This window comes from Filicampus tigris, chromosome 9, assembly GCF_054856515.1.
Source record: "Filicampus tigris isolate MCC_2025a chromosome 9, RoL_Ftig_1.0, whole genome shotgun sequence".
Taxonomy (NCBI): domain Eukaryota; kingdom Metazoa; phylum Chordata; class Actinopteri; order Syngnathiformes; family Syngnathidae; genus Filicampus; species Filicampus tigris.
Window position 1 is genome coordinate 4889790 of NC_141225.1, and position 461962 is coordinate 5351751.

The 461962-nt window shown below is 40.9% G+C and overlaps 11 protein-coding genes, 1 long non-coding RNA gene and 1 pseudogene across 23 annotated transcripts; 4 read left to right on the forward strand and 9 right to left on the reverse strand.

The window, feature by feature from the left end:
• The first annotated feature begins 1505 nt into the window (after nt 1-1505).
• On the forward strand, nt 1506-30209 carry LOC147141706 (vesicle-associated membrane protein-associated protein B/C-like). The gene is made up of 6 exons (XM_086040510.1): nt 1506-1806; nt 12565-12717; nt 24385-24488; nt 24630-24710; nt 25896-26075; nt 28026-30209. The coding sequence occupies exons 1-6, from the start codon at nt 1749-1751 to the stop codon at nt 28179-28181; spliced, it is 732 nt and encodes a 243-aa protein (XP_085896636.1). The 5' UTR covers nt 1506-1748; the 3' UTR covers nt 28182-30209.
• Nucleotides 30210-40258: 10049 nt separating this feature from the next.
• apcdd1l (adenomatosis polyposis coli down-regulated 1-like) lies at nt 40259-60077 on the reverse strand. 2 transcript variants are annotated; one of them, XM_086040804.1, is made up of 4 exons: nt 59762-60077; nt 44623-44794; nt 43762-44281; nt 40259-43678 (listed from the first exon to the last, which is right to left on the reverse strand). In XM_086040804.1, the coding sequence occupies exons 1-4, from the start codon at nt 59814-59816 to the stop codon at nt 42905-42907; spliced, it is 1521 nt and encodes a 506-aa protein (XP_085896930.1). In that variant the 5' UTR covers nt 59817-60077; the 3' UTR covers nt 40259-42904. The 2 variants fall into 2 exon arrangements, with proteins under 2 accessions (XP_085896930.1, XP_085896932.1); XM_086040806.1 differs by lacking the exon at nt 59762-60077 and adding an exon at nt 45439-45574.
• Nucleotides 60078-91227: 31150 nt separating this feature from the next.
• Nucleotides 91228-125855, reverse strand: LOC147141708 (proto-oncogene tyrosine-protein kinase Src-like). 2 transcript variants are annotated; one of them, XM_086040060.1, is made up of 13 exons: nt 125430-125854; nt 113895-114173; nt 110310-110409; nt 108481-108498; nt 107152-107250; nt 106963-107066; nt 102227-102376; nt 101998-102153; nt 100167-100346; nt 99644-99720; nt 99407-99560; nt 98132-98263; nt 91228-96817 (listed from the first exon to the last, which is right to left on the reverse strand). In XM_086040060.1, the coding sequence occupies exons 2-13, from the start codon at nt 114163-114165 to the stop codon at nt 96609-96611; spliced, it is 1650 nt and encodes a 549-aa protein (XP_085896186.1). In that variant the 5' UTR covers nt 114166-114173; nt 125430-125854; the 3' UTR covers nt 91228-96608. The 2 variants fall into 2 exon arrangements, with proteins under 2 accessions (XP_085896186.1, XP_085896188.1); XM_086040062.1 differs by lacking the exon at nt 108481-108498 and having other exon boundaries at nt 125430-125855.
• Nucleotides 125856-127918: 2063 nt separating this feature from the next.
• manbal (mannosidase beta like) lies at nt 127919-132694 on the reverse strand. Its single transcript, XM_086040953.1, has 3 exons — nt 132527-132694; nt 131537-131705; nt 127919-128211 (listed from the first exon to the last, which is right to left on the reverse strand). The coding sequence occupies exons 2-3, from the start codon at nt 131684-131686 to the stop codon at nt 128101-128103; spliced, it is 261 nt and encodes an 86-aa protein (XP_085897079.1). The 5' UTR covers nt 131687-131705; nt 132527-132694; the 3' UTR covers nt 127919-128100.
• A 914-nt stretch (nt 132695-133608) lies between these two features.
• Nucleotides 133609-140456, reverse strand: LOC147141710 (uncharacterized). The gene is made up of 8 exons (XM_086041217.1): nt 140307-140456; nt 138762-139997; nt 138572-138666; nt 138441-138488; nt 138133-138357; nt 134319-134496; nt 134068-134241; nt 133609-133989 (listed from the first exon to the last, which is right to left on the reverse strand). Exons 1-8 carry the CDS (start codon nt 140353-140355, stop codon nt 133898-133900), a joined length of 2097 nt encoding a protein of 698 aa, XP_085897343.1. The 5' UTR covers nt 140356-140456; the 3' UTR covers nt 133609-133897.
• nfatc2b (nuclear factor of activated T cells 2b) lies at nt 140239-149647 on the reverse strand. Its single transcript, XM_086041214.1, has 10 exons — nt 149439-149647; nt 147501-148392; nt 147257-147428; nt 146533-146735; nt 146007-146179; nt 143859-143999; nt 142641-142696; nt 142387-142519; nt 141685-142263; nt 140239-140770 (listed from the first exon to the last, which is right to left on the reverse strand). Exons 1-10 carry the CDS (start codon nt 149530-149532, stop codon nt 140697-140699), a joined length of 2517 nt encoding a protein of 838 aa, XP_085897340.1. The 5' UTR covers nt 149533-149647; the 3' UTR covers nt 140239-140696.
• Nucleotides 149648-151577: 1930 nt separating this feature from the next.
• On the reverse strand, nt 151578-163144 carry cyp24a1 (cytochrome P450, family 24, subfamily A, polypeptide 1). Its single transcript, XM_086041063.1, has 12 exons — nt 162582-163144; nt 162329-162519; nt 162153-162246; nt 161967-162060; nt 161582-161673; nt 160352-160463; nt 158832-158977; nt 157441-157607; nt 155190-155268; nt 153888-154085; nt 152685-152796; nt 151578-151937 (listed from the first exon to the last, which is right to left on the reverse strand). Exons 1-11 carry the CDS (start codon nt 162858-162860, stop codon nt 152686-152688), a joined length of 1563 nt encoding a protein of 520 aa, XP_085897189.1. The 5' UTR covers nt 162861-163144; the 3' UTR covers nt 151578-151937; nt 152685.
• Nucleotides 163145-170481: 7337 nt separating this feature from the next.
• Nucleotides 170482-175911, forward strand: LOC147141713 (uncharacterized). Of its 2 annotated transcripts, none has more exons than XR_015088146.1 (3): nt 170482-170551; nt 171775-173311; nt 173431-175911. It is a non-coding gene; the product is annotated as an uncharacterized LOC147141713 (long non-coding RNA). The 2 variants fall into 2 exon arrangements; XR_015088145.1 differs by having other exon boundaries at nt 171775-171925; nt 172432-175911.
• A 20116-nt stretch (nt 175912-196027) lies between these two features.
• On the forward strand, nt 196028-382408 carry slc12a5a (solute carrier family 12 member 5a). 5 transcript variants are annotated; one of them, XM_086041460.1, is made up of 26 exons: nt 196030-196492; nt 323562-323662; nt 324340-324477; nt 336283-336429; nt 348376-348430; nt 351097-351227; nt 356247-356494; nt 357640-357851; nt 357956-358123; nt 358208-358306; nt 359506-359563; nt 359633-359807; nt 359904-360022; nt 362082-362180; nt 362271-362390; nt 363363-363467; nt 363730-363898; nt 365093-365288; nt 365441-365610; nt 365691-365822; nt 366944-367051; nt 367459-367584; nt 372363-372598; nt 376144-376158; nt 376330-376463; nt 377168-382408. In XM_086041460.1, exons 1-26 carry the CDS (start codon nt 196282-196284, stop codon nt 377257-377259), a joined length of 3564 nt encoding a protein of 1187 aa, XP_085897586.1. In that variant the 5' UTR covers nt 196030-196281; the 3' UTR covers nt 377260-382408. The 5 variants fall into 5 exon arrangements, with proteins under 5 accessions (XP_085897587.1, XP_085897591.1, XP_085897586.1 ...); XM_086041462.1 differs by having other exon boundaries at nt 196031-196492; nt 372402-372598; XM_086041466.1 differs by lacking the exon at nt 196030-196492 and adding an exon at nt 269454-269810.
• LOC147141715 (uncharacterized) lies at nt 205365-245999 on the forward strand (annotated as a pseudogene).
• Nucleotides 382409-383836: 1428 nt separating the features above from the next.
• Nucleotides 383837-406523, reverse strand: ncoa5 (nuclear receptor coactivator 5). 4 transcript variants are annotated; one of them, XM_086041468.1, is made up of 12 exons: nt 406359-406523; nt 400944-400997; nt 399114-399374; nt 398811-398918; nt 398146-398209; nt 392365-392616; nt 392168-392289; nt 389400-389529; nt 389084-389286; nt 387768-387972; nt 386083-386174; nt 383837-386004 (listed from the first exon to the last, which is right to left on the reverse strand). In XM_086041468.1, exons 3-12 carry the CDS (start codon nt 399364-399366, stop codon nt 385055-385057), a joined length of 2379 nt encoding a protein of 792 aa, XP_085897594.1. In that variant the 5' UTR covers nt 399367-399374; nt 400944-400997; nt 406359-406523; the 3' UTR covers nt 383837-385054. The 4 variants fall into 4 exon arrangements, with proteins under 4 accessions (XP_085897594.1, XP_085897593.1, XP_085897595.1 ...); XM_086041467.1 differs by having other exon boundaries at nt 392168-392292; XM_086041469.1 differs by lacking the exons at nt 398811-398918; nt 399114-399374 and having other exon boundaries at nt 392168-392292.
• Nucleotides 406524-408283: 1760 nt separating this feature from the next.
• On the reverse strand, nt 408284-422223 carry LOC147141717 (rho-related GTP-binding protein RhoA-D-like). The gene is made up of 5 exons (XM_086039743.1): nt 422068-422223; nt 415090-415247; nt 412706-412826; nt 412312-412442; nt 408284-410937 (listed from the first exon to the last, which is right to left on the reverse strand). Exons 2-5 carry the CDS (start codon nt 415243-415245, stop codon nt 410764-410766), a joined length of 582 nt encoding a protein of 193 aa, XP_085895869.1. The 5' UTR covers nt 415246-415247; nt 422068-422223; the 3' UTR covers nt 408284-410763.
• A 1559-nt stretch (nt 422224-423782) lies between these two features.
• Nucleotides 423783-450876, reverse strand: ppm1j (protein phosphatase, Mg2+/Mn2+ dependent, 1J). 2 transcript variants are annotated; one of them, XM_086041304.1, is made up of 11 exons: nt 450795-450876; nt 450019-450293; nt 439461-439575; nt 438332-438664; nt 436354-436466; nt 434621-434705; nt 433368-433486; nt 428688-428751; nt 428068-428175; nt 426767-426918; nt 423783-424851 (listed from the first exon to the last, which is right to left on the reverse strand). In XM_086041304.1, the coding sequence occupies exons 2-11, from the start codon at nt 450282-450284 to the stop codon at nt 424704-424706; spliced, it is 1503 nt and encodes a 500-aa protein (XP_085897430.1). In that variant the 5' UTR covers nt 450285-450293; nt 450795-450876; the 3' UTR covers nt 423783-424703. The 2 variants fall into 2 exon arrangements, with proteins under 2 accessions (XP_085897430.1, XP_085897429.1); XM_086041303.1 differs by lacking the exon at nt 450795-450876 and having other exon boundaries at nt 450019-450642.
• Nucleotides 450877-461962: the final 11086 nt, after the last annotated feature.

Genomic DNA, 461962 nt, shown 5'->3' on the forward strand with positions numbered 1-461962 from the left:
TAATTGCCTAAGTCATAAAACATAATTTTTATAACACCGCTATTTTTGTATTGTTTTTTGTCCTTTTAGTTGTCCAAACGTCTGGTTGAGGTTTTTTTTATTTTTTTGCAATATCAATTAAAAAAGTGTTATATAAATTGTTTTTTCCTGTTTTTCAAAAACATGTGAAATATGACAGGCAATTATGCTATGTGGCCGACGAATTATGTTATCGTCATTGTTTTTGTTCCTTGTGGTCTTTTCTCTCCATCTGACCCCTGTCTAACTTTGTTCTATTTGAGTGCCATTTCCAATAAATATCTCAGTTCAAACTACAACAGCGTATGATGTAAACTTCCACCTAATTGACTCCAGCTCACCTGCAACCCTAATGATGTTGTGTGCTATTAGAAAATGGATGAATAACCATTTGGTCATGAAATAAAAATTAAATTAATCTACTCTTCCTTTGAATATGTCTGATAGACACGGAACAGCTTAGTATTTAATGAACCTGCATGATGCATGTTTGTAGAACTGATAGACACATAACAGGTTAGTCTTTAATGAACCTGCATGATGCATGTTTGGAGAATGTGGAAGTGAGCTGTAGTATCAGAGAAAACCCTTGCAAGCACAGGGAAAACATGCAAAGTTGGTCAGAATCTCTCGACTGTTGAGTGAAGATGCCGTGCTGCTGCCCACATTGTAATGAGGATAATAACAAATTAAATAATAATGACAAAAGTATTGTTTTTAGATGTTGTAACTGGACAGATTACCTAAACAATTGCCTTGGGGTCCCAAGCTAAAGGGCCCCCAAGAGATGACTCATTTTGGCCTATATCTGTGCACTACTTTCGACACTCTGCAGCATCATGTTGGGGCCCCTTATTTGCTGTTGCTGGCTTCTTGGGAGCTCCAAGAGACGGCTGATGTTGATCCATATCAACAACTGGAAACCTCTATAGATACTACAATGACACGTCGGGATTTGGGAATCTTCATGACTGGTGCATAAATGTGAGTTTAGTTTTTTTTTAATCCAGTTCAGTACATTTGTTATGTAGAGTTCATTTGTTAACTTTTAAGTATAGTGCATTTGCACCTAATCGTTTAGAACTGTTTTCTAACAGGTACAATCTTGATTCAACTTTTATATATATATATATATATATATATATATATATATATATATATATATATACTGTGTATATATATATACTGTATATATATATATATATATATATATATATATATATATATATATATATATATATATATATTGCATTTTGATTGAATCATGATTCAAGTACAGGGTTTATTTTCCAACAGTTAAGCGCCAAACTGTGCATTCTGTTTCATTGGATTACAGTAATTTTAGAAGTAGTTTGTAGAAGTACTGTACTGTAAAACCGCCGACTTGGGCAAATAGAATTTTAGACCAAATTTTGTACATTGTCATCACATGATAGCAGCCTCCACCGAGCCTGTCGTTGCTTGGGAGTCACCCAGCAGCACCCCGTCCGTCACCCTTCGTCACCCTGTCGCCCTCCCCGCTGGGTGGCAATGCAGAGGCAGTGACGTCACCGACCAACCTCTCACTCCCTTCCTACCCGCTGTTGCTGCATCACAACAGCCGTCGCGAGCTCCAGTGGTGACCGGGGGGCCGGCTAGTCTTGTCGCCGAGTCCGTGACATCTAAGAACCCTGCTTGCGTCCCCAGTCCCAATCGCCCCCGATCCAGCTCCAGCTCCAGCTCGTTGGGTCATGGCTAGGCCGGAACAGGTTCTGCTCTTGGAGCCTCAACACGAACTGAAATTCCGAGGTGAGGAGGCGGGAAGGAGGGCCCTATGGTACGGACGGGAGGGTTGGGACGCCAAACATTGGAGTAAGATACTTTTGTGGACCATTTTTTGTTGCAATTGAGGAGACGACGGAGAGAATCCGGTTGCTTCGCGAGTGACTGCGGTTCAGGTGACAGCAGCTAACCGGGAAGCTAGCCGGATTAGCATCCGACGACTAATATATACAAGGCCCTGCCGCACATTTCCACTCACAGGAGCTTCCTTTTTAAAGTTAAAAAAAACAGGCGCAAAATGTTGTAATATTCCCACCGAAATGGTGAATGAGAGAAACGTGTCTAAAATCTCATAGCGTTTGGACAGTTTGTGAATTTCGACTTCTCGAGCAGGTGTAGCAGGCTAACATTAGCTCGCCCTCTGATTGGCTAGCTCACCCTAGTCGGCTTGACACTTGACAAGCTGACACCCACAGTCGATATGAAAAGGCTAAACACCCCTGTTCTAATTCCAGGTTTTTGTCATATAAGATTAGTCATCTAAAACATTTTCCACCATTTATGTAACCTATAACAGGAACAACTCTGCCGAATTCATTTAAAACATATTTACAAATGGCAAAGATAAACTGAAGTTGCAAGTGTGCACACCCTCTTACAACTGTGATGTGGATGTGTTCATTATTAACCAATCACATCCAAACTAATGTAAAATGTGAGTCTTCACACACCCGCCACCATTTAAAGTTCATCTGAGTAACACCAAATACATTTCAGCTGTTTTAGTTGGAGTGGCTTAATTTATTTTCTTTCTAGCTGAAGCATGAAGCTTCTGTGCTACACTAACTGGTATTTGGGACTGTTCATAATTCCCTTCACCTTGACGATGGCCCCAGCTCCAGCTGATGGAAACAGCCACAAATTATTCTGTCACCACTATGCTTAATTGTAGGTATTGTGTTCTTTTGGTGGGGAGCATTGTTATTTGCCATACATACCTTTTGGAATTATGGCCAAAAAGGTCAACCTTGGACCAATTTCATCGGACCGTAACACATTTTCCCACTTGCGTTTGAGAGAGTTAGTGTTTTTACAAAATTGAAAAATACCACAAAAACATGGCATTCAAACAGGGAGGAGGGGTGTGTAGACCTTATATTTCCACTGTATTTCGCACACAACAAAACATCAAACTTTTATAGTCCATTCACAGCGCCCCCAGGGGAACATGAATTTATTAGGTGCAAGTCGATTGGTGGGTCAATTATAGATTAATGTGCATTTTGAAGGGGCATCCTGCTGGTGTACAGGGGGCATATACTTGACACTTTACACTTGCTCCATCGGAGGGGGTTCGATCCCCAAGTTGGGTGTTCACCGCAAGAGTAAAAATGCCAACGGCTACACATGTCCGCCGCTGATGTTGAACTGATACGAATGACAATCCGCTTGTATTGGAAAATGAATGTTTACACCCGCCGCCCTCTTTTCTCCACCCATCGACCCCCTAAAAATTAGAGGGCCTCGAAACCAGCCGTGCCTTTGGTGACATCTACTGTGCTTCGCACGTCATTGCCTTCCAGCTCCAAAGCCCAAGTCGTTTGGGATAATTACAGTTATTAGCCTATTCCTGTAGTTGACTCAGTCAGTTTTTGCAAGCCCATTGTTGTTATATCATTATTGTGATCAAAAGTTAAAACTGACTTTGACAATATGACTATTAGGCTAATATTATTCAGAAAACATACCAAATACCGGTATATGATATTGTCCCACATTGTTTTTATATCACCACGCTGTTTGTGAATGGTTTTTTTTCTGAACTCTATACGGCTGTTTGTCTGTGCTTTTCCTGCTGCTGCTTGTTAATATAGTAAGTACATTCTCGACACCGATTAGCTGTGTGTGACGCAAGCAAAATTTCACAGGTCAATGTACTGCTGCCTCATATAAAATTTTCAACAGAAGTTTATTCAGTGTAAAACATGTACCAGTGATGGAGAAATGTTTCTGCTCAAGGGCCGCATTTGGTTTATTTAAACATGTTTTAAATAAAGGAATGAATGGTATTTTATCCATCCATCTATTATCTGAACCGCTTTATCATCACAAGGGTTGCACGAAGGCAAAAATGCATATTTTCAATAACATTTTATTACCTTGTAATATTAACAAATGACACTGTCGGAACATTTTTCATGAATTTAGCAATAAAACAAACTGACGGCTGTTTTATTTTCATGTTGTTTTGCATATTTAATGACAACTTAATCAGCGGCAAATAAGTTGATTTAACCTCAATTTCATTTCTTTTTTTATATCATAATCAATCTTATCGTGAAAATTATTGTTGTGGACTTCCTTCTTTTAGATTGTCACTGCTTTAGCTGTATCACACTGCAATTATTGTCTTTTATTTCAATTTTGTGTCGTAAGAATTAGGGCTGCTCGATTATGACAAAAAAATCACGATTAGTTTGGTAATAATTTAAATCACGATTATTCAAACAATCATTTAGCTAATAATTTAAACCACGATTATTCAAACGATCATTTATTTCTGGCACAAAACAAGAAAATGTTTAAATGGAAAAAAAATACAAAGACAAATAATTTTTTGGGAAACATAATTAATTATGTAATTATGTAATTATGTAAGTTCTAACAAAAAATTATAAAATGAGTTATAAAATTTTTTTAAGAAGGTGCAAACGTATGATTTCCTTGTGTGTAAACAATGCGTTGGATATAAATGCATATGCATTATAATAATTGTTTTACATTATGCTAATTTTGTAATCCTGAAGTGTAATAATCATAATTGTAATTGAATTTTATTAATTGCACAGACCTAGTAATAATTTAGAAATCATATTTTTCCATGTTGTTGCCTTATCTCATGCCTTCAATATCTGAGCTGATGCTCAAGATGTTGATTGTTTTCTAACTTGATCATGCAATCAGATGTGTATGCTCACTTTGTGGTGCCTTCAGACCTTATATGTACGTATTTACAGCTATAGTGGGACTGAACAAGACAATATTTACTATCACATACTCAAAAATTACTACTACATCATGAAAATAGTCAGTTCACAAGTGTCAGCATTATCACTAGTAGGGCTGAAATGGGTCCTCAAGTAAATTGAGTCCTTCGACTAAAAAAATATGTTAGAGGCATGTTTTTTCTGACTGGAGTTCCTGCGTATTTACTTGTACACTGACAGGAAGAAGTAGTCAAGCTAACCGCAGTAACAATTATTCATGTTATGACACGCCGCAAGCTGGTAAGAAGGCCAACTTCAAAATAAACCTTTGTTACCAAATAATATACGGACATCAATGCGCAGGTATTCTTTTATTTTGAAGTTGTCCCCGGCATGGTATAACGGCTGACTTGGCAAATTTTCCAGACTGTTTGGGGGTTCATTTTATTGCCATCACAAAGTGTTGCTTCCGACGACAACAACACAACGTTGTCTTGAAATACATGTTCAATCACTAGTTAAGGTCGCAAAAACATGACATAATTACACTGACACTGTGTTGTACGGCGATAGCCTCATCAGAAGGGTACTGCCACACTAGCAGGGCTAGCCGCGCTAGCACTGCTCAAGTTAATAGACCTAAATGACTGTACGCTTTGATGCTGACAGCCTGGCATAGTGGCTGTTCCTACTGATGACTTTTTAATAAGCCAGACCTACTTACTCAAGTGTGTTATTTTAGCCGGCAAAATTGCTACTGTGTTTCTGACGTCACTTCGTCTCATAGACCAAAATATATGAACAGCTTTGTCTAAAATCTCAGTTTATTGAAGGCGACATGAACATGTAACATGATGAAGTTAGCAGATCAAGTGTAGTCTATTGCGTATCCATCAAGTAAAGGCTACAAGCGGTCTGAACCACCATACGCCCCATTGTTACTCAGCAGAAGAGGGAAGCATCTGTCACTCAACGTTTGCTGAGCTGAATGAAACTTTATCCGGGAGCTGATGCTAATTTTGAAGTAGAGCCATGTGCAAAACATTTATGCCTTTCAACTGTGTTTTAAGAGCGTGGCTTTAACCCATTAAGGACGGGAGCGCATAACCGCGTTTCTACCACTAAAGCCGAGAGAGCTGTTGCGTGTTTCTCCCTTTTAAACCGGGAGAGTGTATACGTCATTTTTCTTTTTTAAATCCAATTCTCGATCTCTTAGCCAATGAAATGCATCAATATACATGTGTCGTTTGTTGTCGGAGGATATCCGAAATTTTTTCGAGGAGTAATGGCCGCACAGTCGATGGCGGGAGCTCTAATATAAGTCACGGCAGTGGTATGGACGACACGCTCGCGGACTTTAAAGCGGTGAAATCATCCAAATGTGATGTATGGTTGAGATGTATGTACGTAGACAATGACAATTTCAACATCTTTGTAAGAGAATACAGCATGGTAATTACCACTCGATTTTTAACATTTTTATAAATAGTGCTTCACTTGCATCTTCAATTGAAACAGTAAAGATAAAGGGCCCACGCAGCCCTGGCAACGTTGGGGTACCGGCACGTCGGGATGCTCGCACATCGGAACTGAATAATCGAAATCACCATGTGAATCAAGTTACAGCAGCTATTGTAGTCATGGTGAGTCCAAACTTTAAAGTAAATTGAAAATGGCGGACTTCCTCTTAGGTTCAGCATATAGCTCCAAGAGGCTTTTCTGTAGTTCTCTTCCTGTTTCATATACTATCAAATTTTCGTAGATGTAGGTGAAGCATACAAACGAGGCCGCTTTTTAAAAATATTCTAGGGGGCGGTAGCGAGCCATCTTTTAAAGATTGCACAATTGAATCATTTAATTATTGATTAATTTACCAGGCCTTCTATGTGTGCAAAGTTTCATGAGTTTTCGTGCATGTTTACATTCTCAAAATCAGCATTGTTTTATTGGTAAACTGGGCGTTACTATGGCAACAACTTTTTGCGAAAAATCTCAAACTTCATGTTTTAACATCATGAAGGCCTAAACACTCTTCCGAGCAAATGTGAGGGAGATCTGGCTAACCTGCTAGGAGAAAAACATGAAACAATAAAACATGTACTTCATTTAGCCAGTAGGTGGCGCTCCCACTACGATAAAAAGTTAGTTCGTAGATGTCTTCAAGTGTAGACTCTCATCAAATGTGTGAAATTTTGACAAGATGTTATCATGTGGATCACATTACAGCTGCTTTTAAAGTCAATGTGATGCCGAATTGTAAAGTAAATCCAAAATGGCGGACTTCCTGTTAGGTTTAGCACATGGCTCCAAGAGCCTGTTAGATATACCACCAAATTTTCATAGATATAGGTGAAACATACAACCGGGGACTGATCTTTAAAAAAATTCTATGGGGTGCTAGCGATCCGTTTTTTAAACAATTGCGACGTAAAACAAAACGAAAAAAAGATGATTTCACCAGGCCTGATGTGTGTGCAAAGTTTCGTGAGATTTCATGCATGTTTACACCGTCAAAATCAGCGTAGTTTTATTTGCGAACTGCCCGTTGAGATGGCGACAGCTTTTTACGAAAAAACACAAATATCGTATTTTAACACCAGGAAGGTCTACAGAGTCTTCCAAGCAATTCTGAGGTCGACCTTGTTAACCTGCGAGGAGAAAAAGATCAAAGAATAAAACAGGTACTCACTTTAGCCAGTAGGTGGCGCTACCACTACGATGAAAAATAAGTTCGGAGATGTCTTCAGGCTTCGACTTTTATCAAATGTCAGTAGTTGTTTTAGAAGGAATTATCATGTGCGTCAAGTTCCAGCAGCTATTGTAATCAGAGCAAATTCATGCTTTAAACCTAATACAAAATGGCCGACTTCCTGTTTGGTTTAGCATATGGCTCCAAGAGACTTTTTTGTAGGCCTTGAACTGTTACATATACCACCAATTTTTTGTAGATCTCGAAGAAACGTACAACCGGGGCTGAATTGTTAAAAATTTCTAGGGGGCGCTAGCGAGCCATTTTTTACAAATTACACAAAAAAATAAAAAAATATTGGTGATTTCGCCAGGCCTGATGTATGTGCAAAGTTTCGTGAGATTTCGAGCATGTTCAGACCCTCAAAATGAGCATTGTTTTTTTGGTGAACTGCGTGTTGCCATGGCAACAGCTTTTCACGAAAAATCACACATTTCGTATTTTAATATTAGGAAGTCCTAAACACACTTCTGAGCAAAGATGAGGTGGACTCAGTTAACCTGCTAGGATAAAGATCTAAGAAAAAAAACAGATATTTCCTTCCGCCACTAGGTGGCGCTACCACTTCAATGAAAAATAAGTTCGTAGATGTCTTCAGCCTTTGGCTATTATCAAATTTTGAGAAGTTTGGATGATCTGAGTCAAGTTAAAACTGTATTTATTGTCACGTTGAATAATCAGACTTTGCGGCACCGTCAAGGCCTCGCTGGGCGTTTCTGGCGCCACATTTCCAATATTACAATGTGGAACTGTGAGGTATGTTGTGCCAATGTAGTTACCACTGAAAAAATTGTAACACCCACCGCGGGAGCACGCATGCATTGAGTGAAAATGTGCGACATTACTTGTTTGTTTTTAGGGCTGTCCCAAACAATTATTTTTCTCCCGATTAATCTATCGACTATTTTTCTGATTAGTCAAACAATACATTTTTTGACTAATCCAGCAAATTTAGGGTTGATGATTATTAATTTACAAAACCACTTCTGAACACTTTTTAAAATTCCTTGTTTATTAAAGTTAACAAAAACGTTTTGAAATTGAATGAACATTCACATCTCTTTAAGGCAAGCATCATGACGTGTGAATATGAATTAGGTATTTCGCTGTCTATGCATTACAGTGAAACAATGTTTAAAGTTTAACTAAAAAAAAACAACCTCTTAAAGTCCAATGAGGTGCACCCTCCACAAATGCAATGGGCCTCATGTCATGGCCAATCATTTTAAGATTAATTTTTGTGAGTTGAGATGCTCTTTCTGGTGTGGGGGGGAGGTGAAACCGTGTAACATCAGTTTGCTTTAACCTTAAAAATAGACAAAAGCAAAGTGCATACTGAAATATTGACATATTAGTGCAGTCACAGACTATGGTAAGCAAGCCAGTGATTCCTCTAGTTTTTTTTTTTTTTTTTTTTAAGCAGCGGGAGCAGGACATCATTCGAAATACGATTTGCACGCTGTGCCGCGCCCGGGGTCTGCACAGAGACAGTGAGACCGAGGGCTTTCCGGGGCAGCGGTGGTTTAGAGATATAAACAGATGCCGCGTGTTGCCGTTTGTGGGTACATCAAGCAACGGAACCAGTTACGTTACCTGCAAGCACCAACACAATTTGACCGGAGTGAAATAGCTAACGTTAGCCCCATAATGCACAAAGATGAAACACAACACTGTCATTTTGACTGCAACCCGCTGCTTCGAGAAATGAAACTTAACGATGCGCGTTAATAATACGTCGCACATAATAGCAACTTCAGTAAAACCGGGTCATATTAGTTAGTAGTTAGTTAGATGAACCTACGATCCTCTAGCTTTTTGCTTTCTGTCGTCTTCCAGCAGCACCTGGGTGACGTCGCTTCAGGTGTTCGTTCATCACTTGGCTTCGCACCTGTGCGCACTTGTTTACAACTGACGGTATGCACATGTTGACGTCTTTACATCATTAACAACGACGGTATGTGCGTGCCGATGTATTAAACGTCATCGACACGCCTCATCGACGGTATGTTGTGCAGGACCGACGTATTTACGTCATCGGCGATGTCGACTTGTCTGGACAGACCTATTTGTTTTCATTTAAAGCAGGGGTGTCAAACTCATTTTTGTCACGGGTTGTTACAGTGTTCCTCGGAGGACCGTTATTACTGTGAGCCCATATAAATGTATGATCGCCTCATATTGTCACATATACACTACGAATTGATGGATAACTACTTTTGAAATCAGAAACCAGTAAATAGTTGTTTGTTCAAATAATTTTCTGTTCATTTTGAATAAGGGATAGGTTAAAGAGGAAGTCCACCCAAAAAATGTCTTTACAATAGCATGTTCTATGTGCCTCCACCAGTCTAAACACAGCATTCTGAGAAATATTGCGTTTGTGGAATCAGTTTTACAGAAAAATTTACCCTGTTAGCCCTGTCAGGTGGCGGCCTTTTTGCCTCTTTCTATCAACTGAAAATGACAACACAGTTGCTCTGGGCTCAGGTAACAACCAATCATGGCTCACCTGTTTTCTGAAGCTGAGCCATGATTGGCACAGAACGAATTTATGACACAATGTCTCATAAGCTGACATAGTGACCATCGTGAACGCCCCAAAAAAAAGTCGTAGTCTTGAGTTTGGCATTAGGCAACTATGCTATTAGGGTAATGATGATACAATTAAGAAATGTATTGTATTTTACCAAATATGCGTACCCCATCATCTGTCAAAGGACATAGTTTCATGTAAGGAGTACTCAATGTGATTGTTGCTACGATTTTTGATTTGCCTTTATCCTGATTGATGTGAACCATGTAGTGCTGGCGCAGTGCCTGTCAGGTTGGTGAAGCTGGCCTGTATCTGCATTCCTCATGGCCCCCCACTTGAGAGAAGGTGACCTAATATACTCATCAGTTTTAGCCATCAGGATATGTATTCACCGAGCAGTGTATGGAAATCCTGCACGCTTTTCTCAGGTCCAGGGGAAGCTGCCCGGCAGAAATAAACAAAGCAATGCTAAGTCAAAGTGATGGGATTGAGCCCTGTCGGGCTGGCTTCCAGCAGATGGTAAAAGCCTTAATGTCTTAACCAGGAGCATGACAAGGAACACTCATATCAAAGTCCAAATTAATTGATCATTTCAGGATAAACAAGCTGGTTAAAGTGTCTCTAGTTCTTGTGCTGGCTGTTGAACACAAGTATTAGAAACATATATAAATTTGTGGTACGAAAGCACCCTGATCCCATTGCTCGATTTCGCTCCCAATCAACATACTTTCGGCCAATTGACCTTAGTTAGGAAAGACTGAGCAGTCTTGTCACAAGCCTCTAAAGCAGGGGTGTCAAAGTCAAAAGGACGGAGGGCCAAATAAAAAATTTGGCTACAAGCCGAGGGTCGGACTGAGAGAATGTTCATTGAAATTTTTTTAAATGTCCAGATTGGATCGGGTCCTTCGCGCCTGCTGATGATGTCACGCTTTATATTTCTGTAATATAATTATTTGCCTCTATGTTTGTCACCCCCCTGGCTTTTGTGTTTTTATGTTCGGAGTTACTAAATAAAAAATAAAATAAAGTACATTACTGCTACTTTTACAAGGCAGCTCGTACGTCACTTCCGCTTATGACCTGAGAAGAAGCCGCTGCCCGTCTTGTGAAACAAGAACAGCGGAACGTTTGCATTTCTCCTGCCAAACTGGAAACTGGATTTTCTGGTTGACTCGGGCTGCAAGATTGTATGAATTGTACATAATGTGAAGTAAAACGGAGAGGATCATATGGTATCATATTGGTATGATGTCTCCAGCGGACTATTTTAGAGTGGGAAGGTATAGATGTGGGTGCTCCTGTCAGAGAACACAGGCCCGTATTCCACTTGACACGTCTATTTATTGTGGTCTGCAACAACACAGACAAAGAATAACCTAGCAACATCATCCAATGCGTATCCATTAGTTAACAATATGCCTAAACATTACAATTCACCGTATTAAGCAATTAAACAGCCAAACAATACATACAATACACATTCACACGTTTCATCACTAGTTACTTAGTTAGTTGCAATAGTTAGCATACTAGCCGAAATAACTAACTAGTGTTCATCAACGGGACATCACTCACGAGAACATATCTAGGCTATTATTTACAGCAGTTACCTGACATGAACTTAAATGATTAAACTCACCTTTTAACATTTACACACAACAACAAAGAGGGTGAAACACGGGAAATCTGCAACTACCGAGTTTGCTGGCACGAACAAACTACTAGCTGTGTCGAAGGAGGAAAAAGAAGTCACTCGCCATCAACACTTAGCGCTTGAGGAGCGTTCAATGCCAGCTCACAGTGTGGGACATGTCAGTACTGCGGCGAAACTCAATGAATTGATCAAATGCCAACAATTACTAATAGTAAAACAACGTGGGCTTTCTAACGTGTTTTACTGCAAGTAACTTTTCACCACAATCCGATTCTGAAAGCCACGAAACGGTGACGTGAAGTCTTCAGTCGGCACGTAGACGACCGAAGGACGATCCTCGCTAAAGTAGCGGTATTGTTTGTTATTTTATTTTATTTTTTATTTAGCAAACACAACAGCCAAGGAGTGACAAACATAGATGCAAAGGAATATAATACAGAAATATTCTAACGAATTGGGTTATCTGTGTTGTAGTCGAATTTGTGTTTTGCCGGGTTGTGTTGTTTCCGAGATTAATGAATCCATCGCGCGGCTCGCTGGATGGGAGGGCATGCGAGCAAGAGGAGCGGAAAACGAAGAGGAGAGCCGTTGCACCTTTTTGACTAAAATTACTCCAAAATGGTGGCACGCTCATGCATTGTTCAAATATTTACCTGCATTTTAAAAAAGTGCAGAGGAATTTTTAATGTTTACATTGTACTTTGTTAAGTTATGACTATTTTTAAGGAACCAGTGAGTGTTATGGTTAAGCGAATAGTTACAGCAGTTCACCCATAATTTATTTCATTTTGTTTCATCTTGTGTTATGAGTTTCTAGTCAAATGTCAACAACAGCTGCTTCAAGTGTCCTCTTCTCTTGTAGGTCCATTCTCTGACGTGGTCACCACCAATCTGAAACTCGCCAACCCTACGGACCGGAATGTGTGTTTCAAGGTGAAGACGACTGCACCACGCCGGTACTGCGTGCGGCCAAATAGTGGAATCATCGATGCAGGCACCTCCATCAATGTCTCGGGTAATAACACGGCCTGTTGGGTGTACAGCTGGATTTACACTGTGGGTCTAAGGCTAAGGCAGGTCTTAATGCTCAATTCAGATTTTTTTGAAAAAAATCCGATTTTTTTTTTTTTTTTTTTTGTGTAAGCATTCATATTACATTATAAATGTGACCTCGGTCTTGTCAGCTGTATGAACACATGCGTCCTCAAAGCGGCCCGCATGCGCAGAAGAAGAGACGACGTTGTGTTTGCGGAAGTAAATGTGTTCCAGTGTGTCTGGGCATTTATAGTCAAGCGATTAGGTAGCAGGTAGAAATAAATACAGTGTTTGGGGGATATTATGAGGCGAGGTTTTAATATCTCATTTCATGGAGACATCACTAACGATGACATCACGTCCTAACCGTGCGGAAAAAATGAATCTATCTGAGCCGTGGCTGAATTACTACGATCGCCATAAATGTTTATGCTTCATGTTTCAAGTGGGATTAAATTAAAGTAAAATATCAAGTTAATAGTGTTACTCAAAACAACTTTGCAGATTCGATCCCCCTGCTGCTAGTACTTCCCCTCCGCCTGCGCAGAGCGCATCTTGGGCTCCGGATGATGTCAATGTCGGATATATGCGACCTGGCCGTTCAGACCGCGAACGCATTGGAAAAGATCGGATACGTATCCGATCTAGGACCACATATGGAAGCGACCCAGGCCGCATTTGAAAAAATCGGAATTGAGCCGTTCAGACTGTCATAAAAAAATCTGTTACAGGTCGCATATGGGCAAAAAAATCTGATCTGGATTGCATTTGCCTGCGGTGTGAACCTAGCCTAAGTGCCCAATTGCATCTTTATGACTATATCCCATTCTATTTCCATGCATGTTTCAATTGACACATATCCCAAAACGGCTGTCTACATTTATAGCGCACATGAAACACAAGCATCAACGCCGAGCAACAACACTGAAGTAACCTGTAATAGGGCTGTGCAATTAATCGAAATTAAATTACAATTACAATTATTACACTCCACGATTAGAAAATTGTCATAATCGTAAAAAAAGATTATTAATATGCATTTATATCCAAAACACTGTTTGTTTACACACAACGAAATCATACTTGAATTTATACATATACACATTTTATAAATTTCGTATCAAACTTACATAACCATAGTGTTTGAAAGAAAATTTTGTCTTTATTTTATATTTATATATTTTCTTATTTTGTACCAATGAATAAATGATTGTTTGAATAATTGTGATTTCAATTTTTACCAAAATAATCATGATTAATATTTTTTTCATAATCGAGCAGTCCTAACCTCTTATACATAAGTAATACAAATATGAAACATTACATAGCATTTATTGGGCCTGGGCTTACTCTTGACCTGCATTGATTTTAACTCATTCAGTACCAGGCAGTACCAGACCCTCTTTTACCCTAACGTTTAAAAAAAAAAATCGAAAAAAATATAAAGAAATTCCTGGGATTGAATGGCTGGACTGTGAAAAGACATATAAATATGTCTTTGGGATTGAATTAGTTAATGAGGCTAACCTTTAATTTACTACATCGGCTGCTGCCAGTAATTATTTTGCTTACATAATATAGTTATTTTGCAATAATAACTGCGATGTCATTCTCAGTCGACAGCAAGTGGCAAAATGGCCGGCCCCCCGAGGTGGATTCAAGCAGGTGGATTTAGCTGCTTAATTCATATTCCACAAACTCAATAATAATCAGAATTTTTTTTTGTTGACTTCCTTTTTTTTAATGATGGACACCCCTCTAATGTAGCACATTTAGACCATACTTCATTGTCTATGCCAGAAATCGGCAACCCGTGGTTCCCGAGCCGCATGTGACTCTTTAATCCTTCTGATGCGGCTCTCTGTGACATTGATGAGTATTTGAAATGAAATTGTTTCTATTTTGATTTGCAGGTTTTGCAAATAAAATTCTTAATTTGACACTTATGCTGCACTTGTAACATTACAACAAAACTTTTTTTGGGGAGTTTCAAATGTTTTTGTTAGAAACAGAATCATCATACATGCGACACACAGGTTTTAAAGTTATTATAAATACAGATTAAAATCAACAATGATATACATTATGCAGTGTTATCCTCACATTGCATAACAAAATGTTATTTGTCTTGCAAATTTAAAAAAAAATTTCGGAGACGGTCAAAATGGGGCCAACCCCTGGTCTATGCTTTTTCTATGTATACTTCATGGTTTAATACTTTCCTCAACGTCAGACAGTGTAATTGCAGACATTGGTCAGCAGTGGGCGACAAAATTACACAGTCCCTTCTGTTACTGTAGTTGTCCAGTTGCCACAGATTTGGGTACCAGTGTCCTAATTTGTCACCCTTTTCTAACCCAAAGTGTGATTTTTCCCCAAAAAATGAAGGAATTGTCTGTGTATTCTGAGAATTTTATTGTCATCTAGAAATAGATCAGATCGCTTTTTGAGTTGCCTTAATTAGCTCAGGTTGCCATAGTAACAGACCTCTTTTTACAGACACCGCCTCAAGCAAGGTTTCCCTCATTCTCCAACAGCGTTTGTGCTAGGATAAAATGGGCCCTGCTACTACATACAGTCCTCTTGTGACCTTGCTTAAACCTGCGGCGTCACACTAAATTTGAGCAGCATGGTTGCCAGGGCGACACCATCGAAAATGTTTACCTTTTTGTGAAGATTTTGTGAAAATGAGCAGTTTCTAAAATAGCATCACCCAAGCTGTCCCTAAGGAGGCAAAGGTAGTACAGTATTGATGCCACACCTTCAAATTCTTACAATTGCCTATAATAATGGTTCAAACTGTAAATATACATTAAACTATAGTCCAAAAATAGTTCAATATAATTTCAAACTCATCTTAGACTACCCTTAGATATAAATGGCTTACAGGTGATTTGAGTTTGAAAAATGCACCAGTAAGAAACATACACATATGTAAAAGAATTGCAGACTCTATAAGTTGTGCTAACAACTCAGGCTAAACGTAGTTCCTCCTCGACATACAATGATATTAGAAGAATCGGGATCAATCACTGGACCATACTTCCTTGACACTCGGGGTGGGCGATCTGGCAAAAATATCATGTCACGATTTTTAAAAAATAAGATCAAGATTTTATCATGATTCTTTTTTACATTGTTTTTTTAATACTAATTTGCACATTTCTGACAATTTTCCTCATGTTAAACATATAAAACATAGTTAAAATGTGTATAAAACTCTAAAAGAAAAATGACATTTTAAGTCATCTAAGCTTTCTGAACAGGTTTTAATTTGAATAGTGACAATTTTTATCAAAATCTGCAGTGAATGTAAACATAAAAGGTAACATAATGTAAACATAAAAACGCAGCTCGTAACGCAGATCTAGTGCTTTGAAGAGAGTTTTAACGCCCTCGTTTTCCACTGTTTTAACGGGAATCATGTCTTCAGCAATGTGATAAGTCACTGCCTTTTGTTTTTTCATATGGAGTGCTCTTGTTAAATGACTGTGTTACCGTGGGTTGCGTTAGCTTGGAGCTAGCGGCTGCCTCTGGCTACCATGTGCCTGATCTCCGTTTGCTTTGGCTGTCGGCGCTGACGTCCGAACCGAGACTCTGCAAACTTTGCAAATAACTGGTTTGCGCTTTCTCCTCCGAGGAAAAGCCAAACCAAATCAACACTGTGGATATAAAGTTTGTTTTCGGGACCAACTCTGCTTCGTGGTGACTTTCCGCTATAGCCTCCCGCTATACAAACAAACAGGGAGGCGGCGAGTGTCACGTACGGTGCACTGTGCGTGCTGCGAAGGCTTGTTCGGGGATACGAGTCCGCGGCTTTGCGCCGCCATAGTGCTAAACTGTTTAGAATGTGCCATGTAGACAATCAAACGATCTTTTGGCTTTATGAGATCGTGAACACGTTAAACCACTTAACGATCTAATATCGTCATATCGCCCATCCCTACTTGACACTAACTACTGTTTGTACTTTAGTATTAGCCTGGGCTTTGGTGCCATCTTGTCCTCTTAAGGCGTAGGTGAATTCCTGAACCGAGAATTGGCGGGGGTTCACCACTGTATACCAGCCGTGAATACAACCTGTATTTTGACGGACCACCATGGAAAACAATAGAAACAACCGATTCAAATAAAATACCTCTTAACTATCAAGTAGAATGTAGTTGTAATTAGTCCACAGTCTAGTGGTTGTAGACCCCTGCTGCATACTACTTCTGAGACAATATCATATTGACAGTCGCACAGTTCCAATAAAGAAAAAGCAATCTCAACACGCTTGACCTGGCTGTAAGTAAGTCAAATGCAGCCTTGACCGCAGGAATGTTGCTGTGTTGGAATCAGTGTTATGTAGCATCCAGTGGTTAAATGTGTGCCATGAATGTTTGGAAAAAAATCTGTCCACAAACACTGGCTTTCCACAGGGAACGTCGTCGTCTGACATTTTGAGACGGGCAAACATTCCGAATATCCATGAATAACATGCGGCGATATAAATTAACAGTTATTTTATTGCCAAATAAGCCTCGTTAGCTTGTCATTAGCACAACAAACGGGACAACTCGAGACCCATGACCTGTAGCCCAAGGCCTCCGCGGGGAGGCGGGTTTAAGTGCTTTGGGCTGTGTTAAATCCCTGCGATAGTGTTTTCTTTAACTTTTGATTTACATTTGGACATTTTGTACCCATGAGAGCACAATCAGGAGAAAGAGATCCTGCTCAGTGGAAAGGCCCAAATATGAATCCATATTGTAAGTGTTAGTGCCTGTATCCTGGCAGGGTTTCCCTAAGGACCAACGAGTCTGCTTCACTTCACATCTCTTTGTTTTCTCACTGTAGTTCAGTTCCACATTGGACTGGCTTTTTGCCCTCACTGACAGAAAGTCACCTATAGCATGATTATAATATTTGTGAGTGTAATTTCGATGAGGTGTATGTTGTCTTGTGTGATTTAAGGCAATATTTACTACGGATGTCCCGATCACACTTTTTTGGCATCCGAGTCTTTGGTTTTAAGGATCTGCCGATACAGAGTCCCGATACAATACCTCGGCAAAAGCGTGCATACAAATGGTCTTGATTTAATATAAAAATATACGTACAGACATGTTTACATGCTACATAAATGTGTATATGTTATAAGTTACTATACAGTATATATTTACATTTATATTATAGGGCCCAATCCGTGGCAATTCATTTTTGTAACACTCTTAACATAAACTAAAGTTCTATCTTTTTTCTTTTTTTAGTGGAATGGCCCATATAAGCTTTAACATAGAATGAGGGATTCCTCTTGAGTGCGTTTTACATCATTATTTGTTGGCGTGTGCAGGCTAAAATGACGAGTCCGCGCAACTATGTAATTGGTATGCGCATGTCATCTGAAAATGACATCACTCGTGGTCTTGCACAGAACATATTCTTGAGAAAAAAAAATGTCTGGGTTGACGTCCCCTTGAATAAGTTAAGAGGAAAAATAATGGAGCTAGGCAGAATTCACATTAATAGGAATGCTGGATTTCTGCATTCTAATGGCGTGGCCGTGGTCAGTGTGGTACAATAGCAGCATGTCAATGCTTCACTTTGTTACATTTCCTGTAAATTCTTGTGAGAACTCAGCTGAAACTGATCTGAAATTATGAATCTAACAACTCTAGTAACTCGGATTACAAAACATTATTTAATGTATTATTACTATAAGTTATTTTCCTTGCTGGAAATTTGTTTTTACAAAAACTAAAGTACAGTGGAGAAGAAAAAAGAACTTTTAAAAAGCAGGATGTTTGACTTTAAGCTCGGTCGTATTTCACATTTTTTACGTGATTGTATGCTGTAAAAATAGTGAATCCCTTGTTTAACTTTTGAACCATATTTTTCATGAAATGTTCAGTTTTTTTGGCTAACGTTTTAATCAATCAATCAATCAATCACATTTTATTTATATAGCACTTTTCATACATAAAAATGCAACTCAAAGTGCTTTAAAACATTCAAAGCAAAACATAGAATTATCTTCAATCAAAAGAAAAGATAAATTATTTAAAAGTTGTTGAAAGCCAAACTAAAAAGGTGTGTCTTGAGCTTCCTCTTAAAAATATCAACAGTCTCTGCAGACCTGACATCCTCTGGCAGGCTATTCCAAAGGTGAGGACCAAAATGGCTGAATGCAGCCTCGCCATGCATTTTGGTCCTCACCCTTGGAATAAATAAAAGGCCGGCGCCAGAGGACCTCAGGATCCGCGAGGGCTGGTATGATAAAAGCAAATCAGATAAATAAGATGGCCCAAGACCATTAACACATTTATAAACTAATAAAAGTACTTTAAAATCGATCCTGAAACACACAGGGAGCCAATGCAGCAATTTCAAAACTGGCGTAATGTGCTCCCGCCCTCTGGTTCTCGTCAGCACCCGAGCGGCTGAATTCTGCAGTAGTTGCAGTGGTGAAATGCTCTTTTTCGGGAGGCCAGAGAGCAGGGCATTACAGTAATCTAAACGACAGGAAATAAAGGCATGCATCAGCACTTCCGTGTTAGCCTGAGAGAGAAACGGGCGGACTCTGGCGATATTCTTAAGGTGATAAAAACCAATCTTGGTTACATTTTTAATATGAGGAATAAAACTGAGCTCAGAGTCAAAAATGACGCCAAGGTTCTTCACACAGTGTGAGGGATTAAAAATGTGTAGTTTTGGTAAAAGCTTCTCTCTCTGACCTTCGGGACCGATAACTAAGACCTCAGTCTTGTCCTCATTGAGCTGTAGGAAATTATCTGCCATCCATGACTTGATATCTAAAATGCAATTTAAAAGGGTATCAATGGGTCCTGTGTCATCAGGAGACACGGCAATATACAGCTGCGTGTCATCAGCATAGCTGTGAAAGCTGATGCCGTGTCCCCTGATGACATCCCCGAGGGGAAGCATATAAAGATTAAAAAGTAAGGGGCCTAAAATCGAACCTTGAGGAACCCCACATTTAATTTCATGAGTTTTAGAGGAACAAGTATCCATACTTACAAAGAAATATCGGTCTGTGAGATAGGAATAAAACCAGTCAAAAACAGTACCAGAGATGCCCACTAGATTTTTAAGTCTATTTAATAAAATTTGGTGATCTACTGTATCAAAAGCAGCGCTTAGATCCAGTAGCACCAAGACTGTGAGTTTTCTCACGTCTGCAGTGCACCTAATATCATTTAAGATCCTTAAAAGAGCAGTCTCCGTACTGTGGTTCATCCTAAAACCAGATTGATATTTCTCCAAAATATTATTTGTATTTAAAAAATGATTCAACTGGATGAAAACCAGTTTTTCTAAAATCTTACTTAAAAACGGTAAGTTGGATACGGGTCTGTAGTTATTAAAAACGCTCGGGTCAGAACCGCTCTTCTTCAGAAGGGGCTTCACCACCGCCGTTTTAAAGGCAGCTGGGAAGACGCCTGTCTGAAGAGAGCAATTGACTATATTTAAAATTTGTTCTTCAAAAAATCCATAAAATGTCTTAAAAAGAAATGTGGGAATTGGATCCAAAAGGCAGGTTGTTGGGTTTACCTGGGAGAAAACTCGAACAAGTGTCCTTGCATCAACCAGGGCAAAACTTTCCAGTGTTTCCTCATGTAAATATGATTGTCCGGGTTTATTAAAACTTGTGTTTTGACGGGCTAAAAGACTGGATCTTATGTCATCGATTTTACTTCTGAAGTGGTCTGCAAAGTCCTCACAGAGAGCATCTGTTGGTCTCTGTGGGGACTTATTAAAATCAGAACTAGTTAAAAGTTCAAAGGTGGAGAAGAGAACCCTGGGGTTGTTTTTATTGACTGTAATGAGGTTTGAGAAATAGGAAGATCTTGCCAGTTTTACTGTTTTATTGTAAGATTTCAGTTGTTCGCATAAAATTTCATAGTGTACTGTAAGTTTACTTTTTCTCCACCTCCTCTCTGCACTCCTGCATTTTCTCTTTGATATTTTGATAGCATTGTTTCTCCACGGGGGTACAGTCTTTGTTTTTGTTGTTTTAATTAAAAGTGGAGCTACTGAATCTAATGATGATTTAAGATGTAGGTTAAAATTGTCAACAATAAGATCACAGGGTGCAGGTAAAATGTCAGCAGGAGTGTTTTTTAAGATCTCGATAAAATTTGCTGCCACCTCAGAAGATAGGTAGCGTTTCTTCACTGTTCTGACCGGGACTGCTAGATGGTTAAAACTGGCGATGTTAAAATAGACACAGTAGTGGTCTGACACTGCCAAGTCAACAACAGAGGACACACCAGCAGACAAGCCATAGGTTATAACCAAATCCAGGGTGTGTCCTCTGTTGTGAGTTGGCTGCAAGACGTGCTGTTTAAAATCCAAGCAGTTTAAAAGGTTTGAAAAATCTCTGGATAGTGGGTCCGAGATGTTGTCCATGTGTATATTAAAATCGCCAGTTATTAATATTCTGTTATAACTGGAATATAAAATGGATAAGAATTCTGAAAATTCTGTAATAAAAGAAGTGGAATGATGGGGAGGTCTATAGACGGTAATGCAGAGAATAGGGGGACTGCTAAAAACAAAGGCATGGTGTTCAAACGATAAATAGCTGCTAAAAATGATCTCCTTTGATAAAAGAGTATTAATAAAAATTGATGCAGTCCCGCCTCCTCTTTTGCCATCCCTTGTAGAAAATAAAAAGTTAAAATTCGGTGGGCAAGCCTCGTTGAGAGCAACTGGAGCATCTGTACCAAGCCATGTCTCAGACAAAAGTATACCATGTAAATTATTGTCTAAAATCAGGTCGTTTATGATAAAAGTTTTGTTTAAAAGGGAGCGCACGTTCAGCATGGCCAGATTAATTATTGTGCTGGACGTGCGCTCATGGTGGTACGAATGAGCAGTATTAACATATACTAGATTACCACTGTTAAAACCACGTTGTTTGTGTGTGCAAGGGAAGCGTCTGCCGGTGATGGTTTCAATGGTACAGTACTTTTTAAGTACAGTAAGTCGTCATCTGTTTTGCTGTTGGCGCATTCTTACATACATATGTTTACTTTTCATTTAAAATAGTTATATTCGTCATTGTGGACTAAGGTTCACATGGGTCAGTGAAGATATTTTAATTTGAACGAGAAAAAGATGACTCTCTACTTGCCTGATTGTAGATAGACTGATTCTTTGTCCTTTTTTAGTCAGAGTAAAGGAAGGGTTCATCCCCCCTTCTTTGCCCTTCTAATGGTTCCATTCATCATAAACATGCAGGCTCGTGACCATCCTGCTTCCCCATGTTACCTACAATTAACCACCGCGCTTTATAAATTATGGACCATTGTGGTGTAAAAAGCACCAAATCATGCAATTAATCAGGCACTTAGCAGAAATATGTTTATTTTAGCCTGTGTTCAAAAGCTCTGCATCAAAAATGTTTTTTTTTGTTGTTTTTTTTAAATCTCCCTACCTCTCCAAAGCCCCCTACTATTGGAATGTTTTCCTCCCTTGGGGTTTTGGCTAAGGACCTTTTAATGTGATATTCTGTTGCCCAAAGAATTTACACGCTTTCCTGCCTCCGTTCTTCAGTGGTGTCCCCTCGGACCCAAGTTGGATTGCTTTGTAAATTGGGCCTGATTGAAACAGGACGTTCCCAATCTGTTCATGCCGTCTGTTTCTGCTTTGTGATACTGAGCCGCCCTTGATGGCTGTAACGGTGCGCTGCAGCTCTGATCGAGGGAGAATTGGCATGTGCCACGAGTGAAAACTCTTGATTGCTACACCGGCTGTGACAGTAGTAGGTCATTTGATTTGAAAGAAAGACGCAGAACAGAATTTTTGGACTTAGATGGGGCCAATGTCACAATGCGTCTCTAAATTACAACCACATTTGAGAAAGAAAAAAAAAACAAAAAAAAACTTTGTCAAAGGAGAAGTGATCCCACCATTAGCAAGCATTTGAGCCATCCTCTATGCACTGCCAGACCTGACTTAAGAAAGTGATCATTGTAAATCATTGTTACAGCTCCAAAATACCTTTTCAGCCGTTGGAATAACATCAAATAGCGCACCACCGGCTGATGTGACCATCGGTGGAAGTGGTATACCAGCGCAGCACCTGCTTTTTGTTAGTGGGATATGTAATGCTAAGAAAAAGGGGGGAAACAGGCTTGGAAGCTGTTAAAACGATTAACCCCTCGGTGCATTTGTAGATCTGTCACTGTTTTGCCGTCATTCCACCATTAGCAAGCATTTGAGCCTTCCTCTATGCACTGCCAGACCTTAACGTGGAATTAGATTAAAGGCACCAGTTATTTGGGAGGCCCAAGTAATCTGCCCTCATTTGACTGTCGTGTTTTCATACTGGATAACCAAATTGAGAATGCAGACATCATTCAAAAACGCTGCACGGCTCAAGTGACACAATTGGATCCATCCAATCACACTCAAGACACCTTCATGGTTGGACATTCACGTCATATTAAACTTGCAAAAATCCACGTAACATAACTGGACGTTTGCTACAGTAGTTTACTTGCCAATGTCATGCACGAACTCCAGTGAGACGAATTTCCGTTTCCACAATGTTCAAACACGACGTGCTCGGGCATGCGCTCCGTACCCCCCTGATTTTGATACAAATTAGGGATGCAGCGAGGATTGGTGGGGAAAACACTACGTTCCATTCCGCCAAGGCACAAACGCCCCGTTAAACCCAATTCTACTGGCGCAAAGTCTAGCAAAATAACAGAAGAAAGAAAAGTCCACTTTGTGCTAGAAGTGCGCCCAGAATGACGACAGGGCCTATTATATTCATGTCACTCATCGCAGGAAGAAAGCAGTTGGTTTTCTCCTCGTTCCTAAAGTGTGGTGCTCTGGTGCGTATATCGCCATTTTTGTTTACCTCTGCTTGTGCGTTTCCGGTGAATTGCGCATCAGACGATTCACACACGTTCATTTTCGCCGTAGAGACAGAAAATAACATGAAAACACCACAGTGAAATGAATGTTCTTTTCTCACTATCTGCGAGTAATCGCCGGCTGTACAAGCACTTCCTGTTAGTGTTGTCATGATGCCAAAATTTTGACTTCGATACTATACCTGCATAAAACGCCTCGGTACCGGTACCACAACAAAAGTCTCAAATCAGCAAAAGCAGCAATATTAAAACTGACAAAAGAACTTAAAATGTAAAAAATATATTAATTCAAAATATTAGGATCTGCTTGATAAGAAAATAACATTTTTAACGGCGTTTTTGAAGCTTGGAAAAAGTAGAGGCTTGCGGATCTGTAAATTACAGTAATTATGACACATTTGAGGTGTGTCTGATATTAAGTCAAATAAATAATTGCTGACAGGCCAGTGGTGTAATGTGGAGGTTACCCTCATTGAAATCAGTGGGAGACAAGTGACTGCACAAGCCAACTAAATGCTATGTTATGTTTAATATTGTTGTCACTACTCAATGTGAAATTTGGCATCCTATTCCTTCAATGTAAGCACAGTCATATCATATGCTTAACTTGAAGTGTACACATAAAACCGGATAAAGACATCAAATGGGAACTGTGACTGGCTTTCTTATCTACTATATAGGGGTTGTATTTCAAATTTTTTTCAGAGTGGTTGTTCCCCTGGTACAGTGTTTCAGTTTCTGTCTGTTGCATCTTTCAGTCATGTTGCAGCCTTTCGATTACGACCCCAACGAGAAGAGCAAACACAAGTTCATGGTTCAGTCCATGCTAGCGCCCCCAGACATGACCGACATGGAAGGAGTGGTAAGTGTGTACATTGCGCTGCCCTTTGTGAGATAAAAGGCGTATTTGACACTTTAAGTCATGATTGAATTGCTCCTTGTGTTCTGTCCTTATTGTGTATGTGTGTGCGCGCACGCATGCCTGTCCTGTCCCTGTCCTTAGTGGAAGGAGGCAAAGCCGGAGGAGCTGATGGACTCCAAGCTGAGGTGTGTTTTTGAGATGCCAGTGGAGAACGAAAAGACAGTAAGCACTTTTTAAAATGTATTTATTTATTTACCTTCACTTTTTTGTATCAAATCGCTATCTCGTTGAGAATCGTATGTGTCCCCATGTTTTGTAAACATCTGGTCCTTCTTCTTAATTTGTCGGCCTCGTTTTAATTTATACACGTCACATATGAGATGCATGCACCCCGTCAGCACTGTGACATGGCTCTGGTCTACATGATTGGCTTGGTTTCAAATTAGAGATTACTAGGTCCCGACCAATTAATCGCCCTATTATGGCCCTTCAAACATCAGCCCAACTAATGTTTGCCGATTTTTTTTTTTAACATTTTTTTTTTAATTCTTTATGTACTCTCACCCTTTACAGCAGTTGTACACAAGTAACACTGTCCTCATTATTTATTACCCATTAATTTATGCCACAACCTTGTTATAATGAAATTCCCATTGGGATAATCACAAAAAGGTGGCCCATCCAAGTTTGTTATATTATGTTTCAGATAACCTAAAAAGATGTAAAGACATTTCATTTTGTGTTTTATTTTTTACGATGAATGGAAATGATGGCTTGCCCTCTAATTGGTATGGTGTGGTGTATATCTTCTACAATTATGGCCAAAAAGTTCACTCTTGGATTTATCACACTAAAACATATTTTCCCACGTACTGCATGAACTTGAGGAAAATTTCAAGTGTCTATTTGCAAAAATTTAAAACATATTCCAAAGGATATGTTTGGCGCAAACATGACACTGCTCATATCGCCTTGGTCAAGGTGGAGGGAATTATGAACAGTTCCAAATATCCGTCATGGTTGGCACAAAAACCGGAAAAGACTGGAAAAGCCTACTAGAACATCTGAACTTTATTTGTAGTTAAGCAAAGGCACTTTAATTAGTGACAGGCGTGTGCCTACTCCAATTTAACATGAGTTTGACATGCCTTTGTCGCTTTTTTTTTTTTTTTTTATCACAAAAACCTGGCACTTGAACAGGGGTGTGTAGACTTATACATGTACTTCATGGATTAGAGTGTGTTTGCTTGCTTAGTGATAACGTCACCACTGTACTGGCTTGTTCCTCCCCCTCGTTGAACTGAATTAAATTGATTGGATGGGTGATCTGAGATTTGACAGGCACTGTCACAGTTCTGATTGTATCAGCAATAGTCGACTCACTGCTCCTCTTAACTCTGTAACCAGCACGACATCGAGTCCAACAAGATGATGTCGTCCAGCTTACTGAAGTCCGAGTCCTCCTCGCTGCCCACAAAGTCAATGAGCTCGACCCTGGATGATGGCGAGGTGAAGAAGATCATGGAGGAGTGCAAGAGGCTCCAAATGGAGGCTCAGAGGCTACGGGAAGAGAACAAACAGATCAGGGTGAGTGGCACGCCTGCGAAAACATGACGGGCCAGTCTCTGACGGCTATCTACTGTATGAACTTGATAACTTTTTGGTGTCTTCAACCACCATCAACTGTTATGACTAATTAACCCATTAAGGACGGGAGCGCATAACCGCGTTTCTACGACTAGAGCCGGCAGCGTTGTTGCGTCTTTCTACCTTTAAAGCCGAGAGAGCGTACACATCGTTTTCTTTTTATTATTTACTTATCGGTCTCTTAACCAATAAAATGCATCAGAATATACACGTGACGGTGTCGTAAGCCCGCAGAGGATGTTCCGGAATTCTTGCGAGTCATAATGGCGGTCGCCTTTCGATCGCGGGATCTCTAAAATGAGTAATGGCAGTGATATAGACGACACGATTGTGGACTTTGAACCAGTCGAACGTGATATATAGTTCAGATATATGTTTTTAGACAATGACAATTTCGACGTCTTTGTTACAGAATAGAGGATGGTAACTACTACTTGTTTTTTCACATTTAAAATAGTGCTTTTCTTGCACTGACACTTTATTTTTACACCTTCGATTGAAACAGTAAAGCTGAATAAACTCGGGCCTGCCTGGAAGCCACATGTCTAAGGTCTCAAATTCTTTTGGAATTAAGGGCTGAGATATTAATTATTTTGTAGGTGTTGAATTCTCAAGTTGAAAACTTCAGGTTTTCAAGGGTAATTCCAAAGACGACCTTAGGTTTTGGGGAACTGTTGAGCCAGGTTCTTTAGGCTTTTATGGGTTAACAGAACCGTTAAGGGTGGAGCTTATCGATAGAGCAGTTTTGTTTAAAATTCAACCCGGGGCCAGTTTAGTTTCGGGTTTTAAAAAAAATTCTAGAGCAGTTTTTATAAAATTCAACCAGGGGCCAGTTTAGTACCGGGTTTTAAAAAAAATTCAGCCCGGGGCCAGTTTAGTACCGGGGCTTGGTACCCATCCATACTTTTAAGCCTCTTATTATTTTAGGAAAATGCAATCATTTACCTGCACTTCTACTGCCTGTACTCTTTCAGTTCAGTGCAGTCTTCTCCCTAAAAAGTAAAACACACAAAAAAAGCATTAGAATTAAAAAACAAAAAAAGCTTTATTCATTTTCTATTCCTGACTTATGGAAATCCGTCACCTTGTTATCGGTCCTGTAATTGGTGGAGAGCCACAATGCATCTGGCATATATTCAAAAGCCAGCGTTCTCACACTTTTTCAGTCAAAATGATCTACCTTCCGCGTAGAGTATGTTTTGCATATTTGCATTGGGTAGGTCCTACCCACTACAAAAATGCAAACCATATATTTATTTCCAAATATATTGAGGATTCTTTATTTACAATGTATATTGATGTACCTAGCAATAACCGCATGAGCCAATGTTGCACAACACAACATAATTAACTATGAACATCTGTTTTTTTTTTGTGTTTTTTTATGTCATGCGATCTACCAATACTACCTTTGCGATCGACTGGTAGATCGCGATCGACGTATTGAGCACCGCTGTTCCAAAGCATGCTTTCATTAGAATGGCCGAGCCAATATGAATTTGTCCATCCACTGTGATTCAAAACCGCTGGCTTTGTGTTTTTTGGAACACCTACAAACACATTTACCTGATTGAAAACACCGACATTTGCAGTAGGAATGAAAATCCTTCATTCGCAGCTTTTTCTTTGATGGTTTAGGAACCGTTTCTGATACAGTGCTGCCCTTTCACTCTAACTTCAATATAGTTTCCATTACGTCAGAAGTTTTATAGCTGGAGGTGGCCCGAAATTTGGCACAGGTGGCCATCTCCAAAGTTTTTATGCAGGAAAAACCCTGGGATGACTAAACGATCAACTCTTTTCTCCATGTCCGTCATCTCATGTACCTTACGGCCCCATTCATTACTTCACAACCTCATTCACCCTCCCTCCTTCACCTGCCGTCCTCAGGAGGATGACGGTCTGCGGATGAGGAAGAGCAACGTCATGTCCTCCCAGCACTCCTCGGCCAGCCTGAAGAAGGACGAAGGCCTAAGCGCCCGCTCGGCCGCCTTCATCATCCTCTTCTTTTTGGTGGGCGTCATCGTGGGCAAGTTGGTCTTGTAGATCGCTGCCGTAGTCGGGTTTGGGGCGGGCGGGGCATCAGCATGCTTTTTTTTCCTCGGGGGATGAAATCAAACGCGGGGGACTTGCAGGATTTAGGATCAGAGATGCCATATCTGCTGGGAAGGGGGGACGTTCTTGGGAGTCGGGCGTTTAGATTGAGCCTCATTTATAGTAAAAAAATATATAAATAAATAAATTATATAAAAAATACAAAAAAAAGGTTATGTATGGGGGGAACAAACAAACAAAAATAAAAATGATTTGCCGTCTTCTGAACAAGCTGTTGCAGGTCTTGCCTAATCACCGCATTCAAGTCATTCAAGTCCCTTTTCACCAAAGTTCATGAGGGAGCATAGCAGAAAATGTGTGTTTGGTGTTTGTTCTCATTGACAACAGTAACTTCCCCCTCACCTCCACTGTACAATATATCCAAAGGGGAGCCTTCCACCTCAAATCCCCTTTATGGGCGAGATTTAGCTGATAATCATCCAGACAGGCGCGACTCACCAAAATCCATTGAATTGAAAAACAACCTCGATCGGTGTGCAAGAAATTGTATGTATGTCCCTTTTAGTGTCAGCTTTTCCTATCACTACATCCCCACGTGGAGGGGGATCTTCATTGCATGATTTCACAGCCGAATTTTACATCTGGACTTTTTGGAATCTAATTTAATTGCTTTTATAATGGTTTTAATTGTCATTATTTGTAGGTTTGCACAATTCTGTTTTCAAATCTTTTTGTTTCTTCTCGTTTGTGTGTAATTTTTATGATTTTTTTTTTTTTTTTTTTTTTTTTTGTCTGTGTTATCGTTGTAAAAGCGCATTTAAGATGTAATGCCCTTACCTGGAAAATCCAGCTCCAGATTTTGTTGTGTTTTCGAGGGCGTCTGCTGATTATTCCCCTGGCCGGCGCTTTGCCTTGTGATCTGTTTGGGCGGCTTTGTTTTTCCTCAGGCCGTTTCTACAGTAAACATTTATGTATGCACATAACACACGCCTGGAAATATAGACGCACATGAGGTGCATGCAGAAACAATGGTCATTTTTTTTTCCATGGCAACATTGACAACAACATCTTTGCAGCAGCTTCTCAGCTTTTCCTACTGAGCCATACATTTGTTAAGTGTTTTTGTCTGGGCAAATGTATGTTAGCAAATGGTGTCATGTTGTCAGATGCTTTCACCTGATTTTTTTTTTTCTTCTTTGTATTGCCACTGTATCGCCACATGAGTTCCATCGTGGTCGTTTGTTCACACATTTGTCAGTCTTGCTTGTCCACGTTTGACGTTTAATGCACTAAGGTGAAGAGTGTGATCTTGTATCGCTATATATTTATGCATCTCTATATACATATATAGCTAAGGCCTCGAGGGACCACATAATGACAACGTACTGTTCTGGAACAAGTGATTATTTTTGACTTAATAAAATTGATAAATCAAGATTAAAATGGTTGGATCTCCCAAATTTGCTTAAAACTAATAAAGAAGGAAATAATAATTTTCCTTGTGAGCCATTTGAAAGGCGTGTGTTCCTAAAACTGTATCTGTGCTTAGTGGTTAGTTTGAGGATGACTTGCAGACCTGAAATCAACTCAATAATTGAAATGCCGGACCTGCATCATATAGTATTTTCAGACAGATGTATTTTTCACTGAAGCATGGAAACAGCTGAGACAAGAAAAATACTGCAATTGAACCAGAATGTGAATATATTTAAAAAAAAATCATCATCAAACAGTACCACTACTATCCTGCCATGACACACCATTTTGCAAATAGGCTGAGCCACACGATGGCAATTTTCTGTGTAAATACTTGTTGATCCAGGCAAGACACTACAGTAACTATCACCTGAAGCAGTCGAGCAACTGTTTTGTATGTATGTAAACAAATACGTCTATCTGAGAAGAAGAAGAAGAAAAAGATGAATATTCCTAGTCAAGTAGTCTCTGGTGTATAAAAGCAAAATCCCACCTGGTTGGACTATGTAGCATCTTAATAAATTAAAGGAAATAAAGTCCCGACCTGGTTGTGTGAAGTCATTTCCTGTTTGTATATGAGCTACTGTAGTATGGTTTTTTTTTCCCCCTGTGATCTGCTTTCAAGTAAAAATTTCTGCATCAGGCTAGACACATACTAACTTTATACATAACACCTTTTTGTTTTTTGAAAGATCATATGACATGGAAAAAATTGGCAAGTGTGTCCTAAATGCTCTTAGTGTGTAGTGTACTCAACATCCCACACGGCACAACAAAACGATACCTCCACCACGTTAAATGTTCTATAAAGCGCTTCGTTACAGCTGCAGCTGTTGTGAAAGTGCTACAGTATATAAAATAAAGATTTATTGTATTGTATAACGACCGTGTCTCTAGAGATCTGTCGTAGTGTCAAGAGTTGACTCACCTGTCGGAGGCAGCATGGTGTCCACAGGGGAGCAAAAGGAAAAAAAATGGTGCACACCATACGGTATATAATAATTGTGTGTTTTAATTTATTGCTTTCACCGTCTTTGTAGTTGTATTATTGCTATAGTGTGCTTTGTTACAGCTGTAGCTGTTATGAAATGCGCCATGTAAATAAAGTTGTAATGTAATAATAAAAAAAAAACAGTTATGAATTATAACACTTGGGAACAACTTGAACTGGAATTCTGTTGAGTAACTAGTTGACTTAGATTTTTATGCTGATTAAAACTAAAACTGGCACGTTAATTCCCAAATTGCAGTCACGTTTTTTTCTACCACGTCAAGTGTTGTGTTTACCCTCCAGGTAAGCAAAAGTCCACTGATTAGCTAAAATCTGATTACGATTGGACTAGAGACGCCACAAAGGGGTAGGTATAGCCTAGGGCCCCAAGCTGGAAGGGGCCCCCAGGACAGCGCTGAAATTGGTGCTTTTATCAATGTCAAAATGACTGAATGTTTAGACATGCAACGTTGATGCATGTGAGCAAAAGGAAAAAAAACGCAAAAAATGTTAGCTGTCTTAACATTTATGATTTTCATTCCCGAATATTTTCTGAGCAGATCACAGACCAAAACTCACTCTTAACACATCCCACATTACAGGATAATCAGTCAGGATAATATTTTAGAGACGAATCGAGCCTTTGCTGACTTGTCTCAGAAGGGGGAGGGAGGCATGCTCAAATTTGCCCTGATTGTCGGTATGGGCACACGCAGTGCAGTCACGAGTTCCAGAGAAGTTTTTTTTTTTGGGTTTATTTATTTTTTATTTTTTTGTGGAAGTTCAAAAAAAAATTGGGGGGTAGTTGAACTTCTGTGTGTCTGTCTTTTTATACAGTCTAAGATAATATTCAGCTGACAAATTACTGTGAGAATCTGTTTATGTTGTGGGTCACTCTTTTTTAAAGTTTAAAATTTGAGAAAATATTTTTTAAATGCCAAAAACTATAGATAGTTTGTCCTTGTTTTTCGTAGGATTGTATATTTGTATTTTTTAATTTACAGTGTACTGTACTGTATATTTAAATAGATGATCAGGCACTGACACAAGGGGGAAAGGCTTGCAATGTCAAAATCAAATTTTAAGTATAAAATGTTGTGTAAATATCATTGATTTCATTTGGGGGATTTCCCAGTATTCAACCACCAATTTTTGTGTGTGTTTGGGGGGGATATTTTTTTTATGGTTAAACTTGCTGAGGGTGAAGGTTTTTGGTGTAATGAGTACAAGAAATTAGCAAAACAGGAGTGTTAAATAGCTGAGAAAAAGTATGGTTGTACACTGCCACTAAGTATTATCCCACCGGGTAGCTTCCAGTTTACTGTGATTTTGTACAGTAAATCTGGCATGAAAGTTACTCAAGAAAACAATCAGCTCCCAGTAATAAACGTTTTTTTTTTTCCAACAACATGAGAGTCAAACTGTCAAACATGATACAGGCAGATTTATTTGCGAGCGTCCTTCAAGTGTGGTCCACATAAATCACAGAAATGGATCGCACACTTTTGGATAGTCTTATTTATACATTTTCCAGTTGAAATGACAGAAACAATGGTTTTTAAACAGACCTGTGGCTTTGAGAAAGCTTGGAGCCTGTACAACTGGCATAGAGTGATGCAGTCTGGAAGCTTTTGCAACAATAAACCTTTTCAATCATTTATGGGAGTCCAACCTTTAGAACAGAAACATGACGCCATGTATTTGTCATATTAACGCCTAAATCCAACAACTGTGTTTAAGAGGTTGTCCATCACAAATGTTTTTACATGTCCATCTTGGGTTTTCTATATTGCAGTTGGATTACTTGTAGATATGCTGTGTGTGATTGGTATTTAATGAATTGTATATTGTACTAATCAGCTAGACCACCACCAATGTTGGTATAATTTCACAAAAATAACATCACAAAAGTGGAATCTTATTTAATTCTTTAAATTATTTCATTACACTTAAAAATGTACTAAGATTTAGCCACATGTTTTAAAACACATAAAATACATAAATTATTTCTATATGCTATTTCTGATTAATAATATAATTATGAATATTTATATGCAACTATGTTTAATCAGTTAATGATTGAAACGCTAATAATTATTGAAGTTTTGCTTTTAAATGATTTTATTGTACTTAAAAGTTGCTACTTGGAATACATCCATATTAATAGGTAGACTTGACATAAACCTATTCAAATGTGCTAAAATATGTAATCGTCCACACCGCTTGTGTACAGGGTCACGGGGAGTCTATTCCAGCTGACTATGGGCGAAAGGTGGACTACACCCTGAAACTGGTCACCAGCCAGTCGCAGGGCACACACACAGACACAGTCACTGAGTAGGAACCGATCCCACGCTGCCCGCACACAACTCAGGCGAGTGTACCTTAACACCATCAGCGCCCCCGTGCTAAAATATGTCAAATGTAACTATTTTATACTATTTATTATGGGTTTACGGTATAGACGGTATATTTTATATTATTATAATTTGCCTAAAGCTAGAGATTTGCACCTACCGCCAATCACGGTAATACACGTTGATTATCTCATTGTATCCCCTTCCGAACCCAATCTTTTTCATACAACTATATTTTGGAGCTCCTTGTCCTCGATCCAGAGTGAAGTGGCAATCTTTATAGAGCATTGACGTACTATTCATCCATGCGCAAGCTTATTTTTTATGCTTTGCTTGACAACAAAGCTAACGTTGCATTAATGCTAATATTATCTGATCATTTAGCTAGCGCTTTGATTTACTTTAATCTCTGGCCTCTCCAACAGGTTTGATTGTAGTAATTGCTGTCAGGTTTTCGTGGAGGAGGACCCAAACGCAGGAGGCCAAATGGTGTGCAATATAAAGTATTTAATTTAAAACAAAAGGCAAACAAGGTGCTGGGATAAAACCAAACCAACAAAAATGTTGCAGTCCAAAAAAAACAACAAGGACCAAAAACAAACTAAACAAAGGCAAGGACAAGGACAAGGACTAGACTTGACTTTGACAAGACAAGACAAACCAAAACGAACCAACAAGGACTGAAAGAAAGCGTAGAACTAAATACAGACAAGTTGACGATACAACGAGGGACACCTGGACAAGACACAGAGGGTTGGAGGGAGTTGATTGGTTAGCACACAGGTGGATACAATAATCATGACGAAACAGACACAGAGCAAAACATGAAACTAACAAAACCAAAACCAAAACCAAAACCAAAACCAAAAACCGAACTCAAAACACAAAACCATAACAAATTACGCCAGTTTTAAGATTTAATTTCCTGGCTAATCCAGTTCTGTAGTGGCCGAGATTCAGCAGACAGTCCCAGGAGAAATGACGATCAGGCAAATAGCTGTTGAATGGTCTGTCGCCGGGGAGGCCGGTGCCTCGGCCGAGGTGACCACTCATTGCGCCTCTGTGTGCTCGAGAAAGTGGGCATGTGTTTAGTCTACAGAGGCGGTACGGGAATGGCTCTTAATTTTGTGACGTACAGAAATGAGGACAAAGTCGTTTTCTTGGATTGGAAGATGCTGGTGTTTTGAGAGCAGGAATGCTCCGAGATGGGTGAACGGAGGAAAACGCCGCTTTGGGGTGTTTTTGCTGAGGAATTAACATTTTATAACATGGCTAAAAGCTCAAAAAGTTGATTTTGGCGTGACAATGGCCCCTTGAAAAAAACAAAGTAATGCAGCATCAAATACGTTTTTTTACATTATATTAAAGAGAGAAATGCAGCTGAAGCGCAAAAGAAATGCATGTACAGTATTTCACGGAGTCAGTCATCTCAAGGCCAATGCCTTTTACAGCACAGCTGCAGCTCATATTTGAGTTTTTAAAAAAATGTATTTTTTTAACAGAGTCTAAGATTTGACTTGAGCGGGAGAGTTTGGACGTTAACCGCACAGCTCAAGTGATGTCATGTCAATTATGTGTGTTTTATGGGAAGGTGGCAGATTGGAGGTAAAATCTCAGTTAGGGAAAAAACAACAAAAAAAAAAGCATACATCTGCCGTATATGTGCAGTCCAAACACGCTACTCGTGTTTTATTTGATTTATTTTTGCTTGCCAGAACATTTGTTAGCTTCAACCACCAAACTGTTTGAGGTTTGGAAACACGATTCAGCCAAAAGAAAACTCCCCAGGGCTTCTTTTTGTTTTTTTTCATCTTATAAGAACACATATCCCCCCACGAATCTTGTTGAATTTTGATCCAGTTCAGTGCAGCCTTGAGAAACATTTGAAAATCTTATTTTTACCTTATAGAAAATGCATTATGCATTTTTTCCCCACATTTAGGTTTCCATTCCAGGTGTCTTTATATGCCTGTGACATGTTTTTTTCTAAAATAACCCAAAGATAAATAATAAGACACTTTCCACTCCCTATTTCTTGATTTGATTCGAATCCAAGACAAGAAGTGTGAGGCACAAGTCTGTCACTTGTGCACCATGCGGCATAGATGGATGGATGGATTGATGGATGGAGTACGAATAAAAACTGTGGGTGCCATTGTTTTGTGAATACAACTCTCGCTTCTACGACTACGAATCTTCACTACGCACGAATTGCCAGTTTAGGACGAATCTCTTTTGAGAGGACGAATTTGCACAACATGCAAATTAGGATGACGTCACACAGAACACAGGCAAGTCCCAAAGGGAGCTAATCGATCCGCGAAATGAGGCATTTTTGAGAGAAAAAATTGCACCAAATAATTTGAGAGCGGCTATTGTTAACATGGTGTTGCAAATCGATTCTTATTTCTTCTATATATATTTTTTTTTTACATCGATGCATATTTTATGCAGTTTAAATTGATTTTAGATGAATCGTTACATCCCTAGAAAATGTATCGATGTGTAAATTCTTCATGTGTGGTGTCAGAAATCAGATTTCAAATGATTGAAACTGATGTACACAAATACAATTTCACACACAAAAAGTCTTGCCAAGGGTCGCGGGGCGTGCTGGAGCCTATCCCAGCAGTCTTCGGGCAGTAGGCGGGGAACACCCTGAATTGGTTGCCAGCCAATCGCAGGGCACACAGAGACAAACAAACATCCGCACTCACAATCACACCTAGGGGCAATTTGGAGTGTCCTATCGCCGTAAGCCTGAGTCCAAAGCTATTATTTGAGACAGAACGACTTTATGAAATACATATTAATAAATTGACTATACCCGCTTGAAGCGCCGTCCGATCCGCTCACGTTCGCCATCTTTGTTTTCTTATCTACGCATGCACGGGGAGAGGAATCGGATCGATTAGCTCCCCTTGGGACTTACCTGTGTTCTGCGTGACGTCATCCTAATTTGCATGTTGTGCAGATTCGTCCTCACAAAAGTGATTCATCCGAAACTGCCAATTTGTGCGTAGTGAAGATTCGTAGTCGTAGAAGCGAGAGTTGTATTCACAAAACAATGGCAATCACAGTTTTTATTCGTACTCGCAAGAAAAGATGTCAAACCCTCACAATTTTGATTCGTACTCTCAAGAAAAGATTAAGGTCAGTGTTCATGACTCAACAATGAGGACGAGACTGGCCAAAAATAACATCCGTGGCAGCGTTCCAAGGCGAAAACCACTGCACACCCAAAAACATACATTTAGGTTCATCTAACTTTTGCAAAACACATCTGAATGATTCAGAAGACCTTTGGGAGAAAATTGTATCGACTGACGAGCTGAATACGTAACTTTTGGAAGGTGTTTGATCGTTATAAATGTAACACAGCATTTCAGAAAAATAGAAGACTGTACCAAGAGTCAAACATGATGTCGAACATGGCAGTGTGAAGTCAAGGGCTACTTTGCTACTTCTGGACCTGGACGACTTACTGTGATGGATGGAACCATGAATTCTGCTCTTTACCTGAACTATCCTGAGGTAGAATCTTTTATCTTTGATCATGACCTTAAGCTGAAGCACACTTGAGTTCTGCTGCAGGTCTACGATCCAAAAGACGCCAGCATGTCAACTTCTGAATGGCTGAAAAAAAATGGCTGTGGAGTGGTCGAAGTCCAGACTTCAATCCGCTTTAAATGCTGTGGCATGACTACAAAAAGGCCATTGCCTGAAAACCCTCCAGAGTTGCTGAATTAAAGCAATTATGGAAAAAAGAGTGGGCCAAAATATCTCCACAGAGATGTGAAAGACACATTGCCAGTTTTAGACAAGTTATTATTGTTATAGTTCAGTTGTTGCTGCTGAGGGTTGGCCAACCAGTTATGTTTAGGGGTTAAGTACTTTTTCAGGTCAAGTAGCTTTGAATAGTTTTTTGTCCTTAACAAATAAAATCACCATTTAAATACTGTGTTTTATTTACTTGGGTTATCTTTGTCTGATATTTACATTTGTTTGATGATCTTAAACATTTAAGTGCGGAAACTATGCAAAAAAGTAATAATTTGAGAAGACAGCAAAGGGTTTTTCACGGCATTGTAGAGTGATAGACAGAAATGAGATTTGCTTGTTTCATAAGGTTTTTTTTATCAACCTGTCGACATGACTAGTTTGTCAGAAGTGAAGTGAAGCTAGCGCGCTAGCTCTCTACAAAGTAAGCAGCAGTCCAGATGATTTTGACAGCTCACTCATTTCTTTGTAATTGTCCTAGAAAATGAATAAGTCCTCCATGAATACGATCAAAAACTGTCACCATCCATTCCCTTAGAGTCACTTTTGAAAACATCGAGCTTTATTTTCACCAGATAGCCACTTAACTCCGGGAAAGCTTGTTTGGCCAACTTGAAAGTGGGCATGGACTTTTGGATCTCTCTCCCTTCATAAAAAAAATGAGGGCGCATCCTGCTCGCTAGTGTACATGTAATCCTGCTAATGATCAACATTTTAATTAATGTACCTGTAATCTGATTATTTGTTTACTGTAACGGATTACAGTTAAAAAAATTGTTTGGATTTCGTTACTCCCGATGCAAATAAATCCCCATGCCCACTGTGTCGTTGATAACGGAGGCATCAACCCCATGGTGGATGTGTGGAAGCTTGAAAGTGGCTCTGGATCTTTTCCCAGACTAGCAGATCACATCATGAGCCTAGGAACTAGGTGTGGCAGCAGTTATTATGTAATTTATCCAAATTAAGTTTTTAAAATGGGACTGGCTAAATAACTCTCACAAACACCATCTGTAAACTGATTTTGGGCCCCCAGCTGTCGTTTTTGAACATTCTTAATTTGTGAACCAGATAAAAAATGTCAAAAATGCTATTTGGTGCTATTCTTACCTAGCACTACTTTGCAAGCTGTTTGCCAAAGGTTCAGAGGTAAAGTTACGGGAACATTTTTAGTTTTCTAATCTATTGTAAGATTCATCCCACAAAATACATGGAAAAATTGTGGTCTGGTAGTCTAGCTCTCAGAAACAAGTTTTCTTAGTTTTGACTGCATTTGCCATGAGATATTTTAGCCAGAGGTGGGTCCTTTGCTAAATTTGTCTGGTCTGTCATTTGTCATCCGTCAGCGGTCTGGGTACTTGTCCGTTGTTTGTCAGTCCATGATTTTTCATGACGAACCAAATTGTAATTGACAAATCGTTAATCCGTCAGTCAGTTTGTCAGTAAAATCCGTCAGTTAGTCCGCGTCGATCTGTCAGTCTGTCAACATTTGACTTGGCAAGATTTCTTGAAATAATTAAATATAGTAAACCTCCAAAGCCCCAACTGAGATCTTAAAACTAGAGTATTTATACTACGGTACCGACACTTGTAGAAGTGTGGTATTTCTCACAATGGCTCAGTAAGAAGTCTTCTTACTTTATTAAGGTTTTGAAGGAAAATGTTTGACATAAGTGAAATACTTTTCACACAAAAATAACAAATATCTTTGAGATTCTTAATCTTGGTAAGATTTCAGCTTTTGCAGTGCACGTGTCTCCATTGATAGTTATTGTGTTTTGTCCAATTTGTATCACCGTTTTCCAAAGTTCTTTTGTTTTTATCCGAAACACAACAATATATTTTTCTTTTGAACATAGTGGCTTAAAAGCGGATCAATCTTGAAATCTCATCAGCGCTATTACTTTCTCCATTGTGGTGAACTTCCTTCAAATGCAGTCATACTTTGCTGTTTTGACACACGTACTAAATCAGGTCTGGTTTACGTTGTGTTTCGCTTGCTGAATGGACTCACTCAGCGATCCTGTGAGGCCTGATTGCTAACAGGCCGCCGGGCGCTCCGTCCTGCCTCTTGACAGAAACCACAAAAAAAGACAATGAAAACCTCCTCTCTGTCCTCATCGGGGGTCTGACAGTATCTGGAGGCTTAGCCCCATCCCAACCCCCTTCCGCAATCCTCTGATCTCCTTTTTCTCTTGATCTGTGCTCGAGCTCTTTGGTCTTGGGGGGCTTCCAGACTGATATTTCCCATCCAACTTTGAAGGATGACCTCATGAGCCTTGCAGCTGCCATCGCCATTCTCGCACGAGGTAATAGGAACAGTATGGCGCATCTGGAAAGTAGTAGTTTGCACTTTCTCTCTCTGTTCACTATATTTGATCATATCTTGAATAATTGTGAAGATTATTGTGAGGACAAAGTGTGTTATTGTTTCTTCAAAATCTACCCCAAAAACATCATTGTTCCATGCTCATAGTCTTTGAAAAAAGTTTACATGGTGTGGTCTGAAAAGCCTCAAATTATTTTATGGAGTCAGGTGCTTTCCAAGTGGGAGCGATATGGTTCCATGAATCATAATGCTTGACTTGTGTCCGCCATAACACACAAAAATGTTGATCTTAAAGCTTCTGCCCTAGCAAAGCCTCTTTGCATCCAATGTAGCAGTGTTCTGTCTAGGGCTGCTCGATCAAGCGATTTTGAATCGTAACAGAATTTTCTGGATAAAACGATGATAAAAATGTTCAGTTGGATTTTGTTATTTTTGGTGTATCAAAGCCACCGTAGTTTCCTCTGCATTTCCGCTTCCTCCCACGAGCGCGCGGTCCGAAACAACGACAACGTCCATGGCTACCGGCGATTCTTCTATTTGCTCAGGCAAGTGAGTGTTTAGTTAATAAATCGGGCAAAAATAGATCTGTAGTGTAGTGTGTGCTCCTCATGTACAATACAACCCGTGAGCAAGTAACTCATCGTCTGAGAGGTGTCCCTTTTTTTCCTCCTCTACAACGGACCTCTGGTCCAGCCGGACTATGCATCCATACTTAAGCTTGACAGTGCATTGTATTATTGAGTGACAGTTTTGCACTAATCATTGATTTATGTTTAAGTAAGACCAGGGAGAAAGGTGAAAGATTAGTCACTGGCTGGTTGACAAAATGACTTGCTGACAGACTGTTTGGTTTACAGACTTGACTGTCTACCTTCTCTCATGTTGATGATTTTGTTTCTTCTTTCATTATTGGTTTAGTTAAGAACAGATCTGAAATCTATTGCGTAAGTAAAATGCTGTTAATCCCAATGGATTGTTCTGTGTGTATTAAGTTAAATTGACTGGCATTTTGAGTTCAAAGAAAGAAAAATTAAGTTTAAATAAAAGACATTCAAAATACTTAATTTTTCATTATTTTTATTTCACAAAGAAATCGTAATCGTAAAATCGGGTTTGAGAGAAAATAATCGGGATTTTCTTATTAGGCTTGTAATGGTATGCCCCAGTTGCAGGTGGGAGGCGTGGGTTACGTGATGTGACAATAAGGAAATACAAACACGCTTGGACGCACGTTGCTGTCTCATGTCTCTTCTTACACAGACAACTGCTGCATTGATTCATATGACCGACATATTGTGCTGTTGGCGACAGGTCTGCAAGACATGCCACACACACATCAGGAATTATGCTGCTCTGATTGGTCCATTATGTCACATGTTGCGATGACATACAGTTTACCAACCGGAGAAGGATGCACCTCGTTGCTGCTGCTGCAAAGCAAACTAGTTTGGCAGTGGTGTGGGTGTCATGTCAAGAAGCAACTCACCCACGTTCCCCCTTAGCAGATCGTTTTCGCAATAAAATTAAATGCATAGTCTAGTCATCTCGGTCCCTTTATGGTTGTAGCAGGCACATTATCCATTGTTGTCGCTGTCTTTTTGAAGCATCACCCCCCCGACTTGGAACGTAACTGTTTCAAAACAACTTGTGTCCACGAGTATAGTCAAGCTGCGTGCAGCACTCAAACATGGCGTCTTCCCTACTTCCGGAAATATGCCATAGCAAACCTGGTTAGTGTATAGTGGTTTGCTGGCACACTTTTATTTTGAAGGTGAAGGAGGGGAAGTGTGGAAAATGAATAAGTAACTTAACTTATGACTGTGACTGTGACTTCTGGCCGTCTGTTGGACCCAAATAATTATACAATATGACAAAACCAACCCTGGGGCTCACAATGGAAGTAAGCACACGCAGTTGGATAAGTAGTAAAGTACTAGTGGCGCATTTGAAACGTGTCCACAGCGGGTTCGAATTGTAAATTAGCCAGATAATGATCTTTAAAAGGCATCTGCCGTTAACATCTCTCCCACGGACGCTTTTTTTTTATGGTCGGGGGCAGAACGGGGCGGGGGCCGACAACGTTTATGAATATGGCCGGAGGGTCGCGGCCGGACCGGCAAAAAAGGGTCAAGTGCCCAGCTCTGATAACACGCAATGCAATAACGCAAAATATCACGATCATTTTCTCTATTTCAAGTACATGGTCGTCTTTATTAGGTCGTTAAACAGAGAAGTCTCTGCTCTATTTCACATACTGTATACAGGGGGTCATCGATCCGCCCTTGACTTTACTAGTGCATTAGCAGAGGTTAGTGATTATGGCATGTTCCAATTTATGTATAAATTCAGGTTACATCTCCGCTGTAGGAACGGAAGTCTGTCCCATACCTCTGACCCCCTGTATTCATTGTTCAGAATGTCATGAAAGTGGCATTTAGCTCCAAAATGTGAAGTCATGAGAGCACAAGTTATAGAAAGCCACTTTTAATGCAAAATAAATGAATGACTTGTGATATTGTTTACTAAAAAAAAAAAAAAAAAATGACAAAAGTCTTTCCAAAAAACGTACAGTATTTATATACTGTATATATGGTGATAAAATAAATAGTCATTGGATGCGCTTAAAGCTGAAGGGCTTTTAAATGAACATCTTATGCCACAAAGTGGACTTGGACCCATAAGGATGGTAACTGTTCGGATTGATTACAAAATGTCTGCTTGTTGGCTGCTTTTCTTTCCAGTATAAACAATGGACTGTACAAAGTGCATTAGTTCTACTGCATCCTGGCACAAAAGGAGAGCTCTGCCGACCCACATTTCAATAGACATCTTGATTTGTCAAGATGGCATTACATGAAAACAAAATTTTCCACAAAATATGACCGTTGTTGTGTCTTGTGTCTTTTTTTTTTTTTTTCGGGCTGGGTTGTCCATACTGAAATGATGGTAACGGTGATTTGTGAGCCATTTAGTTTTGAGTAGAACTGGAACTATAACTTAGGATCCTTAAAGCGAAACCGAAGGCACCATTGGTATTCCAACAAAGGGAGTGGATCTGTCAAAATACATGTATACAGTGGTACCATGACTTTGGAGTATAATTCATAATATATAATAATTATATATAATTCATTCCACTCAATTTAATTGTGAATTAAAATATTTTTTTTTAAGTGAATTTAATCACTTTTCCACATTGAAACGAATTGGAATGTCATTAATCCATTCCAGCCTGGCAAATCGTAATTTATTTTACTTTTAATAAAAATAGAATAAAAGAGAGTGTAAAGATATTAACTGTTTTTGTAACGTATATTTACTGTATCTACAGTTGTGTTGGTGTTGAATGTGTGCTTAAGGGACATGTTGTAGTGACATCAGGAGCTTGAGTCACGGTGGTTGGTTTGTTCAACATGAGGGTTTGGGTGTGAGTTCTGCTTCTTGCAAGTTTTCTCATTTTGTATTTGTGTTTGACTGTTTATCCCATGAAATAAACAGCTGAAATTTCTTCGGCGACTGTGACCCTCCTTGAACCTTGCATCAGGTCAAAATTGCTCCAATTGTTTTGACTTTACTCAAGAAGCGGCGTATATGAAGTTAGCTTGTAACTCAAATTTTGGCTTGCAACGAAAACTAAACACAATTCAGCAAGCTACGGCTCATAATTTAAGACTCTCCTAAATTGGGCCACTTCTGAATCAAGGTACCACTGTACTGTCTATTCGCCTCCCCTGAATGTCTTGTAATGAAGGAGAACCAGTTCCATCTCTGTTCCAAGTCTCTAAAAAACCCAACTGCAGCTGCATAGGGTAGATCCAAGGACCACCAAGAGGATCTGTGTCAGCTTCCCGGTCCCACTGGTATCCATCTGGACTTGTTTGCTTTTGAATCCTGAACCATAGCGACTGGGGGGCTGTGTCTCTGCACCGCTGCAAAGCATTAAGGGAGCCTGAAAGGAAGTGGCCCTCCTCATTGGACGGTCTGGGCTGGAACCGTCCGTCGGCCTCTCCCCAACATACAACAGCGGGTGTCTTCTGTGGTCCAGCTCAACCTTGAAAAGCTCATACTCCTTATGCGGTAGCTTAATGCCAAGCACCGTGCACCCGTGCGTGGTGCTCAGGCCCTGTTCCGTTCCGACCTTCCACTCTCCAGCCTGCCCACACTTCCCTGGCTTTGTCCTGTTCAACAACTTTGCTGTGGACTCATTTTCAGCTGTCACTCTCACTTCGGTCACCTTAAAAACAAGCTCTGTGGCCCCCGGTACCTTGACTGAAGGGTTTCCCTGGGCGTAGTGGCCAGAAGCTCTCAGAGTGAAGGTGTTCTGGGAGCAGAGGGGGTCTGAGTAGTGGCGGTAGATCCCCTCCCATGCTTGTTGGTCAGGATCAAAGTGGAACTCTCTGGTGAGGAAGAGAACGGTGGGGCGGGTTTCGCACTGCTGGCTTACCCAACGCCCGGCTAAGGAAACAGAGGCTTGCGTTTGGTGGGGCATAACTGGGGGGCGTTGTTCTGTGGCGCGGTACACCAGGGCACACACCGGGCAGGGATGAATGTGATGCTGAAATGATGAATGGAAGAATAATTAACGTGGCAGTACTGGATACCAGACATAAAACATTTATAGATGTCACTAAAACTCACCATGGCGCTCTGCAGTGGCTGCTGGTACCCCGTCGGTCTATAGTGAGTTCTCTGGGTCCAGTCAGTGTGTATGTCCCCCAAGAAGAGCTCCTGTATTTTCTCCCCATGGTTGTTGTGCCGCGTCTCTGCCCTAACCAAATCCAGCTCCATCATGGAGAAGCCCATAGCCGCTAGGCATCCTCTTCCCGCCCGGGTATTATAAAGGTCCTGTGGCTTCCCAGGAACCAGCCGAGCCAGGCTCGGACCCACGCAGGATGGGGGCAACCTGGAGGTCAGTCTCTGCTTGGCTGCCAAGCTGTGGACGACGATGGCCACCCCGCTGAGGTGATGATCGGCTTCGGTGGCTCCGCGGGTGATCCAGGAGGCCTGTCGAAGACGGTGCTTGCCTCGGATCGCCAGGGAATAGGCGGGATTCTCGCACCCGCTGTCAGCATAGTAGTGCTGCAGCGCCTGGAAATGACGAGTGGGGTGGAAGGTGTAGGAACGGGTGAGGAACTCTGGACCTGGACGAACTTCACATCTGAAAATACCAGGGTAGAAGTTATCAGTGGTAATGTGGTGATTCTCTGTGAGCGTTGGGTTGTAAAATTCTGGGAATTTGGAAGGTTCCCTGGGAATTAACAGGAATTTGTATGAATTCATGGAAATTCATGGAGATAAACCAGACATTTATAAAATTGAAGGTTGGCTATTAATAGAGAACTTTAGTATTGTTGGGAGTAATACATTTTAGCATCATCAGGAGGAAAATAACCAGATTTCATGATTTATGGGTGTCCCAGGGTTTTTTTTTTTCTAATTATAAGATATTGCTTAATGTGTCTGCCTTTTAAGCTTTCACTGTCTTTGACAAAAGTTTACCTCGTTGACAGCCAGGTGCCATCCAGCCGTGGCGGTATTTCTGCTGTGATTTTCACTCTGTCTGGATGGTGGCGGGAATGACAGTGGGGCTGCCATTGCAGGCTTTCGCTGGAGTTGGGGGAAGTGGCGGGCACGTCCCAAAGTCTACTCCCTGTTACAGCCATCAATGAAACTAGGGAGTAGAAATGACAGAAATTCCTCAGATGAACACATGACCTTTGTTATACCCAGTTGATATTTCTAGTAATGATTGATTTGGAATAGTCAAATTAACTTGAATGGAAAAATTGCTCTCCGGTCTTCATGTTGGTGACACCATACCCCGGAATCTCTTTTGAAGGATATTTATCTTAGTGAAATTTTTTTTATCAATGTCCCAAACACAACTCTCCCCGACTCACTTAGTAGTGCGGTAAGTTAGAAAAAAAATTTCCCTACACAGATTTCACCAATCAACACGAAATTCCCAGGGGCATTTCCATCTTAACAGGATTCATGAAAATGTCACCAGAAGCCATGTTTGAAATTTAACAGGAATTTTGCCATTTTGGTTTGAAGGGACAAACCCCCCAAAATTAAGGGCAAATTCCAGGGCTTGATAAACTGGATTTTGTCCAAATGAGCCCCGATCTGAAGCAGGTATCCTCAGCAGATGGCTGACGCAAATTTGCCAACTTTTTTGGTCCACAGCATCAAGTGTGAGGGGCTCATATGGTCATTGTCTGGCCGAATCACATCTCCAAAATCACTTTCTAGGAAATAAATGCCACCTTGCTGAAGTTGCTGAACACAGCATTGTTCAATTTGGTATTTTACCTTGTATTGCTATACTGTATCACACTAACATGAACACAACACTCCAAACGTATGTTCAATCGCCAAGTTAAAATACTAAAATCTGCAATTCATTACGCTCCCATTAATTAAAATGGTAGGGCCCGGCGCCACTGCTATCCGTCCACATCAAAGCCTGCGATCGCACCAACCTCCAACCAGACAAAAACATTCAATACATCACAAAGGCAAATGACTGTGGTTACATCATCTTCCCAAACCTTTTCAAACGTGAATGATAAATACAATGAGGAGCCTTCATACCTCCGTGGCTGATGCTTATCCTTCTGCACTAAAGCATTACAGCTATCCATTTTTTTACAAAATAGTCTTACTCAAATGTATTTAACCGAACCGTTATTATTCATCGTCTAAAAAACAAAGACTTTCAATCTTGAGGCAATATAATGTCGCACTGCTCCCACGGTACAACACTTCTCAGACAGTAAAAGTGTTCACGAGAGTAAGTAGATTTGTTCGCAAGCTATTGTCAACATTTAACCCATTAAAGTCTTATGCCTCTCGTGAAACATCTCTCTAAAATTACGGTCGTCTTTGGAGTCACCCTTGAAAACCTGACATTTTCGCCACCTACAAAATAATTAATATCTTAGCCCCTGCAGCAGATAGAAACATAATTCCCCCCAAACTTGAGACCTTAGACATGTGGCTTTCACACAGGCCCAAGTTGATTAACCTTTACTGTTTCAATCCAAGATGCAAGTGAAGTACTATTTTTAATTAAAAAAGAGTGGTAATTACCATGCTGTGTTCTCTTACAAAGAAATTGAAATTGTCATTGTCTACGAACATATATCTGAACCATACATCACGTTTGGATGGTTTCACGGCTCTAAAGTCCGCGAGCGTGTCATCTATCACTGCCGTGATTTATAGCAAAGCTCCCGCGATCGACTGTGCCGCCATTACTCCTCAACAAAAAATTCTGGATATCCTTCAACAACTAACGCCACCGTCACATGTATATGTGACATGTACATGTAAAAGTATGTAAAATACGCACTGATAACAGTGTTTTCATCGAGGAAAAAAACAAGTCGTCAGTAGCAGTGGCAACGTAAGATGGCTGCCCTCTGGCTTCAGCCGCGAGAGGCCTACTGATAGACCATTCATATAAGTCCGTGGAGGAAGGCCTGTTTGAGTGTGTGACATCAGTAGAGTGGTGTGCGTGCATTGCTGCCTTCAAGTGCGTCATGGAAAATCGCCAACCCCTTCCACTCCTGCACAGTCAGAATTTAGAAAGATGTGTTTCAGAACCAAAACATGGTACCATTTAGCCACTTTTCTACTGTACCGGTTTGATAATGGTTCGGCCTTGCTTGGCCCCCAAGTGGTCATTTTTCCATTAGACTTTTCCTTGCGGTCACAACGGAACCGCTTTTCAGAACGTTCTCCGAGGTGGTTCTAAGTTGCCGGCCAAGAAGATCACTACAGAGTCTTTTTAGGTGGGCATTTTAGTACTGATGTCATTTTTACATGCAAACCTATTACGTATAAGTGCCAATGTTAAGATCATCCAAGTATTCCTTTAAGCAACGCGGCAAGGAAGTTCACTGCACCTGCCGATATCCTGGTTTAAGTGACAGAGCCGCTTGCAGGTGCCGCCAAATCATAAAACACAGTATATACAGTCAGTGCACACATAGTGTTTTACAACAGTATCTAGCCATATTTACAATTTGGTATATACCAGTGGATGAAATAGTGAAGCTTTTGGAAAAAAACGCCGGCAGCTCGTCATCGTCACTATCCGGCGTCCGAAGCCACAACCCGGAGCCTTGCCGGTATCCTAGCCCGACGGGAACTTGGCGCGAGAGGCGGCTGAGTGAATGAGAGCGCGGTAAAACAAGTGACTGGGCCTGGTGAGCGGACTCCCGTGAACATTTTTTACCACTAGCTTCACTATTTCATCCATTGATACATGTGAAATTGTAAACATGTGATACACATGCTGACATGTGATACAGGTGCTGTCTTTGAATTTTTATGTCTTGCCGGCGGGGCGGCTGTCTCTCTCTCGCTTTTACCCGCGAATGGATTTTTCATCTGTGTGAAAGCTTCTGTGCATTTCATGGGCTCTTCGTTCATCGTTGTAAAACCAGCGGCGAGACTCACCACTCTTGGAATGTTATGGCAGAACCCAAATGTTGCCAGTGTGCACTGGCCCAATTCTGTTGACCCCGCTCAATCCCGCCCTGCACGTGTTGTAATGGAAAAGCAACGGAGGCCGTGTGGTGTTGTCGGGCTGGTCCAGGCGGTGTGGTGTGGTGCTGTTTGGGTTAATGCAAACGCAGCCTTTGATTTCACTTGAAACGGTGCTCTGTAGAACTGACCTAAATTGGCCTGTACAAAAAAAAAAGATTTCTGTACCTACCCCTACAGAAAACGTGAGTACTGACCAGTAGCATCGAAGTGTGAAAATATATGAACTTGACCATAAGTCGACATACAGGGTTCGTTTGCTGTATACAGCAACAATATAATCACATTTCAAGATCATTTGGAGGATTCTCATTATGCTTATTTTCCATGTTGTGATTTTGGAGTAGTGCCAAGGCGGTGGCCCGTTGATTTCAATCAAATTTACAGCTGCAAAACTCAGTGCCTGTTTTTGGGTTCACTTGAAGTGTGCATGTTAACATCATTACCACGCTCAACTCTTTGTCATCCAAGTGACGAAAACCGAAAGAGGCAGCCGGCCAGAATGAAAACCATCTGGGTGACAAAAGACTGAAAGCTCCCGTCCCGACCAACCCCACCCCAAACCCTGTAACGTTAATAATCCCAGTGAAAGTGGCGATCGTCGGATACTGCGAATTTGTTGGAGTTGTGCACATCTGCTTTATCTTGCTGTGCACATCTGCTTGATCTTGCACTCTCGGCTTCTGCATGCTCAAAGGTGTGTCTTGAGACCCAAAGCGAAGATCGGGTTTCAACCGAGATGGAGACAAAAGGATGTTCTGATTACATCTTTGTGGTTTTGCAACAAGAGGAAGCAGCAGAGTCTTGGCAGCATGTTCTCACAATCCCTGCCACTTGTTCTCCACGTGCAATCAAGTGATTTCTTTTGTTGTTGTTATTTTGCTTTGCTCTTTATGCCCACAGTTCCTCCCTTGTGACTTCGGATGCACTCTGACCCAAAATGAGCTGACAAAGTGTCAACTGTTAAGTGCTTGGATGAGCAGCAGATCTTTTTACCCTCTCACAGGATTAAGGAATATTGAAACGTTTATGATGTGTGTGCACTTGCATTTTTCCATTGAAGTCTGATGCAGACACTTATACACGCCATGTGTGGAAAATTCCAACTGGAACGCAGATTTTTGTTTAAGACTTATTTGTACGCTTGCCAATGTGTTTTCAAATATTGAATGCATGTATGTATATATATGTAAATGTATATACACATTTCAACAATTCAATTGGCTCTAAATGAATATAGTTCAGCCATTGTGGAGTTTCTGGAGTGTCATAGTTTGACATATTAATGTAAACGGTCAGTGTTGTGTGTGTATATTGTCTTGGTTAATGTTGTCCAAGTGGTCACAGTAGTGAATGTACGGAGTTGCAAAAAAGAAAAGAAAAAAAAAGTGACGTGTAGTCATGTGGGCCTTTACTATAGTTTAGTGTGTTGTTTGTGCCAAAAGCATGAAGTTGTATGAAGTGTTTCCCGAGGTCACGTGTCATTCTCTTGGATCTTTGCTGTGCCGCATATGGTTGCATTTATAACAAAAAAAGAAAGAAAGAAAGAAGGGAACTCATAAAAGCAAAGAGCTTAGTAAAACAAAATTGCTCATTGAGAGTTTTTAAGTATTACTCTAGAAAATCGAGCCTCGGTCAACCACAAGTGAGATGACGTCGCAATGCATAATATGCGACCCATGACTCAATTTGGAGATGAGGGCAACTTTTTCAGTTTATTTCCTACTCAGCCAGTCAAACAGAATTAGACTCGATTCTACTACAGCATTCTCCTCCTTAAGTGCGCCTCCTTGTCACCCGTGTTTCATTCGGCAATCAGTTCCTCTCACTGACTAGTCTATAAATAACTGCTGTGGTTCAGGGGTCAACAGCTAACATGTGATACAGGTGCTGTCTTTGTTGAAGAAAATGAAACAGCTGCAACTGTGTGGATCGGTTTTGTTGTGAAGGAGTGACAGGACCACACCAAAAGGAAAATAAATATACCAATCAGCAGAATAAAGTAAAAATCTTAGGAGAATAAAGTTGTATGTGTTTGAGGAAAAATAGATAATAATAATAATAACAATAATATGATGTATTCCTATTCTTCAAGAAAAGAAAGCCACCTCCTTTCAGAAGTATTTAAAATTTTAAGTGTTTTTCGGGGGGGAGAAGGGGGAGAAAAAATTGTAATCGTAAGTGGTATTATTTTGAGGGGCGAAACAAATATACTACAATTACATTTTAGATTAAAAGGTTGTTGTTGTTTTTTTTTACAAAAGAAGTGATTTTTTTTGTGTCCCTATGATTCAGTGTGTGTGAGTACTGTATATGTCAACGTGTGCTTGGCCATGTGTGTCCATACCCGTGTGGCCGTGTGTGATGTCTGCTGAGTTGTTTCTCACAGCACTCAGGCCAAAAGAAACAAAAGAAGCATTTTGGTCCTCAATCCTTATCTTGCTATTTGTCCCAATCATCCTGTGACCCTACAGCGAATGTCTCTGGGGGGCATTCTTCACTACATTATCTCCTACCCTTTGATCCATAATCCATGGTGATGCATGGCTTGCTGTACTTACTGTACAAATGAGGACTTTTATGAAAGTTGCTCTCTAAATTAAATATCAAATAATGCCTGTTATCCTTTTTGATATTGTGGACAGAGTCTGTTTTCCTATCTAATCTCATGAGTCTGTTTCAGAAGAAAGGGAGCTTTTTCTCACCACAACTTTGTGTGGAATATAGTTGCAGAAAGCAACATGCAAGCAGATATATTTTTGGGTTAAGACATAAAATAACGCCACTGACAGCTGGCCCGTTCAGATTCCAAAAAGAAAAAGTGTTACTCATCGAATGCAAATCAACTGAATTTCATTCTTTTCAGGGATGAATATTTTTTTTATTTGTCTTTGAAATTTTTTTGGTCTCCCTATTATGTTCAACAGCTCATAAAGGAAAAATCGGAGGAGGGAAAAAGTATTTGTATTTTGTAAGTGTACCCCCCCCACACATACAGCTTTTTTAAGGGAAAACAACCTATAACCTTGACCCAAATGAAAAAATAAAATGATACAAAAAACTTGAACATAAGGTAGAAGTCAACCCAAACATACTTTTTTCAAGAATATGTTCCCAGCAGGCCTACAAGTTGAAACAAGGCATTTTGATTAATATTGCGTTTGTGAAATATGAGTTGAGCAGCAAAATCCACCCCTTTTTAGCCATCACAGGGGGCGGCCATTTTGTCACTTGTGTTGACTGAAAATGACATCACAACTGCTCAGGGTTCAGGTAACGACCAATCATGGCTTAGCTTCAGAAAAGAGATGAGCTGTGGTCGGTCATTACCTGAGCCCTGAGCAACTGTAATGTCATTTTCAGTCGACAGAAGTGACAAAATGGCCGCCCCTGTGATGGCTAAAAAGGGGTGGATTTTGCTGCTTAACTCATATGCCATAACCACAATATTACTAAGAATGCCTTGTTTCAACTAGTGGGCCTGCATAGAACATATTCTTGAAAAAAATGTTTAGGTTGACTTCCACTTTAAAACTTCTTTACTTTTATATTTTGCATGGGATAGCAAAAATATTATTACTTGTACTATTTTCGGGGAGATAATAGCAATGAAAAAAAAACTATACCACGGCTCATCTTGCGAATGTCACATGACCAAACTCAGAAAACAGGTAAGCCATGATGGGTCATTACCTGTGGCCTGAGCAACTGTCAATGTCATTTTCAGTCGATAGCAAGCGGCAAAATGGCCGCCCCCTGAGATGCATAAAAACGGTCATATTTTTCTGCTTAATTCATATTCCACAAACACAATATTAATCAGATTACCACATTTAGACTAGTGTCATAGAATTTATTATTTCAAAGACCATTTTTGACTTGACTTCCACTTTAAGGAATTTCAAATACTCTTTTTAAAATGTATTTATTTTTTTCAGGTTAGCTTTATTAGGTTCCTTTCACAGGCTCAATCTAAAAGCTAAACCAATGAGAAGCTGGGTTATAACATCACTGAGTAGATCAGTTTAGCTTCGGTGAAAGGTCCTGGCCAGAGTTGAGCATCCCAAAAGCTCAACATAAACCCTCAGAAAAATCCACTGAAAGCTTCTTGATAGTAAATAAAGGCATCATTTAAAAAAAGGAGCAACTAAAACAAACTTCTTTCATCAAACATACAGTTGCCAAAATACAACAGTGGGTTTTGCAGTGCAAATAAACAGCTGAGAAAAAAAATGCAAAGCAAGCAAGGGAGACACAAAGGACTTGTAATACAAATGGTACCCATTGTCCCTCCCTTCTCATTTGTGTAAGTCAGGCCGAGGTCAAGTTGATCTTTTCAAAGCGCCGCAGCTCGGCGTTGTTATTCTAACTTGGGTCGGGTCCGCGGGGAGGCCACGCGGACGGCCGCTGTTGTCTTTTCATCACACTTTTGAGCCGTTTAATCCCAAGGTCTTGTTTATTTACACTAGAGATCTGCTTGGCTTTGCCCGCTGGATGTCAAAGTCTGGCTCCTGTTGGCACGTGGCCACCAGGCTTGGAAAGACTTTTTAAAAACCTCAATAATGTTTGTCCTCGTGAAATTCATATTCCTAGGTTGTCAAGAGCATGCCAAATCTAGAATCACCAAACAAGATTGAAAACGTTGTCCATCCCTTTTAATTGATCGCGGTTTATTGTATTTTTGAACTAAATTTTTTTTACGAAGCTTGAAACCGATATTTACTTGAGTAAAATCTTGGAATTGATCTGGTAAAAAAATAAAAGTATATTTTGATTCAAAGACTGTTCTAAGAGATTTCTTTGATCCTTGAATATGAGTCTTTTCTGTAAAATGGTAAAACTGTAAAAACTAATATGGTATTTGAAACTCATTTTGGATTTGTCTAATGAGCTATCGAGCAACTTTTTAAAGTAAAACTATATAAATGTCCATCTTTGCGACAGTGACTCTCCTCTAAGTTTGGCTGCAAAGTCAGCAGGGGTCATCTGCCACAGGAAGTGAGCTAACTGAGTTAATAGTGAGAGCCAATAAAGAGCCAATGCTCGAAGGTCCCCGCGTACACTGCGGTCTCCTGTTTGGGAACATTCTGGCTTTCCTGTTCCCCATCGCCGATGGGGAAAGGTGCGTGGATGAGTTCGAAAGTTGTGTGCCGACATTGCTACATGAAATTGGCGGCTATGTTGCTGCTAGCACGTACATGCACGGCATCATCCGACTGTGAATGTTTCTTAGACGAGGAAGCAAGCAGTCTTTTTAGCCCAAAACGCAAAATTTAAATAGCGAGATTTATCATATTGTAACGTCTTCCAGGAACACGCCATCAGACGTAGTTTAATTATCACGTTTTTATTAATCCAAGTACAACTGCTCGCGCTATTCTTTCCCCGCTGCACCACTCGCTCGCTTGCCGTACGCTGCATTCATGAACCTCGGAAACATCACAACTCAGCAATACACAAATCCGACCACAACACAGATTACCCAATTCGTTACAGTAAGATGTTGAACAATCAAAGATTTCAATGCCTAAAAAGTGTATACAATTTCATAAAGACTTAAAAAAATTGTTTCATTATAAAACGAGTTTTAATATAGTTAGCAATAATTGTAACTGTTATTGTATGTATTTTTTTTTTATCACAAAAAGTGTATACATATACTGTAATGACAACTTGTCTTTAACTTGAATACTTAGGTGTGTCATAGGCTTTTGCTGCTGAGTGTTTAAGGATTTCAGTGTCTTCATAATTTACTAAATTAAGAGATCTTTACTCTTAGTGTATTTTTTATTCTGGTGTATTTTACATATTTATATATCTACACACACTGTATAATGCATCAAGACAAAAATACTCATGTCTGAGTAGACTCCTAACTTGGACAATGATGTGTAACTCTCCTCTCCAGGCCAGCAGACACCGAAGAAGATTGCAACTCAGCATGTCCACATTGTTCTCAGTGGACTACAGTGCTTTTACTTCTGGTCCCAAAAATAACACTTTCTTTTGCCAGATGTTATGTTTTGCATGGAAATGAACAAGCTGGAGCTGGACTGTTGTCAGGAAAACAGAAATATTTATGACACATGATATCATACAGCAAATTGTGTGGATCTTATGCTGCAGACACTATGCTGGAAATATATACTGTGTAGCTGCAGGATGCAGTGTTAATGTGAAAATCCATACATTATACCAGTGGTTTGCAAACTTTTTACACCATGTACTACCTGAAAAATTACATGTTTTAGTCCTAAAAAATATGTATTATTGTAAGCCACTGTAACATTGTGCACAGTACAAATAAATAAATGATTCAATGAAAAATGCATTGCACATAAAATTTAAAGAAAATTGTACGCCAATGAAACTTACAAATATTTAAAGATGATATGCAAATTTATTGTACTTGAAAGTTAAATACAACTGAACTGCACTAGTAAAATATTTAAAAAAAGAAAACCAAAGCTTCATTCTAATATGTTAGATTGTAGTTTGTATTTGAAATGTAAATTTAATTTGTTTTGAATTCAGTGGTTCTTTCACATCCCACTAGAGCAGGGGTGAGCAATTAATTTTGCAAAGGGGCCACATGAGAGATTTGCCGAGGGCCAAGCCAGCATGCTAACCTCAGCTATGTAACATTTATTATTTCAAATGTATTTACAAAAAGCTTATTGTCATGTTTCAATAAATTGCTACATGTGTAGATATATATTGTTGAAACTAAGAAATACAAATCCATCTGTCCCTCCATTATCTGAACGGCTTATGCTCAGCAAGAGTAGCGGGTGTGCTGGAGCCCATCCCAGCTGTCTTTGGCGGTAGGTGGGACACACCCCTGAACTGATTGCCAGCCAATTGCAGGGCAAACATAGACAAACAAACATTCGCAATCACACCTATGTACAATTTAGAGTGTTCAGTTAACCTAGCATGCATGTTTTTAAAATGCGGGAGGAAATATAATATTATTGCCAGTGATGACATAACATCCCCAAATACTGTACACATGAAACTGTAGATTTGCGTATAGCATTATCTGACGAAATCTTCTTGGCTCGCTTTTCTAACATTAGGACCACTCGTAACATTTTTGCTACTCTCTTTGGAAAAAAATAGTTGCAGAGGGGTTGGAAAAGTTGTTGAATATAGCGAAAAAGTTACTAAATTGACAACACTTAGTTTGATTGGTCTAGCTAGCACTTTTTCCTTTTTCTTGTGTGCCATGCACGGTTTCTCAGTCACAACACCGTGACCCTGGAGGTTGCAGTCATTACGGGGTTGCTGGGCTGTTAGTAACACATGAATTGAAGGTATTTGTTGTTTTACTAAGTACTTCTCATCATCACATTAATAAAGACAAAGAATAGCACATCGGTGCTGGTCTTAACCGGTCCCTGTGGAAAATCCAGTATCCCAGTCAGTCAAAGATCACGACAAGATTGAAACCCGGTCCTTTTAGCTTTAATGCTCGCACCTCACGGTAGTATGCTAGCAGTAACTACCAGAAGACTGCATAGTCTCAGTTGAACTATTTAATGGATTCAAAAAGACACGTAGCCTTTTCCTGCATGATGCGGAAGAAGGTCTAATCCAAGAGCATTTAATCGTTTTGCCCGTTGCCATGCTGTACGTGCTTGGCCCAAATATAGATATAGATATAAATATTAGAACATATTAGAATTTTTTTTCTAAATAATTGACATTGGGTCAAATTTTCCGCGGCACACCTGATCTCTCACGGCACACTAATGTGCCAAAGTCACGGCTCTGCCTCGCCTATGTGACAATGTGTGACTCTACGGTCTTAATTGGTTCCAACTAGATAAGTGTGCCATGGCGCAGATAGATAGGAAGATGCAGAGCCAGGAAAAAGGTCACAGCGACACAACGGCATCTATCTACTTGCGTGCCAAGGAGGCCTGATCTAATGGAGTGAGAAAGAAATATGCGACATCAATAATGGCTGGACAACAACAAGGCTACGGTGACGCTGGTGCGCACACGCATGATATTTCGACACTCATTCCTTCATTTCCACCCCAGTTTCATCTACAAACAGTGCACCACACAATTCCAACTTCCATTACAGTTTCAGTAGTGCGACCGAGGGTGCGCACGCTCAGTTGTTCTACTATAGCACCTGTCAAACTCAAGACCCAGGGGCCAGATCCGGCACGCCCCATGATTTTATGTGACCTGCGAAAGCAAAGCATGTGAGTCAACTTCCATGACCTCTGCTAAAATGTGCACTCAAGGAAGGTGGGAAGTCTGATTTATCCCACTCGGATTGTCCCACTTCCAACCTCAAAACGTTTAAAGCGAGTGTAAAAATGGCTTATTCGGATAAATTGTTTGTTGTTCTGATTCATCACAACACATTTTGACCCCCACTAAACCCTAATGATGTCCTTAACTTATACAAATAAAGGAACTTTTTATCTTCAAAGCATTTCATTCATTTTATCAAATAACTTCATGCAGGGAGATAACGGCATATATTCACACAGTCACTACAATTCACGTGTTGTGTGAAGGTATTTTGAAACAAAAATTAATGTAAATAAAGATAGATAAACATTTCACGCTCTGTGTCTCCGTTGTTGGGCGACGTCAGATGGAAGCCGAAGTTTTTTTCCAACTTCGCAACTCTGACCTTCCAGTTCAAAGGGGCATTCTAGTGCACTTTTCCTGGTCGGAGGTTGGAAAAGCCAACTTCCCATCTTTCTTGAATGCAGCATTAGACCATTCATATATAAGTCTGTAGATGTTGCTCACCGTGGTCCAAGGAATGCTCAGGGAGTTTGTGCTCAGACACATGGAAAACTAGAGGGAACAGTGATTATGATTGAGATCTATGAATCCTCTGCGATTGGCTGGCAACCAATTCGGGGTGTCCCCCGCCTACTGCCCGAAGACAGCTGGGATAGGCTCCAGCACTCCCTGTGACCCTTGTGAGGATAAGCGGTATAGATAATGGATGAATGGATGATGGATGGATCTATGAATTCTGTCTAGCAACTAGTGACCAATGACTTGACAAGGAAACATAATTCTGGGAATTTCCTTCGTTGTGTTCCTGCCCCTGCTCACTAAGAAGTTCTGGCAACAGGTAGCCATGACATGCTGAATCCTGTTGAATTTTTTGGTGGAGAAAAAATGTAAAACAGGCCCCTAACATGGCAGAAAAAGCCTACTAGAACATCTGAACATTATATGAGGTTCATCAGAGGCACTTTAAATGGGGGAAGGTGTGTGCTGATGCCCGTTTAACATGTTATTGGTTCATTCTAAATCAAGGGTTGAATTCTGTCTTGCAACAAGTGCCCTAAGCCTGCAAGCTTTTTGTTTTAATAAGTGAGCATTTTCTAATGAATCATGCTCCATTTATATTTTTTTACGCTATGTAAACTTGTTCTGCCTCGGTTTCAAAATATTGACTATCTTTTCCTCCTTTCTGACCGTCTGTGTAGGTTCACCGGCTCGACCTCGCTTGTCTCCTTCACAATGCATTTGCAGCTCCAAAAGAAAACACTCTGCCAGCCATCATGGGGGCTGAGGGAGGCGGTCTTTTTAGTGTGAGGAGGGGCGGTGGGGGGGAATCTGAATCTGATGATTGCACCTGGGCAGACGTCTCCTCCTATCCGCCTCTGGGCCGTCACCTATAATCGGCTCTGATGTGCAGCGACCCCCGGGAGCGTTGGGAGGGGGGCGGTGGGGCGGGTGTGAGGCTCCGTGATGTCCGCCTCCTGTTATTCCAACCATTAACATAATAGCAACATTAGTTCCAGGGCCACGCTCGCCTGCTCCGGAGCTGCCATTGTTCGAGGGCAGCTGCCGGAGAAGAAGAAGAAGAAGTCACTTCTTCCTCCTCCTCCTTGTCCTTTGAAGACACAGAGCGACCATTCACTAGTGCCACCTTGTGTTTTGGTTCGACGGGAGGCGTTTGAATACTGACAAATTGCTTAATCGCTTCCTTGTGATTAACGAGTGGCTGAGTGTGACATAATCCTCGCCCAGTTTGGGGACCTGATGTATTTAGTGAGTCTTTATTCTTTGTTTACACACGTAAATGTGCATGAAATCAACACTAGGACATCGTCTGACTGTAGTAATGATAATGTAGGTCATTAATACGAGGTAGAAAAAAAAAAGCACTTTGACTGAAGTTTCGGGGGTGGTTCCTTGACGAACAAATGATCCAACCTCCGGGTTTTTCAAGATAGTAGACTTCACTTCATGAATTTTTTTTGTCTTTAGGTGCGAGCCAAAATTTTTGTTACAAATGCTAGATGGCGGAAGTAAACTTCACAGAAAGCAGCGGTTTGACAGAGAGTGAAAGTTAAAAAGAAAAAGACTTCACAATGTTTATTGCCACTCTTAGTTGAAGTTTACTGGAAAATTAAACGTAAAATAAAGAGAATTACATGTTGCATATTTAACCAAACACCACACCACACGTTGTCTGACCAAATCCGCTAGCCTAACGCTAACATACAATGCAAAACACTATAGACCGCTAACAAAATTGACATTGATGTTGCGGTATTATTAGATAAGCAACAGACTTTTGAACACAAATGGTACAAAACATGTAGAAAGAAGATATATCTCGCAAGCATATATTCGTTATCCTCTGTCCTAAACAAATAATATTACTGCAGCTCACTTAATTACAAAACTCTTCTTTGTGTATATACAGTACAGGCCAAATGTTTGGAGACACACCTTCTCATTCAATGCGTGTTCTTTCTCTTCATGACTGCTTACATTGTAGATTCTCAATGAAGGTATCAAAACTATGAATGAACACATGTGGGGTTATGTACTTAACAAAACAAAGATGAAATAACTGAAAACATGTTTTGAATCCAATCGAGATGGTTTTAGGCAAGCTGGATGGTTGAGCTGGACCGAAGAGTGAAGGCAAAGGTGCCAACAAGTGCTAAACACCTCTGGGAACCCCACTCAAGACTGTTGGAAAAGCATTTCAGGTGACTACCTCTCGATGCTGAATGAATCGCGTGCAAGAGCGTGCAAAGCCGTAATCAGAGCTATTTTGAAGGGATCAGAATATCAAACATGTTTCCAGTTATTTCACCTTTTTTTGTAATGTAAATAGTCATGAAAATAAAGAAAATACATTGAATGAGAAATGTGTCTGTACTGTATGTGTGCATATCATCGCTGTCCTGTGAAAAACACTTACCTCCATTTTTATCAATTTTCTTATTTTTACGTGAATGGTGTTTCCACGTTACAGACATCGCATTAATGTGAAAATTAAAAATGTTTCCAAAATTGGACATAAGTGTTTTTCACAGGACAGCGACGATATATTATACTGCCCCTAGTGGCCAAGGCACACATGCCAGAGGGTGCCAAACAATGAATGGCTGAATATACTCAGCGATTCACTGAACAAACTGGCCTATTAGCGTTTTTTTCCTGCTCTTTCCGTAATATACTAAGATCCCACAAGATGGCACCAAAGTACTGCCTAATAGGAAAGTACAAATTGGTGTCAAGGAAATATGGTTGAAGTGATGCATCTCGACTGAGAGACGAAGAACTTTATATGTCAGGGAGTATTTAAATTTAGTCTGGGTTGTTACCGGAAATTACAGAGAATCTTTACCGCATTTGTACGTTTTTGCCCTACTGCGTTTTAATAGCGTGGCTATTAAATGGGCTGTCACTTATATAGCGCTTTTCTACCTTGGGTACTCAAAGCGCTTTACACTGTACCTCATCTACCTACTGATGACGCAGCATCAGGAGCAACTGAGTGTTCAGTATCTTGCTCAAGGATACTTCAACATGGTCACCATGGCTGGGGATCGAACCCACAACCTCCGGGTTGGGAAAGGACCACGCTACCACTGAGCCATGCCGCCCCCAAAAGCAAAAGCAAGCTTCCGTGAGGCATGTATTTTTAATGGTAATGTTGTGGCATTGAAATGCTATTTAAATGTTTTGGGATCAATGTTTGTGGTATATTTACAGTATAACCTGTGAGCGGGTGGGGGAGTTTCAAAGATGCTTAAAGTCCCCCCACCTCCCCTTTGCGTGCACTCACCTTGCCAAATCAAGCAGATCCCCCCGAGCACGTGTGCCGAGCGTCCCGTTGACATGATTGCCGCCTTTCAACGCGCAACTGTTTTAGATCCCACAACTCGAGAAGCTCCTGTCAGCAGCAGACAATCATGTGACCTGTCACCATGACACGAACATGCATGAAGTGGTCCTGTAATCCTACACACGCTGCTGCTGCTTCTTCTTTTATGTCCACTTGTTGGCTTCCATGCTCTGGTGGCAAAAAAGTCAGTAGGCATGCAGCATCTCCACGCCGGTGCTCTCCTCGTGAGTGTGTAGCACACAGTGTCTGCCTTCCACTCGAGGTATGTGCAGCAAGTGTGTGTGTGTGTGTGAGGAGGAGTATAATGCGTGAGTGGGAGGGTGTGTGTGTGCATCCGAGGTTGAGAAAGACAGAGAGGGAGAGAAGCAGATGTGTGTGTCTGTGTGCGTTTGTGTGTGTGCTTTCAACTTCCTAAATGAAAAGCTCAAGGGAGTGTTTAGGTACTAAAAGGGCAGTGGAGACTTTTTTTAACTTCCTATGTTAAAGGAAACATATTATGTATTTTTTCTCTTTGTGACTATTTAAAACCGTTTCCAGATGTCCTAATATGTCTGTGACATGTTTTTGTCAAAACACAGAGAATTGTTGCACTTTTTACTGCTTTTTTTCTAGCCTGGCTGAAATTAGCCTGAGGGGGAAGTCATGCTCACCACGTCGCCTCTAAAAAAATGAGTTCAAAATTCGATAGTGTACGTGAGCTCCCATAAAGCCAGGTTTTAAAAAAAAATATATATATATATATATATTTATTTTTTTGTAAGTGTTTTTGCATTTTTTCATAGTTTTTTTTTTTAGAATTATGTGTATTTTCTTGACTGTGGTGGGTTCTTCACGTTTTTGTAATTATGTTTTATTTTTGTGTAGGTGTGTTTTGATTCTATGTATATAATCAAATGACTCGGAGAAAGCATGTTTCTCAGTGTGTGAGGTCCGTTCTAAAATCAGCAAATATGGTGTCTTGCTTGTTAAAAAAGAAAAAAAAACAACAACATGGAAAATATGTAAGACCAAGCCAAGCTATTAAAAAAATAAATAAAAACAACATCACACAAAACATGTTCAGATGCAGAGTAGGCGTTGTGGGCTTGGCCATGTCCAGATGACCCAGTACCTCCACAATCCGCAGTTTACATTGGAGCGCCCTTCCTGCAGAGAAAAGTGTTGACGGTGAGGTCTGCGGCTCGCTGGGCGCGTCGGAGAAATTCTGGAACAAGATGTTGCTGTTCAATTTGTTTTGGTGCGATGTCTTAATGCGGCCGCCGACATAATTGGTCGCCCATTAACCTCTGGGGAGGCAGAAATCTGAGACGTGGCTATCTTTACCATTTTGCACCATTAGTACAGTAACATTCAGTGCAGCACGAAAATACCTGTTCAATAGGAGGACAACACATTCATTAAAGCAGGGGTGTCCAAAGTCATAAAGTACATTCTGAATGTTTGCTGTTAATGTTATACATTGACGGCTACATTATACCGCCGTCTCTGTGTGACCTATATCTTTGCTGCTGTAACGCTGAAAATATCCCCTGGGGGTTCTTCTTATCTTATCTTATCTTATCTAAAAATAACTTTTGGAATGGTCAGCAATGATATTTAAAAACAACGTCAGCAAAAAAATAAATACATTTAAAAAATTCTATTGGCCTCATCACCTTCAGCAGAAACCTGTGATAGCAGTTTTCGAAATAGCTCTGGCACCACTCTGCTGTGCTTCATTAGATAGATATGAGTTCAATTCGTTCCATGACCACGCTTGTAACTCAAAACACTTGTATCTCAAATCATCTTACTCCATTGAAATGAATGGCGATGCCATGAACCTGTTCAAGTCCCCAACAAAAACAACAACAAGAAGTGACATGCTTTTGAATATATATGATAGCACTCGACAGTATTGTACTTTTTGTTGGCCAAGTGAAATTTCGTGAATTCCTGAACAGCCGGTCGCGTTCCGTGCCACGCCCACACCTGCCCCTCGTCGACGAATAGGAATTGCGGGCGCAGCGCAGGAGGGCCCAAGTTAGACTTGAAGGATGTTACAGTAGTCCTTTCATCCTTTCATTTTTCTGTACGCAGTCATCAGAAGAAAAAGTCTGGACACGTGTGTTATAGTGATGTGAAAAAAACACAGCTGTGCACACACACAGAGCATATGGCACCTTATTAGAGCGGCACATAAACGCCTCAGTCACGCCGATTGTGTTGACTCTGCTGACCACCGCCGTGGAGGTGAGGAAGGCCTTCAAAAGCCAGACTTGGCAGCACATCTACGGCGGGTGGGCTGACCGCAACGCTGGCACCCCATCAAGGTGGTTCGTAATATGAAACACAACACAATCTGTACCAAGGGCAACTTGTGAAGGTTTTTATCTTTAACTCATTCAGGACCAGACTTTTTCAGCCCCTCTGTGAAATGACATATAATTGTGTCATTGGGATAGAATCTGTGAGTACAGCAAATTTTGCAAGACTAGAGTATTCATTGCCATGTTTTCCCATCACCTCGATATTACAAGTATGTATAGATTGTGTCCTCAAACAAAAAGCTGTCACTCGGACAGTCTTTTTTTGCCCTAAGTTGCGAGCAAGAATTTTAGGTACGAGTGTTAGACAGCAGCAACGAACTTCACAACAAGCAGCAGTCTGGCAGATGGTGAACAATTCTTCATAAAACAGGCTTCAATCTTTTTATCGCCACTCCTGGTTGAAGTCTACCATCCGACTAAATATAAAACAAAGAGAATTACACATTTTGTTAAAACAACCAAGTTGCTTTGCCTTGATAAGTCAGCGTAGCTTGATGCTAACAAACAATACAAAATGATGTAGACGGGCTGACAAATAGCATCAGTGTTGCGGTATTACAACTCTAAGTAATGGGTCTTTGAACAAAAACGGTGGGGCAACACATTTGTTAAAAATGGCTGCCTGTTGTGAAGTGAATTGAGTTGACTGCCACTATACAGCACTCATATCTCTCAATAATGATTTTCCACATAGGTCAAGTGTAAAAAAAACAGTCGGAAAAATGGCTCGTTATTTCGGAAACTTGGTCGGGTCCACATGTACCTCAAAGTACCACTGCACAGTATAGTGGACTAGTTTTCATTGGACAGCAATGATCCATATTTTATTTTTTCTGATCTAAAATGATTTGCCATGTTTGGGATATAAAAGAAGAACGATTACGATTTGGCGGTACGTGCTTTTCGTAGGACAGCAATCATTTCTGTAGCATTATTATAGACATGAATACAGCTCAATGGCTCTTTTTTTTAACGTGACCTTTTGGATTGGCATCTGTCCTTCTTTTTCTTCTGTGTTGTTTACATGGTGGCCATGCGTTCCTTCTGCTCTGTGCCGGAAGACAAAATGGACGGCCGTGGCTCAAACATCCCACAAACATGGAATTTCTATAAGCAACCCATGTAAACGCCACGGGCCACAAGTATGCTCATATTTACAACAAGCCATATGTGAACATAACAGTGATTAATGTGATTATGGGAAAAGTACATGTTTTGAGTTTGCGTTGAGTTTTTTTTTTTTTTTTTTTTACAACAGTGCCACTTTTGTCGGGGTAATCTCCCAAAAAGCTCTCTCTCTCGTGAATTTGGAGACAGTTATCAGTTATGCACTAGCCAAATGTTGGTGTAGAGTGACAACATTGTTATGACACCAGTCCAGCTCCATCTGCACTGCCAAACCCTTTCAGCATGATTAAAAAAACAGCAATTCTTTTGGTCATGTGTTGTTTTTTGCTTCCTGCAACAAACAGCCACATCTAAGTTGAATTTGTCAAGCTCACGGCATCCTAATGACCATCATTTAGTTCGCTGAACGTTTCAGGCTACTTACAATTCATGGTTGTCCATTGCAGTGTTGTGATGAAGTGCTGCCCCGACAAGTGAAAATACAGCCAATGGTTTTACTGTCTTCGGGGGCTTCGCAGTTCACACACTTTTTTTGGGGGAGACTTCCAACACTCCCTTTTGTCACAGTAACTATTAATGTTGGCCTCCCCCTCCCCACTTTAATGTTGAACATAAGCAACGACATCTCAGAATTGTCTCGTCAGGGCCATTATTTTGGGCCCGGCACTAATCTGATTGTTGATCAGCGCCTCTAGTTGAGCTCTAACTGGCTGTGACGGACCCCACAGAGAGAGCGCGGTGGGGGCGGGGTGCGAGAGGGGCCTGACGGGGGACAAGACGCTGCTGATCTCTGATCCCAGCTCTGACAGTGGACTCCCTCAGGAGGACACTGCCTGGGGTGTCAGCCGCCGCTTTGATCCACTCTGGGTCCTCTCTGGAATGCGCACACACACACACACACACACACACAGATAGATATACACACCTTACTGGGTTGGCACATAAATAACTGGCACAGGGAAAGCATACAGTCCACAGCCCGCACTATTTTATAATCAAATAAATCCCACCGACCTGTAACTAATACCTTAGCGCGGCCAACGACTATGGGTGGCCTAGGTGTGTGTGTGTGTGGTTATGTGAGTGCGTGGCTCGTGTTTGCTTGGGATCACATCCGACACGTCAACGCGCTGGGATAATCACATCAATGTGCACGCACGCACACACACACATACACACATGCGTATAGTTGCACACAAACACACATTTACACACAAATTCTCACATAACTATACACGTACATAAACCCACACGTGCAAACACAGCTACAAATACACACAAACACATAAAAACAATGCAAACACACGCAAACCACACACACCTACACGCACCACGCGCACACATTTCTATTGGCTGCATTCATGTTGCTCGTGCCACATTTGCTGATTTCCTCTGCGAAGCTATCTTTGCCATGTCTACTAGATAAACACCACACATGCACACACACATTCACACACACTCAAACTGAGCCAGTTGCAGATAGGCGGTCATGCTTTAATCATGACACATTCACATCTCGGCGTCTTATCTGCAGCAGGCAAGAAACGTCTCCTGTGGTTCACACGTCATCCTTTTGGACGAAGGACCACAATGCAGAACGGGTCCGTCGGCCAGTCAACTGGAACCGCTTTGTTTTGCGACCAGGTGAGGTCTGACGAGCCGTGTTGTGTTTTCCCTCAACGTGCTGATGAGGAGATTTTGGCGACAATGGGCGGTAATCCCTCAATGCCTCACTTTAAAGTGGAAGTCAACCCAAACATATTTTTTTCAAAAATATGTTCTATGCAGGCCCACTAGTTGAAACAAGGCATTCTGATAAAATATTGCGTTTGTGGAATAAGAGTTACTACTACGACTACTACTACTCAGAGCTCAGGTAACGACCAATCATGGCTCATCTTTAGAAAACAGGTGAGCTGTGATTGGTTGTTACCTGAGCCCTTAGCAACTGAGATGTCATTTTCAGTTGACAGAAGTGACAAAATGGCCGCCCAATGAGATGGCTAAAAACGGGTGGAATTTGCTGCTTAACTCATATTCCACAAACTCAATAATAATCAAAATGCCATGTTTCATCTAGTGAGTTTGTATTGAACATATTCTTAAAAATACATGTTTGGGTTGACTTCCACTTTAGTAAAAAACGAGCAAAAATGACCCCCATCCATCCCTTTTCCGTAGCGCCGAAGCTACGACAGCCGAACTTTTATTTGCGGTTAATCAGAGGTACATAATCAGGTGGCACTTGTGTGCTGTCTCCCGTTTAACATGAGATTGAAAGTGACTGGTTAATTCTGATCACAGCCTCACAGCCGATACAGTATAAGAGTGTGCACACATTATCTCAATTATTTTTATTTCCCCAATTGGAGAGGTCAATTGATCTGTACAGATTGTAGGTCGCATTAACTGTGAAAATGGTTTGGTGAAAGAAGACTTTTTATATTGGAATGAGGACAAGAAAGCGCGTTAGAAAATGTATAGACGCATGTTTTCCAAACTTAGAAACCGTCTCCTAGCAAACATGCTTTTGTTTGTCTACCGTTGACTCAGGGAATCTCTTTTGATACGGCGCAAAAGTGCCACTCTAAAGCCACGGCAGCTATTTGTTCTGACATATTTGAGTTAGAGCGATAAGAAAGTCTCTCTGGAGGGATTTGCTGGTGTTTCTCTCCATGCACAAAGCGTGCAGCGCTTGTGCTCTGTTGCTGCGTTGGCTTCTTTACACTTTTGATCGGGAAAAACATGTTGTGGCAGGCTGAAGTAAACCCGGGCACGGTGAAAATCAGTCAGTCAGAGCACTGACTAAAAAGGAAGTGACTGTAAAACGCTATGAGTAATAACAATAGATAAGTTGGGCCGTTTTGTGTTGGGGTTTTTAATTCTTGTAGAAAAAAAGCCTGAAAGTAAAAAAAAAAAAAAAAAAAAAAAAACATACCATGATTGGTTGACAGACAAAAATCAAGAGTTGCTACATCAGGCGATTTCAAGGTGATGGTTGGCTTGTCATTTGTGACAGGAAAAGAACAAAATGCAAAAAACAGCTATTCTTTTGTGGAACATTTTATAGGACCTACATGATAAGATAAAGTTGTCCTTGAATCAATCCTTTGTCTTGTTGGTTCTTGAGAGCAGAAGGCTTCCCAGCAGACCACCGTGAGCGTCTATCCGTGGTCGGCGTCAACTCTCACTTTGCTATCTTGAACTCATTTCCAACGGTGAGACCAGAAGGCCGAGGCAAGAGCCCTGGTAGAATGTGACAAGTCATGAATCGAAAAACGAAATCCTCCTCTGTGTACACATATTTTACAACATAATAAAATGGAGGATATGAGACACAATGGTAGCTGACCCGGGTCACTTGAAATACTGGAGGTGTGTTTGATTTATGGCACGGCGTCTGATCTGGCGTTATGGGAGGAGGCCGGTTTCTGGGAATCAATTGGGAGTTATCGAAACACGTGTTGGAGTGCAGCGCTTGTAATCACGAGCCACACGGGGCCACTGCATCGCTCCCTCGTAAATATCCAAAACGCAACATGACTTTTGTTTTGCATGACAGCACCTCATTTAGGGAGGCGGGGTGTGATCATCGTACCCCCACTTGAGAGCAGGAGGATGAGGAAAAGAATATGTGAGCAGCTTGAAGAACATGAACGGTGGAATTGGCATAAGGATCCAAATGGCAGATGACAGCAACCACTGGTTGCGTGTGTGCGTGTACGTGTTGGAGAAAGTGTGTGTCTGTGTGTATGTTTGGAGCAAGAGTGCATGTTTATGTTATGTGTCTGAAGGGAGAACGTGTGTGTGTGTGTGTGTGTGTAAAAAGTGCCTTGTGCGTGTGTTTGTTCAAGTGGTCCTTTGAAATGCAGGAGCTTCATCATCTGGCCCATGTTCTAAATCAGCAGTGAATGTTGGTGGGGGTTTCGGCGAAGGGGGAGGGGGGGATTTATTGGCGAGATGCAAAGAAGAGCCAAGATGGCAGCTATGTCAACAAGGGGCCTCTGCCTCTCACCCCGAGAAGCCCAACCCCCTCCTCCCCACACAGCCACAAGCCCGAGTTTTGACGACCAGATGTGACTCCTCAAACTCGCCGTCAAATGTTCCATGCGCTATTTTAGTGTCATCCTTTAGGACTGAGTCGAGCCTAACTCAGCTGACTTGGACCGAGGCGTAGGACTGACCCCGGACTGGTCGCCAGCCAATCACAGACACATATGGACGAGCAAGCATGCCCACTCACATTAAGAAAAAGAAAAGTCCCAAACAAATCTTAGACAACGTTGACATTGCGTTCCCTGCGGCCACGGCAGCCTCGTTTTCCCGAAGTAGTGCGGCGTGGGATTTTGGCCAATTTTTCCCCCTTTGTATTCAAGTCCTGCTCGGTTTTCTCACGGTCTATCACGCTATCCTTGACGGGCCGTGAGGGGAAATGTCTGTTGAGTCCCGGAGGCTCAAAGGCGCGCTACGGTCCAGCCTGCGGTCTACCGCGGATGCTAGGATCTTCCCTCCCGGGCCGTAACCATCTGATGGGGCCCCTCACGTTTCTCATATTCTGCCAAGGCTTACTACACATGAAACATGGACGCCGGGCAGATTCGGAGCACGTTTGTGGCCTTGGCACAGTCCAGTGAGGCTCTCCTGTCAGGTGTGGCTCCAGAGTCGGCGTCATCACTGAGTGTGTCTCTTCCTTTCACTCGAAGCGTTCCAAACAGGTATGCCTTGCTGGGCATTGTAGGTAAATTTAATATATGGCTTAGCTTTAGAGGAGTTGTAGGCAGCTAGCTTGAAATGTCGGGGAATACATATGCTTCCCATCCCACTACTGACCGCTTCCAAGTTTTGATATACCCTTATTATGTACTGTCAAGTTTAGTTGAGTTCACACAGATTTTACGGCAAACTAAGTTTCTCATCTGGAATGGAGTGGATTTATTTATTATTTAAGAGGCAACAAAGCAATGACCAACATTGTTGGCGGTAACGCAGTACAAAAGTAATCACTACTGTAATTTATTACATTCAGGCAGTAACAAAGTAATCATTTTATTTTGGTCATATTATTAGATACTAATCCATCTATCTATCTATCTATCTATCTATCTATCTATCTATCTATCTATCTATCTATCTATCTATCTATCTATCTATCTATCTATCTATCTATCTATCTATCTATCTATCTATCTATCTAGCTATCTATCTATCTAGCTATCTATCTATCTATCTATTGAGATTCATGAAAACATATATACTTTTAAATTTTTAGTAAATTATTATTAAATTATTTTTGAATTTGCGTTTCATTGTGTTTTTTATTTTATTGAATATTAAGAATGGCATAATTGTGGTTGTCTAAGGAAGATCTGAACTTCATACTATTCAGTTTGTGGTTTTATTAGAATATGCGATTTGTCGGGACAGGAGCATTGTGCTCAGTGAGAGAAATATTCAGGCCCACCCTGATTTTTCCAGGCCCACCCATTAGCCACGTTCTGGCTCCGCCCCTGATATACCGTATAGTCAACAGTGCTGTAAATACATTTTCCCAACTCCAGTAACACTTTGAATGGTTGCTTTCTTCCTCCTGGCCATAGATGATCTGCTCTCAGTTTGGCCATAGATTTTTATCCACATTGCAATGGATATTTTCCGTTGTGATGCAGCGAGGGAAGAAACGCTGCTAATGTCACAACCCATCCCCGACACCAGGAGTGGCCAATTCCGATCCTCGAGGGCCTCTATCCAGCATGTTTTAGATATCTCCCTCCTCCCACACAACTGATTCAAATGATCAGGATCATTATCAGGCTTCGTAGAGTTTGCGGAGCCCAAAGGTCAGATACTCTCCACCTCCAAGCGGAAAAAAAAAATTCTCAATCGGATCGAGGAAAGGAGAGTACGGTGGGAGTAGCTCTATTCCATGAACATTTATCAAATGTTTCAAGGAATTAATTGTTAGCCGTATTATGTTCTTGACTAATGTTCACAATTGACCGGACTATTGTGTATATGATGACTTACACAATGAAATCATGCTGATATGTTTTGGAGAGAACAGCTGTTACAGTGATAGTCAACTAAAGGCCTAGATACACCAGTCGGACATCGGTCAGCGTCGGGGGGTTGGATTGCGCTGTCTGATTGAGGTTAGGCATCGGCATATCGATCCTTTGGTACCCATATATCGATACTGACATGCTATACATGCATCAATTTCCTTAAACAAGTATCGATACCGTGCGGCACAGTGATCGACTGGTTAGCACGTCCGCCTCCGGCCTCCCTGTGTGGAGTTTGCATGTTCTCCCCGTGCCTGCGTGGGTTTTCTCCGGGTGCTCCGGTTTCCTCCTACATTCCAAAAACATGCATGTTAAGTTGATTGGACTCTCTAAATTGCCCCTAGATGTGGTTGTGAGGGCGGATGTTTGTTTCTGTGTGCCCTGCGATTGGCTGGCAACCAATTCAGGGTGTCCCCCGCCTACTACCCGAAGACAGCTGGAATAGGTCATTTCTACATGCATCTTAAGATAGCACATCCCGAGTGAGCTTTAAGAAAGACCTGTGTCCTGCACCAGCAACTGTCCGGCAAAAGACCCTGTTTGAGAGTTCACAAAAAGTTTATCCAGCTACAAACTGTTATCTTTGCCTGTGCAATGATATGGACAATGCTTGCCCTTACGAAGAAAAATATATTTACCAATGTATCATTTGAAATATATTGCGATATATTCCAATATATTATTTTCCCAATATATTATATGTTGTTAATATGTTGAGTTATATTAATGATACATATATTGTACAGATATTACAGAAGATATTATATATTCATGTAATATATTGTAATATATTGCAAAATATCCCAAAAATTGCCGCTTTCCATATATCACAATATATTTACTATGAATATATGATATATCCATCCTTTATCTATACCGCCGGCGTGCCGGAGCCTATTCCAGCTGTCTTTGGGCAGTAGGCGGGGGACACCCTGAATTGGTTGCCAGCCAATCGCAGTGCACACAGAGACAAACATCCGCACTCACAATCACACCTAGGGGCAATTTAGAGAGTCCAATCAACTTACCATGCATGTTTTTGGAATGTGGGAGGAAACCGGAGTACCCGGAGAAAATCCACGCAGGCACGGGGAGAACATGCAAACTCCACACGGGGAGGCCGCGACCGGGATCGAACCCACGACCTCTGAACTGTGAGGCGGACGTGCTTATATAATATATGTGTTAATATATTCCAAAATATATGTAATTATATATTTATATACATCCACAACCATGTATTGTAATTTATATAGGAACATGTATTGGTAATATCTTTAAAGATATAGTGTCACATATATTTTCAATATATGGTAAATGTATTTTCCATACATGGAAAATTGTATGGAAACACATGAAAATCTATGTAAAGATACGAGCAATATATGGTAGACTACATGGTAAATGTATGTAATATATGGAAAAATATGTGCATTAATATATTTATTATATCATAAATTATATTTGAAATATATATGTGAAATTATATGGAAACGTGTAATACAGTATATACTGTGTATATCAGCAAACCATCTTCTTCCATCTTCCTCACCGCTCATCCTGCACAGGGTCGCGGGGAGGCACTGGAGCTTATCCCAGCTGACAATGGGCGAAAGGCAGACTACACCCTCAACTGGTCGCCAGCCAGTCGCAGGGCACACACACAGACACCGTCACTGAGCGGGAACCGATTCCACGCTGCCCGCATACAACTCAGGCATGTGTACCACTACACTATCAGTGATGTTATCAGCAAACCATTATATGATAATTAACAGACCAATCAGTATCTATCAAAATCCACCCTTATTTTCTTTTAATTAAAAATAAAGCATTTTGAGGTAGTACAAAATTAAACAGCAAATTCTTAAAAGTGCAAACTAAACAAATGTAAAACTCAACTAACCTGACTGACCCTCGAAAGTAAATTTTCCTCCATCCGTCTTCGAACAGCAAATTTGGCTTTTTTCTGTAAGGCAAAGTTATTAATTACTATCATTTTGTCATTTAAGACCAATTATGCATATGACATCAATCGCATTAACTGTTTTGGATTTCCAGAGCCAGAGGCTTTCTTACCCGTATTGAAATATTCTTCACCAAAGTCCAGGCGTTTTCCTTTTCTCATCCACTTGGATTACAATTCCCACTCAGCTGCTCTCACTGTAGCCTCTTTTTCTACAGTCATTTATAGGAACACATTTAATATCAAAGTTAACACCACTGTTATTAATAAATATTATACAATGAATAATTATGTGCCAATTGTTATTGGACTACTGTAAATAGTCAAACACAAGCAGGATACACATTTTGATATAATAAACAGTACAAACATTTTGTTGCTGTATTTGATAATACAGGAACGCTAACTAGAAAGAAAAAAAGTGCTAAATGAAGTATGACAATATGTGTAAGACCGACTCGCCTGCTAACTTAAGCACAACAGCATCTTCAACGGGCCACCCATTAGCAGGCTTCTTGCTCTTAGTTGTTCGACATTCCAAAAGATATGTCGTGTCTGTAATGGCAGCCGGGTCAAAATCAATTAAACAGTCGTCCTTCCCGCTTTGCTATGCGCATGCGCAAAGACGTGCTTGTGCTATGATTGGTTGGTTCGTCGGGGCAATTGTCATGCGCATGCGTCATTCATGCTTAGCACTCAGGTCAATGTAGTTATCTCAATCCCATCCATTAGCTCACCCGATAGCACCGACAAACATTGAAAATGGACCAATCCCGATGATGAAAGATGAAATTGGTATAAAATGTTTCAATAGTTTTCTGCTGTATTTCTGTTAATTCCAATTAACTCCACTCTGTCTATTGTGTAAAGTATTTTCTGTTGCTTTCACTTGTTATATTATTGCTGTTTTGTTATTGTAATCTAAAGTGCTTTGTTACAGCTGTAGCTGTTATGAAATGCACTTTATAGATATAGTTGTATTATATTGTATTGTAAAATGTGCCAAATGTGGGCTCATTGTGCTAACTGAAGGCTACTTGTATATAACCATTTACAAAGATGCACTGAGACGCTTGAGATATATACAAAGCATTACAATTTGATGAAATCAATGCGAAATCCCATTCTGTTGTGAACGATTGCAAGGTGGTTTGGCGATTTGTCCATCTTATTTTGAGACTGTCATTTATTTCTGTTTCGAGAAATGAGCCAAACCAACAGAGACAAACTGTAATAAAACGGCAATATTGTAAAGAGACTTACTACTTTCAATTGCAAATCACTTGTAATATGAAATATATTACATTTTGGTAGTAACCTGCCCAACACTACCAACAGAGGGAGAAAGAATGGAGGAGCCTGAGAAAGAAAAACAGAATGAAAGGTGGAGGGGGGGGAAAACAAGTTCCAAGCTTTGCTCCGATAAGAGAGGAGCACAGTATGGGATTGGAAAAAACCTCCGCGACACAAGAATAGGAGACATAAACAACAACAACTCAAACATTTGTACATGGGACGGGAGCGGCTTTTGAGAGGGGGCAGATGTAACAGTCCAGACACACTGGGTGGCGACCTTTGCACTGTGGCAGCTCAATACATTTTTCTCGCTGGGCATCCACGGTAATCGCAGGCTGTCACCTTTGCCCCCCCCCGCATTGTCTCACAACCACCCTGTTTTACTTCCTCCTACTGTATATTCCAAGAAAACGCATATTAGTTTGACGGAACACTCTAATTTGCCCACAGGTCTGAATGTTTGTTTGTCGACAGCATATGTGCCCAGCCATTCAAACCCAGAACTTCAGAACCGTGAGACGTGCTATCCACTAGTTCACTTCGCTGCCCATTTGCAAAACATCTTATCGTGAAAAGGATGTGTGTGTTCTTTAAAATTCAGCATGAGATGTGTGGATAAGGAGCAGAACGTGTATAGAAAGTGTGGCCAGTGTCATAGTTGTTGGACAGGTGCACCAACTTAAAAGAAAGACCTGCAGGTGCGGGTGTAGGAGAGTTCAAAGGGGGTCACGCTGTTACCGGCGCGCCCACCAAAGTGAAGCACAGATTGTAGTGTGTGGTGTTTCAGGCAGAGGGGACCTTTGTTTTCCCAGTCAAAACACCTGAAATGAGTCATGCAAACCTGTATGGACTTCCACATGCTTTGAATTTGAGGGTTTTTTTTTCTTTACTTTGTGGTGGAAGTCCAAGATGTGCAAAGTTGGGGGATACTGTTTGTAACACTGATGAGTAGTTAGTACACACGATATTTGTGAAAAAAAAAAACAAAAACAAAACCAATACTTTTCCGAAGAATCTGGATTAAAATACAGAAAAGATCTCTGTTTACCAACAATCAGTCACAGGGCACATATAGACGAACAAGTTCAATGAAAGTTCATGAACCTGTTCATATTTTGGGCAAATGCGAACATGTATTTTTGCTTTGGGAGTGTTTCTGTGAATGAGATAATGCTGTGGTCAATGAACGGTTTTTGAACAGCAGTTCATTTTTGTTCAAGAGTGCCAGGTTTTTTTTTGTCCGGCTACAAGCAGGAACCCCCTCTAAACACACGGCAAACGAGCCTTCATGAGGGGGACAAGGCCATTATTTGGCAACCCCGGCCACCAACACGGCACATACGTCACCAAATCTGCGTGTTGTTTGAAGGTTCATAATTTTCCTAAACATCAGTGTTAATTTTGATTAGCATGTCAGCCTTTTACTATATGATAGCATTTAGCTAGCAGACATTCATTTTTTATTCAATTGTTTTACATCTTAGTTTTGCATAGAACAACATCTTGGAGTCAAAAATAAACAACTTCAAGTAAGAACTTTTGCCTCTTGTAGAAGTGGTTGTCAAGTGGTAATCTGGTAGTAGCAATCAGATACTCTTGAATGTACAGTAGATCGATGGGAACACGTTAAGTTCATTTGCCTCCCACTTGTCGCAGCACTGTAAAACTGAAATCAGATGAGACTATTACCATTTGACTTTTGTGCACAGACTTGTATATTGTTCATACATAATTGACGAGATCGATATAAGTCACGCTGGGCTAGGTCGGCAAGCAGTTTTCCTGTTATGTTTAGAATAAGAATAAGAATAAGAAGGCCTTTATTGATCCCACAGTGGGGACATTTTCAGCGTTACAGCAGCATAGATATAAGTCACACAGAGACGGCGGCATTCAGAATCAAAAACCAATGTAAATACACTCAGGAACCATGTGTATATACACATGTATATACACACCAACATAAAGTATGAGGAAACACTTTTTTAGCCTGTACATAGTGCAGAGGAAAAAAATACTTTAAGTGACAGTGCTGCAGTGAAATATAAGGAACAGCATTGGATGAGAATAAAAATACAGTAGTGGGAAATGTTGAGTATTGCACAATATAAGCTCAATTGCACAATTGCACTAATGTCCGCCAGTTTGTAGAGACTACCCAATGTTCTTGTTAAACAGTCTGACAGCAGCAGGCAAGAAGCAGCGGCGGAATCTCTCCTTTGCACAGCGAGGGTCTGAGGGTCCTTCAGTCTGTCGCTGAAGGAGCTGTGGAGTGCTGTTAGAGTGCCCTGGAGCGGGTGGGCCGGGTTGTCCAGCATTGACGACGGTTTAGCCATCGTCCTCCTGTCCCCCACTGAGTCCACCGAGTCCAGGGAGCAGCCCAGGACAGAGCCCCCGGCCCCCTTGACCAGTTTGTCCAGCCTCTTCTTGTCCCTGGCAGAGTTGCCGCCTGCCCAGGTGACCACTCCCTGGAAAATGACCGATGCAACCACCAAGTCATAAAAGTTCCTGAGAAGTGTCCCCTGGACCCCAAAAGACCTCAGTCTCCTGAATAGGAAGAGTCTGCTCCGACCCTTCCTATAGAGAGCGTCTGCGTTGTCGCTCCAGTCCAGTTTATTGTTCAGATGAACACCCAGGATGCAAATCTGCAATCAAACGCAATTTACCGCACACTTGCCTGCTCATCTAAAGTCTCTAAAGTACTTTTCCATCGCTACAAATTGTCCAACTTGCGTAAACTCATCAAAATATTTACACTTACTAGTGTACTGGCGTTTGCAAATTAAGGGCACACGCTGACTGGTGGTTTGGTTGAACATTTTCCTATTTAAATATACAATGTTCAATTCTCTTGTTTATTGTGTCAGTTTTTACTCCAACTGGGAGCGCAGCTTGAAGCAAGCACACCTGGGATCTTATTCTGAGAACCGTGCAAGAGTCTTCTCTCAAAGTGATATGAATGTCTCCCATTTCTTGACAGTGAGAACAGGCGCGATCGAACACTTTTTAAAGTGTGGTTGGATAAGTTCAAGTGTGTTGAAAGCACATTGGAGAAGTGAAGATGTCATCTGGAAAGTATCTCCTGCGAGAAAACCGGGGTTCACGGAATTCCTGGATGGATGTGTTTTTCACTTTTGAATTATTTATCTCAGTCTTTTTTTTTTTTTTTGCTATTTAACCGACAGTGCTACTATCTCAACGAAATTCGCTGAGGACTTGATTTTTTTTGTATGAAATCCTACTAAAAGGCGTGTGTCTTTTTTTTTTGTAGTGGTTGACCAGTTTCAGGTCACTTGCAGCCCACCACTAGCCACTGTTGTTCTTCATTTCAACTTGCATCCTTTTTCAACGTTTTATGAAGCTTAATTTATGAAGACACTGGAGCATAGCCATAACTCCCCATGTGTGGAGTCTCCCAAAGCCCTTGTGTATTTATGACTCCGACCTCTTTACGATTTCTCTACTGTATGGGCTGCCGCCAGCTATTATTTCTCCTGTCTTTTGTCCCCCGGAGACACGCAGCCGCGATACGGGACGGGAGGCATGCAGGATTTTAATTACACAAATTTAGTGATCCTTCAAGAGAATGGCTTCCCTTGTGGGATCCTGTTACCTCAGGACCCCCACCACCTCTCTTTTCTTTTTGGAAAACGGCTGCCGGAGTGAAGGGCGATGGGTTGATGGCACTGCATGCACTGCATGCGCGCGACATGTCGGCTCCTGCCTTTGCACCCTTCCAAAAAAATCAAAAAGAAAAAATCATCCAAGATCTTAATTACATGTTGAGATGATGCCCTTTGAAGGGAATTCCTCCCCGTGAGTAAATGACACGTTCACCTGACCTCCTCCAGCACAAAATCCCCCCTCGTTTATTTTGTTGGCACCAGCTTGTTGAACTTCAAATTAGTTCTCATGCGCGCACACACAGAGAAAAATGTTTTTGATTGATTTTGATAATGTGGGCCTGAAATAGAGGGCTCACCAAAGAAAGTAGATGAGGCGTGTTTTCCAAAGCTTACATGGAGCACACATCAAATACATGTTGGTCATTCTTGAAAAGGTTCAAAAGCGGCTTACGAGTAAATGCATTCCTCAAATAAATGCCTACCTTTTAGTTAAACACCCTATAAAGTAAATTCATAGATTTGTTTCTAAATACATTGCACCTGTTTGGAGAAAATTCCTGATTTTGGGGGGGGGGGGGGCGTGGCAAAAATGGACTAGAATTGAGTGATTTCCTTGACATCAGCAGTTATGTGGCTCAATTGTGTCATGCTATTAGCTGGTTAGCAATGCCTATACCCTGAAAATGGATCTTGCCTACGGACAGTCCACTGGCATGGCCGCTTTAGAGCGCCTCATTGTCGGCCATGAGTGCACGCATATCCAAGAGGGAAAAGCAGAAGATGAGAAGAAGGGGGAAAAAAAACTCGGACAGCCAGAGTGCCTCATTGCCGCACCATGAAAAAGGCCCGCAATGACCCGATTGGATATATTCCAGCCACCGGAGGCTTTAAGCTGATATGATTTCATGGCTGCAATACGTGTAGATGTGTAAGCACAAAAAAGATTCAGGTTGTAGTCGTAGTATTTGATTGACATTTGACTACGGCTGCAACTAATGCTTATTTAAATAATTGATTGATGTGTTGATTATTTTGTTGAGGAATTGATGTGATGGAAAAAAAACTAAATTTCCATCCCTATATTCAAAAACAGGACATTTTTTCAAATTTAGAGTGCAAAAAATGCACAAACATTGATCAATGAAGCTTCAGTTTGGGTTTGGGAAAAAGAGGACAATGGTTTGATTTTTCACAATTTTGAAGCTTCATTTTATGTAATGAAGATTGTTTGATTATTCAATTTTGGCAGCGCTGTTAACGACACTCTTCTTTGTGGTGTGTTAAATTTAGAAATTTAATTTTACTTCATTGGGACTTTAATATTTGGGTTAAAATATGTATAAAATATAACAATATTCTTTAAGAGAAAAATAGTAATTCATTCACATTTTTAAAAGTTATTATTCATAGATTATTAAATTTGAGTATTTTAAAAAATTATTTCAATATTAAAATATGGTTTCTTTTACTAATATTTTATCATTGCATTCTTTACAATAAATTAATGTATAATGAGAAATGCAAATGAACACGTGCCTCCAAAAAATATATCCCTATAACCATCGGGAAATTTAATAAGATTAAGAGTGGTATGGCCCTTTTTTCAGTTCAAAGATGCCACTGTTCTCACACAGATGTTAAATAATAAATTACTGAACCCGGCTCCGGCCTCCCTGTGTGGAGTTTGCATGTTCTCCCCGTGACTGCGTGGATTTTCTCCGGGTACTCCGGTTTCCTACCAAATTCCAAAAACATGCATGGTAGGTTCATTGGACTCTCTAAATTGCCCCTAGGTGTGATTGTGAGTGCGGATGTTTGTCTCTGTGTGCCCTGCGATTGGCTGGCAACCAATTCAGGGTGTCCCCCCGCCTACTGCCTGAAGACAGCTGGGATGGGCTCCAGCACGCCCCGCGACCCTTGTGAGGATAAGCGGTATCGATAATGGATGGATGGATGTTGCTAACCAAAACAGCAGCACTCACAGAGACACAAAAACAGTTTTTCATTCAACAGATTGGCCTCTTTTTGCGTGTGTCCATCATTTTGATTGTTTTTAAACTTTGATATTGTTTGTAAATTATATTCTGTTCAATTATCAATCAGTGTGTGGAAATGTGGGAGGAAACTGGAGTTTCCTCTGGGTACTCCGGCAAAAACTCCACACAGGAAGGCCTCAACCCAGATTCTAACCCAGAACCTCAAACCCGTGTGGCAGACGCGCTAACCGCTAGGTCACCACGCTGCCCCCTCCGGTATTAGCAGCTTCATTTATTAGCTTCTGTATGTTGCTTTGTCCATTCAAATTCCTTTGGGCGTAATCCACTGAAAGCTTGCTTTTCAAAATCCTCTTTTAATAATGCAGACATATCTGGAACACTTCCAAGGAGTCTTATCCCCCCCACAATGATGACCCTGCCTCCTTAAAAAAAAAAAAAAAAAAAAAGCCCAAAATCCCACAAAAATCTCCTCATCTTGAACCAACCTTGCCGGCTCTACCCGAATCTTGACCCCGATCCGCTCCGGCCCACTTCCTTAATCCTGACCTCCTCCTCCTTCAAAAATAATGAATGCATGCCGCTGAGCCGTGATGGATGTGCACTTCATCCCATGTACCCCCACCCCCGTCAAGTTAGAGGTTGAGGGGAGGTGGGGGTTCCCTGCTGGACACAAGTGGTAAAAAAGACCATCCATAAATGTCAAGCCCCCCGCCACGAGCACCAACAGAGAGTCGGAGTGGCACTTTACGGCAACACTGGAAATTCAAGATGAATCGTGGTTGCTGAGGAATGTGATTTGGGAGATTTTCCTCATCCCCGCATCCCGGAGTCCCCCCAGTAAGCATCCTCCCTCCCCCCAAGTTGCAAAGCTTTTGTGTATGCGTGCGCCTGCGTGTGTTTGTGTGTAGAGCGTTGTCGGGAGAAGTAGGAATCAAGGACCCAGTTAGATCCTGAGCCACCTGTGTGTTATCCAGGGCGGGCCCCCGTAATCCCCTCTGCCCTGTGTTTGCCCCCACTGCTCACGCACACGCACGCACATTCATAGTTCAGACTTGTTGTCCGAGGTGAGGCACTCACTGTGATTGATTTTCACGCGATTTCAGCACACCGCACCTGCTTTATGCATTACATAAGTTCACAAATTCTGTGTGTAACAATTTGGATGTCAAACATGTCTGATTTTGACCGAAGTTCAAGGAAACTCAATTTGTAGTCTCTTCTATAACAGACACTTTAGCCTCTTTCAATCATTTTCCAATGTAAAATATCATTGGCGGAACATTTTAGTGTCATTTTGGTCATTCGGGAGTCCTTCAATAATGTGTCCTAGAAATTTTGTCAGATTGCTGTCAATGTTGAACCATGTATACTACACTGAAAAAAAAGATCCTTTGAATTTACATAATTCGAACATAAACCTATGGATTTGGTTTTCCTAAAAAATAAACAAATAATATGTATTAGTTTAACACATTTTAAACATGTGCAACCAAGAATCAAGTACTTTTTTCAGTGTAGGTAGATGGATTACAAACAAAATGTGAAAATGTTCCGTTTTTGCGATTGTGTGTTGACAAAACACAAAATTCCAATTAACTCCACTCTGTTTTACTTAGTTAGCGACATGAAATTTGATAGGCATGTCTATGAAGACCCAAAACGTTTCAAGATGCCATGACCCAAAAGACACACGTCGTCTGCCATTCTGGTTTGAAGAAGCAATTTAGGGTCTCTTTCCAATGATCCTTCCCTCATAGGTGAACTCGTCCTGGAGATTTTGCCCAATCGCTACCAAATTTGAGCCACATATACTGGACAGATGGTTAGTGCTAAATTGTGAAAATGTTTTAACTTTTGTCATTGCGTGTTAGCAAAACATGGCTACAAAGGACTCACTAAAAATATCTGCTCTACTCAAAACTCCATTCAAAAATTCAGCCCCAACGCCCGAAATAAGCGATTTTGCATTGCAGTTTGCGAGTCAAAATTTAGATTTTGCATTTCGATCAAACACAATGAAACACAAAACTGCAAATGGGAGTTTATGTGGAAAAAGGCAGAGCTACCAAATGTTAGGGAAATCCCTGAATGCTAACACATTATCTCCGTAACACGCCGCGATTGTATCTATTTACAAAATATGATCAGAGTGGCCGCTGCTATTGAGGTCTTTTGAGATATCCCGGCACTCCCTTTGTGCGGGTCTCGGAAGGTGGGTAGTGCAGCAACCCCGGTGGGTCCCTTATAACTGATCGGGGAAGGGAGCCTGGCTTAGAGCCAGTTTTTGTGCCAAACTGAAGCATATTATATATGAAGTATCGATGGCCAATTTGGTGTGCAATTCACATTTCGCCTTCTTCATCAATGCACGAGTCGCTAATCACATTTTGGGTATGTTAGATGGCTTGCGACATCACTGCAAGGCCATAGCTAGTCATTTGGGGCAAAGGTGAACACAACAAACACCCCACCACCCTTTGTTCATTTTTTTAAAAGGTGAGTGATGTAATTTAGGCCACTTCGTCCTGGTTTGAAATCAGTTACAATTATCTGGTTGCTTAAGTTAGCCTACTACAACCAAAGATTTTTTACATTAATTATCCCAATGATGTATTTGTCATTTCACAGAGGGTCTGAAAAAGTCTGGTACTGAATGAGTGAATGTTTCTCATCAGTTAAAAAGTGTGATTTTGAACAAATTCTCCTATTTCATGAACTGGATAGAGATGTTAAAATCCTTTCTGAGGATTATTATCTAAAAAGCAAATAATTTTTAAAAAACTGACTGCGATGAGAACATTAATAAACATTGAATATAATTTACTATTTCAACTTTTCCCACTTGAAGTGTCTTGATTTTAGTTTGAAGAATTCCGAAACTTATGTTAGTGTGAAGAATATTTTGCATAATCAGCTGGTTTAAGGTTATAAAATAACAGCCATGAAGCTACCGTATTATGTTGCATGCTAGTATGCTAGCTATTCAAGTGAAGTTGCTCAAAGGTTGCTAAAGCCTTTTATTTGTAATTTAATTTTTCATGTTTTTGATACAAGAAATGCTTTTTAGTGCAAATTTATATTTGTTTAAAATTTTCCCACTGAAAATATTTCTAGATAATAAAGTATAGTTTGCTGCTATGTGCAAAGTAAATTTAATAAATAAAAACCTCTGATTATATCAAAAAGGAAAACCAACTGGTACTTCATTATAAAGTGAAATTTATTAAGTAAAAAATATTGTTTCACTGAATACATGATTATTCCATACAATTTTCAGTAGGATACTCCTATGCTGAAATATTTGACAAATGCGACTACATTCAAGCTCCCTGTTATATTGTCGAACAGTATTTTTTATTGTTTGATAACCCCCTTTTCCCAGAGATTAACCTGCAAAAAATTGCTATACAAATGAAGTTATTGATTAGCAAAGTGGCTCCTCAAGGGGAAAAAAAGTTATTAGAGACTTGAGCCTCTACAGAAAAATGTCACTTGGTAAAATTAAATTTGGTACATATCATCCTTAGCATCATCATCTACCATGAGAAGTAAAAAGTCTCATAAAGCCATGCCTGAAAAGACACTCTAAAATGGCCTTATCGGGCTAACTTTGTGTTCAAAAGAGAACTCAAGAGGGTTTTTTTTGCGATTGCTGCCAAATTTGAACCAAGTATTCAAAAGAGATAGACAGATAGTTTTTGTCTTTGCAAATGGGTGCAACATTTCTTTGAATTTTGATGACTCGCCATAAAACACTAAATTGTAGCAACCCACTCTGAAATTCAGCCCCCAATGCCAGTTTCACTTAGCAACATGGAATTTGGCGGGCATGTCTATCATGAATAGACCCACAAAAAAGTCTCAAGTAGCCATTCTCAGAAAGACGCAAGTCTGACATTTTGGTTTGAAGCGTCTTTATTCTATGCTTCCCTCAAGAAACTTGTCCAAAAGATTTTGTCTGACTGCTATCAAATTTGAACCACATAGCTAGACACATAGACGACAACCCTCAAGCATCATTTGTCTTGTCAGGTCCGGAGCAGACTAATTGTTGGTGGCACCGTCAGCCTGTCTGTGGCCCCCGCCGTCTGGTGCCGGTGATACAAGACAGATGAAAGTGCCGAGTATAAGTCGCGGAAGAAAAGGGAGAAAAAGTTCCAGAAGGTCAGGAGCAGAGGACATGTTTCAGCTGATTAGACATGATCAGTGTTGGATGGAAATCTTGAACACAAAGATTAAAAAAAAAAAATCTGAATAATGCAGCTTGTGGGCATTCTTATTCATTTAGATTGCAGAGCTTCTCCTTGGGATCCTGGAGGCCAAATGCCTTTTATCATCAGTGGAATGTGCCGGCTAGTGTTTGAGCGTAGAGTCAGAAAGACAAGGAGTAGCCAAACCTCTCAATCACACGTAATCATTTCCATTCGCTTCGCTTTGCTGCGGGCAGGCGAGCGGGTGGATTCTTTGGATGCTTATCTTCACGCAGAATCTTCCCTCAACGCAGCCAGTAGCTTAAATTCACCAACAATTTGTTTCCAAGCATTTCAGTAGGTGTTAACACACTCAAGCTGGAAACACGATCTTGTGTGCAATACAGTTTCCGTAAAAGTGTGTGTATTGAATCTTTTCCATGCAAACACCATAAAAAGTGATTCATGAGCCTTAATTAGGTGTCTTAATTAGAACATAATATTTGACTGTTCTTCCTAGAATTTTTAATAGGTGACATTGCGATGAAGTTTAATTGAATTTGACAGAACATTGCACAAATGTTTTGGCTTTGAATTGGACTATTTTTGGAGCAGCGTGATCATCATTGAGCATGTGCCCCAATAAAAACTATTCTGAGGCCACACATTTAACCATTAATATACACCATATCATATACAGCAGAGTGTAAATTAAAGCCCTCCTAAGGGATTGAAATTACAATCAGAATTGCATTTGAAAAAACTAACAAGCAAAGTAAGCATTTTCCGGTTTCAGGTTTCCTAATAAAATAATTAATTCAATAAAATAAAAATAGAGGGGAAATAATGAGAGAATGTTTTAAAAAAATCAAATGTGGTTAAAGAAGAAAAATATGATGGTAATAATAATAATAATAATAATAATAATAATAATATACTAGAGTGGCGCCATGAGGTATGAGTCCAAAGCATATAAGCGGGCTACTTTCTGGCTCGTGGAAAACGTGGACAGACCGATTGTAAACGTAAGCTGTCACTTTGAGCTATTCGACATCTGACCACATGCCCACATCCTGCTATGAAGCAGTTTGCGCCATTAGCACTCCTAAAAGTTGCTTAACACTCTCTTCTCATGTGTGCTCTTGTTTAATGAGTGAGGAGCAGAGGGAGGTAGGAAAAAAAAAAAAAAATCAAAAGACTGATATCCAAAAAGCCACAGCTGAACATCTGCGGTGCTTGGCTGACCCAGGACGCCTTCCCAGATTTCCACTCTTTGACTCCCACAGACTCTTTTATCCACGTCTGGAAGGGGCTACATCCCTGACCTGGGGAGGAGGAGGAGGAAGAGGCCTCGGGGGGATGGGAAGCATTTAAAAAGAAAAAAAAAAAAAAAGGTGGAAAAAAACAAGGTTATGTGTGAGAAGCGGAAAAGGAGAACATGGGAGCTGGTGGTCTCCAAACACAACAATGTTTGGGCCTAATGAAATGTTTATGATAGCTGAGCACTATGCTGATTCAGTGATGAGCTCACGCTGTTCTGGCAGAACATTATCTTCTTCTTCGTTTTCTTCTTCTTCTTCTTCTTCGTCTTCTTCCAGACGGGCCTCAAATAGCGGCTCAAGTTCTCGCTAAAGCAAACTCATTTAGGCTTCCAATCCAAACATTTCATCCAAGCCTGTAAGACCTTTAAGAGCTTTGAGGAAAATACTGTACAGTAGTCCACTTCTGGAATATTCCATCCTCCTCTTGCGGTGTGGCTCCATTCGTGTTAGTCGAAAAAAAGACGGCAACACTTTGGATTTGTTTGAATTGAATTCATTTAATAGTATGTGTGCCATTTTGTGCTGAGCAGCCAGGACTGAGACTTTTTGATGTTGCAATAAATTCCACTAGTCTAAACACAGTATTCTGATTAATATTGTGTGCGTGTGTTTTTTTTTTTGCTTAATTCATAGTCCACAAACGCAATATTATTCAGAGTGCCGGGTGGCCGTATACAACATATTATAAATGTTTTTTTTTACTTGACTTCCCTTTAATTAAAATATGGCAAAAACTGTTGAATTCTTGATGTTCTTTTTCCCCATTATGTCATTAGTAGGGCTGTGATGATTCAATTTGTGTTTGAATCTGCACAGCCCCAAAAGTGCGTACACCGAAAAACATGCTGTGCATCATTTACTCAATTTTATTTTGTCAAGTGGCTGCACGAAATAAAATCGTCTGAATCCAGCAGACTATACATCTACTTTAAAAATGTATCGGGATACAAATTATTTTATTTTGTGCCATCACTTGCCAAAATAAAATTTAGTAAATTCAACCATTGTTTTCAGTGTAGCAGCTAGGGTTGTCACGATACTAAAATTTCAAACTTGATATCGATACCCAGTAAATACTCGATACTCGATATCATTTTCAATACTACAGGGATTAAAAAAAAGGAATATACTTTAATAAGGGATAAAAAAATATCTTTATTAACATGAACAAGACTGTCTGATTTGGCCCTCCTGTATACTTATACTTAACAGCAGTAAAAAAAAGCGTGCATGATGTCGTACCGTGGGAGAGATGCTATCGGCAGAGGTTTCAGAATTCATAAACATGATTTAAAGCTCATTAGCTGGCTAATTTCCTATTCACATCCACTTAGCGGCTGGGAGTGAGTTGATGAATTGTTTACACCTGTTTAAGTGTCACCCAAGATAGCATTTAGCCAGGGGTCATCACGAGAATATTTAAGATTGCTTTATAATGCAATACTATTGCGTTTCATTGCAAAACTTTTGCGTTATAACGCAATACATTTTCAGTTTTTATTGCGTTATTTTGCAATAAAAATATTTATTACAAAATCATGCACTGTTATTTTAGGAGGAGAAGGAAAGACTTCCACTTCCAGGTCATAGATTTAAGTGTATGGCGGAGCTGGCATGAGCATGAATGACGGTTTGGAGAGATTTTTACGCTCTAGAGATGTCCCGGACAAGGACATACGTTGCATGCAAAGGGATAAGCTGTGTACTAAATGTTAACAGTTAGTTAACAAAATAAAATTGATGTACACGTTTTCCTCATCAATGAAATGGATGTCCTGTGGCATAATTCATGGTATTACATGTGTTGAACCACTACAGGGCAGACTATGACTATGATCTTTTTAAAAGACTTCTCGTCCTCCATCCCCAAAATGGGCGTCCGTCCAGGACATACCGTTCGGACGGAATGCCCATCTCTGGTGGGGAGTGTGCATGTATGGTGTGAAGGCACGCTGCTTTGTAGCGGGAATGTGTTCATGCGTATGGGAATAGTTAGCCAGCCCATGAGCAATAAATTAAACTGTTCAACAGTAGAGTCAATAAAGTCCATCTTGGCAGGGTATCAATCCCTCTGTCATTATTTTGCTACCGGCCTCTTACTCTGTCATGGCAACAAACAAAGGGAGTTTGACAACATGGGCTATGAAGAGAGGTTTCCCCATTTGGCACGTCCCAGCCAACAAGGATGGATTCACAGAAACCAAATGGGCCACATTATGGCAGGGGATCCATGTTCAAATAAGCCAATTTAAGCTAAAAAGAAAAACTTTTCTGGAGTTAGAAGAAGCAGCAAAATGCAACCGTGTTCTCTTCGGTTCAATTGATAGTTTCCCAGCTAAAACAAACAAACAAACAAAAAAAACAGCATGGTTTTGTTGTGTTTTTGTGCTGGCCAGCAAGAGCAACCAAAAACAAAACAAAAAACAGCCAAGATTTGAAAAGATGAACTTCTAGTTACTGGCCCACCCACTCTATGAACGGATGAACTGGTCCAGCAGGACCAGTATGTTGCTATCCTGGTTATCACCCGGAGCCGGTGATAGCTGGTGTCCAGCTGGTCTTGCTGGTGTCACCAACTACCAGCAGAGCAACAAAAGAATGTCAGTGGTGCTGGCTGGACGGCTTTGCCTCAATTGGTAGAGTGTGTTGCCCACTGGCTTGAAGTTCAGCTGATTGAACACTCAAAAAACACTTGGGTTAAAAATTTGACCCAACTTCCTGGGTTGTTTATGCAGAAAACAACCCCAAAAGTGGACTGTTTTGTACAAAATAACATGAGAACATGGGTCAAATTGACCCAATTAGTGTATCGGTCCATTTATTACCCAAAATTGTATTATATTTAACCCAAGTGTTTTTAGAGCGAATCGTGTGTTTTGTTCTGCTTTTGCTGCTGAAGTTGTTTTCCTCTTGCTAGTGAGGCCAGCACAGAAACACAACAAAACCATGCTATTCTATGCCTTTTTTTTTTAGCAGCGGTGTTGCACTATGATGTGTTTTTTCTCAGAAATACAAGGAGTAGCCATTCGATTCAGTCATTCGTGTCAACACTGAGCTCTAGTCACTACTCTATGTTTTATAAAGTACACTATTATTGAAAGCTCTTTTGTTGGGCATTGGTGGAGGTGTACTGTGTACTGGCAGCCATTTTGTTCTAATGCAGAGCAGGTAAAGTGTTCTCCTTCCATCTTTTCGTCTTATCTTGAATGGTCTCCATAGTGGTTGTTTGTGTGGCCCCCACGTGATCCTGACAGGCACGCGGCTCTTGCTAATGCGGCACCTACGTAGCTTAGCCCATGGAATTTGACATTGCAAGGTCACGGTGGAGGGAATGTGCTGGGGTGGGAGTGCTTTCAAGGTTGCTGTGCTGGAGCAGCAGTCCAGCAGTCCACCCAACTTGGGGATCAAACCCACACTACCACCACCAGCACTCTGGTTTGCGAGCACAGAGTGCTGACTGCTGAGCTAAAATTCCGAGCCGCCGGTGCCACTTAGGACCCTTTTTAACAAATTGAAGCCCCCATTTTGTGTAGTTTTTTGGGTCTTGACTGTTTACCAGTATCTCCAGCTCACGTTTTGTTTAGTTCCTCTTTTTTATCCTGCTGCTTGATGTAGACGCTGACAACTTGGCCGGGGGCCGCCATCTTGAAATCCTGCCAACAAAGGATGCATTATGATTGGCTGCCCCAATTACTGCCCTCAGCACAAAGCTCAAGTAGCATGCAAAAGTTGATTTATCTGCTGAGCAAACAAATGACTTTTTTTATTTGATTTTGCTAAGTTAACTTTTAATTTCATTTGGTTATACTTTATTTTTTATTCCAATTGAATTTATTCCATTATGAAAATGTATTTTATTTTGTTTCTTGATGTGATTTTGTTAAATTATTATGTATTAATTTATTGTATTTCATTTCATTTTGTTAAATTCAATTGAATTTATTACATATTTCGATTTTACTTTACTTTATTTTAATGCTTTATTTTATTTACTAATGTAACACACACACACACACTGTAAAAAAAACAAAAGTGGTTGTTTGTGGCGCATGCATGACAAAGTGGTGTTGACAGTGAGGCTAGGCGTGAAATGTCCTCCAGAAGTCTTGTTTGTGTTGCTCTCCAGTTTCCATGCGCTGTTTTTCAACACAAATTAAAGAAATTTGAAAGCAACTCTTTGTTGGATTTGCCAGGAATAAAAAAAAAATCACTATTATTATATTCAGCTCTGGCTCCAGGGATCATAATAGTTCAACACTGCCGCGGTGAACTACGGACAATAAAATTCCTCCATTGCACAGTTTCTTTCATCTAAATGAATGCCAGTGATGTATTTATTAATGCTTGTGTTTTAGTTCAAAAATGAAAAGAACAGTACAATTTACTCAATTTAAATCAGGTTTTTATTATCCTTAAAAGATGTTGTTGTTTTTTTTGTGCAATGCGTTGTGGGCTGATGACATTGCAAATTAGGTTTGGAGATACTGTACATTTTTTTCCAGCTATGTGATGATGGACCAATAGGATTCTAGCAATGTGGTAAATCGATCAATGGCATTTTAGCAATGTGATAAATTGACCACTGGCATCGTAGTATGTGATAATTCGACCAATAATGTTGTAGCTTAGTGATAGTATTTTCAAACAAGGACCAATAGCCTTAGTGGTATGGTAAGTGAACCAATGACATTCTAGCTATGTGATAAATGAACCAATGGGGTTCAAGCTATGTGCTAAATTGATTGCTGCCATTCTACCTGTGTGAAAAATTAATCAACTATGTTATAATTGTACCAATAATGTACTAATAATGAGGTGTTTTAACCAATCATCTTCACGCTCATTGGTAGGGATGTGATGGGTGAACCAATAGCATTCCAGCCATGTGAATAATGGACCAGTGGTGTTTTAGCTATATGTGATAAATGGACCAATGGAGGATGATGAACAGAGAGCAGATGGTCTTCAATGTTAATGTTAATGTTAACAGGATATAAAAATGATGGAAAGACGGCAAGCGGATGAGGAGCAGGATGAAAGATAAGACAGACAGGTGGTGTGTGTGTGCGTGGGTGTGTGTGTGTCTGTGTTGGTGATAAATAAGGAAGTGGAATAAGGAGGATGAGCGGAAAGGAGCAGAGTGGTCCTGACAAATGGAGGGGAAACATTTAAAGAAACACCAGGCAATTATTGGACCGTAAAGTAACATCTTGACAATCACATTGCTGCTACAAGTGGATCAACTGAAGTGTTCTATGATTGGTGGACCGGCCAGGACACCGCGCCTTGGATGGATGGATGGACGGATAGATAGATATTATCTTTCAAGGGATGTTGGTTCAGTGATGATTTTGTTGCTCCATTTCTTTTTTCTTTTTTAAATGTTACGATTTTCTAATACATAACGTATATTACATATTAAAAAGGGCCAGGTCGGAGGACTTTCAATTTTCATTCAAAACTCCACTTGTCTCATAGTTACTGCACCACCTGTAGCAAGGAACGATTGTGTGACATGTCAAACTAACAGTTGAAGAAATTGAGCCAACTTCTTCCTATGGTTGCCATGCAACTGACAGTGGAGTGATCAAAACAAACAGTAACACTATCCAGTAAATGTGTGTGCGTGTACATGCTGTATGCCTGTGTGTGTCTTCCATCCGCTATCACTGAGGCAATGAGTGAGTGTGTGTATTTGCTGTTTTCACAGATGGTGCATTGACACGGTCTGGATAACTGAGATAAATGACTCACGCCGCTACTCGGCAGATGGAGAAAGCACACACACACACACACACACACACACACACACGCAACCCCCCACACACACACGCACCCCCACACGCACACACGCACACCCACACACACAAATGTAGCCGAGGTCATCCATTGAGCCCTGTAGCTCTCCAGTAGGGAACCTTTGTCCCACAATGTTACGATCGTATGACTATTCGACATATCGCAAAACTCAACAGTCATCGCAAGCTGGTGTATTCTGGTTAAAATGTATGTATTTTACCAAAAGTCAACTCAGTATTGAACAGGAAGTTGGTCATTTTGGTTTCAAGCAGCCATTTTGGGGAAACACCTTGGGAACTTGTCCAAATGAGCCCCAATCAGGTGCAGGTATCCGAAACAGATGGGCCTCGCTAAATTTCAAAGCGTAGCATCAAAGTTTAAAAAGGGAGTGCTAGGGACGGGCGCGTTTTTTTCCCCCCCAGAAATTGCTTCTGAAATGCTCTGTGGCTCACCAAAGTATTAAATGAAATCCAACTTTACTGAACGTAATCTCACTAAACCACAGCGTCTTCAGTGCTCACTAGTTTCTTTTGCTGGGGAGGAGAGCATCTGTGATCAATTAGCAGACGTAATGAATGAGCTGCCTTTAGTGTGATAAAAAGCAGGCGGAAGGAGGGGGGGTGTCGATGATGTTTCAATGCAGGGCAAAATACTCAACAGGTGGACGTACATACTGCGCTCCCTGATAAAACTCATCCCCCCAACTTTGACTGCCCCTTTGTGGACAAAATGGGCACAGCAGGCCAAGGCACCTATTTTTCATGGGACAAAAAAAATCTCACGACAGGGAAGATAATATTCAATTATTCAGAAATGCAGTCAAGACATTGTTCATGCGGTAAAATCAGACGAACGAACAAACAAACAAACAAACAAACAAACAAACAAACAAACTAACTAACTAACTAACTAACTAACTAACTAACTAACTAACTAACTAGGTATACCAAAATGATGATTGGTCTCAAATTACTTGCCTGCTTGGCTTTATTTTGGCAAATGGTAACAGGTGGATGGATACACACACAGGCTAGTCGTACCTTCTGCCATGTAGTGCAAGAGTCTTTAATTGTTCTTTCTGCCTATCACTATCACATGGTGCTGGAATGTCCACGATATTGGCAACACAGTACAAGATATCTTTTAGTAGTTTTGGGTAAGACATAAAAAGTGAAAATTGTCCTTTTTTTAGTTTATAAATTACAATTATTATAGATTATGTTCAATACAAATAAAAACTATATAAATGATAAAAGCAATTTATTTTTGTTTAATATTAACTTTATTTGTTGCATTGATTTTTTTTCATTTATATCTTCCCATAGGTTTAGTTATTAATCTATTAATTTGTATTTGCTTTTTTATTCATTTATTTTATATAATGATTTGTTGATTTAGTGTAAATAATAAAGACAAAAAAATTGCAATTTTGTATTGTATGAAATAGTTCGTTGATTATAGTGACAAATAATACAATAAAAAAGAGAATTAAAATATTGAATATATATTTTTAAATGATCTGTTTTTTTAAATATCTTTAGTACAGAATCTACACAAAAAGGTCCGTTCTACGCCACATCTTGTACATTTTCTATTTTATTTTCATTATATTGAATGTTACCGCATGATGCCTAATGGGATGTAAGAGTGATATAAAATGAATTAGAAGTGGTTGTGACGTACTCACATAAAGGACAGCACACACACTCACTTATCAAAACACACTTGAAATATAATTTATTGCACATTTAAAGAACAGAAAGTGGCACAATACCCATTTCAATCAAAATACAAACAAAATGAAATGCTCACCTTCGTATGGCGGCCGCGACGTCTGCCTAAACTGCATAGATTTATATTAACCAAAAAAATAATTGAAAAGTTAAAAGTAATCATAACCGCAAGACATGTTTGAAATCATGGCACAGATTTTCCAATCAGACCTTGGCTTTATTCACACATCCTCCATTTTTTTCCCCTCCAGTGAGTCACAACAAACACTTTAAGAAAAAAAAAAAGAGGAAAAAAGGAACATTGGTCTTGTTCTTGGAAATATATGTCAAGCCCAATTCAATTTGATTTGCTTATATGGGTCAAATTTTAAAAACAATAATACAGTAGCATCTCATTAAAACCTCCTGGGATCACATTTTGTCGAAAAAAACATTAAGCAAAAACTCAGTTGAATAAAGGAGTACAGCAATTACTTGATAGTCACAGTCATTGACGATACTATTTACATCTTTGACCTCATTATTTCAAAATGTTGTCATTTTCCAAATACTTATGGAGTTGCTAATTCGACCAGGGGTGGGCAACCTTCGGTCTATTTATGAAGTCCGCAGCTAACGGACTACATTGATGAGATTATTGAATTATATTATTTATTTATTTTGGTCATAATATTGTATCATAGGTATTTTTAGTGTTTAATTAAGATAGTTAATTTAACATTTTTTTGTAATATCAATGATGTAGCCATTTATGTTTTAACACTTAGAACATATTTAATACAGAAAATTCATTAACTAATGTAAATAATGAAATTAAATTCATATAAAATATTCAAACGATTAGACTTTACATTTGAAACCAAAAAAAAAAAACATTTTGAAGTAGGTTCCCCACCCCTGATATATAAAGGATATAAAAGTCCCCTGTTCAAATACCGGGTTTTTGTGCTTTTATAAAAATAAGACTAAGATAAATCATTTCTAAACCTTTTCCACACTTAATAGGTCTTTATAACGTGTACAATTCAAATGAACAACAGCATCTTTTTCTGCAGCAACTGAAATCATGTGGTCACATTAGTGCCCACACATTCAGACCCGTGGCTGTGTTCAGAATTACAAATAATGGGCAAACTCAAGTTAAATGGGAGTCATCATACACCTGCCACCATTTAAAGCGCCTCTGATTAACCAAAATAAAGTTCAGATGTTCTTGTAGACGTTTCTTGAATTTCTTTGCTTTATTTATTTAGGGTGGCACTTGAAATGGTGGCAGGTGTGAGCTGACTTCCATCTAACATGACATTGAATGTGATTGGTTAATTCTGAACACAACCACATCCCAGTTGTAAGAGTGTGCACGCAACCACATTCTCGCAGTTGTTTATTGTTACTTCAGCTTTTGAAAGATTTTTTTTCCTCTCAATTAGTTATAGGTCACAAATAATGGATTAAGATTTGAAATTATTTCAATTGGTCTTTTTTTTTAAAAAATATATCACAAAAATCAGATATTTTAACAGAGGTGTGTAGACTTTATATCCACCATCAAACACTGGGCCTGTTTATATGTGGACACTTATTGCTGCTTCAGTCATTGTCATTTCAGTTGGCAGCAACCTAAACTGCTCCTATCTACTGATAAAAAAAAATTCAACAACAACAATGCAGTGAGTAACAGCAACATAAATACATATCTGCCATTATGATACAAAAGCAACCCTTGGAGCGCTACACTATGTACAGTGCGACTACAGTGGATGACATATACAAAAAAAGTCCTTGTGAAGCAGTTCAACGGCATCCACATAGCTTAAAGTAAACACGTGGATGATGTACAGGAGAATTACAAACGCAGCACAAAAAGCATGCTTAACTGCTTTCCCAATCAACAATTGAGCACTTTTTTTTTTTTTTTTTTACATTTTTTTAATGACCTGATTTCCTGATAACACATTGAGGCCTCCTGTTTGCATTTCCTCTGCAAACTTGGAACAGGAAGCTAACAAGGGCTTTATTTTGAAAGCATACGTCGGCTCCCTTTCAAAGTAAAACAGACAGCAGTCGAGTTCTTTTGGCACAGATGCAGTCAACATTACGGCATCCCGAGCTCGGCTGCGTATTGAACAGATCCATCCGCCGCTTGGAGAAATGTTTGATGAACATGGATGGCGGTTGAGCGGCCTTTTACTAGCGACTAGTCTGACTAGCAATGCAAAGTTGGAGACAACATCACCGCTGTATGGAAAACCATTTAAGCTTTTATTTGATATCCTTGAGCCCTAACTGTCTTAACACTTGTATAGTACCATATATACAAACAGGTAGGACAACATTAACGTACTCGTAACACAACTACACGTAACTAGTGAGGCAAAATAGTGCACTAGTTGACATCGACACGCTACTTCTACAACTAGTGAAGCCTTAGATGTAAACTACTAGAATTTTATAGCACTGGTAGTACTAGTAGTACACAGATGTCAACTAGCGCAGTTTTGCCTCACTATTAAAGTGGTTGTATGACTAGTGTGCAGAAAGGTGCTACTAGTTGCGTCTAGTCACGCACTAGGAGTGTGTAACTGCATACCAAGTAGCAGACTATATAAAGCCGTAAGAGAATTGATATGCACACTAAGACAGTACCATGCACTAGTAAAATGACCAGGAATTTTTTTTCCCATAACTGTATGGAACCACTTAAGCATACTAGTAGAAGAACTACATGTTACTAGTGAGGCAAAACTATGCACTAGTAGTACTAGTATGATGCAGTTGTCATCTAATTTGACTAGTGGACCTGTTTTCTGGGTTTGGTGATGTGACATTCACAAGATGAGGCGTAGTTGGTTGTTACCTGGGCCCTGAGCAACTGTGATGTCAGTTTCAGTCGACAGCAAGTGGCAAAATGGCCGCCCCCTGAGGTGGATAAAAACGGGTGGATTTCGCTGCTTAATTCATACACCACAAACGCAAGATTAATCAGAATACCGTGTTTAGACCGGCGGGGCCGCATACAACACACAGTATTCTAAAGAATTTTTTTTTTTTTTACTTCACTTTAAGATGGACAACATGCTCAATGCTCAAACGGTGTCCCATAAAGCCGTTTGAGCATTTATTCCAGCCTTAGCTGTTAGTGCATTACACATGCTGCACACTATCAGTTAGTGTTCCTAGTCTGCAAAAAGTGGCACTAATAGTGGAAAAAAACACGACTCATATGACAGTCATTCTACAAGTGTCCCTGAGTCATTCCACAAGTGCATTGAATTGTCTTATTACCATGGAAAAAGACTAGTACACTCTTTTTCCACATGGACCTTGATCTGGATATCAAGAATATGGAATAAATGCTCAAATGACTTTTCCATACCGACGGCCATCACGTAGTTGTTTTTGGAGCCCGGAACCTCCAAGGTCAAACAATCCCAAAAGTGTCACAATCGGGCACAACCAAAATATTTGGCGGATGTGAGGACTGCCAAAATCAGCAAATATGGTGTGGCATCAGATAAGTGAGCATTTAAATGATTAACCTCAAAAAGTGTGGAGAGGGGGAAAAACATAATAGGAAAATTTGAAAAAAATAAATAGGCGAGACATAGCAGTGACACAAACTTTTGTTGACGACTTTTGGCGATTATCACAAGACGCGCAAAAAAGTCTCAAGGACCCATTTCCAAATCTGAACAGGAAGTCTGCCATTTTGATTTGAAGTGGCATTTTGGGCAAATTCAAGGACTCATACTTTTCAAAATTCAACCTGTGCAGGAAATAAAGGTTTTATGCTGGCAACAGTTTGATTCTGGAACCAATTCATTCTTGTATATTTTTTTTAACAATTTGAACAACTTGGAAATCAACCTGCGTCCGAACAATGTTGGACTTTGTAAGCTCCACAAAACAAGTATCTATCCATCCAATCAGAAGGTTGGATGAAATGAACCCACTGGCTGTCTTTTATGCGGAAAAATGTCATCAAAATCAAAGAAAGTGATATCGTTTTTGGCCCTCGTTGAGATCTAACACCAAATTTAGACTTGATCCTAGTAAAACTGCGCCAAAACATCTGGAAGTATGGGTGGCAGCGGTAGTGGTGAGGGTGGGCGGCACAACTACGACCAAAATGCTTCCTTTTGTCATTCGTTTTGGTCCCATATGAGCAGGACCTGACTGAGCTAGATTGGTTCAAGCAAGTATGCCTACCGATTATCATGATTGCCATCATTTCCACGTAAACATGAAGGAGTTCCAAGCAGCAGCAGCACTTGGTTCAAAACTGGAGAGACACTGATAGGTGGCAGCGGAAGGACACACTTTCCCATAAAATGGCCCGTAAAATGGCTCCTCCGAGCAAGGTCTGAAGATCCGCATTTTCACGCAGAACCTTGGAAAAGTACCGCCATCAGATTGTGATATGACAATGGCGCTTGCAACTGCTTTTAACACAACAGGATGGGAGAAGTGTTTTCCAAAACGTCACGCTTCTGTCCTGCCTTCCACACCAATCCCACCTCTTCGTGGAATTTTCAAAGTTGGAAACGTCCATGGGAATAAATAATGGATTTCCAAAATTGAAGGTTGGCTTTTTCCGGTTGCGATCCGTCACTTGGTTGATTTTTTTGGCTTTGTTTCGCAAGTGAGCTTCAGACGCGCCGCCACTCCAGGCAAGCTAAAAAAATTATTTGCGCCACTAAGGTATGGTGACACCCTTGCAAGTGGGCAAGGGGAGTTATCTGTTTTGCATGGATGTCTGCTTATGACAGAAGAAAAAAAAAAAAGATATTTATGCTCAGTTGAATGTGATACATTTCCATGAAATTAGCCTCAATTTCTGGTTGATTCCCATAATTCCCATGCAAACATTCTACTTTGGAATATTTCAAAAACTCAAATTGACTTTACTGGAAATTTCCCACCCCAAATATGGCTCTGACGGCAAAATGACCAGATCGACTCTGTCCCACTCCTCACCTGATTTTGGACAAAAGTTGCCTGCTTTGACAGTGAGTGTAAAATGGGCTTTTGGCACCCGTGTCTTTTGTGGGTGGAAAAAAAGTACCATAAGACGGGCGACGGACGGTTTCATTAGACCTTCTACCCCTTTGATGCAGTGTTTGGACCCTTTTACGTCAGTCTCGTGCCTCACTCCTCAAAGCTTGAGTGTGTCCTCAACAAGCTTGCAAGTCTCCAGAAAATCCAGAAAGAAGCTTCTCCGGGTCCATGATGGCGCAGAGGCTTCCTCACAGGATTCCGTGTTCCTCTGAGGTGGTTTAGTGCAGACTGTGTGTGTTTTGTGTGTATGTGTGCGTGGCAGTGTGTGTGTGTGTGTGTGTGTGAATGTGTGCGCGCGGTTCTATAGGTTCTCCCCAGGCTGGTACTGGGGTTCCGTGGAGGTGAAGTAGTCCTCCAGAAAGCCCTGCAGGTATTCAAAGGTGGGCCTCTCTTCTGGGTCCTTCCGCCAGCAGGAGAGCATGAGCTCGTGCAGGGAGCCGGGACACTCGGAAGGGCACGGCATCCGGTAGCCGCGCTCTACCTGGTCCAGGACCTCGCGGTTCACCATGCCTGCAAAGGGACGCAATATGTAGTACATATAGTACACAACGGCATTGGTGTCAAAGAAGTAAGTTCAGGTCAAATATCTCGATTGACAGATGTGCTTTGTATCGGTGAGGAGCTAGGTTTAGCCTGGGTTGTTAGTAGTGGTTATGCAGAGTCTTTGCCGCATGTGCACACACGCCCGCCGTGTGTGTCCCGGCGGCAAAAGGCAGGTACCTTGGCGGTCCCAACGTCACCTCTCTGGCAGGGAAGGAGCCTGAGCTGATGTGCGAGGTAGAGAAGTTCACACTAGATATATTCGGGCTCACCTCCACACAAAGCTTGAGCTCTGGTACCAGGTTGGACACTCTTCCACTCTGGAGTTGCCCAAGGTGAGAGGCGGGTGGGGGCTTATTGCCCCTCGGCTAGGCGCCCGTACGTTGGGGTTCACCCCCGGTCTAGTTTAAGATTTTTCCCGCCATTCGTCAACCATCAGCAAAACGGGTGTCCGTCAGTGACGGATAGACAGACCGGTCTGTCACATAGATAAAATGCCCAGCACTGGTTATGACTATTATATAAACCTGATGTACTAGAGAAAAAACGATGGCAGATTCCGAATCAGCGCAAAAAAAAGAAATAGAAAAATTTACTTGTATCTCTGATTTGGAAAAATGCAGTAAAAATGTTTTCGCCAGTGTAATGTGAGCAAATTAGTTATTTCAGAGGAGTGTGTCAAACCAGTAGATTTTGCATTAATCAGAACCCAAGAAGTAGATTTCAGTTTACAAATGGTTACTTACTGTCATGGTTGTGTGTTAGAGGAAAAGCAGGACGTACTGAAGAAAATATTTATGAACAAAAAAACAGCATAAACAAGTCTTGAAAAATCCAAAAGAAACTAGGAAACACAACACCAGGAGAAACAAAAAAAAAAAAAAAAAGTGACAACAATCCGACAAGGACTGAACAAAAAAGTCGGAGCTTAAATACAGGCATACTGACGAGACAACGAGAAACACCTGGACGAGACACGCAAGGTAGGAGCTAGCTGATTGGCTAACACTAGGGTCTGGAATGCACACAGGTGGACACAATAATCATTGACGAGACAGACAGAAACACTGGGAAAACAAAGCTAAAAAAACCCAAAAAAAACATGATAACTGACCCCGCTCTAAATTCTCCTCACGTGACAGCGTGAATGCTTGTTTGTCTGGATGTGCCCTGTGATTAGCTAGCGACCAATCCAAGGTGGAGCCAGTTTCTCCCGCCAAAGGTCAGGCTGGGATAGGCTCCAGCTCACGCACGAACATGGCGGGTGTTTGTGTGAGGCTTTACCTGGATAAGGAACTCGGCCTTTCGTGGCCAGCTCTGTAAGCAGCACCCCGAAGGACCACACGTCCGACTTGATGGTGAAACGGCCGTAAAGAGCTGCCTCCGGTGCCGTCCACTTGATGGGGAACTTGGCTCCTGATGAATTATGAGAAGGGGGAAAGAAGATGATCAGCTAAGTCAAAACATTTGCTCAGTAGCTGCCATCTATGATCTTGAATATAAAAGGACCTTGAATACTTTCACGCAGGAACTGCTGGCAAATTGACAATGTCCGTTCAAGGCATTTTCATACGCATTACATTGATTAAGACGGGGCGGAACTGAGATGTGTCCTACTCTATAAAAGTTTTCGGCATGGCTGTAAGACAGTGCTGAGGATCTGTACCACGGGAGGATATTTATCTGTGCCAGCAAGCAAGCGCAGCCCTGGTGTGGCGCGTTAGAGCCGAATGGTGTGCATGACCAGTCACGAGTAGCATGCCGCTTCTGACTGGTGAATTTGGCGGGAGGGGAGAGAGCCGGCATTTGTGTGTGAGATTATAGTTGATACAAGATCCTGGGTCAGTAAGGAGGAGCGGCGCAAAAAAAAAAAAAAACAAGCTTTGGCAAATACGTAATTGCGTTGTTTGGAATCGCAATTTCGATCGAACAACGATGAATCGTTCAGCCTTGAATGGACAATTGAATATAATCTAAATAGGTTACATTCAAGGTTTGTCAATCAGTAAAAAACAGAATCAGTATAGATGGATGCTAGTGGAGGTTACCCTCATTTAAATATTTGTGTCATGGATTATTATTTACCCCCATGTTGTCACTAGGGATGTAACGATATTCAAAAGTCACGATGTGATAATTATCATGATATTGTGTGGACGTTGGCGATATATAAAAAAAAAAAAACGGTCATAATGCTGTGTTCAACTGAAGCGGGTGAAAGGTCATGTTTTTAGACCGAGATGTGCTGCTCTTAATATCGTAACATGACAATGACGATATCGTGGCAATTTTAATCTGGCGATATCGCCGTTATTGTAACATCCCTAGTTGTCACTACCCGGTCACCAATGAAGTGATTTTTGTGGAATTTGGGTGTCTGTGCATGCAGGTTCCATTAGTGTGAACACAGCCACTTGAAATGTACATAAGGAAAAAAAAAACGGGAAAAAATCTGACAGACATTAAATCGGAATTAGGCAATTGGATCTGCAGTTTAAATCGCACCCACACACACAAACTAAAACCTGCAATGTGGAGAACACTAAACTAAAGACGCACCCTGTCTGGCAGTGTACTCGTTGTCTTCAATGAGTCTTGCCAGGCCAAAGTCGGCCACCTTGCACACCAGGTTGTCTCCCACCAGGATGTTGGCGGCGCGCAGATCTCTGTGCACGTAGTTCATCCTCTCCACATATGCCATCCCTGCTGCAATCTGGATAAAAGGTGCAACAGAGACAAAGCAGTCGCCTTGGCGTCACAGTGGAATTATGGAATGCGGCAAGACAGAGGCCCAACCTGAGCTGCCATGTCCACCAGCTGAGGCAGTCGAAGCATTTTTCCTGCTTCTCCTTTAAGGAAGTCCAGTAGGCTGCCTGTGGAGGCCAGATAAAATACCATTTAGAAAGAAGTAGACACTTGGGTAAAAGGATCTAATTGAGTCTGACTCATTGGCCCACTATATTAGACACAGCCAATCCAACACTTGTTACCCTCTTGAGCCACACGAGACAGTCAAAATATTAGGAACAGCTCACAGCAGCTCTGCACCAATGCAAACACCCAAATCAATACCTGAACGCTACTCTTGTTTTAACAGGCAGATTTTTCGATACGGTGATCATTTCACTTATGGACGTGTACCTAATGAAATGGCCAATATGAATAAAGTGTAATGTAATCATCCATCCTACCGTCCATTTTATATAACACTTTTCATCATTAGGGTCAAGTGGGTGAGTTGGCGCCTGTCCCAGCTGACTTTGGTCTCCAGTCAATCAGAGGGCAGTCATGAAGACAAAAAAAAAAAATAATAAATCACCTTGGCTCATATACTCTGTAACGATGTAGATGGGTTCCTCGGACACCACAGCGTAGAGCTGGACCAGCTTCTCATGCCTGAGTTTCTTCATGACCTGTGCTTCCTGCAGAAAGGCCTCTGGTGACATGGTGCCCGGCTTTAGGGTCTTGATGGCCACCCGCGTCGTACCGTTCCACGTGCCTGACAAAAAAGAAAAACAAAACGACGTTAACCCAGTAGAACCTGATCGTCATGGGATTTTGTACCCGCTCCAGGAGGCAAATGATAAAGGGGACAGACTGTTGGCCTAAAAGCATATTTGCCTTAGAAATTTTTAAACATTTTCCGAAAACAAGAAAAACACAACAAATTGAAAAAAAGTAGCGCAAATTCAACCTTTGTCGATTACCATGACTTGGATGACAGAGAATCCACACATCCAATAAAAAAATAATAATAAATAGAACCAGTTTAGTAATTTTTATTGACATTGTGAGAGTACGTTAAAAATGACTTAGGCTGCTATGCTAACAATTATTGTGGCAAATTGGCTTTCTAATTGCGTGTACACAAATTGTTGGGTCTAGCAAATATCTAGTTGTTTGTCAATTGTCGATTTCCGAAAACGCGTCTGTGAGCGAGCCATTCTGACTTTGCATTACAGTGCCTCCTCAACAGGTTTCTACACTCATGACTTAACAGCTTGCAATGACACTACTCATTGGCAAGTGTAATTCAGCCACTTGCCAATGAAATTCTGCCTCCATGAATGAGAATATAAATGAAACCGTGTCTCACTTATCTCTTCAGTTTCTGGGCTGCAACGCCATAACTTGGTCCCCCGTCACCACAGTGACGAATGAATGCCGGCACGGTGAGCCATGGCTCATTTGTGTGAGACAGGACCGCGCCCTCAAAACAGCGATACGAGAAAAATTGGAATTGTGCTGTAATTTTGGGGTCTCATCGCCGTTGCGCCTGCTAGCTCGTCTCCACAAACACTATTTATTGCAAGTAGCGAAAAAATGTGAGTCAGTGACACACCCTCAAAATGTTCAAAATTGCCCGTATTAATAGTTTAAAGCAGAAATATTTGAATTAGCTAAGAAAAGTGAAGGGGTTCTGGTTGGGGTAGAAACTTCAGCGCCTAACTACGGTACGTGAAACTTTTTCTTTTAGTTTAAAATGGTTTGCATGAACTAGAAACACGTGTCGCATTGTGGCCAAAGGTAGAATCCTGGTTGTTCATTGTGTATTTGGGGCTGTAGATAGTAAATCTTTGTTGTGGCAGATGCCGCATGCTAAACTAGTGAGCTAGCTTGGGAGACGGTCTCACATTAGTTGCCATGACTTCTACTTCTTGTGTTTCTTCTTCGGTGGCGGATGGCAACTACTGTTGGTGCATTCCTTTTGTTTTTAGTTTCAAATCCAACTGGAACTCGTTCACTGCCGTCAACGGGGATTTTGAGTGCGAGTCTGAGATAGACTGTTCTTGGTCTCGATTTGTGTAAAATAAATTCCCCCCAAAAATGCGACTTGTAGTTCAGTGTGACTTATATGTTTTTTCTTCTTCATGATGCATTTTTTGACTGGTGCGATTTATAATCCGGAGCAATTTATAGGCCAAAAAAATATGGTCAACAGATTAATCCAACCATTTTCATCCATTTCAGGGCGCAGCCATTTTGACATTCTACTGTTCTACTGCTGTCGACTGGAATTGACCTCAAAGTGCCCTTGGGCTCACGCTGAGAATGTCACATGGCCAAACCCCAAAAACAGGTGAGGCGTGCTCTGGTTAGCACAATCAACTGAGGTGTGGACATAGCTTTAAATACAGTGCCGTTCTTACCCATCCAGACCTCTCCGAAGCAGCCCTGGCCGAGTTTGAGGTCAAGCCGGAGGGACTCTCGAGGGATCTCCCAGGCATCCCGAGCCAGTCCCTGCGTCTGAGGCTTGGCCACGGGGCACACGTCGGTCAGGGCGTGGCACAGCCCATCAGAGTGCTCTGTAAGACGAGCAACGCGAGACGTCAGGGAGGTCTTTCGGAGCTTTTATTCGGTAAGCATGTGTGTACTCACTGCGATAATGGAAGACTAGCTGCTGCAGGCTGGTGAACTGCGTGCGGGACGTGATGTAGAAGCCGCCGCTGTCCAGCTTCCTGATCTTGTAATGTTTCACATTCAGACCTTTGGTGTTGTCATAATCCAGCACCGAAAGGCAGTAAGCGCCTAGAGGGGGAAGAAAAAAGAGAAAATGTACAGAGAAGGAGTGGAACAATAAAAGCGCGCCAGGCGTCTGGGACAGCTGCTCTGTGGCGTTTCCCAACAGCCGTGCTGGGTCAACTTCCCGCTGGCCCCTATAGGAGTCCGAAGAATGCGCTAGTGCCATTTGTCCTCGTCAGCGGATGCGCTTAACTCAGTGATTTAGGAGAATGTCACTACCCTCTTTTGCCATTCCTTTTTGTTGAGGCCTAACTAGAGATGCACCTACAGCACTTTTTTGCGCCAGAGAACAAGTACAAGTACCAACTGCATACTCGTCGATACAGAGTACTGATATTTGATAATAGTTAATAATATTTCGCAGTTGTGATGAAAATATGTTTAATTCTATCCAAATTTGATTCAAAAACACAATACATTCTCAAGTAACACTTTTTAGAGCGATAACTTGATATTTATCATGTTTTTTTGCACATTTCTATAACAGTACTTGACTACATTTCATTGATTGGCTAAGGAGAAAAGAACAAAAATTAATCTGTTACATTTGGCAGAAAATGCTGAGGAAAGTGTGGTTTTCCTCATAGATATCCAAATTTTTACATTTAACATTCCAACAATACATGCTATGTAACAAGAAACTTACATACATGTTCTTTTAGACAGCAAATGCCACGACTGAATCAACAGCGCCCCCATTGGTCTAGCCAAGTAATACACTTTAGTTAGCTTCAACCGCAAAACAGGTCATTATTCTTATATTATTGCAACATGAGGATGGTGGAGAGAAGCATTTGCTGGCTCAGGACAAATGCTACTAGTACAGTATTTTCCGGACTATAAGCCGCTACTTTTTTCCTAGGTTTTGACAAACTGGAGCGGCAGCGGGCAGTGACGATAAGTACTGTTTATTTTCTCTTGATTCTGTTCCATTTTAATCAGCAAAGTTACTGCCGTGTTAAAAGGCACTGTTAGGAAATAATCTGTTCAGGTACATTTACAGTTAAAAATCGTTCTGTGAATGCTATGAATTTCAAATTTTTCAACAGAGTGGGTGCGGCTTATAGTCGGAAAAATACAGTCATCTAAATATCGCAAGGCTAATTCCAGCAGTGCCTATAAAAGGCCACCATGTGACAGAGGAGCATTGAAAACAGCACATATTGTTTGGTAAAGTCGTCGATGCGGTGGCGGTTGGGAGTATTTGTGTTTGGTGATGTGTCCATTGGCCACATACACACAGAGTAGTGTATGAAATGCTGCCTCCGCAAGTTAAGATATAGGCGCTCCCCCCCATAGAAGCCACTCGCGTAGTCCAATGTTCAGATTCTGGCCCTGGTCGTTATGGTAACGAAAACCAGACTTGCCATTGGTCCAGCACTATATAGGGCGGGGAACCCATTACTCCTGAAATCGAACTAATTTCAGGGTGTGTGAAATTCATGATCTTTGGGGTATTTTGAAAAGTATGTCATAGACATGATATTCAGACGCCTGGGAACTGCTTTCAATTGTGACAAAAATACATGGTGCATGTCCTTTAACACAAAATGTCAAGCTAGTGAAGCCGCGACTCACCCTTTCACAACATTGCTCTCGTAGCAGCGCTTGATATAAACAATGACGCCACCTTTTTGAGGTGAGTCATGCATCTTAGTCAATCTGACTCAATTCACACAATGCGACACACTTGTCACCATGGGAATCACATTTGACATCTAATAAGACTGCCTCCCTCCTTCCATTATAGAAAATTCTACCCCTTTAGCCTCATCTTTCACTCTCAATGGTAAACTGGGACTTATAGCCCGGAGAGAATTGCAGCACCCTTGTAGGCTGACCTACTTCTGACACTGTGAATCACCCCTATCTATTCACCCCCTCCCTACCTCGCCACACGCGCTTACTTCAAAAACAACCGCCTCGCCCCCCCGTCCCCCAGCCAAAGAGCCGTTGCATGTCACGGCCCAGGGAATGCCAACCCAGTAGAAACACCGCCGCAGGCCTGGAGAACAAAGGCACGGCGCCACGGGCCCGTGCGAGTGCCTCCAACTGACGTCATTACGAGCTTGTGTCTCATACAAATTGGCTCACTTAACAGCTCGCTAGCTTTGCATCTACTGCGATGCAAGCGAAAGTCCACCAGGGATGGCGAGACAACGTCATCACTTCCTACTTTCTCGTTATTTAATTGCCCAGCAGGGGCTGAATCTGAAGCTGAGGTTTTAATGTGGGAACTTTACAGACAGTGGTTGTCATTAGCAACACTGTATTCACAGAGCTTCACTTTTTCCACATTTTGTTTTATGTTCCTTATCCTTATTCCAAAATGGACTAATTGTTCCACATGCACTTAATTTCTTCGTTTTATATCTTTGATCTAATTGGCGGCCAAATCCCCCCCTCCCAAAAAAACCCATCTTTGTTAACACAGCTTGTCCATTTTAGAATAAGGCTGAAAGATAAAATGTGGAAAAAGTGAAGTGCTGTGATTATTTTCCGGATGCACTGTACTTAAAGGCTTACATACATATTTTACAACCTTGTTAAAATGTACTGATACTTCCCCACATACTGTATTTCATGATAGCATTTCCATTTCTCAATTTGCACGGTATCGTCTGCTGCCGCCTGAACAGTCCATTAAATGTTACTTTTAACCATCTGCAGTCACAATGTGCTCAGATGTGGCAAACAAACCAGTTGATAAAACTTGTGTGGAAGTGATTAATATGAAAGCGAAAGGGAATCTGTCAGTTCAATTACCTTTTTTTTCACTTGACTTTTCATGGGCTCTACTGTATATACAGGTACTTTAAGCATATACTAGAAATGTGTTGTTTTCCAGGTGATATGAAACAAAATTGTCATTTAAAGCTAAATTGTCTGTGATCGTTTTAACTTCAAGTGCATGAGGGGGGTTGGACAAATTTGTAATAGCATCTCAGACTTTATTTGAAATATAACATTTAAACTGTATCCTTGGTGGAGTTTAACCACACATTCTTCTTCCTATCATAAAAGGAAGTTTAAATTGATTTTAATCGTTTCACACAAACAACTGTCACCTAGAGAAAGACATTATTAACATTTTAGTCTTATCTACAATCGTTTGGTAAGTATCATAAACAAGAACGACCAGTGTGTTTGTAATATGATTACGCAAGTACAACCACAAGTCAGAAGCTAGCAAGCACTCTTAGCAAACGTTGCTTCAAAATTGCAACGGTATGATGAGACGTAAAGCTTGAAATAAATAAATGGTCAATCCAGCAGTTGAAGTTGACAAGCCACCAAACCGGGAAAGCGCCAACGCCGAAGTGTTGCGTGCACAGAAATCAAGCTGGGTTGGGACCTAGTTCACCTCGGGACGCTGGAATGTAGTGCCCAATCTTTGTGCAATCTGTTGCATTGAAGAGGCGCGAATGTCAAACTTTTAAGGAGAGTCAGTGCGTAAAATTATTGTATCATGATTTCATACAACAGAGATAAACAAAACAACTTTAATTACTTCGTTAATCATATACAGTGGAACCTCGAGTTACAAACGACCCTTTTACTAGCTTTTCCATGCACAAAATTTTGGTAGAAAATCTGCCTCTGGTTAGTGCACTGTGTCCTACTGTACTTGTTTAAATACAAACCGCCACAACTCCTTGAAGGGTAGGGTGAGTGATATTTTTTTGGGATGATTTGTTTTTATCTTGGTCCTTAAAAATGTCTTCACATGAAAATGGCCAGTAGCACGAACATGTTTGAGGTCCTGCCTTTATTTAAAAATGTGTGTGCGCAATGTGCATTGTTGAAACATCACTGCTAAGTGAATAATGTTGCGAATAATTTATTCTTCGACACAATATTAATAAATGAACATATAAAACACTCGTGAGGGTGATAAAACGCGACCAACTTTACTAATAGGTACTGATACGCATCAGAGCTTTTGAGATTGCTCATCGCCTCACTCAAGAGTTCATAAGGTAGCAAAACGTGCGACTGTCCGTTGTCGCTCACCACTTTTTTTTATATCATCTTCCAGTCCCGCTACATTAGGGATTGAAATGTTTTATTCTTTTAAGATGCGACAACATATATATTTGTAGTATACAAAAAAAAAAACGTTATCCATTATCAGTATCAGCTTGGAGAAGCAGGAAGTTATCGTGCATCCCTAATAATAATATCATAAAATATAAATATAAGATAATTTGGTGGTTGGAACAGATTGATTGCATTTAAATTCATTTCAATGGGAAAAGTGACCTAGATTTACGAATGTCTTCAGTTACACAGGGTCACGGAATGAATTCAGTTCGTAACTTGAGGTTCCACTGTACTTTTTATCTTGCTCGTCTTAAAGTAGTTAAAATAGTCACAATATTTTTATGTGGTGACCACCATCAATGGTGCAGTGGTGGGGCAGTGCCCCAATGCCGTCTACTGGCCAGGCGCCACTAGTGACCACAATTTCTTATGCCACTGTGCTTTACTAGTTCATTTTTCGCAGTTTGCAAGCACAAAACGTCACGTCTGTACCAATATAAACTGAGGCCCCCCTTGATACAGTGTAGCAGACATTGCCGGAGTCTCACCTTTCGTCGTCTCGCTCTCCCTCACCAGGAAGGTTCCTCGTCTGTTCTGTAAATTCAAAAGGATCCTTTCTGAGTCTCGCCGAGTGATCTTCCCAAAATACCACCTGCCAAAAATGGGCCAAGGAAGAAGTTGTTCAGTTTGCTTCCAGAGGCGAGGCATCACTATACAGTACATCATATGTGACGTACTCTTCCGCTTGGATGGAGTCCGACGGCGCCACATAGTTGCTGGGGATGTAACCGCTCTCTCCCGTCGTCAGGGAACGAGCCAACCACCAGTCCCCTTCTCTGTCATGGCAAGCACAGACAAAGAACGTAAAAAAGGGAATTATCGGAAAACTCACAGGTGCCTCCTAATTTCCCGACATTCAGTGTGGGTTTGAACACAAAGGTCAGTTGCGCAGACAGAACAAGCCGTCGCGATTTAGCAATACTGATTTTTTATTATTAGTGTTAGCTTATCGCAGTGTCACCTTGACTCATCGTAGCAGAGAAGTGCTGTCTGAAGAGAGGGGAAGAGGAAGCCTGAAGCTTAGCAATGCCGACCCACTCATCACAGTCCAGAGCGATGTGAGGAGGCGCAGTTTATCGAATAGTTATTAGACACTTTATTGCATGATGGGGATGAGCGTCCAAATCTATTTCTATGTTGTAGCAGAAATTAAAAATGAATTTCTACTACTAATTAAAAAAAAAAAAAAATATTGCTTTGCTTACTTTGCCGCCCTGAGGAACCAAACTCAATTTACTTACAAAAAGTCTGTTTTATAGTTCAGAGCTGCGATATTGGCAGTGGTACACAACGTACAGATATTGAGGGAATGCAGATGTAATGACGCACTCACTAGGTTTACTCACTCCATTTACTGACTATTAACAAACAAATGTTTCATAACTATGTAGAATTGCATTATTTGGATAATTGGTCATGTAGTAGTAAACAACGTACAGAAATCTAGGGAATACAGAAATATTGAAGCGCCAATTTTGCCAGCCTGTGGAACCTCACTCCATTAACTTACTAACAAATATTTTATAATGATATACAGTTAGGGGCACTCGTCATGTAATAGTATCAAAGTGTGCTAACTTTTGCCAGCCTCAGGAACCTCACTCTAATTACTTATGAACTGTTTTATAGTTCACTATTGCAATATTTGGGACATTGGCTATCTATTATCATTAGTAGTAGTATTATGTTATTATTTACTAACCAATAATCCATTCTATTCGTAAGTACAGTGCTGCAACATTTGAGGTATTGGTCGTGTAGTGATACAAAATGTACAATGATGGAGGGGATGCAGATGTACAGTATTGACACACTTTGACAACATGGGGAACCTCATTCCATTTACTATCCTACCAACTATCTCAACTATCTGTTATATGGTTATGTGCAGCACGTATTTATCATGCTCATCATCTCTACACAAACATTACAGTGTGGATCAGCATTAGTGCGGATAAAAAGGGTTGCAAAGGATTTGTCGTTTTATTGCAGTAAGGATTACTGACCTGAAGCTGTACTTTTTCCTAGGAGAGACCATGAGGCGTGAGAGAGCGAGATAGGAAGAGAGAGAGAGGGAGAGATAACAGACACAGCAGACACATCAAAACACAGCAAGGCGAGCAGCACTCAGACAGACAGCGGAGGCGGAGAACACGAGGTGGGACGACACAGCGGGGCCGACATACTACGTTACATCATTTCAGTACAGAAGAACCGGGGAGCATCCTCGTGTACATTTTCCAATCGAGGATCCTTAGGATTTGCAGATGCACTTGATCTCTTATTTATATACATTGCGTATTATAGATTCATCTTTGTTCAGCCCTAATATGTCGTCCTAACCGGCAGATAAAGAACAGGGGAAAAAAAACATACACTGTATGGATAGGAAGCTATGAAAGGAACTGGGTAGAGGGGGAAAAAAAACCCTACAAGACCTTTGATTTGATTGCCACCTTTAGTGAGGTATTTGTTTGTATAATATGAGTTTACATTTTTGAATTGAGCTATCATCGACTCAGTCTTCCAAAATATTCTCATTTCGAGATGCATCTGTGTCTACATTATTGCAGTTTCACTGCATTGAAAATGATTTTGTTCAGTTACCTACACAAAAGAGGTAGAAAACTCCAAATTCCTCTTAGTATTCCAGTTCCCCTCATGGCGATTTTACATATTAATATGTTAAATAATTTTTTTTTATTATCTTTTTTTAAAAAAAAAAACGAGAAGCACATTAATTCATAAATGTGATCTAACAAAGGTAAAGGGCAAATATTAACAATATGTGCTGTTCATATGACTTGCAATTGCGATGTAGCAAACATCTGTTGACTATTTCAACAGAAAATTATTTGATTATTTTGTTAGGGTTAATTCATTCTGTGACCACGCTCATAACACCAAAAACTCGTCAATCATCTTTCCCCATTTAAATGAATGGGAAATGTCAATCAGTTCCAGCCTCCTCAAAAACCCAACAAAATGTTTATAATGTATTTTCTAATGAGGAAAATAGCACTTGATAATAGTGTACTTTATAAAAACATATAGCAATAGCATAATGTTAGGAATTAAATAGTTTGTGCATTATTGTGGCTATTCCATTTTAACAAATACTGCAAATGATTCAGTCAGCAACAGTATTATCAGTCGTTTTCCGTATAGGATAATGAATATTTTTTCTGTTAGTACTGTTATATTGTCTGTCTACATTATAACACCGCCACAATGATGCTATTTGTTAGCCCATCTGTAACGTTTAGCATTTTTTGTTAGAAATAAACTGGCTTTGTGGTTGTTTTACATTCATAAAATATAATTTTGCGTTTGTGTTTTTACTTAGACAAAACTTCAACTAGCAGTGACACTAAAAAGTTTGAAGCCTGTTTATTGAAGAATTGTTTGCTACCTGCCAAACTGCTGCTTGTTCTTAAGTGAGTTGAGTCTATCTTAAATTTGTACACGCAAATCAGAAATAAAAATAAAAAAGATGTCCGAACAACTTCCTGTATCTCGAAAAACTCACAAGTTGGGTCACCCATATCTGAAGGCACCACTGTATTGTAATCCAAATCAAAACTTTCATTTATCATTTTTGTTAAAATGTACAACTTATGGAGGTGTACCTAGAGTAGTGATGTGGCCAGCAAGTGTACACAGCAAAAAGCATCATGTCAGAACTGTTGACGTCCTTCAACATTTACAGTTTCTTTAAGTGCGTTTCCTCAAACGTGCTTGTGCTAACATACATTGACAAATCTGTTAACAAACTGCGGCATAAGAAGGGGGGGGGGGTGAAATAAAACACACAAGGTCGACTGTGGGTTCTTACGTGTTGTTGACAATCTGCAGCTTGTCGCCTTTCCGAAAGGTCAGATCGGATGCTGTCCGTGACTCATAGTCATACAGCGCCACAAACGTAGTGACACCTCCTGCAAGAGAGTGCACGCCAATATGTTTCGGGAACAAGATGGTTAAAGATAACTACGTGGCCTATAAGACAGTCATAGCCCTTAATTTTAACGTCTCATAAATCCATAGTTATTTTGCATACGATCTATTTGTAGATTGAACAATTTGTCATACTTGATGAGTAATATCGACATGCAGACTGCAGGTGACCGATTGCATGTGAAGGACAAAGCTATTAGTTCTACGGCTACTGTCTTAAGAAGGGTACATTCAGTGCTGAGAAAAAGTATTTGCTCTCTTCTTAAATTCTTTTGCCTAGTTTCTTCACTTTAATGTTTAATATCATCAAAGAAATGTACATATCAGACAACAAAGATAACCCAAGTAAACACAGAATTGACTTTTTAAATGGTGATTTGATTTATTATGGAAAACAAACGTATTCAAAGCTACCTGGGCCTGTGTGGAAAAAGTACCGGTTAATTCATAAATTGACTGTGGCTAATCACATTTTCCAGTTCATTCTCAGTAAACACACCCAAGCCTGATTAGCTCCAGACATGTTCAATAAAGAACCTGCTTAAATAGAAGCTGTATGACAGAATGAAGTTCTCCAAAAGATCTCAAAAAGCTGCCACAAAATGTCATGATACAACGAAATTCAACAACAGATGAGAAATGAAGTAACTGACATCTATCAGTCTGGAAAGGCTTACAAAGTCATTCCTAAAGCTTTAGGACTTCACAGTGATAGCTATTATCCACAAATTGAGAAAGCATGGAACAGTGGTGAACCTTCCCAGGAGTGGCCCGTCTACAGAAATGACCCCAAGAGGACAATGACAACCCAGACAGGAGGTTCACAAAAGAATCCAAGACAATGTCTAAGGAACTGCTGGCCTCCCCCGTTTTAGTTGTTGATGATTCAACAATGAAGAAGAGACTTGGCAAAAATGACATCCAGGGCAGAGTTCCAAGGCCAAAATCACTGTTCACCAAAAATAATATAAAAGCTTGCCAACCTTTTGCAAAAATCATCTGAATAACTCTTAAGAATTTTGGGAGAATATTCAATGGACTGATAGCCGAAAGCTGAACTTTCTGGAAGGTGTGTGTCTTGTTACATCTGGGATAAACGTAACACAGCATTTCAGAAAAGGAACATCATGCCTTCAGTCAAACCTGATGGTGTTAGTGTGTGCATTGTGATGCTCCGCGACTAATATGCTAATTCAGGATCTTCTGGACGACTTGTTGTGATCGATGGAACCATGAATTCTGCTCTTTACCAGAAAATCCAGAGGGAGAACGTTCAGCAATCAGTTCATAACCTAAAGGTGAAGCGCACTTGGGTTCTGCAGCAAGTCAGTGATCAAAAGACACCAGCAAGTCAACTTCTGAATGGCTTAAAAAAAAAAAAAAGGTTTGTAGGTGGTCAAAGTCTAAGTCCGAACTTGAACCAGATTGTGGCATGACCATAAAAAAGCCATTCATGCTCTGGAAGGAAGAGTGAGCCAAAAATATCTTTACAGAAATGTGAAAGACTCACTGCCAGTAATATAAAACGCTTGATTTTAGTTATTGTTTCTGAGGGTGGCCCATCCAGTTCCTGTATTTTCCGGACTATAAACCGCTACTTTTTTCCCCTGCTTTGAACCCTGTGGCTTTTAATGTGAAGTGTTTCATTTATGAATTTTTACAGACAAGCTTCAGGCCATCATTAGAGTTACCCATAATCTCATCGCATCAGACCAATGAAATTACCAAACATCTCCCAGTGGACCAATAACACAGTCCCAAGTCTGACCTCATACTGAATATTCATCAGCCATTTGCGGTTGAGCGTGCATGTGGGCGGTGTGAAATGCGGAAGTGTGTGTGCGTAGTGGTACACGGCTGTTTAGGAGCGAATATTGAGGATATAGTAGAGTGAAAATAAGCATCTTGAGTTGCGTTTTATGAGCATAGTCATAGGGAAGGAGTGCCATAAATACAGCCATCTTTGCAGTCCGACCCCCTTCTCTCTGTTTTTCGTTTGGCAACCGACATCTTCCATCGCTGGCAACTGATGACAGGCGCTAACGGCTAGAACGGGAAGACATCATTTCTGGCCATGGAGATGACATCCCCGGTGTCTCCTAGACACGTAACGAAACAGCTTTCCAAAGGCTGCACTGCCATGGACTTATGCGCACTGCTGCTTGTCGGCGAATTGGCCTTATGTGACAACAAGAGTGACTGAGAAAGGTTCTGGTTATGTTGTAGATGTTTTCCCTCCTTGAACACACCTGATTCAAAAGGATCAGGATCGTTATCAGGCTTCTGAAAAGCTTGTTAATGAGCTGAAAAGTAAAAGCTGATGAATACACTGTATGTGAAGAGACAGCAAAAAGACGCTTCATTCACTGACAGCTCACTGGATGAAACAACATTAGTTCAACCATCTGGCCAGTCTAGACACATTAAGGCTTAATGTCAAGTCTGCAGAGCACTGAGCAGCCTTTTAATGTCAGAGCTTTCAAGTCTATTTCATAGCCGAAGGTCGGAGGGGGAAAACAGTACTCCCTCCTCCACTGTTGACATGACTCAACATTTCTGTTGTCCGGGAAATTGTCTCGATATTGACATTGATAAAAGCAAACATTTTTTTTCTCTGATGTTTGTTTGTGATCAGAATTCAGCACAATGGGGCAACAAAGAGAAAAAGATGTACTTCAGTTTCTTATATTCTTCTTTTCTTAATACACCTCAATTTTAAGGGTCAATCATTTGTGGAAATCATGTTGCCAAAAAAGGCAACGAAAAAAACAAAGCACATGCAGCAGTAACGTGCGTGTGCTGAGACCTTCTCATGTATCATTAAGATGGTCTGCCACATTTTTTTACATATTTTTCATGATTTTTTGGGGGGGGCCTCAAGAGCATTGGCTCCAATACATCAATAATTTTTGTTTTTCACTTGTGAAATAGTTGGTGAAAATGTTTGCCCTACATGAAAAATACATACATTAGGCAGGAGATAGGGAAGTTACTGACCCGATGACTTGGTGGAGGTGTGCATTCCACTGGCTGCCCTTGTCGTTAACACGGAAACTACTTTATTTGACTGAGGTTGAACATTGGTTAGGCTATTTTTTGCTTCTCAAAAACTTGCTGCAAAATGTTGAGGTGTGTTCACTTAGCTTTGAACAAAAAAAACGAACCAGCCTTTTTCCTCAACTGGACCCCACACTACTTATCCACTTCTAAACCTATATAATAGTTTAACTCTGTGTGTGTGTGTGTGTGTGTGTGTGTGTGGTGGGTGTTTGTGTGCACGCGTTACAAAGTGTAAAATATTTTGAGCTTCTTGTTCTCACTAGAAGGTTACCAGGCAACTAGCAAAAAAGCCACTGTGGGTCACCAAGAAATAATTGCTTCCAAAGGAACAATATGTTGGCTCGATCGATTCCCTGTCTAAGACGAGAGCAATATTTGTCGTATACAATGTAGCTGGAAAGCATACCTGACAAAGGTCCTCTCTGAGGCGAAGTGACAGTGCCCGTGTGGTCAACTCCTCCGAAGAGAGCCAGCTCGGGAGTGTTGGTGGGCGCATGCTGGTACCCCTGGTAGCCCCGTCGCCCCGTGCCCACCGCGGGGCTCCTGTTCGGGGTTTGGGTCTGCTGGGCGGGGCCCAGGTGGTGAAAGTGTCCGCTGTCGGAGCCCGTTCCGATGGTGCCATCCACGCTCATGGAGCGCTGGCCCGGTTCCTTGGGCTTGCTCTTGCCTGCCCCCATGTACAGACCTGGGATGAGAGCCAGTGATGAGTAAGGATAACGTATGAGCAAGAGTGACTAGTCTTTCTCTACCTTGCAGTTTTTGTCGGATTCAACTCCATTTTACTACATTTCATACCCCTTGTCTCTTCTTCAAGTGAAGAGAAATTTACCAATGGATTAATTCTACACATAAACGGAATAAACGGAACAGAGCAGAAAAAACTTCCTTTAATGTCGTTACCACTTCCTTTTTTGCGTGGAAACAAATCTCAGGGGGATAAAAAAAACAAAAAAAAACATAAGGCCTTCAATGACTGCCCTATTTAACTTGTAATTGCATTCACGCCTACCCTGCGATACCATTTAAGTATACTATGTAATGTATTTAGCGAAAATGTGGGTCACTCGTAAGAGTGTCAATAGTTTGTAGTGGCCGGGAGCAATGCCTACATTACTCCTGCCCGCCTCTAAGGACACCACGGCAAAGTTTTATGTTATTTAGAGGGGAATTTGACGGAAAACCTCATTAAATCAGTCATAAAATGTGAAGGTGCTACAATAAAATAGGTTGTGAGCTCTTGGAATAAAATAGAGGTTAAAGGGACACTTGGGTGAGCTTAACATTGGCTATTATATAATAGGTTTGCATGTAAAAACGACGTTAGTACTAAAATGCCCACCTCAAAAGACTCTGTAGTGATTTAAGGTCTTTTTCTGTGATTAGGTTTACAACAAATTTCCACGCCCCAAAAAGGGACGTGGCTTATGTTATGTTTTCGGTCTCAGCGGTCTACGTTACACGAGGAAGGCATGCGTGGTAATATTGCTCGCTTTGTCAGTTCTGTTGTCTAAAACGGTGACCGATAGCCACCAAAATGCAAATGCACATTACTACTCTTGTCCACTTCAAACTGTGAAAGTATAAAAGTGTTCTGCACAATAGTTTGGCTTTATTGACATTCAACGTGATCTCATCATGATCACCTCCACAAAATCAAAAATACCGTGGCGATTGCTCCTCCACTTTCACAAGCTGAAGCGGACAAGAGCATGAATGCTCACACGAACCCCGACTAGTTATATTTCGGACATTCAGCGACGCTAAGCTCATATCTCAGGCGGGAGAGAGACGCGGCTTGCAGCAGCAGCAGGCAGATTGGAGTCCCCCGCTTCCCTCCCCAGTTAAAAGGTAGTATTGGGACAGCGAAGGTTTAGCAACAACTAGCTTCAGGCCGTTAAAACAAAAGGCGTTAGCACAACAACATTAGCTCCTTACTGTCCGCCCAGTGTGTGGAGGTGAAGATGAGCCTGTGTCTTCATGTCGTCTCGCAAGCAGTCGCGCGCGGTGGTTGTGCTTTTTGCTTGCAGCCCCCTTCTGCCCAAGTGAAGCGGCTTGAGAGTGACAAAAACCCTCATCGAACAGCGAACGAAAAGTTCCAGCAAGGCTGACTGCACAGCCGAGAGTGTGGCCGCATTGGAACGTGCCATTTCGGCTGTCACCTTCCAAATTGGACGGTGCGTTGTAAGCCGAAAATCTGGGGCCCTCCTCATCCAAATAAATGTGCACGTCTCATTTCCACTTCAGTCTCTGTAAATATCCTGACTGGTGTTTAATGCCTCGCCCGTCCTAACAGTGATCAGCAAAGAAGCAGTGTTTTTGTTGTTTTGTTGGGCGTTATTCATAGAGTCACTTATTTCCTAATTTCTCCCAAATGTATATAAAGAAATGAGTTCAAGCCTATATCTACACTCATAAACCGGATCAGGAAAATAATTATTCCCATAGAGAAGCAGATTCATCAATGCAAAGTTAGCAGGATACACAAAGTAAGCAATACTCAAACATACTATGTTTCATTTCAAGGTAATTTTGATTGATCAAAAGCTTAGGAAGTTCAATGCTGCAGTTCCCATGTCGGCCTCTTGCGGTCGGTCTTCATCCAGCACTGTCGATGTTCATCGGGGTTTGTGAGACACCTTCTGGCTTCCCGCTGGGGGGAGGCTCCATGAAGTCTATTTTAAGGCCGTTCGAATCCACATCTGCTCTCTGGAGAGGTTTTCAGGTGAGGACGAGTGGCTCCTTATCAGGATTTTGGGTCTTCCTGAGTCCTAGCATGTCTTTGTAAAGTCAAATGGCAGGGTTCCCCTGGTGATTCCATTGTTTTGAAGTGAGGCTGGAGCAGACTTGATGGCATCTGGCTGAATCTTGTCTCCAGCCCTGAAGATGTGGTCCAAATGAAGGCATATTCGCTACATGTATAATTTGTAAGCAAGCCATCAAAGCGCCTTTCAATTCCTGTTTGCCTAATGAGCTGACTGTACTGTACAAAGTTCACTGATGCAATGATTTCTACAGCTCACCATGGTGGAAACTATAGCAAGAAACTTACAACATTAATACCGCATTAACAGTGTCACTCCAACCTAAGTGTCATCCTTGTAAGGGCAGATATTTTGACAAAGACCGCCTGGTCGACTCAACAAAAGCCTTGGAGCGGCTCCAGGTTCAATTCCAACTGTTTGACAGGCAAACTGTGGCGACCAGGACACCTTGACAGTGTCAACATGCAGACAGATGAGGTAGTTTGCCGTCTGTCAAATCAATCTGCACTGAATCAATGCATATTCAACAGAAGGAGGCAGGGTAGTTAGTTACAACTTGGAAGGACAATGGCAGTTATATTATGCGTTTATAATTATGTTCGCCAGGGAAGTTTTTTACTGGCTTTCGTCTGTTCATTAGCATAATTATACTGGCAAACTTGCTCATCCGTGATTGTTTGGCTGGGGTAGCATCCCAGAGTATATTTTATTTTGCCGGCATTTGTTTGTTTTTCTAACAGCTTAACCCTAACCTTTAAATGTAGGTAAAGACAAGGCTTATGAATCCAGAATTGTCTTTTAATGTAGTCAATGTGACAACTCGGATCCAAGGAAAATGGCAGACATCTTCTTGCCCTTGTGATATTTGGAAACACCCCCCCTTATGATGTTTTATGGTAATTATGACTTAAGCAGTGAAATAGTGTAGGTTAGTGACAGACTAGACCAGAAATATTCAGGGTGAAACTCGGGGACAGAGGGACGATGCCCAGATCTGGCAACTTCCATACGTACAAACACCTTGCCGGTTTTCTGTGTTATATGTTCCTCTTATGTACAATTTTATGATAGCAGCTAAGCTAAAAGGGAGAATCTACCACTATCAGGGATGATTGTTATGCCCTGGGAAAGGACAGCAGGTTGTGGCAACCAAAACACACATTACTTAGTTCCACTCTACTGGACTGGAGTGAAATGTTAGACTGCAAACTGATAACTGTACAAACATTTTGCCCATTTAAATGTGCTCAGCTTCTCATCCATACATTTACGACTGTCTGAACAATGCTTCCTGTTTGAAGTTCCACCTCCTATGTGTTGAAGGTGTCGATTACAGTCAGTCGAGAATGCCAGCGTCATTTCAAGTTAAGTGCATCCCCAGAAAGTTGTGACATTGTGTGTGTCTGCCTGTGTGTGTGTGCGTATGTGTGTGTGTCTATATGTATGTATGTATGTATATGTGTGTTCGCACCACCAGTGCAGCGCTCCCTCTGGGAAGCTGAAGATGACTCACTGCGAGACCAGCTATTTCAGGCGGGCTGAAACAGACACAGTCACACACGCATGAAAACAGCCTTGTTCCTCCTGTGGATGGAGGCACTCTCAGTTCCAGCCAGTGTGTGCACCAATGTGTGTGCGTATAAGCAGCTGTTCCCTAGTCTCTGGGAAGCTCTAGCACTCAACCTCGGTAGCATCTCACATCCTTTTTCCAACACATGCGTGTGGTTTTTTTCCGAGTCTGAGGAGGCTATTAACAAACGAGGAAGGAGGAAGTGCCAGCGGCCCTAAAAAGAATGCGTAGGTGCAGGCGTACAGCTGGGGCTCGGTGGGCTTTTGATTGATTTATTTTTTAAATATACCATGCACGCATAATGGTACAGGTATGTCAAACGATAAGGAGGGACCCCTGCTGATGAAGTGGGGGCATGTAGGCGTGCGTTCTTGAGAGCTTTGATTCAACTCTAGCCAAGATGTGGTCTCGGCGCGCTTCAGGGGGTGATGGCATCCTTGTGGCGCAACAGTGAGTCACAGAGCGACAAGCCACAATAACAGGTCTGCTGAAAGTGATGGACTGGAATGTGCGAAATGTGTCACATATCAAGAGTTATCCATCCATTTGCTATATCGGGGTTGCAGGTGAGCTGGAGGCTGTTCCAATTGACTTTGGGGCAAAAGGCAAATCACACCTTGGACTTCCTTGGCTTCCAGTCAATCACTGGGCGCAGAAAGAGATGCATGGATAACCATTAATACATCCACTTTTTGTACTGGCTGCCCTGTTCAGGGTTGCAGGTGAGTCACCTGCAGTTCGTTCCAACTCACATTTTGCAAGAGAAGTGGGATAACACCTGAACTGGCGGCCAAATTATTCCATTTTCATTAATTGGTATGAAAATGATGTTTGCTACAAACAATACATCTTTTTGCATTATCTTTGGCAGGGACGTGACTGGCAGAACAACTGAATTCTCTTCTATTAGATGACAGAGGACACATAATTAACCTGTGGATATGGTTTTTGTGACATTTTTGTTTGTTGGTGTTTTGCTAGTCTTGTGCCTTGTATAAATAAATGTGAATCTCTGATCTAGGGAACGATATCTGAGTGTTGTGAGGATGATTAAAAACGTACTTTCAAACACACACCAGAACAGCCCACCTAAAACATCCCAGTCTGCATACTGTATGTAAACATCCGACCCCAAAGAGCCTCCCACCTTCTCCTAATAAGGCGTCACAGCAAACAAATGTCAGAATATGCTGACACGCAGCTCTGTCCATAACTATTGGTACAAAACAAGGAGTGGCGATACGTCATCAGAGGACGGAAAATGAAGACGGCAGAGGAACCCACAGGACGGAAAATGAAATACAGGAGAGGGGCGGGAAAGAGTTTGTCAGCTTGTCCACTCGCGTAAAGAATGTGGGGGAACCAGAATGTGCTACTCAAAGAATTATCTGTGAAGACACCTGAGCAGTGAGAAGGCATAATGGGAGGATGAAAGCAGTGGAAAATGACCCCTTGATTACGGTACTTGTGTATTACATATTTGTGCAAAATCAAGTATACTTAGGATGCCACAATTGAACTCAAGAGTACTTCCACCAGTACTCACTTTTACGGAAGAGGCAAAAGAGTATCCAATTAGTCTGATAAAGTCGGTGAAACCAAACATCTGATATGAAGTGAAACCACATCTCAAAATCTGAATGCTCCCGAAAGGCCTTACACTTTGGAAAGTGCATACATTTTTACACACAAATTAGGAAATGATAAAAAATGTAATTATGTATATAAAGTGTTTTTAAAGGATGACAAGAATCCTACAATGAATTGTGTTTGGCACTGAAGGTTTCATGTAAACATGTAGCGCGTCTTAAAATCTTAAAGGGGGAATTCAACCCAAACATTTTTTTCAAGAATATGTTCCCAGCAGGCCCACTAGTTGAAACACGGCATTCTGATTAATATTGCGTTTGTGGAATATGAGGTAAGCAGCAAAATCTAGTCATCTCAGGGGTCGGCCATTTATCACTTCTGTCAACTGAAAATGACATCACAACTACTCAGGGCTCAGGTAACGACCAATCGCGGCTCAGTTTCAGAAAACAGGTCAGCCGTGATTGGTCGTTACCTGAGTCCTGGACATTTGTGATGTCATTTTCAGTCGACAGAAGTGACAAAAGAGATGGCTAAAAACAAGTGGCTTAACTCTTATTCCACAAACGCAATATTTATCAGAATGCCTTGTTTCAACTAGGGGGCTTCCATAGAACATATTCTTGCAAAAAATATGTTTGGGTTGACTTCCCCTGAAGTCACCGATACATTGCTTCAGTTCTCAGCATGTTGGATCATCAAACCATCAACAGTGATCATCAATGAAACATTCACTAACATTCAGGATAACCTTGAGAGTTCTGCAACTTGTGTACTGCAGTGTAGAAATGGTGCCATCACGGGTATACTGGTTATTAGAATGACAAACAAAAAGCATGATGTAACGCTATCTAGTTATATTTCAAGGCAACAGTACTGTGGACTTCTTCACCCCCCCCCCCCCCCCCCCCTCAGCATTTATAATCCCGATGCCAACATTTGGCCGTGACAAACGTGAATGAGTCACAACGGACGGTAACAGTTGCTGCAGTAAGCGAAGGAAGTCGCTGCTGCCAATGTTTCAGTCCAATGAGAGCGTCGCAGTAAGGGGGACGGGGGGGGGGGGGGGGGATTCTCAAGATGAAAACATTCACATACATGGTTGCTTTTGAGGTCAAAAGTGTTTTTTTTTTTTTTTACAAGTGTACAATTTAACATTTTACCTGATTGTTTGAAATGCAAGTGACCTGACACATGACAAAGAAAAAAAAAAAAAAAAAAGTGTTTTTCTCTAGTGTGTAGTTTACTCAAGATCACCAAAACAGCACACCACACACATAATGATACATTCACTGAAATTGTGACTCTTCCATCTGTCTGTCATAGCACCAAGACTGACCCACCCGTGAGAGGCAGGATGATGCTTCAGGGCATCCAGACTGTCCGAAAATTCAAAGAGAAAGAAAGAGAAGTAATAGAAGAACGTAACAGCTAACAGTTAGCTTATTTGGTGACTACCAGTATACATTCTTCACCTTGTCATTTTTACTATGGTGAATGACACATTACAAAACCACTCAACAAAATCAGGTACTCTTCTGTTTGTGTCTGACAACATCTGATTGGCTATTTACAGTAGCAGCGGATGAGACAAACTCCGCGTTAACCGCAAAGCATACACAAATGGGTTTGCGATCGTAAATATTGTACAAGTTTAACATTGTACACTGTTTTGTGAGCAGATAGTCGAGAATGAAATAACTCTTAACACATCCCACATTGAAGGATAATCGGTCCGTATGATCATTTAGAGACATCCGATAATCGTGCCTTTGCTGACTTTAATCAAAAGTGGGGAGGAAATGCTCAAATTTGGCCTGATTATCAGCACACAGCTTTACAATGACGGATATAAGTCAGAGAGAGACAGAAAACGGGCTATTTGGGAGCAAAACGAAACAATGCACATTGCAACCAAATGTTTTCCAATCTCATTTTGTCAGCCGGCCCTAAGGACTTTTTTAGAAAGGTCTATCTCGCAGCCTGTCAAGAAGTGGAAGACAGGCAGAGGATGCTGGCATTTGGCTGATTAAAAAACGCTTCCCCTTCCGTCCATCTGCGAGTGCTGGCTTTGGCTGCGAGTGTTGCCTGTGTGCAATGGTTACTAATTCTACAAAGGAGGTCAGAGGTTGAACGCTAGTTCAATTCGAAGGTGCCACGCTCTTTGTAAATAAAAGACAACATGGGAACTGAGGTGTCAATATTTGACAAAACTTGTCAAGAAGTAAAGTATGACACGAATCATGGAAATGTACTGTGTTGCGTGGGTGGGCAGAGTTGACTTAAAAATTCTGTCACGCCTTTCTGTCATTTTGCTGGGTTGACTTCGTTCCTCGATTCTGTGTTGGTTCTGTTTATACAGAATAGTGACGCAGAAAAAAAGGCTTACAGCTCGCGGAAAGGGGGCTAAACAAAGGTTGTCACATATCTCATACTACCTTCGAAGACGGTTTCGATAGAACATTGACAGAAAACATTAGAAAAATTAAGGCCTTCACCTGCGTCTGTTACAGCTCTGATACTACTTCTGAAAGCGGAAACTTGCCGGGTTGACTTAATCCCCCGATTCTGTATCACTGCCACTCATACAGAATAATTACTTTTCCAGGCAGTATAAAGGGGGCTACCCAAGTATAATCCAGCCACCTCCGATATTGCCTCCAAAGTTTCAAAATTGCAGAGCTGGTTTTGTCCTTCTCATTCACTGCCGTTGCCGTTCATACAGAAAAGCATGGGGAAAAAATGGAAGGGCACTTACAGGCAATGTAAAGACGACTAGACAGATGTCATCGGACATAAAAAGTACCCTTGAAGACGGAAATTTGCCTGTTTGACTTTATCCCCCCCAATCATTGTGAGTGTCGTTAAAACCGAAGAGTGACACGGAAAATGTAGAAAAAGGAAAACTTTAAGAGGCAGTGTAAAGGACACAATACAAATGTCATCCCACATACTACACCTGAAGACAGAAAATTGCCCGGTCACCTTTGCACCCCTATTCTGAACAGTGACACAGAAAAAGCCTTACAGGCAGTTTAAAGTGGGCTAATAACTGCTCTCATATATATATATATATATATATATATATATATATATATATATATATATATATATATATATATATATATATATATATATATATATATATATATATATATATATATATATATATATATATATATATATATATATATATATATATATATATATATATATATATATATATATATATATATATATATATATATATAGTAGAAAAAAAAAGCACAAAAAAAACCCCACTCCTACTACTTAGTTCCATGCAACTCGAAAGGTTATCCAAAGGTAAAAAGCCCAATGTTGTGTCCCCCCACTGCACTATCCTCACAACGCTCTGATGATTCCACATCTTATTCACAGCCTAGCCCCGAATCCGCTTTTCCTTTCATGCAAATGAGCTGGAACTCATCCAAATCCCAGCCCAAAAAGTAAATGGATTTGAATCGTCATTTTAATTCTTATTCCCACAGGATTATCGTGGTTGTGTTCGGAATCATTCACTCATTCTCCACTCCCTAATTACCAAACATGGATTGATTATACAGTTCACCAAAAAGTACACTAAAAACCTGTATACCATATAAGGAATGTTTATATGCAGTGGAGCCTCACTACTCACGGGGGACAAGGACCAGGCTGGCCGGTCAATAGTAAAAATCTGCATATAATTGACACCCATTGAAATGCATTGGTAGTTTTTTTAAACCCAGCCAAAAATTTAAAATAACACTGATAAACATTCAATCTGCATTCTCCCTGAAAAACCGGGGGTAATGGGGGAATTTTTTTTTCTTTAAATAAATAGTTTTTCCAAAATATCTGTGAATATACGGATCCGTGGGAACCGAAATGCAAGTATGTGCGGGTCCACTGTATCATTCTTTTTCCCTATTCAGATAATGTAATGGGGTTCTAAAAGAAAATATCACTCTAATATTGTACTTCATAAACACATACAGTTCAGTAAAAACAATTACATTTAATGTAAAGAATAAAAACAGTTCGTACATCATGAATTAATTGATTAATTGATTGATTGATTAATTCACTGTGATTGTGCTACTCTTTCTGATGTGTGCGTCTTGGCCACTTGGGGGCAGCATCATACAGACATATGGGTACAAATGTACACGTCTCTCTTCAGTTAACGGCAGTAATGTCTTGCGCCACCATTTCTGTTCAAACATCAGTTGCTTAACACTATGCACAGACTTCTATATGACTGGACTAACAATTAGCCCCTTGCGGCTGAAGTCAGAAGGCAGCCATCTTATGTTGCCACTGTTACTGACAACTTAGATTTTTATGCTGAAAACATCAGTGTGTTTTACACCAAGATCCCTGAATTGAGTAATGAGAGCCTCTCGAAGAACTAACTTCCCTCTTTGCATCAACCATTCAGAGTAGCGATGGGCATGACAGTTCTTTTACATAAGTGAACTGAATCATTAGAATCAGTTCATCAAAAAGAACCGTTCAAAAGATCCGTTCACCAAATCCCATCTGACGCTGGCTGCTGATTGGTCGTTCGCGAAGATTGATGACATGTGCGTGGCTGAGCTCAAATGAACTGAGAAATGAACGAATCACTTATGGAAGCGATTCATTCACTCACGCTCACTGAAAGATTTGTTCTTTTTGAACAAAATGTTCGTGAATGACCCAACACTAATTTAGAGTATATTATCTCAGCTCACCTATTCTCTGGGTTTGGTCATGTGACATTCGCAAGCTGAGCACTTAGGCACACGGTGATGTCGTTTTCAGTCAACAGCATGTGGCAAAGGCAAAATGGAAACCACCTGAGGCAGCGAAAATGGGTTTTTCTGCTTAATTCATATTCCACAAAGCAATATTAATCAGAATACCGTTTTTGAACTAGTGTCTGTGTGTTATTTGAAAGTATTTTTTTACTTGACTTCCACTTTAAATTAAGCACTTTACGAAGTCAAAACTAGTTTGACAGTTAACTTGAACAAGGAGTGGCACAGCTTGAAGCCTCTTTTTTCAGGAATTGTATACTATCTGCCAAACTCTAAAAATTGCCACACAACCGCTCGTATCTCGAAAAGCTTAGGTCGGGCCCCTCGTATATCAAGGCACCACTGTATATCTTTTGTGACAAGAACTTTTCTGTCATGTTTTTGTCCCACAGCTCATAAATTTGTTCCGTGGTGAAAATCAAACAATACTCTGGAAATGGGAAAACAATAGTGTATGATCATTAATATTGCCTTTCAATCGGTTGTATACTACTTTTGTGGGATACACTGAGGACGCTGTTGTATATACAGTAGAGTGTAGTCGAGGCTAACATATGTGTTCACGACACATTCGAAAAGAAGAACCAAATCAATTCGCTTTAGTGTTTCTGTACAGTAGTGTAAAGGAAGTGATTTGATTTCTAACACAGCCCAGTTGTTGGTGAAGGGGTGGGGTGCTAGCTGCCAGCCGGAGTAGCAGCTGTCAAAATGACTGGAAGGGGGGTTGAAATTGGAATTCAAGAAAGAGAAAAGAAAACCCTAACGGACACCGCATTCCAGAACATGTAAGGGAAGAGGTGTTAAGTTAATAGAACCACAACAAATAACATTGAAGATAAAAAAAATAGAGTGAAAGTGCTGCCGAGGCTTATTCGACCAGATGAGTCGAAACAGGTGCTGCTCCATTTTGAATTTCAATGGATTGTTGCCTTTTTGTTTGTTTCCCCACGATGTTTTTTTTTTTCGTTGCCGTGAAATGTCCGTGGGAGCCTGGGCAAGCGTGATATTTTGCCTGATACGCGTTGCTTTTATTGTGTGTAAGGCTCGGAGGGGGGGTGTCGGATACGCGACAACAAACGTTTGTGGCCCCTCGGCTTGCTTGAATGGAACCGGCCGAGTGAATGGACAGCTCTCACCACGTTTGTGGGAGAAAATACGCAGTGGCTCGCTTTTTAAATAACAAATTCAAATGGACAGAACAACACAAATCGACTCACCTTTTTCCTTGAGATAAAGCCCAACACAAATCAGAGACGTGTTAATAAATCCTCTCGCTCGTCCTCATTTGACGAATAAGTGCACGTTGCTGTGGAAACGCTGGTGAATCCCCATTTAGCGAATTTCGATACAATCGGATGCGGGAGGAGGAGGAAGAAGAAGAAGAGGAAGCGGAGGTCATGGCGGGGGGTGCATCTTCTTTTCTCGCAGTGGGTACAGTACACGCCGATTGTCAGTAAGGGGCCGGTGGACAAAGCTACTACGTACTACGGCGAGTAGCCCTAGCGGCGTGTCCGTGTGTCGACGCGGTTACGCGGTAGGAGGTGGCATGCTGACTGAGGAGCAGACATCATGGCTCTCCCACAGTCACGATTATTTATGACAAAACACAATCCGTAAATGTCTGTTTGGAACTACTGTGCTTAAAAAGTCTACACACCCCTGTTCAAACAATGTGTAGAACCTATACTGCTCAATTTAATAATAATTAAAAAAAAGATTTAAAAATCTTTTTGAGAAGGGATGTGAAAATAACTTGCATAAAGTGGTTGCACAAGTGTGCACGCCCTCTTCTAAGTGGCCGGACCGTGTTCAGAATTAACCACTCATAATAAAACTCATGTTAAATGAGAGTCATCACACACCTGCCACATATTAAAGTGCCTCTGATCAACCACAAATAAAGTTCAGTTGTTCGAGCATGCTTTTCCTGACATTTGCTTTGTTGTTTTGCTTTCTGGCAAAAGCCTGAAGGTTTTATGCTAATACGGACTGGTATTTGGAACTGTTCCTAATTCCCTTTGAAGGATCTGAATCTATAAGAATGGCTTTATATTAGCCAACAGGTTAACCAAAAAACAAATTGGGAATTACACATCGCATAATCAGTTCAAAGTCAGCGTGCCCTGATCTGAGCATGGGACCAGCTGGTGAAAATCAGCCCCATAGGCAGGGCCAGCCAGGGAGGAGACCAACCCACATTATGTTTAGATTTTGAAGACAGTATAAATGTGAGGGCTGCATGTTAGACCGCGCCCCTTTTCTGCCCTCACCCGTCTCGGGTGAGAGCATTCGCGAGTATGGAAAAGCTGTCCAGATCTGCTTATTGTATGATTACATAACTTCAGAGATGGTAAAGAAAACTGATGAGAAAATTCAATCGATTTGTGTGAGTCTTTATTCTAATTATTACTGAAATATTGGATGCCTTCTTGAAAGATAAAACAAACACGCGGTGAGTTGTTTTTGTGAATTGATAATTGGGCTTGCGCCCTGGTGACCGTATAGCAACCAACAACTCCAACACCTTCACCTTGACTGTGGCCCCAGTTCTAGCCAAAGAAAAACAACTCCAAAGCCTCCTGCTGCCGCCACCATGCTTAATTGTATGTATTGTGTTGTTTTTGTAATTAGCTGTGTTGCGATTGTGCGAGACATACCCTTTTGTAATTGTGGTTTTAATCCAACCTTGGTTTCATCAGACCATAACAGATTTTTCCACATGCATTTGGGAAATTTCAATTGTGTTTTTGCAAAATGTAGTCAGCCTTGAATATTTTTGTTAGGCTTCCATCTTGCCAAACTACCTCGTAGTCCAGATATACTGTATTAAGAACATGGGAGATTGTTCTCAAATTCCTGAAGCTCCTTTAATATTGGAGTCAACCTCTTGGCAGTGTCTCTGACCGGCTTCTTTCATTAGTTTGGGAGCAACATCCATTTCTAGGGAATATCACTGCTGTGCAATATTTTCTCTGCATGATGACGACTGTCTTCAGTGTGTTCCATGGCATATTAATGTCTAGGAAATTCTTTTCTATCTTTCTCATGACTGATAGATTTGAAAAATGAGATCCCTCAAAACTGCAAAGTTGACTGCTCCGGGCCCCCTTTCCGATAGCATTTAATCACCGCCATACAAATCTAAAAACAAATAAAAACATTTAATCCACAAATAATACATGTACTCCACAATATCATGGAGTGTACAAATGCGAGAAAAACCAATTTTCACATAATGTTCATAGTGAGCGTCAATAAAAATACCTTGCCTACTGTAAAACGATCTAATCCCCTGTTGCAACTATGCTAATCAGGAAGTCACGCCATCCAAAATGAGTCAATAGCTGTGTCCCAATTCATTTGAAGGTCGATGACATCAACACTGCAGGCAGGTTCCTTTCAGTAAAACGCTCCTACAAATGTGAACTCCTTACCAAGATTCTTGATGTTAATTTTCATGAGCCCTTAAAATGATTGATGTTAGTAACACTAAAATGTAGCCACCTAGCATTGTAACGTAAAGTGAGGGTGGGAAGGTGTAAAATGCTAGACTGTGCTAAATAATGAAGATTGTCCGTTTTCTGTCGTGTCTCTGTAGGTGTCACCTGTATTTGGAAATGGCTATTACATAAAGTCAGGATATTATGGCGTTGAGCTGCACTAAAGTAAACAATACCGTTAAAAAGATACTATGATACTCACACTGTGCATTCGATTGCCAAGTTTATTTTAAAAAAATGAATGGCAGTCATTTAAAAAAAAAACAAAGAAAAATTGTGGCCACACAGACGAAACAGAATGTCAATACTGGTAACTGCAGTGTTTCATCTACTTGTCGTGACTTTAGCGAGTAAAACATGACACACATAATTCCGAGACAATAAACAGCTATCGCTTCTTTTTGCTCTCCTTCTTGGATTTCGGTCTAATTTGAGGCACTGCTCCTTTGGGTTTCTTCGCATGATCTGCTGACTTGCCATTGGTGGACTCCGTCTCCTCCTACACACACAAAACAAAAATATACAGAAAAAGGATTTAATTTAAAAAAATAATTAAATAAAGATCATTTTACAGTGGTACCTTGACTTAGGAGTTTAATTTGTTCCATGACCATGATCATAACTCAAAACACTCATATCTCAAATCACATATCCCCATTGAAATTAAAAGGATGGTGGGGCGGGATGGCCAAGTTTCACTAGTTCTTTTTATATATTTTTTGATCGGGAAAATTAAAAGAGTTGTCATTTTCTGTTTTATCGATAAATTTGGGTTAAATTAGGAAGTAAGTGACTCCATGAATAACGCCTGTTTTTAATGAGGAAAATGGCCGCACCCCCTGCCGTTCTATCCATGTTCGGTCGGAGTCACTGGGGGGATCGATTGCAAACTCTCCATTGGAAATCATTGTAATTTGCCTATAACGTCCAAAACAAGTGATCAATTGGCACCAAAATTTATGTGGACATCCCTACTAATGACCACTTCAACTTGAACAACAACAAAAGTATTAACCTCTCTGTGGCTGATATGAGAATGAGTAAATGTGGAAGTGAGCATGTGGAAGTGAGCAGAGCTACATAGCTACATAGGGGAATAAAGATCCATGCTTGCCCGCTGCTCACTGCCAGCCGCCATCTGCCTCCTGAGAGTTGACACGAGTTTAGCGTAGCTAAATGTCCGCAATATAACCAATCGGGGTTCGTGTGCGCATTCATGCTCTTGTCCGCTTCAGCTTAAGTAAGTGGAGGAGCAATCGCCACGGTATTTTTCATTTTGTGGAGGAAATCATGATGAGATCACGTTTTATGTCAATAAAACCAAACAATTGTGCAGAACACTTTTATACTTTCACAGGTTGAAGTGGACAAGAGTAGTCATGTGCATTTGCATTTTGGTGGCGATCGGTCGCCATTTTAGACAACAGAACTGACAAAGCGAGCAATATTACCACGCTTGCCTCCCTCCTGTGACGTAGACCGCTGAGACCGAAAAATAACAAGCCGAGGTCCAAAATCTAATCACAAAAAAAGCCCTTAAATCACTACATAGTCTTTAGGGGGGGGGGGCATTTTAGTACTGATGTAATTTTTACATGCAAACCTATTATATAAGTGCCAATGTCAAGCTCATCCAAGTGTCCCTTTAATGGAAATCCTTATAATATGTTAGACAACAAAACATTTGCAATGTGTTTTAATAATGAATGGAAAAAGTATTAATAAAACTAATAACACTTTACAGTATTGTGCTTTATAAAAACATACAAAAATAATAATTTAATAACATATAAAGAATATCAACATTTCAGAATATCAGCATCATGATAATTCAAAGAGCAGTGTGCTGCCCTACTGTAGACCTTGGCCACCAGGGGGCAGTGCAATACATAGACATTTTACATGATGAAACAAAAGATCATCTCAACTGATTGGGGATGTCGTTGGGCGCTGCTCAATGTGAAGTTCGCTACCGCCGGAGCTAGCTCTCGGAACTTACATTTATTAGTAAAATTTTAGACAAAAAATAAATAAAAACCAGCTGACTGACATTTCGCACCTTGAAAAACTCGAGGTAGCATTGTACTGTATTATTATTACAGCGGTTCCCGCAAAGAGAGAAAGGAAAGAGAGAAGAACACAATACACAGGAGTCACCGAGAGTTTTGAGGGTAGCGAACTTCCAGGCAGATTGAGTGCCAACGTTGGCACTAGCCGCTAGCTAGCTTCATGCTATATGTGCCATCACTTATCAATGATTTTTTGTTGTTTTTTTTTTTTTACTTCTACAGTGTTTTACAGTGGTTAACTTATTTTTACACATTGCCTGTACTGTTCACAAAGGTTCCGTGGGTTATAATGGTAACAGTTTGACTCTGGAACAAATTCATTCAAATTCCCTATGATGGGTGTCTACGATCGCATTGTGTTCAACTTCGGAGATTCCACCAAAGAGCAATTATGTATTTTTCTTTTGGGTTCAATCAGCACAGATGCTCTCATTGTTCTGCCAGCCAACAACAGCAGCCTGCAATCATTTCATCTGCTGTTATAGTCTAAATATAGAGCTAAAACAATACATTGCATTCTGCCTGTAAAAAGACTCTCTAAAAAGGCTGTAGAATAAAAATAAATAGTTAAACTGTAACAACCAGATTCACATTATCGCCAATATTTAGTGGAAGCACGATTGAAATAATACTGACCTAGGTCTGCTCCATTATGAAAAAAATATTAATCACGATTATTTTGGTAATAATTAATCACGATTATTCAAACGATTATTTTTTGCGACAAAACAAGAACAGGTTTAAACGTAAAAAATATTGAGACAAAATTCTTCGAAACGCTATAATAATTGAAGTTAGTTTTGGACCCAACAACATTTGTTAAATTGATTATTTAAAACAAATTTTTTAAAGTGCAAATGTATAAATTAAAGTATGGTTTCCTTGTATAAACAAACAAGTTAACTTGCTATGCACTTATAAATTGCCAAAGTAGTAGACTGCTTGGAGTAAAATGCCAATTTTGACAGAACAACAGAAATGCCATTCATCTATTCATTTAGACCTTTGTCTGGAGCCTTTTTTGTTTTGTTTTTAAAGTAATATTTACACATAGTAATCAAAGTTCAAGTAATTTGCTTCTGATAAATTATAAATTTAATATGCTGATTGGATCAAACTAATTTAGATGTTGACTATTACATACTAGTACGTAATCTATACAATACTTCTAAATTACAGTAGGCCATATATAAACTGTATTACAATATAATGACCAATAATATGTTTGCAAATTGCATTTGAAGCAATTTGAAACAAAAATGAACACAAAAAATTTGACTTTATATTATAGACTACAAAAGAAATTTAACTTAAGTCACAGTAATAATGTTTAGCATGGTTTCTATTTTTGTGCTGGTAAAAGTAGTGTATATTTGCATAAGATATGTTATTTAAAATAAATCCCTCGTGCCGATTGTGAAGTGGAGTCTGTGCCCTAAACATTTGGAGGCCTTGTCCGGGCAATAGATTCTGTTATCTTTTTGTGTCTCTCCAATGTTGATGGGTGGGGGTTGCTGCACACAGTGTTTCTACGACTGAGATTTGCGTTGCAGACGACGCCAAATCTAACTCGGTGTTTTCTTGCTTTGGCGTATCCTAACATCATCGTAAACCAAACGATGGTTGAATAGATTTGTTGTGTTGCCGGTGGATGCAGCGACAAATTGCACTTTATACGTCTTTGCTCGCAGGCGGAGGTGTGATCCAAATTAGGAATAACCTTTAATAGTGGAGGAAAAAACAACATGTTCTTACTTTTTCATGCCCTTTAGAGGTGGGCACAATGATTGCCAGGATACAGATGAGCTGGAAGATGGCACCAAGAAAGAGGCCATAGCGCAGGAGACTCTCGAGAAATGTTGGTTCAGGAACTTCTGGGGGAGACAGGTCCATTTCTGCAGACATTTTTGCTGCCTTCGGGAACCTGAGGAACACAGAGAAACAAATTTCAGAGATTCCTACACAATGGAAGCTGGACTCACCTAAAACGCATGTAAGATAAGTTACACATGTGAGCAGTAGTCATATTTAGTTTTTGTCATGTTTGTGAAAAACTAACATACTGCAAGTACGGCTGCTTAGACATTGCTCTGTCAATAGTAGTTTACGACGCTGCCATGTAAAATATATTATTCCAAGTTTTGTACATAATGACAGATCTTTGTCCTTTGTGATTAATCTTATGTTGTTACTTGGCAAGTTTTATTTACACAAAATAAGGATATCCAAATCCCGTTAGTTTTCAGTTATTCTTTGCTGAGTTTCATCTATATGTAAATACCTTGAAGACTTATATTTTTCTTTTATGTTGGATTTTTGTGTATGTGTGTTGCATTACATTGATATTTTCACTTAGTGATACAACAATTATGTTTGTAAATTTTTGAAAGCATAAAAAAAGTTTACGACGCTGCCAACAGTTCGATGAACGCAGCAACGCAATTAAATGGCACAATGAGACTACAAAGAAACCTTAACACAACCGGAAATATTGTTCTGATTCGGGAATAAGTGTAAGATCGTGATAAGAAAAAATCATTTACGTTTCTACTACCTTACTGTCCACAATACAAGCACAAAATGGATGCTAAATGCTAAAATGTATATTCGTATGCTTAAATATTGTCCTGCCCTTGCTAGTTTACGACGCTGCTAACTGTCCCTTGAACGCAGCAAAAAAAACGAGAGCCTGCATTTACAAGGCTAAAATGGCACTAAGTGAGACTATCATCAATTAAAACTTACCAGAGCTGTGAAAATCGCTCTTTGTTCTAAATAGATCGTGTGTGCAAACTTGGGAGAGCAGATACTCGTAGAACACGGAGCAATTTTGAGAAACGTTGGCCCACAGATGAAAATATAACAAGTCCTTTTTTACAGGAAATGACGTGATCCCCAAAGCGTACTTCCGCTTCATAGTTGGCTGCTTAGTGGTAGCAGTGTTTGCAAATGCCGTCCTCTAACGGTGGATTGTGAGCATTGCATTTCTTCACTGTTTCTGTTGTATTTAAATTTTATATTGTGTTTTATTTGGTCAGTGTTTTACAAAGGAATGGTGCTTGCTTGTATGTATATCTGCAATGGGTTTCAGTGATTAGGTACGTGACAAAAAAATGCATTTTTTTATCATCAATATGATTTGATGTCAAATAATTATTTCCGAATGTGGGATTTTCCCACTTAGTAGATGCACTTGAATAAATTTGGCCCCACATTATTTGGGGCGGTGGGTGGGATTGATGAATTCATTAAAAGCTAAAAAAAAACACATCTTAACCAGGGGTGCCAATAATTTTGGAGGACAGTGTATGTAATTTTTTTAAATACAAAAATGCTTTGAATTTTGTACTAATGTACATGCTCTTTGTACATAAATATGTTATAAGTAAAGGTTATAAGTAAATATTGTTTTTCCCATATTTTTGTCATCTCCCAATCTCAAAGGGAGAGCCTGAATACCAAAACTCATTTTTGATTCTAAATCTAAAGGCCACCCATGTCAGGGATCCTTAGAACCACATACAGGTGATACGCAAAAAGAAGAAACGCAATCCTGTGGCCACCAAACGGGAACCCTCATCACTTCAGTTGCATTTAGAAATTCTGTCCATATAAGTTATGAACAGTGAAAAAAAGCAACCTTGGCGGAATTCAACCCTCACTGGAAATAAAGCCAACCAGCTCACATTCCTCCACCACGATAAGGTGAGGTACAATGACGGCTCAGCGAGGAGGAATGTATTAGTACAGGTTAAAATATCCAGAACCCAATAGTATAATTGCCTAAATCATTTTTAACATACTCACAATATTAAAAAAGAATGAGCTTGCTTAAAAATGTTTTGTTTTATTTGTCAGTCATCCAGGGAATGATATTTCCTCAACGTTGAATTGAGGCAACGAGACTCTTGTTTTGTTTTTTTCTTGTTTTCCAAATATGATTTAGCAAGTCATTAGGGGAACGATATTTTGCACAAACTTAAATTTACAAGTCACAGAGTCTTCTGGTACTATTTATTTGTCCATTCTATTAAAAAAATGACACAGCATCGGATTCAGTCGACATTTTAGGTTAACGTTTAAAAAAAATGGGTTATATGGTGAGGCCGAAGGGTATCAGAGTAGCCAAGGGTGCCACTGCATCTGCTCCAGGGTGCAACGTTGAGTCGGGTCTAAACTCAAGCACATCCACAAGAAATCTCCGCAGTCTGATAGAGAAAAGAGCAAAACAGTGTGCAGGTTGCCAATGATGTCGTAGAAATGCAAAATCGTTCACTGTATCGCACCTTGAGACAGATCCCTATTCAGTTGAAGCCCCTTAGAAAGGAACATGCACGTGTCAAAACGTTGCGTTCCGTCCAATAGTTCAAAAAGTAGCGCACCTAGATGCCACACTGTGGTGGGACCGGCGCAATATGGACGCTTGTGTGTATACTCTGGAGGAGCGTACTTCAAGGTTCCTACAAAGGATGGACAAAGAACAACAATGACACTGTCAGTTGACACATATCAGTAATGCAGAAGCTCAATGTCTTACCAAAATAGTCATGGTATGGTTCCATGCTAACTAAGCAGCTACAGCCAAAGTCTATGACCCGCACTCGAGTGACACCGGGCGAGGCCTCCAGCAGAATGTTTTCCTGCTTTAGATCTCGATGGAAGATGTTGGCAGCGTGCATTTTGATGGCGGCGTCTACCAGCTGCTTCATGATGTACTGAGGAATAGACAAGTTAGAATGGAGGGAGAACAAATCATTGGAGACATTTCGAAGTTACAAACGGAATGTGGTGTAAGCTTGTAACGCTGTTCATGTAGTCGTCAGCGGGCTCCCTCAGTTACCACTGTACTCACTGTTTTTCATTTCATTATTTTATATTTACTGCCTACAGTGTTGTTCATACAAATATTTACTGATTGATACATCCGAGCTGTAACACATGAACCACCATTTGCTTTTTAGATATTTAGATGTAAGGGATATTGACACAACCTCCCGAAATAAAACATTTAGATGAGTGAGATCAGTACTAGAATCTGCTGTGACCTATAAAATACTTGTCAGACAGTGACAATCGCTCATAACACAACACAGCGGGCAAAGTAAGTGTCCATCCATCACACACATTTCATACACAGCTGCCATTCCATATTTGAACTGAGGCTCAAATACTACCTCAGTTCGGCTTTTGATACATGTCTTGTCTTCATGTCAGGAAAACAGCAGGACAAGCTTTCTTTGAAAGTAAATCACACAATTCATTTTGGTGACGGGTACCGGCTGGCCAAGCGGAATGCAGCTCTGGCGGTTGCTGAGGCAAAAACCCGGGTGTGGGAGGAGATCGGGGAGGCCATGGAAAATGACTTCCGGACGGCTTCGAGGAAATTCTGGTCCACCATCCGGCGTCTCAGGAGGGGGAAGCAGTGCACCATTAACACTGTTTATAGTGGAGATGGGGTGCTGCTGACCTCAACTCGGGACGCTGTGGGTCGGTGGGGAGAGTACTTCGAAGACCTCCTCAATTCCACCGACACGCCTTCCACTGAGGAAGCAGAGCCTGGAGACTCTGAGGTGGGCTCTCCTATCTCTGGGGTTGAAGTAACCGAGGTAGTCAAAAAGCTCCTCGGTGGCAAAGCCTCGGGGGTGGATGAGATCCGCCCAGAGTTCATAAAGGCTCTGGATGTTGAGGGGCTGTCATGGTTGACACGTCTCTTCAACATCGCGTGGACATCGGGGACAGTGCCTCTGGATTGGCAGACCGGGGTGGTGGTCCCCCTTTTTAAGAAGGGGGACCGGAGGGTGTGCTCCAATTACAGAGGGATCACACTCCTCAGCCTCCCCGGCAAGGTCTATTCAGGGGTGCTGGAGAGGAGGGTCCGTTGGAAGGTCGAATCCCGGATTCAGGAGGAGCAATGTGGTTTTCGTCCTGGCCGTGGAACAGTGGACCAGCTCTACACCCTCAGCAGGGTCCTCGAGGGTGCATGGGAGTTTGCCCAACCGGTCTACATGTGTTTTGTGGACTTGGAGAAGGCGTTCGACCGTGTCCCTCGGGGAGTTCTGTGGGGGGTGCTTCGGGAGTACGGGGTACCGAGCCCCCTGATAAGGGCTGTCCGGTCCCTGTACCACCGATGCCAGAGTTTGGTCCGAATTGCCGGCAGTAAGTCGGATTCGTTTCCTGTGGGGGTTGGACTCCGCCAAGGCTGCCCTTTGTCACCGATTCTGTTCATAACCTTTATGGACAGAATTTCTAGGCGCAGCCGAGGTGTCGAGGGGGTCCGGTTTGGTGGCCTCAGTATTGCATCTCTGCTTTTTGCAGATGATGTGGTACTGTTGGCTTCTTCAAGCCGCGATCTCCAACTCTCGCTGGAGCGGTTCGCAGCTGAGTGTGAAACGGCCGGAATGAAGATCAGCACCTCCAAATCTGAGACCATGGTCCTCAGTCGGAAAAGGGTGGCGTGCCCTCTCCGGGTCGGGGATGGGATTCTGCCCCAAGTGGAGGAGTTCAAGTATCTTGGGGTCTTGTTCACGAGTGAGGGTAAGATGGAACGGGAGATCGACAGGCAGATCGGTGCAGCGTCTGCTGTGATGCGGACCCTGTATCGGTCTGTCGTGGTGAAGAAGGAGCTTAGCCGAAAGCCGAAGCTCTCAATTTACCGGTCGATCTACGTTCCTACTCTCACCTATGGTCATGAGCTGTGGGTTATGACCGAAAGAACGAGATCTCGGATACAAGCGGCCGAAATGGGTTTCCTTCGCAGTGTGTCCGGGCTCTCCCTTAGAGATAGGGTGAGAAGTTCGGCCATCCGGGAGGGACTCAGAGTTGAGCTGCTGCTCCTCCGCGTCGAGAGGAGCCAGTTGAGGTGGCTCGGGCATCTGATTAGGATGCCTCCTGGACGCCTCCCTGGTGAGGTGTTCCGGGCATGTCCCACCGGCAGGAGACCCCGAGGACGACCCAGAACACGCTGGAGAGACTATGTCTCCCGGCTTGCCTGGGAACGCCTTGGGATCCTTCCGGAAGAGCTGGAGGATGTTGCTGGGGAGAGGGAAGTCTGGGCTTCCCTGCTGAAGCTGCTGCCTCCGCGACCCGACTTCGGATAAGCGGGAGATAATGGATGGATGGATGGCATTTTGGTGACATTTAAGATGTTGCTAGGCAGAGTTTACATGTTTCGAGAATAACTTTTCTATGTCATATGCTAGCCACAAATTTTGGGCTGACAGCGTCTGGATCAAGGTGGATTTAAAGGGGTTGTGATACAAGTTTATATGGGTTCACTTTGCAACTGAATAACAGCTTTGTATTAAATATAAAATTAGGGCATAAACCAGTCATCGAGTAATTCGGATACTTTGATTAAAAAAAAATGCTTGTGGCATTTTTTTCTGCCTCGAGTTTCCGTGTTTCCATGTAGCTACACTGCCAAGAAGTAGTCAAGCTAACCATAGTAACAATTGTTTTTGCTATGCATGACAATAATATGCAGTCAACATGGTTGGAAGGCCAACTTCAAAATAAAACTTAGTTACCAAATAATATCTGGACATCAATGCCTTCGTACGCTTTCATTTTGTTGTTCCCGGAAGCCTCTCTTGGCAAAACAGCTGACTTGACTCGTCTGTCAAATAGGGCGCTTATATTTCCGTCACAAATTGTTGCTACTAACTTTAACAACACAATGACATCGTAAAATAACATTCAATTACTAATTAAAGGCGTTAAACAACGACTTAATTATGTTGATATTGTATTGTATGATGCCTCTTGCCAGTGTTTAGTGGCGGCTCCAGGGCTAGCAAGCGCTAGCATTGCTGAAGTGCCCCATATTGCCTGGCGAGAGCTGTTGCATTACTTTTAAACGGCGGTAGACATAAATTACTTTGATGCTGACAGCCTGACACAGTCCCTGTTCCAACTGATCACATTTTAACAAACCAGGCTGGCTTACTGAAGTATGTTGTTTTAGCCGGCAAAATCGCTACCGTGGTTCTGATGTCAGCAATGACGTCGAGAGAGTTGTCTAAAATCTCACTAATGTTTCAGTGTGATGCTATGCAGTTTAAATTTCAGTATAAAATGTTGAACATGTAAAAATGACAACCAGATGGTTGTTCATTAAGTAGAAATGTGGTTTTTTTCGTCTTCAGTATTTACAACCAAGAAAAAAACAAAAACCTAAAACCTGATTATTCGATATAATTTTTAGTAGGATACCTGAATACCAAAATGTTAGATGCCTGCAGTCCTATATAAAATACCTATTTGAAAGAGCCCAAGTCCTTGCAGACTGAGCAAGTACCGCTAAATTCATCAATGGTGGACACCGAATGTACATTTCACGCATCTTTAGTTACCTTTGCCTCTTCCTCCTCAAGTAGGCCGAGTGTTCGTCGGGTCAAGTATGTAGACAAAGCCACAGAGTGGACTGGTCTCTCCATAACCAGAACTAGCTCTTTCTCCAGATCGCATATTTCCAGCAGTGATATGACTGCTGATTTCCCATCCGAGTTCTTGATACTGGATGCTTGCAGCATGAAGATGGCCTCCAAGGGGACCTTCTGCACCTTTCCATTTATGCTCTATGAAATAGTGAGCACATTTAGACAGTGCAAATGTAAAAGGAAAGACAAATATGGTCTGTGCCATCAAACATACCACTCACCAATGGGACATTTTTTACTTTTGTTTTGGGGATGTATTTGATCGCCACCTTCAGGATAAATTTGGTTAGCATTGGGAACAAACAGATTGTGTCTTAGTACAGTGTAGGCACGGTGCTAACCACATACTTACTGGATTATAATCCGTTTTCCTGTGACCTGCATAGACTGATCCAAAGCCTCCTTCGCCAATCTTGGCAAACTTCTCATATTTGGTCTCAAACGTGGCTGCACACAAACAGATCAGGATTTACTAAGCCAAACCAAAACTCAACTGGATCACTTGGTGGAAATGCGACTGACTCATGACACCATCTTCTTACCTCTGCTCGTTGCACTTAAGAGAATTGTTTTGACTTGGTCTAAGAAAGAAGTCTTTGGTTTGAGGAAAGACTCCCTCTCGGCCGGTGGAGCCTCACGCACCCCAGTTACTTTGTCTCCCAAACTTCCTCTAGGGGGCACAGCTTTCTCAGACACCATCGTAGAGTTCACCCTCTGATGGCTTATGAAAGTCTCTGGTTTTGTGACACATTGTTTCTTGTTGCCTTTCCTCTGCACCGTCTTCACTGAAACTTTAGTATCTTTGATCCTCTTCTTCATTATGAATGCATCTGGTTTTGTGTTGTCTTTACATTTGGTCACTTTGACAGACTTCACAGACACTTCAATTGGTTTGCCGTTCTTTTCCCTTTTGGGGGTTGTGCCAGATTGCCTGTTGCTGCCCTTATGCAGAAGGTCCTTCTCGATTTCATCGGTATCTTCATCCTGCCGCTTTTTTCTGGTGACATCTTGCCTTGTATCAGCCTTCCGCTTTGTCGCCTTTGTCCCGACAGTCTGCTCAGAGCGGAGGGCGTCTCGTTTTGTGCGGCCCGTTAACTTGGGTTCTTTAGCCGGCGCAGCCTTCACTGGTAGCTTTTTGGCTCTGACTCTTTGCTGACTTGTTTTTTGTTTTGTGCCCGATTTCAGTTTGGTCCGTTTTTCGGCCTTTATAGACATTTCTGCAACTTTGACCTTCTGCTTCCTTATGTGAGCTGCAGATTGCTTGCCAGATTTTTTATTGATTCCTTTAACTTGCACAGCCTTCCCAGGTGACTTTTGGGCTTTGATGCTTTGCTTACTGGTGACAGTGTTTTGGCTAGGCCTTATACGGGTCCTTGTAGCCTTCATGGGCAATGTTGTGACTTCGGACCTCTGCTTCCTGATGAGCATGTCAGATTTTGTGCAAGACTTTACTGTGGTCCCTTCAGCCACCATCGTCTGCACTGATAACTGGGTACCTTTGAGTCTCTGTGTCCTTTTGATGGACTCTCTTTTTGTGTTGGCCTTTTGTTTGCTCGCTTTGGCAGTCACTACTGTCTTGGTGTCTTTGACTTCCTTTTTATCAGGCATTGTGTCAACCTTCCTGTTGGTTTCTTGAGCAGGCACAACCTCAAGTTTCATCACGGTTAATTCACTGACCTTGGGGGTTATGTCACATCCATCATGCCATTTTGTGAATTTTTTGCCATTTCTAAGTTTCCCTTGAAATTTCCTGACCTCAAACACATTTTCTTGGTTCTCTGCAACTCATACAAACACAGTAAATAAACTAACATTCCGTATTAGCGGAATCCGTATCAAACCCTTGTTTAAGACATTTATTTAGCAGTATTTTGCCTTGTGTCATTTTCTTATGTAAATATATGACTGGCTGTGGTTCTGGAATCAATAACCCCACTGAGATAAAGGCAATATGCTTCAAATACTGTTTTGAATTATTTGTAATCCTCAGACAGGTTTATCACACTCAACTTGACTCAATTTAAAGCAAACTAGTTTTATCAATCAGGATTACAGCAACTCTCCAATTTTCCTTTGAATATACGCACCAAAATAGTTGTCACAGGATGGAAAATCAAAGATCCCAAACTTGTCCATGCCGTTTCATGTGCAAGGGAGAAGGCTTATTACCAGCACAGAAATTGCTTGACCATTTGATAGAATCACTGTACAGCACTACTACATATGTATAAATACATAGAGTATACAATACATAGTGCATATAAACATGTTTTGATTATTAGAAGTTTAGCACCTACTCCTTTATACATAATACACACACGTACATAATCACAATCACATGAAAGGTACTACTTGTAAAAGCTGACTTAAAAATCACTGATGACAACATAAAGAATTCAATGCAAAAGTTGACGATGTCGGTGATGAGTGGAATTTATTTTTGCCGATTATGTCGTGATCCTCAGTTGTTGTTGTTCTTACAGTCTGGGATGCCGCAGGCCTCCAGCGTCACTGTGATGGTCTCTCAGGTCCCTTCGTATGATGTCATTTACTACAAAAAAGGAATTTGCAACTTTAGCAGATCAAACTCATTTTCTACAATATTTTACATGTTCAGGGTCACAAAGAATACCCAAGTCGACGGATGAACAGGAATAACTGCAGTTACAATCATACCCACCAGATGCCAATGTTTCATTTCTTTTTTTGCAGAATTTCTTTTGTGGCTATAGTACATTATTCCTCAAAAGATTCAAAAAGAGGAATGCGACAGAAAAAACTGTTGGATGTTATTAGACTTTGCACCACTATGCCAGTCTGCACAACACACTAAATAGACACTGCGGCTTTGTTTGACACCGGTTTGGCTGCTTTTATTTGCATATGTACAGTACTTCCTTTTAATGTGTGTGGGAAGATAACAAATATTTTGGTCTGCAGACAACAAGATTAGTCTGCAGGACTTTGCCGTCTGTAATGACTTTGCTTTCTTGATTTGGTGAGGACAGTGTTCATGACACTTCTGCAAGTGCGTGTTTACAAGTGAACTTATGAGTAAAAGCGAGAGTAACAGAAAGAGGAAAGTCAACACAAAAGGCTTCATAAACCACAACTCAGGATTTGCAAGCAAACATTTGCAATGCGCCTGCTTGCTTTGCAGACTGGATCTCAGGCGGTGTCGATTTCTTAAGAGTAGTCACCAGCAATTAGTATCTGTGGTCTTTGTGTATTGGAACCACACAGCCTACGTAAAAGACCTACGTCAAATATTTCAATATAGTATAATCAGAAATGACTTTGTTCTTAATACCATCGTTTCCATAACTTAAACATCAATTGTACTGCCCTAAATGCCTTCAGGCACACTCTTGAAGTATAAACTGGCTGATTGCTATATTGCAATTCACTGCATCTTAGTTGATTACTCTCTTCCCTTTTGAAAATGTGCAAGACAAATTTACTCACAGTCTTCCAGGTAGACACAGCTGAGCTCCTCCTGTTTTACTGTAACCGCCTCCTGAGTCCGAGCTTCTTGGTTGGCTCCGTTTGAGCCGGTCTGGGTTAAAGACTTCACACAAACGTCGCTTTGGACCAATCTGGAAGGCGCCGCCTTTCGTGACGATGGCACAACTTGCACCGAACTTTGATGTCTTGTAGATGAATAGGCCTGGAATGTGCTTTGACTCAGTTTGTCTGTCACGCTTTTGACATTGGAAGCTTGAGGGAGATGGACTGAGGCATGGACACTGGAAGGGATTGATGCTTTTAGGATGCTACCATGGATAGCGGTAGCATAGTTTTGATAATAAAGTTGGTTGGTAGGGCAGTAAAGATCCGGTTTGTTGATTTGACCGCCTGTCCTTGACTGGTAAAAGACTGGTCGGTAATCCCATGGATCTGATGCAAGCACACTGAACGGTTGAAGAATGCTCTCCTCCTCCGACCGATTGAAGAGTGACTTCACTTGCGCGTCGGATTGTGGCTGAGTGTCGGCGTAATCACACAAATTCACCTGCCACTCATCCAGTGGCTCTGTTTTAATGTCTGGGGTACAAAAAGAAAGCTGTTCAGACGTCGGGAAGTGAAAGAGGTGCTGCAGGCCTACTATTTGATGAGTGATACATGTATGGTAATTCACTCCATTATATTCACTGTTGAGATAAATACCTATTATGGGGGTGTAGATGAAGTGCTGAGGTTCACTGCGCTTCTTCTTCCCATTGATGACATAGAAGTTGACTTTGGCCGGGTAACAAATGCTTCGATCTCGATACGGAGGGACCTCAACCATCAACATATTCTGGAAGGGACATTGAAAATGTTCGCTGTTGAAACGGACCTGGTTGGAGGCCACGGAAGATTGTCTGATATACATTTCAAATTCAGGGAGGGAACTGTTGTGCGACTACAAGAAAACTCACAGATTGGCTTTTTTCTCGGTCCGCGTTTGCCTCCGCCTCCCAGATTTGTTGGCCGTCTGAAAGTAGTGAATAAAGATTTGTAGAGAAAAGACAGAATGCAAATGCTGAGTGACAACTGCTTTCGGTTTGTTGTTAGGTGGAGTGTTCAACTTCCCCACTTGAATACTCACTTGCTCTTGCTTTTCTTTTCTTTTTTTTTTTTTTAAATCCAAGTTTAGTCTTTGTTACCACATCCTGTTTACTGAAACCCATGCAACCATGAAGCTGTTCATTTAGTTGTCAACAGTAAGTTAGGTTCATTCTCACCAAACCAGCATGCAGAAGCAGCAGAGCCCGATAAGAAATCTCCACGTAAAATTACCGTATACACTCATCCACTGTTTGATGAAATCCACTACAAGAGCTTAATCAAAAATTCTACCTGTTTCTTGCGAGTATGTTCACATTTAACCAGTGGTTAAAAACTTGGCTGTAGCAAGTGCCTAGGATGTTCAAGTTGTTGTTTCCTACAATTTGAAAATTTTACAGGGCAATGTGGCACACTCTTTCTTTTTATATGCACCGTTGAATAAAATCACAAATGAATGTGGTTATTTGTTTCAGAGGTTTACTGTGTCCCTTTTAGACAAAGTCTGGTTTGATGGTTAGACACGTTTCCGGTGTTTGTGCTCTGTATATATGCAAGGTATTTATTGTTTTTTTAATTGTTACTTACTTTACATCCTAGTGATTAAGAAGGGAAGTCAACCCATTTTTCAAGAATATGTTCTATGCAGGACCATTAGTTGAAACACTGCATTTTGATTAATATTACGTTTGTGGAATGAGTTAAGCAGCAAAATCCACCTGTTTTTAGCCATCTCAGGGGGCGGCCATTTTGTCACTTCTGTCCACTGAAAATGACATCACAACTGCTCAGGGCTCAGATAACGACCAATCATGGCTCAGCTTCAGAAATCAGGTGAGCTGCGATTGGTCATTTTCTGATCCCTGAGCGTTTGTGATGTCATTTTCAGTCGACAGAAGTGACAAAATGGCCGCCCACAGAGAGGGCTAAAAACGGGTGGATTAACTATTATTCCACAAATGCAATATTTATCAGAACGCCTTGTTTTAACTAGTGAGGCTGCATAGAACATATTCTTGAAAAAATATGTTTGGGTTGACTTCCCACTTTAAGACCTAACATCCCATTTATGTTTCACGCTGAAGTCTGACCTTGTGTCGTCTCTGAGAACATCACTCTCGAGGCATATGTGAAATTCTGCCCTGTTAGGAGCATTTGTTGCCCACCAAGTACAGAGCATCGGTCCAGGTTCTGCATCTTGACCAAAGGGATCTCCTGTGCTGAATGCTGGGCTGAAGAAAAACAATTTCAAGTTCAATGTTTTTATAACAACATAGTAATAACAACAGCCAGTACAGGCATTCTTAGCTTTAGTGTAACCGTTCAGTACAGGGAATTCTCAGTTTACGATGGTACCGTCATGCATGCAGCGTTTCGAAGTTACAGACGGCACGCAATAAACTTGTTTGTAACCTGGTGACGCAGCACATGAAGACTTTACTATTACTTTAGACTATAGTGTAGGGCTGGACGATCATGGAAAAAAAGTATCGTCGCGATTATTTTGATTGAGATTGAAAGAACGCTTATTGAAACTATTATGAATTGATTTCAAAACGTAGTATTTATTCAACTAAATACTAAATCTCAACTAATCAAAACTATCATCATAGCGTCATGCCCATCTATGTATTCTTGAACATTCTATTCTTTTTGTCATCAGGTGAAATTCAAGCCTCTTGCATTTTTATTCTGCTACATCCACACATATTTGCGTACAGTGAAGCCTTGTGAAAGTATAACCTTTATATCTTTATCATATCTATTTTATCATATGTTATTTTCAAAAGTCTTGGGCCTTAGTGGGCTAACCAGGGATTTCTGTGATTGTATTTTGTGCCATGTCATGTGGAAATGTGTGTTGGTGTGACAAAAAAAGTCCTTGGATCTTTGTATCCTTGAATTTCGAGGAAGGAAAAATCCCTTGAATCCTTTAAAACTCAATTTTAAATGACTTGAAAGGATGAGAACATTTTGTAAGAAAATAAAATCAGAATATGGTAAAATAATAGCAATTAAAACCAAAACAAATCCCGGATGTTCCTGCGCGTTTTGGCCTGTTACGGGCAGTGTGGTGCCGTGCATCGATGGAGTACACGCTTAGAATGAGAACAGAATAAAATTGCGATTGAACTCTATTAATAGTATACAATTCTTTTTTCACGGATTGGGATGAATTTGTCCCTTTGAGCACTGCTATATTACCTGTGTGAATGTGTGTGTGAATATTTGTTTGAATATTTGTTGAATTATAAAACCTCTGCCGCGTTAGCCTCTCTCCTATGGCGTCATGCACAGATGTTTTTTTTTTTTGGGGGGGGGGGGGACAACGGGAAGGACTGTTGAAATGTAAGGACGGAAGCACTTAAAAAGGATGAGGACAGACAGGCTGGATGATGATTATTTTTAGGAATAAGGACGGAAGGACATTGATGGAAAGGAGTCCAGGTCGCGGTTGGAGGACAGACTGGCAAAATAGGGTAAAGTGCCCATCTCTGGTACTTTCACAACGTCGGGAACATGTAAATGCATTCTGCGCATTAATCGTTCTTCTTCGATTATAAGATGTTAATAATCGATAAAAGCCAAAATCGAAATCATGATTAAAATTTTGATTAATTGTCCTACTACATTGCATTACGCATTAGGTACAAATCGTCGCTGTCATGTGAAAAACACTTATCTCCTATTATCCCACTATTTTTTTTCATTTTCTTATTTTTACATGAATCATATTTCCGCGTAACAGACATCGCATTAAAGTGAAAAATAAAAACGTTTCCAAAATTGGAGATAAGTGTTTTCCACAGGACAGCGACGAAATGCAGGTTATGTCACTGCCCAAGGAATGGAACTCTGTCGTAAATTGAGGACTCTTATAGGTTAGGTAGTACAAGTTTTACTTGACCTGTGGTGGAAATGCTAACAACATCAGGGTGTAGCATATTGAACTAAATCGGGCACTGCCTTGGGCCAGGCTGTAGTAAAGGTCATTACAGCTACCACATGGAAGCTACGGAGGACGGAAACGTGGGAAATATGACTACTTCAGCCTTGGTTTCTAGAAGAGCAGAGGCCACTATTTGAGGATGTATCTAGTACACTAGTACACCGTAGGAATTCTTTTCAGAAAATACAACAGTCTGAAGAATGTTGAATTTCATTAAATTATCATGTAAAATGCAGGACGCGAATGCACACGGAATGCAATGATGACTTATCTTTTGCTAGACCCTTACAGCATTCAATTGGATGGGAGGCCACTTGAAGCGACACAAAGGTGGTGTCAGGTTGTGGTATGTGAACGCGAAACACCAAGCGTACGCGAGTGTTTTTGCGTCCGATGTCAGTCTCGCCATTCCGCAGCTCGATGTCAGCGTTTCTCTGCTTCAGAATTCCCACGCAGTCGATCCTGGGAAACATGACAAAAGACCACCAGGAACAAAGGATTCTGTCACCGGTGGAAACTAAAGTAGCCTTGAGCAAAATTGGTTATTTGTTTGAAACAGTTCTTTTTCCGTCAAAGCATTTATGGTTGTGGTTGTAAACACCTGGAGGCCTGTACAGTATATCTTTCATGGAAAACCATGCTGGCAAACAGGAAGTGTTGCATGTTCCTATCAGCGGTGACATTAAAATATGTTTTAGGTGGTGTAAGCAGCCACATTCATTCTGTTTTGAACACCCTCAGAGACATTTAGAAGGCCAATGAACCTCAGCAAGTATTAATGTCTGTGGGACCAGTTTTTTACGAAGGCTACTCACACCACTCTCATGTTGTTCTTTGGCTGCAGAGGGATTTCTAACACTTTGGTCCCATTGACCATCCTCTCCGTGCTGGGCGTGGTCACAGTCTTCCCGGTGATGCGGTGGGCCTGGTAGAATGCGTGCGGTTTCAGCTGCCTCTCGTCGGCTGTCCCGATGAAGACCTGCAGGCCCAGCGGAGCCGTGCCTCGGTAACCGTTGAGCTGGTGGGTGCAATGAAAGCAGCTTAGAATCACGCTTGAAAAGTGGCTCGTTGACAAAAGCATTCATTTGCGTAACTGAAGAACAACTTGACATCATTAAAGCCTTCCCCGTGTGGAGGATTTTTCACAAGCGCATTGCTTTGCAATAAGCCAGGAAAAACAGCAGCAACAGCTCCTTAATTCCTTTGCCGGACCAGTCAACAGAGATGACCAATTAGGCAATATCTGCATCTTATTTGAATATAAGGTACATGCTAGTGTGTTTACAGCCTGCTTCAACAGGCCGTATCATGATCATGGACTTTGCCGGTCTATGGATAATCTGAATTTGTATGGCTGTCTGTTTTACATAGACGCAGTGTCTTGCAGGAAATGCTCTTGTGTCTACACAATCTCGCTTCTGCTTATTTCTAATCAACGGATGGCAGGGACAAGAAGTGAGAGTGATTTTTTTTCCTACTAGTTGCTAGATGTTCAAGAAGCAAATATCACAAAGATTTTGAATGGATGAAAGCAAGTACCTGGACTTCAGGGTGTCCGCCATTTGGTGTCTTGACAGGCCCGCGACTGCCCTCGGTCTCGTAGTGAGCCCTGTGGTGAGACCTTGGCTGGGACTTGATCACCAGCTCGTACTGACTTGACTGACTCGGCAAAGGCCTCTCTAGAGCGAGTAGAGGTGCCAAGGAAAAACCTCTTAAGAAGAAAGCAGGGATAAGAGAAGACATACTTGATATTCTTTAAATTAGAGATAGAAATGCAACACACCCAAATGCTCCATGGACTGGATAATGAGGCCATGGCGTTGGGATTACACAGAAGTCTCCGGGTCTGACTTCTCTTATCCAGCCAAATCTCTCCAGCTCGTGACCCTCCCTGTTCATGCAGTCTGGCCTTGGGTTTAGCACATTTTCACCACGCAACTCATCTTGAGTTAAGATGAGGCTGCTCACCGTGTCTCGTGGACACAACCCAGAGGCCTGAGCCTGGATCTGGCGCTCGCCTGGAGCCCGGCCCTGGTGGAGGGCATAGGTGTCCAGCAGGTTGTAGGGCGAAGGGATAGGGCTCGGGCTCCGGGAGCGTTGTTTGACAGGAATGGACCCTGGACAAGGGAGGGCCTGGTCGTGGGTGCGCTTGCCTTGTGGCGACAATGAGCGGCAGCGCCGGTTGACGAGTTGTGAGGGGGTGACTTGGTGCTGAGGCAGGAGGAAGAGCTCATCGCTGAAGCTATTACCTGGAGAGGAGTGGGCGGAAGATGTTTGGATACCCTGGAGAAAGGGGCAGAGATCTATGGTGGACAAATCCGTGGCACTTGCGCCTTTGTTGGAAGGGGAGATGCATGGAGAGGCTGATGGAGAGCATCCATCTGCCGGGCAGCCTGTGGAGGAGTTGCTACTAGCAGGGCTTGCACACTCCCGGTAGGCTCCGAGGGCTTTGGATCCAAGGCTTTGCTGTAAGGCCTGAGAGGTGAGAGAGTCCCCTGATGGAGTGATCTCAATCCTCGGGCTGGGAGCCGGGATGACCCCGTGTGTTGTCGCCAGGCCCATGGAGTCAAACACCACCTCCGATGAGCTCTCTTCAGATGGGTTACCCGAGGAGGCATCCTTACTCAATCCAGTGTGATGGTTGACCTCTAGTAGGGCGGGCTGTTCGGCATCATCTGTCAATATAATCAGTGCTGCTTATTTTCACTCAGATTTTATAATTGAACAACTAGAGCTATTTTAGTAAAATACAGCACTGAAGTGGGGTAAATTGGGCTTTCCCTTTGTCATCAAAGTCAGCAAATCCAGATTAATTAATGTCTCTAAAAGATTATCCTGACTGATTATTCTGTGGTGTGGGTGTGTTAATAATGATTTTCCATCACGATCTGCTAGCAAAACGGTCAGGGCCGCAAATTGTAAATGTTAAACCTGAAAAATATTTGTGATGGCAAATCCTTAACACTGAGTTGGGCTGAGCCATGGATACTGTAATTGTGACGTGAACTGGAATAAATGGAATAAACTGGAAACTGATAGTCAATTAGACAGTGACATCAGGCTCATGTTGCTGCTGGACACAAAAAGCGGGGTAACTGCTTGTGGAGGTACCAGATAAGATAACCGTCAGTTTAGTACATGAATCCAGGATATTAAAAATCGGGACGTGTTTACTCTGCTTTAGCCACCTTAGCTTTTGTTGTGGTAACAATGATATAATGAGCACATCACTACAGTACATTCTGACTTCCACAAAGGCTGAACTGTTAATGAAAATCGAGGAATGGCATATTTACAGTCAGTATGCTTCTTTTTAGCTAGCAGGATACTTCCTGGTTCATGAAGGATGACCAGGAGGCTTCTGGTGCCGTCGTTATGATGGCTCGTGGATGCTTCAAAATGATACCATGGGGACTTAACAAAATTGAATGCACCACCCCGTGGAGCCATTGATTCGTGTCGGTGTAATGCTGTAAATTGTATGTGTCCAACTAAGTCTCTTTACCAAATTTATGAAACAAATAAAAAATATGATTAAAATGTTTATTATTATATATTATGCTAATTTAGTGGGTTAGTAGGTGAAATAAATACGTTCTTGTGTAATTTTAAAAACATGCATGCACTCATAGAAAATTCATACACACACACACACGCTATTAAATATTCATCGTAGCTGCACTAATTTCGGCATGCAGTATTCCATTAAATAGATGCTCACCTGGGATATAGCCAGCAGAAAAGTCCTCACCAGGTGGATTATAGAGAAACAAGTCTGAAAAATCCAACTCTTCCTGACTAATGTCAGATGCCATATCCACCCTCTGATATATTTTTGATCTTATTATGTTTGAATAACAATAAAGCCCTCAACGACAACAGCCGCAATGTGAGATGTGTTTTGTAGTTTCAGGAGTTGCTCGACGCACACAGCAAACTTCCTGTCACTGCTTAGGGCGTGGGGCGTCTGTGCGTGTATGCACTTTCAATTTTGACTGTTTTGCATATTTCATTGATAGAATGAGAGCTTTAATGAGGTTGTTTAAATCACATTGGCGCTTAAATATGGCAGACGCTCTGACTTAAAAAAAACATTTATTTTTAGTAAATACAGAAGCGATAAACATTTGACAGCTAGAGGACAGCATTGCACAATTTCTTCCCACGTTATACTCTCTAGTCTAGGATATCTATTCTTTGTGGCTTTGTAACGTAACATAATAATTGCACAGTGGTGAATGGTTTTTTTTTTTAGATACATTTCTCGTGTGGGCTACAAAAGATCTTTAACTAATTTATCATAAATAGAGTGAGTGTATATGAGAATATGAGCCGTCAGAAGTTTTTAGGTAAAACACACTAACATGTCAGTCTAATATGATGTGATATAACAGGATAAGGTACTTAGGCTTACTATCTTCTAATGTCTTTAATTCCTCTTCAAGTTTGAATGTGCAATATACTTACAGTAAGTATGTATGCAAAATTTCCCGTGGACTAATAAAGGTTCTCTTGTATACAATTGCTGAAGCATACATCTAATTAGACAACTGTATATCTTACCAACATGCAACATCTTAATCTTGTTTTTTTTTTTCAAGTCATATCCATTCATGCTTGCCTTCGATAGATGCTCTACCTACCCATCCGTCCATGCCTACCTATCCATCCATCCGTCCATCCATCCATCCATCCATCCATCCATCCTACCATCTGACCATTAATACCATATCCTTCCTTCATCACATCCATCCATCCTACGAATCCGTCCATCCATGCATCCAGTCATTGACAGGCCTATACTATCCATTCGTTGATCCATGCAGCCATCCATCTCTCATTTATTTTTGGTGTCTTGGATTTATTTAACCTAAGATTCAAGTCTCCTGTAGAATTGTTTTATACAATGATTTTATTGATGTCAGAACAAGGTTTAAGACTTAGACTTAGCATACAATATTTACACAAATGCTGTATTACAGTCTACCTAAATGGAATGCATCGCACGTCAGGTTGATCAAGTAACCTTTCAAACAGCATCTAATCGGATAATTCCCAGTCTGCAAACAGGCTTTGGTCATTATGACAGACTCACTTAAACATGTTTAATCCTAATCATGGTGAGTAATTTAAACAATGTCCAGTCGTCTATGATTATCTTCAAGGTTTTGTTGCATTGGATTGTCATATAGCACATGGCACAGTCATATAGAATCAATGCATTGCACCCATTGTAATTAAAACTAATGTACAAAGTTCATTTCAGTGGTTCGATTAAAAAAACAAAGCTGAGATTGTACAGTTATCACCTGTATTTATTGTTGATTTCCACACTAAACCAATAAAAATTACCCTCACTTGTATGTTAAATAACATTTAATTTAAAAGTTTTGCAAAAGGCACCCAAAAAGCACCTTGAAAAGTAAATACTCATAATGTTCAAGAAAAACTTTGGATACAATCAAGTTGAAATAATACTAACACAGAGCATTAAACCACCTATTTCACCGCTATCTTATTTTAGATCAATTTAACGTCGTACTTGCATTTCTTGGACCTCTCTGCTCACCGCTTGCCTGCCTCATACACCAAACCACTTGCGCAACTTGCAAAGACGCCCTAATAAGCCATTTGATTGGCTGAGTTGCATCATGTGGGGGAGAGTTACAATACGATTATATAACATTGTTTGCTCTCATAATTGCCAAAAAATATTACATTTTTCATATATTTATGCACTTATTGCGGTGCACATCTCATGAATAAAACACATCCTTTTCCTTTGCATTTTTTAATGCATGAAAATGTACATATAATGTCCTAAATACTTGAAAAGATTTGTCAGTTTGAAAAGAACAAGAAAGCTTTGTTGCATTTATTAATGTTTTTATTTCCATGAATAAAATATGTCTACGTAAAACAATGTACATTGTAGTTGCACCTTATATACACAATGAAAATAAACATGGGCACAACATATAGTTTAACATCTACATACAGGATGTTAATAGAGTTAAAAACAGCTGCCTACGCTGAATTTGAACACAATAACTGCTACTTTAGCCATCAACAGTCTTGAGTAATACTTTTAAATAGGTTTGAGGTATTTATGTCGTGATTACATGTTTATCAATTTTGTGTCTTTCTATTTACAGAGCAGCAAAACAGGGAGTCAGTGGTCCAGCAGAGGTACCATTTTTTCATTGGCAGAATACACCATCTGGAAGGAGAATAAGAGGTAAAAGTTTTATAAAATGAGTTTGAAATTATATTGAGCTGTTTTAGATCATAGTTTGTGATATATTTATAGTTTCAATTAAGCTCCGAGCTACTTCTTGGGTACTGATTGATGCGACGGGCTAGCAGTTAGATACACACTTAGTCATTTATATGAAGACATTTACCATGTTAATGAGATTTCTCTAAATCTCTGCCAGTGTTTACATTTTCAAATGATCACTTCTACAACATTCCCAGAGAATCACAATGTCTCATCATTGGCAGGGATCGGTCTATATCCAATATGAATAGAGGGGGTTTGCTTTATTCTATTTCTTCTTTACATTTCCTGGCAGACTGGATAACCGATGGCACTGTGCTGCCTCTCACAGGTCAGGTGTGGTGGTGCACTGTGTTGGGTTATCTTGAGTACACTATATTGTACACCGTAAGAGCAGTAAGCACACTCTTGCCATGGCCTGTGTGCTGGTGTGGAAACCCGACATTTCATCTGCTAGTTAGAGGTACAACCAAAACCATAAATGGTTTCTCCTGATAGACCCCAGGCTAATGCTGTCCTATCAAACTGGGATGAGAGGCAAAACATCTTCTAATCTAAGACAACCAGAACAGTGCAGTTGCGATCGATTCAATGCTCTGAAAACCGGTTCTGATATTAAAAATCAGTGTATGGTTTAAAGAAGAGTGAAGGAGCATCTACCCAAGTGAAGTGTTTCTTCTTTCTCACCTCATCTCCTGATGAAGGCCACCGGTAGTTCTCTGTTGGGAATCAACAATCCCGAGTGGATCACGTCAAGCCGCTCCTCGTCCGTTGCCACAATCTCGTAATCTCGGACCAACTGATGGGAAAGACCACGAGTCAGTGAATATGTTACGTTTTCTCATCCTATCAGCGAGGCACCAACAGTATAAGATTCTGAACTGACAGCAACTATAAAAACTGAATGCAACTCCCACTCTACTGCAAGTTTGTGCTGTGTGTGGCCTTTTTTTAATGGCTGCTTTACTGACTTTAATACCTGCACTTATGCTTCTCTTCAGTTTGTGCTCGAAATGCAGTCATATAAGTGACATATTTATTATGTTATGGCCTTACTTTTTCTATTCATGGAGTTATACGTACTTGCACTTTTCAGTTGGTGGCCAAATTTGATAAATTAGTCCTGGGCTTGTTAATATAATGTGCTCTGAAATGCTCCAAGAAGATACAATAATGTATTTTCACAGTCAAAGTGTGAGACATTTTACTGTTTTATTACACAGTCGAAGGGGGATACTTATACTCTGTCTTTCATTTTACACTCAAACTGTCATTTAAATTGATTTTAGTTGTATTATGTGTCCTGAAGCTCCTAATAAGGTGCTCTAAAATGCGCTAAATACACAGATGCGCCCAACTACAGTGCCCATTTGTTGCTTTTGTGCTCAAGTCAAAGGCACATCTAAAATAAAAATATTGAATTTGCGGCATCTAGTGGCATTTTTGTGCCAAGCAACTACAACTTCATTTAGTCAGGCCATATCCTTGTCTAATAGACAAAAAGTGCTTTACCGTCAACTTGTGGCCTCTATAGGCACTTCCAATTTTTGGGGTGGTGCGACTCACTCTTTTTCGCTATTTGCGAACCCCCAAATCGCTGGTTCACTGTATAATGAAATGCTGATCTCGTCTCACTTTACCCACACACCTGTCAATATACGCGCTGCCGTAGATATGGTATATTGACAAAAATGAGTATAATTTCAGTACCAATTAAGTTAAATTGATCATTTTCTGATGATGTCAAGGCAGTGTGGGAATCACTGAGTTACATTACTGAAGGTGGAGCCAGACACACCGCGGTGTCGCGACTGTCTGACCGTGAAACGCTCACTTTTCTATCAGTACGGCTTGGTCTGCTTTTTACTCATCCGAACGTGAGCACCTTACCCAGCATAGCGCCAGCTGAAGCTGCAGCTCGGCCAGCCGCCTGCCGATACACATCCTCTTGCCGATGCCGAAAGGGATGTGGGCGAAGGGGTTGATGGTGCTGTTTTCACGCAGCCAGCGCTCGGGCTTGAAGTGCTTGCCGTCGCTGAAGTACTCCTCGTTGGCGCCGATGGCATGGCTGTTGATCATCAGAACCGTCTGTACGGGGGACACAGAGTGTGAGTTGGGCAATAGACTCAGTGGACACTTCATTAGGTACACTTACACAATCCAAAACAAAAGCAGTGTCTAAGATTATGTTGTTTGATAGATAATAGGAAAACAACATGGATCTGTTTTCTGTAGCATTTGTCCTCATTTGGGTCGTGGGTGAGAGGGTCTATCGCTGCTACACACGTAGCTTCTTCAATTGATAAATTGTTGTGGGAGGAAGTCAGAACGCTCGGAGAAAAGCCACACAAAGATTCATTTTCAACCCAGAACCTTGAAACTGTGAGGCAAATGTGCTAACCACATCATCCACTGTGTCGCTCTTTCTTTTATTTCATTTGTGTCATACTTAAAAGACGTTTTGATGATTATAATATTGGTCGATTTAAAAAAAGCTCAAAACAAGTGCTGGTGTATTTAATGAAGTGTCCCGTGGGTTGCCTAAAACCCATCGTCATTCATTTCTGGTTCCATAAAGTTATCTGGGGGTCATACTGAATACAAACAAAAACTAATGGAAGAATCAAAGTAATTTATTGTTTATTTTATATTCTGAGCACATCTGCCACACAGCTTTGGAGTTCTGGCTTTGAATCTCTGCTCTGGCCTTCCTGTGTGGGGTTTGCATGCATGGACTGTTTGATTGAAGACTGTAAATTGCCCATCGGTGTGAATGGCTGTGGCTGCAGCTCACCTATGACCCTAATGAGCACAAGTGCTTTACTGTAGATACATTAAAAAAATACCCATGGTCTTGCTAGGGATTCATTTTTCCTTTTCTGTGTGTCTCAGTCATCCGGGCGATAGTAATCTGTCAAAATTACATCGTGGCAACTGGATTCTCGTTTTGTTGAATTTGTCACGTTTTTTCCTTTCTTTCCGAAAGCGTTCAAAAATGACTCGGGCGATTATGCTAGTAGGCTAATGATTTGTGTGTCAGTAGGTTCCCTTCCGTGGCTTAAAAACATTGCTTCTGGACTTTGTACTGTACATATTGTATTCACTCCCTCCAATATGCCTCCTCCAGACATGTGTCAAATGTAAATGAACGTAATCTGCTCATGTCAGGTGTATGGCGTATAAACCACTTACTCCTTTGGGAATGGCGTAATCTCCCAACACAGTGTCTTTGTCCAGGGTCCTGCTTGTGAACGGAACGGACGGCGATAACCTGTAAAAAATGTCGAAAGGGAGAAAAAAAAACAACACATGGGAATTGAGCCTCATGAAGGTCTAATGTAGCATGTCTAAGCCGTTTAACGTGAGCTAAACACACAGTCATTTTTTTCCATACAGTGGGAGCGGCGGTATAATCTCCAGTCGGAGGTCATATACATTCCCCGGGTGCTGTACTTAGGAACCCTCAATAACACGATCGACAACTTGTGACTGCGCATGAAGAAAAGCATCAGAGCAAGGTCATGCCGTCCAATCTCACGCCAATCTCACGAAGCTTGTTTTTCCAAGCCGCGGTCATGTGCGCGAGGGACGTTTTGGCTTCTTAATCTCCGTGGTACTGCTCAGAATCTCGGCCCGATGCTCACGTGATGCATACAGTCACGTCTCTCGAGTTACAGTAACTACAGTTGTCGTACCATTTGATGTCTAACGCAAACTTTCTGGAAATCAAATCTCACGAGACTTCACTTCGGGATTCACTCTGCATTTGTTTTGATTGTTCTTTGGCTTTTCTTATGTGTACCAGTGGTGGCAAGGAGGACGTGTGACAGCAAGCATAGAACAGGAAATGGAACGCACTGCAATCTATGTCGCTCAGTTGCAATATGAGCAATGAAATGAATCCAGTACATATGCGAATTCATCTTACCACTGCTTTGAACTTTGTCTGCTTAGCGGCAGTCATACTTTAGTTTTTTACAGTATATGGTCTAAGAGTGAGTACTTTTACTTTAGCTTTATTATACAAGCAAAGGGTGAGTACTTTTACTTTCAGTATTCAGTAAAAGAGCATAGTTTCATGTTATTTTCATTTTATCATGCGGTCAAAGGGTGAGTAGTTATACTTTTAGTTTTATTTTACCATTAAATATCATACATTTTTACTGTAGTTTAATTTCCGTATACAGTCAACAAGAGAGTACTTTTACTTGATTTTAGTTTTATTATACAGTCAAAGGTTGACTAATTTTACCTTAGTGCAGTTTTGCCACCAGTCAGATCTAAGTAGTTTTACGTTACTTTTATTTCATTTTATTATACGTACGACGGACGACTAGTTTTACTTCATTTTACTTTTACTATACAGTTGACAGGTGAGTCTTTTATTTCATTGTAGTTTTCACAGCCAAATGGAGTCTAGTAGTAATAATAGAACACGACAAAAAGTCCAGTGTTGAATTGACTTCCACAGAGTTGATTTTCACACGGTTTCAGAGTTTATATAGCAACACACTCTCCATAGTTAAACACTTATAAAATAGTGAAATATTTAACAATGGGAGAGAGTACATTTTGAACTTACTAAACAGAGTTAAATTACCACTACACCGGAGTAGACAAGTAATTATTCTCAGACATTAGTTTTCCTTCTCGATCAGTGTTGGTTTGACTTCTTAAAGTTTCACCTTGACTGACATTTGAGCCCCTATAGTCCAACTCCCAAGTCAGTGGTGCTACCCACTGAGCCATCCAGCCACCACACTTCTTAATTCATGATAACAGTGATCAAAAGTCTTTGTAAATTGCGATCATCAAAAGTGCATCAGTTATTCGACAAATCTGCAAACTTCCAACTTTATATTCAAGGCCTTCAACTTTAACCCAACTAATTGAGAACAGCGCTTTTGAAGAGATCATTTCAGACATTGAATAAACTCTTCTCTGAGTATAAATGACTTCATGGGCCCAAACTCATTTGGTTTCAATGTCAGGATTTTCCAGTGATGAGCAAGGAGCAAAGGAAGAGGAGGAAATGACGCTGACTCGTTTCTCTCACGCTGGAGAAGTGCAGGTGCAAAGGCGGAGTTAATCCAACGCTCTTAATTAACACTTAGGTGACCAACTTTGTGAAATAACACCTATGCTGGACACCATTTAACTCTGAAAATGTTAAAATTACATTTTGGGAGTTCAAATCATCTCACAATAATTTTTAACACGCCATTTTTTACTGTGTAGTTGTTGTATTAACTTGTAGTTTATCAGTGTATCTTTCTACTTTTTTCTACTTGTTTGTGACCATTACAAATGTTAATATTATTATTTTTTTTTCATTGATTTCACAAATTACAATGCTTCGTGGGGAATTCATTAACAAAACAAAACAAAAAAGGTTTTACATCAATTTGATTCATTCACTTTACTGTACAGTATGTGTTTGTACCTCATGGACTCTTTGAGGCAGGCTTTGAGGTAGGGCATGCTCTTGAGGTGTTCTCCGCACGGGTGCTGGTCGGCGGGCACCACTCTTGTGATCTCACTCAGCAGCTCCCTCTGGGCGGCGGGGTTACGCGACAGGTTGAAAATCGCCCACAGCATGCTGTTGGCAGTCTGAGAGAAATGGAGGGAAAGTCGAGTGAGACATGGCACGGCGAGGCAGCCCCTTTAAGTGCATTCCGCCGTGGGGTCCTGAAAGGAGTTGAGAAATGTTTCAGGTTCCTCAAAGGCCCCTTCAGTTACACTGCACTCATACGGCGTATTTGAGGCAATGTAACTGTTTGTTTTGGAGTCAAGATTTCTTCTTTTTTTTTTTTTTTTTTTACAGGATAAGAAATAGGTGAAAGGTGAAGCTGTAATGTTTTGCTACACGACTACAGTATTCCCTCACTGTATTGCGGTTGACTTATCACAGTCAGACCACATCACTGATTTTTGGGGTGGAACTACTTACGGAAACTCTTACGTATGGCAGAGGTCTGTGATTTATAGCATCATTTTTTATGAATTTTTAAAGCTTTCTACGTTACAGTGACAGTAACATGAAGTGTTTATCGCGGGAGATACTCTTCAGACTTAAGTGAAAATCAGTGATATAGATAAGCCATATAAGCCCCTCCCACATGCTTCAAATTACAGCTGCAGCTATCGAAGTTTTTAGATTTGAGCGTTTGACCGATTATGCCATTGATTGAAAAATTGGATCAAAATTCATTTTGCATTCATAATCACAATAACATACTTTCTTGTCCACTTGGGGCCTCCGTCAAGTTGAGTGTGGTGAGTGACGTGGGCGTCAGCAATTGAGAATGTAGTTGGCTGGCTGTAAACTGGCTACCCCTCAGTTAACGATTTGTGTATGAAAGTGCTTATGTATGTGTTTGTTTTTCTTACCATTTGTCGAATAAAGTGACGCATAGGCTATTGAGAGGCGAGGCCTGGCGGGGTGGCAAGTGACGTTGGCGACTGTCTGACTGTGACATGTGGCTGACGGCAGCACTGGTGTGAGTGTGCTCATTGCCTTCATGTGTTTTATGGTACAAAGCTGAAAAGTACATTGGTGATAAAAACGAGATCCTACGAACTATGAACCGCGATATAGCTATGACACAATGTAATATAAATGTACATTGCTGGTACACTGCTAGTAACATCATGCATTATCAGATGGAACTCTTAGCTTAATTTGAACTAGTCCTACAATGGCTTCAAACAACCTGCATTTTTAAAGAGGGTCAGGGGATGATCCAAGAAGATAAAAGATAAGAGCAGAGATACACGGCTGCTGTATTAAGAACGTCTCTTATTTTAATTCCGTGGTGTGAAAGTGCGTCTCACCGTTTCCACGCCACCGATCTGCAGCTCGGTGATGGCGGCGTACAACTCCTTCTTGGAGAGGCTGCTGTGGTGCAAGATGTCACCAATCAAGTCGTCCGGTGCTCCAGGGGCGTTCCGCTTGAACTTCTTGTCGATGTAAACTTTTGCTGAGGGGAGAGAGCGGCATCCCATTAAATAGTCATCAGAATTATACAGCAATAATTCAAATAATGTTATGGATGATGGGTAGTAGTATCTCAATATAACTGCAGAAGAATTCAGGTATAAAATTGGGGAAGTAACTGAAGTTTTTGTCTGAAATAGTCAACTCCAACTCAAGTGGTTATGCCAGTTTTACAGATACCATAACTAAAATTTTCTCTGGAATTATCTCTCTCTCTCTTTTATTTCTTTTTTATTAATATTCTTATTTTTTAATTATCTGCTTTCTAGCAGCCATGTCATAACTGATCTTTTTTACTAGGACACATCTGTGCTCAGCGTCCCCGCCGACCTCACCGCTGCTGTTACGACAAATATTTGGCAAGTTTGTCCTCTCGTGGGTCACGCAGTTTACTACAATCCTGGCTGTCATTTACGCAAGTACACAAAAAAAGTGAGCATCCAGTTCATATGCGCTTCACTGTCACCTGATTTAAACTAAACATTGAGCAAGTAAAGTCCCTTTAACACAACCTGTTTTCACCTTTTAAGGAAGACACCAAAGTAGAGTGGGAGGAATTTTGACCCGGGAATATGCTGCTGTCAGAGGTAGTAACCGATCCTTTAAGTGTTAAATCAACTCGAAAAATTTTACAATACAATGTTCTATTCGCCCCCACTAGTCGAAACATGGCATTCTGATTACAATTGTGTTTGTGGAACATGAATTAAGCAGCAAAATCGACCTGTTTTTATCTATCTCGAGGGGAGGGGGCATTTTGCCATTTTCTGGCGACTGAAGATGACATCATATTTGCTCGTGGCTCAGGTAACGACCAATCACGGCTCACCTATTTTGTAACTTTGGTCATGTGATATTCGCAAGCTGAACCATGATTGGTCGTTACCTGTGATGTCATTTTCAGGCGGCAACAAGTGGCAAAAGGGCCGCCCACTGAGATGAATAAAAACGGGTGTTTTTTTGCTGCTTAATTCATATTCCATAAATGCAATATTAATCAGAATAACGTGTGTAGACTACTGGGGGGAATAGAACTCTATTGTAAAGCAATTTTTGGACTTAACTTCCCCTTTAGCAAACCCTGTGTATCCCCTTTGATGCTGCTTGTAAAAGATGCAAATTTTCTGCCTTTTACAAAGTATAAATGGCACCGACGGAATAGGGGGATGAAGTCCTTTTTTTGCATCCACACATTTGGTCCCTATACCCCAAGAGTATCGACGATTCACTGTGTTTCAAGTTTTTTTTTTTTTTTTTTTAAATGACTGCGGAATGCTGTGACAATTTCCCGCTTCACTGGGTTCTGTACAAAAGGAACCCATGTTTTGTGTTCAAATATTGCGATTTGTGTGCGTACCTGTACTGAAGATGCGGTCCCAAGCAGCAGTGTGGTCCTGCCATGTTTTGGTGTTGAGGCTCTTGTGGAGCTCCACAGGCGTGACCATCATCATGCCAAACGTGCTCATCATCTGGGAATTGAAGTCCAGTCAGTTAATCCAATTATCACTGTGGTCTTTGTCCATGCTTTCCCCCCAATCATCCCATTACCCCCCATCCATATCTCCCACTTCCCCCCCCCCCCTTTAGTGATAGTACATTGACAGTATTGGTTTGCCCCAGTAACCGCCTTCACTCGCGGCAGTTCAGCTGACCTCGGCTCGGGTGAACCCGACGAACTCGCAGCCGGCATGAGTCCGGCATGCAGACCATTGTACATTCGTGTGGACGTCACGCTCTTGCGTTTAGCTGTCAATAGAAGCGGTACTACACCATAAGGTAGACCCAACCTTAGACGCCCCACTCTATTGTAGACTGTGGTCAATACTGCCACCTACAGGTCTTTAGACAACACTTTACTGACTTTAGTGAGATATTTTTCTTTAATTTTAATGTACAACCTGGATGTTCCTGGCTTACATGTTAACTGTTACGCCAGAAGGGTGCATGCATCGCCTTTATTGTCTGATGTAACAAATTTGTAAGACCCCTTATTAGAAAGAAAGCCATTTATTGTGGGTGCATTCAATTTGAGTAACCTTTTGATTTTGACAATTTTGAATGCAATTTTTCTCTTCAGAAATTCATGTGAATAACTTGTATTTTATTCAAGAAACAGTCATGTGCTTTTGTTCTCTGTTAGTTGTTTTATTTATTCTTTTTTTAAGGAAACTAAAGCACAGTTGAAGGTCACGGATGTATTGCTACTGTTGAATCAAAGAGTAATCTTCACTCTTACCTCAGAGGAATGCATCCCATTTATAGTCAGATAGTGCTTTTCCCTTTTTTTCAGCTTTTGTAAAACTGTACGTTCAGAAAATTCACAAATAACGATAATGGTTATATTTTTGCGCCCAAAAAATTGGTTAAAGGGTGTCGCCATACTGCTTCCTTTAACTATTACAGAAACATATTTGGCATGAACCTTGTATCGCGTGCTGGTCTAATAAACAAGTTAAACACAGTACATGTATATTGTGTATTTGTATCAAAAACAGACTTATTTCATTTTTACAAAATCAAGACAGTTGGATGAGAAATGTGTCTGATCCCTATACTTGTCTCTTGGCAAAATTTAGAGTGCACTCACCGTTTTGACGGCGGTGATGAAGTTCATGGCCTCCTCGTTGACCTTCTCTTGCAGCAGACCAAAACGCTTGTCGTAGAGCACCAGACAAATGGCTAAATGAAACAACAATCACTTGATTTTGAGGTTCTATTTTGGTATCAAAGTCAGAAAAAGTCACTCATCTGTGTAAACGATGTGGCATGAATTCTAGCAGGGTTTCCTGCATTGTGTATTGCCATAATGCTGACTTAGACCACACATATTGCTTTTCCCTAATACATTTGTTACAATAACCAGTGAATACATTTAAAATAATCCTGAAATGGTAATAAATTTATCAATAAAAATGTACCCATTTTGTAGCTCTGAAACCCCTGAATCAAACATTTAATAGAATGAAACTTACTCTCAAAAGACCATTTATTGAGTTCGAAGTACAAGTCTTCAATCTTGCCATCCATGTTGATCTTTCCAATTCTGCTCACAAATTCTGCCATGACCTATTGTAATGTTTTCCCAACCAAAATGATTTTTATTCAATGCTTTGATCTCACGTAATAATTCAAACGCTATTTTCACGTTGGCGCCTTACCTCGTTGATTTTGCCGTCCAACTTCACCACCTCTGTCGGCTTCATCAGCTTCTGCTGGAAGGCGCTCCTCACCCTCTGCCAGTCTTTTCCCTCCCTGAATTCAAATTAAAATGTTGGTCACCTTACAAGTCAGAAGCATCCAGATCCAAAAGATGAGTCACCCCACGACGACTTACAAGATGAGGAGCCCGTACGCCTCGTCCCGCAGGTCCCTGTAGGCTTTCCAGGGTTTGATCTCGAGCCTCTGCGGGTGCGCGCCCTCCTTGCGGTAGAGCGCCTCCAGCAGGCAAGGCGCGCCGATGTGCACAGACTCGAAGGCGCCCAGCTTCATACGGAAGATCTTACCGAACCTTTTGTGATAATCCACCTTGGGAGGAAAACAAATAAATTAGACCAAATGAAACACACACAACATGCACTCGAGCGTACCAGTGCTTCGTGCTGTCTGGTGAGTCCTCCTTTAAGCAGCAGCTCCACCAGGCTGCCGACGAGAGGCCAGTTGGTGGGTCCGGGAATGGCATCCAGGCTGTGCGCCCCCGAGGAGGAGGAGGGGGAGGAGGAGGCGGCGTGCGGGCACCGCGCAGCCTCCACAGCATCCTTCTCCTCCAGGACGCACACCGAGGATGTGGGCTTGAAGTGCTGGAGCCCTACGGACTTCTTCCTCAGCAGCTCCACAATTTGCGGCACTTTTTGGATCTGCGCTCTCATCCTCCTGCTGGTGGGCTGGGGCGGCCTGTGTAGATTTGCGTGTTAGCGCAGCTTTTGTTGACTATTTATTTTTCTGTCTTTCTTTCTTTCTCTTTGATGTCTTTCCTTTTTTTTTTAGGCGGGAGGCTTTGCTCGCTTTCCTGGAAGTGTCACACCTCACTGCCACATATATACGCCGAGTGGGTTTATTCCGGCCCCGCACCGAGCCAATCAGGGGCCGGTGCGCCATGGTGTGGCCGCCGAGCCCACCATTCATTTATGGATCCAAGTTGAGAGGATCGTATGGCCTCAGATAGACCACGCAAGTGCCCCCTCGCGACCCCCACACCCACCCACTCAACCCCACCCCCTCCTTCCCTCCGCTCTCCCTATTTGGCTTCATAAATAAACACGAGCCACTGTGGAGGTGACGCGGTTCGCGTAGGCCGATGCGCGCACCCATCGGGGAGAAACGAAACTTTGGCAAGAATACGTGTTACAACACTCACTCGTCACACACTGAGGGCAAACATCTGAGCCTGTGAAGAGGACCCGCGTGTTTCTGAAATAGTGGTTTTCCCGGTTTTGTGAAAAATTGAAAACAATTTGGACAAATGATTTGTTTTCACTCCAACTTATGGAACGCCATTTAAGCATGTATCTCATATACTTAACATGCAGCTCTTAAGGTCCAAGTACGCTTTGAAGCCCCCCCTGCGCCAACAAACACACACACACACACACACACACCTCCACTGCTACCCAAGATATTGATATTACTGTACCAAAATGTACATCAATACAATACTTTGCCACATTGTATAGAATTTTTGTCCCGTCTCTTACTACTTGCTCATTGTAAACACATTCACAGACAAAAGACCAGTGTTGGGAGTAACTCACAATACATTATTCTGCCAATGATAGTGACAGTGTTCTGATACAGTGGTACCTCTACTTACGAACGTCTCTTCATACGAAATTTTCAAGTTACGAAACGCCTCAACAGGAAAATACTGCCTCTTGTTACAAAAGGAATTTCAGGATACGAAAGGTAAAAATACAGTATGGGCTGCTAGTCGCAGCTCCAGAGTCTTCTGAACGCAACATACTCATAGCTGCTCTGCCATTGGCTATTACGTAGCATCTTCCTGGCATCACATTGGCTAAGAGGGACCTCTACCGTATGTGTCCTATGCGTGTAGATAGACAGGTAGATAGATATATATGTGATAGCTATATCTATGCAGGGCGGCACGGTGGTCGACCGGTTAGCACGTCCGCCTCACAGTTCAGATGTCGTGGGTTCGATCCCGGCTCCGGCCTCCCTGTGTGGAGTTTGCATGTTCTCCCCGTGCCTGCGTGGGTTTCCTCCGGGTACTCCGGTTTCCTCCCACATTCCAAAAACATGCATGGTAAGTTGATTGGACTCTCTAAATTCCCCCTAGGTGTGATTGTGAGTGCGGATGTTTGTCTCTGTGTGCCCTGCGATTGGCTGGCAACTTATTCAGGGTGTCCCCCACCTACTGCCCAAAGACAGCTGGGATAGGCTCCAGCACGCCCGCGACCCTTGTGATATGTATGGATAATGAATGAATGAATATATCTATGCAGCATCCTCATTCGCCTCTCGGGCCATGAGGTGTTCCGATAGTTTTACGTGAATTAGAAACGAGGAAAAGAAAAAAAAAAACATGTTTTTTTTTTTTTTGTACATACAAACAATGAAAAAGGATGCGTTTGGTTGTTCTTGCCAAAGAATATGACCGTAATGTACCGACAGTCGCCACGTTATTAAATCAGTTCTTTACAAAACGCCGGGGGAAAACCACTTCTGAGAGAGAACATGAACCAAAGAGGGCAATATAATATATAAATATATAAAAACAACATGATATATGCACAAGCTATATCTTACGTACATATTAATTTCAATGACAGGCTACAAATAGGTTCAGCTTTTATGTGTATTAGGGAAAATCTTTTTCATGAAAAAAAAAAAAATATACCGGTACATAAATATTGTATGTCTGTAAATCACTGCCTCAAAGACTGTTTGCAGCCTTGATTACATTGCAAATGAGAATAGTTTTCAACTGCTTTATCGAGATAAAGAGTAAATAAAAAGGTAAGTTTACATAAGCATTAAGCAACAATACTTTCACTCTGATTTTCATGTTGACACACTTTAATATTGATTGTATATTTTAAAGTTAACCAATATTAAATTTATATTATTAATATGCTAGCTTTAAAGGTCACTTAATCATCCTCTACCTGCAATGATGTTGATGGGTGTCAGTACTGAGTAGGGAAGTAACACAAACACCTCCCACTGATGTGTCATCAGTCTCATTTGCATAATTTACCAAGAACTATTTGATGCTGTGGAGACGCAAACAACCTGGGCCACATGAACCTTTGTTACCAGGAACTTATATTACCAAGAACAAAAAGTTCCTGGGCTTGTTGGTGGAGAAGGGGGTATTGTAATATACAATAGGATATAGAGCCGGGTTCACCAACATATGGACTTGGGACGGCTGGGGATGGGTAGAGGTTGCAGGAGACCCATGCGGCGATGGTGAGAGGACTTCCCTCAGGAGCAGATGAGACTAGATAGATGGACGGACGGACGGACGGACGGACGGACAGACAGACAGATTAACTCTATGACATTCTGGGCCACCAGAAGCGTTATTGCAGGAACTGGGGAGCTCGATTCATCCCAGGATGGCACGCCAACTAGGAGGAGTGTCCCCATTGCAGGACTCGAGAGCGGATAGAGTCCGTGTCAAAGACTTGATCCTGAGGGCCCGAGCCAGGATTTGGTTGCTGTTGTCGGGCCTCCAGAACTTTTCTGGAGAGTGATCATGCATGTGAGAAGGGGCATCAAGGGAGCCTGGACGATAGGACAGAGAGAAATTAAGGCGACCGAAGAACAAAGCCCAACAAGCCTAACAGAATTTAGACGCTTTGCAGATTGCAGATGAGCAAAAACGTGATGTGCTCTTGATGGTTACCCGAAATGGTGAGGGAAAGGGAAACAGTCTGGCGTGTAACACAGACGGCGAGTGAGCGAGCGAGCAGCCCACAGACCGATGACAAGTGAGTGAGAGAGTGAGTGAGCGGCCCTTGAGATCCACCTCACAGCGGGAGCAGCTAGCAAGAGCTGTTAGCAGCAGTCACCGGCGAAGACTGCTAGCAAGAGCTGCTAGGAGGAGCTGCTGGCGAGGGCCGCTAGCAAGAGCCACTAGCTACCAATTATAGGCCCAAACTGGCAGCGTACTGCGAGGATCTGGGGTTGGGCTGCGAGGAACTGATGTTGTGCTGCGAGGAACTGGCGATGGACTGCGAGGAGCGGGAGCTGCACTCCATCTCCAACCAAAACATGTGACTGAAACAAAAACCTGAACTAAAGCTTGAGGATTCATTCATGACCCCCACACAGGTAAATCAAGTATTACAACAACAAAGAGACTTGTTCACGGCGCTCCTGAGCCAACCGCAAGAAAACTTCAAAGGATTTGTCAAAATGATAAAGCATTCAAATAATACACGACTTGATAATATCACGAAGGAACTGCAGGAAGTAAAGGTCAGAATACAATTCACAGAAGGAAGTTGATGGCATTAAAACTAGTATTGTTCCGATACCACTTTTTGACCCCGATACCGATTCTGCTACCTGACTGTGCAGTATCGGCCAATGCCGATACTGTACCGATACCTCACCGTTTGAAAAAAAATCCAAAATAAGCGCAATTTTTTTTGTAATTCTAAAGAATTGCACTCACTTGAATGTAAAATTATTCATATTTAAATCATCACTTGCAAAGTATCTGTAGTAACATCCATCCATCCATTATCCAAACCGCTTGTCCTCACAAGGGTGTGCTGGAGCCAATCCCAGCTGTCTTCGGGCAGAAGGCAGAGGACACCCTGAATTGGTTGCCAGCCAATCGCAGGGCACACAGAGACAAACAAACAACCACACTCACAATCACACCTAGGGGCAATTTAGAGTGTCCAATCAACTTACCATGCATGTTTTTGGAAGGTGGGAGGAAACCGGAGTACCCGGAGAAAACCCACGCTGGCACGGGGAGAACATGCAAACTCCACACCGGGAGGCCGGAGCTGGGATCGAACTCACGACCTGTAGTAACATATACACACAAAATACATATGTTGAACAGCCTATTTTCTTTTCCCTTTGTGCTTGTGAGAGTGAGACATGGGATACATACTGTATTCACATGAATGTACATTTGTAATAATGCAAGGTGCAGCATTTGTACTTCTAAAATATATTAAGTGATTCTAACCGACTGCCCAATGCGTGACGTCACATTTGTATGCTGCCAGACGGGCAGGCGGTCGAGTGAGTGAGATAACAGAAGTCCGTTAAGTGTTTCTAAAAATGGTTAACACCTGTGCTGTTTATGGTTGCTCTAATCGGTCAACTAGAGATTTTATTTTGTGATACCGGCAGTGATTCAAATTAACCGGAGGCAAAAATGAAGTTGGTTGAGAGCAGACGCGCACAATGTCTGTCAAATCTTCAACGTGACCACTTAACACCATCACAATAAACAAGGTTATGATCTGATGACTTTATATCAGTTGTTTCATTGTTTTCTTTTTACTTTTCATTCAAGATTTACTTCGCACTGCTGTTCAACATTAATCTGTTAATTATATAGGTATACAAATTTCATATACGTCGATGGAACATTATAGAACATTTTGCTGAGCGATGTGTTGTAAACAAATTTGTCTCTTTGTTAGCTGTTAGCAAGCTAGCGCAAGCTCGAAAAGCTTCGACGGGTCACAAAGACGAGTTTATCTGGACACAAACCATTTCATGAAAGACGTTTTACAGCATTAAACTAGTGATCGATGTACTGTGTCAAACAAAAGCAACACACTTTGCTACGAGACAAAGATCCAGCCGACATGCCCCCAAAGTAATTGCAGGCTCTTGAAAGCATCAACGTCCCCCCAAGCAACTGCCTCCAATGTGGCGATGTATGTCCTTATAGCGACCTTTTTCACCAAACTAGACATAAGTAGACCGATGACCAATAACGCTAATCATGGATAAGGCTTCTACTCGTATTTTCCTTCCGCATGCGGCTCTCAAATATGCGCGCTGCGTTCAAATAATGATACCAGTATCGATAATCGGCATCGGCGTCTTATTTGTTAGTACCGGCCAATCCGCCCGATACCAGTATCGGTATTGGAACAACACTAATTAAAACCACTCTAACTAACTAAACGAACAGGTTGTTGTGTCCCTCACCCAAAGGCTGAATACTGGGAACTCAAGGGAACTCTTGGGCCGGAGTGGGCACAGGGTGATGAAACGCCCGGGCCTTCCACAGTAAATACAAAGACCCTGTGAAACCCGCCGGGTGCGTTCCTCATGGGAGAGGCAGGTTTTACCAAATTGCTTCGGTTCTTCCTCGGCAGCAGGTGTCTCCGGTTGGAGAAACCTGGGTGACCGGTTGAAGAGTAGTGGAACGGGGGGAGGAGGTGCAGTCAGGTTTAGCCCTCCTCAAGGACCCAAACACAGTCACATCATTTCCAATGATATCAACAACATCATGATTGTAATATATAATAGGATATAGAGCAGGGGTCACCAACGTGGTGACGGCTGGCACCTGGTGGCCCTCTTGGACCACATAAGTAGCCTGCGAGCCTGTTCTAAAAATAACTCACCAGTGATGAAACATTCTGATTTTCTAAGATTGTTGTAGTGATCATTTCAAAATGCAAACCCTGGCACAGGTTTATAAAAAATAAAGTGTTGTCTGTTGATATTCATCTGTTTTCTAACTACTGTGAGTGTTTTTCATAAATGAATATCATTAATCATTGTTCATAACATATTAAGGTACTAAAATTTGAGCAAATTTGTCATTTCAGAAGTCTGTATTCAAAAGGTTGGTGATCAATATACAATATACTGCAAGAAAACTATCATAAAACACAAGGCATAATCAATACAAGTTTGAAATTTTGACGCTACTACATATGGATTTGCTTTCACGTGAGATAATGATAGAGTATCAATATTTTGTCACACCATTAATACACACTCAGTGCACATAACAGTCCCTCCCATATACTTCTCAATCACTCTCATAAGAAGAATGTGGTGGGGGGCAAAAAGCACGTGGTTGGGATTGGAAAATTACAGTTGAATAAATACTTTGACGTTTCAAGCATTAGTCACACATGCTGCCATACAGTGTATGTACACTCACATTTATGTATGCACTCAATATGCAGCAGAAGCATGACGACGATTAGCTTAGATTAGTTTATCTGGGTTAAAACGCTAATCTTTTTTTTTTTTTTTTTTTTTTTAAAGCTAAATCACGCATAATGTATGTTTGTTTTGAACCACTCCAAAGTAATGTAAACAATACTTTTGTCAGTTCCGTCTAAAGCTGGGATGGGCAACTTAAATGCTGGATGGGGCCACAATTTTTCAATTTTTTTTTTTTGGATTAGGAAAGTGCTTCTACATGACACAATAATCATGGTTTTAGTCCATTTTAAAAACATATTTGTATTTATTTGATGCTCAAGTAGAAACATATGACAGATAGCCCGTTCATAGAAAAATGTAGTAGGATTTTGTCCCCAATAATAATGCACATTTTTAGGAAACTTACACATTTTGCAGTTATCTGGAAAAAATGTTTATTCATCGTAGAATACTGATTTTGGTCCACTTATATATTATAAGAGTTACATTTGATGGAAAGCTTGTTCACAATAGAATTTTGTACCCAAACTGTGACCTAAATTAGCAGTTATTTGTGGGGAGCGGGGGCGGGGGGGCGTGGGTGGTCATGGCACAATGGTAGTTTTAGTACATCTTTACATTTTTCGAAGTAAAAATATGTCAGACTTGACGGACAGCCTAATTTAGCAGGACTGTACTCATCGGCACAATTCTGGTCACTGTATAACTCCATACACAGATTTTCTCTGTGATACATTCCAAACACCTTTCATGTGCGCTACAGTCAGTTCAAACATTTTTAAAGAGAGAACCTTGTAAAGACAGAACTCCCTCTCTGTTATTCCTTTTTATGAGCACATCGGGCAAAACGAGCGGGGTGGCCTGTTAGGCAACGTGTCTCCGGAACTTTGTTGTGGGTCCGGGTCGCGTTCCCTGTCCTGAACCTGAGGTAACGGGCAGCTGGCACACGGCGAGGCCCCCCCCCCCCCCCCCCGAGTCGTAGAGAAAAAAAAAACATGTTTTCTCGGCCTGTTCTGCAGAGGCAAACACAAGCTACGCAATAGCCTTGGTGCTGACCTTGAGCACAATGAGTGACTAATGAGGCTTTATCGCAGTAAATGTGTGTTCCTGTTTTTATCAAAACACCAACTGTTTTTGTCAGATGCTAGGGTTGTGCAATTCCATTCCTCACAAAATGTTCCAGAAAATAACTTTTGGTGGTACACACGAGGACCTTTATCAAGATTGACAAATATCTAAAACATGGATGGTTAATAACCCTAATGTTATGCAAAGCTACCGTTTGCTTTGTTGTTTTAGTAACGCTGTACTATGACTCTTTTCACAATGACATCACACATACGGTACTTCCTGTATGGCAAAAGCTCTGATTCACCACTTGTAAACAAATCCTTCTCTTCATCAAGGCAGAGCAATTGAGGACACGGTAAATTGCGTGAATGATGATTTTAGCCTCTTCTCTAGCACAATATTTTGAATGTGTGAAGTGTCAATCGAGTAGCTGCTTTATTTGGTGAATTGCTTGGAAATGAGACAGAAGATGACTGTAATCGACATTTCAGCCTCAAAGTTGATTAAAAAATTATCATTGATCATCGAGCGGCTGGCTAGTTAATTGACTTTTGTGTTGCTTGGATGAATGGCAGAGATGCGCTCTTTTAATGGAGACATGGAGAGCGTGCTTGAGAGCTGATGTTAGCCATTATGCTTTGTTAAAGTACACGTAGACAACCCTCTCACTAACTCGACGACGGAGGTTTGGTTTCTAGACTGTCCTTTTAGAAGTGGCTAGTACATCTTGTGATTGTAATGGCACCCACTCAATTTATCCTCCTCATCCGCAGGTCCTACTGGATTGGTTTAGACTTTTTTCAAGTTGATCGTAAAAAAAAAACCCAAAACTATCATTTGGGGTCTATTTGGCGGCGCAATTCCAATCACAAATGTTCTTTTTTCACCATTTCAGTTCAGGTCAGCAGAAGTCATTTGCTATTCTGTCACATGGAAGTACGTGGTTCTGCACTGGCAGATCCAGGGGGACTAAAGACTACAGGGGGATCACACTTCTCTCTTTCCCTCTTTTCGAGGGTTATGGGGAGGATGGTCTGTCGGGAAGTCGGATCCCAGATTCTGTATCAGCAGCGTGGTCTTCGTCCTGGCCAACAATATGCTCAGCTGAGTACCTGTGAGGGTGCATGGGAGTCCAGTTAGTCCAACCAGTCTACTTGTGCTTTGTGGACTTGAAGAAGGCATTTGGCCGTGTCCCGTGGGGGGTCCTGTGGGGGTCCTCGGGGACTACTGGGCTCCAAAACCCTGATATGGACAGTTCGGTTCCTGTACCACTGTTGTTTGGGCCGCATTACTTCTTGGCACAGCAGAGGCGTTGCGGCATGGACGGACGTCTCCAGGATTTTTTTCTCTCCTTGGGCTGAAGGGGGGCTTGATCATGCATAGTGGGGGCTGAGAAAAAAATGTTTATGTTTATATGTATGTATGTTAGCATATCAAATAAAATGCTGGAGGGGCTTAACTGGGGCTACACAGATTTCTGATGGGGCTATACCCCCCCTAGGCCCCCCAGTTTAGCGCCATCCCTGCATTGCGGGCATCCAGTTGGGTGGTTTCAGTATTACATCTTTGTTTTTGCAGATGACATGGTTCTGTTGACTATCAATCCGTGGTCTTCGACTCTCGCCGGAGCAGTTCGCCGCCGCGTGTGAAGCGGTTGAGGTCGGCCGCACAGCACCTTCAAATTGGAGACCATGGTCCTGAGTCGGAAAAGGATGGAGCACCCTATCAGGTCAAGGAAGAGATCCTGCCCCAAGTGGAGGAGTTCAATTAAAGTGTGGTCTTTTCATGAGTGAGGAAGAATGCAGCAGGGGATCAACAGGTGGCCTGTAGTAATGCGGACTCTGATCAATCTATTATTGTGAAGGAGGAGCTGAGCTGAAAGGCAAAGCTCTCGATGTACTGGTCAATCTACTGGTTATTTTGCCAGTGTACTCAAAAGCGTTTTTTAGAGGTATGTGTATTTGATGAGAGGATTTAATGTATGTCTATTTGTGACGACATTTTTCAATCCCGGCTGAAGACTTTAAAATGATGTAAGTAAACCACAGTTGACATTTGATTGAATAATTAACTGGGTGGTTGAGATTCTGGCGACTTAGGCAGTAAAAACAGGTCCAACAGTGACAGAGGAATGTGATTCGTGCTGAATGTGAGGTGGCTAGAGTTTGACGCATGTACTTTAGATGATGACTTTGATCATTTTTGATTGAACCATTTCGTGTGCTTTCTCGACAGATGAGCGCCGGCTGATAGGCGGGATGATAAGCGAGAGCGGTTTCAGATAGGAGGGCCCACTGACCTTCTCAGGCACGCAAACCTGATGACTCAAACTGAGTCCAAATTGACTGACAGGTCAGTGAGTTCGCCGATCGGGTTTATTTGAAGCTGCTATGAGAAGCGGGGAGGAGGGAGGTTAAGTGGGTTACGCAGGCGATGCATGCGCACAAAGATTCACATTCATGTTTGGAAAGCACAAGCGCACATTCACGTCGCACCATGCACGCTTGTGGCAAAATGGCGCCGAGGCCACGGGGCAGGCAATTAACCGGCTTGTGTTCTTGCCGCTGTAACGGCTCTATACAGTCACAGCGTCGAGCGCTCGCATAACAAGCGCTGACCTAGAATGTGAGGTGCCCCCTTGGCTCCAAAGCCCACCCCTTAAAAAGTTAGAATGAAAATATTTACAACAGAACAGCAGTAGTGGTGAAGTAATGCAAGGAGCTCCGCCCACTGCCGTCTTACACAACACGTCTACTTACGTGCCACTATAACCACACTCATAAACATGTTGTTGGATTTCATGATAGTGTATTATCTCTTGTATCTCCATTCGACGGTGTGGCCGCTGAGTGTGAAACACTGAGGGGTGACTGAGGTGAAGCACAGATGCAGAGTTCACTGAGAGTACAGTTACAGACCTCTGTGAACCACATGAACCAATGGCACGTTTACTCCGCGGCAATAAACTAAAAACAGCTTTTTACGAATAACCTTGTCAAAATGATTCACACTCAGACGGACCTGCAAAAACACCTGCTCTACAATGCAATGCCAGGCCACTAGTTGGCGATGTCGAGTTGGCGAGTCTGGCGAGTCTGCACATTCAGGACCCTAGGTTTGTCCTCTAGGGTCTTTTCCAAATACCTTTTGACGTACTTGGGGGTTTGACATAGTCTCCCAATTGTTGGACTTTTTAGGAGGTACAATTTTTGTTTTTCTGTTTTCTCTCCAAAGGAAAATGGCTCAAAGCAAGATCCAAACAAACACCCTTGCCCCGTTAAAAACTGTACATGAACAGCTAAAATGTCAGCTTTTATTCCCAGATAAAACCAAAAACCAGCAGAACCAATACCAATTTGAACGTGTAAATCATATATGTTTTTTCTTCTTCTAAAATAATTAAAAAAAAATAGACTTGAACAACACATTAGCCTTTTTAGTAAAAAACAACAAAAATCAATATCCAAAACAACACAGTTTTTCCCGGTTAACAATAAACGGTTCAAATAATATTTTTTCCTCGTTTTTCTAGTTTTTCTAGCTTTTTAAATGGCAAACAAAATGTCCAAAACAATCACTGTTTCCACCATCAAAAACTATCCATCCATTAACTATTGGGCTTATCCTCACAAGGGTCGCGTGGGGTGCTGGAGCCTATCCCAGCAGTCTTTGGGCAGTAGGCGGGGGTCACCCTGAATTGGTTGCCAGCCAATCGCAGGGCACACAGAGACAAACAAACATCCGCACTCACAATCACACCTAGGGGCCATTTAGAGTGTCCAATCAACTTACCAAGCATGTTTTTGGAATGTGGGAGGAAACTGGAGTACCCGGAGAAAACCCACGCAAGCACTGGGAGAACATGCAAACTCCACACAGGGAGGCTGTGGCCGGGATCGAACCCACGACCTCTGAACTGTGAGGCGGACGTGCTAACCAGTCGACCACCGTGCCACCCCATTAAGAACTATAAAAATGAAAATCTAAATCAAATATTATTTTCAAAACACAAAAATTGACATCTTTGAACAACAGCATTATTACCGTTTTTCCCCAGCTAAAATCGACAAAACAAAATTTGAACAACACATTTTTTCCCCGATTTAAAAATTTGAAAAATTAACACCTTAGAATAATTAAAACTAAAATCCGAAACGACATTTGTCCCCCTTTGAAAATGGCAAAAACACACATCCAAATAACTGTGAAAACAAATAGCAAAAAAAAAAAACTAAACAAAAAAAAACCCCTGTATTTCTTTTTGCAGTGTACAACATGTTCGAAACAAAAAATAAAAATAAACGAAAAGAAAATGATTAGAAAATAAACAACCAAAACATCCATTTTTGAATGGAACAACTAAATAACTGAATGTCTAAAACAACACTTTCACCACTGTCAACTTTCCATTAGAACATTTGTTGTTTGATTTCTTCACAAAAGCATTGTTATGAAGTTTTCTTTAAATATCTTTCAAATAACCTCGAGAAGATTTCCACCAGTGTAAAAATTCTTGACAACACGGCCAACACTAAAATCATCAAATGTAAAAGAAGAAGAAAAAAAAACCTAACAATTGTCCATAGATTATTGACATTGTACAGCAAGCAGGCAATTTCTAATTATGGAGACGATGGTGAGAGCTCAAAGGAGATCTCCGCGAACCTGCTGACCCCCTTGCTCCCCAACTCCGACTCCGAATCTGATGTAGGGGAGGACGAAGGAGGGTAAAATCAAATATTGCTTACATTTCCTCTTAAATGCTTGAAAATTAAGTATGACCACACAACATTTTTTCGTGATAGAAGCTGGGCAGTATAGTGATCATTTGGTTAGCACATCTGCCTCACAATTCTGAGGTTTAGTTTTTTTAAAGTCTTGTCTGGCTTCCTCCTCACATTCCAAAACCAAGCATGTTAGGCCCGGTGCACACGGAGCGACCCGGCCAAAATCGACTGAATTGTTGCGCAACGTACAGCGACTATTTTTTTATGAGTTGTCAACCGTGGGCAACTAGCTTTGATCCCTTTTGAAATTTGAATCGCAGGCCAACATCACAAATGTATTAGCCAATCAAAAATGCATGTCATATGAGAAGCGCTTTCACAACAACAATTATGTTTTTGGGTACAAAAAGTGCGATCGGGTCAGCCATTGCCAAACCATAATAATACATGCAGAATGTAACTCTATTTATAATTTCATTTCTACATTTGGCTAAAAAAACAACATGTGGAGAGTCTCTGTTGCAGGGCATCTATCTGCATGCAAACATTCACAAGCCATGGGGAGAACATGTAGACGGCATCCGGGAACCCCAAATTACAGAGCTGTGAGGCAGAGATGCTAACCACTAGCGCACCGTGCTGCTCCTGTATAATCCTATCAAACCTAACAACTCCAAAATAAACACCACGTGACGTTCCACCTTGTCCGTTATGTCACCTTTGCCACCGCGGCTGCTGTCAACTTGTTGTTGACATCGTTGGCGCACTTGGCTACACTACGACCTGAGCCCGCGCGGTGAATTTGTCAAAGTTTTGACCCCCAGATACAGCGTGTACTCCAGCGGCCTCCCTTCGTCAACTCATCGCCCTGTTGCCTGCCTGTCTTATCTTATCACAATACACACGAGTCCCTTTGATGGATGTCAGCATGTACCGGTGTGCTGTCAGCCCAGCAGCTATTGGGCTTTCACTCGAGGCAATCAATCGAAATAAAACTGAAATAAAGCCGTGATGTGTCTGTCTCTGTACTTTTTACAAAGTAGATTGGCCTCAGAAGACAATTCAGACAGCAGTCACCAAGACAACAGTGGGGAATGGACTGAAATATTGCAGTTCCTGCTAGGTCTTCATGCTCAAGAAGCCACATGCACCTTAAGCGAGTATTTCCCAAAGAACAACATCCTCACAGCCAAGCATGTAGGTAGAAACCAGGGCTGTTCGATTTTGCCTAATAAGAAAATCCCGATTATTTTCTCTCAAACCCGATTTTACGATTACGATTTCTTTGTAAACTAAAAAAGAATGAAAAATGAAGTATTTTGAATATCTTTTATTCAAACTTCATTTTTCTTTCTTTGAACTCAAAATGCCAGTCAATTTAACTTAATACACACAGAACAATCCATTGGGATTAACAGCATTTTACTTACACAATCCATTTCAGATCTGTTCTTAATTAAACCAATAATGAAAGAAGAAAGTGCATATACCATCTGAAACGAAATTATCAACATGAGAGATGCACTGTCAAGCTTAAGTACGGAAGCATAGTCCGACTGGACCAGAGGTCCGTGGTAGAGGAGAAAAAAAAGGGACGCCTTTCAGACGTTGAGTTACTTGCTCACCGGTTGTATTGTGCATGCGGGGCACACACTACACTACAGATCTATTTTTGCCCGATTTATTAACCAAACACTCACTTGCCTGAGCAAATAGCAGAATCGCCAGTAGCCATGGATGTTGTCGTTGTTTCGGACTGCGCGCTCGTGGGAGGAAGCGGAAATGCAGAGGAAACTACGGTGGCTTAGATACACCAAAAATAAAAAAAATCGAACGTGCCGATTTGAACGTTTTTAACATCGTTTTATCCAGAAAATTCGGTTACGGTTCAAAATCGCTTAATCGAGCAGCCCTCGTAGAAACATTATTTGTTTAGGTATAAGGAGACTTTACTTATCACATTGAGGGGCAAATGAACATACCATTGCACTGTCATGTCTTTGATGAAAGCCATCTTTCAATAATATACAACAACAATAACAACAAAACAACCGTAAAAATGGAGACTTTTAATTTCTTGGGAAATGAGCACACTTTCAAATTCAGCAGGGATCAACTCATAATTTCCCATCAGAACCTCACCAAGAGGTATGAACTTCATGAACTTGAAAGACTTCCTGATTCATCAGGGAATTTTTGCAGCTGTCATCCCATATAAATCCAGTGTAATATAGGATTATGTTTGTCAGAGGGCGATTAAGTCGGTCCACAAAGTACACACCCACTGCCTTCATAATACGGTGTTTCTGTTCAAGGCGGTCAACTGTGATTGATCGTGTGCCACCGAGGAATGAGAGATGTGTAAGGTAAAGGTAAACACAGGTGGCGCTTCCACTAATTTGGTGCAATGTTTGACTTTGAGGATAATACAATATAGTGCATATGGCTTTCACAGGAAAATCAGTTTTAATCATCTTAATCATCACCACATAGTAATGTGTGGTTATGGTTGCATTCTCGCTGTTCGTAGTACCATACTATATATATAATATAATATAAAATAATTATAATTATATTAGGACGGCACGGTGGTCGACTGTTTAGCACATCCGCCACACAGTTCAGAGGTCGTGGGTTCCATCCCGGCTCCGGCCTCCCTGTGTGGAGTTTGCATGTTCTCCCCGTGCCTGCGTGGGTTTTCTCCGGGTTCTCCGATTTCCTCCCACATTCCAAAAACAAGCATGGTAAGTTGATTGGACTCTCTAAATTGCCCCTAGGTGTGATTGTGAGTGGGGATGTTTGTCTCTGTGTGCCCTGCGATTGGCTGGCAACCAATTCAGGGTGTCCCCCGCCTACTGCCCGAAGACAGCTGGGATAGGCTCCAGCATGCCCCGCGACCCTTGTGAGGAGAAGCGGTATCGATAATAGGTGGATGGATATAATTATATTATAATATAATATAATATTATATTATAATATAATTATAATATATATAAATATCGTCACTGTCATGTGAAAAACATTCGTCCCCATTTTTTTTCATTTTCTTATTTTTACCTGAATCATGTTTCCGTGTTACAGAAATCGCATTAAAGTGAAAATGTTAAAAGTTTCCAAAATTGGAGTTACCGGTAAGTGTTTTTCACAGGACAGCGACGTTATATTTAAATAAATAATCTTAGTTGTATTAAACTACTCACACAATGTTTTATTCAGCTAATTGTTAAAACCTGATGACAATTTCTATAAAAGCAAGTATCCAGAAGAGGTTCTAATTGCCAAATAAATCCCCCAAATATAAATTCCCCAAATTTTATTGCAACCGTAAACCGTAAAGACAGGTGCTGCAAATTAGCTTTTGCTATAAGCACTATGAAGCTCACAACAGACTGCTGTGCTATAGTTTCTAATGCGCCTATGCATGAAATCTGCACAGTATTTTTTATTTATTTTATTTTCTAAATTTATATTGCTTTTAATAATTTCATTCATCATTGTAATCTAATTATTGTGCGTGATTTTGACTTTTGTAATCCTTAATGTTTTATTTCTCTTTCTGTAATGCTTTTGACGTTTTATGTAAAGCACTTTGAATTGTCTTTTGCATGAAATGTGCTAGACAAATGAACTTGCCTTGAATACGTTTTATTTTCTGTATCAATCAATCACATCAATCACATTTTATTTATATAGCACTTTTCATACATAAAAATGCAACTCAAAGTGCTTTAACTGTATGAAGTTTTGTATCCCCTCTCGATTATGCTTATAAGAGGAGGCCCAACGACTGAGCAATTTTACATTACTTTCAGCAAGGCAAGGCAGCTTTATTTGTAGCTGAATAGTTTTACTTTTACATTTTTAAATCTGTGGTTAATGTATTCTACTATCGACTTGTAAGGAAAGCTAACATGTTACTTAGTTACATTGCCTGCGCTGTTTATAAAGATGTTCCGATCCTGCATCACATGAATTCACTTTCCATTACTTCTCCACGGTTTTTCCCACATGTGTTTTGGAAGTTGTACTGTATCGGCATCTGTCTATTTGGGTCTTTTACGAGGAATGTGTTTTCCTTCAAATTCCAGCATGTGAAGGTCAGCACTCCCTCGACGCACCGCCACTCCACTCTACCTCGTTTTCCATGAATGAAATGCACTTGCTTTTGATGCCGGCGACATAGTAGCGTGAGAGTAGCCAATATATCCACAGACACTCCAGGCATTATTGAGGTTCTTCGTGGCGGTCTCCCACCCCCTTTCGCTGTCCCCCACTTGGGCTCCGCCAAGGGTAAGGTTGGGCAGAGGTTAAGCATGGCAGGAAATGACTGGTTGGGGCCAACGCTCGGAACACACACACTCGTACTCACACTCTTCCTGGAAAACATGTGTTGCTTCTGATTCATAAAGTGAGAGTGAGTAAACAGCGGAGCCCCAAAACGAGGGGCGGGGGGGGGGGGTATGGGGCGGGAGGGGGGCTTTTCAGGAACAGGCCCAACGATGCGAATACACATCCCGCCACTCATCGGCTGAAAAACATTCCTGAGCCTACAGTAACGCGATCGGGTTTCATTGCCGGCTGACGTAGTAAACGCCAGCGCCGAGGAACTCGGAAGTCGGCATGATAACCATCAAAACAAGCCTGTCGGGACAATGCAGGGTCCCAAATAAATCTCCCGCTAGCATCAAGAGACCGCCAGTGGAAAATTGTGTGTGAGGTATCCGCATGTGGGCCAGTGCAACAGGCAGTTGTGCTTATCACAACAACATTATTTGTCCCTCCTGCTCCATGTTGTCAGCAGATGATGTTTACTCGCCTTTCCCCTTGCTTTCAAATCACTTTCATGTCATCAACAGGATGATGAAGCCGATTAAGCCTCCAATTGATGACAAATCTCAAGTGGCACGTCGCCGATTAACATTTACTCTGACGGGATTGCTGTCTGAGGCGCTGGTTAAAGTGTAGGTGGCACCATGTCTTGTTTTTCAACAAGGCAAAGGGACCATGTGGTACAGTTTAGGGCGCCATGTTAATCACACTTCATGCTGGTAAACAGGAACAAACAGTACTGAATCGACTGGGCTCAGGTGCATTATGTCATGCGTGACCACGCTATGTAGTTCAATACAGGGTGGATATAAAAATTCTACACACCCCTGGTAAAATTACAGATTTGGGTGATATTCGAGATAATTCGGTTGTTTTTTTCTTTTTCAACAATTAACGTGACCTATAACCTGTAAAACACAATTGAAAAAAAATACTCATTTTGACAGGGGATGTAAAAGTAAACAATAGAGATAATGTGGTTGCACAAGTGTGCACACCCCTCTTATAATTGGTGGTGTGGCTGTGCTCAGATTAAAGCCATTTAACTCATGTTAAATGGAAGTCAGCACACATGTGCCCCAATTTAAAGTGCCTCTGATAAACCGAAAATTGAATGAAGATACTAAGTACTAGTATGCTTTCCCTGACATTTCTGTAGTAAAAAAACAAAAACAAAATACAAGACCTCCATGCACTTATAAACATTATTTAAAGATCATTAGCTGGCTAATCTCCAATTCACATCCACTTACCGGCTGGGAGTATCATGAGTCGATTGAATTGTTTACAACTGTTTAACCAAGATAGCATTTAGCATGCAACACAAGGCCGTTGTGATGTGATGAAGATGATGATGAGGATGCCGACTGGAGCAAGCCAGGGGACATCAGGAGAATATTTAAGATTGAGTAATAACGCAATACTATTGTGTTTTATTGCAAAACTTTTGCGTTTTAACGCAAGAGATTTTCAGTTTTTATCAAATAACCATTGCAAAATAATGCAAGGTTATTTGAAGAGGAAACAAAGACTTCCACTTCCGGGTCATTTAAATGTATACAACGGTAGAAATTTTTACGGTCTAAAGATGTCCCACACAAGGACATACTTTGGATGCAAAGGGATGAAGTACTAAATGTTAACAGTTAGTTAACAAAACAAAAAATTGCTATCCCGGATTACACACACAAGACTGTCAGTGAATTGGCGTCCTGTGGCATTATCCATGGTATTATTACATGTGTTGAACCACTAGAGGGCAAAATATTTATGTGCAATATGACTACTGGGAAGCACATGAAAAGCGTTGTGCAGGCATTTAATGAAGGCGGTAGAAGAGAACATGCAGTGGCCTTGCTTAAAGAACCCAACACAACACGTTCAGTCTGTACTTGACCCAGTTAGGGACAAATAGAGGAATGGACGAAAACCCACTTCTATCCATGCGTAGTCAGTCCTTTTTAAAAGACTTCTCATCCTCCGTCCACAAAATGGCCGTCCGTCCAGGACGGGCGGACGGACCGTTCCGTCCCTGGGATGGAATGCCCAGCTCTGGAAATTAATCATACTTTGAACAGGGTGAAGACTGTCATCATCAAGAGGTGGAAATATGGCACAACAATGACATGAATAAGAACAGGACATCCCTTCAAATTTGATGAAAAGACGAGAAGAATCAGGTAGGCTGGCAAGGGGCCAACAGCAACATTGAAAGAGCTGCAGGAGTTTCGGAAAAGTACTGGGTGTGCTGTTTCATCCAATTGACAACAGTTCCCATCTCGTTCAGATGTCTGGGCAGTGGGGTAACGTGGCTTGAAATTGACCAAACTCACGTGGGAAAATGTGTTATTGTCTGACAAAACCAAGGTCGAACATTTCAAAAGGGCGCAATAACAACACAGCTTAAAAAAAACAACAACATACCTACAGTTAAGCATGGTGAGAGCAGCCTCATGCTTTGGGTCTGCTTTTCTTCAGCTCTAACTGGGGCCTTAGACAAGATGGAGAGATTTATTAACAGTGCCAAATAGCAGTCTGTGCTAGGCTTAGCACAAAACCTTTGAACTTCTGCTAGAAAGAAAAATTGATGTTATTGAAATGATTGAAATTATATTTGGGCTTAATCAGAGGCCCTCTAAATGGTGGCAGGTGTGTGCACACTCCCATTTAACGAGTTTAAATATGATTTTGTCAATTATGAACACAGCAACACCCGCCACCCGAAACAGGGCTTGTACGATTATTTACCCAAATGAGCAGGTATAATAGACAGATGGGCCATGCGAAATTGCTAAAAACGTTTTTGCTAACGCCATCTAATTATTCGGGGCATGTCGTAAAAGCTTGTTGGTCCTTTTGGGTTCTAAAGCTCCACTGTGTTGTCATTTTGCAAGACACAATAAAGCCTCTTGTTAATACTATGCGCTGTTAAACCATAAAACACACACTGCAAGGACTGTACATATGCTGGAATTATGATGCAATGTACACACACACACACACGCACAAGTGCGGAGCTACGGTGGGTAAAGTGGATGGTGGTGGGGTGAGAGGGTTGATAAGGGGCATCACTTTCTATCTTGTTGGCACAGGGGAGGTCAACCAGTGCATGTTTTTGAGCTTATTCACTCATTTACGGACACCACACCAACCCCTTAACCCCCTCACACACACGCACAGGCACGCACACACACACACACACACACACACACACATGTTTGTATAGCTTTTATGTCACTTCCCGAGTGTTCTCCTTATTTACACTAGTGGGACTTGTTCTCCACAAAGCAAGTATGCAAACCATTTGATGACCCCACAAAATGAGGAATACCTGGTACGCACACACTCACGCTCACATGCACTGAGGTTGCAAGAGTTCATAACAGGGTACACAAGGACCCCTCTGAACTCTACATGTTGGCTCCTTTCCAAGGAATATCTCACCTTGGAAGCTCACAACAGCAGAGTCTTCATGCCCTCTTTATGCCTCCCGGCACATGCACACGCACACACGGACGCACACACGTGTTTAGAAAAAAAAACAAAAAAAACACGGCAGTTAACACAAATTCCAAAACAAGCGAGGGGAACTTTGAGTGTACTGAACAGCTTTTGAAGCTCCCACTTTTGATCAGGCCTCAATGACCCCCGGGCACCACACCGAGCGAAACCGGGTCCAGACAGATGTGGTAAGAAGCGCCCTGATAGAGGAGAAGGAGGACTTTGGAAACACCACGCGTAGATAATAGGGGAAAAACAAGGATGTGGGGAGAAAAAAAACAGTGGGAAGTTCTGGAACGGTGCAGGCTCACACAGAAAGTCATGGATGGATAGCATACACACACACACGCACTCGCACACAACACGCATGCATGAGCAGTTCCTGCACTTCTACGACATGCTTAGTAGCGCTCTGATATGAACCAACGCTCAAGTAAAATTTTAACAGTCCTTACTGTCATTACACTGGAATGTGTAAAAATAGTGAGTGGTAAAAGAAATGAAGCAAGTGTAAAACAGCGACATGAAACCTGGTATTTGGTTTATTTCCTAAAAAGAAGTTAAACAATTGATGTTTCCCAAAAAAGAAACTTATAGGCCGTTACAGTATATATCATAACATGTTTTGTTTTCAGTTGACTTCTGTTGGTCAGGGAGTACCCCACCTACTGCCTGAAGACAGCTGGGATAGGCTCCGGCATGCCCGCGACCCCTTCGTGAGGATAAGCAGTTCGGAGAATGGATGGTTGGATGGATTTAAGATGTTGTTTATTTTTAGATATTAGTTTTATTTTATGGTCAACCTTAATTTGAGAGTCTTTATTTTTTTAGACAATATACGTACTGATAGCTGATTGCAGTCATTTTATGCATTATTCAAAATTTAGTACATTTGTACTAAGTAGTTTAGTACATACACCAGTTTTATGTTTTGCATTTTTGTTTCTTTACTGCAGTAATGTGAACCGAACAGTGACCTTAAAACAAACCGTGTTTTCAAACCTTTCAAAAAAAGAGGAACATTTGTTTTTCCTGATGTAGTGGAGTGGAAAAAAAAGACTGCATTCCACATGGAACATTTGTCCCTTGTTAAAATCATTTGCTAATATGGATTGCATTAAACGCTACCACTGGTAATAAATAAGCAAAAAAATAATTGGCTCATCTAGACACTCAAGTCTCCATTTCCACATGCATTGACATGTGGCATGTTTGCTTTTTATGCACACACTTTGACGTGTTTCCTGCATGTGCTCCATTATTGCATGTTAGGCTTACCATTTGTTATCATTGCTTCTAAAATTGGGAGCTGGGGCACTGCCAAACTTTGCCTTTTCATCGAAAATCGCTGCGTTTTCTCTCTGACTCACCGGCGCGGTACGTTCAGTGTATGCACTCGTTTCCCAGAAATGAGTGTAAATCAATGTAATGTGCAGTGAGTGACAGAAACATGACTGAGTGTGTGCGTGTGTGTGTGTGGGGGTGTGCGTGTGTGTGGGAGAAGACATTTAAGCCTGTAATGAAACAGGTTAGAAAACAAATATTACATAACATGATTAAAGAAAAAGTTAAAAAAGTACATGAAAGTATATAATAGGTGCCACCAATTTACATTATTACGATAAGGGTTCCCTCATGTTGGTGGGGGTGGGGGTGTGTGAAAATTGAAGGTTAACAATGATGGTATACATGTAACGTTAATGCTACTGCCAATTTAGTATGTGTTTTTGAAGCATTGACAAGTTAACCGTTTTTTTCCAAACCATCTATGCACAACACATTCTTAAGTGAACCCATATAGTCGCACCGAGAATTTAGTAGGTTTTCATGAAAAGTAATACTTTGTTGAAAAAAAATAAAGAATGAATGCATTTAAAAAAAAATAGTTTACCTGAAATAGCTTATAGTATAATGATAATGCTCTTTGAGATTTACATTTTTTTTACTGTATTCACTGGTGTGTTAAAATACAAGATACTACTTTTTCAAGATATGAGCCGCTATTTCGGATTATTTATTTTTGCTTTAAAGAGAGCACAAATTTTAGATATGAATGATCCATGGTGGCAGTGTATTTACCTCACTTTACAAGTGGCACTTTGGCAGATAGTGAACAATTCTTGCCCCCAAGATAGTGAACAATTCTTGCCCCCAAAACCATTGACACTCAGTTGAGGTTTACTGTCCAACTAAACATCAAACAAAGATAATTTCACTTGTGTTTAAAACAACTGTGTCGTGGTCTGTCTTTTGAATTTGGTTTTTGACTTTCGTTTCATGTTTTTCCCTTGTGTTCCTTTGTAGTGATGGGACGAGCAACACGGGTGCATCAGCACTGTGACGAGAGCTCAATTGTGAAACTCCGTATTGGTGCGTGTATCGCTTTAACAAAAAAATCATGTGACCAATACAGGAAGTGTGTCGTTTGGCTGTGCCGTGTCAAATTGTGTTTATAAGGAACCAAACTGTATCGACATGTTGTGGGTTTGTTGGATGGAGATTGAAAACTTTGGTTAACAAAATCCCATACATAATTTACACGTTATCTCCAAATTTTATTAGATACATTTGTTATATGTTACGTGCTCATTTGAGCCTTTACACAAACAAGCAGATTTTGAACTCAGCAAACAAATGGAGCAAATACAATATACAAAGATCACATTTTAAGTACAAAACTAGCAATTGAATAAAGATTTAATATTATTTCACAAGCTAATGTTGGGTCAGCATGCAAGGTTATCCTTTTTTACATGATGTGACCTGCAATGATTTTTGATGTACAGCAGAGGTCAGTGTTGACTGACCAACACAGTATCAATACAGTGTCAACACAGTTCGTATACTGTGTCAATACACCCCATGAGGTATCATCAACCCATCACTATTTGTATTGTATTTGTCTGTCTCGTTAGTTAATTGGGTCCACCTGTGCTCTTCATCCCAGTCCCTAGTGTTAGCCAATCACCTCCCTCCAACTCTTTGTGTCTTCTCCAGGTGTTCCTCATTGTCTCGTCAATTTGTCTGTATTTAGTTCCCTGCTTGCGTTCAGTCCTGGTCGGCTCGTTGTCATCTGTATGTTGTCATTTGTCAGTTGTCCAAATCAAATCAAGTCAAGTCCTAGTCCTAGTCCTAGTCCTAGTCCTAGTCCTAGTGTTTGCTTAGTTTCTTTTGATCCTTGTTGTTTAGGTATTATCCCAGTGCATTGATTGCCTTTTTGTTTTCTTTTAATTAAATTCTTTACTTGGCACTTCTTTTTCACCTCCTGCCTCCCTGCATTTGGGTCCTCCAACCGAGCAAACCGTGACAAACTGCATAACTTTACCTTAACGCTTTATGCTGACACATCATGTGAAACACCAAAGACGGGCTAATGAGTAGCAACTATGTAGCAGTGTTATAACACTTGAAGAGGGTGGATGCCCGGGGCCTCTGCTCCCTTGCTTCAATGGCAAGTGGGGCAGTGCCCCTCCAGGCACAAAGTTACATGAGACTTCACTTCACAAATGTAAAGGATTTACTATGCAGTTTTCTTTTTAGTTGACTTTTTATGGCTATTAATGCACAAAATGTGCGTCCCTGATGGATGCCAATTTTGTGGACCGAGGATGAGAGGTTTTTTAAGAAGGACAGACCAAGCAATGACAGAAGCGGGTTTTCGCCCATCCCTGGAATCGTCCCTAACCAGGTCAAGTTCCGACTGACGTGTTGTGTTGGGTTCTATGAAAACGCAAGTTCTCTTCTGCGATAGCACGGAGCCGCCTTCAGCTGCCTGCACAACACGTTTCATGTGTGTTCACTGCAGTCACATTGCACAGGTATAGTCTGCCCTCTAGTGGTTCAACACATGTAATACCATGGATTATGCCACAGGACACCATTTCACTGACTGACAGAAACACGCCAAGCCTGTCTTGTGTGTGTAATCCAGGGTAAGGTATGTACAGGAAGTCCTCGAATTACAACGTACACGGCCTACGACGTTTCGACTTTACGACGTCCGTGCCTCCTCCTCCATTTTGTCCCAAGCACCATAGTTACTACGTTACATGCAGTCAATGTTCGGGTTAAGGTCAAAATTCAGATTTCTGAAACATTCTGAATATCCCGTTTACATGATTGAGCGGACAGAGTTGCTCCGGCAGGATCTTTGCATTTTTCGCCTTCCTAACCTCCTTCTCCATCCACCGCAGTAATGTTTCCTGTGCTTTTTAATAAGTGTTTAACCAATGGAAATAGTTTGAATTATTTCTTTTGAGAAAAATTGCTTTGAAATCTGATTTTTTTTTTTTATGTCTAGTATTATCGGGTAAACTTGTTCTTACAATTGTATAACTGTTGGCTATGTGTTGTTAACAGTGTTCAAATTATTAATGCTTAAGACTTGATAATGCAGAAATTGCTGATGTTGAGTTGAAATTTGTCAGTTCGTACTTCCCAAGATGTTCTGATAAGCTGAACAATTGGTATTTGAACTGATTATTGGACTGAATATACAAGGCACACAAGTGGAACATAGTATTTTTTGTTTTTGTCCAACTTTGTGAGCGTGATGTTTGCGTGTTTTTACATCCACGGCATGCAATTGTTGGGAGGGCAACGGGGCCGAAAAGCGACTGACCTCTCCATGCATGTTATTACACATCGATGAGGCCGCCCATCTGATCATTAACCCACTGTGTAACCATTTGTGTGTGTGTGTGTGTTGCTTGATCCTCTCCAAAGGCTGTTTTTGCCAGTGTCTTTCATTAGACCCCATCTATTCCTCCCTGAAGCACCTCCTCAAGGCCTGCCTGCCAAAGGACTCTGCTCTGCACTTTGTGGCCATAAACTTGTTATGATCTGGAAAATACATACACACACACACATACACCCCCACACACCCCTACACACACACATGCGGCCTCTGATCGGGAATTAGCGTCACTGTAAAAAGCGCCTTGCTAAAACAGCAAGGCGCAGTCATTCCTAATAATGCATCACTGACTCTTTATCGGGTGGTACAGTAAATATAATTTCACTCTAACGGGAAGTCACCCCCTAACAACCCCCCAAAGAGAGCTGTTAAAACAAATGCCTTTTAATGGCCTCTGTTGGGCTCTAAGCTCAGCCTCTGTAGGTCCTGATTGAACTGCTATCATTTTGTGTCCATTCATACAAGCAGGAGCTCTTTAAGGTGGGAGGAAACGCCATGCAATTTTTCAACACAAATCAAGCCTCAGAGGAAGTGTTGGCTACGAATAGTCATAGTAATAATACGCATTGGGTCTGTTTATTGTGCATTACATTGTGCAGGTTGTCATGAATTTGTGTGGTCGTTTGTGGTTGATGTACAGTATGAAATGGTGGATGCCTCGTGGTCATCCATTTAGGGTGGGTAGGTAGCCCCAGATCATGACACTCTCCCCAGCATGCTTGACTAGAGGCATGAAACACTTGTCTTTCTACTGTTATCCCAAAATGCACGTGACATCCTCTTTACCAATGAAATCTATCTTGGTCTCAGACCACAGACCACAAAAAAATATATAAGAACTAAAAACACTTAAAAACAAAGTACGGAAATAAACGTATTTTATACATTACTAAAATTACAACAAAAAAAACCTTGCAGACCAAGAAAAACAATTTGAAAAAAAAAAAAAACTATGAAAGACCTCAGTTATAGGCATGGGGTAAAGCTTAGTTTTGAACCTGGTCTTAAAATTATTCACACTTTATTACTTGATAATTTAATTTAGAAGTCATTGTGTAATATTTTCCTTCTTTTCCGTCGTTCGATCTGGTCGTGAGCTTTACGTGAATAAGAATGTTTGTTTGCTCTTGCTGACGGGTTTTGTTTGTTTGACATTCGAGCTTTTCTTGTCCCGCTGTTGACAAGTGATTTTGCGTTTGTAGTCTCCTTGCTCTTGTTTTGCAAGCGCTTTTTGTTGATTGTTTTCTTCTGGCAAAATTCGCCAGCGGCCTTTGTTGAACTTTTGCGGATGTGAATTTTTTTCCGTAAATACATTGCTTTTCTTTGTCTGCGTTTTTGGGATCCAACTCCTTCCAGTTCCCAATGGAATCCATGACACTGTTCAGGTTGAAGTGACCATTAACAGACTGTCATCTTTAGAATATCTTGCCATGTTGCTACAACATGTTTGTACGTAGATGTTGATAAGTAGGTAGGTGTGGATCGGTAGGTACAGAGATGGGCACTTTACCCTATTTTGCCGGTCCGTCATCCGCCTGCGACCTGGGCAACCTTCCGTCATCGTCCCTCCATCCTTATTCATAAAAATAATTATCCTCCGATCCCATCGTTCTTTTAAAGCACTTCCATCCTTACATTCCGTCAGACCGTCCCCCCCTAAAAATACATTGGGAGAGATGCTAATGGCAGAGATTTCATGATTCCTAAACATTATTTAAAGGTCATCCATCCATCCATTATCCATACCGCTTATCCTCACAAGGGTCGCGGGCGTGCTGGAGCCTATCCCAACTGTCTTCGGGCAGTTGCCAGGGGACACCCTGAATTGGTTGTCAGCCAATCGCAGGGCAGACAGAGACAAACAAACATCCGCACTCACAATCACACCTAGGGGCAATTCAGAGTGTCAATCAACCTACCAAGCATGTTTTTGGAATGTGGGAGGAAACAGGAGTACCCGGAGAAAACCCATGCAAGCACGGGGAGAACATGCAACCTCCACACAGGGAGGCCGTGGCCGGGATCGAACTCACGACCTCTGAACTGTGAGGCGGACTTGCTAACCAGTCGACCACCATGCCACCCTATTTAAAGGTCATTAGCTAGCTAATTTCCTATACACATCCAATTACCGGCTGGGACTATCGTGAGTGATTGAATTGTTTACAACTGTTTAACAACCACGTCGGTCACTAGACCAGAGCCCGCAGGGGACATAGGAATATGGAAGATTGTTTTATGATGCAATACTACTGCGTTTTATTGCGAAACTTTTGCGTTATAACGCAATAGGTTTTCAGTTTTTTTTTGCGTTATTTTACAATAAAATAATTACTGCAAAATAACGCATTATTTTCCAATAAAATAATTATTGCAATAAAATAATTATTGCAAAATAACGCAAGGTTATTTTAGGAGGAAACGGAAGACTTCCATTTGGCGCTTGCAGACATTTTTACGCTTTAGAGATGTGCCAGTCAAGGACATAGTTCGCATGCAAAGGGATAAGGTATGCACTAAACTTAACTTAAACTTAACAAAACTAAATTGCGATCCATCTTTTTCCTACACCCAATACTTACCTTATCATGGATTACACACACAAGAAAGGCAGGGTATGTTTCTGTCAGTCATCTGCGAGTGAAATGCATCCTGTGGCGTAATCCATGTTATTACATGTGTTTAACCACTAGAGTAGAAGAGTGGAAGAAAGAGTACTGAAGTAGGTTGACAGAAACTGTTATGGAATCACGTTTAAAATGATAGGCAGTCCGGCCTATAGGTGATTACTATTTGTTCCAGCCGGACAAAAAGGACCGGCAATTAAATTTGAGCAAAAGGCACAGCTCTGGTAGGTAGGTGGGTAGTATTCATGTCACTATAGGTAACTGGATGTTAATAGGAAGGTACTGTTCATGTTGAAAAGTATGCAAGTAAATTGCGAATCAATAGGTAGATGTTGATAGGTGGCCCTTGACAATTAAAAAATATATATATTTATATATATTAAATGATAAAACATTTGGCCATCCAATCCAAACAAGGGACCCTAAATTCAGGAAAGGTGGATGATTACAATCCAAAATGATGCTGTTGTTCTTTTACGAATCCCTTAACTCCAGGTCAAAAAAAAAAAAAAATCTAAAGTAGCGTTGTGATGTTGATCCGTTTGACCTGAGCTGTTTTGCCACTTTGCATCCTTTGGAGAATGCAAGCATCCGGCGGCGTGCTGTCCCCTGCGGCCCCTCGAGGAGATGCATGTCTATTTGTCATTAAAGCAAGTCTGTCTGTCAACATGACCAGATCACGTAAATATTACACCGCTTGGCAGCTGCCTTCGCCACTGTGTATATGTGTGTGTGTGTGTTCTTGGCCACTTGTCCTTCTTTTTGTGCAATCGTGGGTCCTCTGCCAGTACAACTAGTAGCTTATTGTGAAGTTAGTAGGACACGTGGACCCCATTGTGGATGGAACAACTTTCAAATTTATGGACTTCCAAAGATGTCATTCTTTTTGTCATATGAGCTTTTGTTATGTCTTTTTGAAAGGCTTGAGGTGTGTGCTTTTATGGTGACTGTTTGTGGTTAGAACTACTTCAGTACCTGTGTAGATAATGTACGTTAGTAGTTTAGGTAGGTACACCCTAAGAAATGACTCATGGGATCAGGAAGTAAAGCTTAAAATCAGAGGCTCTCTATGCATAAAAAATAAGTTTCTTACATGTGCACGTTGTACTCAGTTGATAACTTATTTTAATAAATTAGTCTCAGGTCTAGGCCTATATTAAAACAAAAGATGTCATTTTCGTCAAAGCGATATGTGACTTGATATTCACTGATAAATGCTAATTGTATCACTGCTCTCCATTGTAAATCCTTCGACTGCCACTGCTACTATACTGCCAGCATGACTGTGTAACGAAATACACACGGGGATCAGTCTCTTCTGGTGCTCTGTAGAAGGTGCTGGTCTACATGCTGCCTCAATAAATTTAATTAGTGACTTTGAATCATTTCGACTAGTATGACTGTCAAATTGTTAAAGTGAAAAAGTCAACCCAAACACATTTTTTTTCAAGAATATGTTCCCAGAAGGCCCACTAGTTGAAACAGGGCATTCTGATTATTATTGCGTTTGTGGGATATGAGTTAAGCAGCAAAATCCACCCCTTTTTAGACATCTCAGGGGGTGGCCATTTTGTCACTTGTGTCAACTGAAAATGACATCACAACTGCTCAGGGCTCAGGTAACGACCAATCACAGCTCAGCTTCAGGAAACAGGTCAGCCGTGATTGGTCGTTATCTGAGCAGTTGTGATGTCATTTTCAGTCGACAGAAGACAAAATGGCTGCCACCAGAAATGGCTAAAACCGGGTGGATTAACTCTTCTTCCACAAACACAATATTTGTCAGAATGCCTTGTTTGAACTAGTGGGCCTGCATAGAACATATTCTTGGAAAAAATATGTTTGGATTGCCTTTCTTTAAAGTCTTTTCATGACATTTTTACAATTTTATATCCTTTTTTTTTAAGGAAGGTAAAGTTTTTTGTGATACTGAAATGTCAATGTACAGTTACTCTTGGCATGGTGTTCTAATAGAAAGTCTAATCATAAAACTTGAGTTTCAATGTGTAATTTATGGGGTGCTCAATTTGGGCCAGCCACATCTGTCTCATCCAGTCTCAAACGTCTTTTCTTCCATTTTTTTGGCCTCTGATATTTGTTTCCTCTTTTCTTTTTTATCCAACATCTCCTCTTCAACAGGCAAAAGTGTCTTTTTGTCTGACCAGCTGGAATCACAGTCATCACTCTGTCATTTTGGTCACTGCTGTGCCTAACTTCATCCCCTTTCATTCATAATGCTGTCCATAGTTTCTGTAATGTTTCTGATTAATGCTGGCTTTGTTGCAACATTTTCACTTTGGATTTTAGCCTCCACACACACTTGCTTCACCAGGTCAAGCTTTAAAAGCCACAATTTGTGTGCCACGATCTCTGCCAACTCTTCCAAATCCATTCCTACTTTATGATGTCACCTTCCACTCGCTGCGCGTGCACGTGCGCGAGTTGCCATGAGCTACACGTCAATCATACCAGCTGTGCTTGCAATATTTGTCGCACACATGGACACAAATAAATCCAGACATGTGGGGGTTTTGAAAAAGTGTCTCTTTTTAGATCTGAGCACTGCAACACACAGCACACAAACAACAGTTACAGCAAGATATGACGCAACGAACTGCACATTGTCTACTGTACACGAGGCATGAAACTTCACATTCCCTTGCTATAAACACAATGTTGCTTACTGTTCTAACACAAAATATGTCCAGGTAGTGCAATTGTGTGCATTCATACGAAATAACAGTGTAGTATGAATCAGCGGCCACAAAAGTTACATAGGTGGCTGCAGTACTCGTTTGCTAACATGTATTACCAGTTTGCACATTTGACCATTCACAAATATGCCCAAAACCTCCATTACATGCAATAGTCACAATAATGAGGGATACTTGGACTCAACTACAAACAATATTGCTAGTTATGCCCATCACTTTGGCACTTTTACTCACCTGCAACCAGGTGCCCATTAAGTGAGATACTAAGGATGCCGTGGACTCTCTGGGGCACCAAAAATTTAATTGGCTGGAAATTAATCTTCAAAATAATTATCCATCCATCCATTATCTATACCGCTTCTCCTCACATGGGTCGCCGGGCATGCTGGAGCCTATCCCAGCTGTCTTCGGGCAGTAGGCGGGGGACACCCCGAATTGGTTGCCAAACAACCACACTCACAATCACACCTAGTGGCAATTTAGAGAGTCCAATCAACTTACCATGCATGTTTTTGGAATGTGGGAGGAAACCGGAGTACCCGGAGAAAACCCATGCTGGCACGGGGAGAACATGCAAACTCCACACAGGGACGCCGGGGCCGGGATCGAACCCACGACCTCTGAACTGTGAGGCGGACGCGCTAACCAATCGTCCACCGTGCCGCCCCCAAAATAATTATATTCAAAGTAATTAATTATCAAAGGTGGGCGTTGTCATTCCGTCACTAAGTTCCCGTCAGTATTTCAGGCTGGGTCTCACGTGGGTCCAGTCCCTCGTCAGTGACAGCCAATCAGCGTCAAGAACATAATTTGCCGTGAAACTTGAACCGCAATGTGGCGAATGATTACTGTATGACGTACAGGCAAAACATTTGTCTATTTTACATTGATTAGCACTTTAGTAATTGTTTAACTTAACAAAGAGAAAAAAAGGCAAACATTGTCTGCTTTTCCGCCTGTTTTGCGGATGTTTGACCGTCATTATCATTGTCTTATGTTGAAGTGTATTATTATGTACGAATTGATAACAATAATCGCCTGATTTAAAAAAAAAGATTTTTGAACATTTTAAAAGAGCTAATATCGGCTGATTAAATAGGTCAGAATAATACCATTATTAAAAGTAAATTGAACATATTTCTTATTCCAGAAGTGCGTATCGAACTGGTAGCCCTTTGCATTAATCAGTTCCCAAGGATTAGCTCTCAGCTTCAAAAAGGTTGGCGACTCCTGCTGCAGGTAACGCATATCGGTGGTGTTGACCATCCTACCACGCTTACTCTCCACATCCCTTTGTGGTGCCCTCGTCCTCTCGAATGACTGACACAGATTCAGTGGCATCTTGTTTGGCTTGAACCCAAAGCGCCTTTTTCAGCCGCACACAAAAACACAGCCAATTGTGCCAAGTGTTATAACAGACCATGCAGGAGTAACTTTACTTGACTTTGCTTTCCCAATCACACTCTTTGCTTTGGAGTCATGCCAAGTGTCATTCACCTGAAATGTGTGTAGCGATGAACTCAAAACAAGTGTCATGTGTTGCTTTTGTACGCACATGTTTCCTAAGATGTGTGTGAATGTGTGTTTTCTCCCTCATGATGAAAGGGAAATTTGTGTAGTTAACATTACTCACTCCACAAAAACAAGTTAGACCACACATACTGTGGTATATGCACTGGGTATTTTCACTGGAGATTACACCTGTACAATCTAACGTAACCCTTTAAAATGTGTTAATTTAACAGTATACGGTACATCATAATAAAAATATACTTGCAGGACCGCAGGTTATGTTTATGTGGTCGACTGGTTAGCACGTCCGCCTCACAGTTCAGAGGTCGTGAGTTCGATCCCGGCTGCGTGCCTGCGTGGGTTTTCTCCGGGTTCCTCCTACATTCCAAAAACATGCATGGTAAGTTGATTGGACTCTCTAAATTGCCCCCTAGGTGTGATTGTGAGTGCGGATGGTTGTCTCTGTGTGCCCTGCGGTTGGCTGGCAACCAATTCAGGGTGTCCCCCGCCTACTGCCTGAAGTCAGCTGGGATGGGCTCCAGCACGCCCCGCGACCCTTGTGAGGACAAGCGGTATCGATAATGGATGGATGGATACTGTATTGCTGCCCTGCGATTGACTGGCAACCAGTCCAGTTTGGACCCAGCCTACTACCCGAAGACAGCTGGGATAGGCTCCAGCACGCCCGGTAATCTCGTGAGGATAAGCGGTTCGGATAATGGATGGATGGATACTGTATTGCAGTACTACACTTCAAATTGAACATTAGTAAGAGTCCTCGTTTTGAAGCCTTTAGCGCCATCCAGTGGATCTCGGAAAGCAATACACCTGATTTATCAGTCAACGAAATGACGCTGTGAACCAACGTGCTCAGGATGTGCAGGTCAGGACATTTAAAAACACAACAAAAACAAGCAAGAAAACACAAACAAACAAACAAAAAAAACTATACAATTCAATAAAATATAATATAATATAAATGAGACTCAAATACAATACAATACAATACAATACAATACAATACAATACAATACAATACAATACAGCACAGAACTGTGATGTAACAATACCATACCATAGCGCAGCATAGCGTAAAATAATGTACAATAAAATGAAAAACAATAAAACAATATACAATACAATACAATGCTGTACAGCGTAATGCAATGCAATCAAGCATGGTTACTTTCTAGTAAAGCAAAACAAATGTGACTCTATTGCATACCATTAAATTACAAAATGATAATTCATTGTACAATATAATGTACTGTACACTTTAACCACCATCCATGCTGTAACATCAACATTCCACCATACTCATGTGACGCCAAGCGCGGCTGACAAATGTGAAATATTGATAAATTGCGCCCCCTGGTGTACTGTATATGTAATAAGAAAGAGGTTACGTTGAGTTTTATTGAATATTTTTGCAAATCTGAAAAAAAAAATACAATAAAAAACATAAAAAACATGCACATAAATATGTCAGCCAGTGAAAATCTGAGGTCAATAGTAGACAAATCTCGATAGTTGCTGCATTTGTGCCATGGTAAAGTGTCCCTAATGAAGTGTCTCGCCACCGTTGGTTTCACGCGCTGGCCGGCTGATGTGGTTGCATAGCAACGCCGACTTCAGCGACGTTCAGTGGTAGGCAAAACGTGTTCGAAATGTTCCCGCATCCATTACATATAGTAATCACATCATATAGCGTGGTCTCGCGTGTGTTGCAATCACGTAGTCAATAAAGAGCACCACAACGTGTATTTGTGGTACCTTGGGTCGGCATTAGGACCCGGATGTCTCGCCAGACAGCCAGCGGACACCGGTTGATGACTCGGTCCACTGTGCATCTTCTCACCTGACGAGGACCGAACCTTCTCCAGGGTGTCACTCAACGAGGGTCGCTTTGTTCGGAGGGGGGAAAAAAAAATACACACCAAAACCTCGCGCTCCCTAACCCTTGCGTCGCCTTCTCAGCCATGAGCCAGAGGTTCACCGTCTCCAAGAGCGACGACGTTGGGCTCCCCGCGGACATCCAGGGGGAAGTCAACCTGATCTTCGAGGGTGAGAGCGAGGGCGACAAGCGTCCGAGCGGAGCCGAGGCGGAGGACGATGCAGCGCCGGTCGAAGCAGCCGATTCGGCGGCGGTGGGGACGGAGGCGTGGACGTCCACTGTGGTGACGCTGAAAGGTAGGACACCCGCACAGCTACAGGCTACATGCTAGCACAGATGTGTGACTTGAATGTGGAATAGGCCACAAAAAGGTCACCGTCTGGCCGAAGAATTATGGCATTTAAGCTGACAAATGATCGGTTTCCCCTCTGCTGCATTATTATGTATTACTACATTTGTTACTGCTGCTTGTTGTGCATTACTTGTCATGTTTTGCTTTTAATTACAACTTATGTGCGAACACGTGTTGGTTTAAAGATTGAATTTAGGTTATGTAGCCAACTACATGATAGTATTATTATTATTACGACTACTATTATTATTATTATTACTGTAGTGACTTGACTTGCGAGTTTAGTTCACTCCACAACCATACATGTACTGTAACTTACAACATTCAAATCATCTTTCCCCATCAAAATGAATGGAAATGCCAATCTTCTATACCGGCCCCACTTGTGAGCCATCTGGTGTGCGTGTTCTGGCACCACAGGGTAATACAGACATACATACACAAACAATGAAGAGTTTCTGTGTTATTAGGTGTTTTTTTGCGAAGGAAAAAGACTACAGTACAGCTGTGAGTATTGATATGAGTTGTTTCACCATTTGTGTTCTAATACCTGTATCGGTTGTTCAAAGAGATATCACACCACAACACTGATGCTATTCGTTAGCCCTTCCATGGCATTTGGACTGTTGTCTTAGTTCCTAGCTTAGCACGACTTTCCTCGTGCAGTTGTGTGGCTGTTTTAAATACATAAAAGGGGTCCAACATAGGTGTGAGAGTTGGAAGGGTTAAATGAAAAACATGCACTAACACAAAAGACAGCGGTTACAAAATCAAAATACAAGAGACTGTCAGCATCACCCACAGCCAGCCCCCGGACACCAGCAACCCAGTCCCTCTTAAACTGGTGCTGGTGTCACACATGAAGCAAATTAACTAATTTGGTTACTCTTCCCTGCTCGGATTGGGTGGCTACAATCGGGGCAGAGGAAGGGAGAGCACACACACACACGCACGCACACCGACACACACAAATAAAAACGGCCACGACCCAACGTGGGCCGTATCAATTATTATTATTATTACCGGTAATGCAATTTGGGGTCAAAGTGCATCTCTCACATGTATCGCGTCAACATCTTCATCAAACAATCAAGTCCCTTTTATCAGACCCTTTGCATGCAGCAAAATTCAGTACAGCTCTGTTTACCTTGCACAAAGTCACCACTGGCTAATTTAAACATGTTTCTTAAAGCAGAAAACAAAAGCTTTGCTTGGTTGTTTAATTTCACACTTGATTGTTGGGCAGGCACTCCAGAGAGCCAACAATTTGTATGCCGGTATTGTAATAAAAACTCAATTTACCATAGCACCTCTCCTTTAATACAGCTCTTGTATTGCTCTCTTGTCAAGGTATGCCTAGGCACTTCTTACTAATGGAACATCTCAGCCTACAGTATGGCGTGATGCACATCTTATTGATCACAACGATCCATTATTTGGTTTTGCAGTAAAAAAAGGCTTTTTCTTGCTCTGTGTCTTCGGTCCACCCTGCCAAACACATAGTCTTAATACGTTAAGAGTTGAAAGGCTCCCGTGCAAATTCCCATCAACATTGGCAGAGATTAGCATACAAAATGAGCAGGCATTCCCATGCAGTCGAGAGCAGGCGGGCATCTCTCTGGAAATGAATCAATGCATTTCAGAAGGAGGCTTTTAAAGATATTTAAGATTAGGTGGGCGGATGCCCATTAACACAGCTTTATTTTTTTTTTCCTCCTGCATTTCTCTTTATTGTAAGTATTAAAGCAGCGACTTTTGCGTTGCTTCTATCAAATATTTTGATATTCGGATGGACTACTGGAAATTCTATCAAATAATCGAGTATTTGGATATATATATGTATATATATATATATATATATATATATATATATATATATATATATATATATATATATATATATATACATATATATATATATATATATATATATACACATGCATATATACATACATATATATATATATATATATATATATATATATATATATATATATATATATATATATATGTATACATATATACATATGCAATCATGAACCTCTGAAACATCACAACTCAGCAAATCACAAATCGGACCACAACACTGATAACCCAATTCGTTATGTATATATGTATATATGTTTATATCAGAGAACAAAGTAGAGAGCTGTTGTACTTTATCTTTGGCTAAAAAGACTGCTTGATTCCTCGTCCAACAAACATTTAAAGTCAAATGATACCGTTGTAAGTGTGTTATGTTAGATGTGCTACAAGCAACATAGCCGCCGATCTCATGTAGCAATATACAATATACATATACATACATTATATGTATATATATATATATATATATATATATATATACATTATATGTATATATATATATATATATATATATATATATATATATATATATATATATATATATATATATATATACACATATATATACATAACGAATTGTGATTTGCTGAGTTGTTAATTTTCCGAGGTTCATGATTGCATCGTACGGCAAGCGAGAGGAGCATCAGAGAAGAAAGAAGAGAGCTGTTGTACTTTATCTTTGGCTAAAAAAACTGCTTGATTCCTCGTCCAACAAACATTTAAAGTCGAATGATACCGTTGTAAGTGTGTTATGTTAGATGTGCTACAAGCAACATAGCCGCCGATCTCATGTAGCAATGTCGTTACACAACTTTGGGACTTATCCATGTACCTTTTTCGCCATCTGCGATTTTAACAGGAAAGCCAGAATGTTCCAAACAGAAGACCGCAGTGTACGGGCGGACCTTTGAGCTCTGGCTTGTTTGCATATGCCATAATAATGCCATTTATCCATGCATTTATGATTTATCACAGCTTCTGGCGTACTGGCTCCTCTTTTGTGCCGCCACCCTCCTCTCCCGCGTGCAACAGTCAATAGCGCTCATGCGTAAGCTCGCGCTAATGATAAAAACTGATCAGAAACGGTACGCAATGTGGACCGAACCAAACATCCCAGACCGAAACGTATTAATACACCCACATATACCGTTACACCCCTAATAGATTTATATCAGCAAGTCGCCACAAAGCCTTTGCAAATGTGGTTTTCAGACTTGCAAGAGTCAGCAGTCCCATTTAAAAATTTGGCAGAAAATTTCTAGTATTAATTGTCATCTACCATTTTGCTTTGAATGTTTTAAAGCACTTTGAGTTGCATTTTTATGTATGAAAAGTGCTATATAAATAAAATGTGATTGATTGATTGATATCACCCTCCTCAAGGATATCTATAAAATCAGCTTGTGAGGTTAAGAATAGAGGCTGCATTGCAGTCTTAATTTTCTCCTTAAAGGGCGCCCGGAAGCTACAAGACGTGCCTTCATGCTCTCCAGAGCTGCTGAATTCGAAGCAACAGTGCTTTATGCTTCAGCATCTCCATTTTTACTCTGCTCCCAGCATGCCAATCCATCCATCATGGCTGTGAACAGAACCACGTGGCTGTGCAGGTTCTTCGAAACAAATCTCCCCGTCACAGTTTCTCTTCAGACATGTGGGTGCGCTTCATCTGAAGACTTTCTTTTTTTTCCCGGCTTTGCACTTGACGACAGCGCTGCATCTCATTGTCAACCTTGTGGGTTGCTGTGGCAACACAGCACCTCTCCCATCAGGGCAATCTCACACATGGTCCTGTAAAAGACAGTAAAACGGGGTACACTACACACATACTGCTATCGGACCGAATGTGAGCATTTTTCCAGCCTTCCGATCGAAGTCAGTCAAGGCCAGGTTAATGCACGTCTCTAAAATATCATTCTGAGTGATTATCCTGAGGTGTTGGGTGTGTTACAAGTGAGTGAATCCTCACGGTCAGCTCAGGAAACACTCAGGTTGATTACCGGTCTCTGTGTTTTGTGACGTGAAACGGAACAGTACACTAGGGTGACCATATTTTAATTTCCAAAAAAGAGGACACTTGAGGCCCAGCCTCAAGATACTGAAATTAGACTCAAAGATGCCATACATTATAACACTAATGTATGGTAAAGTAGGGCTGCACAATATTGGAAAAACTTGCAATATGTGATATGGGTGTTGCATATTGCAATATTTATATTATTGTGATATTTAACATATACCTAAAGAAATGACATCCTTATTGTCTAATGAAAGAAATACGTTTTGTCATGCAAGAAAATTATGAATATATTCCTATCTAATTAAGTTCTTTAGTGTATAGTGTGTAGTGTGTAGTGCATCTAATTAGTCAAAATTAGATTAAAGGATACAATTACATATCAACTTGTTGAACATTTTTTTTCATTGTGCCATTATTACAATGACGATATTTTTTCAATATATTGTGCAGCCTTAATTTAAATCGTGCCTCCTCTGTATGGGTAGACCCCCCCCCAAAAAAAACCCCAACAACAACATAATAGTAGCTCTCATTTGAAGTCTTAAAGACTGAGTCAACCCCAAATATTTCTTTACAATAATATGTTCTATGTAGCCTCATTTGTCTAAACCTGATATTCTGATTAATATTGATTTTGTGGAATACGAATTAAGCAAAAAAAAAAAAAACACCTGCCTTTATCCATCTCAGGGGGCTATTTTGTCATTTGCTGTTGACTGAAAATGACATCCCAGTTGTTCAGGGCTCAGGTAACAACCGATCACGGCTCAGCTTCAGAAAACAGGTGAGCCGTAATTGGTTGTTGTTGTTGTACAAAAAGAAATACTTGGATACATATTTCACTCTTCTTGGGCACCAAAACTTTTTTTTTTACATAGAAGGTAGTGAGATCAAAGGATTAAATTTGGAAAACGCACTGTGCTAAAGAAAACCAAAAGGTTTTGTTTTTCTTCACCAGTATTCATAATTTAAAAGTAGTACATTGATCTACACAATAAAAATATGGTATGCACCAGGAACAAAAAAAACTTTTTTTGCACTGTAATGTAATATATTGCAACAAACTTCATTATGGATTTTATTGTTATGTGATGCTGATGAATGTCAAATATGTCATTTTTGTGTTACTTTGAGTGCTGACATTTCCCAGTTCACGAACGCATCACTCTGTTCGCGCGCGCACGAGAGAAAGAAAGAGAAAGAGAGAGAGAGAGCATAAACACACATTGTTGTGGTTGTTAATAAACGCGACTTCACGAACCAATGTCTCTTTAATCAGTAGTAAATGCTAAAATATGTTAACGTACCAAATAGGACATTGGGTTACAACTTTACATCAAAAACACAACGTAACATGTGTATGCTAACTACAGCTAGCTTCCAGACACAACTGTGCCTATGTCACAAATGAAATAGGCAACCCTAACCCATGGTCTTAAGGTCTTGTTTGTCGATAAAAAAGAACCCCACACCCATAGGTGAAGTGGACGGACGAATGCTCCCCGCCATCAAAGCACCTGAGATGTAATCCCTTAGCGCACAGGTGTCAAACTCAAGGCCGAGGGCCAGATACAGCCCATGACATCATTTTATGTGGCCCACGAATGCAAATCTTGTGTGTTGACTTGGTGTTTCTTTGAGATTCTCTTCACTGTTGCATGTTAATATTAATATTTCAAGGATTTGTTGCCAATCCTTCCTTTAAAATACACCGAAAAATAGTTGAACAAACTATTAACTGGCTTCTGATTTCAAAACTAGCTATCCATCAATTTATTGTGAATAAGGAGCTCATACATTTATATGGGTTCACAGTCATAACGGCCCTCCAGAACTATGATGTGGCCCATGACAAAAATGAGTTTGACACCCCTGCCTTAAGCGCCTCTTGCTCGGGTTGTGACACTTGATAGAGGCGGGAGCTAGGGAGCGTGGAATTAGGCAATATGTTAATGGCGCAATCATAGGGTCGATGTGGCGGCAAAGATTGTGCAAGGTCTTTCCAAAACACCTTTTTGAGATCATGATATTCCTGTGGCGCATGATCCAAACTAATTTCCTCACTGGGGTGTACGACCGACTGTGCGTTTTCGGGCACAGCGGACTTAAGGCAGTGGGCATGACAAAACAAGCTCCAATTTTCAATAGCTGGGCGCATCCAATTAATGTCCAGGTTGCGCATCTTGAGCCAGGGCAGCTCGAGACGGCATTACAAAGAACCTGCACGATTCTACATGGTTACCTGAAAGACGGAGCTGTTAGGGACTCGTGACAAATTTGATTTCCGCTCGGAGACGCCCATCTAGATCGTTAACCCGATTTACCTCGGTCAGTTCCTCTGTAGAGCAGCCCAAGGTTTCCACAACGCAGGGGTCAATAAAACACTTGTCTGCCCCTGAGTCAATAAACGCTGTAACCTTCGCGAAGTGGGTTCTGTAGGATTGGAATCATAAAAACCAATCCGGGAAGACTTAAGGGAGGAAGGTCGTGACGGACACGTCGCCACCCGGTGACACATCAGTCTGCAATAGAAGCAGGCTCCGGACAGTACGCGTCGCCTCCTCTCCGCGGGTGATAGCCTTCCACTGCCTAGTTGCATGGGCTCCTCCTGCGTCATCATGGTTAACTCGGAGGCGGATGGCTGAGCTCTGACCTTTGTTGGCGCGTTACCGCGATGGTCTCTTAACCGAATGTCCAAATGAATAGAAGGACAATTACCTCCAGGCTAGTGGTACGGTCCCGCGCGGGTCAGTTCATCTTTCAGAGAGGAACTGAGTCCGTGATGGAAGATATCACGAAGCGCGTAGTCATCAAATCCACTTTTAGCCACGAGAATGCAAAAGGAAATGGAATAATCTGCAACCGATTGGTTGCCTCTGGCCTCACTTCCCTGTACAGGATGGTGAAACATCTCGCAAAACTCTTTGACAAATTCAGGGAAGGTAGACCGGAGCTTCGGTCTGGCGTTGCTCACCGCTCAAAGCCCAAGATGCTTCTTGACCAGGCAGAAGACCCATGATAAAAGCCACCTGTGAGCTGTCAGTGGCGTAGGTGAATGGCTGTTGCTGTCAAGGTTCAGCATGATACAAGGGCGTGGAGGACCCAAATGCAGGGAGGCGAGGCAGGAGGGCAGTTTATGAGATTTTAATGAAATGAAAAATAATGAAATAAAAGTGACGGGAAATTGAGGCTTGGCGGCACGACTAAAACTAGACTTACCTGGACAACAGGTAACTTTGTTCAAATGACGGCAACCGACTACAATGACAATGACCCGACCTGCACACTGACGAGAACAACGGGAAACACCTGGACAAGACACACAAGGTAGAAGGGAGCTGATTGGTTAGCACTAGGGTGTGGAAGGCAACACAGGTGGATACAATAATCATGACGAGACAGACAGGACACTGAGCAAAACATGAAACTTAAAAAAAACAAAACAGACCAAACATGACAGTTGCGGGACATGACGTTTGGTCACCCTACAATATACCACTATAAAAATGACTAGGAGTAGATTAATAGATACTAAGAGATAAGATAACAGTTAGTCTACAGCCTTCTGTTTCTTCTTATTTGCATTTTTTGGAAGTCTGGGTGCTACTTGGCTCAATAACGAATGAAAAACGTTCATGCATACCGATAATCATCCCCAATTGGAGCATTTTTTCCACCTTCCCATCAAAGTCAGCAAAAGCTTGATTTAAGGTGTCTCTAAAAGATTATCCTGTGATGTGGGGTTTGTCAAGAGTAATTTTTGCCCCTCCCCAATTTGCTCAGAATACAATTCAGGCCAACAGTCGTGAATGTTCTGTTAAGTGCTTGTATATTGTGTCTCCAAGTCATTCACCAGGGTAAAAATGATAAGGAGAAGAGTTTGCAACTGCAATGCAGTTGCCAAATAAACTAACAGTTAGCCTAGCTTCTTCTTTCTTTTCCTCTGGATTTTTCAGCAGTCTAGCTGCCTGATGGCCTCTTAGTGTCGGTGCTATGACAGACATCGTTTTCATTTGGGAGAGACTTGCAATTTTCGATGGAGGTATCGTTAGTTCGTATCGTGGTGTGGTGTGCTTTGTTCTCGAGTGGGAGGAGAGCATGAAGAACACATGCTATTTTTTTCCTCATCACGAATGATAACGCAAATATTAAAAAGTTGGTTAACATGTTAAAAAGGGGTATGTGTATACCAGAGCTGCAGCTATTGAATATTTTGGTATTGATTGATTGATTTGGTAAGACAAAAAAACATATTTCCATTTAATAATGAACGACCAACTGGTTTTCCATCCATCCATTATCTATACCGCTTATCCTCACAAGGGTCGTGGGGAGTGCTGGAGCCTATCCCAGCTGTCTTCGGTCAGTAGGCAGAGGACACCTTGAATTGGTTTCCAGCCAATCGCAGGGCACACAGAGACAAACAAACATCTGCACTCACAATCACACCTAGGGGCAATTTAGAGTGTCCAATCAACTTACCATGCATGTTTTTGGAATGTGGGAGGAAACCCTTCAAATGTAAACTGTGCATACCAGCACACTATTTTTCTTTCTAGAAACAGTGCAAATTTAGACAAATCTCTCTCCAATAATTTTGGTCTGTGAGACAAAGTGAGATTAGAACCACAGTAGCGATTTTGCCGGCTAAAACAACAGACTTGAGTAAGCCTGTTTTGTTAAAAAGAGGTAATTTGGAATGAGTCAGCATCAAACTCATTTACGTCTACTGTCTTCATACTGTCTAAGTAATCTGACGGTTCTCGCCAGCCCATATGGAGCACTTGAGCAGAAACTCAGAAAACCACACGCTGTGCTGTCTGCCATCTGCCCTGAACAGTCTAAACTGGGATTCATCCGTGAAGAGAACACCTCTCCAATGTGCCAGACGCTATCGAATGTGAGCATTTGCCTACCCAAGTCGGTTACGACGATGAACTGGAGTCAGGTCCAGACCCCAATAAGGAGGACGAGCATGCTGATGAACTACCCTCAGATGGTTTCTGATAGTTTGTGTAGAAATTCTTTGGTGATGCTGACCGATTGTTTCAGCAGCTGTCCGAGTGGCTGGTCTCAGACCATCTTGGAGGTGAGCATGCTGGATGTGGAGGTCCTGGGCTGGTGTGGTGACACGTGGTCTGCGGTTGTAAGGCTGGTTGGATGTACTGCCAAATTCTCTGATTCTCTGATGTACTGCCAAATTCTCAAATTCGGCTTATGGTAGGGAAATGAACATTAAATACACAAGCAGTAGCTCTGGTTGACATTCCTGCTGTCAGCATGCCAAATGCACGCTCCCTCAAATCTTGCGACATCTGTGGCATTGTGCTGTGTCAACAAACTGCATCTTTCAGAGTGGCCTTTCGTTGTGGGCAGTCTAAGGCACCTGTGCACTATTCATGGTGTCTAATGGCGTCTGGAACGTTGGAGAGGTGTTCTCTTCACGGATGAATCCCGGTTTACACTGTCCAGGGCAGATGGCAGACAGCGTGTGTGGCATTTGGTTTTCTGAGTTCTCAGACCGCCCCAATAAAACAAAACTGCACCTTTTACTAATGATGGTGTCTAATCAGCATCTTGATATGTCTCACCTGAGAGGTGGGATGGATTGTCTCGGCAAAGGAGAAGTGCTCACCGTCACAGATTTAGACTGGTTTGTGAGTAATGTTTGAGAGAAATTGTGACATTGTGTATGTGGAAAAAGTTTTAGACCTTTGAGTTTGTCTCATAAAAAATGGGAGCAAAAACAAAACTGTTGTGTATTTATATTTTTGAGTTTAAAAAAGCAGGTACTTGAGGCAGAAAGAAATGCCTCAAGCATTTTTTTTTTTCAAACGAGGTAGCCGAATTACTCGAGGGCTTGTTTCATCCCTAATGTATACTGTACCATTTTCTGAGCAGATTGCGGAGAAAAAAAAAATCACTCAACACAACCCACACCACAAGACAATCACTCGGGATAATCTTGCAAAGATATCCCAAAAATCGGGGCTTTGCCGATTTGACAAGGACTGAAATTTGTCGTGATTGTCAGAGTGTGTGTACTTTGCTTCAATCACGATTGGTGTGTGAAATGTCTTCAGTGTGTCAATGACATTCCGGCATTTTAGTACAGGATTTTTCTTCCTTGATTTTATTTCCATTGATTCGCACCGAGATGTGAGCAAGCAAGTCTCGTCTGGCCGCCAAGTGCATCCCCTCCATCTGCCCTCATCCACATTCTCACTCCCTCCCTCTCTAATGCCTTTGACCTTCAAGTGGCATCAAATATGCTGTATCTTTGCCGGGCCTAGTGGACGGCGCCACTGATGCGTCGAAAATTGGCCAAGTGCCCTGCGTGTGATGTAATTAGGGGCACTCTGCGTTATATGCGGCAACTGAAAAGTGTCAAATCATTAGCGTGTGTTTAATAGTGTTTGTTTTACTGGTGGGAGGGTGGTCAAGAGGGGGCAACAGAGCACTGATTTTTGAAAAATCTTTCATTCTCAATATCCAAGTAAGTACTATCCTACATATAAGCTGAAAGTCCCAAACGTTCAGCCAATTCTGATTTCTTTGCCCTCAAGTAGCCCAGTTGCGATATAGGCCTACAACATGGTAGAGTAAAGAGAATAAAGAGTGCATGGAATCGGTTATCTTCAGATTGGAAGAGGATTCATAACTTTTTGGCCACTTTTTTTTAGCCTTGATTTACAAGCACATTTTTTTTTTTTTTATAAACAGACTAAGATACAAGCAATAAATCAGATTTGGCCTGTTAGAGCTGCAGTGTAAATCCAGTCTAGAAGATGGGTGCTGCTGATGCTGATTAAACAGCAGGTGGTGTGACTAGCGTCCTCTCATATGTTTTGAAACTTTATGTCAAGTCAATACTGAATGCATGAAATCCTTATTCAATCAAGGCTTTTAAAGACAAATGTGTTGGGAAAACAATTGTGATTAATCCAGTCTCATTGCGAGTGCATTTTTAAAAAAATACAACAGGAGGCGCTGGTGTTCCTCACTCCGATTTAAGGCTGCTGCGGGCAACTGCTGTCAGAATCATGTAGTGAAAAAACCCAGTGAGAGAGAGGGAGAGCGAGAGAGATCGGAAGACCAGTAAATTACACAACCGTCTGCATTGTGTGTGTGTGATGGAAGGTGCGTGCTAAGCATATGGCTGAGCGAACAGCGTGTGTGTGTGTATGTGTGTGTAAAAGAGACAGCGAGAGGAATAATGGGAAAGGGTAGCAGTAGAAGAGGGGGAGTAAATCCAGAAATCCTCGTGTGCATGTTATGTAACATTGCATGCTGGGGGTTTATGGGGGAGGTGTGTACGCATGCCATGTAGTATGTAGTTCATGCGTGTTTGTGTATGTGCATCATGGCTCAGGAAAAAATGGACAGAAAGTGACAAAATCCTCCTCTTCCAGAGGTGGGCCGCAAAGCGAGACCTCAGAGACACTAAAATGGGACGAAAGCGGGGAGGCGGGAGGTGGAACACGTCCTCCATCTTGCAAGCCCCTCACCATCCTTCACAGGTCAGCGCGTCTACTTACTCGGGGACGCCGAGGCTTGTTCTGCAGCAATCGGCCAGTCCTGAACCTTCAAAGCTCGCTGTGAAGTCCGGAAGGAATGTCATCATTTCAAAGTCAAGTCAAAACTGACTGTTTCACAAAAACGTAGAAGATACATATTGAATTGTCTTTTAGTCGGAGGGATGCCCACACCTACCTAATTTCACATATTGGCTCCATGAAATTGTATTAATTTATTCCAAATAGCCTATTCTCTTCATTTGGTGGCTTCACTGCTCCGAGCCTGCCTTTGTGGATGTTAGATTTCATGTTGTCAATCTAAAATGACAACTGGTTCTAATTGCACCTTCTGCCATTTAGTGGAAGAGTATTTAATTGTTCTGCCTGTCACTATACATCACTGGCAAGATAGATGAACATTATTTGTTGAAAAGAAATATTTTCGGACCAATTAAGTGAAATTGGATCATTTCTTGTGGCACACCTGATGATCTTTGACGGCCAGTGGTTGGGAATCACTGCATTAAAGTCATTGTGATGTCTAGTACAAGTTCATTACTTTGGCCTTTTGACCGCCGGCAGTTTAGGGAGCCTCGCGAGTCGCGACAGATGTTCCGAGCTTCTATTGAGCGATGACAGCCTATTTATCTCCTGCCTTTGTGTGCCGCTCAGATGTCTCGCTTTTTCCCTCTCAGGTCTGCGTGACCTTTCCCTTTATCTCTCAATGACCAAAAGTGGAGGCACAACAGCGCTCACTGTTGACAATGAGCGCTTGAAGGATGCCCTCCAACCGGCCTCTTTTCTGTCCCGCAGTCATTTATTGGTCGACCGAGTAAACTGTGGACGTGACAGCTCTGGCTGGCGGCGCTCGCCATTGAACTTTGTCATTCCTAAAGTACGAGGCTGTTTGAACCGCGACGGGCGGTGGGATGCTAGTTGACAGTCTCACTTTGTTAATGCCGGATGGAGGGACTGAAGGTAGCAGAAGATGAAGGTCGTCTGGTGTAAACAATAATAATAAAAATAATAATAACTTTATTTATGAGTATTACCTTTAAAAATACTAAAAAGTACTTTGACAACGCAGAACAGATACTTGAGATAAGAGCACTTCAGATATGGCGCCACTCAAGTGAAGTGAAAAAAAAATGGAGCAATTAAGGTACTGTAATGCCCGCACATGTGGCAAGGAGAGCCACATTCGCCGATGACAAGCAGTCAAACACACAAAAACAAAATGATGACATTTGCAAGGAGCTGCTGTAGGCCACAACTCACACTCATATGCAAACTAACCGGCCAACCCGGCACCAGCTCATGATGTTACTCACTAAGCCATGCCTCTTAGAGTGGAAGTCAACCCAGACATATTTTTGTGGGCCTGCATAGAACATATTCCGGAAAATATATGTTTGGGTTGACTTACCCTTTATGAAAATGGTTTATTTCTTCACATTTTCTTTTACTATTCTCAATACGTGCTATTTATGTTTAATAAATACACAGGCAATTGATGACCTCAACAAAAAAAAAAGTTATATTAGACATTGCTTTGGTCTGACCTGAGCCTGTTTACAGTTGTAGTTGTTTTGTTTTAACGTGCTCTATAAAGTTAAGTGGATCACAAAAACAACAAATACATTTGTTTTGAAACGAATAACAGACAATAGGTTCCCCACCAAAATCCACAAATAGGTGAATGCCAAACCGAATATGTGCTGGTTAACTCTATTTCTTCTTATTTTCTTTGATCATGATTTTTTTTTTTTTTTTACAATATATTGCTATTTTATTTTTATTCAAAAACACACAACAAAAATATCTGTTGTTTTTTGGGGGGCATTTCAGTTCAAAAATTCATTTGGGAAATTTATTGGTTGTATGAGTTATAGGTGGTGGCACGGTGGTTGACTGGTTAGCACGTCCACCTCACAATTCAGAGGACGTGGGTTCGATCCCGGCCTTCCTGTGTGGAGTTTGCATGTTCTCCCCGTTCCTGCGTGGGTTTTCTCCAGGTACTCTGGTTTCCTCCCACATTCCAAAAACATGCATGGTAAATTGATTGGACACTCTAAATTGCCCCTATGTTTGTTTGTCTCTGTGTGCCCTGCGATTGGCTGGCATCCAGTTCGGGGTGTCCCCTGCCTGCTGCCCGATGACAGCTGGGATAGGCTCCAGCACGCCCGCGACCCTTGTGAGGGCAAGCGGTATAGATAATGGATGCATGGATGAGTTGTAGGTTAACTTATTTGTTAAATTAGTAGATTGAGTTACAAGCTTTGTCGTGGAACAAATGAAAAAGTAAGTAAGTAAGTAAGTAGTAAACTGTTGGGCCCAACCGATTAATTGTCAGGCCAATTTAGTCAGCTGATGTTAGCTCTTTGTGCAACCCAATCATTTTTTTGCTGATTTATTGTACATATTAACACATTGCAACATGAGACAAAGATTATAACTTTCAAACGTAGCTCCCCCCCAAAAAATCAGCCAATTTTTGCAGATTTTTCTCTCTGTTTTAAAGTGAAATACTAAAGGACAAAGTATTATAAAAGACCCAAATGTTGCGCCTGTAATTCATATTTATTTTATTGTTGTAAGCAATAAGGGACCAAAAAATACGTTATTTTATCCCTTATATATTCCTTTGTAATTCATTTGTCGGTTATCTGACTTTTATTCTACCAAATATCGGAATTGGTATCAGCCTAAAAAAAAAAAATCCACATTGGTCGGTAAAATAAAATGCGCAGATTTTACTTACTGCCTTACAAGTGAGATACCGACATGTTGATTTCGAGCCGCCTTCTCGCACCCCTCTGCCAGCCCAAATGTCAGCGTGCGGATTGATGCATGCATGCCGTCGCACCCCGTGTTTGCCTTCCCTGCATGAACTCTTTCTTTCTCTTGATACAAGTGTCCCCCCCACCCTTCCCACATCCCCCTTCCCCTCCATTTTCTCTGTATTTTACCCGGTCTCTCGTCTAGCGTTCCTTGCCGTCTCGCTTACCCACCCCCTCACTCCTTTCAACCTCGCTCCCCTTGGTTTTGGTGCATTGCAGTGGCTCCTTTACCACGTTGGAAGGCACAACAGCCTCGCCGAATGAGGTCTCCCCTGCTCCCTCGGTATCACTTTCTCTCTCACAAGCTTGCAGGCAAACGCTCTCTCGGCCGCTTATTTTAGACCCCAATTTTTCTCGGCTCGCTCTCTCTCTAAGTCTCTCTCATTCCCTCTCGAGGCTTAGCGGTAGCCAGAGACAAAGCCGTGAGAATGAGCCCAACTGTCGCCGCGACCATTTCCATTTCAAATAAAGCTGCGCCCGATTCGGAAAGGTTATAAAAGGCACCGAGCAAATGCCCCTTGCTCCATGCTGCCGCCTGCTTCTTTTTTTTTTTTCAACATATCAAGCAGGGCAACTGTCCTAGATTTCTTCATAGATGTCTGTCGTACCTCAATAGACTCTGTTGATCCCGCGGTTCGGCATTGATTAAACGTGTTTGATGAAGGGGTCCAGTATTCTCAGCTGGACTGCATGCGGATTTCAGGATCACACAGTGTTCCTATTGGGCCTCTTGTCCTAATTTGCCTGAGATCAAAAAGCAACGGGGTGTAGTAAGACAAACGAGGTCGCCAACACCTGCTGATGCTGCAGCATGGTGCCACACTTTTTTGCATAGAGCACGTCTTCTCAATTAAAAAGGTCCGGATGCTTTAACAATACAGTATAGCGACCGAACCCTACCATGCAAAGTAATACAGTATGTGGCAAAGACTGTCCTGACTTCCAACTAACAATTTCAATGTTCAAAAATAATCTAATATTACAGTAGGTCTGGATCTGTATAGAAAAGTGCTTGGTCAGGATCCGAATGGGAGTCGCCCAACCTCAAAAGAAAAAAAATCCACTCCCAACATACACATCTATCTCTCAGACTGTATTTACTCATTTAAGAGCAATTTATGTCCATATTGGTCAATGTTCCAGCTCTTATGCAATTGAAGCTGTCAGATATACATTCCATCGCATAATGATTTGCGTGCCGCTGCAGAGTTCTCATTTAAATCGCCTCAGTCCCGTCTGCCCTTTTAATCTTTACATTCCCGACTTTGTCAGGGATGATGAAGTCGCGGATTTATCGTCGTCGCTCTCTAAGTGCGTTTTGTGTTTGAGCCAAAGTTTAATATCTACATGAGAAGCCGCCAGAAGTACAGTGTATCAAATTTGCACTAATGGCACGTCTGCAGTGTAGTCAGGTTTAAGTATGGAGACCTTTCAGAGGCAAACGGATGTACAATCTCCCACGGTGTTTACGTTTAGTGATGTTGCTGTTGTAGTGGCAATACTACAGTCTGGTTTACCCAGAGATCCTGCAAAATTAACACATCAGAGCCATAACAAAAGCACCATTATTTTCCCGCTGGCACCTTTTAACACACCACCAATCAAAGTGGGATTTTGCGATGACTTTTACATGCTGAAATCAATTCAGATCATTAGATGATGTGAGGGCCATTGTCTGATGTGACGTATAACATTGCAGTGGTGCGAGTATGTCCTAAGTAAGTCGAAGTGAAGTCCTGAATTGGGTTATGCACTGTACATCTTCATCAATCACAACGTATTGGCACTTTAGCCACATTGCTCTCAGTACCTGGACTTGCGTTAGTTGTCTGTGCTAGCACACTCACAATTCATGTGTTACTGGTCCCAAACAAGTCTCTGCATTGTCTCTTTCTTCATTGTGTTCTTAATTAAACGCAAAACTGACATAAAGCTAAGTTAACGTTTGACCAGCTATCCGTGAGCTAATCTTTGAAGTTAACGTTGCTCACCTGTCTTTGTGGCTTTAAAGTGATGGATGAAGTAAGATGGTGTGTGTCTTGGAGTTGCAATCCTTGCATGTTGCCATTGTCCACTCTGCATCATAGCATATCGGCGGGTTGCCAGGATTGTGCACACTAAAGCAAAAAATAATAAAAAACTGCCCACAACGACCAATAACGGCTCAGATTCAGAAAACAGGTTAGCCGTAATTGGTCGTTGTGAGCAGTTGTGATGTCATTTTCAGTCGACACAAGACAAAATGGCCGCCCCCAGGGATGGCTAAAAACAAGTGCATTTTGCTGCTTAACTTATATTCCACAAACACAAAATTAATCAGAATGCCGTGTTTCAACTAGTGGGCCTGCTGGGAACATATTCTTGAAAAAAATATGTTTGGGTTGACTTCCGCTTTATGTCTAGTGTCAATTTTCACACAACTGTCCTAGCATTGCAATATTCCCTTACACACAGGATGTTGTGGCGGTGAGTTTAATTGAGTAAAATTGTGGCAGTTTATCAATACAAGGTTAACATAAACAATGTCTCCATTATCATCATGGCACAAGGGCTTCTAGTAGAGGTGCATCAATTACGGTAATTGATTTGAAAAGGCTGTAGCTTGTAGTAAGAATAGCATCTTGGATTGCCATGGCAACCTTTATTACATACTTTCGCTGGACACCTTGTACACTTAATATGAAGTGTGATGTAATGACACACAATTAGGTGTTTTGACTTTTTCTAATAAATAAATCTTCTGTTCATGTCCTTTTTGTCCCTTTGTTACCATTGTCCATTTGTATTGACCATAGTATCATAAACATAAGTTACAACCGTAGGGTATTTGCAGTTAGTCCTTACTATTAAACGTGATAATGACATTATGCATGATATAATGCTGACTATAGAATGGAATCATTACGGAAATATTTATCAGGTGACCTGTTGTGTTTAGCTAGATGCACGTTAACCCTGACACCCCAGCCACCACCACCACCACCACCAACCCCAACGCCCCCAAACCAACCCCTCGCCCACCCCACTTAACAGAATGAGGCAAACCCAGTGTGAAGTGGCGCTCATTACAATTGCAGCTATTTAAAGCCAACACTCCCACTTGTGAAAAGCTAAATCCGAGTCTGCCGATTTAGAATTCCATGCATGTGTTACGTAACGCTTTGTCTTTCATGCTTGAACTCCTCTCCAGGCACGGGCTTACTTTATTAATGACAGGGATTGCATGACTGGGCGGTGCTTGATGACGTGTGTGTGTGTTGTGTGCGGGCGCGCATCGGTGAACACAACTATGTCATATCTGTGTGTCAGTGCATGCCTACAGTTGGCTGTGTGTTTCTTGTGTGTTTGTGTTGAGATTTGCATGGATTCCTGTGCACTTGACATGGCGTCATCGCCGCGCTCGACCACGAAAGGTCAGCGTTATTCTTTCCGGATGATTTTAAAAGGACCTGTCAACATTTTGCACGGATAGCCTCATTGGCGCGACGGCAAATGACACGTTATGTTCACGGACTGAACTTCCGCTTTCGCAAACACGTCTTGTTTGGCACTCGGCTGGGTGACAAAATACTGCTTTGTTGTAGGCGCTGTTCTTCACTGTGCCTTTATCCTTTTCTGTCTGTGATGATTGAGGCTCCAATTGGCATCCTAATCTGTCTATTTTATTTATTAGGTCATTCGTTTGCAACAAAGATTCTGGTTCTGGTCTAAAGAAGCTTGTTTAACCCATTAAGGCCTAAAGCGCCTGGCTCAACATCTCCCCAAAACCTATGGGCACTTATATTCGCCATGTAGTCCATGTGGCCACATGATGTCACACGAAATATAACTCTTGGCCAACCTGTTTTAAAAAGTAGAACATACAAAACTCAAGTGGAAACCAAGTTATCAGGCACATTTTTTTTTTCATCAAATTACATCAAGTTTTGTGGACCTTAGGGAAGTTTTGATTCCATCTTGCAAAAGACGAGGGCGTGGTTTCAATTTCAAATCGAATCCAGGTGACGCCCCATTTTAACAACGTATCAGTGTCCATCCTAGATTACACAGGCTATTTTATTACTGAGTGGTGTTAATGCAACTGTTTTTAACACTATCCCCAAACTTGTAACACTGGCTGGGTTTGCAGTGCAGCCTGTCAGCAGCATATGTCGAGGCTGTCATCGGCTATGTGCGGATGTCGCTCAACTCGAGAAGTCGCCGCATCTCTTGGCCGGTGCCAGGTAATTCAAATTGAGGACGCCATCAGTCGGTCATCTGCAAATCTGCCGGCGCGGAAAGCACATGCGTGAAAAAGAAATGCAGTCAATGGTGAACATGGCAAAGGAGCTGTAGAGGCTAAGCTTTAAGCCACTGTTGTGTCCTACCGGAAGGTTTTAATTGACGCGCTTTATTGCAGTGGTGATGATGAGTGAAAGTCTGACACAAACTTGCCTGTTGAACACGAAGTCCGTTTATTTTGTTGAAATAACCAATCCGTTTGCTCTCCTTTTATCAATAAACTACAACCTTTGCAGTGGTTGCATGAACACACACGCATCACCTATTGCCTTCACAGCGGTCAAAAAACTGTTTCCTCTTCCGGGCAACACCCGCCCAGGCAAGGGAAATTTACTTAAATAGGCTTTCAAACCAATTAAACCAAAAAGAAGAAATACACTGTGCAACACTATATACAATCATAATCTGCTGCTACAGGAGCAAAATTTGGGTCTCACCCTGGGAGCCACATTTTCTTCGTTTTCAAAAATAAAAGACTAGTGTGTCATATTTTTTTAAAACATAATTAAATGTGCAAAGTGCATTTCAGAGCCCATTAGTAAGAAACTGAGGAACAAATAGAACATTAAATGCACCAAATTGCAAAACAAACCCTAAATGTTTCGCTCATACCTTTACATTGAGAGCATAAACATGAAAATTGCACTTTTTAGTGTCTTAAATATCAAGGGCTCATATAGACAAGCAACTATTGACAATCACATTCATACCTTTGGACAATTTAGACTCTTCACTGAACGTAACGTGAGTGTCTTCAGAATATGGGAGTTACATCTATGCGCCTGAACATCAGTACCAAAGTGTAATAACTTCATTCTAATTAAACTTCAATTACTGAGCATATTTAAAAGAAAATCATCGACCAAAATTGCTTTACAAGCGTTAAAACACAAATTACGAGGCAAATAAAAGAAGAAATATATAAAAAGCAATGAAAAGTATAAACACCCAATAAAACTGACTAATGCGTGTTTCAGGTGTGTGCTTTTCGGAATGAAATTATAAATTTGACTGTTGTCTCACCCGGGTGAGAATCACTGCTTTGACTGTCCTTTTGTGTTTTTTCTTTAATGCATCAAAAAATTTGAACGTGAGCGGCTGAACGTTTAACCATAGAACACAAACAAATTCAAAAACACCTAATAAAAAACAGTTCAGTCAGTTGTGTGCAACTAGGTTATCTCTTACAGATTTAAAAAACAAATGAAAATTGGAAATTCCCACTGTGACTATCTGGCGACCAATCTAGGGTGTACCACTCGCCAAAATCAGCAAGGATAGGCTCTAGCTTAATGAGGACATGCACTAAACTGGGGAGGAGTAAGATGAGCATGTGACACAATTAAAATATGTGTATACATTTTGGATTTGCTATTTAAATTAGCATAAATTCTGAAACCTTTAATGAGCCAAGGCATACACAGTATTTCACATGATAAAAATCTCATGACAAACAAACAAAACAAACAAAAATGATCACAAACATTATACAGTACACTGAAATGATGAGATCTCATCTCAGTTTCCCCATAAAATTACTTAATTTACTGTAAAATATGGGCCTTTTTAGTTGAACACAACTATTGTTCTGATGTATGACTGGCAGCATGGAAACAGTTTTATAGTAGCTTCTTCCAACGTGTGGAAGAACATTTGATTTTTTTCGCCGATCAATATACATTGCTGGCATAGATAGAGGAACAAAAATCTGTTATTTGTAGTAAATAAATAATGATTCCCTGGTCTAGGTGACAAGAAGGACGTAGAGGCATATCCTTCAGCATTAGCCTCGCATTGAGCAACTGAAATCTGTCCCGGCTGTTTGAGTGCACCACTAATTGAATCAGACCCGACCAATTACGGCCACCGCGCCGCTCTCCACACAACCAGATGTGGTGGTGAGTATTTATCGCCGTTCCCATTGCCGCATCAATACTGCGGCTTCTGCTCAAGGGTTCTGTGGGGGGGGGGGTGTTACCATCCAACAGGGTTTTCCCTAAACCCTCAGGGACAAGGGCTGTAATGGACTCCATCCAGTTCGTTGTTTAAAGTGGATCGCATTTCCTCTCTTCTAGCTTTGTCTCCTCTGGAAAAGAAAACCAGCGCATCCCACGTCACACTGTTCTATTATTGGATGTGCCAGGATGCCGGGTTGTCAAGGAAACCATCTAATATGGATGCTTATTTGTTGATATTATAGAGTGGGATTTCGCCGCGCGGTAAACAAAATGACAATTTATTTATTTTTAATAATGAAAGAAAACACTCCTTCCGCGGATGTAATTAGCTCAGCGAGGTCCGGCGGAGTTCCTTCGCTTCTGACTTCTCTGGCCGCGCTGATTCGGTTTCTCCTTGGCAAGCGAAGGCGACGTGGGAGATTGATGCAGTGATTCATCTCACTACTGTGCTACTCGCTGCCTCTGTGGTAGAACGGGAACAACAACAGCGGCAAAAGCAGTAAAAACAGCAAAAGCGCCAAAAGCAGCAGCAGCAGCAGCAGCAGCAGCAGCAGCTCGCCTACTCTCATCCTGTGTGTAGGATCCCTGCTCCGACGTCACCATCGTCACAAACAAACCAGGGATGTCAAAACAATGTGTAGTAATTGTACTCTTAAATAACAACATCGAAATTATGTTGATGGATGTCATCTTTTAATGCCCCCAGCAACACCACAACTCACTGTTGCCGTTTACCTGTGTACGTGGGCCTTCGGTGGGGACTTCAGCCACGTTTTACTGCCACCACTATGACGCTGCAAGTGTCAAAAAACATCAGTATGGCACAAACACAATGCTCTGACCAACCAACCAGAGGGTGGAAAAATGCATAAGGTATTGTGGGCCATCTAGCTAATTAATTGACATCTAATCGGTTAAAGAAATAGACATTACATGACATTTTACTTTACAAAATCCACAATATTCGAAACAGGGCTGCCAGGAGTAATGATACAGAATGAGGAGAATAGACTAGCCAAGAATAAATTAATACTGTACGTTTTCACGGAATTAGTATTAGAATTTGGGTTGTCTATTGTTTTCTGTTACGGCCCCCGGTCCCAGGTAGGGACTTCAAGTCTTTGTTGGGACTTTAAATAGTATCATCTGTCTATAAACATTGTTATTTAGATAGAGCTCTTCCTGATTAACATTAAAGCACAGGTGTCAAACTCAAGGCCCGGGGGCCAGATCCGGCTTGCAACATCATTTTATGTGGCCCGCGAAGCCAAATCATGTGTTGACATGATATGTTTCTTTCAAATTGTCTTCACTTTTAACACTACATATCGGATTGTTAGTTTTGTTAGATTTTTTAGTAATCCCTCCTTTATAATACATGGAAAAAGATTTCAACAAACGATTTATTGGCTCCTGATTTTAAAACTAGTTATCCATCGATTTGTTGCGTATACAGTATGTGCTAATATAAGGCAACCACACATTTACTGTATATGGGTTCACAATCGTAACGGCCCTCTGAGGGACACCAAAACTATGATGTGGCCCCTGACAAAAATGATTTTGACACCCCTGCATTAAAGGAAAACAAAGACAAATAGACCAACTTACAAAAAATAATAACTATATTAACATTATTAGCATGCTTTTTTTACTCTATCACAGAAAAGATTGTAGTGCATCAATTTTCCTGAAAATAAATGACTAAATGAATAAATAAGAGCATCACTGCCCCCTACTGTAGTGGATGTGCAATTATACTTTATTCTTGTATGGGAAAAAAACATGTTCCCCAGGTACTTGCGCAAGCAAATACATTGTTCCATTATGGGAAAAATGCTATATTTTTAGCAGTCATCCTTCATTATATCAATACGCTTGAACGTACTTTGCCAATACGTTCAAAAGAGTTTGGCAATCCTCTACATTGACAGGTCCATGCTTCCTTATGAACATGCTTGTGGTGTGTGTCAGTTATGTATATCTTTTATTTTTCAGCCCCCCCCCCCCCCCACATATCGGTCAAGTTCCCCCTTCAGTCCCAGGAGAGAAAAAAATGCTGGTGCCCCTTGCCTGCTACGGAATGATTTCCGTGCCGCGACTTATGTAAAATCGTCTCTGTAATTCTTTTTTGGTTGTCGTCGTTGCAGAAAATGACGCCTTACAAAGCTATGTTGGAAATGGAAGCAAGATATTCAGTGCTTGTTTTTTTTGGGTGGGGGGGGGGCAATTATAAATGCTTCATTGCCATTTGTGAGCCTGTCACCACATATTATGGAAAGTGGGCTTGGTGCGTGAAAATCACCCATAGCGATAAACCCGTATTTTAAGTAGGCCTGCTCACGTTGCCGCTTAAATGCAACTTTCATTTTCTTTTAAGTTGTTGGCTCATCTTCTGTCTTATCATTTGGCCTTTCCCTTTTACAAACAAGCTCTTTACGCATGTTTGTTTTTTAGCAATATTCCCTAGCTTGTGGGCGTATTTTACTATGGTATCACGTGATCAAGATGATACACCTGATTTTCAAAATAAAAGTCCTTTCAGAAGGTGTTATCCGTAGCGTGGTGTTTGGGGAAGGAGTGTGTCCATGTATGATCTGTGGAATTCGTCAAAAGGGCTACGTCAACGAAAAATTGCCAATTTATTGTTAATTATGGGCACGTTTCCTTGAGACTGCTTTGTATGTTTTCTTTGTTACAGAAAAAGCACACCATTTGTGACTAGGGTTCCACACAAAAGAATTGTAGATGAATTTGCGAATTGGTGAATTTGTGCATAGGGAACAGCAAAAAGAAGGCGGTTCAGTGTACTATTATTTCTCATCAGTAGTTAAATTAAATTAATCCCCCCACACTATTATATCTACTATTACTAATTAGCAGCATTGCAATTTACGTTGGCAATTTGAATATTTTAGTATAGGTGTACAGCACGTGTACATGTCATGTTTAAGTTCCCCCCACCTCTGTTTATCACCACTGAGCAAACGGACCATTGATGGAAAGAATAATTAACTGTGCTAATTAGCGCACTGCTAAATTCTCTCTGGAGGTGCCGCGCCTCCCGACTCCAGTTGTAGCCCTCTCACCTCCCAATAATTTGGTATGCGCTTCTCCCATGCGACATGTGGGTAAGAGGCTTAGGCATTCGGCAAACAACGGTTTGATATTCTCCGCTGACGTGTGCGCGCCGTGATAGTCATGCTTGTAATCCTGTTGGCTAAATATGCTGAGCTGTGAAAACAGATTAAGACGTGGCCATGTTTTTCTTGGCCACATATTCCCAATGATGAGCTATGTGGGTTCAGCATCTGTCCGGCGGTGGCTTCTTTTAATCTGACCTACACAGTCGTTGGTTGGTCAACAGATTCCTACTGAAGCGGGCTATATACAGTACATATTGATTTTCACCATCTTTACCAAAACTCCACACATGACCAGGAGTAGGTGTATGCTTACTGCTTTTATAGTGTTTCGTGTGTTCAAAATTAGGGATGCTCCGATCAATCGGGCACCGATCCTGATCAGCCAATTTTCGTGAAAAATTAAGTGATCGGAATATTTGATCAAAGCCTCTTACTGCCGATCAAAAAATATGATCACCCGCAATGCATGCTTCGCAGCCTAGCGCCATGAGAGACAAGCCTGCATGCAGTGTTGCGCCCCCCCCCTTCCTCCTCGTCATGCTGCGGAGGCGCGCGGCACTAACAAAAAGAGGCTAACATGTGGAGTTTGTGTCTTGTAATATATGCCATGAAAAAGTACCTCGCGGGGGGAGCATGGCCAAAAATTTCAACACAACCAACTTAATCCGGCATTTGAAGAACAAGCAACTGTAAGACTATGGTGAATTTACGAGGCTCACCGCATTGAATAAAGTAAAGGTGGATGCAGGGAGAGGCATTGTAAGTCACTTGTGGGCAACAGACCCACTATATTATTATTTTATAATTTACGAAAAGATTAACAGTGACTTTTTTCTCGTTGACAAATGCACAATAATGTTTGTCTATGCACAAGACAATAAACCAATTCCCGAGTTGTTTCAATTTAGGAATTCATTGAATAGTTTATTCGAGTGAAGCCTGCATGTGACTATTTTTTCTGTTTTGATTACATTCTGAACCATGCAATATTTAGGTGGCATGTTATTTATTTGACTTTTTGCATAATTAAAGGGAAAGTCAATGCAAACATTTTTTTTTCAAGAATATATTCTATGGAAGCCCACTAGTTGAAACAGGGCATTCTGATAAACATTGCGTTTGTGGAATGTGTGAAAGTGTTAATCCACTCGTTTTTAGTCATCTCTGGGGGCGGCCATTTTGTCTTCTGCCATTTTGTCTTCTGTCAAATTGCTAAATACAGCTTCTGCAAAACATAATGATATTCTATGACAATATTTAACAATAAAAAACAAAAAAGTATTTATTGATTTACATTGATTTTTGGGAATACTGTATTTCTGTCATTTAAATAATCTCTGCTGTTATTCCATAATGATGTGACATTTTGAGCTGCAGTAAGTACTGGGGTACCATTGCCAACTACTAGAGCAATCAGAATGAGAAAAAGGTGTTAACTACAGCTATCAGAATCTGAAAAAATGCATTTGATATGTGACGTGTGACGAAGTGTCACCCAGCGAGAGAAAAAAAAAGACGTCGTCATGACAACACCCATTCTCATACATTGGTCACCATATTCAGAATAAAGTTGAATAACAAAGCTGCAATTGACCGAAAAGTGCATTTCCCCACTCATTCATCACTGTGATATGCTGACTTGTAACTTTATTCATGTTTGGCTGTATGCTGGCGTCACACTAATAATAAAGCGTCGTAGTTTGTGCAAAATGCCTCGGGAATACAGGCTAGTTATGAATGATGCGTATTAAAAGCAAGTAAACTGAATGTTAACAGATCATCCAGGCTCATCCATATTTGAACCAGCTCAGCAGTGCGGACAGGGTCACGTGACCGAGTCCTGCCCGCTGATTCGGAGAATGATTATCACTTCCGCCTCTTCTGCCATCAATGCACACAGATTTTCAGCATTTCCTCGTACTTTGCAGCCGCGGGCTGACTCACTTTTCGAGGTAGTATTAATACATGATAATGTAAAATTACTCATCGTGAAAGCAAGATTGACGATGATCGATGGGATATATTTCGCCCACCTCTTGGTGCAATTTATATATTGTTGCTGTGCTGTGAAAAACACTTATGTCCAATATTTTCATTTTTCTTATTTTTATGTGCATGTGGTTTCCGCGTTACAGACATCGCATTAACATGAAAAAAAAAACAATTAAAACCATGTACTGTATGTATGTAAACATGTCCAAATACATGTTTTTCAAAGGACAGAGACGACATATTAAAATTAGAGCTTGGACGGGCACCATGGACTTGGTCGAACTAGGGTGCCAATTAGCGCACTGCTAACTTTGAAGGTGCCACGCCTCCTGACTTCACTTTGAATATTAAATGCCATTGATAACAAAAACAAATACCGGTAATATAAACGATACATCCTGCACCAACTAACAAAGAAAGCTACATTAACTATAGGAATGAACTAACACACATAATAAAGACACATAAAACCAAACACCTTTCAGACCTCATCACATTAAGAAATGCCGAAATCTAATAATATAAAACAAATCTGCTTCCTGAAACAGAAAACTGGTCCACTTGAGCTGATTCTTTTAACATTGTTTTCCCCCACTTCCATTGGTCAGAATTTCCATCCATCCATTATCCATACCGCTTATCCTCACAAGGGTCGCGGGCGCGCTGGAGCCTATCCCAGCTGTCTTCAGGCAGTAGGCGGGGGACACCCTGAATTGGTTGCCAGCCAATCGCAGGGCTCACAGAGACAAACAAACATCCGCACTCACAATCACACCTAGGGGGAATATAGACTGTCCAATTAACCTACCGAGCGTGTTTTTGGAATGTGGGAGGAAACCGGAGTACCCGGAGAAAACCCACGCAGGCACGGGGAGAACATGCAAACCCCACACAGGGAGGCCGGACCCTGGATCGAACCCACGACCTCTGAACTGTGAGGCGGACGTGCTAACCAGTCGACCACCTGGTCAGAATTTATCAGACAAAATTACTCAACCTCAGAAACCTCGGAGCAATACCTATCAGGCAACTATCCAAACTCATTCCTCCTGAAGGAGGACCAATAGCAACAAAATCTGGAAGATTGTGAGAAAAAAGGAAAACTCACACTCAGCAGTCAACGGAATGTCTCGTAGAATACTCAAAGCAATTATTGATGCCATTGTCCAACCGCCAGTTTTTTTTATAAACCTCTCATATTCCACTGGGGTTGTAGCATCTGCAGCAACAATTGCCCAAATCCTCCCTATTTACAAATCTATTTAGAAAAAAAACAACCCTAAATAATTACCGCCTTATATCCATCATGCCAACCCTCTCTAAAATGTTGGAATGAGTTGTCCATAATAGACTTAACAATTATTAAAATTGAAGATTTTTACTGCATTGCATTGCATTGTAAACTCTTGAAAGCTCACAGCTCACCTGTTTTCTGAAGCTGAGCCATGATTGGTCGTTATCTGAGCCCTGAGACACTGTGATGTCATTTTCAGTCGACAGAAGTGACAAAATGGCCGCCCCCTGAGATGGCTAAAAAGGGGTGGATTTTGCTGCTTAACTCCAATTCCACAAATGCAATACGAATCAGAATGCCGTGTTTCAACTAGTAGGCCTGCTGGGAACGTATTCTTGAAAAAAATATGTTTGTGTTGATTTCACTTTAGTGGATGTTTTTAATGGTAAAGGCTCCACACATGTCAAGGAAAATCACCATGTGTCCTTTCAGAAATATTGAATATTGTTTTCTGAGCAGGGGAGAAAAAGAAAATCACTCTTTACACACCCCACATCACAGGATAATTGCTCAGGATAATCTTTTAGAGACATCCAATAATTTGACATCTGCTGAAGGAAAAATGCTCAAATTTGCCCTTGTGTTTGTGCACCCCCAGTTTACAGGCTGAAGTCAAATGGTTGTGAACAGTTTGCAGTTGGATATATTGATAAACTTATCATCATGATCCATATTCAGATGTCTTAAGATGGCAAAGAATCCAGTACGTGTTTATTATTCACCTGAAAATACAAAGCTACTCGCTGCATAGTCAATCAATAGCTGTCAAGCACCAGTCCAAATAGCAGAAAAAAGCACAAGCGAGAGTGTCTGTCACATCTCTTGACAGATTTGAGAGTTTGCAGACAGCACAGACGCTCGCTATTAAACTTTTCTTTTATTGGAATCTGGGAGAAGCCTGCTGAGGGGCAGCAAGGTGTAGCAGAGGAGCAGGAGCGTGCTCGCCCGTAGGCAGCATAAGGCGGAGGAAGGGCAAGAGAGAGCAGAGCTCTGGTGGTGGGCACCACAGCCGAGCAGCCAAGTGGAAAAAGGCCCCGTCTGGTGTGAGTAAGAAAGGGCCCGGGCAGTCAAAGTAAAGTGGAGGCATCCGTGTTATTTGTTAAATTACACAATAGAGGGTTTCATATGATAGAAGCATGATCCATTCCCAGCTTGTTTAGATTTCTTGATAGTGGTGAGCCGTCGCCTCTGCTGGCCTTAACACTATCAGAATCACTGACCTCCATTTACAGCCTAAATTCTAATACAGCCGTTCCCTGACTTATGAGCGTCTCAACCAGTTCGTAATGCGGAATTATGAACTGGCAATTTTTTGCTTTGTTTTATGAGCTAAACTTTGACTTATAAGTCAGCTTCAGATACAACATTGCTCAACTGAAATGAAAACAAAAGTCACTGATGCCCATTCAGTTGTTTATTGAATGGTAACAGTCAATTAAACAAATACATATTGCATATTACGTATGCATTTAGCAGTGGTGGGATTAAGAGGTGGACTGAAAGCACAAAGTGGCGCCACTGGATACGACTAAGCAACAAGGGTAGTCGGAGCCACAAGACGGCTCGTCGTAGTTTTAAGTACCGTCATTCGATATTTGATTATGTCATAGTGCAGCAAATTGTGAATGAGAGTCCAATCTGTCATGTGTCAGGTTACATCAAATGCAGTGGTGGACTTTGCATTTGTTACCCCGGGCTTCAGTGGGGATTTACCTGACGTAATCAACCTCTTAATACCACCATCATGTCGCAGTTGTAGAAATGTTCACTACTGTACAAGAGCAATACCTCATTATGTATGCCTTGAAAATCAATTTTTAAGTGTATCCGAGGCATACATGACATGGCAGTTTCTTGGAGCTGAAATCTGATTGGACAAAAAAATTGTAGCTACTAGCTACTGGAAGCAGGGCAGCCAACGGAAACACTGTGCAATGACGAAAATAGACTGTTGGCAACAAATTAATCACGTTTACTTTGTTCTTAAGTGAAATAAGAAAAGAAAGAAGAGGCACACTCATTGATGCATTTTTAGCAGTTTATTGAACGGGACAAGCGGGCAAACACACAATTCCAAAATGAAAACACCCACAACAAGCATCGAGGAGACTTATTTCTTTCAATTCTTTCATTATGCTTTCGTAAATATAGGTCAGTGCTACTGATACTGAGAGAAAGCCCAGCACTGATGAAACGTGATGGGAAAGGAGCACACGTGGATTAATTATGTAATTACATCCAGTCATACCATCACACATAGAAAATCCACACTCAGGTTGTTTCCATGTCAGAGAAGGAACAAGCTGAAGAGACAGAGGCAAGAACAAGAGAGATCCATAGCATGCCAGATCGGGCAGGAGCGCCGTTGCCATGGTGACCGGCAGCCCTCTGTTGGTATTTGAAGCAGCGGGATGGAATTACTGCGGAGGATCTCATGTTTGTTACGCATCTGGGGTCAGCTTATATGGCGGCAGCCAAGCCTGCTATACGCCGCTACCCACCAAATGTGCACCCTTGGCGTGAACGCTGTTCTGTGGAGTTCTAGGGAAAAAGGATTTTCAAATAGGGTTATATAAAAACGCCACGAAAACATTAAAATGAATGTACTTGCTGTTCATCTGTTCTAGTCTTCCCCAAAAAACATTTTTTAAACGAATGTAAATAGCACTTCTTAATATTGTACTTTATATAAGCATCCACTATCTTGTAATGACATAATTAAATAGAATTAAAAAAAAACAAAACCGTTTTTCTCACACTGCATCAGTCGATTAGTCGTTGTGCTGCTTCTTCTGGTGTGCTCGCCTTGGCAACCTGGTGGCAGTAGAAGACAGAGGTTAAAGCACCACATCATACATGCTATTTAAAAGAATAGAAGAACTTGGTTCTCATCTCTCAATTTCTCATTTTCCACCAATCACATTTCACAAAAATACTGCAGTAACAATTTCTATTTAGAACGCCTTAAGTGAATGAAGATGAGCAAATTACATGGATTGAGATTGTTTTACTCTAAATTCTGCTCTTTGTCAAGGTCAGTTCAGTTTAGTTAGTCTTGTTTTGGTTCGGAATGCAATGATGTGAGTCTGCTGCTGCTCAGAACAGTGTTGGATCTATTCTATTGGGGTACAGGACTGAGGCCACCTAGAAATTTTGAAAAAAATATATTTTTGCTTCATTCGCAGGCTGTTTTTTTTTTAAAAATACATATGTAATATATAAAACATTAAAAATAGCTTTTCATATCTTTGTCTACAATTATTGATTGGTTTTGGCATGTTTCTGTTAATATATTGTAGGTTATGAATGCCGAAGTGACCATTGTCGCCTTCGATTTTTCTGTATGCGGCACTTGGAAGAAAAAGTTGTGACACCCCTTATTGAGGGCACTCATCTGTGAAATGAAAAGTAGTTGCGGAACACTACTGGGGCACGTCATCAACCACTTCATTGCTGGATCAACGTCAACTTGTTCGCTTACCATAATGGAACAAATAAATATCACTATATAGCACATGATATAGTGAATAGCGAGTGATTCCGCACAACCTCTCTTTCTCCCTCTATCTCTTTTTTTTCTCTCTCACCGAGTGCCAGGACACTTCTTTCCATCACAACAGACGCTCATGTTGTCATGTTGGACTCGCAGGAGTAAATATGGCATGTGTTAGCTGTGGTAGTTGAGTTAGCGCGCTTGATTGGTTTTCTTTCCCCGCTAAAAACAGCAACAACAAAAATACATCATAAAGCAATATTCCAGGTGGAATATGCTAAACGATTTACTATATTATTTTAAGTCTGCACAGTAGTCTCGTGCAGTGTTTCCCAACCTTTATTAAGCAGAGGCACATATTTGAAATCTCGCAGCACACCAGCAAAAAGGCACAAAATGTATACTGTATTTATTGATAGTCGAAAAAAAAATTAAACATGTGTACGCCCTGCTTAATCCTAACATATACTACATTTAAATACATAAATTTTAGTTGTCTCACAATTGTAAAAACAAGTTAGTCACTATAAAATAAAATAATTATAATTAACAATTAAAACTACTTACCTGCTGCAGACTGACATACATAAATACGTAAGTAATGGAGAGGGAACAGAAAGATGTTCTTGCTGTTTTAATCAATCAATCAGATTTATTGATGACACACTTTAAAACACTGTCAAATAAGGTATTATAGAAAAGAGGAGCTATGCAATAGATGTGTTTGTGGTGTGAAACTGTTTCCCCATTTCCTGATTTGTCACACTTCTAGTAAATGTTTCCCAGTCAGACAACAAATGTAAACACAAAATGCAGTTTTAAAATGAAGGTTTTTATGATTAAGGGAAGAAAAAAAATTAAATCCCAAAGTACATGTCCCTGTGCGAAAAACATTTTGTCCCCTAACTTGTTGGGCCACCCTCAGCAGCGACAACTGAAATCAAGCGTTTTCTAGAACTGGCAGTGAGTCTTTCACGTGGACATATTTTGGTCCACTCTTCCTCACAGAATTGTTTTAATTCAGCACCAATGGAGGGTTTTCGAGCATGAACAGCCTTTTAAATGTTATGCTACAGCGTTTCCATCAGATTCAAGTCTGGACTTCACTTAGGCAACTCCAAAACCTCCATTTTGTTTTTTTTAAGCCATTCAGAAGTTGACTTGCTGATGTTTTTTCAATCGTTGTCGTGATGCAGAACCCAAATGTGCTTCAGCTTGAGGTCACAAACTGATGGACAAACATTCTCAATGAGGATTTTCGAGTAAATAGCAGAATTCATTGTTCTATCTGTCATCTAGGTCTTAAACTAGCAAAGCAGCCGCAGACCATCACACTACCACTACCATGTTTGAACTGGAGGTATGAAGTTCCTTTTCTGAAATGCTGTGCTACATTTACGCCAGGTGTAGTAACAAGACTCATGTCTTTCAAAAAGTTCAGCTTTTGTTTTGCCAGTCCAAAGAATGTTCTCCTAACAGTCTTGGGAATCATTCAAATGTGTTTTGCAAAAGTAAGACGAGTTTCTATGTTCTTTTTGGTCAGCAGTGATTTTCAACTTTTTTGGGCCAGTCCCTCTGTTGAGTCCTGAAGACTGACCTTAACTGAGGTGTGTGAAGCCAGCAGTTCTTTTGACGTTGTCCTGGGTTCCTTTGCAGGGATATGAAATTCCAGATAATGTGGGCATTGTCTATCCATCACTAAGTTCCCGTCTGTATTTGCAGCCGACCCACGTGATCCCAGTCTGTCTCTCGCCGGTGACAGCCAATCGGCATCGAGAACATAATTTTCACACAGGCAGGTGCCACACAAGCACGTAAAGAAAAAATATCAAATAAAAACAACAGACACACTCAATTTGTGGATAGTGCCTCTCACTGTGATTTGCTGGAGTCCTAAAGGTTTAAAGCGGAAGTCAACACAAACATATTTTTTTCAAGAATATGTTTTATGCAAGCCCACTAGTTGAAACAGGACATTCTGATAAATATTGCATTTGTGGAATAAGTGTTAATCTACTCATTTTTAGCCATCTGTGGGGGCGGCCATTTTGTCTTCTGTCGACTGTAAATGACATCACAACTGCTCACAACGACCAATCACGGCTCCGATTCAGAGAACAGGTCAGCTGTGATCGGTCGTTGTAAGCAGTTGTGATGTAATTTTCAGTTGACAGAAGACAAAATGGCCGCCCCCAGAGATGGCTAAAAACGAGTGCATTTTGCTGCTTATATTCCACAAACGCAAAATTAATCAAAATGCTGTGTGCTGCTGGGGACGTATTCTTGAAAAAAAAATATGCTTGGGTTGACTTCCGCTTTAAGAATGACTTTGTAACCCTTTCCTGTCATGACCTGCAGCCTGCTCTCTGCTTTCCCGCCCTCTTCCTCGTCAGTGCCATCTGCTCCCTGATTATTTTGCCCTCTCATGTTTCTCATCCCCAATCAAGCCCTATGTATTCCCCTTGTGTCTCCCTTGTTTCATTGCCAGTTCGTCAATTGGAGCAAATATTTTTTCAGTGCACTCTGTACAGCATATGCCGTGCAATTGACTAGTGACCAGTCCAGGTAATACAGTGAGCTGCACTAGGCTCCAGCTCGCCGACAACCCTAATGAGCATAAACCCGATGGAAAATGGATGGATGGATTTTGGTTAAACTCCAAACTGTACCAGTTTTGTAGCGTTCAACATTTGAGGTTCCATTGCTTTTTCATTAAGCCAAAGTGAGTGTTATCATTTAGCATCTGATAAACAAGATCCACGTATGTGTGCTAGCTCTACCAAACGAGCTGTAGTAGTTCCTAAGACATTGCAGTCCTCTTGCGATTCACCGCGCTACTTTTCATCAAGGCTTCCCTTCCCTGCTTTCCATTTGGCTTGATGAATGTGCTAAAAAGCTTCAATGTCACAACAGCATTGTCATTTAAATATTTGAATGCCGGTTTCACTTTGCCGAACACTTTGATTCCATTTTTAGCCTCAGCTTGTAGATCCTTTGCCGCGTACTGCTTGTACCCTTCCCCCCTTTGTGTGAATGTTTATGTGAAAACAAATGCGCATCAACACACGCACGCACACACACATATGCATAGCCATTTGTGTCAGGATACTGCATTTAATGGCCACAAAGAAACCGTCACGCAGCCTGCTTCTCTAGTATCATATAGCTTGGTGCACATGCAACGATTTTTAACACCTTAGTATTTTTTGAAAATGTGAGAGCCCACACATGACAAAGGAAAAAATGCTTTGTTCATATGCTCTTATAATATGGCGTTGTGCTTGAGATGACCAACACAGAACACCACTCACACAAAGATAACTCCACTGACAGTTGCGATTTTCCTCCCCCAAACCTAAAGTTAAGCCATTGTACCAAGACTGACCTCTGAGAGGCAGCATTGTGCTACAGGGCATCAAGATAATTGGAAAATACTAGAGCTCGGTCAGCATCGTCTATCCATCTATGAATTCTGGGCGGTATTTCCGGCCGACCCACGTGGTCCCAGTCCGTCCCTCATCAGCGACAGCCGATCGGCGTCGTGAACATAATTTTCACATCACATGCAGGCGCTGCACAAGCAGATACGCTGCCAAATAAAGAAAAAACAACAACAGAAACACACACGCACAACATGGTGATCGGTAAAATGAGAACAAAATGGGGCACATATCATTGCCTCTATTTTACATTTTTTGTTTGTTTGGTTGCGTGTCAGGAGTGGTGCACCTGCGTGTGATACTGGTAAAGTACGTTTTCGATGCCATTTGGCTGACTCGGACCGACCGGGCGGGTCTGAAATATAGACGGGAACTCATGGACGAACTTCGGAGCAATTTAAACATTATAAATCTTTAGCCTCTCATGTGCAATTTACAAACGGGTCGGTGCAGGACCTGCAGATGATGAAGACGGTGAACAATAACACCGTCATTCAGACTAAGGTACATGCTGTGTGTTTAAACTACACAAACGAACGTACTTATTTCCTTTTTAACAATTTATGGGATCGTTGATCATTCCTTCTTTCCTATTACCTCACTCACTGAGTGCATGCACGTACTACAGGGAGTCCAGTGTTTACGAACGAGTTCCGTTCCTTCCTACACTGACGATGCAACACGAATGTCGGATTTCACCATCCATCCATCCATTATCTGTACCGCTTCTCCTCACAAGGGTCGCGGGACGTGCTGGAGCCTATCCCAGCTGTCTTCAGGCAGTAGGCGGGGGGACACCCTGAACTGGTTGCCAGCCAATCGCAGGGCACACAGAGACAAACATCCGCATTCACAATCACACCTAGGGGCAATTTTAGAGTATCCAATCAACTTACCATGCATGTTTTTGGAATGTGGGAGGAAACCGGAGTGCCCGGAGAAAACCCACGCAGGCACGGGGAGAACATGCAAACTCCATACAGGGAGGCCGGAGCCGGGATCGAACCCACGACCTCTGAACTGTGAGGCGGACGTGCTAACCAGTCGACCACCGTGCCGCCATCGGATTTCACCATTGAAGTTGAAATTTACATCAAAATACTTTATATAAAAAATGAAAAACCATTCAAATAAAGAGCATAAGATGCTGTACAACATGCATTATTGGACACTCAAAATTGCCCTGCCCCTAGGTGTGATTGCCAGTGCGGATGTTTGTTTGTCTCTGTGTGCCCTGTAACTGGCTGGCAACCAATTCAGGGTGTTCCCCGTCTACTGCCCGAAGACAGCTGGGATAGGCTCCAGCACTCCCCGCGACCCTTGTGAGGATAATGGATGGATGGATGGATGGATGGATGCTGTACTTCGCATTACTGTTGAGAAGTGGATGGAGACAGGAGAGGATGGCGAAAAAGCCAAAGATACTGCCGGCGCACAAACAGACATGATCGAGACACTGTGCGCATGCTCATTGTTCAACCGCAAAGAATGCTGGTCTTTTTAGTGCTTTGAAGTGCTTGTATGCGAAGTGCGTTGTTTGGCGCGAAACCAATCGCAAATACACAAGCAGAGGTAAACAAGCTCAGAGACGCAGCACAAAAGCACACTTTTGGAGCGAAGAGGAAACTGGCTGCTTCATTCATCTGGTGAGAATGAATATTGTGTTTTATTGACAGTTGAGCGTAACAGGTGGAAATGATGTCCATTTGAGTCATGACGCCGTGTGTCGCAGTACACAGTGGGTTATTCAAATGCCGGAGCAACTCTGTCCGCTCAATCATGTAAACGGGATATTCAGAATGTTTCAGAAATCGGAATTTTTGACTTTAATCCGAATATTGACTGCATGTAAACGTAGTCACTATGGTGCTGGGGACAAAATGGAGGAGGAGGCACGGGCGTCGTAAAGTCGAAAAGTCGTAGGTCGCGTACGTAGTAATACGAGGACTGCCTGTATATGTGACTAAAAGAGAGAAAGCAAACTGATTCTAAACTTTATCTTTAACTTACCGCTATGACAATGTACGGAGCATACGAGAGTATGCCCAAGATGGAAGGTTGTTTATGGTGAAATGTTTTCATCTTACAGCCAATAACCAAGCCATCCAACTTCCCTTGGTCTTCCGCCAACTCCTAATGTCTAATATGGCCGTTTAGGATTTTATTTTGTAAGTGGTACAGACAGTGTATACATTTCAAGGTATCCTGCCAGACATTTTGAGCTGAATGTTTTCTTACAATTATTAGGCAAACGTGTTGTTATAAATTAAATTTTTATTTATTTATTTTCTTTCATAATGAAAAAGATAAAGTGCAATTTAAGGCACATTTCTTAAAACATGGACAGCACATTACAAAGTAATCTAGGTCCACAATATAGAAAAAGAACTACCAGCTAAAGATAACAGCTGCTAGCCACTTTTGCCCGACACTTTTGCCGTATCATACAATGACAGCGTAATTAACCAGCGGTTTGTTTGGTAGCAAGCGTCAAAACTGCTCATACGTCGATCCCGGAAGTCAAGTTAGTCGTTACGCTAACACGTGGGCCAACTTCAAAGTAAAAGTTCAAAAGGCTATTGAATTGGCATTAATGACTAAATGTATTATTTGGTAAGCTTTATTTTGAAGTTAGCCTTTGTGGAGGCGGTGTGTTCGTTGAGTATGTTTGCAAAATGCTCTTGTACATGCAACTTATGCGAACGCACAGTTTTTTTCACCAACCATTGGATCGTGCCCATCCTGAACCGATGCTTTATCCTTACCAATCAAAGATGATTCGTTCCACTGCACCACCAGTGTGTACCGTGTACGCGCGTCGTGGTGCAAATGACGGTCCGCATCAGTGATTTCTGTTGCGCATGCGTACCTGCGTGCAGCACCCCTGTGAGTGTGTGTGTGTGTGTGTGGGTGTGTGTGTATGTGTATATATATATATATATATATATATATATATATATATATATATATATATATATATATATATATATATATATATATATATATATATATTTAATTTGGCCCTCAAAGGACTTTATAAAAACTGAACGGGCCCCTGAAAAGAAAAAAAAAATCCCCACCCATTATATATAGGCAAATCCATGGGGGATCCATGTTGCGCAATGCCTTTTCTCCCCTTTGTGAATATTTGATGTAAAGACCACACTGTATAGGCCCGTGTCTCTGTGGGTTTTGTGGGAAGAAAAGCACCTCATATCCTGGCACTTATCTAGGACCCAGATGGTTTTGAAACATGTTCTTTTCTTTGGTCTCACATGGGGCTTCATCTGGAACCTTCAAATATTTACAGTTCTTTATTATAAGTATAAAGTACCAACTTGAAAATACTTGATATTTTTCACCGACATGTTCTGTATGGGTCCTGAGACTGCAGAATTCCGTTAATTGATTTGAATATTACCTAAGAGAACCAGTCTCCCCATCCTCCCGGCTCCTTTGTGTATTATTTTTCATCGAGGACTCCTGCCCCGCTTCCCCGGGCTATTTTAACCCAACATCTTCGTCACATTAACTCCGGAGCCCCAATCCCCTGCCGCTCCAAACAGCAGGTCTCTCTCCATCTGGATCGTGGATTACATTCTCTCTACCTCAACCCTTTCTCCCTCTCTTGGTATGTCTGCTCCTCCGCCACTCTCCCCTCCCAGCATCACTTATCTTTCATCCCTCCATCTTGCCTTTTATCACCACTTTTGTTCCTCACCACTCGGCTAAACCTCCAGCTCTTTACGCTTGTCCACCACCCTACGCCGTTCAATCATTCATTTTAGTGTTACCAGTCCCCCGAGAGGGCTCACTACATGCTTACACCAAGCTAGGTCGTAGCCCGCTGCGTTTGTATGTGATTCGCCTTGCCGCGCATATCATCAATCTCTAGTCTGATGTTCGCTGTAGCATCCAGCCACATCGACTGAAGGTTGGAAACTAAATGAGCTCCTCGTCCATACCCGACAGACGTCCAGGAAGATGCAGAATCGAGTCTCCTCGGTCGGGTCTGAAACATGATGAATCTGATGTCTTCTTGTTGGTATTTCATTTGTCATTTTTATTGATCCCGCATTACAGTGCATACTCCGATGAGAACAAACCTCCCACAAGGTTAGCTAAACATGACCACTGATCTGTTGTGCCCCAAATCAAATCATATTGATTGACGATGGAGAGTCCAGCCACTGCCGCCGACTTTCTGCTCTCTACTTTTTATTTTATCCGAGATAGCTTTACCACCTGAGACTGAAGGTAACCACTTGTTGTGGTTCGGAACAATAATAACTGTCAACAATAATTGTCTTGGAGAGGATTGATTTGCTGTAAAGTATGGCTTCCATGCCAACAGTTGGCCTCTTTTCTACCTTCCAGTACAACAAACCAGAAGCTGACTGTTCATAGATTGTTTGTGTGTGGTCCAGTGCACAATTTCTTTTCATTTCTTTGTACCATCCATTCTTTTGTTATGGGAATGGGAACATGCATTGTCTTAATGCAAGGTAATGCAAAGAATAATGGAAGCGAAGCTTTTATATGTGTATGATGGCCACTAGAGGAGTAAAATTACATGTATTAGTATTTATATTTGTTGGTACAGAATATTAAACGTGATCGGCATACCGAGAATTACGACGTATGCGACCTACGACGTTGCGACTTTACGACGCCCGTGCCTCCTCCGCCATTTTGTCCCCAGGAGTATATTGACTACGTTTACATGTAGTCAATACTCAAGTTAAGGTCACATTTCAAATTTTTGAAACATTCTGAATAACCCATTCACATGATTGAGCGGACAGAGTTGCTCCGGCGTTTGAATAATCGACTATGTACGGCAACGCACAGTTGTCATGACTCAAATGGACGTCATTTTCGCTTGTTACTTTCACCTGTCAATAATACACTTGATATTCATGCCATTCACCACATGAATGAAGCAGCCGGTTTCCTCATTGCCCTGAAAGTGTGCTTTTGTGCCGCGTCTCTGAGCTCGTTTACCTCTGCTTGTGTATTTTCGGTGGTTGCGTGCCAAACAACGCACTTCCGCATACAAGCACTTAGTGTACTACAAAGACCAGGATTCCTTGCGGTCGAGCATGCGCAGAGTGTCTCGATCGTGTGTGTTTGCCCGCCGGCATATCTTTGCCTTTTTCGCCCTCCTCTCCTTCTTTTCCATCCACCTCTCAGCAGTAATGCTAAGTGCAGCATATTATGTTTTTTATTTTAATGTGTGTAAGTGTTTCCACAGCATTTGCGTGTGAATATTTCTTATTTTAAGGTCTTTAACTTGAGGTCAATGCTAATTTCACGTTAGCATGTCAATGGAATTTTACAACGTTTTTAATAGAGCTGGGTGACAGGATGATACATATCGCAAAGACAATAGAAACAATTCTATCGTGTCACATTTCTACTATCGTGTCTATTGTCATTTGTCATCTGCAGCAAACTGCATGTAGTAAGAATGTCAGAGGAAGCTTGATTTGATGGGAAAAAGCTTTCACTTATCAGTCTTATGCCACACAGTTGCCACCAAGTGGCAGAGTGAACAACAATACAAGGAAGTTAATCATACACATTGTCATCCTACGTTACAAACGTACGGCGCAAAATTATTTGGGGGCGTGTCTGCTTGTGCGGTGCCTGCGTGTGACGTGTACATGAAGTTCTCGACGCCGATTGGCTATCGCCGATGAGGGACGGACTGGAACCACGTGGGTCGGTTAAATATGCAGACGGGAACTTCGTGACGGTAAGGCGATGCCCAGCTCTGCCAGAAAACTTCGCTGGGCTGCTTATGTGGCCTGAATGAATACACTTCACAGAGGTCTCGCTGGAACGGCGTTAAAGCGGAGCATATCCAAATTTGAACAGCAAAATAGCAGGCAATTAATACGTGTCTAGAGAGAAAATAAAAAAAAAATACACAAAATAATGCTATACACCTAGATAAACAGGAAATGTTATGGCGCAGTCCTGAGTTTTGATTTTGACTTTTGAGATCTGCGCAATAAATGTTCTCAAACTTACATTTTAGCAGAGCTCATCTTGTTTTACCCAGAACCAATAATAAGTAACATTAATTAACAAGTGAGCCAAAACTGAAACATCAAGATTAAAATCCCAGTTTTTCAAATCAGGTGATCAGAGTGGTTCAAGCTCAACTTAAACCTCGGGTCTTCCCACTGTAAATATTCACTATACAAAAACGATTTTAGTATGTTCCTTTGTTGTCTTCCTGTGTGATAAAACCTCTTTAACAGAGAGACTGGTTATGTAATGATGCTGCCAATAGGACCGTCACCTGCAGGTCATCGTGTCAGGATGTCTTGCCTTGAGTGTACGCCCTGAGGGATGATTAAAAAAAGGCAGCGTTCACATCTCCTTGCTCGGGTCTTTGTGCAAGACCACCCCCACATGCGACGGCAAGGTCTCATCGGGACAATGTGTGTTTCCTCTAAGCATATTCTGTGTTGCATCATCATGCTTTCTGTCAGTTTTGTCTGACCCTTGGCCCATTTCTCGCCGTCTCTCTTCACCCTCGCCTGTCTGATTTAGTTGCCGTCAAAATCTCCTTTGCGTCCCCTCCTTCCTTCACCTCACATTTCCCGATGTCCAGGCGGCTGAACGCTCCTGACACCAGCGTACCTTCGCATTTTGTCTTCTTCCCTCGGACGACCCCTCCCCTCACCCTCGACTCAGCAGGTTGTCTGTGCTTGTGTTTGGAAACAGGTGATGCTGTAGGGTTCTGCTTGACCCCACTATGTCACATCAAGTTTTTTTTTTTTTTGTAGGTGGGTGCCTGCGTAGCTCGCTCCTTTGGGCTCTATTAGCACTCTAGAATCACGTGGATGATGTGGGATGGCAACTGTCTGTCACATCACTGTTTCTTTTAACACGAATGACTGTTGGAAAGACTTCTAATAATAATTTTTTTTAAATCGCGGATCTGTGTCTCTCATACTCATTTAGTGCTTTAAAATGTTTAAGTGGACTTAACTTAAAACCTTAAAGCCAGTTTATTACGGACTGCACATCTCAGTTAGGAAAAAAACAGGAAGGGTCATTTGACTACATTTCCTTGATCAACAATGGGGGGATCATCTTAATAGATTAATTGAATGTTTTGTTTTTTTTGTTAAGATTATTACCTACCTACCTATCTAGCCATCTGTCATCCAAACCATCCATGCATTAACTCACCAACGTACCACCCTTCATCCCCCGCCCAAAAAAGAAGCTGGGGGTGATTTTTACCTGAGCGTGACAAGTGAGTGTCACATGTTAAATTCTTTATCCTTTGTGTCTATTGACAGGATGGCGGAGACCTTTTATTGCGACACCCGAGAACTCTTAAAAATTACGAAAATAAATTATCAGTCGCCTATGAGTCCGACTGGATTTAAAGAGTTTTGTTCAACAGTGATTGTGTAGAAGCCACCAGTATATAATTTGATAATGTTGTTAATAATTTCCATATTCCAATTAAAGCCTTTCAAGAGTATTAGCGGGAATGCGGCTTTGTTTAAGTCTCCATCCAATGAGATGTTTTTCCCCCCTCGCTGGCACTGTTATCAAAGACATCTGCAGGGCCGCTCTAAACACAAACACTCTTAACTCAGCGCTGGTCCACTGCAAGAGCTTATCACTTTATAGGCTGCAGAAGAAATGACTTTTCTGTGCAAAAATACAGATGCTGATTTTGACTATTATCACAAGCGAGACACGCTGATGCACGCTGACAAGCCCACAGACAGACGGACAGTGTTCACTTGTCTTGCATATCTGCCTGACAAGTGTAAGTACGATAGCATCAACATCTGAGTGAAATTAAAGTCACCTCCTCCCATCAAATATTTATCCTCGGTGAATATTGCATATGTTGTGGATTTGTGTTGATACATCCGCCGCACATGAATGTTTAATCCACATCCGTTGTATGGCTGTATGTTGTGTAAAAGTTGGGCATACTGTATGTTCACTTTAATGAACAATACAAGGTTGTGGACAAGGGTCTAAGTACAAACTACAATTTTGACTTAACGGTAGAACATTCTTAATTATTATACAAGGGTGAAAATTAAGTTAAACCATTGCTAACAGCTGCTAATAGGAACAAGTAATAACACTCCACCTTAGTTTGCCCACTTTGAACATGAGTCTGCTTACTTCAAAAGACTTTCTGTGTCAATTCTTCTACTTTTGTTGTTGCTTTGTCTTTTTGTTAATTTTTTTTATTATGTGTGAAGTGTTTTTTAGATTCAAACATTTTTGGAAATTTCATGATTGTTCTGCTTTGTTGGTTTTCTAGGAAAAATATATTTGTCTTGCAATGCCTTTTAAATTACTTTGGTTAATTGTCTTCTAAAAATCTAAAAATCTTACTTTCGAAAAAGAACAAAATCTTTAAGACAAACAAAAAGCAAAACACACTTAATCTGGAATTAATCCTTTGATATTTCAATGGCGGTTTGGCGTGATTTGCTGCAGTTTTGCTTTTACAGTTGAAACTGGATATACGCAATTCTAAACATTTTTGGGGGGATGTAAACTAGGGCCGTGCAATTAATCGAAATTTAATTACGATTTCGATTATTACACTCCACGATTACAAAAGTGGCATAATCGTAAAAAACGACCTAAAAATGGCACAAAACCCGCCACAGAAACGACTTGTAAACAAGCAAGGCAAGTCGAAATCGCTTATTTGGTTACATTTTGGGCGAGCAAAGACGTATAAAGTGCAAGTTGTCTTTGCATCCACCGGCAACAACGAATCTATTCAACCATCGTTTGGTTTACGATGATGTTATGATACACCGAAGCAAGACAACACCGAGTTAGATTTGGCGTCGTCAGCAACGCAAATCTCAGGTGTTGAAACACTGTACGCAGCAACCCCCACCCATCAACATTGGAGGGACACGAAAAGATAACAGAATCTATTGCCCGCACAAGGTTTCCAAATGTTTAGGGCACATAACATATCATATGCAAATATACACTACTTTTACTAGCACAAAAATAGAAACCATGCTAAACATTATAACTGTGACTTAAGTTACATTTCTTGTGTAGTCTATAATATGAAGTCACATTTTTTGTGTTCATTTTTGTTTCAAATAGCTTCAAATGCAATTTGCAAATATATTATTGGTCATTATATTGTAATACAGTTTATATATGGCTTACTGTAATTTAGAAGTATTGTATACGTACGAGTATGTAACAGTCAACATTTAAATTAGTTTGACCCAATCATCATATTAAATTTATCATTTATCAGAAGCAAATTACTTTAACTTTGTTTACTATGTGTAAATATTATTTTAGAAATAAAACAAAAAAGGCTCCAGACAAAGGTCTAAATGTATAGATGAATAGCATGACTGTTATTCCGTCAAAATTGTCATTTTACTCCAAGCAGTTTACTACTTTGTCAATTTATAAATGCATAGCAAGTTAACTTGTTTGTTTATACAAGGAAACCATACTTTAATTTATACATCTGCACACAAAAAAATAATAAATGTTGTTGGGTTTCAAAGAATTTTGTCTTAACATTTTTTTACATGTTTAAACCCGTTCTTGTTTTGTAGCAAAAAATGAATAATTGTTTGAATAATCGTGATTTCAATTATTACCAAAATAATCGAGATTCATATTTTTTTCATAATCGAGCAGCCCTAATGTAAACTACTCACATTATCTTCTCATGGTATTACTGTACAATGTTTATCTGAATGTCACATTTCCTTGGCCGTGCATGATAAGGACACACTATGTACATTAAAACTAGGGATGCTCCGATCGTTCGGGCACCGATCATGATCGGCCAATTTTCGTGAAAAAATACGTGATCGGAATATTTGATCAAAGCCTTTTATTGCCGATCAAAACATCCGATCACCCGTAGCTCATGCTTGGCTGCCACGAGACGAAAAAAAATGGATTTGTTTAATACGCGACGACGTCCCTCCGTCCAAAAGCATCACTCGCGCCGCCCTGCACGCAACCGCGCCCGCCCGCCTGCGCGAGCTACATTTACTCCAATTGAAACGCGCTGCCAGAAAGGCTCGCTAACTCAGCTGCACCTCCGCTGCGAGTAGAGGGGAGGGACGCAACACAAGGCTGCCAAGCATGAGCTGCGGGTGATCGGATGTTATGATTGGCAATAAAAGGCTTTAATCGAATATTCCGACCACCACAGTTGGTGTGAACATAGCATTGTCTGCTGTGTGTCTGGAGTTTGCGTGCGGGACCCCATATGCCATGAAAAGGTACCTCGCGCAGGGAGCATGGCCAAACGTTTCAACACTACCAACTTAATCCGACATTTGAAGAACAAGCAATTGGCAGACTATGGTGAGTTTACGAGGCTCACTGCATTGAATATCAATGCATTGAAAGTCAAGGCGGACACAGCGCAATATAAGTGGCATTATTGCCACAGGGAGATTAAAAGATTAACAGTGACTTTTTTCTCGTTGACAAATGCACAAGATAGACACTAAAGTTCCTGAGTCGTTTCAATTGAGGAACTCATTCAATAGTTTATTCGAGTGAAGCCTGCATGTGACAATTTTTTCTACTTTGATTATATTCTGAACCAGGCAACGTTTAGGTGGCATGTTATTTATTTGACTTTTTGCCTCATTAAGTCTTTTGAGACTGCTGATTATTTTGATCTGTTAAAAACTGTGTTACTAAAAGCTGGTAAATTTAACTTTTTCAGTTATCTTTGTGACTGATTAATTGTTGTATTGTGCCAGCAACGGTTTTGTATTCCTTCATGCTTTTGAAAATATATGTATATAGAAATTTTTGTCAAAATTACGGCAATAATATGGCTGTTTTTTTTCAGATAATATTGCATAATATCAGTCACCATAAATAAGTGGAAAAATATACAGATATTCCATTTGATCGGAATTGTTATCGGTATCGGCCGATCTCACTCATGCGTGATTGGTATCGGTATCGGGGTCATAAAACCTTATCGAAACATCCCTAATTAAAACTGTACAAATCACATGGAAATGTATTTACTCTGAACCCTGCTGCATTGAATGACTCTTGTGGAAAAAAATAAATAAATAAAATGTTGTACCATGATAAAGTGGTAATTGCATCAGTGAGCCGTAATCATGTTATCTATTAAGAGAGTTGGAAGTCAGGCAGAGGCGCACCAGTGATGGAGATTTCCATCCAGATTACCTCGACATTATCCACTCACAATAGCACATTATCACCTATCATAAGCCAGACCAGTCACATTGTCTCTTGGCGCCGGGAGAGGGCGGGGCCACCCCATCATAGGCTGATTAGGTTGACTGTTTGTGGGTTGAGATGATACTTGATTGATATTTCCAATATTGCTGGTATCAGGATGACAAACAGAAGTGAGGATTTATAGGACGTACAGCCTGTTATAAACAAAAGAACCATATTTGAAATTTGACTTAAGTTCCAATGCCAAAAATGTGTCATTTCCATAGCCAATTTACAAATAATGGTTCATATATATATATATATCATATCATATCATATCATATCATATCATATCATATCATATCATATCATATCATATCATATCATATCATATCATATCATAGCAGGATAACTAAAAGCTGCTAAAATCCTTTAGAAATTAAATCATTAAATCTATATTTGTTAAACAGCACACAGTCATCTTATTAACTGAATGATGTTGCTAAATGAAAGTCATGTTTCATGAAATGCTCACATTTGTGTGTCATTGTGTCACCTTGACAACAAGCTCACATATTTTGCATGTACATAAAAAAAAGTGTTGGAGAAGCATCAAATCTACTAAATACAATGAAACTCAAATTAAACAGAAAATCTCAATTTTGTGGGAGTGAAATGGGGAGATCTCAAAGGTGCCTTATGATGATATTGACTCATCAGTGGATTGTTATAGCCGTTCCTCTGAGGTTTTATTTGTTTAGAATTGCATGATGAGCTGGATAACATTCTCTTGTGGGGCCGCTGTATCAGCCCACATAGTTTGCCCACCGTTTGCAGGTAAGTAGTTTTCCTTACCCGAGGTAATCCTTACATTACTTTTTTTAATGTATGTCCCTACTGGTGTGTACCTTATTATAACAAAGACAGCTTCTTCTTTTCCTTTCGGCTTTTCCCTTCAGGGGTCGCCACAGCAAATCAATTGCCTCCATCTATGGGTGGGCGATCTGGCAAAAATATCATCACAATTTTTTAAAAATAAAATCACGATCATGATTTTATCACGATTTTTTTTTTACATTGTTTTATTAAGACTAATTTGCACATTTCTGACCATTTTCCTCATGTTAAACATATAAAATATATTTAAAATGTATATAAAACTCAAAGAAAAAAATGACATTTTAAGCCAGCTAAGCTTTCTGAACAGGTTTTAATTTGAATAGTGACAACTTTTATCAAAATGTGCAGTGAATGTAAACATAACGTAAACATAAAAACACAGTTCGTAACACGGGTCTAGTACTTTGAGAGTCTTTCAAACCCCTCGTTTTCCACTGTTTTAATGGGGTCTTCAGCAAGGTAATAACAGGGTTCTTGCACCATTTGAAAAGTCAAATTTAATTACCTTAAAAATATAATTTAAGATCAAAACATGTCGCAACAATCTCTGTTGAAGAAAAAAAAAATCACTAAACAAAGAGCTTTTTTTTTCAAATAAGGAGACTAATATGAAAAAAGAATACCTTCCAACATTTAATGTAAAGCAGTTTCCATTGATAATAAGTCCTCACAACAGCCTTTGTCAAGTCAAAAGGTTGAAAAAAACCATCCATTACACTCCATCCATCGATTATCCAAACCACTTACCCCACAAGGGTCGCGGGCGTCCTGGAGCATATCCCAGCTGACTTCGGGCAGTATGGGATGGGGGTGGAGGGGGGGGGACACCCTGAACTGGTTGCCAGCCAATCGCAGGGCACACAGAGACAAACAAAAAGCCACACTCACAATCAGACCCAGGGGCAATTTAGAGTGTCCAATCAGCCTAGCATGCATGTTTTTGGAATGTGGGAGGAAATCAATGCAGGCACGGGGAGAGCATGCAAACTCGACACAGGAAGGCTGGGGCCGGATTCAACTATTGCTATGGCAACAAACAACAGACGACGACAGTAGTTATTTACGATAACACCTATTTATTGATTTTGCCCAGCTGCCCCATCAACAAGGATAACGGAATGCGATTTAAAACAATAACGTTACTTACACTGTAATTTCCCGACATGTCGCCAACAAGCGCTGGGATTAGCCGGATCCTGCTAGCTGCTGCCACAGACCGCTGGTGTTTATCTCCTCTCATGTGCGACTCGACGGCTTTGACACCCATTGTCCCGAACTAAAAAGTGTTTTTGCAGACTTTGCACCAGGCAGTGTAGATATTTTCACCAGGGGCCAACCACCTCTTAAATAAACAATCTTACATCCATTCCAGCTTGGAGCTAGCGGCTACCATGTGTCTGATATCCGTTTGCGTTGGCTGTCGGCGCTGACGTCCGAACCGAACCGACTTTCCGCTACAGCTTCCCACTATCCAAATAAACAGGGAGGCAGGGAGTGTCACTTACGGTGAACTGTGCGTGCTGCAAAGGGTTGGTCGGGTATACGAGTCAGTGGCTTTGCGCCGCCACAAAGCTAAACTGTATCTAATGTGCCATGTAGAGGCGATCCAACGATCTTCCGGCTTTATGAGTTCGTGAACATGTTGAATCGCTTAACGATCTAATAGCGTCATATCGCCCACCCTTACCTCCATCTAACCCTGTCCTCTGAATCCTCTTCTCTTACACAAACTACCTTCATGTCCTCCCTCATTACATCCATAAGCCTCCTCCTTGGTCTTCCCCTAGGCCTCCTGCCTGGCAATTCAAAACTCCTTCTACCAATATATTCACTATCTCTCCTCTGAACATGTCAAACCAGAACTCAGTATGGCCTCTCTGGCCTTATCTCCAAAACCTCTAACATGTGCTGTCCCTCTGTTGTACTCATTCGTATCCTCCCTGGTTACTCCCAGAGAGAACCTCAGCATCTTCATCCCTGCCACACTCTCCATTGCTCTGGACTGTTGACCCTAAGTACTTAAAATCCTCCACCTTTTTGATCTCCTCTCCCTGTAACCTCACTCTTCCACTTGGGTCCCTCTCATTCACACACATAGTCTTACTGCGGCTAACCTTCATTCCTCTCCTTTCCAGGACAAACCTCCACCTCTCTAGCTTCTCCTCTACCTTTTCCTTGCTCTCACTGCAGATCACAATGTCATCTGCAAACATCATAGTCCATGGAGATTCCTGCCTGACCTCGTCTGTCAGCCCGTCCATCACCATAGCAAACAAGAAGGGGCTCAAAGCTGATCCCTGATGCAGTCCCACCTCCACCTTGAACTCCTTGTTCACACCTACAGCACACCTCACCATTGTCTTACAGTCCTCATACATGTCCTGCACCACTTTCACATACTTCTCTGCCACTCCAGACTTCCTCATATAATACCACAGATCCTCTCTGGGCACCCTGTCATAAGCTTTCTCCAGATCTACAAAAACACAATGCAGCTCCGTTTGGCCTTCTCTGTACTTCTCTATCAACATCCTCAAAGCAAATACTGCATCTGTGGTACTCTTTTTTGGCATGAAACCATACTGCTGCTCACAAATGCTCACTTCTGCCCTTAGTCTATCTTCCACTACTCTTTCCCATAACTTCATTGCATGGCTCATCAGCTTTATTCCTCTGTAGTTGCCAAAACTCTGTATGTCTCCCTTGTTCTTAAAAATAGGAACCAGCACACTTCTCCTCCATTCCTCATGCATCTTCTCACTATCTAAGATCCTGTTGAACAACCCAGTCAGAAACTCTGCTGCCGCCTCTCCTAGACACTTCCAAACCTCTGCAGGTATATCATCAGGACCGACTGCCTTTCCAATCTTCATCCTCTTCAGTGCCCTCCTCACTTCATCCTGACTAATCTTTGCTAGTTCCTGGTCCACAGCATTCACCTCTTCTAGTCTTTGTTCTCTCTCATTTTCCACGTTCATCAGCTCTTCAAAGTACTCTTTCCATCTTCCCATCACACTACTGGCACCTGTCTACTCTCCTCAGTCCTCTCAGTGTCCCACTTCTTCTTAGCTAACCTCTTTCTCTGTATACACTCCCGTACCTCCTCATTCCACCACCAAGTCTCCTTATCTACTTTCCTTCCAGATGACACACCAAGTACTCTCCTACCGGTCTCCCTGATCACATTAGCTGTAGTTTTCCAGTCATCTGGAAGCACCTCCTGACCTCCCAGAGCCTGTTTTAACTCCTTCCTAAAAGTCATGCAACACTCTTCTTTTTTTAGCTTCCACCATTTCCTCTTCTCCTCTGCCTTGCCCTCTTAATCTTCCTCACCACCAGAGTCATCCTACACACCACCATCCTATGCTGCTTGGCTACACTCTTGGCTACCACTACTTTGCAGTCACTGATCTCCTTCAGGTTACACCGTTACCAAACCTGCCCATCACCTCCTCATCCCCTCTGTTTCCTGCACCAACATGTCCATTGAAGTCCGAACCAATGACAACTCTCTCACTTCTAGGTATGCACTGCATCACTTCATCAAAGTCCAGCCAGAATCTCTCCTCCTCCAGCTCACATCCTACCTATAGAGCATATCCACAAACAACGTTGAACATCACACCTTCGATTTCTAGCTTCAGACTCATCACTCTATCTGACACTCTTTTTTACCTCCAGTACATTCCTAACAAACTCCTCCTTCAAGATAACTCCTACCCCATTTATCTTCCCATTTATACCATGATAAAACAACTTGAACCTTGCTCCTAAACTTCTAGCCTTGCTACCTTTCCACCTGGTCTCCTGGACACACAGTATGTCTACCTTCCTCCTCTGCATCATGTCCACCAATTTTCTACCTTTTCCTGTCATAGTTCCAACATTCAATTTCCCTCCTCTCAGTCCTATACTCTTAGCGCTCCTCTTCTCTCCCTACGAACACACTTTCCTCCTCTCCTTCTTCGACCAACAGTAGTCCAATTTCCACCGGCGCCCTGTAGGTCAACAGCGCCGATGGCGGTTGTTGTTAACCCGGGCCTCGACTATGGAAGCCATAGGTTTTATTCGCATCTTTGATTTGGCAAACGTTTTACGCCGGATGCTCTTCCTGACGCAACACAATAAGACACTGACTTGTGTCCTCTTGTGGCTACATTTCTCATTATAACAAAGACTAACAAATACAAAACCAGCAACAAAAAAACATCCAAAACATATGCACCTGTTTTGCCATTTTTGTTCTTAAATAGACAATCCATGTCAACATAACGACGTGGGCTTCAAATAGTCCGCTCTTCTCAGGCCCAAAACTCTACTTTAGAAAGCCTGGTAGAATACATAACTAAATTATATTTGCGAGAAGGCCTTATTTTGGACTGTGAAGCATTTTGATGTTTCATCATCACACTGAGACGTCATCCAAGTGGGACACAAAAGCGATGCATGGATATTCTCGTCGCTGTGGCTTTGTGTGTCGTTTTTCACTGCTGCCTCTGCCAAAACCAAAGACTTAAATGTCCAGAAATAGCCGAGCACATCCACAAAAACAAGCCTGCGCTGCTTTATTCTCTCCGGGTCGCGACGCCGCTCATTCCGCCGTGGAAATAGAACAAACAACACGGATGAAAGTAGTGGCAAATGGGAGCATGTGGGTCGTAAATGGCACCTGCTCCCAACTTGCTCCTGCTCGCCACTGTAATGGAGTTCATATTGAGGAGGACGTGGAAGGGGAATATCAATAAGGATAGGATTTAAAGGATGGAAAATGTACTTTTTAATTGCTTGTATAGGTGGTTCTCAGAAAGTATGGTCCAGGAGTGTGACATGAGAGCTCAAAAATAATCTTGTTCTAAACCAGATAAAATGATATATATGCTTTAAATCAAACCTTCCTACACTGTGCTATAGATAGTTGAATGTCGTGGTCCACTCCATTGTGTTATATTGGAGCACTAGGTACCTGAGCACCAAGCCCTGAGCATTCAAGTTAAAAAAATATATATTTTTAAAGCTTTTATGGTCTTTTCAGGCATTTTTGTCCCCTCACAATGGGGTTGTACTACCGCAAGTAGAAAATGCTTACTTGCTCGTTAAATCACCTAGCTCCTTCACCTGTATGTCATGGTAACGAAATACATCCATTGGCCCAGCAGTATTTGGAGCAGTAGCCACTTGAACAGATGACATGTTGACATTAGAGCTGTCCCGACTAGTCGGCATAGTCGACGTGGCCGATGATGTAAATACGTCGGGACGCACAACATACCGTCGGCGTCAAGCATCGATGATGTAAAATACGTTAGCACGCACGTACGCTCGAGTGTCGATGACGTAAATACGTCAACACGTGCATTCCGTCAGTTGTAAACAAGTGCGCACAGTAGAAATGGCGGAAGCTCCGGATACCAGCGTCCCCGCTAAAAAAGTGGACAAAAACGTCCAAACTATGGACATACTTCAAAGTAAGGTTGTGCAAGTTGGTCGTCCGCACCCTCTGTAAAGCTGATTTGGCGTACCACACATCATTGCACATCAGCCATAAATGAACACTTTAAGCGACGTCACTCAGGAGTACTCCTGGAAGACGAGAGAAAGCAGAAAGCTGGAGTATCGTAAATCCATCTACCTGATTAACTAATATCCCCCGGTTTTACTGAAATTGCTGTTATGTCCGACTATTAACGTGCATCGTTAAGTTTCCTTTCTCAAAGCAGCGGGTTGTAGTCAAAGTTACGCCGTGTTGTTTTTCAACTTTGTGCATTATGTAGCTAACGCTCGCGTAGAAAAATAATCGTATGGGACAGCCCTAGTTGACATGTTAGTCAAAACTCCTGGAAACTGTTTTGTTTGAAGAATTTAACTAATTCGCCAACATGTATGCAGCATGCAATTGTTTCAAAGAGTACCTGTCTACCTACTCATAGGCCCCGGGGCTAACCATCAATCTAGCCCCCGACTCTAAAGCCCACATTCCAAATTAGGGGCGAACATTTCCGACTGTTGGCGAAGTTAGAAAAATACATGTTCACGTCAGTTTTCGTTCAAGGTCGTAAATGTTCACCAAACTCCCGTCAGACATTCGTCAGACATTCGCCTGTACTTTTCTTGTTGCAAGGGAATTTTGAACATGTTCAGAAAATCAACATCTTTTTTTTTTTTTGAAATTGTGATAGGCATCCGACTTCCGTAGGCCCCTGGGCTCAAACCCAGGTAAGCCCATTGGTGGGCGGCCCTGCTTGTCTGATATTACCTCTCATCCCCCCAGAAGATAAGAGCATCAGTGTAAAAACACAAATGAGCGTTGGGTGGTTTTGGGTGTTTTGGGTGGAAATGTCAACGTGGTGATGCTTGGCCTACAGGTGCACCGCGGCGCAACAGAAATAGCGAGAGGAATCAGCAGGGCGTAAAGTGGACATGGGATTACTTCATGCGGCAGAAGTGATGAGCTGACCTTTCATGCAGCTCCAGAGCGCGCCAAAGTGTAGATAGGAAATACGTTTGAGGCCGCGGATGGGAAAAATACGAATGGATTCCTAGTTATGATCGTCTTAATTGAAAACTGTCACAGATATGATTTGCAATGCATTGGCTTAAATGCCATCACCATTGGTAAAATGCATTTTATTTAATGTGTAATTGACATTTGGCTTAAGCCACACCCTAGAAACACAGTTCAGACAGGCAAACCATTCATCCGTCTATTTTTTACGATGATTGCTCTTTGTTTTATATTTATGTATACACTGCCTTCCATAATTATTGTCGTCCCTTCTTTAAGATGTGTTCTTTAGCTTCTTTAATTCAATTTTTGTCAAAATGATTTAGGACCAACATTAAAAAAAGAACAACAGGAAAATCCAATCTATAATTCAAGTGCATTCATTCAGTGGGAAAGAAATTAAGAAATATTTCTTTCACATCAAATCATATGTTGCGCAATTAATAGCACACTTGTTGTTAATAACAAAACAGCACCTCATCTTCTACTATAATGTTTCGCAAGATGGGAAATATAGAAAGAGGGATCTTCCACCATTCCTTGCGCAATCTCTCTGAATCATCCAGCGACCTGGGTCCTCTCTGCACTCTGCTATTTAGCTCACTCCACAGTTTTCCAACGGGGTTGAGGTCTGGGGACTGAAATGGCCACGGGAGGAACTTGTGTGTGATAAAGTGCTCAGATAATGGATGGATATACAGTAATTTCACTTCCCTCCTCTGTGTTTATCAGCACACTTTTGAGTCAATACTGTGGTAGCATCACAAAAAAAAAAAAAAAACACTTAAGAAATTGATCATTTAGTTGCTCACTGAGCTGACGTAAACATTTTAGTTGTTCGAACTTGACTTTTCAGGCAGATTTCCCAAGAAAATGTTAGTTCATCTCCAGATGGTGGCACTTTTGCTTTCACTCTAAAAAACAAGTGTCCCCTGTTTGTGTCCGCTTCGCAGGTTTCAACTCCAGCCTTTTTAAGGTTCTCTAGATCAGGTCCTCAAATCCCGTGGCCTTTGCTGCGAACTAGTGCGTTACAAACACACGTCGCACCTGGCTGCTCCGCGCTCGGATAAGCTTATGCTCCGATATGGCGTTTAGGATGTGACTCTGCGAAACTGCAAACACTGTGCACTCCCAAAAGTGTAATCTTCTCATTTCATTTTGTACTCCAATAAAAGCAATTTACAGCCACAATTTGCTTTTACTGCCCCCCAAACTACTTTGTAGTACGTTCGACACCTTTTATATTTATACCACACATCAATGAAAGAAAGGAGGATTCAACATTTTTATCTATGAATCAAAGAAAACTCATTTAGGTCCAATTTTAGCAGGAAATTGTAACCGCAATGCAATATAATACTTTGATTCCATTTAATTGTATTGCTACCTTTAGGGGTAGCCTCAACCACGCCTGAAAGCTCACCGAATTTTGCGAGTGCGTTTTATCCTGTTGAAAGTGTACATATAGCACGACCACCCCAAAACTCACTCACCATCTGGAAAGTTATCTAAACTGCTTGTTATTCACCTATAGAAAACTGTGCTTTTCATGTTAGTTGGCACCATCCCGGAAAAGTCACCATTTTTGGCAAGTATGCTGGTGACGATATATATTATTTTTGGGGTACTCAACTCAACACCCCAAAACTCACTCAGTAGCACCCCCTGGAAAGTTTGAACAAAATTGGCCTTGAGTTTCACCAATCGGGCTGACAATCATAAATGTTGAACTTGTTCAACATCTTTGTAAATATTTGGTTAAGATTAAACCTGCTAAGAGTTTTTTTTTTTTTTTAAGTTAATGTTTAATCTTCAATTTATGTGTGCTAGGTATCGTAGTGTGTCATATACAGTAACTGACTCACACACATGAAAGTGCTTAGTCCGAGTCACAGTTTCACAAGAATGGCGTAATGATGAGGAAAATCGGTGTGTTCTTCTCTCCAACATGCGTTTGTGGGATAAATCAGGTCTAGAACTTGTATAGCAGAAGTGTTGTACTAAACATGGGTATCAGACTACACAGTGTCCGTGGGGCCCAAAATATTTTGGTCAACGTGGTCTACACTTTACACTTATTTGTGTGTAGTGCATGTGTGCGCGTGTAAAACTGGCAGCAGCCGCGAGAGAAGTCTAAATAAATCTTAAAGCCCACACACCACAAAAGCGCAACAGCGCTCTTACACCGTGGTTAGGCAGAGCATTATTACACAACTGCGCAATCATTGTGTTACACTCTGTGTTCATTGGTGTTGATAACGGTCACGCTTAGCACATTATTACCAAATTGCCTGACAGCTCTCAACAAATAGAATCCGTCAGACACTGGTGATTTTGTCCATTAGGGCCAAGTGAAGCAGCGACCCCCCAGATTCAAAGGTTGTCGTTGCAGCGCGAAATGATCACAGTCAAACCCCCGCCTATATGCAGTTCGCTATTCACAAATTCACTGATTTGCGGTTGTTTTTGTCGTATCTTAAGCGTATTGTGACTTTTTGGACACCTTATAGAGCATGTAGTTACACGCTAGCTTGCTTAAATGTTCTTATTAGTTGTGTTCTAATGAATAACTTGTGTGTGGTGAAATGTAAAGCAATAGAGACTGTTCTGTAGTTTTTGCAGGTATGCAGCCCTCTCCTCATTTGTCTGTGAGGCCCCGAGCAAAAACATTGGCTTGCGTTGGCTGTTCCTTCTCACTCAAGTGTCTCCTCTGTGACGTAAAAAAAAAAAAAAAAAGCTGCTCCATTGTAGATAACATGAGCAGGCCCGTAGGCCAGGAAGGAGCTGCCAGCAGCACCTTGATGCTCCTGACAACATCTCCGACCACTCTTTGAAGTTTTGGATTTTGACTTTCTCTTCTCATTCAGGCCCACAACAACCTCATTTTTTTCTTCCTGTGTCGCTTCTCTTTGGAGGAGATAAAAGTGGGTCACATCCTCCCTCCCGCTGCCTCCTTCCCTCCTCCTCCTTAGCACTAAAATGGAATTAATAAAAAAAAAAAAAAAAAAAAAGGTGCTTAATGCAGCGATGCTGAGGGGGCCAGAGATGGATCGATGGCACATGCAAACACCTTCTGTACAGGAAAAACTTGGCTCCCCTTCGAGTGCATCTTATCTGCTTTTGTATTGCCTTTTTTTTCTTCCCGCTTCTCTCCTGAACAAGACACATCGGGTTGCTGTTTTTTCCTTTCTCTACGTCTTTATCTAGCATCTGAGTGCCGACCGCCTGCCGCCACAGCTCAATACTTCTGTCAGTTTCACCTTTTTAATGTGGTTACATGTCAGTCTACACACACATACTGCAATGTCTTCTACGGTGTTGGAATCACAAAATACCAAAGGACGAATGATGACTTTCCACTTTATTCTCTGTAATTTTCCTATAAATTCACACATATCACAGCATTTTGGTAGTCTGATTGATTTTAGTGCAGCACAGTGGACAAGTGGTTAGCACGTCTGCCTCACAGGTTTAGAATCACAAGCTGCTATCATAGCCAAAGGATGAATGATGATTTTTTTCGCATGTTTTAATGTGTTCATTTCAATAGTTTGACACAACTGTCACATATTTCAGTCATATTTCATATTTGTTTGTTGCTATTTGATTGATGGTGGTTACACAGGGTCGGGCAAAATTCACCTGAATCTGCATTAAAGTCGAAAATCCTCCAGTTGACTCTCATTAATTTTCCTAAAAGTCACATTATTTGGTAGTCTAAGTGATTTTATAAAAACAACAATTATATTGCGGAATATTCTTGGAATACTTAAAATTGATCAATAAACTGCATTGGAATAGGCCTATCTTTTAGTTTTATGATGATAATACAGTAGGCCAACTAGTTAACTGTTATTCTTCATTATTCTTTTTTTTTAAATACTTTTTAATAATAATTTTTGTTTTACGTATTCCTACGTATTTGGAATATCCTTAATATTGGTTTGTCCTTGGCTGTTAGGTAATTGTGGTGCTTCCTCATCAGTGTTCTAACAATGTCATTATTTCTATTGTCAGAACAAGCATGCTATTGACTCCACGATCCACCGACATAAATGCTCGGAAGACCGATGATGCTCGGCCTTTTGTTAAATGTCAACTTTTTTAATCTTCATCTTGTTGGCATCGTATTTCTTGCATTGCCTCCAAGCTTGGATGGAGCCTTTTAAGCCCAGAACAGGTGGATAAATCTAGCGAAAAGCACAGTCTAAATCTTGCATGGGTGAAGTTTACTTTCTTTTTGTATTGTCGTAGATGCATGCAGATAGACATGGGCGTCTGTGCCATTATGGCCGTCAACACAGACGGTTTGTTCCCCGACCAATGGAAGCGACACTTGGAGCCCGCCTTTCATTTGTGCATGTGTGATGACTCACCAGAACTCACAACCGTAATTATGACATGGTTTGGGGTTGGTGGGGTCGGGGGTGTGGTTGCTTTTTTAAAAATATATTAAAGGTTATAATAATAATTCATTCAATGAAATGATTTCTACAATCATTTGGACGGATCGAAGCATGTTGTAGTCATATTTATAATTGAAATATTTTGTTGACATACACCACACACGTCCATGGAGCTCAAAATCTTTTTGCCTGCGCCTCAAATAAATCCACCAAAATCATGTTACACCACCTATGCCACAAAATCGACCTGCTTTTAACTGATCTAATGTCTAGTCTACTTTCCGTCACCAAATTGTCAGGTGCGCCAGGGGTGTATAATACAAATGCTTCCGGTCCGCCGGAACACCCAGCATGGCATAAAGCTGTCTGCCAATTTCCCAAACACGGTAAACCAGACTTGCCCCTGCATGAAAATGAAGATGCTGCAGTTTTTACGGCAAGCGCACGTGCGCCTGTCGACAAAAATAGAACCCTCCGTGTCATGAAATGCACATCACCATCCTCATCAGTAGCATATTTTACTTAGAGACAGTCAGAAAAGAAGTAGATTGCCTCAAGGCTTGTCCGAAGCAAACAAAGTGCCTTTGTTGGCTTCACAATTCTTGCAGATGCAACAAGATTCTACAGCTCATCTTCTGAAGCCTTGTCAGATGCGCGATGAGGTTTTATCAGATCAAAATATAAACCACCACTGGCAAGCAATATAACAGCACACAACTGTACCGCTTATATAATCTGGAACAATTCAGAATCAATATGCATCCAAGAACTGTTTACCAGTTTCCAGGTATAATGTGGTTTTCAAAAGTCACTCTTTGAAAGCTGCTGACACTTGTCCTCAGTGGTATGATTTGGCTTTTTGGGGTTTCAGGTGCTTCTACTCAACCGGCAGGTAAACGAGTTCAGTTGATTAGAAGCACATGTGGCTCAAGCCAAACTGTGGCAGGGTTTTTACTTTCTGCACCTGAATTACTCATCTCAGTCAAATTGACACGATCCCCTCACCCCCTGTTGTTAGTGCGAGCAGTCAGTCAGCTCTACGATATTTCCAATACGATAACACATATACAAGAGCACCGCCCATCACTCTTTGGCACAGTGAACTTAACGTTTATACATCTATACAATGCTGTCTTAAAGAATGGTACCGTTCAATGGAAACCAATCTATTTACCTAAACATTTTAAAATAATACATTCTAGAGCTGTAATTGCAATACCATGATATTGTGAAACTGACATTTTTTTGCGCAAGGTTATCATACAATCGGAATCGGATGTCGGCCCATGCCTACCAATAACACGACAAAAACATAAATGTTTGCCTCACGTCATGTCCCGTCATGTTCCGTCATGACCTAATGACAGTCGGTGTTGTTGGCCATGTGTCCAACACAAGGGACTGAAGTGTGATTCGATTTATTTGATGAAGGACACAACAACAGCTGGTTGATTCGATAAGGCCAATTAACGCCAACGCTGTAAAGTTATTTGTCATTTTGGCAGAAGCAGGCGCAGTAGTGGATGATATCAGCCACCAACTGTCATAAAACACACTAAATGACCACTTACTTCGGAGCCCAATAACCAGCCCGATGTGGTACATTAGTGTAGATTGTACCTTGTGGGTTATAAAATGACTCCTACTCCTAACAGTGTGTGATGGAGTAACTGGCATAAATGTTTAAATGCAGAAGAAATTACCTGCTCTCTGGATTGTAATCAAATTAATCACTTGGAAATAGCAATGGGCTATATATATCGATCGTCATCGATATTATTGTCAATGTTGCTTTCACGATGTACAATTTTACTTTATCAAGCATTAATACTGTCTCAAAAGAAAACACGAACAGGTCCGTTGATAGGACGCAAATTAGGACGAAGAGATGAAAGTCCTCATTCGGCGAATCAGCCTACATGGACGGCAAAGGAGTAAATGATAAGTCTTCAATCACTCTGACTGTGACTCTGTGGCCCCAGCCGAGCGGAAGACAGCATTGTTTCAAATTGAGCAAATGAGGAAATCGAGAAATGGAGGAGTCTCCATCAGCCTGGAAATGATTTGGCATTGACAAGACTGACCTTGATTAAAAAAAAAAAAAAACGTCAGATGTGCCAAAAAAAGGTCGCCGTAAAGAGCTATTCACCAACAAATCTGTTCCACCACGAACCATATGAAGGATTACGTGGAAAACTTTGCGACTCCACAAGCAAGACTACGGCTAAAGATAAGTAGCGCTGAACATGAAACCCTTGCCGAGTTGAGCAAACAAACATTGTACCAAACAATGTACCATTGACAAAGCAAGTAAACCATGGCGAGACATAACGCTGCCATCACTCATTTTATGTGAGCGTGTACGTGTAAGTTTGCTCAATGTTCAATATTCACTTTAACATTCAGTTTTTACATCCTCGTACTCCACATCAAACAGTAGCTACATAGCGACTCTATCATGCGTAGTATGTGTTGGAATATTTCAGAAACTATCTGTCAAAAGATTTGATTAGCTAGCTAGCCACATTGCACATGCTCCTACTCCAAATTTTAACAGAGTAACAGACCTAAAAATGACACAAGACCCGCCACAGGAACAAGCAAGGCAAGTCGAAATTGCTTATTTGGTTACATTTTGGGTTTGCCGTGGAAGACGGCGAGCAAATACGTATAAAAGTGTAAGTTGTCTCTGCATCCACCGGCAACACAACGAATCTATTCAACCATCGTTTGGTTTACGATGATGTTATGATAAACCAAAGCAAGAAAACACAGAATCAGATTATGGCATCGTTCACAATGCAATTCTCAGTCGTTGAAACACTACGCAGTAACCCCCTACCCTTCGTCGGAGAGACACAAAACGATAACAGAAATTAAAATAAAACACTGCTTCTTTGCTGATCACAGTTAGGACGGGCGAGGCATTTAACACCAGTCGGGATATTTACAGAGACTGAAGTGGGAATGAGTTGACGTGCACATTTATTTGGATGAGGAATGGCCTTAGTTTTTCAACCGACAACACGCCGTCCAATGGAACGTAACAGCCGAAATGGTGCGTTCCAATGCGACCACACTCGGCTATGGACTCGGATGCGCACGTTCAAGACACCCCTGGTGTTCGATGAGGTAAATAATACTTAAATATTAAAGTAAATATAAATATAAAGTAAATATTACTTTATGTGCCCTGCGACTGGCTGGCGACCAGTTTGGGGTGTAGTCTGCCTTCGCCCATTGACGGCTGGGATAGGCTCCAGCAACTCCCCGCGACCCTGTATAGGATAAGCGGTTTGGAAGATGACATGACATGACAAATATTACTTTAAAACCAAAAAAAAAAGGCTCCAGACAAAGGTCTAAATGTATAGATAAATAGCATGTCTGTTATTCTGTCAAAATTGGCATTTTACTCCAAGCAGTTTACTACTTTGGCAATTTATAAGTGCATAGCAAGTTAACTCGTTTGTTTATCCAAGGAAGCCATATTTTAATTCATACATTTGGACTTTATTTTATTTTTTTTAATAATTAATTTTACAAATGTTGTTGGGTCCAAAATGAACTTAAATTATTATAGCGTTTCAAAAAATTTCGTCTTAACATTTTTTTACATGTTTAAACCTGTTCTTGTTTTGTAGCAAAAAATAATCGTTTGAATAATCGTGATTTCAATTATTACCAAAATATTTTTTCATAATCGAGCAGCCCTACTATAGCATAATAAAAAAACAATTTGAATTTCTTCATTGTTAAATATTGCCATAAAATATCGTTGTGCAGTGTTTTGTATGTATGAAGAAATTTAAAATACAAACAAGAGCTCTTGTTCAGAAATGCTGTCTATCCATAATTGTTTACAAAATAAGGACAGACTTACAGTATTTTTTGTAGAATATTGTCAAATTATCATTATCGAGTTTTTTGAAAATATACAGAGACATTATTTTGCTCATATCGGCACCTCTACTTGGAAACAGATTTGCGCCTTCTGAAGCAAAAAGTAGTAGCATCACTTGTTTGTGATCTTGTCCAACAGGCTATGTTGAATTCTCTCCACATCTGCCCTGTTGTTTCCTGACTGCTGTAAAGTACTCAGTGCCCTTGACAACACTGGGAGATGCTCAGATAGACCATAATGATTTGGCCAGGGTCCAAAAATGACCTGAGAAGGTGAGGCTTTGTCATGTAGGGATGCCGGTGGAGCTGTCTGTTTCTTCTTTAACAGACAGCCCAGCCATATATATGACCACATCCTCAGCAATGTCCATAACAGTGTCCTTATCAGTTCTGTCTATCTCAATCTTTGGCTCCAGGTACTTCACCAACTATTTCTAACTATTTTACCTACCATTTTGACTGCCTGAGGTCACCAACAATGTCTTCCACCTATATACCCAGCAATAACTCAGCCACGTCTCCTAATATAGATCCCCATCCTTGTTACTAGGTTATGTCACAACACAGCCATTTCCCATCCATGTCTCCCAAATATATTCCAAGCAATTTCTCATCCCCACCCTGCTTATAGTTATACCACCATCCTCTCACTTTGTTGCAAATGCCTAGTTCCACCCCCAATCGTCATGGTAACTGGACTTTGTATATGCATGCCGTAATCTTTTACCCTTTGTGTATTTTGGCTGAAGAATGTATGAGACCATTCATTTATATAGCTGGTAATTTTAATTGCGAAAAAAGGCATACCGTACTATGCCTCCTTAAACTGTGCAAAAATATGATTTTGACAGTTGGTGGTTTTCACTACCATTTCCACTTGCAGGTAAAAACCAAGAGTCAATATTTATTTCTGTTTACAATCAATCTCCAGATTTCACTGCTTACAATATTGCAAACATAATGCAGAGATAAACAACTTTTCTGAGATTTGTGCTGTCGTTTGTGTGTGAATGTATTTTTCAGTGGTGAAAAATAGCTGTGACAACCTCTTCCTCTTTGTGACATGTCAACACACCCATATAATGAAGAGCCCCAGTTTCAAAACCAGTTACCGATAAACTGGAAGAATATCAATGAAATACAATACCGTTTAACTGAGTCCGATACTCTCCATAATGGAACAATACATTGTCAGAAAAAAAAAAATGGTTACGCGATTTTCATTTGGTTTCCACAAGGTACCTCTGACAATTTACCAGAGATGGTCATTTTACTAAAAGTTCCCGGTCCGTTTATTGCCTTCCGCCTGCAGCCGGGGTACCCTACCCGCCTTCTTGTCCTGTCGGACCAAATAGTAATCGCTCATAGGCAGAAACCAGTAACCCAGAAACTGGTAGAATCAGTTGACAGTTTTCTCATATTTTAGTCAGCAAAATGGAAGCTTTTAAATGATTACCTGATACCCAAAGTTGTTTCAAAGCTTGCAGAGATGGTGTGTCATGACTTATTCAGTGTCAGATAATGTTGCTGTGCATGATTCAATGTTGCAGAACCTTTATTGCACATCTGAGTATTTAGTCTGCAGTCCACCGAAGCTCACTACGCCTCATCTCAAATGTAGACCATCTCGGCACTAGGGTTGGGCATCGTTTTGGACGATTCCGGTTCCAATAAGGGTTCTTTGATTTGTTCCTAACAATTCTCGATTCCGATTCTTTAAAAAAAAAAAGAAAGAAAAAAGGAGGGAGCTATTTTTATTTTTTTTTATAAAATCGTATGACCTTCTCTGTTTTTATTTTCAATAACTTAAATAAATTTGTGAAATTTACTGAGTTTCTCTTTTTAACCAGTATATTAATTTTTCATGAGAGCTTCATTTCGAGAGAGATGTGTGGCTACTTGAGCGACTACAAATAAAAACTCTTCTGTGCAAAGTTGTCAAACGGTCAAATATTAAGAGGATGAATTCAGCTGCATATTTTGAGCCTAGAGAGAGACGAAAAGATATTTAATGATGAGATGTCGCCAAACGGCAACGCCCGCTGCGCCTGGCGCTTTATATGACATCATAATTAGGCGTTATTTTGCTTTTCCTACCGGGTGGCGTGTGTGATGTTACTAACTGGAGATGGGATAAGCTTTCATTTTATACATCTGTGCTTTATTTATTTATCCGTCTATATCAGGGGTCGGCAACCCGCGGCTCTGGAGCTGCATGCAGTTCTTTCATCCTTATGTTGCGGCTCTGCGTGACTTTGGAAAATAAATTATAAGTGTCCGATTGAAGTGTATTGTAACATCTTCCAAAGACACGATGTCAGACGTAGCTTAGTTATCACCCTTTTTATTATTCCAACACGACTGCCTTTTTATTATTCCAATTACGGTGCAACAACAGTCGTAACTACACACGGATCTCTTTGTCCTTCATTCTCATTCCTCTCTGACCACTCCCATCCAGCGAGTCGCGTGATGCATTCAGGAACCTCGGAAATAACGTGTGTGTGTGTGTGTGTGTGAGATCATTTCAGTTGTATATGAAAGTGTTTCTCTAATGAGTGTGTGACTATTTCATTAGTGTGTATGAGAGGACCTCAGTAGTGTGTGTGAGATGTAAGCCTGAATCATGTCCCAGGTGGCCCCTCATACTTACTTTTGTGGGAAATTTCTGAAATGCTGTCTCACTAACAAGTGAAACACTCTCACAAACATTACTGACACACTTTCATACACACTACTGAAATCCTCTCGCATATCATACTGAAATACACACATATGGTAGATATACTGAAATATCCGTTTTAGTTGTGTGTATGAGTGTTTCAGTAGTATGCGTCAGTGAAAGCATTTCAGTAGTGTCTCTGAGAAAATTTCAGTAGTGTGTGTGAGAGGTAACCCTGAATTATGTACCTTACAGGTCCCTACCTTTTGAATACGAAGGTCACGGTAGCTCGGGAAGCACAGCAAGGAAGTGGTTGCAAAGAAAGATGGAGTGTTTGAATCTCCAGTGGGAACGGGTCGATATGACCTCAGCTGGGGTCCGTACGACATCGGCACACAATAATGGCGTTCCCCACTGAGGGTTGGAGCCGGCTTCAAAAGTTCAGGTTGCTTGAAAAGCACTCTTGAAGGTTGGGTAAATATAGCCAAGTATATGTGATGTGAGAAAAAATGGCAAGCGCTTTCACACATGAATTGCGGTTTGTCATGCGGACAGCGAACTGCACATAACATCATGGGCAAAATTACTCTTATTTGTCAATAAACCCCGATTTGACTTCTCGCTTCCTTTACGTTGTTCTTCACGGCACAATTAAACACAACAACCTTGAAGCTGCAGTCGTTTGCACCGACTCCACTGGAGGCTGTGCTCAAGCCTTTCTCTCCCCTACAGTACGTGGCGCCACACAAGATGGCGTCCAGCAGTTTTTGCACCTGTTCAAGGGTCTCTTTTCACTTCACAGCACCGTCTGCAAACGTTGCGTTTAAACCCAAAGTGATGGTACCCAACATTGTCATTTTAGTTTCCAAATATGAAAGGCTCTCAACATGTTTACTATTGGGGCGTAAAACCGAAGGCGCTTTGTCTTACTGGAAAGCTGTTTCTCTTTCAATTTTGCTCCATTTTTTGTCCATTTTTCAAAAAGCATAGCTAAGTCTCGTAAGACAGATGAAAAAAAAAGGAATAAAAATAATAGTAGTAAAAATACAGCATAAATTCATTACGCTCAATGCCAAATAATACAGAAAATGATAAAAATGTACTCTTTGAAAATTTAGAAAATATCAAAAAAATTATAAACAACATCAATAATAATAATAATAATAATAATAATAATAATAAATATATAACTGCATATTTCTTTAGCTAAATCTCATGACAAAAAAATCCAATCAATATGTTTACAATAAAAATAAATACATTTCTGCCAGAGTTTCAACCCAAAGTGATGGCACAGGGCTCACAATAGGAATGTGCTGGGTTTTATACTTTGCTCTGGCTTTTCTGTAGGGCATTTTGCTTCTCCCTCAGTCCAAAAACAACCACATTCGGCTCATTGAAGACTAAAAATTCTCTTCCATGAACGTAAATTATTTTCTTTCTCATGACTGACTGATGATCTCACCTCGGTGGTCTTACGTCTTCCCCAGTGTTAGATAGAATCAACTCCTCAACCTACGACAGTATAAGCAGCTCACTTTACCATTTGATGGATGCACCTCCCAAAGTGTGATAAACACTTGTTGTTGTTTTTTTTTATCGTTGCTGCTTTTGTTTTTTGCTGTAAGGATTAATCCAATAACAGGCGCTTTTTAGGAGACAAGACAGCGTTAAGTTGCTTCTTAAGAAAATAAGAAAGCCTTCTGACGCCCCAGTGAGTCAGCAGTATGTGCGCGGAATGGCGCTGGCACCAAATGAATGAGGATGCATTCATCCAACGTAACGGGCTGTAGAAGAATGCGAGAAAAGTCCAGTGTAGAATGCCAAATGAGCTTTGGTGATGTTCGGTGCTGTTAATGTTCATAGCAGGATCTTATTAGAGTCTATATGGGTGTAACTCCTTTTGTTATTCTGCTGCAGTCAGAGACCATAAATTGTGCCACACACTATATGGGAGCGTTCCTAATGAATTTCGTTGTTAATCATTTCCCTGGCCGTTTGGCTTTTAAAGGGGACATGTTCTGAAAAATTGACCATTTAATGTCTTGTATGCAAATAACTGGGTTTCTAGGTTGTCTGCCCACTAGGCCTGCACGATGTGTCCTTTGAACATCGCGATGGCGATGTGCGCATGCGCGATAGTCACATCGTGGGACGTGCGATGTTTTAACTTTTTTTTTTCTTGGAACACGCAAACTTTTGTTTTGCTTCAGAAAAGCAGGAAGCTACTCCGTGCTCTTACACAGCCTGCCTCGCTCACACCCTCCTTCCTGCCAATCAGTCACCGGCCCCTCCCCCTCCACTCTGCTGTCTGCTCTGTAAACAGGCGAGGAGACGACAGCGACACAAGCGGCAGTGGATTTAGTCCCCGTAAGAAAGTCACCATCCAAAATATGAAAGTATTTTGGCTATAAAAAGGTAGATTCAGAACAACAAAACATCATTTGCCAACAGTGTCTCACCGTTGTTGCTGCAATCGCCATCACAAGCCCCTGTATGAGCAGTTCAAACTAAGAAGTGGGACCCGAGGTGAAACTTCATCTACTCGAAAAACAATTACAGACGCCTTCGCCAGCATAACTCCATCGGATAAATCCAAACAGCACTGACAAATCACAGATGCAATATGTTTTACAGACCGTTTTAGTTATTGTTATATTTTTGTGATCAACTCAGGGGACTAATGCACCTGTTCTTTAAGTTTTAATATTTTTGTTCTAATTTGTTTACAACTTTGCTGCAGTTTCACAAAGGTTTTTTTATTTTTTATCTTAATGTTATATTTTTGTAAACAACTCAGGCGCTAGTACACCTGCTTTTTAATTTTTAAATATTTTATAGTTTAGTTTAAAGGTGTTTATAACTCTGCTACTGCTTTAGAGGTTTTTTATTTTCTTCTATTTTTTTAAATGACTCAAGGGTCTAATGCACCTGCTCTTTTTATTTTTTTGTTTAAAGTATGTTTAATATTTTGCTGCTGTTTACATTGAAATGAGGAATACAATGTATCTATTATGTGAGACAGAGCCATATCAGAGACATGACCTCTGTGATCCCTTTTATATACAGCAATCATCATTCACAGATGAACCCCCTTAATCTGGATTAAACGATATTATATGAATACAATGATGTCATGGTGAGTTAACCAAATGACTCCCAAACAAATCTATTCAAGTCATCTGGGAAATTCTATTTTCAACATCGCAATATATACCGCAACCCCCCCAAAATCGCAATGTCATTTTTTTCCAGCATCGTGCAGCCCTACTGCCCACCTATCAAGTGTGCAATTACACAATTCGTCAGTTGCATGATGAAGTGCTGCATCCATGACGGAAAATGCAATCAATGGTTTTGCTGTTCATGGTGTTGGATTTCAACTTCATAGTCTAAGCTGCTGTTCTGCGAGTAAGAGCTGATTGCATCGTCGCATTCCCCAAGCTCCGCCCCTGCTCATCATAGTAACTAATTCCATAGTCAACATTAGGCCTGCAATAGAATAGAAAATAATTTTCTAAAAACAGTTACAAAAAAGTGTTAAAGGGGGCAGACATATCATGTCATTTACATGACATTGTACAAACAAAGACATTTTAATGTCTTGTACTAGAGCTGGGCGATATGGCTGAAAAGTATATTACGATATAAGTGTTTCATATTGGTGTATAGCGATATATATTGATTTTCTTTTCCTTTTTTTAACTATTGAAAATAATGACCTGGAGAAAAATGAATGTAGGTCAACTTGTGCGGACCTCCAAAAGACAAGTTTAATGACAGGAAGATCTTCATATGTAGTAAACATTTGGTTGGGGGCCATATGGTCCTACAGATGACAATCCTACTGCCTGCATCGAAGAGGTAAGCCATTTCAATCATTTTCTTTCTTTTTTGCTTGGTGTTGGGCCCTACTCCTCCTGCCTGATGACAATGAATGACGAGGAAAAATGTGTTCACAGTTGTAGCGCCAAGGGCAGGTACCGGCACTCTGTTTTTGATGCACTCTGAATAACTGAACGGCACATTTCAACAACACTCAGTACGCAGTCAGCAGTACAGACATGGACAATATTTCCAAACGCGCCCTAGAAATCTTCGCCTGCAAAAAAACCTATTCCCTTATCGTGGCTGCAAGCGAGTTGCTTCACTCACCCAGTTCATAAACTTGTTGTTCAAATGTGCTGTTTAGTTATTCAGACTGCCCGAAAAATTGAGCCCAATGCTGGCAGTAGAAGCCTATAGAAAACAGCGGAAATTGTGAGAGGGACGCGCTCTGTTTCCGACAGCAAATGAGGACCACAACAACGAAACGTCAGCAAATATAACTATGTTAAAGTTTTGGTTTGTTTGTCTTAAAACAGCTTACCTTAACTTGAATCCTGTGTTGTATTGTAGCCAAAGGCACAATCCTGGTGTGTTAACACCTTTAAATCCTTGTTGTTGTTGTCAACAAAGCAAAAGTAAGTTGTTGTCAACAAAACAAAAGTAAGTTGCCATGACTACTTCCGACGGATGTGCTTCTTCGACAAAGATTAAGAATGAAAGATGGCAACTAATTTTCTCTTTGCACAACAACATCACTGATAAAAGGATGCATTAATCCACCGGGTTTGTACCTCTGGCTACAATGTTATGCGGAATTCTAGTTAAGGTAAGTCATTTTAGTATAAAAAGAAGCGTAGTTATTAGCCAATGTTCCATTGTCCTCGTCTGCTGCCATGGTGCAGAGCATTAGGTCTGTCACGATACGATAATTATCACAATATTGTGGGGAGGTTGGCGATAAAAATCTCACGATACTGTATAAAAGCTTATGATATTGTAAAAAAAACAGCTCTTATTAAAAAAAAAAAACATCACAATATTCTGATTTTGTATTTAATAACAGCATTCACAAAGAAATAGGCTTGGCCAGTCAAGCGCTCCTATTGGCGATTAGCATGGGTCTTAAACATAGGTGGCATCAAATTAAACTGCATTAATAAGATAGCGTGCTGGAACTGCATAAATGGAAAACAACTTGGGCTTTTAAGCAGATTTGCTGCTATTAATATCCTGACATGACGACACCATATATCGTGGCAATTTTAATATTGCGATATCATGATATTGCCGATATTGTGATATCTCTACAGAGCATGCTCCACTCACATGAATTTACTGTATGAGTTTTTGTGTGGACGTCTGGGGACATACATAGAAATTAATAACAAATTCTTATTTTACAGAAGTTCTTATTTTACAGAAGAGAGCAATCAGGATAATAAACCTTGTAGGTTATCATGCACCTACTAATAATCTATTTATAAAATGGTTTGCTTTATTGGCAAATCAAATTCTAACAGGGCTCGGTCCCAATCTCCTGCGAATAGCCATTATTTACAGGATAAGAATTTTGAGACACACTAATTGCACTACTGACCTGCTACTCTGTATTCACTATACAATACATATGGGTGGGGCACTCTGCACCCAGATGTGAGTACACATTCCAACACTGATTACTTGAACCTCCAGTCACTACCAAACTTGTCCTCATCAGTGCTTTTAGTGAGCGGCATGACTGGAATCAAATCCGTGCTAGGAACGTGCCACGTTTAATGTCACGTGCGAAGAGGAGAACACACATTGTTCTGAGGACCTCAATTAGAAGACTTTGTTTTGATACTTTCAGATTAACTCTACACTATATGTGGTTGAAAATAGATGGAGATATTCTATGTGTGTTTGTGCACAATTCCTGTTAAGCACGGCAAGTTCACTGAGCGCATTCATTACAAAGGTGTTTATGCCCAACATGGCTTTTTGCTCTCCCCCCGTCCCCTCTCTCTCTCTCTCTCTCATCAGTAATAGTCACGCCTTAGCCAACGCTGTTTTAGCACAAAACTGCACGCACAAATCAAATACCATTCCAATGCTTAGCTCAAATAAGCTCCAGTTGAAAGGAACCGCTTACAGTGTTCCCGCAGTTTTCGCGGGTGATACGTTCCAAGGCCACCACAATAGGTCTTTCTGAGAAGTAGAGGCTGACTTTTTTTTTACATTTATAAGTGTGAATGCTGATTCTGTATTATTATTATTAAAGTTTATTATTCCGCCCACTTTTTTGACATGCATCTACTCCCACCTAACACACCATCGATTTACACGGTTCCAATTTCAACATACTCCAAAAATGTAAGCTTTCCAGAGTACAATTTTTCTCATTCAACATACTTACAGTTTTCCCACAATTGAATATTTTACATTAAAAAATTCCCCATTCATATCCAATTGGACAAACATTACAGTTTCAATTTCATCATCCCACACCCTTGAAACGGAAGTTAACCCAAACATATTTTTTTCAAGAATATATTCCCTCCAGGCCCACTAGTTGAAACACAGCATTCTGAATAATTTTGCGTTTGTGGAATATATGCTAAGCAGCAAAAGCACTTGTTTTTAGTCATCTCTGGCTTTTGTCTTCTGTCGAATGAAAATGACATCACAAGTGCTCACAACGACCAAACATGGCTGACCTGTTTTCTGAATCTGAGCCGTGATTGATCGTTGTGAGCTGTTGTGATGTCATTTTCAGTCGACAGAAGACAAAATGGCCGCCCCAGAGATGGCTAAAAACGAGTGGATTAACACTTATTCCACAAACGCAATATTTATCAGAATGCCCTGTTTCAACTAGTGGGCTTGCATAGAACATATTCTTGAAAACGTTTGCGTTTCAATACATTTGAACATTACTTCACAGTCGACATTGTCGTGGCTGTAGCTCACGTGGTAGAGTCGCTTGCCGATTAACCAAAGGCTTGGTGGCTGCCTTCTACTGTACATTATTAATATGTCCAACAAAGATCTAACTGCTAAAGAATTTTGCCATTGTGATGAAATATAATTCAATATCCATATATATTTTGTTCCCACCCTCCTAAACAGTTTTTACACTTAATAAATGTAACTTTTAGAATGCAAAATGGAGAATAAATACGGAGCTGCAGGCTGCATTCATACAGTATATGGGACAAGAAAACAATTGAACAACAAGTGTAAAGAATTTTGTTTAAAGATGACTTTTACTTATAGGTGAAGTCAACCCAAACATATTTTTTCTAGAATATCTTCCATGCAGTCCAACTAGTTGAAACACGGCAATCTGATTAATATTGTGTTTGTGGAATATGAGTTAAAGAGCAAAATCCATCCTCTTTTAGCTATCTCAGTGGCCGGCCATTTTGTCACTTCTGTCGACTGAAAATGACATCACAGTGTCTCAGAGCTCAGACAACGACCAATCATGGCTCAGCTTCGGAAAACAGGTGAGCTGTGATTGGTTATTACCTTAGCCCTGAGACACTGTGATGTCATTTTCAGTTGTCAGAAGTGATAAAATGGCCTTCCCCAGAGATGGCTAAAAATGGGTGGATTAAGTCTTATTCCACAAACGCAATATTTATCAGAATGCATTGTTTCAACGACTGGGCCTATATAGAACATATTCTTGAAAAAAATATGTTTGTGTTGATTTGGTCTTTAATGTAATATTCCTTTGGCTTTGGCTGCCAACATAATTTATCAACAAAAACACCACAACCAAATAATATACATTTAATTTGATTAATATGTAAAGATAACTTATTGATGTCAAACCGTAATTTGGTGTTTAATTCCACTTGTATTATGTTCAGGAGCTTTGTGTAGCTTAGATACTATACAGATATTGATATACTTGTACAAAATAATACTGTCCCAAGAATTGATCCCTGGAGAACTCCACATATTATTTTCATTAATTCGGATTTGACTTCCTTTAATTGCACATATTGTTTTCTGTTTGCAAGATAATCAGTTAGCCATGATAGCGCTTTTCCTCCGAATTCATACCTTTCCAATTTACTTATCAATATAGTATGATCAATAATATCAAAGACCTTTTTATGGCCAATGAAGACCTCAATTATATAATCTTTATTATCAATTACATTTGCTATTTGCTCTGTCAAATCAATAACTGCCATAGCAGTTAACCTATTAAATCTTAATGCATATTGCTGTTTGTTCGCTAGTTTATGGCTCTCAAGGAAATGACCAAATCCAGTCGCCAATATGTTTTTCAATTATTTTTGAGAACTGAAGCAGAAGTAAAATTGGTCTACAATGAGAAAAAGTATGCTGTGTCCATTTTTATATAATGGAATGATCTTGGCTATTTTCATTGCATTGGGGAAGATACCCATTTCAAATGACTGATTGCAAATACATGTGAGTGGTTTGGATATATACTGTACTCTTTAATATATTTAACTAGTGCCATGTTATTATACCAGCAATCAGTAGATTTTTTTTTCAAAGTTACTCAAATTTATGAACCACATCTATCAATTTGTTCTCACTGACTTTAGTCAGACACAACCTATTTGTGTTTCTGGTAATAATGTCCACCTCTAACCTATCTCTTTGTCGAGGATTTACAATTTTCTTTGTTTACTTTAGACCACTATTTACAAAATATCCATTACATTTATTTGCCGTTTCTCTTGATGTAGTTGGAATTGATTTAGTATTTTTAATATAATGTTCAGGGTAATCAAATTTTCCCCTTCCCTTTTCAATAGCAGTATTGATCACTTTATATTTACACAGTCTTGGTCACCTGGGAGCAGTATAATTCAGACATACGGATATGGGTGGTTACAGGGGCTTGTTGACAATTTCGGGGAAATGTGTAAATTTTCCCGAATGGCTGGTGTATTTGTGTTTGTATTGGTGCAATTACGGCCGGCGTCCGTCCCCCACCGCCGTTAATGATTACGTTTCAGCGCATGACGGCCGTGGTACAATCACTTTCCAACCCCCGTCGACGATTACGAGGTGCATGTGCAAACATATTGCAGAGAAAAATAAACAACCTTACTGAGATCTACGCTGTCCTTTCTGTATAAATGAATTTTGAGTGGTGAAAAATAGCCGTCGTGGCCACTTCCTCTTTGTGACAAGCCAACACACCCATGTAATTAAGAGCCATTTCTGCCCTTAAAATGCAATAGTTAAAAAAACAGTTGTTACCAATAAACTGGCAGACTATCAATGCATGCATTGGTGCATTTCTGTGTGCGCAAGCTATTTTTTGGTGATTTGCTTGTTTGACCAGGGGCGTGCCGCTCTAAGCCTCAAGCTTGTCATTCAAAAACCATATGCCATTTTTTATTTTTTGTTGGGGGGGCCGGGCTATGGGGCAGTTACACTTGAGCCCTGTGAAATCTGCCTAGCAACAAGTGTACCGTGGCTATATTTGTGATCCAAGTAATTTCTTCTTTATCAATTCCTTAAAAGCTCAATCAGGTGAGTCAAGCCAGGAGCTCCACAGTGCAGCTTTTTTTTTTTTTTTTTGCCAAACTCCTGCAGATTCCTCCTCCTCATCCTCCCTCCACCGTTGAGAGAGAGAGCGAGCAACAGCGATCGGACCGAGCAACAGAGTGCGTGAGTGAGAGAGTCACGCTTTACAAGGCAGCCACAGAAGAGACGTCAAGAGGAGGACCTAACGAGAGAGAGAGGGAGAAAGAAAAAACCTTCTCTCCGTTTGGCTGCCTCTCTTCGAGCATCCAGCGAAGAGGAGCGCGGAGGAGGAGACCAAAAAAAGCGGCTTGGCACATTTCCACGCCGCCTTGCCTGGCCATTTCTACGGCAGGAGAGCTGCCCCACGGCCCCTCCATCACTGACCACAAGAAGAAGAAGAAGAAGAGCGCCAGGAGAAGACAAGCAGAATCCTCGTCGGGATGCTTAACAACCTGACTGACACAGAGGAGGGGGACGGGGGAGCGCAAAACCAGGGTGAGTGATGGGATGTGTCACACACACGCACATGCACACACACGCTCCAATCTGTCCATGCGACCGGGATTATATTATGACATGACAAGTTTAGGTGGATGTTGCACACAGTATGCTGGTTTAGAAGTGCGTTAAAAAAAATGTATGCGTGTGTGCGGCCCCGCTCGCTTCCTTCTTACTGCAAAGATGCTGTGACAGGAATAGTAATGCGCTCGCTCCATATATATGACGGCAGGCACGAGTGTGAGGGCATTACGCTGGACGGGCACGCACACAAATCATTTCCCGCCGTGGTCATGCAGCAGTTCTGCCCGACTCTGGGTGAGGAACCTATGGCACGTGGGCCATATGTGGCCCCTTGGGGGGATTTCATGTGGTCCACTATGCAATTACTTACAGTTCATATAAAGCTCATAAAACAAATATGGTGCAATATGTATACCAGCGGTGCCTTGAGGTGCAAGTGACCTGATTTGTAATTTTTTTTAGATGCACGACGTCACTCAGGTGGTTGTTTTTTTCTTTGGCTTGCGAGCGAAATTTTGAGATGAGCTCTGTATGGTCGCAGTGAACTCAGTTGAACCCACTTGACAACAAGCAGAACTTTGGCAGATTTTGGCAGACATTTTTTCAAAAACAAGGCTTTAAGCTGCTAATGCTATTCCTCGTTGAAGTTTACTATTTAAGGCTAGGTTCTCACCGCAGGTCTTAATGCTCAATTTGGATTTTTTGGTGTAATCCGATTACATATTAAATGGGACGTCTCTCCGTCCAGTGTGTGAGCATATGCGTCCTGAAAGTGACCCGCATGCGCAGAAGAAGAGACAATGTCCCTCGCAACATAGCATTTACTGAAGTAAATGTGGTCCAGCGTGTAGGGGCCACAGACCTATATTTTTATTATCTCATATCTACTGAGGAGCAAATCGGGAGAACGAAGAAATACAGTATTTCGAGGAAACGAGGCGAGGCTTTTCGATCTCATTTCAAGGAGACGTCACTAAAGACTCAGTCATTGCAGTCTACGGGGCTACTACTATCACCACAAATGTCCACTTTATGCTTCATATTTCAAGTGGGATTAAATTAAGGTTAAATATAAAGTAAATATTGTTACTCAAAACAACTTTGCAGATTCACGGACAATCAAGCAGTCCCCTTGAGCGGAGCGCATGATGATGTCAAGGATGGATACATTCGACCTGGCCATTCATTCAGACTGCAGTCGCTTTGCAAAAAGTCGGATACGTATCCGATCTAGGACCACGTATGAAAGCGACCCAGGTCGGATTTGAAAAAATCTGAATTGAGCCATTCAGACTGTCACAAAAAAAAATCAGATACAGGTCGTATATGGGCAAAAAAAAATCTGATCTGGGTCTCATTTGCCTGTGGTGTGAACCTCGCCTATCTTTAGTTTAGCTTAGTTTAAACAAAGTGAATTAACACTTGTATTTAAAACAACCACATAGCTTGCCTTACCTTATTGCTAACCATACAAAACACTGTAGAGGGCCTAACAAATAGCGTCAGCCGTTGCGGTGTAATAACCCTTAAAGCAACTAATATTTGAGCACAAATCGGGGCACAGCACGTGTAGACAGTTATTCTAAAGGCCTAGATAGACCAAGCCGACGTCGGTCAACTATAACCGACGCTAACCCACTGTGGCTGAAAAAATACACTGCAACGACAGATAGTGACGCTGGCTATTAAGTACCTTCTGCACATGTGCGAGATGTTATACCTCTCCATACCATCGGCGGCAGTAGTCACTATTCTTCATGGTTAGAAAAACCCAACCGGAAAGCTATTGGCCGGGGGTGAATTATAAAAACGGAAACAATGCATTCTACTTTACCCGACGTTGGATTGGTCTATCTAGGCCTTAACAGTACTCAGAAGAATACTATATGTTCTTTATCCTCTGTGAAGAAAGATTAAAATTACTGCAGCTTACTGAGCCATTGACCATTTCCTTCATGTATATCCTTATATATATGTATATGTATATAATACTGCTCCCACACAGGTGCACTACAGGTGCCCAATGCAAAAATAGGTCAGAAACTGTTTAATTTCCTTAGCTCTATATCAAGTCAATTATCCCCATTGAAATGAATTGCAGTGTCAAATTCTTACATTTTTATTAAAGGAACACAGCATTATATTGTATAAGAACATTCTAAAACACAATAAAAGAGAGTTTAAAGACATTAACTGGTTTTATAACATGTAATTACAGTACTGTAGTATTCGTGTGTTGAATGTGTGCTTTGAAGTGGCGTAGGAGTAGGAGTCGGTTAGTCTGCATGTGAGCAGCTGGGCCTGAGTTGTGGCCTACAGAAACTCGTTACAAGTCTTCTCATTTTGTATTTATGGATGTTTCAATGTTGTAATCAACATTTTTTTATAAAACTGATATTGAGTACTATATTACTCACTGGATGAATAAAGTATGTATCTTCAGTGTTCTGCTGCTATATTGCAGAATTTTTTGAGCAAAACATAATGAGCACCCTCACGCAGGAGCTGCTGTCTGCCACAGCTCACACCCTTGCACTCACATGCACACTTGATGACGTCACACGCCAACCTACCAGGCCCCGCCTCCGAAAGGCATATACCAAACCCACATGCACTATAATACTTTATGTCGTACAGTATTTTCTCTACATTTTATGCTCTTTTGTTGATACAACGTGTTTAAGAAGTGTGCTCTGTCTATTGAAAATGGCCCCGGATAGGAAATAGGTTGGCCTCCCCATCTTGTGTAAATGGTCCCACAACATATGGCGCTCATGTGGACAGTCGGTACAGGCACACCCACACACTGAAACACACATTCACACGCACGCACGCACACACTCGCAAACCCACTGTATCCACTAATCCCCTAGCCCCCAGCTGTCAGATATCAGCCCAACTCCATCCCATCCTTTCCAGTCGTCCTTCTCTGTAGGCCAACCTGCGGTGGTGTCATGATGTACACTGTATGTCTGCCCCCCCCCCCCCCCCCCCACACACACACACCTTCGCGCCCTCCTTCACATGTAACCAAGAAGCCTGTCACACGTTCTTATTTCCTCCCCTAAATCTGAATTTGGGCTCTCAGAGAACTATGGCTGCCACAAACGATTATTTTGCTAGTCGACTAATCACTAACAGTAGTCGCGATTAGTCGACTAATCGCATAATATATAAATCGCATCAAATTGCAAGCTCCTGCTCTCATAATAATCATCTATCGCTTACAGTTTGAGTTCTTTATGTACAAGCTAATCGTAAAGACAATTAAGAAGATAGTACATTTAACTTGTATTAAACTTTGCAATTTAAGCCATCATTCCTGACGTGTTTATAAATGAGGGAGCAACTTAAATTGTTGGCGATGTTCTGACCTTAACATTTTTAGCTGTAATTCTTTAGTGCATTTTAGACACAACTGTGCGTATGTCAGATATGAAATCAGGCATAAGCCATAACTTGCTTCCTTTTTTTAAAATCGGGCATCCCCATCGCGCTGCCACGAAAGGCAGGTTTGCATTGTATTGAGAATATTTGGTGAAATACGCCCTAACTTTCGGACTCTGTTGCCAACACGAATTAGCCCTCACACTGCTTTACCCACAATGCTTCTGTTGACATAACAAATGAGCCGGATTACCATTACTGCGCACATGCGTTGCAGACAGGAAACCAGCCAGCGGGAGAAGAGCGAGAAGAGGCAGTTTTGAGAGAAAAAACAATGCGCCAAATAAATAAATATATAAATAAATGACGCATCGACGATTAAAATTAATTGTCGACGATTTTGATTGTCGATGTCATCGTGATTAGTCGACTAACCTTGGCAGCCCTACAGAGAACCAGTGGGGAGACAGGTTTGCGGATGAGCTCGCCATCCGTTGCCTCTACCTGTGAGGGCCTAATGATAAAAATAGACCAGCAGTGCAAGCATGAATATTTAACTTAATGCGGGCATCTTTTTTTTTTTTTTTTTTTTTTTTTAAGCTCGGGGTGGTGCTGAGGTGACGATGCTGCTCTTGTTGGCGGTTCGGGCGGCGTATGGCGTGGCCTGATTATTCAGTGGGACCAATTTGAACGGCTATTGCACGTCTGAGCTTTTTGTTAGTCAGCAGTGTGTCTTTATCTGATGCAGGCTAATGTAAGGTAGATAAACTATGCAAAGAGGAGGCCTCATACTTACCCCCACCCCGCCCTCGACGTGTCTTGCTATCTTACTAGCATCCTCATTTGCTCTTAAACACACACGCACACACACGCACACACACACAAACACATGCGTTTCATTTTGTATTACAGCTCCCTGTGCTCCAAGATAGTCTCTCATCCACAGGTATTACAGGCCCTCCTTTAAATTCCTGACTGAAATTAGTATCGGTGCCTCATTTGAAGCCCGCATAATCAGCATTTACTTTAAATTCATTTCAACAGTAAAACCCCACCTATTCGCTATTCACAAATTCACCTTTTCACATTTTGTTCAGCAATCCTGTTTCTCCTACTCTTTCTACTCACTGTCTTTAGGCTACCCATATTTAAATTACTCAATGACAACTTGCACTTGTCTTGCACTTCAGGCAAGGTACGTTCAGTTTTTTTAATGGGTTTTCTAGAAATATTCATACAAATATGAACTGTAATTATGACTTTGCTGCTGCATTAGCATAGGTTGGTGTTAGATGTAAGATTAAGGCCATAGGAATGGAACTCGTAACCATAATACCGCATTGTAACATGTGTCGATTGTAAAACAAATGGGGTCATTTTCATTCTTCATCGGAAGTCTTCACAAGGCCTCATTTTGTCAGGGTTGCCGCCTGAATGCAAGAATTTCAAAGTTGCACACTGTCCATTAGGCATTACGTTGCATTTATGGGAAATAACAGATTTGAAAAAAAAATATGTGTATTTGTTTGGGTGTTTGTTCATGTATGTGTTTAAAGTACTATATTCATTAAAATGGAAATAAACTGAACATTTTTCAAATGGCGGATTTGTCTCTAAGCAACATTTAGACCAGACTTAATGAGGAAATCAACCCAAACATATTTTTTTCAAGAATATGTTCCAAACAGGCCCACTAGTTGAAGCACGGCAATCTGATTAATATTTCGTTTGTGGAATATGAGTTGAGCAGCAAAATCCATCCGTTTTTGGCCATCTCAAGGGCGCGGCCATTTTGTCACTCGCTGTTGCTTAGGTAACAGCCAATCACGGCTCAGCTTCAGGAAACTGGTCAGCCATGATTGGTCGTTACTTGAGCCCTGGGTAGTTGTGATGTCGTTTTCAGTCGACAGAAGTGACAAATGGCCACCCCCAGAGATGGCTAAAAACGAGTGGATTAAATCTTTTTCCACAAATTTATCAGAATGCCTTGTTTCAACTAGTAGGCTTGCATAGAACATATTCTTGAAAAAAAATATCTTTGGGTTGACTTCCACTTTAATCTATACAAGTAAGTTAATAGAGCGTTTCCTAATCTTTACTGAGCAAAGGCAAATATTTATAAATGAATCTCACAGTGCACCACAAAACAAAAAATTCCATCCATCCATCCATTATCCAATCCACTTCTCCTCACACGGGCATGCTGGAGCCTATCCCAGCTGTCTTCGGGCAGTAGGCGGGGGACACCCTGAATTGGTTGCCAGCCAATCGCAGGGCACACAGAGACAAACAAACATTCACACTCACAATCACACTTAAGGAAATTTGGTGTGTCCAATTAACCTACCATGCATATTTTTGGAATGTGGGAGGAAACCGGAGTACCCGGAGAAAACCCACGCAGGCACGGGGAGAACATGCAAACTCCACACTGGAAGGCCGGGGCCGGATTTGAACCCACAACCTCTGCGCTGTGAGGCGGACGTTCTAACCAATCAACGACCGTGCCACCCAAACAAAAAATGTAAATGTAAAAAAAACATATATATACTGGATACATTGAAATAATGGGCGGCACGGTGCGCGACTGGTTAGCACGCCCGCCTCACAGTTCAGAGGTCGTGGGTTCGGTCCCGGCTCCGGCCTCCCTGTGTGGAGTTTGCGTGTTCTCCCCGTGCCTGCGTGGGTTTTCTCCGGGTACTCCGGTTTCCTCCCACATTCCAAAAACATGCATGGTAAGTTGATTGGACACTCTAAAATGCCCGTAGGTGTGATTGTGAGTGCGGATGTTTGTCTCTGTGTGCCCTGCGATTGGCTGGCCACCAATTCCGGGTGTTCCCCGCCTACTGCCTGAAGACAGCTGGGATAGGCTCCAGCACGCCCCGCAACCCTTGTGAGGATAAGCGGTATCGATAATGGATGGATAGACATTGAAATCATGGTGGATAAACTGGTGGATAGTTACGTACCCTCAGCTATCTAGTGAAACAGAATTTAATTGTTCTCCCTGTCACTATACGTCGCTGGCAGAGATTCATTAATATACTGTAGATACATTAGTAGTAGTAAATAATATTTGGGAGATAATTAAGTGAAATTTGGTGGCATCGTGGTTGAGAGTCACTGGTGTAGTGTATCGAAGATTTTTACAGTTGGACACGTTCCATTGGGTATAAATAGAAGTCAATAGGAAATAAAAGTATTTTTGGGAACATTTAAATGTATTTATTTATTTTCTTGTTTTTGTGTTCATGTATTTATTTATAATATATGTTAAAATGTGAATAAAGTAGAAAGAGATTATTTAGTCCATAAGACGGAATTTACAGTAAATGTAAAATTTACACCACATGACTTTATAGCACACGACTGTACCGCAATGTTATTTACATACTCCCTAAACACACAATTACATTACCCCATCACAGCATGGGTTGTATCTCAAAATCCTACCACATGAATAATAAATCATCCCAAATTTCCAGTGAATTCCCATTAATTCAGATGGATTTCAAACTTGTTCCCAGCTTTGAACTCAGCAAAACTTGCCAGGATGTCCCCAGCCCTCCCAATTGTAGAATGTTACTGGAAACCGCCAAGCAAATAAACAACCTGGGTTTTCAACAGTACTTTGGCAGATTGACAGTGGTGGTGAAGGGGGTGTGAATGTGTGTGTGTGGGGTCTTTGAACCTCTATTGTACAAGAGTGTCGGTGTCGCTGTCCACAGTTCTGAATGTTTTCACTTCACTCTGCTAGTATGTACATGTGCTGCTGTCCATGGTGCTGATTGATGGCGTGCATTACTCGCTTGGCTTGGTGTAGCAGCCTGGGGAGACAGACGCCTTGTATGTACAGATGAACATTTCTCATCATGGTTATCGTGACCAGAAGGATCGCGGCGATCTGCATGATCACAATATTGTTTAAAGCAATGTAAATATTTAGAAAAAAAAAAAAAAAAAGACCAATACTTATTCATGTATTCACCAGTTTGCGTTTTTCCCTGAGGGACCTATTATCAGTTTTTGGCTGAAAAACTCATCTAATATTTTTGCATAGTGTCGTGCTCTTTTTGTCACACCCCAAGATGCCACACTATGGTGTCAAAACCGCAGCTAATAGGAAAGTAATTGTTGTCAAGAAACTATGTTCAAGTGATACAGCTCGACTGAGAGACTAAGGCTAGGTACATACCGCAGGCAAATGTGACCCAGATCGGATTTTTTTGACCATATGCGACCTGCATCAGATTTTTTTATGACAGTCTGAACGGCAATATTCTGATTTTTTCAAATGCGACCTGGGTCGCTTTCATATGTGGTCCAAGATCAGATACGTATCCGATCTTTTCCGATGCGTTCGCGGTCTGAACAGCCAGGTTGCATATATCCGACATTGACGTCATCCGGAACCCAAAATGTGCTCCGCGCAGGCAGAGGGAAACTGCTGGCAGCAGGGGATCGAATCTATAGGACTTAATAGGAAAGTAGCAATTGATGTTAAGGAAGTATTGTTAAGTGATACAGCTGTAAAAGGTGGGAGCTAGGTTTAGCGTAACAGTGTGAACTTCCGGGACAATTGAAGGAGAGATGGAGTTAAAATTGTAATTTACATGGTTGCATTTCAATGGCGATTTTTTTTTTTTTAATTGGCATGTTGTTGCCCTCCCTTGGTCAAAGTCTTTAGCTCTGAAGGTCAGGTGACACATCATGTAGATCGCATGGTACTCTCCGGAGGCCGAAAAATCAAACTTTATTGCTTTCTGCACGATGACATGTTGAGCACGTGGAGGAAGCATGGCCCTAATGACTGGTTTTATCAGCTCTGATAAAGTGATTTTTTTAAATATACAATTCGTTCATTTGAGCAGATTTTTTGGGGGAAAAAAGCATTTTTGCCTGACAAGACTTAACGATGTCATGTTATTAAATTGGTGGTAAATGGTGATGAAATTACTGGCCAAATCATTAGGCACACCTTCACCTTCTAATGGCGTTAAAGTTAAAGACCCCCCAAAAAATCCTTTACAAAGTTAATATGGCTGTTGCGGTTGCTTTTTTGATCTTTTTCATGAGAATGAAAATGTGAAAGTTGAAATATTCAAAGAAAAATGTAACTAACTAAATAAATGTTACATTTTGTGTTTTTCTTTTGTTTAAATCATTTCATGAAAAGATGTACAAATTACATTTTACAAAGAAATGTCTATTTTTGACAAAAAGAATCGTATTATAAAATGGACTTTACAAAGTAAATCTTATTTTACACAATCACAATGTTTAATATAACAAGGAGAATTCAAATCGGCATGTAGTTAAAAAGAATTAAAAACATTTTTAAATAAGTTAGAAAATTTTAATTTATCACATCATTTATATTGAACTGGACATTTCACAAATAAAATCTTAATTTCCAAGAAAATAAATTTGCAAAAAAAAAAAAAAAAAATCTAAATAAACCTTCTTACAAAACCCAAACAAACAAAAAGCAAGCGGTAAAAAACACACAATCGAATATATCAAGAATATGGAATGTTGGTAGAATAAAGTAGTTCTTAATAAAGACTATTTTGTTCTTAATAAAAGACTCTTTTTTTTTTTAGAAATCCCATGCACATTTAAAAAGAAACCATTGCGAAAGAAGTAATCAATTGATGAGAATAAAATCCCAATATTTATACATCTCTAAACACACATCCACATTTTAAGAAGAAGACTGTCATGCATCTTGTCAAGTCACACTCATTAAACCATAATCATAATAAGCAAGTATTTACAGATGGCAAATCAACATTATAACCCACATAAACGAGCAAAGGGCAGACACTTGACCTCATTATAGTGCTAAACTCAATAATAACAACAACAACGCACACAATCAATCTGAGCATGATTATCTTTGCAAAGGCAGAATTAGAACATGAGGTGTACCTAATGTTTTGGACTGCCTGCAGCAGCATAAAGCTGTGGCTGTATCCATCCATACATACAGCACATGGGTGTCCTCTCTGCATCCAGTCTGCACTCCTTTCATGGCTGTGAATAGAGTTGTAATCATGTTTTAGTCATAGCTGACTGCATAATACTGCAAAATGCTCCCCAGGCGTCCCCCCCGCCCCACTAACTCCCCCTAACTCCCCTCCCACCCCTCCTTGCTCTTCAGGAGGCGCTTGTTGTGCACGCCGGCAGTCATTACTCTCTGGCTTTCCGCCCTGCGACTTATCTGCTGTGAATAGACGGCACAAGCGGGGCGGGCGAGCGAGGACCAATGCAGTGTAAGTGAGAGAGACGGCTACACGGGGGCACTTGTTACTTCGAAAGGTACAGTCGCTCTATAGCGCGTGGAGAAAAACGTGGGTTGCCGCTAAGTGCATTAGCTCCACACGAGTAGACGCACATAGGCCACCAATATAGGCCGGTGGAGGCCCATTTCAACACTGAATTGCCACGTCTGATGTGTTAATCGTGTAGGCTGACCTGCAGTGTACGCTCTTTGATTGTGTGTTTTTTTTTTTTTTAAAGGACCCTATAATTAGGGATGCCCAGATAATGCTTTTTTCAGTGAGGGATGGTCATTATGTAAATTAGCCCCACTGCACAATGACTCGCTTGCATTTTCAGGAATAGGCAGACGTTTACTTGGTTTACTTTCACTCTTGCTGGTGGGCAGCTGCTTTAAGCACACAACTATTTGATTTTGTATTCACTTATATACAGACATGTTGCATAACATGTCGCCTTAAAACAAGCTTCATTCTTTATTTCCTCCTCGGCTTGTGAGTCAGTTTTGCAGCAACCGCAGTCTCACTAGAACCACAAAAAAGGTTGTAAGTATGCACGGCTTAATTGGTTGTCTTAAAGGTAAGTATACATGAAATGCAAAAATGATGCCTGATACAATGTCGGCGAGAGATGAATAGATTTTCCTTGCTAATTAAGAGCGTGGATAATGTCAGTGGCGGATGACCAAATATAATGGCTGTAGACTGGTTTGCTAATTAGAACCAAAGACAGTAAGTAGATATATATATATATATATATATATATATATATATATATATATATATATATATATGTGTATATGTGTGTGTGATTCAGTGTTCATCTTTGTGAAAAAACTAATGAAGTAAAACTACTGGTGTTTTTGTAAACTCTACATGGTACCTGTTTAGTTAAAAAAAAGCCTTACTTCATGGTATTGTTCATACAGTATCTGTGGTGATATGGTTTGGCTTTTGGAGCATAATTTTTAACAGAAAATGTTGGTTGAATTCCAAATAGTAACACTTTTGGACTGTTCTTTTTTGCAAGCCTATGTGATGAAAGTGAATGGGTTTTTTTTCAAGAAAAATGACTTGCGAATAAAATTTGAACACTAATAGAAAAATACAGTAAAAAAAACAACTTTTTATATAAAGAACAATTATTTGACAAGTGAAATATAACCGTACAAAGAAACAACAGAAAATATTTAGTACTCCCTAAAACATAATAAATAATAATGATAAATAAATAAATAATTCCAACTCCCAAAATGGCAACTTAAAGTGGGTAATTAAAGTAACTTCATTCACGAGAAAAAAAAAATACAAAAAACATTTTAACAAGTGCATTTTCATCAAAATATACATATTAATACTATTAACATATTAATACTATACATATTAATATATTTTAACAAGATCCTAACAAGAATCAATTGAAAAATGTTGGTTGCACTCTTATTTGTACGGCTTTTGAGCCATACTTCCCTTTGTATATGATGACAGGGGATGTGGTTTTGGTGCATTGGAATTTAATCAAGACCACCATGGTCAAAATCCCACAATAACACTAAACAAATCCCTTTTCCGCCCCCAAAATTCAGGAGGTGTCAAGGTTTCCTGAGGTAACAAATTTCCACCGGATGGAAGGATGAATGAGCGCTTTATGGGAGCGAAGAGGGGGTTGGTGGAAATGAGGCAAAGAGATGAATCATGCCCAAACAAGCCCAACACAGGGACCTTCATCTTTTCTCTCATTTATTTCATCATCAAGAGAGAGCGGCGGGCGGCCGTGTAAAAAGAAAAAAAAAGCCTCGCCTCTCACGATAAATGAAAACGGCCTCTGAGGTTGTCACTGCATCGCCGACACGGTGTGAAACTGCACCATTTAAGCAGCTATATTGCAATGGACTCAGTGGTGTTATTACATTGTGATGGATGAGGAGGCAGGGATCACTAAAGCAGGTTGTGCTTTCATTACATTTGGATATCCAACATGGATTTTTGCGCAAAGGCCTAACCGATATGGGTTTCTTGTGGCCAATGCAGATTCCGATATTTGGCAGAAAAAAATTCTGATTACCGATTAATCGGCCGATTCATTTAAAAAATAAATCAAATTGCTCTTTTTTGGGGGGATCCTTAACACCAGTCTCATCCCTTGACAAATGTGACCTGAGATCAACTCCACACATGGATGGTATTTTAACTGAAGATTCTAAATTGTCCATAGGGGTGAACGTGAGTGTGAATACTTGTTCGTCTATATATGCCATATGATCGAATAGCGACCAGTCTTGGGTCTACCCCACCTCTCTCACCAAAAATCAGCTTGGAGAGGCTCCAACCCACTTATGACCTTCATGAAAACCGACACGATATGTATACAGTATATACGAATATAGCCTATATGTGTACAGTATGTATGGAAGATTTTTCCCATTTGGTTCCGCTGTACTTTGAGGTGGTGCACGCTCTCTTGTTGCCAAAGAGACAGCCTCCCAAGTCCTTGACGGGTATCTCAATTTCCACCCGTGTTTGCCGTTACCGAGTAAGGAGATGTAAGCGTAATGAAAAGCCTTGCATTGATTTGCTCTCACTCAGGCCAGCTACCTTTAGGCGCTGATGTAACGACGGCGCCCCGTATGTGCCTCGTATGTGCCGGGATCTCGCGACGTTTTTTTTTTCATCAAGCTGAGGAGACAAAAATAAAAGACAGTGCATCACTATGGTTACAACTGCTGTGTAAAGATGTGAGGCAAGGTTAGCCATGACTGACAAACTACTGCTTTCCTTCCACACGTCCATCTATCCAGGTGCTATCCACCTTATCCTCATTAGGGTTGTGGGTGAGTTGGAGCAGATCCCAGCTGACTTTAGGTCAGAGAGAAGCAGGGTACACCCCACTTTTGTCGCCAGACAATCACAGGGCACATATAGACAAACAATCATTCACATACCATGGACAATTTAAAGACTTCAATGAATCTAAAATGCATGTTTCTGGAACGTGAGAGAAAGATGGAGTATTCAACAGAAAACAAGCAAACTCCAGAATGGAACCCAGAACCTCCTAACTGTGAGCCGGTTGTGCTAATCACTAGATCACTGTGCTGCCTGTGTGAATAAATCATCCACATTGGAGAAGTCATGTTTGTGGTTGCCATCTCCGCTCCATCTTTAATTGCCAAGGTAACCAGCGGCTCCATGAAACATGCGTTTCCCCACTACTTCATCTTGATAGTGGTCGTTCGTGCTACGGTGCACTCGTAGTTACGTGCCTGCAGCGTGTGCCCGTCTGTGATTGTGTGTGTGTGTTTGGATGTAGCCACTGTGACTCACAAGCGTGACGAGTGCGCATTAAGAACTGTCGTTGAGGCATTTTTAGGGTCCGAGCACCGAATGCTTTCTTGGAATCATAATAACTATCAACATTATGATTTTGACAACAATGGACATTTTAGAGTTAGCCGACATTCCCGGAAACTCATCAAAAACACACTCAGTAGCACCAATTGGAATGTTGGAAAAGGTTAGGCCCCGACATAAGTCTAACATATTGACGGGCTTTCACCATTATGATGTCATGGGCCTTCAAATGCAGGCTGTCAGGGCACAATCTGCTTCCCCTGCACAGTCTGCAGAACGCCGGCCATCTTTGATCGCTATCTACTTCTTTAACATTTTGATAGAATACATAGGTGATGCCTGCACAATCTGTGGTGCATTTTCTTAAAAAGATTATAACTTTATATAAAAGTTATATGCATCTTATCATATTGTCTTATGACAGTAGAAACAATGGATATCCATCCATCCATCCATCCATCCATCTATCCATCCGTCCATCTGTCCATCTATCTATCTAGCTACCTATCTATCTATCTATCTATCTATCTATCTATCTATCTATCTATCTATCTATCTATCTATCTATCTATCTATCTATCTACCTATCTATCTATCTATCTATCTATCTATCTATCTATCTATCTATCTATCTATCTATCTATCTATCTATCTATCTATCTATCTATCTATCTATCTATCCTTTCTACTGGAACAAGACACTATGAAAGTATATATATTTCATAGAAATGTACAATCTTTTTCCAAATGTGGACAGCATCGTGCAGTTGTATTTTGTCGTAGCGTTGCAGTAGTTAGTGAATCAAAAATGTCCGACCAGGGGGGTGCGGATTGTGCCTTGACACAGCCTCCGAATGATACAAACTCTAAATCAGGACCCAATTATGTTGCTATGTTAGCATTCAGGCTAACTCTTCATTGTTTCTAAGTTGTTTGTTGCTTTATTCCACCTTCAAATGTAGCTTTTGTAGCTGCTGTTACGTTAGCATCCACACTAATCCCTTCAGGGCACAAATATTCTCCAAGCTTTCAGTCAGTTCTGGCTTTCATTAATCGTTAGCCTCACTTGTTTTGTTCCATTTAGTGTTAAATGAAATGTGTGTGGCTATCGTGAGTGTTTAAAATATAGTGCATCTATGTGTAACAATCCTTCTCGATTTCCTGATCCCTGCTTGCTTGAAGTGACAGATAAACGCAGAGGGACATTACTGGATTAGGCGCCATCATTACTAAAGGGGCACACAAAGAGCCACACTGTAATTTGACCATTCACAATGGCAGGGCTATGAGGAGCCTTGTTTGGGAAAATAGTGTTTTTTTTTCCCCCTCATGGCGCCAGATAATTCAATAACACCAGTTCACACTCACGGAAGTATTAGATAAACGCCCTGATCTATAGCCCGTTTTGAAGTCTTTGCATTAATGTACAAATGGAAACTCAGTCTTGTGATGTAACAAAGTACAAATACTTTATCATTTAAATCAATAGAATTTTCACATATCTGTGGTTTACTTTATTGTTTATATTTCTGACAACTTTCACATTTACTCCACTACATTTCCCAAGTAAAATGTATGCTTTTATTCCCCTAGCCATTTTCATGACTCGTTACTTGAAATAAAATCTGAAGAAATTGCTCCTTGACGCTGAGCCCTGCAGCACAATGTGGAAGAATAGTCCATCCTGGCTGTACATATGTGCTTAGGATGCCGGTAGCCGGAGGTCATGATAATGGATGCAGATAATCAAGAAGTCGTGTTTCTCTCTCTCTGTCCCTCTGTTGAGGCCAGCGGACGCCAAGGTCGCGTGATGGCCAAGCTAACTTTATAGCTCGCTAGTCAACACGCACATCTTTAACTACACCACTGAAGTAAATCCGTCCGTTTTGTATATGGCTTATCCGATAAAATTCAAATAAATAAAAACAATCTAAATTCTAACCACTCGCTTTTTCTAAATACTTTTACTTTCAATACTAAAGATGGAGTTCAAATCTTTACAAGTGCTAGCAAGGTTACAAGTGTACAAAAATTGCAGAATTGGGACACTGCGTGTGACGTCATCGACTTATGCGCCTGCGTCAGCGAGCATGGCGGCACCGGTTGTTGTTTTGGCAATTTCGCTGTTTAAAATTACATTTAAACTTTAGTTAAGTAAAACTCAGGCTCGGTCTTCCAGTTGATGGGAGCTATGGCTCCATTATTTGGACTATTTGCGGCTCCTGCACGATATACGGCGCATGCGTAGAAGGTTGTTAGGTACGGCAGCTACACTAGGACAAAATACGTAGGTAAACACGTAAACGGTGACTTTAAAACATCGACTGTCGCCGGTTTCACGCTATTTTGGGCAAATCTGTTTAGGGGGCAAAGGGCGCCAAGGGGGTGAGGCGACAGAGCACTTTACAGAATTGGGACAGCCTACGCACTTGTACCCTCGGCGGGAACGCTTAAGTGAAGGCACGAGGGTGCATGTGTGGGTATTGGGATTGGGCCATTGGCTCTGTCGATCAAGCCTTCTGCCTCTGATTGGCTGTTCTTACTCTAGCATAGTGGTTTCTTAAAAAAATATTTAAGTTTGTAATTTCACGATGCATGACTGAGACACCGCCACCTTTTGGTGTATTGGAACTACTGCTTATTATTGACAAGTGGAATGTATAATAATGTTAAGTGGAGTCCATTGTTAAACCCAAATCACAATAATGGCGACATGTACAAGGAAGTGTTGCCACCTTGTTTGTTTTTGTAATTCTAAGTTGCAATTGTAAGTCTTTAAATCCCCCCAAAAGAAAGTAACAACGTATTATACAAACTAGGAGTGGGAATCTATGGGCACCTCAATATTCGATCCGATTCCAATTTAGAGGCTCACGATTCTATTTAATTCCAATTCAGAGGTCTGTGATTCGATTCGATTGTGATTCTGATCATCGTGTAGCATCACTACATTGGCTTACATTTTATAGTCCATTTAAAACACTGGTAGCTTTTTTTAAGACAAAAAAAAAAACTGAAGGAAGAGCAAAGATTTATATTTCACACTTTGACTCCGCTCGTATGAGGTTTTGCTTGTTCCGCCATCTTGTCACATATTAGATTAGCCTAGCACAGACGTCTGACGTACAAACGCACATAATCGCTTGCGCATGCTTTCAGTTTTTTTAGTTAAACTTTAAATATCGATTATTAATACCTATGAATCGGTTCAGAATCTTTTTAATACGCCGAACGATGCATCGAAAAAACGATTATCATTCTCACCCATAATACAAACTATCAGTTCATCCCTGAGTTAGCTTCTGCTTGGTGATCATTTGTTTCAATTGCTATAAAAGGTAATTATTCTAAGATATTCATTTATGAAATACATTATGATTTGCTGCTGATGCTTTTAAACTTAGCTTTTGTAAGTTCCACCATACTGTACTGACTCTCCTTATGAGCACTTTTATTCATAGATCAAGCATGTGTCAAAACATGTGACATATTTTCATAGCTCACAACGACAGCGCAATCAAACAGCACTTGAAGACGCACCAGAGCAGCGGCGGTGGCAGATCAGTCGCCTTTCACTTAAACAGGAGCAGGCTAAGTGGACGTATAGATGAAACGGGTAATCTCCTCATCAAATATTTATGCCGCTCGGTTTGAATTTCACGCGCTGCTCCCTCGAGTGGAGTGTCGCCTTTGGCAATGCTGACCGCTTAGAGACCTCATCTCTCTACCTCTCTTTTCCTTCTACCTCCCTCCCACCTTTTCATGTCATCTTAAGTCTCCGGCAAGCTAGTGTCTGCGCAAGATATGCCTGCTTGAATAGTATTTTTGGTCCCACTCTTGATAATTGGAAATAAAGCGTTTGCAAGGCGGGCATCTCAGCTGCGATTGAGGGCCTGAGACGATGTTAATGCACCTCCAGCCTATTTGGCGGTGTTATGACAATACTGTCATAAAAGGGCTTGTTTTTCTCCCATGGACAGCTTTAGAGTTTTCATGTTGATTACACCATGCTCAAACACTCACCAATCAATTGCAAGTGTCTCCTGGTTAAAAAAAAAAAAAAAAAAAGGATATATTTTAAGCGTCCCAGAGCCCAAAATTGACTCAGTAGTGCCCACTGGAAATTAAAAAAAAAAAAAGATTCCTCGGAACCAGTGTGACTGATCAACATGAAATTGGACAGCCCCTTGCAAGAGAATGCACAAAAAAATCTCAAGGGCCCGTGTCTGAAATTGAAGACTAAGTCGGCCATTTTGATTTTAAGATGTCGCTAATTGTCACATTGCCGGGATTCCTTGCATCGGCATAGTTTAACAGCAGAACCTTGCGGTGTACTGCTCGACCTTGAATTTCTAATTTTCCAATAGAGAATAATCCAATTTCTGCCTCACAGTTTTAAGGTTCTGTACTTGGCTTCCTGATGTATTCCTTGCAAGAAAGAGGATCTATGTGGTACGCAAGGGCCCACTCATACTAAACAGTAAGCCACTCCGTGATCACAAATTACTCATCAAATTTCATAAATACAATTGTTGACAGATGCTCAGGACAAGGTCTTCAAAATAACCTTGCACAGTGAGCTTCACCGAGACATTATCAGATCACATGTAGAAGCATGCTCTGGTAAATTTACATAACAGTAGTTGCAGTCTTGTTTTTTATACTGTATTTTGCAAGAATGTGGAGGAATTGCACAAATGCATGAGTGCAGCAAACAAGATCTTCTGACTGTCCCTCTTGTACTGAACGCTGAGCAGCCTTGTGTTCATAAAACATACAATTGTTGACAGTTTCTCGAGACAGGATATTCAAAATAACCTTGGATAACAAGCCACACGCTGCTTCTCCAAATCTAAATACCAAATCATTTTTACTTTGCATTTTTTACCGCTAGCATATCACACTAATATCTTCAACAAATAAGGTCCACGGAGTGAATGTGTCAGGTACTTGCTGTTTGGGCTCACGGCTCATTTGGCAACTCAAGAGTCAAATATTTGCTTTGAGGGGGGCGTCTGGCGATGGACTCAAGTGACCTTTGCCATGAACGCACTGAACAAACAAAGCAGACCTCATCAGACACCTGTTGTTGTGTTCTATGGACTAATCTTCTTTGCATCAAATAGAACTGGTTCTAGCCGGTTTGACATTAAGCAGTTTTTTTTTTTTCTTAAAGCTTTCTTTGACACACCACAAAGACGCGATACCCTTCCTCACCATTTCAATCCCACTAATGCATTTATTATTTGGGCCTTTACCATTCAATAATGCATCTTTAGAAGGCTGTTAAGGGATCTAAAAGCTTCTAGAAATAGATACCGTCACATAATTCATGATCCATCAAGTGACACTTGATTTTTAATTTTTTTTTACCATATATTCTTTGAAGGAAAAAAAAATTAAAACTAACACACACATATGTGTATATATATATATATATATATATATATATATATATATATATATATATATATATACATATACACATATACTCAGTAGTGTTACGTTCCAAATTGGATGGCGTGTTGTAGGTCGAAAAAAAAAGACCATTCCTCATCCAAATAAATGTGCACGTCTACTCACGTCTACCACTTCAGTCTCTGTAAATATCCTGACTGGTGTTTAATGCCTGGCCCGTCCTAACCATGAATAAGTGCCAATGTTAAGATCATCCAAGTGTCCCTTTAATTACCGCCCGATATATATGTTGTCTTCATTTCATAGCGTGTGTCTTCGCGGCGCGGCTTCCAGTTATTTTTTTTTGTCCAGTCAGATTTCAGCTTCAATCTGTTGGTAAATGGGTTGGCACTTGTATAGTGCTTTTCTACCTTTGGTACTCAAAGCGCTTCACACTGTGCCTCATCTACCTACTGATGGAGCAGCATCAGGAGCAACTGAGGGTTCAGTATCTTGCTCAAGGATACTTCGACATGGTCACAATGGCCGGGGATCGAACCCACAACTTCTGGGTTGGGAAACTACCTCCCTACCACTGAGCCATGCCGCCCCCATCCTATTGCATGTTGCTATGTAAATATAATCTTGCAACACCTTCAGAATCTCAAGTGGTGGCGTTTCTTCTTTTATCCGATCAGATTTTAGAATCACCAATCTGCTCTGAGTGATGAGTGAGTTTTTCCATCCTCTAATTGGTTCAGCTACGTTTAGCTTCTGATTGGTTGAGCTTGATGTGCGTCAAAGCTTGATTTACGATGGAGGACGATGTCAGACATGATTAAAAATTCACTTTCAAGGCGCACTTTTCAAGAAAAACTTGACTTTATGAAGCTAGGTCAACCAACACTGTTATTGACTGGCGTGGCAACCCAGAAACAGATTTTTCCGAGCACTTTTAGGGCAGTATGTATGAGCGGCACAGTTATCTTACACAGACAGAAAGGAGCAAAGAAAGGAGCTCTAGTGCGCTTCCATCAGCATCTCTGGTGAGTGTGATTTATTTTATTTCAAGTTTTTATATTGATTGTGAACCATTATATTTTAGTATAGAGATTTGTAATTGTTTGGAGGTGATGTATTGAAATATAAAGCTAACTATGCTTTGTTCTGTAGTAATAATGGTATTCATCCTCAAATACACGAAGTACCTCTATCTCTTCTTTAATGCATATCTTACGGCATGTAAACTTACGAGCAGAACTGTAAATCACCATTCACCACAGTGACGCTGCTCCTTAAACTTTCTTATCATCCTCCCCACTCCACAAGGCAAGATCTCGCGTGGAGCTCCAGACGGACGGCAACTGATGGTCGTTTAGACAATGGTGCCAATAGTTGTCACCTTTTGCTGATGGTTTTGTAAACCATTCACACAGCTGCAATTTTCTGTGACGTCACAAGACAAACAGGCCACTCAGGCCCCAGGCTCTGTTTTATCGAGTGTGCTTACTTTCCAGTCCGGAGTGAGTCAATTGTTTGCAAGTATCTTTGTGATGGTGAAGCATTGGTCACGAGAGGTGAGGGACATAGTGAATTAGCGAGCGCTCCCAGCTTCCCGCTCCGACCGACAGAAAGGAAAAGAAAGAAAAAAAAAAAAGTGAGTTAAAAGGCGGAAGCCTGGAGGGTTTGTTGTTTTTCCTCCATGGCAGCTGTCACGCTGGTTTCCAAAGCAAGGAAACAACAGGGAATAATAATCATCCGTGTTTGGGATGTTACGAGCCGGGAGGGCCTGACAAGCTTAATGGGTCTTTGGTGGCCAAACCGTCTCTGACTGAATGAGGCCATCGGATTCATATTTCGGCTTTTAGGGCAGGAGGCTATACGTTAGCGTTAGTGCCTTAATGCTCGGTTGGCGTAGAAATCGGCGGCGTCTGTTCTTACTTCTGCTAAGTAGCTGCTCCTTTCTCAACCTAAAAACATGGACACAGATGGCATCGTGGCAAATGTTATGCAAACATCTCCACAGCCTCGGGGCCTACTAATTTTAAAGCCGAGGTAAGGAATAATTGATGGATTCTCTGCTCCAGGGCACCCCCTAGTGTCCGTGGGTGGAATTTAAGCATCAAAGCACAATCGACAATCTTACTGTAATCTTACTTAACATTTTAGCGATTATATCGGGAATAATGTATCATCTTAGCCATGTTGTGCCGGATTGGAATAGAAACAAATGTATTAAAACTACAACTCACCATTACATTCAATGTAGAAACTAAGGCTCTTGAATCCCAAGGTAACAGGTCAGCACTAGGCCGCGAGGAGTTGCGACTTTCGAGGCATATTTTAAAAAATCAATTTTATCCGTAACACATCAACCTCAATGCTGTTCCGCTTTCGAGGTTCCACTGTACTTAAGATGAACCTACTGTAATACATTTTAATGCTGCTTCCCGGCTGCCATTATTCACCAGGACAGCCTCTGCAAATGACAGTGGCAGGAGCTCCACCTTAAGCATACAAATGATACAAGCGCCAGCAACCATCCATCCCTCCTTGCTCAAATGCTTCGCCATCTTTCTGCATCAGCAACAACACGATTGCCATCTTAAACGTGTTCTGGCTTCTAATCTTCACAATTGAATTGTAAAACAAACCAAAAAAAGGAAAGACATTCAGCTGTGAAAATGCAAATGAGAAGAGTGTTTGTGCAGAGCGTGAGTGAGTATGAAAAGCCCAAAGCGGAAAAGGCTTCGCTATTCTGGTGGATATCGCACCGAAATCACGCAAACAAATATAAACACATCACTTATTCATCATTTTTTAAATTTAGAGCCTCACGCTTGCGCAGATGGGATTTTAAAAGAGGTGCATTGCTGTACATATTCTATTTCAGGTGTCATCATTTATGTTAATTTTGGTGCATTTGACATAAATATCAATACATGTGAAATTATGCAACAGCTTGTAGAGGGATGGTTGGAAGGATGGACACGGTTAAATGGGTGGAGATGAGATATGTATGTACTGTAGGTACATCATGTACAGACAGATAGATAGATAGATAGATAGATAGATAGATAGATAGATAGATAGATAGATAGATAGACAGATAGATAGATAGATAGATAGATAGATAGATAGATAGATAGATGGTAAGCCTTGTTGCGCTCCTCTGCTTAAATCGTCAGCTCCGCTCCATTGGGTGAGACGTCGGAAAGAGCCTGGGAGAGCCGCTCACTCGCTTCCATCTCCAGCCTCTATCCCGGGCTTGTTGCCATGGCAACATGACTTTGCATTCCTTTTCACCTGCCTGCCGCCTCTTTTTTGGATCGCTTTTCACTCTCGACCCTCCTTCCCTCCGCGAGCCTTCGTTGTCGTTGCAATGAAAGCGATCGGGCTGACTGAGCTCCAACACGTTAAGTGGGGACGGCGTCAATACTGCGGATATTCGCGCCAATAAGTGCATTTGATATATTCTCATTGTCGCCAACGCGTGCCCGCCGCTCTGCAGCCACCCATGCGCAGCCTTTGTGTAAATCTTAAGAGCCGCAATGTGCTACACTGTCATTATCTCCTCACTAGTGCTGACTACCTAAAGACACGTAGGGGGGGGGGGGTTCTGTGATTCATGGGTAGCCTGTATGTGGTCGCTCCATTGTGAGCCTGTAGACTAATTTGCATTGGGGTCAAGACTCCGTGGGGTAGAATTTGCCGCGAACATCGTCCCAACTTTGGAAAGCCGTTTGAACATTAATTCGATATGACATCCAGCTTGAGGTCCATGTACACTAGTACTTGTACATACATGACGCTCTTTGTTCTCACTAGTTAGACAATTCAGCGCAATAGTAGAACAACTGTGTCTATTAGCTATGTCAGTTTTACTTCTGCCTTCTACTACTATGTAACACTTCTGAGCACTAGTAGGAAAACTTTGGCATACTAGTAGACAACTGCATTAAACTATTCACTAGTTGATACTGTGCTATTAGTATGGAAATGTGTTTAAAATTTATCAAGCTAACTTTCCATGCACCGGTATGCTCTTTGTCCTCACTAGTAACACAACTCAGAACATTAGTAGAATGTCTGTCTCACAATAAAGATGTATCCGTTGCTGCCTCCCACTCCTGTATTATATTTCCGCACAGTAGTAGGACAACTTTAGCATACTAGTAAGATAACTAAATGCTACTTAGCGGTAAAGCTGTGCACTAGCTAACATCCGTGTGCAACTAGTGTGGAAGGCCATTAGAGCAATTATTAGTTATGCTTCATATCCATCTTAAAGTCCATATGCGAGTACTTTATTTTTTTCACTAGTAAGACAGCACAGTAGTGGGATATATAAGTACACTAGTAGCAGAACTTTTTCTTACTTCTATTTGACATTTTTTCCACGACTCCATTCATGTGATGTCTGATATTTCTGCATACTAATAAAACAGCTACATGTGACTAGTGAGGCAAAACTGCACACTAGTTGACATATGTTTACTTTTGTTTTTGTTTTTGTTTATGTAGTTGTCCGTCTAGTTATTATGTCAAAGTTGTCCTAGTAGTGAGAACAAAGAGCATACTAGCTGGATATCACTAGTAGAATGGGTGTCTTATGCATACCTTTATTTGCACTACTATCTACTACTTTATGACATTTTTGGACACCATAGGACATTTTTGTCATTCTAGTAGAACATGTTACTAGGGAGGCAAAACTCATAGTGGGTATTTTGGTGGTGCAAGTTGGGTCCACGAGTATGCTAGTGCGTGACTGAGTGCATGACTACTAGTTAGGGCTGAGTAATGTACAGCACAATGGTTTACTAGTCAGGTTTAATTGAGTAACTCTGGTTGTCATTCCACATGCTTGTGTGCTAAATTGTCTTACTAGTGGAAACAAAAAGCGTACTAGTGCATGGACCTTAAGCTGCATGAAGTATATCGAATAATGCTCGAACGGCTATTCATACGGAACTGCGTTTTTCCTGGAACTGCAGAGTGCTAATTGGACTGTTTTAATCAAGCGCGTAGAGCAGAGCAGTGATGTGCTGTGCAGCCTCCTGCGTGTAATGGCAACGTAGATGGAAAGTGACAGCCACTCCTCCATCAGGAAGACTGCACGCCCATGTGGAGAGGCACCCAGGCGAGAGAACTCACTTGTAGTAAAAGCCCGGTCAGATGACCTTGAAAGGATGTTTGTACACACAATACTATACATACCATATTGGCCAACGGTATATGCCAAACATGTGTCCCAAGTCATGCCAAAATGTCAGAAAACATCGGTCAGCACCTAAAGTATTCACCCTGAAGTTGTGTTTTGCTATTTTTTTTTTTTTTGTGAGTGGTACCAGAGATAGAACAGAAGAAAAGGGTAATGATAAAGAAACGGAAATTGCATTTCTACCATTGGCTTGCTTATCCATTTACCTACCTACCTACCTAAAGACCATCAATTGTATGAAATGAGATGCACCCCCTTTCCATTTTTCCCCCTAGCAGCCTTGCAATCATCATGCGAATGCCTCGGCCGCATATCTGGCAGAAATATGCCCCCCCTCCACCCCTGAGAACTGCTCATCATTACAATAGAGCCTTACAAAGAAACAATCTTCTGGAAAAACGTCTGCAGATAATGTGACCAAGTAAAGTCGTCTTACAGATTGTACTCTTGCTCTAAATTGCCCAGGCTGTTTCATTGAAGTTCAAAGAAAACCGTTTTCGCAGGCTATGAAAGCATTTCATAAACGCTGACGCACTGCGTTACTGTTAACATTTTGTGTGCATTAAAGCAAAAAGTAACCTCAATGATGTAATTGAATGTGCATGGCGGAATATACGACAGGGTAGCACCAGCGTCCCGGCTCGTTAGTGCCACATCTGCAGAAGGTCACACAATCTGAATATACAAAACAAACACAGAAAACCACTGGGAAAAAAAATAAAAGGAAAAAAAGACTCCGGCCTATCACAGGGGACTTGCTTGTTTTTGGAGCATGCACAGGCATGCACGACCACGCTTGAACATGCGCACACCAGTACAGGACTAATTGTACATACTTTGTGTGGACATGGGGGAGGATTATTTATATAAAGGACTGAATGAAATGAGTCAGAAATATGAAACAACTCAACATGCATATAGATTGCGACAGTAATTCAATGTGAGCATAAGGCGGATTTAAGTGATATGGTTAATGACATGTACTGTATGTTCTCTTTGCATTCTAAATGACTCTCTAGTGTCTACATACCTATACAGTATGTCTACATATCTATGTATGAATGTATCTGTCTGTCTGCCTACCCACCGGTCTAGCCATTCATCCTACTTTTCCCACTGGCCAATTTAACCATCTACCTATCCATCCATCCAGCTACCTAACTACAGTATGTCGCTGAGTTACCTCCAGAAGGTAAATAACAAATGCTATCTAAATGCAAACTTCTTGTTGGAAACTGCATTCCATGACATTTGGATGTAAAGTGTTTTCTGAGCGTGTATCTCTGCATGTTTTTTTTTGTCATGCTAATGGGATGAATTCAACAAAGTGTAATGCGTGAAGGAAAATGGTTGTGACATGTCAGCAGGGATAATACACAACGCCCCATTACTATTGTGGATGACCAAATCCTTGTCAAGGGCATTAAAGAGTGGAGGCCAGTGTACACTTTAATTAATGACTCAGACATCAGAATAGAAGCAACGCATATCTACAACCATGTCGTCCCCAGTAAGACTTCTGATAAGATACGCAAGAACCACATTAAATTGAACAGCCACATGATCTTATTAACACTTGTGGCTGTGCGTCATTAGCTTCAATAATGTCAACACCCTCTAAAGGAATCACTTATCTGGAATCTCACCCCTCCCTCACCTTGAAATGTTTGCTATGCAGAGAACATATAGTCCTTCAACCCCACTCTGCCCGGCGGAGATCGGGGGAAGCATCAGGCGAGATTTATGGAGATCAGGAAGGATTGATAAGGATCTGGAAAGAGAAATGAGAACCAGGAAAGGGTGATTAAGCTCAAGAAATTTGATGAGTGACAGGAATGATCTATTCGGATATGAAAATACTTATTAGAATCAGAAAAGATTGATACAGAGCTTGAAAGATTGATGATGATTAGGAAACCAGATGAGATTGAAAAAGAGTGGCTGGACTTTGAAAAGACAAATGACAATCAGAAATCAGTGATTAAGACCAGGGGATCTTATTCATTTTCTGAAATGATTGATGTGGATCTTAAAAGACAAATTGAAAAGGGAAAAGACTGATAGAGATCTGGAAAGATTGATTGCAACCAGGTAACTGGTAACTGATAGGTAACTGATGAAAATCCCCAAAACAGTTTTGAGGATTGGGGAAGTCAAATGAGAATTCATAATGAGTAATTACGAATGTGAAATCTTGATGATCATCAGAAACAGAAGTGTTGAGGATGGGGCATGATCCCTGAGGATATGAAGACTGATACAAATATGAAAAGAATGATACAAATGTGGAAATGTTTATGAGAATCAGGTATAAAGTGATGAGAATCAAAATCTGGGGTTCAGGATCGGGTACGTTTGGTGCAATTTGGAAAGAGAAATCAAAGTGTGTAATTAAGATGTATAAAGCTTGACGAGGATCTGGAAAGAGAATTTAGTTTTGGGATGATCCACGATAATCTTAAAACTAAAAATAAAAAAAAAACAGGAAATCAGAAAATCTGAGTTTCAATGACCAGTGTTAAGGATCAGGAAAGACAAACAGGAATCAGGATCCAGAGTTTAAGGCCAGGAAAGAAAATTGATATTCTGGAATGATTGATGGAGATCTGAAGAGAGTGATGAATCAGAAAGGATTAATGCAGATTTCGAAAGAGCTGGGAAGTGGGTTGAAAATCAGACTGAGCGATTAAGATCGGGAAAGCTCTTGAGCAGAGCAGTAGTGTTAAGCACATCTTCCTGACAATCAAGAGGTTCTGAGTTTAATTCATAGCTTGCATGGGCTACTTGGGGTTTCTCCATGTACTCCTGCTTCATCCCACATTTGAAAAACATGCATATTAGGTTCAATGAAGACTCCAAATAATCCATATGCGTTATTGTGAACATGAAAATTGTTAGTCCATATGTCTTGTGATTGGTATACCTTGCTTTTTTTTACAACCAGAGTCTGCTGGTATAGGCTTCAACTCACCTGTGACCTGAATAAGGTTGGGTTAGAGTGGATTGAAAACGATCAGGGAAAAATGTTGAGATCACACTTACTTAAGGGTTTATGTGTAAAGAGATGTTCCAGAGCCGATTGGTTTTACCCAAAGTACTGGAGGATGGAGGATTACAAGGTGAGTATTCAAGGTCTGTGGAGGTCATGTGTGAAGAAATGCTACGCTCAGACTCCCTTAAAATTTTAAGGCCCCCCTGCTGTCATCAAGTTCCTTACGCAACACAGAACTTTCAGTCACAAAGTCCTCCTCTTGGCAAATGTAAGCCGAAGTGACATGTCACCACGTTTCTCGTTTTAATCAGGGTAGACTTGTTGACATAGGTATCTGAAAGATTCATTTGGACCTCTGCTAAGGACGAGGCCTAGATGCCGGAAAGCTCTGGGAGACGCAACTCGAAATGAAGTCTCGTCATCTGCGGCATCGCTTATTGCTTCAGTCAAAGGCACAAAACTAGGACAAGACTCCAGAGCCAAAAATAGAACAGTCGAGTCTTTTCAGTTTATTTAAAAGTTTTCAGCTTTGGTCATCGATTTGTCGGTCCTGCTCGCAATTGGTGCTCAAATTTGCATGTGTTGTTTTTTTTTTCCTAGTTCCTAGTGAGAGCGTCATGTTGATATGGTATATTGTTCTTTGCTGTTCTCGCACATAACTACATAATGACTATAAAACAAAAAAAAACATACCTTCATCTAAAGTACACACATTTCTAACAATCGGGCCAAATTTGAGCATATTCCATCTCTTGCACTAAAAGTTACCAAAAGGCCCAATTATCAGATGTGTCAGGGCCAAACTAAGTCTGAACACAATCACATGACTCAACCACAGGAGAGGCAAATATTTAAAACAATTACTTGTTTAATGAATACAGTTCAACAAAAAAAAAAAAACAGTCATGAGAGGAAAAAGCAAAGTGTTACAAAGAAACACAAAATTACTCAATTGAGGAAAAACTGATCGAAAACAAGCAATACAGAGTATGAAAATAACACCAAATTCTGATTAACAATGATGTAAATCTTATTTGGGATGTGTCATGGAAAACTAGGCTTAGCACTCTAACACAATGGGCAACGTGAACTGGCACTGTACAGGACAAAGGGAAACACAGACTGTACATATCGTGTACACAGCCACATACAAGGCAATAGGGAACAGGTAGAAACTGGTGGCAGGAACGCAAATGAAAGGAAACAAGAAGCTAGGCCATTACAAAATAAAACGTGAAGGAAACGCAAATAGATAAATCAGACACATTTCTTGGACTGGACAAGATGTTCTGAGAGATTATCCTGAATAATTAATTATACTGTAGTGTGGGGTGTATTTAAAATATTTTTCTTCCCAATATGCTCAGAAAATGGTCGGGGCTGAAAAATCATACATTTCTACCCCATGTGTAGTGTTCTTGAGATGACCAGCACAGCACACTTAACGATCGCTCTACCGACACTTGTGATTCTCTTCCCCCAAACCGGATTAATTTTGTAATAACAAGACTGGCCTGCGAAAGGCAGCATGGTGCCACGGGGCATCCGGACTGGCGGAAAATACAACAAAGAAGAAAGAATAGTCAGAGAAGAAGAAATGCGTCTAGCTCATTATTTTGATTGAGATTGAAATCATGATTATTAAAATGATTATTCATTGATTTGAAAGCTTTGTATTTAAGTATTCATTCAACTACTAAAACTCAACTACTCCAAACTATCATCATAGCCTCATGCCCAATCATCCCTGCAGGTTGAACACTTTATTCTTGAACACTCGATTATTTTTGTCACGTAAAAAATGACCTTGTAAATATGTGAATGTCAAGCCCCTTGCATTTTCATTCTACATCCACAGCTTTGATGCCTTGCATCCTTGCATACATTGAAGCCTCAAATACGCATTAAACATATCTCTTTATCATATTTATTTTATCTTATATTATTTTCACAAATCTTGGGACCTACTGGGCTAACCTGGGATTGTATTTATGCTTTGTCATGTGGAAATATGTGTTGGTACGACAAAAAAAGGCCTTGGATCTTTGAATCTTTGAATTTTGAAGGAAGGAAAACTGCTTGAAACCTTGAAAACTCAACTTTATAGAAAATGAATTAGTATAAAGGTAATACAACAAATACAAATACCGGCTGTTTCTGGGCGTTTTAGCCAAGTGTAGTGTAGTGCAGTACATGGATGGGGTACACATGTAGAATGAGAACAAAACAAATTTTGCTTGAACTATATTAATATAATTTACTTTTCACAGATTGAGAAGAATTTGTGCCTTTGAGTACTCTTATATTACCAGTGTGTATGTGTTTCCACAGCGTTTGTGTGTAAATATTAGTTATTTGAAGTACAATCACTCCCGAAGTTGATGCTAATTTCACGTTAGCGTTTGAATGGGATCCCCCATCGACTTTAGTATTAGCGCTCCCAAAGTTTTAAAAACGAAGCATGTTTTGGATTTGAAAATACAATGTGTGTAATTCTTTTTATTGTGTGTTTAGTTTTGTAGCAAACTCCAGCTAGGGTGTCATTAAACATCTTAAAGCCTGCTAAGGGACGCTAGAATCACATACACTACATGCTTGCTATGCAAGCAACCATGGTGCATTCAGGGTACTTTCACAACATCGCACCGCGTTGTTATGCACATTAATCATTTTCCTTAAGTTATAATGTTTTAAAAGAGATAATCCAAAATCAAAATCATGATTTACATTTTAATTAATTGCCCAGCCCTAGTAGTGAGTAGTGACCACACACATCATGATTTGCGATTGTATAGGATACTAGCGTTGAATAATCTTCTAGAGCACTGGAGTCAAGCTCAAGGTCCGAGGGCCAGATCTGGCCTGCAACAAAATGTTTTGTGGCCTGCGAGAGCAAATTATGTGCATCGACTTGATGTTTCTTGCTAAAATACCAATACTGCAAACTGTCACTTTGAAAAACACTGAGATATTGCAAACAATGTTTGTCACGTACTGTATCCCCCTCTTATGATAAATATATTATTTAAATGACCAGTTTTTACTGGCCTCTGATTTCTAAACTAGTTATTCATCAATTTGTGAAATATGAGGAAATCATACATGTATTTAAATTCACTGTTATAACGTCCCTCCAAAGGAGACCATAAAGTACTTAACTGTCATCCTCGCACACTGATTTATGATACAACAAACTCCAACTTAGGTTTCTATAGAGTCATATCCTCTACAGTTAACACACAAACACACACATTGGTTTGTTAAGTGTAATAGAAATGCATCCAGCTGTTGCCGTGCATTCTGGGGTGATACATCAAAATCCTCCCTCAAATGCAAACACTTGCAAAGGGGACACATTTTATAAATCAGCTCAGGGGAGAGATTCAATGTGTGTGTGTTTGTGTGTACGTGTATTTCTAATGCATCTCCTTCAAAAAGTGACCTCTATTTACCTGTCATACACCGTCGCTCCCGAAAAGGGGCCATTGGTGCAGTGCAGCAGCTCATCCTGCCGGCCAGCTTACTCCAGTAATACAAGCTCAAAGATATCTAACTAGAGGGCCACTCACTATAAACCTCTGCGTATATTTGAATTTCATCATTAAGATTCATGTTTCATTGAGCTCAGAAAATAAGGGTAATTCTAATTAAATAAATAAATAAGGGTAGGAAAAAAATAACTACATGTGCACCTTCGGGTCACCAGCAAAAATGTAGGAAAGAAAACTTGTACGGCACAGTTATTTTCAATTTATTTAAACAGTGAACACCTGCAAGAATGAAAGGTGTACAACATACATATTGTAGTTTCTGTGTGTTCAGTATGTGCCTTTAAGAGGCGGGGCCTGTGGGGTGGCGTGGGATGTCAGTTGGACTGCATGATCTGAGTGTCTGAGTGTTGGCTGTGGTTGACAGCAGCTCCTCTATGAACATTCAATAAATGGCTGAATGGTACTTTGACAACTATTGCTCTCTTTGCCACATGTGAGGGCATTTCAGTTAGTAAGTATACTGTTAAAACCTTAAAAAAAAAAAAAAAATCTAGCCTTCCGCAATAGACATAGTGAGGGAATCACAGTACCTCAATCTCAAAAGATACAAGCTGAGGAATGTTATCTTCATTTTGGGTACGACTCATATATAGGCTTTCAGTACTTAGTATTAGGTACTTGGTGTAGGTACAATGAATAAAATTCATGCAGCTTTTCCAATATGCAGCTTTCATTTTACTATGGTTACACAAGAAGAGTAACCCACACACGTACACAATAATGCGTACACGCTCTGGAGGGAGGTTACGTAACACACACACAGTCCCAAAAAAGGGGGGTAGAGAGGGAGGTATCTGTGCTGTGGCGTCGGGCCCGCGGTCGTGGAAGCGCCTCCGAGCAGAACAGATTCAGCGCGACGCTTTGAGCTTCAGCTGCGCCTGAGCCCGGCTTTTAAACTGTGCACGCGTGCGGCCCCGTGGCCTACGGTAATTAGCTTTATTTTATTTATTTATTTAGTTTGCCTTCTTCTTCCTGGCATTCCAGCTTCAAAGGCGGGAGGGATGGCAAGGAGCATCGCACATGCACATCCATATCAAAGAGGCCCTGTCCTCTGCATCCAGGTCCAATGGCACACTTGGGAAAAAAAAGCTGCTGCTGTTGTGTCACATCTGTTTGCATGCGTACATGTGTGTGTGTTTGTGTGTGTGCTGGCGCATGCGTACCCAGTCCTGAATATTAACTTCAGTCAGTGTTATGCGTATGTACCAGTTTTTATTCCTCCAATGGCCACTTGGTTTAATTGCTAGTTAGGTTACAAGTTAAAAAGTAATAATAGTACTCTCTGTAATCATAAAAATCTCTCTTTCTGGGGGGTGGCTGTGGTCCAAGGCAGAACCCCTACAATTTTGGCCTGATCTGCCCGTATATAATAATGCTAATAATATTGATAACCATAATAATACTAATAATAATGATAATAATAATAATAATAATAATAATACATCAGTAATACTAGTATTTTTTTTCTCACATATTCCAAGAAAGACCGAATTACATTTATTATTTGGACAATAGTTGTTGTTGTTATCCTTTCGGCTTTTCCCCTCGGGGGTTGTAATGGTAATTATAACAAGATACAATTGTAGATTTTACGAGAGCTGGACCATTAATCGAAATCGCAATAACGATTTAGATTCTGGCTTCTAAAAATTATTAATGTGTAGAACGGCGCGATGCGTTCTCAAGTTCCTGACGTGGAAGTACGCCGAATGCACCAGGTTGCTTGTGGAGCAAGCGTACAACGTATGTGATTCTGACGTCCCTAATCGTCCTTTAACTGTTAATGACACCCCAGTTGGAGTTTACTGTAGAACTTAACACAGAACAAAAATATTTACACACATTGAGTATTTAAATAAAAAATATTCTTCGTTTTTTAAAACATGGCTAGCGCTAATGCTAAAGTCATTGGAGCATCCCATTCAAATGCTAACTAGAAATTAGCATTGACTTCGTAAGTGCTTGTCCTTCAAATAGCGAACGCAAACAAACGCTGTGGGAACACATATCGTGTTTTCACTCGCAATCAAAATAGTCATGATGATTATTTTTTCCATTATCGTGCAGCCCTAATTTTTACTTTTTGTGTGCCCGCTGCCCTTGAACTAAACCCCCTTGCTCCAGTCAAGCTTCACATTGGAGGGAGGGCCCCTGACAGATGTGTTCTCGAGACGAGCTGAAGTATGCTTGGTTGGAGTGCGACACCAGCACCGCATCTGCCTTCGCCTGCCGTCTCAGCAGCTGTTTATGAAACATGTGGGGGAGAAGGGACGATGGTGGTGAGACATGACGAAAGCAAAGACAGAAGGAATTATGGGGTTAGGACATGAGTTTTTTTTTTTTTTCTTCCGGAGGCCAAAGAGGGGATTAGACGCAGAAAACATATTGGTGAGATGCTGCTGTGTCGTGGATGTGGAGAGGTTAAGCCGAGGGACAGAACAGCGCGTCTCGCGCATCAGTCACGGGTGACTCAGCTTTGCGGGATGTTCACATCCACGCCACACTTTGACTCGTAAAGGACTCGCTTATTATTTGTTTGTTGTTTTTTTTCCTCCTGTCAAGTTGACTCTGTATACCATATGAGCTTTTAAGTTTTATTTAATACAGGGAATTTTATAAATCACTTGACACGAAATAACTTCAACGCAAGAATATTCGCCGATTCGCATTTTTTTTCTGTCAATTTTATCCTTATATGAAAAACCCACCTATTTGTTTTTTTTTTTTCCTAAATCCCTGAGTAACAGAAAATCATTCATTGGTGTCAAGGAAGTACTGTATATGGACGTAAGGCATTTCGACTGAGATGCTTTACAGCTGCGGTTGTTGTTAAAGTGCTGTAGAAAATGACTTGAGTTGAGTTTTTTTATTAAATCAAATAATCAGTAAGATAATTTTTCTAAGTGTAAATATTTGAGATGTGTTTGAAATTATAGTAGAATAATTTTGGATCATGGTTTCTGGTGTATTTACGGTTTAAACGATTAATATCAGCACATTTGGGGGGGTGAATTACTTGCAGTTTATCTACTATCCCCCTTGAAAGTTAGTGTTGGCCAGCATGGTGAACTACTGGTTAGCTCAACTGCTTACAGTTCTGTGGCTCTGGGTTTGATTCTTGGCCCCAGCCTTTCAGTTCAGGATGAATCTTGCCTCTTGTCCAAATTCAGGTGGGATAGGCTTCAGCTCACTTGTGCCTCTAAATGAGAAAAAAAAAACCTCTAGAAAATAGATGGAAGATAGTGCCAGTTTTTGAGGTACAGCCCCAAAGGAGCTGTTATTGTCTCACACTTACATATGGCATACTGTATATGTTGTATTTCCCTCCCCCCCACCCCCATGTTGACTTATGTGTGACAGCGCATCATGTTTTATTCAGCTGTGTTTGCCTCCCATCACTTGGACAGGTTGTGAAGTTGTGCCGACCATGGGTCAACGCCTACCTTTTAAATCCTCATGCGTGCAACGCTCACTCAAGGACACACACATAGACACAGATGCACTGCTAGCGATGCCGTCAGATGCGCTGTCGTTAAAACGCTCATTATTCGGGATGCTCGCATGGTTTGTCGTTCGGTATTCATGAGGCACGTGGCGGAGGAACACGGCGGTTAAGGCAGATTAGTGACGAGCTGGATTCATCATGGGGTCTTGGCTCATTATAGATGAGAAAGAATGCAGCAAAGTGTGGTGGTGACAGGCATCCAAAATAAGACTGACCCAGTAAAGGTTATCTCAGTAAACATGACATCAGAATTGAGTCATTCCAATTTTGCAGCTGTTTTGAAGCTGCTTCTACTGCTGGCATACCTGACATTTAAGACAAACATTAATGACATCTTGGTAGGGACAAGCCTCTTTCCCTAATAGAACTGTTCTTTCCCTCAGTGGAGCTTAATGCGTCATAAATCTTAACGGCATCTACCCACTGTCTAATATGAACTATTGTCAAGCATCATTATCCTTAAAACCCCTATTGATTGTTGATAGTGGCTTAGCTTTAAGTGTTCCCCAGAGAGAGGGGGCATGGTTAGGTCTGTCTTGTTGAAAGGCCGTGAGTTTGGATTGCAGATGCTCTTACAGGCCTTGAGACTGGAGCTTGAAAGTACTGTACGCTTTATGTGATCAGGAATTTGGGGTCGATCAGCGAGTTTGAAAACACCGATTTGATCAGAAGATGGACCAATATACCTATTTAAACAACTTATTGACTAAACTTTACTTATTTGCAACTATATTTACTCTACAGTAGACCCCCGCCATTGTGAAAATGCATTCGAAAAAATAATAATTTAAACCCCCCAAAATTCTTCAAAAAACGCTGATAAATTTTAAATCAATTCAGGACCTAAGGCTGCACGCTCAAGAGTGAATACTTAGAAGCTATTGGTGAAGGTGCAAGGCTTGAGGCTGCATGAAAATAATTGGAGACTGAAGACTGTAAGTTGGAAACTAAACATTAGAAGCTGCAGGCTGAAAATCAAAGACCAGAGGCTCTTGGCTGTTGAAGTTGGAATCTGCAGGAAGGAAGTTCAAGACTGAAGACTGGAAGTTGGAGACCAAATGCTAGAGATTGGAGACTAGATGTTGGAGACCGCAGGTAAGGGGTTGCTGATTGACAGTAGGGCCCGATAGGTTGAAGTCTTGGGAAATTTGGTTGAAAACTTCTGGTGATTGTAGACTGGGAATTTGGAGGCTGGAAAACAGAGTTTAGAAGCTAAGAGCTGAAAACTGGAGACTTGGAAGCTGAAATCCTGAGGCTGTTGGTTGGAGGCTACAGGTATTTGAGACAAGAGAAGGAGACAGGCTGGAGGCGGGAGGTAGATGGCTGAAGGCTTGACCCTGGAACCAGGCCCGTAGACGAATTGAAGAAAGAAATCTAATGAAACGAGGTCGGTTGTTGGTGAATGAAGTTTGAAGGTTGTCGACAAGTTAAAGGTTGGATGCGTAAGAGTAAAGAAAATTTGCCAGGTTAATAATTCAGCCAGTAGTGGTGACTTAAACTTCAATTCTTATTTCTTTTTGTTTTAATTTTGCTCTTAACAACTACATGATTTTGTCAAATTTATTCCTGTGAAATCATCTAGGTATTTCTGTTGCAATCTGACTGGATGTCTTCTGCCTAACTGCTAATGATACCCGTGTTTGTGTCCCTGCTTTTTGCTTTATTTAGTTCAGCCTGCATGTTTGTAAATACTCACTGTTTTAACTGCCATGCACCATTTGTTACACCTGCCATCTGTTTATAAAAAATGTTGATGAGACACCATTAATTTAGTTGAAGAGACAGCAACTGTTAGATAGTGCAGCCTGTCTTGGCCTGCTCGACCCTGTGACAAATAATAGGCACGGGATAAATTGGTGTACAGATGATGTTGAAGACATATTATCTTAAGACTCAACATTTTGAGAAATTGTGTTTTTGGTTTTGTGAGACTGGTGCTTTGTGTCTGAGATGGATGTTTAGCAGCATGGTGTCATGGAGAAAAGCCATGTTTGGAATGGAAAGATCCCTTCTGTTGATCTCTTTCAATTCCTGTTCGGCCATTGGCCTTGAACTCGTATCCGACACAGCATCTTTGCGACATTTTTCTCCCCGCAGTCACTCTTCCATATTCTTTCACAGGAAATATACATTTGTCTGCAAGACCAAACACATTACTCCTTGGCAGAGGTATAAAAATGCTATTTCCTCAGGATATTGTGGATGACTGGGGTATTGGTGAATTATGGCACCACTAACCTGGTTTAATGTGGACAATTTGTACGGCTAGTTAAAACATTTGGAGACTATGAGGGTCTTCCGAGGCTTTGATTGGAGTGTGTTACTACCATCATACAGGCAAATGTCAGTAATAATCCAAGTAGTTTGGGTAATGTGTTGAGGTAGCGTTTGGGGTTGGGGTTAGGGTTAGGGTATGGGTTGGGTTAAGGCTAGGTGTAGGGGTTAGGTTTACGATTAGGGTTAACATTTTGTAACTTTATACATAGTTGTAGAATGGGAGTTACGAGTTTAGGAGTAAGGGGTTCAGATGTTGAGATTAGATTTGGAATTAAGTACTGGAAGTTCCTTCTAAATCCCATTGCGATTTGGGACTTCCAAATTCTATCTGCTTTCCAATTTTTGAAGTCTGCTTTTTGGACATTTTTGGGAGTCGAATTTCCTGCGTATATTTGTGCCTAATATTTAGAAGGTGATAGGTCTCGAGTACAAGCTCAATTTTAAACCTCAGATTTTTGTCAAATTTTTATTTTTTGGCTATTTGAAGTCATAGGAGGAAGTCACAATGATACATTTTTAAACCTATGACGACCTGATCTGAGCATGTACATTTGGTTAGAGGGTCCCCAGGATTAGGGTTGGATTAACTGTTTGGATTAGGTTTGACATTATTTTCGAGCTGTTTTCACCATTGTCATCCTGTGAGCAGTGTTTGGTTGAACAACTCACCTGGCAGAATGGCTGAGCTGCTCACTGTAAACTGCTGCATATTTTAAGACTTGGCTGTCTAATTTGTCTGCATGCACAGCAGCGTCCTTTCCCAGGGGGAATTTCCTCGCTGCGTAATGATGTAGCTCTGGACACTTGCTCCCATGTGGCCACTGCAACAGCAGGTCACTTCATGAAAACTTGTGGCCTTAAAAGTTCTGTGACCTCATGTAGGATTCCACCAGAAGAGTCCACAGTTTTAACAAAACAACACCGTTTCATATCCGTTTTCCAAAAACATGGTCATGTGCAATCAGCCCCTTCAGTATGTACCATTTCCTTTCGACAAAATGGCGGCTCACTGGGATTATGCATGTTCATCTTGAAATGGAGCTGCTGTGCAAGCGTCCCCTCTGGACTTCTAACATGCCCGAACTAGGAAATGGACTTGAAGGAAGAAGTGTAATCTATTAGTTACTTCACAAAAATATGTTATTTATAGCTCCGTCTATGCTTTTATAGGGTAATGTGAAAAAATGTCATTCTGGATTTTGGCCTGGAAAGGTGCCTAGTACATGGGCAAGGTGATTTGGATGTTGTAGGAAAAATGCAAAAACATGGTGTTGCCTTTGAAGTTGATTCTTTTCAAATGACTGAAAATTCCCGCAGTGACACGCTTCAACAGCAACACCAAAAATGGTGTCCTTCTGATGTACAGTAACACAGAAACAATGCTACGAATGCTACACAATGTATACTAGACAGATAAGAGGAAGCTTTCTTTGCCTATGCCATCTTCTGGAGGCAGAGTACGGCATCAAATTTTTACCACCATTTTAAAGATTCACCATGAAAAGTGGGGCTGCAAGGGAAGCTAAATGTTAATAGGCATTTACTTGTATAATGCTTTTCTAACTTTGAGCTACTTAATGTGCTTTAATACTGTTTCCTCATTTTACCCACTGATGATGCAGCTTCAGGGGTATCTTCCTCAAGGACACTTTTGACATGGTGACAGGGAACAAGGATTGAACCCACAACGTTTGGGTTGAGAGATAACCACTCTACCACCTGAGCGATGCCGCCCCAAGTGCCTATATGCGTTCGTTTCTTTATTTAACAGTACCTTAGTTGTATGGTAAATCCAAATCCTCAATCCTATTTTTGAAAGAAATGCTCCTGAGGGATGTGTGGCTGTTTAGCATCAATCGGATACATTTAAGGTCTATGATTAGGATTATTGTATTGTAACATTGAATGCCCAATACATTATACCCCAGTGTTGGACTTTTGTTGTAAGTGCATTACTTTTTTGTGTAATCCTACAAAATACCATCAGAATGTTCTTTTTTCAGTTGCTATGTGTGACTACTCATAATGGTAGATTATTTGTAATGCCATAAACAAATGTTAATGTACAAAACAGATAAATACAGTGTTGCAAATGACATTTTAGAGACAATACTTTTCAGATGGTCAATTCCCACCTGATTTCTGTTTTAAAAGTTATTGTTGATTTTTTTTGGGGGGGTAATATCCTAATCCTAATATCCTAATGTTTTGAGATGGTGAATTTCAGGTTTTCATTAGGTGAGCGCTATTATCATCAAAATGACTTATTATTATTATTATTATTATTATTATTATTATTATTATTATTATTATTATTATTATTATTTACTCTGTGTATAACAGGGGTTTCCAAACTTTTTGCAAAGGGGGTCAGATTTGGTCAGGTACAAATGTGTGGGGGCCGACCATTCAGCTTCAAATTGCTTACAATTTTCACAGCATTTGTTACCAGTCAACTTGTCGTAGTTTAGATGTTTCGTCTGGTAGTGAGTCTTGATATTGAAGTTCTTGAAAACAGCCACAGTCTCTTAGCGAACTCGGCAGACACACTTGTTTTGTATTTCAGTGTAAACATATGACAATTTCCACTTGTCCGGAAGCGGCTCTCTCTGTCAACTTTCTTTTTCTTTGCTACAGTCTCTATTTTAGAAATGGACTGGAAAGGGCCACAAAAAAAGGTCATGCAGCAACGTGTTCACTCTGACGGCAAGCACGACTTTGAGAGTGGTATTTTCGGAGAGGCAGAGCGCGCTCAAGCGTATTTCCGAAAGCACCCAAGAGGGCAGCCACGTCTGCTGCCATCTGGTGGTGAAATGTAAAATATCTTTTTTTTTACTTGTGTATTTTTCACTGTGGTCAACACTACTGTTGGGCCATTCATTATTAATTTCATGCTAAAGTTTGCAGGCCGATAGAAATTTAAACACGGGTCAGACTTTGTATCACTGAAATAAAGTTTTCCACAATCTTCAAATCATTCATTATGTATATTAAAAAAACAAACATAGAAAAACAGGAATTGTCAGTCAAGTAAGACCTTTTGCGACATTGGTGAGCTCAGATTGTGATGACTGATGGGCGACTAAAGAGCCACCAAGGACGGATATCAGTCACTGTAACTGAGTTTCTGGATATGTATGTGCGTGTGTGTGTGTGTGTGTGCGTGTGGGGGGGTGTGGGTGTGTGTGTGCGTGTGTGTGTGTGTGTGTAAAGGAGAGATTGTGGGAAGGGCATAACAGCATCAGTCATCATTGTCACTAAACACCGCAGTCTTTGGCTTGGGTCCACCCACACACACACACACCCACACACACACACACACACACCCACGCACACCCCCGCATACACACGCACACACACAGATCCTAACACCCTGGCCACCCCACAAACAGGATAAGCAGCTGCATAATTCATAAGTGTGATCAAAGGCAGACAAAGGCTGGTTTCTTTGAGCGTGCGGGTCCACTAGGACACGTACCGACACATCACACCGGGCTAAAGATGGAGGGATGACCTCTTTACGGTCCTCCTTCGCCTCCAGCCTCCCTCCACCACCCTTTTATTCTAAGAGCATTTTTGTCTAGACCAAGCCAAAGTGGAAATAAACTCCCTTTGCTGGCTTTGTCATGTGTTTTGAGAGTGGTTTGTGTGAGCTGCTGCAGAAAATCCAAAGGGGGCAAAAAAATGGGTTTTGGCTTCATTGCTAAATGAATATTTCATGTAATGCAGATAACTATGAACGTCCAAACTATATGCAGTGTATATAAAAAGTCTACACACCCCTATTAAATGCCAGGTTTTAATGATAATAGAAAAAGGTAGACCAATATAAATTATTTCAAAAGTTTTTCTACCCACAACCCCAATGAGAACAAGTTTGATAGAAAATGGTTATTGCTGCACATTATGTAAATATATTATTTTCCAGTCAGTTGTTCGGGTGTTGGAATGACCATAAGGTGATAGCTTAGCATGTCCCGGAGGCCTTGTCGTCACCGTAGATGGGGCGGGGGCGAAAGGCAAGCCCTTAAAGCTTTCAACTCGTAACTGCTAACCAGTTGTTTCATTATTTATTCAGTTCTCTGCCCGAGGCTGGAAATATCCGCAAAGACTGCTCGTCTTCCCCAGGAATATTCCCCCCCATCTCGTCCCCAAGCGTTGCAGTGGGTCTCTGCGCAAAGCGATCATACACACGCACACACACAAGAGTAAAAAGCTGAGATTCACACAAACACACACTCACAGACACACTTTGTGCACACTATCAGTAAATGAATGGGACTTCAGTGGGTCGTCCAGGTAATGCACCTGTACCGAGGCGCCTGATAAATCTCACAATGCCGCAGTCTTATCTGCCGGAGGCAGACTGAAGAAGAAGGCTCCTCAGCGTGTGCGCGTGTCTGCCAGTCCATTCCATTGTTTAACCGTGTCTGAGAGTGTTGTCACAAGTATTTAGTTGGACATTGTACAAAAACAATCATATTAAAGCGGAAGTCAACCCAAACATATTTTTTTCAAGAATATGTTCCCAGCAGGCCCACTAGTTGAAACAGGGCATTCTGATTAATTTTGCATTTGTGGAATATAATTTAAGCAGCAAAATGCACTCATTTATAGCCATCTCTGGGGGCGGCCATTTTGTCTTCTGTCGACTGAAAATGACATCACAACTGCTTCAATCACGGCTGACCTGTCCTCTGAATCTGAGCCGTGATTGGTCGTTGTGAGCAGTTGTGATGTTATTTTCAGTCGACAAAAGACAAAATGGCCGCCCCCGGAGATGGCTAAAAACGAGTGGATTAACACTAATTCCACAAACACAATATTTATCAGAATGCCTTGTTTCAACTAGTGGGCTTGCATAGAATATATTCTTGGAAAAATAAATGTTTGCGTTGACTTCTACTTTTTTCAAAGTTCATTCATTTTGAAAACCCACTATCAATTTAAGTTTACAATATTATGGAAAAAAAACGGGTTCTATTACATCAATATACATTTTTTTATATATAATTCCAGGTGAAATAAAATCTCTAATTAGAGTCACTGATGGTGTAGTGGTACACGCGCCTGCGTTGTGTGCGGGCAGCGTGGGATCGGTTCCTGCTCAGTGGCGGTGTCTGTGTGTCCCCTGCGACTGGCTGGCGATCAGTTCAGGGTGTAGTCTGCCTTTCGCCCATTGTCAGCTGGGATAGGCTCCAGCACCTCCCCGCGACCCTGTACAGGATAAGTGGTTTGGAAGATGACACATGACACATAATCTCGAATTATATATACAGAGGGCCTCGCCTACAGGAGGCTGCCATGTCTCGCCGCCATCTTTCTGCTACGAGTACCCGAAGGAGACAAACTCTGCAACGTGTGGTCTCTCTGAGGAAGTGTAGTGCACGCACACATTTTCGGCTGTTTTACAGTGTCTATTCTATATAGTGTTTTGTGTTAATTTATTGATTTCATTTGTATTATGGCTATTTTTGTTGTTGTATGTAACGTGCTTTGTTACAGCTGTAGTTGTTGTGAAATGAATCAAATTGTACTGTATTGTATACCACTGGTTTACACTCTGACGTTTTGCACGGCTTTCCAGGCGTTTTTTTCCCCCGCAATGTTCTAGTTAAGTTATGCAGCATGTTGGATAATCATGCATTAGATTTATATGGCACTTTTCTGGACACTGGACTCTGTGTGCCCCCACTTCTCTTGCCAAAAGTCAGGTGGGATAGGCTCCACCTAACACACAACATTAACAAGGACAAGTGATGTAGAAAATGGATGGAATGATTTTAGGCGAATTAAATTGTATGATTTCAGGTGTATCTGACCTAGTTGCAGTTCCAGCCACATGGTTAATGATGGCATACTGTGCCCACAGTTAATGAGGGCACAGTCATCTCGACCCTGAGTGGGTGGAGATCACTTTAAAGCATTGTGTCGGTCGGTGTTGCAGCAGCATTTTGCCTCGCTGAGGATGTGTAGCACTTAAACAGGTTAGGAGCTATTTGGGCCCCAAATAATACAGACCTGGCCTTGTGTCTTTTCAACTGTACACTTTGTGCATTCAATTTTGAACTCTTTCACATGAAAAAGCCCACTGTATCTGCGTGTGTTTGTGTTTTTGTTTTTTAAATTATTTTCCCAATGTTTGTATTATTTTGATTTTTGAGATATATTTCCATTTTTACATGTAATTTCTATTCAGTTGGCTCGAAATATATTTTTTTCCTTGAGGTTCAGTTTTGCTAGTTAATGACTTCATTTGAAAAGCAACTTTCAAATTTTGAGGATCATTTTTTTGGCAGGTTAATCCTAGGGACCTGAACCAATGGTTTTATTAAAAAATAAAACCATGACAATATACCCAATTCAATTCACTTTGTGAATAGCAACAAACTGTATTTTCCTGTTTTGAAACATTTTCAGTTGGGCGATTTCAAACAGAAATATACATTTCAGTTCAAACTTTTTATTTCTGAATGCCTGGTGTGGTTCTTTAAGCAAAGCTAAATTGATTTAAAAAAAAAAAAAAATCTAAGATCTACTGTTATGTAATTTTAAATACATCGTGCAATTGTCAAAAATCAAGATCAAAACTCCGTACCGTATTTTGAAAATAAAGAACTTTAGTGATATTATACATATTAAATATTCACGACTTAGATACCTCAACTATAGACCTTATTCCTACGCCCATGAGCCTTTGCGTGAAATAGGTGCACGAAGCCGGCGTTTTGTTTCCATGGAAACTGTTAGTGTGAGTCCACTTTCTATGCCAGTTAGAGATTTTAACAATGTGGGAATGCCAGTTGTTGCATCCTAGAAGAGAAACCATTCCAATTCCGCTTCCTGCTAATGTAGCTGGGTAGTAGGATGACATAAAAAAGGGGCAAGGTACAGTCACATTTCCGAACTCTGCCTCTTCAGACGTGAATGAGCAATCTTCAAAGTTCTGGGGCTTATCAGTATCTACACAGTAAGAACGTTGGTCGTGTTTTGGTAAACGCGGTTGGACACAATTTTATTTACCGGTAGCTTCAAGCGGACGTAGGAGCCAGCCGAACCTACTGCTTCACACTGTAAGACCACCACATGACTGGGACGCTTCATATAAACAACCTTCACGTCACTCAAGTTCATAAAACTGCAATCGATCTGAGCATCTCTACTTCAACTGTTGGGAATATTAGAACAGTCGCCCTAATACTTTGGATTTTATGAGCATTGGCGCTCAGTACAGCTTAATGACAAAACCGCTTTAACTCTTCATAAAATCCAAAATATTAGGGCCATCCTTCTAATAATTTCAGAGGTTGACTAATACTAGTTGACTAATAAAGTGTGGTGTCTCCCTCACACATAAAACCAATATCTGATGCTCTTGTGAGACTTGGCAGCTGGCGAATCTTAGCCGGTTACATGTGGCAATGCAAGCAGCAAGCACATTAGCACAAAGTGCGCATGTTGCGGTGCCGTGCTCTTTGTCCTCAAAATGAAAAAGAGCACAGGTACAATGTTGAGGTGATTATTTTTTCAAACAAAGATTCTTTTTTTCCTGAGATCCTCATCCCCGGGAAGGCGCTGGAAACTAGCGTTTATCACAACAACATTCTCCGCTGTGAAACGAAACCCGCTGTAACAAATAGCAACATTCTTATTGCAAGTCTCTAACCGGAAGTCACTCACATTATTGTTTCCTCATGAGAGGCCTCAGGAATAAGGTGGATAGAAAATGGTGGGATGCATTTGCCCTTCTCCTGACTTGGCACTTTATTAAAAGTAAAAAATAGCAGGTGCTGCACCACCTTTGCGCTTCCACCAATTACCGTAGTGCTGTGTAATCCAAGCCGACCTCACCCCTGTCTTCCCACTCAATCTTTTTGACCCTTCCATACTATCACTACCTTCTTTTTTTTCCATCCCCTGGAGCCATTGTTCGGCTCGCCAGGTCTGGCCAATTACAGCAGCAGCAAGCAGCAATGTACTCCCGCCAGGCGCGTTATATCCTTTGGAGCGAGAGCCGTGTGGCTGACCGAACATTCACACCACCATTCGAAGGAGTCCGATTGCCAACTGAGGCCACGCTTCAGCGTTCACATGTCCTGTTGGCCTCCTTGTGAATGCACAAACACATCGAGGAGTGACTGCAAAGGGATGTCGCGTTCTGCTTGGGACATTGAAATGCTAATGTGAAAACAACGGTCCAGTTGTGGTCAGCTCACGGCAGTACGCTGAAATGGCTTGACATGGTGTCCTAGTGGTTAGCCTGTTGCAAAGTTTGGGGTTCAAATCTCAATGCCGGCCTCTCTCTGTGGAGATTGCGTGTTCTGCCCGTGCTTGTGTGGGTTTTTCGGGTGCTTCCACATTCCAAAAACATGCATGTTATGGGCCCGAACGATTTTGAAGAATTATCTAATTGCAATTTTTTTTGCGATTGAATGTGCGATTTTTCAAGGTCATCCCCATGTATTTTTTTTAACAAGCACAAGTAATAAATTAATCTGTATTACAATAAACAATATTAGATTTATTATCCATAAATGTTTTGGTGTGATGGATAAGCCATTTCTGCTCAATTATTTTCTGTTAAGGCCCCACTTGGAAGAAGAAAATATTGAGGTCACACACACCGCCCGAACCCACTATTTGACAACAACTGGGTTAGGCTTATGCTAAAATAAAGGCACATTTGACGCTACTACTGAATTTTTTTTCTTGACCATAAAAGCCATGTGACTGACAGCAATGCTTGCACCTATTTAACTTTTGGAGAAAAGTGGCCTAGTGGTTAGCACAGTTCTGAGGTTTTCCGGCCACCACCAACATTGCAAAAGCATTCTAAATATGCATGTTAGGAAAGACACTAAATTGTCCATAGGCCTGAAAGGACCTAACTTTAAAAGGGTTGGTTTGGAGTTTAGCTTTCCAAAAAGGGAAACAGAAGTTCCCAATGTTTCTATCTTCTAGTTACTTAATCTTGACACTTTAGTCCACGATTCATAAAATGATTTTGCCCCAGAATCCCGCCTCTTATACAAGAAAGTCACTTTCTGCTTTGTGTTGGTTATTCCCATTACAATAAACTTCATCTGGAGCATGTGCTCTAAAATGATTTTGCTCTGATTCTTTCTCTAGTATTTGCCAATATCAGATGTGGTGCAAAAATTCAACACGCTTTACCCGCTGCGGCGCTAAACTTTGCTAATCTGCGTCTTTATTGCACAAGAAGTAAAAGCACCGGGGATTATTCAGAGGTTTGATCACACGGCAAGTGCTTCTTAGCTTTTAAATAGAATTCTGTCACAGAATGATGAAGTTTAACGGTTAACAAATCAACTCTTCGCAGTGAGTCATTAATACGGTGGACAACACATGTATCACAGGATCGCAATCATAATTCTGAATACAAACAACATTTCAAGCAAAGGTAGACCTCAAAGGTTGCACCACACTTGTATGACATCACACATTTTGTGAGGCTGCTGTTTAAACTCAATAGCAACCAGGGGGAAAAGTGGGAAATTCAACTTTGAATAATGAAAGGGACTACCTCAGGGATGGGCAACTTAAATGGGGACCACTTTTTTTCATCAATGCTACTGAGGGTCCACATAGGTCCACACACTTCCTAACCAAATGTACTGTATAACAAAAATGCAATTTTTGATATGGAAGAAATAGGTGCATATCTCTGTTTTTTTTAATTGATCATCACAGTATCACATCACAATATCTTAATATATTTCATACTCACTGCATGTATAAAAGATTTAGTCTACAACAACAAAGGCTTTGAACAATAAAAAAATTAATAAATAACCCCATACTGTGATGGGGGTTTTTTTCCGGTGCAAAGGGCTCTTGTGCATAAATATTTCCATTCAAGGATGGCACAAACCCAACATTAAAGCGGAAGTCATGTCAAAAATTCTCTTTTAATGCGTCCCCACTAGTCTAAACACGGCATTCTGATTAATATTGTGTTTGTGGAATATGAATTAAGCAGCAAAATACACCTGTTTTTATCCATCTCAGGGGGCGGACAATTTGCCACTTACTGTCAACTGAAAATGACATCACAGTGCCTAAGGTCTGAGGTAATGACCAATCACAGTTCAAACACAGAAAAGAGGTGAGCTCTGATTGGTTGTTACCTGAGCACTTAGGTGTGTTTAGACTTGATGTCTGTCATCTAGTGGTGAATACAATACAATACAATACAATTTGCTTTATACAGCGCATTTCATAACAGCTAGAGCTGTAACAAAGCACTTTACAAACAATACAATAAATAGAACAAAAACAATATAAGGCTGTGATACATGTATTAATAAATATAGACATAAATAATATATAAATATAAATAAAATATAAATAATTAAGCCAATAAATCTTTAGTGTGTCCATGCACTGTTTTGTTGTGTAGATTAATTCAAGAAGTGGTTTATTTGCTTTTATTTGTCATTGCCGTTTACAGATTAGCGAGGATGCTGCTAGGAAGGCGTTGTTAAAGCGCTGACCCTCCATTAAATCCAAGTTAATCCCGACACTCACAGCCAGCTAGTGGCGTGGGCGGACCGAGAACCACCCATTCATCATCATGAGACTTGAGTGTAAGACCCGACAACATGCTAAAAGCCTCAGTGTGCTTTCTTGTCCGTGCCTCCGTTGTGGGCCAGCAAGCCAATCAGGAAGCGGGATCTGGAAGCGGAGAAGTTGACGGGAAAGCGGAGGGACCCGTGTCAAAATGGAAGGCGGCGAGGCATTAAAATTCATACTGAGCCAAAGTGGCAGCCTGAATACTGATAAGGGCATAGTCCACTCCTGCAGTCAAATACAGTTACAGTGACATAAATGTTCCCTTTTAAAAATGCATCCTGGCTGAGAATTATAAAGGATGAGGGAGAGTGGGAGAGAAAAACACAAAGATCCTCTTATACAAGGACCCTGCGTCTCTGATGTGCTTCTGCCATTGCCGCCACAGCAGCTGGGAAGCAGCAAGGAAATGAAAAAAATGTCTATTTATGACTGCGTGTGTGTGTGTGGGCAGATGTGGGCATGTAACCATGTGCTGTTGCTATTTTATTCCACCCCACATTACGCTGTTTGTGCTTGTCAAAGTGTGTAATTCACTTGTGCAGGATTTGATGTTAGATAAATCCCACCCAACAATCTTTCATCCTTCATATCTTGTTGGAAATATAGAGCATATAGAGAGGATGCGTCAGTCAATAGCAGTGTTGTAACCTTGCCAACGTGCAATCTATAGTGCTTTGGAAGACACTACAGTTCTGAAAAAAATAGCTGAAAGTCTTCTGCTTAAATTGCCTGTTTTATTAAGAATTTACCACACGCGAGCCAGTTTAATTTGAACGCAATCGGTGCCGTGGACGTTTCTATTCATCAACCGAAATACAACTTACTTACTGCCACCGACGCCTATATTCGTGAAGTACGTTTTTGGCAGTGTTGGAAAAGTTCATTTCATCACTTTTTTGAACTAGTTCATTTCATAGTTCATATATAAAAAAATGAACTAAGTTCATCTTTCCAAAAATGAAAATGAAGATGCAACAGCTTTTAAGCCAAGCGCAGGTGTGCCTGTCTACGAAAATGGGGCCTATGAAACCAGAGGCATGAGCAGATGTTGTCCTCATGTTGGTCATGGGCGAGGTGGAGCCTATCCCGGCTGACTTTGGGCGAGAGGCAGGGTACAACCTGGATTGGTCGCCATCCAATTAATCACAGGACACACAACCATTCACACTCACATTCACACCTTTGGGCAATTTTGCGTCTTGTTGCAGTCTGACATGTTTTTGGAATTTGGGAGGAAGCCAACCCATGCAAGCACAGAAAGCAGGAAGGCCAGCTCTGAGATTCGAAGCCAGAGTGTCAAAACTGTGAGGCACCCATGCGAGCCACTATAGTAGCGTGCTGCCCCTTTCAAAACATTTTCCATCAAAATATCTTCGTGATCCGCCGCTATGATTAACATCCCCAAAAAAAAGCTCTTTGCTGTGCTGTCAGAATGTCCCATGGATCAGTCTGGGTACATGTTAATATATTTTCAATCCCGATTTGACTGGAATTTAGATTAAAGTGACCTTAATCCTTCACCTCGCGCAACCGGCAGCCGCCGAGACAAGCGAGTCGGAAGAGACCTATAGCCTCTCCGCTGGTAGACTGCAGTGTTGGAGTACTCCTGTGAACAGAATTAGCAGCAGAACTCGGCGACGCACCGTAGGAATAATGGACAGAAAATGCAACTTCATTTCTTTCCATCTTGTTCTTTCTCTCTCATATTTTCAAATATCTCTCTTTTGATGAGATACAATACAACAGCCGTATCAAATGTCGTGGGATGTATTAAGCAGAGCTGGGCATCGCCTAAACGCCACCGAGTTCCCGTCTGCATATTTAGTCGACCCACGTGTTCCCAGTCGGCCCGAGTCAGCCAAACGACATCGAGAATGGACTTCACCTGTACCACGTGACCACGTCGCACGCAGGCGCCGCACTCCTGACACGCGGCCGAGTAAGGAAAAAAAATAAAATAAAACATTGTTGCGTACCTTGCGGTCGCACAAACGCAATGTGCCCCATATTGTTTCATTTCCCCGATCACCACGCTGTGCATGTGTGTGTCTGTTGTTTTTGTTTGATGTTTTTTCTTTGTTTGGCGGCGTGTCTGCACGTGCGGCGAACTCCTTGTGACGTGAAGATTACGTTTTCGATGCCAATTGGCTGTCGCCGACGAGGGGTGGACCGGGACCACGTTGGGTCGATAAAATATGCAGGACAGAACGCGGCGCCGGTTAGGCGATGCACAGCTCTGCTATTAATATAACGAATACTGCTCAATTTTGATCATACGTTTTATAATAATAATTATTATAATGAGGATGTTCTCCATTAAAAAAATTACAAACGGAGGCTTGCTATGGTGAGGATGGCATGCTTACAAGTACTTCCTATATTACAAAGACCAAGATTCTTTGCGGATAGAGCATGTGCAGAACACATACCAATGTCTCGTTGGAAGGAGGTAAATTTATCGAGTTTACATGATCCAATATCCGAGTTAGAAAACTGGTAACCCAGGGGTCTTAGTCAGGTTTTTAAAAACCTGAATAAGAGCATATTCGGGTTTGTGCGGGCGTTTACAGTAAATGGCCTTTAAAAATGTGAATATTGCCAATATCCAGCTTTTAAAAGGCTTATTGACTGCGTGTAAATGTAGTCACTGAGTGTCCTTATTTGTCCTTATCTCTTTCTTTCATTAGATAATAAAAAAATCATTTTATTCGGAACATGTTAAATATCGCAATATTCAACACCGATGTCTCATTTCGCATGATTTGCCAAAGTCGTGCAGCCCTTGGAAAACTGAATATTAATTTGGCTTTCGTTGTAATTGTTTTAAAGTATTTTGTTTCCAAATTAATTTTGTATTTCTACTTTTATAAGTAAAATGTATGTGGAGTATATAGGCTATTTCTAATATTTTTATTTTATTTAGTCCTTTTAATTGATTGACTTGATCAGTAGTCATGATGATTTTAAAAACATTTTAACAACACCTTTACTTACATTTCAATATTTAATGTTTCATAGTATCATTAGCAATACTATATTATTAATGACATTTTTGATGATGGTGGGTCTTTTTGTTTTGGTGAGAAAAATCAGTCGGTAACATCTTCAAAAAAAAATCTGAACTGTATCAAACTTGCTGTGTACACTTGCATTGCATCATACTGATATGTGGTTCTAATATTTTGCCACTCCATGTGATGCATTAAAATTTTACGCCCTCCAACTACTCCAATAATAATGGTTATTGTTAGTTTTTCAGTCTCTTCACGAGCGCAGTGCGTAGATCGATAGTGCAAATTCAAATACTTCTGGACAAGTGCTCCCTTATGGCTCTGTCCAAAGAACAGGAGAACTGTGAACTGGGCTTGTGAGCCGCAAAATGTGCAAACACAGTACTTGTGAGGGAAGCACTTGTGGACCAACAATCACTCTATTCACTCCACCAGTCTATTCATGTAGTCTTGTCTGACTTGTCCTAATATTTGAACTTTATTAACCCTGTTAATTCCTAAAATGCACCCCAAAATATAGCTCTGTCACATGGACGGAGTAACAAACAGAGTAATGGACAAGTTGTGGTCGTCAGCATGTTTGGGAGGTGAACCCTAAATTGAGTAGATGGCGTGTCGGGGACAATGTGATCCGCTTTGGCTGGTTGCCCAGAAGATCGTAAACACACCCACAACAACAATGACAACCAACAAAGGCACCTTCGCACAAGAGTGTCCGACGTTTTGAGAACGGATGAGGAGTACACTGCAGTTCATTTCGGCTCACCGCTGTAGTATGTATTAGTTAGCTGAACACTGTACATGAAGCGATTTTTAATATCCTAATGTAAATGACTTTTTAAATGTGAGAGATCCAGCAAATGACGACGGAATGTTCGATTCCCATCCCTTGTGACCATGTCGAAGTGTCCTTGAGCAAAACACTGAACCTTAATTTGGGCCCTGTGGACCTGGCAGTAGTGATGGGTTGATGATACCTCATGGAGTGTATTGACACAGTATACGAGCTGTGTTGACACTGTATTGATACTGTGTTGGTCAGTCAACACTGACCTCTGCTGTACATCAAACATCATTGCAGGTCACATTATGTAAATAAGAATCAATTTGCATGCTGACCCAACATTAGCTTGTGAAATAATATAATTTTTTTATTCATGTGATCTTTGTATATTGTATTTGTTCCATTTGTTTTCTGAGTTCAAAATCTGCTTGTATGTGTAAAGGCTCAAATGAGCACGTAATATATGATAAATGTATCTAATAAAATTTAGAGATAACATGTAACTTATGTATGGCATTTTGTTAGCCAAAGTGTTCAATCTCCATCCGACAACTCCACAACATGTCGATACAGTTCGGTTCCTTATAAACACAATTTGACACGGCACAGCCGAACGACACACTTCCTGTATTGGTCACATGAATTTTTGTTAAAGTGATACACGCACCAATACAGGGTTTCACACTTGAGATCTTGGCACAGTGCTGATGCACCAGTGTTGCTCGTTCCATCACTACCTGGCAGCGCCCTGCTTGGCAGCAGCCTCCCATTGGTGTATGAATGTTTGCATGACTGGGAGGCTTTGTAAAGCGCTTTGGACATCGTATGTTGTAGATAAAGCGCTCTACAAGTTGCATTCCATTAACTATGATTTTCAACCCTGACAGATTTCAGAAGAGATTTTTGACAGATATTCTAGAAAGTACCACGACTCTCTCACCAAAAGACATCTGATATCGGCCCAAACTAGAGAAATGGACAAATTGTATTCCAAAATACGTTTGCATTGGGGTTTCTGTGGGTTTTTTTTTTTTTGGTTACGTAAGAGGATCCCATGCGCAGTGAGCCTCAAAGCTGTGGATTTGGACCATCGATAGCGAGAGGCTTTGACAGTGTGAGCTGCTGTTGGACGCCTCCCATCAGATTGCAGCACAATAAGGCGCTCAAGGGGAGGCGAGTTGTTCTTGAGCTGTGTCATGTTTCCTGAAACGGGCCGTCCATCATTTGTGCAACGATGGAGTTTAATTGTGAGGGAGCAGGAAGAAATGAACTGTGAAGAAACGCGTTCTTTCGGGGCATCCGACCTTCACGTACTCAGCATTGTGTGCATCAGATCATTTGTTTGTCCCTTCATCAGATCACAAGCTCTCTTGTTTGGTCTTAGCTTTGATCTTTAAAGAATTGCAAATTGCGAAAAACAACAAGCAAAGGTTGATTATCATGGCAACTTTTGCAAAATTATTTACATAAAAATAAGTTGGCTCTTATCTCTCATGAATGGCCTAATTTATGGCCAGAAGCGATGCCTTACTTTACTGGATTGCCGACTTCCTTAATACAGAAATGCCAGTCTACCGTCAAGGGGAAATGTTGCACATTATCAGAGTGATGACATGAAATGAGCCAACCGTTAACGCTTCACGTTAGTGCTGTGGTCATACGGTACAACCTCAGGGATTCTCGATGGGGAAAGGTGGTATATAATTGTGTCTAGATGCCCCAAATTGGTGGCATAGCACTTAAAGCAGAGAGGATCATAAAGCACCAACACAATGCATCAGTTCCCTTCAACCAGAATGAGCTATGCAAAGAAAACTTAAAAATCTAAGTTACAATCAAGATAGAAAACAAGATAGGTACCGACCTAACAGCCCAGCTAATAAACAAGCTAGCTAAGGAAAACACTAACGAGATAACAAACTTGCTAATTAAAATGCTAACTTGCTAACGAACAAGGCAACTAAAAGTGCATTCGATAAATCACTCTGATGTCCATACTCTAGAGCAGGGGTGCCCACACTTTTTCAGCCTGAGAGCTACTTATGACATGACCGAGTCAAAATGATCTACCACACATTTCAGCAACGCTGTGAGCGTTTTTCCGAACATGCCCTAGTATGTAACAAACAAGCTGACAAACTAGCCATCTAATAATAAAATTGCCGACCTACCTACCTACCTACCTTAGGTACCAACAAACAAGCTAACTACCTAACATGCTAACTAGCTAGCTAAATCAGCTGAGATAGAGATAACATGTAACTTATGTATATCTTCGAGCTTTTTTGTCCTCGTCTCTGAGACTCATTTGCTGGTCTGTGTCTAGCCGTGGCCGGCGTCACGCCACATGGTCAACGTGGCGCCGCTATAAATAACCTGGTCTCGCGGCACTAAGGGCTGAGAGCCAGAGGGAGAGCAATCTGCTGTCTCCCTGAGGAGGTGCTCCAGGGCCGAGGCGCAGAAACCAACTTTTGCATGTGCCCTTCCTTCATTCATTCATTCATTTCTTTCTTACTTCCCAATTCTGTTCCTTATTTGCGTCCTTCTCTTCCTTTTTATCCTCCAACCTTCATTTGTTGCTTCCTTCCTAAGTCATTCCTTTTTTCCTCATGACCATCCTTCCTCCCCTCTTTCCTCCCTTCTTTCCTTCCCATATTCCTTTCCTCTTTGCTTTCTGCTTTGCTTCCTTTACTCCTTTCCTTCCTTCCCACCTCCTTCCATCTTTGCTTCCATCCTCTGTTCATACTTTCTTCTTTCCTAAGTAATTTCTTTATTCCCTTTTTCCACAAGCACATCCTTCCTCCCATTTTTCGTTCCTTCCCTCCTTCCTTCTTTCCTTCCTTCCTTTCTCATTCTATTATTTAGTCCTCTCTCACTCGCCTTATTTCCTCTGAGTTTTGGTATCTGATGTTTTGTTTAATAAACCAAGGTACACATTGTGCCTTTTTCCAAAGAGTAGCCATTTTTAGGAACTAATTTAACATAACTAACTTCATTTGTAAATATACAAATGCATTTTGGTCAAACTTTGATAATCACTGGTTATACAGAGCAGGTATGATTAACAAGTCTCATCAATTGCTTTTGGAATAACTTTTTAAATTGTAAAAATGATTTACTGGCCACCCTGTTTGATAGTGCCTCCTTTCAAGTGGCTGATTGTGGTGCTGCAGTTGGGTCCTGTGCATTGAATGCACTGTGTAACACTGAGCATATTGCCAATGCACACTTCATTAGCTGCGCTCATTTTCCCTCTAAAGTCCAACTGTGGCCACTTTGGCATCCTCACCTATTTCCCGGTGGGCATCCTTTAAACAACGTCACTCGTCTGTCGTGTGTGTTTGACTTCCTGATTTCTTCTGTCTTTGCAGGTGACAATAACCCCAAGGAGAGCAGCCCCTTTATCAACAGCAGCGATGCGGCAGCGGAGAAGAGCCAGCAGTACGATGGCAAGAACATGGCCCTGTTTGAGGTACCTGCACAAAGTCCCACTGTTATCCCGCGTGTTAGCGCAAAGTATCCTTCTCACATTTTGAGCAGCGGCCCTGGCTGACGGGCGATCGATGTCGGCAACAACGGCGTGAAGGCCACGTGGGAGCGTCGGGTTAATGCAAGCTAATCTCACACGAGTGCAGGGATCAACGTGAAAAGGAGGCAATTGGTTACAAACCTCTGCACAAATATACTGAAATGGTCACAGCCATGTGACATTTGAGCACAGAGGAAAGGCAGTGTTTAATGCAGATGCTGTCCATTTAGATTGGGAGGCCAAATGTGTTTTAGGAATAAAATTACCCATATGCGGAAAACCCCTAATATTCACGGGCTGTCGATACCGAGCCTTGCCACGAATAGTGAAGAACTGCAAGATCATCCCAAAACACTTTACACTCATTTTATTGCCAGCAACTCAAATGTCCCCACCTCAAATAAAACAATATACTGTTTAACATGGTGTAATCACATTTTTTACATTTTTGAGAACTATAATGTCATAGTAAATATGGCCAACGTGTGGTGCATATATTAACATGTATGACATTGACTATGTTTATCAATGTGTGCGATATGTAATACAAACATCCATAAATGCCTACTTTAACCTCAAGGCTGTGTTTATCAATGTTGTGTTGTTTTGTGTGTGTACAGGAGGAAATGGACACCAGTCCTATGGTGTCTTCTCTGCTCAGCAGCCTGGCCAACTACTCCAACCTGCCACAAGGGAGCAAGGAGCACGAGGAGGCAGAGAATAATGAGGCTGAGTCGTCCCGCAAGAAACCCGTCAAGGTATCGCAAGAACATAGCGCACACACATGGGCACTATTTAATTACACCTGAATGAGCAAACAGCCGGCCAATGCTAAAACCTAAACGTGCCTATTTGACACATACTAGTTTGTGCATAGTCTATCTTACTAGCAACAAACAGTCAAATGAACAGATTAGTCCAAGTACTGTAATGAACAAGCCAGCAAACTAGCCAACAAAGGAAACTCCAACAAACAAGGGTATTAACAAGCTAACTACCTACCAAACAAATGAGCTAAAAATAAATTAGAAAAAGTTCATAAACATGATATCTAACCAGATAAGTAGGTAGCGATCAAAAAAGGCTAACTAACATGCTGAATACCGAACAACAAAGCTGACGAAAATGCTAACTGGCTAACGAGAGTAACAAGTACAAAAATATTGATTTAACTACAAAGTACTTTTTCAGTATGTTTAAATTAACTGGGTCTCATTTAATGTTACTTTAATGTTAGAGTTGTACTGTATTATTATTAGTCTGTATTCTCACAATTAGTGCAAAATAAATACAAACAAAATATCCCTGATCCGTTATCTGAAAACAATTCAAAATGTTTTATTTTTGATGCAAAGAAAATCTACAACCCCTATGTAATTTTTGATAGAAGAAATTGAAAACTCTGTGGAGCAACCGTGGACAAGAAAAATAAAATCTCCGCTAGTTTACAAGCCGTCAATCATTTTCAGTTGGCATTCTAAATCCCCGGTTTGTGTTACTGTGTCGCATCTTAAATGTCACTCACTAATGAGTCACCGTCACATTATCCAGCACAATTTCTGTCAGGAAGGAGTTTGCTTCTCAGGGACTTTGTTCGCATTTTTAGCCACGGTGGCAAAGCGAGATAACAAGGTGCATAACGAAGGGCTGGCAGAACTTGGTTTGGAAATGCTCCCGGTTTTCTCCGATGTTGACAGCTTGACAGTTTTTCCGCCACCTTTGACCCATCATGTCTGCTCAGGTGCTTCATCAGCGCCCCCATGATGCTTTCCTTCCTCGTCACGTCACTTCTCACGGGCCGCAACACTTTCACGCCACCGCCATGGTCCTCACCGTGAACCCAGTGATACCTTTAGACATTCCTGTCTGGGACACCAGCCAGTTACTTTACTGTAAATCCTATTGAGTCTTGAAATATATGGCATATTTTGGAGATAGTTCAAATTGCGATTAATTACGATCAATTAATTTTTACCAATTTTATATATATATATATATACACTTTATAAAAAGATTTGATATATATATATATATATATATATATATATATATATATATATACACTTTATAAAAAGATTTTACCCCCCCCCCCCGGTGTAAATCCTGCCGGTAGAATCTGGGGGACAAATTTGGGTGGTTCTCCTCGGGCCCCTACAGCCTAGGTGCAGCTCCTTACATCCCAACCCTGCCAGTACATTAATTAGCATGCCTGCTCACTTTTGCGGCTCCAACAATCAACGGAGCATTCCACCACCAATCTCTCCATCACCACGAGTGGCTATTCATTAAGGCAGCCTGTCGCGGTTTACTCTCACTCGCTTTCCACAGCCGATCAGCTTCCCTCTCCATTTCTCACTCGGCTCTCCGCTCTCCATCTCCCTCATCATCAGCTCCCCTCGGGAGGAGGGCTGAGCAAGGAGGGGAGAGGGAGATGGGAGATTTTCTTTGTGTCGCAGTGTGAAAGGCGAGATTAGCAGATTGCTTGTCCTGCGACATGAGGGAGCCGTCTGGAGGTCAGGCAAGTTCACGAGCAAACTGGCCTGTGATTTGCAGCATATAACAAACTTGCATATTTTGGGCGACCAAACACCTACTTCAAATCAATGATACTAGTTACAGTTTTGGATTAAATTGACTACATTCAACTAATTAATTTATGTTCACTGCATTTCATGTTTTTTTTAGATGTAGCTGAAATCTCTTTGCAGTTGGATGTGCATTTGAAAACACAAAAACAAAAGTGACAATTTAAGAAGTATATATAGTGCACATGTCGGGCACTGAAATCTTTGGTCTCTGATGTCACACAAATTAAATTGATACAAAATGTTTACTAGTATTTTATCAATTATTATTATGTATTATTAATTATTAAATAAAAAGTCAAATAAAAAAAATACATTATATAATTACATGTGTGTGCATAATATTTTTTACCTCGTGAGAATAAACGGCTCAGATAATAAATGGATGGATTTTATGTACGGGTATATGTTCATAATATTTCAATATATAATATTATAATCATATTGTTATATTGCATGATAATTATTGAAAAAAAATGTTGTTGCTGTCCTGTGAAAAACACGTGTCCAATATCCAATGTCCAATTTTGGAAGATGTTTTAATTTTCACGTTAATGCGATGTCACGTAAAAAATTTGAACATTTTTTTTTTTTTCAAAATTCACAGGACAGTGACGATATGCTGTGTAGAATTGTATTTTAGTAAAAATATTTGCATCCAATATTTCAGTTTATAGTTTATAATATCATGCATAAAATGTTATTTTTTAATTACATTATTATTATTATTATTGTTATTTTTTAATTTTTAATTATTATTTAGTGTTTAGGTTATATGTTAAAAAAATATTTGGTGGATAACTACAGTTTGTACATTTCAATAGATATAACAAAATTAAACATAGTGTAGTTATAATGATATTGTCATTATTTAATAACTATTAACACAATTCAATTATTATTTAAGGATTTTTGTATTTTTATTTTATATACAGTGGAAGCTCTAGTTGTATATTTAATTGGTTCCGTGAGCCTGTTTTGTAACTTGAAAGGTTCATAAATTGAGGTATTATTTCCCTTTGAAATGAATGGAAATGCAATGAATCCATTCCAGACCCACAATTAAGTTATACTTACCTTTTTTTAACCTATGTGTGGTTAAAAATAGATATAATCAATATGGAAATAAGTGAAAACCCACTATTATAAAGAAATAAAAAACTTACAAAGCATGATAACTATGTATTGCTCATGAACTTTACCAGAGGAGGGGGAAAGGGGAAGGGGTCTACGGCTTCTCCAATGAAAAATAATCTTCTTTCGTAATGACATGGAGAAAATCAGATTCAAGTGTTTCTTATCATTTCTGTTTCTTTTCTAATTCATTGTTTTATTTTGGCATACCATTTCAGGGGAGCTTCCCTTTTTCCGTAAAAAAAAAAAAAAAAAAAAAAATCATTAGGTGCGATGTCACATTGTCATTTAAAAGATTAATTCGCTACACGGTCCTTTTGATCATTTTCATAATGTTTTAATTGCCTCGCTCACACGATCACCTGCGAGTGCTTTCTCATTTGTCTGTCGAATAAAAATCACAAGAACAACACATGCGTAGCCTGGTTACAAAACGCGAGGAGAAGAGCAAAGATCTTTCTCCTCCTGTATGATAACGCTTCCAATAGCACTCCCTTTAGCAGTTTCCCTTTTCTTAAGGGCCATTCTGATTGTTTCGTGCTTTATTTACATCTTTGGGAAAAGGTCAACGTGTCTGTCAACACTCATTCATTCGTTTAACGGGGCCACTTCTGGGATCTGTGATTGAGTGAATGGATTATACGTTAGGTGGAACTTCCGCCTCGCGACAGTATGCGGGGATGGCTATGTGACGTGATTGCACCGACATTAACCGTTCATTCTCTTAATCAAAAAGACACTAAATTTTAATAAATAACAAACACCTTAAATCTTTTATTTTTTTTATGAACTCAAATTGTACGTAAAAACCAGCACCGGCGTTCCACTGTAGTTAGGTTTTATTTTTACATAAATGGCCTAATCATTTGCATCTCAATAAAATAAATATTTGGTAATTCCATTTTATTCTATCATTAAATATTAATTGTATTTTTTCATATTCCATCTACATTGCAGTATCTTTTCTTCTTGTATTTTGTTTTTATTTATCTATCACATATAGTAATGAATCAGATACAGTGAACATCCTACACACTCACGGATTTGTATATTCACAGATTTTTTTTAATCCCAATTATTGTTCAATATTTTTTTAATGTGGTCAGGTCACGGGGGTTCCCCTATTTCCGTCCATTTTCCCCGTTTTTCGGCCGGCTTGGTGCCCATTCCCCATGATTATTGGAGGTCCACTGCGTTGCCCCTTTATGTACAAAATATAACATATCTCTAAATTAACATATTGGATGTCGTTGTAGACTGTCTAACTGTACCTAATGATGTGTCCAGTAAGTGTATGTTAACAGCATCTAAATCCGCTCTCACATTGTCATAATGCCCAAAGATATGACAGCCTTAAAATATTATATTTGCTCCATAATGTCCAATTGTTGAAATAATCTTCTAGCTGAGCGCTCAGACGTCATTCCATAAGCCCTCCGCCCCGTCTTTTTACAGCCTCCATGTTCTTCCACATTAACGCCGTTTCCCTTCACTGTCTTTTATTGTCGTGCACTAATCCCCCCACCCCTGCATACACACACGCACACACACATCCACTCCCGCACCTCCTGCTCATTAGTCCAGTGCATCGGATCAGTATTCCCATCAGCAGCCTTTCATGAGTATTTATCTTGATTGATGTCACTTCCTGTTATGTGCGGCGTCCGAGCGATGTTGGCTGCTAAACTGACATTTCAAAGTGCACTTATTGTCCTGTCAATAACATCATGGGATTATTCTTTCATACACTGTGGGCCTCGAGTAAAATACCTGTTATCGGCCTTGATTAACATGTTGATTTTTCATGAAAGGGGGTCCTCGCTTTACGAGGGTACTGACATCCCACGCATATTTACGGTTCGCTATTCACAAATTCACCTTTTTGCGCCAAAGCCCTGTCCAAATAGGAATTGGCGTTAACGACGTATGTTGACGTGATACATCACTTTGTATTTCAGGAAGGAGCTAAGTTTAGCCTGGATTGGTTGGGACAACTGAATGATATTTTGAGGTTACGAACGGCATGCAATGAACTACTTTGCATAACGGCGTAAGAATATGGCACAAAAAGGCCCGCTCAGTTACAGCCGTACTTACTGTTTCATTTGCTTGTTTAATTTATGGCCCAGAAGTGTTTTCACATACAAATCCATTCATCATTTAGTCTACCGTGTGACAAACCTTGTTCCCAGGCATAAAGTAGTTCCCTCTTTAAGAACCGCACGGGTTATTCTGCATTTTACCAAGCTCTTCTATCACCAAAATAACAAAAAAACTGGAGTGTTTCAGTCATCATGAAACATTTAGCAGGCTGAGCCTTTTGACATGGATTTTAAATCTTTTAAATCATAAATTGTTGATATGCCCTGTTCCCCATTTTGCAAATCTTCTCCTTTGGCCTACATGTTCACCTTACTCATCGGAGAAATAATGTATCGCTCTGGACTCGTGAGCATTTACGAAAGCTTAAGGCACTCATAAGGCCTAGATAGACCAAATCGGCGTCGGAGCTCGCGAAGCGCCGTGGCGTCTTGAATGCGCCGTCTGATTGGTGTGGTGACCACCGTCGTAGTATCGTAAACTCGTCGGTGAGCATCTGCGGGGGGTTTACGCATGTTGAATCGGCGTCGCCAGTCGTGACATTTGGTCACTCTGATTGGCTGTTAGCTAGCAAATCAGCGCTCAGAGCACCAACGGGAAGTGACAAATGCGGATAAACAGTGAGCACGCCTTCGCTGCCTTAATCTTCTTACAAGTACAAGAGCGAGGGTTGACAATTTAACTATTTCACAATACCGTGTCAAGAACGTGAGGGTTTTGCTTCGCGTGGGAGTTCATCGTGAGCGAAGAATATAGCTGAATGCATTGTTTACGTTTTTATAATCCGCCCCCCGCCAACAGCATTCCGGTTAGATTTTTCTAACAATGAGAAATAGTGACTACCGCCGCCGATGGTATGGAAGGGTATTACATCTCACACATGCGCAGAAGGTACTTTAATGGTCAGCTTCACTGTCTGTCGTTGCAGTGTATTTTTCCGGCGTGACGTGCCGACAGCCGGCCGGACGCCACAGTCTGTCACTGTTGGCCAACGTTGTTTTGGTCTGTCTAGGCCTTTACATACATTTCAACTACAGTGTTCCCCCACATATTTTTTCATCATTTTTTTTACAAATTGTTTTTAGAACCTATCCTCCGTTTTTCACTGACAAACTCACCTATTTGGAGTGAGGGGAGGAGCTTCATTTTGTCAGGCCATAGCCTTCTCTTGCCCCCGTCTTGGTTGGGCAAGTCAGTGAAACAGTTTTATCAGAATTCCATGCAGGACTTGGGCATTAGCTTCGTCCTGGAAAGCCGACCAAATATTATGTTAGGAGGCTCGTACTTTTGAGGTTGGTTGGCATCTCCTCTGGCCATGTCTTTAATAATTCAGCACACCTGAGCAGGAACAGATTTGCTCTATCGACTCCCGTTTGTCCAGCCAAGCGTGGCGACGGCGTTACAAGCTTGCCCTCTGCCTCCCTTCAATTTAATTCCTTTGTCATTTAATTACATCCTCTTCCCTCGCCCAAATTGGAAATCCAACTTGAATGTGCCGCATAGGTGTTACTTCCCCATATCCATGCGATCCAAGTAGTGGCCAAGTAGTAGAATATTACGTAAGAAGTCGTTAAGGTGATGGCACTCATTCCATTCTGATCTTCTGGAATGTCTCCTCATCCATCACCCGCTCATCGCACACCAAGGGTAGGGAATTCACCACAATCTCTTTTTATTGGACCAAGGTTGTCAACCGTGCTGGTTTCTGCAGTTGTGTAGACGTCCACAGGCAAATAGGAAGCAAGACTGTTGGCCTGCAAGGCGGGACAAAAAAAACAAACATTGTGAGACTTTTATGTTTCTGACAGATAGTAAACCAGATGGAAAAAAAACAGCATATTTCACTGTGCTGTGGCACTTCTGTGGTTTGTCTTAAGCGGGGCACACATAAGGCACTAACCAGGCTAAATTTGAGACGTTTCCCCTACTTGTGATCAAATTCAACAAAGACCTGATTGTCTGACATCTCATAAAGAGTTTCATAATTAATTGTGGTGTTGAGTGCATTAAAATTGAATTTTCCTCACTGATCTGATCTCAGAACAATCAGGCCATTTTTAAATGTTAAACAAGTTCCATAGTTGCAATCACAGATACTCAACACTGGGTTTGGCCAAGCGATGGCCTCTATGATTATGAAACAGATCAGTTTGCGAATTATGAAGCAACATTTTTTTTTCTCTCATCATGTGTAGTGTCTCTCAAATAACATCACAAAAAGTGGTTCAGATGTTCAAATTCGTTATGCATATACTAGGGATTAGGAAAATCAGATGTTGTTGGACAGAATTACAATATGTGTATGGTAGCTTGTTTCCACGCAAAACCTACACCAATCAGTGAATTAATCAGGCATTAGACTAGATAATTCAGTTCGCCCCTGCATCTTACCTCAGAAGATATTCCAGACAAATTGTCTGCTTGCAACTTCATGGAATATCCTTTTTCTGAAACCAAGGTCCTTAAAGGCATGCTTGAATAGGTTTGATAAGGAACAAGTCAAAAGCCTTGACCTCAACCATATCGGACACCTTTGGGAGAATGAATCTTCTTTTGGATGATTGGACAAAAAGTTCATGCTTTCCAAGAAAAAGAAGATTTTAGAGCTGCAAAAAGGGGAAAACCTCCAATATCTGATATTTTTAAGATCATAAAAGCCTTGATTCCACCCAATGTTCAGTTCAGTTTGCCACAGTTTGGATCAGGCCAACCCTGATCAGGCTTCCAGTTCCACCACTGGATGCCTTGGTGCTATGGTGATAGCTGTAAATACGATAAACATGACAATTTTCCGACCATGGCAGCTTGGGAACTTTATCATACAGGACAGGAAGGCTCTCCAGCATGTAATTAAAACTTCAAAATAAATAGTAAATAGTAAAAGTAAATAGATATCTCTATATTAAAGTAAAAAAATCAATAACGATAATTTGATGATATTTTGCCAAAAGTACTGTAAATCTGCTCTTGCTTGACAGAACAATTATGGATAGACAGCATTTCTCAACAACCAGCTAATGTTTATATTTTAAACTGTAACGATAGCAGATATCATCAGATTACATAACAAATGATGAAAGGTGTTGAAATAGATTTATGGTGAAAATGTTTGACAATTTATTTCATCCAGTTCCTCCATAATGAGAGGTATCAGCAGTTTGATGTGTAGTATGCAAAAGTGTACAATTTTCAGCTACCATACCACAGCAGTCAGGATGAAAGAAAGCAATATATAAAATCTTTTATTTGATATATGGTGATTTGTGCCATATATGTGACCCTCGAATATGTATTTTGTAGACGGTCCTTAACAAAGACGGGAAGAGAAATACAGCTGTCAGTGCGGGCATTGCATAAACGTTTATGTGACGACAAATGCAGTCGCAATCTTTTGACAGATAGTTTCCAAAATGTTCCTTCCTACACATACTACACATGTGATATAGTCACTAATGTATCTATAATGCAGAGTATGAGCATGGAAGTACTGAATGTTGTGTTTTTCTGAAGAAAAAAAGTACCGATGAGAATACAGTGAAGGCACTGGATCGATAAGCAGTATTGTTAAGCGTAGGAGTATCGATAAAATCTTACCGATACCCATTTCTAATGTATACTGTCGAGCTGGAATACCATTCACTGTCCTTTTTGATTTTTTGTTTTTTAAATTGTCATATTTTTTTTAATTGCTTTTTTTAAAAAAAATATTCTTTGTATAAGTGGAGGCAGACTAGCAAAGTGAGAATTCCTTTTCTCAGTGCTACCGTTGGGTTTTTGCTGTGCATACGTGTAATAATCCTGTAGAATCTTGAATAACAGTGGTTGGTCAGCACTTGCCGCATTTAACACTGTCTGAAAAAGCCATTCCTTTCCTGCGTTTTTTTTTTCTCGGTTATTGTTCTGTGTCAAAGGTACCATGACATGGGCTGGGGGTAACAAAACATACCCCAAATTTGCTGGCTTTGAAGTTTGTACTAGAGGCGTAACAGAGGCGGGATATTGACAGTGCCAAAGTGGAAACCCAGAACCACGAGTTTGAAATGTAACACCCAACACTCACCTGTGGACACTGAAGTGAAATATAGTGCTGATGGAAATGAGGCTTACAGTAAATGTTTGAATGTTACTTTATTAACTTGAAAGTGCAGTTTGGTAAGAGGCTAGTGGCGAGAGGCAGAGCGTGAGCAATAGGAATTTAGTGCCATGGCAAATTTATCAAAGGGTGCGCATCCAACCCACCTGAGCCATCCATTCTGTGGCCTGACCGCGCAACCCCCCATGCTCCCCCCTCGGTGGGCAGCTGTTGCCTCGCAGCTCGCTCAGCGGTGCCCTGCTGGCCTACCTGTGGCTGTGCAGCAGCCTGCCCTCCCTACGCTCACGGTGGCTAGCTCCCACGGGAAATCATCACTGCTGCTGGCTCCCAGCCCGCTTACCAAACCTATTTTGTGTGTGTGTGTGTGTGTGTGTGTGCGTCCGGGTCTGTGCGTGTGTTGACAGGACTGCATTCAGCAAATGAAACAGCAATTGAAAGAAAATGGAAAAGCCGCACTTTTGATAAGGATGTGAGTGTGTGCCCCTCCCTCCCAACAGGCTCACTGATTCAATGCATACACAAGTGTTCAATTTGTTAGCGGCTACTTCACCATATAGTCGAATCATTTCAATCATGTACTCATTTGCCAAATCTGTTTGTGGACATGAAACCAGGTTCCTGTTATCAGACTTGACATTTGACTTCGGTCCCCATTTTGCAAATCTTGCAAAGATTTATTAACCGTATTTGCACATCTTTTGCAACACTGAGGCAAAAAATGCCCATTGTGGAACCAGAATGATTATTTATTGTTCAAATGTGAACTTTTGTCTCCACTGAGCTCTCCTGTGTGTGAACCTTCATAAATATCACATTTTTTTCATCTTTTAGAGAATAAAATGATTACTCAATATCTTGTATTCTATCTTGACATGCTGACATGTCAAAAGCGTACTTCCTTTTGTTTCCTTGTCTAAAAGCCTAACAATAGATACACCTCCTTGACTGCCAGTGTCACAGCATTTTTTTTCTTCAAATCTTCTGTCTTTTGAATAAAGCGACTAAAAATATCGCATTCATCCGCTTTGATATTTCAGTATAAGATCGCATTTACTTAAAACAAAAATCCAACCTGACCTCCTCATGAGCTGCATTGTGCAGCTGCGGCACATTTTTTTATGGAGTGTGATACAGACCGAAACCTGATGATGTGTGTTAAGAGCCCATACATGACCCAATCCACAAGGACCCGTCAATGGTAAAATCTGAATGGTTAATTACAGCGTTCCAATGATTGTGAGCAGCTTGGAATGAAATGAAAATGGAGGACAGAATATTGATTTGGTGCCAGCAGCTTTGAAAATGTTTTTCATTGAGGTGGTTTGAAGGAGGGATAAACATCAATACACTCACTGCACAATCAAAATGCAGGGCTGGAGGTTCCAGCAGCCTAAACATGAGACGTAATGGAAAATTAATATCACCTGTCAGAATAGCTGGCGAAAATCACTCTTCAAACGTTTACCATAATAAAGCCACTTTTACAAGAAAATCATAACCCTTCATTACAATAAGGTTGGAATAGTCTTGAATAAAATGTACAATATGAGAAAGAAGGAATAAAAGATAATGTTGTGAGAAAATCAGAATCTACCAAGTCAAAATATTATAGGCATAAAGAAGTAATTTTAGATAGACTTGTAATATTAAAAGATGCACGCATAGATGCACAATCGCGGTCTCCAATTGCCCATGTCACATGCTTGGCGGACTCCATCATCCGTAAGGGGAGAGCTTGCAGTTTATCTGCCAACGTCATGCACGGACCCCTCTATTTCTGTTTCCGCAATGAAGAGCATAGCGTACTAAGGCGTTCTGCGCTGCCCTGATTTTGATACAAATGAGGGATGCCCATAGGATTGGCCGGGAAAAGACTACTTACTACTTCCATCCCACAACTGTGTGGAATAAGAGATAATCCACTCGTTTTTAGCCATCTTTGGGGGCGGCCATTTTGTCACGGCTGTCAACTGAAAATGACATCACAGCTACTCAGGGCTCAGGTAACGACCAATAATGGCTGACCTGTTTTCTGAAGCTGAGCCGTGATTGGTTGTTACCTTAGCCCTGAGCATCTGTTATGTAATTTTCAGTTGACAGAAGTGACAAAATGGCCGTCCCCAGAGATGGCTAAAAACGGGTGGATTAACTTTTATTCCACAAGCGCAATATTTATCAGAATGCTTTGTTGCAACTAGTGGGCCTGCTGGGAACATACGTTTATACATATGTTTTAGAAAATATGTTTGGGTTGATTTCCCCTTTAACGACAAGAAAGTTGCCATTTTACTTGCAAAACGGTCTCAGAAAGAGACTTAAATCCGACATTTGAAAAAAAAAATGTCATAATGTGGGAATACAGTTCATTTTATATGATCAACAATAGTTCTTATTTTACAATTGGAAGTGGTAATATTCCAAATATATTCAATATATATTCAAAATATACAAATGTATGCCATTTGAAAAAAGTCAGAATTTTGTGAGGATAACATGGTAAACTTATCAAGTCAGAATAATACGAGAATGAACTGAAAATCTTGAAGCGCATATCTATTTTGTTTCCAGGTGTGCATTTGCCGTTTATTTTCTCTCTTATTTCAATCATATTGACTTCTGCTGACCCCACCACCAATTGTGTCCCCTGGCAGGCCCCCCAGCTCGGCACGCTAATGGGCGTCTACCTGCCTTGCATCCAGAACATCTTCGGCGTCATCCTCTTCCTCAGGATGACCTGGCTGGTCGGCATCGGCGGAATCATCGGAACCTTCGTTATTGTCTTCATGTGCTGTACCACCGTAAGTACTTCCTTTCTGTCTTTTTGGCAGAGAAGCAGGGTGTGCACCTTGGACTGGCTTCCAGCCAATCCCAGGGCACATATAGACAAACAACTGGTCACACTCATAATCACACCTACGGACAATTAAGAGTAGGCATGGGCAACTTAAATGCTGGACGGGGCCACAATTTTTCCATCAGTGTTACTGGGAGGGGCCACAAACGACTATGCACATCCTAACCTGATGTATGACAAAGACACTGTTTTAAATACAGACAAAATATGTGCAAATTGAGTGCTCTTAATATATTTCAGTTTTGATAATACATTTTTCAATGCATGTATAAAAGATCCACTATCCTAACCCAACAACAAAGGGTTTGAAGCAAACAACAAAATTACCACAAGCTTTTCCAGTGCATAGGGCTCTTTAACATGAAAAATACTGTTCAAGGGCGGCACAAAACCGCTGAACATTAAGTGCAAGAGCTTATTTTGTACATTAAAAAAAAACTCACTCAAAATGGTTATCTTAGTGATATGTTTGTCCTGCATACATTCCAAATCTGTAAAACAATTAATATTCATATTCATATTCATATCAATATTCCTATTCACTTTGTAATATAGGGCAGTATACGACCCAGTGTAAGTGCAACTAAGACATGTCTGCCAACTACAGTCAACCACTGCATATTTGCAGTTCCGAAACCGTGGATTTGCATATTTACATACTTTTATTGTTTTGAGTATTTTTAATCATTTGGATTTTTCCCGGGTCCCCGATGTCCCACCTACCCACTTATTCCCCCTGTTTTTCGTGGTAAATGTATATTGAATGTTTATCAGCGTTTGTTTGTTTTTTTTAAGATTTGGGGGACAGTTGTAAAACACACACACAAAAAAACTTGACAATTTTTTAACAACTTCTTAAATTTAGCTTTAATGCTGCCAGTTTCCCGTCCCTGATTTACAGTCTTCAAATAATGTTAAATGCAGTTTTTGGAATGTGTGAGGAAGGCGGCGAAAACCCACCAAGCAAACTTAAAGTGACACTTGATTGGGCTGAAAATCAACACTTAAATAATAGGTCTGTATGAAAAAATTATGTCAGCACTAAAATGCACTCACGTAAAAGAATCTGTGGTTATTTATGGGCTTTTTTGTGGTGACTAAAGCCGCAAATTGGCACGCCCACTTTTGGGTCGTGTTTTTTTGTCGTCCATCTCAGGCTGTCAACGTCATCGCAGGGAGGCTTGATTTTGGTTTGTCACATTCTGTTGTCACCTAGTGTCTGAAAGTGATTAATTGCCATTAAAATGCATTTGCACATTCCTACTCTTTTCCATTTCAAACTGTGAAAATATAAAAATGGGCGGCACAATATTTAGTTTTTATTAACATCAAATGTGAGCTCCTATGAGGAAAAACCACTATCACCTCCACAAAATCAAACATATTGTGCTGATTGTTTTTTCTATTTTTTTTTTTTTTAAATTATCGGTTACAGTGGACAATACCAGGGATATGCATATGAATTTTAGTCACAATTGATCGTAGTTTTCGGACATTTAGCGATGCAAACGCATAGCTTTATTTTCCAAGCAGTATGGCTGTTGGCTCCCGCGGCAGAATTAGCTTTCGATTGCTAACAGTCAAAGTTAGTAGAAGGAGATCAACTACTTACCATCCATACATTTTCATTTCATGTTTATTTGAATAGGGACAGATGCGACAACATAGTTGAATGAAAAACAATCTCCAATGCACAGCATCACAGCATTTGTAGCTAATGCTAATTTCCAATGCCCATCCCTAGAAGGGCTTTTAAGCAAACAATCAGAGAAAGAAAAAGGAAAAAACACAAACAACTTTTAAGACATATCACTATTTAAAACAGTGGAACACAAATGCACGACGCCGCCAACCCAATCCCTCCACCCTCCACATCCACATACACACTACCTATGGGTGCAGGCCTGATATTCAACCAACTATTTTGCCAATTTAACCTTAAAGAGTTTATAATTTTGTGTTGCTTTCACATCAGAGGACAGCTCATTCCATATCTTAACTCCCCTGACTGTGAAAGATGTCTGGCCGAAGGAGGTTTTTCTGTAGGATATTTTACAATTCCCTGCGACTGCCCTCCTAGTTACAACTCCACTGACATGTAAAGGTTTTATCAAATCAGATAAAACCTGAGGGGCTTGGTCATTCAACCATTTCCACATCAGGGCAGAGTTTGCCACTGTAATGTAGTTGTGAAAATTCAACACTTTCAGATCTTCCACAACCTGACAAGTGGTGTGATCTTACACATGAGGGTTCGTGTCTCGGACGAGCTGCACGCTCGAGTAGGAGCTAGCTCCGCACCGCCACCGGTCAGCCAGTAGCCGGTGTTCTGCTAGATTCCGCTCGGCATCACCGGTGCGGCGTGCGATCGCTAATTAGTGGCCGATTCGAGAAAATGGATGGAAGTATACTTTGAAAAGACATGCCGTCTAGGCAGCCAAGATGCTCCGTGTCTACCTTCACCCGTGTTTGCCACGGCCAGTCAACCAGCCAGGAACACCGTGTTTGCTACAGAGATCTCGTTGCGGCGAACGCTTTAATTCTGTCCAGCCAGAGATACAGCGAGTGCGAGTGGGCCGGCCCGTGTGCATCAATTTCGGATAAATACAAGCCCCGGAGATCGGCTTGTCGAAATGTCCAAGTTGGACTTGGAAAGATTTAAGAGCCCCGGACTTCCAGCGAGGCCGTCCCTTGAGCCAAGTATGGCCATTTAATGCACCTCATTTTCGGATAGGCGGCGCAGGGGTGGACCTCGGAGAAAAAGTAAGTCAAGCTAACACTTTAAATGTAATCTATAACAACCTGTGAGCAATTCAGCTAACGAAAAAGCTTCTTGAACGCAATGTGTTTGAGTATCTTGGTGACTTATGACATGAAACGACGTATGTGATAAGTCCACCTCAGCTACATGTAGGCTGCTCATTTCTTGCTCTTTTTGGTCAGACATGGAAAGACTCATTGTTTTGTCATGTTTTCAGTGGTTGAAGTGGGCCTAAGTAGAGATGTCATCATTTATTGGGGCCGATTGATCCCCGTTATTTTGACCATTTTAGCGACGTTATTTACAATGACTTTGAATGATAAAATGTAATCGTGACGTCACACAAGGCATGGAGGGAGAATAGTCAAATTGCTAATTTCTTGTAGGCGTTCCTGAACACGTTAGTTTTGTACTGATTTCTTCAAAACAAATTGATCAAAGTTAAGATGCAAGCTAATATCATTTTCCTGATACATAAATTGAGCTTGTTGTTGAAAAAGCTCTCTGATCACTTTAAGATTTGAACCTGAGACCTCTTGACTGTTAGGCAGACATGCTAACCCACTAGAACACCACGCTGCCCTTGTTGAAACATGTCAACCGGATTCAAGATTGTTCCTTTTTCGGGGGTTCCTTTAGCATGTCTTCTCTTTGCTTCCACTGAACATTTTATCAGGACTGCGATGTTGGCGCGCGTGTAAATGTGTTCTGTGCGTGTGTGTTTGTATGTGCGAGCAGCCTAGATTCTCCTCCAGCACTGAGTGTATTTATAGAACAGCCCCCTCAAATCCCCACCATGGCAAACTAGCCTACACACGCACGCACACGCACGCGCGTGCACGCCATCGATACATTTCCCCACATCGTGACACTCGTCTCTCTGCTTTTCTGTTTGTACTCGGGCACGTTTTGCGTGCCACTCGTATTTGCTTGCCTTCCATCCCAGTTTATATTGATCTTGTAAGCGTGATGAAAACAGTGTGCACAGAGAGGAAAAACAAGCTCCGAGCTGGCTCACACTGACAGCAACACAAACACACTCAAATTTCCTCTCCATCTCTCATTCTCTCTTTCGTTCTCACACACACGCGCGCACGCACACGCATTCGGGGAGGCGTGTTTCTTATCAGTCACACTGCTGAGATCATTGCAGAGGCCCCGGGGTGATAAGCCTGAGCACGAACGGTGTGCGAGGACCCCCGCCCGCCACCTCTCTCTCCTCCTGTGCTCCTTACATAACACATCACCACCCAGCCCTCGGGGGGCTGCCAGCTATGCGCTGATGTAGTGTGCGCGTGTGCTCTTATGCATGGGTACACACATAGCAAAGCCCCCCGCCCCACCCAAAAGTCAAATCCACGGGAAGCGTGCGGCTCAGCATAGCATCATTGAGAGCATGAGGTTGAAAGAATTTTGAAATGTTGCAATTGGACTGTAAAATGATGACTAGATTCTTTTATTCTCATCATATGTGTGCTTTTCCGCGCTAAATTATGACTTTTTCCAACATAATACACAACATTATTCTCGGTATATTTTTACTGTACCTTCATTATATGGAGACTTTATTTACGCCGAGTTAAGTCTCTTTTTCCCTTGTAACATGCAGCTTTATTCTTGAAATCGAAATATTGAGGGCAGCACGGTGGTCGACTGGTTAGCACGTCCGCCTCACAGTTCAGAGGTCGCGGGTTCGATCCCGGCTCCGGCCTCCCTGTGTGGAGTTTGCATGTTCTCCCCGTGCCTGCGTGGGTTTTCTCCAGGTACTCCGGTTTCCTCCCACATTCCAAAAACATGCATGGTAAGTTGATTGGACTCTCTGAATTGCCCCTTGGTGTGATTGTGAGTGCGGATGTTTTGTGCCCTGCGATTGGCTGGCAACCAATTCAGGGTGTCCCCCGCCCACTGCCCAAAGACAACTGGGATAGGCTCCAGCACGCCCCGAGACCCTTGTGAGGATAAGCGGTATCGATAATGGATGAATGGATAGAAATATTGATTCTCTAGTCTCGTAATATAGTGGGCCCCTGCATACTGGCGGTTCGAGATTCACCTATTTGCAGATTATTTGGGTGGAACCTATCCCTGGTTATTTGTGGAACACCCATCTTAATTGCATTTTTTTCAATATTTAGCTTTTCAGGGCAATTATAAGGAGCGAGAATTAAATATGGACTTTCGATATTCTTGGTCGGGTTTGAATGGTTGTCCACTGTATTTAATTTTATTCCCACTAAATTAGTATTTTTTTCCACTGAAATATACGCAAGATAGGACTAAATTCTAAGAAATTGCAACTTTATTCTCGTAAAGTTATGATTTCTTTGTTGTAATATGCCAAATTCATATAAGCAAAATTACTTCATGACACAATATTTAGCATTATTCTTGTGACATTGAAGGCCCTTTTTTCGTTCCCAGTGCAAGTCTAATGCAAGGTAAAGTCTAACTGTGTGCATGGGAGTACTTTCTTTGTTTCGTTGCTGGACTTTGCGCAGGTTGACTTGATCGTCGTGGGGCGTTTGCATCCGTGGGAAACGCAGCATTTTCCCAGGCAATCGTGGTGACATCCCTCATTTTCATTCAAATCCGGGCAGTCACAGTGTACGTCGGCTTGACATTTGGGAAACAGAAATAGACTCTCTGGGGTCCGTGCGGGACATTGGCAGGTAAACTGCAAGGTCTCCCCTTGCGGATGATGTAGTCAACCGTGTATGTGACGTGGGCAATTGGAGACCACCTTGCACCCCGAACATGTGTGCCCTTTTTTCCCCCTGTAATATTACAACTTTTTACTTTTGATATTATGACTTTTTGTCATTTTTCTATATTAACAAGTTCAAAATGATGACTTTCCTTGTAATATACAACTTCATCCTTATAATCTTTAAAGATAGAACATTAAAATAGCACTTTTTTTTGTATTGCATGACTTTATTTTTACAATGTTTTGACTTCATACTAGTGGACTTTTTACTCATAAAGTTAAACTGTATTCTCGTAATGTTATGACTTCTTCCCCGTAATATCAGATTTTATTTTCTTAATACTTTGCCTTTTCTCCTTCTTGTCTGTAATAGTATTTATATATTGTTTTATATATTATATAATATATATTTTGGCTCCCTTCATCTGCGACACTGGACATTTAACAAACTGCATTCGTTATCGCATGATGGATGTGAAAGTAGCAATGAAAACACGCACACATGCCCTATGCTCTATTCTTGCATGTTTCTATCCCAGATAATGAAAGCAGGCTTGGACACAATGAGGTTTAATATCCTAGATGGAAGGCTGTCTGTTGTGTGGCCGTCCTCATTACTTCCAGGTCTTGAATCCAAATCCGGTGGAGATGGTGGGGAAGGAGGGGTTCGGAGATGGTGTTGGGGGGGGGGGGGTGACTCATTTATATGCTGCGGATGCTTCATCTTTTTTCCCTTTTACTCTCATCTCTCATGCTTCCTCAATTTTCTGGAAGCCTTTTTTCATTTTGCATTCTCATTATTTCCTCCCTCGCTTTTGATTCCCTTACCCATCCCTCACCCAACACACCACACCGCACCACCAAGGCTCCGTGCCATGCGTGTCTTCACTATCTCACTTTCCTACACCTGAGATTCCATTTTGCCCTCCACCAGGATGTTAGCTCCCTCGCAAGCGGACTTCTGCTGAAGTTGCAGCGGACGACGGAAGAAATCATCTGACAACGGGGGCGTAGTGAAGCGTGCTAATGAAGTGGGGTTCTCGTGCTGCGGGACACTCTTCTGTCACAAGCAATCTCCTCTCCGCTCCCAAGGTCCACCAAAGGCCAAATAGGAGCGTTAGGTCAGAATACAAGCAGACCTAAAGTGTCCTTTGCGCTCAGTGCGATGAGCTCATGAAACCTTTCATTGCACGATTTTTGTAGCAGCTTTTACCAAAGAGACGGTTAAAACAAACAAACAGCAATAAAAACAAAGACAATTGAAATGATGGCCGTAAAATATACAGTACAGAGGTAGGGCATTTTACTCAATTTTGCTGGTCCATTATTCATCATACATCAGCAACCTGGGTACTCGTCTCTCATTCGTCAAGTCCATCATTTTTCGTGACGAACCAAATTGTAATCGTCAGTCAGTTCGTCAGTTAAGGCCGTCAATTAGTCCATTAGAAGTCCGTCGGCCTGTCAGTCCATGCCCCCAACCCCCAAAAAAGAAACGTCACTGATGGACGCGGTTTAGCGACGATTACTCTGACGGACAAAAATCCACTTCCGTCAGTGCTTAGTCCGTCATTTAGTCCATGACAGACTGAGTCCGTTAGTCTGACGGAATGCCCAACGCTGTGACAATCCCATCTTTATTTTTGCACTTATTTTTGTCTCGACGTGTTTGTCGTAATATTTCAACCTACTCGCAAAATGTCCTCCTGATATGCGACTTAATTCTCATAAAAATCATCTCCCTAAGTGTCATTTTTTTTCCATTTTTTTGAGAAAACACAAAAAAATGTACCAAATCCTGAATACCCTATATCATATTTATTTAAAAATTCATTTCGGAGGTTTAACTGAGGATGTAGTCGATTTTAGCAGAGGTGGCCAACATCAGGAAGAGCTAAAATGTTGTTTTTTTTTGTTTTTGTTTTGTTAAAACGTTCAAATATGACTTAAGCAACTATAGTGTTAGGCTAAATATAAACTTCTAGTGTATGTAATGCTACGTTCACACCAAACGCAGATGAAGTGTTCCGAGACGCTTGATTCGCTCACGTTTGACCGCGGGAAATTTCAACCTTGAATACTGCAGACACTCATTCGCTTAATAAAACAATAGTCATAGAAAATTTTGACTTTCTTGTAATGTACTTTTTACCTTTATTTGTGTGATATTCAAACAATACCATATACGGTGTATCTGTTTTTTTTCTCATAATATGCAACTTTATTCTCCGAAAATTCAGAATTCTTTCTCATAATACACTTCTTTATCAACTTAAATTTGGAAAAAGGTCCTATTTTTGTCAATAATGCATTGAATATTTTGCCTTTTTGTCTATTTTGAAATCCAAACTTTCTCTTCTAATATACAACTTTATACTCACAGTATTGCAACTTTATCCTAGTAAAATTCAAAATGTTCCCCAACTTTTTGATTGCCAAGTTACATTATTCTTATTAATTGATGGCTTTTTCTTGTAAAATAGTTACTGGTATATCTTTATTCTTGCGTTTTTCGAAAGCAATATCTACAACTTCAGTCTGCAACTTCAGTCTTGTGATGTCTGGACTTTATGCTAAGAAAAATGTTGACTTTTTCTCAAAAAACACAACTTTATACTCAGAATATAAAACACGTCATTTACCATCAGGAGTTACAATGTTCAGTGATGGAATTTTTTTCAAGGCTAACAAGCATTGGCTTCACGTGTACACCATATTCCCTCCTAATTTATGGCAGGAGGTTTGACTGCAGGTCAGGTCGGGTGCTGACCTTATAGGACGGCGCGGTCCACTGAGTCGAGACATCCGCTGATTGGTATATATTTAATAATGTCCCTGACAGCAGGAGGACGGCATGGAGAAATGTAGGACGCTGGTAATAGTAAAAGTCAAGTCACCAAATGGGATTTGACCGAAAGTCAAAATAAAATGACAGAGCTGAAAATGAGACGAAGGAGTGGAGACATCCTGATGGTTGGTGTCACCTTGTCTGGACACCCCGACACAATTTTGTTGATGGAGGCTGCGACAGAGGAAATGTTCCATTTTGAACCGCCACCTTCAACACGCAGACAGATTTGGTGCACCCCCTCCATTGTCGGGTTGCGATTCAACGATTGCGTATGCGACGGGACTACCTCTACGCGCCATCAGATAAAACACTTAAACAATTACAGCCTTATCTGCTGTGGCGGGAGAAGAGCTTGTGGCCTCATTAGGAGCAGATTAGCAGGAAGGAACAGAGCCCCTTCGCCAGTCACTTGGCTCATCGTCATCCGGACCCTCAGGTGCCACTAACCACATTACAACCTTCACGGGGACAGATGAGGTGATAGGTAAATAAATGTCTTCCATCCTAGCTGGGGAGTCACCGCATAGTCGTTGGCTGTCCAACAATGAAGGTCAAGCTTATTTTTTAGCTTGAAGAAACTAATGTGGTATATAGCGGTTTAGTAAGTTGTGCCTTTTTCCTGCAGGCCCACTAGTTGAAACGCGGCATTCTGATTAGTTTTGCATTTGTGCAATATAAGTTAAGCAGCGAAATGCACTCGTTTTTAGCCATCTATGGGGGCGGCCATTCTGTCTTCTGTCGACTGAAAATGACATCACAACTGCTCACAACGACCAATCACGGCTGACCTGTTTAGCCGTGATTGGTCGTCTTTAACATTGGAGGGAAATATCGCTCAAAGGCAAATTTTAAACCATAATTCCAAAAAAAACACACAAAAAAAAAATGCTCCAGTCAACAAATTTCAATCAAAATTCCAGTTGAACGGCATTTTGAGTTATTAAATATTAAACGGTTTCATCCATCGATTTGGAAGAGAACATGCCTCAAAGTCAACCAATTTCAAATTATGCTCCAAAGTCACATGGTTTCAACCAAAAATCTTGGGACAAATATGCCCCAATGTAAAACAACTTCATTCAAAATTCCTGGGAAAAAATGTGTTCCAAAGTGAAACCATTTCACCCAAAATTTATGGATATAGAATATCTTTCAAAAACAGACCATTTCAACCAATATTTTCAGGGAGAAAATGCCTCCAAAGTCAAAGAATTTCCACCAAAATTCTCGGGGAAAATTTTTTTCATAAATCAAATAACTTTGACCAAACATTTCAGGTGAAAATATCCCTAAAAGTCAAACAGCTTCAGTCAAAATTAGGGAGTGAATTTACCAATATCAAAGAATTCAAACCCAAATTTTTTTGGGAAGTATGCCTCAAATTCAAACAGTTTTAATCCATATAACTACATTAATGAAAATATGAGAACATTCCAAAATGTGGCTGTTTGAATGTATTGTAAATGCAATTCCGAGTGTTTTTGTTCAAAATCCGATTGAGTTCTCATGGACCATGCTCTCTGGTAATGATATAAATCTGTTAATCTTGATGTAAATTATGGACATCAACCATGATTGGAGCCAAATGGAAAAATGTAAACGTGAGAAACCTCGTAACTGTGAAACTGAAGTGGTAACCACTAGGGTAGCAATAGCCCATTACGCAAGGTAACATTAAAAATTTCAATTTTTAAAAAATGTATTTTTATTGAGAAAATATTAATAAGAATATCGGTATTTATCATATTTTTTTATCACAGTTTTTTTTTAATCTAGTTTAATGTTTCGCTACCTGTTTTGGCTAATGGAGGTAATAGTGTTACAATTATAACAATTATGTAATAACACAATAACAATGACATCATTGCAGAAGAGACAGATAGGGCATACCAAAAAATTGAGAAAATATTTAGAAAAAACGAATAAAGGTTGTCCTGCCGCAAGTTCTTTTCATGTGCCACCCATGTGAGACGTCACTCTCAACAGTTGTACAATAGCGTTGGAGCGCACCCATGAAATCTTAATGCCGTCTTCGCACCGTCACACAGCATCATTCTTTCATTTTCCTCTTCTTCACTTGTCATTTGTACTCTTCCGGAACATTCTTCATGCTCTTTCTATCCCCAGCCTTTCTCTCCATCTCTCTCCCTGGCAGCACTTTGACCACGTACATTATCTAATCTACACACATTTCGATTCTCTAATTCCATCTTTGTGAATAATATCCCGTCGATTATGACGTGGAACATTGCAAGGCAAAGGAAAAACTCATTTTTATTAGCCATAAAATGGATTATGACTAAGTGGATATAGATGGATAGCGAATACCATCATAACAAATGTGTGTATGCAGTGGACACATATATATATGGTCCATCTAGTTTGTTAGGACGATAATGTAACATCTTTTGACTTTTGCTGAGTCAAGAAGCTAATCAGCTGAAAGCCAAGTTTGCTCCATATTGTACGCTGACATGTGAATATTGACATTTTATGTTAGCATGCTCATTATCATCGCCATTCACTGGAAAAACATGGAACTCCAAATGTTTTTTGAATTTTGTAATCTTTTGTTTTTTATCCGGAAAATATAAACTGTTTTTTTGTGTGTGCGTTTTGGATGAATTAAGAATAAACTCGCAAAATGTGTTGATGCAGGTTTTTGGGGGGGACAGCAACAATATATTAGCTACATAAGGCTGTCACTTTTTTTTATACCATCGATCTTTTGAATGACATATTTTTATTTTAAAAACACAAAAAATATGTCTTGAATATCCATCCATCCATCCATCCATTATCTGTACCGCTTATCCTCACAAGGGTCGCGGGCGCGCTGGAGCCTATTACCGCTATCAACTGGCAGTGGGTCGGGGATACCTCGAATTGGTTGCCAGCCAATCGCAGGGCACACAGAGACAAAAAACATGCGCATTCACACCTAGGGGCAATTTGGATTGTCCAATTAACCCACCATGCATGTTTTTGGAATGTGGGAGGAAACCGGAGTAAACTCACGCAGGCACGGGAGAACATGCAAACTCCACACAGGAAGGCCAAGGCCGGATTCGAATCCACAAACTCTGCACTGTGAGGCGGACGTGCTAACCAGTCAACCACCGTGCCACCCATGTTTTAATACAGTATATAGGTTGTTAAGTTGTTATCCAAGCAAAACACAATTTTATATACACTTTTAATATTTAACTTAAAATTTGTTGCATCTTTTTATTTCATTCTCCCCCCAAAACTTTTTTTTTTTTTTTCAGGTTTCAGATAAACCCTTACATACACTTTTTAAAGCCTTTTATTTTGTCTGTCTTGCCGGGATCAAAAATGTAACTCCAAAACGCTTCATATATACTGTTCATATATCACACACACAGAGCTGGCCATTTTACTAAAAATGCGCGGTCCTTTTATCGCCTAAAGCCGGGGTACCCTTCCGCCGTCCGTCTATCCGCCATTTTGTCTGGCTGTAAAAAATAGTAATCGACCTATAGGCCAGTCCACCTATGATTTTAAAGGAGAGGTATTTAAATGATGTGTTTTTCTCCCTCCTCCTTTGCAGACCATGCTGACTGCCATCTCCATGAGCGCCATCGCCACGAATGGAGTCGTGCCAGGTGGGTGAGCAAACGCCGGACTCACAGTTCGACACCAGTCTGTTTCTAAAGTTCCTTTTTTTTAGCCGCTGATCACACTTGGTGACTTAGCCCGAGTACAGCTTGACGTCCCCGCTAAAATTGTTAGTCTGGGATTCTTGAACACAAATCATATTTACACCAAATAAAAGTGGCCGCACGTCGGAAAGGCACGTCATGTGCTATACGGTGGGTAATGTGTGTGCTGCAGGGGTCACGGGAAATAAGTGTCTAGAAGAGAAGTGCGAAAGTGGAGCTGCAAAGTGCTGATTAAGCTTGTTGTTTATTTCTGTTCATTTCATTTGCACAGAATTAGAAAATGCAAGTGCTGTGGTAAAACAATAACAAGAGATAAGCGAGCGAGACTTAAGTGAAAGTACGACTGCAGGGGGAGGCGCCGCGTGACACGCACATTGCTACACAAATGTTTTTTCCTGGGGATGAAAAATTATTTAATTATCAACAATACCGCTTGCATGGTTAACAACACTAAAAAGTGAAATGAAAGTCGGTTTCAACTAGTCGTGGATGATGTCATTTATATTTTTTCAGTACGGTGGTGCCTTGAGGTATGAGGCTCTGACTCCTCCGTTCAAAAACACGTCATACGCAACTAGTTGACTCATGCTCTGAATTTAATTATGTAGTACTAAAGTTGCCAAGTAGTTCAGTCTATACAACCCCCTAATTAGCACACTATAGTAGGGTCCTAATTCCAGATGTTTTACGCGCTATTATTCAATAAAATACAGCACAGGCATTATTGTTTAAAGTAATATTTTTACATTCGTATTTGTCATACCAGTGTAGTTAGTTATAGAGGAAGTCAACCCAAATTTATTTTTCTTCAAGAATATGTTCTGTGCAGGCCCACTAGTTAAAATTATGATTAATATGAAATATGAGGGTGGCACGGTGGTCGACTGGTTAGCACGTCCGCCTCACAGTTCAGAGGTCGTGGGTTCAATCCCGGCTCCGGCTTCCCTGTGTGGAGTTTGCATGTTCTCCCCGTGCCTGCGTGGGTTTTCTCCGGGTACTCCGGTTTCCTCCCACATTCCAAAAACATGCATGGTAAGTTGATTGGACACTCTAAATTGCCCCTAGGTGTGATTGTGAGTGCGGATGTTTGTCTCTGTGTGCCCTGCGATTGGCTGGCAACCAATTCAGGGTGTCCCCCGCCTACTGCCCAAAGACAGCTGGGATAGGCTCCAGCACGCCCCGCGACCCTTGTGAGGATAAGCGGTACAGATAATGGATGGATGGATGGATGAAATATGAGTTAAGCAGCAAAATCCACCCATTTTTAGCCATCTCAGGGGGCAGCCATTTTGTCACTTCTGTCGACTGAAAATGACATCACAGACCCTCAGGGCTCAGATAACGACCAATCACGGCTCACCTGTTTTATGAAGCTGAGCTATGATTGTGATTTGTGACCGGAATGAGCCCTGAGGGCATGTGATGTCATTTTCAGTCGACAGAAGTGACAAAATGGCCGCCTCCAGAAATGTCTAAAAACGGGCAGATTTTTTTACTTAACTTATATTCCACAAACACAATATTATTCAGAATGCGGTGTTTCAACTTGCGGGGCTGCATAGAACATATTCTTAAAAAAATATTTTTGGGTTGACTTCCACTTTAAAGGAACATTTAAGAACTTTCAGTTTTCGTTGTTTATGGCAGCGTCAAATGAACAAAAGCGGTAGTGTTTTTTGCGTGAAGGAAGACCGCATTTCCCATGAGGACCAGCGCATAGCTTCGTGAAATCCTGATCTCCCAGTCACATTGCAGTTGAACTTTATTACATTTCTCATTTCTGCTTCCAGTTGCTGTGTGAACTATAAATAGCGATGAGGTAATGAATCTAATTGTGTCTAAACAATACCATGTAATGATGTTGAAAAAACACACACAGATTTTTTTTATATATATACTGTATATATGTATATATATTTTTTTGGCTAGCTTCTCCGGTCATTTCCACTAGCTTTCAGCTACATGAGATTCAAATCACAATTCATTTTTGCATTTATAGTGGTAATCATTAAATCTGTTAAAACGCAGAATTTATTGTGAATCTTGATCCTGAAAATTTACATTACAGTATGGCTGTGGGCCAAGGGTCTGCATTTGCCCTGCTCATTACAAATTGATGACTGTTATTTTTTTGGCTGCTAGGAAAGAAACTGTTTAAATGGAGCTTGGCTCCGCGGGCTCACACTCATGTCAACTGCCCACTTCACCCAAAGATGGTGCGCGCCAGTCAGGGAGTGACAGGCGTTCAATCACGCTCCGTCACAAGCGTCTTACACACTTAAACAATCAGTCAGCAATTTGAATTCTAAAAATCCACTCAGTCAAGTTAACTTAATGACAGTGTAATAACAATGAAATGCAGTTACACTCATTTATTATGTAATATTCTTAAACGTCATACAAGGGTAAAAGAAACTAAAATAAATAAAATACAAGCATGCTGTCAAGATCTAAAAACGATAAAGCGGTCAAAAAGAGAGGGAAAAAAAACAAGGAAAAAGCAACAACGTGCATTCAGAGTTAAATAATTGCCTGCAAATGTGTGCGCTGCCACAGGATCGGGCCACTGACGCTGATCATAATCAAGTAGTGTTGGTGTGTTTGTGTAGCTGGAGGCTCGTACTACATGATATCCCGTTCGCTGGGTCCCGAGTTTGGGGGCGCGGTGGGGATCTGCTTCTACCTGGGGACCACCTACGCCGGAGCCATGTACATCCTGGGTGCCATCGAGCTGCTCCTGGTGAGAAACGTTTCCTTACTTGCCTTTCACGTTTATGCCGCGGCAGGTTAGCTGGCGCACACATGGAGACGGACAACCATTCACACTCATACTTACAGTCACTGACATTTGTGTTCATTATTTTATTATGATTATATTTGTACATACTTGGTTGCATTACTAATCCATTCATGCTTTAGACATACACAATAAATCATGTAGGGGAAACGAACAGATATATATCTTATTACATATGTTTTAGTGCTTTTGAGCAGACCCTGAGTTGAACTGAATTGCCTTGAAAAAGAAAAGCCACAACAAATCTTCAAATGTCCTCAACCATCGCCTCCCCGCATTCACTCGTTATCCCATTGGTATTCAAAAACGTTGACTGGATTTCTAAGACCAAGAGCTTTACGTCAGAGTGGATTACATCAAACAAATCATTTCTATTATGTCCCGTCTGTGCTGCTGTTTTCATCATTCAGGCCATTCCTGCTCATGTTGTGTTTCACAGGAAGTGGACATCCTCATCCTCATTAGAAACCATCCCATTGGTTCATATGAAAATTGGTTTCATTTGATATTCAATGGTATTTATAAATATATTTATTGTATTATAAATGCATTCCCTTTCTTTTATTTGATATGTATTTTGTTTATTTAGACATGTAGTTCATTCGCCATTACTTACTGTAAATAGAATGACAAAGCAATATCCATCCATCCATTATCGATACCGCTTCTCCTCACAAGGGTCGGGGGGCGTGCTGGAGCCTATCCCAGCTGTTTTCGGACAGTGGGTGTGGTAGATCCTGAATCGGTTGCCAGCCAATCGCAGGGCACACAGAGACAAAACAAACATCCATACTCATAATCATACCTACGAACAACTTAGAGTGTCCAATTAAGCTACCATGCATGTTTTTGGAATGTGGGAGGAAACCGGAGTACCTGGAGAAAATATGCAATTATTTTAAGATATAAAATTAATAATAATATAAATAAAAAACTAATTATTACATTAAATATATAATTTCCAATGGACAGTGGATCCCCACACAGTCGCAGTTCGGCAACCAGATCACATATTCACAGATATTTGTTTTCCTTTTTTCAATATTTAAAAAAATATATATATTTATTTTGGGATATATTTTTTTTCCCCTCATGTGGGAAATACACATTGAATGTTTATCAGCGTTTTTTTTCCCAGTGCATTTCAGTCGGTGTCAACATATGTGATTTTCACTATTCGTGGGCCGGCCGGGTCCCTTAAATTAGATAATTTCCCACGGGACACCTGACAATATGCTGCACACAGTTTGAAGAACACTGGTGTAAAATGTCAAAGTCTAATATGCGTGGTCATTAGGAAGCATCCGATTGGCTCATATCAAGCTCCACTGACGCCTCCCTTTCAAAAGTGTCCCACAATGAATTTGAGTTGTCAACTTTGTCAAGTGACCTCCTCTCCAAGCTGAATGCTGATCGGCTGATGAAACGTGAGGGGGACATCTTTCATCTCCATCTTCCTACAGCTAATTATGCAAATACTGCATTAAGGGGGACATCAAGACACAGAGAGCGTACTTTGAAATAGCTCTCATCGCTTTAGTCCCCCAACTAACAACATACCACAGTGAGTGTGTGTGGGTGTGTGTGTGTGGGTGCGTGTGCGTGTGTGTGCGTGTGTTTGTCTTTATTTGTGTGTGTTCTTCATCTTCTTCTTGTCCGTGCCACTTTAATGGATATGCAGAGTTTGATCACGCCGGAGGTTAATTTTGTCTTCTGGGTCAATGCTGGCTTATAGTTTTCATTGTGGAATAACAATTCCGAGGAGCCCATCTCGGAGAAAAAAACGGCTCATTTGAATATGTTTCATCCTTGCGCGAAACTAATGCTGCTATTTTGGGAAACGACTGCGGTGATGCAAGGAACGTGTTTGCCTAGTGATACGCTGCTCTTAGTATCAGATCACATGGAAAGCATAGAATTCCTACTGTGATTATATACAGAGGATATAAAATAACTTCACATCTAGAAAGCAAAAAAAATGCAGGGAAATCTTACTGGAGCATCTGAACTTTATTTAGGGTGAATCAAAGACACTTTAAATGGTGGCAGGTGTTTGCTGACTCCCATTTAAGATGATTTAGAATGTGATTGGTTCATTCTTAACAGTCATATCCCCGTGTATCAGAGGTTGTGCAGACCACATTATCCCAGTAGTTTACCTTTACTTCCCCTCTCTTCAATTGGCGTGTACAGGTTATACATCACACAGGGCATGATGGTGATAGTTGTACTTTTAAATGAAATAAAAAGATTCCATGGTTGAGTTAAAGCAATTGAAATGATCACATTTTTAGTACAAATATTTCATATTATAGAGGTCCATAAGAACATGGAAACATATTAACTATTTAAGGTTAAACTAAAAACTTAAAGTAAGAGTAACAGCTTCATTTGTTGTGGAGAAAAGTGAAACATGAGTAAATCAAAGGCTGTCATAGACATTTAAGAAAAAATGTGTATTATGTTTCTTTTATTACTTACACGTATTGACAATAGCACATTTTTCTTATTTTTGTAGATTTTTCTCAAAGTCCTAAATCAAATTCAAATGCACTAAATGCACTCGTAGCCAAGGAATAAAACGTCTTGATGAACTGTCAAACTACTGGATATAAAAATAAAAAAAGACAAAAGAAAAACGTTGCTTGATCATTGAATATAAGAAAACAGATCAAATATTCTCCTGTGCATGAATGAATCTCTTTCAAGTGTGGAAGCTTTACATATTTACAATAACGCGATGACTAACCTTGAACATTGAACAGCTAACATAGATTGGAATTCAAAGCAATGCCCAGTTAATTACTACAAATGACAATACACTGTGAAAAAAAGAAACTGTCGGATTTACATTTTTGTTGATTGCTCATAATGAAATTATGTTTCACCAACATGAATATGATTTTAGCTTGTGCAATATTCATGCTGGTGAAACATGATTTTGATGCGTGGGACCAATGTTCATCATCGAAATCCACCAGACTCTTTTTTTCCCGGTGTACCACATACTCCCTCCTCTGGCTGATTGATATACTGCTGACTCTCTGTGGGAGGCGGGGCAAATTTATTGACGTGACCCCAGAGAACTCTGTTAACATGTCAAAATGATCAAAACAATCCAGAGAACAGGAAAGAAAAAAAAAAAGACGAGAAAATGGGAGGAAGAGAGGTCGAGTCGTTGCTTCTTTTGCTTTGTCCGATAAAATTTGATGTCGCAACAGCAAGTTACTCGCGTGATTTGTTTGACAGTAATGAAAAAAGTTATGAAATTAAGTAAATGTTTCAGTATATATTTTAAAATGTGTGATGTCATCTTATGAATGAAATGCAATGTTAAAAATGAGATTTCTTGTGTAAGAGAATATCAATCGTCAATGAATGGGGCGCCATAGAAAATGACATCACATTAATGTTGGAAAAAGTTTATAACTTGGTCTTCTTTTTTTGTATTCCAAAAACCTGGCATTTGATCAGGGGTGTGCCCAGTTTTCATATCCACTTTATAAACCTTACTGTGATTCATCCAAGGCTGGGTTAATTGATTTTCCTTTTTTTCATACTGAAACCTGTTTAACATTGTGAACCGTGCTGAAATGATGAGAATGCCGTGTTTTAACACCTCTAGCAGGTCCCTTCTCGCCTCTTTCATCACATTTAAAATAAATAAATAACCAAAAATGCAAAATTGTCCCCGTGGGCGAAATTGATTGAATTGCATCATAAACAAGGAGGCAGCAGGAGCTCATCTCTCACCTTCAAGTGCAAATCCCCATGCAGACAAAGAAAGGAGATTGGATGTGTGACACTCCATTTTTTTGGAATCATATGTTCCCCTACACAAGATATGTCAGATTTTACCATATTCAATGAATGCAGCTATTTTTAAACTGCATTTTATTTATTTATTCATACTTTTTTTATTTTCATATTTTATGTTTTTTGAATTGAATTGGATTGACTTTATTTCGAACATGTGAAAATTGTTTTTTTTTTTTAAAGAAAAAACAAGACAAAATCAATTTAATTCACTTGTGAAGACAAAAAACAATTACTAACAAACATACCACAGAAACAAAGCATCAACGAAAGCAACACAAGTTAATTTACAATCACTATAAATTAAATACCCATTAAATATACATGTTTTTGTTTTCATTTGATTGGTTTTTAACTTGTGTATAATTGTGTTATTAAAAAAAGAGTATTTCAATATTTTACAAATGTGTATTTTTCTACTGTATTTCTATTTAGATTAAATACAAAACAATATTTTAATTTTATCCCTATTATTTTTTGTATCAGCATGGAAAATACATGTTTTGCATCTGATTTATATTATACTCTATTTATTTAATGAAACAATATTTTTAAAGTGTAATGTCTTTTCTTTTTATTTTAACATTTTTTACTATACTATTTTTTTACGTTGAACTTTTTTGTATTTAATATTTTGTGTTATAATATTAATTATATGTTAAAATGTATTTTATTATTTTCGTACACTAAATTATACATTTTATGCTTTTCTCCATCTTTTTCCCAGTGCATCGTTAACCTACACTCTTTGTATAATTAATTGTATTGCATTCAATACATTTATTTTTCTGCTTTTTTATTTCACTATTTAATTTAAACTTAAATTGGATTTTATTTTGGGAAAACTTCCAAATATTTTCTTATTATTTACAATACTATATTTATTTATTTTTTAATATTTCTACATCTACGCTTCTAACTTTTTCCATATTTTTTCTACATTCAGTACTTACCTTCCGCCTTTTTTTATATCTGTATATATGTATATAATTATTCATTAAAAAGTTGTATTATTATCATTTGAATATCATATTTCTTTGCACTAATGTGTACCTTTTGCATCTGGTTTATAATACTGTGTACTTAACTTCATTGTTTGCACAAAATAATAATAATTGTAATAACGTCGTATCTGTGCTTGTCCAGATCTACATTATGCCCAAGGCAGCCATCTTCCCACTGGAGGGCCTGGAGGGCGAGGAGGCGGAAGCGGCTCTGCTCAACAACATGCGCGTGTACGGCACCATCCTGCTCACCTCCATGGCCACCGTGGTGTTTGTCGGCGTCAAGTACGTCAACAAGCTGGCTTTGGTCTTCCTCGCCTGCGTCATTCTCTCCATCCTGGCCGTGTATGCCGGCGTCATCAAGACGGGCGTGGAACCCCCTGACTTTCCGTAAGTCCAAATCCACGCAAAAGGGCACATACATGTTCATTCGAGGATGTTTCAGTTTTGGGGGGAAAAAAACATCCACCTACAAATAATGTATTGTTTTATCATCTGAAAAACAGGGGGATAAATGTTCATCAACATAAATTTAGAGATGCACGATGTCCATTTAACAGCAAAAAGAGAATGGACACACTTCCAAATTGTGTGTAAATTTTTCGTCGCACATGGTTTTCATTGAACAACTGAGAGGACATTCACTTCATGTTAGTGAGTGAAAATTGTTTTTGGATTGATATTTGAGTGTATCAGTGCATGTGTTTGTAATATGAAAAGCAGGAGAAAACATCTTGAAAGATACATAGTTTACATTAGTTTTGATTGGAGAGTGTTTTAGGTCAGTGTAAAATATGTATTGGCAAATTTCGTGTGCTTATATTCCTAAAAATGTCTTACTTTTTTTGCATGCTTTATTTGGAGTACCTTGGTTTTCACTGACAAGAGGAAAATAGTATGATTCACATCATAATCGTCAAAATTGTCACAGTGGGACATACATGTTTTTCATTGGCGTGTTTCAGTTCATTCATTTTCACTGAACAAAAAAATCAATACATTCATACTCAATATCATTGAAAAGTGGGCCTACATGTTTTTTTGGGAGAACATTTCAGTTCCCTAAAAACCCGGATCCCGGGATTAACCCCAAAAATAAATTAATTTAAGAAAGAAAAATTAAAATACATTTGGAGTTACTTGGTGCAAAATGTTTAATTTAATAGCAACAACGGACATTGTGGAAATTCACAGCATTACGTTAAAATAGTTGTAATGTGCAAATACATGGTTTTCAATGGACAGCTTTTCAGAAAAAGCATAATCTATATGTCCAAATTTTGTTTTGTCTCTAATCCAAAAAGCCAGAAAAAAAACTGCTACAAGACACATTTGTAGATACATGGCTTTCATTGAACTTTGACAAAGAGTAAATGTCATGTGGACATACTGTACGAGTTTTCATTGGAGAGTGTTTCCCAATTCTGTGTATATTTAATCTAAGACATCACAAACAAATCTTTGGCCATACATGGTTTGTGTTGCAAGGACAAGAGTGAAACATGTTCTGAGAGTTTTTTCCGTCCTTCGTCCAGTGTTTGTTTGTTGGGCAACCGCACGTTGGTGTGGAAGACGTTCGACGTGTGCGCCAAGACGGTGGAGACGGCCAACGGGACGGTGACCACGCAGCTGTGGCGCATGTTCTGCGACTCGTCCCTGCTCAACGCCACCTGCGACAAATTCTTTACCGCCAACAACGTGACGCAGATCCAGGGCATCCCCGGAGTCACCAGCGGCATCTGGACAGGTCGGCGCCAGATCGCCATTCTTTTCAAAGAAAAAAATTAATAAATGTTGCAGGTAGATGAGGTCAGTTAGTCATCATGGTGGTTATTGCTGTAATCCATGCAGAGAACCTGTTTGGGACCTACTACGAGAAGGGCGACCTGATCGCCCGGGTCAACATGGAGTCTACGGAGGAGCCGGACGACCCTCTGACCAACGCCAACCGCTACGTGCTGGCAGACATCACCAGTTTCTTCACGTTGCTGGTTGGCATCTACTTCCCTTCGGTGACAGGTGAACGACGCCCTCCAGAGGGTTAAGGTCAACTCTTTGCCTTTGATTCTGACTGATGTGAGGCATTCGTGATCTTCTGTCCAGGAATCATGGCCGGCTCCAACCGCTCCGGTGACCTGCGCGACGCCCAGAAGTCCATCCCGGTGGGGACCATCGCCGCCATCACCACCACCTCCCTTGTCTGTATCCTCTCAGTGTTGCCCCCTGCAGCACAGCAAGCAACACTCTGTGGGCTCATTCCTGTCCATACACCTGCACAGTCTAATAAGGTTTAATGCATCATCTTGTCTAGCTCCACCCTTTTATGTGAGCATTTTGTTCAAAGACAGCCCTTTTGACTCCCTCAAATAAAAACCTGGTAATGCATGCAGTTGTGTCGGACAACTACCCGTGGCCACTATGTGACAGCATTTTGTTGTCAGCATTGTGTCTAGGGCCAACCTTTTTTTAACAATAGCATTTAGAACAAATAAATGCCTCTCTCTCAAATGGAGACTTCGCTCTCATATAAACGCTTTGCAACAGACCATGTCCACTATTTATATAGAAATACGTGTATCATCAATTTTGTCTAGTTTCACAGTTTTACGTGACCATGTTGTACATATACAGGCCTCTTATCAAATGAATGCCTCCCTCAAATAAAAGCCTGCATCGTCCGTGGCCACTCATTAAAGAAATGTGTTCATCATTAATCATCGTGTCAAGGGCCAAACTTTTTCCACAAGCATTTTCAATAAAGGCCTCCTCTGAAACCCTCAAATAAAAACCTGATATTGTCGCCGATGTCCACTATTTGATCAAATACTGTCATCAGCGCTATTTCTGGTTCCACACAAATAAAGCCCTCCTGTCATATTGACACCGCCCCTTTAAATGAAATTGTCTACAGTGGAATAACATCAGAGGTGAAAAGTGACCTAGCTGCTGCAGTTGCACGCAGCTGACGCGCGTCGTCCATCTTGTCTCTCAGTAATCGGCTGGTGGGGTCTGAGTAAATTTGATTAGGTTTCCTAATCGCATGGTGGCGCCGCTAATGCAAATGTGACTTAATAAAGCTGAAGCATATTAGTTACAACATCATTGATCACTGAGATTTTATCCTGGACTAAATCGATTTCTAAGCTTGAGGTATTTTAAGTGCATTAATCACTGGAAAGCCTTTTCTTTTTTTACTCATACAGTACTTGCCCCCAAAATCCATCCATGGTTTCGAGTATTATTGTAAATATTTGTTACATTTAAAGCCTCCTCTCGAATGGGCACCCCCCTCAAATAAAAGTATGGTAATGTCTTCAGTTGAGTAAACAACTACCCGCAGAAACTATTTGAAGAAATACACACATCAGCATTGTTTGTGTTCCTTACTGAAACCTTCTCAGACATGTCCAGCGTCATTTTGTTCGGTGCCTGCATTGAAGGCGTAGTCCTTCGAGACAAGTAAGTGCCGCTCCCCATACCATGGTTCCAGGGTGACTCTGTAAATTGACGCCGCCCACCCTGGCTTAGGTTTGGGGAAGGGGTGCACGGGAACTTGGTTATCGGCACGTTGGCTTGGCCATCGCCGTGGGTGATCGTGATTGGCTCCTTCTTCTCCACCTGCGGGGCCGGACTGCAGAGCCTGACGGGGGCACCGCGTCTTATGCAGGCCATCGCCAAGGATGGAATCGTACCCGCACTACGGGTCAGTCAAAAGCCACCTCAAAAGTAGAAGTACTGATTCAACTCCTTTAGAAAAGTAGACAAGTGGTTATTTTTTGGGTTGGTATGTTTTTTTTAGATCTTTGGACACGGAAAGGCCAACGGGGAGCCCACATGGTCCTTGCTGCTTACCGCGTTCATCTGCGAGAGCGGCATCCTCATCGCCTCCCTGGACTCAGTGGCTCCCATCTTGTCCATGTGAGTTCTATAACCTGGCCTAGAGGAGTTAAGTAAAGTGCATTCTGGTGCTTGTCATTTTTCAATGGAGTTTTCCAAAAGGTAAATGATGGGCAATTACAAAAGCTTTATCAACCCTCCTGTTGTGTTAGTTTTTCTGGTAAACTAGATGGGTTCATGGGTCAATGTGACATGCTGCAGGTTTAATCGTTACAAAATGATTGAATTCATAAAAGGACAACCCTAATTACTCTGTCAATGTCATTTTTTTGTTGTAGTAGTAATATATTTTTATTCAGTCACCATACTTTTCACAATACATACACTATAACAATCAACAGTCATCTATGGAGTAGTGAGAGAAATGGCACAGGCGGAAGCAAAAGCTTATTTAAGCCTGGCCAATTGGGATGTCACAATATCGGCAATATCGTGATATCGCGATATTAAAACTGCCACGACATATCGTCGTCATCATGTCGCAATATTAATAGCAGCAAATCTGTTTAAAAGCCTAATTTGTTTTCCATTTGTGCAGTTCCAGAACCCTTTGGTGGTTAATCTATTCGTGCAGTTTAATTTGATGTCACCTATGTTTAAGACCTACACTAATCGCCAATAGGAGTGCATGACTGGCCAAGCCTATTTCTTTTCTTTGTGAATGCTGTACAAAAACTGAATATTGTGATGTTTTTTTTAAATAGAACCTTTTTTTTTTTACAATATTGTGAGCTTGTATACAGTATCGTGACTTTATATATCGCCAACCTCCCCACAACAGCTTTTTGTAAAACAAACTTAAAAACACCTCTCAAATCACACAGAGACTCAAATTAAAATGACCTTTTGTTTGAAGTAAATAAGCGATTGTGTTTTTGCTCTGAACACTGTAATTGCTTCATTTTATAATAGTATAATAAGCGGATCAGATGATGGTCTTATTAATAATAATTGCATGTTTTTGCAAAACCACAATTGCATTTGTTGTTGTTTTGTGAGTAGATACCCATAACCCTACACAGTAGGACGGAAAGGAAGCAAATCAAGGAATAATGAAGTATCTGTATATGTGAGGTCTTGTGATTTAAAAGATGTCTAGACTAATACAATAGTGCTATTGTTTTAGAAATTGTTTGAAGTTTGATGGACAGTAATTGCTATGTTGTTTCCATTTTAATTTGTCATCTATCCTAACGCTAATGAATTTATTTTAAACTTGTTCAAAACTAACAACTACACATTTGTGGCATGATACCCCCTTTTATTAATTTCTGGTTAACAAAGATTTTACATTTGGTTTTTATGATATTAAGAGACAATTTATTGCCACAACTTGAGAATTTTGAACTTTCTTCCAACTTCGCACAAAAGGTTTTTTTTTCATTACCAGAACAAAGCTAATTTGTGTCACCTGCAAAAATGACATAGTATTTAAAAAAATCTGTAACACTGCAAATTTCATTAAGATAAAGTATAGTTTTGTACCAATCACTGACCCGTGTGGTACCTCACAGTTACCCACCCGAATCTCTGACATGATGTCTTTCATTTTTACACATACTGTCCGTTTTCCAAACAGCTTTCACTCGTGAATTTTGTGGTCTCTTTTTATAGGCCATTGTCATGACAAATTTGCGAAATTGCAAATTCAAATGTAAAATTAGAATATGTCATAATTAGCATAAATAACCAAAATTAGGTCAGCAATAAAAATGATATCCACTTTTTTTTTTTTCCAATGGGGGCAGTTGCTTTTTAAATTAATCAAATTGTGACAAACATTTCAGAACAGTTTGCTCACAAATATGTTTTCCAAAATAGATAACATATAACATATTCACTTGGTTGTTTAATTTTACACTTGGTGGGTGGACAGACAGTCCGGTGACCCAGCTATTTGTTCATAAACAAACGCCAATTTTCCATAATTTGTTTCTTTTAGAACTCTTCCTTTGGAATAAGTGTCACCCGACCCTCCCCCCATACCTGAAAAAAAAAGCAGTTCAAATTCAGTACAAGTTCAGTACGTTTTGTATTATTGCAGAAAATTCTCATCCCATGTTTTGTGCGTCCCTGTCAGGTTTTTCCTGATGTGCTACATGTTTGTGAACCTGGCCTGCGCCTTACAGACTCTACTGCGAACCCCCAACTGGAGGCCCCGGTTTAAGTTCTACCACTGGTGCGCGTCCAAAACATCAATTTTCCTCTTTGCCCTTTTTTCATGAAGGCCGTACGTCCTCTCACCGATTGTGTCTTTTGTTTCCCGCAGGACTCTGTCCTTCCTGGGTATGAGCTTGTGTCTCACACTCATGTTCCTGTGCTCCTGGTACTACGCTATTGTTGCCATGGTGATTGCCGGCTCCATCTACAAGTATATTGAGTTTGCAGGGTGAGTGGTAATAATGAAGCTTAAAATGAACATTGTTGTTCATATTATGTTGAGGTGGAGTCAGATCAAGTCACCATCCGTAGGTATTTTCTTCAATTGAAATGCAAAGTGCTTCTCTCTTGTAATGGAGCGCAAAATACACTTAAAGCGGAAGTCAACCCAAACATTTTTTTCAAGAATCTGTTCTATGCGAGCCCACTAGTTGAAACAAGGCCTTCTGATAAATATTGCCTTTGTGGAATAAGTGTTAATCCACTCGTTTTTAGCCATCTCTGGGGGCGGCCATTTTGTCTTCTGACGACTGAAAATGACATCACAACTGCTCACAACGACCAATCACGGCTCAGATTCAGAAAACAGGTTAGCCGTAGGCTGTACATGAATTATAAAATAACATAAATACATGAATAAGATTAACCGAATACAAATACAATCGAATACAATACAATCTCGGCCACTCCACTGACAAACAATATACTTTAATAAGAAAGTAAAATTAAAATATAAATGTACTGATCATATTCATACCAAAGTTATACTTTGGGATCTGTTCAATCAAGTGCAAACAGGCAGGTAACTCAATAAATTGGTATAATGGAATAAAGTCGAGTAGAATAAAGTTTAAAAATGTCCAACTTTAAATTATGTAATTTCAGTAATATCATTTGTCTTAAAATTAGCAGTATTGAATGTTAGGCAATAGATGTATTTTTTTTTAAAAGAGCAAAATACAAACAGAACATATAACCTTTTGTGTGTACAATATAACCACAATAATCAACATACTGTTAGGTTCAAGATATTTTCTAAAATATCAAAACTGAGCGTTTTGACTTTTTCATAAATCTCTTGTAGCCTTTGCAGGAGTACCAAAAGCTGCATCGAGCAATCTGTCAAGACCGCATTGCATTTAAATTGAGCACGTGATAAATGACAACATGATTGAGAAGCGCGTGTGCGTGCGTTTCGCAGTGCGGAGAAGGAGTGGGGTGACGGCATTCGAGGTCTGTCGCTGAGCGCTGCACGTTATGCTCTTATGCGTCTGGAGGAAGGTCCCCCACACACCAAGAACTGGAGGTAAACACACACACCAACATACCCGTGTGGCGGTTGTGGCTAATTAACAGAGAAATGAACAACATGTCTCAGCTAATTCTCATTCTCCACATCACAGCCGTCACAAACCAACAAGAGTTAACACGTCACGCTCTTTCCCCACTTGTACTTTTTTACTTGCCCCCCTTCAGCTGCTTCCCTTTCGCGCCCTGGTTCTGTTTAGTTTCCCCCACCCTGGACTTTGTTGGCCCCCCCCCTGTACTGTGGCTTTGTCCCCCCCCAGGCCCCAGCTCCTGGTGCTGGTGAGCATGGATGCCGAGCAGAACGTGGAGCAGCCCAGGCTGCTTTCGCTCACCAACCAGATGAAGGCGGGCAAGGGCCTGACCATCGTGGGCACAGCCCTGGTGGGCACCTACCTGGACAACTACGAACATACTCAGAGGGCTGAGCAGGTAGGCTGATCCACCTCAGAAACAATTTTTCCCATAAGAAATATAGGAAATTTAGTTTGGACATTCACAGTTCACTATTCACAAATTGAAGACTTTTTTTTTTTTAATCTATCCTCCATCATTTGCTGAAAAATTCACCTCTGAGCAGCTTTCATATGTATTTTTGTCCTCTTTCTGTAACGCCCAAAGATGCCATAAGATGGCATCAAAGCTCCGGATAATCGGAAAGTTGTAATTGGTGTTAAGGAAGTATGGTGAAATGACACGTCTCCACTGTATAAGATCGTTGTATGTCGGGGAGGAGCTAAATTTAGCCTGGGTTGTTAGTTAAAGTTATGGAGAGTCTCGCTGCATGTGAAATCAATTCTGCAAGCCATTTATGTGTAGGAGTACTGTAAGATGAATTTTTAAAAAAGGCATCGTAGTTTTTGGTATCTATAAGGTTAATCTATTAATGCAAGCAATTTTCTACATAACTTGCTCACATTTATTTGCTATTTTTGGATTACTGTAATCATAATCCAAACTGAACCTCATAAAACTTTTACAAACTGTGTACAGGTGACGTTTTTAAGTAAGATTTAAATATCCTTAATTGCCATACAAATTTAAATATAATTTGACAAGTCTATAATTGACACTCTAGTCATGCTGCAGCTCAATTTTCATTTTTTTTGCAAAAAAGATTTAAAAAAAAAAAAAAAACTTCTTTGCTGACCTTTTTTTCCCCTTTTGGTTTATTTTTGCGTTTCACTGTCTCAAACTAAAATAAAATCTACCTACTCCTAACCGTTGTCTGACTGAATATATGATTAAATTTAAAGTCCAAAATAAAACTACTCACCCGTTCATGATGCATAGAGAAGGGCGTATTGTGGAATGTGAATCAACTTCCTGCATTGTGCTTCATACAATTGGAAAAATGAAGTTAACCACTATGTAATAAACACAATGCGGCCACACGCAGTGACGACGACTTGTATTCGTTGTCACAATTTAGTGTCACCCATCTCTCTAGCATATGGTTTAAAATGTAGCAAATCTCTAGAACATTTCCTACACTTGGAAATGGTCAAAATGACCCCTTCAAACCAAAATGCCAGACTTCCTGTATACTTTCGGGCGTTTCGTGTGGCTTAACTATAACTGACTTCCGGGTCTGACTTTTCAAACAAACCCTCCGCATCCTCGTAGGCTCTGCGTAAACTGATGGAGACAGAGAAGGTGAAGGGCTTTTGTCAGGTGACGGTGTCGTCCAACCTGCGGGACGCCACCTCCCACCTGCTCCAGGCCAGCGGGCTGGGCGGCCTTAAGCACAACGCCATGCTGGTGTCGTGGCCGCGCAACTGGAAACAAGGCGACGAGCACCAGACCTGGAGGAACTTTGTCGGTGGGTTGGCTGGCAATATGCACAAGTGGTAAACAAGTGTGCAAAAATGCCATTTTTACTGTTTCATCATGCAAAATAAAGTTTTATCCGATTAAAAAAATATTTCAAAGATGCATCGCAAGAGGTCCACCACCATCTTGTCCTCCTCGCAGAGTTGGTGAGAGAAACCACCGCCGCTCACCTGGCCTTGCTCGTACCCAAAAACATTGCGGCCTTCCCGTCCAACGGCGAGCGCTTCACCGAGGGTCACATTGACGTGTGGTGGATCGTCCATGACGGAGGAATGCTGATGCTGCTGCCCTTCCTCCTGCGCCAGCACAAGGTGCTCCCCAAGCTCTTTTCTAATTTTTTTTATGACGTAAAAGCATCCTGGTGCAACAATGTTTGTTCATTCACGCTCAGGTTTGGAGGAAGTGCAAGATGCGCATCTTCACCGTGGCCCAGATGGACGACAACAGCATCCAGATGAAAAAAGACCTGACCACCTTCCTCTATCATCTCCGTATCGACGCCATGGTGGAAGTGGTGGAAATGGTGATTTACCAACATATACATTTTTTTTTAAAACAAATTTGAACATTCAACAGTTTGGTCAGGCCTGTACGACAGATGTCAGAATTTGGTCCGCATTGCTGTCGGTATGTTGGATTAATGTCCAGTGAGGGTTGGACTTCGCCAAGGCTGCCCTTTGTCACCGATTCTGTTCATGATTTTCATGGACAGAATTTCTAGGCATGGTCCGGTTTAGTGGCCTCAATATTGTATCACTGCTTTTTGCAGATGATGTGGTACTGTTGGCTTCTTCAAGCCGCGATTTCCAACTCTCACTGGAGCGATTCGCGGCCGAGTTTGAAGAAGTTGCGATGGAAGTCAGCGCCTCCACATCTGAGACCACGGTCCTCAGTTGGAAAAGGGCGGAGTGCCCATTCTAGGTCGGAGCTGAGATCCTTCCCCAAGTGGAGGAGTTCAAGTATCTCAGGTCTTGTTCACGAGTGAGGGAAGGATGGAGCGGGAGATCGACAGGAGGATAGGTGCAGCGTCCGCAGTGACGCAGACTCTGTTTCGGTTTGCTGCGGTTGAAGAAGGAGCTGAGCCGAAAGTCGAAGCTCTCGATTTAGTGATCAATCTATGTTCCAACTGTCACCTATCGTCACGACTCACGAGCTGTGGGTCATGGTGGACAGAACAAGATCCCGGATACAAGCGGCTGAAGCGAGTTTCCTCCGTAGGGCGTCCGGGCTCTCCCTTAGAGATAAGGTGAGAAGCTCGGTCATCCGGGAAGGGCGAAGTGTAGATTGTTGTCGGAGCCAGATGAGGTGGTTCAGGTATCTGATATGATGCCTCCTGGATCCATCCCCGGTGAGGTTTTACGGGCGTGTCCCACTGGGACGAGGCCCCGGGCACGACCCAAGACACACTGGAGAGACTGTCTAAGGGATGGCCAAGATGAAGAGCAAGATGAAGTGGCTGGGGAGAGGCTAATAAAGCTGCTGACCTCAGAAAAATGGAAGAAAATGGATGAATGGATGGCCTTGCCTCCAAAAATACTTCTTGTACAGAGAATTTGCGCTTAATATCGGCACTATCACTCAACGCATTACCGAACCAAATTGTTGTCTATCGATGCTGTTAGCCGCTGTTGTGTTGACCCGCAGCACGACAGCGACATCTCGGCATACACCTACGAGAAGACCCTGGTGATGGAACAACGCTCGCAGATGCTGAAGCAGATCAACCTGACCAAGAATGAGCGTGAGAGGGAGGTAAGAAAGTTCCCGCCCTCGTCTTTGAGAACGGCATACTCAAAAATGTCTTCGCAAACGGGACTTGACGGGTTCAGCTTGGCGTGGCTCGCCTTGATTTGACTTGACGTGACACATAAAGCGCTGCTGGACGGAAGCGTATTTTGGGCTAAAGCGGGGCGGTGGGATGTCATAATCCCCCCTGCATCTTTGTTGTGGAGCATGCCAGCACAATGTCTTGGCAGAGGGATGGCTTAATTAGATACTTATCCGAACCTTGTGCTATTATTGCCGAAACCTTTTTACTCCACTTTTATGTGAGCCATTGCCTGCCTGCCACGCGCCCCAAACTAAAACCGTGCGCTTCCAAACAAAAACATCTCTTATTTCTTTTTGAATAATTCTTCCTTGCTTTGGTATCTTCACAGATCCAGAGCATTACTGACTCCTCCCGTGGCTCCATTCGGCGCAAGAACCCTGCGTCCGTCACCACCCAGCTGAGTGTGAGCGAGGAACTGCCAGCGGCCGGCAAGGAGGAGAAGCCGGAGGAGGAGGTAGAGAGAGAGCTTGCATGGGTTGATGTCTGTTTATTGTTGAACATCTAGGGTTAAGTGTTTTGGGGATTTTTTCTTTTTTTTTAATAATAATTTGCGCGCTTAGGTCCCACCAGTCTGTGATGGCTAAAAACCCTTTTGATTAGATGTGCACCACACACGACATTTCTCTCAATGGTGAGATACAAAAGAAAGGTGTGAGTGCTAATGCTGTCGTGTGTCTAAAGAATATCTTCTCATTTTATTCCACACTTAATAGTGCTGCTGTCGCTGAAAGGATTCTAGTTCACCAGAGAGCAAAATGATTAGCTACAAGTGTGTTATTACTTTGAAGACTTAATCCTACAAGAAATACAGTGGTGCCTTCCCAGATAGCAAAAGATGTTAAATCAATGTTGAATTAGGGTTAAGAAGGTTGATTTTTGGTTTTAGTTGAAGACTGATGTTTAATCGATGTTAGTTCAACAATATTTTGTCAGCTTTGAAGTTTGTGATTCAAAGATGCTGTTGAATCTCCATTGTATTTTGGTTGAATTCAAACATTTGAAAGGTCAATGTTTAATTAATGTTGAATCTCTGTCATCTACGTTTGCCCTTCTCTATTTTTCTACTTCAGCGGAGGGAGGTGGGAAGGGGGCATATTCTGCGGGTGAAAGGCCTTTTTCAAGCCCAAAACGTTTGTGTACTGTATCTCTCTCACACTCACTCGCTCTTTTTTTTTTCAACCACTTTTTTTTGTTGCCCTGAGAACACTGGTGTTGGTCCTGATCCATGAAACATTTTCAATTCTTAGGCATTTCCCCACAGTATTTTGATCTCTTCTAAATACATTTTGGAATATCAAGCATGTTTTCTGTCATAGGTTTTTCATATATTTGGGTAAGGGAAAAGCTAACATTTTGTAGTGGACTAAGCCAATGTTTTTGTTGCAGTGGGGTGGCATGGCTCAGTGGTAGAGTGGTCGTTTTCCAACCCAGAGGTTGTGGGTTCGATCCCCGGCCATGATGACCATGTCAAAGTATGCTTGAGCAAGATACTGAACCTCCAGTTGCTCCTGATGCTGCGTAGATGTAGATGTAGATGAACTACAATGGAAAGTGCTTTGAGTACCCAAAGTAGAAAAGCGCTATATAAGTGACAGCCCATTTACAGTATTTTAATTCCCATTTAGATGATGGTTGAATCAACATTGATGTTGTGTGATTTATCGTTGAAAAGCAAACATTGACCCAACATTTTATCAACCTTGCGCTTTCTGTATAATTTCTACTCTAGGTTTCAACGTAGATTCAACACTTAAGCCGAACCGTATTTCAACATTGATTCACCCATATTTTGCTATCTGGGTTGATATACGAATCTGTTTGTTCCGTGACCACGCGCATGCTCACAACACTTGTATCTCAAATTGCCCCTCACCACTGAAATGAATACAAATGTCATTAATCTGTATGTCTCCCCAAAAATACTTTTGCAATGTGTTTTGGGGAAAAAATAGCACTCAATATAGTATACTTTACAAGAAAAAAAAGAATGACAATTCCATAAAATGCAAAGAATCAAACAGTTTTGCTTCAATTCAGAGGACATTGTGCTGCTCCTTCTGGTGTGTGTGCCTTGGCCAGCTGAGGGCAGCGTTATACAGACATATGGATAAGCATGAAAACATGAAATGTTTTCAGTAAGACACAGTAATAGTAGTTGTTCTTCTCAGAGGATAAAGAATATACAGTACTGTGTGACTGTGGGTATTGTTCCATTTAGTCTACATACATTGCTCCACTGTTTGTATTCAAATATCGGTTACTTAAAGAAGTATAACGCCGCGACGCCGATGCTATTCGTTGGCCCACCTATGGTGTTTTGCATTGCTTATTATCATTAAGATAAACGGCCTCATCCAAAACAAAGCTATGTGGTTGTTTTAAATCATCTCGAAAAACTATGTCGTGTCACTCGTATCTCAAGACACCGCTGTATTGAAATAAAGATGAGATTATGGAGCGGGTAACTATGTCCTGGTATTGTCTCATCAGTCAAGAAAGCAAGCAAGGAACAAACTTTGCTATTGCATTTAACACGTATTTGTTCCCAAGTATTTGACTTGGGTTAGGAACTCAAAGACAAGAGATTATGGTCAATGGACACAAAGATCTCCTGTCTTTGCCACCAAACCGCACGAATATGTTCTGTTCACCATCACCCATACCAGAGCTGCCAACTGTTACGGATTGTCCGTGTTTTGTTGGGGAAATCACTGAACGCTAACTCTTTACGGCCGTAATACTGATAGTGAGTTACTGATTGGGATTCTTTTCAAAAATCCCGGGTCACATAATTGCGCAAACGGGTTGAAAACCAGCAAAAAGAGATTGTAAATAATTGTGATGTTTGTTTGACAATACACCAAATGCAGATGTGGCCCCATTCTGCTGGTAAGCTGCAGTGACGTAGTGCTCATACATTTGCAGTGGAAGCTAGCGGTCGAGTCGGACGTTTGCGTCGAAAGCTAACCCAGATCATCGCAAGCCTTAATAGATTCACATCGGCAGCTGGGAACAAAGGCAGCGACGCAACGTGAAGCTTCATCAGCAGATTGTTATGTTCAATAATGCTCAGACAACAAAACGGTCTGCTCACAAAAACGGAATTCATCATAAAACAATCGCCATGATGCTTTACGGCACCTGTGTCTTTACTGTCGTAATACATCTTACCAGTCCCAACAAAAAATACATGAGGGCTATTACTTAGTGATTGGATGGCAGAGAGGTGGAACTTCTGCATCCCATCGCAAAGTCGTTCTGCTCACAAGACGTAAACGAAAATAAATACGTTTTTGGGCTCACTTATACATAATGGCAGCACAGAACCAGGTTCTGTTTGTGTGTATACACACATACACACACTACGATAGATGTCCCATTGTAATGTTCTTCACAGAATGTTGAAGGTATGCAAATTTAGATCAGTTGTTCTGGAAGTGAATTTCTAAATGTTGGCAGCTCTGGTTATACTCTTCAGAGCCACTTAGGGGCATTTTTCCAACGGACTGTGTATCGAATGCTAATGCAGTTGCCTGTCAAGACAATACCTTTATTATTTTTCTTACATCGCGTAACAGATTCAAGCTCAATCAAATTGACTAACTCATTACTGGCAAATAAGCGATTACTTGTACTATTCATCCGATATGAATTATTTGACGTCTTTTCGTCAAGAAGGTCAATGTCAATGATGTCCGGGCGTGGCCTTAAAAAAATGTGCAATCGTCACCATTGCTCAACACATTCTTCCTCAACAAGGAGCAAAATGAGCGACTCATTAGCGACAAGTAACTTGTAACACTTATGCAGTGTGAAATATTAAAATAAAGGCGAGATTATTCACAGGAAAGAAATGATGTCCTGACATTGCTAAATCGCTTGCTCAATCAAAGAGCAACTCATTAGTTACAAGTGCACCACTACTTTCAAAATTTAAGTGCTTCTTTATAAATGCACACCATTCTTTTGTAAGAAGATCAAAAATGAGATTATGGCCAGGGGCACCATAATGGTTAATCAGGTTGCACTTAATATTGTTACCATCGCTTAACACATTATTGTTGATCAAAGAACAAAACGGGCACCTCATTAGCGACAAGTGAGCTATTACTTTGGACGCGTGCCCGGCATGAAAGATGGAAGTAACGGCGAGATTATGGACAGGAAATGATGATGTACTGGTATTGCCTCAGAAACCTCCAAATTGCGTTCAATATCGACACCTTCGCTCCACGAATGGCACTTAAGTCAAGAAGAAAATTGTGCTCCTACTTTTAACACACAAAAATAAAACTAACTAACTCAACAAAACAACAACAATAAACAGGTATTGTCCTTATCGTCCAATCAGCCATAAATCGGAAACACACACATATTGACCACTTCTGGTAGGGAAATGTTGTTGTTTAATCGTTTTTTTGGTTTGCTAATTTGTTTATCTTTTAGTTTTTTACTTTGTTCATTTGCAGTTGTGTAAAAAGTTGCTTCTTTGGTTTATTTGTTTTTGTCTTTTTCCATTTAATGTTGTTTACTTTGTTCTTGTTTTGTTTGGTTATTTATTTATTTATTTTAATTTGTTGTGTTTATTTTGTTGTTTTGTGTAGCAGTTTGTTTTTATTTTTTAATTTACTGTTGTGTTTAGCTTTTTGTTGTTTTGTTCTGTGATTGTTTTTTGTTTTTTGCACTCAATGGATGTCAGCCGAATCAATTGCAAAATGGGCCACTTATTAGGGACAAGTTAGCTTTCTATTACTTTGAACTCATTCTCTGCCAAAGACAAATTTATTAGTTTTTTCAATGTCCGCCCATTCAATCCCAGGAATTTATTTATATTTTTTCCAAATTTTTTCAAACGTTAGGGTAAAAGAGGGTCTGAAAATGTCTGGCAGTGAATGAGTTAAAGACCATGAAATGCAAAGTTTTGTTTTGTAAAGTACACTAGCAGTCCAAAGTTTGGACATGATTACTCATTCAATAGCAGGAGAAAGTGTCCAAACTTCTGATTGGTAGTGGATGCTCAGTTTGGCCAACATGTTTGAGTTGCTCTGTTGTACTGTTTAGTAGTCAAGCTATCGAATGACGAGACAAATGTTCTTGAACCCCACTTCCTCTCTCTTGTCCCTCTCAAACATTCTGTGACTTTGACCTGCATTCCAACACTCGTGGATTTACGTGTATCTCCACCTCCGGCCTCGCTACCATCCGTCCTCCTTCTCCTTCTCCTCCTCATAGTCAAAGTCGGCCTCTCCCCCTGTGCCCCCCCCTGCCCAGGTGCAGCTCATCCACGACAACACCACTCCGACCAGCCCCGCCACCCCAGCCGCCCCAGCGGGCCCGCCGGCCGAGGCGGTCCAGAGCCCCGGGGAGCAGGTTCAGATGACCTGGACGGAGAAGTGCGACGGGGACGCCAGCAAGCCGGCCGGCGCTGCCACACCGTGCGGCATCAAGGACATCTTCAACATGAAGCCGTAAGTGCTCACGGGGGTTCGACGAGACGATACTCGCACATCTACTACTACGGATAGGTACCGAGCCAGGTAATAAACTGGCCCCATGGCTGAATTATTAAAAGAGAAGTAAAAAAAAAAAAAAAAACTCTTTACAGTAATTGGTTCTATGCACCCCCACTAGTCTAAACTCAATATTCTGATTAATATTGCATTTGTGAAATGAATTAAGAAGCAAAATCCATTCGTTTTTATCTACCTCAGGGGATGAGGGTCGGGTTCATTTTGCCACTTGCTGTCGACTGTTAATGAAATCACGGTTCCTCAGGGCTCAGCTTGTGAACGCCACATGACCAAAGCCAGAAAACAGGTGAGACATGATTGGTCATTACCTGAGCCCTGAATAACTGTGATGTCATTTTCAGTTGACTGTTCCCCTAAGATAGATGAGAACGGGTGGATTTTGATGCTTTATTCGTATTCCTCAAACGCAATATTAATCAGAATGCTGTGTTTAGACTAATGGGGGAACATCGAACATATTATTGTAAAGAATTTTTTGAGGCTTAACTTCTGCTTTAAAGACCAAAGTATCAATAACCTTCAGCCTTAACAGTTTCTGTTAATGGTCTTGGAGAAACTACTCAAATTAATTATCAATTTATTTAGTTTATATGAATGTTATTTTGCACTTTTGAGCTCTATGACCTCATTTCTAACTCGCAATAAAATTAATGTTTGTCTAAGATACATGTTCACAATCGGAGGCGAGCCATCTCGCCCCACTGCAGCGGCATACACAAGAGGCACAGGAAGGACTTAATTGCCAGTCAATATATTATATTATTATGATATGATTCGTAGCATTCTATAAAACCATCCAATATGCCATATAAACTTATAGTTTTTATACTGTTATTGTGATGTGTGGTTTTGGTATGATGAAAAACGTACTCGCTCCGCCAGGCAACTATGCTGCACTTCTCAGACAGTGGAGCGTTGATAGATTTATCAATCTCTGCTATTTTTAGCATTTTAAAAAGATGAGTTAATACGTAAAAATAACAACCAACATGGGGACATACCAGGAATATAGAACCTGCAGAATCCACCAGCCCACACAATTGAATGGAGCGCCCTGGTAGCAGGTAACAGGGTTCTCACTTTTTTCTTGAAATTATTTTTCAGGATTTTCCAGGACTTTCCAAGGGTTTTCCAGGGTTTTCAAATAACGACTTTAAAAAGCTCTTTTGAAATCAAGTTATAAAATGTTTTTTTAAAACTCTATCTTCAGATCCATTCATTCATTTTCTTAACCGCCCAGAAGGCGGTCATTTGACTACTTATGCTTTACATTTGACGATGTCACCCCGCCATATCACCTGCTATTTTGGCGGGGAATGGCCAATTTATAAATTCATCTACTTGTAGCCAACAGAGTTGTTTGTCAAATATCACCCATGTTTGTCGTTCAATAGTTGTTGCAACAATTATTTAAATTAAAGTTGTTTTTTTGTTTCTTTTTAATCACTTACAAGCCTGGAGTAAGAACAAAATAATTGAAATAGTTTCTAAGTCTGTCCTGGTAAATATTATTTTAATATCAACTTGCATGGAATTCGAGTTTACAAGTCTTGCCATATGATTCAGAATCAACATAGGCAATTTCCATACCAAATCGGCTGTAAAAAAAAAAAAAACACAACCAAACGTCTCTCTCACAGCTGCGAATCGATTCTCATCGTTCACCCGTTCAAAAGAACCATTTGTTTGCGAACGTCACACACTAATATAAGATCTCACTTGGATGTTGACATCTAAATTACTTTCATTGTTAAAGAAGAAGTCAACGCAAACATATTTTTTTCAAGAATATATTCTATGCAAGCCCACTAGATGAAACAGGTCATTCTGATAAATATTGCGTTTGTGGAATAAGTGTTAATCCACTTGTTTTCAGCCATCTCTGGGGGCGGCCATTTTGTCACTTCTGTCGACTGAAAATGACATCACAACTGCTCACAACGACCAATCACGGCTCAGTTTCAGAAAACAGGTCAGCTGTGATTGGTCGTTGTGAGCAGTTGTGATGTCATTTTCAGTCAACAGAAGACTGAGCTACTGAGTGAAACGTGGGCCGGTAAGAGTAGCTGTTACCCGTCGCTATCTTTAAGCCATCGTCGGGCCAGATATGTATTTCATCTCAGGCCGAACAGCCAAAAGCGACGGCACGCCCAATGTAGCTCTCTGTCACTCAACAGAGGAGACAGAGGGAGGGAGAAAAAAAACTCACACTCGATACTCTTGAAATGTAAGTCGGCAGTTTTGGCACTTCTTTGGAGAAAATAAATCCTTACTTGGGTCTGAAAAGTCAATAAATCTGGCTAGCAACAAGGTCATATGGAAATACTGGGCAGTAGAACTGTTCAAAGGGAATCTGCAATTTGACTGGTTGGAAGCATCACGTGTGATGCTGCGCCAGCTAGAAGCGGAGATGAAGCGGAAAAGTGCTACAGCTCAATGTTGCCCACTGAACGCAGCTGAAAACAGACTGTTTAACTGTCTGTTAAACCACGTGGCGTTCACCCACAAGGCGGAGAGAAGCAAAGGGAGAAAAAAATAATTGACAAAAATAAGAACTCGATGTGTTTTCCATGACTGGAAAATTGGCCACTCATTTTGCAGGACACGTCGGAACCTTGAGGTAACTTTCAAATGGCGCTTCACCGTCCCCTCCGGTCTGCAGCTGATAATAATTTCACCCAACACACTGCCCACCTTACGCTGATTAATTATTCAGTTCAATTCTTATTCCATGAATGAATTATTAGTCAGAGTACCATGTTTTGACTCATGCTTGCAAATTTATTCTTGCTTTAAAATTTTTGGTTTAGCTCCCCTTTAATAAAAGTGATATATTTTTTGTGCAAAGATTGTTTTTATATTTACTGTGCCAACTAACCAGAATGGGTATTGCATAATGGACAGTATAAATTAATATACTCATTCAACTCAAGTATGTTTGAATCTGTACTTTATTTTTATGTAGGAATTGAAATCAGTCCTACTTTTATTATCTACTTTTATTTTATTTTATTTTTTTACACAAGCACGGTAATCTCTACTTCATTTTAAAGCGGAAGTCAACCCAAACATATTTTTTTCAAGAATATGTTCCCAGCAGGCACACTAGTTGAAACACGGCATTCTGATTAATTTTGCGTTTGTGGAATAAGTGTTAATCCACTCGTTTTTAGCCATCCCTGCGGGCGGCTATTTTGTCTTCTGTCGACTGAAAATGACATCACAACTGCTCTGAAATGACTTTTGTCATTTTCAGTCGACAAAAGACAAAATGGCCGCCCCCAGGGATGGCTAAAAACGAGTGCATTAACACTTATTCCACAAACGCAATACTTATCAGAATGCCCTGTTTCAACTAGTGGGCCTGCTTATTCTCGAAAAAAATATGTTTGGGTTGACTTCCGCTTTAAGTACAGAGTGTGAGTACTCTTGCTACCTCTGGTTCTGATATCTACATCTTTCCCTTCTTGCTCCTGCTGCAGTGAATGGGAGAACCTGTAAGTACCAATGATCCTTCAAACCTCATTCCGACTATTTATTACATGACATGAGCGGATGAGGACAGTGGGACCGCGTGCGAGTGAGCATCTGTCACCCACCGCCACACAAGTGGCTTGGTCTGGCCGTACAAGTCCCGACATCCTTGTCCCATCTGTGTGTCCACCCAGGAACCAGTCCAACGTGCGACGCATGCACACGGCGCTGCGACTCAACGAGGCCATCATCAAGAAGTCCTCGGAGGCCAAGCTGGTCCTGCTCAACATGCCCGGGCCGCCCAAGAACCGGACGGGCGACGAGAATTGTATCCTTTACGAACACCGGTCCTGCTTCAAAAGAGGGGCACCACCTTCCCCCCCCCCCTTGCGTTTTTTCTGTTGACAGGCAGCTATATCAAAAAGCATAAAACTGGGGGGGCTGGCAGTGATTGAGTTATGGGCACCCCTGTGAGTGTTTATGCTTGTTTGTCTATATGCGCCCCGCGATTGGCTGGCAAGTGCTTGGAAATCGCAGCTTTACAACATGCGGTTTTCATCTGAGAGACCAATTGCGTGCGTCCATGTCAGTTGGCGAACGATGGCGTTTTGGAACTGAGGTCATTACAGTTATGACCCGTGATTGTTTTTAATGAGGGCAAAGGGAGACATCTCATTGAGGGGTAGCAACTGTTTGACAAAATATGACCAACGCCTTTTTGTGAACAGAACTGTCCCATCAAGATCTTGGGAGAAATGGTGCCCTCTGCTGGCTACATCTAAACATTGAAATCACATGTTTTCAAATTTCCCATCATACCGCTACACACAGATTGGTAAAGCACAAAATTCTCACAACACGCTACGCTAAATACAGTATTAAGAATGTTTACGGTTTATCAGTACAACATTTCTTTCATTCCTATAAAACACATTTAGGTACTATATATATATAGGATATATATACATATGTGGCTTTTGAATTGTTGTTGTTGTGATTCCATGTTGAAGTTTCTTGACCTTTCTCAACCAGACATGGAGTTCCTTGAGGTCCTCACAGAAGGTCTCAATCGGGTCCTCCTGGTCCGCGGAGGCGGACGCGAGGTCATCACCATCTACTCCTGAAAAAGCAGAGCCCTTGCCCCACTCCCTTCTTCCCTCCAACCTGACCATTACCACCACCCGCCAGCCCTGCTCCTGTGTTATCGTCTCACCCAACTCACTCAATGCTGCTTCATCTTCATGTCGCCCTCACTGTTTAATGGCGTAACATATCCGAAAGGCGGCCCGACTCGGCTTCAGCACCTCGACGAGCAGAATCATGCCGGGCCAAGCCGTTGCCAGGTTTAGTCACGAGACCTTGATTGGCCGTCGGGTGCATTTGCCGAGCCGCGGCTGCGAATGCATGCAAAGTCGTCTTTTCCGTTTGAATTGGTGTCGTCCGCTTACCCAAAACGTCGGGAAAAAAAAGACAAAGAAGATGCTTAAAAACGAGCCCCGTTGTCGGGACCTTAGATTGCCCCTGAGACCAACACCAGCCATGAAAGGGGTCTTCGCGTACAAACTGTGAAAGCCAGGCAGGCTGCTTTAGCGTCCTTGTCTTTTCTCAGTGGCTGTTTGCCCGCCCGTGGCCACTTTATGTGCCAAAAACAAAAAAGAGAGGCAAACAAATGTCAGTGTTTTTTTTCCCCCCTTTTTCAATCGATGAAAATCCCAAAAAAGAAACGTTGGACTAGTTTATTCTGGAGTTCTTCGGGGTGGGGTTTGGCACAAAAAAGCTGACTCACCTACTAGACCAAGTTCCGTGTGTTAATGAGTTGAAAACAATGCGATCAGACAAACAATGAGCAGTGGAAGCAGAGCTTCCGTGTCAAAGAGAATGCATAAAGTCAATTGCAGTAGCACTTCAAACACATTTGATATCATTTGACTGATGGATCGCGGTCACAGTCCAGATGGATTCTGTTGGCTAACAACTTTTTTTGCTTTGTTTTTTTGTCTCAGACAAAAAAAAACAAAAAAACAAAAACGAATACAACAACAGTCCCTTTTTCATGTTTTCAGTGCCAAGTGAATGGTACACAGATTGAAACAAACAACGAGGATAGCTTAGCTTGTAGAAAAAAACTGTGAATAGCATGTTAGCAGCAGGCTAGCGTCACGACGATGACGTCAATCACGAGGCGGGGGGTAAAACGGTCACGACCAGCAGCCCTTTGTGTGGGATCCCTGTAAATAATGTACAAGCTCTGACGCTTCGTTGGGTATGAGTGTAGTATTTTTGTGACATATTCCAGGAAAAAAAAAAACCAAAAAAACAAAGGAGGTGCGCTTGAAAACTGTGGTTTTAAATTCCTATTTATTTATTTATTTATTATGGGATGGCCTCCGCACGCACTGCACCTGCACTGTTCATGCAAAAGTGTTATTTTTTCATCTAGAGAACAAAAAAATAATATATAGAAATGTAGGTTTATAGACAGAGCTTATAGACAGTATGTCATCCACTCGACAACGTGTCGGTTTTTTTTTTTGCCAAATTTGTCTACATTGTACGTGCCATATGATTTACAGAGTCAAATTCGATATAATCGGAGAACAACGTGTGCTGACTTTCTTTGAAAAGAAAAAAGTAAAAGAGGTTATGTGAATTTTAAAGCGTGGGCTTGGGAAGTAGATGACGGAATTCCATCGTTTCTCAAGCGGGCTGATGAGAGGACAGCGGCTTCTGTAGCAAGGAAACCCACTTTGTCCACCAGAGAGACTTCTATGCAGTAGACTCACCAGTGACATTTTATATAGCGAGAAATATAAGTACATATTTCATCGATATACACATATACAGAACTGTGCGCAAGTCTTAAGCCACCACTAGCTTTGTTGTTTTCCTTTTTTGTCCACCTTTTTCGACAGTAAGATTGTGAAATTACATAATAATATCTGAGACCCATTTTGGGGGAAATGAAGCAACATTCACACAAGGATCCTGAAAAATTGCCTCTTCAGAGCCATAACAGGATCATTTATCTACCTTTGCCTTTTAGGCAGGATATTGCAATGATGATCAAATTAGCAGGATAAGTGATTTATATCAAATGTTGTTTACATGCAGACCCTGCAAAATGAAATGAAATGAAACGCAAAACTGATTTTTTTTTTTTTTCACTTGAACCTCTTTCATACTGAGATGCCACCAAATTGCAGCTTCCAACCTGTGAACACTCAGCATTTATCCACATTTCTATTTCACGCAGAACCCAGCGAAAGCAGGCTATTGCCGCAACCGCGTGCACTTTAGCACGGGGACCGCCGACCTGTACAACGCAACAGGGCGGGAGATGTGATGTATTGCCACGTCGCCATTTACATGTACTGTTACAGCTCTAAAACTACCTCCGGTAGAAGGTAGAAAATCATAGCTGTTTGACTTTGCTACCTCATTATGTTTTTCGGCGGTTCCACCATCACGACCAACATTCAAATACAGTAGCCAAGTAGGCCTTAAATGTTCATCAAAAACAAGGCAAAGGCTTGAAGAGAAGTCAAGCCCCCAAAAATCTGTGCAATAATATGTTCTATGCAGGCCCACTGATGAAAATATGGCATTCTGACTAATATTGCGTTTATGGAATATGAGTTAAGCAGTGAAATACTGTACACCCATTTTTAGCCATCTCGGGAGGTGGACGTTTTGTCACTTCTGTCGACTGAAAATGACATCACAGTTGCTCAGGGCTCATGTATCATGTATCACCTGTTTTCTGAAGCTGAGTCATGATTGGTCGTTATCTGAGCCTTGAGTAGCTATGGTGTCATTTTCAGTTGACACAAGTGACAAAATGGCCACCCCCACAGATGGCTAAAAACGGGTGTACAGTATTTCATAAACACAATATTAACCAGAATGCCATGTTTGGACTAGGGAAGTCACATAGAACATATTATTGCACAGATTTTGTGGAGGTAAAATTCCCCTAAAAATATATTGAATATCATTGTCTTTAATTCCTAAACATATATTTAATATTATTGTAAGTCACTGTGACCTAAGCACTAACAATTTGCACGGTTTCAACATAACCACATCTCATACATAGGAAATTTAAAAAAAAAGAAAAACTACATTGTATCTAAACGTTGCCCTTGAAAATGAACTGCAACTGTACTGTGCTTATGTTAAGTTAAATACAACTGAACTGTATGTACTGTACTGGATTAAAAAACATCAAATTTAAGCACAGGTAAGGTTCACTAATGATTCCAATTTGCCCAAAGAAAACATTCATTTAAGTTAACACCCCACCCAAGTCCCCCCACCCCGACCACCTCCACACGCACACACACACACACATCCCAGCATCAAAATTGTACGGTCCTTCCTCCATGAAGGATGATGTAGCCCCAATTACAAAACTACACCATCTTTTTTTGAATCTACTTTGGCTAAAACAATCGTTCTATCGGTGGCTTAAGACTTAGCGACTATACGCTGGAATGTGGTATTAGCTAGAGAAGCGCATCTGGCAAAGAACGTGCAATAGCTCAAACGGGGACTCCTGTTGGTCATTTTTCTTAAGGCATCTATTTTGTATAACGTCTTATGTAGAGTCATCTCGAGTCACTTTATTTGCATTCGTTTTTTGGGGGGGGGAGGTCACTTGCACTTGTAGTAGAACTATAAATAGATATTTTACATATTTATACATATATACATATATTATATGGGAGTTCAAATGAAGTTAGTTTTTAGAGCTATTTAAAACAAACAAAACAAAAAGGCTTTCTTTTTAGTGTTGCTCGAATGTCCAGGACCATTTGTGGTGAATGCTGCTAGTACTGGTAGATGTCTTTGTACTGTACATAAAGACCACCAAAACCACATCAACACCAGGTGGTCATTTCAAAACCGAATGACTAAAAAGGGTATTAACAGTACATATCAGCGGTGGCGGTTGACGCAACACATTAGAAAAATTCTACTGATGCAATAGAACATGCTCCTTAAAGTTATCAATAAATTAATCGTTACATAAACTATTTGGAAATTGCCTAAATGTGATTATAATTTATAAATAATCTGGGTTAACCAGCCAAAACCAGAAAATTATGTTAAGTTATTTTGGTGGTTTGAGAACATTTGCCTGCATCAACTGAGCCTTTGAAAAAGTCTAAAAAGGAGGCGTGCGAGAGGTTTTAACGTAATCTATTTCCGTAATCCAAAAAAAAAACATATATATATATATATATATATATATATATATATATATATATATATATATATATATATATATATCTCAATCAATGTTTTATAATTGCTGTTTGCATGGTATCGTGTGGCGATATTTGTTTTCATGGTTTTTATAGTGACGATGTGCGCTGAGACGATGGGGGGGCTGCCAAACATCGATCTAGAAAGGTCTTTTGCAAAAAACAACAAAAAAAGAACAGTTCACTTTATCGTTACTTGTTCTATTTCTTGCTAAAAGTAGTCTTGTGAAAAGGTTGTTTTTTTTTTGTTGTGAGGCCTCGGGGTGGTCATATATGTACATAAGAATGAATCACTACAGACACTGTAACTTATATAGTGTTGTCTTTTCTTGTACACTGTTTGAACACTGTGGACTCAAGTCTTAAGAGTTTTGTAAGATGATGTGCAATATTATTTCTTTTTGTTTTGGTTTTGCTTTTTGGATCCCATCTCTATGTTGGCTTTATTTCCGTCCAAATTGTCAGCCAGCCACATCCTTAGCGCTCATCTCGAGCGCCGCCGTCACCTCTGGTGGTGCCAGAGTGCAGTGCAGATCAGAACGCCACTGTCCAGTGAAAAGCACCTTTTGTCTTCTTACCAAAACGCAAAGAATAGGTTTTAATTTTGTTAAGGATGAAAAAAATATAAATATATATCAATGTTAATCTGTCAGACCTTCTTTTTGCTGACCAATGAAAAGCATGAATCTCCAATGGTGTGAGTCTTGGCTCGATCCAAAGAGAACATTGTTGTTTTGGAAAAAAATCTGAACGTAATTAACATTCAAAATCTAACAATCTTAACATTTTTTTAGATACGGTGGCATGTCTCTCTCGAACTCCAAATTTAGAGTTTAGTATCCACAACACAGAATGATTTTTTCTTGTGTTTTGGGTAAAAATTTCAAAACAAGCTTTGGTGAAACAAGCTTTTCATTGGAGAATCTTTATATTTCACCAAGTTTTGTCTTTTCATTGAAGACTTTTTTTGTTGTTGTGTTTTGGATTAAAAACAAATCAACATTTAGAGCGTAGTATTTGCTTTTCATTTGGAAAATTGAATGTCCTGTCTCTCCATTTTTTTTTACCTAAAACACAATGAAGGTCACTTGCTGCTTTTTTTTTGGGGGGGGGGGGGGGGGGGGGACAAGAAACAAACATCCTTTTGATTGGACGAAATGATGAAATGTGTTTTTAATTCATGTTGGATAAAAGTCATAATGAAAATCTAAAAATGTTTTCTCAGTTGGCAGTGCAAGTCACCGTTGTTCAATGAAAAGCATGTATCACCAATCAATCTTGTTTTGTTCTTTGTTTGTTTAAGCAAAAATACATTTTCTTTGCGTTCTGGAAAAAAAAAAAAAAAACGATGATCAAAATGTTTTTAATTGGACAGCCACGCCATCGACCCTCATTCATCTGCACCCTCCACACAAAAACTGCTTGGTTCCAAGCTGCAAGTACTACCTGCTCATTTTGGCACATTTGAGTTGTTTTGAAAAACCTCGCATGCTCTGGCCAATTTTGTCTCTCTCGTCAAATCACATTAAGATTCCCTAACTTGTTCAAAAAATGTTCATCCATCATCCCACAAAGCCCTTCATCCTAATCCAGACTCCCTCCTTTCTCCTCCTCCTCCTCCTCCTCCTCCTCCTCCCCGGCGCCCAGCTGTGTATTTTCAATGTGACTGCAGTTATCATCCTCAAAAAGTGATCAAAGAATATGAAACTCGCGCTTCCAACGCTGGGAGCGGCTCTGCTTGGACACCGCCCCAAACGACAGTCCATTTCGGAAACGGCACCCACACTAAGAACCCCGAGACCTCCCAGCCTCACCCTCGCCCCACCGATTCCACCCCAAGCAACAAACTGTAGCATGAGACAAAAAGGCTGCCGGTGATCATTCCTCAAGTCTCCATCCTTAAATGGATGTCAAGGGCTCTGACTAAAACACGAGTGAGCAGGTAGAGGAGCAGAAACACCACACAAAAAAACAACACAACACACCTCACATCGTGGCCAAGAAGTCACACCCAATTTCATGATTTGAGTACATTGCTAAAAGAAAAATTAAAATAAATTGACATAAAAAAAATAGTGGCTGTCCAAGTACTGCGAGCAGAGCCGCTCTCCAGTCACAGTGTAAACATTGTGTGCATGCACGTATGAACATGACAATAATATATTTGAGTGTTTGTGCTCTCAAGTGTTTATTTTCTCTTTCCGGTCGCACGACTCTGTTATTTCCCACCCCCTTGCTATTCTTTTAGCATTGGAAGTGTTTCCAAATGATGATCATAATAGAGTACAAGATTCTATTTTTCATGTATTATCTTGAGAAAATGACTACCAAAATATGTATGTGTGTGCGTATGTGTGCTCCAGTGAATTAGATGCGAAGATTTGGGGGGGTGGAATAAATTGTGGCCAAAGGATGAACAACAACTGTGCCAAAGTAGCGTGAAAAGTCAATTTTATGATTTTAGAAAATACACACACGTCTCAACAGTTGACAATTGTGGAAATGTTTTCAGAAATTCAATTAAAAAAGTGAAACTTTTATACAGTGTTGATTAATTTAAATACTTTTTAAAACAACCAATCCCTGCTTAACTTGTCTACTAAAAATATTTTCAAAATGTGTTATTTTGTCAGAAGCTGCAAGCTATAATCACATTGTTTCCCACAACATTCAAATTTATTGAGACGAACTCGCTGATCTCGACAGGATCCACATCAAGAGTGTCCAAAGTCCAAAGATAGTTTTATGTGAGTGTTTAACACTAAAAACCAAACCAATATAGGTCAAGATATGCTACGTCAAACACTTCCCAAATTTGTCATACGGGTAAAATACAAACAGTATTAGTGATAAAATGAATATTGTTTTTATGATTAAAATGTGGTGGCTTTGCGGTACATGCCAATAATCCCAAACTTGTTTTTAATTCACTGGAGTCGTGGGAAACACTAGTATGGATGCCTGAAAAAGTAGTGTAGGTTATTATATTCTGCAAACACACAAGTCACACTACAATAGTTTTTCCATTCAGAAATCGGTCATTGTGTGGTAAAGCTCTATTCCTTTCACTTTTGTGGGGTGGGCTGTGTTTTGCACATGTGCTGGGAGGGACGGAGTGGTCTGGTGATGAGCGAGAGGGTGGGCTACGTGTAAATAAAATAAATACAGTTAGTGTGGAAGTGTTTATTTTCTGTGTTAGTGTAAGTTAAATATTCTAAGGTTTGAAAAAAATGGAAAAAAGTCAACATGTATTCTCTATTGTGTTTCATGGTACATTTAAAAAAAAAAAAAAGAAAGTAAAGAGGAAAGAGTAGTTTTATCTTACATTTCAAACGCTTCTCTCTCTATGGCTTCTGGCTATGATACCCATTCTATTTTATAGATTTGTCAGCACAAAATGCAATAAACCAATACCATTTTATTACAGCAGTTGTGTGGTGACTTTTTTTTTAATGAATACATAAAAGGGATAAAGAACAGACTATGAAATGAAACATTCACATGCTGGGAGAAGACTGTAGAATCATCCTAATACCAACAGAAAATGGACCTCAAGCATGGGATGCAAATATTCACTAAGATAAAAAACAACAACAACAACAACAAAACATGTTAAAATCGTTTACAAAACATCTGTAAGATCTCCTACTACTCAGTAATGTCGGGGGTACATCTGTGCCATCTGGCCCATGTTGGCTGCTGGTCTAACTGGTGGAAGCTGCTGCTGTTGGAGATGCATTTGGGACTGGTGGTGCATTTGTTGTTGTTGTTGTTGTTGTTGTTGTTGCTGCTGCTGCTGCTGCTGCTGCTGCTGCTGCGGCTGCTGCTGCTGCTGCGGCTGCTGAGTTGGCAGGCCGCCGGTGTTCACCAGGTGGTTGAGAGCCGGTCCACTCTGGATGAGAGTGTCCAGAGCTTTCTGGACACTGGGGTTATCAAAATTGATACCGCCGGCAGAGTTGGCGGCTCTCGGACCACCCGCAGAGGCGGCGGCAGAGGGGGCGCGGCCCATGGGGGTGCCGTAGCCCTGAGCCGCCGCCCCGCCGGGGCGCACCGAGCTGTAGTCCTGGGACTGAACGGCGGTAGCAGAGGAGCTTGAAGCGCCTGCTTGCATGCTGGCGTTGCTCTTGAACAGACTGAGGATCTTAGCCTGGAGCTCCTGGTTGGGGTTGGTCTGCGTGCTCAGAGGAGCCGACAGCGGTGCCATGTGGCCCGATTGTGGCGCCATGGAGCTGGACTGAGCCGCCATGTGGCTAGACTGCTGTGGTGCCATGAGACCGGACTGCTGCGGTGCCATGAGACCGGACTGCTGCGGTGCCATGAGACCGGACTGCTGCGGTGCCATGAGACCGGACTGGGGCGCCATGAGACCGGACTGGGGCGCCATGAGGCCGGACTGGGGCGCCATGAGGCCGGACTGGGGCGCCATAAGACCGGACTGGGGCGCCATGAGGCCTGAGTGTGGTGCCATGTGGCTGGACTGTTGTGGCACAGGGCGGGCAGAAAGGGCGGGAGGTAATGCCGCCGCCGCCACGCTCGCCGCACCCACCATAGGCAGCCCTGCGGCCGAGGGCTGCACATCGGCAGTGGCGGGAAGGGTCACAGCTGTCCAGAGAGAGAGGTGAGCACGTTAGCATGACCACATTGCCCGTTACGACGGCTTGAAGGACAAAGAAGTTGTACCTGCGTGAGGGTCCGCGGGATTTCTTGTCAGCCGCGCCCGTTTGTCAGTGAGGTACACGATCAGACCTTCCAGTTCCTCTGGTGTTAAAAACCTACACGGCGACAACAAACCCAAGTTTGCCAACCATTATTGACCCAAGGCACGGCCATACTTAAACATTTGAAAAACGTCACACCCACACCACCAAACTAAAAAGGTCACAAACATTAGATGCAGCTGTCACTTTGGCACCATCAGGTGGAATCTGTGTGGCGGTGTTAAGGTTTAATTCACTGAGTGTGCATTTGAGATGACGTTTTGTTGGCACTCAAAAGTTCAAGTGTGGTTTTGTTTCTCTCCCAATGCAGCTACTAACAGCCCACTTAGTATAAGTTGGCCTGTATTCCCTAACCTTAATTGTGTGACTGTTAAAAGTTGAGTTTAATGACTTAATGGCATTAGTGTCGCGTACGAGTGTGCATATTTGTTTTCTCATGTGATGTCACTTCAGTTTGTGCTAGTGAGTTATTTAGACTAGTATGCTAAGGAGTATGATTAATGAGCATCTTGTGAAGGTGGTTAGTGTTGAATAATTTAACTACTGAAAATTAGGGGTGAGCATCTCTCCGAGACGATATGAAATATACAGTGCCTTGCAAAAAGTATTAGCCCCCCCCCCTGAACTTTTTGACCTTTTGCCACATTTCAGGCTTCAAACAAAAGATATAAAGTTTGCACTTTTGTGAAGGCTGAACACCAAGTGGGACACAATCATTAAGTTGAACAAAATCTCACTTCCTACTTTTTAGTCTTATTGGTAGAAAAGTTTTAAAATATCATACAAATTTCATTCCACTTCACAATTGTGTCCCACTTGATGTTGATTCCTCATTAAAAAAAAAAGGGTTTTATATCCTTAAGTGGAACGAATCGATTACGATTCAATTTGAGAGAATGAAAGCAAACCCTGTTTTTCGATTCAAATCGCTTTTGTTAGCCCCTTACTGAAAACCACTTGGTGATGTACAACGGGTTCATGGTCGTGTCCATGCATAGATGCCTGGTGTCTGTGCTTTAGGATCATCTCTGTTGTAAGATCTTTCCTGGATATTGTGGGAGTTCAGTGTATACTGAAATAATGATATCATCGCATTGCACTCACATTTACTTCTGGGCCTATTTGATTGAACAGAATTATTACTTTCTATAAATGGCAACAGGTGGATACACAAGGTAATTGTAGCTTCTGCCATGTAGTGGAAGAGCAACAAATTGTGTGAAGTGTAATTCAGTGTACATCGCTGGCGGAGATTGATGAACAAAGACTACTTACGTTTTTCCTTTTTATCTAAGAAAATTGTTTTTTTGCCAACAATTTAAATCTTTAGCATTACAACTTGAACAATAGAGACTGTAGAGAGAGCAGGAGAAATCTGCTCGAATTTATTTTCTATTTAACAATAGAAAAATGGTCGAATAATTTACAAACAATTCGAGGTACAACAGGCCTTTTGGAACATCATTTGTTTCTAGGTGGGGTAGAGTAGGGTACGTACATTTTAATAAATAAATCATTTTCTGACCAATGACGCGAAATGTCTAGCGACACACTTGATCATTTCCCACAGCACGCTAACGTTGGGCAGCACAGTGGCTGGCAATCAGCGCAACGGGTGACTCAGCCGAGCCGCAAACGCTTTCTCACCTGTTCTCTGTGAGCAGCGTGATGGACGTGAGCACGGAAACGGGGTGGCTCTCGCGGTCGGGCTCACGAAGCAGCACGTCGTCGGCCATTTTGGCGGCCTTGCGAGCGATCTCCTCGCGGTCCTTCTCGCGGGTCTCCATCTTGTAGGTGTCGTAATTGTGGCTGATCAGCATCATGGCGTCCTGCATCGGCATGTTACGGTGCTCTGTGAATGGTTAAAGGAGCCGTGCTTTAATTCCTCCGGCAATTTAAACCAATTATGAGGTGATTTAATATCATGTGTCAGATGCTTATTGAAAAAAAATACCCAAAGGATAAAGAACGTCAAAGTTAACACCCTTATTTTGTTGCCTCACTGAAATCTGTCTGTTTGACAGAATGCTCAACCGTCCAGAGGGGTTTGCCATCAAGGCAATGAAAACATGGATTGCAATTTCACTCGTGGAGGAAGCACTTCACTAACCTGTTGAATTACGCCAATCAGCGCGGCGGACACGCAGATGTGGTGCACAAAGTTCACACCTCGGTCAACACAAGTACCCCTCACCTCCGCATGTGCGTGGTTCTAGCATAAAATTTCACGAGTGGCGAGTCTCTGCCACAGTTTTTTCAAAACATGAATAGCCGTCGCATGATGTGGCGCCGTCACAAATGACGGCCTTTTACACGGATGAAAAATCTATTTGCCGGTTTAAAGGAGAGACACATCCACCCGCCACCAAGACAAAGACATAGCATAATACACTACACATACCTGTACATTGTGTTTTACAACAATACTTAACCATATTTAGAAATTCTTATAGCAATGGATGAAATAGTGAAATTGAGGTAAACATTTTCATGAACGCACACACCGCATGTCAGGTCCCATTCACTGATTCATGACCAAGCTCTCACTCATCCTGAACGGAGAACTCCGTCTCATTCATTCGGCCGCCTCTCCGAGTTGCTGTCACCGACTCGTCCTCGTCACCCTCTGTCGTACGAAGCCCCGCTTTGGGCTATCAACTCGCAATTCAAACTGCAGTGGGTCCACCTTCACTATACGGCAGAGTTCCTTTCCTACGACGGCAACCGCTCAAATTTGAATGAAAGTCGGAACATGCCATGGTCTTTCAGTTAATGACAATATGCAGTAGGCAAAGTCCTAATTACAATGAATATTATCGAATGGCCCATCAAAAAAAAAAAACAGTACAGTGTTGAACATGTTTTCTTTGCACCGTCGGAAATCCCGATACTAGTTAACACCATCTAACGGAGGAGGCCCTTCTGCAGTGACGTGTGTACACTGTATGCTAAATTAAAGTTACCTTGAGGCGTGCCAAACAGGATGTTGACCGTGCAGGATCGGTGCACCTGATGCTGCTGGGTAATGATGATGGCAAACGGAGTACGAGCGCGGCCCACATCCTCCAGCGCCTGAGTCAGGGACACCTCGGTGTTGAGGAAGATCAGGTCCACCACCATGCCCAGGTCGTGGACTTTGCGCCCGACCGTCTCAGCATACTCCCTGCTGTTAGTTCAAACAAACACGCACACAAACAAAGGAGCCACGTGAAGTGTAAAACCACAACAGGACTAGTGCTCAAATGTCTTGACCGTCAGCGATGGAGAGCGCGGCCATACTTCTGTGCCTTATTGACGACGATCACGGAGCAGTCAACAGGGCGATCGGTGTCGTGGCGGCGCTGCAGTTCCTCATAGTAATGCCGATAGAGCTCGTTACGCCGGCGCTCCTCCGGGCGAGCGCGGTCGTCTGCCAGTGAGGACAAAGAGGCTAGCATTTAAAATATTTTTAGGCTCTTAAGAATGTTCAAAAACCGTCATATCATCACTGTCCTGAGAAAAACACTTATGTCCAACTTGAAAAAGTTTTGATTCTCACGTTATAATACAATGTCTGTAACGCGAGGAGTGTCCAGCGGACAAAGCGCAAGTCCATGTCATCCGTAGTCTGTAAATAGTTTGGGGTTGACAAGACTGATGTCGGTGGGAATAAAATTGTTAGATGTGCCAAAATGGTCACCGTGAAGTAGGGGGGTGGGCGATATGGGCAAAAAAAATATATATCGATATTTTTTCATAAAACTCGATAACGATAATTTGACGATATTCTACAGACAATATTTTAAATCTGCACTTGCTTCACAGACCAATTGTGGATAGACAGCGTTTGTGAACAACATCTCTTTTAAATTGCTAAATACAGCTTCTGCAAAACATAATGATATTCTACGGCAATATTAAACAATGAAGAACAAAAAAGTATGTATTGACTTACATTGATTTTTGGGAATACTGTATTTCTGTCATTTAAATATCTCTGCTGTTATTCCATAATAATGTGACATTTTGAGCAGCAGTAAGTACTGGTGTACCACTGCCAACTACTAGAGCAATCAGAATGACAAAAAGGTGTCAACTACAGCAATCACAATGGGAAATAAATGTATTTGATATGTGACGTGTGACGGAAGTGTCACCCAGCAAGAACGAGAAAAAAAAAGACATCGTCATGACAACACCCATTCTCATACATTGGCCACCGCATTTCAGAATGAAGTTGAATAGCAAAACTGCAATTTACTGAAAAGTGCATTTCCCCACTCATTCATCACTGTGATATGCTGACTTGAGACTTTATTCATGTTTGGCTGTATGCTGGCGTCACACGAATAAGCTGTCGTAGTTTGTGCATGTCTCGGGAGTACAGGCTAGTTATGAATGATGCGGACTACAAGCGTGTAAACTGAATGTTAACAGATCATCCAGGCTCATCCATATTTGAAACAGCTCAGCAGTGCGGACAGAGTCACGTGACAGAGTCCTGCCCGCTGATTCTGAGAATGATAATCACTTCCTCCTCCTCTGCCATCAATGCACACAGATTTTCAGCATTTCCACTTTGCAGCCATGGGCTGACTCAATTTTCGAGGCAGTATTGATACTCAACGTAAAATTACACATCGTGAAAGCAAGATTGACGATGATATCGATACATATCGCCCTCCCCTATCATGAACAGCAATTCGGTTTCACCACGATGGATTACGAGGAAAACTTGGCGACCGCCCAAGCATGCTAAACAAAAACACAAACACACACTCAGAAAGCAGTCGCCGAGTTGGGCTAACAAACGCATGCACGCACCCACACAATACTTTGGCGAGCAAGTCAAACATGACAGCCTGGATGTTCGGTTAACATTCAGTTTACATGCTTGTAGTCCGCATCATTCATAACTAGCCTGTATTCCCCGAGGCATGTTGCGCAAACTACGACGGCTGACCTGTTTTCTGAAGCTGAGCCGTGATTGGTCATTACCGGAGCCCTGAGCAGTTGTGATGTCATTTTCATCCGACAGAAGTGACAAAATGGCCGCCCCCTTAGATGGCTAAAAAGGGATGGATTCTCCCTGCTGCTTAACTCATATTCAACAAACGCAATATTAATCAGAATGCCTTGTTTCAACTAGTGGGAACATGTTCTTGAAAAAAATATATGTTTGGGTTGATTTCCGCTTTAACACTGTAACTCATGAACCGTTTGTTCTAGGAATTTAATGCCAACAGATTCTAAAAGCAGAGGATTGTAGCTTTGCATCAGTACCACGTAGATATGGAAGTGACAGGTTTTCATGTGTGGGGGAGGTAAAGCTTCTATAATTGTAGTATCTACAGGTTTTTAAACTGTTTGACTATTTTCTCACACAGTTGTTCACAAAGAGGTGAACCTCACCCCATTTTTGCTTGTGAATGACTGAGCAATTCAAGGAAGCTCCTTTTATACCCAATCGTGGAACCCACCTGTTCCCAGTTAGCCTGTTTACCTGTGGGATGTTCCAAACAGGTGTTTGATGAGCATTCTTCAATTTTTTCGTCTTTTTTGCCACCTGTCCCACATTTTTGTTACGTGTTGTTGCCTTTGTAGTGTAGTCAATTAAATATAGGTTGAACATGATTTGCAAATTGTATTTTGTTTTTATTTATAGTATGTTTAACACAACTTCATTGGAATTGGGTTTTAATATACCGGTAAATTAAATCAGGATTGGACACTTGGACCTACAGAGCAAGGGCAGCAAAGTTAGAACATTAAGATCAGAGCCATTATTTCAGATGTTTTCTTGCTACTGCCCACTTGACTCATTGGTCCTTGGAAGAAGAAATATGCTCAATAAGAATTGACGTTTGCAACCCGACAGACATTGTAGTCAGTGCTAGTTTATTAATTTTTACATTTTTTATTTTAAGTCAATCACGTGTAACCTCCCACATAGCAGCTACAGCTCACATTTGGTCTTGGTGAATTCAAATATGGCACATACGATAGTCTTGATGGAGTTTGGAAATTGAAACAAAACTTGAAACGCTTGAAACAAATGGATGACATACCTTCAGCCTCACGACGCCCATTCCACGGATCTTTGTACTGGTCCCTGTACGGCTCATCCTTCCTTCTCGCGAAGTAGTCATCTGTGGGATTTCCACCACGGTAGTAACGGTCATACTCCTCTCTGCTATCAAAAAATTGAAGGAGGATTCAATGAAAAAGTCTTCATGAGGTTCCTTCTGCAATGTATAGACTTTACTTGTAGGCGGGATCTCGCGGCGTGCCTCTCAGGTCCTTGTCTCTGTTCTCCGAACCGCGGTAACGGTACTCATGGTCACGAGGGTGGCTTCCCGTTCTTGGCTCTCGGCTGGAATCTCTAACCTGGTCCCTCCCGTCACGGGAATCGCGATCTCGGGGTTCACGTGCATCGCGATCTCGGCTATCACGGGGGAGCACTGGTGAGCGGGACCGAGGCCGGGGATCTTTGCCGTCCCCGTAACCACCATACGGCCTGAGTAAGAAGATACAAGTAGTGAGATGGTATTCTGTGGCTTCTTTTATATTACAATGGACAATTAAAATACAGTATTTAATATAACACCAAGGAATAGTCAAAAAGTACATCTACACCAAATAAATGCAAACCAGGAGACTCCAGTGCTTCTTTCAACGAGGACAAGCAAGTGGTCCTTGTTCCACATGATCTTAAATCGAGCTCTAAAAACAAAAATCCACTTTTGTTTATTCGGGGTATATGAGTGTCGTTTCCCCGAAAGTCACACCATGCTGTAAATAAGCAGTCACACACTCGGAAAGTAAAATTAAAAAAAAAAAAACATCCAAAATTCTCAATCGTAATGTGAGGTATAAATTAAATGAAATGAATATGCAAAATTGCTTTGGAACATTTTGAGACTTCATGAAATAATTCCTACATGGTCCCGGTGCTTGGAAATGGTCGTCAAAATATGCAAAGTCTGCTCGAGTAATGAACGACAGGGCGACGATGGGCATCGAAGTGGACGAGGTGTCTGATAACTCCCAGGACCGGTGTCACAAAAGTTGAAACCCAATCTAGAAACGATTTGTGTGAGAACTTCGAGGACTGGTGTCACAAAAATTAAAACCCAATCTACAAGTTTTCCATTCGATGTGTGCCAGGTGATAAACCAGCATTGTACAAAGACATCCTCCGGCGACTGTCTTGTTCAGCGTGCGATGAGAGGCAAAAGTTGAGGCAGGACAACACAACTCCTCACAATGGCCCGCGCATCCGATAGTTCCCGGCTGAGAAGGAAAAATGCTTAGCTGGAGGAACCTCCCTACTCACCTGACCTGGGTCCGTGTGATTTTCTCTTCTTTTCCAAGCTCAAAGGGGTCAATAAGGGGACCCGATTTGGAGACAATGATGACAGATCAATGGAATTTCCCAGAAGTATCCTTCCAGGAGTGAGTGAAGGCGTGGCAGAGAAGGCTGGGAAAGTGCATTAAGACTCCAGTGGAAAAATTGTAAACTTGTAGTTTGAATTAAAAATATATCTCCTGTGATACCAGTCCTGGAAATTCTGACATACTTTGTAAACGTGTCATTAGCAAGCTGTAAAAGCTCTTTGTTTTTTTCTGCCAAAGCTCACCTCAAGAAAAAATACTGTCCCATGGTTAAAAATGAATTTCTTGCCACCGTATCCTCATTTGTTTTTGATTTTACTTATTAGTTAAGTGTTGGGATCTACCAAATGTATTCAATATTTGCTTCTTGAAAAGTTGTCGTGCCAGTAAAGAAGACTGAATAAACCCAGGATTGTGCAGGATAACGACTTTATTTGATGATACCGTGTTTATAGCGTATATAGTTGGTCCTTGGTTATGACAGAGTTGTGTTCACAGGGCCACCACATAACACAAATGTTTTCAAAAGTTCGATGCCTGGAGGTCCAACACTAACCTACTAGTACGCGAAAGCAGTAGTAGTAAAGTCATATTCGCACAAAACATTTGCATGAAAAAAACGAAACAATGAAAAGCGATGAACACGGCGATGACTTAGTGGGCCTTCTTGCGCCACTTTCGTACGGAACGTGCTGTTTGTAACCTTGAAATGTTGAATGTCTGGACCATTGTAACAGAGAACCCACTGCACTCGGTATGCTAATTGCTGGATGCAGCAGATGTAGTGATTTTTTTCACCCCCACATGTTGTATTGCAGTTCACATGATGAATGATTGTATTATGTTAACATAGCATAGCCTGTCAAGAGACTAGGCTCTGAAGGCAGTAGAAATTTTATTCATAGGAAGTGAGCAACTTGTCACGCTTTGAGATTGAAGCTGAAACCAATTTTGGGGGTGTGCTGAAAACAAATATTGATCTGTCCGAGGATTTTTCTTGACTCACTGCAGGGCTCCAGCCACTAATTTTCACTGTAGCCTACAGTATTACTGATAAATGGGCTGTGATGTGGAGCACAAGTTTGTCAACAACAAAAAATATTCAATAACAGTAATTTTTAAAAATCAGCAACTTTATGGGTCGCACAGGAGAAAGTAGATAACGTTAGTTGCTTTGTCTCAAATTTTCGGAGCAAAATGCCAACATTTGGGGGCAGTCTGGAGCCCTGTCTTCGGTTTCTATTTTTGTCAGGAACTTTCCTTTCCTACCCGAGCAAAACGACCCAGAGTTACTTTGGGGAGAGGTTCGTAACGAACTTTGAAAAGGTGCCGCGATGCAACCTTTAACACATACATATGACCAACCTTTATGAACATTTGCAGGCCACGGCTGAAGTTTACTGCAGTTTTACGCGAGAGATTTATACAGTATAACACCCACCAGCCCACGATGGTGGTGATTAGGAAGAGTGGAGTCATATTCATTTTTGACAGTGATTTCTTTCATATGTTTGAAAGGCAGCACCTTTTCGTCTTCCTTGGCGTGTTGACATTTTCCACAAAGGCTGAAGAATGGTGGTACAAAATCTTAGAATGCAAGTTGTCAGTTGATACTGTAACGCAGTGTTTCCCAACCAGGAGTAGGGGAGAATGGGGTAAGTAGTGCCAATTCTTACTTCAAGTGCCTTTTACGCAAGGGGTTCACAGGAATGCCTCCAGCTAAAATATGTACATATAGTTTAGGATGTAGTACATCCCTGGGAGCAATCACTATGGATCTTAAATAAACAGAGAAATAAAGCTTTAGAAAAAAAAAGTGCTTTTGTGGCACAACTTGCCCGGAGTGTGGGGTGAATTCTGCCATTAGTCAGAAATCACTGGTGTAAATTATGCCGTTGATAACTGAAGTAAAACAGATCATTGTAATCTCACAAATGATAATGCTATATAAAAGCAAGACAAATTCAGTACAAAAGTAACGCTGAAAATTTTCCCACTGTGGGATCAATAAAAACCTTATCTTAGCTTAATAATTATCTAAAGTTTTAACATCATCAAATGTCAATTTGCTTCAACAAGGCCTTGCTCCACATAAACACCTAGTAGGAACAAAATGAATATTCCAAAATGATCACCTAACTTCATCTGCATCTGAATATCTTCACTGATTTGGCCTACTTCTGGACGTTCAATTGTCAATGCTGCAGGGGTTTTGTGTTATTATGCAATCTTCAATATTCTCCCTACTCCCAGACGTTAAATGGATGTGAATAGGAAATTAGCCAGCTAATGAGCTTGAAATAATGTCATGCACGGACGCATTTTTTGGGTTGGGGGGCAGTTGGACCGACGGAATGTAAGGATGGAAAAAAGGACGAGGACGGACAGGGTCGTAGGATGATAATTTTTATGAATAAGGATGGAGGGACGAGGGCGGAAGGGGACCAGGTCGTGGACGGGGGGACGGACTGGCAAAAAAAGGGCAACATGCCCAGTTCTGAGTAATGTATAGTAAAATAATCATAATTTGGAGGAAGTTATGCCATTGGCACAACTTGACCCAGGTCCTTTGGCACAAATTACCCCAAGACCACCATTTTGAAAGAAATGCATCCCCCAGCTGTTTTGAGCTAGCATCATAGCATCAGGCTAACTGTATAGACTCATTATGTAAATTATTAAACCACTTAAACATGTGTCAACTGTTTTCAAAGTTTTCTATAATTGTTCAAACACAGCAATAATTTAAAAAAAAAAATCATATAAATTTCACTTTGGAGGACAAAAAAAAAAAGGTTTTGGAACTTAAAAGCGCTTACCTATCAAGCCATGTGTATCCCTTCTTTGCAGGATGAGCGAAATGGATGTCTCTTCAAAAATATGTGGTCACATGACCAACTTCTATGGTTTTCTAAATAACAGGGTTGGCACTACTTGCCCCTTGGCACAAATTAGCCCACTCTCCCCTATCCATACCCCTAGGGGTACATGAGTACATTGCGGGGGTAGGTGAAAATACTTATATTTCCCAGACCTGTGCCACAGCAACACGACAATTACAACAGCCGTATGTCAACTCAAGGGTTAAAGCTCAAATGATTCATGAAAAGAAAGTAAAACTGCAATAGTGGGTCTTAATGTTATTCATATGAAGGGTTCCTGATATGTAAAGCTTAAATGCTTGTGTACTGTCCTCGCTGAGACGTATGAACTTTGTCTTAGCTAGACAGCGGGCTAAACACTGGAGAGATGATGCAAGATATAGTTGTTTGTAGCTTTTAATATAAATCTTGACGTCGTTTGGCATTCTGAAAACTGCGCGCATAGGATTGCAAAGTGATCTCTTCCTTTTTTCCCAACTGCATAACTTCTTTGCGCATTTATCACACAAGCCACCAAAACTTCCTGCTTTACATTGTTTACGCCAAAATAAATGTAGTTTTACAATGAGCAAATGAACCAAAAGTCACCTGTAAGGCAGAACAACCTTTTAACCCATTAAGACCTAAAGCGCCTGGCTCAACATCTCCCCAAAACCTATGGGCGGCTATAGAATCACCCTTTTAAAGCTGAGGTTCTCCCAGAAATTCAACGCCTACAATTTATATCTCACCCCCTTTAGCGGATGTGGCACATGTGGCATTCACACAGCCCCAATTTTATTATTCTTTACTGTTTCAAAGATGTAAAAATAAAGTGCAAGAGAAGCACTATTTTAATTTTTTTTTTTAATTGAGTGGTTATTATTCATTTCCATCCTCTTCTGTTCGATATCGTCATTTTCTACAAACATATCTTAACCATAAATCATGTTCGATTGGTTCCAAGTGGCTATATATATATATATATATATATACAAATATATATATGAGAGAGAGAGAGAGAGAGAGAGAGAGCGAGAGAGAGAGAGCGAGCGAGCGAGAGAGCGAGAGAGAATCAAAATTCTTTCTTTTTTTATATGATTTATTTCTTTAACTTTTTTTGTTAAATTTTAATTAACAATGATTTACAATTAAATGTTAAAATTAATGAAACCAAGTTAAGATTCCAAGGTACACGAGCCAAAAAAGGTTGGGAACCACTGCTGTAACAGACCAGAATGTGTAAGTAGGGATGGGCAGTACATTTGATCAGCCATTTTTATCATTGTATTTTTTTTTTCCTTATCAGGATGGTAAAATCCCTGAATGTTCTGAACTCCTGTTTCAACAAAAGTGCAGTACTGAGTAGAATGCTGGTTGGAGGGGATTTGCCCAAGCGTGAATCTATCAGACATCTTCACAAAGTAGTCCACTCCATTTTGCCTCAATTCAATTCTAAACTCTCGAAACTCGACTAATCTATGATAAATCGCATCCCTCAATAAAAACTAATATGTAGCAGTGCGAACAAAATGAGAGGCAAAAAAGATGTGAATATGAAGACAAATCTTGACATTCCCTTATCAGGTTTATTTTTACTTGTTAAAATTTCTGTCGGTGAAATAATGGAAACAACTTCCACATTACTGACTTGCACACCTCCATAAATGTTTTCATACGTCCACCAACCATAACCAGTGAAGGTTTAAAATCTCGTTTTTGTTGCTCGTTTTTGACCGGCTGCTTTGGAGGCGATGGTAGGTCTTCCCACCGAAAATGTGTTACTTTACCTGCGTGGAGGGCTCTGCTGGGAATGAGGTTTAGCGGACCGTCGCTCCACTGCCATATTTACATCTGAAAATAAATCAATCCAAACGTTGAACAAAAAAAACAATGGCATGTCAATCAGATTATGCGCAGAACGAACGGAAATCGGCCACGTCAAAGAAATTCCCACGGTCCAAAATGAAATTGCGCTCCAGTACTCCAAACTTGGGCTTCCTTACTCGACGAGAAGTCAAAATGCAGCGCATGGAGTTGCAGTCTGTCAAATTGGGTTCGAAATGACGAGGAGAAAATTCTTTTCCGTCGACAAGTTGGCGGCGTGACGAATTTCGACAACGTATTAAAGCCATTCCGAAGTAAATGCAAAGACAATTGGGGGAAATTAGACTATTTGAACAACTTTTTATTTATTTTGTATGCGAATCATTCAAAATATCTTCAACAAGCTTCCATGGAAAAAGCAAAAACATGGTCACGAATGACGTCATTATCTATTTAAAATCCTTGTGGTGTATTTGACTTTATTAATCCAACTTTGATTATCCAAAACAGAAAATAATTTCTATCTAAACCATTAATTTCAGTTATTAGCATCATTTTTTTTTTTATCTGCTTGTCACACAGCTTATGCATAAGAAGTGTAGTCAGACTTGGTGCAGTCAAGGCTTACCTATTTTATAACCTTTATAAATTCGACCCTTTTGGGCCAACTTTGCAGCTTCGGCTTCCTCTACTCGTTCAAATTGTACAAATCCATATCCACGTAACAGGGAAACGCCTGAAAAAGGGACAATTTAAGTGGTACAAGGAAACAGCGGAGTGGGTACCTACCCATTTAGCCAAGCACATGGGGACTAAATTACAGTGTTACATCCTTATGGGTCAAGATAATTAAAAGCTGCAAATTAGATACGACAATTATCTACAATTAATAGCTGTGAATTTTGTTGCTCATCATGAGGCATTTACTGACCAAGTATCTTTCCATATGGACTGAAAAGATCTTCCAAATCCTTCTTATCCATGTCGGATGTTGGCAAATTCCCAACGAAAATCCTTCGCTCCATTTCCCGGGGATCGGTACTGCTACAGGTGCGTGAGAAGTGCAACGGCGATGGACTCCGACTTCTTCGGCGAGACATGACTTGATCCGAAGGTTTAGCGGATTCGTTGCTCGTATGTTCAGAAATGCTCGGAAATATTTTGTTTTGAGCGGATACAAGCATCCACGATCCTGAAACGTCAATGGGGTGACAGAAGGGATTAAAATTTCTCTGTAGGATGAAAAGTTGTAAATGGAGCAAAGAGGTTGCGCATTGGAAACGGGGAAATTGAAACTACGCAGGAAACGCGTCAGCGATTCGGAAATTCTTGAACGACTAGCGGCCGGGCACGTTGCGTGAAAAGAAAAAAACATCTATATTCGTATCCATGGTTTGAATTTGATGCAAACAACGGCTGGTACAATGACATGATTGGGAATGTTTCAGTTGGTTTTATTGGTGGCCACACAAGTTCACCAACAAGCTTCGGCAAGGATCCCCGCTGCAAATTGTACAGAGGGCCATTTTGCACTGGCGGCAAAATTGAGATCTTGATCCATGTCTTTCCAATTCAAAATGTGTAAGGCCTCAGTCTATTATCATAAAGCAGTTGAGTACGGGGAGTCCTCGGTTTGCGACTGAGCTCTGCAGCAGCTACGCAACCCTAATGTATACAAGTCGGAACACGCCCAAGTCCATCACTAACCTATGCTAACGTAGTAGTCAAGTCACACAATAAATATTTGTACGAAAGACACTCTAGGGCAGGGGCGTCAAACTCATTTTTTGTCAGGGGCCACATAGTAGTTATGGTGTCCCTCAGAGGGCTGTTATGACTGTGAACGCATATAAATGTATGATCGCTTTGAATGATCGCAAATACACAACAAATTGATGGATAGCTAATTTTGAAATTAGAAGTCGGTAAGTAACTGTTTGTTCAATTATTTTTCAATTTAATTTATAGGGGAGGATTGATAACAAATAACACATTGCAGTATCTCATATCTCAGTGTTGTTAAAAATGAAAACAATTTGGAAGAAATGTGAAATTGACGCACATGATTTGCCTTGGCGGGCCACATAAAATGAGGCTGCGGAACGGATATAGCCCACGGGTCTTGAGTTTGACATATGTGCTCTAGGGCATAAAAATACACCAATGAAATGAAAATAACAACAGCAGCAGTAACCAAGCATGCCATGTTGTATTTATATATTCTCAAGCCACTGCGAAAATTAGTTGACGACGCGCCATTCCTAACCTCAACACCGAGAACCCCCTGTACATTGAGAGAATGTCTGTCTTGGCAAAGACACACCCCAATGCGGAAAAAACAAAAAGGCACACCGCGCATCGCCTGTTCAGTCGAATGAGCCCCTGTGAAAATGTACAGTATTGATGCCCAAAATGACATTAGAAATTTGAATGATGTAAAAATCAAGATCCGAGACGGCAAACTCCACAGGTGTATGTCTTTCCTTGTCCTTCTTTGGCAGCCCATCCTCGCCAATGGTAATTGAAATGCAAATGTCTTGACGAAAAATTACTTTGGAGAAATGAAATCGTTTTGGCAAATGCAGACCCCAAAATGCTCCTAATTGCCGTCACGCAAACATCTGCTTTTGAAATATTTTGATGGCACGACGCAAGTTTGTTTCATCCAAAGAAAAATGTAGGCTTCACAAAGAAGAAATGGCAGGCACAACATTATAGTAGGAGGTAATGCTGCTAAGCAAACAGCCTCATATATAAATACCTTGGCAGGAATCTGGAAGGTGAGGGTGGTCGTCCCAATCAAATTGACAAGTGTCTGAAAGACATTACAAAAAGTGTTAAGGGGACATATTTTCGGGACGTGCGCGTGTGGAAATTTTGAGCACATAAGCATGTTTTGAGCGCAGCCGAGTCACTCAGTGCTCATCTGCCAAGTGCCCACAGGAAGTAAAAGCCGCTTCAAACAACAAAGCGGTCTGTGCACGCACGCGTATCTCATACGCACGCCGAAGGCAAGTGTGGCTTAACTTAGTTCAAATAAATGACCAATCGTTTGTGAACAACATCTCTTTTAAATTGCTAAATACAGCTTCTGCAAAACAATGATATTCTACGAGAATATTTAACAATAAAAAACAAAAAAATTATGTATATATTTACATTGATTTTTGGGGATATTTATGTCATTTAAATGTCTGTGCTGTTATTCCATAATGATGTGACATTTTGAGCTGCAGTAGGTACTGGTGTATCACTGCCAACTACTAGAGGAATCAGAATGAGAAAAAGGTGTTAACTACAGCAATCAGAATGAGAAAAAAATTTATTTGATATGTGACGTGTGATGAAGTGTCACCCAGCGAGAGAAAAAAAGACATTGTCATGACAACACTCATTTCTCATACATTGGCCAACGAATTCAGAATAAAGTTGAATAACAAAACTGCAATTTACAGAAAAGTGCATTTTCCCACTCATTCATCGCGGTGATGTGTAGACTTTATTCATGTTTGGGTGTATGCTGGCGTCACACTAATAAGCCGTCGTAGTTTGTGCAACATGCCTGGGGAATACAGGCTAGTTATGAATGATGTGGACTAAAAGCGTGTAAACTGAATGTGAACCGATCATCCAGAATGTCACGTTTGCCTTGCTCGCTTAAAGTACTGAGTGTGCGTGAGTGGGTGTGTGGATCTATATTTGTTGGTTCAACTCGGGGACTGTTTTCTGGGTGTGTGTTTTTAACCTTTTTTTAGCGTGCTTGCGCAGTCGCCAAGTTTTCCTCGTAATCTATATGGCTCGTGGTGCAACAGAATTGCTCTTCACAATGACCGTTTTGGCACATCTAACAATGTTATTCCCACCAACGTCAGTCTCGTCAAACTCCAAACCATTTACAGACTACGGGCGACGTGGACTCGCGCCTCGCTCTGAATCCCCCCTCGACACTCCTCCATGAAATGAGGAGGAAACAGTTCCGCTGTAGTGCGGACAGTCACGAGACCGGGCCCTGCCCGTTGATTTGGCGAATGATTGTCACTTCCTCCTCCTCTGCCTTCAATGCACAATGATTTTTCAGCATTTCCTCATACTTTGCGGCCGCCGGCTGACTCGCTTTTCGAGGCAGTATTAATACTCGCTAATGTAAAATTACACATCGTGAAAGTAAGACTGACGATGATATCGATAATAGTGTTGTTGCGATGCCATTTTTTGGCCCCGATACCGATTCCAATACCCAGCTGTGCGGTATCGGACGATGCTGATACTGTACCGATACCAGATTTTTGGAAAAAAAAATATATATAGATATATATGAGCATTTTTTTCTTGTAATTCTAAAGAACTGCATACTCACTTTGATGTAAAAGCATTGCTATCATGACTTGGTCAGACTTAAAAACCTTTGTGAAACAGGAAAAAATAAGAAATAATATACACGAGGTATCTTTGAGAGAGATTGTGTCGGATTAATTACAAAAGCTATAGGACATAATTCTAAAAGTTTGTTTTGAGTATTAGTGACTCATCGCAACAGCTTCCGCTCCCAAATCCACTTTCAGAACCAAAAACAAGCAGTTCAACACCAAAATCCAAAATTGAGCAGGGTTTGTTGTTGCGGTCCATTCCCCTTGTTCATGCTCGCTGCCGCCCCAAGCTCTTGGTGCTTGTTCACGTTTCGTCCTCAAATGTTTTATCAGGTTTGACGTATTGAACCTGGCCATATTGAACTTTCGCACCGGTAATTTTGCACTTAGCTGTTGTACCTGCTGGTTTCTATGTTCAAGTACAGTAGTTCCATATCGCCGCCGACATTATTTCTCCTGTACCTCATAGGTTTTTTTTCTCTCAACATGAAAAAGCAGCCCCGCCATTGGTTAAGAGCATCCGCTCTGGGCCAATAGCGACGGCTAATACTGAACAGTCACCACACACCAGTGTCGTAAATGAGCAAGATACTGTACAAGGCGCTGCATTCAATGTAAATTGAGCAGGGTTTGTTGTTGTGGTCAATTCCCCTTGTTAATGTTCGCTGCCGCCGCAAACTCTTGGTGCTCGTTCACATGTTTCGTTCTCAAATGTTGCATCAGGTTTAACGTATTGAACCTGGCCACTTTGGTTCCGCCTCTTGCAACATTCGCTCTAGCTGGAGTTTCTATGTTGAAGTAGTTACATATTGCCGACATTATCAAACGGTACTTTTATTTCATTTTTTGAATGTGATTGAATTGGTAAATTGGAGCCTTTAAACACAGCGAGGCCAGCGAGTGTGACGTAGTTGCCCATGCGCAGCCGCCTCCTTATATGCTCACAGGCTGAGAGAGAAAAGTGAAGTCGCGCAGACAAAGCAGGTGGAAGACAACGAGGAACAAAGATAGCAGTTGCAGAAAAGTCCGTAGTCGTTGATAAAACGGGGACCCGAAGTACAGAGTGAAAGTACTTCGGGTTTAAACCGAATGACAAAGGCCATTGAACACAGAAGCACCGGAGTGCAAGCGGTGCTACAAAGTCTGCCTCGCGAAGGGAGGAAACATCAAATTTGTCCAAACATTTGAAGGACAAGCATGCGAATTTGTTCCGCGACTTCTGTCAAGAATGACAGGTGATAATGTTGTTCACTTCACTATAATGTCAAGAAAATTAGTATAAAGCCGCTCCTAGCCCAGTAGTAAATCAGTAGCCGACATACAGAGAGCTAAAACGTGTCCAGGGGGTGAAATTAAGCTGTTTTATTCGCCCAATGTGAGTGATTTTTGGTATTTGTTTAGTAATTTATGGGGATCAGTGGTCAAAAAAAAAACAATAAATTCCATCATATCGTAATGTGATGCTTTGATTAAAAATCCATTTAGACAGACCAACATATGAAAAAGTAATTCCAACAGTAGACAATTTTATATAAGTGTATTGTCTGGTAAAAAATCTGTTTGTCTAGTAGAAAATCTACTTTGAAGTTGTTGGGTATGCCAAAAAGACCATGATTAATACATAAAATATATTTTAAAAATGTAATTACAAATTACAATTTAATTTGTCATGTCATCTTCCAAACCGCTTATCCTATACAGGGTCGCGGGGAGTTGCTGGAGCCTATCCCAGCCGTCAATGGGCGAAGGCAGACTACACCCCGAACTGGTCGCCAGCCAGTCGCAGGGCACACATAGACACTGTCACTGGCTGGCGACCAGCTCGGGGTGTAGTCTGCCTTCGCCCATTGACGGCTGGGATAGGCTCCAGCAACTCCCCGCGACCCTGTATAGGATAAGCGGTTTGGAAGATGACATGACAAAAAAACATGTTAAAAAAATGCATTTTCTGTACTGGTAGCACAAACGATAGCACAAACTTTGGCGTTGACAAGAAGAAAGTGTCATAAAAAAGATTGAGAAATGAGCAAGTTATAACTTATTTCAACATAAATGCATTGCCTTTGAGGGAACGCCACCAGCGTTGTTGCGCTGGGCGGCAACTGCACATCAGCAATGGCAAATTGACAGGTGTGTGATTTTGGGACAAGCTAAAAGCTTTGATGTGATCGACAGTGGCTCAAATTAGCATTACCATCTTGCTTCTGATCAGTGCAGGTGGAAGCTTCGATCACCGCAAGTAGTTTTTAATTGGGCGGAGCATCGCTGTCTGGGCCATCTTGTAATTCAGAAACATCGGTTATGTACTACTTTTTATATTGACATTGTTTCCAGCTCAGGAGAGTGCTATGACATAGATTTTTTCTTCTTCTAAGTCATATATGTCATTACATGGTTGCCACCCAGTGTTCAGATTGAGAAACCACAGTTGAATTAAACGGTGACAAACTTGTGTAAGCACTGTTGTATTTAATTTCTTTGCATTTCACTGTATTTCTTGATAAGAAGTTGTATAACCACATAGTTTGATTTGATCTTTTTCTGGCTACTGGATTATTTGTATCATTATATGTATTTATTTAAATAAATTGTAATGTGTTCTGTACAACATATTTATTTTATGAACAGACACTTGCCATTGACTTCATGCAATTTTCAGGAAAAATTAAGTCATGGAATTCATAGATCATTCTTGAAAATTATCTTTGCATTTTAAAGTTAAATGTATTAACTCATTCACTGCCAGACATTCTCAAAGCCACTTTTACCATAACGTTTGAAAAAAATCTGGGGAAAAAAAGTAAATAAATTTCAGGGCCTGAATGGCTGGACTGTGAAAAGACAAATAACGATGTTCTTGGCAATTAAGGAGTTAAGTGAAACAAGTGTTATTAATGAGTGACAGAGGTCACTACTGTGAATGTGTGTGTGTGTGTGTGGGGGGGGGGGATTCTTCAATTAAGCCCCCCTTAATTGAATAATCCCCCCCCACACACACAAATAAATAAATACAATTTTATTAAAAAAATAAATAAAAAGACAACCTCTACTTCATGGAAATGTACCTGTTGCTTGGGGGCCTTGGAACGTATCACCAGGGAAAAGTGAATGAACAATCTCTATGCCTTTGTTTTCGAAGGCAATTTCTGAAAAGCAAGTGTTTTATTCTTAATGTGTATAAAAGGTGGTTGATTTACTTTGCGACAGTTGGGGACAACTTCGTATTTCTCCAACCTTCATACTGTTCATACCCGCTAAGCGGCGTACCTGCAACGACGACAATCAGGGATATTACATGCTGGTACAACGATGCGATGTGGTTTATGAACCAGCGTTCAAATTACGTTTTCATCGGTATTTCATCCAAGAAATGGCACTAACCGATAGAAGCACCCATTTTAAAATGTACTGCTGCCTCAAGTCATCAAATGTTGGTTCAAAACAAGCGGAAATTAACTATATTTGCGCCGAAGCCAGCGTGTGTCGAGTCGACTGTGAACAAGACAATATGGAGTCCGCCGCCAAGAACGCGCAAGCCTCAGTAAATGGCGAAGTTTGAAGCGGTGGGGGTTAGCCCCAAAACAGCAAACAACACGAAATAAATAATTAACAATCACACCCAGTCGGTTACTAAATCGTACCTCACGTCTTCTTTATTTTATACGTCCCCCAGGTCGCGCGGTATTACGTACATAACTGTGTTTACTGTTAGCTTAGCTCGCAAGCAAACGAACTGAAACGGGCATTTTTCTATAAAATAGAGAGAAGCCACGTTTGTCTTAAGACATCAATATTTAGTTAGTAGTTACCTTCAAAAGATGATTTAATCTGGTTTTATCCAGTCAAATCCACGTCTCCGTTGTCTTCAGAGAAACTCAACCGGAACAGCACCCCCCTCGTTCTTCTTCTTTAGGCCAGATGGAAGCAAATCTGCATTTCCGCTACACTCCTTTGCTCTCTGCCGCCGCCAGCAGGTCGGAGGTATATCCAATATAGCCAGGTTCCATTTATTTCAATAGGTTTATTTTGGATGGATGAAAGACTTGATATACAGATAGATGGGGACAAATGGATGGATGATATCGGAGGAATACACCAAAAAGAAGAGCAGCAATGAGGACCACATATTGAATACGTGCTTCCAAGCAATGTCCTGTATTTCCATAGAAGCGCTGCTTCAAAGCATGCTTCGAATCACGTAACATACGGTATTAAGTGCGAAGCAGCAACCGCTTCATTGCGCCACCCGTTTTGCGGTCCAACTGGGTGTCATTTTATTGTAGGTGTTGATTTTCCACTGCTCTGTCATTAAGGTCTTAGGTTCAATTCCTGAAACAATCTGTGACTTTTTTGTAACTCATATTTATTTATATAGGGTTAACAAACACTAATCCATCCATTCTCTGAATATGTATATGAATGTATATGTAATATGAACTCATCCACACTCCTCTTACATTCTTAATACCAAACATGTTCATGCACGTTACTCATAGGGATGAGTGAGTATTGATACTTGCAGCCTTATTTCAAGGTAATGGATACTCGCGTTATACTGTATGTATATGACACACATTCAACTACTAGCAGTTCTTCTCAAATAGTACACCCCATCCCCAAAGCAGCACGGTGCGCTGCCACGGAGGGGAGAAGGGGGGAGCTTGTGACCCCAAGGAACTTTTTTTTTTGCCATACTAGAATAATTGTAATTGCACATCCACTACAGTATGTGGCAGTGGTGCGCAGGGAGTATTAGCTCTAAGGCACAGGTGTCAACTCTTGTTCCTTGTAAGCTATTATTTTACAAATGTGGAGCTGAGCAAAGAAGAAAGGGTTCAGTGTCTAAAAAAACATACCTCAATTAAGTGTACCACAAAATGGCCTTAGTTAGTAAAGGCAAACCCCAACTATGACATTTTTCCCCAGAACTCTGTAATTTTCCAATCACTAATGCACACATCACTTATATATATATATATATATATATTATATATATATATATATATATATATATTATATATATATTATATATATATATATATTATATATATATATATATTATATATATATATATATATTATATATATATATATATATATATATAATATATATATAAAGTATATATATTTTGATTGAAGATAATTCTGTTTTGCTTTGAATGTTTTAAAGCACTTTGAGTTGCATTTTTATGTATGAAAAGTGCTATATAAATAAAATGTGATTGATTGATATATAGTTTGTATTTCGTGCGCATCAAAGTTAAAAGTAAATGCAATCTTGCTTTTCACCAGGAGAGGTCACTAAAGCCGGTCCGCCTCTGATTGTAAACGGGCTTCTGTCAGCGATTCCGACTGCAAACTTCAATAGGATTAAATACATGTGCTTCCGACTCTGCTTAGTCCGTCTATTTATAAATTTCCGGTCCGTCACATAAACGGAATGCCCATCTCTCAGTAATAGTTTAATTATGCTACAGTAATATGTGTACAATGAGTGTGAAATGGGGATCATATCAACAGTGATGTTTAAACATTACAATACACCCTATATGTAGTTTACAAAACATGTATAAATGTGAGCATAGCTTTTTACTTGGGAGGCAGCTCACTTGTCTAAATGTCTTATATGAACACATTCACTAAATATGAATTCAGAGATGTCTAAAATGATTAATTGGGACACTAGATTAGTGTAATAAATTTAAATTGCACAAAACCACTCCTCAGCATAGCCATTTAGTCTTATCGCAAAAATTGTTTATTAATGTTCACTTGGGATGAAACATTCGCTGTTAACAAAGCTGTGTACGCCAGCGAGTTTCTCTCTCAATATGCATTGCCATTTCAAATACTCTCAGAGGGAAGGGGGGAAGTGACGTGACACCTAGCAGAAGCTAGCGCATGCATGATTCACTCTGGGAATGCTGCTCTTCTGGCTACATGACCACCGTTATCCAATAAATACATTTTCAAAGCGACAAGATTTTTGTGCACTGATAAGAACTGCCTTGTCACGTCAGTGTGCATCATTGTTGAGCAGCTGCAGCAAACAATCCATCTTTGTTGTACGTCCGTATGCCTATGCTGTGAGACACTTGAACAGCACAAGCGGCCTCCGTGCAAACTTGTGTTAAAGTATATCAATGTGCGACAGAGGTAAGTGGCGGAATGCAGTCTGCCTGAGGAAGGCTGTTAGCCGGGCCTCGAAAGAATCCTCAATCCGTGTGACAAAGCCTTCAAGGAACTGACTGATCCCTTCCCGTGAATACATTTGTATTATTCCAATGCAAAACTGTTATGTGATATCACTGCACTTCTCTACACCTCACTTCAGCCAACATAAGTAGATTAATTCTTCGTGCGTTTTTAATGTCTTTTTCTGCAAGATTAACAATAGTGACATGTACTCACTCATCCCTAGTAGTCGTGGATGACTGTTGAGCAATGATTCACATTACTTTTTTTGGGTAAGTTTCCACTTCCTGCTTACCATTCAGGACTCACAGCTGGAGAATGGGAGGATGTGATTTGGATCTCCAGCATTCAGTGTGACCTAAATGTGCTAGCTACAGAGAGACTTACAGTTTAACATATTACAGGGTTGAGTCAGTTTGAGATTATTAAAACATGACATTGCCAGTACAGTTAAGAGGGCGTTTTATGACTGTTTTGGAAATTTCCCCTGCATGACGATGACAATGTAATTTTGTCATTTTCCAAGCAGAGCAGAACTTGACAACCACCAAAGAGTGAAAAATGTATTATAACCTCTCCGGTGATGTCGATTTGACCTTCTCTAAAGTTTTGAATGGCCATGTCCAACTCTTAAGTACCGCAACTTGTTTCGGAACTTTTTGCATAACTCTTGTTTCAGCGTAAGAAAGATAAGGTGTCATTAAGTCATTAAATGACACGTTCTTGGCTTTATTTCCACTTGTCTTTGCACACAGGCATTGAGACATGTTTGGATTGTGCAGGATCATAGGTGATTATGACAGCTGCTTTGTCATCGGAACATGTCTTTGACAACACATCCAAACTTTCTCTATTCTCGCCCACTTTTTAGGCCTCATCTTTGCTCATCTCACGAGATTGGAAAATTTCTAACAGCTGATATTACCCATATCTCAAACTCCAACATGACGGACAAAAAAAGTACCCAGCACTTGAACAACAACTGTGTGTAGTGCATTTTAGGTTCATCCTGAAATAGCGGAATATCCCTAACTGTTTAGGAGTAGTGTAAGATACAGATGAAATGGAATTTGAGCTGCAAGAATGGAAAAACGCAAGCTCAACTGGTCTATCCGGTCTGGTAGAGAATGCCAATGGCGCACCAGAACAGAGAAGGCACCAGGAGGGGAAAAGTAAACTCCTCACCATCACTCACTCAACTCCCATAGAACACACAAAGAATGATGACCCGCTGGAAAAGCCCGCGTGAGCAAACGACGCTAACATAACAGGAGTTCCAGGCTAACCAGTCAAGCGCAGATTCCATCGGCAGGTGGGGACGCCAGTGAGCGGAATCCATCATGCCTGCCTTTGCATTCAGGGAAGTTTCGTAGTCTGTCAGCCATACATACTGGCTCGTGTTGTTTTGGCCGCTTTCCACCATGCCAAATTGTCAACGCGAGCTGGTAATCACATATCGAGTAACGTGGCGAGCACTCCTGTGTTGTGTGTTTGTCACGTTACAGGAGCACAGAGGCAATTTACCCGTGACGTGCCAAAGCAAGAGCAAGAACAGCAGCCATTTGTCGCTCTCCAAAGGAAAGCCTCGGCCCTATCGTAGTTCGCAATGACAACACAATGAGAAGTAACTAGGCATGTAGAAAACGTACAAAAAGGCACTAGCTGTTAACGCAGACAGCGATTTAGCAGGGGAAACCGTTTGGACGGGACCTTCCTTAGAGAGACGAGATACTAGCAAGGAAGGACGCTGACCACCCTCGCTCGACCAGATGGCATTCTAACATGTATGACAAAGTAAAGGAAATCAACAAAGACTTTTTTTTTTCCAAACATCATTTTCTAATATAGACAAAGTTCATTTCCTGTATGTTTTGCGTATAATTCACCTGCCTGACTCCTAATATGAAATGCAGGATACAGTACAAAGATGCCATTGGGGGGAAAGGTAAGTCCTTTTTGTGTTTTTCCTCTCTCGCTCCTCTTGTTTCTTGATTTTCACAATGGCGTCTTCACAGATTGCTCACAACAGCGTGCAGGCGCTTCTCTTCTTGCGCTTGCGGACCTGCAGCGCCGCCCTCGTGGCCATCTCGAACACCTCCCGCACACCGTCCTTGGTCTTGGCAGAGCACTCCAGATAGCCAAAGGCGTTGATCCTGTTGGCCATCTCGCGGCCTTCCTCAGTCTTGACTGGCTCCTGTGGGAGACAGGAAGTTCTCAGTTTACAATGCTCCCATCATACAATATTTTGAGGTTACATACTGCGCACGATGAACTACTTTCATCGCATTGCAAAAATGTTTCCAACACACTTAATGGTTTTCATTTGATTTCAGAATTTATGACCTTAATACTACTTTAAGCATAGGAAAGTTATTCAGATTTAAGAACATATTTGGGTTCCGTTGCCGCCATAGGAACGGAACTTCACTGAAACCGAAGGACTCTCGCACTGTTACTGAGGCTCCACTGCTTAGGCCCCTTTTTCACTCTGACCAGTGACGCTTTTCCATTGGCAAGACCATTTACTGTTACTTTCTCCCCAAGTTTGCCACTGCTGGTCACACAATGGTTGCGCAAACTCCAGTCTCCATTGGCTGCAGATCCATTTTCTCATTGTCCTCAGTCTCGGACAAACGTTGAAACCGAAAATAACTAAAAAGTTTTACTGCGCGTGTTATTCACAGCATCATCGTTTACATGAGTTATCGATGAGTGCATAATTTGTTTGTAGCCTTCAACAGAGATGGGCATTTTACTAAAAATGTAGTGTCTGTTATTAGTCATCCGTCTGCAGCGCAGGTACCTTTCTGTCGGCTGTCATTCGCCTTTTTTGGGGGGGGAAATAAAATAAAAAAAACAATACCTATAGGCCGGTCCGCCTCTGATTTTAAACAGACCGTCAGCTATTCTGAAGGCAAACCTCTAAAGCACATCCCCCGAAACCCCCCCCCCCCAGCCATCTGGACGATATTTGAACAGATAAGAGTGCCTCACAATGACTCTCTGCACCATGAAAGCCTGTTTACAGCCTGGTTCCTCACTCAAATCTGTCCCAACTCACTATTGTTCCTCGCCACGGCCATCGAAGCCTCGCCATGAAAAATAGCCTAAAGACGGACTGCAGACGAAAGACTAACTAAATGAAAGGGCTTTCGACTATGCTTATTCCATGTATTTGAAAATTTTACCTGTCATTCGTCAACCGTCAGCAAAACGGGCGTCCGTTTGTCACTTGCTATCAACTGAAAATGACATCACTGCTACAATGTCATCATGGGATCAAAGATACATTTGATTTGTGTTGTCATTTTTTTAATCACGCATTTCATTGTGCTTGTCGTCATTAAGGGAGCGGGTTAGCTACAGCCTATCCCAGCTGACTTTGGATGAGAGACAGATTACCCGCTGGACTGGTTACCAGCCAATAGCAGGACTACCACAGTTTCTGTGTTTTGACCCAATGACTTTCCAGCTCCAATGACATAAAATCATAAACATATGTAATATTTAACTGGGTCTACAGCCTGACTTTGCAAAGGTGCTATCGTCCAGGCCGATCAATGTGTACCTGCTTCATCTTGGCCAGCTCCCTCCGTGTGTGATCATCGTTCCTCAGGTCTTTCTTGTTCCCCACCAAGATGATGGGAACATTGGGACAGAAGTGCTTCACTTCAGGTGTCCACTTCTCGGGAATGTTTTCTGTCCCAAGCGAGTGAGAGAGAAAACGAGATAGAGAGAGGATATGAGATGAAATACTCAAGAGGGATGACTATAAAAAAGCAGAACAGGCAGATCAGAGTCACTTCTTTTGATGAATTGCTCTGCAGGCTGCTCAAGGCAAGGATGTTCTTAGCTGCATGAATCCCACTTGCCATCAGACTGCTTATGGTCTGACATAATCACAAGTAGTCAAACATTGTTTGTGAATCAAGGGGAAGCTACTAGCTAATCCACAAATATACCTAAACTGTCCGGGCTATCAATGGAGAAACACATCAGGATGACGTCGGTGTCTGGGTAGGAGAGAGGCCTCAACCTGTCGTAGTCTTCTTGGCCTGCCGTATCCCACAAGGCCAACTCGACCTGCATTAAAAGTAACAAGAAACATGACCGGGATGTTAGAGCATTTAACAAGCCCCCAATATTATTCAGATAATTAGTGGGTCACTTGAGCGCAAATATACACAAACAATTGTCACTAGATTAGTAGTGAGCATCGTCTCATCTCCTGCCAAAGGTAGATGTATGAATTATAGGGTCTGTGAGACATTTTCCCCGCAATGCCTTGGAGGAGACCTATTATGCATTTTTTCTCAATTTCTCTTTTGCATTCATAATTGCACTTTAATCAAGTACAAATACATCTTACCAGAATATTTGCTTATTCTATAGAATTTGCACCGGTTAGCGTTGTTTTGGACCTGTTAAGGCCAACAATCCTTTTTGTTCTCATTAAAGAGTTAGTTGCTAGCTTGCCACTGATTCATTCTGCCACCCAAACATTCCTCTGTGAACGGCCAATTAGCTTCTCTCAACCACCAGTTCATGCACAGTTGCTAGTGCAAACTGTAAAACATATGTATTTTGGGGTCTGATATTTAGAAGAACTTTCTTCCCCAATCATCACTCAGACTAATCATCTTCTTATTTGTGCTGCTGTGGAAATTTGCACAGGGATTGGCCTCATCCCTGCAAGCTGCTGATTAATTCAATTAGGGAAAGTGGGAGATTAGTAGGCATCAAACCAAAAACCTTCTGTGCTTGCGCATGGGCAAACAAGAGCCACTTCCCGCTCCGCTGCAATCTTTCGGTAATCCAAGCTAAAAAGAGTATGACAAACCAAAGACCCTTCGCTTAAAACTCAAAGGCAAAAGCGATGCCTTCCAGAGTATGCAGGCATCAGTCCCAAAATAGAGGTCTGCAGAGGCAGAGGGTGGGAGGTGGCAGCACGATGCATGAGCAAGCGTAGCGACCATGCACCCACAGGCTTTTGGGAGAAAAAACATCTAATTTTAGAGAAGGCCCGATCCGCTTGAAGGTGAGAGATTTCGGTGAAAGCACAAATCCATTTGATCTGGTTGTATAACAGTCTAATTCTAAAGGGAGGGGTGGGGTGGAAATCCTCTAAAAGTCACAGTGATCCCCCACTGGACCAAAGTCCACTGTGGATCCGTGAATTTGAATTTCCTTTCATCCAAGTGCCAAAATGACAGGAAATGAGAGACTTATCGCACGGGAGGAAGAAAGTCCTGAGGGATGGAGCGGGGATTTGCAAGGACAACGTCTTCGTTCCCCGTCTGAACAGGAAGCCGGGAGATAGTCATTTCCTGTTATGCTGCGAAGTGGTGATCCTGAAGGGAACAAATCCCCTCAACAGAACAAGACGTCTACGGCTCACACTCAAGACTTTGATAAGCAAGAAAATATATATAATGCTGTAATTCTGGTCCTTTGGTGTAAGACCTGGAAACTGAAACTGTGGAGGAAAAAAAATAGTTCCTTGGTTTATGTGATGAATAGTTCCATTAGATGTTTCTTGAATTAGATGTTCCTTGAATTAAAAAGTAATTTTCCGGTTATTGACTTAATTTACCTCAGGCAATGATGTGTGGACTAACACTGATTTCTGGAAAATCAACTGTAATAATAATGCATCAGTTTTGTATAGCGCTTTTCTGGACACACAAAGACCCTTCACATGAATATATTGTTTATGGGTTAGGGTTCACATATTCATGGTTTAGGGTTCACACATTCACACTCTGGGGGTGGTAAACAACACTGCCCTCTCAGTGTTGTTTACCACCCACAGAGTGTGAAGTGGTGTAGGCTGAAATTGGTCAACGGAAACAGTAACGGAAGCCAGTTTAAAATGACAGTCGGATCGACCTATAGGAGATTACTATTTGGTCCGGTTTGACACAAAGGCGGCTAGACGGACAGCGGAAGGGTACCCACACCGCAGATGGGAAGGCGATAAACCAACTGGCAAATTTTAGAAAAATGCCCAGCTCTGTATAATTCAATTAAAGAGTTAGGTTTAGGACCCAAAATAGGTGCTGGCTTAATTTCTATTAGTCCTTTTGTTTGTTCTCACCAATTTATACCTGTTGAGTTCTTTATCGTTAGTTTACATACAGTATAGTATGTATGGCAATACAGTAATTTGGGGTCCAAATTTTAATTTGACCCAGAAAGCCTAAAAGATACTTATATACAGCAGGTAAGATGTTTTTCATGTTTTTAGCATTGATGAATATGTGGTGCCTGAACATTTCGATTTATAATAAAAACACAAAAATAAAAAGGATTGCTCACTATGATGGTTTTGATTTCAAGTACAAACCTGTTTGCCATCCACTTCAATATCAGCAATATAGTTCTCAAACACTGTCGGCACGTAGACTTCGGGAAACTGGTCTTTACTGAAAACGATGAGGAGGCATGTTTTCCCGCAAGCACCATCGCCGACAATCACCAACTTCTTCCGAATGGCCGCCATGTCTGCCAGGACATAAGGAGGAGGGGGACAAACAATGATGTTGAAATTTGAATTAAGTGCCCGATCTCAATTTAATGCCTGCAACCATTTTTTGACAGTCTATTTCCATGTATAATTCAGGTGACATCTCATAGTTTATGGTTTACATTGATGGAAGACATGAACAACAACTTGCAGATGCCCAAACTGAACGTAAATAAGAACACGGGGGTCAAAACCAGGCAGTGACAACACAGAAGTTATAATATTATTCAATATTACGTTGTGTTTAGTTAGCTGATCTCAGGCTTGACCATTTTTAATGATCTCTCTCTTCTTTCGTTCTTCGTTTCACAGCAGGTGTCTTTTTAACGTGCGGTGTGGATTGGACAGACATGAGTGTCAATGTCCCCTCTAATTTTCCATGCGTCTGAGCCCTCACATAAACTGCCTGAGCATTCCTTGCACCACAGTGAGCAACATCCACAGACTTATAAATGAACGGCCTAACAAAGCCGTTTACTTGCCGTAGCGAGAAGTGAAGCCACCGGCAGCGATCTTACATTGCCACTCGCTAAGCGCGCCCAACTTGAATGGCCTACATTGATTTCTCTGGGCATTTTCATGTTATTTTCTGTCTCTGCAGCAAAACTGCATACATTTTCTGTGCGCAGAGATGGTGAGAGCAGTGTGCAATTGCTCAGTGTGCAGTTTAGAGAGAACATTGCTGGGTGTGTATTGTACTTTTTTTTTTTTGTTCCAAAAAGAAAATACTGACTATTGTTCAGATATATAAAGCAAAAGCAAAAGCAAGAGCTTGTTTACATTGATGTTTTAATGCAGAAAAAGATCCAGCTTATTCTGATAAGGTAAGTTAATGTATAAAAAGAGAGCTAGCTTTTTCTGTTGCACTTTGGTTCTGCATGAATATTAAGAGAACTAGCTTGTTCTGATAGTGTTTTTTTATATTTTGGAATCAGTAAAGCCGAGTTGGTTTTAAAATAAAATCCATTGAAATCAATTCTATTGTTTAGTTAGAGTTACCTTTATTTAGTGTAGGTTTATTTACAGAAAAGCCATTGTTGTGTGGCGGTCATACGATATTTAAAGTTGTCAAAGTAAGACCTTATATTTTTTTTTTTAGAAATGTACTTCTATGACAAGCCATGTATCATTGTATTATACACCTGGACGATATATGGTCTTGACAGGCACCTTGTCATTGTAGACCAGGGGTGTCAAAGTCAAATGTATGGAGGGCCAAATACAAAATTTTGCGACAAGCCCATGGCCGGACTGATAGAATGTTCATTGAAATTTTTTAAAATGTCCAGATTGGATTTGGGTCCTTTGCGCCTGCTGATGATGTCACGCTTTATATTTCTGTAATATATTTCTTTGCCTCTATATTTGTCACCCCCCCCTAGCTGTTGTGTTTTTATCTTCGTAGTTACTGAATAAAAAATAAAATAAGTACATTACTGCTACTTTTGCGAGGCAGCTCGTACATCACTTCCGTTTGCGTTTCTCCTGCCAAACTGGAAACAATTTTCTGGTTGACTCGGGCTGCAACTGTACATAATGTGAAGTAAAACGGAGAGGATCGTATGATTGGAATGATGTCTCCAGCTGACTATTTTAGAGTGGCAAGGTTTGAATGTGGGTGCTCCTGTCAGAAAACACAGGCCCGTATTACACTTGGCACGTCTATTTATTGTGGTCTGCAACAACAGCGAGCGCGAAGGACCTGATCACTTCTGCTCCCCACACCGGCTTGCTGCAATATCATCCCAGGGGCCCTAGAAAACCTTCTTGCGGGCCGGATGTGGCCCGCGGGCCCTGACTTTGACATAGGTGTTGTAGACCATGACTTACCAAGAAAATCAGACAAAAATGCTAAAGGCAGAAAAAGGCGAAGGAAGGGAATAACGATAAGAGATGCAGGGTAGCAACAAGCTGTGATTTGAAGGAATGCTCCACCCTTAGTTACCGCCATCAGAATTTTTCACACAAGTTTTGTTCGTAAACAAGCAAACAGGCAAAAAAAGTTTGCCGTCTGAAGCGAGCATGACCACTTAAGGTGGGAGAAGGGCGAGAGAAAACTCCCCCCTCGCTATACAAAACAAAAATAATCCACTTCCTGTTGAGCTTTTGTGGAGGCCATTCAACTTGGACTGGACATGCGAGCATGCACGTATGATTAATCATACTTGTTGAAACAAGTGAGTCGTTTGTGGTTGTCTCTGGCTACTCTATGTTACTATTAATACAATGAAAACAATGTCATAATTAGCACATTGATCTGCATTTAGGGCTGATCAGTTTGCTAAACAAATGAATTAACCACTTCAAGTCGATGGTAATGGTTTGCATAAAATCAATCCGGTTTGATATTGTATACACGGAACTGAAATAAACACTATGTAAAAGAAATCCAATTACTTCTGATAACTTTTTGACATTGTAAAAATGCCTGGAAATAACATGCAAATAAATCCTGGCTTTCCCGTGATGCTTCTCATGCGCCAGTTTACCGGAAATTGAGTGTTATTTGTTAATTGAGCTCATTGAAGGGAAAACCAGAAGACTGTAAACATCAAAACTAACTTTTCAGATCTAACTGACAACCCAGTCACGCCTTGTGAATACCTTGTGTCAAATTAACTACTGAGACAGTAAACTGACTGGTTCAGGGGATGTTTTTTTATTTGACTTGGCAATGGGAAACAATCACAAAGCATGAGACACGAAAGAATGGCAACGTTTAGCGCAAATCCACAGAGACACACCGAGTCAGCGGCACAGCTATTCCAGTTATGTGACGGGTTAATGAACACACCACCTTTCATTCTCTAAGGAGGCTTCATGAGGCTTAGGGGCCGACGGCGATTATGCAACACATTGAGCGGCATAACCACAAAAGCAGAACGTGACCCTGTCCCGCGAGGTAAGGCCACCTCACAGATTTAATAACGACCGGCATCCATGAGGATGAGTTCCAACAAGCAAGCAAAAATTTATTATGGGAAGTCACACTTGTTTGTCGCCACTTAACAGAGGCTGACAATTATTGGCTGCAACATTATTTGACATGCAGGGATGTCCAAACTTTTTCCACTGAGGGCCGCATGCAAAACAAGCAACCCAATATACTGCAGGTGAGATAAAAGAGTTACAATAAAGTAAGTTTAAGTCATTTCTTCTTCTTCAAAAAATAAAATAAAATTACCCGTCAGCTTTGTGATAACCCCGGCAAATAGCATTATTGTGATTTCTTGTAACATTCAAATGTCCCATTGTTCATTTTTTAATTAAAAATAGTGTTATACATATTGTGATAGAGTGGACCTCTGCATTTTAGTGGTTCAGCAATTGCAAATTCACCTACGCATAGATTTAAAAAAAAAAAAACACTGTTTTTGAGACCCTACCTATTAGGGATGTCATAATATCGGCAACATCATGATATCGCAATATTAAAATTGCCACAATATATTGTCGTCGTTGTGTCCCGATATTAAGAGCAGCAAATCTGTTTAAAAGCCCATGTTGTTTTCCATTTGTGCAGTTCCACCACCCTCTGGCGATTAGTTTATTAGTGCAGTTTAATTTGATGCAATTTTTTTGCCACCGGTAACGGATAGATATATATTTAAGATCCACGCTATTCGCCAAATAAAGGGGGAACATAAGACATTTCAGTTCCTCCACAAATTGACCCAATTCCCAATGTGTGCGTGCATTAGCAAATAAGTGCCTCAATGTTAGGTGATCGGTCATTGTAGGTCCTATGTTTTAGTTTTTAATATATCGCCAACCTCACTACAATATTGTGATAATTAGCGTATCATGAGGTTCATAGTGATATTATCGTATCGTGACATAACCTACCATTGCTGTTTTTTTGTTTGGATTAATGATTTTTATTTTTACTTTTTTTAATGCTATGAGCTTTTCTTTTGAAATGCTATGAGCCTCTTCCCAAGTGTTTTGGGATCATAATTTGTTGCATATTTATCAGGCCCGATTCAATTTGATTCAGTTAAGGATGTCACGCAGTACCAATTTTACTTTCATATGAAAGAAATTCTCAGAAGAACCAGTGTTGTAAATAGTAGAAACGTCTTGCTTTAACTTGGTGCATTAGTAAAAATATGAATATTTACATGAAAGATTTAGCCCAATGCAGTTACATTAATCATGTATATTGAACATGACCTGATCAAAACAATAAATAACGTTTTGTTTTTTTTTAAACCGAAAAACTTCCAGACCCTTCAAGCTTGTTGGCGCTGATTTCAGTGCTTCTGCCATGTTGTTTAGATACGTTACTCTCGCATAGTGACGGGATCGCAGGCGACGCGAGAAGTCACGTGAATTTATGGGAAAAACACGTATTCATTATGGAAAAAATAACATCCACCCATCCATTATCGATACCGCTTATCCTCACAAGGGTCGAGGAGCTGGAGCCTATCCCAGCTGTCTTCGGGCAGTGGTTGCCAGCCAATTGCAGGGCACACAGAGACAAACATCCACACTCACAATCACACCTAGGGGCAATTTAGAGTGTCCAATCACCTTACCATGCATGTTTTTGGAATGTGGGAGGAAACTGGAGTACCCGGAGGAAACTCACGCAGGCACGGGGAGAACATGCGAACTCCGCACAGGGAGGCCGGAGCCGGGATCGAACCCTTGACCTCTGATCTGTGAGGCGGACGTGCTAACCAGTCGACCACCATGCCGCGCAAAAAATAACAATCATGATTCATTTGATTGAGATTGAAATGATTAAGAAAACGATTCAAAACTTAATATTCATGCAACTTACTAAACCTCGACTATTCAAAATGATCATGTGGCCTCATGAACAGTAGTTCCTGCACGTTGAACACTTTATTATTGAACATGCTATTCTTTTTGTGAAGTACAAAATGACCTTGTGAATATGTGAAATTCATGCCTCTTGCATTTTTATTCTTCTTCAACCTAAAGTTAGGAATGCTCCTTTTTACACAATATTTGAGTTATATTTGAGGACAAAGTTCATAGAAATGGTTCTAGAGCACTGAAAACACACATTTGTGCTCCAAATTTCCTCTTGGGTGCTTGTTATTGTGGCACAAATCTAACATCATAACGTAGCCTCTGCCGAGTATATGCAGAATGCTAGTGTCGGGGGGTTTGCTTTTTGATTTTCTATTTTTATTTATTTATTTATGTATTTATTTATTTATTTTTTAAATCAAATTATCGAGCGCAATTTCTATTGACATTGATCACGTGTCTATCACGATATATATTGATATTGAATTGATATTGCCCAGCCTTATATGCAATTACTAGCCTTCTTGCATTGCTGAAAGATAACTCGTTTTCAGTTTACAGCAATGCGGTATGCACGTTGCCAATGATGGTTACGCAGCGCGAAAAGAAGCACAACATAGATTATCCACCCACCTATCCATGCCAAGACTGTTCATATACCGAAAATAGTACTTAAATAGCTCAACGACTTTTCTACGAAAATGTTGCATGCACCTGGAATTGTCCATAAAAAAGGACATTTGTAACTCGGGATTCCACTCTAAATCAAACAGAAGGTGAAGCTTCATTGCAAAAACAGTGACTTTTTACCAAAGGATGTGAGCAAAACCTGGCTGCAAAGCTTGAAAACAAAACGCCTGAGATGTTACAAAATATTAGCTCCCAGCAAATGTACAAACAGTGGGCCATTTTGGTTTCTCTGTGACGTTTTTCCAGGGATTTTGGCCATGTCCAGGATTCCTATCTGAGCAAGCTCCTGGTCAGGAATTCCACTGATGGCCACTACAATTAAACTCGGTAAACTAGACAGACTACCGATGCTTAAGTGCAAAAGTTGTACAACATGGCAACAAAGTTTGATGTTTTGAAGTGAAACATGAAAGACATGAAGTGTTAGACAATACTGGCTCCCACCACTAGTGCATCCAATGTACATGAAATTAGGTATACGTGTTCATCATGACAAAATACATGACAACTTACAGAGAACGTGTGCTGTTAAATGCACACTTTTGGATTTAGGTTGCAGTCTATTTGGGTTATTTTGGTCATTCTAGGTGAACAACCCCCTCATAGGATTTATAGAAAGTAGGTACTGTTTTACTGCTCGAGTGTTCTTTACTGAATACATTAACAATCTAAATAAAAAAAAAAAGCTAACTTACTCTGGCCTCAGCAAATACCAAGTGAAATGGGACATTTTCTGGATCTCTGACATAATCCTGTGATCCCCACGGGAATGTGGAAGACACCATGGGGACATTCCAGAGGGTAAACGTTTCCTTCTGGGAGAAAAGGATTTTCTACGACCTTTTAAGTTGTTCAACGTATAGTCAGATCCTCCAATCAACGTTACAGTACGTATACGACACAAGAAAAAAAAATATTTAACTAATGAGGAACTGGAGCAGATTCCACGAACAAACCCGTCGGCGGCTCATTAGATTTACCTTCTTCCATACACAGGTCGATGCGGTGAACAAAGTGTACAAAGCGACGGGTGGTGTGTGTGTGTAACACGCACTTCACATTTTAACACTATCAACCTAATAATAAATATATATATATATATATATATATATATATAAATATATATAAATTTAAAGATTAAATTCAAGAACTGGTTAGGTGCAGAGAGGAGGTTAGTTTGTCCAAAAGGGGAAAAGGGCGAATGTTTGGAGCTGGAGCCACCACCCTAAATGAGTCACAACTACTGTGTCACGCGAAAGGAATACAGTAATATGAAGAAAAGTAAAGGGTTCCCGACCGACATGAACATTTAATCTAAATTACCTTCTCGTCGGCCAGTAGAGTCTTCTTCCTAGATATTAACTCACAGTTTGCGCTTCCTTGCCAGTGACTACTTCTTCGCCTTCTTTTTCACTGCAGTACTCGCCTAAAAGCTACACAGCTAGGCGAACAAACCCCGCCCACCCGACTACTTACATTATCCAACTGATTCCGTTTACGTTTCCGAAGTAAAATGTTAATCATATCTAAAAATGTTGTCCATTTTATATTCAACTCGATTGAATGACCCTCATAATGTTTCATTTAGTAATTCACAACTGTTATAAACGTTTAAGGTCCAGTTATCAGAACCACAAAGAAAACGTTACGATATAAACTTTTATTTCGAAGGCAAACTATTCTAATTTTCAGTAAATGTAATAAATAATGATAAAGCTGCTGCTGCATGGCGGCAAGAGTCATTCGCGTGCCTCCCTCACTGGTTGAAGATGACATCATCTGCAAAGTGGAAAAGGACTACCAGTGCAACAGGAGGTGCTGCTGGTGGTAGGCCTACTTACTGGGCGTGAAGCGCTCAAGTTGGAAATTGGAACCTTCTTCTACACTGTAAAACAGCAATTACGATGAGGGCATCATCATATTGTTATACTATGTATGTATAATTGCTTTATTGTCAGCAATGGCACAATAACCCATGCATTTAATTAAATCAGATCTGTTTTAAAATTACACTCTTTGATTATGCGTATAATTTTAATTTAGTTTAAAGAAACAATTATTAATTACTACAGTTTTTCCCAAACTTGTTGCACCAAGGCACATATTTACAAAATCTCATGGCACTCAACCACACAAAAATGTCACCAAAAATAAATGACCATGCCTCAATTTAGTCACAAATCTACTTAGTATGACATTTGGGCCTATTTGGTTAAAGATGAATATATTATTCAATTGTATGAATGGCAATTAGTGGATACAGAGCTTAATTGAGTAAAGATATGTATTTACTGCAAATAATGTAAGTTACCAATTAAGTGAAATTGGCGTGGTGATTGGGAATCAATGAAAGAGAAAACCATTCCTGTAGAAATTGCTTGTGAATGCTTTAGACCTCGCATGTATAAATGCTAATTTAAAGTGTGATTATATAATGTGAAATAAAGCTGATTGGTAAGATAACATATACTTAAAACCAGCAACCTGTGCAGGCATCGATAAGTATTTTACATCTCACCCTGTATTCGGGAACTATTTCTAATTAGAACTGATGAAATGCTAACATACAGCAAGGTAACAACCAGTAAACCAAAGTGCCAAGAAAGATCATTTACGTCTTGCTGTGTACTTTATATACCGCAAAAACAGCAAGCTGTGGAGTCAAACGTCTAAAACAGATGAATTTTACAAATTTACATTTTCGCTCTGTCTTCAGACACTACTACTAATAAAATGCTAACACCAGCAAAGCTATAAAGACAGCAAAGTGTGTAGCAGAAGAGCTAAAGTCGGTTGTGTCATGCCCTGTAGCAGAGCACTATTTCAAATGAGGACTGATAAAATGCCAACAGTTGCTATGCAAGATAACAACCAGAGTAACAAAGGAACCCAGAAAGTTGAAAGATTGCTTGCTCTGTTATTCAGGTGCTATCTCTAATTAGAACTTTTTAACTGTTGGGAGGTGCTATGCTAACATCTAGCAACCTGAGTAACAAATGTGGCCAGATGAAATAAACCAAATAGTCCAGAGAGACAAATGGGAAAATTGTGATTTATTTCTAAAGAGGAACATGACATCATTAACTTTTAAGTCGGCCTTATCTCATATACAGTACCACACACCACCGTCCTAAACAAGCACTTATGAATAGGAAAGATAAAAAATAAAACATTTCCTATACTCTTTAAAAATATATGGATACCGGTAATCTAAATAACGATCATCATGACAAAAAAAAGTGGTATAGTGTACATTTAAGGTCGTATTCCTCGCATGGTGTGATAATACAAACACTTTAGTCATCTTTTAAGGCATATGTGTGAATTTTATCACAGCTTACTATACCTAGACATTGATGTTATCCTAAAATAACAAAAAGCAATGATTCTGATCCTACATGATTCACATGTACAGTGCCTGCTGTTTTCAACAACAAAAACGACATCATATGTGCAAACATTCTTCATGTGCTGTCCTACCTTCATCATCACAAAAAAGGAGAATACAGACTGACAATGATTATGTGGCTCAGGAAAAGGTCCATTTACTTCAACCCTGTGCTGCTTTTTGTCATGATGTTTTCATTTCATCCTGCTGCCACGAAGGAATCTCTTTGGTTTCCTCACAATCTTGACGCTACAGAGAGGCTCGTTTATACAAAAAGGAATCACATTTTTGAGAGGTGTGAAGATATACAGTCCATGCTGAGTTTTTAAACTAGCTGCCCAGCCTTGAACGTAAAGTGAAAGTACCACGCAGGGGGGTTAAATCTCACCAGCTACCTTTGCCGAGAAAGATGACACCACTGGAAATGTTCCTGTTTTAAGAGTCAGGTGGTGTAGGGTCCAAAAATCTAGGGGTGGATGAAAGTGCTGCTTGGACCAGAGTCTTCGGGGGGATTTGGGGCTTGGTTATGGGGGGTTCGCTGCTCTGTTTTTGAGCTGGGAGGTGTTATGTCTCATGTCTGTGCCTCGTGTCCTGCCAGTGGGACAACAAACACGGTGATGTCGTCGCCCGAGCCCAGCCTGTCGTTGGGGAGCCGCCAACCGCGTTCTTTCAGAACTCCTCGGGAGCGCATCAGCAGGTCTTGTGCTGCCAGCGTGTACCTGCAGAAGACATACATATGCCGTCTATGAATAAGTTATTAATTCAATGTTATAATGTAATGGCCTGCATGTGGGAAAGGAGAGCCAGAGTTGTTGATGCACTTTTCCAACTATTTATTGATTGCCTGTAGTAACAGTAAAACAGATTAGCAGAATGAGTACACAATAAAGAAGCTGCTGTTGGCCGCAGTTCTCACTCAGACACTCACACGTAGACTCAATCACCCCACATAGACAGTATTTTCTATCAATTGGGGTATTTGTTTTATTTTTATTAATATGGTCTTTCTCTCATTTTTTCACCAATTGCAGATGGTTCTGCAACACAACCCCCCCAAAATATGAATATAGATAGACCGTAAAATTATTAAAGCCAGTCAACCCCCCAAATTTCTTTACAATAATAAATTCTATGCAGCCGCACTAGTCCAAACACAGCATTCTGATTGATATTGTGTTTGTGGAATTTGCGTAAAGAAGTAACATCCACCCTCAGGGGGTGGCCATTTGGTCACATGCTGTTGACTGAAAATGACATCACAGTAGCTCAGGGCTCAGCTTCATTTGCCCTTTAAAATATGTAGATATACCCCAAATGACATTGCGATTTTGGGGGGGTTTGCGATATATATTGCGATATTAAAAATAGAAGAATTTTCACCAGATGACTTGAATAGATTTGTTTGGGAATCATTTGGTTAACTCACCATGACATCATTGTATTCATATAATATCATTCAATCCAGACTAAGGATTGCTGTAAAAAATGGGATCATTTAACATTATTTAACATAATAGATTATTTAACATTATATTTCACACTTCAATGTAAACATCAGCAAAATATTAAACATATTTTAAACAAAAAAAAATAAAAAGAGCAGGTGCACTAGTCCCTTGAGTCATTTAAAAATATAGAAGAAAATAAAAAACCTCTAAAGCAGAAGCAGAGTTCTAAACATCTTTAAACTAAACTATAAAATATTAAAAAATTAAAAAGCAGGTGTACTAGTGCCTGAGTTGTTTACAAAAATATAACATTAAGGTAAAAAAAAAACCTTTGTGAAACTGCAGCAAAGTTGTAAACAAATTAGAACAAAAATATTAAAAATTAAAGTGCAAGTGCATTAGTTGTTCACAAAAATATAACAATAACTAAAACGGTCTATAAAACATATTGCATCCGTGATTTGTCGGTGCTGTTTGGACTTCTTATCATAAGGAGTTATGCTGGCAAAGGCGTCTGTAATTGTTTGTTGAGTAGATGAAGTTTCACCTCAGGAGTTTCACCGCTTCTTAGTTTGAACTGGTCATACAGGGGCTTGTGATGGCGATTGCAGCAACAACTGTGACGCACTGTTGGCAATGGATGTTTTTTTGTTCGGAATCTTTCTTTTTATAGCCGAAATACTTTCATATTTCGGATGTTGACTTTCTTTTGGAGACTAAATCCACTGCCGCTTCTGACGCTTTCGTCTCCTCCATGTCGCCTGTTAGTGTTAGTGTCAGAGCAGACAGCAGTATCTGTGAGAGTTGAGGGGGAGGGGCCGGTGACTGATTGGCAGGAGGGAGGGGGTGAGCGAGACAGGCTGTGATAGAGCACGGAGTAGCTTGCTACTTTTATGAAGCAAAACAAAAGCATACCATTCCCTTGCCAGTGGCTTGCTAATTGACATTGGAAGCAGCGTTGCAAAATTGTCACCTGGCAACAAGTTTTTCGGTCCCCAACAACAGTTCAGTCCAGTGCAGCCCTCTGGATAAACTTTTACTGGAAAGGCTTTCCCTGGAATTTGGTGTTTTGTTCAGTGGAAATCGTAGCCTTCCACTGAACAAAATAGATCTGAGCTCTCATGAGGTAGGTCGCGATCAGAGCCAAATTTTAAACCCGCCTTAACAACAGGCAGATTGCGATTACCTCATGGGGTCCGAGGGATCGCAACACGCCAGGTAGGCCAAGACAGCGTCTGCCACCTCCTTGTCCGTGGTTACATCCCACAGTCCGTCCGTGCCCATGATTAGGACGTCGTCCGGGCCGTGTTTGTTGTCATCAAAGTTGTAGACCTGCACCTGTCAGAGGAGTGTATTCATTCAGGTGTCATTCTTGATATACTGTATTTATGATTAACATTAGAATTGGATAAGACAATGATATAACTTATTTTTGCTGCAGTATAGATGCTAAGGTTTATGTAAGTGTTATATTATCGTTACAAAGCAAGGTCATGACAGAAAAAAAACTAACAACAAATCATTCGGGAAAGTAAATTTCCAGACTTCAATCCAGATGTAACCCCCAATGCTCTTCCTTGTCCCATGTCTTTTGATGTCAAACCTGCTCCACTTGATGTTTAAACGAAGACACTTTTCATTATTGGTTTGAAAAAAAAAAAATCATTAAAAAGTATTTAAAAAAATGAACATTTTATTTATAGCCTACTGAATATTATTATGGCGGCACGGTGGGCGACTGGTTAGCACGTCCGCCTCACAGTTCAGAGGTTGCGGGTTCGATCCTGGCCCCGGCCTCCCTGTGTGGAGTTTGCATGTTCTCCCCGTGCCTGCGTGGGTTTTCACCGGGTACTCCGGTTTCCTCCCACATTCCACAAACATGCATGGTAAGTTTATTGGACACTCTAAATTGATCCTAGGTGTGATTGTGAGTGCGGTTGTTTGTTTGTCTCTCTGTGCCCTGCGATTGGCTGGCAACCAATTCAGGGTGTCCCCCGCCTACTGGTCGAAGACAGCTGGTATGGGCTCCAGCACGCCCGCGACCCTTGTGAGGATAAGCGGTATAGATAATGGATGGATGGATGAATATTATTATGTGACAATATCAAGTAACATCACAAATACACAAAACGATGTACAGAGTGTTTTTTATAAATACACAATTCAGCAATATGTAATATACAGTATTTCACTTTAAGGCAGCGTTATAGCAAAATAATGAAATACTTGTGAAATTCATTAAATACAAAATCAATCTTAAATTTAGTGCATACGAGACAATAGTAGCTCTTTTTATACATTATAAAAGAATTCTTTTATTCCCTAGGTCAACTTTTTAATAACCCAAAGTGACTCTAATGCTAAGATGCAAGTATTTATACAATAATGCATATTAAAAAAGACAGTTTCAACATATGGCTAATACTCCCCAAGTTCTTTTTTTAAAATCATTTTTACAGTAGGTTTGAAGATACTGCAGGTGCTCACCTCAGGGACGCACGAGAGGAACGGCTTGATATAAATGTTGGAGCTATACACCCTCAGGTCATGATCCCCCAAACCGCGAGTCACTCCGATAGTCGCCATGACCCGTGCCTGTTTGATAAATGCACACACACACAGAACTAATGAAAATGTCACTTAAGTTAGGTACACACACTGTTAATCAAGTGCATGTAAATTTAGCATTTTTTTTCCTCAACTTTTTGATCAAAGTCAGCAAAGGCATGATAAGTGGATATCTCTAACAAATGATGCTAAGCAATTGCTTATACTGTGGTGAGGAGTGTGTTAAGAGTGATTTTGTCTCCTAACTGGTCTGCTACAAAAATGGTCAGGCCAGCAAACTTTAACCACAACCTATGTGCTGTGTCTCTTATATTTGAAAAACTGGTTACCAATCAGTGCGTGTACCAGGATTGGTTGAGGAATGATCGTCCGATGTAGGGTTCATGAAGGATTATAAATGTTTTCTCAGGTTGGTGTGAAGATGAGGAACAGATGTTGCGGACTCATATTTATAGATTGCAGGTGTCAAAGTGTGTTTTGCTTGTAAAGCGCCACAGACCTGAAAGTGCTTTGAATATTTTGCTGGCGCTGCATCTTACCTTTTTACCTTCTCCATATATGAGCGGAAATTTCAGATCATCTTCAACAATTGTCTTGTAAGCCCTGCAACAAAACAGTCGCCAAAATATCAATGTAATATCACAATTATTATATAAAGTGGCAGTCGACCATCGCTGAGGTTGCGCAAGTAGTAAAGTCATAACTGTGAATGATGAAGAGCACCAAAAAATATATTTTCATTGGTATTCCACCCTAATAGAAAATCATTTTTTTTGTTTACATTCTGCTGCCTCCACATTTCTCAAGCGATTCAAGCCATTCAAACGTCCAAAAAATTAAAGTCCCTGAATTCTAGCCCTGTCATGAAAACAAAATTTGCAGGATAATATATTTTCCCAGAAACTATCACGATAAACGATAGTATCATTTTTTTTTAATGCCGACTAATATAGTGATGACTTTAGAGCAAAAATAAGTAAACTACATCCTTTTTAGGAGCAATTCCAATTTCTTTCAATTCTCATGATAGTTCAACATTTGCATTAAATATAAAAGATATAAAAATAAATTAAGTCATATTATGAGGACAAGTAAGAAAAACTAATACGGAAAAAAATTAGGTGAAAATAGAAATAATATTAAAGAATGTGGAATATATTAAGCAGTATCATAAGACCTAACTCCACACTAAATGGTTACCCTGATAATATAACTAATATGGATGATGTCATTTGTAGTAGGACTGAGGTGGCTGATGTGTTTAATAGCTTTTTTGTAAGCGTAGGACTCGATCTTGCAGGAAAAATCTCAGATCCAGGGACAGTCGGAAAGATTATGGATGTTTTGGTAGACAGAAATCCCTGCTCAATGTTTCTCACTGCAGTTGAAGAAAAAGAAATATTGGACATTGTTAAAAAATGTTAAAGTAAAAAGTCAACTGATTATAATGATATGGATATGACAATAGTGAAAGAAGTAATTGAAGGGATTTCAAAACCACTAACATATATTTGTAATTGATCATTTCAGACAGGTACATTTCCACATAAAATGAAAATAGCCAAAGTCATTCCACTGTACAAAACTGGGAACAAACATCACCTCAACAATTACAGACCGGTCTCTTTGCTTCCACAGATGTCAAAAATATTAGAAAAACTGTTCAATAACAGACTGGATATATTCATAGATAAACACAAATTGCTTTCTGATAGTCAATATGGTTTCAGAGCTGGCAAATCAACATTACTTGCAATAACAGAAGCTATTGAAGAAATGGCAACTGATATTGATCAGAAAAAGCAAGCTATTGGAATATTTATTGATATTAAGAAAGCCTTTGATACAATTAACCATGATCTATAAATCAAAAAACTGGAAAGGTATGGCATTAGAGGTATTGTGTTAGACTGGATCAAAAGCTATCTACAGAGTAGACAACATTTTGTTAAGTTGGGTGATGTTTCTTCATCTTATTTGGATATTGTTTGTGGTGTGCCCCAAGGGTCAGTTTTGGGCCCAAAACGGTTTATTGTATACATCACTGACATTTGCAAGGTATCAGATGTACTCAAACTGGTGTTGTTTGCAGATGGTACCAACAATTTCTGTTCTGGGGATAATTTAAATGACCTATTGGGTGAAATCACTGAAGAAATGAAAAAAAAAATAGTTAAAGGTTAGATAGAAACAGACTATCATTAAACTTAAACAAAACAAAAATAATGGTGTTAGGGAATTACAGGTCAAATGTACATATACAAATAAAGATACCGGTAGAGGGGGTGCAAATTGACAGGGTTCCAGAACATAGATTTCTAGGTGTTATAATAGATGAAAAATTGAGCTGGAAGCCACATATCAAATATATATATACTAAACTATCGAGAAGCATATCAGTATTAAATAAAGTCAAATGGACACTTGACTACAATTCGCTCCGCATTCTGTACTGCTTTTTCCATATTTTAGTTACTGCATCGAGATTTGGGGTAATAATTACAGTTAGTTCATTAATAACTTTACAAAAAAGGGCAATAAGAATCATCAATAAAGTAGGCTTTCGCGACCACACTCATTTTCTTTTCTTGCAGTCAAAACTATTAAAATTTGTGGATATACTGTAGTAAAATTTCAAACAGCTCAATTTATGTATAAAGCACAAAAAATGTTTAGAGAGAGAGAAGGGGTTTATAAATTAAGAGGGAAATACAATTTAAAAATTAACGTCATTCGCACCAATACAAAAACATTCTGTATTTCATTTTGTGGGGTGAAATTGTGGTCTAACAGTCTAGGTGAGGGATTAAAACAATGTACAAACATAAATCAATTTAAAATGAAATATAAATGTTATATATTCATGGAATACAGAGGTAACGTGAGTGGGAGAGAGTCCCTTAGATAACTATGTTTACTGTAGTTTGGTTTGTGTGTTTTGTTAATGTTGACTGATGGGTTTTGGACCTTGTCTATGTGGAATTATAATGATGTATATACCTGATAAGTGTTTATAAATGGAGTGGTTCATTATTATTATCATAACTATTTTTATTATATAAATGTTTTGTATCTGATCTAATATTTACTCTCCTAAATAAAAGGTTATTTAAAAAATAAAAGTTATTTAATATGTCTTACATGATGCACATAGACTGTCATGTTTGTATGAACGTATGGCAACTTCAAGAGAGCTGTAATCCCTCCATCGCAAGAGCTCTATACTCGAGAGATCTTGTACTGGAGCTATACTGAGACACAGTACGCTGGTCTCGCTGTCAGTTCTGGCACTCGAAACAGAGCCAGTACCTTCAAGTTCTTGGCAGGCGTAGCAAACTTTCTCAGAAAGGCATAAACAAGCAATGAAATACAGTAGTACATGAGCAGTGAAGACGATATAGCCGACACGGATGGTCGCGTTGGCTAGCATTAGCGCTACTTGGCCACAAGTAGTGCTACTGTACAAAACTGCGCCTCAATAATAAATGAGAAAAAGAGTTTCACGTGCCTATAAGCCGACAACACCGAACCAGTATAGCCCACATGTCCAAAGTCTGACCCAGGGGCCAAATGTGGCCCACTGTCAAATTTTATCCGGCCCGCAGCCTCTGTCATAAAATTAATAACGTCTGGCCCGTTTCCCCGTTCACAAGAATATAATATAAAATACAAACTAAATTCAATTTCACATTTACACACATGAGGGCAGCAGCACTCTGTCCAACTCCATAACTCTGCGTGACCTTTTCCGGGCAGTTTCTAGAATGGCGACATTGAATAAAAAAAAAGGAAAATTGATAGCGAGTGCCGGCCGACAATTTCAGAAAAAGTGAACATTGGATTATTTATTCACTGAAATACCCAACAACTGTGTCTCTCTCATTTGTAAGGAGACTGTTACTATTTCCCTGTTTTTAAATCTAAAAGTTCACTGAACATTTATGTTCCAACATGCCATGTTTCAAATGAACCCTGACCTGTATCAAATCAAATCAATCAATCAATCAATCAATCAATCAATCAATCAATCAATCAATCAATCAATCAATCCATCTATCCATTCATCCATGTGTAGACTTCCACTTTAAGAATCTTGAAATTTAAAAAAGAAAAGTAAAAAACAAAAGGCAGACTGGTTTGCTAAAATGTCAGGCTAAATGGTCGGCCCCCCACATTTTCACCTCACCAAATCTGGCCCTTTTTGCAAAATATTTGGACACCCTGATTTAAACAGTCTTAAAAACTGTTCCACTCGTATGTATGTATGCATATGAGTGCCAACCACGGACTTACAGTATGTGCCAACTCGCACAGCAGCAATCAAGGTGACTGACAGGAGAGACAACGAAGCAGCGCGACCGAATGTTGATGACTTACACGTGTAAATTACATAAAAATGTACATTTAATTACATTAAAGTTAATTAAATTACATTAAATTGATCAAATCTATCGATGTAGAAATGATCGTGACAGGCCTAATGAATTCCACATTTTCCAGACAATAAAAACTATTAATGGAATGACAAATTAAACAAAAAAGTTCCACATCTTTTCCATTCTAAATTCAAACTGTACAGCTCATCTTCAATTTTGTTTTTCTACATTCACAAAAGTCCCCACCTTTCACAACATAATTCATAAGTTGCAGTTTTGTTATTCAACTTTATTCCGAATACGGTGGCCAATGTATGAGAATGGGTGTTGTCATGACGACGTCTTTTTTTCTCTCGCTGGGTGACACTAATACACCGTCACACAAACCACCTTACCAAAAAACGTTTTTTCCCCATTCTGATTGCTGTAGTTGACACCTTTTTCTCATTCTGATTGCTCTAGTAGTTGGCAGTGGTACAGCAGTACTTACTGCAGCTCAAAATGTCATTATATATGTCATATCATAATGGAATAATAGGAGACATTTAAATGACATAAACATTCCCCAAAATCAATCAAAGTCTAGACATAATTTTTAGTTCTTCATTGTTAAATATTGCCATAGAATATAGTTGTGTTTTGCAGAAGCTGTATTAAGCAATTTAAAATATAAACAAGCACTATTGTTCACAAATGCTGTCTATCCATAATTGTTTTGTGAAGCAAATGCAGATGTAATTTTTTTTTTTGTAGCATATCATCAAATTATCGTTATCGATTTTTTAAAAAAAAAATAGAGATTTTTTTTAGCCCATATCGCCCACCCCTACCGTCGGGGCTTACCAGCCATTCATGGTGTGGTCTCTGTACAGCATCTTCTTGCCCAGCTCACTGTGCTGGATCCTGCGTGGGAACTCAATGTGAGTGAACTCATTGCCCAGGAGCTCAGGCCTCAAGAAGCCCTGCGAACAAACCAAGAACACTCATGACAAACTGTCCGGAGTCTAACATCCATTCGCTTTCTATAGCACTTGTCTTCATTGCGGTCGTGGAGACTATACCAGTTAACTTTAGGCGAGAGGAGGGGTACGCCCTTGATTGGTCACCAGTAAATAACAGGGGTAATATAAACAATGACGTAGAGCCGGGGTCCCCAACCACCGGGCCGAAGACCGGTACCGGGCCATGGCGGACTACACAGATGAAAGACAAAAAAACGTACAGTACTTCCAGTTTATTTATTATCCTAGGTTGAAAAATATTTTATTTTGAAAAATGACCGGATTCTCTCCGTTAAATCCATGCATGACTGACTCTTAACACATGTCAAGTTGTCGCCGTCGCGTAATGTTAAGGGTATTGACTTGTATGAACCGGTGGCAGAAAAGAGGTTGGGGGACCCCTTTCCTAGAGGTGTCAAAATGAATCGATTAATCAGCAACTAATCAATTGTCAAATTAATCGAGAACTATTTTAATTATCGAGTAGTCATTATAGAGACATTGTTTAACTTGAAATCGAAATCGAAACAGTAATTATTCTGTGACTTCTCTAGTTGAAGTTGGTCAAAGTTGGCGGACGGAAACGCTAACGGAAGCACGTTTAAAATACTAGGGTCGGCAGACCGGCCTATAGGCAATTACTATTTGGTCTGGCCAAAAAGGCAAAAAGGCGCATAGACAGCAGAAGGGTACCCCGGCTGCAGGCGGAAGAAAATAAATGGACTGGGAAATTTTAGTAAAATGCCCAGCTCTACAGATGATTTTATTTTTTGCAACCACTTGAGAAAATAAAATTGAGAAAATTCAACCATCATTTTTTTCAGTCTAGTATATCTAAACAAATATATTCCAGATATTTAGTAAATAAAATTCAATTTCATGTAGTATATATAAATTACTTCCACCTAACTAGTAAATATAGATGACTCAGGTATTTGGGATACCTGAATTACATTTTTTCAGATATGTAGTAAATTTTAATCAGTTTTCCAGGTGAAGTAGAATTAGATTCACTCAGTATGTGAGCATACCGGATGGTTTGTTAAAGAACTTGTAAGTGGTTTCAATAGTGTATCATGACAAGACAAAGTGTACCAGATACTGTAGCCGTTGTCTCTCTGACTCTGGTGTAAACTCGTTGGTCATGGGAACAATTTCCTTATTCCGGATTATTATAGCCCTGCAGTGACAAGAAGTGCAACGGTAAGAAATATTTTTGTGTGTGTGTGTTTTCATTAAGCAACACATTTAGTCCACTGAAGCACCACTTGCAGTTACAATGTGAGACTGTGGTTGGAGGCTGCAGTAAGCAAAAATAACAGCAGGGGGCATGTGAAGCAGCAATAACAGAACAGTATCAACTATTTGTGATGGATGGATGGATGGATGGATGGATGAATAGTTAAAAGCATTATTCTGAACTGCACAGCAATGGTAAATCCCTGAGGGTGCCAGGTGCAAATGTGCATTATTTTCAGCAGGTATTGAACCTACAACAATATGGGTTCATAGTCCCAATAGACTGCAGCTTCAAAGCTTTAAATCTAATAAAAAAAAATTAGAGCACTGCTGGATTGAAACCAAGACGTCATACTAGGGCTGAGTCCACCTTTATCGAGTCCAAGTCAAGTTCGACTCACAAAGGTCAGAGTCCGAGTCCATAAGGTCAGAGTCCAAGTCCAGGTGAGATCAAGAGTAAACAGTAAAACAGAAATAATACAATTTTCACAACCACAAAATTAGAGAAATGTCATTATGCTCAACGCTCTTCTTAGATGGCATGGGACCTCTTGCTTTATTAACCATGTGTGCAGATAAACAACAAAAGCAATTTCAAACACAATGTTGCTTTATTAATGGGTCTGATGAGAATATGTTGTGGTGAATATTGGATTGGAAAATCCCATAAATAAGATCAAGTTTTATGTAAAATGTTGTACTTCATTTTTTTAAAGATATGATATTCTATTCTTTTTTTTTTTTTACACGGTTTTAAAATAAAAATATATGTTAAATTTGGGAAAAATAAGATGTGTGTGTGCGCGTGCGCGTGTACGTGAGATACTGATGATATAGAATCGGAATAATGTGTATTATCTGTAAAAAAAATTAATTAATTAAAAAAAAACAGCAAAGGTAAAAAAAAATTGTCATTTTTACCCTTTCAACCCCTTAAAGGGAAGTCCACTCAAACATATTTTTTTCCACAGTATGTTCTACACAGGCCCACTAGTTGAAATATGGCATTCTGATTAATATTGTGTTTGTGGAATGTAAGTTAAGCAGCAAAATGCACCCACTTTTAACCATCTCAAGGGGCGACCATTTTGTCACTTCTGTTCACTGAAGATGTCATCGAAGTTGCTCAGGGCTCAGATTACAACCCGGTCTCAGGTAACGACCAATCACGGTTTACCTGTTTTCTGAAGCAGAGCCATGATTGGTCGTTTTCTGAGCCCTGAGCAACTTCGATGTCATCTTCAGTCGACAGAATTGACAAAATGGCCACCCCGTGAGCTAGCTAAAAACGGGTGGATTAACACTTATTCCACAAATGCAATATTAATCAGAATGCCGTGTTTAGACAAGTGGGCCTTCATAGGACATATTCTGGAAAAAATATGCTTGGGTTGACTTCCCCTTGAAGTCACTGCTACATAATGTTACTTTATCAATCAATCAATCAATCAATCAATCAATCAATCAATCAATCAATCGGAAATAAACCTGCCCTTTTTTTGTTTTAAATAGGTTAAATTTGACCCGCCACCTAACAAGAGAGATTTAAGAAATGAGAGTCACGATACAAATGACATAAGGGAGCTCACCTGCTATCTCCAGCATTTGCCACATAGAGTTTGCCCAATAGGTGTATGGCAGCTAAGGCACAACAGCCACCAGAAATGGTATATGACGCCTTCTCCTTGTCAATCAGGTCATCCTAAAATAAAGCCACATGTACAAAAGTAAACAAGTAAGCCAAAACCTCCAAATGACCATCAAACTTTGAGGCCATTCTCCACCCTAGATGTTATAGGCAAAAAAATCTTCGCCATATTGTCGGCCATCTGTTTAGGTCTTAGATAACTGCTTTGAATTGGGTCAAATTCGGGCAAATTCCCTAGTAGGAGTTTATCAAAGTACAAGTGCTGTAATTCACTGGAAGTGGTGACTTCAAAACAAAATGGCCGACTCCTTGTTCAATTTGTGGTATCGGTCCTTGAGACTTTCCATACGTCCTGTTACAATGTCCACCGATATTGTTTTGTTTGGTGACGCTGGTGTCAGGAGCTTATTTTTTCTAACTTTCTTTCTCCGTTGAGTTTTCTACATGGTATAACTAACAACAAAACCAAAGAGCTGTCTATTGGCGAAATAAAAGCAATTTTCTGAACTTTCCAGGGGGGCAGTATTGAGTGAGTTTTGGGGAATTGTGTTACTAAACCCTGAAATACAAATACAAATACAAATCTTCACCAGCATAAACACACATTACTAAAAATGTGTGAGTTTTCAGGCCCAGAAATCCCTAGTTGCCTTAATACTAGGGGTGTAACGGTATGCTAAAATCACATTTTGGTTCAGTTCGGTTTCTTGAAAGTTCGGTTCGGTATATTTTCGGTATAAAAAAACAGAATTTAAAAAAATGTATATATTTATTTTGGTAAAATGACAAGTAAACGGTACATTGTTTAGAAAAAATAAATAAAAGCGAACCATTCGGGTGATATTCAAAGAAATTACACCAGAATAAAAAAATACACTAACGATAAAGATCTATTAATTTTGTAAACTATTAAGACACTGAAATCACAGTGAAAACACTCAGCCGCAACAGCCTCATTTTTGTTCAAGATTATGTTCCCAGCAGGTCCACTCGTTGAAACACGGCATTCTGATTAATATTGTGTTTGTGGAATATCAATTAAGCAGCAAAATCCACTCCTTTTTAGCCATCTCGGGGGTGGCCATTTTGTCACTTCTGTCGACTGAAAATGACATCACAACGACACAGAGCTCAGGTAGCGACCAATCACGGCTCAGCTTCAAAAAACAGGTCAGCCGTGATTGGTCATTACCTGAGCCCTGAGTAGGTGTGATGTCATTTTCAGTCGACAGAAGTGACAAAATCGCCGCCCCCAGAGATGGATGAAAACGGGTTGATTAACTCATATTCCACAAACGCAATATCTATCAGAATGTCTTGTTTCAACTAGTGGGCTTGCATAGAACATATTCTTGAAAAAAAAAATACGTTTGGGTTGACTTCCCCTTTAAGTTTGAAGTTTTTGTCTAAAAATAAAAAAGCTGTCTTCTTCGTCGAAGAAACTTTCACAGTCGAATGATGACGTTTTATGTGCATTATTATGTTAGATGTGCTACCTGCAACATAGCCGCCAAGCTCCATGTAGCAATGTCAGCACACAACTTTGGGACGTATCCACGTACCGTTCCCCATCAGAGATTTTAACAGGAAAGCCAAAATGTTCCCGAACAGGAGACTTCAGTGCACGCTAATAATAATACCTGATCAGAAACGCTACTCAAGTGGACTGAACCGAATATGCTGTACCGAAACGTATTAATACACCCACGTATACCGTTACACCCCTACTTAATACTATCAGAAGGCATTGATTTTAAGGTATGTTGAGGCACCCAAAACACTGTTCCTCTAAAGAACAATGAGAAACAGCGATTCCAAGAGAGCCTTCGCACGGTCTGGTGCTCCGTTCCCCTAATTACACTTAAAAGGTTCAATGATTGTCTCCATATTGACAAATTTGTTTTCTCACGTCTGCTCACCATCTGCTTGAATGCGGTCTCGATGACACCTATCACCAGGCTCTCTAGGCTGACGTCCTTCTCCATGTGGTAGCGCACCGCAGAATCGCTGACAGCGTCAGGCTCCTCCGACTCCTGCGCGGACCCCTTCTTGATCTCGGCCTGGTAGGGGCTACCGTTCTTGGCCAAGCAAATGGGTGGTGGCGCCTCCCCGTTATTATTCAGCAAGTGAAAGATCTCACCCAGCCGGTCCCGGATGAGGCGGTGGAGCAGCTTGGAGGCCATGATGGCGGCACCGGAACCGGCGTGCCCGTCAAAGATGCCCCAGAAGTAGAGGGGAATTCCTGTACCATCCTGAAAAAAAAAGTGAAAGTTCCCTATTAATTTTAAAGGTAATAAATATGTTTGAGTCAGACCATTAGGTACAGCGTCATCAGCAACTTCCTACTTGTGCTAGTACAAGTTGGTTGACGGAAATGCTAACGGAAGCCTATTTCAAATGATAGTTGGATCAGCCTATAGGGGATTACTGTTTGGTCCGGCCGGACAAGAAGGCGGATAAACGGACGGTGGCAGTGTACCCCGGCTACAGGCGGAAGGCGATAAACGGACCGGGAATTGTTTGTAAAATGCCCAGCTCTGCTATTAGTATAGGCAATTATACACATATTGGTCGGCGTCAATTTTTGGCTAGTCACGCCAGGGCTCAGTCCCTGTCCCCTGTGAATCATGGAGGTTTACTGTATTCAAATTTTGTTTTGTTTCTGACACTTTTGGATAACAAGTCAAACTAACTCAAAACATTAGTGTTGTTCCCGTTAAACTAACGCAACAGGAGGGTTAATACTGTTGACTAAACATATTGTACAGAGCAGCCGGACAGGGCCAAGGGTACCACTTTCCTACGTCGCAGACATATTTGTAGTTATTTGATTATCACACTTTTCAGGCATTTGGGGCTGAAGTCTAGAGTGACGGCATGACTGTGGATTTTAGGCTCCACTGTCGGCCAACAGCGACTTTGCCATCAGGACAACACAGTGTACTCTATAAATGATGAGCGAGCATCGCTTGCCAGACTTTTTTGCTCACGTCCCCTAGCTCGGGCTCCTGATTGGATGTCGTCAGTGCAGTTTTGCCCTTGGCTCACCCCATTGTCCTCCAGCAGAGTGGAGTTGCGCTGTTTGCTGCTAGGCTTCCTCACAAACAGCCTCTCGCAGGAGGCCTGGTCCTCGTTCAGCGAGCTCTTTCCGGCGTTGATCACCCTGGTGTGGAAAAGCCATAAGTTAGATGCACGAAACAGAATAACAAAAATGGCTGTTTATTTACCCAGCGATGGGGGAAAAAGTGGGGCAGGATGCATACGCAGTATGACCCACAGTGAAATTGCAAAAGGGATTAATTACAAGCCAGGGCCTGCGGAGGAAAATAGCATCTAAGTGGAGCGCTGCTTGGAGCACTGCTTGGTTTTTTCTTTTAGCATCAATGTACCCCACGCGAATTTGTATCACAATGCAGAACATGATTATTGTGCAGAGTGATTTTATTACACAGAAAGCAGTCACTGACAGCACATAAATCATCACGGAGGACATTCATTTATTTATGTTTTCATTTTGTTGAAGAAAATAGAAGGAAATACTGTATGGAGTTGCATACCCTATATTACTGTGTGGTGTCTTGAGCTCCAAGTTTAATTTGGTCCCTGACTAAATTCGTAATCCAAATAATCTTTCTCAATTGAAATGAATGGAACTGCAATTAATCAATTCCAGCCACCCTCAAACACCAAAATTCATTGTTAGGTTTTTCCTTAAGAAATATTGCACTCAAGAATATTGTACTACAGTGGACCCCCGCTCTTCATGGGGAACTGGGTTGGCCCGCGAATGGCAAAAACCTGCGTTAAAAAAACGAAAACAACCTTTATCTATATTTTTTAAACCCAAAGAATTCACCCCAAAATGCTGATAAGCATTTAGTGTGTTTTACACAAATATGGAGTGAAAATAGGGGCACATAACCCCTAAAAATTTTTAATTTAAACAAATTGAGGGGGGAAAAAAATCTGTGAATTTGCAAATGCACGGGTACCAAACCTCAAGCATGTGGAGGTCAACTGTATTGTACCTAATCGAATAACTCTAATAATTTAACGATAATAAAAAGTCGAAGCAAAATCTCTGGCTTGATACTTTGCAGTGATCATTTCCACACAGACTAATATTACTGCCGATTCACACACCATTCAGTGTAGAAATGTCATGTCATGTAATTCTCAACACCGCTTACCCTGTACACAGGGTCATGGATGCGTGCTGGAGCCATCCAAGCTGACTTTGGGCAAAAGGCGAACCACACCCTAAACTGGTCGGCAGCCAGTCCGCAGGGCACACACACAGATGAACAACCAAACACACCGTCAATGAGCGGTTACGATCCCACGCTGCTCGCACACAAGTCAGGAGATTGTACCACTAAACCATCAGCATCTCTCCGTGTAGGAATAATTTTGTGCAATAGCTTCCATCCAGGAGGAAAGAGCGTATTGAAGAAAGACAATATCCAAAGCGTGTGATTAGTTTATACTTCAGTAAAAGAGATAAAGTGCAATGTGTACACTTCAAATTAGAACTAACTAACGCACCACAACAGCACATCTACGAACGCCAACACAAAGTATCGATGTTATCTAATTTAATATTCCCTAATTGCTTTACTGAACAAAGAGTAACAAAATAAACGGGTAACAAGCTCATTCATAGATGAGCAGCTGCTGCAACAACTGATGACCACGCACATGGCTAACAGTTAGCCAGTTAACAGCGAGCCGCTAACCATGAGCAAACAATAGCAAACTCTACGCACACTGTGGTTCGCTGACTCCCACATCACTCACCAGGCCAGGCCCCCACCTTTTTAAGCCATATGGACTCAGTCATAGATACTACAGTGTGGAACATGAGGATGGCGATCCAAAGTGGACAACACATTTTATATGATTACCGTACACAATTAAATGAGGGAATGGGATAATCCGTAGAAAAATCGATTCTGAAAATATTCGATAGCTGCAGCCCTACTGGCAACGGCAAGTCTTCTTTTCTTTGAAAAGTGACATTTTTATACAGTTCTTGCATTATATATCATTGATTAGATTGTATAGGTTTACCTAATGTTGTAGCTTGAAATCTAGTCAGTGTCAACTATATTTTACCTCACATTTGTACTTCAAGCCTGTTTTAATTCTGCAAATTCAATATTGCAATATTGGTGTTAAGCAGAGAGAGGATTATGAATATTCACTCAGGTGAGCTGAACACAATGAGACAAGCAGGAGACGTGACCTCAGGAAGAACCAAAAAACATGCAAACAAAAGGAAACTCAAACACAACCTCTGAACACTCGCTTTCCAAATAGCTTAGCTGATTACAATCGTCACAGAAAGGGCTGATATGGGAGAGGCCCAAATGGACAAATCCAACAAATCTGGATTATATTTTTCCTCTCAAAAAGGGAGAAAAAAGGCTTCCCCCCAACCGTCTTTCTAATCAGTTGAAAGCAGCGGACTGGCACTGCAGGGATGGTACACATTAGGACTAATGGCGAGCGAGACTTAAAGGTCTCATGACAGTCATTTAAACTTTGCTGTCAAGGCCAAAGCATGCTGGGCTCTTTGGCACACAACCAGCACAGAGAGACACTCTTCTATATTACAACCTGCCGCTCCGCCTGCCAATTGCTTGTGCTTCATTTTGACTTGGTCAACAATGTTTGGTTTTACTATCGTACTGTATTTGCGCAAATAATGTCCTGGGGGAGTTTGTTTGCTCAAGTGCGGAAGAGACACATGGAATAATAATAAAAACATTACAATTGTCTAAGTAAAAGTGGAGTTAAAGAAAACAAATATTTTGGCAAAATGAGCAGAAAAGGGACTAGAGGTTTCCACGTCTGTCTCACAAATGATGATGATAGAAAATGGGATGACAACACAACGAAATGGTGAGAAAAACGGAACAAATATGCCTCTTACGATATTTACCAGAGCTGGGCATTTTATTAAAAATTTGTGGAAGGTTGGTCACCTTCCGCCGGGGTAACCTTCTGCCGTCTGTCTATCGGCCATTTTGCATCCGCTAACAGCTATCTATTCGATATTTTTTTTGTGCTATGTCAATGCTTGTTTATACACTATCAGTTCTGCGAACATTGGCTACGCCCGCCAGGAACTTAAAGAGACTGGCGACCGGCACCGGATATCTGTTTCAAGTGCGAGCAAGACCAATGTACCAAGTCTCTCCAATGCAATATCTCTGATGCAGAGACATTGCAACAGAGAAATTACAGCTTGCTTGAAATCGCTATACGTTCCTACAAATTTGTCAGTTTATGTGCACCAGACTTTTATTTTGATGAAAGCAACACTGTGTCATATGTCAGTTTTTGTTGATTATGCGGCGCCATGTGGACAAAAGCGGTAGTGTTTTGACAAAAGTCAACCACATTTCCCATGCGCTCCAGCGCGTAGTGTCGTGAAATCCTGAGCTCTCGCTGGCCTGCAAGTTGGACTGAATTACATTTCTATTTCCAGTGACTGTGTGAAAGACGAATAGCGATGAGGTAATGAATCTAATTTTGTTCAAACAATACTTTTGTTTTTTTGTTTGTTTTGGGGTTTCTGACATGATACCAGTAATAGTGCGTAGACGTTCGAATCGACTTCCGTCCTTATAGCAAAAGGAGGAAGTGAGTATGCCGTAAAGCAATTCAGGACATTTTTATTTTTTTTGTGTGCCAGGGTTGCTCCCATCCTCCTCAAAGTTGCTTAGCACAAGTGAAAATGATAAAGACCCCCGGGGCATGACAAAAGTCCCATTCAACTACTTGTAAGTCACTGTTTAATCGAAAGAGTTGTGAAAACAAATTATTGCCCAGTGCTGCTTTAATATTAGATCCATTGGAAAATGACACTTGTTGAGCCAAGGTACTTGTTTTACATTAGAAAAATATCACTGGCTGGAGCCTATCCCAGCTGTCATCGGGCAGTAGGCGGGGGACACCCTGAACTGGTTTCCAGCCAATCGCAGGGCACACAGAGACAAACAAACAACCGCACTCACAATCACACCTAGGGGCAATTTAGAGTGTCCAATCAATTTACCGTGTATGTTTTTGGAATGTGGGAGGAAACCGGAGTACCCTGAGAAAACCCACGCAGGCACGGGTAGAACATGCAAACTCCACACAGGAAGGCCGGAGCTGGACACAGGTAAACCACTAAACAAAAATATAAGTATGACTGCTGAAATATTGATCTTGTATCAATTTAGTCACACATATGTACGTAGTCATGTTGAAATCTGGGTTTGTTAAATTAACACAAATATTTGCAGTGAGCCATGATTTATTCTGCTGGATTAGAGCTCGGCGATATGACGATATGATGCTGATGATTGCATATTCTCCTTATTCAACTTATTATACGTGTTGCACTGTTTTCGGAGCGAGTATATGATTTTGTTTTTTCTTTGCTAACATTTTTTTCGAGTAAAATGATACTGAGAATTGCGATAATTTGATCATGGTAAACGATAATTATTTTGATACCCTTTAATCTCTACAGTTTTGCTTCAAAAGCTTTAAGAGGTGACAAATAAACATTCAACTATCAATCAATCGATAAAACTGGTTCTTTTGCCCATCCCTTCTTTTAAAATAATCTATCTCACTCGTGAATCACCGTTACCAGTTATAGTACAAGAGTGGAGGCTTTTAAACACAGCAACCACATGTGAGTCGTGCTTTTCACATGAGCTCGGTGAGCTTTCAATTGAACCTCACGTCAGCAACGTGGGAGGATGTGAATCGAAACATCAAATCAACAACCGCATCATGTGCCAAAAACCACGCCTGAGTGACGGTTAAAAGTCTAATTCTATGTGGTGAGTCACCACTGGTGACATCGGCAAAGATTTCAACATGAGGAAGCCAAGGTGCTCAATGAAAAAAAAAAACAATTTATAGATGTTGCAATACTTATTTGGGGCAACTTCCTGAATTCTGCCATTCAGTGGAAACAGTTTACAGGCCATAACAGAATAAAAGCTGCAACTCAACTTCCTAAAGCTACCGTCATGTGGTACAGTGAAAATCACGCCTATTCACAGTTCACTAATCACAAATTCATGCGTTTTTTTCTTCTGTGGAACATATGTATCCTAGCTAGTTTGGGAAAAACTTGCCTATAATTGGTATTTTTGTGCTCTTTCTGTAATGCCCTATGACGGCACAATGTGGCACTAAAAGCCCTAGCTAATGGGACAACTGTGTCAATAAAGTATTGTTAAAATAATTCAATGAACTTTGTATGTCAGCGAGGAGTTAAGTTTAGCCTGGGTTGTTAGTGGAAGTTCTGGAGAGTCTTCAATGCCTGTGCATGTACATGCATATTTTCAGCTCATATTTTCATAATCAAATCAAATTGATTATTTTTAAGGGTGATACTGCAAGATGTATTTGGAATCATATAAGTATTTTGGGATAATGGTTTGTTGTACGGTACATTTGCAATTTAAACTACAAATACAGGTAGTAACTCACACAGGGTCTGACATTAAGCCTTTCTTGGTGGTGGCCCTATCGGACCACCATGAGCCAAAACGTGCTGTCCGAGTCACAACAGGCACTGGCCCTGATTTAAAATAATACTTACGGAAAATCATAAATGTATATGTAGGCCTTCCTGTGGTTCAAACAGTGAAATGTGTAGTCTTAGCAGCAAAGGGGAAAGAATCGCTTTCCAAAATTGGTGTGTTTTGGGCATGCTGAGGCCCATAACAAGGCACACAATGTTTTCAGGAGGGCCTTAGCACTAACTGGTGCTTGGGCCCTAATAATAACGGCCCATTTTCATGAATGATTCATTTGACAATATTTGAATAAGTATTGCACTGCATCATACTGAAATCTATTTCTAATTTAACAGTTACTAAGTCTATTTTGGAAAAGTCTCGTATTCTGACATACATTGTTGAACTCTATTTTGCTCTTATATTATCCAAAGCCAATTTGAACACCATGCATCCTGTATTATTACTTTATTGTAATGCAAAGTAATTACCAGGGGATTATCTTGTGGCCTGGGAGTGTACCGCCTGTAATTATCACATCCAAATTAATTAACAATAATGGGAAAAAAATACTAGTCATTGAGTCTTTGTTTTGTCCTTTCTGTCTCTGTTTCTTGCACTCTTGCAGAATCCTAAAGCTTGGAAACGTGCCTCTTGTATATGACCATGCAGCAATTACACGAAAGCATTTTAGACTAAGTGCACTCACGTGGTTGTATTGACGGTGAATGTGTCGGCGCATCACTTAACATCGATTAAAGCCAGTTCCATGCCAAAACTCAAAACTCAGTGTGCACATATTGGGAGAAACTGAACGGTCACATTAATTAAACTCAGTTCATTACAGAAACTTCTCTCGTTCCCAATTGTACCCCCCTTGAGAGTCTCGGCATGAATAAGCATGACCCCCCCCCCTCCCCCCACCACACTCAACATATCATATTGTTCTGCCTTATACACAGTAAAACTACATAGGGAGTGTAATGTGTGGAAATGCTATTGCACAGCAGGAAATGAAAGTGGGTATTCCTACAAGTGTAGTGTGGGTGTTGCAATAGTCTAAAACACCTGTCGTACACTTCAAGACACAAAAACAAATACCCATAACTCAACATGAATTCATGCTGATAGAACTCCAAATAAAACGGACGTAATAAAAACAAACACGATTATAGCTCAGCAGATACTGAGGATGGAACTGTGCAGTAGTAGCCGTGGGGTAGAAGCAATGAAGCAGAAGAAGAGTGATAGAACATATTGGGGCTGGCATTGTCAATTACTTACTTAAAATATATTGTACTATTGTAATGGGTATAGAAACAATGCAACAGCAGTTAAGGGGCAGAACCAAACCTAAACAACAGCAACAGCTAAGGCAGGGGTGTCAAACTCCAGTCCTCGAGGGCCGCTGTCCCGCCTGTTTTCCATCTCTTCCTGCTGCAACACACCTGTTTCAAATGAACTCATCAGCAAGTTCTGCAGGAGCCTGATCTTGATCCCGATCGTTTGAATCAGGTGTGTTGGACGAGGAAACCTCTAAGACATGCAGGAGGGCGGCCCCGAGAACTGGAATTTGACACCCCTAAGCTAAGGAGTAAAATTTATGCAGAATAACCTGAGGGTAGAACCTAAACTACAAAACTTGAGGGTAGACACTACACAGCAGAGGTTTAGGGTAGAATCTATGGAGCAGAAGATGAAGGTAGAACCTATCTGGTAGAAACTACACAGCATAACCTGATGGTAGAACATGTACAGCAGAATCTTATGATATCAACATTTACAGCAGAAGCCAAAGAGTAAAACTATACAACAGAACGTGATGGTGGAACCTACACAACTACAGGGAAAACCAATACAGCCAGACCAGAGGAGAGAACCTATGCAGCAAAAACAGAGGTAAGAGCAAATCTGCTTGAGGATGGCTATCAGCAGCTACTGTCCGGACTATGCTTCCCTGGCTGAATGGAAATTCAGTGCAAGTCATCAGAGTAAGGTAATTATAAAGCATTTTTTGTTGTTGTGTTGTGCTATATGGGCCATTCTACTGAATTGGTTCAAATTCAGAGTTGGAAAATGTGTGAAATTTGTATTTTATTTCAGAAAAACTTTTATTGTATTCATGTTGCACCATATCTAAGGGGCACAAATACAGTAAAAGTACAGTCAATTTTCAAATAGTATTTTCTAGCTTTTCCCAAATATCTTGCCTGTCCCTGAAATGTGTCACTACTGAAATACACAATTACAGAAGAATGAAAATAATTCTACTAGCCGATTCATATTTTTTTCCCATTCCCCCCTCTACAGAGTATTTTTATAAATTAACATACATGGTTTAGGCATTAAAATCAATCTAAATGAATTTTTAACTGAATTTAATATTAGTTTTTCCGAAATAAATCAAAATTTATATGCTATTTTTCATTGTAAAATGTAGAAAGTTGTTCATATTGACTTCAAAAGTCATCATTAATTAAAACAAACATACCCTTAAACAATCATTATCAAAAATTGTTGGTTGATAATTGAATACTTTTTATTTTTGTGAAAACATCAGTTCAGTTTAATAGTATCTCAATTAATGCCTTGTGGTAAAATAGATCATAACAAGATATTACTAAATATGCAAGGTCTGAACACTTCATTGTTTTTTAAAATTTGATTTTCAATGTGGGACTGCAATTTCAACCAATTCGGTAGAATGGCTCATATAGGTTGATGCAGTCATGCAAGGTACACCAGCATATACAGTACATATAAAAATAATTCTCAATATATTTATAAATAATGTGTTTTGCATTTTTAGTAGGTGGTAGATCATTTTGACTCGGTCATGTCATAAGTAGCTCTCAGGCTAAAAAAGTGTGGGCACCCCTGTCGTATTGAGTTGTAAAGGGACGCACTTTGTCCCGTAATATCGTGAGAGTCAAAAATAGTCTGTAAAATGTTAATGGAATTAATCAACAACATGACAGTTCCCTTTGTATGACAACTTGCGGTAAAGGTCATAGGACATCCCCTGCTCTGTAACCAATGAGCTGACAGCACATTCATACACAAGTATGACGATACAGAATCCGCATATCCCATCGGTCGAGGTACTGTCTCAAGCTCTGCAGCCGCCCTCTGATTCTGCTATGGCGGCACAAGCTCTTGGTAGCAAAAATACAGAGAGGACTGGAAAGCAGAAAAAAACACATAGGTCAAAAAGTGCAAGAATTTGACCCTAGACAAATTTGTTGTCCATCAGGTAATGTCAGAGCTAGATATGGTCTCTAAAGAATGATGGTTTTTTTTCAAACCTCTAATTAGCGTTAGAATGGGAATGTGCGATGAATGTCAGCATTGTATGGACAAACATATCATTTCGGGGGGGAATAAATAAGTACATAAATAAGATTGACAAGTACGTTAAATAGATATGTAATACATTGATGAATAATGAAAGAATTCACACACAGCCTTACATTAATTACAAGTTCAAACAGATATGCATAATTTTTACTGTACAGGCAGTTGATATACTACTTTATTTACTATACATACTCTTTTATGAAGAATAAATGGATAAATGTGTGACACAAATGGTCTGCTGAACTGATTAAAGATGAGCTCATTGTGAGCTTGACATGACATGTCTTGGTCAGAATTTTACTCTGCAGTAGTCAAAGACAAACCGCTCCACGCTTCAGCAAGATCTCAGAAGAAATATAAATGGAAAAAGTAGGCTGTATCCACATAATGTGGCATTGAGCTGTTCATAAGTTATGAATGTTCTGCTTATTATTTATTGTTTTATATTAATGTACGGTATATAGTTTTGAGTTGAGCAGGAAAGGTTTCTAGAAGTTTGAGAGGGATTTATTTTGATAAGTAAATTTTGTTTGTTTGTATTTTATAATACAATAAATAATAACTTTTTCATCTGTTCATCCATCCATTATACATTAATGGCCACATTATGCCGCCGCCCCTGTGTGACCTATATCTTTGCTACTGTAACAACGAAAATTTCCCCACTGTGGGATCAATAAAGGCATTCTTATTCTTATTCTTATTCTTATCCATTATCCAAACAGCGCTGGAGCCCATCCAGCTGTCTACGGGCAGCAAGCGGGGTACACCCTGAACTGGTTGCCAGCCAATCGCGGGGCACACACCAACAAACACTATCACAATCATACCTAGGGACAATTTAGAGTATTCAATCTACCTACCATTCATGTTTTTGGAATGTGGGAGGAAACCGGAGTACCCGGAGAAAACTCACACAGGCACGAAGAGAACAAATTTCACACAGGAAGGTCAGGGCCGGATTCGAACCCTCGACCTCTGCACTGTGAGGCGGACGTCCCGCCAACTCGGGTTTAAATAGTTAAAAATGGTTTCACCCACAAAAATAACTAAATGAATAAACAAACAAAAAATACAAGTCACGCAATGAAGGTTTCTGAAGGCAGTCAGGTCGGCCGTCTCTGCCGATGAGGTGTCCCTTTTTTTATTTTCGGGGGGTTGGCAACCCTAGCTACACCTAAGGATATAGCAGAGGTTGAAGGAGAGAAACAATACAGCTGAGGTTTGGGGGATACATATTTGGAGCAGAATATTGTGGTTGAACCTATGGCAGAGGGTGGACCGACATAGCAGAACCTGATGGAAGCACCTACACAGCAGAACAGAACTAAAGGATAGAACTTGCACAGCAGACGCTGAAGGGTCGAGTTTACAAAGCAGAACCGGATGGCAGAACCCAACATCATAACCTGATGGTAGAACCTACCTACGCAGCAGAAACTGAGGGTAACAACATTAACAGCAGAAGCGAATGAGTGGAAGCTACAGCAGGAGCTGAAGGGAAGAAGCTCTGCAGCAGAACCGTCAGTGCAGCGGCATTTGATTTTAGTGCCTGCTGCATATGCGGCAGTGCTCTGTGAGCTGGTGAGCATCAGCACTTGCACTTGTCACTTGCAAACGTCAAACACGTTCGGTCCTTACGCGTGAGTGTGATTAAAGCGCCACAATAACACAAATAACACGACGAACCCCCAGATGGACGCCAGTCAGGCACTCACTCGGCGTATCCGGTGTGCCAGGGGAGGCTGTTGCTTCGCTTCAGCGTGAGAACCGGCCGCGAGGCGTGCTCGGTGGAATACTGCAGCAGCTCCGGGGTGAGCTCCAGGAAATCCGGGCGGCCGTAGGGGAAGCGAGGCGGAAGGCCGTCAGCTCCCCGAGACTGCGCGCCGCCGCCGCCTCCGCCGTGATGGTGGTGGCCGTGGGGCATCATCCCTCCCACCAGCGTGGACATTGCGCTTTTCACTTTGCTGATCATCGTTGGCATCGACTCGCGCTGCGCACAACACAAATAAAAGAACAAAATAAAAAGGAGAGAATCAAAGGATTCGCGCTAGGGAGGCGAACTGAAGACGCGGTCAGTGACGAGAGGCATTTCAGGAAGCGATCTTGCTTTTTTTTTTCTTCCTCTGAGCACCCATGTGACGACCAGGCTGTTTGTCTCATTCAAAGCCAATAAAAAAAAAAAGATTCACTGGTTGCCAGTAATCCTGCAGCAGCATACACAAAGCTCCACACAAGCATCCAACACCTTCATTATATAAATACTCGTGCTGAATAGAATGCTTTCAGAGGGTTACAACACCCCCGTATTCTCCAATCACTAGTCTACCGTATAAGTCATTACTCATGGAAATACAGCAAATATGAAAAACACTTCTAAGGCCCTAAACATGAAAAATCAAATTAGGAAAACGCAAATTCGATTTTGGTTCTGGTGCATAAGTTCTGCTGTGTATGTTCTACTATGGTTCTGCTACATATTTTCTACTTGTACCTTCCCGTTAAACTCTGTAGGTTCTATCTCTGGTTATTTTAGATTACACTCCAGTTTCTACGCCAGGGGTGCCCAAGTCTGGTCACACACCTGATTCAAATGATTAGCTCATCAGGAAGCTTTGCAGAAGCCTGATAAAGATCCTGATTTGAATCGGGTGTATTGGAGGAGGGAAACACGTAAAACAAGGTGGATAGGGGCCTTGAAGACCGGACGTGAGCACCCTTGTTCTACGGTGTAGGTTTCAACTTCAGGTTCTCGTTCAAACATCCTCTTCCGCTGTATAGGTCCTACTTTCAATTTCCCCTTTAACAGTCAAGGATGGGCAACTGGGGGCCCACACTGACTGGCCCCCTTGAGTAATTTTCCCCCCAAAAAATCTCCAAAATTTATTCTAATGAGTTATCTTTTTTTTGGGGGGGAGGGGGGGATGTTTCCTCGGGGGTTCAAGCCCTGTTGTTTTGTGGAATATCCAGTTTATTGGAGGTTTATCAGCGTTTTTTGAAGGAATTTTCCCTATTTGCGGGCCACCCCGGTCCCTGTCGTCCGCGGATTTAGTTTTAAGTTTCAATAACACGAGTCACCACAAGAGTGGATGACAGAAATGTGCAAATCGCTTAGTTGCGCCCACACCGGGTCTTATACTGCCCTATACTTGTACAACTTGTATTTTTTTTTTTCTTGCGGATTTGTATTGACACTTAGGACAAACAAGAGTACATAAAAACCTTTTTTTTTTTTCAATTGTGTGTTGATTGCTGTGAAAAAAAAATCACAAAATATGTTCTTGCTCTTGTAACGATCGACAAAGTGAGCGAGACGAGAGTTAGAATGTGAATGCTTTATTCAACAGCGGACACTGTTTTTATGTCCATGCATCCATCCATCCATCCATTATCGATACCGCTTATCCTCACAAGGGTTGCGGGGCGTGCTGGAGCCTATCCCCTGAATTGGTTGCCAGCCAATCGCAGGGCACACAGAGACAAACATCCGCACTCACAATCACACCTAGGGGCAATTTAGAGAGTCCAATCAACTTACCATGCATGTTTTTGGAATGTGGGAGGAAACCGGAGTACCCGGAGAAAACCCACGCAGGCACGGGGAGAACATGCAAACTCCACACAGGGACGCCGGGGCCGGGATCGAACCCACGACCTCTGAATTGTGAGGCGGACGCGCTAACCAGTCGACCACCATGCAGTGAAAGTGAAAGAGGTCGGATGAAAGATCAGATGAAGAGGTCAAATGGGCGGGGACGCCCGGCCCGCGGAGTGCCTCTTTGAACACCCCCTGGTGCTGCTACAAGTACTCCCCTGTTAAGAGAGGCTATGGCCAGTTAAAGTCTCGAAAAAACAATGTTTGGGTTTTTTTGGGTGATATCCTTCGAGGGCGGCAGGGGGCCCGCAACATCAAAATGGAGGTGGGCAAAGCGTCGCCATAGTTGGGCAAATTGGCCAATATCAGAATCCGTGTGAGTGCTGACTTTACTGGCCTGGCAGGAAACGCAATTCTTGGCCGATCGACGGACGTCGCGGTTGATGCCCTGCCACACAAACTTACAGTCATCAGCTTGGCATTTGCACGTCCAAAGGGGTCCAATCCGTGAATTGTCTTGAAGACGTGGCAGCGTAGTGGCGCAGGCATGTACGGGCGGGGGGGGGGGGTCCAGTGCTGACATCACAGAGCAATGTGTGACCTTGGTTGCCCAATGGCACATCTTCCTAGTGGAGAGGCCAGTGATAGCGGTCTGGTATGCGGGCATGTCTGCGTTGTTTGCCTGGGCATCGGCAACAGCATGATAGTCAATTCCTAGGTGGACGGCGTTGATTTTGATCCACGAAAGGGCGCCAGCGACTGGGTTCCTTTCTCCAAGATGGTATTCAACCTCACGCCCGTATTCTGCTATGGCTGACAATTGACCCTCAGGTTCTGCTGTGTAAGGTACCTTCATCTTCTAGCTCGCCTCAGTCAGGTTATAAATATTGGGACATGGACACGCTCCTCATCTTTTTGGCTCCAAACACCACAACACTGGATTTGAAATTAAACCAACTAGATATTTTGCAGATTTTCAATCATTTTTAATTTCAGTGTATTTATATCAAAATCAGTTGAACAGTGTAGGAATTACAACAGTTTGTATACATGCCTCCTACTTTTTAAATTCATGTTGAAAGTCTGCAGTAAAAGCACATCTTTGTTTCATTTTAAATCCATTGTTGTCATGTTTAGAGCCAAAAGATGAGAATTGTCGTCGTCCCCCAATATTTATGGACGTGACTATAGGTTCTAACCCTGAAAGGTCGTATGTCGGGACTGTCAAGGAGAAGCCAGAACATAAGGTACACCAGTTCAGTCGAATGATCAGTCATAATCTGTCAGAGTTTTTATTCTTGTGTTTGTAATTTGCCACATCTACTTTCAGCTATCTTTTTTTTATTTATTATTTTGGTTACTCATATTATAGTGAATCTGTGTGTTGTTTATTCAAGTCTTCTCAGCAGCTGATGCAATGTCAATGTAACCTATCTGGAAATGACCTAACCTGGCTTTATCTGAGGCCACAGTCCACCTCTCAGCTTTTCTATTACTCTGACAGCAGCGGACATGCCCTTTACTTACGCAACTATTTGATTATAATGCAAGTAACTGTTGTTATTGTGACTCCATCTGTTATCAGCCACATAAGGTACACTCACATAAGCTATATTTATTCCAATACGTTTTATTTACTTCCACTTCATTTGTATTTATTTCAATTGAAATACATATATTTTTCATTTAACTATTCTATTTTTTAATTACTAATATTTTTATTAGCTGCTTTTACAAAGCAACATTATTCTTTGGGGTGGGGTGAGGTCAGGAATAGAGACTACAAGATTGAACTTGCACTTTTGTGGTTTGTCCACTAGATGGAGTCCAAGTACTGCAAGATGCTGTATATGTGCGCATGGTGCATTGACGCTGCCAAGTGTGCCTATCCCAGAAGTCTTCGGGCAGTAGGCGGAGGACACCCTGAATTGGTTGCCAGCCAATCACAGGGCACACAAAGACAAACAAACATTCACACTCACAATCACACCTAGGGGCAATTTAGACTGCGCAATTAACCTACCATTGGAATGTGGGAGGAAACCGGAGCACCCGGAGAAAACCCATGCAGGCACAGGGAGAACATACAAACCCCACACAGGGCCTGGGGCCGGGGTCGAACCCACGCCCTCTGAACGGTGAGGCGGACGTGCTAACCAGTCGACCACCATTCCGCCCCGATAGTGTGTCCATTACTTATAATTATAGCTGCCGCAGTTTAAAGACTGTACAGTAATAAACAGTATTATGGCAGCAAATATAAACAATATAAACAAGTGGTTAACAAGGCTGCCACACAGTCGACAGGTTCCGCAAAGTAATTCCATCTGAGGCACTCTTATGTGGAGTTTGCACCTTCTCTTCTCTTTGTAGTCATCTTCTGCCACATTGTCATTGTCCTTTTTTTCTTCTTCTTCATCAACAGGTATCTTAGTAGTCATCTCCGTTGTAGTCTTAGTTGCCATCTTTGTTGCGATCCTCTGCTTCATCATCTTTGTCGCAGCCATCCTCTTCAATATCCATCTCCGTCATCATCTTTGTCGTCTTCATCTGCTTCGTCTTCTTGTGCTTCTATCATCTTCGTTGTCATCGTCAACGTTCTCAATTAACTGTCTGGTCATTGTCTTCATCGCTGTCTTTACCATCTTTACCATTGTCATTGCCATCCTCCACTTCGTCGTCAGGTTCTTCTTTGTTGTCATCTTCTGCTTTATCTTCTTCGTTATCTACATCATGGTTGTCTTTTTTGTCACTGCCTTCTTTGGTGGCCAGGTCTTCACAGTCGTCTTCTTTGTCATCATCAGCTTCTTTGCCTTCTTCTTCGTCTGCACTGCTGTCTTTGTCAACATTGGTTTAGTCGTCCTCTTCGTAGTTTTCTTCATTGTTGATCTTCTCCATCTTTGTCGCTTCACCTTCTGTTTGTTCTCTTTATTTTCTACACCTTTGTCTGTCACCTTTTTCATCGCTGTCAGCTTCTTCATTGTCATCTGCTGCTTTCGTCTTCCTTGTCACTATTTGCTGTCTTTATCAACGGCTTTGTCGTCCTTTCGTATTCAACATTGTCAAATTAGCGGCCTTCTTCATTGTGGCCATCTTGTGCTTCATCTTCTTTGTCTGTGTGTTTGTCATCTACATCTTTTGTCATCTTCTTGTGTTTCTTTCTTTGTTGTGTGTAATCATCTCCATCTTCAGCTGCCCAATTCGTGATGGCTTTTGTAGTTTATAGTATTTGTGTACCGTTTGTTCTGCATCACCTGACTCAACCTCAGCCTGAAACGACATGGTTCCCTTTGTCTGAACTCACCTTTGATTACAGCTGTCCGCCCTCTTGAGAGAGCGGGCCAAGATGGCTGCTCGTTTTCGGGCGGGCTCTTGATGAAAACCCATTAACGGCTCTTGCGGGACAGAGGTCGGCAAAAGAGGCGGTGCGCGCGCACATCCATAAAGCCTTGATGTAGCGGCCTCGAGCCGAGTGTCTGCGGCGGAGGAAGAATAACTGTCCCGGCGGCTGTGGACCTGTTGGACTAACGGGGGGCATTAAGCGCAGCTTCCTCTGCATTATTGATGGCTTGCTCCATTCCTGAGGCCATTATGCCTCCTATTTTCCCTCTCACCATCGCTTGCCTGCCGTCCCACATGTCTTCAGACACACTTTTGCAACAATGAAGGTAAGCGAGGGTTCAGAGGGAGCCTTTGAACAGCTCCCTGCAGTGTGCTGTTATTTTAAGCAGAACTGCCACAATCAACATCCACCCCGCATTCACCTCTGGATGAGGCAAAGTCATCAGATCACAGGAAAATGTATGAAAACTGTTTTTACATGCAATTTGACAGAGTTGAGGTAATGATGTGAAGATTTTACAGGGTCTAAAAGGTACTATGTCCTAAAGACTTAAAAAGGCGGAGTGAAAAACAATGCAGCCCTAAAACAGGGGTGGGCAAACTTCCTCAAGGGCCATATTTGTTTTTTAAAGGGATACTTCACATATGTACGGCACTTGCAGCAGTAAAAAGTTAATATTTTGTCTAAAATGTATTTGATAACTTAATTCTATTTCATGTACATTTAATAACATTAAAAATGATTTTAAAAATAATATAGCTGACTGCAATGTTCATTGAACACGTCACTTGACAACCGTCACGTTGGTCGAATTTGGACTAGACATAATGATATACACACACAGCTACGCCTCGATAGCATAAATCCTGAAAGAATGAAGACATATTCTTTCCGGATAATACTATGAAATAAGTCAATTGAGTGAGACGCCACTTTTGCATGTGAAAGATTCAGCGCCAGATGTGTTTTTGATGGGACAAAATACACTTTAGAGAACAAGTGGACCAGGAAGTGCAGCACAGACATGATACTTGTTGGAAGCCACACTTGCATGGACAATGGTGGAAATAATATATTCTCCTACCTTGGGTGCATGATGAACAGAGTGTTGCTTTTTTGTTCGGTGTCTGAGCTGCTTAATTTACGAGCCTGCATGGCGTGTCTCCTCTCCAACTGTAAATCACTCCTTATCCCGGAAATGTTCACTGCACGCGTGCCTACCTGCGATCCTTGTGCACATCAGAGGCTCCACAAAACCTGGGCAAGTACACTTTTTGTAAGCATTATGGAATAACATGCCTATGTGTACCTTGTTTGTTATTTCTGGTCAACACCTTGCATTTTTTTACACTGCATTGTTTTACTTTGTGTCTTCCTCGTTGTCCGATGTGTGTCTATTCTGGCAGTGTCTGGCAGTAAATTGTACACGTTATGTCTCGTTGGAACCAACACGGATGTGCCCGTGTGTTGAAAATGTTGCCATAAAAGTGAAGTTTATCAATACAGAGGTGTATTTTTCAGCTCTTAAGCGTTTTTCCAAGCTAACCTAATGAATTACTACCAATCAAGCACATAAAATTAATGAAGGCTTCCTTTAAAACGTACATATGGGCCAGGGCATTTGTAGATCAGGTCAAATAAATCAATGAATGAATTAAAAATAAATAATTAGATAACATGAACATATTTGTCAATATTCATTTTAAGTGTTGTATGTATTAAAATAAATCATTTTAACAACTAAAAAATATACATTCAAATCTAAATATGATATTTTCCTTCATAAAGAAAAAAATACATTAATTGATGAGTTGTAGGGGAAAAATGGCAAAATTCATTTAACAATTAGCTCTTATCGGAACCAAATGTGGGTGCTTAAAGTGGGGTGCACACATAGCATCAGTCAAGCCAAATGAGAACATTTTACCTTCCCTTTTGATCCAAGTCAACAAACGCTGATTATCAGATGTAGCTTATCCTGGTATATTATTCTATCTTATGAAGTGCCTTGAAGTGGAAGCAACCCCCAAAAATGTCTTCACGAGGAAGTAAACCCCAAAAATGTATTCACAAGGATAATGTTCTATGCAGGCCTACTAGTCGCAACGCGCCATTCTGATTAATATTGCGCATTCTGATTAATATTGCGCTTGTGGGACATGAATTAAGCAGTATAATGGACCAACATAACGACCAATCATGGCTCAGCTTCAGAAAACGGGTGAGCCATGATTGGGCTCTGAGTAACTATGATGTCATTTTCAGTTGACAGAAAGTGACAAAATGGCCGCCCCCTGAAAGGACTAAAAACTGCTCTATGATATGAACTGATATAGCAGTTTGCCTCCTATTCCACAAACACAATATTTACGAAAATGCCATGTTTAGTCAAGTGAAGGCAGAAAGAACATATTATTGCAAAGATTTTCTTGGGGTTGACTTCCCAATTAAAAATTATTTTTCCTCCCTGATCTGCTTGGAAAACAGCCAAAAACGGCTCAGAAACCATCTGAGCCACTGACACTATGTAACATGTAACATAATCACAGCCATTAGGAAGCAAAAACGAAGCAACTGATGTTTGCACACTTGCCGAATACAAATAGAAGACCAGCTGGTTATGTTGGAGGAAATAGAAAATACATTTTCCATAATGTCGCCTAAAAAAAATTTGGCCAATATTAATATATTCCATATATTTAGGGGATTTTGGAAGGGTTGAAAAATTCCAAAACAGAAAAAAATAGTAGCAGAAGTTGAAGCACATTTACAAAAGGCTTGCTTGCTCACCCTTGCCCACCAGCTAAAGCAGGGGTCACCAAATCCGGTCCTCGAGGGCACCTGTCCTGAAGGTTTTCAATCTCTCCCTGCTGTAACACACCTGATTCAAATGATCAGCTCATCAGCAAGCTCTTGAGAAGAATAATAACCATCATTATCATTTTAACAGCAGGGAGGGATTGAAAACTTGCAGGACAGCTGCCCTCGAGGACCGGAGTTGGTGACCCATGTGCTAATGAGTCCTTGTCGGTCTTAGCCTTTGTCAGCCATGAGGCCTCCGATTTCCTTTTTGTTGACATTATATGTGTACAGTTTGTAAAAGGACAGAGCGACATCACAAACGGCTGCACAGTGCAACATTGATCAGTATGTCTGCTCCGGTGGAGAGGTCCCAGGATTGGTTCCAGACCTTCCTGCATGGAGTTTGCATGTTCTTCCCAAACATGAAAAGGGTAATCTGTTTATAGTGAACGCGGGATTACTGTGTATTAGTCAAACTTGAAGGAGATGTGATTTCAAGTGTTATGACCATTGACCACACAAAATACTGTAATTTAAGCAGGAGACTTCAGAGACCAAGGCCTCTTCTTTCCATTCCAACGCCAAAGTGACCACAGCTACCTCGTGACTCACCTCGGCTGCCAGATCCGTCGTCCGAACTCTCCAAACAAAAAAGCGAGCGCCGGCGGCTTCTGCTATCTGCGCTCGCACAGCTTGAGACTCCTCACCTCAAGGCCGACCTCATCCTGTCATATGATTTAATGAGCAGCGCCCGTGTCACAAACCACGGTGTCAGGGGGATGACAAGATGGGTCCTCGCAATGCACCAAAGATTAATGAGGTCATCACAGAGAGGAAGGGGGGAAATATGATGTTCTTTGGGGATCATATAATGACAGTCATAAATAGAATCAAAAGAGCAGCTTCCCTATTCATAGTCAATTATTGAGGTGTGTAGATTTAGAACCGCGGTCCAACATTGGTAGGCGTATATCAGCTTGGAAAATCCTGGCTCACTCAGGTCAATGCTAATGACCTGACATTCTTTGTTATTCGCCCTCCTGGGATTTGTGTATTTGTCCCTGTGTGTTTCCTTTCAGGATAATTACCTTCCCACAGGATGTGAGCAACCAATCACAAGATAATCCATACTTCAAAGTATGGTATTGATTAATAATCTATTCTACTACTAGAGTGACACCCAGTAGAGTGCGGATTTAACAACTGCGTCCTGTCGGTGGCGACGTCTGCTGTCCTCCATGGATAAGAGCTTGCCCATGTTAAAGGATGAATCCATAATAAAATCCACTGAAAAGATCCATATCCACATCTTTTGTCTCTTAAGGGAGCCATGCCACATCCTTACCAAAAATAAATCTGTTGTTTATGAGTAAAGATGATAACAATAAAAGCATAGCCATGTACATTTTTTGTTTGGATGCAGTAACTCTGCGATAATCCTGGATTTTCTGTTTGATGGTGCACCGGAATAAAAAGTTTTGTCCACTGACCCATGTCACCCCTCTGCAAAGTCAAACGACGTCTGTAGAATTGCTTTTGAGTTGTGCTAGTAATAATATAGCATAAACAAAAGTAACTGAACCTCAATGAAAAGATGCATTAATCCATAAAGCACACAGTATTACCATTTTAATGTATGTTCCGATACGTTACAGTACTGCATGTTGTTGGAATATGATACGTCACTATATTACCATATGCTACGATAAGACTCTACATTATAACAAGATATGATGCATACGATGCATCACATTACAATATACTATGACGCATTACGATATGTTATGATACCTTACGTGACAAGGTTTGTTAAATTATACTACAACCATAGAATTTGTTGATACAATTCGTTTTCATGAGGTACGGTGAATGTCTTATCTTACAGTGGGATACACTACGATTCGTTACGATGTATGATTTATTCAATCGATAAAACTTTGCAATTAAAAAAAATTATGAAGCGTTTTTATTTTTAAAAATGCAACTCAAAATCACATAATGGCCTGAGAGTGGTTGCAGAGCATGTTATGTTACAGTAAGTTGTGATTTTATTTAGGAGGTACGATACATTAAATTATGTTAAAGTATGGTCCCGTATGATATATTATGAGGAATCACATGCATTACAGTGCAAAACTTTACAACTCATTCTGGAGTATGACACATTGTTATGATCTGATAAGACGCTATCTTGATGATAAGTGATAAGTGACTATATGATACAATGCAAAAGGCACTGTTAGATGCAATAATAATGTAAAATACTAAGGAAATGTAACAATGTGATAAGAGTTAAACAAAGTTAAGAGAGGATCCATCATGCGACACACAATAAGAGGAATTCTTCCCCAAGGCTTTGGTGCATTGAGCATGTAGGAAGAAGTGACTGCGTGAGAAATCTAAGAGAAAATTGCAATGATGAGAAAATTACTGGAGGGAAGAGTTCCTGGCACTAATGCTGGAGGAGAGCGATGAGATGACCATGCAGCTTCCGTTGTGGAGGCTGCGTGGTCATGCCTCACTCAGCAATCAACGCATGAAACAACACTTTGAAAACTCTCTTCCCTATATAATATTCAATTATAAAAATGATAACCACATCATTGCAAATCCATCATTTGCTAGGGTAGTAATAGCCTAGATACCTGGATACCATACACTGACAATAAGGCCAAGTTTAAACATTTTCCCTCCCTTCCGACCAGAGTCAGCAAAGCCTTGAATTATCAGAATGCCCTGAAAGATTATCTTGTGAGAATATCCTGTGGTGTTGTGTGTGTTTAGAATTTTTTTTCTGAATCCGAGCCATGATTGGTTGTTACTTGAGCCCTAAGCAACTGTGATGTCATTTTCAGTCGACAGCAAGTGGCAAAATGTCCGCCCCCTGAGATGGCTAAAAACGGATGGATTTTGCTGCTTAACTCATATTCCACAAACAAAATATCAATCAGAATGCCGTGTTTAGAGCAGTGAGGCTGCATAGAACATACAGTATTGTCGATTAAAAGCTTTGGGTTGACTTCCACTTTCACAATGGATTACAATATGTCATGAGGCTTTATGATATGCTGTCAGAGTATTTTACGTTACAGCATGAGTGTCGTACGCTGTGTTACACAACATGGCAGTTACGATACATTATATGCCATGATATGGTAAAATATGCTGTTATTTAATAGTATGATTCATCATGAAGTTCACTGCATCGTTAGTTTACAATATAATATGCAAGACTACGTTATGATTGTCACAATACGTTACGATATATTACAGTGCATTGCAATACGTTCTGATATGTTACGATACAATATAATACAACACATTACATTATGAGATATGCTATGTTATGTTATATTTGACTGTACGATATGTTAGACTGTATGTTATAACACATTTGTATATATTGCAATGTGCTTTAAGATACGCTGTGATGTTCCAATATGTACGAAAGGCCAAATTTCCTTGCTAAAATAATGGCCTATGTCATTTTTTAGCATGATTTATTTGCCTTAATCATCTCCTCAAGATGCTGGCCACCTCTGCTATTATACATTCTCAATTGACCAGATCATGCAAAATTATTAATATTATGAAATTACATTTTAAAAATGTTTCTAATCAGAGCTGTAAGTTAAGTTTTCTTGATTATTTGTTTGTGCTGATTGCAAATCTGCCCTTGTTTTTTTTCTCTAGCACAGCATAGTTTAATAATAATAATATAATATAATATAATATAATATAATATAATATAATATAATATAATATAATATAATATAATATAATATGATATAGTAACATATTTAGTACTGCTAGGCTCAGCAACATGTGGATTTTTTTCCTGAAACGTCAATGCATGGTAAAATGTGGCTGGTGACCAGTGTTATTAATGAATATCTTTCAGTCGGCATTTGGCTTGTTTTTT

Bases quoted from the DNA above. Each gene is read 5' to 3' on its own strand.
- LOC147141706 (XM_086040510.1), top strand. From the start codon at position 1,749: ATGGCTAGGCCGGAACAGGTTCTGCTCTTGGAGCCTCAACACGAACTG. The intron at 12,718-24,384 runs GTAATAACACGG...TGCATCTTTCAG, and splicing joins CACCTCCATCAATGTCTCGG to TCATGTTGCAGCCTTTCGAT. The intron at 24,711-25,895 runs GTAAGCACTTTT...CTCTGTAACCAG, and splicing joins CAGTGGAGAACGAAAAGACA to CACGACATCGAGTCCAACAA.
- apcdd1l (XM_086040804.1), bottom strand. From the start codon at position 59,816: ATGTCAACGGGACGCTCGGCACACGTGCTCGGGGGGATCTGCTTGATT. The intron at 44,795-59,761 runs GTGAGTGCACGC...TCTACTCCCTAG, and splicing joins GATCTGCTTGATTTGGCAAG to TTTCATTGATGGCTGTAACA. The intron at 44,282-44,622 runs GTAAACTTTTGT...TGGTATTTTCAG, and splicing joins GGCACCTGGCTGTCAACGAG to ATGTGAAGTTCGTCCAGGTC.
- LOC147141708 (XM_086040060.1), bottom strand. From the start codon at position 114,165: ATGGGGGCAGGCAAGAGCAAGCCCAAGGAACCGGGCCAGCGCTCCATG. The intron at 100,347-101,997 runs GTAAGAACGGCA...CTTTTTTGTCAG, and splicing joins CTTCGGAGAGGTCTGGATGG to GCACGTGGAACGGTACGACG. The intron at 99,721-100,166 runs GTGATTTATTAT...TGGCCTCCACAG, and splicing joins TACAGAGTATATGAGCCAAG to GCAGCCTACTGGACTTCCTT.
- manbal (XM_086040953.1), bottom strand. From the start codon at position 131,686: ATGTCTGCAGAAATGGACCTGTCTCCCCCAGAAGTTCCTGAACCAACA. The intron at 128,212-131,536 runs GTAAGAACATGT...TTGTGTGTGTAG, and splicing joins CCTCTAAAGGGCATGAAAAA to GAGGAGACGGAGTCCACCAA.
- LOC147141710 (XM_086041217.1), bottom strand. From the start codon at position 140,355: ATGGACAAGTTTGGGATCTTTGATTTTCCATCCTGTGACAACTATTTT. The intron at 134,497-138,132 runs GTAACTAAAGAT...TCTATTCCTCAG, and splicing joins TTGAGGAGGAAGAGGCAAAG to TACATCATGAAGCAGCTGGT. The intron at 134,242-134,318 runs GTAAGACATTGA...CATCCTTTGTAG, and splicing joins ACCATACCATGACTATTTTG to GAACCTTGAAGTACGCTCCT.
- nfatc2b (XM_086041214.1), bottom strand. From the start codon at position 149,532: ATGGCATCTGACATTAGTCAGGAAGAGTTGGATTTTTCAGACTTGTTT. The intron at 142,520-142,640 runs GTGAGTTTTCTT...TGTCCCTTCCAG, and splicing joins ACCGAGAAAAAAGCCAATCT to AATATGTTGATGGTTGAGGT. The intron at 140,771-141,684 runs GTGAGTAAATTT...CCTTTTTTGTAG, and splicing joins CTGTGTCTACCTGGAAGACT to TAAATGACATCATACGAAGG.
- cyp24a1 (XM_086041063.1), bottom strand. From the start codon at position 162,860: ATGAGAGCGCAGATCCAAAAAGTGCCGCAAATTGTGGAGCTGCTGAGG. The intron at 161,674-161,966 runs GTAAGTTTCATT...TGTTTCATTTAG, and splicing joins CAATAAATGGTCTTTTGAGA to CCATTTGTCTGGTGCTCTAC. The intron at 155,269-157,440 runs GTACAAACACAT...CATTTTTTACAG, and splicing joins TGCCTCAAAGAGTCCATGAG to GTTATCGCCGTCCGTTCCGT.
- slc12a5a (XM_086041460.1), top strand. From the start codon at position 196,282: ATGAGCCAGAGGTTCACCGTCTCCAAGAGCGACGACGTTGGGCTCCCC. The intron at 324,478-336,282 runs GTATCGCAAGAA...GTCCCCTGGCAG, and splicing joins CCCGCAAGAAACCCGTCAAG to GCCCCCCAGCTCGGCACGCT. The intron at 363,468-363,729 runs GTAAACACACAC...GTCCCCCCCCAG, and splicing joins CCACACACCAAGAACTGGAG to GCCCCAGCTCCTGGTGCTGG.
- ncoa5 (XM_086041467.1), bottom strand. From the start codon at position 399,366: ATGCTTGTATCCGCTCAAAACAAAATATTTCCGAGCATTTCTGAACAT. The intron at 387,973-389,083 runs GTAACTTTAATT...AACCATTCACAG, and splicing joins CCTGTTTGGCACGCCTCAAG to AGCACCGTAACATGCCGATG. The intron at 386,175-387,767 runs GTGAGAAAGCGT...GTCGCCGTGTAG, and splicing joins ACGCTGCTCACAGAGAACAG to GTTTTTAACACCAGAGGAAC.
- LOC147141717 (XM_086039743.1), bottom strand. From the start codon at position 415,245: ATGGCGGCCATTCGGAAGAAGTTGGTGATTGTCGGCGATGGTGCTTGC. The intron at 412,827-415,089 runs GTTTGTACTTGA...CTTTTAATGCAG, and splicing joins TTGAAGTGGATGGCAAACAG to GTCGAGTTGGCCTTGTGGGA. The intron at 410,938-412,311 runs GTACACATTGAT...TGTCTCCCACAG, and splicing joins AGCTGGCCAAGATGAAGCAG to GAGCCAGTCAAGACTGAGGA.
- ppm1j (XM_086041304.1), bottom strand. From the start codon at position 450,284: ATGCCAACGATGATCAGCAAAGTGAAAAGCGCAATGTCCACGCTGGTG. The intron at 438,665-439,460 runs GTGAGCCAAGGG...TTTTTTTTTCAG, and splicing joins CTCTGCTGGAGGACAATGGG to GATGGTACAGGAATTCCCCT. The intron at 433,487-434,620 runs GTACACTTTGTC...GTTTGTTCGCAG, and splicing joins GACAACGGCTACAGTATCTG to GGCTTCTTGAGGCCTGAGCT.